At 38.5% G+C, this 576716-nt stretch overlaps 1 protein-coding gene, 1 long non-coding RNA gene and 1 pseudogene across 9 annotated transcripts; 2 read left to right on the plus strand and 1 right to left on the minus strand.

Moving 5' to 3' along the window:
- The first annotated feature begins 33696 nt into the window (after nt 1–33696).
- On the plus strand, nt 33697–469050 carry Cpq (carboxypeptidase Q). Of its 8 annotated transcripts, XM_076911242.1 has the most exons (10): nt 35326–35421; nt 70780–70865; nt 118920–119373; nt 162508–162715; nt 209691–209898; nt 287258–287369; nt 353729–353820; nt 381151–381352; nt 456756–456951; nt 468634–468796. In XM_076911242.1, exons 2-10 carry the CDS (start codon nt 70833–70835, stop codon nt 468647–468649), a joined length of 1521 nt encoding a protein of 506 aa, XP_076767357.1. In that variant the 5' UTR covers nt 35326–35421; nt 70780–70832; the 3' UTR covers nt 468650–468796. The 8 variants fall into 8 exon arrangements, with proteins under 8 accessions (XP_076767364.1, XP_076767356.1, XP_076767361.1 ...); XM_076911241.1 differs by lacking the exons at nt 35326–35421; nt 70780–70865 and adding an exon at nt 33698–33827; XM_076911247.1 differs by lacking the exons at nt 35326–35421; nt 70780–70865; nt 456756–456951 and adding exons at nt 33701–33827; nt 413547–413612 and having other exon boundaries at nt 468634–468777.
- On the plus strand, nt 57091–57570 carry LOC117718688 (ubiquitin-conjugating enzyme E2 N pseudogene; annotated as a pseudogene).
- On the minus strand, nt 434272–444030 carry LOC143434046 (uncharacterized). The gene is made up of 3 exons (XR_013103213.1): nt 443557–444030; nt 441370–441436; nt 434272–434377 (listed from the first exon to the last, which is right to left on the minus strand). It is a non-coding gene; the product is annotated as an uncharacterized LOC143434046 (long non-coding RNA).
- Nucleotides 469051–576716: the final 107666 nt, after the last annotated feature.

The raw sequence follows: 576716 nt of genomic DNA on the forward strand, positions 1-576716 counted from the left end.
TAATGTCTACCACAGACATGATCCAGTCTGAAGGACTAAGAATAGGGAGGTACTAGGTATACTGTGGTAAGGATCTCAAAGTCTCAGTCACTACAAATACAAAATAGTTTCTTTTGCTGTTTGTTTGTTTGTTTGTTTGTTTGTTTGTTTTATTGTTGTCTGTTCGTGTTTAGTGTCATATACAGCCAAGGCTGGCCTCAAACTCCCTGTGCAGTGAGGATTACCTTACCCTTCTACCTACCAGTCTTTCTACCTTCAACTCTCACGTGCTGGCGTTGTGGAATGGAGATATGCCCCACGACAGATGGCTAGCTCCAGATAAACTGGTAAATTGTGCTTTAGACAATTGCTCCCCTTACTCCAGGGCTCTGGCCTTTGGAGTAGCCATTATCTCAACCATGGACAATTATGGAGTGGAATGAAAATGGCCAAAGCAGAGCGATATGTTTTTTCACCCCATTTTTTTTTTCAAGATCAAGTCATACACTATACTTAAGGTTCAGGAAACAGAGACATACACTCCCACTTTGTGGCTAAAAGGAGAGAGATGTGTAGAGCTGTCATGAATACTATGGTCAGAAGAGATCTAGAGGGAAGACCTTGTGGATACAGATTCAAGTGTGCTAAAACCAGAACGAGCAAAACTTCCAGGCTATGGGAAAGCCATGGAAAGGGGGTGATCTTGGCCTGTTAGAGGAACAGGGATTACAAATGAGTTGCTGAGAGGGAGGAATCAGTGAGAAAGAGGTGAGAGAAGGAGGCTGAGACGTGGAATTACTTCCTAGCTGGTCTCTCTTCCAGTGTTTGCTGTCTTATATATTACTCTCCTCAGGGAAGATAGATTGGCCTCATTAAATTCCAATGGCCTCTGCAGGCTTACAATAAAACCCCTGCTGATTACCTTGACCTCAAGACCTAACAGAACTTCTCCCTGCATGTGTGTAAGTAGACACCATGGGTGTAGTTAGAAAGTCATTATTATCTTCTCAAGAGGAATGCAGTGACTTTGGAAATGGAGCAGTCTAAATGGAGAGGTATTTTATTGTTTGGAGAGTCAAAACTACCAGGTGTTGCTAAAAGTTTGGAAAAACAGGGAATAAGGAAAGCTAAGGAAGGGAATAAAATATAAAAAAGCTGAGCCATGGGTGAAGAAGGGGTGTGCCTACTGCCAATATGAATTCTTCTAGGTCAAATTATGTTAGACAAATTATTATTTGACATTCATGGATAAACAGTGGGTAAATCAAAGAAACTGATTTAAAATGAAAATGAGAAACTTAAAATAAAAATCAGTATCTAAAAATAATTTTAGAAGAGAGAAAGCTCGACGGCCTTGCCTCCTCCCCTCTGTTATGGGGGCTATCTCTAGCACTGAAACAGCTTTCTTGTGCTTTGAATTCCAACTAGGCAAATTCTATTATATGGGCCCAGCTTGTTTGATTCTTTAACTGTCAGAACCTACTTCCCACCTTCTCTCTAGTCCCAGAGAAGGTAGCAACTTTCAGACTTACTGTCTAGTTAATCACTTTCCCCAGTTGGCTCTTGTAGCTCTTCTGACATCTTTGCAAGTGACTAAATCCTTCCTTGCATTTCCCAGCATGGGCTGTTTTCCTTCCCAGACTCCCACTGATCCCACAGTAGTGAATGGCCTCCAGATGGTGTTAAAAGCTATGGGATACATGCGATGACTTGGAGAAGTAAGTGGCAGAGCAGAATAGGCTTGGTCCTGTCTGGTATCACTCTATCTTTCTACCAGATTTACTTTAATGCACTGTTTTGTCATTTGGGCAGCTGCTAGGCAGAGCACACAGTGTGTGGAGAGGTGAACTAATGAATAAATAAGTGTGAGTAACTCTGCTTGGTCATCAGTGACAAAATATGAACTGTTCTTTAAAAAAAGTAACTAGGCAAAGCAATAGGAACTGTTTATACAACCAGGAGACATGGCTATTATCTGTATATAACATGTGAACTCTTCAGCAAGCAGAGATACCTGGTTCTTCCTCTTAGGGAATTATCCTGAGGTCCTTGAGAACAAGGGCTCAGCTTCCTTAATTACATTCCGCAGAATTTGGGCACTGTGAAAAGTACTATTCTGATAACACCACGATTTAGCCTCTAATATTTTTAGTACCTTTTACATTTTTTTTCCGCTTAGCTAATTTATTTTTTATTTTATAAAGTACAAATAGCAATAAGAATCATGTGTGCCTGCTGACATCACTGGCGCAATAGAGAAGACATCCTGAACAAACAAGCCAGCATCTGGTAGACCACCAAGTCAAGATGCTTTTGTAGTCAACCCTCTACCAAATGCTGCCTGGGTGCTATCTGCAAGCATGGTGCTAGGCCCTTAGAAGAGACAGACAATAAACAAGTCTGGGCTGTAAGTTAGCAAGGAGGTGACACTTCAACAGAGTTGAGGGTGACAAGGAATTGCATCACAGATAATGTGGGAGGGGAGAAGTGGGAATCTGGGATCTCAGGAGCAGGGTAAGCAGAGGGAACAGTAAGTTCCAAGACCTTTAGTGGGACAAGAAGAAGAGTGATGAATAGACAACAGATCATCAACAGGCCAGAGGATACACACATGTTCTTGTAACCATCGTAGTGTCCTTGAACTGCCACTGCAAGGTTTTGAGTGAAGGAGAAGTCTTTAGGCTTAATAATGGTTCTCTGTTTCATCAGGTGGGGACTGAGGAGGTAGCTCAGTTAGTAATATGCTTGCATAAGATTCTATATTTAGGACCCCAACACATGTAAAAAGTCAAAAAGAGAAATGTGTGTCTATAATACCTCTGGGGAGGTGGAGACAGAAGACTCCTTGGAGCCAGCCCAGTTTTAAACTGCCCAAGAGGTAAGCTTTAGTTTCAGTGGGAAACCCTGTGTCAAAATTAAGTTGAAAAGTCAGGGGCAATGGCTTATTGGGTAAAAATACTTGCTACTATACCTGATGACCACAAATGACTCTCACAAGTTGCTCTTGACTTCCACAAGTTCATTGTAGTGTGTGTGTGTGTGTGTGTGTGTGTGTGTGTGTGTGTGTGTGTGTGAGTGTATGTGTAGACACACAAATAAAAATAAATAAGTAAATGGAATCTAAAACTTAAAAATGTAAGGCAGAAATCAACTGATAAGGACACCTATTATCAACATCTGCCTGTCATACACATGTGCATATACATGCATACTCACCTTCCTACACATGAGCAGAGAGAGAGAGAGAGAGAGAGAGAGAGAGAGAGAGAGAGAGAGAGAGAGAGAAGATTCAGCAGACATGGGAATCATTAGTCAATTTGTGAACAGATTTTGAAGTCCACCCTTGAGGGTTCTAATACAGCCTGATATTTTGCATTTGAGAGTCATGTCACAATTTGCTTTGATTATGCTATGGAGAATAGATTGCTGGGGTAGTGAATGCAGTAACAGGGCAGGGAAACTAGTGATGATATCATATTCCACAAGGAGACAACTCATCATGGTAGATTCCAAAGAGCCAGTCTCTAAGTGTGGATCCCTGTAGGCAATGGACTTGTTGGTAGTACATTACAATGCCAAATAACCTGACTTTTAGATGATGTGTGCTCTCTACTTTTTGAAGGTTCACTCAGTAAGGTTTTTTTTTTTTTTTTTTTTTTTTTTTTTTTTTTTTTTTTTTTTTTTTTTTAAAAACAGATCCCAGTTGACACTCTTCTTCTGGATAGTACAAGTTCCCAAACCTTCCCTCCTTCCCAGGATGGTTATGAATTTCATGTGTCTAAACCTCCAGTTGATCTCACCCCTTTCATTTCTGTAAAATTCAACATATATTTACCTTTGGACTTGTGTTTTAATGCAATATCCGTCTTTTCCTTTAGTTTAGGTGTATGGTAATTCCCCCACCCCCACCTTTTCTCAAATGTCCATAGGTAAGTGTTGTTAGAAAATGGAGAATTCCAGAAATATGTATTTATGTTTTAAACACATACTTATAGTATACCACTATATTTGTTTTGCTTTGTTATTAGTTATTGTCATAGCTTAGTCTCTCATTTATTATTTTTGGTTATTCTCTATAATACATCACATAGATGAGATCTACTATGATTCTTAAACTGTATCCCTAGTGAAGGAAAAGGAAGAACTAACATGAAGTTTGGTTCATTTCCCCCTCCCCCTCCCAGTATAAACCCTACCTCTATTTCCCAGTCCTGTCTCTAGCCTCACAACAATCATTAGCTCTTTCTTTTTTTGGCTCTTATTCTTCTGTGAAATCTGGGACAAGCTTGTATGTCTAGGACCTTCAGCCAAGCAAAAAAGAAAATAACCCAATTTTTATTTCACCAAATCTAAACAAAATTCAAAGGACTGGTTGTCTGCAGATATTCATCCAACCCCAGGCTTCAATTTCACCTACTTAAAACAGAAAATGCTCAGATGGTTGATGGTTTCCTTACAGATACATTGGAGCATTCTGCAGATAAACATTTAGCATTTATATAGGGAGGTGATTAGGGTTTTCTTCCTTTGTTCTTTCAATATTTCCGTTATTGTGCCACATAAGCACCATGTTGAATCCAAGCTGTCCCCAAGATCAAAAGCTACCCTTTTATGACCCACATCTCCCATGCATGTGAAGGAGGCAGGGCTATAAATGTGGTATGAAAAAAAAATTTACATGCCATCTTGATTGCTAACATCTGTTCAGATTTCCATTCATAAATTTAAAATTCAGGCTTCTACAGCCATCTGTTTGCTCCCAACAATCTGAAAAGAAGAAAAGCCCAAGGCAGATGTGCAGGCTGGAGAAGGTTTAGCTAATCTACCTGGGTAAAAATGTGCTTTGCTTTTGTGTTTTTTTCCTCACAAGTGAAGGGAAGAATTCTTCTTCTGTATGGTCCAGTTTTAATCCCTGTATTTCAATCAAGGGAAAAAAGAGGATTAGGGAATGGTTTCTTTTCCTTCTTTCCTTCTTTCCTTCTTTCCTTCTTTCCTTCTTTCTTTCTTTCCTTCTTTCTTCCTTCCTTCCTTCCTTCCTCCCTCCCTTCCTTCCTTCCTTTTTTCCTTTCTTCTTTAATTTCTTTTTTGTTTTTTTTATTGAATATTTTATTTACATTTCAGATGTTATCCCCTTTCCCCATTTACCTTCCCACCCAGAAACCCCCTATCCCATCCCCCCCTCCTCCTGCTTTTATGAGAATGTGCCCCCACCCACCCACCCTCGAATTCCCCACACTGGGGCATCCAGCCTTTATAAGACCAAGGACTTCCTCTCCCACCTTTGCCCAACAAGGCCATCCTACTTTACATATACAGCTGGAGCCATGGGTTCCTCCCTATGTTCTCCCAGGCTGGTGGTTTAGACCCTGAGAGCTCTGGTTGGTTGGTATTGTTGCTCTCCCCATGGGGCCACAAACCTTTTCAGCTCCTTCAGTCTTCTCTCTAACTTTTTCATTGGGAACCCCATGATCAGTTCAATGGTTAGCTGTAAGCATCTGCCTCTGTATATGTCAGGCTCTGGCACATCTCTAAGGAGACAGCTATATCAGGCTCCTGTCAGCATGAGTAGTTTCCTCCATCCCCAGAGGCAATCTTGTCCATTCCATGAAGGAGAAACGGAAAATTTTTCTACCACATTCTCAATATTGCCTGATAATCTCAACAAAGGTTAATGAACTAGAACCCTCTTGCCTGGATCACAGGCAACTCTTTAGCTCCCCAGGCCTATGAGTTCTCATTGGAAATCTCTCCACAGATTACTCTGGCATGCTGTGTGAATATGATTTAGTAGTGGTTAAGACCCAGATGTCAGGCTAGGGTATGACCCTTCCATTTTTTCTTCCGATTTTGATTTTGGCAGTGTCATTTATATCTAAGTGACGGAGCTTTTTCTAAAGCTGCTTGGCTCTGTTTCAGCCATTCTGTTTTGACATCTGTGATTGCCTTCTAACTCTAACCTGGCATTTTAGGAGCCCACTGGGTTACGGTATTATCTCAAATGCGACCTAACTTGGTATTCCCTTTCATCTTCAAATAATGTTTCTTTCTAGTTTATGTTGAGAAAGAAGTCCTCAAGAAACCACAAGCAAAATCTATTTGCCATCCTTGTGCCCTTTCTGAAAACCTCAGCAGTATGATGAGCTCTGATCCACCCATCTTTTAGCTGAATGGTCTAGCATGCAAGCTGTTGGTTTGTGGAATTGCCTTGCTGGCCTAAATGCTCTCATTGCCTTCTGTTCTGACGTTGCTTTTATATATAACTTATGACTGATACTTTGGCTCTTTCTGTGTGACCCGCAATGAGTCACATTTTCACCATTTTCAGCCCAGTATCTTGGAATACCAAGAGAACAGAAACAATTTAATTCTTACCTTCCTATACTTGCCTGCTATGGTTTAAAAATGACCCTGAAAGTTCATATATTAGGTACTTATTCCAGATATTCCTATATTAACATTACTTAAGTGTGGAGCTTTTTTTTGTCAGTAATTGGGAGTAGATAAGTTCATAAGGATTAAGAACACTCCTTGGTGTTCATGGCTTTAAAAGGAAGGAGAGACAAAGCTAGCATGTGCTCACTCTGTTTTGTTACCAGATGCCATGCAGTGGAAAGGTTATGGCAAGATTTTAAACTTGCCAGCATTCAGAACTGTAAACTAAATAAACTGCCATTCTTCATAGGCTACCCAGGATTCTATGTTATTCAGTTATAGTAACAGAAAATGTAACATCTATCATTACAGAATGGATAATATGAGAGATGTTTCTGCTACATGACAGCATAATGTGGCAGCCTTTGCTGATATAGGGACACTAGACTTTTAAATACTCTCTATTTCTAACATCTTTGGCCATCACACAAGCCCTACCCCAGCCACCATTTTAGTCAAGCTCACCCAAACTGTCACACTGTTGCTGAAACCTATCTTTCTGATCGCAAAAGTTTTTGTCCTGTCCTTTCTCACACTCTATATACTCCTCAGGACTCACATGAAGAAGTGCCACGGTCCCAAGCCTTACCTGATGGCCAGTGTCAGGTTTTATATGAATCTGAAGAAGAGTGAAAAAACACACAGTTTTCTTCCCCCCTCTCCATTCATAGCATGCCTAATTAATCCATCTTCCTGTGCTCTTCTGTACTCTTCAGATTTCTCCAGCTAGGATTTAAGGTAATCACAGTAATCAGCAGGAATTGGGTAGAAGAGGAGACCTTTCTGGATGCCATAGTTTTCCATAATCACCCATACTATGAGTTAAAAGATTGAATATGGTAAAAGTAGGTTAGCTTAAGAAAGTGAACCTAATCTTCAATCTTTTCCTGGAAGAAATACATTTGAAACTTGGAAACATTACCTTATAAGGTGTGATGGACTGGAAGCAACTGGTATCTAAATTATACTTTTGGGGGGGCTGATTATGTGAGGGTGAAAATTGCAGTTCAGGTCGATGATGAGAACAGAGGCTGTCTGTTTCAAATCTTGGCCCTACCTGTCCCTAGGCGGCCAACTTTAAGTAAGTTCATTAGTCTCACTATGGCTTACTACCGTCCTCTGTAAAATTATTAAGATAATTAAAGCTCTGTGAGTTTAAAAGCACTTAGAACTGTGCCATTGTGAAGAAAATTCAATTAAGAATTTACAGATTAAAGAAATGCCAGGTTGTAGCTAAGACTAGGAATTTGTCTCTGTTCCTTTTATCTCTTTATAAGGCACAAATAGAAATTCTCATAAATTTACTTATTAAAAGATACACTATTGTTCTCCCTTAGTCATTTAATACTTTGCATATATAGTAACACATTTAATCCTCCCAATACCTTCCTGACGCAAAGAACTAATCCCCATTTTACAGATGATGTAGCTGAGGGTTTTGCGTACAGTATTAAATGCCTAGACTCAAGCCTATAAACCCCTCAGGTACCTGCTAGACACATGTAGCCTAGTGCATAATCTTGGGCCAGAGGCAAGCATATGATTCAAAGAGTTCCCTCATATACTGTCAGGGACAATGATCGCTCCTAGTTGATAAAAACATATAAATACCTGAAAGTTGAGAATATGGATTTCTTCAATTCCCTTTTCTCTAATTCTGTTTTTAAATATCACTTTAATGTGATCTACTAAAACAACACCAGGACATATATATTCATTTAAAAGTAAAAACAAAAAAATAAGAGAATATAAAAATATTCCTGCCACTTCAGTGAATACTAGTGCAAAAGTTATTATTTGGGGGGGGGGTGTTGTATCTTTTTAAAAACATATTATTATATTTTTGGTTTTGTTTTGTTTTACTGGATATTTTATTTACATTTCAGATGCCATCCCCTTTCCCCATTTCCCCTCCCTAGAAAACCCCTATCCCATCCCCCCTTCTCCTTTTTGCTTTTATCCGTTTTTTAAAAATATTAATCAAGGGCTTTATAAGTCTGGTAATGCTCAGTATCAATCAGAAGTGTAACCAAATACCAAACCTAGATGTATCAACTATCTTTGACTGGCGGAGACATGTGAACATCTGCCTCTATGTCTCTGTCTCTGTCTCTGTCTCTGTCTCTGTCTCTGTCTCTCTCTCTCTCTCTCTCTCTCTCTCATCACCTAGCTCCTCTTCTCCTTCTCCGCCTCCTCTCCTTAATTACTCCTCCTCTTTCTCTCTGTACTCCTCCCACATTAGCTCCTTTTACATATCACCCTTCCTGTTAGAATAAAATTTTCTCTCAAAATACAATTAGAGTATAACTGTACCAATTTGTGTCAGTAAGATACAAGATAGACCTAATACCCAGTCTGTCATTTTGTTGACTAACCAGAACCTCTGTCATCTCTTCTAACTAAAATACTTAGTTCTGAACCTGGCTTTTTTCTTGGCTTTAGAATGAATGTCAGCTGAAAACCATCCTCCCAAATCTTTTCTCTCAAAGTAAATAGCCAGGATTGACTATGAGACTATAGGTTTTCAACCCCATCAGAAATCCAGAATGACTAAGTAACTGAAATTATGGGAAGCACAAAGCATAGCTTCTAAAATTTAGACAATTTATAGAGACTTCTGAACACCTGGACAGTCCCTATACTACAGAACGTTGGAACATCCAATCTTCAGCCTTCTGGCTTAGGATCATCTGACAGACCTAGTGATACAGAATTATTAAGGGCTGATTACTCTGTCTAGGCAGATATAATCAGTCGACTATTCCAGAAATGTGTCCTTTTCTGGACAGTAATTTGTCTGTAGATGGAAAGAGGCGATTCTTGCCTAGTGGCTGTCTCACTACAATTGGAATAACTCCAAAGATGCTCAATTTCTTCTTAGAATCCAAGACAGGAAGCTGTTGGGAGCAGACAGGTCTCTAATCAAAATGAGCATTAATACAGAAATGTTTGTCACGTCAATTCTGTGGACTTCTGATGTTTTGAAAAAAAAAAAAAACTATCCATGTAAGGTAATCTGGACTATTGTCTGTTAACTCCTCTCAGCTATTTCTAAATAAAATATAAAAAACACCCTAAGAATAAACTCAAAGCCATGAATTTGCTCTAAGCCCTAACTCACAGGCTAACCATCTCAAATCAGTTAAAAAAGTTAAAGAAGGACTGGGTCTAAGCCTTGTATTCCTAAATGTGTTATACAGGCACAATGCCTATGAGAATAACAATCTACCAATGAAAACCTTAAATTTGAAATCAAAGTAAATTTTGTACCATTTAAGAAATTATAACTTCATCTTAATAACAATTGTACATATTTCTACAAATAGGTTATGTCTATGAAATAAATCCTAGCTATTCCTACCTGTTGCAACAAAACCACTACTTTTCCCTAGAAAGACAGCCCAATATTAATCACCTCAGTCTCCAAGCCCAGGGAATAGGGGTGCTGACTCTTCATTAACTTCTTCAAGTTGATTATGGGCATTGAGATATTAGAAGAGGGGCTGGAGGAAGAATAAATTGATAAGCCTCCGACACTGTGTCTCCACTGCATCCAGCTGGAATTCCAGGACATCAGAGGTTTGAGCAGGTCTTCTCAGCTTGCTTGATGAGTAGATACACCGAGGCTGTGTATTCTGCAATATACAATTCTCAAAACAAATTTTAGTATCAAGACAATTTCTATTTGAATTCTGGAATCTAGTCTTCTGGCAGCCTGCCTCTGTCATGTCTAATACATATAATTGTGGGAGTTTTTATGAGGGTGTGCTCCCACCATTTTTCCATTCCTGCCTCCCTGCTCTTTAAATTGGCCAACACTTGGGAATCCAAACTTTCAGGCACCAAGGCCATCTACTTCCACTGATGCCTGGCAAGGCCACCCTCAACTACCTATACAGGTGGAGCCATGAGTCCCTCCCTTTGTGTTTTCTGGCTGGAGATTTTAGAATGGCTATTCCAGCTTGTTTCTTAGGACCATTTGCTTGAAAAATTGTTTTCCAGTCTTTTACTCTAAGGTAGGGTCTGTCTTTATCACTGAGGTGGGTTTCCTGTATGCAGCAAAATGCTGGGTCCTGTTTATGTATCCAGTCCATTAGCCTATGTATTTTAATTGGGGAATTGAGTCCATTGATGTTAAGAGATATTAAGGAACAGTGATTGTTGCTTCCTGTTATTTTTGTTATTAGAGGTGGAATTATCTTTGCGTGGCTCTCTTCTTTTGGGTTTGTTGGAAGAGGATTACTTTCTTGCTCTTTTTAGGGTATAATTTCCTTCCTTGTATTGGAACTTTACTTCTATTATCCTTTGTAATGCTGGGAAAGGTATTTTGTAAATTTGGTTTTGTCGTGAAATATCTTGGTTTTTCCATCTATGGTAATTGGGGGGTTTTGCTGGCTATAGTAGCCCAGGCTGGCATTTGTGTTCTCGTATGACATCTGTCCAGCATCTTCTAACTTTTATAATGTCTGGTGAGAAGTCTGGTGTAATTCTGATAGGTCTGGCTTTATGTTACATGGTCTTTTCCCCTTACTGCATTTACTATTCTTTCTTTGTTTTATGCACTTTGTGTTTTGATTATTATGTGACAGGAGGTATTTCTTTTCTGGTCTAGTCTATTTGGCTGGTCTAGTTCTATAGACTTCTTGTATGTTTATGGGCATCTCTTTCTTTAGATTAGGAAAGTTTTCTTCTATAGTTTTGTTGAAGATACTTATTGGCCTTTTATGTTGGGAATCTTCACTCTCATCTATACTTATTATCCTTAGGTTTGCTCTTCTCATTGTGTCCTGGATTTCCTGGATATTTTGTGTTAAGAACTTTTTGCATTTTCTTTGACAGTTGTGTCAATATTTTCTATGGTATCTTCTGCACCTGAGATTCTCTCTTCTATCTCTTGTATTCTGTTGGTGATGCTTGTGTCTATGCCACCTGATTTCTTTCCTAGGTTTTCTATCTCCAGCGTAGTCTCCCTTTGTGATTTCTTGATTGTTTCTACTTCCATTTTTATGTCCTGGGTGGTTTTATTCAGTTCCTTCACCTGTTTGGTTGTGTTCTCTTGTAATTATTTTTTTTTCTGGTTCCTTTTTGTGCTTCTTGCTTTTCTTTTTTTCTTGGATATTATGTTTACATTTCAGATTTTATCCCCTTACCCCATTGTCCCCACCACCCAGGAACCCCCTATTCCATCCCCCCTTCTCCTCCTTCTATAAGAATGTACCCCCACCTACTCCTACTCCCACTTCCCCATCCTCTAATTCCCCCCTCCAACGCAGTGTTCAGCCTTCATGGGACCAAGGATCTCCTCTCCCACCTATGCCTGACAAGGCCATCCTCCCCTAAATATACAGCTGGAGTCATGGGTCCCTCCCTATGTGCTCCCAGGCTGGTGGTTTAGACCCTGGGGACTTCTGGTTGGTTGGTATTGTTGCTCTCCTTGTGGGGCCACTAACCCTTTCAGCAACTTCAATCTTCTCTCTCACTCCTCCATTGGGAACCCCTTGATCAGACCAATGGTTAGCTGTGAGCATCTGCATCTGAATATGTCAGAATCTGGTAGACCTCTAAGGAGACAGCTATATCAGGCTCCAATCAGCATGCTCTTCCTGACATCCACACCAGCATCTACCTTTGGTGACTGCACATGGGTTAAACACCCAGGTGGAATGGTCTCCAGACCGCCCCTCCTTCAGTTTCTGTCCCACACTTTATCTCCATATTTACTCCCTTTTGTATTTTCTTATTTCTTCTAAGTAGGACTGAGTCATCCATACTTGGTCTTCCTTCTTCATGAGCTTTATGTGATCTGTGAGTTGAATCTTGGCTATTTCACGCTTTTGGGCTAATATCCACTTATCAGTGAGTAAATACCATGTGTGTTCTTTTGTGATTGGGTTACCTCACTTAGGATCATATTTTCTAGTTCCATTCATTTACCTAAGAATTTCCAGAATTCATTGATTTTAATAGCTGAGTAATACTCCATTGTGTAAATGTACCACATTTTTTTGTATCCATTCCTTTGTTGAAGGACATCTGGGTTCTTTCCAGCTTCTGGCTATTCTAAAAAAGGCTGCTATGAACATAATGGAACATATGTCCTTGTTATATGTTGGAGCATCTTCTGGATATATGCCCAGGAGTGGTATAGCTGGATCCTCAGGTAATGCTATGTCTAATTTTCTGAGGAACTGCCAGACTGAATTCCAGAGTGGTTGTACCAGCTTGCAGTCCCACCAACAATGGAGGAGTGTTCCTCTTTCTCCACTTCCTTGCCAGCATCTATTATCACCTGAGTTTTTGATCTTAGCCATTCTGACTGGTGTGAGGTGGAATCTCAGGGTTGTTTTGATTTGCATTTTCCTGATGACTAAGGTTGTTGAGCATTTCTTAAGGTGCTTCTCAGCCATTCGAGTTTCCTCAGTTGAGAATTTTGTGTTTAGCTCTGTACCCCATTTTTAATAGGGTTATTTGGTTGTCTGGAATATAATATCTTGGGTTCTTTGTATATCTTGATATTAGTTTTCTATCGGATGTAGGATTGGTAATGATCTTTTCCCAATCGGTTGGTTGCCGTTTTGTCCTATTGACAGTGTCCTTTTTCTAACAGAATCTTTGCAATTTGATGAGGTCCCATTCGCCAATTCTTAATCTTAGAGCATAAGCCATTGGTGTTCTGTTCAGGAACTTTTCCCTTGTGCCTAGGTCTTCAAGGGTCTTCCCCACCTTCTCTTCTATTAGTTTCAGTGTATCTGGTCTTTTGTGAAGATACTTTATCCACTTGGACTTGAGCTTTGTACAAAGGGATAAGAATGGATTGATTTTCATTCATCTACATGCTGACATCCAGTTGAACCAGCACCATTTGTTGAAAATGCTGACCTTTTTCCACTGGATGGTTTTAGCTTCTTTGCAAAGATCAAGTGACCATAGGTGTGTGGCTTCATTTCTGGATCTTCAATTCTATTCCATTGATCTTTCTGCCTGTCTCTGTACCAATAACATGCAGTTTTAATCACTATTGTTCTGTGGTAGAGTTTCAGATCAGGGATAGTGATTCCCCCAGAAGTCTTTTGTTGTTGAGAATAGTTTTTGCTATCTTGTGTTTTTGTTATTCCAAATGAATTTGCAAATTGCTCTTTCTTACTGTATATTGCTTTTACTATATTTAGGTATGGGCCTTGAATTCCTGATCTTTCCAAGACTTTTATCATAAAGGGATGTTGAATTTTGTCAAATGCCTTTTCAGAATCTAGTGAGATGATCATGTGATTTTTTTTCTTTGAGTTTGTTTATATAGTGGATTACATTGATGGGTTTCTGAATATTGAACCATCCCTGCATTCCTGGGATAAAGCCTACTTGATCATAATGGATGATTGTTTTGATGTGTTTTTTAATTTGGTTTGCGAGAATTTTATTTGCATCAATATCCATAAGAGAGGTTGGTCTGAAGTTCCCTTTCTTTGTTGGTTCTTTGTGAGTTTTAGGTATGAGCGTTTAATTGTAGCTTCATAGAACAAATTGGGTAGAGTTCTTTCTGTTTCTATTCTGTGGAATAGTTTGAAGAGAACTGTTATTAGGACTTCCTTGTAGGTTTGAAAGAATTCTGCACTAAAACCATCTGGTTCAGGACTTTTGGTTGGAAGACTTTTAATGACTGTATCTATTTCTTTAGGGGCTATGCAACTGTTTAGATGGTTTATCTGCTCCTGATTTAATTTTGGTACCTGGTGTCTATCTAGAAAATTCTCCATTTCATCCAGATTTTCCAATTTTGTTGACTATAGGCCCTTGTAGTAAGATTTGATGACTTTTTTTTTTAACTTCCTCAGTTTCTGTTGTTATGTTTCCCTTTTCAGTTCTGATTTTATTAATTTGGATACTGTCTCTATGCCCTTTGGTTAGTCTGGATAAGGGTTTGTCTATTTTGTTGATTTTCTCAAAGAATCAGCTCCTGGTTTTGTTGATATTTTTTAATACTTTTTCTGTTTCTACTTGGTTGAGTTCAACCCTGAGTTTGATTATTTCTTGCTGTCTACTCCTCTTGGGTATATTTGCTTCTTTTTGTTCTAAAGCTTTCAGGTATGGTATCAAATTGTTAGTGTATTCTCTCTCCAGTTTCTTTTTGTAGGCACTTAGAGCTATGAGTTTTCCTCTTAGTACTGCTTTCATGGAGTCCCACAAGTTTTGATATGACGTATCCTCATTTTCATTAAATTCTCAAAAATCTTTAATTTCTTTCTTTATTTCTTCCTTGACCAAGTCATCATTGAGTAGAGTGTTGTTCAGTTTCCACGTGTATGTGAGCTTTCCTTTGTTTTTGTCATTATTAAAGACCACCCTTAGACCTTGGTGATCTGATAGGGTGTAATGGATTATTTCAATCTTTCTGTATCTGTTGAGGCTTGTTTTGTGACCAGCTACATGGTCTATTTTGGAGAAGGTACCATGAGGTACTGAGAAAAAGGTAAATCCATTTGGTTTATAACTTCTGTTAGTTTCTTTGAGTCTCTGTTTAGTTTCTGTTTCCATGATCTGTTCATTGCTGAGAGTGGGGTGTTGAAATCTCCCACTATTATAGTGTGAGTTTCAGTGAATGCTTTGAGCTTTAGGACAGTTTCTTTTATGTATGTGCATGCCCTTGACTTTGGAGCATAGATGTTCAGAATTGAGAGTTCATCTTGGTAGATTTTTCCTTTGATAAGTATGAAGTATTATTCCTTATCTTTTTTGATTACTTTTGGTTGAAAAACGATTTTATTTGATATTAGAATTGCTACTCCAGCTTGTTTCTTGGAACCATTTGCTTAGAAGATTGTTTTCCATCCTTTTACTCTGAGGTAGTGTCTCTCTTTTTCACAGAGTTGAGTTTCCTGTATGCAGCAAAATGCTGGGTCCTGTTTATGTATCCAATCTGATAGTCTATATCTTTTTATTGGAGAATTGAGTCCATTGATATTAAGAGATATTAAGGAAAAATGAATGCTGCTTCCTGTTATTTTTGTTGTTAGAGGTGGAATTATGTTTGTGTAACTATCTTCTTTTGGGATTGTTGCAAGATTACTTCCTTGCTTTTGCTAGGCTGTAGTTTCTCTGCTTGTGTTGGAGTTTTCCACCAATTATCTTTTGAAGTGCTGGATTTGTGGTAAGATATTGTATAAATTTGGATTTGTCATGGAATATTTTGGTTTCTCCATCAATATTGATTGAGAGTTTTGCTGGGTATAGTAGTCTGGGCTGGCATTTGTGTTCTCTTAGGGTCTGTATGATATCAGTCTAGGATCTTCTAGCTTTTATAGTCTCTGGTGAGAAGTCTGGTGTAATTCTTATAGGTCTGCCTTTATATGTTACTTTACCTTTTTCCCTTACTGCTTTTAGTATTTTTTCTTTGTTTTGTGCATTTGATGTTTTGATTATTATGTGATGGGAGGTATTTCTTTTCTGGTCTAGTCTATTTGGAGTTCTATAGGCTTCTTGTATATTCATGGACATCTCTTTCTTTAGGTTAAGGAAGTTTTCCTCTATAATTTTGTTGAAGATATTTAGTTGCCCTTTAAGTTGGAAATCTTCACCTTCTTCTATACCTATTATCCTTAGGTTTGGTCTTCTCATTGTATCCTGAATTTCCTGGATGTTTTCTGTTAGAAGCCTTTTGAATTTTGCATTTTTGACAGTTGTGTCAATGTTTTCCATGGTATCTTCTGCACCTGAGATTCTCTCTTCTATCTCTTGTATTCTGTTGGTGATGCTTGCGACTATGACTCCTGATCTCTTTTCTAGGTTTTCTATCTCCAGGGTAGTCTCCCTTTGAGATTTCTTTATTGTTTCTACTTCCACTCTTAGATCTTGAATAGTTTTGTTTAATTCCTTCACCTGTTTGGTTGTGTTTTCTTGCAATTCGTTAAGAAATTTTTGTGTTTCCTCTTTAAGGGCTTCTACCTGTGTTCCTGTGTTCTCCTGTATTTCTTTAAGGGAGTTATTTATGTCCTTCTTAATGTCTTCTATCATCATCATGAGAAGTGATTTTAATCCTGAATCCTGCTTTTCCAGTGTGATGGGGTGTCTAGGGCTTGCTATGGTGGGAGAACTGAGTTCTGATGATGCCAAGTAGCTTTGGTTTCTGTTGCTTACATTCTTATGCTTGCCTTTCACCATCTGGTTAACTAGTGCTACCTGCACTCACTGTCTCTGACTGGAGCCTGTCTTTCCAGTTATCTTATTTGTGTCAGAACTCCTCAGGGTTCAGATAGCTCTGCAATTCTGTGATCCTGAGCTCCAGCTGCTCTGAGTTCAGTGTCTCCTCTAGGATGTCTCAGGAGATGGAGTCTTCATGGGAGCAGACCAGCTAGGTGTCCGCTGCTCTGAGTGCAGTGGCTCCTCTAGGATATCTCAGGATATGATGTGTTCACATAAGCAGACCAGCTAGGTGTCTGCCCCAACCACAAGGATCAGGAGAGAGCCTCTTGTAATTCTTTAAGGGATTTTTGTGTTTCCTCTTTAAGGGCTTCTAACTGTTAACCTGTGTTCTCCTCAAGTTCTTTGAGAGTGTTCTTTATGTCCTTCTTAAAGTTCTCTATCATCATCATTAGAAGTGATTTTAAATCTGAATCTTGCTTTCCTAGTGAAACGGGGAATTCAGGACTCTCTTGTTTGGAAGAACTAGGTTCTAATGATGCCAAGTACTCTGGGTTGCTAATGCTTCTGTTCTTGCACTTGCCTTTCGCCCTCTGGATCTTCTTAGTGCTACCTGCCCTGTCTCTGACTGGAGCCTGTCTTTCCTATTATCTTGGTTGTATCAGAACTGTGTGGAGTGGATGTTACTACTGAGGTTAAAGCTGGGGCCCACAATCTGCTCAGAGCTCAGGCACAGACAGGAAGAAACCAGAGATCCAGGCCAGGAGTGACTTCCTGAGTCCTAGTGGGTCCCAGTTACTCCCTGTTTGTGGCGGGTGTTGCTGTCTTCTTACCTAAGATACTGCCTGGTTTAGAGCTCCTGGGAGCCCTGCTTCCTTTGAGTTATATGAGATTGGGGGCAGAGCTACCGCCCTATATCTGCTCAGTGTTCTGACCCAGACCTGAAGGAACATATATTATTATTATTTTAGTTACTCATTTTACAAGCCTCTTTTAACTTACCCTATCCCTGCCCACCCCCATCTGGTTTTCTTTATGATCTGGATATGTTAAAGATACTGAGCTTCTCCCTTGACTTTATTTTTTAAAGTCAGAAACAATCCCATGCTCATAGAAAAGCTGCTGATGGGATGATGTATAATTTAGTGTTTAGATTTGTTTTCTAAAGGAAAAAAAAAGGGGGGGGCATTCTCCTTTATCTCCTCAATGCAAGTACCAAACCAGAAAATTTACATGGTTACTTTCCTCTAGCTGGAAGCTTCTCCAATTGCTCCAATGATATGCTTTAAAAAAAAGATTTCAGTCAGAAATAATGTGTTTATATTGAGTCCTATATCTTCAGTCTCCTTCAGTTTGCAACATGCTTCAGCCTTTCCTTGACCTTTATGACCTTGACACTTGTAGATTTAAAAAGTAGTTATTTTATAGACTGATCCTCAATGTAGATGTATCTGGCAAGCTTTCATGATTAGATTGAGGCAATGTACAGTCACAGCAAAAATATCACAGTCCTAATGTAACATGTTCTCATTACATCCCGTTAGCTTGTATAGGATTTAGATCTGCGTCATTACTACTGATGTTGACATTGATCTTTGATTAAGGTGGCATTTGCCGAGCATCTTGCCCTTTATCATTAGTGTTTGTGGAGATGTATTTTGAGTTTGCATCTAGTTATAGTTTCAATTTGGTCTTTATTTACACTGTGTGGGTTCCTATTTCATTTATGGATTCTAAATCTGTTACTATTACTATTCACTTTCATTTTATATTATCATGTATTTAGCCAGTAAGAGTCCATTCAGCTAGCCTCTGGGTCCTTTTGAGATGGCATGATGTTAGATTCTCCAAGCATTTTCTTAATTTATTGTACAAAAGAGGTTTCACATTATCTGGTTCTTTACCTTTTGTCAAATTTCTAACTCCTGGTATCTTAGCTTCTGTTCACATTGTTATTACAAAAAACACCTTAAAAGGTAGCATGGATGTACAGTGTCTCTGTGGTGTGTGGGGTTTATTTTGGCTCACAGTTTAAGATTTCAAACCCCTCTCTTATAATAGGAAACCTAATGGGTTGACAAGGTTGCTTGATAAAATATTATGGAGCTTGAATAAGCTGGATAAACATCCACATAGCAGTCTGACCCAGTGTGGCATACTGAAACCCAAATGATATAAGAAGGACAAAATAAACTGGGTACCTAGAGAAGTGGTTACATATATTAAATGACATGAGGGCTAGTGGTATAACCATTACTTCCAAATTGAAACATTCCTTTTGGTAGGAAGGAAGGAATCCCATAAAACTCCTCCATTTTGTACACGTGCAATGGACACATCGGCAGGAGCTTTGAAAGTTGGTGATACTGCAACCACAGTCAAGATTCAGAACACGAATGCTTGTACTAAACATACTGTGGAATTTTTAGTGAGAATGGTTCCAAAAATGTTTCCCATAAGCTCATACATTCAATCACTTAGTCCCCAGTTGATGGAACTGGAAATATTAGAAGGTATGGTCTTGTTAGAGGAGACTGGTCACTGGCATGGGCTTTGAGGTTTCAAAAGTCCATATTATTCCCAGTTAGTGCACTCTGCCTCCCGCTAGCATGAGCGTGTAAACTCTCACCTATTACTTCAGTGCCATGCCTGCCTGCCTGCTGCCATGCTCTCTGGAGCTGTGCTTCCCCCAGACAAATCCTTTCTCTTATAAGTTGCTTGGGTTATGGTATTTTGTCACAGCAATATAAAACTTGCTAAGACACTATCTCCATTTTACACTGTCCAGCTTCTGAATCTAGGAATTAGGCTCTCCACTATTGGTAGGTATTCACGCCTCAATTATACTAGTCAAGATAATTCCTCAAAGGCATTCTCATAGGCCTATCACACCCGTGATTCTAGAACTCATCAAATTGACAGTTAAGATTAATCATCATACCCTCTCAAAGAATGAGGTAGCTGGCTGTTGTATAAGTTTTCCTGGAAGACATGAACAAGCATCTATTTATCACAGATGGGTGGAAATTAAAGACAAAACAAAGAATTTATCCTACCCAAGTCTAGCTTAGAGAACCAGTGAGTTTATTGAGGGCCATAGGTGAAAAGTTAATTACATCAAAGGTGACTCAAAGACAGTTAAATCACTGGGAAGCCAACCACAGCATGGATAGTGACTTGGCAAAGCTGTGTATTCCTATATCAAATTCAGGCAATTTGACCAAGTGAAACATCTCCTTTCCTTAACAAATGCTGACACCTTTTATATCTTTAAGAAGAGGTTTTATAAATCTTGCAAATTTCCTGAACCTGTTAGGTTTTGTTTACTTTCTGAGTCTTATGTCTTTCCCACCTCCTCCAAGAAAGGAAGTAATAGCTATACCACACCCTAGTTCTCATTTTGCTTAATATATTTAATCATTCCTTTAGATAACTAATTATCTGTATCATCTGGACTCTGGTATGCTGTACCAGGTCAGCCTACTGTGTAGATTCTTATTCACCCCATTTACGCCCCATAATATGATCTTAAGCAACCATGTCAACCAACTACAGTTCCTATATTCTATACAGAGCCTCTATTCTCACTTGCACAAATGCTTGCTTCAACCCTCCTGACCTCTGATGTAATGCTGAGTTTCCTTGCTGGGTCACCTTTGTCTTATTGTACTTATCTGGGATTTTCCTCTCTGGGAAGGGATACCATCTATAACCTACTCTGCTTTCAAATTCCTACAAGGTTACCTTTCTACATGGAGTCTCTTCACCACTTCTTGTTTGGCTTTTAGCATCTCACTTAAAGGAGGCCATCCTACAAATTGTAAAATTTATTTTACAAGTTACCATAGAAAATACTGTGCTCCATTCTGACATTTTCATACACCGTTGTCATTGTGCTTTGCTCTCATTTGTCTCCTGCGATCAGAATGATAGGGATATTCCATCTTCAAACTTCTTGCTGCTCTTCTTTCTCCCCATAAATAGATCCCCTACTGGTTTCAGTGTGTGTGTGTGTGTTCATTTTTACCTAGATTCTTCATACCAAAGAAACCATGAGATGATCTCAATATGTCATACTGCACTTATCTACATTTTATTTATCTAGTCATATGTTTATGGGAACCTAGGAGGCTCCATATTAAGATAATATAAATAATTCCACAATAAAAATGGTTGTTTTGTCTTTGCAATATGCAGTTTTAGATTTCTTCATTTATGTATCCTGGTATATACACTGATATGCTATTTCCATGTTTAGAGGTTTACTTGAGAACCCTTCTCACCCTTACACACATAGACAAAAACCTTGTTGGCCCAGCTTAATATCTTGCACAATTTTTTTCAGGAAAGGAAAAAGGATAAAAAAAGAAGAAGGCTGTAATTGACAATGGCTCTCTGCTTGTAGTTTTGTTTTGGAGGTTATTTATTTATTTATTTATTTATTTTGGTTTTTTGAGACAACAGCTTACTATACAGCCCAGGTTGGGCTCAAATTTGTAATCATCTTACCTCAGACTCCTTGGTTCTGAGATTATAGGTATATTCACAATTGGCTATTGGGGAATAGTACATGGGTACATAACCACTAGCTTTACTTTCTATTACTTTCTACTTATTACCTCAGATTCATTCCTTTAATTTCTCACTAAAGAGAAAGTATGCAGTGATAATTTCATGACTATCACTAGGGAAGAAGACAGCGAACCAGGAAGATATTCACTCCCAAAGAATTCACTGTAGAGGGATGCCAGTTTATAATACTTGGTGAGAGATAGTATGAGGTTGCTGCAGATGCCATGACAAAGTACTAGAAAAGGAATAACTTGAAAACAGAATTTGTTTTCTTATGTCTATGAGAAGCTGTATGTCTGTGATGAAGGGTCTAGAGAGGCTGATTTCTCATGAGCATCTTTCCTTGGCTGGTAGAGAAGCATCCTTACTGTTCTCACATGGTCACTCTTCTCTATGTGTCTATGTCTTAATTTTGTTAAGAAAGCCTACAAGCCATACTGGATTTGGGCTTCATTATTTCTTCATAGATGATCTTTAATTACAACCATATCCTGAGGTAACAATGGCTGAAATTCCAACATGAACTTGCAGGGTGCACAGCCTTAGAGAACAAATTATGTAGCCGTCTTCTTGTTATTGGCTGAGTGCTTTATGTAATGCAGATTGGAATCATTATTTGAATGACTAACCTCCCTGTAAAATCATATTCTTTCTTATCTATTTCTAGCAAAATTCTCATAACCAAACTTGTAAAACATACTGACTGCTTAGTAGACTTTAGAGGAGGCTCTAACATTAGGTTAAAAATCCCATAAATTAAAACCCAAAGAAAAACGACAACAAAGGTAAATGAGCATCTATTAATGGGTTTCAACGGTTCACCACAAAACTCAGTCATTCTTGCTTTGAAAAAAGTCTTATTTACATTTCTTGGGATGGTCAGGGAGGTCAGGAATACTGGCTAGTGTAGAAAAAGAATATAGCCTAGACTTATTTCAGAAACTACATTTAGGGTTGAACCAGTAAAAACATTCTTACATATCTCTGCTTCAGTTCCTGCCTCTATTCCTGCATTGAGTTCCTGTCCTGACTTTCCTCAGTATTGTACTGTTACCTGGGAGTGTAAGCTAAAATTAACTCTTTTCTTTCCAAGACGCTTTAGGTTATTGCATTTTTCACAGCAACAGGAAGCGAACTAGAACAATGGTAAAGCTGAAATAGGAAGTCAGATTTAACATACCTTGAAGTGTCAATCCAAAGAAATCTAGCCATCAGACCATAGAATAAAAGCAAAGGTAAAGAAAGAATAAAAGGGCTTAGTGTACAGTGGAGCTTGGGGCAATTTTCTGAACCACTGGACTATAATAACCATAGAAACTGTTTTTTAGGTTCTTAGCAGCTACAACCATGGAGCAGGAATTGTTAGTGTAACCAAGTTAATTTATGCACATCATAAACAACGAGTGCTATGGAAGAAGATGGCAGAAATATTAACACAAATACTAAAGAAAAGCAGGAATTTGCTTGTATGTATAGCTGCAAAGGTTCTTATCTAGTTTCAGGTATAATTGGATCTCATGGTTCAGATGGAATCCTGCTTCCTGTTTGCAGACAACTCACCTCTACTTCTGGTGTTGGTTGAGTTTTTTTTTTTTTTTTTTCCAGGTGTGTCCTTTCTTTGTGACTAGAAAAATGTTTAAGCAAAACAACTTCTACTGTCTTTCATGTGTCCAAAAGAATTCACTCTTTTTTTTTTCCAGTGGCTTGTGTTAAATTTTAAGAAGAAACTTGGCCCAGACTGAGTCATATTTCTATTGTAAACTTATTTCTGAGGTCATGAAGAAATACTGAGTGAGGTCATATTGAGTTTGATGTGAAGGGCAGGGGTGTTATTCTTCCAGAAACATGTGGAAAGAGGAATCAGAGTTTCCCCAGATAGGCAGGAAATTACTATAAAAGAGTGAATAAACCCAGGATGGGCAAAAATCTTCCATTTGTTATGAAAACTTACATTCAAACTAAGGAGTAGACATGTTTCCCATGTTTAGCACATATATTTCTGAAATATTCTTTATGCTATATATTTCCTGATGGGCAGGAGAATGGCCCAAAAAGATTAGTTCTTAACTAAGTATAAATGTGACAATCTTGCAAAAAAATATGAAAATTCTAGAAAGAAACTAAGAGGTACATGCTGACTGCCCGCTAATAAAATTTTCAGTATTTAGCTGTGAAGCACTGTAGCATGGTGGAGGACTGAAAGCAGTTTACAACTGAAAGAAACCTGCATACACATCCTTAATAGTGGAGTCAGAACCCATATCTTCTCAGGATTGGTCTAGTTACTGCTTTACTGTAACAGGACAAATCTGTGAAGTCAAATACAGCAACTGGACTCCTTGCTGACATCAAGGGAAAGCTGAGCCTCTTATTTTCTTCCCCATAACATCACCTCTTGTCCTGATGCAGATAAAGAGGCCCCAGCAGGATGCTCAGGATGACATGATCCTCAAAATGTGGACTTTTTCAGTACTCCTCAGTGAGACTTGCTTTCCTCAGTGAATCCATGTTCTACTGCTCCTGTGCCAGTCAGTCCTTCTGGGTGACAGTGGTTACTTCCTTCACCACCTCTAAGATGAGTAGCAGGAGAAGGAGGAAACTCAACCTTTGAAAAGCAGTGTTCTCACCCACTGTCAGGACAAAGCAACCTTGTTTATGATTCATTTTTACTTATTGCTCTGTTTTTAGGATGTTTACTGGTTTTGGTATAAAAGTAACGGAAACTGTGGAAATATACAAAGACATAGAAATAAACATACATCTCATTAAATGAAGACCATCTTTGTTCAGTATTTTGGTTCATTTTATTGTTGTGTTTTTCATTATTCTTTTTTATATAGTTCTAATCATATAAAGACTTTCTCCCTATACTTCAATGTTACAAAATAAGCAGTTTCCATTATTTTAATTTGTTATATAGATCAAAGTGTTCAACACAGCAATGAGTATATGCTTTAATCATATACTTGTTTAAATGTGGACGCAGATGCTTCTTGGACTATGTTGGGGATGCATCTCAATTAAATACATTAGAAGCAAAATATGTGCTTAATGCACCTAACCTATAAAGCATGATAGGTTAGCCTTGCCTACCTTGAACTTGGTCAGAACACTCTCATTCTCTTACACTTGTTAGAATCATCAAATCAAAGACCTACTTATAATAATTTGCTGAGTAATTGGTGTAATTTATTGGATGTCTGCCAATCAAAACAAACAGACCAAAACTGGTAAAAAACAGTATATTCTTTGTATCTTTTAAAAATAGTAGTTTTATTTGTTCCTTGAAATTTTCATGCATGTATCCAACATAGTTTGATCATATCTGCCTGCCTCCTCTTCACCCAGGACTCCCATTGTGTCTCCTTATCAATTATATGTTTTTACCCTCATGACAGAGCTGTTGTTTATGTTATGTCCAACATTACTAGAGAGTGTCAGAGCACATATTGCTACAATAACTAAAGAAATTTAAAGTACAGCCATTTCAGAATTAGTATTGCTTTACATTATCAAAAGCTTGAATACTGTCAAGCCATGATAAGTCAGGAACAAGATGTATAAAAATTATATGTTTTAAACTATTTTATTTTGTTTAAAAACTATTACCTAGGAAGGTACTGCTCAATGGTTTGAGAAAATCTACACCACTGTTTCGCTTAAATTTTGTACTTAACACCTTTCATGAAAATACTTTTTTCCGTGAAAATGTTTTTTGATAATTAGTTGTACATAATTTTATTTCCTTTTTATTGGGTATTTTCCTTTCATGATAGCTTTCAAATATGAAAGGTGTTTTAATATTTTTAAAATATTTAATTTTCAAATACATCTTTCCTCTGCACTTCATTGTTGTCATATGTGGTTATACAACTTGTAATGTTTTACTTTTATATTTAAAACTTATTTTTATTTTATAATTGGCATTTATTCATTATTCATAGTGCTGAGTACATTTTCATACAGGATATGGTATACTTTGTGTCCACACCCACACTGACAGTCCTCTTTAACTTCTTTGCTACTTTTTTCATTTACTCTTCTTTGTTCTACTAGTTTTACTTTCATGTCATATATGTATACATATATACATACACACATGCATGTGTGTGTGTACATATCTAGTAACCATAGATAAGAGAATGCATAAAATATTTGTTTTTTGAGAATTAGGTTAATATATTTAAGTCCAACTTTATTAATTTTCTTGAAAAATGATACAATTTCATTATTCTTTACAGCTGAAGAAAGCCACTTTTATATACATAGCAACTGTTTTTATTACTTTAGTTGACAGAAACATGGCTTTTTTCCATAAATTAACTATTGAAAATAGTAGTCAGCACAGCTATATGTACCCCAATTCTGCCTGGAGAGAGCTTGTATCCCAGGAGTGCTAACAGACCTAAGACCACAGGTGAGAAAACCACTATGGCCCCAAGTGGGACGTGCCTGGAGCCCACAGGACACAGGAACTGAGGAGCAGCCGGGGACATGATCCTTCCAGTTTCCATAGGCACCCCAGAGCTGACCCTGTGCCACAACTATCCACACACCAATCCTGCATGGAGAGAGTTGGTCTCCCAGAAAGTGCTGACACTCCTAAGACCACAGGCTAACAGGCTCACAGGAGGGACAAGCTCCAGTCAGAGATAGTAAGACCAGCTAACACCAGAGATACCCAGATGTTGAGAGACAAGCATAAGAACCTAAGCAACAGAAACCAAGGCTACTTGCCATCGTCAGATCCCAGTTTTCCAACCATAGCAAGCCTTGCATACCCCAACACACCTGAAAAGCAAGAGTTGGCTTTAAAATCACATCTCACGATAATGAAAGGGGGACATTAAGAAGGACATAAATAACTCCCTTAAAGAAATACAGAACACAGGTAAACATGTAGAAGCCCTTAAAAAGGAAAGATGTAAGTCCCTTAAAGAAATACAGAAAAACACAATCAAACAGATGAAGGAATTGGACGAAAGCATCCAGGATCTAAAAATGGAAATAGAAACAATAAAGAAAACACAAAAGGAGGCAACCCTGGAGATAGAAAACTTAGGAGAGATCAGGAGTCATAAATGTTGGTGACTCCATCACCAACAGAATGCAAGAGATAGGAGAATTCCCGGTGTAGAAGATATCCATAGAAAAAAAATTGACACAACAGTCAAAGAAAATACAAAATGAAAAAAGTCTCCTAACACAAAACAGGCAAGAAATCCAGGACACAATGAAAAGACAGAACCTAAGGATAATAGGCACATAAGAGAATGAAGATTTCCAACTCAAAGTGCCAGCAAATATCTTCAACAGAATTATAGAAGAAAACTTCCCTAACCTAAGGAAAGAGATGACCATGAACATACAAGAAACCTACAGAACCCCAAAACACCAAATGCAAAAAACAGAAAGAATATGAAAAGCAGTAGGAAAAAAAGTCAAGTGACATATAAAAGCAGACCTATCAGAATTAACCAGACTTCTCTAAAGATACTCTAAAAGCCAGAAAATCCTGGACAGATGTCAAAAGAGAACATAAATGCCAGCCCAGGCTACTATACCTAGTAAAACTCTCAATTACCATAAATGGTGAAGCCAAGATATTTCATGACAAAACTAAATTTAAACAATCCAGCCCTACAAAGGATAAAAGATGGAAAACTCCAACACAAGGAAAGAAATTACACCCAAGAAAAAGCAAGAAATTAATCATCTTTCAACAACCCCCAAAAAAGATAGTCACACAAACATAATTCTACCTCTAACAACAAAATGAACAGGAATCAACAATCACGGTTCCTTAATATCTCTTAATATCAGTGATCTCAATTCCTCAATAAAAAGACATAGACTAACAAACTGGATACATAAATAGGACCCAGAATTTTGCTGCATACAAGAAACTTACCTCAATGACAAAGACAGACACTACCTCAGAGTATAAGGCTGGAAAAAAGTTTTCCAAGCAAATGGTCCCAAGAAACAAGCTGGAGTAGCCATTCTAATTATCAAATAAAATCAACTTTAAACCAAAAGTTTTCAAAAAAGATGAGGAAGGATATTTCATACTCATCAAAAGAAAAATCTACCAAGATGAACTCTCAATTCTGAACATTTATGGCCCAAATGCTAGGGCTCCCACATTCATAAAAGAAACTTTGCTAAAGCTCAGAACATACATTGAATCTCATACAATAATAGTGAGTGACTTCAACATCCCACTCTCAGCAGTGGACGGACCAATCATGGAAACAGAAACTAAACAGAGACACAGGAAAACTAACAGAAGTTATGAACCAAATGGATTTAATGGCTATCTATAGCACATTTCATCCTAAAACAAAAGAATATATCTTCTTCTCAGAACCTTATGGTACCTTCACAAAAATTTGCCATATACTCAGTCACAAAACAGGCCTCAACAGATACAAGAAAATTGAAATAATACCATGCATCCTATTAGATCATCACGGAATAAGGCTCGTCTTCAATAACAACAAAAACAACTAAAAGCCCACATATACATGGAAGGTGAATAACTCTCTACTCAATGATAATTTGGTGAAAGAAGAAATAAAGAAAGAAATTAAAGACTTTTTAGAATTTAATGAAAATAAGGACAAATGATACCCAAATTTATGTGACACAATGAAAGCAGTGCTAAGAGGAAAACTCATAGCTCTGAGTGACTCCATAAAGAAATTGAAGAGAGAATATCCTAACTGCTTACAGCAAATCTGAAAAGCTCTAGAACAACAACAACAACAACAACAACAACAACAAAAAAAAAAAAAAAAAAAAAAAAAAAAAAAAAGCAAATACACCCAAGAGGAGTAGACAGCAGGAAGTAATCAAACTCAGGGCTGAAATCTACCAAGTAGAATCAAAGAGAACTATAAAAGAATCAACAAACTCAGGAACTTGTTTTTTGAAATAAATCAACAAAATAGATAAACCCTTAGACAGACTAACCAGAGGGCACAGAGACATTATCCAAATTAACAAAAACAGAAATGAAAAGGGAAAAATATCAACAGAAACTGAAGAAATTCAAAAATGATTAGATCCTACTACAAAAGCCTATACTCAACAAAACTGAAAAATTTGGATGAAATGGACAACTTTTTAGATAGATACCAGGTACCAAAGTTAAGTCAGGATCAGATAAACTATCTAAACAGTCTCATAAACCCTAAAAAATTAGAAGCAGTCATTAAAAGTCTCCCAACCAAAAAATCCCCAGGATGATATAGTTTAATGCAGGATTTGATGAGACCTTCAAAGAAGACCTAAAACCAATACTTCTCAAGCTATTCTATAAAATAGATATAGAAGGAATACTACTCGATTCTTTCTATGAAGCCATAGTTACAGATACAAAAACCACACAAAGACCCAAGACAGAGAACTTCAGACCAATCTCCCTTAAGAATATTGATTCAAAAATACTCAATAAAACTCTCATAAACCTAATTCAAAAACACATCAAAATGATCATCCATCATGATCAAGTAGGCTTCATCCCAGGGATGTAGGGATGGTTCAATATAAGAAAATCCATGAATGTAATTCACTATATAAACAAACTTAAAGACAAAAACCACATGATCATCTCATTAGATGCTGAAAAAGCATTTGACAAAATTCAACGCCCCTTCACATTAAAAGTCAGTGAAAGAACAGGAATTCAAGGCCCATACCTAAACATAGTAAAAGCAATATATAGAAAACCAGTAGCTAACATCAAACTAAATGGAGAGAAACTTGAAGCAATCCCACTAAAATCAGGGACTAGACAAGGCTGCCCACTCTCTCCTGATTCAATATATGGACTATACAATATAGCACTCAAAGTTCTAGCAGAACAATTTGACAGCAAAAGGAAGTCAAAGGGATACAAATTAGAAACAAAGAAGTCAAAATATCACTATTTGCAGATGATGTGATAATACACTTAAGTGGTCCAAAAATTCTAACAGAGAACTCTTTCAGCGGATAAACATCTTCAGCAAAATAGCTGGATATAAAATTAACTCAAACAAATTAGTAGCCTTCCTGTACTTAAGGGATAAATGGGTTGTGAAAGAAATTAGGGAAATGATACCCTTCACAATAGTCACAAATAATATAAAATATCTTGTTTTGATTCTAACCAAGCAAGTGAAAGACCTGTATGACAAGAACTTCAAGTCTCTGAAGAAATTGAAGAAAACCTCAGAAGTTGGAAAGATCTCCCATGCTCATGGATTGGCTGAATTGAAATATTAAAAATAGCTATCTTACCAAAAGCAATCTACAGATTCAATGCAATCCCTATCAAAATTATAGCTCAATTCTTCACAGAGATAGAAAGAACAATTCTCAAATTCAGTCGGAATAACCAAAAACCAGGATAAGAAAAACTATTCTCAATAATAAGAATTCTGGGGGAATCACCATCCCTGACCTCAAGCTGTACTACAGAGAAATAGTGATAAAAATTATTGCATGGTATTGGTACAGAGACTAGCATGTAGATCAATGGGATAGAGTTAAAGGATCAGATGAACTCACATACCTATGGTCACCTGATCTTTGACAAAGAAGCTAAAACCATCCAGTGGAAAAAAAGACAGCATATTTTACGAATGATGCTGGATTAAGTGGTGGTAGACATGTAGAAGAATGCAAATTGATCCATTCTTATCTCCTTGTGCAAAGCTCCAGTCCAAGTGGATCAAAGACATTCACATAAAACCAGATACACTGAATCTACTAAAAGAGTAATTGACAAAGACCCTTGAACAAATCAGCATAGGAGAAAATTTCCTGAACAGAACACCAATGGCCCAGGCTCTAAGATCAAGTATAGACAAATGGAATCTCATAAAACTTAAAAGCTTCTGTAAGGCAAAGGACACTGTTATCAGGACAAAACTGCAACCTACAGATTGGTAAAAGATCTTTACCAACCCTACATCTGATAGAAGGCTAATATCCAATATATACAACGAACTCAAGAAAGCTGATTCCAGAGAACCAAACAGCCCTATTAAAAATGGGGGTATAGAGTTAAACAGAGAATTCTCAAGGGAGAAATCTCGAATGGAGAGAAGCCCTTAAAGAAATGAGCAGCATCCTTAGTCATCACAGAAACGCAAATCAAAATGACCCTGAGATTTTACCTCACACCAGTCATAATGTCAGTTGACAGCCAATGCTGGTGAGGATGTGGAAAAAGAGAAACATTCCTCCGCTGCTGGTGGGTTTGCAAACTGGTACAACTACTCTGGAAATCAGTCTGGCAGTTCCTCAGAAAATTGGACATAGTACTACCTGAGGAACCAGCTCTCCCACTCCTGGGCATATACTCAAAAGATGCTCCAACATATAAAAAGGACACATACTCCACTATGTTCATAGCAGCCTTCTTTATAATAGCCACAAGCTGGAAACAACCCAGATGTTCCTCAACAGAGGAATGGGTTAAAAAAATGTGGTACATTTACACAATGGAGTACTACTCAGCTATTAAAAACAACGACTTCATGAAATTCTTAAGCAAATGGATAGAACTAGAAAATATCATCCTGAGTGAGGTAACCCAGTCACAAAAGAACACACATGGTATGCACTCACTGATAAATGGATATTAGGAAAATAGCTCAGAATAGCCAGCATAAAACTTATAGACCATATGAAACTCAAGAAGAAGGTAGACCAAAGAGTGGATGGTCTACTTCCTACTTAGAAGGGGGAACAAAATAATCACAGGAGGTAGACAGTGGGAGGGACTTGGGAGGAAGAAAGGAGGGTGAGAGGAAAAAAATGAGTGGCAGGATCAGGTGTGGGAGGAGACAGAGATGTACAGAGTCCAGAAATCGAACAAAGGTAGATGTATAGCAATGGGGGGATGCGAAACAGGTGTAGACAAAAGGAAGACTAGGAAAGCAAGAGGCTCCCCCTGGACACAATGGGGATGACATTAGCTGAAGTACCTACCCAACAAAGGGGAGAGAGGACTTACAGAGACCATATGCAGAAGTTAGGCATGGCCCACAGTTGAAGGATGGGGCCACCCACCCTTCTAAAAAATTTTAACCCAGAGTTGTTCTTCTCTAGAGTAAATACAGGGACAAAGAAGGAGCAGAGACTGAAGAGGCCATCCAGAGCCTGCCTCACCTGGGGATACATCTCATATATAGACACCAAACTCAGTCCCTATTGCTGATGCCAAGAAGTGCATGCTGACAGGAGCTTGATATAGCTGTCTCCTGATAGTCTCTAGCAGAGCTTTACCAATACAGAGGTACATGCTCGAAGTCAACCATCAGACTGAGCACAGGGTCTCCAATAGAGGAGTTAGGGGAAGAACTGAAGATGCTGAAGAGGTTTGTAACCACATGGAAGAACAACAATACCAACCAATCAGAACCTCGAAAAGCTCCCAGGTACTAAACCTCCAACCAAAGTATAGACATGGAGGGACCATGGATCCAGCTGCAAAAGTAGCCGAGGATGGTTTATCTGTGACAGGAGAGGGCCTTGGTCCTGTGAAGGCTTGATACCCCAGCACAGGGGAATGCTAGGGCAGTGTGGTGGAAGTGGGTGGGTTGGTAGGGGGGGCCCTTTACAGAAGCAGGGGTGAGAGGGGTTGGCGTAGGGTGTTTGCAGAGGAAAAACCAGGAAGGGGGATAATATTTGAAATGTAAATAAATAAAATAACCAATAAAAATTAAAAAAAAAATAGTGTTGAAATGAACATTGATGGGCAGGTTATACATTTTAAAGTAATACCCCTATGGACCTGAAGATTCAAGCTTAACTTTTGTGGTTAGTAGTGGGGACACTGTACTAGCAGTATTTTTTAAAGATATGCCAATGTTCATAACAGATAAAACAAACAGAAGTGCTGTATTTGGTACTTTTGTTTTGGGAAAACTAAAGAGTTAACCAAATAATTACAGTATAAGATGTTCAAAATAAACATTGAGAAATTCTTTTGAAAACAAGGCCATTATTTAGGATATTCTTTATTTATTTGGGTAGTGTGATTTGATTAAACATTGCAAGCCTTGCCTACTTTAGTATGAACAATCAATTCTGCCATTTATATAATCACTGGAATTAAGAACAGCATTATTATGGAGTTTAGACCAGTTCACACATTGGTCTTGGCTTGGGTGACATATACTATCATCTTGGGTTTTCTATGAGCTTAGTGCTTTATGTCAAACCTGTTGTCTTCTTAAAGAGCTGTTCACTTCTGGGACTAAAGGGATGGGTGAAAATAAGGATTTGGGAAGTATAACCAATTCTCCAAAATTATTTCACCAATCTGTTCTCCCATGGCTATGCTATAACCTGTATATTACCCTTATGATATTCTAGTCAGCCTGGTCTATAGGCTTATAACACAAATCTGCATTGAATGCCTATGGTGAATAAATATATCAGACTCTGTTTCCAGTACTCAAAATGTAATGGATATAATATAAATATTGATGAATATTTGTTTCTATATAAATATAGCCATTTTGTAAATGTACTGATTTTATGAGGCTGTGACAAAAATACCTAAGAGAAGAAAATAAGAGAGAAAGTGTTTCCTTAGTTGTGGTTTCAAATGATTAAGCTCATGGTTGCTTGGCTATGTATACTTGGATAACATCACAGCAGCAATAAGAAACATGGAGAAGAGAAGGTAGAAAGGAGCAAAGAATGTGGAAGGAATTATGGGTATAACCATCAAAAGCATCTTCAGAGTGATTTTCCAACTGCTGAAATTTCCAAAACCTCCCCAAGCAGTCTGGAGGCCTGGCTTCTTCATGTGCCTGGACAGCTGTGGAGCCTCCCTGGCCGGTGGGCAGTGGACAATGGTGCAACTGTCAGCCAGGCCCGAGGCTTGGGCTTTAACAGAGGCAGTGGCTGGCTGGACCTGACCCTGACAGATGTCTGTCTCTCTGAGCCTGGCTTAGGGCAAGTTGGGTCCCCAAGGCCTGGCTTCTGGAGACCTTGTTTTGGGAACCTTCAAACTCCTTCTCAAGGAAAGCAACTCAACAGTTATCTTGTCTATGATAGTAATCACCCAGCACTAGGGAGGCTGGATACACAGGAAGATGGCCCAGGATTTTTGAGGCTTAGCAAGGGGGGCAGAATGAATGAGACCCTGTCGCAAAAACAAAACAAAGCACCAGGTTATTTTCTCCCTTCCTTAATGGTTGAAGGACTGTAGGAATGGAGGTGTCCATGAAGGCAGAGGGCATGATCTAAATAAACTAGGAGATCAGAAAGTCATTTGTCTGTTTAGGCATTGTAAGATGGTATCCGGGAAAGAAATGTGCTTTACTATTCCCATAGTGCATGTGCACATATTTGTTGCCCATTTATTTATTTATTTATTTATTTATTTATTTATTCATTCACTTTACATCCTGATGGCAGCAGCCCCTCTCCTCCCAGGTCCCCCTTTCCTCAGCCCCAGTCTTGTCCCCTCCCTTCTCTGAGAAGGGGGAGGATCCCCCTGTGAACCAACCCACCCTGGCACATCAAGTCACTGAAGGACAGGGCATATCCTCTCCCATGGAGGCTAGACAAGACAGGCCAATTGGAGGAACAAGATCCACCTACAGGAAAGCAACAGATTCAGGGACAGCCCTCACTTGAATTGCTGGGGAACCTGCATGAAGTCCAAATTGCAACATGTTTTATCAATATTTTGTGTTTTGGTAAGTACAAATTTCTTTGCTTAGACATTAGACAGACTCTCATCAAACTTACCTTTGTAAAATACTTCCCAGTTCTTGTCTCTCCTCTTACACACACACACACACACACACACACACACACACACACACACACGGAAACCCTTAGGCATGCTGATACACCTGTGTGATATCTCAGAACATGGAATATGGAGGCAGGGAGATTTTGAGTTTCAGGTTAACCTGGGCTACATGGGTAGATGCTAAGAAAAAGAAAACCCATATGCTTAGAAAAAGCAGGAAAGACAAAATTAAACATATACAAAGAAACCGTCTCAAGTCCTTTCACCTATGTACATATAACAATCCCTTTAAACTTTTACTAGTCCTGTTGGCTTCCACTAAGTACCACCTCTGTGAGATATTCAAGGGGCCTTTCAACATGGTCCTAGCTGTCCTTTCCACAAATGGTCCCTGGGAAGCCATAGCTAGCCCCACTGAGTGACAGTTTTCTGAAACTATCCTTGATGAAGAGTAAGTTGTATTATGTTCAATCTCCTATGACTACTAATTTTGTAAAATGCAATTAAAAATCTAGCAAAGGTGACTGAAAAGCTATAAAATGACTTGCAACAAGTACAATATTGCCTTTTTTACACTCCTAACTGCTTACACTCAACTTTTGTTTTTAGCTCATCATTTAGACAGCCCGTAGACTGTCTCTCTGAGGACGGTGTAGATGGCAGTGACTTGCTCATGGTGTGTCAGATGCCTTAACTCTCCAGCCGTTTCTCATGCTCTCCCCTTCATGCTGTAAAAGTCTTCTGGCATTGACTCAGAGTGTAATAATAACAAGAGTTTAACTTTGATTGAATGCTTTTTACTAAGACTTTAGGTGGATTATCTGGAGGTGTTTATCTGCCCTGTGACGTAGGTATTATGATTATTATTTCTACTTCACAGATAAGGAATTTGAAAGGTAGGTCGTGACACACTCAGTGAGGTCAAAGTTGACATTCTAAATTGAAATGGCTTGATTTCAGAGTCCATCTATGCAAATACTGTCCCGGATCCTTTTCCATGAAGCTTCCCCCGTTAACTGATTGATTAATTATTCCATTGATGTCCCTCTACTGTATTATCTGTCCCCATTGGTTTTCCTTTCATTCCTGTTTCTTTTAGAACTGTTACATTTCTCATATACTACATTGGCGTATCCCCACAGCTCTTAGCACTGCTCTCTCTGACTCAAACATCCTATTAATTCAGAAGTTGGCTCATACAAGTCACTGGAAGGGGAGCTCCTCCTTTGTGCTTCCATTCTCTTCTGGGGTTTACCTCATTAGAATTATTTGCTTACATCTACATCTCTTACTAAGCCATATGCCACGTGATGCACTCATTTATCTTACAACTATAGTTTGCATCTGCACAGTCCCTGCCACAAGCTCTTGTTTTTTGGAATGCTTGGGGAGGGCTGCTCCTGAGGCCTCTGGAGGCCCGCCCTATGGATCCGGCGCGCTCTGAGCGACCTTCTCGGTCCCGCCCACGGACGTGGCAGTAGTCTGCAGGCGTCACCCGGTGTAGCCGCCGCTGCTTCGCAGAGCCTCGTGACCAGGTGCGTGCGCCCGGACCTTGGGTGACCCGCTGCTCCCCGGAGGCGGGAGGGTGGGCTGAGGCCAGCAGGCCTGGCTGCCGGAGAGCTTCTTTACCGGAATGGAGAGCCCTGGCATAGGCAGGGACTGCCTGCGGTCACACTGAAACCCAGAGGCAGAGCCCAAAACTGCTGGTGCCTGTCCATTCCTCATGGTCCCCTGCTTCTCTCCTCAGCTGCCTAGGAGCTTCCTTCAGTCCCTATCTGGAATTTTCCCTGGTCCCCTGACCTGTCAGAGGCTTTACCAGGGTGGGGTGGGACCGCTTTGGGGGGTTTCTTTCACTTTGTACCTTGTTCTGTTTTCTCAATTCTGATATGAAAGGCCCCATTTTTGAGATGTCAAGCGTCCGACTTGTCATACGTTGTAGTACTCAATAACCAATAACTGACTATGACGTAGAACTGAATGAAGTAAGCAGACGAATGTGTAGGAAATGGAGCAGAGTGAGTGAAATATATGACTGGCTCCGTGAATATGAAATGGAGACATTGGACACACAGGCTTTCGACTCTTGTTTTCTCAGAGCTAAGTGTCTCACAGTGTCTGTGGTTAATTGAGACGAATTTGATTCTATGTAGTTGCTAGTCACTAGACCCCTGCACCTTATTGTCCACATTGGTTGGGTCTGATATATTTTGCTTAAAACAAAATATACCGGAGCTCTTTCTTGCTTGTGTCTTATTCTCCCCCATTTTTGGTTTTGAGGCATCGTTGTCATCACAATATTTAATGTACTTACTAAGTAAAGAGGTACATCTCAAAAAAGAACCATGTCACTGACTTGAATGTAAATCCAGAAGTTTCTCTTGAATCTAAGACTATGAACAATGTCTATTTTCCTTAGACAAGGACTGGTTGAGTTGCAGGTGAATAAAGAAGACTAAATATGCCACAGTAAGGAAAGTAATTCATTTGTGTGCATGATACCCAAAGAGTGTTTTAATATAATTGGCCACTGCTATAGTTCTGCTTCCTAGATACCAAGTTCCACAAAAACAAAAACACAAAAAACCCCAACCAACCAAAAAAAAAAAAAAAAACCAAAAAACAGTGACTTTGAATTGCCACTTGATCTCTTTAGATTTTAACTTCACTCTGTGTGTGTGTGTGTGTGTGTGTGTGTGTGTGTGTGTGTGTGTGTGTGTTTATGGACCTGTGGTTAACACAAGTATCTTCTTCAAAGGTTTTATTCTTTAAATTTTAGAGACAGCCCATCTCAGTGGACCTGGGAGCCAGTGATTCAGCTAGATCAGTTGGTCAGTGAGCTCCAGGAATCCACTTGTCCCCACCCTGCTAGTGCTGGAGTCACAGACATGTGCCAGTGCACCTGGCTTTGATGTGTGTACTGTTACGTACTTACTTCAAGTCTATCTGGGAGAGTAAATGTTCTGTTTAGTGAAAAAGACTAATTTTTCTCAGGTTCATTTTCCAAATAGCCAGTTGTGGGTTCATGTGTCATTCAGCTATGAAATATACAAGTTGATATTTATGGTGCTCTGACCACACACATGTTCATTTAAACTTCTTACTTATATTGCCCTAATAATCCTCACCATAAACCTAAGAGCCAGGTACACTTGAAACTCCTTTTGACCTAACTAGCAAAAATAGTATTTGAAAAATAGGAAGCCAGGACTCAGAGCATAAGCAGACAGGATCAGACAGTGTCGTCTGGGAAAGCCTGGGTGGTGTGGAAGACTGGTTTCCATGTGTTGTGGAACACGTACACAATTTGGATATTGTTTCCATATCCAGTGAACTGAAAATGGGAGCCAAGGAGTAGGATTTCTAAGGTGGATTTAGTTATTTTATTATTTTAAAAATTATCAGCTAGGGCTATCAAAATGGCCAGTTGGTAAAGGCACATGCTGCCAACCCAACTGAACTAAGTTTAATACCAGGAACAGACATGGTATGGAAGGAAAGAACTAATTCTGCAAGCTATCCTCTGATTTCCACATAGTTACCCTCCACAAACACACACACACACACACACACACACACACACACACACACACACATTTCAGCCAGGTATGGTGACTCACAGTTGTAACTGTGATGAGAATTGTTATTAGTTCAAGGGTAGTCTGAGCAACCAAGTGATATAGTCTCAAATCTAAATAAGAATGTTTTAATTGCACTAGGATTTGACACTTTCATCCTAAATGCTCATGCATCTTAATACTTTTACTTATTTAGGGAATTTAAAGTAGGTGACATTGAGGGTTCAGGGAGCAACGTTTAAGGGCACGGCACCATGAGATCTAAGCATTGTGTGTGTGTGTGTGTGTGTGTGTGTGTGTGTGTGCTTGCTTTGTGTCTTTGCTAAGAGGCTGCTTGCCATCCTCTTAGGGAACACTGGGAATGTAAAATGGACTTCCAGAACCCTTATAATTAATTGATGAGAGCAAAAAAAAAAGAGCCTATAAAATAAATGGAAATTATTTTGTTTCCTTTTGTCTGTCAGGTTTAGCCTCATGGAAGGCAGAGACCAATGGTCGGTGCCTGGAATTCTGAGCGCCCTTGCCAATTTGATTTAGCACAGGAGGCTAGAACTTTCTGCCCTGAGGCTGGTATGATGGAATAGACTTTCCTATTGCTCACAGTATTATGAAAAAATATTTAAAGCAGAAACTTTTATTACTTGCCCTGGAGCTGGAGCTTTAAAATGTACTTTTTCTGCCCCCACTCGTACTTTCTCTAAACCACTTAGCTTTTAAAAACAAACAAGCCATTAGTGTGCTTTCCCATTGTGGATTATTATTTTTTTTCTCTTGATTTCTGGGCATGTTCTTCTCTCCTTCATTTCATCATTTTCTCCTTCTTTTCTTTGCTCCTTCTTTCATCCATCCTTTTATCTCTTTTTAACCTTTCTGTTTTAACACAATTTTTTACTCTGTTGTTCAGTTGCTCAGGAAGTCACTATGTAGCCAAGGCTACCTTCAAACTTTCTGCAATCAACCCATGCACCTCAGTCTCCCAAGTGCTAGGTATCAGCCACTCTATTTCAATCTGGGCTCCATTCTGTAATGTAGCAAAGTAGTAGGATCAACTGGTGTGTTTATAATTGAGCCTAAAGCTCACTGACTTGGCTAGACTGGCCAGCAACCAACCATGACCCCTTAGTCTCTGCCTACTCCCAGTGGGATTATAAGCATTTGACACCATTCATGGCTTTTTACATTGGTGTTGGGAATCTGATCTCAGGCCCTTTTCACTGTTGCCTTGTGATTGCCCAAAATGGTGGCTGCCTCCTTTAGCAAGATCAGGGCTCCAGGACTCTACACTTTCACTGTACTATATGTTAGAGTCAGCCTCCAGCACATTTTCAAAATTGCCATTTCCATGTTCCTGCCTGCAAAGGGCTCCAGTAGCTCTTGTCCAAGTAAGTAGATCTTAACTATGACTCTACATTTGCCCATCTCTCTAATCTTAGAATGTTCATTCACCCTTCAGTCCTTATGAGCTAAGGAAAGTTGTTGGTTTTCAGCTTGTTTAGTTTGATTTGCTGTAGTGAGGACAGCAGCAGTGACTTGCAAGATTTTTATGTTGCAGCTGAAAGTGGAAGTATGGTAATGGGTTTAAGTCTTTTGTTTGTTCTTATAAGATGTTTACCTCTACGTGTGACTTCTGATTTCTCATCTCTGATTTTATGTTAGCATTATGGAAGATAGTAGAACACCTTCATCCCCAAGACTCTCTTAGTGTTGTGTGCACTAAGTACTTTTCTGAGGCTAGGTGTATGTCTTAGTGGTTAAGAGTACTTGTCGCTCTTGCAGAAGACTGATGTTCTGCTTTCAGCACCCACATTGAGTGACTCATAGCAATAAGTAACTCTAGAGGATCTGATGCCTTTTTCTGCATTCCAAAGGTACCTATATACATGCATACATGTCTCTCTGTGTGTGTGTATACATGCACACACATAAAAATAATATCTCAAAAGTTTAACAATTTCTCTTGAAAAAGATGTGTGATAATAGGGAGACAAAGTAAACACAATATAATAATTGGTAATAATTTTTATGTTTTCTACATTTCATATTTTAAGACAGATATTAGTGGCCTAATGCTTACAGATTCCTCATTGCACACTTGTTAATATCCTCTTTTTATTCTTCCAATAAAGCACTGATTCTTTGTAGATCATCTGTTACAGTGGACTTATCTATTAGCTGAGCTTCTAAGCAATCTTTTCTGGGACTGAGAATAACAGGATGACATTTCAAAAACAGTCAAGATTTTAATTCAGAGAAAGGATCTAGAGTTTGTTTCTAAAAACTACTAAACATTCCACTCTATGCTTTTCAAAGATGGAGCAAACACCTTGCCAGTTATTTTTCTAATTCTTTTTCTGAATGCAGTGGCAAGATTGGCAGGGGGAGGACTGATGTGTGGCCATGTGGGAAGAAGGTTGTTGCCTTGAAAGCACAGATGGCCCTTTGGATGTGGAAATTTACAAGGCTCAGAGAGCCCTGACACATCTTTAGAAGTTGAGTCCAACAGAATAAATGGGAGGCTGTTGCTGGCTTGGCATTGGAGCCTGTCTGGCTCAAACTACACTGTGAATAACTTTTCAAACATTTGCATCAGCATACATGACACTGGACTCTCAAAATGTCCAATTAAACCCTTGTCAATGGAAGAAATGTCTGCTTCCTCAGGGGCTTGGAGGCCTCTGTGGCAGCCTTGGCCTCTGTTACAGAAGCACTTGCAGCTGAAACTCTTGTGAGCTCTTCCTCTCGGGGACTTGATCTTGTTGTTATTCAGAGAAAGATCCTCTTGAAAACAGTGGAAATTGTGTCAAGCTGTGAATCATAGAGCCAGGTGAGGTAAATAAGGAAAAATACCCAGGCGATAAATACTTTCAAACCAAAGAAAATTCTAGAGTTTTTATTTCTTTGGATTTTTAAAATTGTTTATGCTTGGAGTGTTTAAGAAAATGATTGCTCCTGAAAAAAAATGAGAGTATTGACATATTTTAAATATTATAAAAGCAAAATTTGTTTTTTTCAGTGCTTTAACAAACATTTCCAGAAGCCTCAGTGGCAGTTATGTGTGGTATTTGTGCATTCTTATTCTTGCTGACAGAAATGCTAGATAAATGATGGGAACTGCAATGAGCACACAGATCGAAGACGAGCATAAAGACAAGAATCAAAAAACTTTTTGTATAGCTTTGGAAAGGTTGTAATATATTAATGGGGGGGGTAGATAAACCAAGTTCTGTATCCTTGTGTAAACTTTCTGATTTCCCTAGCCCCAGTTTTCTAATCAATAAAATAGGTAATATAACATCAAAACTATCAATGATTGTCATTAGTATTAAATGAAATAGTATTTATTTATTCATTTTTAATTTTTTTATTGGATATTTTCTTTACAGTTCAGATGTTATCCCCTTTCCCCATTCCCCCCACCCAGAAACCCCATATCCCATCCTTCCTCTTCCTGCTTCTATGAGGATGTGCCCCCACCTATCCAGTCCCACCGACCCCACTCTCGAATTCCCCCACACTGGGGCACCCAGCTTTGGTCACAGGACCAAAGACTTCCTCTCCTACGTATGCCCAAAAAAGCCATCCTCGCCTACATATACAGCTGGAGCCATGGGTCCCTCCCTATGTGCTTCCAGCCTGGTGGTTTAGATCCTGGGAGCTCTGGTTGGTTGATATTGTCTCTCTCCTCATGGGGCCGCAAACCCGTTCAGCTCCTTCATTCTTCTCTCTAACTCCTACATTGGGAACCCCATGATCAGTTCAACGGTTAACTGTGAGCATCTGCCTCTGTATATGTCAGGCTCTGGCAGACCTCTAAGGAGACAGCTATATCAGGCTCCTGTCAGCATGCACTTCCTGGCATCCACATCAGCGTCTGCCTTTGGTGACTGCACATGGGATGGATACCCAGGTGGAGCAGTCTCTGGATGGCCCCTCCTTCAGTTTCTGTTCCACAATTTGTCTCCATATTTGCTCCCATGAGTGTTTTGTTGCTCCTTCTAAGAAGGACTGAAACACCCACATTTTGGTCTTCCTTCTTCATGAACTTCATGTGATCTGTGAGTTGTATCTTGGGTATTATATATGAGCTTTGGGGCTAATATCTACTTATTAGTGAGTGCATACCCCGTGTGTTCTTTTGTGGTTGGCTTACCTCACTCAAGATGATATTTTCTAGTTCCATCCATTTGCTTAGGAATTTTTCGAATTCTTTGTTTTTAATACCTGAGTAATACTCCATTGTGTAAATGTACCACATTTTCTGTATCCATTCCCCTGTTGAAGGACATCGGGTTCTTTCCAGCTTCTGGCTATTATAAATAAGGCAGCTATGAACATAGTGGAGCATGTGTCCTTATTATATGCTGGAGCATCTTCTGGATATATTCTCAGTAATGGTATAGCTGGGTCTTCAAGTCCAATTTTCTGAGGAATTGCGAGACTGATTTCCAGAGTGGTTGTACCAGCTTGCAATCCCACCAACAGTGGAGGAGTGTTTCTATTTCTCCACATCCTTGCCAGCATCTGCTATCACCTGAGTTTTTGATCTTAGCCATTCTGACTGGTGTGAGGTGGAATCTCAGGGTTATTTTTATTTGCATTTCCCTGATGACTAAGGATGCTGAACATTTCTTTAGGTGCTTCTCAGCCATTTAGGTTTCCTCAGTTGACAATTCTTTTTTAGCTCTGTTTCATTTTTAATAGGGTTATTTGGTTATCTGGAGTCTAATTTCTTGAGTTCTTTGTATATATTTGATATAAGGCCTCTGTCAGATGTAGGATTGGTAAAGATCTTTTTCCTATCTGTTGGCTGCTGTTTTGTCCTATTGACAAAGTCCTTTGCTTTACAGAAGCTTTGCAATTTTATAAGGTCCCATTTGTCAATTCTTTTTTTTTTCCAAAACGCTTTATTTATCAATATTTGTATAAACATATATACTTATACATGTATACATATATAAACAATAGTTAAACAATAAGATGTATTCAAAAAGTATGGGGGGTTGGGAAAAGTGGGAGGAAGGAGAGAAAGGGGAAAATTATGTAAATACAGTGTTCATATATGAAATTCTCAAAAAGGAATCCAGTTTTTTAAAATGTTCAGCAGATTAACTAACATTTTACAATATGAAAATAAATATGACCTATAATTATATTAAAGGACATTTTAACTCACTACAAACTTTGATGTTTAAAATGAGAGCAATAAAGATTATTTTACCTAGCATACTATCAAAAACTACAATAATGTTCTATAATTCAAAGTATTTCTGAGAATAAGAAAATAGATTGTCAGGAGCTAAGTCAGCAGAACCAGGGAACACTGTGTGTGTGTGTGTGTGTGTTTATCAAATCATAATTTTACTTTTTAACATGGGGGTTATAAACACAAAAATACAAGATGTGGGAAAGGGGATGACGCAGGCACATAGGTGTTCAGGGGGAGTACAGATATCTTTCAGAACAGGGTATCAGCTGGGTGAAGGTTCAGGGGTCACTATGACTCTGCCTATGATTCACTTGTCCTTATCTAATTTAGTACTATCTGTCAAAGGCTGCCTATTTACCAGGTCTATGACTACTCAGGCTGGTGTATTTCAACAAACGCTGCCTGTTTGCAATAGTCTATAGCCCTCTGTTTCAGTGTTTTTTCCATAGAGACTCAAGACTTTGTGTTAGCAGGCATGTAAGTCAGGCCTATTGCTGATTTTAGGCTTATGGCTGGTTTTAGGCCTTCAATATATAAGCAGGGCTGCCCCTGACATCTCCTCCCTTCTCCAAGTATAGAAGGGCTATGGCGATTCTAATCTTGCCAAGGCGGGGATAGAGGCCTGACCTCCAGTAATTAAAGGAGACCTTGTAATGGCTCTAGTCCTCCTGTCTTCTTCAGTGAGGCATGAGGGCCATACCCGTCCCGATGTCTTTTTCCTGGAGAGGGGATACTTTTGACATCAACCCCTATGCAGTCAGGCTTGTCCCTCAGGGAACCCAGAAACATTTTTAACTTTTTTTTTATATTCCCTTGCAGTGCTTAGCCTCGTAGCCTTAGCAAGAATTCAGATCAACAGACAGAGGGGGTTCTGGGTGGCCCCTCTCTGATTGGTCTAGGGGTGGAAGTCCCCTCTTGTAGGTTGGGTGGAGATGGGATTTGGGAACACCCTGGATAGACTAACAACCTCATCTTGAGTCTCATGGTCCACCATAGCTAACTTATGACAATGTATCTGAATAGATTTTGCTATCAGATTATCTATCTCGTGTTTCACAAAGTTAGTCAGCCTATTTAAGGCCCAGGGACCAAAAGAAATAAGCAAAAATAACCCAATTAATGGTCCCAAGATGAAAGGAAGTAGGGTTGACAATCATGGAGAGGTTGAAAACCAATTCTTGTGCCAGCTCTCATCTTTCTCTTTCTCTCTGTGTCTTCTCTCAAGACCTTCTCTGGCCTTTTTCATGCTCTCTTTAACCACCCCCTGTCTTGTCTATGTAATAGCAATATTCTTCTTTAAGGGCTGTACACAGTCTAGAGCTGTACACATCTTTTCAATTGTAAAAGAGTAAATCAGGTTCAATAAAGACCTTCACAATTTTTGACAATCACTTCAGACAACAAAACGAGGGATTTCTTCAGATTAGTAATGGCAATCTCTAGCTATTTGATGTCCTTGTCATTGGCCCATCGAAGGTCTGAGTAGTATAAATCCAGAAGCCAGCATCAGGATTAGAACTCCTAACAGCAGACATCACCAGTGATTAATTTTTTATCTGGAAAGGAAAAAAAGAAGGGAATTCTCAGGGAAATTTCTCTTCCCTGGATGTCAATTGTTATTCATCTTATTTATAATTGGGCCTGGTTTTGTCAGGGTATCTATTTAGTTCATTAATCTTTTTGGTGGCCATTTAGCTGTGCCTTCTGTGGTATCAAATATGCATATCAGTCCTCAGCCCCATGTAGGAACTGGGTCCTGGCCATTCCATTTAAGAGTAAAAGGGTCCTTCCACATAGTTGTGGCTAGTTTTTATTGGTCTCAGTGATGCCAGAGGCAATCAGCAGCAGATTTACCATGAGCTTTCAGTTTTAGGAAGTTAAGAGTAAACAAGGCATGTCCCTTCCACCCTCAGAGAGTCATGAAGACACTATTTAAAGAAATCTAATTCTTTATTAATAATTTCTTTTATCAAAGGACTATTATAAAACAGCCAACAATTAATCAATCTATATCAATCTATATAATATATAAATTAATAAGAGCTTCTTCTACTTTTTGTAAAATTACTCCTTTTTTTTCAATTAATTGTTGAGAGAAATTAGGATTTGCATCTCTCTTGAGAATATTAAACAGAGACATAAATTCTTTTATGAAGAGCTTAAAATAAGATCTTAGCCAATAAGCATCTCCCGTAAACCTTTGAAAATCGTTTGAAATAAGTAAACTATCTTTTTTTTCCAGACCCATTATCTGGATTTTTTTTGGATATTTTACATATTTACCTTTCACTGTTATCTCCACTTCCTTTCTCCCCCAAAGCCCCTTATCCCATACCCCCTCTTCCAATTTTTATGAGGGTGTGTTCCCACCATTTGTCAATTCTTGATCTTAGAGCATAAGCCATTGGTGTTTTGTTCAGGAACTTTTCCCCTGTGCCCAAGTATTTGAGGCTCTTCCCCACCTTTTCTTCTATTACTTTCAGTGTATCTGGTTTTATATGGAGGTCCTTTATCCACTTGGACTTGAGCTTTGTACGAGGACATAAGAATGGATTGATTTGCATTCTTCCACATGCTGACCTCCAGTTGAACCAGCACCATTTGTTGAGAATGCTATCCTTTCTCAACTGGATAATTTTAGCTCCTTTGTCAAAGATCAAGTGACATATGGTCATAGGTGTGTAGGTTCATTTCTGTGTCTTCAATTCTATTCCGTTGATCTTCCTGCCTGTCTCTGTACCAATACCATGCAGTTTTTATCACTATTGCTCTGTAGTACAGCTTTAGGTCAGGGATGGTGATTTCCCCCAGAAGTTCTTTTGTTGTTGAGAATAGTTTTCGCTATCCTGGGTTTTTTTTTTTTTTTGTTATTCCAAATGAATTTGAAAACTGCTCTTTATATCTCTATAAACTGCTTTAAATAGAACTTGATTTTCCTGGTGGAATATTATAAATGTTCAATTCATACTAATAAGTCTTTGGAATGATAAGGTTTATACATTCCTTTTTCATGAAGGAAAGAAGCAAAGGATAGGAAAAATTCCAGCTATTTGGTAGAATGTGGACCACAAATTTGGTACTGGGATGGCTGATTGGCATTTCCTTCCTTGGGTGAGAGCTGAGAAACAATGTGTAGATGGGGGTGGGGCTAGAATAGCTTTGAAAATAAAGAGATACAAACCATGTCATAATTGTAAATTGTCCTTTCAGTTATGAAGAGGAGAGCTTTTTCTAATCCTGAGGGAGAGATGGGGTAGGATTTGGAGCTTAAGGAGAGTGGGAATATTTTGCAGCAGCTGCTGTAGGGGAATCTGATAGGTGTCAACTAAAGATAAATATAAGGGTTGCTCAGCAATACAGAGGTTATAGCTGGGGTCAGACACTAGTTTATAGCAGAATTTGACATGGTGATGTGACTGTTGGTGGTGACACTGTGCACCTTGGAGCATGCACAAAGAAAATTCAATTTTTTTTTTCTGAGAAAAGTGAAGGGGATGAGGAGGAAAACCAGAAGCATTTTTAAGATGCTCATGAAAACCTTGTTGGAGTCATTAACGATCAAATGCAGTTGTGGATTATTCAGACTCTGAAATAATGGTTTAGATAGATGGATGATGGAGAGACTGAAAAAATGGATGGATTATTAAAATAATGGAGTTGGTTCACTTTAAGAGTTAATTGACTGTCAGGTCCTCCATGTGATAACCATCTTTCCCTTGAAAACCTTTAGCTCAGTGACTTAACTTTCGGTTGTGAGATACTTTGAGGGTGGTAAGCAGAGGGTTCAACAACATCATAGAAAAAGAGGTTCACAACCTGTGAAAAGAGAGAGCAAAGGTCAAGAAAAGCATCCTGGAAATGGTGTTGCCCAAGCAAAGTATTAGTTCAGTGTGTGGCATGAAGAGTGGTGGGAAGGGAGAGGAGACCGGGAGCAGGGGTTGATCTGCTCAAGAGAGACAAAGGATTTCCTGGGAGGAGGACACAGATACGAGCTGTGTGTGCTTCTGGGTTCAGAGTCCAAACAGTCTGATGTGGCCTGATCTTCCTATTACTGTAGTTTTCATGTCATGGCTCAGCTAGTCTTTTCTGTACTCTGAATATGAACTTCCAGTATCTGGTGGATAAAATTCACATCCTCGTCCTGCTAATGCAAACAGCTGGGTTCTGTAACACCGATATCCTTTCAATTGTGTGTTTAACAATTCACTAAGATAAGCTCAAAGGTATACTTTGCTAATACACATCCTAATTCATTTATTTTAAAAAAATTAAGGAAATAATCTTGATGCCATCCAGATAATAATAACACTTTCCCAAAATGTAAATATTATCAGGCTGTGAGTGAATTTCTCATCAGAAATTCTGGAAGCCACAAACCATGGTGGCACACTGTTTTTTAGGTGTGAACAAAAAGAAATAGCTGTCAAATCAGAATCTTATACTGGAAAACATGTTCTTTAAGAATGAGGAAAGAAACCATTCTCATATAAAGGAAAATACTGTTAAACGCATCTACCTTAAAAGAATGTCTGAATTAAGTATCTTGGACAGAAATTAAATGATAAAAAAGAAATCTTAGGATATTAAGACAGGGAGACTAACTCAATGGCTTTCTTGGCGCTCTTGACTTTTCTTACTTGTGTTTTATAGATGAGGTGATTATTATAACTTTAATGTCATTCAAAATGTTTATAAAGGAAATAGTTTTGAACAAGTTGCAAACATGAAAGATTAAGGGTGTACAATAAGATTTCTTTCACCCAAAGAGATAAGATGATACACTAGTAGACAATGATATGATATGATACATACATACATACATACATACATACATACAAGTATCCATCACAAAGGGTATGCAATGAGACATACTACAAATCATTATAAATAAAGCAAAATAAAATTCTAAAAAGTGTTCAAGTAATTCCAAGGAAGGGAGCAAAGCATACAAACAGATTAGAGGGGAATTATGTAATGACGGATGAGGAAGACAGCACATGGGAACCAACACCTGGGAAACTTAATTCGCAAACCAAAGAGAAAGTCTGCAAAGTAAAACTTGTGGTAATGAATAAAAATTAAAATATGGCATGATAAACTATGTGTGGGAAGGGAGATTTGGCCATGTCTTGCATACATTAGGAAAGAGGAAAGGATTACTATCCATGTACCCCTACCCACTTCAATATCTAAAAAAGAGAAATAACAAAGAAATTCATAGACCTGGAAGAAGACAAACAATCTCGAAAAACCAGTGGATTGTTTGAAATGGTCAATAAAATTGACAATGATCTAGCAAGGCTGACAAGATGGGTAAATGTATACAAAAGTTTTAGAAATTAAACAGTATGTCATTGAGTCTAGAAGGCTCCAAAATACTCCTAATTGACTTTCCGTAAGCAATGCTATGAAGTGAAGACAGTCTTCTCGAAAGCTAGTGTTAACATATCACACAGCAAATATCTGACCCTTGCATTTCTAAATTTCTAAAGAAAATTTAAATGTACCATGGACTTCAATGGAAAATTATAAAATTTATAGGGAAAAACATATGACTAACATAGAAGACAGAGGCCTAGGTAGAGAGTTTATAGACTTCATTCTGGAGATGAATGATACAAGACAAACTAATCAACTGAAATAATAAAAAATTAGAGAATTGCCACATGGAAAATCTTGTTCTAAAGGTGAAAGGTTAAGACACAGATTAAGAGAAAGTGTTTTCCAATTACTTACCTCACAAAGACTGGGGTAGCAACTCAAAACTTAGAAAGTATATAATCTTAGCAAAACACAGAAGACACTCAGGTGGAAAACAAGCTGTTAGACAAGATAACACCACATACTTGTCACAGTGGCTGAGATCATAAAAAGGATATGTGGAAATATAAATTTTCTGTATATTTACATAAAATCACAGAGCCATAATAGAAAGGTTGCAATCTTGCTCCCTCCTTCCTTCTTTCCTTCCTTCCTTCTTTCCTTCCTTCCATCTTTCCTTCCTTCCTTCTTTCCTTCCTTCCATCTTTCCTTCCTTCCTTCTTTCCTTCCTTCCATCTTTCCTTCCTTCCTTCTTTCCTTCCTTCCTTCTTTCCTTCCTTCCTTCCTTCCTTCCTTCCTTCCTTCCTTCCTTCCTTCCTTTCTTCCTTCCCTTTTTTCTTCCCTCTTGTGATTCTGGGGTCAAGTCTAAGGATTTACACATATTAGACAAGCGGTACACAACCAAGCTATATCCCCAGACCAAAATTTAAGTTCTTATGGAAGCCTATATATCATGTTCATTGGAGTGATATTTGTAATAGCCAAATTCTGGAAACAAGACAGATAAATTACAATGGCAAATAGTTACTAAAACCTATGGTGTATACATCTGAAATAAGGAAAATAGATTGTTTATATAGACAATAATCTCAATGAAGTTCTAGAGAGTTATGATGACTTAAAAAAGATAATTCCCTAAGATTATGTGTATGATGCTGTTTGTGTTATACTTCTAAGATAAGAAAACTTTAGAAATAAAAAACAGAATGTAGTTGTCAGGACTTAAGAGGCTGTGGTGAAGTAAGGGGATGGGTAAACATAACTGTAAAAGAACACCACGGGGGCTCCTTGTGATACTTGAATATTTTATATTCTGCCTGTCTTAATGGCAGTATTCTGCTTTGGATATTATACTATAGTTTTACAACATTTTACCCTGGAGCTCACTTTAGGGAGGATTCATGAAGTCTCTCTGTATTCTTATGTGTGTGTCAGTGTACAGTGATCTCAAGATAAACCCAGAATAAAGTTGAACACGGAGCTCAGTGGTGAATAACTTGCCTAGCAATGTGTGAAGTCCTTTGTTAAATCCTTGTCCTACAATAACAATAAAATCTCTGAAATCTAACAATAAAAAATGAACCTGTGCAGTGTGCTTAGGTGCAATTTCCTTCTCTGTAGCTGCCTTTTAAATCTTCTGTTAGCTACTGATACACTAGCTTATAAACATTTATTCTGAAATCCTTCTAGTACTTCAGTGGCTAAAGCTATTAGTAGTAATGTATAGGGACACAAAAAATTGGAGTGCACAAAAAAATGTGCATTTCCATGTCCGTATGCATGGGGAGCACGTGTAGTCATGTCTACAGCTGCAAGCATGCCTCTCCTTCTTCACTGTTTCTGATGCTATGCTATCAATTATATGGAACTGTAGCGCAAAGTGGCATTTGGAATCCTCTTCAGCTCTCAACTTGCCAAAAAGAATATCCTCTCTTGGGATCTGTAGCTATTGTATCTCTACCAACTATTGTATTGTCAAAGCCACATAGATTATACAAAACAAAAGAAAAAGAAATGGTCTAGCTAAAATTTGGCAGCTGCAACAAGGAACTTATCAGTTTGAAGTTTGTTGTAATACACTGCACTTCAAAGAGTATTTCTCCAAGCCACCCTAGTGTTTGGACGAGTGAAGGATCATGAAGCATCTGCAACTCATTTCCAAAAGATACGAAAAAAAGAACACTCTTGTTAACCTTCTCTTGCTTTGTACTTACAGAGAACAGAAAGGTTTAACATTTCTTCTTCTTTCTAGTTTTCCTTTAGTCTGCATGTAGGATCTTTTTGAAAGTCTGTTTTCATATGTGTTTCAATTTGAGGAACAATTTAAAACTTGGGACAACTAAAAAGTGTTTATGTTGAATGCACTAATAGAGTTTCCTGGGGGTTTACAGAAATACATATCCTATCAGTGCCCATGCTTTAGAGCATTCTCACAGAGTTAGGTGGAACAGGTTAGGGTTTCCTGTGTAATAGGGCCAGGTAATTGACTTGGGGATGCCTAGCAGCAGCTTGCTATGTACAAAAATGAAACTATAAAGACAAAAATAAACTTCATACTAGCAGATGCTTTGTGCTGTGACAAGATTTTGTCATCACATCAAAGTCACACAAAGGGAGGGTGTACTTGGGGACTGTATTGTCAGGCACTGTACAGTGGCCCTGCCACCTACTACATGCCCCATGCTGTGCTTGGTATTGAGAATGCAGCAATTCGGAGGACTTGGCATTCATGCCTTCATGGAAATTGTACTCTAGATTGTGAACAAATGAAATAAATGTATGCCTTAATTTGCGTGTGTATGTATGTATGTATGTATGTATGTATTATATGTGAATGCATGTATGCGAAATGTACATAAACAAAAATGTGGACAATCAAGTATATGCACGCACATGTGTGTGGTGTGTGCATATGTGTGTGTGTAAGCTGAGCTATCTGTGTGCATATGCATGTGGGGAAGTGGAGAGAGATGTTTTTTGTAATAAAAACTTCATCTGCTTTCTAAAAATTCATTATTCCAGTAGATGCAATGAAACTTATTATAGAGTATAAGTTATAGTAGGTATTATAATATGTCAATCATTGTCATGGTGTATTAAAAGGTTCAATATGACAGCATACCTATGTATCTTAAATTACTTTTACTGCACAAACTAGTTGGAAAGATGTCTTAACTAGAACTGAATTTTATATATTTCTGAACTTTTTCATTCTTTACTTGATGATGTTGTTCATAGATTAGCTGTGTGGTTTATTTATACCGTTCAATAAATGTATGCATCTACATCTCATTAACATCAGTTCTACATAGCAGGATAGTGTAGTGAGATCATATCTCTAATGTATAAAACCAAGTGACAAATGTTATTTGTTAGGACATCCTCCCTTAAGAAACGCTCATGGGGAGTTTAAAATGTGAAGAACTGCTTTTTAAAATTAATTAATTATTTATATTTTTACATTCCAAATTATATTTTCTACCCACCCCCACCCTTCGACTGTTACACATCCAATACATCCTCCCCGGTCGGTCCCCTGTCTCTGTGAGGCTGTCCCCTCTCCCACCCCCACCCCACTCCCCGGGTCCTCCAGTCTCTTGAGGTTTAGGTGCATCATCTCTGATTGCACACAGACCCAGCAGTCCTCTGCTGTATATGTGTTAGGGGCCTCATATCAGCTGGTGTATGCTGCCTTTTTTGGTGGTCCAGTGTTTGAGAGATCTCGGGGGTCCAGATTAACTCAGACTGCTGGTCCTCCTACAGGGTCACCATCCTCCTCAGCTTCTTTCAGCCTTGCCCTAATTCACCACAGAGGTCAGTAGCTTCTGTCCATTGGTTGGATACAAATACCTGCATCTGACTCTTTCAGCTACTTGTTGGATCTTCCGGAGGGCAGTCATGATAAGTCCCATTTTGTGAGTGCTCCATAGCCTCAGTAATAGTGTCAGGCCTTGGGGCCTCCCCTTGAGCTCCCACTTTGGGCCTGTCGTTGGACCTTCTTTTCCTCAGGCTCCTCTCTATTTCCACATCTGTAGTTCTTTCAGACAGGAACAATTATGGATAAGAGTTTTATCTGTGAGACGGCAACCTCCTCCCTCGTTTGATGCTCTGTCTTCCTGCTGGAAGTGGGCTCTATAAGTTCCCTCTCCCTACATTTCATCTAAGATCTCTCCCTTTGAGTCCTGGGAGTCCTTCACCTCCCATATCTGTAGTGCATTCTGGAATGTCCCCCCAACCTCCTACCTCCCTGTTTCCATTCTTTCTGCTGCCCCTCAGGGCTTCAGTCCTTTTCCCTCACTCAATACCAGATCATGTTCCCCTCTCCCCCCAAACTTTGTCCATTTTCCCTCCCAGATCCCTCCATTCCTCCTCACTTGTGACTTCTTTCTTCTCCCTCCCAAGTGAGACTGAGGCGTCCTTACTCGGGCGCTTCAACTTGTTGACCTTTCTGAGTTCTGTGCACTGCATCTTGGGTATTCTGTACTTTTTTTATTGGCTAATATCCACTTATTAGTGAGTACATACCATGCATGTCCTTTTGGGTCTGAGTTACCTCACTCAGGATATTTTCTAGTTCTATCCATTTGCCTGCAAAACCCAGGATGTCCTCATTCTTAATATCTGAATAGTATTCCATTGTGTAGATGAACCACATTTTCTGTATCCATTCTTCTGTTGTGGGACATCTGGGTTGTTTTCAGTTTCTGGCTATCATCATCAAAACCGCCACGAACATAGTGGAACACGTGTTCCTGTGAAACATGCAAATTGATTTCCAGAGTGATTGTACCAGTTTGCAATCCCACCAGCAATGGAGGAGTTTTCCTTTTTCTCCACATCTTGCCAACATGTGTTGTCTCCTGAGGTTTTGATCTTAGCCATTCTGATTGGTGTAAGGTGGAATCTCAAGGTCATTTTGATTTGCCTTTCTCTGATCAGTAAGGACTTTGAACATTTCTTTAGGTGCTTCTCAACCACTCAAGATTTCTCTGTTGTGAATTCTCAGTTTATTTTTATACCCCAGTCAGCACATCTACGTAAGAAAGACATCCCTAACTCTCTACAAAAGTGGTTCTCACTCCATGGGTCATGACCCCTTTAGGGTTGCATATCAGATATCCTACATATCAGATATTTCTATTATAATTCATAATAGTATCACACTTACAATTATGAAGGAGCAATTAAACATTTTTATGAGGTAGGATCTGTATTAGTGTTTTGCAGCTTTAGGAACATTATCTAAAGCATTATGAGCTAGATGAGGGACCAGAGCATGCTGTCTAGCTGCATACATTCAGTTTACAACTGAAGGTAGTTGTTCTAAAGAGGAAAAAAGAGATTCACATCAAACATAAAAACAAAATTTTCATTTATTCTGCTTGAAAGAGGGAGGAGGCATTCCCTTCCTATTCTCTCATAAAACTTTGAGAACTTTACTTTTGTATTGTTTGGGGTAAAATATTAAATGACTTTGAAAAACAGTTTATCCTTTGATGTAAAGGAAGAGAAAATCCTTTTGATGCTTGGGAATGGATTTGCTTAAGAGCAAAATAATTTAAAGTTTTTTTTTTAAAAAAGAACAAGTGATTTTCTGTCATTATTTTGGACTCTTTTATAGATCATAATCATTCTGAACATTGAAAAATGTATATTCTTAAGGGTTGAGTTTCATCTGCCTGTCCCATGAAGGGAATATCTTAAGAAGAATAGACATAGAGTGCACATTTGTTGGAGAAATTAAAAGGATAAAATAATTGTATAAAGGCTTCTACATTTTCATTTTTCTGCTTTGCCATCCTCAGCACATTGCCTTTTCTTCATGGTTATTTTTTTTTTCTGGTTGCACTTACAGGCAAAACTTACCATGTATCTGTATCAAGAGACAGGGAAAATGCTGTCCTCTGTCTCTCCCTCCTTCCCCCTTCTGCTTATTTTCTTCTATTTCTTCCTAAGAACAGAGAAACAAATATATCCCTTGTGGCTCATTGGCCAGAATTGAATAGCATGTTCAAAATAAAATCAGTCAATATCAAGTGACATAAATTCACAAAAACATGTAGAGACTAATCAACGACAACTCCCATAATGCTGGTAATAGAGTCTCTCACAGCTCTGTCAAGAGAGAAACTGGAAGGTTGGAGTTGTATTGGTCCTGTTACTATGCCAGTCTCTGTAAGTAAGATTAGGGACTTGATGTAAACATAACAGCTATAAGTTTTCTCGCCCCTGCCCTTGATCTAACTTTTTTAAAGTAAATTTTTGAGAATTTCATACAAGTACTACAATTATATTATTTATACCCATATCTTCCCTCTTTTAACTTCTCCTCTTCCCCTCAATTATCTCTCAAATTAATTGTCTTTTCTTAATTATATTAGTTATGTATGTATGTATGTATGTGTCTATGGTTTATGTATGTATAACCTAATAAGTCATTTAAATGCTCATATGAAAATGTCTTTGGGTCTTATCACTAGGTATGGGATAGTCTATCAAGAAGCCTGTCCCTAGGATTGATTCTTCCTCTCTCAGCATCATTAATAGTAGCTCTGCCTCTCATTTTTGTTATCTATAGAAAACTGCATGTTAAGGCTCCTAACATATTTATTAAATATTGTTACTGTAATTATTACTTGTTTTGGTCTTAGGTATTTTAATTCTGTATAATTACTGTCATGTACTTAATAATAATGTTTGGGCAAGTGATTTGCTACAGATATGACATGGGTTTCATATAATGGACTGAAAATCCCTTTGTCAACTGACCTTGTCATAAACATTATATCATAAAGAAATGTATTAATCACATGTCTGTGTGATGCTGGTCTGAACAAGCTTACTGTGCTGCCAGTCATACAAAAGTATACCATATGCAATGATGTATAGCATTTAATACCTGACAAGGATAATATAGTAGTAATTACATTACTTCTATATGTATTTATTACACTATAATTTTATCATTAAAGTATAGCATACCTCCATTTATTAAAGAAAGCTTGTTGTAAAATAGTGTGTCATGCTATTTTGGAGGCAGCCTCACATATCTTGTTTATTGAATATCATGATCAATTCTGTGTTTTATTAATATCATATTATCTTATTTATCACAGTCTTGTGAGTACTAGGCTATTCCAAGTGCACGCATGCACACACACACACACACACACACACACACACACACACCACATATATTTAAACTCTAGAGAGAAAACATATATTTGCCTTGTGGGATTTTTTTTATATGCGTACAGCTTTAGTACTTACTTTCATCTATACTGTATTGTCTTAGCTTCTGAAAATATGGCTTTCATGTCTGACTTGTTTTTCAGCCTCTGTTATTTGATTTCTTATGTACCAAGTTAAAGTCAGACAATCTCTTTTTGTCAGATCATGCACCTATTGTCATTGGTCCTAACAAATAATTGTTAGCCTTTCCTCTCAGGGTGTAACATTTACTTTGAAGAAAGCTGGGCTTTTCCCTTGTCCCATATCTGAATCTGTAGGTGCTCTTTTAACCTCCCTTTTCAACTCTGAGTTGTGGCAAGGTATAGTGTATACCCAGTGCAGTGTGAAATGATATCTGCCTGGCCCAACAATGCTGTAATTCTTGCTTAGTCTCCCCAAGCTGTGGGAATTAGAAAAGGCTGGTCTTGACTTATTTTTCCCTATGGCTCCAGAGCCATCTTATGAGTTCCCGTTTCTATGATATGTGCATATGACTTATATCTGTAGTCTGTTGTAAAGTGTGGGGTGGAATGTCCTCCCAGCACTCCAGATTCAGAGGACAAACACGATTGCTCTGGAACACAGGATTCTACAAAGCAGTTTCTATGAAGGAGGCATTGTTACATGTGTGGTATGTCTAACACAGTATCTATTTTATAATGACATCTCAGAGAATAATTTCTGAACAGAAGACTAAATCTACAGAAGCTGCTACTACTGCTTTCCACAGGCTGCCTTGAACTTAAAATGGAGGCTTAAAAGAACAAATATTTATTTCTTTACAGGTATGGAAGGCAGGAGTCTTAAATCATAACGCTGGCAAAGCCGGCGTCTTTCTAGAGGAGAATGCCTCTTTGCCTCATTCAGCTTTTGGTGGACCCAGACATTCCTTGGTTTGTTGTTTTACTACCAGTTCCAATGTTTTCCTTATTCTTTCACGGCTGCAGCTGTTTGGATGAGAATGGCCTCCATAGGCTCAAACATTGCATTTGGTTCCTAGCCGGTGGAATTGTTTTTAGGAAGGATTGGGAAGTGGGGCTTTATTAGAGGTGTGTCACCTGGGGTAGGGTGTGAGGTTTCAAAAGTTCATGCCAGGGCCAGTCTCTTTCTCTCTGCTTCTTTTTAGATAAGATATAAGTTTTCAGGTACCTTGCTTCCTGACATGATGTTCATTGACTCGCCCTCCAAAGGTGTAAACAACTCCCTAATCACATGCTTTCTTTAATAGGTTCTTTGATCATGATGTAGGAAAGTAACTATGGCTTGTCTCCCTCTCTTCTCTGTATTTTCTCTACTACTATCTCGTGACAGCATTAATGTCACTGAATTTAGACACCAGCATGTATCCCAGGATGTCCTATTCTTAAGCTCTGTACCCTACTTATTTTTTAAAGGTATTTTAAAATAAGACTATACTGATAGGTACTGAGTCTTATGATATGAACGTTGTATTTTTACATACCCCTATTCCACTGAAGAACTCTGTCTACTTATAGTGTCACCTCACTGAGCACTTAGTACATATTTACAGAGTATTTCCTCTTGTATATCAGTGTTCTAGAAGCTTCAGAGTATTGACTGTCCAACTCTTTCCTTTAGATATTTATACTTTAATTTATAATTCATGAGCTATATTCACTCAAACTTTAAGTTAAAACAAAAAAGTAAGTGGAACCATCTTGGTCACTGTTGTAAAACATGTTTGCTGGGATTATTTTGGGGATCATGCATGGCTTGGGTAGAAGTCAGCCACTAAGGTCCTTAGATAGAATAATGCTGGTATAACAAGCAAACCAATCGAGGGTTATGCATATGAAAAACTATGTTCTGTGCAAGGTGACCCTTTCTTTTTTCTCAGAAATATCAGTAACATGATAGAAAACAGAATGAAAATTTGGTTGAATGAATCATCAAGGATCATCAAGGAAACCCTGCATTTTGCAGAACCAGTTCCTGGCACTGAAGCAGAACCACATGAGAGCAACACCAGTTATTTTCATGTGGTCATTGCTGACCCCCAAGGTTTCCCCTTGGAGGGAGGAACTTTTAAACTTGAACTTTTCCTTCCAGAAGAATACCCAATGGCAGCACCTAAAGTACATTTCATGGCCAAAATTTATCATCCTAATATAGAGAAGTTGGGAAGAATATGTTTAGATATTTTGAAAGATAAGTGGTCCCCAGCACTGCAGATTCGCACAGTTCTGCTATCAATCCAGGCTTTGTTAAGTACTCCTAATCCTGATGGTCCATTAGCAAATGATGTAGCCGAGCAGTGGAAGACCAACGAAGCCCAAGCCATAGAAACAGTGAGAGCATGGGCTAGGCTATATGCCATGAACAATGTTTAAGTCGATCAAATCATCACATGTACACTGCTTCTTCTGTTCTGCCAAGACTTCTTCCTTTTTTGTTTGCATTTAATGGACACAGTCTTAGAAACATTATAGAATAAAAGCCCAGGCATCTTCATCTTTGGTGATTACATGCACATTAGCAAATCTGTCTTGTCCTGATTCGCTTTGTCCTGATGTTGTAAAGCATGAACAGAGGCTAGAAGTATCCTCCTGGTTGCTGAGAGATGTTGAGAAGCAGAACTCTCTGCTTTGACTCCTTCTCCATTATAATTAAAGTACAAGGCACTGTGAATGAATGTAGTTGTCAGGGTTAGCTGCCAGGGATATGGGTGTTTTTTATTGTTTTTTTTTTTTTTTTTTTTTTTTTTTTTTTTTTTTTTTTTGAGGAAAGTAGTTTTATTTTAAATGCAGATAACCAGTTTTCAAGAATATGCTCTCTAGCCAAGTCTAACCTTTGACACTATAGATGGACAAGCTTGATTGTCTAAACCAAAACAGGAACATTAAATAAACATTACAGCCCTCACTAATAATACTGTGACTTTGCTGTCAAGTGTAGATTCTCTGTCCCCCACCTCCACCCCCAAAAGAAAAAGCTTGTGACCATTTTATTTGACTTGTCTGGAAACTTCTGTAAATCTTATGTTTTAGTAAAATATTTTTTGTTATTCAAAAAAAGAAAAAGAATGACATTGGCAAAGGTGGGAATGTGACTTAGATATTAGGACAGCCCAGAGGCTGCAAAGGCTTCTAATGCAAAGGAATGTTTACGACCTTTGTTTGAAGTGACTCATAGGACTGTCCTAAAAAAGGCTGAAGTGCATTTTAAAAGGGTGAGCCTTTACAGACTTGGGATTTTTACTAGAATTTTAGACATTTCATTATCTTTGGAACTAATTTTTAGCCAGAGTATTTTACGTTTGTGCTTCACTAAATTCAAACAAAAATTGAAACACAGGGTAAATATGAGGCAATTAGATAGACCTTTTATTGCAACATATTAACTGTGACTTTTCTTATTTACCTTAGAGTTGGTAAGTATACCAAAATAAGGATAAGAGGGTATCAAACGCAATTATTTTGAAGGTAGCTGCAAATAATTGGGGTCAGATGGTTCTACATGCGTCAGTACAAGTTTGTCAAGTTGTCTTTACTACTATAACAACTACAACTACTACAGATATGACAGTGCCCCCCCCCCCGTACCCAATAGCCCATCACCAATAATTGACAAAAGATTTAAAGAGAACTAGGTAGGATGCTTACAGACTTTCTCCTCTCTCTCAGTTTCTCCAGATATAATCCCTCAGTTTTGTCCTTAGCACTGAAATAGAAACCCAGCTGCAGCTTCCCTTCCCTGTCCACATCTCCTGTGTATCCCACAGACAATCCTCTCCTAAACTACCTCCCCCTACTCCTCACTGTATCCTAGTCTTCAATACCAGCAGACCTTCCAAGTGAACATGCCATCTGACCAGGCAACACACAGCTATCACATTCATCAAAAATCCAGAGCAGACACAGAATACAAAGAACAAAACACCCATCCAACAAAGACAAATCCATGAATCAGCACCTAGACCTATAACCATCCCAAACACAGATGCCTAGATATGAGCATAATCAACAACAGTCAGGGAAATATGTCTCCATGAGAGTTCAGCTATTCTACCATAGCATGTCTTAACTATTTCAACATAGCTGAAACAAGAAAAAGGCCTTAAAACCAGATATATCAAGATGATAGGGGTTCGTAAAGAAGACAAAAATAAATCCTGCAAAGCCAAGAAAATACAAACTGTTTAAGAAAATGAAAAACACTTCAAGACCTGAACATGGAAATAGAAGCAATAAAGAAAACAAAAACTGAAGGAATTTTGGAAATGAAATCCATAGGCATACAAATAGGAACTACAGAGTCAAGCTTCACCAACAGAATAAAAGAGACAAGAGAGAGAATCTCAGGCATTGAAAGTATTTGTGATGGTTTAAATATGCTTGTCCCAGTGAGTAGCACTATTTGAAGGTGTGGCCTTCTTTGAGTAGGTGTGTCACTGTGGGCATGGGCTTTAAGATGCTTGTTCTAGCTGCCTAGAAGCCAGTCTTGTCCTGTCTGTTTTTGGATGAAGATATAGAACTCTCAGCTCCCCCCAGCACATTCCTGCCTTGATAATAATAAACTTAACCTCAGGACCTGTATGCCTACCTCAGTTAACTGTTGTCCTTTAAACAAGTTGCCTTGGTCATGGTGTTTGTTTACAGCAGTAAAACCCTAACTAAGACAGTGCAATAGAAGAAACAGATACATTTGTCAAAAAAAAAAAAAAAAAAAAAATTAAATCTAAAAAATTCCTGACACAAAGCATCCAGGAAATCTGGGGCACCATAAAGAGACCAAACCCACAAATAATAGGAATAGAGGAAAGAAAAGAATCCCAGTTCAAAGGCTGAGAAAATACTTTCAACAAAGTAATAGAAGAAAAAATTTCCTAACCTAAAGAAGGAGCTATCTATAAAGGTACAAGAAACATACAATACACAGAGATTTTTTTTCTATAGTCAGGTCAACCAGACAAAAACATAGAGAAATACTAGAGTTAGAAGACATTATAAACCAAATGGCCCTAACAGATATTTACAGAGTGTAGGAGGAGCTAAGGTGGGAGGAGTAAGGAGAGGAAACGGAAGAGGAGAAGCTAGAGAGGGCAGACATCTAGGAGGATGAAGACCCACACAGGTTTGGAGAGCAGCGGAGGGTAACAATTTATATTTAGGCTGGTTAATTGGGAAACAACTCTAATTGTAAGGGCATATTGTTATTGAGCATTACCAAACATATAAAGCCTTTGATTAATATTTAAGCATTAGAGTCTCATTTTCCTACCAGGCCCGTGTGGATGGTGGAATGGTCTGGGCAATGCCCAGCCTTGTGTAGACAGAGTGGAAGATTGGCAGAGCCACGCTGGCATCTTGTGGGTGGCAGGGCTGGTGTTTCTGGCTGGCCATTTCTAGCTGCAGCATGCACGTGACCTCTGGCCGCTGAACTTGGCAGCTGAGCTAGGCAGAGCCACCGCAGCTTAGATAGTGGGCTTGACTAGCGGCCATTTTAAATAATTACTTCAACACAGAGAATCTCACCCAAACACAAAATAATATACTTTTATCTCAGCACATCATGGAACTTTCTCCAAAATTGATCACAAAGCATATCTCAACAGATGGAAGAAAATTGAAATGACTTCTTGCATCCTATTCACCACAAATTAAGAATACCAATAACATCAGAAACAACAACATGCTTAAAAACTCATGGAATCTGAACAACTCTATACTAAATTTATAAAATGGGTCAAGATCAAAATGAAGAAATTAAAGACTTTCTAGAATACAATGAAAATGCATACATAGCATATCCAAGCCTATGAAACAAAATGAAAGCCATGCTACAAGGAAAGTCCATAGCACTAAATGCTTACATTAAAAAAGAAAAAGAAAAAGAAAAAAGGAGAGAACTACTTAACAGCATACCTGAAAGCTCTAGAAGAAAAGAAAATAAGCACACTCAAGAAGAGTAGATGGCAAGAAGTAAACTTAGGAATGAAATTAATGAAATAGGAACAAAGAGAATAATACAAAGAACTATTTCATCAATAAAACAGGCGATTCTATGAAAAAATGAGCAAGATAGACAAACCCTTACCCAACATTACTAAGAGATGGAGAGAGGATGTCCAAATTGACAAAATCAGAAGTGAAATGTAGATGTAACATCAGACACTGATAAAATCCAGTGAATGCTAAGGACTTTTAAAACCTGGAACTCCACAAAATTGGAAAATCTAAAAGAGATGGATAATTTCCTTAATAGGTAACACATATCAAAGTAACACATATCACAGTTAAATCAAGATCAGATAAAAAGTTTAAATAAACCTATAATCCCTAGTGAAGTAGGAGCAGTCAAAATTCTGCCAGCCAGAATGAGGGGTGTTTCTGACCCTTGTTTGCCTTTGGGGCCTTTTTTTTTTTTTTTTCCTCTTACTGGGTTGAATTGTCCAGCCTTGATACAAAGGTTTGTGCTTATTCTTATTGTAACTTGTTATGTGATGTTTAGTTGATACCCTTGAGAGGCATGATCTTTTCTGAAGGGAAACTGAGAAAGAGTAAATCTGGGGAAAGGGGAGGTTGAGAAGGAAATGGAAGAAGTGGAGGGAAGGAAAACATCGGTCAGAATGTATTACATGAAAGAGAAAAATATTTTTACAACCAAAGACGAAACAAACAAAACAAAACCAACCAACCAACCACCACCACCACCACCACCACCACCAAAACCAAACCAAAACCAAAAAAAAAAAAAACAACCCCAAAAACCAAAACAAAAAATCTGTATTATTAATTATTTTTAAAAAATTCTAGCATGGGGTTTCTACCTGCCTTAGACCATTATGTTCCCAGATGAAAGACATACACAGGTTTTATATTTTTAAATATGCCTTATGGCCTTTATGGCATTTAATATGGCATATTTAATTTAATAGGTGGGCGACTGCCTATCCTCCATGTTGTTAGAATCTCCCTTCCTATCTATAATCCCAAGCCACTCACTATTTACTATGTTCCATCTGGCTGCTCTCAGTTCCAACCAGCCAGCCCTCTGGGTCATGTTCTCTTGCCCCCTAACCCATGGTGGCGCTCCTTTCTCCTCTCCTGTATGTTCATCTCTCTATCCCATGGTGGCTCTTCTCTTTCCTCCTCTCTGCTCCTTCTTCTAAACCCAACAAAACTCAACTCCACCAATTTCTCTTCTTCCCAGCTATTAGAAGTTGGCATCTCTATTCACCAGTCATGATCAATTGGGGACAAAGTCACTCAATGTCTTACATTTTGGGGGCAAACAGCCTTGGGGGCCTCAAGTTATCATTAGAATACAAACAGCATTAGGCCAACCCACTACAACCTCAAGGCCCGATTGTTTTAGTGAAGAATTTTTTCAGACTTTAAAATAATCGTTAATGCTAATACTCTTCAAATTATTCCATAAAATAAAAACTGAAGGACCATTGCCCAATTCATTTTATGAGGTCAGTTAACCTGATACCCAAATCACATATAGAGTCACCATGCTATACCACTCTTTGGAATATACCCAAAGGATACTACATTCTACCACATGAACATTTCCTCAACCATGTTCATTGCAGCTTTATTTATAATAGACAGAAACTGGAAATAACCTAGTTGTCCCTCAAGTGAAAAATTGATAAAGAAAATATGGTACATCTACATAATTGACTTAATAATTACTCTGCTTTAAGAAAAAACACTATGAAATTTGCAGATCAATAGTCAGAACTAGAAAAACATTTTTTTCAGTGAGGTAACCCAGACCTGGACAGATAAATATGGTACGTATGCACTTATAAATGGATATTAGCTACTATGTAAAGGATACCAAGGCTAAACTTATAGATGCAGAGAAGTTAGGTAAAGAGATGGGCCTAGTTGGGACATGTAGATTTCCTGAAAAATGGATTTTAGAAGTTGATTGGGATGGGGATGTGAGTGGGAGGGGTCAGGTTGGGAAGAGGGAAGATCACTTGATGTGTAAGAGTGGGGAAAATGGTTAGAATTAGGGGGTATTTGTGGGAAGTTGTGGAAAACTAGTACAGTGGAAACTTCATAAAATTTATGAGGGTGAGCCTAGTGAGGGCACTTAGTAATGAGGATGAAAACATCTCAATTTACCATCTCTTGTAGGCAGGCAAGGCTCCCAGTGGTAGGACTGTATTACTTTCAGTTGAGTTGTTGACTGATGGGGTCCTATAGAAATTCCCAAACAATCAAGCTAATGCTAGGACAGAGGGTTGTTCTCCACAAATTGACAGTGGATTCCCATTGTCAAGAATAATATTTATAGAACTCATTGAACATGGAGAGGTCGAGCTGGGGCCTACACGGAGCTATCACCTCTACATTCATTGTTTCGGTGTGAGAAGGTACTCTGCAGTCTACTGAGAAAGAAACCTGGACACCAACCCAGCCACAAAACCTTTGACCTACAATGTGTCCTGTCTGCAAAATATGCTAGGGCAACGGTGGCTCATAAGTTGCTGGAGTTAGCAACCAATGTTTGATTTGACTTGAGCCCAATTTCATGAGAAGGAAACCATACCCAACACTACTCTGGTAACCAAGAGCCACGTACTAAATAGCTTAGAGACCTGGAGTATAACCAAATATGAATAGACTTTTAAAAATCAATAAAATGATTATTAATATTATTCTGCTATACTCATAGATCAGTGTCTCACCCAGTCATCTGAGAGAGAGTCTAAACTGAGGGTCTCTGTTAAATTCCTCCCCTAATAGCTCAGGGAATCCCACAGAAGAGAAGTCCAAAAGATTATGGGAGTCAGAGAGAACAGAAGACACCAGGAGAAAAAGGTCTTCTGAATCAACTAAACAGGGAGCATATGAACTCACAGAGACTAAAACAACAACCACAGGGCCTATATGAGTCTACACCAGGACCTCTGAGTATATCTTTAGCTATTAGTTTAGTAATTTTATAGGACTCTTGACTATGAGAACAGTGTTGTTTCTTACTACTTTCCCTGTTCCTAGGATCCTTTTTCTCCTGTTGGGTTTCAATATGAAAGTTTTTCATATATCTATATATATATATATATATATATATATATATATATATATCTATAGAGTGTGTGTGTGTGTGTGTGTGTGTGTGTGTATGTATGTAACATCTGGTTGTTATCTCAAAGAAGTCTATTCTTTTCTAGTAAGAGATAGAAAGGGAGTGGATCCAGAAGGGTGAGATATGGGGAGGAAGTAGGAGGAATAGGGGGAGAAACTATGATCAGGAAATATTGTACGAGAAAAGAATCTATTTTTTTAGAGAGAGAGAGAGAGAGAGAGAGAGAGAGAGAGAGGGGGGGGGGGGAAAGATGTTGTTTAGTTTTGAGTGGCTGTTCAAAAGCTTGATGTTCATTTCCATTCTTCTTGGTATCTTTCTGCCCACTCAAAGCTATATGGAATGGTGTTTCCTAGGTAGAATTAAGCATGCTATAGCTGGTTCAGAGACTGAGGAAAACCAAACGCTTTGCATTTGTATACCATTGTTAGCAGACTGTACAAACCTTTGGTCATATACTATGCAGTGAAAGGGGGTGGTGGAAGATATGTGGACTTGGCTGGATGCTTGGTCTGCTACTGCTTTCCACATTGCTTGACAAATTATTTACCTTAGTTTCTTTTACTATAGCATCGAGATGGATGATAACATTTTGGTCTTCAAAATTTGGGGTGAATCACATGAAATACATTCCAGAAAGAGGCCAGTATGAAGCTTGCAACATTTGCTTCAAAAGGGGTTGTGTATTTTGTTATGACTGAAGAAAAATATGATTAAAAACAGGCCTACTTATTGATGCAGCTTTATAATTTCTCATAGATAGATGTGCCAAATCTGAAAAGTAGTAAGTATTTTCTATGTCCTGATTATTTTTTTCATGAAGTCAGTATATTGCCAAAACAATTTCTATTTACAGTGGAACTTTAAATGCAGCTAGTGAGAAGCTTGTCCTATAAAATCCATGATAAAAGGCCTCTTGTCTTGATCAAAAGATGAGGAAGCGCCAAGGAGATCTGAGACAGGGCTGCTGCCAGTCCCCAAATATGCCACCCACACACATGAAAGATGGTGGGAATAAGCTACTCTTAGCCATGTGAGTGTTCCTTGGCAACCATGGCCCTGAAGAATTTGGCAGGATGGGATTTTCATCTTGCCAGCTAAATCCTTGCCACTCAGGGTTGGCATTAATGTCTCTGAACTCATCCTTTGCCCAATCTACAGATGGAGGACCTTTATGGTCACACAGTAGCAATTGTCTCTCATACTTTCTCTTCCTTGGCTTTGGCCCTGATTTTTCTATATGATTTAGCTTGGACATGCACGTAGGAGGCTTACTCTGAGAATGCCCCAGCACTGACATGATCAGCTCTTCATCTTCCCTGAAGTTTTTCATGTTGTCTCCAGCCTCCCTTCTCTGACTTCTCCCTTTTCTTGACTATTAAATACTGAAGTCTATAATGGCAACATATACTGGAAAGTCCATCACTGACTTGGAAGGAGGCTTCTGGGTATGCCTGCATGGTTATTGGGTGGCTCCTCTTCCTGTAGACAATCTATTTGGCCTAGGCAGAAGAAAGAATTGGCCATTCAACATTGGCTAGGATTATTGTGAAGAAAATGTCACCAGAGCAATTATTGGAGCTAGTTTTATGTCATCTTGGCACAAGTTAAAATTATATGAAAGGAGAGACTCTCAACTAAGAAAATTCCTCTAGAAGATCTAGCTATAAGACCTTTTTAAAACTAGTTATCAATGGGAGGGCCCAGCCCCCTGAGGGTTGGCCTGATGATCTGGGTTCTATAAAAGAATAGGCTGAAAAAGCCATATGGAAAATGCCAGTAAGCGACAACCATGATTCCTGTCCTGTCTGAGTCCATGTCCTGACTTCCTTCAGTGATGGACTACAAGTAGAAGTGTAAACCTAGTAAACTCTTTCCTCTCCAGCTTGCCCTATGGTCATGATGTTCCATCACAGCAATAACAATCTTAACTAAGACACCAACTCACCCCTAAAGCAAACTCTACCTTTAAGTTAGCAAATTCTTGAAGGAAGGAACATCCAGTGTCCTAGACAGGCTTCTGCCAGTACCTGTGGCCAAAGCAAGGAGAAAGCAGTGGGAACAAGGCAGAAAATCGTTGGGGAGGGAAAGTCAGAAAAGTAGATAAACAAAAACTGTAACTATTAAGTGTACACCCTGGCTCTCTCATATATTTTAAAACTCTGACAGTTTAAGATAATGTTCCATTGCCTTACTCTGTTTCTTTTATTAGCTAACATAAATGGCGCTTATTTTGTGCCTAGAAGGGGCTTAACCAAACACATTTGTGCAGGTAATTCTTTTAATCTTCAATGAAAACAATACAGTAGTAATATTATTATCTTCATTTTGGAATAGGGTAAACTGAGACAGAGTAATTAAGTAAATTTCCTAATAAAAACACAGCTAGTAAATGGCAAAACCAAGTTTAATATTTAACAATTTTATTTTTTTATTTTACCTTTCATATACTTGCTGCCAAACCTCCTCTCTTTTTTTCCAAGCTATAAACAAGCATTTTTTTTGTGGTGTACTTAGTATCAACCCTCCAACTTCCATATGTTTTACTTATTCTGTGGGACTACACTGTTTGAAATGGCCCCAGGTGTAGTGCTGTGGGATGTCTATGCTACTTCTGCAAAAGTGTTTGTGTTCCACAAGGTTTCTTCATACTTGAGAGATGATGCTATTGGCTGTGAGTGCAGTGCTAATGAGTCAATAAGTATTACATATGGTACCTTAAAAAACACCCTCCTAAAACAAGATAATATAAAAGTGTTGTGTTAAGAGGCTCATATAAACCCAACCTTGTTTTTCTCTGGAAGGAATTTATAGCAACTTTGTTGAATAAACCTGCTGTGAAAAATAAGGCTCAGTCAAATGTCTTTTGGTGGCAAAGATGGTATTAAATATCTGTTGCCCCACAAGTTTGACTAGATAAATTACTATTTTTCAAATCAATATGGTCATTTTCCAGGTATTCCCACTACATACAGTTTTGAAGAGCCAGTTCTCTCCTGTTTTTACCTGGGATCCATGAATGGAGTTTGGGTCATCAGGCTTATAGAGTAAATGCGTTGACCTAATGAGCCAACCTGCTGACCCAGTAATGCAGGCAGCTTGTTTTGAGTTGCCTTGTACTTGTGCCATTTGTAGCTATGGAAGGTTTTTAATGAAAAATAATTTGCTCTACAGATTATTTCCTTTATTATTTTTGTCCGAAAAATTAATTTTCATTGTTGGCAGCCAACTCCTAGCAAAAAGCAGCTATCATGTTTGCAAACATCTCAAGCCATATACCCTGACAAGAGACTTGTTTTTCAACAGCCTACAACAGCTAAGCACACTCTGATAAACACCTTGTTTATCCCACATAACTTGTTGTGCTGTTTAGTGCCCCAGCTACAAGGCACTCATGATATCCATACCTGCAAGACACACGTGGTATCCATGCCTAAAATGCACGTGGCAAAACATATCAATACTCAAGATTTCCTTTCAATAAAAAAGACTTGAGACTCGATCAGACCCTCTGTTCTGTCTCCATTCTTCATGTCTCTTGCCCCTCCATCCCCTCTCTCTCTCTTGCTAGACCCTGACCCACAAACCAGAGCAGCATCTCAGGCCGAGATACAGTGGCCCTATTGCCAGACAGTGTGGGCCTCAACATAGTGGCGCCTAATGTAGGGCTCCAGTAAGGGAGATACATTGAAGGACACCACGGGAATTAGAAGCAGCCATCCTCACTCCTGCACTGGAGAACCTGTTGACTGACAGAGCTGGCTTGACAGTAGAACTCAACACAAGACAACAAAAACAAGAGACCCAGTGAAGGACATTACTAGAAGAAGGGTCTGCCAAGAATTCAAAAGTGAAACAAAGGTGATTACAGCAAGACCAGTAGGTCATAGTAACAAAAATGGGATAAAAAATAAGTGAACAAAAACAGATGAAAAAGGCTTTAAAGTAAAAAGAGTAAATTGCAGGCTTCTCTGAGTCAAGAGAGCCAAATAGATAAATAATAAATAAATAAATAAATAAATACACAAATAGAAGGTTGCTCTAGGCAGAGAGCTAAACAAAAAGATAGTGTTAATCAGTTGTATTAAATTGATTTAACTTTCAAAATGGGTGTGATTCTAAATTATGTAGTTATATTTTTCCTTTAGATAAAAGGTCAATATAAAGGCCTTTCTGGTTACTGGTTCAAAGATAGACAGATTTGGAAAAAAATTTTCTATGTGTTTTCCAACAAGGTTGTTAAGGTAGTAGTTATTATCTTCCAAAATTATGTGGTTCAAACATGACAGAGGTAGGCCTTCAAAACACTAGATTTCAGAGAATCAAACAAAATAATTATCTCGATATTAAAATTTGTTTTGAGATTTGTATATTACAAAATACACAGCCTTGGTAAATGAATCTTTTTATTGCCTACATGTTCACTGATGGCCTGGACTTCCAGCTAGATACAGTTAAGACAGACATTAGAATCTTACCCTTGCCCTCATCCCTCTTCTAATATCTCAATGCCCATATTCAGCTTTAAAAAGTTAATGAAGAGTCAGTGCCCTAATTCCCTGGGCATAGAGACTGAGGTGGTTAATATTAGGCTGTCTTTCTAGAAAAAAAATAATGGTTTTATTAGAACAAAAAAAAGAGCTAAAATTGATAGCACAGCCATAATCTATTGGTAGAAATCTATATAATTGTTACTAAGAGGATGCAAATTCAATGGTTTCATTCATAAAAATTTTTATTAATTCAATCTTAATTCAAAATTTGTGGGTACAAGGCTTAGACCTTTTACTTCTCCAACAGGGGGCTTGTGTGCTACCCTTAAAAAAGAATGTTGCTTTTATACCAACTATTCAGACATTGTTAAGTCTCTTGTCTCTTGGGTTCATGCTGTTCAACAGACTTATGGCTTTTGTACAACAACAAATAGACACTATTCAAATAAAACCCATACAAGTCCGTTATTACAGGCTAAAAGTAAGCGACTCCAAAACCTCTGTCATCAAGACTAATGAGGATTAACTCTTAATTTACACACTAAGCCAAATAGTCAATAACAAGTAAGAGAACACCTCAAGACCCTTGCCTCTAACTGGGAGGCCTCACCATCCTAAGACAGGAGCTCAACCAATGACTGTTGAGTATCCAAAGACAAGAAAGAGAGGCTAGGGTCCTTTGTTCCAACCTAAGACAGAGACAATTTCCATAAGTTTTCCCAGCCTTCCCTTTTAAAAAACAATTAAAAAGAGGACCTGTTGGGAGCCAACTCCTAGCAAAAAGTAGCTATCATGTTTGCAAACATCTCAACCATATACCCTGATAAGAGACTTGTGTTTCAACAGCCTACAACAGCTGAGCACACTCTGATAAACATCTTATTTATCCCACATATCTTGTTTTGCTGTTTAGTGCCCCAGCTACAAGGCACACATGATATCCACACCTGCAAGACACACATGGCATCCATGCCTACAAGGCACGTGGCAAAACATAAATACCCAAGATTTCCTTTCAATAAACAAGACTTGAGACTTGAGACTTGATCAGACCCTCTGCCTTGTCTCCATTCTTTGTGTCTCTTGCTCCTCTATACCTACTCTCTCTCTTGCTAGACCCTGACCCACACACAAGAGCAACAACTCAAGCTGAGACACAGTGGCCCCCCCAAGCCAAACAGTGTGGGCCTCAACAGTCCATCTGTCTTATATGTGTGAAGTCTCTATTCACTCTGTTAAGTCTTTGTTGGTGTGATTAAATACCTGATACAGAAAAGTCCAAAAGAAGAAAGGTTGATTTACTTGCACATGATCTCAGTAGGTTCTGTGCATAGTCACTTGACTCCTGGAGTTTCTGTATGTGGTAAAGCAGAATATCAGGAGGGTGTGGAGGGGACTTTTTTTCACCCAGAGAGAGCAACACAAAAAAAGCACAGTTCCCTAGGACATGATCTTGTATCCTATTTTCTTCTGCTAGGTCTAGTCTCCCAAAGTTTCCAAAACCTTCCAAAATAGTGCTCTAGGTGAGATAAACACTCAACACATACCTTTGGGGACATTTACTGTTCAAACTATAATGGCACCAAAACTCTGATAAACACAGGGATTGCCATCTACTTATGGGTATCATATATAGTCTGTTAGGTTACAATAGGGTTAAAAGTCAAGATTCAAGAACTAGAGGAATTATGTAAGTGGTTTCTGATCCATGAAGGGCATTGTGAATGCCTGATGAGCAGCTATGGAAACAGATTTTTGTTTTACTTATTTATGTATTCAGCATTGTTCAGAAGATTGACTAGTGATGCTTGGAATATCAAAATACCATTTCATTGAGGCTACAATTTGGCATATTAGAAAGTACTTTTATTCAGAAGCAACACTGTTTGTATTGTTTATTCCTTAAATATTCAGGTATTCAGGTTTGGAAACCTCGAATTAAAAATAACCGTAAAGCATGCCATTGGAGGTGACAAGTAAGTAATTGTAGATTCACAGTTTTTCATTTCAGGAAAGTGGTCTGACATGAACACCATCACTTAAGTGGCAGCATGGTGGATGGAAGTAAAGCGTTTGGACAGCAGGTAATCCTGTCTTTGTTACCTGGATCCTGCTTTCAGTCATGATCTTTGTTTCCCAAATCTTCTTTAGACTTACAGTTTATTTTAACCCGTGGAATTTTATGCTTAGTTAACCTGTAGAATTTTTCTTAAGTCTCTGGTTCTGAACCAGTGACTCTGTTATTTGAAGCCAGGTGTGTATTCTCCAGCCCGTGTTTTTCAATTTTTGTACTACCTGTTATATCTTTATGTGGTTTGTCTGCCTGGGTCTTTTGTGAGCATTGGAGAGAAAAGTCATGACCAAGGGTTAGAGAAGAGAGATTTGGTCTTGAGGTGAAGTATGAGTACATGGAAGCTTTCAAGTAGAATCTGTGTGAGGTAGAGCTAAATTGGAGAGCCATTTCTACATAAATGTTTCACTCATTTCAATGAAGTTGAATTTGAGTTTCTGTGTTCATGGTGAAGACTAATTTTCAAAGTATTTGAAGGCATATATTAAAAATGAGAGTTTAATTATAAATTTGAAAATTCTGATTCATGATTGGTAGCATAATTTTGAATATCACAGTCTTATTCTTTGACACCATTTGCCATATATCTTCAAGATCATATTAGTGCTATGGAAAAAAACCCACAAATTGTTTATCTGATAACTTCCACCTTCTCAATTGTGGTAATGATTGTGCTACTCTAAGAACTAAGACTTGGGCCCATTTTACGGGTAGTGGTCAGGGGCTGTTATGCTTTGGGTCTTAGATGTCTTTTCAAAGACTGTTGTGTTTAAGGTCTTATCCCTAGTTGGTGGTGCTGTTGGGAGGTAGTGGAACTTTGGGAGGTGGCAGTTAGTGGAAGGAAGTTAGCTCATTAGGGGTAGGTCCTGGAGGGAATCGAGGGACTCCTGTTCCCTTCCTCTCACTTAACTTCCTTTCAGCAGTTTTGTTTACCTTATACTGTCCACCATGATGTTCTGCCAAAACTTGAGAAATGGAATCCAAAAGAGAAAATTTTCAATTCATGTTCATGATCTTAAGTTATTTGTCACAATATTGGATATACGACTGGTGCAAGAATATTGCTTTCCTAACTCTGGAATTTTTTTATGAAAGAGCAGAACAAGCCCTAAATATCTTTTTATGCCATTGCATGTAGCTATGCATGTATTTAATTCAGCACAGTATAGGACTCATTATACATAGACCAATGTTCCATCTCATATAATATTATCTTCTGTGTAGGTGGTATGTGTGTGTGTGTGTGTGTAAAGTGTATTTTACATGTATTTTATATGTAATCTAGACCTAATTGTTTTAGTTCATTTTTATTATCTGACCCTTTATAGTCTCTATAGAGTGAATCTGTGGATTTTTTTGTTTTTTTTTTTCTTTTTTGAGTTTTGGAACAATGTCAACTTGTTACCAATCCCATTTATAATGGTATCATACTCTATACAGTTTATACTTTTGGAACTCTCCTTTACTTTATTCTTCCTATCCATTTGCCATCATTGAATACACATACACACACACACACACACACACATGAATATCTCCTAGATGTGACAAGTTCTTCTGTTACTATATTTTTTCCCCATAATTTAGATTTGATTGCTTTTTGTACAAGAATCTCCTCTCACTTTTCAGTAATTGACTGTATTTTCTTTTATCTCTTTGAGCACATTTTTTAATGGTTTCAACATATTTACAATAGTTCTCTTAATATTTTTATTCCAATTTAAAACCCAACATGGTATTACCTTCATCTTGGTTTATATTTTTTATTTAATTGAAAAAAACCATGAATCACATTTTTGCATTTATATCAAAAGTATTATGTGATAATGTTGATGAGGTCTGTGTGTGCATGTGCCAGTATGTGCATGTATGTGTGCGCATGAGTATATGCACTCATGTAAAACTAGCTAAAATCCTGGATGATCAGCTTAAACTTTGCCTAGTTTGTGCTTTGTTGGAATGGTTTTCTGGAAAGCTCTGAATTCCTCTAGCTTTCAAACTAATTCTTGTAAAGGATTTTTTTTTTTCAGCTCAGTCTCAAATAGTGAACATTCTAAAGCACTATTTCTCAATAATTTTGTTATTATTTTACTCCAAAGGAGCTTTTCTTGGACTATTTTCCTCCAATTATGGCCCCTTCCCTCATGAAGTTTGAGTACATAAAAATATAAATCTGTAAATGAAAGCTCTTCAGAGGCCACAAAGCACCGTAAGAATTAATATTACTTTGTTCCTCCTTACCAAGAAGTAATTTTCTCTCCTTTGAGGATAATGATAGCAACTCTTGAAAATGGATGTTTGATGCTTGATCCTCGTTTCCATCTTATTTATAAGGTTTATTTTTCTCTCATTATGCTACTACATTAATATCTTTCACTGAAGCTCAGAGCCTATTTCTGCTCTCTTTAAGGCAAACAGCAGGCATTCTCCATAGAGTTGGGTAATTTTCCCTGTAAATGTACAACCCAGCTCTCAGCAATGGACTTTCTGGGGACACTGACATGGACTTTAAGACTTCCACAATTGATAGCTTTTTCTCTGTGACCCTACATACCCCAGCTTTCCAACTTGAGACCCTGTTATTTAGTTCAGAGGTGCTTTCATGGTCTACTTGGAGTCTGCTTCACTTCCCTGTTGTTGGGCTATGGCTACCACCTTCTAAGTTGTCATTCTCTCAGAGGCTGCAGAAAGTTCAACATGTTCTTCACTGTGTCCAAAAATTAGCACGTGATTTTGTTTAGCTTTGTAGATCTTTGCTCATTTGTGGCAGAAGAGTTGGCCATGTGTGTTAGAACAGAAGGCCCTTTCTGCTTCTGTCAATCTTCATTCATATAAGTGCCCACCACTTACTTTTCAACATGCATTCCATTCCAGAGTGAATGTTCTTACACACAATCTTACCAGTTACCTGTTTAAAAACCTTATTTGCTACAGTAACTCACAGGACTTCCTCTATGATCTGTCAGACATCTGCTTCTCTAACCTTAGTTTTAGTGGCTCTGTTTTAAACTTTTATGTATGCTGTATAAAACTTTTCTGGTTTATCAAATGTGTAGTGGTAATTCTTGCATCCTTGGTTTTGTGTATTTATCTTCCGGTGTTAGGAACCCATACTCTCCATTTTCTTGTTTTACTTGTGTAATCCTCACTCACTTGTTAGGTCACAGAACAGTTTTAAGTTTGTTTCTGGTTCTAGGCCAAGGTAAATGTCTTCCTTTATTCTCCATAGATGGTGATTAGGGCAATTATTAAAAAGTTTTTGTATTTATTGTCCTTATTCTAATTTAAAATAATCTCTGTAGAGACAAGGATTTTAATGTGATCATGCAGTTCTATATCCCTAGTACCTAGTACAATGCCTACTGAGTACAATGTTGTCTACTAGTATTTACTTATTGGAATGAATGAACACATAAGTGATGTGTTTATTCTTGTTGGGTTCCTTTGTTTTCATGTCTTCTTAATATACAAAGAACAAATTGGAAAGGATTAAACATTTATACAAGAGGTTTACAAAATAAAATGAAAGATAATGATAAATAAAGGTACAGATAAAATTGTATATACAAAAGCAGACAACATACCAGGGATACCACTTTATAGAAAAAGATATTGACAGTAACCCACATTGTCCTCCCTTTATTTAAATGAAGAAGTATGGTTGCATAATAGAATAGATCTTGTTGTTAATATACAACACTGGTCTGAGATCAAAAATCAACCTTGAAATCTCAGTAGCTTTAAAAAATACATTTTTTTTCTTCATGCAAATCTCCATGGTGCTGCTTAGGCAATGTTTCAGGACATTGCTTTCCATAGTGATGCCTGGATTTAAACAGCTTCTATGTGTATTCCATTAAAGCAACTATTTTCTGCTAGCTCGTTGGTTAGAAACAGCCACATGACCCCATCTATGAAAAAGGGTATTGGAAAGTGAGGAAGGATATGTAAATCTTTGTTGGAGGCTGAGCATCTCTCTCACAAATATATTGCCTTAAATGTTTTAGGAAATGACTTTTAATAGAGGAAAGGCCTTGCAAAGCATGTTTTAGCATCATCTATCTTGCGAATGCATCCTTTCCATGCACTGCCAATATCTTCTACTGGAATTTAAATTTTAATATTTCTATTTCTTCCCCATTACTAAAATGTCATTAAAAGTAAACTGGAAGACTTTTAAAATAAAAATATTTTAACCATATTTAAAAAAAAATAGAATTCATGGGTATTTCTAAACTTTATTTCTGTTTAAACACCTAATATACACAATTCTGTGAGAATATGTTAATCATGAAAATGAACTGAAGTATAACAATGTTTAAAATGTTCTGAAGGATTCGCTTCACTCAGAGAATCCTTCCACAACCCTTACATACAGGCTGAAAACTTACCTTGTTACCTGAAAATTTGAATCTAGCAGAGAAGAACTGAAGGAACACACTTCAAGGAGAGCCCACAGCAGAGACTTCAGTAACTCCAGCTATGCATTCTCCATCCTCATCTGCTCAGAATATTATGTGTCATCCTCACTAGTTTTTCATGCTCAAAAAAGTGACAATTTTTCATCAACCTTGCCATGTATCATTTTTACTTTTTGAGATACTTAACATATTTCTGTATTGTCTATGTTTAGGATAGTAATGAATTTATTCATTTCCATTGTAGCATCACTTCTATGGATGTAAATTCCTTGTGTGTGTGTCTGACAATATTATATCACGGTGCTCCAGATTTATAACATTACTTTTACCTGTGAGTTTTATATTTTCATTTATTTTCTTACCAACATCTGTTTTAGTAACTTACTTTATTATTTCTCGTTAGACAGAGTTGCTTATGATATATTTCCTCAGCTTTTTTCCTCAGAATTTCTTTATCTTTTCTGAATTTCAAAGAATAGCTTTGCTGGATATCTAAAAGATAGATTTAAAACATTCCAAAGGATATTTCTTTCTTTTCTTCTCATTGCTATAAGTATTTTTTAATATATATTCATATATATGTTTATATATGTGTATCATATATATGTGTTGAAATATATATGTATATACATATATACATACATATATGAAACAATGTGTATATACATACATATATATACAACTATATTCAACATATATATATATATATATATATATATATATATATATATATATACAACTATATGAGAAACAACAATTAATGGAAAAGTGGGCATGGGTTTGAAGAGAGCAAGGACTGGTATATGGGATGGTTTGGTGGGGGAGAATGAAAGGAGGCAAATAATGTAATTATGTTATGATACCTAAAAAATATACTCCCAGAGTTTTTTTTTTTTTTTTTTAAGAAAATATACTGTTAATGAGGTAATATCCTTTTAGAGTGGTGGTTTCTAAGCTTTGTCCCCTCGGTTTTGTTGCTTTAAGCAATGGAATGCTTCCAACAAATGAAATCTCAGGAAGAAACAACATTTACAGTTCACAGAAAGGAAGCTCTTGTGGCTAGGGTGGGCTGGTCTGGACCTCTGTCTGCTTGGTCCCTCTTTTACCACTCCCATGTCTGCCTCCATAATTGGGAACACCTTTCTAGTGTTCTTGAGGAAGGTAAGGAAACCACTGCTTTAAGTTATCTATAGGAAAGTACTATAGACCATAGTCTTTAGGATTCAAAGGGACTTTGGAGACTATCTCTCCACTTCGGTGTCACTGTTATTTAGCTGTTGATTAATGGCCCTGGAACAATAAGGCAGAAATCAATCTGGAAGTCGTATGTTTAAAACAGTGTGGGATCTTAAACAAAAATCATTTGCAAGTGCTATGTTATTTCCAGTTGACTTTTTACATTGGAGAAAGACCATTAATTTATGTCAAAATGGATTCCAAAGAATGTTTTAGGATGTGAACTTAGCAGTTTGAGTTTCACTTTTCAGAGCACAATAAGCACAGAAGAACAGAGCATGCACAGCACAGTCTGGTGTCTGTCTATAATGCACAGTGCTGTATGCTTCAATTCGCTTGCCTACTCCTACCTGAAATAATCACCTTGACCCCTATAATTTCTCCTTGCTTAACTTCTCATACAGTTTTCCTGCATTCATAATTTTTCTCTCTCTTACTCTCTCTCCTTCCCTCAATTCCTCCATCCCCTCCTCTCCAGACATTCTTTTGTTTCTAGGCTGCCTTTAGCCAAAGAATAATGTATCCACCTGTTACACCTTTTGGCAGTTACACAAATCCGGCACTGTATTGATTAGAATTTCTCATGTTGTCGTGTTACACAAACTTACCTATTTTGTCTTCTGTGTAACAATTCACTGTTCATCTAGCAGTCTTCTCTCCCCTCCTGTTGATTAGAAATTGGGTTGCTTTTAAGAACATGGATCTGGGTATGATGATAGCTATAAATTTAAATTTCTATGTTACATTTTGGTTTTGCGGGCCCAGGACTCATTATATACCCCAAGCTCTCTTCAGAACTATAACAGTCCTCTTGCCTTAGGCTCCCAAGTGTTGAGATTATAGGTTTGAGCCACCAAATCAGGTTTGTATGTTCTTAAATTTTTTTCTTTTTATACATTTGCAAGAGTTTCTTCTGGGAATATGCCTAGTAGGTAAAACTACTGGACTCCAGAATATATGGTTTTTCTAACCCAGGAAGTGATTCTGAACTATTTTGTACCTCCGTAGTCAGTGTCCGATGAAGGCAAATGTTTTTTCTTCTTTTCTAATAAAGTAGCAACTACTGAGATCTATCCCTTACTTCTGCATTGTCTCCCAGTGCCAGGACCTGAACTAAGGTAGTATAACTGGAACAGGCGGAGTCAGTCACCTGCTTTCTTTTTATGCCATTGTTTGTCATGTTTGCAATGCCTGTCGCTGGTATAAGGCATATATATCCTTATATCCTGACTCCTGCTTCAACCACTTCAGGTTCAGTTTCTTGAGTTCTGTCAATGTTGCCATTTCAGGTTCCACAGCCCTTGGCATCTTGCCTAGCTGCTGCCTTCAGCATTCAGTACTGAGGAAAGGCAAGTCCTTCGTTCACTGACTCCCATGCTCCAACCTTCTTTCACTTTTTTTTGCAGCCTAGAGCTCCTTAAACTAGAGTTGATTTAAACACTTGTATAAGTCATGACAGGAAGTTTCAGGAGTGATGCCAGAGTTAGTACAACATTATCAGCAGAGGTGGGACCATGGGGGACTTTAGGTATCTGCCCTCATGGAGGCACTGAGATCTTCTAATTTCCTAGGAGAAATTAGAAATACAGATGTTTATGTAAAGCCTCTTACCTTTTGCATGTCAACAAATGATCATATATTTAGAAAAATCTTGTGTAGGCCAAACAGAATAGATGTGACTGTGCTAGCCCGCAGAAGGCTCACTTGTGAACGTTACATGGAAGTTTGGCTTGTCTGCCTTTGTTTGTTGTTGCCCCATCTCACTGTTGTTGCCAGCATGCCACTCACTCTCTGGAGGGACACTTCATTCACCACCCTTGGGTAATTTTGATTTCCAAGTGGTCTGATACTCAGAGCATGTGTGACAACTTAGCTTTTTCCTTTGCTGCTTGCCTTCACATTTCTATCAAACGCTGGTGCTTGTTTTGGTAACTTTAAGAAAAGATTACTGCTATAAAGAAAGACTATTTTAAAATTAAAAAACAAAGTTGGGAATGCAAATATGCCAAAAGAGTAGCATTTTAATACCGGCCACACCTGTGTGTACTATATTAGATTTTTCTCTGATATTAATCATGTGGTTCTGGGTGGCTCTGACCAGTCTGTGCTGGCATTTCCCTTTTCTTTTATCTTAATAGAGCAGTGGATTAAAATAGCAGCTCATTTTTCTGACTTAGAAAAACAAAGTTCTTTGAGATCCCGCCTTCTAGAAATGTTTGACATCCTGTAATCTGTAGATTCCAGCATTTTAAACACTCTCTTCTCGAAACAGAAAACCTGATTTTCCTTGGAAGTTTTCGGTGTGTTCTACGAATGGATGTGGTGAGTATCAGTGTGTGGAGTGAAGACAGCAAGCAATTCATAGCTTATTTCTGAGCCTGGCCTGCTGGCCTGCCAAGTGGGGGAATTGTGGATAAAGGCTCTGGGTAGAACTTGTTAGAGCAAGGCACTAATAAATATAGGGTCATGATCCCGTATATGACTGTTACTTAGGATAAAAAGGACTCCTGGCCCATTTAGTCTGGGCAGGGAGGTATCTCAGGGCAAGGAGTGTTAGAGAGTAAACAAAGCCTCCATTAAGGTGTATGTGCTGTTAGAGATGAAAAGTGATGTCCCTTGGAGTTGTAGTCAGCAGCTATCCTACCTATAAGTAGGTAGGTGGATTTTTTTTGCAGCTCATCAAGTTATACAGAATTCAGGCTGCAAGCGTATCAAGTTGCACCAGGACTAGGCACATCTTCTTCTATTGAGGCTAGACAAGGCAGCCCAGTTTTAAATATGAAACTATTTTTATTTTATATGTGAGAGATTTAAGTTTGTCTGTTTGTTTATTTGTTTTGTTTTTAACCATAAATGATTTCAAACCAAGTTGCAAGGTCAGAATGAGCTTCACTATACTTGTCATCTGGGTTAACATAGAAACAGTTGTGTGTGTGTGTGTGTGTAATGAACATGTACATACTCTTCTTAATTCTAAATCAAACTCTTAGGTAATAGAGAAACCTCGGTTTCCCCTTTGAATATTCACTGATGCTCAGAGGTGGAACTGATTGATTTAAAATTCCTTCTGTCCTTTCTGTTCATCCTAGCTAGAGTTGTTCAGGGAGATAAAAGAACTAAGAGGTGGGCAGAGTTACCAATCTAGGTTATCTGTAGCAGAACAATACTGAGCAGAACACAAATTGAAAGCGGTCCAAGGTCTGTCACATGAGAAATTCATTTGGGTCTGGCCCTGTTTCATTGGCACTGAACTAATGTTTTATGTCTAAACATGGCCAGAGGTAGTATTTCCTGTTTATCTTTTACAAAGCTGGCAACAATTTCCATACCGTGTTCTCTGCAGCAGACCTCTATAGAATGAAAAGAGGTTTCAGTTTCCTTTGCATTTACAGGGAAGAAGCTCCAGAGCAGCTGGCTTTTCTTTTTTTGTGTGTTTGAATAAAGTGAGGAGTAATAGCTCAGAGGTTTGTGGATGTTTAGTGGGCTCAGTGAGAATGTACTTAATGCTGAATTTTTTAAAATTATTCATATGTTATCAGCTAAAAATGCTGTAACTGTGGATTTGGTTGCTATTCCATTTTAATGTAGTATTTTAAATTTTCATTTAAAAAACTCCTTCTTAATAGACAAATGAGCTTAAAGCACAGCAAACCACCCCTCCTTAAACTTCTAAGAAGTAAAAAAAAATTAAGTGTGTGTTTGGTGTTAACAACAAAATAGTTTTTCAAGCTTATTATTTGTGGTTGGGATTGATATATTCTATGGCCACTCTGGGATGTTGTTTAATCTTCCTGCTCTCTGACCCCACATCATACATTTCTAAAGTTTCAGTAGCTACTATCACTGCCCATTAAGCTTGATTTTGGGGTTTGTAGGTTCACATTTATGTAGCATCGTACTGAGAAAAGCCCAGAAAGGATATGCCCTATAGAATGTCATTCTCTGAAGAAAATTAAGTTTCTATTATTTAAAGTGTCAGTGGGCTATCTGAATAAAGAATCAGATATAACTGTAGTTCAGAGAAATATAAACACACACATACATACACACACCACATTACCACCAATGATAAGACACTCTCTCTCTCTCTCTCTCTCTCTCTCTCTCTCTCTCTCTCTCTCTCTCTCTCTGTGTGTGTGTGTGTGTGTGTTGATGGTCACGGTTATGGTATTGGAAATCAAACCTAGAGAAATGCTCTACCACTGAGCTACATTCTCAGCCAAGGTCTCACTGTTCCATCTATCTATTTCTCTCTCTCTCTCTCTCTCTCTCTCTCTCTCTCTCTCTCTCTCTCTCTCTCTCCATCCTTCAGGTCATATAATATATTCCAGATGGCAGAGGCAGAATGATATGAAATCATTCATGTAGACCTTCTCAAATCTCAACAACACATGATCCTTCTCAACCCCATTTCAAAGGGGGTGACTATTCAAATTGTAACTTAGCATCTTTCTATTCTGATTATTTTATATTCTCACATTGTCAGGACCTTTAAAGGCCCTGTTCCTGGGAACTGGAGAGATAGTCCAAAATAGTTAAGAGTGCTTTTTGCAGAAGACCTGAGTTTGGTTTCTAGTTTCCTTGTCTGAAAGATTATTATTACATCTGCAGGCAACTCAAGCTCTAAGGAATCTGATGTCATTTTATGGCCTTCAGGAGCAACTGCATGCATATGGCACATGTACATTCAAAAACAGTTAAATATTTGACATGTCCTTTTCTTCCTACCTTTGGCTGTTCTCCATAATAATGATAATTATGAGGGGGAATACGCAGATCAGAGATTTTAGCTCTTTATTCTGCATTCTTCTTATAAGTGACTGCATTTCCTATACTTCTGATTTCACTCTTGGGTCATATCTTCATTTCCTTGTCTGTAGTGATAACAGGAAATGTTTTGAGTAAATTATTTGATAAAGATGGTTGTGAATATATGATTTCCAGTAGCCACATTAAACAACCAAAAAAGAAAGAGGTAAGTATATATGTATATGGCTACTGTCAGCACCTCTAACTAGCTCCCATAGCCCCTCTGAGTATCCCATTCTCCATGCTTCTTCATAGATCCAGCTGTATCAAGCCTCTACTTGAGCCCTTCATGTCATTGATCCTTTGGTGTCTTTTCTTATTGACCCCTGGACAACCAGCCAGGGTACTCTTTCCTCTTTATCCTGGAGTCCTCCAGTAGTGAGACACATCTCTTCATCTTGATAGCGTACCTGGAGTCACGCCCACTAAGGTAATCTACACACGTTGCTATTAAGGCTGTCCCTGAATGGAGTTGAGATATTGCTGCAGTGCAGTTTTGAGCCACACTGATATCCTAATCTGACCTATTTGTGAATCGTCTTACCTGGTTGTTAGAGACATTCTGTGTAACTATAGGTACCATTTAATGAAAAGTGGATGCCATAAGCTTCAGACTTGACATTTGCTTGTACCCTCTGTCCCTGTTTTGTCCAGTCCTGGGCCTTCTGGGATTTTGACAGACCTGTCTGCCCTTATTGCTAATACCCAGAGGTAGTGGGAAAGAAGTGATATGGGTTGTGGTGGGGAAGTAGAATGGTTTAGAAAGGTTCTTTGGCACAACTTCTGTCTGGAAATTGGCAGTTCAGTTCATAGGTTAGCAGGCAGCAGAAGCTAGATTCATTCAGACACTTCATAGATCTATCAGCAGTCCAGCTCAATAGGTTAGTAACAGCAGTGACACTACCTAGCAAAGACAACCAGGTCCCAGCCTTGGCTCAAATCACCAGGAAGGTCCTGGAGGGACATCATGAGAAATTCTTGGCTGTGCCTCTCTCAGGGAAAGAGTCTCAAAGACCCTAGACCCACTAGTGTTGCACAGCTATCTGTCCCAGCAAGCTAAGCTTTGTCTCTGTTATTCCTATCTGTATTCTCCAAACATCACACATCTTCCATGTACCTTGTCTCAACTGGAGTTTTACTTCAGCACATGTCTTGCCTTAGCATGGGTCTTGCCTCAGCACCTGCATCCAATCAGCCAGACTCCTTGAGGCAAGAAACTGTAGCACACCACCACAAGTTTTTTGGTGTGTTTCTCTCTATGGAGTCTTGACAAATGGAGCTCAGCTATGCAATGTAAGGCCGACCAAAGAATTCTTCATCACATGTTTTATATTCTTCTTCCATTTCAACTCTTATGTTCTTTCTTTCCCCCAATTTCTTTCTCTTTTTCTTTTTAATTTTTAAGAAAGAGTCTCTCCCGAACCACCAAACAAAGAACATACACAGAATGGACCTAGGCCTCACCGCACATATGTAACAGATGTGCAACTTGGTCTTTATGTGAGTCCTGAACAATTGGATCATGGGAGAGGAGTTAATCCCAAAGGCTATTGCCTGTATGTGGCCTTGTTTGGCCCAGTGGGAGAAGATCTGCCTAGCCTTACAGAGACTTGAAGTGCCAGTTGAGGGGATATGGAGGGAGGGCCCCACCTGTCCAGAGGAGAAGGGGAGGAGGGATAGAAGAAAGATTGCGGGAGGTGACCAGGAATGGGGCAGTGAGCAAGATGTAAAGCAAATAAGTATATAATAAATAAATAAATAGTATCTCTGTGTAACTCTAACATGCCTCAAATTCATCCTCTTGAATGCTGGAAATATAAGTATATGCTGGGCCACATCTGACAGTTATCAGTTTTTCAAAATTCCTTATTTTATGCTATAAGCATTTAAGGTCATATGCATTCATTCATGCATATATTTACTTTTGATGCTTTAAACTGTATATAGGTTTTTTTTTTTAACCTGAGAATCTAGCTTTTGATTAGTTTTTTGATATTTTTCAATTCTATATGTTTTTCAATCCTTATTCTTCTATTTCTCTTGAGTAGTTTGGAGATATATTTTGACTTTTCCAATATAAAATTGTCTTAGATAGTTCTTTGCTACTCTTTATCAACTCTTTTTTGGTCTGGGTTTGTGATCCTATGGCAGCCATTTGTGTTGATGTCTCAGTCATGTGTTTCCATGAAAGACCATGCAGATGTCCCTGGTTTGAACTACTGCCTGAGGCACTGTGCTGAGCTGGCCCTGTCTCTCTCCTGGGCAGCATACTAGAGCTGACCCTGATGGCAGGGCAGTGGGTGAACACGCAGCAGCTTTCCCCACCCTTGTTCTACACGAGGTGATTTGGGTAGGGGAGAAATGGCCTCTGCTCTCCTTGCCCCTTGACACCTGCAATGCTACATCAAGTGGGTGAGATGGCCCCCAAATAATGGAAGTAGAAGAGCCCCTTACAGGCTGCAGAATTAGGCAAGCTAGCTGGGGCACTGCTGGAGAGCTTACCCTGGTGGTGCAGGAGAGCTGGTGGGCTTACTAAGTCAGCTAACTCCTAGGCCCAGATCCAGGGGTTTCAGTTGGCTTACCCCAACATCTACCCTATCTATGATCTGCTGGAACTAATTTTTTATAGCTGAAAGAAAATAACTTTAATAAAGAAGCTACACAAAAGACAGTAAAATGTGCATGCCTTTGAGTCACTCTGTGATAATTATAAGAAGAGTGTTTTCTTTCGTATTTCAAAATACAGTTAGCTTTTCTTCCTTTTCTTTTTTGTAAATTTTTATTGGAAATTTTTTATTTACATTTCAATTGTTTGCCCCCTTCCAGGTCTCCCCTTCAGAAACTCCCTATCCCACCCTACCTCCCCTTCCCCTATGAGGGTGCTCCCCCACCCACCCACCAACTCCCATCTTCCTGCCCTGGTATTCCCCTTCACTGGGCATCAAACATCCTCAGGCCCAAAGGCCTCTCCTCCCACTGACATACAACAAGGCCATCCTCTGCCACATATGTGGCCAGAGCCATGGGTCCTTTCATGTATACTCTTTGGTTGGTGGTGTAGTCCTCAGAAGCTCCAGGGGTTCTGGCCTGTTATATCCAGACCCCAAATTCTATGAACACCATTTGTTGAAAATGCTATTTTATTTCCACTGAATGATTTTAGCTTCTTTGTCAAAGATCAAGTAACCATAGGTGTGTGGGGTCATTTCTGAGTCTTCAATCTTATTCTATGTATCTACTTGCCTGTTTCTGTACCAGTACTGTGCAGTTTTTATCACTATTGCTCTATAGTGTAGCTTAAGGTCAGGGATGGTGATTACCCTAGAAATTTTTTTATTGTTAAGGGTAGTTTTTGCTATACTAGGTTTATTGTTATTCCAAATGAATTTAAGAATTGCTCTTTCCGAGTCTATGAAGAATGGAGTTGGAATTTTGATGAGGATTGCATTAAATCTGTAGATTGCTTTTGGTAAGATGGCCATTTTTACTATATTAGTCCTGCCAATCATGAGCATGGAAGATCTTGGCATCTTCTGAGATCTTCCTCAATTTCTTTCTTCAGAGACTTGAAGTTTTTGTTATATAGATCTTTCACTTGCTTGGTTAGAATTACATCAAGGTATTTTATATTATTTGTGATTATTGTAAAAGGTGGTGTTTCCCTAATTTCCTTCTTATCTCTTTTATCCTTTGAGTAGAGGAAAGCTACTGATTTGTTTGAGTTAATTTTATATCCAAACACTTTGCTGAAGTTGTTTATCAGCTGTAGTTCTCTGGTGGAATTTTTGGGGTCACTTATCTATACTATCGTATCATTTGCAAACAGTGATTATTTGGCTTACTCCTTCCCAATTTGTATTCCTTTAATCTCTTTCTGTTATCTAATTGCTCTGGCTAGAATTTGAGTGCTATATTGAATAGATAGGGAGAGAGTGGGTAGCCTTGTCTAGTCCCTGATTTTAATGGGATTGCTTTGAGTTTCTCCCCATTTAGTTTGATGTTAGCTATTAGTTTGCAGTATATTGCTTTTATTATATTTAGGTATGCACTTTGGATTCCTGATCTCTTCAATACTTTTTACATGAATGGGTTTTATATTTTGTCAAAGTTTTTTCCCAAACCTAATGATATGAATGTGTGGCTTTTTTTGGGGGGGGGGGTTGTTTATATAGTGCATTACATTGATGGATGTCCATATATTGAACCATTCCTGCATCCCTAGGATGAAGCTTACTTGATCATGTTGGATGATTGTTTTGATGTATTCTTGGATTCGGTTTGTGAGAATTTTATTGAGTATTTTTGCATCTATATTTGTAAGGGAGATTGGTCTCTAGCTTTCTTTCATTGTTGGATCTTTTAGTGATTTCAGTATCAGTGTAATTGTGGCTTCACAGAAAAAATTTGATAGTGTTCCTTCTCTTTCTATTTTATGGAATAGTTTGAGGAGTATTGGTATTAGGTCTTCTTTGAAGGTCTGATAGAATTCTGCACTAAAACCATCTGACCCTGAGCTTTTTTTTATTTGAGGGTCTTTTAATGACTGCCTCTATTTCCTTTGGGGTTATGTGGCTGTTCAGCAGATTTATCTGATCCTGATTTAACTTTGGTACCTGGTATCTGTCTAGAAATTCATCCATTTCATCCAGGTTTTCTACTTTTGTTGGGTATAGACTTTTGTAGTAGAATCTGATTATTTTTGAATTTTCTCATTTTCTTTTGCTATGTCTCCCTTTTCATTCCTGATTTTATTAATTTGGATACTGTAGCTGTGCCCTCTGGTTAGTCTGTCTAAGGGTTTGTCTATCTTGTTGATTTTTTTTCAAAGCGCCAGCTCCTAGTTTCATTGATTCTTTGTATAATTCTTTTGGTTTCTACTTGGTTGATTTCAGCTCTGAGTTTGATTATTTCCTGCCATCTACTCCTCTTGGGTGTATTTGTTTTTTTGTTTTGTTTTGTTTTTTTGTTCTAGAACTTTCAGGTGTTCTGTTAAACTGCTAGTGTATGCTCTCTTCAATTTCTTTTTGGAGACACTCAGAGCTATGGTTTTCCTCTTAAAACTGCTTTCATTATGTTCCATAAGTTTGAGTATGTTTTGCCTTTATTTTCATTGAATTCTAAAAAAATCTCTAATTTCTTTATTTCTTCCCTGGCCAAGTTATCATTGAGTACAGAGTTGTTCAGCTTCCTTCCATGTGCATGTGGACTTTCTGTTGTTTTTGTTGCTATTGAAGACCAGCCTTATTTCATGGTGGTCTGATAGAATACATGGGATTAATTCAATGTTCTTATATCTGTCGAGGTTTGTTTTGTGTCTGAGTACTATGGTTGATTTTTGAGAAGGTACCATGAGGTGCTGAGAAGAAGGTACATTCTTTTGTTTTAGGGTGAGATGTTCTATAGGTATCTGTTAAATCCATTTGATTCATAACTTCTTTTAGTTTCGCTGTGTTTCTGTTGAGTTTCTGTTTCCATGATTTGTCCATTGGTGAGAGTGGGGTGTTGAAATCTCCTACTGGTATTGTGAAGTTCAGTGTGTGTTTTGAGCTTTAGTAGCATTTCTTTCACAAATGTGCATGTGCTTGCATTTGAGGCATAGATGTTCAGAACTGAGTGTTCATCCTGGTGGATTTTTTTTTTTTTGATAAATATATAGTGACCTTCTTCATCTTTTTGGATAACTTTTGGTTGAAAGTCTATTTTGTTTGATGGCCACTCCAGCTTGTTTCTTGGGACCATTTGCTTGAGAAATTTTTTCCATCCTTATCTTTTGAGGGATTGTCTGGCTTTGACTCTGAGGTGTGTTTCCTCTATATAGCAAAATGCTGGATCCTGTTTATGCATCCAGTCTGTTAGCCTTTGTCTTCTTATTGGGGAATTGAGTTCATTGTTGTTGAGAGATATTAGGGACCAATGATCATTGCTTCCTGTTATTTTTTCATTTTTTATTGGATATTTTATTTACATTTCAAATGTAATCCCCTTTCCCCATTTCCCAACCCCCCCAAACCAGGAAAAAATATATATACATATTTACATTGAAAAAAACCTCCACTTACTCAGCATGGGTGACTAGACTTTCCAGCAGAGCATTGTACATTTTATGGCTTTTGCTCCCAAGTATCTCCTCATCCATCTGGAAATCCTTCTGCTTTTAATCTGGTGCAGGTGGCTAATTAGCTATCATCTTTTTGTTAAAATACAAACCCATTCTCTATTTAATAAGACAATCTTATGGAAAACATAACAATGTGATAAAACATTAGCCCATGAATATTTAGTAATTAAAAAAAGATCACTGAATTCAGTTTATATCTTGAAGATTTTTTTTTATTTAACATTTCTGTTACTTCTTATTGCTTTTTTATCTTGCTGTTAGGCAACTGAAGAAAATTACCTCTAGCAATAGTTGTATAAAAATAACTGAAATCAAGAGAGTTCTACTTATTACTTAAGTGGATTGGTAGCAGATCACAAATCTTGCTGATATATGATCTAAACAGTAAAATACATTAGTCACCGGACACCTTACTATTGTCCCTACTGGATTCCTCCCATGTATGGCAGTCCAGCATTCCCATGGCTCTGTCTACCTAGGATGCCTTTCTGTCCCCAACATTGTTTGGGATCTAGCACATTTCCCACCTTGATACTTTTCTTTACTCCCACAAAAATAATCATTTACTTCCTCCAACATTATTTGGTACATTTGTTTATATTGAACATAGTAATTATGATCCTTCTGTCTCTACTCTTTTGTTTGTTGGGTTATATCTCTTTCAGCTTTATCTCTGTGTACTTAGCAGGAAACCTGGAAACCTGGCTTGTGTTCAGTAATTGATTCTAAGAGCTTCTTTGTGTTTTGGCAGTTTTATTTTTATTTTTTATTTTGTTTTGTTTTTTTGTTTTTGTTTTTTGGACTGAGATGTTTGTTCCTCAAAAATCTTACTATCCTTATGCCATTTAGTAGAATCTAGACTACAGAAACTTATGTGTCTTAGTTTAATCTTGACAGCCTGGCTTCTCTTTCTGTTCTTGGAAACAGTTTAACTCTGTTTAGGAACTGAAGTGGAAACTTAAGGGTTCTTTGGAAAGTCGGTTGTATGTGATGGTGTTTTACGTGGGCAAACATGTGAAGGAGTGTTTTCCCGAAGCAGACACAGGTGAAAAGATGTTCTTCTAGAGCAAGCATGGGAAAAGAACACATGATGAAGAATTCTATGCTAAGGACACCCATGTATTGGTCTGCCTTAAATTTTGTAGTTGAGGTCCTTTTGTCGTGACTCAATAAACAGAAACCCACCAAAAAAAAAAAAAAAAAAAAAAAAAAAACCTTCTGGTGTTATGATGCTGCAAAGTGGTGTCAGCTGATACAGACTCCCATGGAGTTTTAGTAAGACAGACTTACTGAGGCAAGACAAGTGGTGAGGCAAGACCCATGGAGGCCATGTGATGCTTGGAGGGAGTATGAATGGGATTCAATGGACCATGAGAGGGGCTTGGCTTGCTGGTAGAGCTAGCTCTGCAATGCTTCTTGGTCTCACTTCTTTGCTTCTTCAATAAGAGAGGCATGGCAAAAAAAAAAAAACTCATGGTGTCCCTGGTGGACCTATTCCCTCCTGCTGACTCATGCTGATTTGGCTGAGGGCAGGCTGTTCCTGTTAGGTTTTGCCACTACTGCTGCTAACTGGACTGCTGGCATATCCTTGAAGTGTTGACAACTGGATCAAGCTGCCATTCTGACCTTTGGTCAGTGGTACATACTTTGAGACTCCCTGGAGTGGGATCACCAAGATGCAGATCAATGCAAAAGTGGCAGTCTGGATCGACCTTCAATTTGTCCCTCAAGACAAATGACTAGAAGGAAACCCTGAATGGCTATTACAAGCAGTTTTTATACTTTTTAGGGGCACAGGTTACATCAGCAAGGTTACAGTTCAAACTTATTGGCTAAGCATATTGACCTTTAAATCTGTTGGCTAAGTCATGGATAAGTCATGACATGTCTTTGAACTCTACTCGGGACTTTCCAGAGGGTCAGGTGACTATCAGTCAATACATTCTGTGGTTTTTCTGAGAATTCTTTTACTCAAGAATGTTCCTGTGGGTAGAGAATGGTACTTGGCCTAGCCTTAGACCCAAGTCAGGAAGTGGGAACTTGGCTTAGCCTTGATCCAGGGCAGGTGGGTGAAAGGCTGGTGGGTGTAAGGCTGGTGAAAGCCACTAGGGTGCTTCAAACTTAGCTGCTGATTTCCTGACAATACAGATGAGATTTGTTCCAAAGAACCATTTCTAAGCAGGTCCGCTTCCCCCATATGCTTTCTTTTCCGCCACTTCTAGTGAGTGGTAGACTAGAAGGGAGGTTAATAGATTTAAGAACCATCATTATAGTAGGTTTTGAAAAAAAAATAATATTACAAGGAATTGTGAATTGCGAAGAAGACTTTGTATGTTAAGGATGATGTGTGGTGCCTATAGGAGATGATTGGGGCCCCCTTTATGTTAGTAATATATGTGTCTCAAATCTGAACTGATAATATTTTTAATTTTTGTTCACTTTATTTGGCTTTTAACATTTTTAGTTAGCATTCAGAAAAATTGGAGTTGTTATGTTGTTTCCATATATATTTTTTCTCATATTTGCTTAATTCATTTCCCAGAGACAAAACATATCTCAGTTGGTAAAGATCAGATTTAAAGATACATTATGTTATAAAAATTCCTACAATATTTGTCAATAAATGGCAAAGGCCTTCTATGGCTATAGAGGGAAAGAAGCCTAGAACTTAGAAAACACATTCTAGACTATGAAAGAATCTTAGTTCAAGACTGGCAAAATGCCAAGGACCATCCTTGGTTTGGAGAGGGATCCTGAGGAACAGATGTCTGAGAGCAGCTCTGGCAATTATAAAAAACTCTCTGGATAGCTCATCTTTTTTCAGACCAAAAGCTGAGCATTTTATTTACATATCAATTCAGTCATTTCTCCAAGTTCCCCTTTGATTATCCTGAAAATCAGTATTTTATGGCCACAGCTCCCCCTTATCTCCCACTCCATTCTTAGAAAAAGATAGCAAGCACATTAAAAAAAAAAAAAAAAACATTGCAAATGGATTTGGAGATCTGCCTTCCTTTGTAAGCAGAGGCAATTAGCTAGATGGGGAGGTGGGGAATCCTATCCTGAGATTACCATTTCTACCATGCCTGGGTCCATCTAGCTTTGTCCAGAGCTGACCTTGAACTCAGGAATCTGACTGCCTTTGTATTTGCCTGCCTTTGTATTTTTCCAGCAAGCTGGCTTACAGTGCAGCCCCCTCTGTTCTTTTAGTTCTGCAAAGTTCCTTATACAATTCATATTGCACTCTTATATTTTGCATAGTGATACATTATGTATTTTTGAACTTGTGTTTTCAGAGTTCTTTCCCACAGCCCTAAGGGCTGTCCTGAAGGTTACAGCATTCTATCATTTTGCTGAGACATTAAACACACACAAATATGATGTGCAGTCTTTCTGGATCATAGTTTTTAAAGATATGTTGAGAACTTAGAGGTTTATACTTTCTTTCCCCACTTAATTAATATTTTACTTAATAAAAATATTAAGTAAAAAATACTTAATATTTTAAAAAATATTTTTAGTATTTTTTACTTAATATTTTTAGGAAGTAACCTGAGAACTGTTTAAGATGTTTGTATTTTGATATTTACTTACAGCCACCTAAAGATCCTAGGACAGGGAAACTTTCAGATCATCTATCTGTACAAGAGAATATTACACAAACATTGAAGTAACAATGTATATAGATAGTCCATAGGAGGGAAAAGGTACATTATACCTAGAATTTTAAAACTATTCGTGAAATCAGGGTGTTTATGATTAAGTTTTGTAAAACATAGGTGAATGTTTATCCACTAAACATTTATGTAAGATTCTGTTATCAGGTGTTTCGTTTGATGTATCTTAATGTAACAGATTTCTCACAGAATATAATTGACTTGTAAGTAATTGATAATGTTTGTCTATATCATTACCTACAGGAAGGATAATTCCTTCAAATTGGTACCATCTGCGTTAATTAGTAGTGCTGGAACAGAGCACTGTCTTGTCAAAGCCAATCAGAGAACTTCTCAATTCCACACTTGATGGCCTTTGGTAATACTTCTGTATTTCCTGGCTTACCCTTTCACCTCCTACTGGACCTGGGTTACACTCTCTGGCCTTCACTTTTCTGATACTATGCTAAGAGGAATAACCCTTCCTTAAAGAAGGTTATGAATGGAGTCCGTTTCTTTGTTGAGTGTTGCTGTTGTACTTCTGGCTGATCATTGACTATTTTCATCCTTAGTATATTTTTACTGATATTACTTTTTAAAAATTAGATATCTTTGCATGCAGCATTTGCCAAATTCAATGCTTATTATTATTCTACTATAGGAATCAATTTGAGAATAATTGACTTGTCTATTATTTATATTTCAGGAGCAAATCTATATCCTCTCACTTGATTTGTCTATATTCTGTCAACCATTTTCTACCTTGTAAGCACTGTGAATTGGGCCTTTGCCCTTTGTGTTTTCTAATTGGTTATATTTCATGTCTAGGAAACAGAATATTCATTATATGTTTGAAAATTGGCCAGTTTGTTGAGTACAATATTACTGTTATTTGGTTTCTTATGTATTTTCTAGAAAAAGAACTATATCATTTTTGCATGTAATACACACACACACACACACACATATATATAAATATATATATATACACGTGTGTGTGCATATATATGTACACACACACACACACACACACACACACACATATATATATATATATATATATATATATATATATATTTCATTTTATATACCACTCACTGACCTTCCTTCTGGATACCCCTTCCCACAATCCCCCCCCCACTTCTCCCCCTTTACCTCTGAGAAGGTAGAGGCCTCCCCTAGGTATCCCCCACCCTGGCACATCAAGTCTCTGTGGGGCTAGGTGCATCCTCTCCCACTGAGGCCAGACAAGGCAACCCAGCTAGAAGAACATATCCCACAGACAGACAACAGGATAGCCCCTGATTCCGTTGATCCACATGAAGACCAAGCTGCACATTTACTACATATGTGCAGAGACCAGGGCTGGGGGGAGGGGAGATAGATCCAACGTGTGTATCATCTTTGGTTGGTGGTTCATTCTCTGAGAGAGCCAAGGGTCCAGGTTAGATGACTTTATCTGCCTCTCTGTGGAGTTCCTATCTACTTCAGGCCACCTTCCCCCAATTCTTCTGTAAGAGTACCCAAGCTCCATCTACTGTTTGGCTGTGGGTCTCTACATCTGTATGAGTGAGGCGCTTGGTGGAGCCTCTCAGAGGCTTAGCCATGCTAGACAAGAATAACAGAGGATTATTAATAGTGTCTGGGATTGGTGCTTGCCCAGAGTATAGGTATCAAGTTGGGTTGGTTATTGGTTGGCCATTCCCCCAGTCTCTGTTCCATGCTTCATCCCTGCGTTCTTATAGACAGGATAAATTTTGGGTCAAAAGTGTCCATTGGTGTCCCTATCACTCCACTGGGGTTCCTGCCTGGCTGCAGGAGGTGGCTTCTTCAGTTTCCATATCCCCAACATGTGGGCCACAGCTACTACCACTCCCATTTATTCTTAGGAGCCTTCTCTATCCCAGAACTCTATTACATCCTCAAGATGCCCCCCCCCCCCATCTCCCCAAGCTCATCAGTTACAGATTTCCATTCATTCTCATGGCTATCTGCCCTTCTCACACCTGATCCTGAGAGTTTTGCTGGGTATGGTAGACTACATTGACATTTGTGATTTTTTTTTAAGAGGTTGCAAGAGATCTGTCCAAGCCCTTCTTGCTTTTAGAGTCTCTGTTAAGAAGTTGAGTGTAATTTTGATAGGTCTGCCTTTGTATGTTACCTGGCCTTTTTCCTTTGCAGCTTTTAATATTCTTTCTTTGTTCTGTAGATGTTGTTCCTGTTCTCTTCCCTAGGTTTTCCATTTCCAGGATTCCCTCAACTTGTGGGCTTTTTCTTTTCCTTTTTCTTTTTCTTTTCTTCAATTTGCATTTTTGGGTCTTAAACAGTTTTATTTATCCTTCACCTGTTCAATTATATTTTCCTATATTTTGTTAAGGGATTTATTCATTTCCTCTTTAAAGGTCTCTATCACCTTTATAAGATTGGATGTAAGGTAATTTTCTTGTGCTTCATTTGTGTTAGGATATCCAAGGGTTGGTGTAGTTGAGTAGCTGTGCTCTGAAGGTGTCATATTGCCCTGGCTTTTATTGATTGTGTTTTTTTGAGGACCTTAAGACATCTGGATAGATTTAGTCCCTGGATGTTTCTGTTGTAGTAGTAAGTATTGGGATGGGGGTTAACTTTGACAGTTCTGGTATGGCAGGAGTCTGATGGGTATCCTTTGGCCATGTGGTCCCGGATCTGCCAGTCTGTATGGTTCAGGATGTGCAGATCTTTGTAATTCAGGATTCTCAGGTCTGATGATGAAGGGTTGAGAGGTGGTGGGAGAATGGAGATCCACTGGGAATAGAAAGCAGACTGTTCAAGACAGCTGGCTGTGCCCCAGAAGACTCAGAGAGCAGGGCCTGTGCAAAAGATTTTTGTTTTGTTTTCCTAGTTTGTTGTCTTGTATATATTTTGTGGATATTGTGAGTTGTATTGTTTCCCAGATGTCTGTTGTGGTTCGCCATTGGTATGTAGGAAAGCTATTAATATTTTTATATCCTGCCACTGCTGATATCCACTGCTGATATTCTTCATTAACTCTCAAGGTTTTGGTGGAATATTTGATGCCACTTATATAAAGATATCATCTACAAATATGAATACCTCTTTTTTCTTTTTCCTATCTATACCTCCTTTATTCTCTTTTCTTGTCTTACTTGCTTTAGCTATGAATTCAAGCAATGTATTCATAAAAGTGAAGTGGTAGACAGCCAGCAAAAAATGAACTCAATGATATCTTTGCAGGTTCTTTGTTTGCTTCATAATGCTAAGTCAGAGCATCTCCACCAGTTTATAGTTCCTTTGCGTGTATACTTCCTGCATATGGCTTCCTGACTGGGGTTTTTTATAGGATTCCTGTGTGTGCTAATGTGTATGTCTTTGTGGCCAGACACATTTCTTGTAGTTTTCCTTTGGCTCTTATTCTTGTTTGGTTGTTTTGTCATATTCCAACTTGCTTGATTTTGATTTATCTTCTTTTGTTTTATTTTATTAATATTTCTTAGATAACTTTGTTTTCTAATCAGAGATAGAAAGAGTATGGCTCTGGAAAAAGGTGGGGTAGGGAGGAACTAGGAAGAGTAGGGGGAGGGAAATCTGTCCTAATATATTGTATGAATAAAAACATGTGTGTATGTTCAATGAAACATAAAACAAACCAACAAACCAACGAAATGAAAAAATAAAACAGTGAAGAAAGTACATATTCTTGCTTTGATCCTGATCATAGTGGAAATTTTTTGAAGTTTTCTCCATTTAGCATGGTGTTGGCTAAGGATTTGCTCTGAATAAGCTTTCTTGTGTTGAGACATATTTGCTCAATTTCCAGCTTCTCCTTGACTATTGTAAAGGAATGCTGGCCTGTGTCAAAGGCCCTTTCTGTGTCTCATGTGGAATTAGTCCTTGAGTTTATTTATGTGGTGGGTTATATTTATCATTCATGTATCTTCAACTATCTGGGGTGAAACTGACTTGATCATGGTAGATGATCTTTAAGATTTGTTCTTGAGCATCTTATGCAAAACAATATAATCTTGTAAAAAATAGAAATTTCTGAGTGAGACCTTTCAGCTAAAGATTTAAAACTTCAAAATAAAATGGGTCAGGAAAGTATTCTAGCACATTCTATGAGACGTCTGCTCTCTAAAAATAAAAATACAAACACCTTCAAAAAATGTTGTACTTGAATTTAGTTTGCTAGTATTAAACAGTTATTCTCTGTCTTTGCGAATTTCATACAGGTACACAATATCCAATATATACAAAGAACTCAAGAAATTAGACTCTAGACAACCAAATAAGCCTATTAAAAATGGGGTACAAAGCTAAGCAAAGAATTCTCAACTGAGGGAACTTGAGTGGCTGAGAAGCACCTAAAGAAATGTTCAGCATCCTTAGTAATCAGGGAAATGCAAATCAAAACAACCCTGAGATTCTACCTCACACCAGTCAGAATGGCTAAATTCAAAAACTCAGGTGATAGTAGATGCTGGTGAGGATGTGGAGAAAGAGGAACACTCCTCCATTGCTGGTGGGAGTGCAAGCTGATACAACCACTCCAGAAATCAGTCTGGTGGTTCCTCAGAAAATTAGACATAGCATTATCTGAGGACCCAGCTATACCACTCCTGGGCATATACCCAGAAGATACTTCAACATATAACAAGGACATTTGCTCCACTATGTTCATAGCAGCCTTATTTATAATAGCTAGAAGCTGGAAAGAACCCAGATGTCCTTCAACAGAGGAATGGATACAGAAAATGTGGTACATTTACACAATGGAGTACTACTCAACTATTTAAAACAATAAATTCATGAAATTCTTAGGCAAATGGATGGAACTAGAAAATATTCTGAACAAGGTAACCCAATCACAAAAGAACACACATAGTATGCACACACTGATAAGTGGATATTACCCAGAAGCTCGCAATACCCAAGATACAACTCACAGACCACATGAAGCTCATGAAGAAAGAAGAACAAGTGTAGGTGCTTTGGTCCTTCTTGGAAGAAGTAACAGAATACTCATGGGAGCAAATATGAAGACAAAGTGTAGGACAGAAACTAAAGGAGGGGCCATCTGTAGACTGCCCTACTTGGATATTCATCCCATGTGCAGTCACCAAAGGCAGACACTGTTGTGGATGCCAGGAAGTGCATGCTGACAGGAGCCTGATATAGTTGTCTCCTTAGAGGCTCAGCCAGAGCCTGACATAAACAGAAGCAGATGCTGAAGGCTAACCATTGAACTATCATGGGGTTCCCAATGGAGGAGTTAGAGAAAAGACTGAAGGAGCTGAAGGGGTTTGTGGCCCCATGGGGAAAGCAACAACACCAACCAACCAGAGCTCCCAGGGTCTAAATTGCCAGCCTGAGAGCACATAGGGAGGGACCCATGGCTCCAGCTGTATATGTAGGGGAGGGAGGCCTTGTTGGGCATTGGTGGGAGAGGAGATCCTTGGTCCTGTGAAGGCTGAGTGCCCCAGTGAATTCGAGTGGGTGAATTCAAGGATAGCGAAGTGGGGGGTAAGTGGGGTAAGTGGGGGTACGCTCTCATACAAGCAGGAGGGTGGATGGGATAAGGGGTTTCTGGGGGGGCTATGGGGAAAGGGTATAACATCTAAAATGTAAATAAATAAAATCCAATTAAAAAAATAATATGATCATATCCCTACTCCATTTCTCCGTTCCACCTTTTTCCATTTCCAGTTGCACACCCTTCTCCCAATTTAGTATTTTGTTTTTGACAACCCACTAAATCCAGTTAGTGGTTCCCATCATATTTATGTGAATTTGGGGCCATGTACTGGAGCAAAGGAAACCTACCAGTCGTCACATCCTCAAAAAAGAATAATTTTAACCCCCCCACAACAACATTGAATTAGACACATTTACTTGGAATAACTTTTCCCATACTTTTACACCAAGATTGCACCCATCATTTATACTCAAATATATTTCTTGGAGGCAGCAAAACACTAACCTGTTTTCTAATCCAAACCTGTCTTGTCTTTTCTTTTATTCTCTTTCTGTATGTCTGTCTTCCTTCTTTCTTCTCTCTCTCTCTCTCTCTCTCTCTCTCTCTCTCTCTCTCTCTCTCTCTCTCTCTTCTCTCTGTCTTTGTAAATTCTTTCAGGTCATTCTCACTGGGTCCTGTTATTATGGAGTTAGTTATTTTTAGCAGAGATATATCTTGGATTTTTATTCTTTGTTTGTTTTTGTACCTAGACTTATGCATCTGAGGTTGATTGACCAGGAGTGTTGGCCTTGGACTGAGGTGACTGCTTACCTCTCTGCACTGGGAGCTAGAGAAACTGTGGAATTGTGGGTCAAGTGATCAGTGTTTGGGGACTCTTTACCTGTTCCTTGGAGCTAAGCAGAGGGTAGAAGTTTGGGCTTAGAGATTAAAGTCTGGAGACCTCTTGCCTGTTAGCACCAGGAGCTGGGAAAAAGTCAGACATTTGGGCTGAGTAGCCAACTTACAGCTTTGTTTGGGAAGTTCCAAGAACAGGGTTTTATTCCATCTCTCCCTTGTCTCTAAATACTTCCCTTTGTAGCAATAATGCTGACACCTTGATGATCCATGTGAATATTTTTATATACATTTTTAAATTTTAACTACCTAAGATTCTGTGATTTTTTTAGCTCTAAATAGAACATGGTCTAATTTATCAGGTTTTCTTCAGTTGAAAAGTTTTCTTTAAGCTTTGCTTTTAAACGCGCCTACTTGACTTGTTCATCCTACTTAACATCTTTTTCTTGTCCCAGATTTTGAATTCTATATTGTAGGAGATGTTTTCAGACTTGTTAAACTTGCTCATTGTTTGTTTATTTATTCTATTGATACTGCCAATGGATCTGCTGCTCTGTATCAGCAGCAGCTTGTCAGAAATGCAGTATTTGGGTCTCACTTCAGACAGAATCAGAATTTATAATTTACAAACTCACCATGTGACTAATGTGGATATGAAAGTTTAAGATGCTCTGCTCTGTTATAAATTCTAGCTTCTTCAGTTTTATTCTGTTCTTTATTATTTTTATGCTTTAAAATTTATGAATGCAGTTTTAGTTTCTTATTTTTTCATATTTTAGAAAATATTTTGCTAGATTATTTCCTACTTATTGAACTTGTTTTATAAAGATGGTCTTTGACATCATCATAAAAACAAATATTTTAAAATTTTACCTGCTTTAGAAAAGTGCTCATAGAAATGTATGTCTTAGAAATGTTAAAATATCATTAATTTTCTCATTTGCTATGATAAGTTATATGATAATATTTCCTCCTATACTCCTACTTTGTCTCTTTTCCTGTATACTTATTCTTGAATTGTATGAGGTAAATCAAAACTTTTTTTATTACCAAAAAGAGTGGATGATACTCTCCTTTCCCTATTATTGATGTTGTGATCAGATTTTAGATAAAGTTTAATTTGGTTCTTCCCTTTTTGATGTGTATATGACATTCTACAATCATGAATTTAAGTGTATTATAGTTAACAAACTCTTAGTGCATCTTTTGTGCACTTTAAATATCTTAATAAGATCAAACCTTGAACACTTTCACATGCACTCTTAGACAGGGGGCTCTTTGATCCCATTTCTAAGTTATTTTGTATGATCATAGTATAAATAAATTACGTGACATATGGTTTAAATACACTTTCCAATACATTTCTACTAATGCTGTATTGAATGAAATTATTCTAAGGTCTTTCCCTAAATTCTATGTTTCCATATATATTAGTTACTTTGTGTAGTTGTGAACAAATACTTGACAGAATCAACCAATAGCATGAATGGTTACTTTGGTTCACAGTTTCATGGGAGTTTAGTCCATCACAGCAAGGATAGTGAAGCAATATGCTTCTGTCTGAGGCAGTGGGAGTGTATGGCAGAGCATTGTATATATCCTGCAGATGAGGAAGCAGAGAGCCAGGTTGGAGCCAGGGACTGAGGTATGACTTTCAAAGGCCCACTCCTTCTGTCCCACTTCTGGTAGTTATGTTCCACCCATCGAAGGTTTCTAAAATTTTGGCACTAGTTGGAGACGAAGTGCTCAAAACACAACTCAGTGGTAACATTTCAGCACCAAACAATACCTCCTATATTCATTACCTTACTAAATTAGAAAGATATGTTAAATAGAGTTCATAGTATAGAAAGATTTGCATATAAGTTCATGATTATAAGAGAAAATTTCCCATCAAATCAGATGTTGCTAGCTGTATTCCTGACACTGAAGACTCTGTATTATGAAAGTTATTTTGTATGATCATAGGATAAATAAATCACATGACATATTGTTTAAATACACTTTCCAATACATTTCTACTAATGCTGTATTGAATGAAATTATGATTTTTTTGTGTGTATGACTGCCTTGCCTATATGTATCTGTGTATACAATGTGTATGCCTGGTGTCTGTGGAAGTCAGGAGAGGGCATCAAATACTCTGGAACTGACATTATGGATGGCATGTATGTCATAGTTAGGGTTTCTATTGCTGTGAAGAGATACCATGACCAAGGCAACTCTTATAAAGGACAACATTTAATTGCAGATGGCTTACAAGTTCAAAGGTTCAGTCCATTATCATTATGGTGGGAAGCATGCAGCATCTATGCAGGCATAGTGCAGGAGGAGCTGAGAATTCTGTATCTTGTTCCAAAGACAAACAGGAGAAGAGTCCTGTCTTGCAGGCAGCTAGATGGAGGGTCTCAAAGTCCATTCCCACGGTGACACACTTCCTCCAACAAGGCCACACCTCCTAATAGTGCCACTCCCTGGGCCAAACATATTTAAACCACCACAATGGGAGTGCTAGGAATCAAACTTGGATCCTCTACAAGATCAACAAGTGGTTTTAACTGGTGAGCTATCTTTCCAACCCCTACTCTTTTTTATTTATTTGTGTATGTGTGTGCAAGTACATGTGTGTGTGTGTGAATGTAAATAAAAATCATTAAGAATGTTTCCATGTCACCCTGTCATTCCATCTGAGCAGCTGATAGTGTTCCTGGACTCGTTGGTAAAGTCTTAACCTTTTTAACCTAGAAGTCCTTCATGAACCTTCTTGCCTTTACCTTTAACAAGGAAAATCTTGCTAATTATGGAAGATCCTCTATTATAATCAATTAGGTTATGAGTCACTTCTTTAATGATGGAGCCAAATCTTATATATAGCTTCCATGTAGTAGATGTTCAGAATATATCTACTGATAAGCTTCATGACAAAAGTAAGAAGGAGCAGTGAATCTAAACGTTAGCAAAGGATAACATTTAAATATTGTTTTCCAAGGAGAACCGGGACCCCTGGCTCTGCTATAGCCATCCCTTGCTTTGTAGTAACTTGATGAGGGAAATATAGCGTTACAGGCTCTTGTCTTCTGGAACTGTGGCAGTGATTGTGCTGTTTATTATGGGCAACTCACTCACCTGCTTGCTATCCACTGCTGCCCTATTCCACACATGCCTTCAGGAAGCCCAACTTGTCCTTTTGTCTTTTTTCTTCACATTTTTCTCCCAAACCTCAATGAGAAAAAATATTTTGGTATTAGAAAAATGGGCTGTTGTATTTTAAAATCAAAAATATAAGAACATAAATATGTATAAAGCATTAAAACCCTTCTTTGAAGTATGATTTTCTGCCTAATGGGTGCTTCTGTGCCCACTTTTTCTTCTTTTTCTCTCTTCTGTGATCCCATAGTTGAACCCCATTCAGACCACTTTGTTCCTTGGATGATCATAAGGATGCTATGATTATCCACAATTAGCATTTCTGTAACCTTTTATATTATAATAATTATTTTTGAAAGTTTTAAGCTATATCTTTTATACCCAATAATTTTATTTGATTCCCTCAAAAAATGCTATGAAGAATGTTGAGGGTTTATCCTCTTTTCTGCTAGGAGGAAACAGAGGGGCACAGCACTTGAGTGATCACTATATACTAGTGGCTATCAAAAATTCCCAATTTAGTGCAAATGTAAGTGTGCAGACATGGCTTTAGCTACCTTAGCTAGCACATGCTTCTTAACAATGTTATAGTGGTTTGATCTCTGAGTATTTACAAGGTACAAGCCACTGTATTGGCCACCCAAATACATCTTACATAATACTCTTCATAACCCTGCAAAAGAGGCATAACTATCACCTCCTAACTTCACACAAGGAAACCATGGCTTAAAGAGTTTGGATAACTTGGTCAGGGACACACAGCAAGTCATGGCATAGCTGCATTTGGAACCAACTTTCCCTGGATTTTAAATCCCAGGTCCAAATTGCATGAACCCTTTCAGTGTGTATTGAATTGGACCAATGAATATGTTCAACACATCATTAAAAACATATTTTTATTTATTTTTCTTGTATATGTGCTTGAGTGTCTGTATATATACCACAGACCATGGAGGCCAGAAGAGGGCATTAGATTCCCTGGAATTGGGGTTGTAAGCAGCTGTGAGCCACATGATATGAGTGCTGAAACAGAACCAATGTCTTCTGCAAGGTCAGCAAAGTGCTTGGAACTGAAAAAAAAAATTAATCTATCTCTGTAGCCCAACACCATGGCTTTTAAGATGGCTCCATTTCTTTTGATTTCTTGAGTTGTGATTACAAGCTTTGATCTCCTCTCTATAAGTCTGAAGAAGCCTATTGTCAGGCATAGTACTAGGTGTCACAAGGATGAGGACAGAAAAGGTAAATGGAGGTAACATTTAATGGCCATCTACTCTATGTTAATGACTATTAAAATCCCATGTCACAAGAACTCTGCAGGTCCTTAAAAAGATTCTCACTTGATGGAAAAAAAAATACAGGTTCAGAGTAGTGAAGGGGTTTGTATAAGACTGTCAGTGAAGGGACGAAGATTTTAACAGGGGTTTGTCTGACTTTATTTCCTCCTGGTTTCCCAACCGGATCTGGAGAGGGCTCGGTGGCAATGTTGTAACACTAATGAGAGGAGGCATGGTTTTCCTAGGGGCCCAAGAAGGACTCAACTAACAAAGACCAGTGTAGCTCCTACTGCTTATGAGGTATTAGAAACAGTATCGAGAGTCCCATAAAAAAGTTCTGAAGGAATTCATAAGGGAGCCAAAGAGAAGAAAAACTTGGCAGGTTGCTGGCTGTACTGCTGAGCTTCTGCTCCATGCCAGCAGGCCTTTGCCTGAAATACAGAGGAACTGGGCCTGAACCACCAAACTTTCATTGGTAAACATCGTAATAATACACACATTTAGGAAACTGATGTTTTTAATTTGAAATGCTATGCAGCTTTGCCTTTTATAGTTAGTGCTGGGAAGTTGTGGTATACCAGGAAATGATTTACATTTTCGCCTTAGGGCAAAAATATGGAACTTGTAATTATGTCAGAGAAAGGCAAAGCCTACCAACTGGAAAAAACTGAAACTATAAACCTCTCAGTTAGAGTGAGTGTTGATGAAACTGTTGTGTGGTTAAGCACTCGCCTGATGTTTCACAGGGCATAAGCAGCTGTTAACGACTTCCAGGTAAAAACTTCTCATCTGGATCTTCAAGGAGCTGTTGCCAAGCTGCCTAAGTGTGGCTGACAAGCATTTCCCTATTCCTTCTAAGGTATTCTGATCCAAGGTGGGTTGTTGCTTGAAAGTCTGCTGGCTGGGTTTTTGGCTTATGGGAATTAAGCCACATATCAGTTCCAGATATACAGAAGCTGGCCAGAATCCCGAAACTCCATTCAGAGGCAGAGGACCTGCCAGACATGGAAGCTGCCTTGCATATGTGATTTCCCCGTCTTCACAGCCAAGGCTCACCGCACCTGTGCTGAAGGCCTTTAGTAACCCTCTTTCAGTGTTGATTTCTCCAGGAAGGAACCCCACAACAAGAGTCCCAGGGTGGCGGTAAAAGACCTGCTTTGGCATGAGCCAACAGATTGGGAAGGTTACAAAGGGCAGACTGAGTTTTCCTATTTTCTTTGCACTTCCTCTGCATGAGAGAGGTAGGCTATGAAGGTGTTTACTTCAATGAATGAACTCTGTAGTCTCAAATCTGTGGATGAACTGGTGTTCTTTTCCTTATGTTCTGTGTGTTTTGACAATATTTCTATTCTCCTCCATCTCTCATATCATGTTAGTGATTCTTGACTCACAAGATTATGAGAATTCAAATAATGTAAATGAAGTTCTTAGCACTTTAGGACAATACAATTTGTATACTAAACCATTACAGTCACTGATAGCAGTACGCCCGTACTGTATCTGAGCAGTTTCATATTAGTTGGATGCCCTTCCTACAGTTTCAGCCTGTCTGCCACTCTGACCCTCTTCTGAATGTTGTTTAGACATTTAGCCAACTGAAATTTCCTCACCACACATCCCTGTGTGCCATTTACTTGGTGGCAGGAAGGAGTGTGTACCTGAGGGTGGAGCTCTTCCAAACCATTAATACTGTCACCGTCTTTATCACATGCTATGGGAGATTTTAGGCATCACATCCTTGGCCCTATTTAGTTGGAGTTAATTTCCTTGGAGCACTAAAACTTCCATCTTTTAAGAATGGTACAGTTATTTTCTTGAACTGGCATAAGCATAGATTCTGGCCACTGTCTGTGAGGTGTCTCTAAACACTGGAACTGCAAGGAGTGTAGGCTTAAGCTCAGACACCAGATATGAGAGTTTCCACACACATGACTGGAGGTAATATGCCTACCTCCTGAGACTGAAGGAAACTGGTGTAAGAGAGTACCTATCACATCATGTGACACATACTACTTTCTCAATAAAAGGCTTTTTATTGGTTTGGGAAGATCTCAACATCAGGCTAATAAAATTAGCTGTCTCCAGAGTTTATTTTCTTTGGGATTATACATTCTGCAGAATCATTCATAGTTATCTTAGAGGCTACAGAAGACGGTAAGTCGGGATGAAAGAAACAGAACCTGGGACTCTTTTCCTCCAGAAGAAGCTCTGTTGCAATGTTTTATGGATAAGTGTTCTGTGTGAGGCTTCCTAGAGAGAAAACTGGGCCTAAAGCATTTGAAGTTTATTTTCCTTTAGGAGTCAATCATGTAGTGTTATAGTTAAGAACCTTTGCACAAGGGAAAACTTGTAAGCTTATATAGAGTTATAAGATATCTTGTAAAAATTTCTGTAGTTTGTGTTTGAAATTTTGGTCTAGGATCCACACTGAGTCAATTGTTGTATGTGGTGAGAAATATGCCATATTAGTTTGCTAAGACTACCATCAAAAAGCTTTATAGAATAAGTGGTTTTGATAAAAAGACATTTTTCTGCCATTAAAAATCTAGATATCTGGTATCAAATTGTTGCCATATATAGTTTCTCATTGGAGCTCTGCCCGTGAAGCCATCCTCTGTTAGGGGCCGACTTTTAGCAGAAAGCGGCTATCAGCTTTGCAGCCATCTTGAGCCATATACCCTGACATGAGACTTGTATTACAATAGCCTACAACAGCTGAGCACACTCTGATAACATCTTGCTTTGGATACCCAGGACCTTCCTTGGGTGTGTGAGATTAAAGGTGTGTGAGATTAAAGGTGTGTGGCTTAAGAGTGTGACCTAGAGATCAGATTTAGAGACAAGACCTAAGGGTATGATTAAAGGTGTAACTTAGAGGCATGGCTTAGAAGTGAGACGTATAAAAGGCAGAGGCAGACGGCAGAGAGATATACTCTTTAGGGAGACTCTTTAGAAGTACAGCTAGACTTGGGACTTGGACTAGGAAGAGAGACTGAAGAATAAACGGGATTGAATCACACTCTGTCAGGTCTCCATTCTTCGAGTCCATCCTCACTCTCTCTCTTGCTGAACCCTGACCCGCGGACCGGAGCGCCAGCTTGGGCTGGGATACAGTGGCCGCCAAACTCGGGGCAGCCTGGGTCTCAACATTTTGCTCAGGCCGCAACAATCCTCTTTTTTCTCCTTCTTTTTTTTTTCACTTGGACATTACTGTGCCTTAACTTTCTCTTCTAATAAGGACACAGGAGAAGTATCTGGCTATTTATGAATATTATGTATGTTTTTGTTATATCTTTAAATTAAGAACTAACCAAAATATAAGTGAATAAATATATGAACTGTAGTAAATTCATACTATATTTCATTCAATGCTATTTGCTATTAAAACATAATAAGCTGTGAATACATGTTGTAACATGCATGAATTGTAAAGTAATTAGAATGAGCAAAACAAGATAGAAGACATATGAACATATATAGTATGATTCCAATTATATAAAATCTTAGAAAATGAAAGCTAATACATAGTAACAAAAAAAATTAGTGTTTCCATTGTGCCATCAAGGAGCAATAAGAGGAAGGAAATGTCAGGGGCATGAAGAAGTCTTTGTAGGGTGTACATGATCATATGTCATTATCTTTACTTAATGAACACACATTCATCTTGATTGAAGTAATGAATTCATGAATAAAAAGACATGTCAAATCTTACCAAGTTACTCATTTTAAATATGTATAATGCATTGTACAGTAATATACCTACCCCAATGAAGGTGATAAAAAGTGGCTGAAACATTTGAACCAATATATAAAGAATCAAAGAAAAAAGTAAACAACAAAGTAATACTGCAGTGGCATCTCTCAAGACTCCACAGTTCCCTTGGCATTGGTATCGTTATTTCTCTTGTACACTTAAGAAATTATTCAGTCCAAGTAGCTGGGATACTAAAACTCCTCAAGGTGTTAGGAACCCTAAGTATAAAGAATTAGCCACATGAATGCTAAGACAAGCTGAGAAAGGTTAACCTTTCTCTCTGGAGTTCAGACCTATGAGTCACATGCACATTCAACTTTGTGTCCAGTTGCCACTGGTTACCATTTCAAGTCTATAGGTAGCTCCCTACTTTGGGTATAAAATCCAATAAAGTTGCCCTTTGTATCTATGTCTGTTGAAATCTGTACCTAAGTTCTAAATGAGTTTGGAACAAGAGAGGGAAAGTTACCAGGAACAGACTTATTGTGGTCTGGATGTGGTTGTTTTGCTGACCTCCTATTTTTAGTTTTTTAGACTGGTTAGACTTTGCTAACTGGTGAGACTTGGGAATGATAGCCTGGCACAGCTTTCTGCTTCAGGCATGGATTTATTACATGGGTTAGGTTGTTTTATTTTAGTGTGGAAGCACTTTTTGAAATAAGGTTTCTAAAACAGGATTGTGGGGGTTCTCTGACATAGATCCCACAATTATTTTCAATGACCCAGTTCAGGTAGTTTGGACCTCATTTCATCCACATCTCTAAAAGGGAAAAATATCCTCCATATTAGAGATCTTAAACAATTTTGAAGTGGTGAGACAGTGTGAATGATTGGTATCTGTGGGACTGTGATGGAGAAATTGGGACTACCCAGTGCTTTTTAAACTATGGAAAAGAAACAGCACAGAAAACCTGTAGACAGACACAAATATCCTAACTCAACATTCATTTTCAACTGGTGAGCTGAGAGCACTTTAGGGTTCTGTATCACTTGTATTTAAACACCCTGTTTTACAACTCCATAATCACATTCCACGCAGTGATGGAAGTACCATGGAGTTCCTACAATGGGATTCTGAAAATAGGACACTGGTAACCTGCTTAACTGCCCTTCATTTTGCTAAGTGCTCCGATCAATTAAAACGATATGGACTGTAGATAAACACAGATCAGAACAGACTGTGCAGATCAGAACAGAGCAGGGTCTGAAACCATGAGACTGGGCAGGCTCTACAGTGGGTGAGTTGTTACCTCAGAGCAGCCTTCTGCCTCTTAGCTCTCTGCTTTGGAAGTAGTGATTTCCCTCATTGCACGCTTCTGAGGGCTAAGTCAGGTTAGCTAATGCTACAGTAAGGCACCCAGGCTATTACGTGCCAGGGGAATGGGCAGTATTGGTTTTCTACCATCCATTTCCCCTTTCCTCTAGCCTCTATGAAGTGAGGAATGTGGTTTGCATAGCACTTGCTTCAGTCTGTTTCTTTTGTTCACAATAGTAACATTCAGAGGGTTGCTGGTGGTCATCTCTGTCAGTTGGTGTTTATCTTTCTGCTTCTAATTATTTATAGACTTTTCTCTCTGAAGTTAGCCTGGATCATGCTCTTGTCTTTCCTGTGCTGCACACAGCACCTCATTAAAGGAAGAAGAAGGCTGGTCTTCTGAACTAGTCTTCATCCTAGCAGGGTATCTGTAGGCTTGTGTGGCTGTCATCTGTTATCATGCCCTATGTGAGGGAATTCATGAAAGAGGAACATTTTGGTGAGGGGAGAGCACAGGGCTGAGTGTATATCCTCTGGTGAGGGCAAAAACAGAGTAAACTCTTCTTTAAGACAAATTCAGCATATTCTTTGTGTGAATATACCCTGCAAGGAGCAGTGTTTCTGCTCCTGGCCAGTGCACATTTTCCACAAAGGAAGCTGTATAGAAACCTCCAGAGCATGCTGGGTGCACTTATTTCCAGTCTGTTTCTTTTGTTTACTTTCTGGGCATTCGCTCTTCATGAGAAGACTCTGAGTTTTCCAGGCCGGATCATCTTCTCATGTTGCAAATCCACCTAACCTCCAGACATTTTCCCCCATTTTTCTTTCTACACAGCTGTCACAACAAACTTCTCCTCATCTGCTACTAAGTGTATCAGACACTGTTGTGTGGGCTACAAGTTGCTGACTCATTACGGGGGGGGAGGGGGGGTGTTCCAATAGAATCTGATGTTATCCAAAACTTCTCATCTGTTTCAAAGGCTACAATTTCCTGCATTCTCTGGAGGGAAATCAAACACACTGCATTTAGGAAACAGTGATCCCTCACAGATTTAGTAGACCTCCAGGCAATTATGGGGTGATTATTCTGAAGTTAGTGTTTCCTCACCTCATTTCCCATAACAATGAGTAGAATGACCTGACTCTGGATTTTTCATCTTTACAGTGAAAGACATCAGGGAAATAAATCACAGACCTGTATGTGCTCCACAGTGTCTATGGTTCTTTCCTGTCTTTCACCCAGCCCCTTTTTTTTCAACTCTCCCCAAAAGCAGCCATTCTCTCTCATCCACTTCTACAGCCTCTACCTGGGATGGAAGATCCATCTTTATCATCCTTTAAGTTATATGCTTTGTCACCAGATAAATGTGCTTGTCTCTGTAAAAATTACCCTTTGGACAGAAAAATTGCTGGTGAAGAAAAATCACTTTCAGCTGGTTTCCCAGCTGCTTTCCAGTTCTCTGCCCCCCGACTCCCACCCCCAACCCCACTCCCACCCCCACCCCAGGATTGGGATGAGTTTTTCTTACACTATGGTCTTTGTCTCACACTCCCAATTTGTCTCAGTGTCTCTCCAGTAATTTTTTTGTTTAGTTTTACTTTTTTTTTTTCAGCTACCATTTTAATTTTCTGCTACTAAACACCTTCTATATCCCCCTGTGTCCTCCATTCTTAGAAAGCTTGTGTTATGAATGTTTTATTTTCTCCATGTAACTTTGTTGCCTGTGCACTGATGTAATGTGACAATGGTTTTATTGTATGTTGACTGATTAAGCATTTGAGTAATTGTTTTAGATCCATTACTGTGAATCTATCTAGCTTAACACTTTTCTTTTGCAACCTTTGATTAATGTAGGACCATTGGGAAAGAGAGGAATCAGCACATTCATTTCCTCCTGACACCACTGAGAAGTACTTTCTCCTGTGTGTGGCCTGTAGCCACAGATGCTCAGCACTCTCTGAAGAAGGAGGAGGTGCACTGTTGAAACAAATCTGTGTGCTCTCAAGCCAGTGTTTGCCAGTGGTGCTATGTGGCAGCTTCATAGCAGAGAGCAAATGTTAAAATTTAGACAAAAAGTATAGTTGAATATCAGATTTTAAAACAGGTGAATTTTTGTTAACAGCATAAAGCTAGATGGTATTTTCTTTTTAAGCTCATGAAACTTAACAGCTGTTTAGTGAAGCGATGTTTTCACATATGTCTGTGTGACAGGTTTAATACCAAATTTCACAATAAATGACTTGCTGAACAAGCATCCTTGGCTTGGGCTGATATAAGAACTGTGCGTTCACACCTGGCTGGTCTGTTCCTTGTAGACACCTTATCCTGAACTTTCTTAGAGCAGCTAACAAGAACCCTTCCCCACAACCCCAAACCCCAGAACTGCAAAGGAGAGCCTGAGGCACTCTGGACCCATCACCCACTCAAACCCTACCCCTTTGGAATACCATTCCCCTTGCACCCCTTGCTTGGTCCTTTTGGTTGGGGAAGACACCTAGCAAGTCTGCTCCTGTGAAGACACCATATCCTGAACCATCTTAGAGCAGTCATGGAACCACTGAACGTGGAGCAGCTGAGGAACCACTGCACTCAGAGCAGCAGGATTTTAGGATCCCAGAGAAAGCAGAGTTCCAGGAGCTCTTCCACCCAGGAGCTCAGGATCACAGGATCACAGGATCACAGGATCACAGGATCACAGGATCACAAAGACATCTGGATTCTGGGAGTTCTGACACAAGCAAGATAACTGGAAAGACAGTCTCCAGACAGAGACAGTGAGTACAGGTAGCACTAGAGTTAACCAGATGGCTAAAGGCAAGCACAAGAATATAAGCAACAGAAATGAAAGTTACCTGGCATCATTAGAACCAGTTCTTTTACCATAGCAAGTCCTGGACACCCCATCACACCAGAAAAGCAGAACTCAGATTTAAAATCACTTCTCACGACGATGATAGAGGATTTTAAGAAGGACATCAACAACTCCTTTAAAGAAATACAGGAGAACACAGGTAAATAGGTAGAAGTCCTTAAAGAGGAAACACAAAAATTGCTTAAAGAATTCTATCCCTAGAGATAGAAAACTTAAGAAAGAGATCAGGAGTCATAGGTACAAACATCACCAACAAAATACAAGAGATAGAAGAGAGAATCTCAGGTGCAGCAGATAACATGGAAAACATTGACACAACTGTCAAAGAAAATGCAAAATGCAAAATGCTCCTAAACCAAAACATTCAGAAAATCCAAGACACAATGAGAAGAGCAAACCTAAAAATAATAAGTATAGATGAGAGTGAAGATTCTCAACTTAAGGGGCCAGTAAATATCTTCAACAAAATTATAGAGGAAACTTTCCTAACCTAAAGAAAGAGAAGCCCATGAACGTACAAGAAGCCTACAGAATTCCAAATACACTAGACCAGAAAAGAAATTCCTCCTGTCACATAATAGTCGAAACATCAAATGCAAAAAACAAAGAAAAAATACTAAAAGCAGTAAGGGAAAAAGGTCAAGTAACATATAAAGGCAGACCTATAAGAATTACACCAGACTTCTCTCCAGAGACTGTAAAAGTCAGAAGATCCTGGAGTGATATCATACAGACCCTAAGAGAACATAAATGGCAGCCCAGATTACTATACCCAGCAAAACTCTCAATCACTATAGATGGAGAAACTAAGATATTCCATGACAAAACCAAATGTATACAACATCTTTGCACAAATCCAGCCCTACAAAGGATAACAGATGGAAAACTCCAACACAAGGAAAGAAACTACAACCTAGAAATTTTAACAGGAATTAAAATAACAGGAAGAAACAATCACTTTTCCTTACTATCTTTTAACATCAATGGACTTAATTCCTCAATAAAAAAGGCATAGACTAACAGACTGGATACATAAATAGGACCCAGAATTTTGCTGCATACAGGAAACGCACCTCAGTGGCAAAGACAGACACTACCTCAGAGTAAAGGGCTGGAAAACAATTTTCCAAGCAAATGGTCTCAAGAAACAAGCTGGAGTAGCCATTCTAATTTCGAATAAAATCTACTTTCAACCAAAAGTAATCAAAAAAGATAAGGAAGGACACTTCATACTCATCAAAGGAAAAATCTACCAAGATGAAGTCTCAATTCTGAATATCTATGCTCCAAATGCAAGGACACTCACATTCACAAAAGAAACTTTACTAAAACTCAAAGCACACATTCTACCTCACACAATAATAGTGGGGGAGTTCAACACCCCACTCTCAGCAATGAACAGATCATGGAAACAGAAACTAAACAGAGACACAGTGGAATTAAGGGAAGTTATGAAGCAAATGGATTTAATGGATATCTAGAGAATATTTCATCCTAAAAAAAAATACCTTTTTCTTATCACCTCATGGTACCTTCTCCAAAATAGACCATATAGTTGGTCACAAAACAGGCCTCAACAGATACAAAAATATTGAAATAATCCCCTGCATCCTATCAGATCATCATGGACTAAGGCTGGTCTTCAATAATAACAAAAACAATGGAAAGCCCACATACACATGGAAACTGAACAACACTCTACTTGATGACTTGTTCAAGGAAGAAATAAAGAAATTAGAGACTTTTTAGAATTTAATGAAAATGAAGGCTCGTTATACCAAAACTTATGGGACACAATGAAAAAAAGCTCTAAAAACTCATAGCTCATAGTGTCTAAAAAAAGAAACTGGAGAGAGCATACATTAACAACTTGACAGAACACCTGAAAGCTCTAAAACAAAAAGAAGCAAATACACCCAAGAGGAGTAGAAGGTAGGAAATAATCAAACTCAGGGTTGAAATCAACCAAGTAGAAACAAAAAGAACTATACAAAGTATCAACAAAACCAGGAGCTGGTTCTTTGAGAAAATCAACAAGATAGATACACCCTTAGCCAGACCACACAAAGGGTGTAGAGACAGTATTCAAATTAACAAAAAGAGAAATGAAAAGGGAGGCATAACAATAGAAACTGAGGAAATTGAAAAAAAAATCAACAGATCCTACTACAAAAGCTTATACTGAACAAAACTGGAAAATATGGATGAAATGGACAATTTTCTAGACAGATACCAGGTACCAAAATTAAATCAGGAGCAGATAAGCCATCTAAACAGTCCCATAACCCCTAAAGAAATAGCAGCAGTCATTAAAAGTCTACCCACCAATAAAAGTCTGGGACCAGATCATTTTAGTGCAGAATTCTATCAGACCTTCAAGGAAGACCTAATACCAGTTCTCTTCAAAGTATTCCACAAAATAGAACCAGAAGGAACACTACCCAATTCGTTCTATGAAGGTACAATCACACAAATACCTAAACCTCACAAAGACCCAACAAAGAAAGAAAACTTCAGACCAATCTTCCTTATGAATATCGATGCAAAAATACTCAATAAAATTCTGGCAAACTGAATTCAAGGACACATCAAAACAATCATCCATCATGATCAAGTAGGCTTTATCCCAGGACTGCAGGGATGGTTCAATATCAGTAAATCCATCAATGTAATCCACTATATAAACATATCAGGAAATCCATCAACGTAATCCACTATATAAACAAACTCAAAGAAAAAAACCACGTGATTATCTCACTAGATGCTGAGAAAGCATTTGACATCTATGCCTTTATCCTGATCAGGTGCTTCTATTTAGGTCTCTGTGTGGGACTGAGTCATAAGACTTACTCTGGTAAGAAGGGAAAGTGGAAAAGGGGGATTTAACGATTTAGTTAATCGTTAGTTCCCCACCTTGTGAGACACAATTCTTTAAAAAACGATTGCTTTATGTTCCAAAAATGAAGTTCTCAGATGCTCTATGTATATTTTTAAATAATCAATTGTTATCATGGCTGTAGTATAAAAGAGAGATTAAAGAATGTGATTTATATTGATTTATTTTTAAAATAGCAACTCTACAGTAAAAAAAAAAAAAAAAAAAAAAAAAAAAAAAAAAAAAAAAAAAAAGAGATATAAAATAGTTTCCTGTGATCAATGTGACAGTGATAGAGGCAGGCAGCCCAGGGGTGTGGTAGCAGTGTTTCAGTGTTGCACATTGTATGTGTGTTGGTGTTTCAGCAACTCTCAGTAAAGTTTTGAGCAAAACAGCATAACTATTTCTTGAAAATATTTATTACCTTATATCTATACAAAAATGATTTTGTATTTCTATGTCTAATAGAGTTACATTCAAGACTCAGATAACAGGAATTTAACATTTAAAAAAAATCTGTGAAGTGTGTGATGAATTCCTGTAATCTCAGCATTTAGGAAGCTAAAACAATGTGTTTGCTATGGGTTTTCTGTGACTTCAAGACCAGTCTTTGCTCTATAGTGAGTACTTGGTCAGCTAGGGCTCTGTAGCAAGACCTTGCCTCAAGCAACACCCAACAGAACAATGACAAAAGCCAACAAAAAACTATGTAAGTATAGGAGAGTCTTTCCTGCAGATTGCCATTCTTGTATGTATAGCTCCCGGTAGGTAAGATTCTTACCATTCAAAATAATTGCCATCCACAATATGATACTCAAAACACTTTCTGCTGGTATGGTCATTCTTATAGACAGCAGCTAACTTAACTAACTGAGCTAGACACTTTGTACTCAACCTATCTGAGGTTCAGTTGTTAAAGACAGAAAGAACACTGAGTATGCTGCTCGGTGATTGTTGTTAGTTGTGGGAGCTTGAGTTATGCTTGCCTTTTGACCTTTCCCCAGACTATAGTGCAATTTTATGGCATAGAATAAGGTCTTAATTTGAATAGAGAAGTAACTGGGGGACAAGCTGTAGGAATTGGGAGGCCAATATTAATTAAGCTTTTAATTTAATGTAGACAAATTTCTTCCTTAAGATGACTAAAAGTTACCCACCCTAAATACAGACAGGTTTCCAAAAACATATGTTTGTGAAGTGAACCTTTGTGGTCCAGTATCTGGGCTAGGATTTAACTTTTCTGGTCTTTTTTATTTGACTCATGCTCCTGATTAGAGACTTAGAGTTGTATTTATCACAATGCATCCTGCCCATCAATCCAAGGTTAAGGGGAAATGTTTAAGTTTTTATGTAACTGCTATATTCAGATTTTAGAATACTAGGTAACTGATACAATAAAAATGAATAGAAAATGATGGCTGTAAATCTTACTATTAGCTTTCAGCCCATGCCCTTGCCTTTTCTATTTTGTTAATCTATTCATTCTGTAAATTTTAACAGAGCTGGAGACAATTTCAAACAGTGAGTTTTCAGGAAAAAATATTTAGAACTAGAAGCAAAGATTTCCTCAAAGTATAAATCTATTATTAGGATATAATTCATAGTGCAAGAAATGTTAAATTTCTTTTGGATATAAGTGGAAAAGAAAGAAAATGGCATCCTAAAGATTTTTTCTGTTTTTTATGAAAGAGACTGTAGCTATGACTTATGCAGGCAATATATGCAAAATGCAAAACAGATCTTTCTAAAATAGTATTCCAAAGTTGCCTGAGACTATGTTTGTATAATACACATACATGTATGTATGTCTGCATGCATGTTTGTGTGTTTATACTTTCTGAAATCAAAGATGATACAGAATGCATTGTAAAAATAGCTGTTTAACATTTGAAGGATATCCTATTTCTATAGTATGAATTCAAGGAAAAAACCAATAACTTAATCCTCTTTGTATACAATAAAGAACATTTAAAAATGTTGTGCAGCTTAAATTTAGATATTTTAAGAAGTTCTATAATTGCATGAAAGAATTCTCAATCAATTTTTTTTATCAGTTAGTATTTGGGGGATTTTAAATAAAAAATGTTGAGTGTCTGTGTGAATGAATTCTTGTACATTGTCTACTTGTACAGCATTTTTATTTAATCCCTCTGAGAAATTTATAGAATAACCTATAGGTAATAAGTAATGTCTCTTTTGAGATTTTTTTGAGGTATTTTACACGCTGCCCCTGTCCCAATGTGGTCCTGAGTGGAGTCTCTGTCCTCAGGGGCTAGGTGTGTGTTGGAGATATAAGGAGATCTTTTCCTGACCTTATGGTAGTGAATGGAGGTACACATTCATTGCCCCCACTGCCACAGCCCTCAAGGGCCCTTGGCTGTATTCATTTGGAACTTCATATGGTGGATGTTTTCTTGGGAGAAACTTCCATCCTCTTGCTTCTGTGTCTTCTGTATTTTTCTTTCTTCTTTACCCATTGTTTGTCATGTCCTTTGCTGTGTCTGGCTACATTTTGTAAAGCTTCCCTTTGCACAGTTGTTTCCTATTGATCTCCACCAGTTCCATCTTATCCATCATCAAAAGCCCTGCTTACTTTTGCGTCCCAGCTTAAGCACTGTACCAGTACTTCAACTTCTGTTTGTCTGGACCTTGCAACTCCTTTATTTGCAGGTCTTTCTCTTCTGTCTGTTCTTAATGCTTGTTGGTTCTTTAGCACTCTCTTGTAGTTGGCCTCTAGTTTATAGTGTCTCAGTAAACTTTTGTCAAATGAATTGATAGAAGGAGGTAGGACCTAGTGGCAACCTAAGGGAAAGTATCAGGTTTTGATAGTTTGAGGGTAAAGTCCATCGTGGTGGAAAAGTGAAAGTGCCAGGAGCTGAATCAGGGGCATTGTGAGCTTTTTCCCTGATATCCATGTATCAGTGAGTACATACCACTGATCTTCTTTCGTGAGTGTTTTACCTCACTCAAGATGATATCTTCTAGTTCAATCCATTTGTCTGCGAATTTCATGAAGTTGTTGTTTTTAATGGCCAGTAGTACTCCATTGTGTAAATGTTGGCATCAATAGAAGGGGAGGCCCTTGGTCCTGTGAAGGCTTGATACCCCAGTGTAGGGGAATGCTAGGGAAGTAAGGTGGAAGTGGGTGGGTGGGTGGGTGAAGGAGCACCTTCATAGAAGCAAGAGAGAGGATGGGATAGGGGGTTTATGGAGGGGAAACCAGGAAGGGGGATCACAGTTGAAGTGTAAATAAATAAAATAACCAATAAAAAATTTTAAAAAAGTATCAGGAGCTTGAAGCCAGTGGTCACTGTGACAACCAGAAACAGAGACTAATACATGCATACTGCAGCTCAGCTTCCTTCTCCTTTTGTAGTCCAGATTCATAGCCAGGGAATTAGTAAACCATGCCTAAAAAATACAGTCTAGTGAAATATTTTCATTATTTTGATTGTTTCACAAAATTTAACCTTGAAAGGTGTGCATGGGTACTGTGATTATAGAAACAAAGAATGATAGTATAATCATACTTATAAGTCAGCCACAATGCAGAATGTTCATAATTTTTGCAATGATTAAGTATTATAGCAAGTTTTTATTCCTGTACATTGTGAAGGAGGGAAGGCTACTCTCATACTCTAAGGAAGGTAAGATCTGAAGAGATTAAAGGCTTATTTATTCCTCAAATGAAAAGCTCCTGAGTGACTATATTGGATCTTGAAATTGAAAGTACAGTGATGGATCATTTATCGTACTGCACTGTGAGCTTGGGGAGACAGATTTATATACAAACATAGCTGTTAACACTAGCTATGATGGAAACACATGATGTAAACAGCTTGGAGGCTTGGTTGAGCAGGTCTTCATGTGAGGTTATTTTTAAAACATTCTGATTAAAGGGTGTATATATTTTACAGAAGAATGAGCATAAGGTGGGGGGTAGAGACTTGAAAGGTAATTGAATGAATGGAAGTATCAACCCTAAGTTATGAAACACTGGGAATTTGAAGAACAGTATAAAACCGGATGCAGCTATAGCACTGTTGACTAAAATGATGAGAGATAGATTTATTTTTTCTAAATGCTACATTAAGGAGTAAAAACAAATGAGTGAAGTTACTCATGTATTTTAAGCAATCTAATATATTTGGAATACCTTTGTTTTCACATTTACAGCTTTAAAATAAAAATAGTAGTACATTCTGCACCTACAAAATAAAAAGTATCTCAGCTTGGACTAGCTACATTTCCAATAATGTATGTCTATAAGATTAGAAATAAACATGTATGGGTCAGGGAGAGAGAGAATGAGGGAAGGAAAGAGAACAAAACAGACAGACAGAGATGAAGGGGTAAGGAAAGACAAATTTTTTTAAATTTTTTTTTATTGGATATTTTATTTACATTTCAGATGCCATCCCTTTCCCCCATTTCCCCTCCCTAGAAAACCCATATCTCATGCCCCCTTCTCCCTTTTGCTTTTATACATTTTTTAATGTTAATTAAAGGCTTTATAAGTTTGGTAATGTTCAATATCAATCAGAAGTGTAACACAATACCAAACTTAGATATATCACCGATCTTTGACTGGCGGAGACATGCAAACATTCACCTCCCCCCCCCATCACCTAGCTCCTCCTTTCCTTCTCCTCCTCTCCTTACTTATCCTCTTCAGGAAAGACAAATTTAAAGAGGTTGCTGATGCCATTTTAAAAAGATATCTTTGTTAGTTGAATTTGAAATGTATCTGCATAACAATTTGTGTTTCTGATCTATCTGTGGTATAGGAGTAATTTGTAGAGTTTTGAAGGTTTTACAGACTAATATTTTTATAACAATGAATTAGATAAATAAAGAAAATAAAAACACTTTTTATTAGATTTGAAAATCTTGTCTTTGTCTCTTTTGTTTTTCATAATACAATTATCACAGAGTATGTAATTAATAATAAACAGAAATGTGTAGACTTACTGATTGGGTAGCTGGAAAACCTGATAAAGAGTTTTCCTTATTCTGTCATAACATTATCATAACATATCATATTGCAGAAGGACAGGATAGGTGGTTAAAGAAAGACTATAAAAGGTTGTGATGAGCCTGCTCCTGTGATGACAATATCGGTTCATTCAGAAGGGTGGAATCTTCAAGACTTAAACTTAAAGGTCTTACTTCCCAATAACTCTCTCGAGGGCAATTAAATGTTGATAGGTCTTTTGAAACGAGTAGTGGTGCCACAATGTCTACACAATTTAAAAAGTGTTTGACTTGATACTCTCCAAGCTTTCTGCCATGACAGTAATTCTGTTTGAGCTGTGTGGGGTGGCAGCCACTAGGCACATGTGCCTACTGAGTACTTGCAACATGTCTAGAATGAATGAGGAATTGAATTTTAAATTCTACTTAATGTTAACTAAGTTAAAATGACCCCAGGGGACTCTTGTGTCCTACACTGAGCAGCACTACACATACTTATGCATCTCTGTACTGTCTGGTTTGGACTTGAACTCTCTGCAGTGCTAATTGAGTAGTAGTTCTTAGCATAGAGCTTAGAATTGGAAAAAACTTTATATATTTCCGGTTCCTTAATCTCTCTGTGCTAATGCCCCAGTTCCTTATTTATAAAACAAAGGTCATAAGAGTCTGCCTCCTGAAGCTGAGATACTGTAAATGAAATGACATGAGCAGTGTATATAGGACAGCATCTGATACATAACAATCACGGCATAAATGCATTGCACTGTTTTTATTATTAACCTGTAGGTAATGTATATTATAGAGCTAAAGAATAACCAATCTTTATCCTTGTTTCTCCATTTGTTTTAGTTCTCTGCTTCTAAAAGTATATCATGGTTCCTGGCATATGCCTGGTATTCAATAAACATTGTTAAAAAAATCAGGTATCTTTAATGGATATGAGTTTACTGAAAAAGTGACATCTGAGATGGCCTCAAAGGTCAAGTTTTCCAAGCAAAGAAGAAAGAGCCCATTTGGGCAGAGGGAAGGTGGACTCACAGTTTGCTAGGGTTCCTTTCATGCAACAAGCATCACTTTGACCACTGCTTGTTCTTTCTCTTCCTCCTCTCTGTCCCCCCCCCCCTTAATAACTAACAAGATCCCTAGATAACAAGTGCCTTTATACATTGGATACACACCACCCTGTTAATAAGGCCAAGCATTGTTCTTTGGCCTGTCTATTCACACAGACTCTATAGTTTGAATATGATGGGTGAGGTTAGATGATGGTTTTAAAAGGAAGGGGAAAAGGAGAGCAGGCATGGGTTATGGGCAGATGCCTGTGAGATTCTTTTTCCCTAAAACATGTTTCTTATTTATTTCTCTCAGGAAGAAAAGCAACTAGGAACAATGAGGTTCCTCTTCTTCCTGTTCGTTGCTGTTGTTCTCCTTTTATCCTTGGGCTCTGGAAAAGCTATATACAAGAATGGTGCTTCTCAGCGAACATTTCAAGAAATAAAAGAAGAAATAGCCAACTATGAAGATGTTGCTAAAGCAATTATCAACCTTGCTGTTTATGGTAAATACCAGAACCGGTCCTATGAGCGTTTGGGAGTTCTAGTTGATACTGTTGGACCCAGACTGAGTGGATCTAAGAACCTAGAGAAAGCTATCCAAATCATGTACCAAAACCTTCAGCAAGATGGGTTAGAAAATGTCCACCTGGAGCAGGTCAGAATACCCCACTGGGAGAGGGGAGAAGAATCTGCAGTGATGCTGGTGCCTCGAATTCAGAAGATGGCTATTTTAGGTCTTGGCAGCAGCATTGGGACTCCCCCAGGAGGTACTGTTTGTTTTTTTAGTTGGCTGTACTCCTTAATTTAATCCCTTATCTCTTTTCTTCCTTCTCTCCCTTTAAGTTGTTTTAACATGTGGATTTCATGTAAAATCCACATTTTACATGAAATCCACATGTAAAAACGTGGAATTCATGTAAAGGCCAGTTTACATGAATTCACTATGTATTGAAGGGTGACGCTGAACTTGTATGTGTCCCTGACACCTGTTTTCTGTGATGCTAGGGTTTCAAACTTGCTAAGCACATGCTCTTCTCCTATACTCACAGTCCAGCCCTCCTGTGATCTTTATACAATTGATGTCTTCTTTCTTCTTTCTTTTCTATTTCTTCCATTTCTTTTCAGAAAGGAACTGTGCTGAATGACTTTCAAAAACATAGTATCAGCGCCCTAGCTCCGGTTTTATCCAATAATGCAGTGCCTGGATATGGAATATGCAGCCAGTTTGCAGTCCCCTACCAGTAAAACTTGAAAGTATTCATAGATTAATTTCCTGTGGCTGAGAAAGTATTTTGTATTCTTTTGACTTTCTCCTATGCCAGGATCCAGTAGAAATATAGTCAGTTTATTTCAAAATCATTGATAAGAAAACTCATGGACTATAATATTTACCAACTAGAAATACACAGTGTAATGATTTTTAGTATATTCACAAAATTGTTTAGCCTAATTTTAGAACAACTAGATTGTAGCACATAGTCTGGCTGTTGAATATTTTATTGCTGTCTTCACCAGACCACAAAATGCAGCTGTATTTACCTCTTGAACCGCACTCCCCAAGACCCAGGAAGCCACTAATGTGCTATCAGTCTTTGTATGTTCCCATTCTGGACATGGTACATGTATGGAACACATTCTGTGGTCTCTTGTGAATGACATCTTTTATTCAGCATTATGTTTCTAGGTCATTTGTGTTGTGAAACACGTAAATGCTCCATTTTGTTGAGAAAAGGTATTTTATTTGTCTGTATCAGTCAGTGTCATTTTTTGGCTGTTTCCTCTTTTCCATATCATGAATACCACCATTATATACATTTATGCACAAGTTTGTGTGCATATGTTGTCATTAATTTTGTTTGTATACCAACTTGAAAAACGTATGGGTCATTTAGTAGCTCTAGATTTACTTTACTTAGGTGCTACAAACAATTCGCACCTTTTTATATTCCCACTGATAATGTATAATTGCGCCTCTACGCATGCAACATTTATCTGGTCGCTTATAGTTACCTAACAGTACCTCACTGTGGACTTGCTTTGCATTTTATTAATGACAGATGACTCTGAGCAGCCTTCTAGGCTTTTTATTATTACCTTTAATTTTATTTATTTGTATGTGTGTGTATATGTGTGTGTGTGCATGTATATGCAAGTGTCTGTATGTGGATGTATGAGTATGTAAGCATGTGTGTATGTGTGTACATATGAAAGTACAGTGCTGAAGTTAGTTCTCTCCTCTACCACGTTGGTCTTGAGGATCAAACTAAGGTTTTTAAACTTCATAAGTGCGGAGCCATCTGAACTCTGACTCTCTCCAACCATGTTCTCTCTCTCTCCATATATATATATATATATATATATATATATATATATACCTATATAATACATTTATTATAATAAAATATACTTATAATATAAATTTTTTGTATTTTAAATTGATCTATTTTTAAATTATTCTTTATTGATTAATGTATTCTAAACTACACAAAGACTGAACCAAGAAAGAGATCAGACTAATTTCCCTCATGAATATTGAGGTAAAAGTACTCAATAAAATTCTAGCAAATTGAGCCCAAGAGCACATCAAAACCATCATTCACCATGATCATGTAGGATTTGTCCCAGTGATACAGTGATGCAATATAAGAAAATCCATCATGTAATCCACTATATAAACAAACTCAAAGGAAAAAAAACACAAGATCATCTCATTAGATGCTGAAAAAACCTTTGACATAATTCAACACCCCTTCATGTTAAAAGTCTTGGAAAGATCAGGAATCTAAGGCCCATACCTAAACATAGTAAAAGCAATATGCAGCAAACAAATACCCAACATCAAATTGAATGGAGAGAAACTTGAAGCAATCTCACTAAAATCAGGGACTAGACAAGGCTGCTCACTCTCTCCCTACCTATACAATATAGTACTTGAAGTTCTAGCCAGAGGAACAAAAGGAGATCAAAGGGAAAAAAATTGGAAAGGAAGAAGACAAGATATCCCTATTTGCATATGATATGATAGTATACATAAGCAACAACAAAAATTCCACCAGAGAATTTTTACAGCTGATAAACCACTTCAGCAAAGTGGCTGGATATAAAACTAACTAAAACAAATCAGTAGCCTTACTCCAATCAAAGGATAAGTGAGCTTAGAAAGAAATTAGGGAAACAATATCCTTCACAATAATCACAAATAATATAAAAAATCTTGGTGTGGCTCTAACAAAGCAAGTGAAAGATCTGTATGACAAGAACTTCAAGTCTCTGAAGAAAGAAATTGAATAAGACCTCAGAAGATGGAAAGATATTCCAAACTCATGGATTAACAGGATTAACACAGTAAAAATGCCCATCTTACTAAAAACAATCTACAGATTCAATCCAATGCCCATCAAAATTCCAAGTCAGTTCTTCACAGAGATAGAAAGAACAACTCTCAAATTCACCTGGAATAATGAAAAAAAAAAAAAAAAACCAGAGTAGCTAAAACTATTCTCAACAATAAAAGAACTTCTGGAGGAATCACCATCCCTGACCTCAAGCTGTACTACAAAGCAATAGTGATAGAAAAAAAAATGCATGGTATTGGTACAGAGACTGGCACGTAGATCAATGGGATAGAATTGAAGACTCAGAAATAAATCTATAGACCTATGGTCACTTAATGATTCACAAAGGAGTTAAAACCATCCAGTAGAAAAAAAGACAGCATTTTTAACATATGGTGCTGGTTCAACTGGTGGTCTGCATGTAGAAGAATGCAAATTGATCCATTCTTACCTCCTTGCACATTGCTCAAGTCCAAGTGAATCAAGGACTTCCATATAAAACCAGATACACTGAATCTAATAGAACAGAAAGTGGGAAAGAACCTCAAACACAAAAATTTTCTGAACAGAACTCCGATGACTTAGGTTTTAAGAGCAACAATGGACAATTGGAACCTCATAAAATTACAAAGCTTCTGTAAGGCAAAGGACACCCTCAATAGAACAAACGGCAACCTATAGATTGGGTAAAGATCTTTACTAACCCACATCTGATAGAGGGCTAATATCCAAAATATACAAAGAACTCAAGAAGTTAGACCAAGTAACCAAATAACCCCATTAAAAATGGGGTACAGAGCAAAATAAAGATTCTCAACTGAGGAATCTTGAATGGCTGAGAACGACCTAAAGAAATCTTCAAAATCCTTAGTCACCAGGGAAATACAAATCAAAATGATTCTGAGATTCTACTTTACATCAATCAGAATGGCTAAGATCAAAAACACAGGTGACAGCAGATGCTGGTGAAGATGTGGAGATTGAGGAACATGACTGCCTCCATTGCCGGTGGGATTGCAAGCCGGTAAAGCCACTTTGGAAAACAATTAGGCAGTTCCTCAGAAAACTGGAAATAGTTTTACCTGAAGACTCAGGTATACCACTACTGGGCATATACCCAGAAGATGCTTCAACATATAATAACATAGACACATGCTCCATTATGTTTAAAGTAGCCTTATTTATAATACCCACAATCTGAAAAAGAACCCAGATGTCCTTCAACTGAGGAATTGATACAGAAAATGTAGTACATTTACACAATGGAGTACTACTCAGCTATTAAAATCAATCAATGACTTCATGAAATTCACGGGCAAATGGATGGAACTAGAAAATATCATCCTGAGTGAAGTAATCCATTCACAAAAGAACACACATGGTATGTACTTACTGGTAAATTGATATTAGCCCCAAAACTCAGAATACCCATGACACAACCCACAAACCATATGAAGCATAAGAAGAAGGAAGACCAATGCTTCAATCCTATATAGAAGAGGGAACAAAATAATCACAGGAGGTAGAGGAAGAGAAGGACATTGGCGGGAGGGAGGAAAAAGGTGGGGGCAGGATCAGGTATTGGAAGGAGCAGGAGAGAAGTAGTGAGGGTCAGGAAATTGGATAGAAATATGTAGCAGTGGGGCATGGGAACTGAGGATACCACTAGAAAGTGCCAGATGCCAGGGAAGCAAGAGGCTCTCAGGACCCAAGGGATGACATTGTCTGAAATACCCAACAAAGAGATAGAACCTATAGAGACCATCTTCAGTAGATATGCACAGCCTCCATTTGAGGGATGGGGCCACCCACCCATCTCAAAATTGTTAACCTAGAAATGTTTCTGTCCAAAGGAAAGACAGGGACAAAAAAGAGCAGAGCAGAAGCCATTCAGAGACCACTTCACCTAAGGATCCATCCCATCTGTTGACACCAAACCCTGGCACTATTGCTGATGCCATGAAGCGCTTGATGACAGAAGCCTCGTATGGCTGTTCCCTGAGAGGTTCTGCCAGCATCTGACTAATACAGATGCAGATACTTACAGCCAACCATCAGACTGAGCCCAGGATGCAAATGGAAAAGCTAGTGGAAGGACTGAAGGAGCTGAAGGGTATTGCAACCCCATATGAGTAATAATATCAACTAACAGGACCAACCAGAGCTCCCAGGGATTCATCCACCAACCATAGCATATATATGGAAGGGCCCATGGCTCCAGCTGCATATGTAGCAGAGGATGGCTTTATCTGGTATTGATAGGAGAGGAGGCCCTTGGTCTTCTGGAGGGTTGATGCCCCAGAGTAGGGGGATGCTAGAGTGATGAGGCAGGAGTGGGTGAGTGGGTGGAGGAGCACTCTCATAGAGGCAAAGGGGAGGGTGAATGGGATGGGGCATTTGTGAAGGGGAAACTGGGAAATGGGTTTCGTTTGAAATGTAAACAAATAAAATAATAATATAGATAAATAAATAAATAAATAAATAAATAAAGGTTGTGGCTTAATAGTTATGTATCAAGTTGACAGGTGCTCATCTGTGCTGGTTAGTTTTATGTTAATTTGATATAAGCTAGAGTCACTGAAGAGAATGGAGCTTCAGTTGAAAAAAAAATGCCTGGGTATGATTGGGCTATCCATAGGTAAGTATTAATTTTTGTAATTAGTGTTTAATGAGGAAGGATGCAGTCCATTGTGGATGGTGCCATCACTGGGTTCTGGGTTCTATAAGAAAGCAGGCTGAGCAAGCCATAGAGAGCAAGTCAGTTAGCAGCACCCCTCCACAGCCACTGCATCAGCTCCTGCCTTCACGTTCTTGCTGTTTGAGATTCTGTCCTGACTTCTTTGATGATAAACAACAATGTGGCAGTGTAAGCCAAATAAATCTCTTCCTTCCCAGCTTGCTTATTTGCTTATAGTGTTTCATCACAGTGGTAGAAACCCTAAGACAGAAACTAAGTTAAGTTTAGAACTGAGGATCACTGTAGGGTGAGACGAGCATACATTTAATTAATTTGCTGCAGTGATAGTTCATTAGTGTCTGTTTCTTCTAACATCTCCATGGTTCCTTAGGGTCTCAGAGTACTCCCCTCACAAAATTATTTATTTACTGAAAATTTAATAAAACCAAGATAATTTTAAGTCTTCAGAAGACCTTTAAAACTTGACTGGAGGAAGCAGAAGCTCTAAGTGCCACCATGAGGAGGCTATCTGTTAGTTTAGAGAACTAGAAATGCAAGCAAGCATTCTTTGGCTCTAGGTACACATCTTGAAAAACCCTTTCATAATAATTAGAGAGACTATTTAATGAACTTAATAAACATTTAAAAATATTTATCACAGCATTGTTCATAAACATGAGAAGTCATTATCACAGGAGAATAATACATAAACCAGATCAGACTTAGACAAGGATATACTAGAAAACAGTAAACATGGTGAGTGAGGCTTACATAATCGGATGAATAAGACAGTGCTAGATTTGAAAAAGTGAGTTCAGTGGTTATAGGTATAGTATCCTAAAATATTAAGATGAAAAGTGTGCAAATAAAACTATATTTATGCATTTGTATATATGGTGAAAGTCTAAATATGTATACTTTTGAACACTTCGTTTAAGCAAAACAAACATCAAGAAAAGGAAAAGATATGGTAAAATTTTAACACATTACAGTTCACGTGATACTAAAACATCCCTAATGTCATTCAAAAGGTAGCTAGTGAATTAACCTGCAATGATTTTTCTGAAATGAACTTCTATGTACAACTATGAAGGTGAATTGGTCCTGAAGCAAAGCCATGCCCCTGACATACTCAGCAAAACAATGTCAGCAGAGGGATGCACTGTAGGATTACATGCATCCTCATGATGAAGCCAATAAGACAAACTGTGACTTCCCAGGGACATACCTCTGTGCATGGAAAGCAAAGAAGTCTAATTTTTATTTTTAAAGTAGCTGTTTTGTTTAACTTTTTGTTTATTACCAACAATGTTAATTATGAAACAATGAAATTATATAAAAATGCAGAGAAAGCCACATGTTCTTCCTCTCTATGAACAACTAAACCTTGTAACCATTACTTGAGACCAAGCAAGGCAGGGAGCAGTACCTGGGAGGTAACAAAAAATTCAAAGATGCTGGCAAGACATCTTAACCATCTTAACCAAAACTGGAAGTTTCAGATTCAGTGATTTGCGTCCTATTGGTGCGTATTTAAAGGAAAATCCTGAAAAATGATGGTAAAATGCAGATTTCAAAGCTCTGAGGTATTTTCTGTGGCATTTCTTTTTATGATTCTATAAAATGGGAAAGCATGGAAAGGAGTAGTAATGTGCTACTGAGATAAAGAAGAATTTTTGCAGTCGAGAGAGAAACAGTCTTTACCACCCTACTGGTCTATGGCTTTTTGTAGCTTTGGCTAGAGAAAACAAGTATCAGTCACCCATGAATCCTCTCTAGACAACGTGTCATATAGAAGCAGATGGATATTCTTTTCCATCTATACAGTGGATGGTCTTCATTCTTTCTACTGAACTTTGTGTATCTTGGAAGTCATTCATCTGGCTGTTTCTGATACTGCCTTCTCATAAAAGCTCTTGCTTCATGAAGGAAAATACAACTATAGTCTCCCAAAAGCTCAATCTTGAAACCATTGCTCTAGAATGTATAGGATGAATTATAGATAGTATACTTTGAATACCAATTATGCTTAGACCCAGATTCATCGTGATAGGTGAAGGACTCATTACTCTCAAAGAACTGCACACTTCCTGTGGCCCTGGCCAAAGCTGGGACTTGGTGCTGTTGCTGTACTTCCAAGTTACTGTACTAAACCATCTGCATCCACATAGTGTTACTTTGTCTTCATTTGTATTCTATTCAGTTTAACCAAAGTTAGTGTCAATTTGTTGGTCATTTCAGGAAGGTTGGAAAGATAATGACCAAGTCATATTTTGTGGGGAGAGAAACTACCAGGGATTTTCCTATAAGACTTTTAAGGACTGAATTAGGACAAAATTCCTCTGATTCAAGTATGCTTATTCATGCATAGTGCTCACAGAACATGACCAGGGCCAGGGCATCAGTATTTATGTAGAAGTCCTTTGTTTTAATTTCCTCTTAGGCTGTTTCTCACCTTCATTTGCGGTAATATCCAGACTCTTATCATAGTGTGGACTGACTATCATCAGCCTGATGGAGTCCACATCTCTGGAAGTTTGTGCCGAGTGCTGACCTATGGCTTATAGTCAGGACAACATTATGGAGCTGTTGTAAGATCAAGTGAATGAATATGTTTTATATGCTTAAGCAAGTGTGTAAATTTGTACTATTAGTGCATGCAGTGGGTAGGACATTCCAAACATGCTTTGAGGTGTTTGATTAAAATTATTTCATGAGAGGCAAGAATCAATAATTACTGTTCCAACATACTGAACTTATTATTAGATCATTCAAACACTGAAACAATTGCCAACCTGTCTGTACAATACTTGAAAATATGTATCTTATTTATATTTGATCATCTGTAGTCCCTTTTGAACTTTTTTTTTTAAATTTGTGTGAGGAGGTCGACCAGTTGTCCCTTTTAGCAGACTGGTTATTAAAAATGTTATATCTGTCTCCCCATATCCCTTTTTGCTAGTTGACCAGATGTTTGCTCTGGACTCTTTTTTTTTTTTTTTTAATAGAACACTGCATATAACAAAGTTCACACTATGTATGATTTACCATACTTACTGTAGCATTAAGGATGCTAAAAATCAAAATGATGAAATTGCACCTCATTTTAGAGTCTATTCAGATAATTTGGGATATTACAAGTTTAAGGTAATAAAACTGCCTTAGAAAAAGAGCTAATAGGTGTCTATTGATATCTTTAGCTGGAACTTTGTAAGACTAAGGATTTCAGAACTTTGCAATTCATTTTACAAGGTCTTAACATCTGAACTGTAGGGGCAAAGAAAATGTCATAATTGAGGTCCCTAATTTGGGGTTCCCCAGCATCCACCTGAGAAGTACTCATAGTCCCAGCACTGGGGAAGTAGAGACAGAATGGCTTCTGGGACTTGATTGCTAGCAAGGCTAGCAGAATCAATGAGCTCTGTCTGCTGGGTTGATTAAGAGAACCTTTCTCTCACTTGAGGAAGATGGGAACAATTGGGGAAGATGCTTAACCCTGACTTCTGGCTCCCAAACTCATGTGTACACACATTCACAAACACACCTACACACACACACACACACACACACACACACACACACACGACTATAACATTATCTGTGGGATATTTTTTTCTAGCATTACATGAACATTTTTTTATTCAAAAATATTTTGTCTTGATTATAAAAAGCTGTCTTGTGTACTAGAGAAAGCAGAGCTCTTGACCACCCTCATCATCTCTATTCATCATTATTTTAGTTTCTAATTAACATGTTGCTATGATTTGAAACAAACTGAAGATAGCTGAATTAGGCATATAAATTTTGAGGTATATTAAGAATTAATCAAAATGCTATTGTATATACCATGTCTATTCTCAGATGTAGGATAAAAATAAGAATTAACAAAAAACACAAGAAATACTGACATATTTTAGTGATATAGAATATCATGCACTTACACCAATGAGATAAATTATAATGGAAAGCAAAATAAAAATGTTTCTACATTATAATCACTTTTAGTAAGTGAACTCTATTTCAAGATCATTTAATTCTATGTTCTGATCTTAGTAAGTAATTTTTAAAAATTAATTTATTTTAAACTCCAAATTTTATTCCTCCCTCCGTGAACCCTCCAACTATTCCACATCTCATACTTCCTCCCCTCCCCCAGTCTACATGAAGAGGTCCCCACTCCCCACCCCCACCCCATCAGACCTCTAAACTCCCTGGGTCCTCCAGTCTCTTGAGGGTTAGGTGTATCTTCTCTGATTGAACATAGACCAGGTAATCCTCTGCTGTATATGTGTTGGGGGCCTCATATCAGCTGGTGTAGCTGCCTGAGTGATGGTCCAGTGACTGAAAGATCTCGGGGATCCACGTTAATTTAAACTGCTGGTCCTCCTACAGGGTTACCCTCCTCCTCAGCTTCTTCCAGCTTTTCCCTAATTCAACCACAGGGGTCAGCAGCTTCTGTTCATTGGTTGGGGACAAATATCTGCATCTGACTCTTTTAGCTGCTTGTCGGGTCTTTTGGAGGGCAGTCATGATAGGCTCCTTTTTGTGAGCGCTCCATAGCCTCAGTAATATGTCAGACCTTGGGACCTCTGCTTGAGCTGGATCTGGCCTGTCGCTGGACCTTCTTTTACTCTGGCTCCTCTCCATTTCCATCCCTGCAGTTCTTTCAGACAGGAACAATTATGGATCAGCATTTTGACTGTGGGATGGCAACCCCCTCCCTCAGTTGATGTCCTGTCTTCCTGTTGGAGGTGGACTTAATGACTTCAATCTCTCTACTGTTGGGCATTTCATTTAAGGTCATTCCCTTTGAGTCTTGAGAGTCTCTCACCTCCCAGGTCTCTGGTGCATTCTGAAGGATCCTTCCAACCTCCTACCTCCCAAGGTTGCCAGTTTCCATTCTTTCTGTTGGTCCTCAGGGCTTCAGTCCTTTTTGCTCACCCAATACCAGATCAGGCTCCCCTTTTCTCCTACTCCCATCCACTTTCCCTCCCTGGTCCGTTCCTTCCTCCCCATTTGTGATTGCTTTCTTCTCCCTCCCAAGTGAGACTGAGGTATCCTCATTTGGGCCCATCAGCTTACTGACCTTTCTGAGTTCTGTGGACTGCATCTTGGGTATTTTGTACTTTTTTACTGGCTAATATCCACTTATTAGTGAGTACATACCATGCACGTCCTTTGGGGTCTGAGTTACCCTACTTAGGATGATATTTTCTAGTTCTATCCATTTGCCCGCAAAACTCAGGATGTCCTCATTCTTAATATCTGAATAGTATTTCATTGTGTAGATGAACCACATTTTCTGTATCCATTCTTCTGTCGTGGGACATCTGGGTTGTTTCCAGCTGCTGGCTATCACAAACGAGGCCACTATGAACATAGTGGAACACGTGTTCCTGTGACATGGTGGGTCATCTTTTGGGTATATTCCCAAGAGTTATGGTATTGCTTGAGGTAGATATATTTCCAATTTTCTGAGGAACCTCCAGATTGATTTAAAACAATTTTCTGACTTGATGATTCAATCTTTCAATGTGTTTCTGGTTAGTATGTGAAAATATTTAGGGAATAAATCCAATGCTTATGTTTATTTACTTAATATAAATCAGTTTTCCATGAGTGATTATAAAAATCAGAGGAAATGGAAAGGGAGTGGAACTTGAATTTAAATGGAATCTTTCTTATGGACTTTATTTAGAAGTCCACATTCGTGACTCTGATAGAATATTAACCTAATAACTTTCCTTCTTGGTATATTATTATTTTCATATGAAATTATGTATTCTTATAAGGCAATACTCTTTGGAGTTTCCAAAACAAAATATGGCAATTTTTTTAACCAAATAAGCTCTTTTCAATCTAATCTAACAATTTCACATTTAAGGAAATGAGTTTATTTTATTATATATTTTCTCATGGTTATTTTCTTGTTCATCTCTTTTCTCCCAAATAAAAGCAGTATCAGAATTTCTTAGAAATTTATCTGTTTTCAAGTTGTTTAATGTCTTGTAACACTCCAAAAGTGATGTTATCCAACCATACATCTTTATTGCCTTAGAGACTTGTTATTATTATTATTATCATTATTATTATTTACTTTAAACCCAATATCAGCCTTCCATCCTCCTAGTACTCCCTCCCACAAGTCCTCTCCCATTCCACCTTCCCTTTCTCTTTTGAGAAGGGAAGCCCTCCTCTTGATGTCATCCCCCAACTAACACCACACACCCCTGCTCACACCACTCATCCACACCCCCAACTCTGCCCCCTGCACACAAGTCACTGCAGGAATAGGCACATTCTCTCCCTCTGAGGACAGACAGAGTGATCCATTGAAGGGAACAGGATCCATAGGAAGGCAGGCAACAGGCTCAGAGACAGCCCCAGGTCCAGTTACTGGGGGACCTGCATGAAGACCAAGCTGCTAATCTGCTACATATGTGCAGGGGGCCTAGATCCAGCCTGTGCTCACTCTGGTTGGTGAATCCCCAGGGGTCCAGATTAGTTGACTCTGTTGGTTTTTCTGTGGAATTCCTGTCTCCTGCTGGTCCTTCAATCCTTCTCCCAACTCTTCAATCAAGACTGAGAGCTCTATCTAATGTTTGAGTGTAAGTCTCTGCATCTCTTCCCATTGGCTGCTGAGTAAAGCCTCTCAGAGGACAGTTATGTTAGGCTCCTGTCTGCAAGCATAACAGAGTATCATTAATAGTGTCAGGGTTTGGTTCTTGCCTGTGGGATGGGTCTCAATTTGGGGCAATCATTGTTTGGCCATTCCTCAGTCTCTGTCCTTATCCCTGAAAATCTTGTAGGCAGGACACATTTTGGGTCAAAGGTTTTGTGAGTAGGTTGCTGTCTTTATCCCTCCACTACCTGGCTACAGGGAGTGGCCACTTCAGGATCCATATCTCTCACTGCTAAGAAGTCTCAGCTAGAGTCACCCCCATAGACTCTTTAGGTCCTCTCCTCACCTCAGGTCTCTGGCACATCCTAGAGATTTTCCCCCACATCTCCCTTCTCTCTTTCTCCTGCTCTCTTTATATATGCTTGCCTCCACCCCTGCTTCACTCCCCAACTCCTCTTCCACCCTGTTTCCTCCTTCCATTGATCTCCAATATCTATTTTGTGTCCTCTTCTGAGGAATATTCAACCATCCTCCCGTGGTCCCTCGCTGTTATTTGCTTCTTTGAGCCTGTTGATTTTAGCATGGTTATCCTGTACCTTATGGCTAATATCTACTTAGAAATGAATACATACCATGCATGTTCTTTTGGGCCTGGGTTACCTCACTCAGGATGGTATTTTCTAGTCCCATCCATTTTCCTGTGAAATTCATGATGTCTTTGTTTTTAATGGTTGAGTAATCCATTGTGTAAATGAACCACATTATTTTTTATCCATTTTTTCAGTTGAGGGATATCTAGTTTGTTTCTAGTTTTTGAGTATTATGTATAAAGGTGCTATAAACATAGTTGACCCAGTGTCCTTGTGAAACGGTGGATCATCTTATTGGATATGATATATGCCCAGGAGTGGTATAGCTGGGTCTTCAGATAGAACTATTCCCAGTTTTTGGAGAAACCCCTAAATTGATTTCCAGAGTGGTTGTACATGTTTGTACTCCCACCAGCAGTGGCGTAATGTTCCTCTTGCTCTACCACCTCACCAGCATATGCTATTCCTTGTGTTTTTTTTTATCTTAGTCATTCTTTTAGGTGTAAGGTGGAATCTCAGAGTGGTTTTGATTTGCATTTCTCTGATGACTAAGGATGTTGAACATATCTTTAGGTACTTCTCAGCCATTTGAGATTCCTCTGTTGAGAATTCTCTGTTTAGCTCTGTATTCCATTTCCTAATTGGAGTAAATTTAATTGGGTTAAATCTCTAAGAACTTCTTAATGATTTGCCTGCTTCTCAGTTGTATTTTACTCATACTGTGTTGTAACACTACAGAAATGATGTTATGCAGCCATGTATCTTTATTTGTCTTTGAGTTTATGTGAATTTTTAAAAAGATTAAAAGCATCTTCAGAAATGATATTTAGTAAATACAACATTGTTAATTTATAGAACTATTTATGTTGTCTCATACAAAATAGAGACCTTTACTTTTGACATCAATGTTGTATGTCTTGAAGGATGGGAATGTTAATGAAAATGGGAAGTTAATTCTTGCTCTTAGATTGTTTTGAGTAGCTTAAGTTTAAGCACAAAACAGTATCAAGGCAGTAGAATTAGGGAAAGAATGAAGCCCCAAGTGTCCCTTTTTAGATTATAAGTCCTTGAAAGCAGGAAAGAGTCATCACAGTCCTTTGTAAGATCCTTCTGGTTCATGATACAGGACTATGATAGTGATGCTGTTGCTACCTGGCCATCTAAAAGAAAAATGAGAAGCTTATGTTGGAAGTACTGAAGCCATGTGATACTCTCTTCCCTCAAGCTTATCTGGCATCCAGATCCTGACCATAGGTTAAATCTACTCTGTAGGAGAAAATGCAAATGTTTGATGCCTGGTCTGACAGTGGCGTGGGTCTTGTACAGAATGAGGGCCTTCTTTCTGTACCTGGTATTTGATATGCCAAAGGCCATTAGAAGTTTCTGAGCTTTGTTTGGTCCCAGATATGGCTCTTAAATAATGTGGGATTTCCTTTTGTGAATTTTCTACTTAGTTGCCCCACCATTCCCACAACAATATGAAAGTCTCTAGGCACTATAACATGGAGACCCGATGGGACCTCGTTCCAATCTAAGTGTGTCCTTTACCATTTTCAAATTTCAAATTTAAGCTTGTACCTCAACTGTTTTTGTTCGCTTCTTTGTTTGCTTGTTTTTTATGTAGTCAAGAATCATACTTAACATTTCTGGTGAGAAGCAAGTGAGGCTAGATAAACTGAGACTTGTGAAATTCCAGATTTTACTGCCCATGATTGGGCTCCCTGAAAGGTAGAGAGAGCAACACGTGTTTAGGTGACTATCTATATGAAGTATGGCATTTCTGTTTGACGAAAACATCTGAGTATATTCTTTGAGTGTACATTATTAAATTCTGAAAGAAAAAACAGGCAGGCAGATAGGCAATCAATGAAGATATCAGGACTGACCAGTATCATCTAGTGTTTAGGACAATGCTGAGTCTGAAGGTATTACCAGGTAAACCAGGACCTGAATGATCTGAAGTCATCCTGGCATCGAATGGAGAGAATGAGGGGAATGGATAGGAATATATCTCCTGGCTATTGAAACTTTTAAAAGCCTTTGGCATATCAAATACCAAAGAATATGTACCATGCCATTAAAAAACAAACAAACAAACAAACAAACAAACACCTCTCTGGCATACTGAAAGGGCAATAGGCAGTACAGAGTCTGTAGGTGACTGGCTTTATATTTTCACATGTTGGCAGGACAAGTCCTTTCAGGAATTCTCTGGATTCTTCAGCATTGAAACATGCTTCTTTGTGCTATGTGTGATTTAATTATCTTATGTCTCTGACCTAATTTATGTTACTTCAAGCTAAAAAAAATGAGTTATGCTCATTTTTTAAAATTCCCCTTAGGACTTACCCAAGTATTGAGGACTTCTTGAATGAATAACACAATTTTAAAATTTATTTTCTCCATTTACCTAAGTCAAGGCTGATACTAGAAAATCCAATTTTAGATAAGTTAGGATTTAATTTTTTAATGGATAGAAAAATCAATCCATTAGTTTCCTTAAGGTCTGGTTTTTTTTTTTTTTTTTTTTCTCCTGTTAGTGGAATGCAAGACTACACCTTTATCACCTTTATCACCTGTGGTTATAAATTCTGTGAGGACAACCAAGTACATCTCTGTTTTTGATTATTTTAGAAACAACATGTTTTCCACTAGAAGGCTCAGAAGCTGAGAAGCCACAGCCTTTTGGCACAAAATGGATGTTCCATGAGGGAGTGCTGTTGGGGTAGAAATGTTGAAGGAGCAATCTTTTGCTTGGAGACATTAGTTACAAGAACCAAAGATGAATGTATTAATATGACTCTAGATGTTTGCTTTGATGGTTTAAATAGGAATAATCACCACTCATGTATTTGAATGCTTGACCCACAGAAAGTGGCACTATTTGGAAGTATAACATTATTAGAGTAGATGTGGCATTGATAGAGAAAGCATGTCACTGTAAGGTGTGGGGCTGTGAGGTCTTACATGCTCAAGCTATGTCCAGTGTGGAATACAGTCTCCTTCTCTTGCCTGTGGATCAAGATAGAGAATTCTCAGCTCCTTCTCCAGCACCATGTCTGCCTGGATGCTGCCATGTTTCTCATCATGATGATAATGGACTAAACTTCTGAAACCAGAAGCCAGCTGCAATGAAATGTTTTTCTTTATTAGAATTGCCATGGCAGTAGGAGGGAGGAGAATAAGTTGGAGAGGGGAGAGGGGAGAGGGAGAGGAATGGGAAAGCAGGATCAGGTGTGGGGAGAGACAGGAAAGAGGTACAGAGGGCTGGGTGAATGAATGGAAGTCTGCAATTACCTGGGATGGGTGGAGAAGAGAATCTTTACTAAGCCCCAGATACCTGGGATGGAGAGGCTTCCAGGTCAATGCAGGTGACCTTAGCCTAGATACCTAACAATGGGGACATGGAAGCTGAAGAGGCCACCTTCTATAGCCAGGCAGGACCCCCAGTAGAGGAATAAGGACACTAACCTGTCCCAAAATTTTCAACCCAGAACTTATCCTGTCTAAAAGAAATGCAGGAATAGAGCAGAGACCGAAGGAAAGACCAACCAATAACAAGCCCAACTCAAAAGCCATCCCATGGACAAGCACCTACTTATGACATTATTAATGATACTGTTATGCTTGCAGACAAGAGCCTAGCACAGCTGTCTTCTGAGATGCTCTACCCAGCAGTGGACTGAAACAATGCAGATATCCATAGCTAAACATTAGATGGAGGTTGGGACTCTTAAGAAAAAGTTGAGGGGAAGCACTGAAGGCCTTGAAGGCGATGGGAACCCCACAGGAAGACCAACATAGTCAACTCTCTTGGACTTCTGTGATCTCTTAGAGTCTGAGCCACCACAAAGGACATACACGGGCTAGACTGAGGCCCCAGACACATATGTAGCAGACAGTCAGCATAGTCTTCACTGCTGCCTTGTCTAGCCTCAGTGGGAGAAGATGAACCTAATAAGGTTGAGACTTGATTACTAGGGTGAGAAGATACCCAGGGAGGCCACACCCTCTCAGAGAAAAAGGGGACAGGCTAGGGATGGCTCTGTGGAGGAGGGACCAGGAGGGGAAGCAGTTTCAGTTGTTAATTAATTAATTAATTATATTGTTGCCATTGTCATAGTGTCTCTTCACAGCAGTAAAACTTAAAACTCTAACTAATACATTTGCATTTCTCCAAATCAGACCTTTACACATATATTATTTTAACAATCAGTTTTTGAGCCATCTTTTTTTTTTTTTTTTTTTTTTTTTTTTTTTTTTTTAAATTTACTGGCCTTTTATTGAATACCCGCAATACGCCAATATGCCAGTCAGGGTACAGGTGGCGCAGAAGAGAGAGCTGATCTGTGCTGCAAAAGGGACCAAGTTGGTGACTGTAGTCTGCATTACCCACAGAGGCCATGTCAATGTCCATGTTTTGTACTGCCACCAAAAGCCTTGTAGCTGTCCCATGGTCAATGCTGCCACTGAAAATCATGTGGCAGTGCATAATCTGGGCCACCTGCTGTTATGAGCAAGGAAGCTTCTTTTGCAGTGGTATTAATGACAGCAGGCTCAAACTTGAGAATGAAAAACACTGAAGACTTACTTTCCTCACCTCACAGAGAAACAGTGCAGACAGGAAGCTATTGAAGAGAGTCCTTGAAAAGTGTGATAAACACACTGAAGTGAAGCTTTTCACAATTGATGGCTTCGGTTGGGAAGGGGAAGCAGGAATAGAACTCAGTTATCTTTAAGGGGCTGGTCACTGGGAGTTTGTGGGAGTTTGGCCAAGCACCAATGATTATATGGGTAGCGCGCGCGCGCGCACACACACACACACACACACACACACACACACACACACACACACACACAAATCCAGGTGCTGTCATCAGAGCCTCACAGTTCTTCCTGGGATACCTTGCATGAAATACAAAGACAAGGCATAAAGAAAACAATGGATTTTTAAAGAGTGATATTTGATGCAATTGATTATACCCATATACATTGACAACAAAAGTAAAGTTTCAATGCTAAAATGCAGAGGCATGTCAGGATCAGGGTCTGGGTTACATGAATAAATATCTGTCGGGGCTTGAGGCACAAATGAGCAGTGATTTCCTCGTGCTTGTCTTGAGGGTGTTAAAATGGGACATGGGGAGAGAAAAGGAAAAGGCAGATCTCTCAGAAATTTGGCCAGCTAGGGAGAGTAGAGAACAGGAAGGTGGGAGGAGGATACTTCACTCTGGTGGTTGTCTAGTTTGTATGGCAGTTTAACATGTGCTCTCCCTTCATGCTGACAATGTTGATGTAACTTTATTGTTGTATAAAGACATGAAATGAAGCGTGGTGAATTTAAGTGACTCACCAAAAGACAAATCCTTAAGAAGAATGAGTGATTAAGCTCACACATTATAAAAGAATGCAGTTGAGGGGATGGCTAAGAAAGCAGGAATGGACTACGTCACTGGCATTCACAAGATAAGCATGCAGACATAGTGAATTCTTTATCCCACAAGTTCTCATAATCTAAGTCACAGTTTTAGTACTCTTTACTCTCCTTAATTACTTTGTTCATTTTTGCTGAATCAAACTTAGGTACTTGTGCATACTAGACAAGTGTGGTATCACTAAGCTATGCATTCAACCCCGCCTTTTATTCTTTTGTAAGCAAATATAGTAAGCTAATAAATTTTGTTTTAATTCCTGAAGGAGAGGGAAATATTTGTTTCATTTAGTTCCTTCTATGTATTTGGATACATGGCTACCAGCTTTCCCGAGTTGAGCAACCGTATTCCAAGAGAAGTTGACACTCATTGTCAGTCAACCAATAATAAGAAGTGGGGCAAAAGTTCAGATATTTTTACTTTGTTCTCACTGATTTTCTTTCCTCCTCTTCCTCCCCCTCCCCCTTCTCTTCCTTCTCCTCCTCCTCTCCCTCCTCCTTCTTCCCATGTCAGTTCCTCAAATCATCCAGGGAAATGTTCTTGTTCTAAAATATTTTCAAAATTCAGTTGCTTTTTGTAAAATAAGTCAAGCTCCTACCATATTGGTATAGTCCTTCTGGTTATTCATACCATTTTCAAACCTGGGTTTCTTCAACTCCTAAGTGTAAAATCATGTTTTCTTTTCAATTCTTTTTTAAAAATTATGTATATGAGTGCTCACTGAGGCCAGAGTAACTTGAGCTAGAGTTATAGATGGTTATGACAGAATTTAGGCCCTCAAAAAGAATGTGTTCTTAAATGCTGATGTCTTCAACAACTTAAGAATTTCTGGGAGAGGAATAAAATCTAGAGTTTAAATAAATAAATAAATAAATCATAAATGATTAAAATTTTTTCAAAGATTATATTTTAAATGTATGTGTATGTGTGCATCTATGTGAATATATGACACTTGTATGTGAGTACTCACTGAGGCCAGAAGAGAGTGACAGGTCCCTTGGTACTGGAATTACAGGTGCTTGTGTACATCCAGATATAGGTGCTAGGAGCCAAATGGGTCACTTGGAAGAGCAGCAAGGCTCACTCTTAACCAGTGAGCCTTCTCTCCAGCCCCATAATATTGTTCCCTATGAACATTCTCTTATGTGGCTTCATCTAGGGCCTCCTTCATAGAAAGTTTACTATACAGTTTCACTATAGTACACAGGAAAAGGGGTTTATAGAAACTAAATATCTGTTGAAGGATGGACTAGCCACACACTTGGAATGGTTGTGCATTGCAGGTTGCCAGTCAAGGGCAAGATGGCATACAAACAATAAAGTTGATGTCTTATCAGAAACTGAGACAAAGGAAACATCTTAAAAGCTCATTCAGTAAATATTTGAAAAATACTGTTTGTTATATATTACCTGTACTGTGGAACACATCCAATTCTCTCCCAAATAAAAAGTTTCTATAATTAACACATAAAATCATATATATATATGCATATATATTATAAAACATGTCATTTTGATATTTATATGCATCACAGAATGGTTAAATAAGGCTATTTAACATATGTACTACTTACATTTTGTAGTAAAGAGCATTTAAAATTAACTCTCAATAATTTTTAGGTATACAATGTATTTTAAACTATAGTTACCATGATGTACAGTACATTTTTGAACTTACCATACTCCAACTGAAATTTTGTGTCTGTGGATCAACATCTTCCTGACACTCTCTATGATGGTGAACTTGACATACTATAGAATCATATGGGAAGGGAGTCATAGTGAGGGATTGCCTGGATTAGATTGGCCTATGGGGGATTATGTTAATACATTAATTCAGGTGGGAAGACTCGTCCATTGTGAATGGCATCATCTGTTCTATGGGAAATTCTGTATTATAGAGGTGTGGAAAGAGACTGCTGAACACAAGCATGCACCCATTAATTCATTGTTCCTTGCTCTTGGTTGTGAACAAATGTAACTGTTTATTTTGGGTCTTTGCTTCCTTGCCTTCCCTGTATTGATGAACTTTAGTCTGGAGTTGATTTTATTAGAATATTTTTTTATCACAGCAACAGGAAAAGAAACTAACACACCCCACTCTCCAGTCTCTGGTAATGATTATTTTATTCTCTATGAGTTCCATCTTTATAGATTATACATAAAAATATTATGTGTTTTTGCTCTCTGTGATTAGCTCACTTAATGATCTTCAGTTTTATTCATATTGGCACAAATTATAAGGAAGCCTCCTTTTTCAAGTGTAGGCATACCACATGCTTTTATCCATTTATCAGATTGATATTTATTCTGTTCCCATGTCTTGGCTACTGTGATCAGAGCTGTAGTCCACATAGGCATGAAGATGTCTGCTTGACACAGTATCTCCCTGCCTCACAATAGACTGAGATGTAAAATTTTTGAAAATCCTGAATTTTACAGTAGTTCTGCATGTTCTGTTGTTTTTGTTGTTCAACAATCTCAATACTGTTTTCCATAATGACTCTACTAACTTTCCTTCTCTCAAAATGTCCATGGGTTCCCTTTCTCTACATCCTCCTCAGAGTAAATTCTATTTTTTAGTAAATTAAGAAATTCTATTTTAAAATTATGGCATTTGTATTGTATAAATAAAACATCCAATAAATTTTTTTAAAAAAATAGAATTTCTCATGCAATGTATTCTGATTATGATTTTCTCCCTTCCACAACTCCTCCCAGATTCTTCCCACATGAGCTCCCATCAAAATCCCCAACTTTCCTTTCTTTCTCTTGTTAAAAAACAGGCATCTAAAATACTAATAAAATAAAATAATATAAAACAAAACTAAACTGGAATAAGGCAAAACAAACAAATAGAAGAAAAGAGCCTCTCAAAATGTTCAAGAAACACATGTAGATGCAGACACACACACACACACACACACACACACACACACACACACACTTTGACACACACAGGAATTCCATTTGAATAAAACAAAACAATATAAACCTAAAAGCTCTAATAAAACATCCTCCAAAAATGCTACTTAATTCATCTTTTTCTGGGTATGGGGACTTCTCTTAAGAGATGTTTTTATTTTCTATGAGACTTCATTAAAGAAAACTATTTTTTTCTTTTAGAGTGGTTATCAACTAGAGATAGCTTCTGAGTTAAGGATGGGATCTTATATCCACATCACCTCTCAGAGCTGGGATCCATCTGGTCAGACCCACACAGGCTCTGTGTATGCTACCATAGCCTGTGTGAGTTACCTGCATGGTAAGGTCTCTGCCTTTTCTTTAAACTTTGTTTCTTCTTCCTATTCATCCTTTCTTACAACATTTTAGGCACAGCACTCTTCCTTCAGTAATTTAGAAATTTGTCCTGCCTTGGAGGCAATTAGTATGCTGGTCTCCTTTCCTCTGCTCATAAGTCTCTGACTAAACATTTCCCTGGAGAGGTCTTCCCCATCTCCTAAACAGAAGATAACTTCTGCTTCCCTCATTTTTGGTTATCCAGAAAAACCAAAATAAGAGACATTTAAGCACCCAAAGTTGATTTCTTTTTCTTTGTCATGTAAAATTCTACGTACCTCTGTTGAATGATTTTAGGAATCCAAAATCTACCTCATGGTCCAAAATGGCTTCTTTCTTTCTCATTTAAGTGACCAAGAAAGAACAAAGACATATCACTCTCTCAAGTTTCTTAATCACATGTAGAACAGAGTTGGAAGTCAGGTCCTCCACACACTTTAAAAAAATAGTAAAGAGCTGTAATCTCAATAAGATTTAAAGGCTTTATTAGTGATGGAAACAAAAAATTGTTATGGAAGACACTGAAAAATACTGTCTTCATGTCTTATACAGTTAATGGGCTCTCGTTTATTGTTACAGAACCTGGTATGTTCTTTGTTATGACCTACAGAACTATTTTTTATAGGAAATTTGTGTCTGGATGGCTAGCCCATTTTCTTATGCTGCTGCTGAATTTTGTACCTGATTATGCTTTATTTTCTAGGCAGTTCACATTCAAGCTTATTATCTTATCTGACAGCTGCACAACTCTTATGACATATTTTTTCCCATAAAAGGGACCATACCATTATTTTGTTTTACTCCGCCCTTTGCGACTCATTTACTTTTAGTCTATTTGGTGTGTATTCTTAAATTATTTTGCTTTTAAGCCTGAAAACAAGTAAGCAAGATACAAGCATAAATAAATAAATAAAATATCTTTCATTTTATGAAGATAATAAGTGACTATATAATGGGTCTGCCTAGAGAATCAAATAAAAGTGTAAGTAAAGCATTTAGGACTGTATCTTTTATACTGTCACAACTATACAAAGGGTAGTTTTTTTTATTATTTTAATGAAATATTTATTGAACTTATTGAAGAGATCGCCTATTAAACAATACTCTTAAACTATTCAAAATGAAAAGAAAATTATGAAAATATATCTTAATTAAGGACCACACAGAAACAGTCTTTCTAAGTCTGCATATTGTAATCTGTAAGGAAGCTAATAAATGTATTTTTCTGTGTAAGATAATATTGTAACACATATTGAACATAGGGCTCCTAAACCATTAGCTATGGCTACAAGTTAGACATCCTGTGTGGATGACTAAACAAAGGAGCATTTGATCACTAGTACTTTTATGTCCTCTTCTGATTTTACTAATAGAGATAAAGAATCTCCATTTGAGTTATAAAACTACAAGTAATCTGACAGTGAACTAGATAAATCTCAGTTTCTGTATCTCTCTACTTACTGGTAGGGAAACAATGATAACAACTAAGGCATACATGATACCTGGCTAGAATATGCCTACAATAATTGTATCTATTATTATCAAGTTTTATGAAAAATCTTCAAGCAATCACAGTTTACATCTTAGACTTGTATTGAGGATATAGAGTCATGAGACTCTTTCATGCTAAATATTTGTAAACTCTACCCAACAATCTGATGAAGAATTTGCCAATGCTTTGTTTTTTCTTTTTCTTTTTCTGCATAAAATTGTATAGAATAGTGGTTTTGAGTATGATTTGAGAATAAAATCAAGAATAAAAATAAAATACAGGATCTTGACAACTCTGCAAGTGTTGTAGCACTAGCACCCTTAGTGTTTCCACGACCATAGAATCTGCGTTTGTGTTTCTGATAAGGCTTAATAAAATATTAATGTTGTTGAATTGAGGCCTAGTTTTCATTAATAGTTACCTCATCAGAAAATTCCTATTCTCTGTGTTGAATTCAGTTGTTAGTGATAATGGTCTGAGAGGTTCTTTATCCTGCCAGACAGGATCATGAGCAATATGGGCAATTTCATTATCAAAAACATACTTAATTCAGAATATGGAGAAAGTTTTCTGATACTATAGAGATATCCCTTCTGAGGCTTTTGCTGTTTGTGACACAGAATTCTCCTTATATCTGGAAACTGCACTTTTTGCATACTACCAAACATTGGTATGGGTGGAATTGGCTCCTAACCCAAGCCCAGGTTCAGATGTACCTTGCTTGGCTTAAACCTTGGTCAGCACAGCTCATCTATGTGGTCAAAGTATTGGATTTACAAGTAAGTATATTACTCCTGAGTTTTGAACAGATTTGTTGGCTGAGGCCAGCAGAAGAAGAAGCTTCTAGATTTGCTGTGGAAGATTTCAGAAAGATCCTTCTCTTTTTACCTAGTGTTGGAAGAATGGGAGACTTTGGGAGAACCTGAGCTCCACACAGACACTGAAGATGAAGGTGTCATTAGAAAGGGCAGCACCCCGTATGCAAATGCCTGAACCCAGTCCAATCACTGGCCACACATCCAGGCATTACCAAGCAACTGAAGTATCTTTCCTATCATTTGCAAGTATATGAATAGATAGTATGTGATAGCTACAACTCAGGCATTACCAGCATTCTGGAGTTTTTATTCATTTCTGTAATAAAACTTGACCTAGTAATATTAAAAAATATTGTGGAAACAAGTTGAGTAGTAATAAGTGTTTATTAGATTCATCCTGATCTGGATTTAAACCCAAATATCACTGCTTTCCATGCTAGAAAGATCATTGAACTTTTGCCCACTTGTTTTCTTCCCTATAAAATAGGCTGGATGTCTTTCTTCCTTTTTGTTGTCTCCTTCCTTTGTGGTACCCTGTCTCACTTAACAAGGTATGGGTAGTGTTCTTGCAATGTCTGTGGTGCTAGCTTTTAATTATAGCAAGACTAACAACAGTAGTTGAATCTGAATATTTGTACCTCTGGTTAAAAGGGATGTTATAATATGACATCCAGGAAATTGTTACATACGGTGCTTGTATCTATGTCATCTCTACAGTGCTGAATCGCCTTTATGTGTCAAGCTGCGTTCATATGAATTATAATGTTCAATAGGTTTCCTATGACTTGAGGCAGAAATTCTGTTTTGGTGCAAACTTTCTTTATACAAGTTTTATTTGTCTGAGGAGAGCATAGTACACCCAATAGCTTAAAATTTAGTTAAATAAAAAAATCCCACTTGGAATACTGAGTTGCCATTAGATATTTTGTTTCCCTAACATAGCACCATAATAACATTGTTTTCTACCTAATACAAACACAAGTTCAGTAGTGCCTTTCACTTTTGCCCTGGGTTTGTGAAGATAAAATTCAAAGAAAAATGCATTTGGAGATGAAACAGTAGTAAAGCTGTTTAGTGTGCAAAATATTTATTACTATGACACAGCTGATTATTTCTGTTAGAATGACATCTAGATGCCTAGTTATTGGAAGTTACCAAGAGTCTAATTTAATGATCTCCAGAGACTATCTACTCTTTAAAATTCTTTGTTGTATGAGGCTACATGTTCTAAATCACTGATTCTTGGAATTTCTGTAGATATTTTTGTTTTCTGCTATTTGGTACTGAACATTTGATCACTCTCTTTCCTAGTCACACATATTCAATCTGTATCCTAAGATTTTGACATGGATTGCAAAACACTTCAACAGAAATTTCAAGTTCAGGATCTCTGCATTAGTTAGTTCTTAGTAAGATTAGAATATGTGCCACCCTCCCATCAAACCACCAAGATTCATTAAGTCATTGCCCATTGACTCAGTGCCTGGCCCCGCTCTGTATCTGCATATAAGTTTCTGCTGTCAGTTGATGGTATCTTTGTTTCTGCTTCAGATATTGTTTATATGGCAGGAACTTAACTGATGGAGCAGCTTCCATCATTCTTGTTCCTAAGAGGTGTAACCAAATCTCATAACAGTTCTTAAAGACCATAAGCTATGCCAATTCATAGTCCACTCACCAGACCAAGTTGCTTGCCAAGGACAGAATCAATGTTTGCAACAAATAGACTGAAATTTACAAATAGTTGTTGGGATGTGCACTCTTCTTAGAAGATGGTACAAGGGACAAGAAATAATAGAATATTTTTGTAGATCTGTTTTTGGTTATGGACAGAATCCCATAACCTGCTCTAAAGCTTCTCTAGAAATTCCTTCCCCTGTTTTTCCTATAGTCTTCATTGATGCTTTATCTGAGAATATCATTTAAGCCATTTTCATGCAACTGGAACATATTCAAGTCCTCTTAGGTTTGTATAGGAAACTTCATAAAATCCTCCTGTCAAATTTGCACTGATTTTGAGAAGTTTTAATTATATATTCATTTATCTGGTACTTGGTATTCTCCTAAAATTACTCTTAACTCTCTTTTCTGAATTCTATAGTCCTAAGTATTATAATTTCCCTTTTGTTTCTAATTTCCAGCATGAAATCCTAGCTTTATATAAGGCCTATAATTCTTAATGTGACTCTTCCAGACTTGTTCTCCCTGGTAAAGTATGATATATAATCATATAGTTTGTAAACAAAAGGTCCCCCAGAGAGGATAACCTGGTGTGTTACCTGCCTTGTTATAACATTTGAGGTTTCTTACTCCTTCAGATCAATCATTGACTTTTGAAACACAACTATTCCTGTTTTCATGACTTCGATCTTGGGAAAGGCCAACCATCCTGAGGACCTAGTTATCTTGGATTGTTTCACAGGAGGAGATTATATAGTAAGGTCAAGAAGCTAGACTTCCCTTTGGGTAGGTGGGGCTGGAATGTTTCTTGTTTATGGTAAGTCTTCCAAAACTAGAACCCTCCCCTTTAAAAAACAAAAAACGACATTGAGTCATCTGAATTAAGATCTAGAGACATAGTTTCCTATCTGTACTCTTTGGTTTAATGGTAGAAACCATCATAAAACATTATTGTCTTTTTATTTTAAATAGTCCTTGGGAAGAAGCTTTTAAAAGAGATGGAGTCTGGGCCTGCCAATGCCTGTTTTGTCATAGAGCAGATGGTTATGGCCAGTGCCACAGTACTCAGCATTCTGCTTTGCAGGAGGAGGGCAGCAACAGTCACACACAGGCTTAGAAATTTTGAACTGGAAAATAAAGAGTCCAAAAAAAAAAAAAAAATGAATGAGAAAATGCAACCCTTACAATATAATAGATCACTCTGTGTATTTTTGTCATTTCCACTGTCACTTTGGAAAGTAATGACCTCAATCCTTTTCATTATTCTTAACAGTCTGATGAGTCTTGCTCTAGAGCAGTGGTTCGCAACCTGTGGGTTTTGACTTTTTCAAACAATTCTTTTACAAGGATCTCCTAAGAGCACCAGAAAACAGAGATATTCTCATACAACTCATAACAGTAGAAAATTACAGTTATGAAGTAGCAATGAAGGAATTATGTGATTGGAGAGCAACACAGCATGAGGAATTCTATTAAAGAGTTGCAGCATTCGGAAGGTGCAGAATCACTGTAATAGAGTAAATCCTCCTCCTGACTGCCATATGCCAATCTGGGCCTTACTATATGATAACAGCTCCTGATTTATGAGCAATAGCCTGGAAAATACCTGATGGTAAGTCTGGCAGACCTCATAGAGGTGGGTTATTTTTTTTTCCTTTTTATTCCCCTTAAAAATGAAAAAAAAAACCCTAAGCTTTTATTTTCATATATTTTACATTTATTGTAGGACATATTAATGCCATTAACAGGAAGTGCATGCATGGCCCTAAGATGCAAATAACCAATATTTAAATTTTAGTTTTAGTAACAACTTGTCATATAAACTTGACTCTCTACACTCTAGTGTCCATAAAACACTCTGGAGAGTTGTAAGCATTAGTGTAATCAGCATACTCAAATATACACATTAGTATTAGCAGTTACTTTGATTTACAAAAATACAAAATGTTCTTGGAAATATGCATTTGTAGGCCCTTATATTTTTGTTTAAATTATTTAGAATTTTTACATACATGTACACACAGGTGATACCTATTTTACATTCATAAAACGTGAATGACAAAGGCAAAATTTTTATTTCACATGTACCTCATATTATCATATTGGATGCAATTACAATCCGTTAAGGGCTGTGAGAAAATTAAGGATGCTAAGTGGACTAAGAAGTTAGTAAGAGGAAGAAGTTATGAAGAGAGATTTCAGGGCAGGCCTTATTATGGATGTTACACTGTTCTTAGAGGCTTTTTGGAGTAGCTTTGTGGAATGGGAGAGTGGGGTGGAGAGAGAGTAAGAAGGAGAGCATCTGGTCCTAGGACAACATAGGTATTTCCCTTGGTATAGCTGTCAAAACATGGATGGGAGAAGCTTTCTAGGTGGCCTTATTTTATTTCATTCAAGTTGAGCTAGCTTCTTCCCATGATGTGTGGTGTTGTGTGTACATCCTGCCTTTCCAAATGCAGCTGCTGAGTATTGTCACCTGGTTCGTGACCTCAGAAGGAGGTCATCATCATGACTCACGTTTGTTATTGGACTGTCATTAACAAGTTTCTTGGGGCCAGCCTTGATGCTCTCAGCTATGGCCTCTCCTTTAATGGCTTGAGCTGTAGTGACTGAGAGTTCTACCCCCATGTGGTTGGTTTAATATAAACATGCATCACTTATCATTAAATGACATTAAAATTTTAGTTTCTCTGTCACATGAGATACTTTTTGAGTGCTCAGTGGTCACACATGACTGGTGGCCAAGGAGTCAGCTCTGGGGTGAAACATCTCTGTCACTGCAGGAAGTTTTCTTAGTGTTTGTTAATTTGCATGTTTCTCTCTCTGACATTTTTGTGGCACTCTCAGTTTTATACTTTCTTATCCTTTTGATTTGTTTCAATGCTAGATGCAGAACTTCGTGTAAAGGAAGAATATTTGGGCAAATGTTTTCATGTTCTAGAATCTGCATTAATAGTTCTATTCAGACTGCCTGAGTGTCGTTGAGCTCTTGATTTGCAGATGTGTCCTGGGGGAATGGTACGAGAACCAGATTCCTGAGTGGCTATGAAAGGACTATCAAATTTTATAGGTCAAGTTGCACCTTTAGGATAAGCTTTAGACATAGAGAATGCTATATTATTCGGAGTAGTATCAATCAAGGTGCACACAGTGACCAACTATGCTCATGTACTGCCAAGCACTGTGTTAGGTCTGCAGACTAAAGTGTGTTAGTTCTAAAACACTTGTGTTTCCCTAATCCCAAGTAGACCATTTTGGGGCAGTAGAGAGAACCCCAAATAGAGTTTCATTTGTCTCTCACACTGCTATACCTAGTGTCCCACAAAAGCCTGAAGGGAGTTGAATATATACTTATGCCTTAATAGTTTTGGGAGATAGAAGATAGAACAGAAAAGAGTCCAGAAAATGCTCCTTAAAGCAGTGATTTTTCAACAGGATCCTGGTGGATAAGTAACTTGTTCTGGTGATAAAGTTGACAGAATGAGACCCATAAGATATAATGTATGAGAGTGTGAATAAAGACACTATGAGCAAAGTTAGCAGAGAAAGAGAATGGGAACACTAAGGTTAGTACTGGTGATGTCTAAAATAAAAGTGTGTCTGTAGAGATAGACAGGCTTGCTCAGTTCAATGGTTGGCTTCAAGCATCCTCCTCTGTATTTGTAAGGCTCTCAGAGAATGTCTCAGAATACAGCCATATCAGGCTCCTGTCAGCAAAACAATTCCTGGAGTCCTCAATAGAATAGCATCCAGGTTTGGAGACTGTATATTGGATGGATCCCCAGGTGGGGCAGTCTCTAGATGGCCTTTTCTTCAATTTCTGCTCCACACTTTGTCTCTATATTTCCTCCTATGAGTATTTTGTTTCCTCTTCTAAAAAGCACTGAAGTAGCTACACTTTGGTCTTCCTAAGATAAAGAATTGACAAATGGGACCTCATAAAACTGCAAAGCTTCTGTAAGGCAAAGGACACTGTCAATAGGACAAAACTGCAACAAACAGATTGCAAAAAGATCTTTGCAAAAAGATCTGATAGAGGGCTAATATACAAAATATATGAAATATATGAAGAACTCAAGAAGTTAGACTCCAGAGAACCTAATAACCCTATTAAAAATGAGGAATAGAGCTAAAAAGAGTATTCTCAATTGAAGAAATTTGAATGGACAAGAAGCACCTAAAGAAAATTTCAACATCCTTAGTCATCAGGGAAATGAAAATCAAAATAACCCTGAGATTCCACCTCACACCAGTCAGAATATTTATAATAGCCAGAAGCTGGAAAGAACCCAGATATTCCTCACCTGAGCAATGGATGCAGAAAATGTGGTGCATTTACACAATGGAGTACTACTCAGCTATTAAAAACAGTGATTTAATGAAATTTGCAGGCAAATGGATGGAACTTGAAAATAGCATCTTGAGTGATGTAACCCAGTCACAAAACTGTACTCATAGTAAGATACAATTAACCTACCATACGAAGCTCAAGAAGAAGGAAGACCTAAGTGTATTTCACTTTTTAATAGAATTGTTTGGTTTTCTGAAGTCTACCTTCTTCAGTTCTTTGTATGTTTTGGATATTAGCCATCTATCAGATGTAGGGTTGTTAAATATCTTTTCCCAATCTGTGGGTTGCTGTTTTTTCCCATGGATAGTGTCCTTTGCTTTACAAAAGTGTTTCAATTTTATGAGGTCCCATTTGTCCATTGTTGCTCTTAAAACATGAGCCATTGGTGTTCTCTTCAGAAAGTTTTCCCCTGTGACCAAATATTCGATGCTCTTCTCCACTTTCTCTTCTATTAGATTCACTGTATCTAGTTTTATGTGGAGGTCCTCGATTCACTTGGACTTAAACTTTGTGCAAGAAGATAAGTATGGATCAATTTTTTTTCTTCTACATACAGACCACCAGTTGAACCAGCACCATATGTGGAAAATGCTGTCTTTTATCCACTGGAGGGTTTTAAATTTTTTTTGTCAAACATCAAGTAATCATAGATGTATGGGTTCATTGCTGGGTCTTAAATTCTATTCCATTGATCTACTTGCCTATTTCTGTACCAACACCATGAAGGTGTTTGTTTTTTTTTTTTTTTTTTTTTTTTTTTTTTTTTTTTTTTTTTTTTATCACTATTGCTTTATAGTATAGCTTGAGTTCAGGGATGGTGATTCCCCTAGAAATTTTTTTATTGTTGAGAATAGTTTTCCCTATCCTAGGCTTTTGTTATTCCAAATAATTTTGAGAATTGCTCTTTGTAACTCTATGAAAAATTGATTTGGAATTTTGATAGGGATTGCATTGAATCTGTAGATTGCTTTTGGTAAGATGTCCATTTTTACTCTCTTAATCCTGGCAATCTATGAACATGGGAGATCGTTTCATCTTCTGAGATCTTCAATTTCTTTCTTCAGAGACTTGAAGTTCTCATTGAACAGATCATTCACTTGTTTGGTTAGACTCACACCAAAATGTTTTATATTATTTGTGACTATTGTGAAGGATGTCATTTTACTAATTTCTTTCTCAGCCCATTTATCTTTTGATTAGAGGACAAATCTTTTGATCTTTAAAAATCTTTAAATCTTTAAACAAATCTTTTGATTTGTTTCAGTTAATTTTATATCTAGCCACTTAGCTGAAGTTGTTTAACAGGTTTAGAGGTTCTCTGATAAAATTTTTGGAGTCACTTAAATATACTATAAAATCATCTACATATAATGATAATTTGATTTCTTCCTTTCCAATTTGTATCCCTTTGACCTCCTTTTGTTGTCTAATTGCTCTAGCTAGAATATCAAGTACTATATTGAATAAGTAGAAAGAGAGTGGGCACCCTTGTCTTCTTCCTGATTTTAATGGGATTGCTTTGGTTTTCTCCCAGTTTAGTTTGATGTTGGCTAATGGTTTGCTGTATATTGCTTTTTTAAATATTTAGGTATGTACCTTGAATTCCTGATCTCTCCATTACTTTTAACATGACTGGGTGTTGTATTTTGTCAAAGGATTTTTCCTTATCTAATAAGATGATCATGTGTTTTTTTGTTTTTGTTTTTTTTTTTTTTGAGTTTGTTTATATAGTGGATTACATTGATGGATTTCCATACATTTAACCAACCCTGCATCCCTGGGATGAAGCCTATTCCATCATGTTGGATGATCGTTTTGATATATTCTTGGCTTCGGTTTGCCAGAATTTTATTGAGTGTTTTTGCAGCAATATTCATAAGTGAGATTTGTCTGAAGTTATCTTTCTTTGTTCTGTCTTTGGGTGGTTTAGGTATGAGAGTTATTGTGGCTTCATAGAATGAGGTGGGTAGTGTTCCTTCTGTTTCTATTTTGTGGAATAGTTTGATGAGAATTGGTATTAGGTCTTCCATGAAGGTCTGATAGAATTCGGCACTAAAACCATCTGGTCCTGGGCTTTTATTGGTGGGGAGACTGTTAATGACTGTTGCTATTTCTTTAGGGGTAATGTGATTATTTATACAGTTTATCCGCTCCCAACTTTGGTATCTGGTATGTGTCTTTAAAATTGTCCATTTCCTCTAGATTTTCCAGTTTTGTTGAGTATAGACTTTTATACTTTTATACTACTTTGATAGTAGGATTTGATGATTTTTTTTAAATTTCTCCAGTTTCTATTATTATGTCTCCCTTTTCAGTTCTGATTTTATTAATTTGGATACTGTCTCTGTGCCCTCTGGTTAGTCTGGCTAAGGGTTTATCTATCTTGTTGATTTTCTCAAAGAACCAGCTCCTGTTTTTGTTTGTTTGTTTTTTGGGTTTTTTTTTTTTAATATATTTTCTATAGTTCTCTGTTTCTACTTGGTTGATTTCAGCCTTGAGTTTGATTATTTCCTGCCAACCACTCCTCTTGGGTGTATTTGTTTCTTTTTGTTTTGGAGCTTTCAGATGACTTGTTAAGCTGCTAGTGTATGCTCTCTCCAGTTTCTTTATGGTAACACTCAGGGGTATGAGTTTTCCTCTTAGCACTGCTTTCATTGTGTCCCATAAGCTTGGACACATTGTGTCTTAATTTTCATTAAATTCTATAAAGTCTTTAATTTCTTTCCTTATTTCTTCTCTGACGAAGTTATCATTGAGTAGATAGTTGTTCAACTTCCAGTTAAATGTCGGCTTTCTCTTGTTTTTGTTGTTATTGAACACCAGCCTTAGTCTGTGGTGGTCCAATAGAATACATGGAATTAACTCAATGTTCTTATATCTGTTGAGGTTTGATTTTTGTCCGAGTATATGGTCAATTTTTGAGAAGGTACCCTGAGATGCTGAGAAGAAAGTACATTCTTTTGTTTTAGGGTGAAATGTTCTGTAGATATCCGTTAAATCCATTTAGTTCATAACTCCTTTTAGTGTCACTTTGCTCTGTTTAATTTGTGTTTTCACTATCTATCTATTGGTGAGTGTGGGGTGTTGAAATCTATTATTATTCTGTGAGATTCAGTGTGTGTTTTGATCTTTAGTAACGTTTCTATGACAAATGTGGGTGCCCTTTCATTTGGAGCATAGATATTCAAAATTGAGAGTTCAGCCTGGTGAGTTTTTTTTTTTTGTTTGTTTGTTTTTTTGTTTTTGTTTTTTTTTGTTGTTGTTTTTTTTTTTCCAGATGAGTACATAGTGTCCTTCCCCATCTTTTTTGATAACTTTTGTTGAAAATCTATTTTTTTTTTTTGGATATTAGAATTGCTATTTAAATGCACTTGGGACCATCTGATTGGAAATTTTTTTCCCATCCTTTTACTATGAAGGAATGTCTGTCTTTGACTGAAGTGTGTTTTTTGTATCCAGCAAAATACTGGATCCTGTTTATGTATCCAATCTGTTAGCCTATGCCTTTTTATTGGGGAATTGATTCCATTGGTGTTGAGAGATATTAGGGAGCAATGACTGAATCATTAGTTCCTGTTATTTTTGTTATTAGAGGTGGAATTATGTTTCTGTCTTTTTTCTTCTTTTGGGTTTGTTTTGAAAAGATTAATTTCTTGCTTTTTCTTGGGTGTAGTTTCCCTCATTGTGTTGGACTATTTCTTCTATTCTCTGTAGGGCTGGATTAGTGGAAAGACATTGTTTAAATTTGGTTTTGTCTTGGAATATTTTGGTTTCTTCATCTATGGTAATTGCAAGTTTTGCTGGGTATAGTAGCATGGGCTGGCATTTTTTGGACTCCTAGGGTCTATATGACATCTGCTCAGGATCTTCTGGCTTTTATAGTCTCCATTGAGACGTCTGGTGTAATTCTTTTAGGTCTGTCTTTATATGTTACTTGACATCTTTCCCTTACTGCTTTCAATATTCTTCCTTTGTTCTATGTATTTGGTGTTTTAATTATTATATAATGAGAGGAATTTCTTTTCTGGTCCTATCTGTTTGGTGTTCTGTAGGCTTCTTTTATGTTTATGGGCATTTCTTTCTTAAGATTAGGAAAGTTTTCCTATATAATTTTGTTGAAGACATTTGCTGGCCCTTTGAGTTAGGAATCTTCACTCTCCTCTATATCTATTATTCTCTGGTTCAGTCTTTTTATTGTTTCCTGGATTTCTTGAATGTTTTGAGATAGAAGCTTTTTGCTTTTTGTATTTTCCATGACTGTTGTGTTGATGTCTTCTACTGTATCTTCTACTGCTGTGATTCTTTCTTCTATCTCTCGTATTCTGTTGGTGATGCTTGCATCTCTGATTCCGGTTCTCTTTCCTAGGTTTTCTATCTCCAGGACTGTCTCTTTTTGAGTGTTCCTTAATGATTCTGTTTCCATTTTTAGATCCTGGATGGTTTTGTTCAATTCCTTAACCTGTTTGATTGTGTCCTCCTGTGTTTCCTTAAGGGATTTATGTGTTTTCTCTTTAATGGCTTCTACTTGTTTACTTGTGTTTTGCTGTATTTCCTTAAGGGAGTTATTTATGTCCTTTTTAAAGTCCTCTATCATCTTCATGAATTGAGAGTTTAGATCTGAATATTGTTTTAAGGGAGTGTTTGGGTATCCATGATTTGCTGTGGTGTGAGAAATGGGTTCTGATGTTGCCAAGTCAAATTGGTTTCTGTTGCTTATGTTCTTATACTTGTCTTTTGCCATCTGGTTATCTCTGGTGTTATCTGGCCTTCCTGTCTCTGACTGGAGCCTGTCTGTCCTGTGAGTCTGTGATCCTGTGGTCCTGTGTGACTGGTGAGTCGAGCTGCAACTCGGGTGTTTGCTGTGTAGGATAGGTTCCAGAACCGGGCTTCTGCTCCTGGCCAGCACAGGCAGGAACCAGAAGCACCACTGAATCTTTAATTTGAAAAGTTCATCAGCCAAGTGTTTGTATGTTGCTAAAACAAACACCAGTCAAATATCAAGGTAACTTTGGAGTTAGAATCTCAGAATTTGTCTACATGAATCTTCATTTATATTTTCTTTATTTTTATGTGAAATATATCAGAATTTATCAATATTTACTATAATACAGAAGAAATACTTTTTTCTTAATGTATACATTGATAGATATAGAGAAATCACAGTGAGTGTTTTAAAAAAAACATGATTTAGTAATTATCTACCTGAAGGGATACAGAGAAAAGACAGGTTGGGTTTTAAACATTGTGCTAGACACAAGTATTATGACACAAGTACACCCCTGCATGTATGTACATGGGTATATTTTGGGATAAATCTTCAAGCAGCTTTTAAGTGTTTTCTATAATTTGTCCTTCTCCAGTTGGAGGTCACAGGGTGTGTGCTTTTGCAAATAGTGGAAAGCGTAACCTTACACTTTGAATTTCACCACAGAGTCTGAAAATAACTAATATTTAAAGTCATATATTATCTAGTCAGAACATTAAACAGAGTGATTTCACTCACTATCACTGAAGACCAGCTACTTGTAAATTTCTCATACTAAACAATCCTTTTAGGTAGATGTTCTTCATATTCTGAGACACACTCTAGAAATTAGCAAGAAAAATATTAATATTTATGAATATTTAAATGTCCTTAATGAAACCATCAGGTCTGGGTATATATTTAAAATGTCTATCTTAATATATAGTATTTGTTCAAGTATTTATAAGATCAATTTTAGCCCAAATGAAGCACAGGCCAGAGTTTCAGTATCTTTTCTATTTTTGTATTTTTCTTCTTTATTTTTTTATTGGATATTTTATTTACATTTCAGATGTTATCCCTTACCCCACTGCTGCCCCTACCCAGGAAACCCCTATTCTATCCCCCCTCCTTTTGTTTCTATGAGGATGTGCCTCCATCCAACCACTCCTACCTCCACATCCTCGAATTCCCCCACACTGGGTGACCAGCCTTCTTGGGACAAAGGATCTCCTCTCCCACCTATATCCAACAAGGTCATCCTCCCCTACATATACAGCTGGAGCCTTCAGTCCCTCCCTGTGTGCACCCAGGCTGGTGGCTTAGATCCTGGGAGCTCTGGTTGGTTGGTATTATTGCTCTCCCCATGGGGCCACAAACCCTTTCAGCTCCTTCAGTCTTCTCTCTAATTTCTCCATTGGGAATCCCATGATCAGTTCAATGGTTAGCTGTGAGCATCTGCCTTTGAATATGTCAGACTCTGGGAGACCTCTAAGAAGGCAGCTATATCAGGCTTCTGTCAGCTTGTACTTCCTAACATCCACTTCAGCGTCTACCTTTGGTGACTGCATATGGAATGGATACCTAGGTGGAACAGTCTCCAGACAGCCTCTCCTTCAGTTTCTGTCCCACACTTTGTCTCCATATTTGCTCCCTTGAGTATTTTGGTACTCTTCTAAGAAGGACTGAAGTACCCACACTTCAGTCTTCCTTCTTCATGATCTTCATGTGGTCTGTGAGTTGCATCTTGGGTATTGCCAGCTTTGGGACTAATATCCAGTTATCACTGAGTGAATACCATGTGTGTTCTGTTCTGAATGGGTTTTTTTCACTCAGGATGATATTTTCTAGTTCTATCCATTTACATAAGAATTTCCCAAATTCATTGTTTTTAATAGCTGAGCAATACTCCATTGTGTAAATGTGCCACATTTACTGTATCCATTCTTCTGTTGAAGGACATCTGGGTTCTTTCCAGCTTCTAGCTATTATAAATAAGGCTGCTATGAACATAGTGGAGCATATGTCCTTGTTACACATTGGAGCATCTTCTGAGTATACGACCAGTAATGGTATAGCTGGGTCCTGAGGTAATGCTATGTTCAGTTTTCTGAGAAATTGCCAGACTGATTTCCAGAGTGGTTGCACCACCTTGAAATCCCACCAACAATGGAGGAGTGTTCCTGTTTCTACACATCTTTAACAGTATCTGCTATCACCTGAGTTTTTGAACTTAGCCATTCTGACTGGTGTGAGGTGTAATCTCAGGGTTGTTTTGATTTTCATTTCCCTGATGACTAAGGATGTTGAACATTTCTTTAGGTCCTTTTGAGTTTCCCTTATAGTGGATTATACTGATGGATTTCTGAATATCGAACCATCCGTGTATTCCTGGGATAAAGCCTACTTGATTATGATGGGTGATTGTTTTCATGTGTTCTTGGATTTGGTTTGCCAGAATTTTATTGAGTATTTTTGCATCAATATTCATAAGGGAGATTGGCCTGAAGTTTTCTTTCTTTATTGGGTCTTTGTATGGTTTAGGTATGAGCATAATTGTGGTTTCATAGAACAAACTGGGTAGTGTTCTTTCTATTTTGTGGAATAGTTTGAAAAGAATTGGATTCACATCTTCCTTGAAGGTCTGATAGAATTCTGCACTTAAACCATATGGTCCTGGGCTTTTGTTGGTGGAGAGACTGTTAATGACTGCTGATATTTTTTATGTGGTTGTTTATATGGTTTATCTGCTCCTGATTTAACTTGGGTACCTTGTGTTTGTCTAGGAAATTGTCCATTTCATCCAGATTTTCCAGTTTGGTTGAGTATAGAATTTCTTAGTAAGATTTGATGATTTTTTGAATTTCCTCCTGATGAATTTTGAATTTTTTGAGTTTTTGTTGTTATGTCTTCTTTTTCAGTTCTGATTTTATTAATTTGAATACTGTCTCTGTGTCCTCTGGTTTCCTGTAGGCAGGAAAATTCGGGGTCCTTTTTATGTTTCCAGTTTGTTAGTCTATGTCTTCTTATTGGGGATTTGAGTCCATTGATGTTAGGAGATATTAAGGAAATATAATTGTTTTTTCCTCTTATTTTTGTTATTGGCAGTGGAATTATATTTGATTAGCTATCTTCTTTTGGATTTGTTGGAAGATTACTTTCTTGCTTTTTCTAGGTTGCAGTTTCCCTCCTTGTGTTTGAATTTTTCATCTATTATCCTTTCTAGGGCTGGATTTATCTATTGTGTAAATTTTGTTTTGTCATGGAATATCTTGGTTTCTCACTCTATAATGATTGAGAGTTTTGCTGTGTATAGTAGTCTGGGCTGGCATTGTCTTTTCTTAGGGTCTGTATGATATCAGTCCAGGATCTTCTTGGCTTTTATATTATCTGGTGAGAAGTCGGTTGTAATTCTTCTAGGCCTGCCTTTATGTGTTGTTTGACCTTTTTCTCTTACTGCTTTTAGTATTTTTCCTTTGTTTTGTGCATTTGATGTCTTGATTATTATGTGATGGGAGGAATTTCTTTTCTGGTCTACTCTATTTGGAATTCTGTAGGCCTCTTGTATGTTCACAGGCATTTCTTTCTTTAGCTTAGGAAAGTTTTCCTCTATAATTTTGTTGAAGATATTTACTGGCTCTTTAAGTTGAGAATCTTCACTCTCATCTATACCTATCAACCTAAATCCCTTAGGTTTGGACTTCTCATTGTGTTCTGAATTTCCTGAATGTTTTCAGTTAGGAACCTTTTGCATTTTGCATTTTCTTTGACAGTTGTGTCAATGGTTTCTATGGTATCTTCTGCACCTGAGATTCTCTCTTCTATCTCTTGTATTTTGTTGGTGATGCTTCCATCTATGACTCCTGATTTCTTTTCTAGGTTTTCTATCTCTAGGGTAGTCCCCCTTTAAGATTTCTTTATTGTTTCTACTTCCATTTTTTAGATCCTGGATGGTTTTGTCTAATTCTGTCACCTGATTGCTTGTGTTTTCTTGCAATTCTTTAAGGGATTTTTGTTTCTTCTTTAAGAGCTTATACCTGTTTACTTGTGTTCTCCTGTAGTTTTTAAGGGAGTTGTATATGTCCTTCTTATAGTCCTGTATCATCATCATGAGAAGTGATTTTAAATCTGAATCCTGCTTTTCCAGTGTGATTGGGTGTCCAGGACCTGCTATGGTGGGAGAACTGGGTTCTGATGATGCCAGGTAACATTGGTTTCTGTTGCTTATGTTCTTGCACTTTCCATTCACCATCTGGTTATCACTAGTGCACTATCTTTACCTGCACTCACTGTTTTCTGACTGAAGCCTGTCTTTCCCACTATTTTGTTTGTGTTAGATCTCCTCAGAGTCCAGTTGTCTCTGTGATTCTGTAATCCTGAGATTCAGGGTGGAAGAGCTCCTGTGACTCAGGCTGCCTCTGGGATCCTGAAGTCCTGCTGCTCTGAGGGCAGTTAATCCTCCACTGCTTTGAGTGCAGTGGTTCCTCAGCTGCTCTGAGTGCAGTGGTTACACCACTGCTCAGCTGCTCTAGAAAGGTTCAAGATAAGGTGTCTTCATGGAAGCAGACCTGCCAGGTGTTCGTATTTTAGTTCTTATTAGTATAGTTTTCCAATCTTTTTTATCATCTCAGTAAGTATTAAACTAATGACTTAATGGAACCCTGGTGCCTGGACTTCTTAATCTATAAAATGTTCATAATACTGAGCCTAAGACATTGTGCTCCTATAAAGATAGATTTTATATAGGTAAGCTCCTTGAAGAAAAAGATGTTTATCACCTTGGTCATTACCAAAGCATCATGTTTGGCAATTTTATAGCCAAAGTTTCATGCTACCATATTTCTATCTTCCTGGTTACTGCTTCAGTCAAAGGCATTGGGCTGGATGGAGTGCTTCTTATTGTTTTAAAGAAAACTCCACCCTTTCTAGGAGAGCCAGCTTTATAATATCTGTGCTAAAAAGAGGATCTCCAGTCCCCATGTTGATTTCTTTAGTTTACTCTTCCTCTAACTTTGTTAAAATCCTTTCCTAAATTTGAAAGGCAATACTCTGCTTAACGCTAAGTTTGGTGCTAAGTTTTCTTTTATTCTAAAAGTCCATTATGATTTAATTATCTTAGCTATTTTGTTTTGCTTTTTATTGGATATTTTATTTATTTACATTTCAGATGTCATCCCCTTTCCCCATTTCCCCTCTCTAGAGCCCCCTATAACATCCCCCTTCCTCCTTTTTTGCTTTTATACCATTTTAATTAAATGCAAGTATTAAGGTCAGTTCTAGGTTGAGGGGCTAACAATACAATAGATGCAAATAGTCAAGAAACAAGCAAGACAATAAATAAAAATTGTCAAAGAACAAGCAAAGCAATAGACAAAATTCCGTGAACACTTCCATGATCACTGTTTTTAAGGGCTTATGAGAATGACCAAAATCTGAGCCAACTTCCCTGTCCTAGCCCAAAGTTATTCTCATGTCGGAAGCCTACTTCCTTGTTCTAGCCTAAAATTTAGATTCCTGTCTGAAATTATTTCTTTGTTTTAGCCTAAGATTTAGATTCCTGCCTGAAATTACTTCTTTATTCTAGCCTAATGTCAGATTCCTGCCTGAGGCTCACTTCCTTGTCCTTGGCCAATGTCACATTCCTGCCAAGCAGCCCTTTTTCTTGTCCTTGGCCCATGTCAGATTCTTGCCAAGCAGCCCCAAAGGCTCTCTGCCTCTCCCCCTTTTTATTTCATTAATAAGACTGAGCCTGTCTTAGGTCATTCTGACAAGAATGCCTTCATTACCCATCATGGAATATGTATTATCAAAAGCTATGCACTTCTGTCTTAGGTTGGTAATGCTCTGTGCAGAATTGTACTCATCCTTGGCTTGCCAGCCTGTTAATTTAATAACTCTGTCTGGGAGTCCATTTTCAGGTTCAAGTCATATACTTTGGCTGCCACCATGTTGATGTTGTTAAAGATAAATTTAACATGATTAGCAGGATTAAATGTATTCCCAGGACAAAAAGGGCTAGCATGATCAAGCTATATATGCTATTCTTGAAACTTGACCAAAATAGAAATACTGACCTCAGGCCATTGGTAATTTTATCAGCAGTATCTACCGCTTCAGTGCTTAGCAGAGCAGCATTCTTGAAATTCATAAGGTCGCTATGTAAACTTAAAACATCCAGAGAGGTATTAGAATTATGCCAAATACACTGCAAGTGTCTTTAAACTTTTTCCTAATTATAATGACTACTACTGTAAATTTTAGAACTAACTTGAATCCAGTGGTATTTGACATTTAAGATGGCTCCTTACTCTTAAATTCTGAACCTCCTTCCAATAATTTCAATAGGATAAAGAACATCAATCTGCTCTTCCAAGTTGCCTATCTAAATCCTCTTGTATATTCAATACATTAGTAACATTTTTCTTTTTTGCTAAATGATTAACAAAAGTAGCTCTCTTAACTTCTTGTGTCAAAGCAATCATAGAAGCAGTGGTGCTAGCAATTAATGTAATTAAAGCTGTTATACCAGCAATAATCAAACCCACTACCCTCTTCCGTCTACTTAATGCCTGACTCATTTTTTCCAGTACTTGCAAGCTATTTTTAGAATACCAAGATTCTATGATACTCAGGGAATTAAAACAAAAGCTGGTCGATAAACCTCCATAAGTGACATGCCAGATTTCAAAACACTAACACAATTAGAAGGTGTACAATCAATGCAACTTACATTAAATACTGTAGAAGAAACATATGTAATTTTAACTTGAAAATTAAAGGAGCCTTAACAGGTGTTATGTGCTAACACCTGTTTGAAATCCAGATCCTGCCCCAACTTTATCTTGCTAACATAACATCATAGAGAACTGTAGCTAACTTCCAAATATGTCTCTGAAAATGTCCAGAACCAGACTTCCAAATGAAGACTGTTAGTTACAATATTGGATTGATTTCTAGACCAGTCCATGATTGAGTCCGAATAACTAGTCACATTTAAGAACAATACAAGAGTCATTATAACATCTCTTTTTGATTCTCTATTCCACAAGGTCTAAAACCTTGAGCTTGTCCCATCAGGGGTATACATAAGCAATGTTGGGTTGGGAACTCAGCAAGCTCACAGGTCAGCATCATTCTTTGTCCTGGCATCAGCATGAGTCACCTGTTGCTCTGGCAGCCACCATGCCCCTACAGCATCCTACACTTCTGTGCATGTTAGAGCTCCTGGGAGTCTAGTCATCTCTACGTTTTGGGGGATTGGGTGCAGAGCTGATGCCTTAGGACTGCTTCAGGTACAGGCACAGACCAGAAGGCCATTTTGTTTTTCGGTATATATTCATTTTGTGGAAAGCTTGTGGTTTTCTTCCTTTTTATAATTATGTATTAATTCTTTTAGATTGTAAATTAAGTTCTGACTTGTAAATGGAGTAATGCTTATATATTTTTAACCCCAGAGGGATTCTTATGTGGAATCTATATTAAAATTAGGAATTTTCTAGTATGTGAGTACTTTGAGAAAGGATTTTTCAAGTAACAGCTATGATTATAATGGCATCTCTTAAACTTTCAAAATAAAACAATTCCTCCAAAAAAGGGAAAAAAAGCAATACTGTAATTCTTCAAGTTTATAATATTAAGAAAATGTAGCATATATTTACACATTACTTCAAATTACTGATATATTTAATGATTGCATGGCTGAGTGCTTGACTAGCATAGGCAAGCCCTTAAAATCAGTTCCAAGCATATACATAGATCAAAACCAGAATAATGTTTTTTGTTAGATTTAGCACAGCATCTTTCCTCTCTGTGAGTGCATGTGGGTGGGTGTGTTTGTGTGTGTGTTTGCGTGTGAGTGTGTATGTGAATGTATATTACATATGTGTGTAAGTACATATATGTGTGTGTATATAAGGGTACATATGTATATGTGTATATATGTGTGTCTGTATGTGTGTGTATGTGTATATGTATGTATGTGTGTGCCTGTATATGATATATATATATATATATATATATATATATATATATATGAGTTTGCCTGAATTATTGAAGATAGAACTTTTTTTCTTTTAATCAGAAAGGTATGGTAAAGTGGGAAAGAGGTATGAGGGAGTAAGCAAGTAAGCACATCTAACCAGAACAAATAGATTCTAGGGCATTTATACATGTTCAAAGTTTTTCAAATTGTTTTTGTTTTTTTGTTTTTTGTTTTTGTTTTTTTAGAGTGGTAGTGTAATTTTTGGCGATGAGTTATTTTAAGTTGTGATGCACAGGAAGTTTCCACATCCTTTTGGGATGTTTTTATTCAAAGAAGAAAAGAAAAGAGAACAAGCTGCCTTTTATTGTTCTAAGGAGAAGGCATGTTGTTTATTAAAAGTTGGGTTTACAAAACACATTGTCTTCTAAGCGTGTTCTTCCTGGGCTGCTACCCTCTGCTGAAATTTAAGAGTGTTTAGTAACATACCAAAATAGCTTTATGAAGGCATAAACATGTTTGTCCTTAATGCTAAGATTTAGGAAATGCAATTTTAAAATATTAATGTCCTCTGATAAAATCCATAACTTCTTAGGATAGGAAGTAAAAGTATCTTTTCAAGCAATTTGTGACTTAATGCCAGCTGGTGGAGTGAACTGAAAAACTTTGAGTTATATGTTATATTACTTTGAATGTGTTGTCTCCCTCTTGGGCAGATGACTAACTCTGTAGTCTTGCTCCTATGGTAACTAGCTCTCAAACTTCAGTCTTCTCTATTCAGTTTGCCAGACATGGTCAACAGAATATGTGTGACCTTTTGTATGCCAATTCCACCTGGCTGTTGGAAAATCATAAGTTAATTTGTTCAACTTTTACTTCTAGGCATCACAGCAGAAGTGCTGGTGGTGGCCTCTTTTGATGAACTTCAAAGAAGGGCATCAGAGGCAAGAGGGAAGATCATTGTTTATAACCAGCCTTATACTGACTATGGGAAGACAGTGCAGTACCGAGTGCGGGGAGCTGTGGAAGCTGCCAAGGTGGGAGCTGTGGCCTCCCTTATTCGATCAGTAACTTCCTTTTCTATCTACAGGTGAGTTATTTGAAATACCTTCAAAAATTAGTTTTCCATGAACAAGAAGGCATTATGAAATAAAAGCAAACCATTCAAATGAAAATACTGATAGCTCATGGAATCTCCTTCCTATCCTACATTTGGTAATTTCATTGTAATATTTTCTTTGGCCTTTTTAGGATTCCAAGCATCATTTATGAATTCCTCAGAAAGGTTTGCCACATTCAAAATGATCCCATAACATTCTTTCTATAATTAACATACTGTGTATTTCATTGGACACAGTGGTGAGTTAATGTCTGTGCTTCATCCAAAATTCTTAATGACTGCAGAGGAGGCCAGACTGTTTTCCATGTTGCTACAGAAGTCAAATAAAAACACAGTGGTTGACATGATGGGAGTGTCTCTCCTGTCATAGAATGAGACCTTTCTGGACAACTATGTGAATTGCTTATGTTTCTTTACCATCTCTGGCCCTGTGACTCTCCTGTAAAGACAAGTGAATGATTATAAGTACATAAAATGCTTCTAAAGACTAAATGAAGTAAACTTATGAAAAAAATAGTTGTTTATCTGTAGAGTTCTGTATAAATAAATGTTTGTTTGGTTGGTGTTATCTGAGGACAATAAAGACTTGCTTTTTATGGAACCCTGTTGTGATAATGGCAACATATTTATTTTACTTTGTATTATTTTAAAATATTTTATGTGTATAGTGTTTGCCTGTATGCATGTATTTTTAGAACTAGAATTAGAGATGGTTGTGAACTGCCTTGTGGGTACCTGGTCATCTACAAGAGCAATGGGTGCTCTTAACCCCTGAACTCCTACTTTTAATTTTTAAGAGCTATATATAAGAAATATACATATATTAAGAAATATATATATATATTTCTGCCCCCACCCCCAGGGTTTTACTATGTGCCCAATCTGGGATTAAACTATTGAACTCAAATGATTCTCCTGCCTCAGTCTCCTGAGACAGCATGCACCCACTTTCTCAGGCCAAGGTGCTTCATTGAATTTTAGCCCTAGAAAGAAATCCAGTATTGCAGAGGATAAAGGCTTTAAAAACTGACCTGCATGTATTTGGCCTGGTTTAATAGCCATATATGGCACAATCACATACTGACATAAATGAATAAAATACATAGGGAAAGTAAAGAAAAGAAGTGCCACTTAATGCAGCCTGGACTGAAATGTCAAAAAATGCACAAGCAATTGAAAATAATTTATTTAGGTTCCAGAACTGGATTTTTGTTTCTATTATAAAGGAAAACTATATTATTCAAAACTGCTATTTGGAGCTGTGAGTGTACAGCTGGTTGACCTTAATTAGTATGGTCACCTGGGATTTGCAGTCAGAAAACAGTTGTACAGATGTACAAAGTGAAGGATGGAGACTTTTTATTTTACAGGAATAAGATGTCTTCTTTGGGGACCAGGATAGTACAGGTTAAAAAAATTGCCCACTAGGAGTTTGGAAACAAAGTTCTTGTTACACCAGCATCACAGACCTAAAAATAATGCTCTTTGTAAACTCTTTAATGGATTCAAGACTGTTGAAATAATGATTGGATCATATCCTTTGGATGGTTAGTCTTCCCAAGAGAGAAATCCAAATGGGTTAGCTTACTTCCCAGAACACCTCAGCTACTCCTTGGAATAACACACTCAGCAATCTGTGGTCATTCACCATGATTTCACTTGTCATGAGGCATAAATTATGCCATGAGTCTATTGCTGTATGAAACTGGAACCTAGGCAGGAATCTTTGTTAAAGAACTGCAACTCATAAGACTAGTGTATTCCCAGATGACTTAATGTGCTCCAGGGCTCACTGGCATGCTTTTTACTTGTTTGATTTTTGTTTTTATTTTTTCTCAGCATAATAAAGACATTTGGAAACCTAGGCTACAGCCTGGAGTGAGACTATCTCAAAATGGGCCTTCAGGATATTAGACTTTAAAGCTTGGGGTCAGCAACATTTACTGTGTAAAAGCATCTTTTCTTCATGTGTCTACATCTGGACTGATTATTCATTTTCATGTACTATACCTACTGAACTCTTAATGCTATAACCCATTTTGGCAACATATATAGATATAAAAATAATACTAGCCATGACATACCATGTCTTTGAGTACCTTCACACATGCCGTGACATCAACCTGAAGGACCATGCAGATTTGGCATCATTTTCTTCATTTCTCCAAGTAACCTTTCAGAGAGCTGAATACTTACATATTCAGAAAGCTAGCATATTTACTTCTTTCATTCTCAAAAGTAAAAATCATGATGAAGCAAAATTTCTTTTTTCCCTCACAGTTTTTTTCAAAACCCCAGTTTCTGTTCAGCACATTTTATATTTGTATCTGTATTTCCTCATCCTTCATCCACTACAGAGTACTTTATGTGGCTTTTGAGAACACTAGGAAGGAACTCGTTAAAAACCACAAAGAGCGACTGATTTCTCCAATAGTCTGGACTTTTAGAATTTTTTTTTTCAAGTACACCTCTCCCTATGTACTATTATCTCTCATGTCCCTCCCTCCTCTTGTGCCCCTCCCTCTTCCTATGTCCCCTGTCTCCCTAATGCACCTCCCTTTCCTATGTCTCTCTCCTCCTTCTACTCCTTCCTCTTCCTTTGTCCTTCCTTCTTTTTCTCTTTTCCTCCCTATTTCTTTGGCCACATACTAAAATGTTCTACCTAAGCATTTTCTATCAGCTCTGTAAATACTCTATAAATATGCTCTAAAGCTCTGCCATGAGCTCAAGGTGCATGTATGCCACCTACCTCTTGATTCTTCTTGAGGTCTGTCGTGCCTATCGCATAGTCCTTAGTTAGACTTTTCTCTTTCCTTAGGCTTATTTCCTGTAGTTAACAAGGATTCTGCCCTATGTCAAGCATTCCAGATGATTCAAGTGGAACAGCCCCATTCCCCAGCATCTCTTTAGAACGGTGCATATTTAGTTTCCTAACCTTACGTCCTTTCTCTGCTCCCTCCATTCACTGTCTCACTGTCATGCTCTGCTCTTCATTCTTAGGCCTTTGTTCTCGAGAACATTCTCTGATTCTCAGATATAGTCTGGTGATCTACCTTTTTTTGGTACATCATCCTATATAGCCTCCATATCTTATGTGCCAGAGGCAGTTTTGCCATGTTCTTTGATAGCATAGACTACTGCTGAGAAGCACCTTTACGTCTCAATCACTTAATGCAATAGAAGTCTTTGCATTGCTCACAAAGCTGTTAACATGAGGCAACTACTTCTTTCCATCTTATAGCTCTACACCTCTGAGTCTTCTGCATGGAGCTGAACAAGAAGCTGATAGAAAGCTGATAGCCCAAAGGAAGGCTTTCTCAGGGTTATTCTTATCTAGGTTCAGAAATAGCATATCACCTTCACTCACTTTCTCTTGGCTGCGATGCCAATACATTGAGGGTAAGAAATCTATTTTATCTTTATTTCCAAGGAAAATAAATTTGGTAAAAAACAAACAAACAAATAAACCAACAAAAAACTTTTCAGTTTGCCCAATTGTCTGAATACATATACATATGCATACACACACACACACACACACACACACACACACACATATATATATATATATATATATATATATATATATATATATATATTCACACACACTGTGCTCTAAGTTTCAGGAAGACATTGATTCTACACACACACACACATACACATACACAAACACATACACAGAGACAGACAGACAGAGAGAGAGAGAGAGAGAGAGAGAGAGAGAGAGAGAGAGAGATGTTTGGAATGTATAAAATCTATTTGTAACATCCAATATAACATTTGATGTATAGTAGGATTCTGGACATGTCTGTTTAAGAAATGAATTCAATTGAGATTATAGAGTAAATCATAACAGTAATGATAAAAAACCAGCTGGCCCAGTTCCTACTGTTCACTGACCATACTATGTAAATTCTTCATAGTAAGATTAGAAAATCTTGGTCCTTTTGGAACACTCTGTTTTGTATTTGAAAGAAACTATCCAAATGTCCAAATTATAAATATATTTTTGAAAAATATTTATGAACAATAATGTTTTGAGTTGCTGATTAGAAAAACATAGTTTTTTTCTTTCTGGCAAAGCTTTCCCCTGAAGGTCCATGAAAGATAGTGGCATTAGACTCCACTTAGCAATGCAGCAGAAGCTAGCAATGCCAGAGAAGAGGATATGCATTGCAATCCATTGTTGTTCGCCTTCATAATTAAGGAGTCCTCACAGGACTGTTTGATTTGGTCACTCGGAACAGTATTTAGTGTAATACCAAGTATTTAGTGTCATACCAAGACCCCTTTTGGAAGAACATATGACTACACAATGCCCTGAGCAGACAGCCCATTGCTTTCTGACAGCGTCACCTCCAGGCTCTTTTGTTATTTTTACTACCAGAATTAGAGCTTCTGTCTTCAAACTTAGAGCAAAAAGGAGACTTTTCATTTTATTGATGCTTTTGTAATGAGCTGACCTTTCATTCATCTTTGAGATCATGAGATCCTTTCTGTTTTTCTGAATGTTAAGTAACTCTTATTTTTGTAATGAAAACATTTAAATTATAACTGTACTTACTTACAAAAAGGGAGTTCTATAGAATAAAACAGTATTATGGAGCCATTTGTTTTAGATTATTTCTGGAGTTTAGCATATTTTAATTAAATGATTACTGAGAACTTTCCAGAAATAATTTCACCGGCCCTAATTGTGAATAGGATGATCTCTCTCTCTCTCTCTCTCTCTCTCTCTCTCTCTCTCTCTCTCTCTCTCTCTGTGTGTGTGTGTGTGTGTGTCTGGATGTTAGAAGATAGTCTCCAGTGTTGTACCTTCATCACTATTATTCTTCAGGTAGGCAGCATATACCCTTTTTGATGAGCAATCTGAGTCTTTCATTGACCTGGAACTTTTCAAATGGGTTGCGATGGCTGGTCATGAAGCTTCAGGAACCCATTTGCCTTTTCCTCCCAGCCTTGAGATCATAAGCATGTGCCTTCATGCCTGCTTTTGTTGTTGTTGTTGTTTGTTTGCTTATTTTGTTTTAATGTAAACTATGGAGATCAGATTGACATACTAACAAGAAAGCATTTTAATGAAAGAACTATCTTCTAAGCTCTAGTCACCATTATACTGTTGTTCCTTCAGAAATATTCTATCTAGGCAGGCAAATAGACTCAGATGATAAGTCAAATGGATTTTATGTGTAGTGTGAAATGCATGGTTACACAAAAGTATGGAGGAAGACAATGACCACAAACTGAATTTTATTATGCTACTCTGCTATGGTTTAAATTGTCTTAATTAATTCTTTATGGAACTCAGTAGAAGTAAAAACTAGTATTTATATTTAAGAAGTTCAGAGTAAATAAATGGCATATCAAGTTACACTGCTTATGAAAAACTGGATTCAAACTCATATCTTCTTTAACTGAACTGTGTTTATTATTTCATCTCCATCAGTTTGGGGAGTTAATGCTGAAAGGAGTCTAAAGGAGATAACAGGAATCTTGCCCCCCACTTCACTGAAGGGGTGTCCTTGGAGTATAAACTACAGGAAGGAATAAAGGCATCCTATGTAAGATCAAAGCAAAACAATGGAGTGCATGATGTATTGGGATGATATACAGATGGACAAGTTTAGCTGGAGCTATGTCTGCTCAGGGATAAGAGCAGAAGTGAAATGATTTGAAGAATCCAGAGTGTCATATTGGAGAATTTTCAGTTTATAGCAGAGGAAATGAATGTGTTGCCACCCTCTACCCAGTTCCTGGGATGGTATCAGCAACTACAACTTTGCTGAAATATAAGCCTTTAGTCTCCACCTGAAATCCAATAAATTGAAAAAGCTAGGTTTGGAGTCCAGCAAGTGATTGACAAGCCCTCCAGATAACCACAGCTTTAGAAATGTTAGCATGCATGTGTGCATTGCCTCCTTTGAGAAAGAGAGTTAGGTTGTCCTAACAGTGTAGAGTAAAAGAGGTCCTAAATGATGGGGGTGGGGTAGCAAGATAATATGAACAATTCAAATCTAAACTAAAAATGCTACATCATTCTGTACTTAGTTCAGTTAAGGTTTTTTTTTTTTTTGTTTTTTTTGTTTTTTTTGTTTTTTTTTTTTTTTTTTTTTTTTTTTTTTTTTTTTAAAATCATGTATTATATAACAATTGGGGTTTGTGAATTCTAAAGTAAAGCCAGATCTGGTGACATATCTAATATACTCTGTAGGAAAACTCTAGCCAAACAAGTGAGTACTTTCTGATAAGGTGCCTAATATCAGTACCCTCTTTTTCTTGTATTTCTCTCACTGATTTTTACCAGAGTTTAGTCTTTGTTCTAAGGATGCCTGACTGGGAGAGTGTGGTGCTTTATTTGGACTTTAGGGGGGAAACGTAACCATTTTGACTTTTTAGATATTTTGAGCTTGACATAACTGTAAAACAGCTCCCTTAATCTGATCTTTACATTCGGTAAGGAAAATATTGCAGCACCTCAGCATCCCCTCTTGTACCTGTTTTGGATCGCTCAGAGCAATTTAACATTCAAAGCTGTCTTCCTTGCAATGCAGTGCACCTTGAGACTTCTGCCTTCTGCTTTCTTTGCATGTGATCTCAAGAATGTAAAATAATTTTTATGTTAGCCCAAGTAACACTTAATTCTGGATGGGACTCTATTGAGGCAAACTTATACTTTTGTCACCAAATACTTTCTTCCTAGTTATTTTCTCCATTGCCCTAGACATTAGAATAGACTATAAGTTTTAACCAGCCAAGGATGCAAAAGGCTCTCCATTACATTGCTGTGATAACTTTATAATCACCCAGGGTAAGAATTCACTGGAATGGGATGAGATATACTGAGAAACTTGGCTTCATAAATATGACCTGCTAATGTTTGTGTCACACGGCCTTTGTACACTGCAGTGATTCTCAAGCACTGAATATCAGGTGTTTATGTTATGATTCATAACTGGCAAAATTTCAGTTATGAGGCAACAACAAAATAATTTTATTGGGGAGGGGGTCATCACAACATGAAGAATAGGATTTAAGGGTTGCAGCATTAGGAAAGTTGAGAGCCACTGGTGTTCTGTATTGATAGCCTGAATGAAGAGAAACAGAAGAGGAAAAGAAGCAATTAGGTTAACTTGACTAAGAGTTGATGAGACATTGAGCTGTGGAGAGAGCCAAGTGAATCCAGGTGATGATTATGAAGTGTCAGAGAGACAGAATGCTATACCATCTGGCATGAAAGATGTGAAAAGGTATATAAATCAATCTATATAATGATAATTAATACAGAGTCAATAAATGACATAATTGAAGTGCTGGTTGGGCTACATCACAGAGTTAGATAGCTTCAAAGAGGGTGCTGATTAAAGTCATTACAATTTATAAAACATTCTTCATCTTAAGAAAGCGTCTTGATGAGATTTCACATGAACATTTTTGTAATCAGGAGGCCAGCTTAAAACATTCTGAGCAGAGGTGAAACATCTTAAGAGGTCTACTTTGAAAGCCAGCTATTCTCAGGGAGGAAAAAATAAAGCTTACTACTCAATTTTTATGAAAAATATTATGCTGTATAATTCATATTTAGATAGTCTTGGCATTTTGATGTCCTGGTGGTTTGGTTCTTCACTGTGACCTTAGGATAATTAGCTACTAAGCTTCATTTAAACTGTTTAGAACATGGTTGTTATGGGGTGGGGTGGGCATATGTGTCTGCTGGCACAAAAAAAAAAGCCACTCTGAGCATAATACAACTGGGAGATCCTTGATTTCAGTCTCTTTTCCTCCCCCACTTGGTTTTTGTTTAATGCACTCTGAGACCCATAACAGATGCTCACTAATCAACTCCAGTGCCAATTCTCATCACTAATGCAGGTGGAGGCCACTGTACTCCCATGGGGGAAGCCAGAGAAGACCCACCCAGAACACTACAGTTTTTTCTTCTTGCCCTCTTCTTCGTTCCCTTACTCTGTGACTTTGGGAAGGTAATTCTTGTCTTTGTTTGTGATTCCCAAATGGTCTTTAATCTTTTCACTCTGGTTACTGCTTCATGTGGTTTGACAGGCATCCTACCCATTTCATTTTTAAGAGTCAGGGTCTGCATTATGGGTCTTGGGTTTTTTTGTCAGAGTGCCTAGGAGCGTGTTAAGTCATTTGCCAGATATTCACTCTTGGCAACTGTTGAATCTCCATGTGACTCAGTCTCAACTACAAAATGGCACAGAGTTTTGTGTTGGCTAAATAGGATAATGGTATTGCCTGGTACATAGTAAGTTTTATTTTATTTTGTGTGTATGCTTGTTTGTGTGTTGGGGTAGGGATGCCCATGTATGTGCAGGAGTGTAGAAGCCAGAGCAGAATGTCAGCTGCTGGTCCTCAGAGGCTGTTTAATTCATGTTTTGAGACAGGGTCTCTCAGTGGTCTAGAACGTTCAATATAGGCTAAATTGGCTGACCCTCAAACATGAGGTATCTAGCCATCTATGGGAATCTAACTCAGATCTTCATGCAAATACTTTACAGACTGAGCTATTTTCTGGTCTGCATAGTTAATGTTAAATACATAAGAATGGTATTGTCTGATATTTTATGCACTATTGATTGGCTATAGTTAGTGAATGAAAGAAGAAAGAAAATGAATAGATTCTGCAAGAGAGAGGAAAATAAAACAAATGAGATAGGTAAGGAAGAGGAAAGGAAAAACTTGACTTTAATATCATCGCAATTGGTGGATTATAATCGAAGCTATATGGCTGGAAGACAAACAGTCACATTATATTTTCACTTATCTCTATCTTTGCAGCTTATATGCTTATTCATCTGTTTCCCTTTCAGATTGGGACTTTGTTTACTGTAATGGTTTGAAAACGCTTAGCCCATGGAGTGGCACTATTGTTGAGAGGTGTGACATTTTGGAGTAGGTGTGTCCTTGTTGGAGGAAGTATGTCATTGTGGGGTGTGGGCTTTAAGACCATCATTCTACCTCCCTAAAAAACTAGTCTTCTCCTAGCTGCCTTTGGAACAAGAGGTAGAACTTGCAGCAACTCCAGCCCCACATCTTCCTGGACACTGCCATGTTCCTGCCTTGATGATAATGGACTAAACCTCTGAACCTGTAAATCAGCCTCAGTTAAATGTTGTCCTTCTAAGAGTTGCCTTGGTCATGGTGTCTGTTTACAGCAGTAAAATCCTAAGACAGAAGTTGGTACCAGGAGTGCAGTATTGATGTCATAGGTCTGGCTATGCTTTTGTTTGGAACAATGTGGATTTGGGGACTTTGGATTTCAAACGTAGTGGAATCCTTTAAGTGGTACTTAATTCCTGGTGGGAATATGGAAGAGTTTGTTGTTGAGAGTGATTTGAATTGTGCAGGCCTGGCCCAAGAAGTTTTAGTGGAGATGAATTTCAGTATGCAGCCTAGAGACTGTTTTTGGGATATTTTCGTAAATAATGTAGTTGCTTTTTACCATTGTCTGAAGAGTCTACTTGAGGCTAAGGTAAAGAGATTTAGTTTAATTTCTTTGATAAAGAAGTCTCAAAACAGCCTGGTATAAATTCTGTTGTGTGGTTACTAAAGTTCACTTTTATGAAGAGCATTTTAATGAAAAGGAGCAAGCTGAGAAAGGAAAAATACAAAATATATGTTTCAAGTATTAAAGGGACACCAGGAAGTAGAATGGAGTTAAATCCTATGTTCTAGGAGAAAATAGATTAGGAGAGTGGGACTTTATGATAAAATCCAGCTAAGTTTAGGTCCAGACATGGTTGCACACACCTTTAATTCCAAGAGAGAGAGGCAAGCAGATCTCTGAGTTTAAAGCCAGCCTAGTAAAAAGCAAGTTCTAAGTAGAGAAAAGTGGTTGTACCAACTTACAATCCCACCAAAAATGGAGGAGTGTTCCTCTTTCTCCACATCCTCGCCAGCATCTGCTATCCCTTGAGTTTTTGATCTTAGCGATTTTAACTGGTATAAGGTGGAATCTCAGGGTTGTTTGGATTTCCATCTCCCTGATGACTAAGGATGTTGAACATTTCTGTAGGTGCTTTTTGATCATTCTAGTTTCCTCAGTTGAGAATTCTTTATTTAGCTCTGTACCCCATTTTTAATAGGGTTATTTGATTGTCTGGAGTCAAATTTCTTGAGTTCTTTGTATATATTGGATATGAACCCTCTATCAGATGTAGGATTGGGAAAGATGCCATGGAAAGCCACTGGTGAAGGTGCATCCTCAGTGCAGTTAATGGCCCAAGACTGAAGGGATCATGAAAAGAAGCTGAGGTTTGGCACCATGAGGAGAATGAGAATATGTGCTTATTCAATACCCTTTGGTAAATGTCTGGTATAGCATGGGAACAAAAAGAACTGTAACTTCAAATCTGTCCTTATAGTTACACATGTTTCAGTGTACTCATTGTCTCTTCCTTCCCCTGGTCCACTCCCTGGCCACTCTGCTCCTATTTTTCTCTCCTTTTCTTTCCTTAAAGTCCTCCATATCCATTTTGACTTCCTTAGGTACCCAGGAAAATCTTTACAGAGATTTGAGTACTGACAGAAATAACAATGCTTGCTCTGAATTTGGGCAAGAGAAAAAAAAAATAATGTTACATTTTGCCTAAGACCCATGTTCTTGGATAACCATGAAAAGATGATTTATGTTAATTGAGGATTTAACAGACTGTAGAATTGTCTGGAAGATGGGCGTCTAGTCATGCCTATGGTAGATTATGTTGATACTATTAATTGAAGTGTAAAGATACAACATCTGCGGGTAGTGACATTCTCTAGACTATAAATGGAGAAGATAAAAAGCAAAACATGCATTTTTTTGTGGTTGTGATGGGACAACCTATTCCAAGTTCCTGCTGTCTTAATGATGGACTGTGCTCTTAAACTGAGACAAAATAAACCTTACCTCCCTTAGGTTCTTTTGTAAAAGTGTTTTCTAACACCTGCAATAAAATTAACTAAGACAGGTGTTAACTGATTTATACATATACATTATCTAATATATAGATAATTATATACAAGCTATTTAATCATATTAACTATCCAATATATAGATAACTAATATATAATAGATAACTATTAGCTATATATTTATTTTATATGTGTGTGTCTTCTATACTTTTATGTTTCAAGAAACAAAATACTGCTAGAAAGAGAGAGAGAGAGAGAGAGAGAGAGAGAGAGAGAGAGAGAGAGAGAGAGAGTTTGTCATAGACTTAGATAAGACTTGTCCAGGGCTATCTATTTTGCTTACTTGTCTCAAGGTCATATTTTAGCACTTATAATCTGGAACTGTTCTCTTATCTTTAAAATATTTTACTACACTGACATTTTGTTTTCTAAGAATACATAAAATGGAACCAATGTGTTTCCATTTGTATGTGTTGAGAACAGTATTGTTACTGACTGCCATGGTTTGAATATGCTTGGCTTAGGGAGTTGCACTATTTGAAGGTGTGGCATTGTTGGATATGTGCTACTGTAGGCTTTAAAGCCTTCATCCTAGCTGCCTGGAAGTCAGACTTCCCTAGCAGTCTTCAGATGAAGAGGTAGAACTCTCAATCCTCCTACACCATGCCTGCCTGGATGTTGCCATGTTCTTGCTTTGATGATAATGGACTGACCCTCTGAACCTGTAACCAGCCCCAATTAAATGTTGTCCCTATAAGAGTTGCCTTGGTCATGGTGTCTATTCATAACAGTAAAACTCTAACTAAGACAGAAGTGGGTACCAGGAGTGGGGTATTGCTGTGGTAGGCCTGACCATGATTTTGTCTGGAAGAATGTGGATTTTGGGACTATGGATTTGGAAACCAGTGGAATCTTTTAAGTGGTGCTTAATGGGCTATCCTAGTAAGAATATGAAAGACTTTGTGACTGAGAATTATTTGAACTGTGCAGACCTGGCCCAAGATGGTTCAGTGGAGAAGAATTTCAGTATGTGGCCTAGAGAGTATTTTTGTGGCCTGTAGGTGAAGAATGTGGTTGCTTTCTGCCATTGTCTGAAGAGTCTACCTGAGGCTAAGGTAAAGACATTTATATTAATTACATTGACAAAGAAAATCTCAAAAGAACCCAGCAGAAACTTTGTTCTCTGGTTAAATCTCATGAAGTGCAGTATGAGCAAGCTTAGCAAGTCGAGAAAAGAAAAATATAAAATATATGGTTCAAGCATTAAAAGAGCACCAGAAAGTGAAATGGAGCTGAATCCTGTGTTCTAGGACATTGAATTGAATTAAGGGAGAGATGACCTTGGTGCAAGATTCCATCCATCTAAATTTAGATTCAGGCATGGTAGTATAAGCCTTTAATCCCAGGAGGCAAAACCAAGCAGATCTCTGAATTCAAGGCCAGCCTAGTAAAGAGCAGGTTCTAGGTGAAAAAAAAAAAAAAAAAAAAAAAAAAAAAAAAAAAAAAAAAAAAAAGATTAAATCCAGGCATAGTGATATATGCCTCTAATCCCAGCACCACAGGAAACAGACCCATGCAGATTTCTGAGTTCAAGGTCAATCTACAGAGCAAGTTCCAGAAAAGCCAAGCTTAGGCAGAGTGAGTCAGAAAACAAAAAGCTGGTAATAGAATAAGGGGGACCATGTTTCAGCCCCAGCCAGCAGCAGAACACAACAGCTTCGGCCATGTGGCTCTGTCTTAAGAATGAAAAATTGAAGGGACTACTGGGACAATTAATGCTGTTTAGCTGGAGCTAAGAAATTAGTGGTGATTAAGAAGAAACAAGCATCTCTGAGGTGAAATCTTCTGGGAAGTGTCTTCTAAAAGCACAAAGAAACTGTGTTCTAGAGATAGCCAAAGTTGTACCTCATGCTGCAGCTCTACTTGGTAAGGTTTAAGAGTCATTCAGTTGGTATTGGTTTTGAAGGCATGAAGGGTTTATGAAGAACAGCTGAGGTTTGGCACTGTGAGAAGCCATGGTAAGCCTTAGTTAAAGGTGCAGCCTTAGTTACAGTTGATGGCCCAGGACTGAAGAGGTCATACAAAAGAGTTGAGTCTTGGTGCCATGAAGAGAGCCTATGAGAGGCTATTGGTAAAGCCTCACTGCAGTGGAAGACCCCAGGGTATGAGAGATGCAAGTACCATAGGATGATCATCAAGAACCACAGCAGTAGTAGAGTGGATCAACCTGAGTTTAGAGTGCCACAGAGGGCAGAACTGGAGAAGTTACACCAGCCCTTTGGAGCCCAAAGGATCATGTGTGGATCCCAGACATTGAAACAAGAAGCTGTAACATTGAAGTTGCCTTGGAGACCATAAGATTTTTGAGGCCAGAGCTATAGGATGTCTCCTGAAGAATGCTGCTAATGGAGTGGAATCAGCCCAGAAAAAGAAGTTTCTTGCAGTCAACAAAGATGAAAAAGGAGTGGAGATCTGAAAACCACTTTGACATCAGTCATGGAGATGCAGAGTTTGGAGTCTGTCCAGCTAGTTTTCTGCCTTGATTTGGGGATTACAGTTAAGTGATTGGATGGATCTCAGGAGAGACGTTGAACTTTGAACTTTTAACATTGTTGATGCTGTGCTAGGCTATGAGGACTTTTGAGGTTGGACTATATGTACTTTTTTATTGTGTTATGGCTAGATTTGGCCTCCATAGACTCATGTATTTGAACAAGCCTATGGGGCCCAGGAGTGGAATGTCATGGTTTGTATATGCTTGGACCAGGGAGTGGCACTATTTGAAGGTGTGGCCTTGTTGGAGGTGTTTTACTGTGTGAGTGGGCTTTAAGACCTTAATTCTAGCTGCCTGGAAGTCAGTCTTCCACTTGAAGCCTTCAGATAAAGATGTAGAACTCTCAGCTTTTCCTGCACCATGCCTGCCTGGATGCTGTCATGCTTCATCCTTGATGATAATGGACTGAACCTCTGAACCTGTAAGCCAGCTGCAGGACCATGAAAGGACAGCATGGTTTCTGGTTGAACACTGGCTAGAGATGGCCAGAAACCCAGCAGGTTTTCCTGCAAGGGACAGCATGCATTTTGACACACTCCCAGACTCCAGGCTCCTGACAAGAGGCCGAAGACATCCATTGATCCTTGCCTTTCAGGCATGTACGACAGCCCTTTACAACTGCTCCCAAAGAAAAGTTTGTGGTCATCATTCCAGTAGCACAGGTAGAGGGTGTGACTACAGGCTGCAGAGCCTCAAGAGATATCCATATTCGTGAGAGATCTAAAGGCCAGAGGATGTAGCCAATTAAGCATTCATTCCCAGACCCTCTTCTTACTTGCAAAAGGTATTTAACAGACCCACCCTGAGAACACGAGGTTCATCCATTTTCCACTATGACAATAAATGTTTTAAGATGATGGACTACCTCTCGTCTTTGGGGCCTGCTGTAGAGAATCATGGAGAAGGCCTTCAACTACCGAGCCACTGTCTAATCTCCCACCGAGGACCTCTCTGTGTTCCAGCCATGGAGCCCACCAACTCAAGCAAGCTAGCTGAGCCAGCTGAGACCCAGCCAAGTGCACTACAGCCCGACAGCCAGCCCCAATTAAATGTTGTCCTTTTAAGAGTTGCTTTGGTCATAGTGTCTGTTCATAGCAGTAAAACCCTGAATAAGGCCTATTGAATACTGACCTATTCTAGAGCATGAAGGCAAATAACACTTTATTGTTGGCAAGTTTATGCTTGATTCTTGTCTAAGACATTACCTCTTAATTTCTTCATTGTAAGAAAAACTTGCCAAGGGTGGAAAGTCATCACTGTATGGTAAGATGATTTGAGATTTCTGAATCATAGTGTTCTAACACCCATTGACAATCTTTGCCTGAATCATTTACCATTATTGTTAATTGCAAGTGTTTTTCTGACTGTTATTATTTCCGTTTTACTGTCTGTTATCTGGGATGCTTTTCTGACTTCCTATCCTCTTTCCCTTAGGGTTCTTGAGCATGCTTGCTGACACCTTCATCAGTCTGTGTGATTGTGGTGGCTAGCGTAATTGTCAACTTTATACAAACTAGACTCACCTGGGGAGAATCTCAAGGGAAAGACTACAGTGGGTTGGCCTGTGGTCATTTCTGTGGGGATTGTTGTGGCACCATTCTCTAGGCAAGAAGTTCTGAACCATATAAGGGTAAAGAAGTCAAAATGAGCATAAGAAAGCAAGCAATGAGCTAGTCTTTTCTCTGTTTTCTTGACTGTGGTCATAATTTGACTACCTGTTTGAACGTTTTAACTAACAGTGAGAGCTTTGGGATAATAATTCCTGATGTTATGTTAATGTACTGTTATTAATGCTCATGGTATGACAGTGGAGCCTCTTCTGCTGCACACAGAGTTGCCAGTAATCTTTAACACAAGCAAGCAACAATTTCAACTCTGGCAGTAGCTTCAGTTTTCCCTGACATTTTGTTGTTATTGTTTTCCTTTTCTTTACTTGAATTTGTCAGTAAACTTCCAGGAGAAATAAAGACCTCAGAGTGGGTTTTCAGAGGCTCCCAGGATGCATCTTCGGGTGAGCTTGCCTCATGTCCATGATAGAGTGCAGAGCAATGTAAGTTGCCCACTGACCCCTACTTCCCCATGTCATCAGTGGCCGTGAAAAGGAAGCTGTCATTGGACAGCAAACCAACACTCCTATCAATAGCTCCATGGATGCCTGTGCCCACATGTGCTGCTCTTCCGTAAACATTTGACATCTTGATGAATTTAATTTTTAATATATTCTAACTTTAGTTACCCATTCATTGATTCAGTAAGCATTTGTTAAGCGTTTTATATAGCTCAGGTTGAGAGAGAGCATAGATGCTTTTAGATAGTGTGGGATCCTCTCTAACTACAAGAATACTGGATTTCAGATACAACTTTTGGTATAAATCAAAACTTATTTAGAATAAGAAAGAACTTTTAAAGACATTTCAAAAAGGGACTAAATAGCATAAAAATCTTAATATCTGTAGCTCACTCTTTGCTGCCCAATGTGATTGAGAGAGTGAGAGAAGGGACATCCGAATGGATTTTTAAAAGTTTGCTTCTGTGAGGTTCATCAGCTGCTGCTGCTGTCACTGTGTGGCACCACAGATGTGAGTTGGTAACACCTTTCCCTTCATCCTTCCCAATTACTTCCAGGCTTTGCAGAAGAAGCTTTCTCCCATTTTTACTCCTTTTGAGTGCTTTAGAGAACAGCCAGTCCGCCACTTCATCTTACAGAGCCAGAACTCAGGGCTGAAGGTTGTTCAGCTTGTGAAGGTTACTTTCTGATGACATTTTTCTTTTTCTAGCAAGTCTCATGGGTAAATCTCTGCCAAATAATGCTCATTTTCCCATAATTCCATGTCAATTTATTTGGATTTGTATTGATTTAATCTCTCTGCCCTCTCCTCTGAGAATACTAGAATATGCAATGTGCTTTCTAAAATGCTTCATAACAGTTGTGTTTGAGTCATTTTGATAGGACTTTTAGCAAAATAGTAGCCTGAACTATCATAAGAAATGAAAACTCAGCTTATACAAAGGTAAGATTTCTGGGGACTTTGTGTTTTGCTTTTCCCAGGAGGGAAAGAGCCTATATATTTTAGCTGCCTGGCCTTCCCCCAGGCACTTGTGTTTTAATCTCCCAGGAGACAAGGCTGGCAAAATGTCATTTCTCCCTGTTAAAGGAAAGAAGTTGTGAGGAAGGTTTTCATGGTTTACACTCCTCAAGTTGCTTAGCACTGTCTGTATTCATAACACTATGACACATTGAAAAGCCTGCTCATCTACAAACTCTTCAAAAGGTATTCTGGTGCTCATCAATACCCCTAAGAAGTATTATGACATTACACTATTTTACCTTCAGTTAGAATTATTCCTTGGAAAAATTTCAAGTTTATGGATACATGCCTAAATATTATCCTGTACTGATCTGGACCTTGCTGCTATAAATTTGAGAAATATTTCAACTCAGAGGAGAGAGAAAAGAACTAACATTTATGCCAGCTTTTAAATATTGTGTGCTTTGTGAATATCTTTGGAATCAGAGAACTTTGCATCCATTTGTGTTTGAGCAGATAGATCAAAATCATGTAATCAGTAATGGTTACAATAGATGTCACAATGAGATCCAATTGAGAAGAGCAGGGTGGAATGTCTTATGATATTTGTATGGCTGTCTTTGAACACTATAGAATGGATAGTTTATAATCTAAAGGTTAAGGTTTTAGAATTCTAGATGTTTAAGATCAAGGAGACAGCAGGTTTGGTGTCTGTTGAGATGGAATATAGTTGCTAGATCTATCTGACAGAAGAAATGCTGTAACTTCACATGGTGGAAGACAAATGGTTATCTAGTAGGATGGTGCCAAGAACCACTTTTACAAATCCCTAAGCTTCCTTCATTGAGACGGTCATTTTTTAATAAACATTGACCATTAAGTTTTAATACATGCATTTTTGAGGCTACAGGGTCAAGTCATAGCAAATAGAAAAGCAAACTTTCAAACAGGTCCAATAAGTGTAAATTAATAACACAGAATCAGTCTGAAGATGCTTCTAGTGCTTATATTCTTTTTCTTCAGAAGGTGTAATTTAAAGAAAACTTTGGCTTGTTTTTCTGCTGTTCATTTGTTTCCTCCACCTCCTTCTATCTTCTTCATTCAATTTCCTGTGGTGAATAGCAGCTAACAAGTAATGTTGCTGTTGTTTTCCAATATATAATACAGAAGCACAGGCAGCATCTTCCTGGTAATTTTTTGTGGCATTTTCCCTTCCCAACATTGGCCCTATCACATCTTTGGTTTGCTATCTTCACTGCTTTTTGACCATGCTGGCAGTTACCCAAGATCCAAGGAGAAATAAACATATCTGCAGATATGTAAGTCCCAGAATCAAGATGTGGTTAATGAAATCACTTCTCCACTTGTCCTGTTGCTGAGTCTCATTCCAGCTGGGATGAAGAAAGCACATTGGTCATGCTGTCAGTAGCAGATTGGATTTCTCTTCTGCTATTCCCTCCCTTAAGTAAAAACAAACTGAATACCATACACATTAAATAGAATCACACATGAAAATTCACATGAGTAGGGGAAGGTGATGGTATTTGTGGCACTTTTACATTTGATAAATTCAGTCACATTTGCCAAGGGTAACATGATGCAGAGTGGCACATTTCCTTTTGTATCTATGACATTAGATTTGAAAGTGAATATGAAAGCACCTTGAGCCTCTGCACTAAAGTTCTCTCTCTGAGCACATCCAATCTGCTTGCCTTCTTTGCTTCTGTCACCTTTCTCTGTCTCCTGTCCTCCAAGTCAGAACTCTCAGAAAGACTTTACTCTCCATATAGATAGTCATCATATATGCAGTATGAGCTCATTTATCCTGAATTGTCTGAATTCCTTAGGAGGGAACTAAATTTGTTCAGTAGAAGAGCAATTTGGATGACAAGTGCCAGAACACACTAGATGGTACAGGTGGAGAAATTTCATTAAGACTTCCAGCTCATGTTTCAGGTGGCCCTTCTCTGTCCCCTGTTTTTGTTTGCCCATGGTTGACCCGTATGAGAGATACCAATGAAGTTCTTAGAACTTCTCATGAAAGAAAATGAGAATGACTCAGTTCAAGACATATTTACAGACTCTCAAAAGAATAACCAGTACTTAACTGTTCCTTGGGATTATTACTGTGGATGTTTCCCAGACTCAGTTGAAGATTATGAGGCTCACACATTGTTTAATAGACAGGTATGCTACTTAAACTATATATTTGGGCATTTTGATAGTTTTCAACATCACACAAGGTTTGGTAGTTCCTGTAAAGATATGTCCAAAGGTGTTTTTTAAACATCTATGCTCAATTTTTACATAACCAAAGTATTTAATTGGGTCTACTTGACATAACTGCCATAGGGAGATATTTAATGGAAGATGAGCTTTTTCTTGTCTAGGTAAAACTTTCTAAAATTCAAGGCCAGGATGTAATCTATGAATCATTATCTACTTTATGTACCCTGAAAACAGATAAACCCTGAGAGAGATCAGCCTTTACAGACACAGATGGAATTTCTCTTCTGAACATTGGGAATTCATGTGACATTTACTCTCTGCATGCCTGTTGTAAAACTTGTTTCTTCAACCTTGCACTGGGCTGCTACAGACCTTCCAAAAGAGCAAGACAAGATGATGCTTTAGGTATACAAACACAGCAGATGTTTAAAATGCTAGGCATCCAGGGTTTTGATATGAGGCTAGTATTTTGTTCACATTAGAAGCTTAACTTTTTTACTCTGTATGTTTTGTCTTTGTATTTACATGTTTTTGAAGGCTCATGGACAGGGCTTATTGTGAGTGAAGAAATAAAGCACCAATAGTGTAGAGTGTACACCCCTTATTATTTAATTTTCTACTAAATCATGTGTATTTACTGTTAGGAATCCCATACCAATAACCAAACTAATGATGCTAATTTTATATCTAATCTAGGGGTTGAAGACTCATTGACAGCCTAAAATAGAACTCAGAGGAAATGCTCAGTACTCTGTTTAACCCCCTTTCTCTCTTCCTCGCTCATTCTTGCTCTCTTTCTCTCATGCTTAATTGTGAGGATACTCAGAGAAAGGAGAAGAAGCTAAAGATGGATCTTCATCTCCCATAGTGGAAGACATCCATAAAGATGGCATAGAAGCCACTCAGAAAAGTTGGACTGTGTTTTCCTTTTAAAAAACAGACAAGTCCCAAGATCTGTTTAAGTCAGCAAGCCAGAGGAGGATTGGATGAATCTTATTAGAGTTCCAAGTTCTAGGAGACAAAGGATCTGACAGAATGATCCAGCCTGAGGGCTGAAAGGCTATAGATCTAGAAGATGCCACATTTGGGTTAAGTGTAAAGACAAGAAAAAAACTGACATCTTCCCTTGAAGGCAGTCACATGGGAGAAATTCCTCCTTAACTGGGGAGAAAGTCTGGCTTTTTTCTGTTCTGTTCAACTCTTTAATTGTTGGGATGAGGCCCACCTTCACTAAGAATATGCTCTGCTTAGTCTATAAATATAAATATTAACTCCACCCAAAGGCACTTCCATAGAATAAAACTACTGTATCGAGGTATTAGGTGTCCTGTGACCCAGGCAAACTGCCACATGAAGTTCACTATCATAGCTGCTTTTAGTCATAGATAGGTATTATTCTTCTCAGCTCAGAGTAATAGGCAACAGTCAAACAAGCAGGTAACAGGAGAGTAGTGGTACCATGCTATAGGTTCAAAAGGCTAGGGCCAAAGACCATAGGAGAATTCTTGGCTTTTGGAGATAGACTGATTCTAGGATATGGCAATCATACATTCATACCCTTACTCATGAAAACATTCACTTGTTTTTTTTTTTCATTGAGACCTCAACTCTAAAACCACTTTTCAGAGATTCTTCCTTAGTCATTTCAGCTGCTCTCATTTATTTATTCACAAACTCATAGAAGGTCCAGTATACAAGAGAAACAAGGAATGCACAGTGACTATGAACAATAAACCACAACTAGTCCTTCGTGTGTCTCACATACTAATGGAAGTAGAAAGAAGAAAATAAGCAAATGAAGAAAATCTCAAAGAGTGACAAAGGCACAAAAGTAAAATAAGTTAACAAAGTATCATGCTTGGAGACTGGTGATGTTACACTAGTTATGGCTAACAAAGATCTCTTTAGAAGTCCACATTGAATTGATCTATGGGAAGAAACTGTCCACTCAGAAACCCAAGGCAGCAACCATTTGGGCATAAAACAGCTGGTGTGAGGATTGAGTGGAGAGACCCATTTGACTTTCTCTAGGCAGTGAAAGAAATTCACATTATTGAAACAGAGTAAGCAGACAGAAGGAACAAAATGGCTGGCATGGTCAGATTTTCATAGAAGGCCAAGAAGCCTCTCTGATTGAGCCTTGCATTTTAGCCATAAAAACTTGATTTGAAACAAAGAAGTCCTATGATCTGACTTCTGGTTCAGTCAGATCCCTGCCTCCTGGTATGTCACAACCTGTAAAGAACAGGAATGGATATAAAAGAAACAGATATTTAGGCAGTTGTTGCCATAACCCAGGTCAGACCTTAGAATAGTTAGACAAGGACAATAGTGATAGGCAGTGCAGAGTAGGGAGATTTGGTTATTTTGTGGCAGAGCCTTGGGGTCTCACTGATGAATTAGGTATGTGGGAGTAAGAGAAATAAAAATTTCAAGAGTGACTGCTAGAGTTTATTTTCAAGAACTTTTTTTATTTAAAGTTGTTCTAATTGCATACTTATTTTCTGTGTGTTCCTGCTAAGCTGCAGATATAGTGGAAAAAAGAAGCTTATTTGATCACCTCGTTAGATGAGGTATTAAAAGTAAGATCTGATGTCTTGATCGGTATATGCATACCAATTGACTACATAGTATAAAAAAGGCCTGTGATAGGTTGAGATTGCAAAGGAGAACAAGCCAAAACAACCTCTGTAGACATGTATTCTGGGGGAGGGACAAGACAGTAATTGTATGAATTATTTCTGATCTTGATAACAGCTTAATTGTAAACTATGAAGAAAGAAGTTATTTAAAAAACCAACTATCATTTTGTTATTCTCCTGTACTACTAGTTGTAGCTTCTGAGAGAGCAAGAATGGGCTTGTAGCATCTTTGTACAGTACTAAGAAGTTATTGTAGTCCCAAGGAGATATAGGAAGCTGTACTTCATCCTGGTATACCATCAGCACTTATTTTGATTTGTGTGATTAGCTTCTAGGGAACATGGCCAAGCCCGTCCCTTCTCATACAGGTTGGCAATTCACAGATCTGGGCTTCTGCTTGGAAAGACCTATAATCTCTCTGATCCCTGATTAGTTGTTCATAGTACTGGTTAGCCCACACTACACACTGTCTTGCTATGAATTTAGAAGTAGGTAATGCCTCAAGGTCACTAGGGAAAAGTCAAATTTGTAAGAGGGTAACTCAAAATTAATGAGCCGAGAGTGCCAGAAAGCAGTGATCAGAGGGTGGAGACCCATCTGCATGCTTATGAAGAAGAAGAAGAAGGAGAAGAAGGAGAAGAAGAAGGAGGGGGAGGGGGAGGGGAGGGGGAGGGAGAGGGAGAGGAAGAAGGAAGAAGGAAGAAGGAAGAAGAAGGAGAAGGAAGAAGGAGAAGGAAGAAGGAAGAAGGAGAAGGAAGAAGGAAGGAAGAAGGAAGAAGGAAGGAGAAGGAGGAGAAGAAGAAGAAGAAGAAGAAGAAGAAGAAGAAGAAGAAGAAGAAGAAGAAGAAGAAGAAGAAGAAGAAGAAGAAGAAGAGAAGAAACAAACAACAACAAAACAAAATTAAAGTTCACACTTCCTTCACTGCACTGAAAGAACACATTTAGACTTTTTCTTATGAAGTAGTTTCTTCAAGGCATCTGCTTTGAACAGAAAATTTTGAGAAGAGCTTTGTGTGCCCCTAAGCAGTCTTACCCTCAAAAAGATGCACTATCAGGGGGATATTTCACAGTGTTGTTGGTCAGTTATCAAAATGAGAAATGAAAGCCTTCCCTAACTGGAGTTATTGTGGAACGCTTTGGCTGTGTTTAGTCACTCCTAGATGGCTCTTGTATATGTTTTAACTAGAAAAGACATTTTGGTTGTCAGGAAGTCAATAACTATTTATTGTACATGTTCAATTTCTTGTTTTCTCATTGTGCTGTCCTTAAAGGATTGCTTTCTTGTCACTTTCTTTTCCAGATATTGACCTATTTAATAGATAAGGAACAAGGCTGACCAGAAAATCAACCCCAGATACATGAGTGACAGAGAGTCTTATAGTTTGAAAACATGAGTTTAGCAAATTCTAAGCAGGGGGTGCATGTACAATTCATTATTTCAAATTGATCATGTCGATACATATTGACTCAGAGGTACCTTCATTTTGGTTTAGAAGAATAAAATCATGTGCTGACTATCCTCCATATGAACACACTCTGCTAAGTATAAGACAGGAATACCCAGCACTATACCACATCTGTCACTACGGCACCTAGTATTGAGGCAGAGAAGATGTATACCTGAAATAGTACCTCAAGGAAAAGTGATTAATAAAATAAATGTTTGTAGGGAAAAAGAAAGGGGGTCATATTCTTGGGGTTACCAGGATTCACTTGGTATCATTCTGCATGCTTTCTCATGCTTCCAGAGCTTACATTTTCTCCTTCGTTATTAGACATAAAGATTGGGTGTTGGGGTCACTTACCTCCTGGCTGAATGCTATGAATTTAATGTTTTCTGTGATGCCAAAAGCTATGTGCACATAACCATAATTCCAAACCCCTCAAACTATTTGACTGCTCCTAAGAGTTAGTTTGAAAGTATTAATAATTTGGATAATATAGATAAATGTTTCTCTTGATTATTGACCTTCTCTAGTCAGTATCCTTAGATATAAGCAATGCTGTCGATGTGATGAATATTCTTTCAGATCTTCCTAGCCTATACACTGGGTGTGTGTGTGTGTGTGTGTGTGTGTGTGTGTGTGTGTGTGTGTGTTGGTATAAATATTTTCTAAGAACTTGAGCTTAGAAATCTTTTCTATATAATACTACTTCATTGTCAGTTTTTGCTATTTTTGGCTTTGTTTTATTTTCAATGATATATAAATATCATTGAAATGATATATATTTATCAATTGAAAATTATGAAATTTTCAATGATATATATATCAATGATATATATATCATATATATATACATATATATATATATTTGTCTCTTTCTCTGTCTAAAGATTTTCTTGGTTGGAATTCTAAGTATTGTTCTTCAAAGTTATAATGACTCAGAGTTCCTTTATCTGCTAGGCAGATTGAGTTCCAGACTAATCATTTTAACCCAATCCATCAGGGGGCTTGTAGTTCTCTTCAGATTCAGACTACTACTGACTCTGTGCTCCTGAAGCATTGACCTGCAGGGCTGTTAATTGAGTCTTGTTAGTTTCTTTTCCATAGCATTTCAAAGAAATAATATTACTGCACTGCTTTTTTTAAACCTCTTTTTCCACATAGCTTCCTGTACCCTGAGGGGAGCGGTTTGATGAAGACATCCCATTTAGGACTGAGTGTTCCAATGTCTCTTTGCACATATCAAAAGTGAAGTAAACTATTCCATTCAAGTAAACCAGTTTGGGGCTTTATTTTATTTTATTTTATTTTATCTTATCATGTCTGATAGTCAACTTAAACACAGTGTCAAGAGAAGGCTGTAATTTTCAAAGGCATTGGGCATACTGGGACTCAATGTTTCTAATAAGAAGAATGAGCTCACTAGGGTAGCTCATCTGACATGCTACCATACCCCTCTTGTTGGTTCCATCCAAGAGCATGTAACTACTTTTGCTATGTACTAAATGACTATAAATGGATTGTAGGAGTTAAGCCTGTTCTCTGATGTATTGGGAGAATGATATTGGCGAAGAAGAGAAGTTCAGTAGTAAAGAAAATCACTGAGAATAGTGTGTTTTCAACATAGGCTATTTCCCAGTTGAAAAGCTTAGCTGTCTTTGTACTGAGAGAACATTGGCTGCAGCTTCAAAGCTTTATTTATGTGTATTGAAGAAGTTTCCAAATGCTTCCTTTAGAGTCCTTCCTTTGGGTGGCTCACTTGGTTTTTGAATATGCTTCCCTGAATTTGATTTACTGAAACCCTTTGGTTCAGCAGCCTGGTCAAGAAGAAGGTGAATTTCTGAAGCAGCCATTTATTGGTATAATCAAAAGGGTTGGAGCTAATAGATGTGGGGTATGCAAATGTGTCAGCCTGTAGAAGCTCCTCCAGTTCTTAGGTGGGTCTACTAGGATCTTTGTTTTGAGGATCCTTTCATTCCAGGGAAGAATTAAACTCTTTTCTGAATAGATAAGTTATAGCAGACATCTTGAGTCTTTGGACACTAAAACAAAATTCTAAAGTACAATCCTTTACTTTGTTCTTTCTTTTAAGTAGATTAGCTTTAGGCAGCATTAACACCCTCTGTTTTATACTGAAATAAGAAATTGTAGTACTTATTTTCAAATCTAGTAAATGGATTTTTAAAATGAATATTTTCATAACAAGTGTTAGGTTATTTTTAATTAAAATTGTTGATGTGTATGTGTGTGTGTGTGTCTGTGTGTGTGTGCGCCTGTGTGCAGCATAAGTTTTAATCTTTGAAAAATAGTGAAGGAAGATCTAGAAACAAAGTAGTCTTTCTTCTGAAGTCATTTGGTTGTCTCACTTTATCAAGCTGTTGTTAAATGCCAATACATATTGTTGTTTTACAGAGTTTTGCATTCATGACAGAAAAATGAATGAAACTTAGATGTTGGTGTTACATGGTATATACTGATTAGATTGTAATTCTAAGTTAGCATGAACATTTTAGAATGCAGAAAATTTAACCCAAATACTGTCAATTAGGAACATAATTATATACTCAAGGCAAAGGCCTTTTATTCATAGTTTACAGTCTTATGACAAAAAAGCAGACAATTGTGAAGAGTTACCAAGTTCATGGAAAAGTGTCATAAAAGAGAGAGAAACATTTGTATGGAAAGGAAAAGAAGATCACTGGTTGAGGAAGGCTGTTTAGGTTACTAACTTTCAAAATCTATTTCTCAATTAATGTCTCATGACCCTGAAGATGTAAGAACATGACAATGCTGTCACTGAAATGTGACAGATTTCACAAATCCACTTCTCTTTGCTAATTCTGGAACTAGAAGTTTGCAAGGAACAGCAACCCAGCAGATTATATAGATGGGCCTAAAAGCAGATGTTCCTATTCTAAAGCAAACATGATATGTTGAAATTCAGATATATTCATTAAATGTAAGCTGGATAATTCCTTAAGATATCTGAATGTTGACGCTACTCACAGCAAGCCTGTACATAACCAACACATGAGTTTGAGTATCTGAATGGAAAGCTAACCTGGAGGACAGGCTGAAATACAGTCATACAACAAAAGATTAAATATGATGAAGACATTAAAGGAAAAACAAAATATTACGAGCACTCAGAGGAAAAGGGCTTTGGGTTTAGGGAAAGAGAGGTGGAAAGAAAGAGAATGAACAAATCAGAGAGGCTTCTATGAAGGGGTTAGTATTTGGACCAGTCAAAGAAGGTGGTTGGAATGTCAACAAATAATGTGATTGCCTAGGGATAAAGGATATAGGTGCCATAGGTGGGGCAAAAGGATAGGCTATGCTACCAGGAGGATAGTGTGTTTGGTTATAGGCATGTGCTATTGGGTTAGCGTAGAAAATGCAGAGAAGTAGTGAACCTTAAGGCTACATACTGTGTTAATCCCAGGTATTCATTTCTAATTGATTTCTTAATCTTTCCAAATCTAAGATTATTCATCTTTAAAATAAGAATATAACATTGATTTTTACATTTATGTATATGTGTAAAGATGACTTATAATCTAAAATAATTGCAGCAAAACTCTAGCAACTCAATAAAAGGAACTAGTCCTCTTGGTAAGAACTTAGGCTGTATCAGTTTTGGGTAGTGTGTTAGATAAGGAAAGGGGTGTATAATCAAATGTTGGGTGGTACCAGGAAACAAGTTAAGGAATATGGATTTAGTCTCACTGGCACTGAAAAGCCACTGAAATTTTGACCAGTGAGTTTATTTAGATTTAGAATTCGAAATTTTATTCTGATGTTGATGATGTTTTATTGTAGAGGTAAAATAGAGAGTGTTGAGACCACTAATTAAGGAGCATGGTAGAAAATACCTGAGTATTTATAAGGTCACCTATAATGTCAAAAATAAAAACTCTAATTTTCAAACAAAAAAATGTGACTATCTTAAATAAGAACCATATTTGCTCATTTCCTTGTAGCTATATCTATACCTATTCGGCAAAATTTGGTCCTAAAGAAATATGCAATGGTCTTAGCTCTTAAGCACAGCTTATCCTAGAAGACAGTTGAGGCACCCCATTTTGTTCACTATGATTCTACTTTTATACCCTGTTCATCTGCCATGTGGGTCCAGATCCAGCCTGTTTGGACCCTGAGAGTAATCCTTGTGTGAAGTAGAAGGAACTTATGAATTGGAATTGCTACATCATCTTTATGCTAAATTCCATCAAACTTCCACATGAATAATTACTTCCTTGAAGGCACTGGAATGTAGGCTTATATTTTTAAAAACCTACTTAAATAAGGATTCTTAAATGCTTTGACCTCCCTTATAGCCCAGTGACCAAAAGGTAGGGAAGATGGCTAATAGGACAAGGGGAGTGTGGACCTGCTCAGAAGTAGTTCTCTGGGGTGATTCCAATCTTTGTTGTCAGCAGTTCAGTCCACTAGTAAAACACTGAACATGAATCAGCAACTGTTCGATCCAGAAGAAACTGTGAGGCTTTGCAGATCTGCAGAGTCTACTGAAGCGGAAAGAAGCAGCCAGAAACTACTAGGAGTTCTTTGGTACATTTCTCTATATGAAATCATGACAAGCAAAGATCGGTGAAGAGGTAGTGAGGCGGGGATCGTTGCAGACCAGGCTGTGCATCTGCTCCAATGCTACTCAAACTGTGAGCATTGCAAGCTACAGTGGAGTACACGGTAGGCCATTGTTACAGGTGGTGTGGAGGAGAAACCAAGGCATATATCGGTTGTACTCTTGCACACTCACGATCTGCCGCCCTTACCTTTCTCTCTGGAACCCAGTTGAGTCACCTTAGTTAGAATCAACATGTAACACAATCACTGGGCATAGAACCTATCATCCTAATTTTATAAACTAATTTATGTTATAAATAAAGTGGCAGATTCTGTACTGACAGCCTCTGACTTCCTCTATTCTGTCTGCCTCTCTTGCTCCCATTGTCCAAAAAGACCATCTCTTTCTTCTGCGTTTCCTCTTTCTACCCTAGACCCAGAATTCCTGCCTTCTGGCCCAGTGATTGGTCCCTTGTAATCTTTATTCATTAGGGGAAAATTCTACCACACTGAAAGAATGGACTGAAGTTCTCAAGTTTCCTCTTAGGGAAAAGTTATTTGTTTACATTATTATAATGGATTTGTTATGTCTGTAAAGTGTAACCAAGGAAGAATCATCAACCATCTAATCAAAATGGATCTGTAAAATTCATAGCAGTAAAATATTGCTATTGTTGAATGTATTAATATCTTATGGTCTAAAAATATAGACTTTTCTTTGACACATTAAAAAAAAATGTTTCTAACTAGAAAAACAAACCAGTGAAGAAGGCAAGACAAACCAATGCCAGAGCATCGTCCGCTCTCAGTTGGGTTATACTTAATACTCTTTCCCAACAGCATATGTCCTCTCAAGCACCCACTCCAGCAAAACATCACATGTTCTTTCACCATGCAGCTTCCAGAAAAACACCATGTGTCTGTTGTCAGCATAACATCCTCTCATGTGTCTGCTTCAGCAAAACATCCTCCCATATGTCTGTTTCAGTAAAACATCCTCTCATGAGACAGTTTCCAGAAAATTATCACATGACACAACTGGGTCTCTAACAAAACTTCCACTTCACTGCAATTTTGAAATACTGCTATTTACACCAAAATTGAGTCTTACCCCATTCAGAAATAAAGGAATCAAGTGAATAAAGGTTAAGTTCTACAGTTTCTACCCAATAGCAGTTATAGGTATATTAAAAAAAAAAAAAAAAAAAAAAACTGTTTGAAGCAAGGGAAAGATAATGGTTTGGGTTTGGTCACTGATCCAGGTAGAGCTGACTAGAGACAAGTATTGGGAATTTGGAAACAAGGTTAAAGTTAAAGGTTTAGACTTGGGTGGGAAGCAGGGTTTTTTAGCTAGTTATCTTTATAGTTTGTAGGTTGAAGATGGTAAAGAGGTAGCTGAGATATAGAAGTTGAACCGGAAGTGGAGGTGGAGTGAAGGTGGTGAGTACAGAAAGAAGGGTTGAAACTAATGAGGGCAGCTAATTTCATTTGCACACGACAGAAAACAGGAGAGGAGAGGAGATATCAATGTTTTTTATAATCAGGAATGGAATGATATTGTGTCTGCTTTGTGAAAGTACATAATGAGATTTTATTTAGTGTTTCAGAGAAGTTGGTTCTAGCTCCAAGACTTGTTTTCCATTTTTAATGAGTGCTTGTGGCTTTGTTAGGCTCTTCTCATGTGAGCAACTATACACTGAAATGTGCCAGTTACAGAACTGCCAAGGAATTCCATGGAGTATGGATAGTCTTGGTTGGAGAATCAGTTAATGGTTTTCACAGTTTTGAGCAGATGGTGAACTTGCATAAATAGCAAACTGTGAAGACTAGAACTCATGAGTGGATTTGGTGTATCTTCAAATTGATATATTTTGATAGTATGCATAATTCTTGGTCTTTGTAGTTACAAGCCATGTAGAAAGTGGAAATGACTAATATTACCTTTGTCCTGATACACACCATATGTGTATACATAAAGGTAGATGTAGACAGAGATATAGGTCTGGAGATAGCTGTACATTGCTATTGAAAAATGTGAAGGCTTAAAGGATGGTTCAGGAAGAGGAAGGATCAGGAAGAGACAATGTTTTCTGCTTTCTTTCTAACCAGATTTCTAACCAGGGACTAACATGCTCTGTCCCTCTCAGAGGAGCTAAGTACCTAGTCTGTCTTCCCTGAACCAGTCACCAATGTTCAGGAAAATTTCCATCTATAGCCTCTCAGCTAGAGGATAGATGACAACAACATCATCTAAGCTTCACAGTGGCCTCAACGTTTAAGAGCGTATACAAAATCTCACACAAAGTGTTTCCTTTTCCACGTTACTAAAGAGAAAAAGAGGAGGACTACAAAGCATAGAGTCTTTGGAGAGAATTATCTTAGTCCATCATGGGTCAAAAGAGGTTTGAAACTTTACAGGAACTTTCAACAGGGGATAGGCCAGAGCAGTATACACGATAGTAACAAATATAACCACTACCACATCTTTCAAATACAAAAGAGTGCCTTTGTAAATGTCAGTAAAATTAAGCATAAAAATCATTACTTTATTATAGAAAAATTTAAAACTGTTCTAAATCTACCTGTTTTCTGTATTTACAAACACATGGAAATAAACGTGAAAGCTAATTGAAAGAATGGAGCAGGGAATGAGGCAGGAGGCAGATGCAACATGTTTCCAAGTGAACTATTTATTCTGCTTAAGGGAAAAATTTTTATAAATTCCAATTCTTTTCAATGCTAGCTGTGTGAGCGAATTACTTAAATTTTAGCTGGAATGTCTTAATTTGTTTTTCTAAATTCCTATTATCTGAAATTATTGTAAAATGTAAATAAGCTTTGTGAAAACACTTAGCAAATTCTAAGTGATAATTATAATGTTAGATGTGCTAATGAATCAATAAAGTAACAGAACAGAAGTGAGGTCTGTAGAAGAAAGCATGAAGGAAGGGCTGGAATATAATCTATGAGTGATGGGCTCTGATTGTTTAAGACAAGTGGCCCTGTAAATATAATGATAGCTGTCATTTACATCTCAATAATTACAGAGTGAGAAGTATTCTGTATGTAAGACTCAACAACAATGTACTCAGTATCCTCTCTGTTTTATGGACAAAGAGTCTGAGGTTTGGCCTGGTTCAGAAGGCTAGTTTCAGTCATATTGTTGGCATTGAGGGCAGTTTTAAACCTTGGTCCCTGGTTTATAATGTGACCCCATGTCTTTAGAGTTCAAAATAGAATTGTGGTTTTCCTGGTTTCACCAGAACTCTTCCAGGTTTGGTCATTTGAAGGGACTATAATTCTCTTCTGTAAGACCCTACGAGTCAGTCTGGAGCAGAGAGGCAGATGGTATAATCAGAGCCCAGCAGAGTCTGGACCTTTGGAAGGAAGAGCAGAGAAGGAGACTCTGTCCACCTATTTGACTAAGCATCAAGCAACATCATCAGGAACACTTGTATCCACTTGCCTTGTGCTTTGTTCAAGTGAACTTGGCAGGATCCCAGAACTCTTCTGCTGTTGATTCTAGTCAATAAGCTTCTCCGTAGAAGGTGGCCATTTATTGAATTCCCATTATTCTCAACTTCCATTCATTTGACCAGATAGGGTTTGTAGCACGCACTGGCCTCTAATCTGAACTTTCTTTAGAGTTGTTGAGTGACTAACTCTCTGTAAGACTTAGTTAAAAAAAATCTAACGATATAGATTTTTGGGTAGATCTATGGGGCTTGAAAACTGATAGAAAAAGCATAGGTGTAAAAGGAGGGTTAAATATTTCCTAAATTCAAGCTTATGAATCTTAAGTTTAATCCAGTAGTGCACATAATAATGGAAATAATGGACTTCTTTCCCATCATTCTCTCCCTCTCTCAAGTGCTTAAGAACCTATTGTGTACAGGACAGGGTGTGTCTAGTAAGTACTAGAAATAGAGATGCATTGATAACACATCTTGGTCCTAAATGACAGATCTAAACCTTGACAATGTCATACCAATTGGGATATATAAACCTTAAAGCTTACAAAATGAGTCATGGTTTTTGTTGTTTGAAAATAGAATTTACAATTATTTTATATGTGGCTGTAGTCTATTCCCATTGCTTAGCATGAGACTAACTCACATAAATGCCCAAAAATGATCCTTGGTCCCATGAAGGCTGGAGGGGGGGGGAATTCAAGGGTGGGAGGTGGGAGTGGAGGCGTAGGTGGGGCCACATCCTCATAGAAGCAGGAGGAGGGGGGATAGGATGGGGGTTCCTGGGTAGGGGGGAATGGGGTAAGGGGGTAAAATCTAAAATGTAAATATAATAGCCAATTAAAAAAGGAAAAAAAGGAAAAGAATTGACCCAACATTATTAATGCATGATGAAGAGGCTAGAATGAACATGCTTTATCCTCAAGTTCTTTTTCTTCCTTTTAATGAGTTAGTCATTTTTTTAATTCTCAAGACTGACATAGTAGCCAAATGTTTAAATTCTGGAATTGGATATTGTGTTTAATGGTAGGTCTAATGAATAGTTTATGCTTCAATAAAAGCAGAAGGCTCATGAAGTACATTGAGAATAGTTTCCAGTTTTAAGCCATTACACCAGGCAGCTTAGGATATTGGATTGTATGATATTCTTGAAAGGCAACTAGAAAACTAACTTCTAATATTATTTCTCTTTTGCCATTTAAAAGCATAACTTACCTGAACACTGAGAAGATTATGGGGAAATTGACTAGCTATCTGATGGCATTTATATGATTCAAAAATATGCATAGGTACTAGTTTCCCTCCAGAGTTAAACTGTGTCCTCAGGTAAGGAAATAATGGTCTTTGATTAGTAATTTTCTAAGAGTTAGATTGCATGTTTTTGATGGCTTATCTTAAATTTAAAATTGAAGGCTAAACCTGACCATACTGTTGTGAAAGAGTTTTTACATTTTATAGAATATTTCTGTGCTATCTGAGACTACAGCAGAGACAAGAGGGTTTTATGCTTGAAATGTGTTTTAATCAGTGATGGATTTTAAGCTGTTGTCAGCTGATTCATGAACTAAAAATTTCAGGCTTAGGCCTGAGGAACACATTATCCATATGTTTATAAAATGCCTTTCTACTAATGCCCTGTTTATACTAGGACTTTGTGGTTAAAAACTACATTTGCTTACTTCAAAGTACCAGATGAAAGTAACTACATTACATTAACTAAACATTTTTGAGCCACCCTCCAGCTCTTCACAGCTCTCCCCCCACCTTAAAGGGACTCAGTCTGTCATCACCCACTTTCTTTATAACACATGCAAGAATTCACTCTGTTTTGTGGAATTTCATGTGAATAGTAAATTCTGCACAACACCTTTTATACGTCTCCTCATTCTACTTTGTCTAAAAGATATTTACTCTTCAAACTTTTTATTCCATTTCATATACTAGGGAATTAATTGAAACTATGGAACATGAATGGAGGAACAGACTTTGATTCCTCAGAACTCATCAATAGACCTCCCCCCCGTCCCCCCAGATCTGTCTACCTAACTCATCATTATTAATAAGTTTAAATCTATTAAGAAAAGGATATTTAGAAAAAAGAGTAGAAAAAAATAGAAGAATAAGATGGTAGAGCTGCCAATGAACTGCCAGACTCTGAGAATATAAAGCAGTTGAATTTCCTCCTTCCCTCCCTCTTATTTGCCTCCCACTCGCTTCCTGGCTCACAACCCTTCTCCTTCCTTCCCTCCTCACTTCCCTTCCTCTCTTCACTTCCCTCTGGGTAGTGGGGGCGGTACTAAAGCTCAAGATTCTCCCAAGCAGCCTCCCAGCCCTTCAACACCACACCAGACTGCTGTATTTTTCAAATTAAAATCACAGATGATCTGGAGAAATGCCTTAGTGACTAGAGCACTGACTGTCTTCAAGAGGACTGAGTTTGGTTCCCAGCACCTTCATCAGGTTCCTCACATTTGCCTGTAACTCCAATTCCAGCAGATTCAACACCATCCTCTTGTCTTCATAGGAAGCTGCATACATGTGACAGCCAGGCCAGCAGTTGGACAGACAGGCACACGTTCGTGCACACACATGCACACACACAAATAAAAAAATTATTTCAAAAAGAAAGTCACATCACATTTATGGACATATTTTAGCTTAAAATGTTTCACATTTTTCTGATGTAACATTTAGTCTTCTCAGAAATTTAGAAAACTAATAATTCTAATATCCACCTTTACCTTTTTATTTGTTTTTTCTAGACATACTTTATTAGAAACATTCACATTTATACATGTACAATGAATGTGTACAATATTTTAAAATGTGTTCAACATTTTCTTGAGCATTAAATATTCCTCAAGATATGGTGGTATGTGGTTTCAGTTACCTGGAATAACTTTACTGTCCTCCATTTGATCTTTCCTGTCAAGTTCAAAAGAAAATTAAATTTGTCATTTCCTCTATTTTAAACTCTTTCATAGTTTGTTCTGTTTTATTTGTTTACACTGGTTTACACATAAACTATGTTCTCCTTATTTACTAGAAAAACTTCATGTTATTACCTATATGTTATAATTAACATCTAAATGGCCGTGAAATATTCAATTAAAATTGAACATCATAATTTGTTTCCTCATTACTAAGTTGTTTAGCTTGTAGATACTTAAAATGTACAAGCATTTATTTATATGTGTGTGGATGTTTTGCCTGCATGTATGTATGTGCATCACATGTATGCCTGCTGCTCGTGGAAGCCAGAAGAGGGTGTGGGTCCTTAGGAACTGGAGTCACAGACAGTTATAAGCTGTTATGTGGGTGTTGAGAATTGAGCCCAGGATCTCTCTAGCTCCAACTTATTGCTACTTCAAAAAAACAGCATTACAGTAAATAATTTTTAACATATTTTAAAACAAATACACTAGAATGAATACAACTAATCAGTATTACTGTATAAATAACTTCTGTAAATCTAAACACTTTTCCAACACAGGTGTCACCAATGTAAACATGTCTGATATTTCTTTTTTTGAAATTGTTTTTAGAATCTATTAATGGACTGGAAATGTAAAACTAGAGTCATTTTTTATGAATATCTTGGTTTAAACTATAAATCATTTATTCATCAATTTTCACTATTTCAAGAAATCAATTTTTTTCTTTTCTTTTTTTAAATTGAATATTTTATTTATTTACATTTCAGATGCCATCCCTTTCCCCATTTACCCTCCCTAGAAAACCCATCCCATTTCTCCTCCTCCTTTTTGCTTTTATACCATTTTAATTACATGTAAGTATTAAGGTCATTTCTAGGTTGAGGAAATAGCAATACAATAGATGCAAATAGTCAAAGAACAAGCAAGATAATAAACAAAATTCCATGAACACTCCTGTGATCACTATTTCTAGGGGCTTATCAGGATAACCAAAATATCTGAGCCAATTTCCCTGTCCTAGCCCAAAGTCATTTTTATTTCTGAAGCTTACTTTCTTGTTATAGCCTAACATTTAGATTCCTGCCTGAAATTACTTATTGGTTCTGGCTTAAGATTTAGATTCCTACCTGAAATTACTTCTTTGTTCTAGCCTAATATCAGATTCCTGCCTGAAGCTCACTTCCTTATCCGTAGTCGATGTAATATTCTTGCCAATCAGCCCCTTTCCTTGTCCTTGGCCCATGTCAGATTCTTGCTAAGCAGCTCCAAAAGCTCTCAGCCTTTCCCCCCTTTTTATTTCATAAACAAGACTGAGTCTGTCTTAGATCATTCTGACAAGAATACCTTTCTTACATGTTATGGAATATGCATTATCAAAAGCAATGCACTTCTGTCTTAGGTTGGTAAGGCTCTCTGCAGAATCTTATCCGTCCTTGGCTTGCCAGCCTGTTAATTTCTGTTTGGGGGTCCATTTTCATGTACTTTGGCTGCCAACATGTTGATGTTGATAAAATTACCCATGGCCTGAAGTCAGTATTTTTATTTTGGTCAAGCTTCAAGAATGGCATATATAGCTTGATCATGCTAGCCCTTTTTGTCCTGGGAATAATTTTATTCCTGCCCATCATGTTAAAGCTTGTCTTTAATCAATTCTTTTTTTAAGCAATAATTTTGCCTTCATTTAAATGACTAGAAAGGCTACCAGATGTTCTGCAGGCAATTTCTTGGGGGAAAGGTCTCAAAATATTTACAGAAATTAATGATAACTGCAGTGACTGTGTAGCCTGCCATAGAGACAGCCTTAGAGGGTTATCTCTCGTTCTGTTATATGAATTTGAGTAGGTTTGTTGTTATGTTGTAAAGTCTATGACAATAGTCATATTGGACAAGTATGTGCCAATTATTTAACAGCTGAATGTTATTACTTCATGGTACTTCTGTTAGTGATGGGTGCATGGGAATGTACCAGTGCATATTGATGAATGATTTTATAAGCATGAATGCCCGAGGAGAACATTCTTTTTCCACAGACAGAGAATGGGTCTTGAAACACACCCATTTTTTGATAAAGCTTCAGACTCTCCAACATTGTGGACCAGTAACCTTGACATTGCTTTGGAGTTTGTTGGAAATAAAAGTCAAAAAAAAGAAAAGAAAAGTCAGGGATAACTTTTATCTTCAGAATCAGACATTCTTGAGGATGAAGGCAGCAGTCTATTTTAGCAAGCCCTCTGTTCTCTTCTTGACCCAGGATTTTACACTGTAAGGTGTGCCTGAAAATAGATGAAAATGAAGCTAAAGGAAATGAGTCTATTTACTTACCAGTTATTTGAAGGCCCATAGGTTGGCAAATTTGATACAGGTTTTTCTGATGGCAGCAAAAGTTATGCTTTAGAAACTCCACACATGAAATCAAAACTAATAATGTCTTTGTTCTCTTGGAGCTAATGATTTAGAAAAACAAAGATGCATAAATGAGTATAAAATATGTAATCAAAAGCAGTGCCACATATAGCACTTGGTTGTAAATGTTCACACAATATGGGTGGTGCTAAGAACAACTATCTACACACCACATTACCTTCTGGGCACTGTAATATTTCTTCAGTCTCTGTCAAAGGACTCTAAAAGATAAAAAAGAATAAAACCTTTTTATAATCAAGTAGTGATCCAGTAGAAGGCAAGAGCATGACTCCAGTGGTTACCAGGTTTTAATTCTAGGAAGGTTAACTTCCAGGTGTGGTCCCTCTGTGATTCAATTTTCTAAAATGAGGCAGTAAAAATCCTTATAGGGTTGGAGTACTGGCGAATGAACCAATACATAGAAGACAAAGAGCAGTGGCAGGCATATAACAAGTAATCAATAAATCAAGTGAGTATTTCATTAACTGGCTGGGACTGTTCATCAGAAATTCTAACATTTCTTTGCATATTTTATTTTTATAGGATAGTGTGTTAGGGCACACATAGAACAGTATAACTCTTATGTAAATCTATGGGATGCAACAGTCACTGCCTGTTTCAGTGAAAAGTCTTCTCATAATGAGAAAAAGACCTGATAAAAAACTGTGACCCAAGAAGAAAGAAAGAAAGAAAGAAAGAAAGAAAGAAAGAAAGAAAGAAAACTAGATTCCATAGTGCATACTGTAGTCTCAGCCACTTACAGGCTGAGGCACAAGACTCACTTGACCAGCTTAAGCAATTAAGCAAGATCTTGTTCTGATAGATAGATAGATAGATAGATAGATAGATAGATAGATAGATAGATAGATAGATAGATAGACAGATAGAAAATAAAACCTGTCAAAGGAAGGATCATTTCAAAAAGACTCTGTTTTTGTTCTGTGGCTATGTATCATTTCAGTGTATGTGTAGTATGCTTCTATGTCACCCTGATGTCGTTTGTATGCATTAGCTTTCCTATTTGAAGTAATAAAGTACTTCTCAGTCTTCTTCTTCTTCTTCTTCTTCTTCTTCTTCTTCTTCTTCTTCTTCTTCTTCTTCTTCTTCTTCTTCTTCTTCTTCTTCTTCTTCTTCTTCTTCGCCTGTTCTATCAGTCTCTTCAAAATCAGTCTGAGACCAGGTTATACATCTATGTGGAACAATGTCTGAGATCAGGTTGTACAGCTGTGTAGAATAGAGAGATTGTCATATATGACTTTTGAAAGAATAGAAGACTAAAAACGTTTCAGAAGTGGAAAAGCACACATATCACATAAAGAAAGATTTGAAATGATATCTATCAGCTGTGTATGGATAGCCCCAGTACTGTAGTGTGATTGACACCAAGATAATACTAGCTCTGATTCTTCATAGATGGCATGTTAATGGGATGGCACTGCAGAGGGAATTAGGGCAAGAATATGATATAAGTGATAGCAGAAGAAAAGATCATTTCAACAGACATTTTTCTATTACTTTGCCACCAAGGCTCAGCTGCCAGTATATTAGAGCACCAGGGCTTCCATTTCTACTGTGCCAGCATCACTAGCTCCCTACTGTCTTCTAGGCTCTTTACCAATTGTTACACAGCACATACTTTTGAGAATTTAATTGTTTATTGGTTATGTTGCCATTTGCTTGGTTATACATCAACAGAATAACTGTGAGTTTTCAAAGTCCCAAGTTACAATTAAGTATATTTCCATCTCCATAAATTCATTGTTAATTCTTTATCACATGCGTACTGTGTTCAGCTTTTGTGTTTCTCCATTTCATCCCAATACTGTTTCATCTATCTGCATGCTCTATTTTTTTGGGCTGTTTAGGTGACAGAATTCTTTCGTTTTACTGCTACCAGGTATGTGGCTCCTCTGTTTAATTTCTTCTAGACTTTCATGTTTATACATGGAAATTAGCAAGCATCTTAATACATCTTTCTTTTTCTACAATAGTGCCAAGGAATTCCTTCTCAGAGCAAAATAACCAGAGCCCAATAAGTACTTTTTATAGATTTTGCTACATAGTAAGGAATCCCTATACAGACAGAGCAGGTTACCTTGTGTTGGATGTTTGTGCAATTTCCCTACAGTTTAAATAATATTGGATTTTAGTTTACATGTGACAGCTTATAATTTCAATTTATATTTATGGAATGGATATGATACATTTGTAAAAAGAAATGTTTAATATTGTTAATAAAAATGTAATGCACAAACCTATCTACCCTGATCCCTACTAACATTAGGATATAATTAGGCATAAATAAAAGATGGGTTGACTAACAACAGCTATTGGGATTCTCTAGAGATGCAGAACAGTGAATGTGAAAATCAGAAAAAGAAAGAGAGGGAGAGAAAGTGAATAAGGGAGAGAAGGAGGAAAAAAGAGGGAGAGGATATGAATACAGGAAACTGTATGGAAAGTTAAAAGTTAACCAAGGAAAAACTATGGGGTTCAAGGTGATTGGTTCAGTTAGGGGGAGGCAAGAGAATTGAAGCATAAAGGACTGTAGAGACTGAGTCATGCTAGCTGAACTTTATTTTATCTGAAGGCATTTGAATCGTTCCCTTTCAGCTTTTGAGCTGATCCTGTCCTCAGTTAACTCATATCAACCCACACAATGTACATTATTTAGAGTTCACTTTCCAACAGTAATCACTTCCTGAAACACCTTAATGGGCATGCCTACATGTTTGATCAAATTCTGGAGCACTTTGTGGTCCTGTTAAGTTGACACATAAATTTATCCATTGCAGCAGCTTAGAAAAATCGGGGTTTAATACTTCACAAAAAATCATGGTAGATAACTAATTTGTTATGTTATGAGAAGTCCAGGCTCATTCTGTCCATTTTTTCCACCAATGCTTTTATCTTTGTGCTGGCTGACATGTGGACATAGATAGCTGCTGGTCCTTAACGCAACCATTTTTACTCTAAATGAGAAGAAACAGCAAGGTGCAGAGAGAAGGGGTCTTAGTCACTGTTCTGTTGCTGTGAAGAGACACCATGACCAAGGCAACTCTCATACAGGAAACCATTTAATTAGGGGCTTGTTTACAGTTTCAGAAGCTTAGTCCATGACTATCATGTCAGGAAGCATGGTGACATGCAGGCAGACATGGAAGCATGATCTAAGAACTACATCCCGATCCACAGGCAGTGAGAGGCAGACTAAACCTGACATGGGCTTTTGAAGCCTCAAAGTCCACCCCTAGTGACACACTTTCTCCAACAAGCCCATACCTCCTAACCCTTATAATTCTTTCAAACAGTTTCACTTCCTGGTGACTAATCATTCAAATATATGAATGTATGGGGAACTTTTTACTCAAAGTTCCACAGAAGGACAGAGCTCCTTCTCTGAACCTTTGACTTGATATCTGGGTAGGAATGTGTTTTCTGGCCATCTCTGCCAGAATCTTAAATTGAGTACCATCTTACAGGACTGACTTCTTGCAAGGGGCCCATGTAATGAAGCTGGAGATGGCTTGGGGCTTTTCAGTCTTTGTAGAAGAAAGCACTTAGGAATAGTTGGAGGACAAAAACTGGAGTTATTCCTCATACTCACTAAATAGAATCTGGGTATTGCTTTATAAGTTATTTTTTAAAAATCCTTTATTTGCAGCAAGTATTAATTAGCTATATACATCTAATTCTCTGTATGTGCTATTTTACTATTATTAATTCGTTTTGGTTTTTGAAATACTGGGAGTTGCATTTTTAGCTTTTCATATACTAAGCAAATAGTCTACTATTCAACTATGTTTCCATCCTTTATTTCTGATTCTTTAGAAAATAACATTTTAGAGCTGGAAAAATGGCCCCGTAGTTGATGATAGCTCCTGAAAAGGACCTGAGTTAAATTCCCAGCTTGGTCATAACTTTATGTTATTCCAGTTCCAGGAGATCTGACACTCTTTTCTGGCCTTCACAGGCATCAGACACATATATGTTGCATGAGAGTGTACGTGCACACACACACACACACACACACACATCTAAAATTTTTTAATGATACTTTATTTTATTTGGTGTATGTATATGTGTACATAATTGTGGGTTTTTTTTGTGTGTGTGTGTGTATATATGTGTGTGTGTGTGTACATGTTTGTAAATGACTGAGGTTGATGTCAGGTTAGGTCCCAGTTGCAATCATATTTTGTGAGACAGAGTATATTGTTAAACCTAGAGCCTGGCCAGCAAGTTTACAGATCTGTCAGTGCTTCCCCAGTATTGGATTGCAGGTGTGGTTTGCTTCATCTGGCTTTTTAAATGTAGATTCTGGAATCAAACTCAAGTTTCTCAGGCTTGCACAACAAATATTTTACCAATTAAGCCATTGCTTCAGACCCAACATTTAGTTCATTTCAATTCAAGTACTTGCTTACATTTTACATATTAATGTATGTTGTATAGTTTATTTTTTCTTTTTGTACATTCTACATTGTTTTAAGTAAACCTTTATCTGGAATCCATATTTATTAGTAATATGTTTTGATGATTGTCTTTTTTATTTAAAAATCTTATAAAATGTTGTCATTTTACTAAAAAGTTCTTTATTGTATATTATTTTGATGTTTTATGATCAAATACATCCAACATAAATACATTTATTGAACACAAAGATATCTTTGAACATCTATAAAAAACTTAAAATGTGATGTTAAGTCATTTGGCTACAGTATAACATAGGGAGGGATGTGGAGAAAGGACATCTCCAAGGTTACTCAGGTGGTTACAGAAGGCTTACAGGAAGATCCATTTAATTGAACCTGAAACAAAATGCCCAACCACCTGAGCAGAATGCCTGGAGCATTCCCACTGAAGAAGGAAAAACAAAGTCCATGTGTGTTGGGGAGTAGAGTGGGACTTGTAGCAAGGTGACAAGGAAAGAACAAAACCATGACCATATTTCAAAAGATTTTGTACAACACAGCTTTGGATCTTTTCTGGTAGGAAGAGTGAGTGGAGATCTCTATGCAAGATAGATAGAAAATTAAGACTAGCATTATCTTAATAGACTGAACTTGTATGCCATAAACTATATTCTTGTCTTACTCTTTCTTAGGAGAGGACAAATCAATATTTCACAAAGCCCATTTCTGTATAAGATGGAAAAAGTATGTGTGGAAAAGTTTGCACAGCCAATGGGTCTTAGGAAACACTTAGTAAAGCAAACTTCTTAACTTTGTGTCTTAGCACCTATGAGAGACAAATATATGGGTGAATCCCCCAAGTGGGAAAATGGGGCCAGGCTTAACCATGCATGTCTCTATGTTATAAGCATTCTTAGATTTGTTTTCGTGGGGATATGCATTGAAAACACGGCTCTTGTGTTTTCTCTTTTAGGTGCTTAATTGATGCTTTCTGTCATATATGTCTCTCTCATCGTCTCTGCTACCTATCCCCTTCTGAGATGCATATAAGATGTATATGTGTATGCATACATTCACCTGTGTGAGTGTGCATACATATATGCCATGCCTTTCATGTGCATGTCAGAAAAAACTTGGTTGTTTGTTGGTCCTCTCTTTCCATCTTGTTTGTGACATGGTTTCTTTGTTGCCCACTTCTATTTAAGCCAGACTACATGGCCTATAAGCTTCTGGAGATTCTCCTGTCTCTGCCATGTTTCTATAGGAGAATTGGGATTACAGACACAAAATGGTATGCCAGACTTTCTATGAATTCTGGGGATTTGAACTAAGGTCTTTATGTGTGGATAGCTAAATCTTTACTCACTGAATTATCTCCCCAGCTCTATTCTGTGTTTATTTGGAAGTTCAGTGAATAATAAATGTTAAAATTTTCAAATGTCTTTACTGGATCTTAGCCAAAAAGTGAAGAAGTGCCATAAGCTATGAGTTGTAAGGCGTCTTACTTAGGATTTCATTGCTATGAAGAGACATCATGATCAAGCAACTCTTAGGAAGAAAAAATACTTACTTGGGGCTAATTGACAATTTCAGAGGTTAGTCCATTATAATGGCAGGAATCATGGCAGTGTGCAGGCAGACATACTGTTGGAGAAGGTGTTGAGAGTTCTACAGCTTGATGGAGGCAGCCAGGGCTGATCCTCTTCCACAGGGAGCCAGGAGGCTTTCTTCTGCACTGGGCATAGCTTGAGCACTAGGAGCTCTCAATGCTCACCTATCCAGGGACACACTTCCTCCAACAGGGCGACATCTCCTAATAGTGCCACTTCTCATGGACCAAGCATAGTCAAACTACCATATAAATTAGTTCCAGGGTTTTTAAGAGCTGACATAGACGACAGTAGGTAGTTCGTCACGCAGGACATTTCTTTGGCTAAGGTTATAGTTGACAGCTGCCAAATGATTTTGGTTTCTCTCATATCTTTATCACACTCATCACAACTATTTAATAAACCACATGCATTGGTATTTTATTATTATAAAATCTTCATTTTGATTAGTATTGCTACAGATATGCTATATTAGAAGAGGAAATGAGAGGGCAACCAAATCAATGTGATAGGACAAGTATAAATAAGCAAAACTGTCTAAAAAGAAACAAAACCAAATGGAAAACACGTGCTTTGTGATGTTGAGTCTGAATTACAAATTACATAACAAAAATTAATATTTATGTTGTACTTTTTAATGCCAAAATGTGAAGTGTAAAATTTTAGCTATTTAAAAACTTTCATTTATTTTATGGGGAGCTACTTCATGCTGTTTTTCAATCTTCTCTACATTTTTGTATTTTAGAGAGAGGAACCAGAAATTGTTCCTATGTGCTATGGATATTAAAAATCAGAGTTACTTTTTCTTCTCAACATCCTGTCCATCTTCCTCTTTTTCCACACTGGCCATGTTGGCTGCTTTTCGCTGTTTAGAAAGGTGATCCTCTCCGAGCCTCTGCTTATAAACTGTCTCCTCACTGGGATCTATAAAGCTTAAGATATGGATCATATTTGTTGGTATCTCCCCCAACCCCCACAGCTTCTCTCCTCTATGGAATAGATTTAGGAATCTGACTTATTTCTGCCCCTTTTCTACCCTGTTCATCTTAACTGCAGAAGTTAGGAATAAAAGGTAGCCCCTCCTTCTCTCCTGGGCAGACTTTTTGTTCCTAACTCATGGAGAGTAGACTGTTTTGGTTTTTCTCTTCATAAAATTATATGGTAGAAACTTTTGTGCTTTTGTATAGTTAATGGCAGTATAAGAGTCTTAAATGAATTTACTTTTACTATTGTTAATGACAGTTTAAAAGTCTGAAAAAAATTACTTTTAAGGTGCTAGACTTAAAAAAAAATACAATGAAGTCAATTGTAATTATTTCAAGAGAGTTACTTTCAAATTACTTTTTAAGCCAAACAAGCTTTTATAATACTAAAATTAGAAAGTATTTCTTTAATAACATCTGTAATAAAGAAATTTTTAAAAGTTCAGATACAAGAGGCTACAGCTCCAACAGCTCAGTCTGCAAGCCATTCTAATGGCCAGATCCTTTCTTCAGAAACAGTCCTGAGCTCCAAGCACCCTGAGTGTATTTAGCCAATGTGTTATTTGCACCTGTAAGACTCAGCATATTCCTCCTGAAGACACACAACTGTCCTCTTGTTGCATGCTTTTTATCTCAGCAGGTAACTGTGCTCCCAGACTACTGTGAGCCTTGAAGATTTCAAAATCCTCAGCAACATTAAGAGCCTGTTATCTTTAGAAAAGAACTAGTCAGAGGTGATTAGCTTTAAAGGCATTATAGGTATGTGTAGCAATCAGGTAGGAAATTTCAAACTTGCTTGCTTAGACATAGCATGTATTTTATGTAGGTAAATGGGACATATTCAGCTGTGTTCAAATTATGTCACTTTTGTAAGATGCACAATAATTTTAATGAGATTTGAGAACCTAGTCGCAGCTCTCAAGTTCAATTATTACATGCTCATTTTATGTTTTGTGTATACTATCACGTGTCTTATAAAGTAGGCATACCGATAAACAGTTTTCCAGTACAAAGCATACCAAGATTCTTTCATTTAAAATCTGGAACTTAATGTCTTGATTTTTATAAATGGATGTTTTATTTGAGTACAGTTGAAAGTTATGAAATCTGCCTTCAACTTGTATAGTGCTGTCATTTTGATATTTTCATGGGGTCCTACAATCACTATCACTGATGTTAGAATATTTTCATTGTCACCCCAAAGAAACTACATACCCACTTGCATTCACTCACATTGCCTTCTTGTCTACCATTCATAAATAAACTATATTTTACTTTCTATCTCCAAAGATACATCTTCCCTGTACATGTTATATAGGTAGCATCTTATAACACTTGTTCTTTGGATCTTATTTCACTTAGGATAGTGTTTCCAAACTATATCTCTGCTGCAACATGTACTAAAACATCATTTTAAATGGTTGAATAATATTCCACAGTATGGATATAACATATTTTGTTTAGCCGTGGATGTAAGTTGATAGCTTATTTATACCTTTTGACTATTAAAAATAATGCTACTAAATGCTGTCTGAAAAAAATATTTTCAATAAAAATTAAAGTTCAGATTATGATTAAAATTTAAAATAAAGAATCCTGCTGTCATATCACACACACACACACACACACACACACACACACACACACATATATATATCTACATATATATATGGTCTTATGGTATATTAGTTGTTTTCCTTGGCACAAAATAGCTGACCAAAGCAACTTCAGGCAAGATTCAGAGAAGGAATGATGGAACTCATGGAGAAAAGAGCTTGTAGGAGGAGGTTTCTCTTTTGTCTACAAGATCAGGACACAGAGAGGCTGGCTTTGTACCTTACATGGGTATTGCCTTCAAGGACTAGCCATGGGAATTTGTTCTGCTGTATAGAAACAGCTGTGAAGTTTCCACAACCTCCTGAGATAGCTCCACAAGCTTGGGCCCAAGTATTCAGATGCACAGGCAGTGGTAGCTACTTCACAGATGCTAAGTGCATGTTTAATTTGGAGGAACTGTAACAAAACAGATTGCCACTTACATTCCTGCCAGCAGTGAATGAGTGTTCCATCTTCCCTACATCTTCCCCAGGACTTGTGTCTCTCTCTGGCCTCTTTCTCAAAGCTAATTTAGTATGTATGAGGTAACAGCTCCTCATGGTTACATGGTTGTGATTTGCATTTCCCTGTAGAGAGGATGTGTAGAGACTTTTCATGTTCTTCTTACTCTTTGCCTTATCTTCTTTGAAGAATTATCTGTCAAATCCTAGTCCTCCACTAGATTTTATTTTCATTATTGAGTTGTTGTGATGTCTTGTATATACTTATCACTGTACACTTTTGCTGTTAGCATCTTGATCTTAACTAATTTTCTGAGTTATGCAGAATTTCAATCACCATGACAAACACCTGAGAAAAAGAATTTAAAACAGGACAGAATTATTTTGGCTCCTGGTTTTATAGTTTCCATCCATGGTTGATTGTAACCATTTTGATATGGTGAAGATAAGGCAGATTGTCACGATGGAAGGAGCACATGACAAAGGCTCTCACTTTATGGCAGCTGTGACACAGAGAATTTCTGTGGTAAAGAGCTAACTCCTCTTTTATCTTATGCGGGACTCCCACTTTTGTGTGATATTTGCATTTATATCTTCTCCTTTAGTTACTCTTTTCTGGAAATGCAATCAGTCACACTCAGAAGTTCTCCTTACTAACATTTTAGGTAGTTCTCTAAGCTAGTTGAAAATTAAGACATACTTTTATAGAATCCAGTGAGATGGTTCCAGGGTCAAAATATTTGGCATAAGAGTATAAAGACCAGAGCTTAGATTTCCAGTGCCCATATAAAAACTGGGTAGACAGGGCAGCCTGCCTACCTGTTATCCCAGAACTACAGGAGACCGAAACAGAGGATTTCCAGGTGTATGGTAGCTATCAAGATTTGATGAATCAGCAAGTTCTGGGTTCATCAAGAGATATTGCCTCAGTAAATAAAGCAAGAAACACTAGAGAAAAATACCTAACATCAACTTCTGGCCTCCATATGTAAACATAAATGCACACATAAAGTTGTACATGCACATTCATGTGTGCCCACATATGTGTGGACTCACACATGCAGACATAAATACATACAAATTAACCATCATACATAATTATCTCCTTTACTGTCATAAATGTGATAGATTTCCTTTCCTTATCGTAAAATAATCCTCATTCTTCAGAGCAACATAAATATTTCTTAGTTGTCTTGCCATTTTTTTTCTGTGCAGCTTTGTACCTTATTACAAGGTTTGTATATTCTGTGTTTTGTATTTGGAAGAGAGAAAGAAAAGCTAAGTGCCAGTGAGTAACGACAGACCTGAGAGAATCTGAACCAGTTTCCTGCTGCGTGTATGGAACTTGTCTATATATTTAGTGAGTTTCAGAGGGTCCCTTGCCTTCTGTACGTGTGTTTGCTTCTTAGTTATGACAGCATTGTTACTCTCTGTAAGAGATTATGTCAACTTTTCACACTAGGATTATCCAACTTACAAAAAAAATTAGTAATTTTTAAGTGACATAATTATTAAACTTAATTTTATGCATTTTTATTGAGACTAAAAGATATATTTATATAAAAGGCAAATGTTCCTTCTCTGAACATGTAAAAATCAGTGAAAGTTATGATCAATATGTAAGAGTTTTGAATCAGTTTTTACATTTAAGTTAATTTGGTGGTTCCTCTTCTCAAGTCCTCACACAGGTGCTCAGGAATATCAAGATGGTGTGCCCAAGATTCCAACAGCCTGTATTACAGTAGAAGATGCAGAAATGATGTCACGAATGGCTTCTCGTGGGGACAAAATTGTCATTCACCTGGAAATGGGAGCAAAGACCTATCCAGATACTGATTCCTTCAATACTGTTGCAGAGATCACTGGGAGCAAATATCCAGAGGAAGTGAGTACAGCAGAAGGCTGTGCCTTCTGCCAGAGGGCATTCTGGTTAGGTGGCCATTTTTAAAATAGCTAAAAAAAAAAAAAAAAAGAACATGAGTCTGCAATGATGGTCCTCATAAACTCATAAAAGTCTGAATATCATATTTTTCTCATTAAAATGTTCACCACACTAAAGAAGGGAAGACAAATTCAGGGTCAGAATAGAACCCATAGTGTGGAAAATTGCATATATTTCCTTTAGAAGGAGAAATCATGCCAATAATTGACACTATATTAAATTTATGAATATTTTAAAAAGTCATTTCAAAGTACAATAGTATAGAGTCTAGTTCCTTCATTATAAAGCAAAGAAACTAACCTATATAGAAAACCAATGTTCTAGGTCTGCACATAGGCACAAACAGTTGGAGTCTCTTTATGTAAGCGATAAATTTTAAATTTAAGTACGTAACTGAATGTGCTTTGAAGAAATATTCAGTAACCATTACTACAATCATGGAAGAGACTGTTTTCATCATACAAAGGGTCCGTTGGGTCTCTTTGTAGTCCACTTCTTTCTCTACCTCCTTTTCCACTGGCGAGCAATAATCATCTACTTCCAATTATGGGGAGTGAAGGAAGGCCTCAGTAGTGAAGTACTAAAAAATGTGACATGGTCATGCCAGAGACCCTAGCCTCAGACCCGTGGGAGTGAGAACACCCCTTCCCTACCTGATGATGCTCAAGGAAGATGGCAAAGCCTTCCTTTCATCCTTGTAATGATATTCATAGTATGTGCAGAAAATGTCTACCATATCTTTCTTCTCTTGTATAGATATTTGTGACCCGCTTTTGTATAGAGATTGTTCCTACTAACATTAGCTGAACTTGTTTTCTTAATCTAGCTGAATACCATAAAAAAGACTTCCTCCTTGTTTATATGTATATAATAAGCCCACCTCCTAGTTCAGCTGTCTACACAACCCCACTTCCCTCTTCAAGTCTATATAATAATCGTGAGGAGTTTTCAAGACACTTCATTTCCTCCATCTGACCCCAGCTTTTCTGCATATCTGTGTGTCTGTCTTTTCTTCATTTCCTCACCATCCTATATGGTGATATTCCATATGGTATCTAACTGTGGTTTTATATCTTCTAGAATTTCACATGTAAAATAATCACACAATCTACCAGGCTTCTCTAAACTCAATACCATACTTTTGGTATTTACTCATTTTTCAATCATTTCTTCTTACATGTCACCAATAGTACTTATTTGGACTTATTATAATGTGCCTATCTACTCAGCAGTTGGTGGGTATGTACTGATTTCTAGGTTTTGACTACTGTGAATAGTCTCTGAGACTGTATTAGACCTAGTCTTTCTGTAAACTTATGTTTTCATTTCATTGCCTAGTAGTCTGAGTATTAAATATACTGGACTCTATTAAGATGTTTCACTCTCTACACTCACCTTTTCCAGATGGGTAGATAAGTGTTTTCCGAAATCTCTCAGGGCTGGGGCTGGGAAGATGGGTCACTGGGTTAAAGTGTGTGCAGTGCAGCCTGACAACCTGAGTTCAGATTCCTAGAACACATGGAACAAGGCAGATGAATTTGTACATATTTGTAATTTCAACACTTCTAAGTTAGACTCAGAGACACAGAATCCAGAAGTTTTCCAACCAGCTAGCCTAGAGTAGAAAGCACAACAGCCCAGACAAGAGAAACACTGCCAGCCTCAACGTGATGGCAGGCAAGGACTTCTCCCTAGAAATCATCCTCTGATCTCCACACAGGTGATTGATAATTGATGTATGTTCTTGAGACTAAAGATAAAATGTTCATGTCTACTTAGCACTCCCTAGAGTTGATCATACATACCTTATTATAAATATGTATAAAACAGTTAACTGAAGTTCTGCAAAAAAAGAAGTAACTGCATAGCTTCTATGGAAGAAATACACATTCCTTATGTTTCTTTATTAGATTTTAGTCTTTATGACTATATTTTGGGAAGAATCTTCCATATAACTTTCTCAGTACCATTGTGAAGGCAAGGGCAAGCATTTCATCCCCCATTAAATTGGTTAAATTTGTCAATGAGCCTGAGTAAACCATAACCTCTTATCCATGTCTCCCAGAAAGCCTTTTCTGATAAATATCCTTTAATCCCAGTGTGCCATGCCATTGTTTTCATTAAAATTTACAAGCACCTAAAATTCACACTATATTCTATTTATTTTTGCTTTATTTTTTTACTCCAATTCCTATCCTGAAGCTGGTTACACAGTAGCTTTTTAACCCATGTTTATTTTCATTAAATTAAGAGAGTAAGTAAAGAAAAAATGGTTATGAAGATTTTCTTAATTTTCATCTTGAAATCTAGAAAATGTTCTGCCTTTTAAGAACATGATTGTGATTGTCTTGGTTTAGCTATACTCAGTAGTGTGCAGGGTATTCTTCCTCTCTATAAATGCTTTATAGTTAGGCATAACATTCTATTTAATCGACATTCAACATATTTTAACTACGTTTCCATAGCCTCTTCCCATCTTTCCTCCACACTTTAAATGGTCTCTTCCAGACCCTTGCCTGTTTCTTTTCTAATTTGTTCTTCTTCTAGCCTCTATGAACCTCCTCCTTTTCTTTTCAGTGAAGCTCAAAGGTACATGTGATGATAATGTTCACAAACATGGTGTTTCCTTACTTTTAGGCACATCTCTCCTACTCCTTATTAGACAAAAGTTGTGTGAAGGCAAATGCTCAGGGAGTATTTAGAGGTGGCTGAAATGCAGATAAGAAGTGAAGAATATTTGGGGAGGGCCTGGTGAGAAACAGTCCTAAGGAAGAGGACATGAACAGAAAATAGCAATTAAGATAGAGGGAAGAAAAGGTTGGAATTGGTAATAAGGTCTACAAAGCACTATCCCTTTATGGCCTGATGAAAATCTGTTCCCCTAAATTCTGGCAAACCTTTCTAAAATCATTCCACCATGTTTCATTCTTGTTGGTGCTGACTATGACACAAAGATTAGTTTTTGATGGTTTAGGTTGCTAAATTATTGCTGGTATATCCTTGCTGCATTATGACATGGAACATTAAAACATACTTGTGTTAACCTGAGGGAATTATCCCAATAAGATAAAAGAATATTTTTGACTACCTTTATCCCTTCTTTAAGTTGGACATTCAGGAGAAGGCTCATGTAAGGAGAAGGGTCAGGGAAAAGAATATGTAATTGGCTACGCCCTCTGGCCTTTAGGTATCTCATTAATATGGAATTCTCTTGAGGCTGAGGCCTGTAGTGATGCCCTCTACCTGTGCTCTTTAGGAGAGGCTGCATTGCCTTATGTGACTGAATGGTATAGATCAAATGGAGGTCTTCACCATGTGTCAGAAGCCTGGATTCTGGGAGCATGGAGGAATAGATTCCAGTCCCTCACGGTCAATGGACACCTGTTGGGTCTCTGGGCTATTTCCAGCCAGTGCTTCTACCAAAACCCAAGTCATCCTATTACGGTCCCACACCTAAGAGGGATTATCACAGAATTTTCCAAATGCCAATAATATAAACAGTTTTTATTGGATTTCATAATGTAAAGATAGCAGAATAGAGGTTTGATACAAATCCCACCAACTGAGCTTATTTTAGGAGTCTCTCATGCTGACTCCTGAGGATGGATCATTTTTTTTGATGCCTGGAGTTTTCCTAGGTCTCATAAAGTATGGGAAATGTAATTTTCTTTAAAAATCAATTAATGTACTCAAGAAAGTCTTCTGAGGTAAGAATGAGGAAATGTAAATTACTTTAGATTATTTTGAATTGGGTTGCAGAGTTAATAGCATTCACATTAATTTGGATAATACCACAATGAAGGGAAGTGCTTTATTCTTTTCATTTTATTATAAATAAATTCTGTTTTCATACAGTCTGTTCAACTAAATGTAAAGATCCCCAAGAGCAGGAACTAGAATCAGAGACATGCTCATTCACACACTCAGGAGTACCATAAAAATACTAGGCTGAAAGTAAAAATATATACACAAAGGACCTGGTTCATACCTATGTAGGTCCCATGCTTGCTGCTTCAGTCTTTGTGAGTTCCTATCCAACTTGCTTCATTGGTTTAGAGGGACTTGTTCTCCTGATGTTCTCTATCCCCTGTGGCTCTTATATTCTTTCTACCTCTTTCTATCTCTTCTTCAGAGACACATGAGCTCAAAGGGGAGGGGTTTGATGGAAGCATTCCATTTAGACTCAATGTCTAGCTGTGAGTCTCTGCATCTGTTTTCAGTTGATATCTGAGGAAGCCTCTTTGATTCTGATGATGACTGGATAAAGCATTGATCTATGATTATATCAGAATATCACTAGGAGTCATTTGATTGAGACATAACTTTGTTGTTATTGATGTTGTTGTTTGTTTGTTTTAAGAACAGTAAGTGTTTGATTTACCCTAAGTCTCTGAGTTATCTTTCTAGTCTCTGGTGTGGGAAGGACTAGCACATTATGGTTAGTGCAGTCCCTAGGCTGGTGGTCCTGGGTTTTATAAGAGTGCAGAAATTACTTCTTTGTTCTCGCCTAAGATTTAGATTCTTGCCTAAAATTATTTCTTTGTTCTAGCCTAATGTCAGATTCCTGCCTGAAGCCTACTTCTTCATTTCCTTGTCTTAGCTGATGTCAGATTCTTGCCAAGCAGCCTCAGAAGCTCTCCACCTCTCCCCCTTTTTACTTCATAAACAAGGCTGAACCTGTCTTAAGTCATTCTGACAAGAATACCTTCCTTACCTGTCATGGAATATGCATTATCAAAAGCAATGCACTTCTGTGTTAGGTTGGTAAGACTCTGTGCAGAATCTTATCTGTCCTTGGTTTGCCAGGCTGTTAAATTAGTAACTCTTTCTAGGGGGTCCATTTTCAGGTTCAAGCCATGTACTTTGTCTGCCAACATGTTGATGTTGTTAAAGACAAGCTTTAACACGGTGGACAGGAATGAAAGAATTCCCAGGACAAAAAGGGCTAGCATGATCAAGCTATATATGTCATTCTTGAAGCTTGACCAAAATAAAAATACTGACCTCAGGCCATGGATAATTTTATCAGCAGTATCTGCAGCATCAAAGCTCAGCAGAGCAGCATTCTTTAAATTCTTTAAAAAAAAATTTTAAATTCTTTAAAAGCACACTATGCAAAATTAAAACATCCTGAGAGGTGTTAGTATTATGCCAAATACACAGCAAGTGTCTTTAAACTTTTTCCTAGTTATAATGACTATCATTGTAAATTTTAGGAGTAACACAAATCCAGTGGTATTTGGCATGACACTCAAGATGGCTCCTTACTTTTAAACTCTGAACCTCCTTCCAATAATTTGAAAAGGATAAAGAAGTAGTCTTCAGACATAAAAATGACTTTGGACTAGGACAATGAAGTAGGTCTGAGATATTCTGGTCATCCTGATAAGCCCTTAGAAATAGTGATCATGACAGCGATCACAGAACTTTGTTTATTGCCTTGCTTATTCTTTGATTATTTGTGCTTATTGTTACTTAACCCTTTATCTATAGAGAGAAGGACTTTGCTTGAAAAGCCAACCCTAAAATTTTATTATATAAAATCCACATCATAGCTAGGTAGTGGTGGCACATGCCTTTAATCCCAACCCCCAGGAATCAGTGGCAGCATGCATATTTCTGAATTTGAGCTGACCTTGTCTACAGAGTGAGGTCTAGGACATCCAGAGCTATTCAGAGAAATTCTGTCTCAAGCAACACAAAGCAAAACAAAACACAAAAACACATTATATGCATATATGAGAATTTCAAAATATAAAAATCATAAAATGGATACTAGAAATTATACTTCATTGTTCTGGAAAACAAACAATAAAACACCTCATAAGCTAATGATTCTTGATGCAATAATTATTATGTATATATGTGTTAAAATTGCCATGGAATTTTAACACATTTATATAATAAAATGTGACAAAATATTATAAAGCAACATATATCAATATATTAAAGTTTAAAACATTAAAATATTATTTGGACAAAAGAATCTATGGTGGACACATGGTACATAGCATGTGTTGCTGGACAGTAGTGACACATAATGAGGGGCCCTTCTGAAGTGTTGGAGCAGCATACTGTCCTATTGAAGGGGTGTTAACATGGTTTTAGTTTGTAATTCAAATACAGTTAGCAGTTCTCCAATTCCAAACAAATGTTTTCTCTTCTTGCTGATATTTATTTTGCCTTCATTTAATTTTCATGTGCTAGCATGCATTGGGAACCTGTAAGGAGTAGCTCTGCTGTGCTCTCCATTTTACCTATGGATTATTGATTTCATAATGTATCTTAACATCCAACAGTAATGGTATGTTGAGAAACACTGAGGTAAAGCACAAGAAGTAGTGTGTGTTATGGTGTTTTTTCTTACTCCTTTTCTCCAGTTACTCATTAATTTATAACAATTATTATGTGCCTAGTACATTATGGCAATGGGCTTGCCTTAGAAGTTTGCACAGAGTCTAATAAACATAATCTTCAAATGCTGGCTCTTGGTCTGTGTAGGCTATGGTGCCTTTCTGAATATAAACATTAACTTTTGCTAAGAGAGAGGACAGCCTGAAAAAGGCAAGGAGCAAAGAAGTTGATGTACTACCTTAGGAGGAAAAGCCCCATTGTTATTGTAGGCTGCCTGAAGTCACTAGGCATTTGAAGTGGATCTGCATTTCATAGCATTCAGGTCAGTGAGTACATTTGAGCTTTAGTTAACAGGCCTATATCTAAGAAAATTGAAGCAGTGTTGGGAAAGAGAGTGGTCTGGAAAACATTTTAAAGCTAAAATTTGCAGGAGTTCAGATACGAAAGGGAAGAAGACACAGAGGCCATGTGAGGAGGAGGATCTGTGCATTCCTCCCATAGTCCCACAGGTTCTTTTTGAGCCCTAGCTCTGTGCTGGGTAATGTCAGGGGACTCACAGCTCTTTGACTGGAATAGTAGAGACTGACACTTCAACATCATAGGCGGGTAGAAAGCAGTGTGTGTGCCATGAGTGTCATCATTTGTCAGTTCACAGTGCCATAGAGACTCATTTCAGAGACACTGTCCTGGCCAACAAGGCTAAGAAAGGCTTTCTGGAAAGAGTAAAACTTAAAGATACTAATGCTTCTACGAACTGGGTTGAGGTGGACAGGCTATATTCCAAGGGGAGGAAATAATGGATTTGAAAGGACCAAAGAAGGGTGAGGTATAATTTCCTGTAATTTTCAAATCCATCTAATAATTAACCTTGCTTTCATGATGATATTCTGTAAAATAACCCAGAAAAAGGTCATGGCTAGTTTTATGTGATTTACAACATAAACTGTCGAAAAGCTGAGCAATCCCTTTGGAAACTACTCCAACACTGATGTTGTCAAGATTCTCACTGATGGAATAAACAAGATTCTCATTGAAGGAACTGACCTGATGGACAGTCTCATTGCATGCATAATTGAATAGTTAGAGACAGTCCCTGAATGCATGTTTCCCCTTTGTCTGAATGTATCCCATGGCCTGACAATCTGCAAAGCCTTCTGGAAGAGTATAGGAGGTTGTTCTGCCTGGGCAGGAATATTTTTACAAATGTAGGCAGCTGTTTAAACTTTCGTGAGCAAAGTAATTATTAAAAATTTCATGAACATATTGTTTATAGCATTTGTTCACATCATAACTTTGGGTTGGAAGATTTTAGGGGATGGGGTTAGAATGATTTAATCTGTCAAATCTATTCTTTCTTTTCTTTCTTGTAAACTTTTTATAGCTGAGAACCGGCCAAACTAAATCATGGGAAGAAAAAGACACGTGGAGCAAACATGAGACATTTCAGGGTTTGTTTTTCAAATGTCTGAGATGTACTTATGGTCCTGCATGCCCCTGAGCTAAGCTAAAGAGCAAATGGAAACAGTTCCAGTTGTTTTCAGTCGATTGCCACCCAGATAGGCAGAACAAACCCTGGGGACTACTCATTCCTGTATTTAAGTCATTCTACTGTGCCAAATGGGACTTGCAAATGGAGGGATGTGCTTGTTCAAAGGCAGCACACCTTGCCCTGATTAATGATAGAACAATGTGATAAAAACCACAGTTATAGAAGAAGACTAGAACACAGTCCCAGGAGCACTTAGCACCGAAAGATAACACTCTAGACCATTTCACATATTATCTCTTTAATAAGTAAACTTTTTATCCTCATATAAAAGTCAAAGGAAACAAAGCTGCAAGGAATTGCAGGGTTTACAATCTGACCAGCAGAGCTGGTACTTCAATTCATGTCTGACCTATTCAATAACCTACGTTCTCAGCCATTCTTCACCTTAAACTTTTTAATCTCCTTTTAGTTTGTAAAATACATATACCTAAAGAATTCTCCCAGTTATACACTGAATAAAAGAAAATGGAGGCAACCATCAGTATCAAAGGTAGAAAATGCTTATTGAATATCTGTGTAAGCAGGAAATGAGAATTGCGATCACTCTGAGGAAAAAAAGATAAACGATAAAAGAAAGAGTTCTTGTCTAGTAGTTGGTGGGTAATGTAGGCAGCAATTTCTAGAATGAATTCAACCTCCTCTGTAGCCCTATGGGCTAGCAGTACTGTATCCTGGCTGACTAAGTACTGTGCACTGCATCCGTGATTTTGAATATTTTGTGATTCTGATATTTTTGATAGTGAATATTTTGTGATTTAAAGTATAGTTTCATCTATATTTTCTTCAGTCCCCAAACAGAGTTGATTATTATGGTCCTCACTTTAAAGATAAGGAAGCCAAAGAAAACTCATATAGGATTAACAACTACAGTCAGATACATGCCACACAGTAGGAGATAAAAAATGCTTTGTGGAACTGGGAATATCATGTGTGAAGCCCTAGGTTTGATCCTTGGCATTGCATTAGAAATAAGAGGGGTGGTATTTGTAATCCCAGTACACAGGAGGGAGAACCAGGCACATCAGAATTTCAAACTGATTCTTGGCTACTTCACAACTTTAAGGTCAGTCTGGAATACTGGAGACTTTATCCCCCAAATGAAAACAGAGTGTGAATTTCCATAACTTGACTCAGTCACATATCCTTGTGTGTGATATATATATATATATATATATATATATATATATATATATATATATATAACACTACATATCCTTGTAGTGTTATATGACATAGAATAAATACATTAAGAGTATCCAGAAATGCACCTAAAGTGTAGACATGTAAATAAGAAACTATAACAGGACAGTGATGTTATTAAAGTGATGCTGGACCCTTTGAGTGTGCCCATAGTGTTTTGCTTTTCTCCTACTGAGAGGCAGAGTTGAGTTCCTCTCCCTTACATGTGAACAGTTGTTAGTGACTGGCTTCCAATGAATGAGATTAGGCAGAAGTCATGCAAGGTATCCAAGACTTGAGCAGAAAAAGCAATATGGCTTACAAGGAGTGCATTTTTCTCTATGCACATTCTGTTAGGTCACTTGCTAAGGTGTAAGAAAAATGCACATAAAAAGGTCACTATATCGAGAGGCCTCTTAGGCCAGAGATAGAGGTCTGTGTGCTAAGAAACTAAAGCCTTCTAGAAGTCTCACATGTGAGTCAAGAGCACAAGATACATACTAAAGAGTAACTGTGTCTGAGTTGTCACAAAAGCTGAGTGGTAAAGATGAGAAATATGAACAAAAGTTCAACAAATTGGTAAAACACTTACTCAAGATGTCCGAAGCAAAGAGGTGGATGTGTGCACACATAGATGGGTATGTGCCACAGCTAACACACAAAATTGCACAGTATAGGATAATAAAGAAGTCACATAGCTTAAAATGAACGGGATTTTGAGGAATTCATCATCTTACAATTTAACAAACCACTGTTTATGTAGTGATTTTGATCCATATGAATTGGTTTGAAAAGGGAGGAAATTGATTAAAACATTGTTGAAAATTGTTACTTCAAAGCCAAAACCCATAGAATGCTGTCATATGAGGAGTTAGGGTTATTCAGAACAGCAACTTTTCTCTAGTTACTTCACTGTCTGGGTAGAAGTTTTGAAAATTTTAGCTTAATGTGGAGCCAAGAAAATAACAAATGAATAACACCTGGATTTTCCCTGGCCCTCACTGCTCCAGTTCTGCTACAACAATCAGGTAAAAATTAACATTTTATAACCAATTAAATGTGTTCCTTGGCATCATGCTACCCAGCTGAGTTTGTAGAAATAGAAACTCTCAGCTCTACTTGTTATTGTTTGCCATACCTTGTTCATTGATTGACTGTGGAGTGCTAGATATGTATTTCCCACAGTGATAAGTACATAAGCCAAACTTTGATATATACAGAAATCTCTAGGCATCCAATTGCAAGTCTACAGTTTTCTAGAGGTAATAGCAGTTCCTGTTAATCACAATAAGTAAGAGGGCTGTGTGGGCTGAAGAAATGTCTCAGCATTCAAGAACTTACATTGCTCCTTCAGTACAACCAAGTTTGGTTTCTTCCCAGCATCTGTATCTAACGGCTCACAACTGTCTGCAACTCCAGCTCCAGGGGATCTGACATTCTTTTTTGGCCTTTGTGGGCAACCACAAAAACACACACGCACACACACACACACACACACACACAAAGATACACACACACACACAGAGAGAGAGAGAGAGAGAGAGAGAGAGAGAGAGAGAGAGAGAGAGAGAGAGATTGTCTTTTGGACTGTTTCTGTGTTTTGTGATAAGTGAGCAACTTTAAATGATAATCATTGGAAACTTTGGGGAGAGGTTAGAATAGTTCCCTCCTGGCTGTAAGACCTGCTTTGATGAACACTGTGGTCATGTACCAAACATGCCATAATTGTTATATTCCTCACTAAATTAAGCATGAATGGTTAGATGAAGCATATTCTTATTTTGTACACATCTTATTTCTTTTTTTGGGGGGGGGGGGTCGAGACAGGGTTTCTCCATGTAGCCCTGGCTATCCTGGAACTCACTCTGTAGACCAGGTTGGCCTCAAACTCAGAAATTCGCCTGCCTCTGCCTCCCAAATGCTGGGATTAAAGGCGTGCGCCACCACTTCCCGGCAACATTCTTATTTCTTAATTTAAGGTTAAACTTAATTTAATGTCATAGGAAATTTTAGCAGTCTTTATAGGCAGTTAATGCATTTTCTTCCTTAGTCACGCCTCATCTCTTTGTAAAATTACAATATTTAATTCCAAATTTATTCTGATCAGATTTATACAAAGCAATTTCTCCACCTCCAATTATTTATTGTCAGAATATAGTCCAAGACTGGAGTTGTGAGAATGGAATTATGAGTACTTGTGAGAAAACTCCAAGAAAACAAGAAACAACTCTTATGGCCTCAGTTTATTCAAAGCGTAGAATTGTTCTTGGAATGCATGTTCATGCTCCTGTCGGGTGCAATTGATAGGGGTGAGTTTACTTCAGCTGTTCTTATTCAACTGCCTCTATGGGAAGCTATGGTTTTGCCACATGTGGCTTATCCTTGTGATTGTGCACCTTACTCATGTGATTCTTCTTGCCTGATATTCTGAATAAAGTTGGCTATTACATGAGACTTAAGAACAGCAGTTCTCAACCTGTACCCAGAAATATTTTTTATTTTTTTCTTCTTTTTTTCTTTTCATTTATTTCTCTTTCATACAATACGTTCTGACCTCAGCTTGCCTCCCTACCTTTCCTCTCATTCAGATCTTCTGCTCCTCCATTTCACTTGAGAAAAAAATAGCCCTCCATGTGATATCAACGGAACACTGCATAACAAGGTGCAATCAGTCTAGGCAAGACCCTTATATTAAGACTGGACAAAGCAACTCTGTAGGAGGGAAAGAATTATACTAGCAGGCAAAGGAGTCAGAGACACTCTCATCCTCACTGCTAGAAGTCCCACAAGAATATTGAGCTACACAACCATATCATATATACAGAGGGCCTAGTACAGATTCATGAAGACTCTGTGATTACTACTCTAGTCTTTGTGAGTCTGTATGAGCTCTGCTTAGTTAAATCTGTGAGCTGTGTTCTTCTGATGTCCTTGACCCCATCTGGCTCCTATAATCCTTCCTCAGGGTTCTTATAGCTTTGCTTAATATTTGGCTATCAGTCCTTGAATCTGCTACTCTCAGCTGCTGGAGGAGACCTCTCTGATAACCACTGAGTAGGGTCATCCAGCAGTGTCAGGCAGTGGCTGGGGTCTCAAGGTAGCCACTCGCCATAAGCTCTGAGCCACCATTGTCCCAGCACACTTTGCAGGCAGGACAGGTTGTGGGTCGAAGGTTTTGTGCCCAGGTTAGTGTTCAAGTCCCAACACTGGAGGCATTGCCTAGTTACAGAACACATCAGTTCAGGTTCCATGTCCTCAATTACTAGGAGTCCTCATTAGGGTCACCAGCAAAGGTTCTCAAAATTTCTACTGGGTTTTCACACTGCCCTCCAGATGGCCACAATTCTAGTTGTTTCTCCCCATACTTTCTCCCTCCATCCTTCCCTCCCCAACCTTGTTCCCCCTGTTTCTGTCCCCACCCCAGTCTACCTGCAAAATCTATTATATTTGCCCTTACTAGGGAGGTCTATGTGGCCACCCTTGAGACCTTCTTGTTACATAGCCTCTCTGGATCTATGGATTGTAGTATGATTATTCTTTATTTAACAGCTAATATCCACTTATAACTGAGAGTACATATCATGTTTGTCTTTCTGGGTCTGTATTGCCTTACTCATGATGATTTTCTTCTACTTTCATTCATTTGCCTTCAAATTTCATAATATCTGTTAAAGCTGAGTAATACTCCATAGGGTAATGTGCCACATTCTCTTTATCCATTCTTTGTTTGAGAGACATCTATATTGTTTCCAGTTTCTGGCCATTTTGAATAAAGCTGCTATGAACATAGTCAGGATAGAATAGAGTATCCTTTGGGTGTGTACCCAAAGCTTAGGTCATGAGGTAGAATTATTTTGAGTTTTCTGAGGAACTGGGATATTGATTTCCATAGTGGTTGTACAAGTTTGCACTCCTAGCAGCAATAAAGGAGTCTTTATATCCTCACGAGCATGAGCTGTGACTTGTATTATTAAGCTCATCCCTTCTTTTATCAATAACTTTCAGCATCCAATAAGATGATCTTATGGTTTTCTTTGTTTTGGTTTTATTTGGTTTCAGTTTGCTTATATGATGGACTGCATTGACTGATTTTCATATGTCAAACTATCCCTTTGTTTCTAGAACATTCCTCTTCTTTCTACTTTGTGGACTAATTTGAGGAGTATTGGCATTGGCTCTTCTTTGAAAGTCTGTTAAAATTTTGTGGTAAAACAACCTGTCCCTGAGCTTGTTGTTGTTGGCATTGCTGCTATTTGGAAGACAAATGGTTACTTCTGTTTCTTTAGGAGTTACAGTTCTGTCTAAGTTGTTTGTTTGATCATGATTTAACTTGGAAAGTAGTATCTATCAAGAAAATTGTCCATTTCTTTTATATTTTCCAGTTTTGTGAAGCACGTATTTTAAAAGTATGACCTAAAGATTATTTGGATTTTCTTGGTGTCTGTTGTTATGTTTCCCTTTTTATTTCAGATTTTGTTACGTGGGATATTCTCTCTCCATCTTTTAGTTAGTTCAGATAAGGATTTATCTATCTTGTTGGCTTTCTCAAAGAACCAACTATTTGTTTCGTTGATTCTTTGTATTGTTCTCTTTGTTTCTACTGTATTAATTTCACCTCTGTTTTATTATTTTTTGCCTTCTACTCCTCTTGAGTATGGTTGCTAGAAAGCTCTCTAGAGCTTTCAGGTATACTGTTAAAGTGCTAGTTTGAGATATCTTCAATTATTTTATGTAGACAGTGCATTTAACTTTCCTCTTAGCACTGCTTTTATGGTGTTATATAAGATTGGATATGTTGTACATTCATTTTTGTTGAATTCTAGGAAGTTTTTAATTTATTTCTTTATTTCTGTCTTGACCCATTTTTCTTTCAGTACATGTTCACTTTTCATGTATTTGTAAGTTGTCTGTTGTCATTGGTATACAGCCTTAATCTCTGGTGGTCTGATAGGATGCAGGGAGTTATTTCAGTTTTCTTGAAGCTATTGAGATTTTCTTTGTGACTTGAGTATATGGTCAGTTTTGGAGAAAGTTTGGTGAGGTACTGAGAAGAAAGTATGTTCTTTGTTTGGTTGAAATGTTCTGTAGATATCTGTTAGGTCAAATACTGGAACCTGTTAGCTCCAGTATTTCTCTGTTTAGTTTTTCTTTGGATAACCTGTCCATTGGTGACAGTGGAGAATTCAAGTTTCTCACTATTATCCCATGAGCATCAATGTGTAATTTTATTTTTTTTTTTTTTTTTTTTACAAATGTAAAATGTATTTGTGGCATAGATGTTAAGAATTGAAACATCATCTTAGTAGATATTTTCCTTTGCTGAGTATGAAATGTCCTCCCTCTTGTTTTTTTATTGATTTTTGGTTTGAAATCTAATTTGTTAGGTATTAGAATGGCCTCACCACCTTGCTAGGTCTATTTGCTTGGAAAATCTTTTTCAATCTTTTTTATCTGAATAATGTCTATGTTTGATATTGAAGTGTGCTTCTTGTATGCAACAGAAGGATAGATTCTGTTTTCCCATCCATGCTTTTAATCTGGATCTTTTCATTGGGTAATTTAATCTACTGATAATGAAAGATATCAATCTTCAATGATTGGTAATTTGTGTTATTTCAGGTTTGTTGTTGTTGTTATTGGTGGTGGTAGTGGTGTGTGTAAGATTCTCCCCTTTTTTGTTTATTCTGGGATGAGATTATTTTCTGTGTTGTTATGGTTGTAATTAACCTCCTTGGATTAGAATTTTCTCATGAGTATCTTCTGTAGAGCTGGTCTGTAGATAGACATTCTTTGAATTTGACTTTATTGTGGAATTTCTTGTTCTCTCTATCTATGGTGATTGAAAGTTTTGCTAGGTATAGTAGCCTGGGCTGGCATCTGTTGTCTCCTAGAATCTGCAGGACATCTGTCCAGGCCGTTATGAATTTTAGGGTTTCCACAGAGAATGCAGATGTAATTCTAATAGGCATCCCTTTATATGTTTCTAATTTCTTTTCTGTTTTAAATATTCTTCCTTTATTTATTCTGTATGTTTAGTGTTTGATTATTATCTGGCTGGGGGACTTTCTTTTCTGTTCCAATCTATCTCATATTCTATAAGCTTCTTGTTCCTTTATAGGCATCTCCTTTAGGTTAGAAAATTTTTCTTCTCTGATTACATTGAAAATATTTCCTGGACCTCTGTGCTAGTATTCTTTGGCTATTCCCATTATTTTTAGGTCTGTGTCTTTTTCATAGGATCTTAAATTTTCTATAATTGGGGGGGGGGGAGGTCAGGAATCTTTTAGGTTTAGCATTTTCTTTGACTAATGCATTTATTTCTTCTATTGTATCTTCAACACCTGAAATTCTCTCTTTCATTTCTTCTATTCTGTTAGTGATGCTTGTGTGTCTATAGTTCTTGTTCACTTGACTTGACTTTCCATTTCCTGAATTTCCTCCTCAGTCTTTGTTTTCTTTATTGTTTCCATTTCCATTTTCAAGTCATAAACCGTTTTATTGATTTTCTTTGACTGTTGTTTTTGTTTGGTTCCCCTTGACTTTCTTTAATGGATTTACTCATTTTCTCCCCACCCCCACCCCCTTTTTTTGGCTTTTCCTTGATTTTTATAAGGAATGTATTCACTTCTTCAATGACCTCTATCATCTTCATAAAGTTAGTTTTAAGGTTTTAAATTAGTTGTGTTTTAATACTCAGGGCTTGCAATAGTAGGATAGCTGGGTTCTGGCTATTGTTAACTGAGTTCTTAAGTTGGTGTCTAGGCATCTGTGTTTGGGGTGATTATAAGTCTAGGTGCTGGTTTGGGGGGTTGTATTTGTTGAATGGGTGTTTTGTTCCTTGGTTTCTGTTTTCTCTATGGTCTTCAGGCCTTAGCAGGGAGTCTCCCCCTGAGTTTGGACCCAGGATATGGCAAAGAGGATAAAAAATACATTGGAAATAGTGTCAGAAAAAGGGCACCAAGAGACTGAAGAAGGTCCATGGGTGGGCAGCCTACTGAATTTCCAGCAGGTGTGGCCTGTTGTGGGCATCCCTATCTCCAAAATATTTACATTATATTTCATAACAGTAGCAGAATAAGTTATGAAGTAGCAACAAAAATAATTTTATGCTTGTGTGTCAACACAATATAAAAAATTGTATTAAAGAGTTGCAGCATTAAAAAGGTTGAGAACTACTACCTTAGTCCACTACATTTTTAGGCCCAGCTTTCCCAGATTCACACTGCCAACTAGAGTAGCAAACAATTTATATCATAAGACTCTTGAGTTCATAATGTAGAGTTTGATATTTTTATTTTGAACTTCTAAGAAGCTGGCCTATTTTTGAAGGCACTAGAATCAGAGCAAGTCAGGACATTATTTCTAGAGATTTCTTCATCTTTCAGTAGATAAAGTATGAACAATGGATAAGCCCATGAAAGGTTCTGATTGAATCTCTTCCACCTTTGTCTTCTATACCTCCCAATCAATGTTCCTCAAATATGCCTCTATGTAGAAGTATAAAGTGTCAGTGACTCCACGTTTCCTAAAAGGTGATTGTTAATGTTTCTTCAACATTGGATCTGGTATTCACATCCTTGCACCACAAAAAGTAATGGTGGGCAGATAGATATTTTCTCTCAGTAACTCATAGTCTAGAGACCCATAAGACTCCATGCCATGGGCTTGGTGTCATTTTTGTCTCTTTGCCTTGTCTGTACACATCCCACTTTCCTTTCTTAGTGAAATTTGACTGACTCCTTGTTCATATATTCATTTATTATTTCTATAATCTTCATTTGCTCAAAATGATTTACCAAACACTAATAATATCTTGTCAATCATGATTCAAAGGCATGCTCAAACATCACAAACCTCAAGGAGTCTTTGCTATCCATCTATCCATGTACAATGCTTCTTTTTTGCCACAAACCCATGCCTCATTTCTGAGTATGCAGTACTCACTCAAAAGTGATTAAAAACAACAAAAGAAAATTAGTGAATTAATGGACTACCTGAAGTTGTGAAACATTTTCAACATAGTTTCCACAGCAGATCTTCCTAACAACAACAATAAAAAGGTTATAGAACCTTTAAAAGAATAGAAAAAGGTTATAGAACCTTTATAGAACAATAAAAAGGTTATGTCCTGACTTCTATGTCATTGCTTTTATTCCTTCATATCACCACATTCTATCCTCTCTAAAAAAATGGCCGTAAAAATCAGTATTGTACTCTCTCATTCCTTTCCATTATAAAACATGGTGTTTTGAGGATATCATCGAATGGGAAGATTGTCATAGTTTTGTAATGGGTAAAAGTCACCAAAATAGTTCTTGTGAAAATCACTTTTATTTACCATATTTTAGGGACTTTATTGTTAAACCTTCACTTAATCTCTCAATTACCTGCATTATCATGCAGTTTTATTGATTTTATCTTATAGATAAGAAGTGGAAAGAGATTAGGCAATGTATCAGTTTGCATAGAACTAGTACACGGGGATTTAGCAGATCTAGCCTTACTTAGTCTCTGAAACCCAAGAGCTTACTCTCCCTGTTTATCTCAACCTACATATGACTTTGAGGTCTGTGGAGCTGCTGACACACTGAGCATAATTTTCATTTACATAGTTGATTCTGTATTACCTCTGTGAAAGAAGAGTAAACTTTGATATTTGAATTTTTAATATTTATTCACTTTTATTTTATATATGTAAGCATTTTTTTTCTGCATGTTTTCTGTGTACTGTGTATATGCAGCATTTGTGGAGGCCAGAAAAAGGATAGTTGTATCCCCTGGAACTGAAGTAACAGATGGTTGCTAGCATTCATTTGGGTGCTGGGAACTGAGCCCAGGTCCTTCTGAAATAGTAAGCAGTGGTCTTAACCAGAGAGCTGTGTCTCCAGCCCTGCATCTCCCATGTTTGATTTTCTGTTTGTTTACTTCTGCTGGAAAAAAGTATTAGAGTCACAGAAGGGCATCTCAATAATTATGTGGCTTTGGCATAAAGTTCATTTTAATCTGTGCATGACCCTCCTTCTGGAGACAGAATTATTTTTAATTCTGTATTTAAGAGAAACTTATAGGAAAGAAAGTTTATAAGACCTAAAAGAAAGAAATTAGAGCTTGAGAAAGATATCTTTACCCACATTCTATTCTTTGGACATGGCATCTCTCCTAATATGTGTGCTTCTATTGGGTCTGTGAAGATTTGGAATCTTAACCAGAGACAAGGACAGACAGAGAGGGCTGGGGTTTAGTCACTATGGAAATGCACTGTGGTATTTTAGGATTTCAGTCACAGTTTTTTTTTTTCTGAAAATGGGGTTGATTAAAGATTCCTTGAAATATTATTTTTGGTTAGCTTTGGCCAGGTGTTGAATATTAGTCACTGCTTTTAAGAATTAGGAGGCTTTGGAGGAAAACATATTTGTCTTGAAGAAGTAAAGGCAAAAATGATCTTCCCATGGAGGAGATAGAAAAGGCATAATTGGAGGACCTGGAGAAAATTTAGCCATGGAAATGATGAATTAGCCAAAAGCAGTTAACAGATTATAGGTCTACTGTTGATTTGTTAGAATACTGCAGTTACAATCCATAGTACTCCACTCTTTAATATCAGTGGTACTAAAGATACTCAGACCTCTTAATGGGATGAACCTGGAAGCACTGGTGGACGGAGTAAAAAAGATTGAGAGTTCACAAAGTTACCAGTGGTCCTGCTCTCCATAGTCAATTCTGTCTTTTAGTGAACAGTTATAGATAGTTTCTAGCATATAAACAAATGTAAGTGGAAAGAACATCAAAGATGCAAAATTTACTAGATTTGATAAGAAAATTATAAAGAATTATGAATGAGATTTCTAGGAAATCTCTGTGTGCAAGAACCTAAGACCAAGATTTTATAAATTTTATTGAGTGAAGGGTTATAGCTAAGTTAAGGTGCTGTAATATAAAAAGAAAACACCTTGATAGCAAACTAAGCACTGTGAAGAAGTGATCATGAAGTTTGTATTATGCATGTGCCTTTGATCTTGAACAAAGAAGCCTAATTAGAGTATCAGATACCTTAACTACAGTTCATAGCCACTAAAATATGACTTTGTGATATATTACTTCAAGTTAAAAATTTTTTCCATTTTTTCTCAGTTGAATAGGACATAAGATTGTTTAGAGTTGTGAATGTGTTTCCATGTAGGAAGCTGGAAGTGAGTTTTTATTTCATCCCTGCATTAGATCTGGCAGAAAAAAGATATGAGAGCAAGAAGTCAGCATGAAAGACACAGGATGACAGAGATTAGGCTTCGTTTTCTGGGGACTTTGGACCAGACCATAGACACAGTGTCATGTGTTTGGTCTCATGCTGCTTATATCATGTTAATTTGAGTTCCCAAAATTGCAGGAGAATTCACATGCTCACACATAAGACACAGAGGGAACCCTGCCCCCATTTGGTTTTGATTGATAAATAACATTGTCAGCAGCCAATGGCTGGGCCACTTCCTTACCTCCACATGACCACTCCAACTCCCTCCAATATTCCTGAATTATTACCCACTAAATTGTATATTCCATTTTTGCTGTCCTGGACCTCCTAGGGCCACACACCTACATGATGATTATGTTCTCTATCCCAAACCTTCTCAGGCATGGTTCTGCTTCTCCTGATATGGTGGATCTCCTTCCCCCTTCCTCTTTACTCAGTTCTTTGCCAGAGAATTCTGAAAGTCCTGCTTCTGTCTGACCAGCCCAGTCATTGCCTGCCAGCAACTTTATTTACCAACCAAAACCAACTGGGGGTTACCTCAGTTTCTTCTGTGCAGATGTATAGATTTGCATGCAATTTGGGGGACCCAAATTAGCATAATAAAAGCAGCATTAGACGAAACCCACATTTCCCCCTTTTTGTTCAGCTATAAAAGGCTCTTTTCTCTCAGATATAAATTGAGCACAATTACAATTATGCAAATTATAAGATATGATATACTTATAATGCCCAGACTATCAATTTTGTCAGTTTAGATACTGTACTCTATCATCAATCCTAACATAAAGAGTTTACAATTCTATACCTGAATTATGTTTTGATTTTAACTTACATTACCATCTGAAAACCATCCTTTCAAATCTAGAGTATCTTCCTTAATATTAAACAACTTAAGTCTAATTGTGATATTATAACTAGTCTTCAACCCCATCAGAGTTCTGTGAATGAATTAAATATTACCTGAATACATAGGAATCACAAAAACAAAGCTTTCAAAACTTAAACAATTTGTAGAGACAGCTGACTGCCCAGAGAGTCCTCTATAGTCCTCATAATGTTGGAGCATCTGTCTTCAGCCTACTGGCCCAAAACCATCTGACAGACTTTAAGTGAAGCAGGAACTATGAAATATTAGTTTATCCTGTCTTGGCAGAGCTAAGCTGTCAAATATCACACATCATGTGTCCTTTCCTAGACAGTATATTTTGTCTGTAGATGAATTAGGGCAATGCTTGTCCAGTGGCTACCTTGCCACAACTGGACCAACTTCATATGTAGATAAGAATCTTGATATTTCCCTTGAAGTGTGAAGAGGGTACTGTCAGGAGCAGCCATGTCTCTTAGTCAAAAGATCCATTAATAATGAAATGATTTTAAATGCCATATCTTGAGGATCTCTGATGCTTTTGAAGAATATCTATATATAGTATATCTGAACTGTTAAAACTTGACTACTCTTAGCTATTTATTATTTGAATAATATTGAAAACACTCTAATTTAAATAAATCAGAATCTAATATTACCATGAGTTTACTACCTGACCATTAACTCACATTACTTAATCATCCTAAACAATTTATAATAGTGGCTATTAGAAGGACTGGGTCCTTGTATTTTTTAATGAGTCGGATAGGCACAATGCCTATCTAAGGGTAACAAAATTAATTTTAAATTTGTATAAAAATTAAAAGATTTATACCAATGAAAACTTTAAACCTGTATTAATATATAAATTTAGTACTAATGTAAAAAATTATAACTCCAATTCTCATCAAAATTTAGAGATTTTTTACCAATGTAAAATTATGGCTATAAAATGTTTTGTATAAAAGTAAATTTAGTAATCTATCACATATATTTAATTTTTTACAATATTACTCTGTCCTCCTTTTTTCCCACCCTTTCACATTACCTAAAAAAGAAAGAATAGAGAAGAAGAAAGGAAAGAAATCCCCAAGTCTAAGTTCTCTATTTAATTTCCTCCCTGTCCAAAATTATGACCATTTCTAAATTGTCCCTTATAAAATGACAGCCTATCTATAATTTGTAAAATAACCATAACCAGACACCCAAAACCAAGGATGACAGAGACTCTCCATGGCATTTTCCTGTTGAATAGGAGCAATGAATTTTTTAAGGGGTGGGAGGGGTAGGAAAATTGGAAAAACTGGTTAGACTTAAGACAGCTAGCTTTAGCATTTGCTATCCAGTCTCTGTATGCTTAGAAAATTCAGCATTTAACTGAAATTCTGACTGGATCTGTCTGAAAGGCTGGATGAACCAACTTCATTGGGAATCAGAATCTATTCCTGAAGTTGTTCTGGGAGCAATGCTCTAGAAACAGCATCAGAAGAGGCAGAATCAGCAGGTCATTCCAGCATCCTGAGGATAAATCTTGTCAGATCTGCCTCAAGGTATTTTGTTCAGCAATGCATGAATCTTACAACCATGTTTTTGTTTTGTTTTGGTTTGGTTTGGTTTTGGTTATTGTTCTATAAAGATATGTGTATGGAATGTGCAAAGTGCATAAATTAGTTAAGGATGAAATTTTGCTCCTTATTTGAGCAGGTGAAAGACAACTGTCTTTTTTAGGAGTTAATTTGATCAGTAACCAATTGTTATAAATCTTTATTCATGACATGTGAAGGATGGCATGATAACTCTTAATGTTTCTGTAACTGAGAAGATTTATTGGATAGTTTTAGCTGACATTTTGGCTACAGACATTTTAATGTCTAAGCCAGTTTCAGGGTTATTCCCATGTGAGGGATCAGCATATCATGTTACCTGTCCTATTTGGTCTTCTTGAATATTTATTCTCTGTCTCTAGCTAAGATCTTCAGGCGGAGTCTTCCTGTATCATATCCGATCCATGTCACTTTGGAAAGGGTCCAAAGCCTTTTCTTCTTTCCTGTTAACACAAACACAAAGCCTCTCTCCCAAAGAAACATGTCCTTCGTCCAGCAATCCAAAATCATCTCATTCAAATTCGCAGCCTCCTTTTTAAAGGCCTGCTCTATTTTGACCTCTCTCACAGACGATTTGTAATACCATAACCATCAAACTTATAACCACCTGCATTTTGATAATTAAAATAATTCAAAGCAATTAAAGCAATCATAAACAATTACATCTGTTGTTGATAAAGCACTCGTTTCACATCTACTCCTGCCTTTGTGTATCTACCCCTTTATGAGATCAAGGGACTAAATTTATTTTATCTGAGAGAGAGCTCCTTCCTCGTCTTCTACATTTGTTCCTACATGACATAACAGTGCCACTATTAACAAAAAAAGTATTGAAAAATATGATTTGGAGTAGAATATGATCAAAAGAAAGGACACTTGGCGTTAACAGTGTTAAAGTTATGTTGCCACAGGATAATCATATTCTGCTGGCCAGGCATGGAGAAATCTTGGTCTGTTTTCCAGTACTAGAAATGTGTAAGCTTAGAGCACTTAATTTTCAGCAGAATTAATGACAGATGGGTAAGTAAATAAACAGAGTAAATAAATACATAGATTACAGATAGGTGAATATGGTGTTTGATATTGGTTGTTGCTAACTGCCTAGTCAGTATTCCTTTGGCTTAGTAATCTTATTTCTTCACATAATAATGGTTAGTGAGACTTGTATACTTATCTTTGTGCCAAAGGGCTGATAGCTCTGCCTATGAATTATACATAAGAGTTATTTTTGTATGACATGCGTAACTGTGATTCTTAGACTCATGGACTCTCAAGGTTGGTTTGGAACTTGATTTTCACTGAGATTTTTTTTCTATATTCAGGTTTTGTTTTACATGTAATTTTTTTTTTAGCAGCACTTCCTAGAAAAAAAAAATGATTTCACCTAAGAGGTAAAACCCTTCTTGTATGTTGCCAGTCTTTAGTTGTTCCTAGATCTACACATGACATGAAAGGCAAGGCCCATTGACTGCTCCAATTTTTTCTTTAATTCCTCAGTGGTTCCTTGTGAAGGGAGAGAAACACACTTAGCAGATAGATCTAAAGTAATCTCTCAAACTGCTGACTCAACAACAACAACAAAGCACTCATCCACAGACACATCCTTGCCTGGTCAGCAGCCAGTGATTGGCTCTTATATGTTATCTTAGTTTAAATCCAGACAACTCTAATTAGTCATGTTACTATCAGGATTGTCCATGAGCTCAGGCAGGCCATTGTCTGGCCGCATTGCAGTTTAACTCCAGCTTCTGCCCCTTGTTTCTTTCCACTCCCTTTCTCTGGTGTTCATCCTAAGGGTATTAGCTTTTTAAAAATTATTTTTTTTAGTGAACTGCCGGTGGCTCGGTCCTTAAGGCGCCCGCCCGCAGAGGGCACGCGTCTCTTGGTGTGCGCATTCAAATCCCGTGCTCCCGCTCACGCGTCTTGTGGGGAAAAAAAATTATTTCTTTTATTTTTGAAATTATAATATAATTACATTGTGTGTGTGTGTGTGTGTGTGTGTGTGTGTGTGTGTGTGTGTGTGTGAATTTGTATAGCTACTAATGACAAAAGAAACAATGACTTTGAAAAGAGCAGGAGGGGTGTCTGAGAGGGTTTGTGGAAAGGAAAGAGAAGGAGAAAATATTTGGTGCTAAATTCTGGTACAGAGTCTGCTTTCTGTAGGGCATAGCCATGAATTTGTAATATCACTTTCTCTTGTGAATGAATCATCCTAGCTTATTTATGCACTCAGACACTTTCACAGGGCTTCTGGAGTGGGTGATACCTATGTATAATCTTCAATAGAATTATAATGCATCTGGATTTGAAGACTACTATAAGTCTTATTGTTGTATGAAGCTCATATATTGGGGAAACTTTTCCATGGTGGCTTCTTAGCTTAAGTTCCTTTCTGAAAGCAGTCTAGCAATGCATCCTGTATAGAAACTACTGTCTTTTATTCTGAGATAGCTGTTGAAGTCACTGACCACAATGATCTCTGTCATTTCACAGTCACTTTTCCGCTGGAAGCTTCCTAATAATCTTATTTTTGAGAGGTCAAGAGCCGAGCTGTGGAACATCTCCAAGAGACTTAATGCAGACTGACAACCAATTTGTGTTTTTATTCACAAGATCTTTGTGTGATTGTTCTGGTGTTCTTGCACATCCTAGCAAAATGTCTAAATGCCCTACTCATCACCCTAGGTGATTGGACTAATATCAGAACAGAACTGAGACACTGGTGGCCTTGTGGGGCTGGTAAAAGCTGACACCAAGATAAGACAACCAAGCACTGAAGGAAGAAAGAATAGGCTGAGGTATGTCCAGGAAGCCCATCTTGGAAATAATACTCTAGCTAGAGGACTGAGAATAAAAACAGAGTCCCAGTCAGCAATCTAGAAAACAATGGTCAGACTTCAGAATAAATGCCTGAAATAGTAAATACTAATTCTATGATACTGACTCCATGGCAGACATTTTTATTTGATATGTTGAAATAATTCAGTTCTCATAGAAAGTTTATGAATCATGTGGAGTTATTATTATTAAATATGTTTGGCATATGTGGTAACTGAGGTACCATGGAGTCAAAATGTCTAATAACTAATAAATAACTGAACCTGGCTTCAAATCTAGGTAATCTTTTCTTAAATTCATGCTGCTCTGATCATTGCTTAGGGCATTTTTGCTCCTGGTCCTGAAATAGAAGGTTCTTATGTATTATAAAAACTTTCAATGCAAGCAAAGCAATTCAAACTGTGTGTCTGATGACCAACGTAAGAGACACAGGTTTGCATTCCTCCTCAGATGCTATCAGAGAAAGAAATGGACTGGTGCCTAGTTATGAGTTGATACTACAGGACAGGAATGGAACCTTAGAAAGTGGGATTTGTCCATAGTTTTACTAATTGTCCAGAGCTATTTCTAAGCTCTGTGGTTCTCTATGTGATATATCAACTTCAGCCTCCTGTGTAGATCTGAGAATTGCTTTGGACAATGTTGTTCTGCTGTTTCCATTCCTTAGTTTTAGTATTTTGTATCTACAGTCTGGGTGGATCAGGAAGACAAGATATCACGTGGACTAGCCTATATTTAACTCACATACCATTGATTGAGAACGGTTGGAAAGATGCAGCTATGAAATGTCTTTTGTTTGTTTTTCCAAGTGTGAGTACCAGCTGTGAATACTGTCATATATGTGGAGGCTGAGAGCATTTTTTTAATGTTTATCCAAGCAGAAAATGAATTCACAAATTTTCAACATTCTTATTGATAGTTCTCAAGACTCTACCCTATTATGCACTATCTTTATTTTGTATTATTTCTTTATTTGTTCCTTCGTGTGTGTGTGTGTGTGTGTGTGTGTGTGTGTGTGTGTGTGTGTGTGTGTAAAAGAGGGGATGAAGGTTATTAGGGTAGGAAAATCATTCTATAATTATATATTCTATGGTTGTTATTTTTCCATCATCATTCTTGGATATATAGTGCTATTGATAACAGAATTCTCTTAATTCACTGCCTTCGGATGTTCTAAATGTGAACATGAGTCTTCTGCTACCATTCATCTTTCAGTAGTAGTGACATCGACTGATATTGGTATGTATCAGATACTGGTGAGAAGATGGAGACAAAAAGGACAGCCACAGACTGAAGCAAGTGAGCTTCGGCATGGAACATTATACTGCTTTAGAGTGACTGCCCCATCATGTCCTGGTGAGGCAGAAGCCTTCCTGAAGTGAGATGAAGAATCTGTAGGCAAATTTGGAGACTGAGAAATTGTTTAGAAAGCTCACATTATCAGAGAAAAAAATATCTATGCATAGGTTGGAGGCAGAAAATAAATTTTTTCAAAAGCTAGTTGATATTTCTATTGCTAGTAGACAAACTCTATTGCTGTTAGAGTTTGTCCTCCTTGGAAATTGTACAGCTATTGCCCTTTTGATTACACACACTGATAACCTTCCACCATCAAAACGAAGAGGTGTTTTGCTTCATTTCGTATTACAATTAAGTAACCCTTATACTCTCCAGGATATCTGGGCTTCTGGCCATATTCTTGGATGATTCTAGAATTGTCCTCCCCCCAACCTTCAGTACCATGCTAGTGTGATTTCAGTGAAACTCCAGTGTCTTCCCAACTGCTTTTCTTTATAGATGGTGAATATTCCATCTTAGATTTCATGCTCTGTCACTTGTGATGACTGCTTATAATAAAGCCAAGATATGACCAGCAATTTTAAAAAGGTTGGAATCTTCCCAGGATGTGCAATGTGTCTTCCACAAGGGGACAGCTGTGATGAGAATAAGGGGGGCTTAATACTTCTTTTTCCATGGATATAAAACTTTGTTATGGTAAACTAACCCTGTGATATCATATAAACTGCTGGCATTCTTGATTGTTTTAATGACCACTCCTTATTGCCTAACACTAAGCATTACCATCTGTTCCGTTCTTAATTATAAATGCAGCAGGAATTCACAATTACATCAACAACAGTGGGAATAAATGGATCTCAAAGCCTGTGTTTGCCACAAGGCAGCCTTCCTCTGATTCTTTCCTTCCACTGAAAGCACTGGTCAGAGAGAATTTTTTGTCCTTTTCTCTGTATACTACTATCAAAGGATCATGAACATTTCTCTTAGTGAGATGGAGAGCTGTGTTTATTTTCTGTCTTCAGAGCTAGGGAGTGTGTGGGTAGTTCTTTCTCACACTATTCAAAGCAAATGATGTGACCATTCTGCTGTTATTGGCCCGTGTTTCTGTGAAAAGAAAGATTGTTGTAATAGCCTAATGCTATGAATCACATCCATTCCCCAGAGACGGGGTGGGAGTGGACATCTTAGGAGCTTTGGTCATTATCCTGCCTTGTCAATGGAAAATAAAGGAACATTTATGGAGAGAGATCATGTAGAAATGGAAGACATAGTCACTTCAGATTACTTAGGCTTTTTTAAAAGTAGAAAAGTTAATTAAATTATAGGATTTATAGAATTAAAACTCTTTCAAACTATCTCTATCAACACCACAATCACTTTTTCCCTTCTACAGTGCTTGATCAAGTTGCTCATGGCATTGGAAGTCAGCAGAACAGGGAAGCATCTGAGCCATTATGGTGTGTTTGGAGTCCTCACTGGGTTTCAGTGCCTTGGTGTTCTTCTACTCCGGCATTGGGTAACAGAAAGCTTGGCATTGGGTAGCAGAAAGCTTCTTGTGGAGTTTGTTATTTGGATTAGTAGAAATATGTGGACCCAAGGCTCTTTGTCTCTGTGTCTCTGTCTCCATCTCCCACTCCCTCCCTCCCTCTTTCCCTCCCCCCTCTCTCTCTCTCTCTCACTCGCTCTCTCTCTCTCTCCCACTCGCTCTCTCTCTCTCCCTCTCTCCCTCCTCCCCCCCCGTATGTGTTCATTATATATGAAACAATGCTATTCCACAAAAGCTTAGTACTTTGTCCCATGTCTTGTATTTCATTCATGGTGGACCTGTAATTCGAAGCCATGTTTTCCAAGAACCCATTCAAAGACTGTTCATTACATGTCACCCCTAGACATTTTGTTAATATTTTTCCATTCTGAAAAATGGAAATTTTACATATCTAGTTCGTGAGGCTATGTAGTTTTATCGAGGAGTTGAGTCCATTGATGTTAAGAGATATTAAAGAAAAATGATTGTTGCTTCCTATTATTTTTTGTTATTAGCAGTGAAATTATGTTTGTGTGTCTATCTTTTTTTTTTTTTTTTTGGATTTGTTGGAAGAAGATTACTTTCTTGCTCTTTCTAGGGTATAATTTCCCTCCTTGTATTGGAGTTTTTCCTCTATTATCCTTTGTAGTGCTGGATTTGTGGAAAGATATTGTGAAAATTTGGTTTTGTCATAGAATATCTTGGTTTCTCCTTCTATGGCAATTGAGAGTTGTGCTGGGTATAGTAGCCTGGGCTGGCATTTGTGTTCTCTTAGGGTCTGTATGACATCTGTCCAGCATCTTCTGGCTTTTATAGTTTCTGGTGAGAAGTCTGGTGTAATTCTGATAGGTCTGCCTTTATATGTTACTTGCTCCTTTTCCCTTACTGCTTTTAGTATTTTCTTTGTTTTGGCTCCAGTCCTCCTGTCGTTGTTCAGTGAGGAATGAGGGCCATACCCATCCCGATGTCTTTTTCCTGGAGAGGGGATACTTTTGACATCAATCCCTATGCAGTCAGGTTTGTCCCTCAGGGAACCCAGAAACATATTTTTAACTTTTTTTAATATTCCCTTGCAGTGCTTAGCCTCGCAGCCTTAGCAAGAATTCAGATCGCCAGACAGAGGGGGTTCTGGGTGGCCCCTGGAGGGCCTTGTTTCTTGTAAGTCTGGATGCCCTAGTGTGGGGGAATTCGAGAGCAGGGAGGCAGGCATGGGTGGATGGGTGAGGCACACCCTCATAGAAGTAGGAGGAGGGATGATGGGATAAGGGGTTTTGGGGGAAATGGGGAGAGGGGATAACGTTTGAAAGGTAAATAAATAAAATATCCAATAAAAAGATGATGGAAATGGCAATTTTAGTCGTGCAATTGAGACTTTTTGTCAACAGTTTATTACAGGGATTCCTTATAATCCTCAAGGACAAGGTATTGTGGAAGGGGCCCATGGAACTTTAAAACAATATCTTCATAATATAGAAAAGGGGGAGGTATATCCCAGTACACCACAAATTTATTTAAATCATGCTATTTTTATTTCAAAATGTTTTTTAAAAATTTGCATGCCAAGGAACATTCCACTGAGTGTCTGTGGCACCCTACAACTAGGCATACTTATGCCTAGGTAAAAAGGATGGATCCACTTACTGGCATATGGCATGATCCCGACTAGGTATCTAATATGGGGAAGAGGGCATGTTTGTGTTTCTACTGCAGGATGCTGAAAGAGCATGGTGGCTGCCAGAATGATTGGTGAGACATGCTGTTGCTGAGACAAAGAATGATGCTGCCCTCTGAGCTTGCTGAGTACCCTGACAAGGGTGACTGAGAAGCTGTATTCAATGTATGTTCCTGACCCACCTTTGCGTGCCTATATCCCAGATGGTACAAGCTTCCTTGCCTCAGGTTTTTAGACCTTGTGGGACAGAGAATCAAAAAGAGAAATTATAATGACTCTTGTATTTTTCTTAAATGTAACCAGTTATTTGGACTCAATCATGTACTTGTCTAGAAATCAATTCAATATTGGAAATAACAGTCTTTATTTGGAAGGCAGGAGCAGGACATTTTCAGAGACATATTTGGAAGTTAGCTGCAGTTCTCTATGATGTTATCATAGCAAGAGATAAAGTTGGGACAGGATCTGGATTTCAAACAAAGGTTAGTGCATGTGCTAAGGCTCTTATAATTGTCAAGCTAAAATTGGTTTTGTGTCTTCTACAGTATTTATTGTAAATTGCACTGACTGTATACTTTCTAATTGTGTTAGTGTGTTGAAACCTGGCATGTCTGTTATGAGGATCTATCAACCAGCTTTTGTCTTACTGTCCTGAATATTAGAAAACCTTGATTCTCTGAAAAAAAGTTTGAAAGTCTGGAAGAAGTGAATTAGGCTATAAGCAGAAGCAAGAGGGTAGTGGGCTTGATTATTTCTGGTATAACAGCTTTAATTACATTAATTGCTAGCACCACTGCTTCTGCAATAGCTTTGCGCAAGAAGTTAAGACAGCTCCTCTTGTTAATCATTTAGCAAAAAAAAAAATTGTTGCTAATGTGTTGAGTAAACAAGAGGATTTATATAGGTATTTGGAACAACAGATTGATGCTCTGTATCCTACTCAAATTAGCAGAAGGAGTTTCAGGGTTAGAAGCCATCTTGAGTATCATGACAAATACCATTGGAGTGGTGTTACTTTTAAAATTTACAACGACAGTCATTAAAATTAGAAAAAAAAGTTTAAAGACACCTAGAGAGTATTTGGCATAATTCTAACACCTCTGTGGATGTTTTAACTTTGCATAGTGATATTATGAATTTAAAGATTGCTGTTCTGTTGAGCTTTGATAATGCTGATAAAATTATCCACGGCTTGAGATCAACATTTCTATTTTGGTCAAACCTCAGGAATGGCATATATAGCTTGGTCTGGCTAGCCCCTTTTGTCCTGGGAATAATTTTATTCCTTCCCATAATGTTAAAGCATGTTTATAACTACATCAACAGGTTGGCAGCCAAAGTACATGACTTGAAACTGAAAATGGACCCCCAGAAAGATCTATTAATTTAACAGGCTGGAAAGCCAAGGACAGGTAAGATTCTGCACAGAGCCTTACCAACCTAAGACAGAAGTGCATTGCTTTTGATAATGTATATTCCACAACAGGTAAGGAAGGCATTCTTGTCAGAACAACCTAAGACAGGCTCAGTCTGGTTTATGCAATAAAAAAGGGGGAGATGTGCAGAGCTTTGGTGGCTGCCTGGCAGGAATCTGACATAGGCCAAGAACACAGAAATGGGTTGGTTAGAAGGAATCTGACATAGGCCAAAGACAAGGAAATGGACTGGAGGCAGGAATCTGAGAATGGGCTAGAACAAAAAAAGTAACATCAGGCAGAAATCTAAATCCTAGGCTAGAACAAAGAAGTAATTAGAGGCAGGAATCTAAATCTTAAGCTAGAACAAAGAAGTAGGCTTCAGGCATGAAAATGACTTTGGGCTAGGACAGGGAAGTTGGCTCAGATATTTTGGTCATCCTGATAAACCCTTAGAAACAGTGATCACAGGAGTGATCATATGACTCTGTTTATTGTGCTATGTGTTCTTTGACTATCTGGGTTTATTGTCTTGCTTGTTCCTGGACTATTTGCATCCATTGTATTGCTAATTCCTCAACCTAGAACTGACCTTAATACTTGAATGTAATTTAAATGGTATAAAAGCAAAAAAGGAAAAGGAGGAATGGAATAAGGGATTAATGGGGAGGGAGGAAATGGGGAGAGGTGATAACATCTGAAATGTAAATAAATAAAAATCAAATAAAAATTGAAAATTTTGCCTTTGCAAAGAATAATAGCCATAATAATGACCATTTGTATGCTAGAGTTTTTTTTCTGTTTTTTGTTTGTTTGGTTTTTTAGAAATCTCCAAAGTATTTTTAATACATGTATTTCTATTCAACATGATGAGACAGTGTTTTCATATTATACTTACTCTAATTTTATAGCTGAGGAAGTAGAAACTCAAAAAGCCAGGTTTCTTGTTGATACCTTGAAATCTTAAACCCAGGTCAGGCAGACTCAAAGCTTGTGGACTTTAGGTGATTCTGAAAGGATTGTCAATTTTATATAAATGCATATAGGACATGACTGAAATATAAAGGAACAACAATGCCTATCATTTAATAACTATGGTTGAGATATTTTTAGTGTTTACTGCATCATGTGTGTGTGTGTGTGTGTGTGTGTGTGTATGTATGTATGTCTCTTTGTGTGTTTGTGTACATACATGCCACAATGCACACATGGAGGTCAGGCACAGCTTACTAAAGTCATTTTTCTTTTTTGACCATGTGGGACCCTAGCAACAGAAATCAGGTCATCAGGCTTGGTGGAAGGTCCCTTTACCTGCTGAACTATCTTGCTAGGTCAAGAATTGTTTTATGATGAGGTAACCAAAGCATTTTTCTTGACTTGAGTCAATATTTCTGTAGTTTGTGTGCATTTAGTCCCCTGGGTAAGTAAAACAACAGAACATGAGGCTGCAGGTTGGCAATGAGAATAGTTACAAAACAAAACAGAACAAAATATATCAGACAACATCTACAAAATGCTCTTCTGTTCACATGGGAATAAGTAGCTCACATCTGAAGAGATGTCTACAGTTTGCTGCCAAAGTTCAGTTCCAGGCCAGTAAGGCTCAGGCTGGTGCATGGTCTCAGTGAAGTTCTGAGAACTCAAAAGTTGGCAAAAAGAGAGAAGCTTGAGTCCCAAGTTTGTCTCTTCTTGCCATTACTCTCCTCCAAATGGGAAGCTCCTTCTGCACTCAGCTGACCTCTAGGCTTCTATTAATTTCTAGTGTGGTTTAGTGATTCCTCATGATAACAACTGCACAGTGGCTTCCCTCACATCTTGCCTGTCCCATGTAAGACCCTCACCCTGCTGTCAGATTATCTCTGAGCTGCCTGTACCTCTGATATGGTAAACAAGCTCCTGAAAAATCAGTCCTTTTCAACAACAAAACTAAATATTTTAATCTTGGAAACCTTGTGTAAAAACCCATGTAAAACTGCTAAATTTAAATGTAAGCATTAACATTCAGAGCTTTTCTCATGTGGCCTGATTCAGTCACCTTTGGCATTTCTTTTTGTAAAGTCTGTGGATAATTTAATAGAACCCACACTTACAAAACAGCCCAGAAGTAGCCATATTCTGATGAGAGAAACTTGGGCCAAAGAGTCAGCCAACCCTGAGGGTGAGACCAGGTTTGATAGCCTGACTACCAGACATCAAATGCACTCTCTGAATCAGACTTTGCCAGTCTATGAAGTGACCATCACAGTACTCAGTGCTGGTGGATACAGTAATGATCAATGCAGCTGCTGTCTGCACTGTCCTCAATTACAGAGTGGTACAGTACTTAATCTCACACCCCCAAAACCATGAAGAATTTCTTTATGATGTTTTTTTTCCCTCATTGTGAAGCTTTTGCTAGATGAGTGTCATGCAGAACTTCTTTAACACATGAAGTGGATTTATTTTATTGAAAGAAGTAAAAAACGATATTTCTCAGGTTTTAACTCCTATTTTATTTGAGGTTACTCTCTTCCTTACCCTTTCACTGTGGGCAAGGTGGCAAAGGCATTCTTTCTGTTCTGCATCTGCATTAGGAAATACCTTGTATATGCCACGTACTTCTTCATGAGCATATTGTTTGTTTTAATCTAGGCTTTAATGTCAAATACCTCTCAAAGTTCCAGTTTAATTATGATGGCTACAAATACTTATTAAAAAGAACATTAGAAGATAAAGCTATTTTGAGCATTCAGGGGCACATAAACAGGTTATTATTTTTACATAATTGTATTAAATCAGGCATGTGCTGGCCAAACACATGCTTTTATATAGTTTCTTTCGAGCTTAATTGAAATAATGCTAAAATAAATGAATGTGAATTCCTTTGCCAGTTCTTTAAAGGAAACAGTAGAATCTGGCCTACCTCAAAGGACTATTAAGTAAAACAACCTGGTTATGGTGCTGCAGGCTTTAGATCTTTAAATAGTCTCAGAGATCAAACCTCCCTCTGCTACTCAGAATGATTCCATATGTGCTCCCTTGAAATCACTTAACCCTTCATCTTGAAGTGGGCTGAGCTGAGCTGCATGTAAGGAGAGCAAGGCAGGGTGGGCACCTTCCTGTGGTGAGTATGGAAGGGGCTCCATCTTTACTCAGGAGAGGCCACCTGGCTGTTTGCTCTTCTGTTCTCTCCTGCTTCACCCTCCTTACTGCCCCTTCATATATGAGCTTCCATGTACCAGCATGTGCTCTCCTTTTCCTAGAAATGATGTTTGATGTTTCTTAGAAAATAGAAAAATGATTTTGGGGCTGGGCAATGGTAGTGAGTAGCAGTCCTCTCTGTGAAGAGAAATCTGCATTAAATCCCTTAATTCTACTAAGCACACAGACACATTGAGAAAAGCAATCAGGCAGCCACATGTAGCACCAGATGTACCACACATACGGACCATTGTCTATGCTGCTGATGGAGCTGGCAACACTTTAAAACATGATCATATCACATATGACCCCTTGCCTTTTTCACTGGCTTCTAATGCTTACTAATCTAATGACGTCATCATTGTGACATTTCCAGAATAGCAAATATCTGTTCTCAAGTTGTGAACTCCATATGCTTCCTTAGCATAAGGTGGTGGCTAAGTTGTTAAGTGCCAGTGAAGTGTAGAAAGCTTTGCTATCACCCCGACTTTGACTTTTTAAAAAGGGGCAAGACTTTGGTACAGGAAAAAGAAATTAAATGGATTGGATTTGCCTTTCTTCAGGGTCTGAGCCCCTTCCACTCCAAGCCTCCAAGCTTTATTGGAATATACTTTATAATCTCCTATCTGAACAATGCTACAGGTGTGATTTCCAGATGAGAGCAAATTACTTGTGTTGTGTAAATACTCTATTTTCAACCTCTCAGAAGCCCTCATCAGCTGAAGTGTTCAGAGTGAAGATAAGGAGAGTTATCTGGCTATTTATAAATTATTACTGTTAATAGTCTAAACCCTACTGATCGCAAAAGAATTACAAAGGAAAAGGAAAGAGGTATTGTGGTCATTTGCTTTTTAGCAATTACTTTGCTATTTACATACCCAGATGATTACCTTGAACACCACTAAAAAGAAATTACACAATAATAAATACCCAGTTTACAATATACATGGCCTTTAAGAAAAATAATTCCTATTCATTTTACTGTGTTCAAGGTTCTGCCTGTAACTGCTACATGTGTGTTGGGGGCGGGGGGGAGGTGGTGATTTGCTGAAGTACACAGGAAAACAAATCCTATTGTTTCTCAAGACAAAATATTACATTTATACTGAATTATTATTTATACTGAAAATTTGTACCTTTTTAACTTACTTTGAAATTTTTTATTGAGTCCCTTTTATGTAATAAGGAAACAACTTTTCTTTGGCTACTATTGTTTTTCTGTTTTGATTAGTTCTATGAAAGGACATAGCAACCCTAGGTCTGTCTAATTATAAAAAGGCAACAGCCCAAATATAAAAGGAAAAGTTACCTTGATTCATTCCCTGAATGTCTCATTACAGAAAACTTTATGCAGGCAAGAGTGAAATCAAGTTAAGGGATGCTCTTGGGTTCATTCACCAAGTATTGGTAGTACAGAATGAACAGATATAAATGCCTAATCATGATATTTTGTCTATACATTAAACAGGATTAAGAATGATTATTGACTTACATTTTGAGATCTGAAATACATTTTGTAGTAGTAGCAGTTTTGGAATTTTCCATTATATTAAATATCTTAGTTTTCAGTGAAGGGAAGACAACCCTGCCCCACTTTGTCATTTGTGGATGTTTATTTTAAAATTATAGTAAGTGATTTTTGGTCAGAATTCCACCAGGCTAATTTTAAACCAAGTGTGCTGACTCCAACTAACCATAAATGGTCCCACAGATCTAGGCTGCAGAACAGGAAGTGGTATACTAGGATGCCAAGAATAAGTTTCTGATGGAATAATAATGGACAGTTTGGAAGAATTTGTTTATGTAAGCTGAAGTTGTAGGTTAGAGGTTCTGTTGAGGCATGCATTCCTCCCAATGATGGTCCATTGCACAAAGAAGAAAAACTGCATCCTGCAAAGGCTCTGTAACATTGACATCACTGATGAAGTGATCAGAAGGAAACCTTCCAAATCATCAGACTAGTTTTGTTGTCAAAAGGAGCTGTGAAGTTGGACATTCAAAATTACTCTAACTTATCTCTGAAGCATGCCTAAGAGTGAATATTCATTAATGAATATATATATATATATATATATATATATATATATATATATATATATTACAAACCTCAACCTCCTGCAAAAATAAGGTCTATGGAAGAAGTACATCAGTCACTCATGTGGAGTGTGTGAACTGATCCTTGATAAACTGCAGATAATTTGGCTTCTCCTCTCATGTAATGTAATGTATTTTGTAGGAAGCCTCAGTGTTGTCTGTCTGTTGTTCATCACTCTGCTTCCATTATTGGAGGAAGACCTTGCTGGAAACCCTTGGAAGTAATATCATTCTGCTTTATACTTTCTCTCCACCATTCTCTAGTAGGGGGTTGTCTTAGATATGGTTAGTATTGCTGTGATGAAACACAGCAACTTTGAGAGGAAAGAGTTAAATCAGCATACATTTCCATATCACAGTTCTTCATCAAAGGAAGTCAGGCCAGGAACTCAAGTAGAGCAGGCACCCAGAAACAAGAGCTGATGTAGAGTCCATGGAGGGAGTCTACTTACTGTCTTGCTTCCCCTGGCTTTCTCAATCTGCTTTCTTACAGAATCCAGGACCACCAGGCCAGGGAAGGAACCATCTGCAATTGGCCAGGCCACCCCCCTCTCAATTTGTAAGAAAATGCCTTACAGCCAGATCTTATATATCTCATTTTCTCAATTGAAGTTTGGTCTTTTCAGATAACTCTACTCTATGTCAACTTGACATGGGAGTATCCAGCACAAGAATGTTTGGTTCTAAATACTCTGCTTGTCTCAATCATCTCTTTGGATTGTTAAGTTCATTGAAATACCCTGGGCAGCAGATATTTCAGCCTGCATAGCATCTAAGTCTTTTGGAAACAAAACCTCGATTATTCTTAGAACTATGCCTCCCACTTTGCACTCAGGTTCAGTGGTGTGCCAGTAAAGAAACACAGCTCTCTACTACCTAGAGGTGGTCAAATGAATCAAGGTAGATGATCCAAATTCTCTGCCTCTTTTCTGAAAACTTGAACTTTGAAAAGGACCCTCTAAGTATCTTCCATATTTCCTAGGATTTGATGCATAGTTTAAACTTAGATTCTATAAACTGTCCACAAGTTGCCTTTCTTTTAATTTAGTTGTCAAAAATGAGTTGTTTGCTGACAGACTATCCTACAAGAGCCTCCATTTTCTATTCCCTATTTATATGTCATAATGCCTAAAGCACTTTGAAAACACAGAGAAAGTTGTTCTATAAGATTCTGAAGTCCAGGGAGTCATAATATCTATAGCACTTTGAAAGCACAGCCAACTGTGTCAGGGAAACCAACTGTGTATCTGGACAGGATAGGACTGTTGCACTCCCGAACTCACACTAGCTGAGGATGCTTACACAACACCTGTACAAGGCCAAACCAAAAAAATAATTTTTCTTTAAACTTTTTTTACAATCCAGACTTTATCCCCCTCCCAATCTACCCTCCACCGTTCCACATCCCACACCTCCTCTCTGTCCCTGACCCCATCTCTAAGAGGAGGTCCCCACCCCACCCTACCAAACCTCCCAACTCCCTGGGGCCCTAAGTCTTTTGAGGGTTATGTGCATCTTCTCTGAGTTTAGACCCAACAGTCCTTTGCTGTACATGTGTTGGGGGCCTCATATCAACTGTTGTATGCTGCCTTGTTTGTGGCTCAGTGTCTGAGAGATCCTGGGCGTCCAGGTTACTGAGACTGCTGGTCTTCCTATGGGTCACCCTCCTCCTCAGCTTCTTCCAGCTTTTCTCTAATTTAACCACAGGGGTCACCAGCTCCTGTCCACTGGTTGGGTGTAACTATATGCCTTCTGTCAGGGCATTTACCCTGCAGTATTATGATAAATCTATGCATTCTCACCATTAGCCTATGGATTCACTTAACACAAGAACAACATCTAGCTAAGATATATACATTGCAAACCCTGCTCTGGCCAGACCCAGTGAGGAGGACTCACTAGTGAGTCTAAGAAGGAGTCTATAGCACTATGTTAGTTACCTTGAGAGGTACTGAGACCCCTGGGATAAATCACACTTGTTCGGGTACCATCTACAAAGCAATAGTACTGGGCTGAACAGAAACCTTTATTTCCAAAGCTTAGCAACATCTGCTGTTCTTAGGAAGTATTCCCAGATCATCCAGCAAAGAATTGAAAAAAGCAAGGACATATGATGTGGGAGGTTCGTCCAAAGAATTTGATTTTTACTAGGTACCAGTGTCTTTATACTTAAATTCTACTTCTTTGCTGACTTTCTAGAATTGTGGTGTGGCTGAGTCTTTAGAACTGTTCACTTTTAACAATGGCATGCACTTCCTAAAAGTAGGTCTGACCTATAATCTTGGCTGCCTGACATCTCAGCTAGCTACTAGCCTCAGGTTCTTCTGTGTTAAAATAAGGCATGCATTACTGGCATGTGTGAGTCTTAAACAGGTACATATATAAAATAATTGGCATACATCTACAAGTGGTGAGCTCTCATTGTTGTCTATATTGGCTGTTATCCACTATGACCATTAATATAATGTCCAGGAGTGTTTGTTTGATAGTTATAAGAAATAATTTGAAAAGATTTAGTAAAAAATGTTGTGGAGTGGAGGTTGGGAGTTGAACTTAGCAATAGGGTGAAGCAGTGGCCCTTGCTTCATTGTGCCCAATTATATTAAAAGACGATTCTATTAGCCAAAGCAGAGTAGCTGTGCGAATCATTCCTTATGATCTAAAGTCCATTAGCTACTCCATTTAGTGGTTAATGTTGTGAGGCCATTGGTGTAAATAAATGTGCTATTTGGTAATGGACTTGTTTTCTTAACAATTCTAACATGTCGTTCTCTACAAATGCTATAATTTCATTTTAGCATCCTGCTTCTTAGTTGGCAGAACAGCTGTCAGCATAGTCTCAGTGTCCCAGCCACTGACCAACACATTTTCATATTAAAACTCGAGTTTAGATGCAGTTCTGGACTGAAATCTATTCTTAATTCCAAACAAAGCCCAGCCTGTAGTTACTCAGAATCTGATAATATTTAAATACATAGGCCCCAGTAGGAAATAAGTAAAAATGGGACCATTAGAGCATTAGAGTAAGGACTGATCGAATTGATTTGTTGTCTTTACACGAAATGAAGATGGGCTAAAGATGCACCAGGTGTGTGTCAGGACATAACCACTTAATGAAGCAATGATCATAACCATAGACAAGCTAGAGAAAGGCTTTAAAGGAAGTAAAATCTGAAGCAGATAGAACTTCAACTGCCAACCACCAGGGCTGTGAGAAAATAAATGCCTGTTGTCTTCTTCCCCCAATCTGTGATGTTTAGTCATTGCAATCTTAGCAACACTTATATACTTGGTATTATTGAGAACATTTTGGACTGGTATTTCTTATTTTATGTTATCCCTTGTAGTTAGCTTATAAATCACTTACATAGATCAACTGAACCACATCCTGCATTGTTACATCATCATCATTGTGATAGTTATTATTATTATTATTTCCATCTATGGAGGAAGCTAGTGGAGCTCAGAAAGTCTGTGTAAACACACAAAGGCTCAAGGGACAAGCACAAGGTAATTTGATTTAAATTTCTCTCTCAGTTACCAGTATGCCTCACTTCTCTCCCTGCTTCCTTTTTTTACCAGCAGTGGAGTACCTATACTTGTATAAGTGACAAGTTGCCATTTCAAAATATGAACAGTCATCTTATTTTGAACTGATAAAAACCATAGATTTGCCAGATATGAAAAGAACATTTTTTAATTATTCAGCTTTCAGAATCCACTGCCTTATAATTGTCATTATTTTGCCAAAAGAGCAAAATATTGGTTTATTATTTTATTCTAGTACTTTTGACATTTTCCATGTAGACCAGCTTTTAAGAATTCATTTATAAAACACACACACACAGAAAGAGAGAGAGAAAAAGAGAGAGAGAGAGGGAGCGACAGACAGACTGAAAGAGAAACTGAGACAGAGGGACAGGAAGAGAGAGAAAAGAGATAAACACACACAGACAAACACACACACACACACACACACAAACACACACACACACACAAACACAAACACACACACACAGAGAAAGAAAGAGAGAGACAGACAGACAGAGAGACAGAGGCAGAGAGAGAAAGGGAAGGAGGGAGGGAGGGAGGGAGGGAGAGAGAGAGAGAGAGAGAGAGAGAGAGAGAGAGACCAGACAGAGACACAGAGAGAGAGCGAGAGAGAGAGAGAGAGAGAGAGAGAGAGCCTGTTATAAGCCCTGAATCTAGACAGCATGCTGAACTGAGCACAGTTTGGAGCTAGCAGGATTAGTTGAGGAGATTACACTCTAGTTTCTCAGCTTAACTGAAGATGTATCTTCTCCCATCTCTATGCTAGTCTCTTTCATTAGAAGATTTTTGCAGAAATTTGAAAACACATGTTTCAAAAGATGTAGGAAGAAATCTGATATAAATAGTCTTCTGGAACCTTAATTTCATTGTCACAGTCATTCAGAATTTAAATTTTACCTGTGCTTCTATCAGAGACATCTTGGAGAAAACCAAGGTAGAAAGGGACATTTGAGTAATACATTTGGTTTGGCATTTTCTCATTATTTTTAGGCTATGTGTATGTGTGTCTTTTTATCCTTTTTTTTTTCAAAACAATCTCAGATTAGTTGTTTAACAAACTAAAAATGTTCCTATTTAGAAACCACAGATTCTCTGTCGAGCTTTAAAAACTGACTTCAAGGAATGTAGACCACTTCATATTTCTTCCTATGAATATCAGTAAATTTTAAATTGTCTTTTAAAAATTAAATATAAAAATTAATTTTAGAGGTCTCTGTGTGATGACAGAATATGTAACTATGAGAAAGATGCTTCCAAAATATGACCTCTATGGGACTGGGTCACAGCCTGGGTTTATAAACAGTAACTACAACAGTCCCCTCTTCCTAGGCATGTTCAGCCCCTAATACTGTTCCAACTGTCTGTTTTTATAAACTGACAAATTGAGGCTTGAGGGGGAGGGCCAAGCCTTTGGCTCACTGTCAAATGCTTTCCCAAGCAGGGCCTGTGGAGCTGTTTGCTCAGCAGCATGTGATCTGGACAGTGGGAGTTCAACAGACAACAAGGATTAAATTTGTTTCTCTTTTCTTCTTTTGGACTGAGATAGACTGCTGTGAATTCCACATGAATTCCACATAGTTTGCCTGAACTGCCAAATGGGATTGGAAACTTATTTGAGTGACTGGTGGCCTCCACATGAAACAGGGACAATTATTTTCACTCCCAATTTAGTAAGACTTAAAAAAAAATAGAAGCAAGAATATAATTTGTAAATCAATGCTTCCTTCATCCTGGAGTCCTTTGAAATGTAATATCCTCCTTTTGTAGAATATAACAATGCCACTTATCTGTAGAGATTTTAACCGTTGTTCCATCTAGTCACCCCCATTCTAATTAGAGACACTACTCAAGTGACTGTGTGACAGGTCATCATATATTTGAAGAGCCAGTATTTCTAGGATGAACAGATACATGCATGGTTTTCCTAACACCACTGAGATCCGGCTTTCCATGGCAGTGTCAGAAGAGTCCTCTAGTTATCAATGGGGTAGCAAACCTAAGATTAGCTCATTTTCAACACTAAGATGATGTCAGGACTGTTCAGTTGAAACAACTCTGAAACACTGACCCCTACTCGACATCAGAATCCTAGGTTTCATTAGGAATTAATTTCCCGTCAGTGTAAAGGAATTAGGAGTTGAGGTAGAATCTACAGGCAGTTTCACAATGTCTCTATGAGCCTGTGCTGCTACACATTGAAGTCATCTTAGCACTGACCAGCTGAATGGATAAAACTTTAGTCAAGGACACAGCAAGCTTCTTAGTGGCACAGAGAAACTTTCTACCATCTTGAATTTTTAATATTCTTTTTCTTTGGCTCTAAACTATCCTTACTTGAGTTTCTAAATATCATCTCTGTATGAATCAGAATTGTACCTCAAGGTTAAACGTAATACGTTAAGCAAAAGTTGTTAAAATTATGATGCAAAGAAGTTTAAGGAAGTAATATAAAATATGAAATTGAATCTTCCCTCAGCTAGAAAGTTAAACATGTGCTCTGAGAAATTGAAAAAGTTTCTTTTTAAATGCATGTACCCCTAAGAGTCTATGAAATACCTTCTTTCCACTCCTATACCATAATGTCTTTCCACAAGGATTCTTCACCTAGATCCTAAAGCCTAGCCAATAAGAATAATTACACCCATTTCTTTGATAGATTTTTCTCCTTGTTTGCCTTCAAATATTACTGTCTGACATGGCTCCTGTACTAATCTTTTTATATTTCTATTGTTCCAGTAGCACACACTTATCCATCCATCCAGTAACTACTGGGCAATCACCATGTGTATGAATGGCATGTTCTCAAAGCTATTTCTTTGGTAAACTTAGGAAGTTAATATGATCAATTATTTGTTCTGTCTTTGTTCAGCTCATCAAAAACACACCTTATACTAGTAATTGAATGTGACTAGTTTATTTGATGGGTGATTCCAGAAAAGAAAAGGGAAGTAAAAATGAAGGAGAAAGTTATTAAGTATTCATCGGTTGTTATTGTTCATAGGGGAGAACCAAGTGCTAATATTCTGCTAAGTGGACATAGCAATAAACTGGCATGTAAGATCTTATCTTCATACTAAGGTTAGTATAGTGTTCAGCCCTTTTCAGAGAAGCTTCTTTAGTCAGTAATTGATGACTAATACAGAGCCCCGCAACTGGTCTGTCAAGAGAATAAGAACTGTGGAGTGCTCAGTTCTAAATACGGGTCATTTATATCATACTCTATGTCCCAAGGCTCAGGGACCATCGTAGAAAAGAAGTAGAAAGATTGTAAGAGCCAGAGGTTGTGAAAGTCTGAAATGAAACACCATTTGTCAGACATGAAAAGTACTTAGGGAATCACAATGTCCAGGACTACCTGCACAAGATCAAGCCAACCAAAATACGAGTGTGGGTAGGGAAGCAGCTCATGAAGTTCTAGCCCTAATTGAAGAGAGTCAGTTTTCTTCAAGGATGTGGCCCACTGAAAATCTTTTGATGCTCCAGTAGACTGTCCTTTAGTCCTCTGCATACAAATAGCACTAAGTAGACACTGTGGGTTATAAGAGATGAACACATGAAGATAAGAAGGAAACATGTTGGAAGGGGATGGGAAGGAATTAGAGGAAAGAGAATGGAATGTGGATTTGATCAAAACATATTATATGTATGATAGACAAATAGATGATAGATAGATAGATAGATAGATAGATAGATAGATAGATAGATGAGAGGGAGAGAGAGGGAGGGAGAGAGAGAGAGAGAGAGAGAGAGAGAGAGAGAGAGAGAGAGACTGCTTTACTGCTTTAGACCACTGGGAGGGGACTTGGACAATCTGGAAAATGTTTTAAAGAAAGTTTATATAGCATATCTCAGAATTGCCTTAAATGAAGAATGGGACAGCTAAGATGTTTATTCACTGACTCTTGTTTCTCTAGTTGGTAGTTATTCCAGGAGCATTAAGACCCTCTCCTTTTGAGGATGACCTCCCAGTAGCCTTTGCCATGCCAGCCCTACTGCCAGACATATCCCCTAGACAAAGATAGGAGTGTGCACCATTTCTATTTTCTGAAGCTGCAAGTGCGTTCAAAGGCAGGTCCAAGGTTGGGGAGTCGAGCATCCATAGCCTCTACTTAGTCTCTAACGAATATCTCACCCACCTTCTATAGGAGTGACTCTTTGTATTCCACCCTTTCATAAAGCTGGGCAAGCCTATGGAATTTGCTCTGCTCCATGTCTCTAGATTTGGACTTACTTGTTTCCTAAGTATATGTGGCATCCCTTTCTCTACAACCTCTTTTCAGAAGATTTATGCAGACAAATGAAACATTGTCACCCACTATCCTGCTGATTTTATTGTATTGCCATTCCTCATGCACTTTGGATCTATTACCTGTCATTTGAAATGAATAGTTGGCAACTGTTGTGCAATAACCCATCCTTCCTCCATCATATCCCCTCCTCTATCTCTTACCAAAGATGACATCTATGTATCATACATGACTATGGCTAATGCAGTTTGCTTTCTTACACATGAACTGACTATGCCTAATAAGCAGATACTTTAAACAGCAAGTTGAAAAGGAAATACTCAGCTCATTTTAAAAGCAAAGGTAGAGGTAAACTTGATCAGGTATAGTAATGTCTTGTTAAAGACTTATGTTGATGAACTTCCTATACCACATCCTATGGGATTGATTGAGAAAATAATAAATACTTCCCTAGATAATGCTTTCCTGGGCCAGCACTTAAGTGCCATCTCTTTGGGGCTCATTGAAAAGATTCTTATTAATCCTTTTTAACTCAATTTGCTATGTTCTTTTCTTTGTTTTAATCTTCATGTGTGTGAGCCCATAAGTGCACATACCACAGGTGTATACTATCCATCCATATTATTTTTTATTGTTCTCCTTATTTACCTGTTTATTTTGGAGGTTATATAGTTACATTTCTTTCTTCCCTTTTCTGCCTTCAAAGCCCATACCCAGCCAGCTTTTATGTAGGTTCTGGGCATCAAACAGGTATACAGTCTTGCATGGCACATCCTTTAGCTACCAAGGCACCCTTTTATATAATTGCTTCTACTGGACACATCATCAGGTCACTGGGTTGGGAAGAAGTAATTGTGGTTAATATATGATGAATGTTTATTGAATAAATTAAAAAATAATCTACATGGTATTTATATCCCAAGAAACATTAACAGGAGTTGCAAAGAAAAAATCAGTAAATTAGCCTTTTGGGGTTCATTTATAGATGTTTTATATGTGTTTATCAAACTCATAGGGAGTTTATATCAAGAATGCTTCTTTTTTCTTTCATTGCATTTAAATATTGTTAAAGCTTTATAATCTGGTATGTTAATTTCCCAGTCTCTGTCACTTTAATGCTTTATATTCTTGAATGAAGCTGATGAGGCTGTCAAACTACATTTTATTCTCCAGGGTGTACACCAAATCATTTGAATGAACACCTTGAAGTTAGAATTCAGGTTTATGCCTTGTTAACCTCGGGTGGTTACACTGAACAGCCAATACTGAGAAATATTAACCACCTGGCATCCTTAAATCAAAGATCCAGATAACCATGGCTGAATCTTGCAAAGATAGGTGTAACTGACCTTGCATTCTGGCTCAAGGTAGTCTGAAGATCAGCTAGCCTGACCTTTCTAATTCACAAATAACACTGACAGCCTTCTGATCATTCAGCCCGAATACCCACAGTCAAAGGGAATTTAGCCTGTGTGTTGCCTTCTCCCTCTTTGGGCAGCTCTAACTAGTGATGATATTTGCTCATCCCTTTGTAGCTTCAATTTTTATTTTTCTGTCAATATTGGTTGCAGGTGGGAAAATCTTTTGAACAAATCATTCCTTCTACAGTGGTTGATGATATGCCTACTATTTGCAGACTCCTTTTTGGACTCAAAAATAGATGTTATTTGGAGAATTTGGCATCTAGTTCTGTTTCTTCTTGTTGCTTTCAGTCTACTATATTTGTTTGGTTTTGTTTTTTACATGAGAGATTATCCCAGGATAATTCAGTAAAGGAGCAAAGAAAATTAAGCTACAACTTGAGAAACCTGGGCAGCAGACTGAAGACAAACATTTGGAACTGTTTTCTGAGTGTGCTTGTGCAATCTTCCCTTGAGGAATTAAATACAACACACTTTCATGTGACTCCATTTGTATACTGCTTTCAGGGCAGAGGGCAGTGTCCTGCACTACTTCTCAGGGTTCCTGCTGAGTTATTCTAAGTCTCTGACTAATGCCCTGGCAAGGCAGAGTAAATGATTCAGACACCAGCTTGATAACCTGCTCATACTTTCCAGGGAAGATATACATGATTGGCTCTCCTTTCTGTTCATCACAAAGCTGAACAACTCTGAGGTCTCTGGGAGAATCTTAATTCAATAGTGCTTGACTGTATAAGTTGCCTGAGGCTGAAGGTTTTATTGGAAATGAAAGCATGGTAAGGCTAGATCTGGGTCACTTTAGATGACTGAAGCTTTCTAATGTCAGAAAAGATCTGATTTTCAGAGCTCAAGTCACACCATTGTGTGCAAATTGAGTGTCACCCCACTTTCAGAGAGTAATGAGGTTGCCCTGGGTCACTAAACCTTACCTAGAAATAGACCTGAGAAGCATTTTATAATCAAGGCTTGTTAGAGTTCTCTAGTTTGTCCCTCCACTCAGTAGGTCCCATACACTCAAGTTCATCACAGAGCTTTACAGCCCAGCACTGACTCAGTTCATTTCATGGGTTGTTGTGCCCATCTTTTCCTCTCAGAAAGCATTTTCTAAAAGTACTCTCAGTTTCAAACCCTGGGGCATTTCTACACTAATAACGTTCCTCCTTGTGCTTTACAAAGGAATGTAAACCAGAGCAATTAAATTAAATGAAGGTAACGTTGGCAGAGTGGCATAAATCAAATGTCAGGAAATTCAATATCAAGGAGTTAATGTTCCTTTCTTATGAACTGACTAGCGTCCACATACTTAGAATTAAGAATAAGCTATGAATTTGGCACTGATATAAATGATGATATTGGAGAGATAGAGAAAAGAGGATAGAGAAGAGAAAGAGACAGAGAAAGAGAGAGACAGAGTCAGAGACAGAGAGAGAGAAAGACAGAAAGAAACTGGGAGACAGAGAGAGACAGAGTGATGGTAACCTCACACAATTAGAGACAATATAAATGACCTCCCATTCAGTAGCAAATAGACTAGCTTATAATTTGGGTTATAATTTTGGTGAATCTCTTTGTCTTGAAATCCGGTCTTCTCCTCATGATATTCTGAGTAGGCAAAAACAGCCAAGTTTACCTCCAAGCTCTGCTATTGCAGAGCTGAGAGCAAACAACCTGGAGGGTTTAGGCCATAGTCTCCATGCTCTGCCAAGTTGCTGTATTTTCCACACCACTGTCTCCCAAGGAAGAGAGACATCCACGTTATTTTGGACTCCAACTGAAAACACCTTGCAGGACAGGCTTCTAAAGCCCAAACTCTAAGGATGACATTATTCTTCGAGTCTGAAAGCAGCACATCAGATAAATGATTTGTTTGGATTTGGCCTGATTTTAGCTTCAGGAATCTAGGGCCTGAAGGCTTTCTTCTGAGTCTGAAAACAAGCAAAACCTAAATTCCTTAACCCAATTAGCCTTTAAGAAATTGTAAATTATCTTAGACCTGTATTTCAATTGTAACTTATTCCCAGTGAGAGGCTCTTCTCCCTTTCAACTTCACTTTGTACTTGCCAAGAAAGTATTAACACACCTTTATATTGAGAGCATTCTCAGGCTCAGGAATAATGGAAGATCCCTTTGGCTAGTTAGTGATAGTTTAAAAGCCCATGTGCTTTGTTTCTGCTTCTTAAAATAATGCAGGGATAGGACCAGACCTTTCATAGACCAGGAAATAAAATATATTAACATTTTTTTTTTTTTTTTTTGGCAGCGGGATAACCCTACTCAAGGCTTGGGTGAGCAAATGTGACTGTACTGGCCGGGAGGAAGATGGAACACAAGGTGCATTACAGTGCTTAACTGTGGTTTTAGTAGGGCTGTGTCATGAACCAGTTATGAGCACTGCTCCTGTGTCCTGAGCCATCAGATTAGGCAAAGGTGTTTAACTTTCTATCTCTTCCATGCATTTCCCTCAATGCCAGTTTCTCAGCTATGGTGCCAGGCTGGTGAGAAATTTCTTCTCTTGATACCTTTTTGTTTTAATTCTCTAATGCAGTTCTGTATTCTCAAAGTAATTTTAAACATAGTTCAGTGACTCTCCAATTTTAAATCTCTCCCTGAACCTTGCTTACCTGTATACTATGTATGTTCTTATCTTGTAGAAATAGTCTCTTGTTTCACTAGCACATAGACAGGCACTCAGGTGAGTTATGCTCTAAGATGCAGGTATTCAAGCCTGTTTCCAAATTAAAAAAAAAATCCACTGAAAGCAAGATGGAGACTTCATAGCTATGTGTTGGAATACTTCCTTAGGCAAAGCTTCCTTTGCTGTAATCCCTTAACTTAGAGCAATCTTTTATGTGAACTGAGAACACAAGAGGGGAGCTATATCAGGGTCAAAGCTTAAGGTGAGATACAGCAATATCTTCAGCTGGGTCAGTCAGAAACCAAGAAGGGAGAATCTTAGCTTTCTGAAGTTTGCTGTCAGGAGATGAACTAGGACATAGAGGTTTTCTGAGACATATTCACAAATTATTGGTTTCTATAGCAAAAGAAATGGAAATGGAGTCCTCTATCTTCTAAGATCCCACATATTCATATGAATCCCACATCAAGGAATCAAACACACGAAAGTCACGGGACTGAAAGGGATGCATGTTCCTTTAAATGTCCAGAAGGAGGCTATAAATTAGAAATCATAGGACATCTTCATGGAGGGAGAGGTCAAGAAACTGTTCATCTTCCTTTATTTTGTGTGGTTTGATCATTTGTTTGTTTATTTATGGAATAGAAAAGTCAATCCTATTCATTAGTTCATCTTATTGTCAGTTCTATGGAATCTCACTCACAGATGGCTGTCTCAGAAGTTAGGTTCATTGGCTAGCTGTCCCAAACTACACGTGATTTAAACACACTCTCTGAAAGGATATTATCAAATTACAGTACAGATGGCATTCTTTGGAGGGCATAGTGAGTTTGTTTCTTTGGATTTGGTTTTTATTTTTTTATAGAAAATACTTTTATATAATATATTCTGATCACTCATTTCCCTCCCCTAACTCCTTTCAATTTTTTTCACCCTCTCTATACACTTAACTGTATGCCCTTTTCTCTCTTTCTCTCTCTCTCTCTCTCTCTCTCTCTCTCTCTCTCTCTCTCTCTCTCAAGAACAAACAAAACAATAAAACTCTTTCTTTAATACACAAACACAAAATTAGAAACCAAAATATGTAAGCAAAAGCCATTAAGACAAAAATTGCCCAGACAGAACAATATGAGACCAAAATACCTACAAAATTAGCATTGAGTTCATTTGTGTTAAATTCCTACTGGGCATGGGACCTACCCTGAAGGGTGGCCATTATACCCAATGAGACTCCATTGAAGAAGACTCACTTTTTTTTTTCAAATGGGTGCCAATTATAAATTATAGATAGCTTTTTGGTTGGGGTAGGAGCCCATGTCCACATACCTCTGTCAGCAATGGGACCACCTGCCTTGAACCTGTGTAGGCCCTGTACATGCTCTCATAGTCTCTGTGAGTTCATTTATGTGTCAGCCCAGTTAGGTCTGGAGAAAACGGTTTTGGGGTGGAGGATAGTCCATTCCCTCTGGCTCTTACAATCCTTCTGCTTCATTTTCCACATATCTCCCCAAAGCCTGAAGGGCAGTTGGAAGAAAACATACCATTTAGAATTGAATGGTCTAAAATGTATCACCCTTTGCATATTGTCCAGTTGTGGGTTTCTGTGTTAGTTCCCATATACAGCAAGAAACAACTTCTCTGATGATGACTGAGTGAGGCCTGGGGGAGACAAATATCATTAGGTTTTGTTTGTGTGTTTGTTTGTTTGTTTTTGTTTGTTTGTTTTTGTTTGTTTTTTAGCTGTGTTCCTTTACCAGAACAATAGTATTTAGTTTTCTGCTAGGATCATGGCCTTATACAGTCTCAGGTTCTACCCATCCTAGCAGTGTCAGACACATGTTTTGTGTTATGTAGTAAGCTTTAAGTACAATCAGATAGTTGTTGGTTGCTCCCACAACATTCATACCTCTATTGTACTAACATTTCTCAAAGGCAGACCACTGTTGTCAACCACAGTGTTTGCTAGGTTGGTAGTTACTTTTCTTCTCTGGTACTGTGCTAAGTAACTCCCAGTACCATGAACACTAGTAAGTAGAGGGGAAGTATTTAGCTAGGTACCAGCTGCATTTCTCCATGTTTGATAATACAAATGTTGACTTCAGCAACAGGGCTTTAACGTCAGTTTCTGGAGAGAATCAATAGACTTGACAATAGTGTGAGATGTTTGATACTTCCCACAGATTCTCTCATTACTCAACTAAATGTACCCCATTCTGCCACTGGAGGTTTTCCTTGGTGATGTAAGGTATCAAGCTGAAGCATTGTCTCTCTATTTGGTGACTCCATTTATATTTCTTTTATATATGTATATATTTTAGTAAGCTTCTTAAGTAGCACATTTCCATAGGGTGCTTCAAATTGTCATTAGTGTTTAGTTGTCCTTCCCACTAGTCCCTTCCTTGCTTATTTTTTCTATCCCCCTCCCCATTTTGTGCTCCCACTCCAGTCTCTCCTAACCCTTCTTAACAATGCATTCTCCTTCCCCTTTTTTAGGAGATCCTCTGTTCTTCCCTAATCCTTTACGGGGTACCTAACCTTTGTGGTTACATGGATTGTAGCGCACATATCAAAAGCTTGTAGTCCAGGCTGCATCAGACCCACTATGGAGGACATGCTGATCTAAAACTCATAGTGATTATGAATTTTCTGTCTCGACTTACGAAGTGCTGGAATTACATGGATATTGGAGATTTCTCATTTTAAACTGAACTTTAACTTGAAGTAGAATTCACGTGCACTCCTTTTTAGGAGTTATGTAGAAGTCTCTCACTTCTGTCAGCAATGAGTTTCCATATTAGTAAATTCAGAAGACATATTTAGATCCCCTCTCAGCAGCACATACATGTTATTTGCATGCCGGGAAAAGGGTAAAAATTGAGATTGTTTTATCTGTGTGGGCTCTGGGATAATAAAAATTGTTGATGGGGAACTAGAATGTTAGATTTATGTCTGTGAGAACAAGCACGTGTCAATACTGTCAGATGGAGGGTGTTATGCATACCACATGAAGATGTTGATGTGGCCATGGTGATGGTCAGTATTCTACATCTTACAAACTTCCTTTCTAGTAACTACTTTGGTGGGTGATACGGAAGGAAAGGCAACATCCAAACTCTACTTTCTACTAGCAATGGCTGCGTATATATCACAGGCCATTGTGACTTTGCATTACACAAAGGCTTAGCCCACTCTTTTCTATTAAGGCCTTTTTGAAGCAGATCGTGTTATTGGATAGTTGGTACCAGTCTTCCCATTCTGGAGAATCCCAGGGACCAAGGCTGACCTTGATTCCTTTTAGTTTTACTAAGTTCCAACACAAAATACCTTAAGTGATTTTGTTTTTAACTTACTCTTTAAATGACAAAGGAAGGTTGTTTCTCTTCAATCTTACTATTGTGCCACAAGAAGGCAGATGCATCTCCTCCTCACTTAAAGACATTTTGGTTCTGCAGATTTACAGTGGCCCTGGAGAAACTGCCTCACCTTTGCTTTCCCTACACTATGGATTGCTTGATTGTTTTTATTATAGCCTGACTCTTTCTCTTGTTCCTGTTTGATTTATCAAATTGAAACCTACCTTTTCTGCTCCACGTCCCTCTCCTGTGCTTGCCTCAGTTGAGAAAGTATAGGTTTTACAGGAGGAGTAAATACACCAGAAGGGACATAAGGGCACAGCTGCCAGCTTAATTGATTAGAACAAGACCTCATTTTCTTTACCTGGAGTCTTCTCCCTGAGCACCTGCAATTATCCTATCTCGTGCTGTAGTTGAGCCCCGAGACAATTAGTCTTTGCACTGTCTGCATTCCTTCCCTGTAATAGAATTCCTGAAATAATTAACTTTTACAGATAGAAAGTATATTTGGGCTCAGAATTTTAGAGATTCTAGTTCGGAATTGGTTAGTTCTATAGTTTTGGGTCTATATCACTTATAGAACTAATATCATACCAAATCAAAACCGTTCATCAGGAAGCAAAAACTTAAAAAGAACACACTAGAGACTCATTATCCTGTTCAAGGGTATATACACCCTCAGGGACTTCAAGACCTCCCCTAGGTCCCACCTTCTAAAAGTCCCATTTCACCACAAATTTCAATTAATAGGCCTTTGGGAGCATTTAAGAGTCAAACTAAAGATGACTGTCTTCAGACTAGAGACCTTGGCTTTCTTTGCTATCTCAAACCTACCTATACATACCCAATGTATACACAGTTGTACAGCAAAATTCTTCCAGAAGAAGGGGCTTCATTTGATATATCTTAGAAATGAAACACCAAAACATATCTTTATCTAAAAGATCTGAGCAAATCAGGATCTTCCTGGTACTCGCTGACCTTTTGCTTTCAAAGGGTATATATCTCACTGGACTATTTCCTCTAGCCAACTGGTAACTTTGCCAGAGGGAAATTTACGTTATTTATTCTGAATTTCTGGATCTCCAACCTGTCCCAGTGCTTATTTATTTATTATTTTAATTAAAGGTATCTCAAACATACAAACTGAAAACTCTCAGAAATCAGGAAGACAAGAATGTGGATAGCTACAACCAACATTGAGCAGATTCTAAGATTCCGCTGTATTTGTTTCAGATTCTACCTTAAGAACCAAAGCACCAAGGAAAGAAAAGAAAGCATACAAAACAACCCACCCATATGATGGTTAAAGCTCTGCTCTTTTTCCTTGCTTTCTTTTTCCTGTAGAATTCACTTGAAGTTTATATATATTGCTCCCATGAATATTTTGATTGTTTTTTTTTTACTGCATATGCTTATTCTAGTATAGCCTTGTTTTTTGTCTGCTATATATGTGTATGTGTGTGTGTGTGTGTGTGTGTGTGTGTGATGTGCCTGTGTACGGTCATGTTTAGCTTGTATGGAGACACAGGTTTGTGTGCAGGTCCAAGTATACTTGCTTACTGGTATGGGTGAAGGCCAGTAGTGAATATCTGGTGTTCTCTTTGATTATACTTCACCTTATATATTAAGGAAGAGTCTCTCCCATTAGTCTGCTCTGTCTCCCAGTGCTGAGAATACAGGTAGGCTACCATAGCCATCTAACATTAATGTGAATGCTGGGAATATGACTATTGGTCTTCTTGTTTGTGTGGCAGCTTCTTTACCCACTAAACCACCTCCCTGGCCCAATGTTATATAGGCACTGTCATTAGATATGCATGCCTTCAAAACATAATGTTATTCAATATTACTTCCATTAATACACTTTATGAAGCAACTTCATGAAACAAGATTATACTAAACATGTTTTTCCAAATGCCATTTTGTTATACAAAGCCAATTTGTTTCTAGTCTTTGAAACCTAGCCCCAAATCACTCTAGTCAGCAGGAATCACATAGTCTTGAATCGGTGATCTTGAACCCCCACCCCAGCTTTGTAAAAGATTTGATAGTTTAGATGATAAGTTAATTTACATGTGCTTTGACTCCAGAGGGTACAAATAGCATCCTTAGTAGCCTCCTCCAGTAAAGAGAGTTCATTGAGATGGGTTTTATTTCTTTGCCATTATTTTCTAGTATCCAGGAGAGTGCTTGATTCTTACTAGATATATAGCAAATACTTATTGGGTAAATGCATTCCTGAGTAGAAGAAAGTGGCCAGGAAGAAGGCTGTGTGTGGAGCAAGTGCATGTCAGAGCGTAATATGAAAGCTTCATCTAAAGTTCACCATCCTCTGCCTCCATGTAAATTTATTCTTAAAGTATTGTCAAGAGGGATCAAAAAGATGATTTTTGTAAATTCTTTCAAACTGTACAGTCAGACATGGCTTGGCAGGGGCCACTGGATGTTTGCAATGATACACCAAAAGCTCTAGCAGCAGGGAACAGTGATTTGAAAATCTTGGCAGATGTTCTGCTCTTTAGCCATCTGTCCTATAAAAGTAGCTTTGATTTGCCTTTGACTAGGCCCTAATAAAGCCACGAATTCCAGATTTGATGAGATAATGCCAAGTGTGCAGCCTCAGTCTAAAGGGGTTGGTTCCCCATTCATGGCTGATTTCCTGAAGCCCAGGGCCAGTTTGTTCTGAGTAGAGTAGATGTGGTTTCCTTCATGAATGGCTAGAGGAGGGCCTAGGATGAAAGGGAAAGTGGTTCAGTGCCATCAGCAAGTGCTTCTTCTGGGCTTTGGTCAACTTTATTTATTAAGTAATGATTGAATTAGCAATTGACATGCATAAATTACTACTACCCATCAAATTACTTCTGATTTAATAGAAGCAACTGATTATGTGGTATTCTCAAGCACCAGCATCTGGCAAATAAGCATTGGCTGCATAAAAAAAAATCCATTTACCAGCACAGACCTCCTGGTGAAGTGACCTCATCTGCAGAATGGGACCAATACCAGATATATGGTAGGGAGAATTTAGGGAAATGACTTTAAACTTTCTGTTGTTTCTTCAGTAGCAGCAGTGATGACAATGGACAGTGTGTTTGACGGTGATGGTGGAGAAAGAGAAAATGGCTGCATAACTAGATTATCCTTGCTCCATCTTGTATTTATTCTTGTTCTTAGCTCTGTGATCTTGAGCAAGTCACTTGGCCCCTCTGTGTTTCAGATACAAAATGAACCTAGTGATTTCCCTTACAACATGATTACAATGATTCAAAAGAATCTCCATGAAGAACCTAAATGCAGCCATAGTAAATGGAACACACACAAGAAAACATTGTGGAGCACAAAGGGAAGGTAGGAGTGGGTATCATCAGTACAAGGTTGGCAAGAGCTCTTGATGTAGAGTTTGGGGACCCACATTTCACTTGACTTTCACTGGGAAGCCTGGTGTCCTTAGACATGTTACTGACATTCTCTGGTGTTTCCTATCAGTGCAGAGAGGCCCATATAAAAATGAGGTAATGTTTAAATGAGGGGCATATAGGACGGACCTATATTAAGGTAAGGAAGGTATCACTGAGCAGTGAGGGCTTTGTAGAGGAGAATGACCTTAGGCGTGTGCTGAAACTCAGGCAGGATTTAGACAGGGATCGTTAAATGAAGAGGGATTTCCAGTAAAGGCACAAATGAGCCAGAGGAGCCATATCCCACAGACCCCTCTTTCTTTGGCTCCTCCCCTCCTGAGAAACCTTATTTGTAGAGTATAATGGGTAATACAGAAGTTTTGACTTTGGTTTGTTCCTTTGGTTGTCAGGGCAGACACAGGCAAAATTGCTAAGTCACTGAAGTTAGCCTGCAAATCCATCCATCTTGTGAGCACTCCTGCCTTTGCTCATCTCAACAAGACCACATCACTTAGCAATTCTGCAAAATAAGCTCTCTGGGGCAGCTTTCCCGTGAATCTTCTTCCCACCCTCAAAAACATGCCTAGAATCACAGTGTGTCAAACTTAAGAAGACTGAGGCATCCATAATCATAGGTCTATTGTTTATTTATGAAGGGCTGTGACCACAGACAAGCATGTAGTTACTGAAGTGAACAAAATCAAATTATTACATTCTCTTACTTCACCAATGCAATATGTGTGTATGTATATATACACATATATGTGTATATATATATACACATATATTTTATAATCTCAGCAACAAACAACATATCTGAAAAATAGGAAATATAATGAAAATTATACCAATCACCTCCTCATGCCTCATTACTGGTAGTTGACCTTTAACAGGGATACCATTCCTAACAGGATTTTACTCAAAAGACCTCATCATTGAAGCCCTAAATACCTGCAACACAAATGCCTGAGCCCTAATAATTACACTAATTGCTACATCCATGTGTATATATATATATATATATATATATATATATATATATATATATATATACACATATACACACACACATATATATATAATATATATATATATATATATATATATATATATATATTAGACTATTAGCAACTGTGTATTAATCAGAGTTTTGAGAGTTTTAAGTGTCAGAAACATAGAGATCCTGCACACAAAGGTTAGTTATTGGCTTGTGTAACTGAATAGTTCAGCGGGACTAAGCTCGAGGTTTAAAAAGGCAGGAATGCTTGATTGCCTTTCATAAGACTCTCCCTTTCTTAGTGCAGCTCCATTCCTCAGCAAGCTGCCTTTTGATAACATCCAGAAAGTCTAATACCACCAGAATCATCATCCCTTCTTTCTTAAGGTTCTAAGAGAAAATATGGGGCAATTCCTGGAAAAAGTCCTACGTAGGGCTTTCACTAGCTTACACTGGGTTTTATGCCTTCTTTTCTATTTTCAGAGGTTGTAGACCTATGATGATTGCAAACAATATCAAGTGCCCATGACTAGAACCAGGGTATATTACCAGTCTCTTTCACAGTGTCTCCTTTAGACTACCTTTTCCTACTATGAGAGTAACAGTGAGCATCCCATCAGAAATGATCACTTCCTCTCTTTTCTACCACCTTTTTGTGGTACTCATGGACTAAAGGAAATTGTGGCTGTTTAGAAAAGAAAAAGGTAAACTATCTCACTGCATTGCAGTAATGCTGTACCAGGTGGAAATACTGGAACAGAGAGAAGATGTCAAGGGGCAGTTAACAGTTAGCATAGTCCAATCACATGTGGCTCATACAATCTTTCTAGATAAAATCAAGAGGGATTCTCACCTAAAGTTTTTCAGAAATGATTTTCATGTATGTTTTCATTCCTGGTATTCTGACTTACTTGCTTAATGGTTTCATTCGTGCTTCAAAATGGAACACCAAGCCTTCCTTCATTTACCTTTCCCAAAGCCTCTTAAATACCATGGAGCTTTTAGAGCAGCCAGCGAGCTAGAGGGGCTGTATTGGATATTTGTTAGGCAAAGAGTTCTTGAGATAATTTAGCACAGAAGTGTAGGTCCCTGGCAGATAAGCCTGTGCTAATTAACTCACTTTCACAAAATCTCCTGCCTGAGAACTAGTGAAAACATAGAGGAATGTCTGAATACTCCAAAGACACAGGGAAAATCTGTAAAAAATATTTCCCGACATTAGAAATTTGAAAACCAAAATAACTCCACTTATTAGCAGGAGGTGGGGAGGCTCTGGGGTTCATCCTTTGCGACTGTCCTCAGTGTATATCCTCAGGGAGTATGGAAAGGTCTTCAGTGTACACAGGAGACTCCATTATTTTGTCTTTACACTGATGGACTAGTTTTTAAGAACATCATAGAAAGAACAGTTGTTCCATGTTGCTTTCTTCTATCTATGGACCCAGTAATACATCCTATCCAGGAAGATATGAAATTTTAGCTCCCTCTCTCCTTGTCTTTCTTTTCTTCTCTCTGAACCCTTCTTTATTTCCCACTTCTTTTTTCCTTCTAATAATCAATGGACCTCTACTCTGTTCCAGTAATCCTAATGGGTGAAAAGTGAGTTAAAGCTTAGTCCTTGCCCTCAAAAACCTTATGATTTGGTGATCGAGTACATGCAGATGAACTGGACTTCAATGTGGTATAATAAATATGATGGGGGGGTGGGTTATACAGTACATATGAGCCGTATAAGGAGGAGAGAATTAAACTCACACTTTCGCAATTAGAAAAAAATGTTTCAGAGGAAAGCTAAGCTAAGTTAGATAGACCTTGTTTTTTCAAGATAAAATGAATTGGGTGGGAGGACGCTAGGCCTGATAAGGAGGTTCTGTTCACTATCCTTGCTCTGGTAGTCTCATCCAGTCGGCCTAGCATTATAGTTAAAGGGTTCAGTTGTGAAGTCTGTCAAACATTTGGAAAAAAAAATCATGTGAGCAGTTGTAATTCTAATATCCAGACTCCATGGCACTGATCATCTGGGGAAGGACACAGTGCTGTCAAAAGGACAGAGTAACTGTACCAGTTTCCCTGCCCCTTTGGTCATTGGGGACTATGATGCCATGTTTTTTGGAGCTTCAGTTGATCTTCCCTAGGAGGCATTTCTCTCTTCTCATTACCATGTCCCACCAAGTACCATGACTTCTGAGACATGCTTTGGGTATGCTGTTTGCGCAATTGCAAGGACAGACTTCCTATAAGCCTATCTTAAGCTGTGCCATTTAGGCCTATGCTGGACACTAGGAGAGAAGAGAAAAAGCAGTTTGGGGTGTGTGTGTGTGTGTGTGTGTGTGTGTGTGTGTGTGTACCAAACTACTTCACTTGTGCATTAAGAAAATTAGTAATTTTGATACCTTTAATTATTTTTTGTGTTATTTTGTTGAGATATGGTTTCTCTGTACAGTCCTGAATTTTCTGTAACTCCCTCTGTAGATCAGACTGGCCTCACACTCATAAAGATCTGCCTGCCTCTGCTTCCTAAGTGCTGGGATTAAAGCTGTGTGTTACCACACCCAGCCCTTACATTTTTATTCTACCCAAATATATGACAAGTCTCCGCTTAAAAATAAGTTATAAAATACAGAAATATGTAAAACTTAGAAATAAGTAATGCAAAAACAGTATTTTTCTTCCCCATTCTTGCTTTTAGCAGCATGCATCACATTTGTGTGTTGTTGTGGTTATTGTTATTATTGTTGTTATTATTATTGATATTATTGGATAAGATTCTTCTTTCATACAACACATTCTGACCATAGTTTCCCATCTCTCTATTCCTCCCAGTGTTCTGCAACTTCCCCTCTCCCCAAGATCCACTTCCCCTGTCTCCCTTCAGAAAAGAACAGGTCTCTAAGAAATAACAACCAAACATGACAAAAAAATACACAAAGACTAGGCAAAAGTCCTTACAGCAAGGCTGGACAAGGCAAACTAACAGTTGGAAAAGAGTCCCAAGTGCAGTCAAATGACTCAAAGACAAACCCACAGTTAGAATTTCTACAAAAACACTAAGCTAAAGGCCAAAACATACATGTAGTGGGTCTAGTGCAGATTTCTGCAGGTCCCATGCTTGCTGCTTCCATCTCTGTGAGCCCACATGCCTCCTGCTTAGTTGATTCAGTGGTCTAGTTGATTCTCCGACTCCCACAATCTTTCCGTCTCTATTCTGCAAGGTTTCCTGAGCTCCAAGGGGAGAAACGAGATGGAGACCTCACTCTAGACTCTCTGTCCACATAGTGTCTGGCTGTGTCTCTACATTCACTCCCACCGGCTGCTGGTTGAAGCCTCTGATGACTACCAGACAAGGCACTGATGTATGAGTATAGCAGAATATTAGCAGAATATTATTAAGAAATTTTTCATTGATTTATTTTCTTACTAAGACCAGTCATGTTTGGTTCTACCCTGTTTCTCATTCAGTCCAGTTCCTGACCATCCAAGCAGTGGCAAGGGCTCCCTGGAGTAGACCTAAAGCCAAATCAGACATTGATGGGTTACTCCACAAGTTCCACATCATCATTCCCTCAGCACACCTTGCAGCCATGACAGATGACAGATTGTAGGTCAAAGATTTTGTGACTTGAGTTGCTGTCCTGGCTCCCCTATGGGTAGTCTGCAAAGTACCTAAGGAGACTAGCACATAGTAGTGAAGGCTCCATGCAGGCACCAGCTGGACCTCTCCACATTTGATGAGCTGTGTGGATGTTGACCTTGGCAATGCCCTTACCCCAGCCAGCTCATTTGCATATCTTTTGAGTCTATTATTTAAGCTTTCCTATTGATGCATTAATGTATCAGTTGTAATCCTGATAGAAGACAGATAGTACATTCAAATTAGGCTCACTTAAGGTAGACTTAATAAAAAAGATTGTGTGCAAGGAATGGGGAGGGCTAAGGGAAAGCACGAAGGAGCAGATGAGGGACTTTCATTGACCTGGATATGAGGACCTAGAGAAAGGTCTTACAGAGAAGTGACTGACAGTATACTCCTTCCACTTTCCTCTCCATTGACTGAGCCCAAAAGAAGCTAAGGGATCCACTCTGTGCAGGCCAGTCTCCCGAAAGAGGGTTTTCGGCTTTACTTTCTGTTTATTACAGAAGCAAGGTTGTAGCATGCTCTTCTTCTGCTTTTTAACCTGGATAGTTTGCCTTTGCAAATTGGTACATATGGAACTAACTGATTTATTTCATTCATTGTGAAATATTTCATTATGTGATATTAGGATATTTTTTAAATGTGCATGTAACGTTTGGTGTGTGTGTGTGTCTGTGTATTGCATAGATGATATACATTATTTCTGCAAGTTATGAAGACGAATAAAAACTATCATCATCCTCAGTCCTCTCCCTAAAATTGCCCCTGTCGACCCTGCCTGGGGTCCTCTCCACTCATCATTTGTGCCTTTTATCCTTTATTCACCAATTTAACTTTTGGAGGATAATGAACCCTCTTATAATTTTAAAGCTAACATTTCCATATCTCTGTGAATCTTTAAATGATACATTGTGTGGTGTTACTTTTTGGAAGCATTATAATGTTACTATTGTAATTGCTGTTACCTTCTACCCTTGCTTTAAGCACTGCACCCACTTTTCTGGGTGCAGATAAACATTATTTATTTTCTAAGCTTAGACTACTCCTATGAACATGCCAAGAGTTTCTTCCCAGGCCACTAGTAATGGGCTTTGAGGTTCTTTCCAGATGTTTCAAAAAAATTCTGTTTATGTCTGCCTCTGCCTTCTGGAACATGCATAAAAGAGGCTTTAGGGGTATAATCTGTGGGTAAAATTCCTGGGTCATAAAATGTATGAATATTGAGCTTTGTTCTGTAATACCAAATTGTTTTCCATAGATGTGTCAACTTAAGTTCCTGCAGAACTGTGTAAGGCCTCTGGCTGTCCCTTGCCCTCCCTGGTGCATTGCATTTTCAGAGATCTTCATCTTTTTCCTCACTAGTCTTCCATTCATAGTTGCCAAGTGAAAGGTTAATAGATGCCCTTTTTTATCATAAACATTTTAATTCTCAAGAAAATAGTGCTAAAAGTCTCTATAAAAAGTCGTTTCCTTTTCTTGACCTATTTTATTTCCATTATTGTTCTCTGAAGTTGACTGTGGAACATTCTAAATACACTTCCAGGTAGTTAAGACACTGAAGTCAACCAAATGCTTCTTTTAATTCTTTCAGTTTGAAAATAAATGTGATTCTGGTAGGGTGAATGTAAAGTCCGGTTCATCAAGGTGAATTGTGTTTAAAGTAAGAAGAAACTTCTCCATGTGTCTTTCCCTTGCTCCCTCCCTTCATTCTTCTCTATCTATGACCTATTTTCTTTCTATCTTTTATATTTTCATTAGTAACTAGTGCTTAGTGCAGGAAACGAATATGAATTGTATGCGTATCCTATAGGGGGGTGGTGAGGAGAAGATAGTGCTTCTAAGAGACAGAGAGGGATTCCAGGCATCCATGTTTTCTGAATGCATGTCAATCCAGGCATATATTATGCTACTGGGCATTTGCTAAATAAATGAATGAATTGATGCACCAAAATATTTTCAATTCCAGCAACTAAAGTATACTTTATTACTTGAATTAGTCTTTGGCAATTAAATACTGTATGTGATTTCTTGATTGATCCCTCAGGAGATATAAAGTAGCCTACCAATTCATTTTACTTTATTTTTAATCACTTTCTGTGTTCTTTCAGACTATCCATCTGTTTTCTCCAAGAGTTGTGCATTGGCATCAGCTCTTTACAGTGTAGCACTCTTTACCCTTTCGCACAAGCAAGAGCTAGTGTTCATATAGTGTTCCTCTGACCTACAAAAGCTGAGACATTTACATTAATGAAAACATAGGAACTTAGAAAATTACTGCCATCCTTCTCCCTTGGAAAGTTAGCTGGATGAACTGTGGGTAATGGTTGGAGTTTGAGATTCTGCTGCTGCCAGGGTTATGTAACTTTCACATCAGAAAGCAGACTCAGTGCGGTGGGGGAGACCTGCTTTTAATGAGCTGCTGGGATTGGCTGAACGTGTGCTAGCCTTGTGCTCTCCATTATAACCTTGATGTTTTTCTCATTTCTAAACTTTGTTTGCATGCCACAACCCAGCTGAATTTGCCTGGGTGACTTGTTTCTTTAATCTTCTAGCTTGGCTGGCTAGCATGTAAATCAGTCGCAAACTTTGAGCTGCCCATATATTGCCCCAGTTAGCACTCTGTAGAGAGTTGTTTGTGTAGGCTCAAGTCCAAAGCATGACCATGTGTAATGAGTTGTTATTGAGCTTCAGAAGAAGATTGAGTCGATGGATAGATAGGACAGTTCAAGGCTGAGGGTTTCCAGGCTAATGCTGTGAAACACCAGAACATTTACCAAGTCACTCCAAGTTCCACCCTTCACTCCTACCAGAGGTGATGTGTCTTTTCCCTACCTGTCCTGAGCATGCCTGGGAACTGTAATTTTAAAGCTACGGAAGGAAAAACTAGCTGTTCTTTTGTCTTGATGATAGACTGAGTGCCACTGGCCCAACCTTGTATGCACTGTATACCAGTGGATCTTCCTGCACAGCTTTGAACCAAGTATAAGTACATTTCATTTTCTAAGATATAAAAGTGGGGAAAAAAAGGAGCCAATATGGAGAAAGAATGTGCAGCTAATGCTGAATGAGGGAGACATTTAACCATGCATTTTGCAACTGAAACACTGGATTTCTCTACTGGTGATTGAGTTAATGTCTGTGCTAGCATGTTTACCCTTGTCCTTGCCACCCTCCTTTTCTCTAGCGAATATTAGCTTGTTCACCACATCTGCATCACCTAGCAATGTATAAATTAATTTATAATTTATAGAAATAGTTTGGATTCTCTCGTCAGCAGACCTTGAAATAGCATGTCTGTGTAAGGACTGTTAAAGTTGATTTTGCTGGTTAACTACTTCCAGCAAACTGTCTGCCATGTTCAGTTATCCTTGCTTCTTAAGCCAGGCTCTGACGTTACTGGGATGCTTAGAGGCTTTGCCTAAGGTCCAGTGGTGATTTTCTAATTGGAAACTGGATAATCTTGCTAGGTGACCCACTAAGAAGGATTTAGCAGATACAGCATTCTTAGAGACAAGTTCTTGGGGTATCAGCCTTTGCCCAGAGGCCTGCTTTGGTCCTACTATGATTTGTAGGGTTATATTTGCTTACTGAGGCTGAGCACAAGGTACTCAGTACAAGCATGAACAGAGTTAAATAGCCTACAGCTCTGCTATCCAACCAGAAAGTTCCATCACCAACAAAGAGCATAGGTTTGGGGATCACCCCTATTATCTGAGCTGGACTTCCTGGAGTAGTTCCTGGAGTAGTCCTAGTGATATAACAGGTATCTGGATGCTTGATAGAAATGTAGCCTCCTGGAACTTATGTTCACATTCTGATTCAGTAGGTCTGGGGTAGAACCTGGCAACCTGAATTTATGCAGGTAGAATAGACAATTTTGAAGCTACACTTGATATCAATTGAATAACTCTCCCTTCTGTTTCATAAAGTGACTTTTAATGTAATCTTAATGTGAATGGAAATCAAGAATTCCTTTGATGTACTTTTGTGGGTAACCTCACTGAACTCTATCTGGGAGAATGTAGGTACATCATTTACTGCAAACATAACTTTCTGGAGGGTTCCCTCTAGTCCAGTGTTTTGAATGATAGCTGGAATCTGCAACTAGCCTTTCAGATGTACACAGACCTTCACTCAGAAAGCCCTCTAGCACTTCAGCAGTGAATAAGAGATACTTCCAGGATGGAATTTTAATTAGAAAAGATGAAGAACCCGGAGGCAAATTATCAAAAATTTGAAAGGTTTCCCCCTCTACCTATCAAGGTAGGATCTATTAACATATAACATATACCCATGACTGAAATAATAAACGAGTGCAAATCATTTATAATTGGCCACTATGTGCCAGGCCCTGTCATGATTTTTGGAGATATTCAGCTGCCATGACAACTAATACTTTCAGAATGATTGTTATCCTTGCATAGATACAAAATGAAGGCACCAGGAAGTAAGTAATGTATTTAATGCCTTGCAGCAAGATAGTAGCAGCCTGGCCCTCCTGCTTCTTATGAAAACAAAGTCATTAAAGACACCAGTAGTGCACAGAAGCTTCCATTTCAAAGGAGAAGGGAAATAAACATATAAGAGGCATAAAAGTAGCACAACTCAAAAAGATAGGACACTTTTCAGAAAGAGAGCTAGGCACATTCACTTTAACCTCTACTACATACTAGGCTTAATTTCAGAACTTATGTTATCACTCAAGACTTGACAGTGCAATGGGCATTTGTGTCACTATCCCTCGTGCAATGGGCATTTGTGTCACTATCCCTCCCAGGAGAAAAGGTTTTGTGAGTTAGTGTCTGTTAAAGCTCCTTTTGGAGAAATCACTTTCATGATGATGGAAGCCCTAATGAAACCCACATTGATCATGATGAGTTTCCTAATGGTCAAACAGTTATTTCCTAACACAACTCGGCTGATAAGAATATTTAAAGTCTGACTTTAGTGTCTCTAGAGTCACATACCTTCTTTTACTCCCAATAAAATACTTTCTGAAGATTTTGGTTTGTTTGTTTGTTTGATTGATTGGTTGGTTGGTTGTTTGGTTGGTTGTTTGGTTGGTTGGTTTTACCAATCTAAAAAAGGAAACTACAGAATTACTTTTAATATTGTTTAGCTGAATCCAGAGTTGTGTCTTAGTAAGAACATCCCCTGTTTGCCAGCCAAGAGTGCACATGTGATCTCACTGTGATGCCTGCCACCTTTACATTTTACAGGTTTGGCTTGCAGATTCAAGTCTCCAGGACTTACTGCAAAGGACTCCTTCTCACGTATACCTTAGAGCTCAGCTCCTACGCTCAGCCTCATGTTTGTGGCCACTGATTCTGTCATTTGCCATAATAAAACTTGAATATATCATCAGCTAGGGGAAGGAATACAGTTCTCTGCTCTTCTGCGTCTTCTGGGGAGTAATTGTGTAACCGAGAGCCTACAGTAATTCTCTCTCTTTGAGGTGTAAAGCTTTTCATATGTCAACCAGCTGTAACCTTTCGAAGGTTTAATGAAATCAGAAAATATAATCCACTGTATGAGACTGAATATGAATCAAGTCTATTATTGTTGAACAAATGGCATTAATTTCCAGCACACATGTGGACATGAGTTTTAAAATATTTGTTTGAAAAATGTCAGGCTGCTCATTGTTTTAGACTATTTGAACAGCACACTGCCAGTATGCTCTTTTTAAATAGTTGTCCTTTTGAAAGGTTACAGTGTTAGCATATTTACTCTTTCCTAACTTCTTCAAGTGGCTCGGATAGTGGAAAATGCCCCAAATTCTTTAGATACTGCCTAAGGGTCTAAACTCCCCTTTCTGCTTTGGGTAACAGACTCACTCTACATTCTGTGCCTTTTATTTTGTTGCTCACGGAGAGCTTCTTTGCCATGTTCTTGTATATAGAATGAGAATATTTTAAGCAAATGGGGACAGATTTCACATCTGCTATTTTCAGTGATACCCGCCAGAAAAGAGGCAGGATACCTGGAGACTCTTTGGTCCCATAAGGCAGTAGAAGTTGGATGATGATCAAGGCAGTCTTGGCCCTGCACTTCTGGAGGCAAAGTGCTCCAGTCCAGCAATGATCAATATAGGTAGAAAGCATGTTGGTCTACAAAGTAGAAGTGGGAATGTCCATGAGGATGTTGAGTGGAAAGAAAAAGCCTAAGTTTATATCGCTTCAGTTTCAGTTGTGATGCATGTTTTGTTATGCTCAGGGCATGCTGCTATTAGGATACAACATTTGTAATACATTTATTTTGTATGCATATGCACAGACGCACATTGGGCTAACCATCCATACTGTTTCATTGATCTTAGCTGATGCTTGTAAGAAAGATTGGCAACTTTATCTAAAAAATCTGATCTAGCTAGTCAGGAAATTGATTTAATCAGAATGCTTTATCCCATAAAAGGTTTGACAGAACAGTTTCTGAATGCCCACCAGCATGGAGGTTTTGTACTTATATCCAACTTAGTATCTTTTTCAAGTTAGATCTGAAGTTGGAAGTATTTACACTTGTAAAATAATCTGTTCTAGTGATGCAATAATTTTACTTTTGACTAAAACACAGTGCTTTGTCTGCTGTGTTTGTTCCCATTTCACGTTGTCTGCCTGATGTGAATCCTCCAACTACTAGTTTCTACTTGTTCCTAAATAACTTCTCTTCTTAAGGAAGGTGTCCATACTATCACTATGCACTCATATCTCCCTAAGTCTCCTCTCTGTGAAGGCATTGTGTGAACCAACCAAGCTAAGTGACTTGTCTGAGCAGTGGCTACTTGTTTCACATACAGTGGAATCCATGGGCTCTACTGACCCACTGATGCCACCAATAACACAGGTTACTCAGCTTGGGGCTGTTTCCCATGCTGTTTGTTAGCCTTCAGTCAGCTCTGGAAAAGGTCACATCTTTACTCTGTTTCCTGCTATCCTAGTCACTCCACTTGTTTGGAATCAGAGTTACACTCAGGCTTTTCCCTATTGTTGTTGGGTGATAGGCTTCTCTCCTCCAAAACTATCCTTCCATCTGGCTTCCTTCCACACAACTTCTATGATAATTAGATGCACAATTATTTTCATGTCAAAAGCAAAATTAGTCAATAATTGTACACGATTAGAAAAATGGTTCTAGCAATCACATCTTAGTTTGGTATGTTGAATCCTTTTTTTCAGACATTTTTAAAAGTTGAATTTATTACAGGTTACTACTATAAAAAACATTTGTATCGGCATTTTAAAATGGATCTGCCTGTCAGCTTTTAGTTGTTTTTATTTTTTTTTCTTAAGTTAGCATGTTCATCCTAATTCCCAAACTTAAATGCAACCAATATCTGTGGAACCTCAGCATTTCCTAAATGGAGTCCTCTGGCTCAATGCTCTCTTGAATGTGATCAAGTTGTTGTGAAACAGCCCTCAGCACTCACCTCCTGCCTCTGTTCTGACCTCTGTATCTGCTGATCACTGTGGCTGCAGTTCTTTCCCAATGTTTCATGTGAACAGCCATAATTGTTCCCACCTCAACTCAAACTTTATCTTCTTAGCCACTGAGTCCTAAGCCTCTGGCACATCATTTGATTTCACTGTACTTGCCACTGTCTTGAGTTATCCTTGTCCACGTCAAGGTCACCTCTTCTTTAGCTAGACTACTGTTCAGAAGAACAGAACATGTCTAGGACATATTCATTGCTTTATCACCAGCCCATGGTGGTTCAGTAAATGCTTACTAGATGCATAAAACATCCGAGAAATCCAGGGATAAATAATCATAAACCATTTCTATAGCAGGACCTACATTGGCGCAACATTTTCTAAATGCCTTAAACTAAAAATACATACAAACAGAGAGACTGACTTTGATTATATAAAGTTCTAATATTGCAAGCATTCTTAAGCATAGAATTGGCAGGTACATGCTCTTTTTAGTGGCCCCTATACTTTTAAGGCTGCATCACAAAAAAGCTTAATGGAAACTAAGAGAATCTCCCAGAGCATACAAAAGAATCCTTCTTCACCTTCACCCAGCTTGTCCCCTACTCTCAAGTGGGTGTGGTGCCACTTCAGGCTTATCTGCTTCTTGGATATAAGTGGTTACCTTTTGCTTTTCACATTTTATCATTCCATTCTATTTGCCACATGCTTGGAACAGTAAGTGTAAATTTATTGAAACATGTTAAGTACAAGTCTCTTTAACTTTTAAGAAATGTTTTATTCCTGGTTTTAATTATTTTGTTCATAGTTCTGATGAGTTCTGAACTTTGCAGACTAAAGTTAATCTTTTAAAAATATGCTCATGTTTATTCTGGCCAGTGAGATAAAGGAAATTCATTGTACAGTAGTTGAATGTAAACTTCTTTAATAGGTTTATGCCACTAAAATTGTAAAGGTTGGAGTAATTCATGGGGAATGGGTATTAAATGTGCACTGACCACAAATGTGAATGTTGTTATCTTCTGAATCATACTTTACTCCTAAACAGTTCACTTCACTGTATTACAAGCCTATGAGTGCATGTGTGAAGGAGATCCAACGCTATTTTCCATGAAGGAGTTTGGTATTTCTCAGCCGAATGCTGTTGGGAAAGGCACACTTGTCTCCTCTACCCAGTTGATGTCCGTCAGACTTGAAGATACCAGGCTTTGCATTTTCAAACTATTCCTAACGTGTCCTTTTCCTAGCTCTCTTCCAACCGTTTATCCCTGGCCCTCCAACTGCTTCAGAACTGCTATCAGACAAAACCATATCGATAACAACACACAACATACCTATTTGGCAGGCATTCAGGTAATAATAATAAAAGAGATTAAAATCTCAGGCAGATTATGAAACTAGGTAAATGGAACATACCTCTGCTTCTAAGAGGGATACTGAACAATGGCTGTTGCAGTAGCACTAGGGACAGATATTAAATTATTCTTTTTGATAAATTAAAATGGGAGCTCCATCAGCTCAAGGGCTTTCTGGAAGTCCTCAGTCAATGGCAGAAGGAAAGATCATATTCAGGCCTGTCTGCCTCTAAAGGTTATGATCTTCACTCTGGGAGAGGGGGGAAGAGTTCAAAGTCAACATTATGACACATCCTACCTTATTTCAGTTTTCTGAAAGAACATACAAGGATCTTAAGTCATAAATGATTAGATCTTAGATTAAAACATAAAAAGGCCACTACATCTTCTTCCTGATCTTTAAACAGTGCTTCACCACAGATGTCTGCAATGACAATAAAAACTAACATTCACCTTTCTCTTCCACTCTGTACTGCTAGAGATGTCTCCACCCACAAGGTGCTCAAATCTGGTATCGGGAAATGCTTTTAATGCCAGGTTATGTGTCTCATTTCTCCCTGAACTATGTCAGACTGTTGATGCTTTCTCCCTGTAGTCAAGCCCAGCTAGAGAGACATTCATGCCATGCCCAATATCGTCAGCTCTGCTGTTACAATCTACTTGAACTAGGCACCATCAAAACCAGAAGAAACTAATCCCAGGTACATGGTGAAGACTTCAATTTGAACCTAGTGCTTCCTAGTTAGTTAGTAACTTCAGAGTTCCTGAGATATGGCTAAGTGTTTGTGATTGCTTGAGCTATATTTTTTTACCCTTTGCAATACATTATACAAATAAGAATGCCACCCAGATCTCTTAAGGCACATATGTGTCTTCAAATGAAATAAGCTCATGCTGTTTTAAATTGGGCTCAGCAAACATTTTAAAAATATTTGTCACATTTCTAAATAACTTATGCTTGTGATTGACAGTCTCTCTTCTTCAGAGTGGCAGCACATAGAATGATACATAGAACTACTGCCTGGTGAAGCAATCGGTAGGAATCTACGCTTATTCTACAAAAGCCCAAGGAAATCTTCCCAAGAGAAAACTATGTACAATTTTCAAGACCATCTTGACATAACTGGAGCAAAATCAGTAAGGCCAAACATTTAAGGAGTTCATGTTTGTGCCAGGTATGATGATGGGAATAAATCACCATCATACTTAACTCTCACTAAAGACTCCACAGATAGGTTGTCTTAGGACTCTTACTCTGTGGATCAGGAAACACTCTTTAGAGACTACTAACTTGCCCATGTCAATCAATACTGAGAACCCTTATTAAACTTATATGTATAGGCATAATGTGACAGATTGAGTTTTGCTGTCAGTAAAAGGTTCTGCATTAAAGAAATCAACAGTGGATTCCATGTCATCTCTTGTGAAACAGCCAGAGGAGCATGACAGCAGCAGCACTTGGTATGTTTTCTCTTCCTCGTTTTTATAGATCATATTTTTTCAAACAATTATTGTTCTTGCTATAAATTTAGAGTTCCCTGAAACTGGAAATATGTCAGCCATCAACTTTTGTAGCCCTGAGACCTCTGAAATACTTTAAAATGCATGTCACAAAGCTAAACCTAGGGGCATGATGGTGAATCTTCAAATAAACCACAAAAGCCCAAAGCAAATACACCTGATATGCTTCTGAATTCTGTTTGGGCAATATATTTGTAAAATGAAGGATAATTGCTGTCATGGGAGCAGCCTATCACTGGTAGTTACAGTGACAGCTGTTCTCTGTAATTGTCTGCAACTGTAAGGTCACTTACTCCTTTCTCACCAAACAGTATATTTCTCTTTTCTTTATATTCTCTCTAGCCATGATCATACCAGGAGCAGTGGGCAGTAACATGTCATAGCCTAGATGCATGATATCATGAATTTTTCCCACCAAATAAATTAGTATGTATTTTTACATGTAAACCTCACTCAGGATCTCAGGGCATGGCAGAAAGCAGTCAGGTTCTTTGTCGCAAAGTAACATGAATATCCTTTCCACCATTCCTGATATAATGTTTATTCCATATGGATGAAACCTCTTGAGATATAGCTTCTCTCTACATATACTTTTTCATTCTGGAGTTTTACACTTCCACCAGAATGATTCATTAAAATTTATTGATAATATTCTAGATATTGTGTATCCAACAGATCTAAACTTTTCTAAAGTTTCCTCATAAACCAGTTCCAAATGTTTGTAATCCACTTGGTCAGGTTGGCATAGCAATAGCCCCAACTCACCAACTTTCTGTACCAATTCCTATTTTTGCTGTGACCATATACCCGACAAGAAGCAGGTTAAAAGAGAAGGGTTTTATTTGGCTCATAGTTTGGAGGGGTTGAGTCCATCCTGGTGTGGATGGCAGGGGCAGATTGATCAATGGTACTGACCAGGAAGGAAAGAAAGGGAAATGGCAGGGCTTTTCTGCTGTTTTCCTTCTGGTTTTATTCCATCTGAGATGCTACCCACATTCAAGGTGGGGCTTCCCTCTCCATTTAAACATCTCTGAAAATTCCCACAAAGACATATCTGTGGTAATTCCAAATTCAGTAGTTGATGTTGAAGTCTAACCATATTGTACCTTGTTTTTAAAATATCTCCTACACTCTGCTAAAGCTATAAAGCTAATGAAAGTTTACATTTTTAGCACACAAATATAAATATTAGGTCATCTATAACCTTGCTGTATATTTTAGCATATATAGTTCAGTCTTATAGTCTTGACATTTCTAATGAGACTCCCCGTCTTTCCGTTAGATCTACAAACATTTAAACATTTACATCTTTAAAGCAATCCTTATCTAATAGCTTAAATGTCTCAATAATAATATTTGTGTCTGGCCCTGATAAATACTATATTCTGTAACAACAGGTCATATTTTTATGCCTACTTTATAGTTTACCATTTCTACCAGATACTAGATATCATTTGTAGCAGACCAAGGAAGCCTGCCACTCATACTGTCAGTGCACCACATAATATGTTCTCTATCTGTAGCCATTAGTAGGAAGAGAGTTGGATGACTCTACGCAGACTACAGCTAGGTTTGAATATCGATTCTGTTCTTCACCTTGGCGGTCACATTCTTTGCACGCTAAAGCTCCTCTGTTTTAGTTTTTGGGTCTGGGTTTCTGGCCCAGTGTTCTAGTCTCACATTTAGCTCTGAGAAGTTTTGTATGTCTGCGCCTTACCACAGGCCTATCTGCTTATACTTTTCCCCAGCCTCATGCTGTTCAGTCTGCAAGTGACTTGGACTCAGAATTCTTGTCTGGAAAGCACAGTTTCTTGCTTTCTTGTTCTTTTCTACCCTCGGTCCTAGCCAAGCTTAGGTATCTGACCTCAAGAGTGAGCTTTCATAGTATTTCTTTCCTGGGCCACCCATGCTCTGTCTTCCTTCACCACAGAACTACATCTCTACAATCTGTCCTTGTGCTACCCTGGATGTAAGGACTTTGTTATGGGTGTCATCTCTCATGTCATTTCGGGGAACAAAGTACAGTTTCAATGACTCTGTCTATAGCCCCTGACCTGTGCAGGAAGTGATGTGCAGGACCATTTTCTACTTCACACAAGTATTCTTGGAAGTATGCTTGTGACATGCCTTGCAGCAAGATCCAGATCCCAGTGCCACCAAGGAGTTTTTGATGTTACCCCTGCCCTATCCCTAGTCTTTCTTGGGGTCATTGATTTGAGGCCTTCGTGAAAGATCTAGAAAATGGGTACCTAATTTTGGTGGTTTGAATAGGAATGACCCCCATAAGTTTATATATTTAAATGCTTAAGAAGTGGTACTATCTGAAAGGATTAGGTGGTATGGCCTTTTCAGAGAAAGTGTGTCACTAGGGGGTGCGTTGTGAGATTTTAGAAGCTCAAGCCTGGCTCTGCCTTCTCACTGCTTGCGAATCCAGATGTTGAACTCTTAGCTCCTTCTCCAACACCATGTCTGCCTGTGTGCTGTCATGCTTCCCACCATGTTGATAATAGACTAAACCTCTGAAACTATAAGCCAGCTCCAATTAAATGGTTTTCTTTATAAGAGTTACTGTAGTCATGGTGTCTCTTCATAGCAATAGAACAGTGACTAAGATATAAATGGTTTCAAGATTCTAAGTGCTTGTGCACACACATCCCCACTCACTGCTTGGCATTTCTATTGCTCCCACTTTGCCAGCTTTCCCCCATTTCCCTGCTGAAGGCCAACAGTGTGCTATCTCGTTTCTTTTTGAGGGTCCATGTTATTCCCTGAGGTTTAGCCCTCTTGGTCAAATTGAAGTTGCACTTTTCAGAAAGTTGTCTTATGGATTATTTTGCTTTCTCTTATTGATAGGGAGGGAACAACATGTTCCTATGGCTGGCTGGTTTTCCTCATAAACTGATTATGGATAAATTAGTTTTAGCAAATAGGCCTGTTTCCCCTCCTCTTTTACTCAGCATTCTTTACAGTTTATCCACTAGCAGTGACTGGTGCACATAAACAGGATGCTCTGATTCCCACATGCCTCTCCTCAGTTACAGGGGAATTCTCCTCTGTGGCTTATGTGCTTGTGTAGCTTCCATAGCCTCTATATCTTTCCAGCAAGTACTTTTTGCTATACTTAAGTCACCAGATTCCTATCAGTGTTCACATGTGCTCTCCTTGCTTCCACTCAGAGCTTCTGCACATGTTTTCAAGCTGCTTAGAATGTTAGGTCTCCACATTCAAAAACCATCTCCTTAGGGAGAGAACGTCCAATATCTGCCACTCTCCTTTCTGTTTTCTCTGCTCTTTCCCTGCCTCCACCTCTCCCTCATTTTATTCTTTTATAACATAGACTTGCTATGTAACCCAATTGGATTCACACTGGTAGTTGACCTGCCTCAGCCTCTTAGATCTGAGATCACAGATATGTGCCGTCATGCCCAGATTTGCCTTTATACCATAGAAAACTACATTTACATTATATTTATTTACTTTGTTTTCATCTCCTCTACCAGAATACAATTTATTCAGAATATTTACTTATATCTGTATCTCTAGCATATAGTAAGAACTCAATAAAATTGTTGAAGGAAATCATGTGTAAAAGACCATGATGATTTCTCTGGTAGCTCATATTAGAATATTTTCATAAATATACTGCTTCCCATGCCATTCTCTCCTTCTTGTTCTGCCCTGTGTTTGTTCTTATTTGTCTTATTTTATTTAATTTTTTATTGGATATTTTATTTACATTTCAGATGTTAGCCCCTTTTCCCATTTCTCCCCCACCCAGAAACCCCCTATCCCATCCCCCCTCCTCCTGCTTCTATGAGAATGTGCCCCCACCCACCTACCCACTCCCATCTCCCCACCCTTGAATTCCCCTACACTGGGGCAAATCCAGTTGGATCTAGAGTCCAAGGACATCCCAGTAACAGAAGAGGGGGCACATTTATGTGTTCTGTTTATCTTAATTCTATTCTTCTCCACTTTCAAGCCACTCTGGCCTGGCAGGGGTTTCACTCTACCAGCCTCATTCTCTAGACTGCCTTGCATCATTTCCCCCTGCTGAGCACTTTCCCTCACTCCTCAGGTATGCTAATGTATGCCTCACAGAGAACCCACTTCATGTTTTAGAGCACCAGGCTCCCCATTCTCCTTCCTACTGTCTCTTTATGGCTGCGATTGCTGTTTTTGTTGTTTTTTCAGTTTTCTTACTGTTTAATGAATTTAGAAGAAAAGGCAATGGTAAGTCCACTTAAGAGGAGGAACTGATCAGAGTTCTGCCTGACTCTCAGGTGGCAACACACAGGGGGAAGGGATATCCCAATTTTGCTTTCTTGGCTGTGAGTGCTGTTTATGTTCTAGGGAATTAGAATGAAGGGGTGATAGTCCCCCTTTACCAGGTGCTAAATTTTTGTGAACTGTGAGTTTACTGCTACTCTGGGTCATCTATTTTGCTTGCTTAAATCAGATCCAACTTTATTGCAATTAACATTCATTAGTGCCTGACCCTGATCTAGGGAAGGTTCTCAGTTGCCCTTTGATTTGTATATTTTTCTGGATGGTCTTTTAGGCTACAGTAGAGACTGGTCTGATACTATTTTGAATGAAATTTTCACTGCTGTTTTCTACACACATATGTAGAAGGAAAAAAACTTTCAAATTTTCTTTTAAAATGCTACTAAATTAGAGGTAATTTTGTCGTTACCCAATTAAAATAAAGACTGAATTTATAGTCATCAGACTGTTTGCCCCAACATTTTATGATTTGAAAAATGTTTCAAACTCTCACAATCTAAATGATATGTTTTTTCTTCTATAACACTGTGTCAAAGGTCAGATCATAGGTGTCAAAATTTAAATTTTTACTACTCCAAGCGTTCTTTCATGTCATAACTGCTAATGTAAGTAGTAGCAATTGCTACCTAGGGAGAATTAAGAGAAACAAAGAAATAAAGTTATAAAATAATCTCAGTGATTGTGGAAGAAGTCAGAAATATAAAATGATGGCTGCCTTGATGTGGGAATTCTTGAATGAACTAAGAAAACATTAATTAAGACACTCTCTGACATTTTAGTCTGCTACAACCTTGATAGGACAATGGTCCTGGGCTATGAGGATGGTGACAGATCTCACCCTGACTTCTCTGGATGACACCACCTTCTAAGTCAGAAGACTCTGCTATGGCAACATGCTCTTTTTATTTTTGTTTTGTTTTCAGTTCCCCCTTAGAAACAATTCATTTGGGTTCATTATATGGCCATTTATTAGTCTAGGGCATTATCCTTGTTTGTAACTACAATGAAGTCATACTAGGCTGGGTTGCCTGTAAGTCATCAGGAGATCTTTCAGCTGTTCAGTGAATAGGCAGTGCAGAGGTCACAGTGATATTATAGTCCACAAACCCTTTCCCTAAAGTAATGGTGAATTTTCATGTTAGTCTTGAAGAATATTGGTTCAGCTTTGGTTCTCTGACAGTTTGCTGTATATTAATTTTTAAAAATGTTGGGTTTAATGTAAGGGAGAGTTCACATATGCTAACTGTATGAGCTGAACACACCTATATAACCAGCACCCACATCAAAAGCAGCATGATAGTCACAAAAACTTACCTTGTACCTCTTTCCATTTTCTCATACTTCTTGACACATGAGACCACTTCCCTGATTTGTTTGGTTTTATGCTTTATATAGATGGAGATATACACAGTATTATTTGGAGTCTGGCTTATTTTACTCTTTATCCTGTTTATTATGCATTGCATTTGTTTGTTCTTACTGTTGTGTGGTGTCCACTCCTGAATACAATTTGTTCATTCTACTTTTAACAGACACTTGGAAATTTTCCTTTTCAGGTGACAACAGGGTTATCATATTGTTATAAAAATTTTCTTGGTTAAAGTACACACACACACACACACACACATACACACACTTCTGCATACACCATACAACTAGGAATAAGATTTGAGTCATAGTCTGTGTGTATGTTTACAGTCCTTAGGTAAAATGGTTTTGCAGGGAGATTGTATAGCACTCTGATGTGTATGTCCTTTATTGTGTATAGACATGGATTTTTCTCCTGGTAAAATACCTTTTCACTTTCTTAAAGAGATTTATGAATAAGGAGATACTTTTGACTTTTTGCAAAGTCTTAGTTACTATTTTTCTTTATGGTTTATGATTTTTTGCATTAGGAAACTTGCCTACTCTAAGCTGATAAAGCTGTTTTTTCTAAAGTCATTATCTAGCTCTGTAATCTCTCTGATCCATCTTTGCATATTATGTGATGCATAGGGACAAAGATTTTTTATTTCAAAACTTTATTGACATTGTACCACATTTTTGTTAGAAATGTTCACATATATTTTACTTCACTAACATCTATGTCTATGACTTGGCAGTATAGCACTTTTATATCACTCGTGAGACCTTGGATTCTATCCCTACCAATGAAAGAGTTTATTTCAGTTCTAGTGAAATCACTTTCATGCTTTCTGAAATAAAATTACTAATGGGTCCTTTAAATACTATTCAAATTTACAGGGATTTAAACTTTATAATATAATCTCTTTTTTTTCTCTTTTTGCCCTAAGAAGAGATCTCTCTTAAATGTTTTGTTCAATTAGATCTAAGTGTTAAGTCTTATTTACTTATAAATATCAAAGTAACATAAAACATAAAAACACAATAATTTTAAAAAAAGATTATTGTTCTCCTTTTCATTTAAATTAAATTTGATGTTTATTGTGTTCTAAAATCAATAACCAGTTGAAAATATGGTTGAAGTTTTGAGCTTATTTATATGTAATTTTTTACTGTAAGCCATAAAATGATGAAAAATTAGTTAACAATAAACTAATGTCCTTAGTACTCAAGATTATATTATGTTGTAATAGTTAAACTATGTACAATTTTTAGCTTAAACAGAAAGGAAAAATAGAGAGGAATCTTAATCCAGAAACATAGCTACTTTGGCAAGAGATCAAATCCAAAGACCTAGGTCTGTGTGATCCAGCTAGAATATAGGTACTCCCTTAGTAGACACCTTTCGTTATCTCTCTGGCTGAAATGCCTTTAGTACACACCTTTAATCCCAAACTATGACATCTAGTTGAAGGGCAGACAAAGGGGTGAATCATAGAAAGATTTGACAGACTGAGTTAGAGACAGGATATGCCTGTCATGATAACTATCATGAGAACAGACAGAAAAAGAGGCTCCTTAAGGGTAGTGCAGACAGAGACGAGTCAGTTGTGTTCAGTGTAATTCAGTTGAATGCAGTTGAGTTCAGTGGAGTTCATGCAGTTCTGTTCAGTTTGTGGAATTCAGATGCAGTTTTTTCAAGCAGAACAATTCAGTCAGAATTCAGGAGAAGCAAATTGAATTAATCGGCCAAGAGAGGAATTTGAGCCAGAACAGTTGAGTTGAGCTAGCTAACCAGATTGCAGAAAGGACTAGAAAGTGAGATTATTCAGCAGTAAATCTCAGAGGAGGATGAATCATTCCAGGCCTAGGTTAACAGACAGAGGCTGGACGCTGAAGCCTTCAAGATCTGGACTTGCAGAAGATTAGATTGTATGGAAGCAAGAAGTTTCCAGGCCTCAGCCTAGGTATAGTTAGATAGAAATGCTCTGGGCTCAGCTCAAGTCATGTACTTGTAATGCTTGGGCATGGCTCTCGTCTCATAATTTCCTCTGAGAAAATAAAAGCAACATCTACAATATTATTAAGAGAAAGGCACAAGGGGAAGGCTTTTACCACTCTGAAGATGAACATGAAATTGATGCTCTTATACCTAGTTTCCCACTAGAAACACTATGTATCTCAGACACATTCTAAGACAAATATAAGAATTTTGATCTTAGTGTTAGAAATACCTGAATGTGTCTTCTTTGATATCATTTGTCTTAGTGTTTTCCTTTTTTTTTATTATTTATTTTAGGTTGTCCTGGTCAGTGGACATCTGGACAGCTGGGATGTTGGGCAGGGTGCCCTGGATGATGGTGGTGGAGCCTTCATATCCTGGGAAGCACTCTCACTTGTTAAAGATCTTGGTAAGTATTTAGAAAGTCTTTAATCAACATGTGATGGTCTCAGTGGTAATATGTTAACTCTATAGAGAAACTTCATAATGGATTCATTTTTGTGGTATGTTCAAAGATCCTCCCGTGGTTTATATTTTTTTTGTCAGTTTACTTCGAGAATAGAGTTATTCTTATCTTTAAAGGATAAGAAATAACTTATCCCTTAAAGAAATTTTATTCAAGTGTATTCTAGATATTTAAAGTAAATATTATTGTCATCCATTGGGAAAAAATAAACAAGCAAATAAAACCAGAAAACATGTAACCATATCAGTTAAAAATGATGCCATACCATGCATGGCCAAATGCAGAGAATAACCAACTGCTCCCAATGTCCTTATCTTCTCCTCTTAAAATAGGATAAGGTTGTGAAAATAGTGGAAAAAGCCAGTTATCTTTCCATGGAAATCAGAAAATTCTTTAATGGTAAAAATGATCCTGTAGTCGTGGTAGGAGAAATTGGACCTAGATATGGCTGAGAGGATCAGGAATTGGAAGATATGGCTAATAGAAGCTCCTTTTGATGACCATATTTACAAATAAATGTACATTTTTTTATTTGCTCATCAATAGGGTGGACACGGAATGTAGTTAGAAGTAAAAGAATACTCTGAATCCAGAGTTTGTTTTTTGAATCATGCAATAGTGGTTTTGAAGTGCTTCATCTGCAGATTGTCCTGGATGGTAGCTGTAGAACAAATTCTGTTTCAGATCACATAGAGGTCAAAACATTTGTTGTTTAAATATATATGTCTCTAAGCTCATGATTTCCTGCCACTTTTACAGGGTCTTCTTGTCTTCTTCATAAGTCGATTAAAGATTATTTATCTTAGATACAGCTCAGTTGGTAGAATACAGCCTAACATATATGAAGCCATGGGTTCAATCTCTCAAAACTCATAAAAGTGGGTATGGTGATGCATGCCTGTCGTCTTAGTAATCAGGTTCACAGTGAGCTCAAAAACAGCCTGGGCTACATGAGACTCCATCTAGAAAAGAAAATATGTTTCATCTTTCTAACAGTAGATGCTGACATGACCTTCTTTTCAGAAAATCTTTGTTGTGGTATTTTAATTTATATATTTTATAAATTGTGTTTTACTTGTATTTTAAAATATAGAAATAAAAAACTGCTTATGTAATATTTTCATGTAGGTATTTATCAACCTTGGCACTACTGACATTTTAAGATTACAGTGTGGGATTTTATAACATCTTCAGACTCTCCCCACTCATTGCGACTATCATTTACCACCACCCAAAAAATTTTAACAGTGGAAATGTCTTTAGATATTGTCAAATGTCCTTGGATAAATGGTAAGAAAAATTGCCCAGACTAGACAAACAAATAAATAAACCAATAAAATATCTCTAGGCATTTGACACAGGATCTTATGAAAAAATTAAACAAACTAATTAGAAATCTCCAGTTGCACATTCTTAACATTCCAGCATTGTTAACATACATGATAGAAAAGATGCACTGAGCAGATGCTATGCTTTCTATAAAACCTTTTATAGAAGCTTGGCATATAGAGAGATTTAGGGCATGCTTTCTCTTCTAAGAGGCTTAGCAGAGAGCTAGAGACCTCCACATTTGCCTACAGGCACTGTTGTAAGTAAAGAAATAGTTTCAGTGCCTACTGTTACAACTTTACAAGGTTAAAGAGAGAAATTGTTCAACAACTAAAACCCAAGTAAATATACTCAGAGGTCTAGATTTTGTGAAATCCTCCCTCCTTTCTGTCTCTTTGTGGTCTTTTCATTTCTTTCTCAATCATTCCAGAATGAAATGAGTTCTTGGGGAAAACATGAAAAAAAAAATCAAACATTTGTCCTTATGGAGCACAGATGTTTATTCTGGAAATTAATTTTATTTTAATATATTTCGCCAATTTGGTAGAAATGGAGTGGCAGGATAAAAACAGCAACTAGTTCACCTGAATTGGAGTTTAGGTCACTCTGACTACTTTCTTGGTCTTGAGCAGGTCATCTAAACACTCAGGACTTCATGCTTCTCATCTCTATTCAATGGTATTCTTCCAGAATATTTATTTTATTTTCTCTAGGTTGAAACAAAAATCAGGTTTCTACAAATGGAATCTCTGTACTCTGGTCCTCAATGTGGGACCCTAAACTACTGTTAATTGAGTTCAATTCAATTTCAAGGATAAATGTCAAACAGCAGGCATAGTGAAGGGGGTATACTATCTCTGAAAATACTGAACTCAGAAGTTGTTGTTGTTGTTGTTGCTGCTGCTGCTGCTGCTGCTGTTTGAGTATTTATTTTGTTTGTTATGGTTTTGTTCCACATTTTAAATTCACAGCTTTAATCTCTGAATGATTTATGAGAATTCATATGAAAATGTAAACTTAAACTGCACAATAAAAAGCATTTCTTTCAAGTATGTGTTGTGAGGCAGCATTGACATAGTGTCAAAATCACAGGACACTAAGCTGGGCATGGCGGCACACAACTTTAATCCCAGCACTGGGAGGTCAAAGGTAGGTAGAACTCTAAACTAGAAACTAGCCTGGTGCGATGGTTTGTATATGCTTGGTCTAGGGCTTGGCATTATTAGGAGATGTGGCCTTGTTGGAGAAAGTGTGTCACTGTGGGTATGGGCTTTAAGACCTTCATCCTAGCCTCGTGGAAGCCAGTATTCTGCTAGCAGCCTTTAAAGGAAGATGAAGATCACTCAGTTCCTCCTGCACCATGTCTGCCTGGAAGCTTCCATGCTCCCACCTTGATGATAATGGATTGAACCTCTCAACCTGCAAGCCAGCCCCAATTAAATGGTATCCTACAAGAGTTGCCTGGTCATGGTGTTTGTTAATAGCAGGAAAACCCTAACACCTGGTATACACCGCAGATTTCAGGACAGCCAGGGTACACAGAAAAGAAAAAAATACTATCTTGAAAAACAAACAAAAAACAAAATGAAACAGAGAAATAAGAAGCTCACTGGACACTGGAGCTAGACCATCTGTTTTATTCATACCTCAGATCAACAACTTCCTAGTTTTCTAAACTTAAACTTTGGTAACTGTTTGGACTCTTTGTTCCTCAGTTTTCCCATCTAGGTAATAAGGATAATAGCACCTATCTTTTGTGCCTGTTTAGAAAATTAAAGGAAACATTAGTCTACTCTATTTACAACAGGCCCTGATGAAATCCAAGTTCTTCATAAATATTATATTTTAGAGCTTAATAAGCATGACTCTGAAAAACAAATCTAGTACAAGAGAAGATGATGTTTTTTAACCTGTAGCCCCATTAGTGACTGCTCTGCCTTCTTAGTATTTTAGTTAGACTAGTACAACTCCAGAGCCAGTGGCTATAGAGTCACTAACAGATCCTCTCCCTTTGCCATTTAAGCCCCATCCTCCTGTATGATGGAAACCCAAGGAATCCTTCACCCTTTCCATTTTTATATAAAACTTATTGAGTCTTAGATATCTCCCGATCACTTCCTCTGCAGGCACCCTGTTGAATGAATAACCATCATAGAATTTAAAATTTGAATTTGAACGTCTGTATTTCATCATGGAGGTCTGGATCCAGTGCGTGACTTACTAGTTCTGTATGAGCATCAATAATTCTAGATGCGCTTGGAGAATGAGACGAGTTCAGTGTTAGAACATGTGCTTAGTGTCTGTTAGGTCCTGAGTTTGATCTTCAGCACCTAAAAGGAAAAATAAAGTAGCAATAAAAACCCGAGACAAAAAAGAAAAAGGAAAACAAATTAAGGGTTCATAATTATATTAATTAATTATATTAAGCCTAAACTCTTTAATTGGTGAATCATGAAAGCTCTGTGGAAATCTTTTTCTAAGAAAAATGACACTCTTCTTGGATACTTTCCCTTGGATGAGATATCAGGCAGCTTGAACATCAGCATCTCTCCATGACTTGTTAATTTGAAGTGTTGGTCCAGTGGGGCTCTCTGATATTTGAAATTCTTTGTCTAAGATTTAGCTTTCCACTGTTCAGTCCTTTGTCTTCCTACTTTACAGCTCTTACAGATTTACTCTTTTGCCCAAGCCATCAGCTTAAATTATATTCAATTAATCTAGCAAGACATTTGTATTTTATAAGTATAATCAGTCATTCCTAAGTAACTGTCAACAGCAGGCTATTTGTTGTGTAATGCTATTGAATCCTTTCTCTGTCTCTCTGTCTCTGTCTCTGTCTCTGTCTCTGTCTCTCTCTCTCTCTCTCTGTGTGTGTGTGTGTGTGTGTGTGTGTGTGTGTGTGTGTGTGTATGTGTGTGTGTTACTGGATGTGATGCTGTTTATTTGAGATGTCATTTCCTGGAATGTTCTGGTGTCAGCTGACAAAGCCTGTGGCCAAAACTGCAAACTTCACATTGTTCGTTTGCTAGTCAAAAAATAAAACACCTTCTAGTTCAAAATACTTCCAGTTTTATCACTTTTTATGAAGTTAGAATTTGCATGGTTTGATTCTAGAAAAAAAAAAAGAAAAAAGAAAAAAGGGGGAGCATTGCCTGGATCTTGAAGTGTGAGACATAAGAAAGCTATTTCTAAGGACGTGAAATGTGAGCATCCTGCTTGTGATTATCATCAAGCATCTGTCTGTTTCCTGTAGGTATCTTTGGCTACTTTGTGGGTTCTTCTTTTGTCCATCCTTTCCACCCTTTCTCTACCCTTTCAACACCCTAACACTAGATAGGAGAGAAAAAAGATAGAGGGGGAGAGGAAAGAGCTCCCTGAATAAAGTCAGGGGTCAAAATGGGGATTACAATATTGCTAGACTATTTCCTGCTGATTAGAGGTATTGAGTTCCTTGGGGGCAAGTTTGATTTTCACTGTCAGGATATCAAATTTTCCCTTCGAAATGCCACCTTCTTCTTGTTGTTCTTGCTCTCCTCCTCCTCCTCCTCCTCCTCCTCCTCCTCCTCCTCCTCCTCCTCCTCCTCCTCCTCCCTATTCTTGTTTCTTCATCACTACTGCTTAACAAACCACAACCAATAACAGCCAACAAACAACCCTCCCCACCTCTTGGAACCCTATCATTTACATAACCTCTAAAAAGTCCCCAGAATTCCAAATGTCACATAATCACAGAAACTATCTGCAGCTGGCAAAATCATGCCCCTACTAGAGGATGTGGCAAATCATAGTCAATGGACAATTTGAAACAGCCCCATATCCCATACCTAGGGTTAAAATGAAAATATATTCTTATAATATTTATGTGGCTTTTTTTTTCAAGAAATCAAAATCCCCAAATTGTCACTACAGTTTCTTAAAGATATTTATGTATATGCTTTTTTGCTCACTCACCCAAGTGTTTGATGTGTTGATAGCATATCTGTGTCCTAGATGCCTAGACCAAAGACAAAGTTTGACATCTTTGAAATGGAAGAGAGATTTGATTCAAAAACATCTATAAAATTGCTGAAAATGCTCCTTCACTGTGACACATGCAGTTTACTTTGGATACCTGTGGAGGGAAGGGTGTATGTAGTTCGGCTGGGCAAGGCAAACTCAACATGCTCATTCTTGAGTGCTTGAGCTTGGTTTAATAAAGATAAATCAGAGTTCCTGAAATACAGGGAGACAGAATCAGGAATTCTCAGAAGTACGTATATTATCAAGGAGAAACCTGGTGCCAGGAATATTCTTAGATGGTGGCTGAAGGTTATACAGTGGCAGGAGCCACACACATCTTCTTTGATCTGTCAGGTTCTTGTATAATAACTTGTATAATAACTACTTTTTACTTTTATAAAGACTAAAGTGTTCCCAACAGCCCCTTCTTAAAAACAAATAAATGAAACAGAAGAAAGAAAAAAAAGGGGGGGGGGGGAATCTTGATATCACTATTAAATTGAATACTTTGTTGACATAACTATCAGGCAGAAATAAGAACTGGGAGACTTATAAAAGAATCACCAGGCCTACCTGATCCAGAATATTCCACTGAAGACAGTCAAATATATGTCAAGGTGTTAATTCTGTTAGAGCCTTATTCAGCCATCTCCTGTGCAAGGGCTCTCACTTAGAAATGAAGACAAAGATGAGAAAGTGTTCTTTATCCAGGTTCTTCTCAGATCTGCCTTGGAAAATTACCAGGAATCCAATCCAGTATAACTTATGTATGGAAACAGTCAGCAACTTCCAATGAGGTAAAAGTCATTTAAACTGTAGGAATAGAGATTCTATAGGCCCTGAACCCATATGGGGACTGGCTCACACCTAGAAAAGAAAGTGCACTTTGATGGCACTCACCCTAAAGTGTCAGACCTCTGGCTGTACTAAAAGTACCAACTGTGTTTGCTGCATGCTGTGATGTGCTAGGCCCTCCAATATATACATAGTCATTTCTTCCTGTTAATAGCCTCAAGCAGCAGATATAGCTGTTGTGACAGCCACTGTACAGAAGAGGAAAGCAAAGCAGAAGAAAGTTACATGCCCTATCCAAGATGATATAGCTGTCTGTCCAGTGGAAAATGTAAATTAAGCATATTGACTCCAACCCTAATACTATAGGCACCCTTGAATACTGGTTCACTGGAATATCATTCTCAGCCTGACTCAAGGAACACTCTTTCTAAACCTGTCAAGAGATAATATATAGAAAATAAAAAAAAATCATATATTATAAACAGATTAGTTTAAAAACTTCCTCTTAGTAATTTCTTTTTCATGAAAGACATTTGTTAAAAGAATGTGCTTTTGAGCACTGTCCTGGGGCTTTTTGAGAGGTGATAGAATTAAAGATTACAAGTGACCACAAAATGGCTTTCACAGGGCTAAACCCCAATGCATTTAGATCTGCTTTCATTCTAATTTGCCTGGCTACTTTTGGGACCATGTAGTGGTTCCATAATTGACCTATAGAGGCTGTACTTAAGAAACATTTATATTAACTTAAAGAAAACTTTACCTGATGACTCCTTTTCCACACCTTCCCAGTCTGTTTTATTTAAAATAAATGAAATACTACTTAAAATACAATAGTTCTTTCATCTGTTATGTTTTCTATGAATCTGAATTTCATTTTCTATAGGAAGTTTTTACCTTAAGACATTTCAAGAACTCTGTCCACTCTGTCCTACTGTAGAATCTTTCTTCACAATTATTTTACAAACACAAGAGGGGAAAGTAATAACCCCTCGATCAAGAATCCTGTGGAAGTCACTGGTCTTCATTACATTCATAGACTAATATAATCACGTGTAATCCTGTACAGGAAATCAATTTCTTTAAAGTATTTAAATGTTCCCTCACCATTCAGTTTAATTTTGTTAATTTACTTTTTAATGTGTAAGTGGTGGTTTGTATTTATTTTTTTCTGAGAAAAATTTGGTCTTACATTTTCATAACTGCCTAGTGAAGCCAATGCCGATAACAATTGAGGAATTAGAAATGTTAAAACTACGTTCATCCTTTTTCTTGTTTCCTCTTTTTGCTCACTTCTAAAAGAGAGTCTGTGGTCATGGGCATTTGTGGCCCATTCTCATATCCATTAGAGAGAACTTCTCATTTTTTCATTCGAATATGTCTTTCCTATTTTGGTAAGTTATGTAGTATCTAGCTTTCATGGAAAACACTTTTTAAGACTAAAAATTGCTGATAGCTTATTCTGAGATTCAAATTCATTTGTAAGCTTTAGTAATACACTTGACATCCTTATGTCTCATTCAGCTAATATAAGCATTTCTGCTAGCATATACAAAAGACAACTTGTGTATAAATTGATCTGTATAGTGTGTCTATGAGATAAAATAAGATTTGTCAAAAATGACATTCTTAGACTGTAATTTGCCTCGTAGTTTGGATGTGTTATGGGAAAATCTGTAGTCATTTTAGAGCTATAGGCTATTTGAATGTGGTGGTTACTGGTTTATCATTTGATCAGAATGTACCATTTTAGTGTACAAGTAAACATAACAGAGGCCTCCAATTACTTTTTTTCTGATAACCAATGGGGAAGGTGACACATAAATGTTAAGAGAGGATCAGTTCCATTTATCTTCATTTTCTGTAGTTGGCAATAGTGAATAAAGCAATAAATAGATTCTTGGAGAAGAGAGGCCGTAACATGCAACACTTTAAGGTTAGTGTCTGAATGAATTTCCTCTCACTCAAGAATGAAGTACATGCAAGTCCAGGATAAATCTATGTGGAAGAGGTAGGTACCTCACTGAAACCACATCACTGTGGTATAGTGTAGTGGGTTACAAGGAGGTTATTGTATTTCAGTAACTGGCCATGTCCTAGTAGGCAAATCAAATGGAGAGGATACAGTTCCTTCTGCCAAGAGCTCACGGTCTGAGAGCCTCACACAGGCAAAGACATTTAAGCTAAACTTCAAAAACATAGGTGGTAGGAGAACAAAGAAAAAACTAGAACTTGTGGATGTCTGTGGTTTAAGGAGCAGAGGATATTTCTGTAAATCTGAAGCAATAGGTAAGTAAAATGTGGTAGGAAGTGTGTCAACTGAAAAATGAGAACTTGTGAAGGCAGCTATACACAAAGTGTGAAGATGCTACAGGAAGTAGGAGTCATTAAAGATTTTTGAGTATGAGATTGACATGATAAGGCATCTCTCTAAAACAAAAATTCAGGTAAATTATTTTTAAACTTCTAAAATGATGTGACCAACACCACAATGATATTGAGGAACTGAGCGTGGAGATCCCAACTATGTTAAGACACAGCTTCTGAGTTGCTAAGTATAGCTTATTGTCACATGCTAAGTCAGCTTCTGCCTTACTAAGCTAAATGTGTCAAAGAGGAAGTGATGGGATTCCAGTGGTGTCATACTTTGTTCCTACACACTTTCTACATCATGCTAACTCTGCACATTCAAAAGCTGTGGTTTAACCATCTTCCAGGGAGTTCTATTCCAGTAAACTTTTTTAAACATACATTTTAGGTTTAAGTTCATAGACCTTATGGAAGATGGTGAAATGTCCAACCTGCATGGTCACCTAGTTTTGAAAATCATCTCCAAATATAGAATAGACATCTTTCCCTATAAATCTGTGATCATTCTCATATGCAAACAATATGAACAGAGAATATCTAGTGGGTATGTGATCATGATAGGCTAAACAGAGTGTTGGAAGACATGGACTATTAGTGTTAAATCAACATCACTGATTAGCTAGAGGTCAGCCCATGTTCTTGCCTGGTACCAGCATCTCTAGAACTTATGAGGTGACCAGATATCTTGGATTTTTCAACCCTTCAGCCCCACTTCCCAAAATTTGAAAGTACATGGGTAGCCAGATAATCATGTATTCAGTCTTTGGAGCTCTTGGGTTCAAATTCTATAGTATTGGTGGCTATATTAACTTAGACAAGTGATTCTGGTTCCTATGGCTCTGGTTTGTTGTTGTTGTTATCGTCATTTACAATGAGAACAATTTATCTTGAATAGCTCATGGGATGGTTTGAAATAATTTAGATGGTGACTAGCCTTTTCTAAGCCATTAATGGTAGTAGCAGTAGCAACAGCAGCAGCAGCAGTAATAACAGGTGCAGGTATCCAGCAGAAAAAGTAATCTCATGAACAGTTCAACTTTCAAGTGTTCCTGTTTATAGACGATTATCAATTCAGCATGACCAGGCCCCAACCCCATAGCAAAAACACCATATAAATAAGGAAAGAGTGGCTGGTCCTTAACAGCCAAAGTCCTCCATTACTAACATAAAGTTAACATAGGAGAAGATTTTCACTTGTTGCTTCAGTGAAGAACATGTAAAAGATGTCCTGTAAATGTGATATTGAATTAAAATGACATCTTGAAGCATGAGGAAGGGGAGACGATTATCTTATCCTTTCATCAGCCAATGGCCTCCACATAAGTAATACTGTATATAGGAAGTTTATATATTCTTGTGTGAAAGAAAGAACAAGATGAAACTATGAAGGGCTATGTAACTTACTGTCGAGTCAGTTGTTAAAGTTAGAGAAAAATACCAAGTCAGAGAAGACAGAGATTCTGGTGCTGTCTACAGTGTATCTGATAACCACATTTTCAAGAAATCTTGGCTTTTAGCAATATCCAGTATTCCCAGGCTCAAGAGGTTCTCAGAGTGTCTTCATGCAAAGAACCCCAAGGAATTATGATGATCACTTATGCTTATATTACTGTTCTTTTTCTGTGATAATGGAATCTTTTGAAAGGAATATATTTGGAGTATAATTTAAACTATTCTGACTGGCGCTTTAATGACTATATATGGGAAAATATAATGAACTAGTGTTTCAAAACCTATACACCTGTTCCATTTTCTATAAACCATAGACCCATCCCATTTCAAATGAACATTAGAACAAAGAAATACTTTATGAAATGCTTTATACTAGAATTACTCGTTGTGAAGAAAAAGAATGTATGGTTTCATATTTTATACTTGAATAATTTTAAGTGAAGTAAAATTATTGTTCATGAAATTTTTGTTCACATAAAAATTTTGTAGAAAAAGGTTTTAAACACCATTGTTTGTATCGATAAAATATAAAATTTCTATAAGAAAACTCCATTTCTGATCTTCTCATTTTTATGATCAACCATACACTGAGCATGGTAAAGTATACAATTAATTACTGAATGCATCCTATGTGCCCGGTACATATTGTCTTACCTCTGGAAAATCACTGGAACTCAGGTCCTTATCAAAAGAAATGGATGACATTAAACATGACATGAACAAAGCATATGTCTATCAGAGTTGCAGAAATGTCAAATTCAACGGTGACATAGAATGTTGGTGAATATGGCCCTGGCTATGCCCTCCTCACTGTGATTGTCACATTGGAGTTCACATGTAGTACTTTGGTAAACAGTGATGGGGATACTAAGTCAACCAGCTTCATAGTGGTGATATAAAAAACAAACAAACAAAAAAACTTTTCTACCACCCCTGAATCATTGTACAGCAGTGGAGCATTGGATAATTGTATTTCACATTTTGTGGTTTTATTTTATTAACAATGTGAATGATACCCTTGATTTAAAAGTTAAATGAAGTAGATTCAAATAAAATTTCTTTCTTTTTTATTTTGTTTTAGTCTTTGTTTTCTTCAAGACAGGGTTTCTCTGTGTAGCCCTGGCTGTCCTGGAACTCACTCTGTAGACCAGGCTAGCCTTGAACTCAGAAATCTGCCTGCCTCTGCCTCCCAAGTGCTGGGATTAAAGGCATGTGCCACCACTGCCCGGCTCAAATAAAATTTCTTGTCCAGATCTTAGATTGACATAAAGAGAAAATTAGAAAATTAGACTATTCTCCATTCTAGGATAAAGTAATGATAGCAGTTAGCATTCTTGAACACACCACACTCTATTTGGGCAATTCTCATTTGGTGTAATAGGCAGTTTTTAAAAGAATTTTCTTTTTTTTTTTTTTTTTTTGTAACTGGCTGCTAGTACATTTTTCTTTCTGATTTTTTTTTTTTTTTTGCTAAGAAATATCTTAAACCTTTAAAATGGAAGAGGACACTAAACAAGCACATTGACTCAGATTTCCTAAGTGCTAAAATGTGGGGTGTGTGTTTCAGATCTTTGCTGTGGAAGAGAGAAAACATCGTCATGGTTGAAATCAATTTGGACTTTTATACCTACTGTCCCCTCTTCTTTTCAGTTGCAACCCATAGTTGCCTATAGTCTGAGGTTTTTGCATTACTCTGTAAATATATACGAAATAGTATCTCATGGTTTTATAATTTTGAACTTACATAAATGATATTTGTACTCAGACTTATTCTGTTTTACTTCTGTCTTCTTGAGGAACATTTAGTCTCCTAAAAACTGGTCTTCTTTGTTTTCTAATATATACATTTGTGTCCATAAGTACCTCTGAGTACTGTATTGGCTATGTCTCACAAGTTTTGAATAGAATAGCCATTGAATTAAAATATGGAGGAATTTTCTTTATGATTTCTTCAACTCTAATTATTGAAACCTTTACATTTCTGGAGCACAGTGTTGTTGAGTTGTTGAATCCCACTTCTATTGGATAAGGGTCATAACATAGTCTCTAGAATATTAATTTTTGGTGTTTGTTGAGAGATTATTTTGGTTTATTACCTAGTCTATTTTTTTCAAAACTGGTTGTGTTAACTTGGAAAAGATGCTGTGTTAACCTTCGTTTTCTCGGAATAGGGCCTAACATTTGTTTATTACAGCAAACTTAATACCATTATTCAATAAACTCATGTATCAGTAGTAGAGTTTTCTTTCTCAGATCTGGGGACTTGTATTTGCATTAAAAGTTCCCATAAGGACTGAGATTTTATAAACTTATCCCTTGAGTTTTTCACAGCTTATCTTCATTGGGTTTGAGACTTCGCTGCTTCATGCATTTGAATCTGTAGCTCTTGTTCACTCTCAGAAGTGTCATCCCTGAAAGTTTGCTTTTACGTCTATACATATCACAGGGCCAGCACTCTCTTCTAGATAGACTTTCTTTTTCTGCTCTAGCTTCAACTTGACAAAGTCATTGTTCTCTAGTTGACTTTGTTGTAAAGAATATCAGGCTAGATTTTAAACTCTCCAACCTGACAGTATCAGATAATGGAAAGTTTTGTTCTGTTTGCCCTCATTGTGCTTACTGACCATTTTTTGTAATTTTCCAAAGATTTCTGCATTAAAGTTGCATTTTTATTTTTCTCTTTTTTTCCTTTCACTTTCTACTAAATTAACTGATTTACTTAATCCATCCTTTATTTTCCTTCTAGTATTTAGAAATTTATCTATCCTTCTTGTGCTTTTATCAAAATATGTGAATATTTGTGTTGATGAAGGCCTTGATGAAATGAGACAATAATTACAGATTGTTCCAATATGTTCTCTTCAAATGCAAATACACATATACACACACCTCACCATATATACTGCTATAAACTAGTGATTTACTTAGGCCTATGAGTTAGTTATTATGAACGTTTTTTTTTTATCATTTTGAACAGTTTCTTTGTAATTTTTAATTGCCCTTTGTCTTAGTTTCCTCATGTGCTAACAGGAATTATCTTTGAATGCTGTGTAATCAGGTGTAATAGTATAGGTGAGAGTTACTTTTTCCTAGAACAAGGGTGCTACCATGCCTCTGGGACCTAGACTTGTTCTTGCAAATCTAATCACACAAATGATAGATGGTACTTTCACCAGGATTTATTTGAGGACACACTTGTTTTTGTTTTCCCTCTGTTCTGATTTGTTTTGGTTCTCCCATCTGACAGTTGAGAGCTGTGAGGTGGGGCACGTGGGAAGAGTGGGATTCAGCAATGATAAAAGGAAAAATCTCCTCAAACATTTTCCCAGTTTAGAAAGCAAGTGCCTGACTCTGTCTTGTAGCTCTTAGCATCACCTGCAAATCTTCATCTATCTTTCTTTATAGCTTCCTGAGTGATTTCCTCAGAACCAGGGTTTTATTTCATGATGCTTCTCTTCTGCTGCGTTTCTAATCTTATTTAACCTTTCCATCAAATTTTAAATGAATTTTAGATAGGTTTGAGATTCACAGAAAAATTACAAAGTTTACTCAGAAATCCTCTGTCCTATACACTCAGGTCTTCCTGTTAGTATCACAGGGTGTTTGTTTCAATTAGGGAACAAATGACCATGTGACATCATTAACTAAAAGCCTGTGGGACCTATTCAGAATCCCTTAGTTTATATCTAATCATAGCTTTCTCTGCTAGCATCCCAACTAGGTACCACATCACATGTAGTCACCATATCTTCCAGGATCCCCTTGGCTGGAGGGGTTTCTCCTTAGAAAACAAGCAGGCATCTAAGGAATGATGAAGTAAAACAAGATAAAACAAAACAAACAAGTCAGACAGAATGAAACAAACAGACAGAAGAAAAAAAGCCGATGACAAAGCATAAGAAACAGATGTAGACACAGAAATGCACACAAGCGTCCCAGGAGAAACTGCAAGCCGTAATACATATGTATATGTTTTAAAAAGGAAAAAAAAAAAAAAAAAAAAAAAAAAAAAAAAAAAAAAAAGCCCAAACACAACAATATGAAACAAGAAACCTCCAAAGATGCTGAGTTTTCTGTTGGTTGTCTGCTGCTGGATATGGGGCCTACGCTAAAGAGTGGTCTGTTTCTGCAGTGAGACTATGCTGGAAAACTAATTTTTCATTTGCAAGTGGCTATCAATTGAAGATAGCTTCTAGGTTTAGGGATGGGGACATGTGTCTACTTCTTTTAACTATCTGACCCCATGTATGGCAGCCCAATAAAGGCCCTGTGCATGCTGCTTCTGTCCCTGTGGGTTTATGTGTGAGTCAGCTGTGCTGTGTTTAGAGGCCTTGTTTACCCACAAATTACTACAGCACCAACTGTTACTTTCTGTTCTAGTATCTGGGCATTTCTTCTCCTTGTCTGTTATTTATTATTATTATTCTTTGCCTTTTTCTCACCATCCTTTTTCTTTGTGGTATCATGAAAAGTATCTTGGTTCCTGGTTGACTTAAGGCTCTAAACCCTGGAGGTCCTGAAGGGACAGTAGGCATTTTGCCTGTTCCCGGGTACCAGGCCCCTGTCACTAACCACAGCCCCCCATACATTTGTGGCTATCAGTCATGTAAGAGCAACACCCCAAGCCCCTCCACAGGTAGAGGATTTGACCTGTGGTCATTGTTGGCTCAAGACAGATCTCCATTTTAATGAGGTACCTAAAGGACTGGAGGGCTTAACCAATAAGCTTTCTTCCCTTCCCAGACACTCTTCCCTGCAAAAGGTATTTAACCTCAGGCCCACCCTGAGAGTGGGGTATGGTTTTACTCATCGACTTTCTGCCATGACAATAAATGCCTTAAAACCATGGACTGCCTCTTTTCATCAGGATCCGCTGTGGGGAGCAATGGAGAAGGCACCTATAGAGCTTCTGTCTAATCTCCCACAGAAGGCCTCTGTGTGCTGAAGCCAAGCCTAAGCGTAAGACTGGCACCACTGCCAAGCCAAGCCAAGCCAAGCCAAGAACTCTCCCCATGGGACCAGCCAGAGCTCCCCCCACCCCCGCTTTTACCCTGGCCCCAGGGTTGGTTCCAGCCCAAGGGCCCCCACTTTGTTCTCAGCTCTTCCACGGCTCCTAAAGGCACGTGAGTGTCTGAAAGCCTGAGAACAACATGGCCCCAGGGGACCCTGAGCCAGCTCCAGCTATCCAGTACCTCAGACTGTGCTTCTCCATCCCCAGAGTGATGTCCTGGGGCTGCCCTATGGCCAAACACCTGTCTGGCTATGGTGTGGGGTAAACATGGTCAACTTCCCACATCCTGCCTCCCCGAGTGGCTGAGCCTTGTTGTGGACACGGTACCCTCAACCCTACATTTTTTTTTTCCTTTTTTGTAATATATTGAATAATAAGAGTTTGAAATTTTATAATTTGTAAGTATTTGCACATTTTTTTTTGGCCAGAGGACTCCTTGTTTCTGTATTAGCTTAATTGGCCAGATGAACACATCCTATTTTAAAACTCCACTGAATGTATCTGAAAAATTAGGACAGGCTGTCCTCAGTGTCACAGGCTCAGCCAGCATGTGACAGCAAAGACAGGGTTAAGGAGGGCTGATAACAGTGACACTATAAGGACCAGCATTTCCTAACTGATTGCCATCTGCTCTCATTTGTATTTTTAGCTTTGTCATGTACACTTCACCTGATTTTTAAAAAATAGAACTACAAATATGTTAACTAGCAATAATTTATTTCCACATATCTAATCATACAAACTTATAACAATTGCAATCTCAGATATCACATGGTGATAGTCATTATGGCACCAAGTTGATATTCTTCTAATCAAAAACAAATTAAATTGACCTATTAGTTTTCACAGAGATCTTATAACTCATAAAGAACTGACTTTTCTGTATTTTACTTTAATTGTTTGAAATGGATTCCTTGATTCTCTCTAATGATCCCAGCTTTAGAAGTGCTGCCCTAAAGATACCAATTAAAACCCTAGAAAGAGGAGAGCTTGCTTGCCATCCTTTTTTTTTTTTTTTTTTTTTTTTTTTGAAAGACTTAGCTACTGGTGGCTGGTAGCCTCTATTTTCTCCCTCTTGACTAGGCAGTAGCATCTACAGAAGGAGATGTGGTTCCTAAGAAGTCTAGGTTCAGGCATTGAGTAGCATCTAGATGATGCTGTTTAAACCAACATGGGAGCATCACATAAAATCATTCTGTTGCTACCCTTGACAAATAACCCTAATCTTACTTGTGTGTCATATTACAAAGTCCTGGATATCAAAGCATGTGTGTTCTTTTATGGTTTATCAGTGATTCTGCCTCCCTTTGGTAATTGAACCTTAAGCATTCAGCTTCCAGTTAATTTATTTCACCATAGTTTTACTTATTCTTTTTTCATGTAATATATCCAGAATGTATCCCTCACCCCACTCCATTCTTCCATGTTCCTTCTTACACAATTGCCCTTTCCCCAGATCCATTTCTCCTCCATTTTCCTTCAGAAAACAGCAGGCCTCCCAGGTATACCAACCAAACATGGCATAACAAGATGCAATAAAACTAGGCACAAACCCTCATATCTAGGCTGGACAAGGCAACTCAGTAGGAAAAAAGGGGTCCCAAAAGTATACAAAAGAGTCAAAGACACCAGTATTCCCACTGTTAGGAGCCTCAAGCTTATCAACCACAACATATTTGCAAAGGACCTAGCACAGACCCATGTAGGCACCACTTCAGACTCTGTGAGCTCCTATGCGCCCCACTTAGTTAATTCTATGGGCAGTGTTTTCTTGGTATCCTTAACTCCTCTGGCTCCTGCAGTCCTTCCTCTCCCTTTTCTGTGGTGTTCCCTGAGTTCCACCTATGTTTGACATCTGCATCTGTTCCCATCTGTGGCCTCTCTGATGATGACTGCACAAGGCACTGATCTATGACTATAGCACAATATCAAGAAGAATCATTTTTATTGATTTTTTTTCCTGGACAGTCCTCTTTGATTCTACTCTACATCTCTGGCTATCCAGTTTCTGGTTCTTGGCCATCTCCCTTTCATGGAGTGGACTTTTTGCTTATACTTGCACAAACATGCCATAGAAAAAAATTTACTCTATTTTTTTTTTTGTTTTAAAGATTTTATTTTTAGTCACATGGTTCTGTGTGTATAACTATTTAGACATGAGTGTAGGTGTTTACACAAGCCAGAAAAGAGAGCATTAAATCTCTTAGAGCTTGAGTTACAGGCTTTGAGTTGTCTGACATAGGTATTGGGAACTGAACTTGAGTCTTCTTTGATAGCAGTTTTCCCTCTTAACTGGTGATTCATCTCTTAAGATGCCTGGCTAATTCTCACTACCTTCTTTCTCTCAAGTGCAATGCTCAGCACCAAGAAAAGAAACAAAACTTTAGTTTCTGATCTAACATACTCATGCCATTCACACTTGGTCTTACTCTGGAGCCAGTCTGTCAACAAAGAGCAGACAGTGAGTAGAATGTGAATCCCAGGGCTATAGAGACAGAGGGAGAGTTAGTTAGGAAGTAATCAAGTGATTGCTTTTGGTTGTTTACATGATTAGAGCTTAGTTTTAAAATGCACTTTGTTAGGGGGATGAACAATATAGCTCTTGTTACATAGGTCTTTGAATTACATTTCTATACTTGTCTTTATATGTGCCACCTGAAAGAAAGTATTAATAAATGAGAGATAATTTACATGAATAAAGATATTAGGATCACTTTCAAATAAAGAGAATGGTATGGGTGTAGTGGTGAACATGGCCTTCTAAGGGCTTGGAGTAGGCACAGGGTGATATCATATGAGAAACAAGCCCATGGGAATTTGTGGAATCCTCTCCTTGGGGCTGCTGTTTGCATTGTGCATGACAGGACATTTTGTGTTCCACTAAATTTGCCACACTGTTGCCCACTGCTTACTCACCATGTCTCTTCATGCAATACTTCATGTTCCAACAAAACATGTGGACTTTTAGACATTTTTAATTTTTGCATGCTAATGCCCAACAAAATGTAAAACTCAAGATTGTCAGATATGCTGGAGCTGACCTTACACCGGTACTTTAGGATGGAGCATAAAGCAGACCATGAGAATGTCTTGCTGTAGGGAGTATAGGAACTAGCCAACAAGGGTGTTTAGTCCCTTACTTATACAAAAAAAAAAAAAAAAATAGTAAGAAAGAGTTTCTATGACAAAAGGACAGATAGTAAGAAGGTAAAATGACACACAGCCAAGGAGCTCAAAGCCAGTGTGTGTGTGTGTGTGTGTGTGTGTGTGTGTGTGTGTGTGTGTGTGTGTGTGTAGTGACATGTGTGGAGTGATAGAAGGCACACAAATGAAGTCAGGCAGCTCCATATTTATACTATCCTTGAACTCTGCTTTTTTCTAGTTATTTGATCATTTAGTCGTCGTTTTTTCTATGTTGGCTTCACACACAGATGTTAACTGAAAACTTTCAGGCAATTACCAGATGCTAGAGTGGTAATTATTTCCTCTTATCTCATTTAATTTCCACATATCTCATTCAATAATTTGTCAACATAGGGATGAGCAGTAGTTGTGGTGGTGGGTTTTCATAATTCTCCGAGAGCTATAAAGAGTAATCCAGTGGCATGAAGTGAATTCCCAGAAGGAGCCATCCTGTCAATGTGAATTGCTATCCTCATCTTCAAGTGCTATTTCTTTCCACACTATTAACAACTGTATAGTGATTCCTTTCAAATTTAAAAACATGTGCAAGTAGTTGATCTATAGCCAGAGAATTCCAGGTTTGTTGTTCTAGGTCTGACCACTTCAGCCTTAGGGCAATTTGTGCTTTTCTGTGCTAAAAGTCAGATGTGATTTTTTTTTTAACCAGGCCTTTTTTTTTTTTTTTTTCTTACCTTTTACTTCCTGAAGGATAGAAGCAAAAGAAAATAGTCTTTAATGTCTCCACAGTGAGACCAACTTCACTGGATTCGTATGTCCTCAGCTCAGTGCACATCTTCTTTTTCAGGCTTCTGATATGTCTAGAGCTTTTGTTTTCTTTCCATATCTTCCAGACTGGAAACAATGTACTTTGAGTGAAAAGATGAGTTGATTTTGAGAAATACCCTTCTATTTCCCTCACCCTGTTTTTAATTGACCAAAACCTCAAACAAAATGGCTAGCTTTGACCACACCTTGCTCATTGACCTCAAGACTTAGAAAGATTTATCTCATGTGATTTATTGTAGAATTAGTCCTGTCAACAGTTCAAGCCCTCAGAGTATTAAGAGAATAAAATTGGACTCACCCAACTTCTTGTGTAGAGCAGCTGGCATTCTTAAAAGACTCTTGTTAGATGACAGGAGATAGCAGAGATACTTTTCCAGATGAATATGCAACAAGGACATGTATAGCATTCCTCAAAGCATGCCTTGAAAATTTTACTTTGTGAGTGTATGTGTATATCTTTAGTCCTTGAAGATGAATGTATACGTTTATATGAAAATTCTTTGTAAAATATTAGCTTTGCATAACTGCCTATTTACTAAACAATAATGTTTGCTTTGGCTTTGATGAGACTTAGACACAGTAAGTACGGTGTGAATTATATCCATGATAGGCTCATGTCATGGTTTCTGTATACCAATTCCTCTCGTCTTCCAAGACATACAGGTGACTGTCAAAGAAAACAGGCCCTCTGTAGTCTCTAAATGAAGAGTGCAATGGTGATCATCAAGTGTGGGTAGTTAGTTTTATTGAGCATCATGGTGATGTGACTAGAACTGTATCTTTTATTAAAAGCATGTGCAGCAGAGAGGAGAGAAGCAGGCATGAGAGCTGAGTTTTCTCAAACCTCACTGTTATAATTTCGAGGCTGAAGGTCACCCAGAAGCCATATATCTAGGGTTTCCTACCCAGGATGGTACTACTGAAGGAGACAGAACATTTAACAAGAAGAATCTAGTAGGAGATACTGTGGACATGGGGGAAGGGAGGCAAGGAAGCCTAAATCTCTTCCTTTATTTATGATACCTGTCACACTCACTCTCAATCATATCTGGCACCCCCACCAGAGACACAAAATAATGGATCCACCTGAGATTATGAGTCCAAGTTCAAGTTAACCTTTCTTCCATATAAATTAATTATCATTTTTACCTATATGTTAATTATTATTTTGTTTTAGTGAAGGGAAGCTGTTATTTATATTCACTAGCCTTTAATGGCAAATCTTGGTGTTAAAATAAAAATAGCAGGCATCTTCTGCAACTAATATTAATCCACCCAGCTTTTTCCCTCTGAATTTCAGCAAGCTGAAATTAATAGGACAGAATTCTATTTGCTCTGTGAGTTGTTTCCTGCTTCCCCATGAACCTTTAACCAGAAAGAAGATGTATCCCTCTTGTCACTGATAAATCTGAAGATCAAGCAGTTTCAGTTGACAGAGTTGAAAGGAAATCTCAAGATCATCTATAGGAGAATATTTTTGACTTACAGTACAGGATGCCCCTCTAGTCCACCATGCTAACTCAGTCCCATTTCCCTGTTGATTAATCTTTACCAAAGATGTCTTCTCATTGTACCTTCCAGGAGCTACCTACAAGAGCATCCATTTTGTCTTATCTCCTCTGTGGGGACAGAGCAAGAAATACTTTCTCTTAATGTTGGAAGAAATCTTTAAAGACCTTACTGATACTGGCTTTGTCTGAATCTCTTCTTTAAAGAATGATAGAAGCCATAGAATGGAGGTCTTGGAAAACATTCAACTCAGACATCTACTGGCTGGTGTTGGCTGACGCTTAAGATAACCAAGTGTTCTAATGAGGATCACAATTTTTACAACCAAACAAATATCTATGACTCATAGGTCAAAGTAACCACTACACACAACAAACTCATAAATTAAAGCCACGGGAGGAAGATTCCAAGGCCACTAGCCTCAATATAATCATAGAATCAATGATAATAGATTTAGTCTTTTCACACCCTAACGTGTTTCACCATATTCAACTGAGCAGTGCAGCTGTATCAAAAGAACCCTAGACTAGTCCTGCATGTATGAATGCCCATATATCTGGGTCTGGCTGTGCTATCTATGGTATTAAAGACTTTGAAAAGCTTCTGACAAGCCCTGCTTCAGTCTTCTTATCTGTTAAATATTAATAATAATACCTAGGCTATTCTCTATGCATAATGATTTCCTTAACATTTGGATTACAGGTTTGTGACAGTGCGATCTTACTTATCTTTACACCTCTAGAACTGGGCCTTCAAGGTGGCTGGCACATACCATGTTCATTGGAGATGACAAAGTTACAGAAGTTTAGAGAAGGTATAAAATGTTATTGACTCTTGATGTCTTTAATACTGCTGTTCTGTTTCCTTAGAGCAGTGACTCTCAACATTTCTAATGGTATGACCCTGTAATGTAGTTCCTCATGTTGCAGTGACCACTCCAGCATAAAATTAACTTTGTTTCTGCTTCATAACTGTAAATTTGCTACAGTTATTAATTGCAATGCAAATATTTGTGTTTTCTGATGTCTTAGGTAACCCTGTGAAAGGGTCATTTGACCTCACCAGAGAGGCCTCAACCCACAGCTTGAGAACCACTGGCCCTAAAGTATGAGTTAGTCTAGATTGCTATTTTCTACTTTCTATCACTAGGAAGAAACAGAGGGAAGAAAAGTCCCTAGAGTGAATATTGACCAACCACTAATCCTGATCATAGATAAGTAACTTCCAAAGCTTATGCTATTTCCTTATAGATACTTCTTTGGTCTCAGTACCTGGCACACAAAGTGGATAGGCTTGGCCTTTACCTAGGCCTATTCTGTGTCACTTGGTAAGTATGTTTCAGCAATCATCAACAGCAAGCTGAACTCTGATTATTATCACTGGCCATTCTTTGGTCTTTGAGTAATGATAATGGCAAAAATGTATTTCTAATAATACTGCATGAAGTGCAGCTTTTTTCTGCAGATGTGCAGAATTTGAGGTCCAGATTGTACAGATGAATTCTTATTTTAAAGCCCCATCACTACAGACTCTGAGAGCCAAAATAAATTATGGAGCCTTTACACAAGATATGTCTGATTTTGCTCATCTATCCAGGAAAGAAAACTCTGAGAAGAATTACATGTGTAAAAAAAAAAATGCCTAGATGCAGGAAAAGCTCTATTGTTCACATTTCACAGATAGGAAAATTGAGTTTGATAAAGACAAGAAGATTTGCTCAGGTTTTGAGACAGAAAGATACAGTCAAGTCTGCTTACTGCTAATAGAGATAATTATATTGCCATTTTCAAGAGAGGCTATGATGACTCAGAAAGAACATATATTTAGAATTAGGGAATACAAAATCCAACCACATGTTCTCAGTGAAGGTGAGTTTCTACTGACTTTCATTTCCTTTGCCTTTTAAAAATGCAAATTAAAGTGTGATGAAAAGCAGACTTATAGACTCCAGCCTCATACTGACTCATCTGAAGTGCATCATCTCATGTGCATCTTTCCTTCAGATAGCCTGTTGTATGCACATCTCCTGTTATCAAAAAATTGGAGGGAGTAACATGACCTTCATTTGTTGACAGAGGCATGAGTAGGCAGAGCACAGTGATGAATGCCTCAATTCAGGCAGGAATTGAATCTCTATAGTATAGGATGGCTAGACTACCTGATTTGACCATACATCATCCCAGAAATTAACCTATCTTCACCAAAGTCATTAAAATGGAAACGTGTCTATCTAAAATCACTTTCAGATGGGAAGGATGAAGGTGCCACAAAGTGTCTATGGCAAATCCATTTCTATAATCACATAATGTTGTTTGTATTACTCTAACTTTGCCACTTTGCTTTAAGATGCTGTGTTGCATGAATCTGTCTGTGTGTATATTTGTTTCTTCAATCATAGTTGAAGCTAATAGTTTTATAGCTAAAGATAATGATTTCCAAATTCAATGGTCATTATTGTTCAGTGTATTATGACTTTATAGGTCATCATGTATGTTAAATACAAAAATAATAATATAGACATACAGCCCCAATGGGTGAGAATGTTATACTTTTGGAATCTCAAAAATATTATCCCTCACTGAAAAATATAAGTGATTTTAATTTAAGACAAAAATGAATTTTTTCACAAATGGGTCCTATACCAATAAAATTGTGTTTTTTCCTTGTTATTAAAGACAATAATACTACTTTAGCCTTTACTCTTACATTTTTTAATTCAAGTAATATTGGTCAGTAGGTATATAAACCAAATACTAAGCTTATATGTCAAAATTATATAAAATAATATTTGTTTATATGGAGTTGTCTTAGTCTGGATTTTACTGCTGTGAAGAGACACCATGACTACAGCAACTCTTATAAAGAAAAACATTTAATTTGGGGCTGGCTTACAGTTTCAGAGCTATCATGGCAGGAAACATGATAGCATGAAAGCAGATATGGTGCTAGAGGAGCCAATCGTTCCATATCCTGATCAGAAGGCAGCAGAGAAAGACTATACCACTGGGCATGGCTTGAGCATATATGAGACTTCAAAGCCAACCTCCACAGTGACACACTTTCTCCAACAAGGCCCTACCTCCTAATAGAGCATGGAACTTTAATTTTTCAAACCTTATTTTTAATGATGGCTCTTAAACGCTTTAAATTCCCTTGCATTCCACCACCTACCAGAAGTGATGGAAAAGAAAGGATATGGGGGAAGTAGACCTGTTTAGAAAGGTTCTTTAGACCAACTCCTGTCCATGTTGTCTGGAAATCGGCAGTTCAGTTCACAGGTTAGCAGGTAGCAGCTGCTCAATTCACTCGCAAACACTTTGTGGATATACCAGCAATCCAGTTCGGCACAATTGGGCTAGCAATAACAGTGGCACAACCTAGCAGAGACAGCCAGGCCTCAGCCTCAGCTCCTGTCAGCAGGAGGGACCAGCAGGAACACCAAGAGAAGTTCTCCACTGTGCCTCTCTCAGAGAAGTGAAGATCAGTAAAGACTTGAGACCCACAAACATTGTACAGATAGCTATACCAGCAAGCCAAGCTCTGTCTCAATTACTCTGTCAAGTCCTATTTATAACCTCCAAACAACACATGTCCTCCATGTGCCTCAGCATGGGTCTTGTCTCAGCTCGTGCATCCAATCAGTCCAAGTCTGCCGAGTCCCAACAAATGAAGCTCAACTATACAATGTAAGGAACACCAATACATGTGTGTTAGCAAAAAATCTTTCATCATGTGTCATTTCATGTGTTTGCTTTAGCAGAACATCCTCTTTCCTGTGTCTGCTTTAGTGAAATGTTCCTTCACGAGTCTGCCTACCTGTGTCCACTTGAGGAAAATACTCCTTCACATGTTTGCTCCAGCAAAACACCACCCAACACAACTGACTCTCCAAAGAATGCTTAAGTTTCCACTTCAAGTGCCACTCCCAAGCATTCAAACATATGAGCCTATGGGGACCATACTTATTCAAACCACCACAGCAGTAAAACCAATATTTATATGCTTAAGTATATAAGCATATAATATATAGCTCTTTTACAATTATTATGCTTAGGCTACAGAATTATTATCTAAAAGTGAGTCAATAAGAACAACATAAACTATCCTAGCTATTTCAAGCATAGAGGGGTTTAGTTTAGGTAATCAAAGCCATGAAATAAATCATCAATGGTTAGTAAGCATTATATTTTCTTTCTGTTAGTTTGAGGCCTCATGGTGATCTCAAACCATGGGGTAGGTGAAGTGAGACTTCCTAGAACCAGACTAGCTAGGGCTATACTCCTCTTCCAAGCCTCACAACCCTTAGAAACAACTTTGTAAGTTGTGTGTTAATGCATAAAATAAAGGATTAGAGGAGTTTTGGCTGGAGTATGAATGAATGACGAGGTAATACAAAATACTCAATGCCCAACCTATACGGGATTTTGCATAAGAAAAAAAACAACTTTATTGAAATAAAATAGAGATTTGAAAGTTCTGTTGAAACAGCTATGATCCATTACCTTTCAAATCTTTATAAAAATGCTGTAAAGCCTCAGAGAGTAGGTCATGCATGTGGCAACCTATGTTCAAAAAAACATGAAGTACAGAAGCTACAGGAAACACTCAGTCAAGACTGCAGATACATGACAGTACTGTGGTAAGTGGTGTGCAAGCTGATGCTTAGGCAGTGTTGGCAGAAGCTCCCACTGAGCCTCCAAGTCCATGGCACTATTTATCACCTCAAGGGAGTTGAAATTTTTTCTGTCTTCTTTTGCCTCTAAAATCTTACATAATTGAGTTATGTTGTCATACTCCAAATCCTGCTGGCATGAGGTCTAGAAAATGCAGTTTGCATGATTTAAATTGCTATCATGCTAGAAGAAGACAGTATACCATGGTGATAAAACAATCTCATACATTTGGTGGCCCAGTTGTTAAAGGGTTTATAGGTCCTAATTATTTTTGGAATGGCTTACCAAAAATATTTGCTGGCTGTTCTCTATTTCCATCTCAAAAATTTTCTGTTTGAAGCCTAAATGATATGGCTGTCTACCTGTTACAGTATAAATGATATGGCTATCTACTTTTATTAACATGATATAAAATATGTCATACTTTTTTTTTAGAAAACACTGAGGCTCTTCTAAGTGCTAATCATTGTGCTAAGTACCAACCACTGTAGTACACAAGCTACACTTATTCTGATCTTCATGAAACTTAGAGTCTAGCCTTAATGGATACCGGCAAGTACTGAGATGCTACAGAGAAGACTTATTTGGAAAAGGCTGAGGAATAAAGTTGTATAGGTTTTGATAATTAATTAGCACAGTGGATAAGACTGTTGAATGCCCTTGGGTTTGAAAATGAGCCTCATGTTCTAGAGCTTTCCAAAACTGTGACCCTTTAATACAGTTCCTCATGTTGTGGTGACTCCCAACCATACATTTATTTTGTTGGTACTTTGTAACTAATTCTGCTACTGTTATGAATTGTAATGTAAATATTTTTGGAGATAATAGTTTGTCAAAGAGGTAGTAACCCACAGGTTGAGAACCACTGTCCTAGAGCCTACACTAGGATTTAGACTATGACAATGTGACTTGCTTGTTGATATTCTAAGAAGTAACAAATCTATTCTTCCATTTACTTTCAATTTAAGAGGAGATTATAATGATACTTCTAAAGATTCCTAAAATAATACTTATAAGGTTATCATAAAAATTAAGTCCACCAAAATGTATATATCTCATGAGTACCTAACATATAGGAAATACTTGGCAAATAAATGAAAAAGAAAACTTTCATTGGTGTTAGTTCTTTATAATGTCTGACTGAGAGAAGCATTGAAGCAAGTCTAAGGTTTCCATTTACTTCAATTAATAAAAAATAAACAAAAATTTAAAAAGATCAAATGGGTAAGACAAATTTGGTTTGGTTATATGGAATCTGAAATGTCTCAATGTCTCATAGACAGCTTAGTATCTGAATTTGGGGCTCGGAGTTCTGACCATCTCATTATAAAAACTGTATTCAAATCAACTTAAAAAATCCCCTCAGTCTTTAACAATTCCAAACTTGTTTAAAGGTCAAAAGTCTAAGTCACTTTTGAGACCCAGGCAAGGTCTTAACTGTAAGCCTCTATAAAATAAAATGGAAAATATACATTTCCAATCTGCAGCATCACAGAATAAACATTCCCATTCCAAAAGAAATGCTTGACATGCTTAGATCAAAGAAAGACTGAAACCCAGCAGGGTAAATGCCAGATCCTGCAGCTGTGTCCAATGTCTGAGGTTTGTGACAAAATGACCTGGTCAAAAAGGGATTCAGTAAGTCCCTTTTTCCAGCTCTGCTGATACGGCATACAGAACCTCTCTCTTGTGCAGGCTCTTCTCCTTATATTCAGCTTTCTTTAGCAGGAATCCCCTAGTTCTACCATCTCTAATGTCCTGGATGTCTTTATTGCAACTTATGTGTCTTCTTTACACACAAAGGACCAGCCTTCAAGTTGGAAAGGGGTTCTAAGTGTACAGATGTCTGGGAACAGCAAAATCAAGGACTCAAAGTCAAATCATGAATCCAAGCTGGACTGGATATTAAGCTATGATTTTTTCTTTTTTTAATATGATATTTTATTTATTTAAATTTCAGATGTCATCCCATTTCCCCTCCCTATCCTATCCCTACTCCTCCAGTTTGCTTTTATACCATTTGAATTACATGCAAGTATTAAGATCAGTTCCAGGTTGAAGAGCTAGCAATACAATAGATGCAAATAGTCAAGAAACAAGCAAGACAATAAACACAAATAGTCAAAGAACAAGCAAGGCAATAAACAAAATTCTGTGAGCACTCCCATGGTCACTGTTTCTAAGGGCTTATCAGGATGACCAAAATATCTGAACCTACGTCCCTGTCCTAGCCCACAGTCATTTTCATGTCTGAAGCCTACTTCCTTGTTCTAGCCTAAGATTTAGATTCCTACCTGAAATTACTTCTTTACTCTAGCCTAAGATTTAGATTCCTGCCTGAAATTACTTCTTTGTTCTAGTCTAAAATTTAGATTCCTGCCTGAAATTACTTCTTTGTTCTAGCCTAATGTCAGATTCCTGCTTGAAGCCTACTTCATTGTCCTTGGCCAATGTCATAATCCTCCCAAGCAGCCCATTTTCTTGTCCGTGTCCCATGTCAAATTCTTGCCAAGCAGCCCCAAAGGCTCTCCACCTCTCCCCCTTTTTTATTTCATAAATAAGACTAAGCCTGTCTTAGGTCATTCTACCAAGAATTTCTTTCTTACCTGTCATGGAATATGCATTATCAAAAGTAATGCACTTCTGCCTTAGGTTGGTAAGGCTCTGTGCAGAATCTTACCCATCCTTGACTTGCCAGCCTGATAATTTAATAACCCTGTCTGGGAGTTTGTTTTCAGGTTCAAGCCATTTACTTTGGCTGCCAACATGTTTATGTTGTTAAAGATAAGCTTTAACACAATGGGCAGGAATAAAAGTATTTCCAGGACAAAAAGGACTAGCATGATTAAGCTATATATACCATTCTTGAAACTTGACCAAAATAGAAATACTGACCTCAGGCCATGAGTAATTTTATCAGTAGTATGTCCCACATCAACACTCAGCAGAGCAGCATTCTTTGCCAATTGTGGTGGTGCAGGCTGGTAGGATTTGCTGAAGAAGGCAGAGGCAGGAGGATCACGAGTTAGAGGTCAGCCTGCACACAGCCTATGTTCTGATGGAGACAGCTTTTCAGCCTGCCTTCTCTCTGTTATGCTTTCTTTCTTTCTCTTTCTGGTTTCTCTGGAGATCTCCAGACAGCTCTCTATGTTTTGCTGGAGACAGTTCTCTAAGCAGTACTCTCTTGCTATTCTAAAAAAGTTGTTAGGATAGCTCATCTCCTGCAGATCATAAACCCGGTCTTTTATTTTACATGTCAGTTTAGTCATTTACTTCAGGTTTCTTTCTGATTATCCTATGAATCAGCATCCTGTGACCCTAGCCCCTTAGTTCTTAGGAGACAGCAAGCACAAATGTTCTTTTAACATTGCAAATGAGTTCAGAAATCTTCCTACCTCTGTTAAATACAGAGGATAAACTAGCTGGGTGGAACCCATTTCTGAAATTAGCATTTCTACCACACTTGGGCCAGGCTGACCTTGAACTCAGAAATCTGCTTGCATTTGTATCTGCCTATCTTTGTATCTTTCTGACAAGCTACTCCTTAATGCAGCTGCCTCTGTTCCTTCAGATTCATAAAGCCCCTCATAATTCATGTTGCATCAGTATTTTTGCATAGTTGATAAACTATATATTTTCAAATTCATGTTTTTAGAGTCCTTTCCCACAGCCTTAAGGGCTGTCCAGAAGATCCCAGTGTTTACTATTTTGCTGAGACATTAGCCACACTTTGACCTCCTGGACTGGTCCTGTCTGATTATCCTGAAGTCACTAACCTTAACAGGAAGGACATTCCTTAAAGAAGGAATGTAAAATATGTACATTATTATACAAACAAGACATATCCATGGCAGCCATTGACACTCATGGAGGCCCACATCTACTGGCTCAGTCCCTGGGGCAGGAACCCTGTCATTTTGTACCTCCTTTCCCAAGCTATGCCAGTCTCAGCATTCATTTTCATACAGTAGCCTCCTCTTGGTGCTACTAGTAAAGACTACAAACTTACCATACAGTGTCTTGGCCACAGCGGCTTTCTGGAAACATGATATAAGAATCTATGATTACCCTCAACATTACTGACCTCCTCAATCTTGTATATTTCATGCCTGTAAAACTAGTACTATGTAAATGGTACTGACAAGTTCTACTACCAATTCAGGATAGAGCCTGTTCCCCTAGGACCACAGATGCATCAGCTTCTGTGAGCTAATCTTGGAGAAAAATTTCTCTGGGAAGTTGCTTTTATGAAACAGAGAACATTTTTAGTGGCATTCTCATTTTGGGTACTTTCCATCCCAATCCATTTGTATTTTCACAAGATAGAGACTTCTATGGGTGGGGCCTTACAACATTTTCTAGATACTTGTTTTCTTTACAAAATTTCATATTCTTTGTATCCTTCTACTCTACTTTTGTCCTCCATTGTAGATATGGCTTAAGAACAATGAGCAATATCTGTACTATAGCCTGAAGGTCCTCCACCAAACAAATATTCCATTTCTGTTGATCATTAGCATCACTGAAGTTCCTAACCATGGGAAGAATACAGCCAGATTATTTGACAAAATATCATATAAATAGCCTCAAACCTGCTCCCTAGTAGTCCTCACTCCCATCTGAAACCTCACGAACTAGGCCTCCAAAGCCTATTCTTCTCTCAAAACCCCAGTCTTCTAAACTTCTAAAAGTAACTGGACTTGTAGGGTTTTAAGGCTTTCCTAGCTCAAAAACTCCAAATACTTCCACCTGTCTGCAACCAAGCAGCTCTGAAGGCTTATAAACTGCATGATCAGTTTTATCACAGCAACAACATCACTTTTAAGTGTCAATTTTCAGTATTAGTTGCCTGTCTTGTTCCTGTGATCAAATACCAAAAACAAAACAAAAAAGAAGAGAAAGAAAGGAAAGGAAGGAGGAGAGCGAGTGGGGAGAGAGAGCAAGGAAGGAAGAAGGGAAGGAAGGAAAGAGAGAGAAAAGAAAGGAGAGGGAGAAATGGAAAGAGAAAGAAAGAAAGAAAGAAAGAAAGAAAGAAAGAAAGAAAGAAAGAAAGAAAAGAAAGAGAGGAAAAGAAAGAAAGAAGAAAGGAAGAAGAAAGGAAGAAAAAAGGAAGGGAGAAAGAAAGAAAGAAAGAAAGAAAGAAAGAAAGAAAGAAAGAAAGGAAAAGAAAGAAAGAAGAAAGGAAGAAAAAAGGAAGGGAGAGAGAGAGAGAGAGAGAGAGAGAGAGAGAGAGAGAGAGAGAAAGGCAAATTGAGAAAGGAAGAGTTCATTTTGATTCATGGTTTCAGTGGCTACAATCCTTCCCAGCAGCATTGGCATGGAAGCAACAATGGTAGGCAGCTGGTTTCACTGCCTATGGAGTCAGGAGGCAGAGGCATGGATGCCCCTGCTCAGCTCCTGTTCTCCTTTTTATTCAGCCCATGGCTACAGTCCATGGGATGGCATTGCCCACATTTAGGACAGGTGATTCCATCTCAATTAACCTTATCTAAAGAAGTCCCACATAGAAATGCCTAGATTTGTATCCATGGTAATTCTAAATCCTATTGAGACTATCACAGGAAGGTAGCAGTCTGATCAGATCAATATGGGTAGAGGTGAGAATGAGATGGAATTCCTCTTTTATTTGTGACATTTTGTTTTGAAGAAAAGGATTTGCTGGCCTTTTAAAATGGAACTTACAGGACCTTGTGATCCCAGAGTCACACAAAGGATTTGAAGGCCAGGTTTTAGATTACATGATCTTCAAAATCTTTTCTCTTCTTTGGTATTTGTTTTTCTGTGGTTTCTATTTAATAACTACCCAGGTGGAACCTTTGTATTCATAGGTAGGTATCAATAGGACACAAAATAAGTCACATTAACAAATTTAAGCTTAAATTTTATTTTATCATACAAGTCATTTAGTAAAATATAGTTTGGGGGCCCAAAATGTACATCTGCTTAGAGTATAGGAATGAATAGGACCCTCAACATTCTAGTTTCACAAGTACTACTCTCTTTTAACATTTATTTTGTAATTGATCCTCTGTTTAACCAGTTGTGTGTTCTTAACTATAGATTGTGATTTTTGACTAATTTTATTTTAGGCCTGTTTCTAGCTTCTCTCCCCAAATAACAATTAAATGATGAGGTCATGACATTAGAAGAAATTAACTCAATGACAAATGCTTTCAAAAACTTTAACATTTCCCCAAGGGTCTAAGTGGGTTTACTGACTAGAATGGAGTTAGCTTGTTGCTAGTAGAGTAAGGTAGCCCACCATCTGGAAATATTCTACACGAGGAATGCCTGGTCTTGTTTATGAAAAGTCCCCGGCTTCTCATCACTCACCTAAAGTCCTGCTATGGCATGAGAGGACCAGAATTTATAACCAAGCCATAAGTCTGTTTTTCAGCCTTTCATCTGAGGTTGTCTGTTTGGAAAGTCTCTTCAAATGTTTTCTTAGCTTCAAGGGAAAAAATCTCTCCCAGAGATACCTCAATTTTGATGAAAAACACTCAAGCACCTTTTAGTTTTTTCTCCACCAATTAAGGCCCCTTTAGCAGGATAGATTAAAGCTCATAAAATTGGTTGTACCAGTTTATTAGAAAACTCACTTCAGCTAGAAGAGTCAAAGTTTTCATATAGACAGACCCCAGGGAACTAGAAAATGGTTATTTTTCTCCAAAGAGTTCAAGTCCGGTAATTTCATTTTCTTCTGGCTTTGACCACACTGAGACTTTTGCTGACTTGATTGGGTAACATTGTCTGCCCATTTCAGTTAGGAGATTGGTTTCTCTTTTTCTCCTATTGAATTAGAAGTTACCAGATTATTGTTGTCATTTTGCTTTTATGCCTGTTTTTACAGTCTTTTCACAATTATATTAAAAGATTAGATGTCTTTAATTCCCACTAGTCAATTGGAAAACAACCCATTGACATAAGAAAAGATTTTAAAGATAAAAGTCCCATTTCAATGAACACATCACAAGAGTTTTCTAATTTCAAAAATATTCAATTTGAAAATATGGGGTTTGGGGAAAATTAACGATCAATTCCAGCAATGTCGTTTTACTCGGCTATACCTTTGCATTTGTGGGCCTTACTTGTTACCCAGTATGCATCCATCTGTTCCTCATTAACACAGGTATTGAGAGAGGTACTAAGTTAGGTTGTTTTGTTAAGCAAAGGAATGAAGACTAACTGGAAACAGTTGTATTTGAATTTAAAGGACAGTCATTTATTATGGCTTTGAGATATTTTTAAAAGACTTTAAAATTTATTTCTGAATAAATTAAATTCCAAATTGAGAAACAGAATGATAGTATCTTATGAAGTCTACATCACCTCCATTTTTATGTTTCTCAACCTTTGCTCTCTCTTATCTTTAATCCCAGTCTTCCATTCCATGTGTTTCTGTGTATATTAGCATTCTATGTTGCCCCAATTACCATGGGGTGCTACTACTGAGGAAGAATCCAAATATATTCTTAAATCTTCATACACACAAAGCCTCAAAAGTTTGTTGGTCACCAGCTTAGTTAAAAAAAAAATCAAGCTTCTCATTCAGTGAGAGATCCTCTCTCAAGGCAATAGAAAAGAGAATGATATATAAAGACATCTGATATTCTTAGTGACTATTCTATGATACTTTTATTTTAAAGCATTTTAAAGAAAATGTATGGAAATATTAGCAGTCTTTTTTTCTGTCTGTTTGTACTCTAGAATGTTAAACTCGAGAGGATTTGGTGTGGGAGATTGCTCAGTGGATAAAGTAACTGCCATACAGGATGATGATCAGGGGTTGGATCCATAGCCCTCATATATAAAAACAAGCATGAGGGTATATGCTTATAATGGAATAGCTGAAAAGGTGGAGATAGGAAGCTCTGGGGCTTGCTGGCCACTTATTCTTGCCAAATCATTGAGATCCACATTCATTAACAGGCATTATCTCCAAAAATAAGGTGGGTATGATAAAGAAGACACCCAACAGCAACATCTGGCTTCCACATGCATGTGTATGCACAGCCCCCACACATGTTCACATATACACATACATACATACATACATACACGCATTCATATATGTCATCTCCTACAAGTTTATAGAATTCAAATTTTTCTACTTGCCTGTCAAAGTAAAGTATACTTTTATTTTTTTATTTTTCTTTTTAAATTTATTTTTATTAGATATTTTATTTACATTTCAGATGCCATCCCCTTTCCACATTTCCCCTCCCTAGAAAACCCCTATCCCATACCCCCTTCTCCTTTTTGCTTTTATACAATTTTTTTAATGTCAACCAAAGGCTTTATAAGTTTGGTAATGCTCAATATCAATCAGAAGTGTAACCTAATACCCAATCTAGATATATCAACTATCTTTGACTGGCAGAGACATGTGAATATCTGCCTCCATGTCTGGCCCCCCTCTCTCTTTCTCTCTCATTACCTAGATACTCCTCTCCTTCTCCTCCTCCTCTCCTTACTCCTCCTCTCTGTATTCCTCCCACCTTAGCTCCTCCTAAATATCACCCTTCCTGTTAAAATAAAACTTTTCTCTCAAAATACAGTTAGAGCATAACTATACTAATTTATGTCAGTAAGGTGCAAGATAGACCTAATACCCAGTCCATCATTTTGTTGACTAACCAGAACCTCTGTCATCTCTCCTAAATAAAAGACTTAGTTCTGAGCCTGGCTTTTTTTTTTTCTTGGCTTTAGGATGAATGTCAACTGAAAACCATCCTCTCACATGTTTTCTCTCAAAGTAAATAGCAAGGATTGGCTATGAGACTATAAGTTTTCAACCCCATCAGAAATCCAGAATGACTGAGTTAACTGAGATTATGGGAAGCACAAAGCATAGCTTCTAAAACATAGCCAATTTATAGAGACTGCTGGACAGCTGGACACTTCCTATACTACAGAATGTTGGAGCATCCGATCTTCAGCCTTCTGGCCCAGGATCATCTGACAGACCTAGTGATGCAGAATTATTAAGGGCTGATTACTCTGTCTTGGCCGATATGATCAGTCGACTATTCTGCAAGTGTGTCCTTTTCTGGACAGTATTTTGTCTGTAGATGGAAAGAGGCAATTCTTGCCTAGTGGCTGTCTCACCACAATTGGAATAACTCCAAAGATGCTCAATTTCTTCATAGAATCTAAGACAGGAAGCTGTCAGGAGCAGACAGGTCTCTAATCAAAATGAACATTAATACAGAAATGTTTGTAACGTCAATTCTGTGGATTTCTGATGTTTTCAAAACCAGCTATCCATGTAAGGCTATCTGGGCTGTTGTCTGTTAACTCCTCTCAGCTATTTCTAAAGAAAATATAGAAAACACCGTAACAATAAACTCCAAGCCATGAATTTGCTATAGGCCTGTAACTCACAGTCTAACCATCTCAAATCAGTTAAAAAAGTTAAAGAATGACTGGGTCTAAGCCTTGTATTCCTAAATGTGTTATACAGGTACAATGCCTATGATAGTAACAATATTCATCTCACTTTTATATTTATAAGAAGCTCATACCAATAAAAACTTTAAATTTGAAATCAAAGTAAATTTTGTACCATTTAAGAAATTATAAATTCATCTTAATAACAATTATACATATTTCTATCAGTAAGTTATGGCTATGCAATAAATCCTAGCTAATCCTCCCTGTTCTACCAAAACCACTACTTTTCCCTAGAAAGACGGCCCAATATTAACCACCTCAGTCCCCAAGCCCAGGGAATAGAGGCACCAGCTCTTCATTAACTTCTTCAAGCTGATTATAGGTGTTGAGATATTAGAAGAGGGGTTGGGGGAAGAATAAATTGATAAACCTCTGACACTGTGTCTTCACTGCATCCGGCTGGAATTCCAGGACATCAGAGGTTCGAGCAGTTGTGCTCAGCTTGCCTAATGAGTAGACACACCAAGGCTATGTATTCTGCAATATACAATTCTCAAAACAAATTTTAGTATCAAGATAATTGTTTGTTTGAATTCTGGAATCTAGTCTTCTGGCTGCCTGCCTCTATCATGTCTAATCCATATAATTCTGGGCGTTTCTATGAAGGTGTGCTCCCACCATCCTCCCAATTTCGCCTCCCTGTTCTCAAATTCCTCAACACTAGGGAATCCAATTTTTCAAGCACCAAGGCCTTCTACTTCCACTGATACCTAACCCTTTACCCCATCTTTCCTCCTCCAATTACTATAAGGGTGTGCTCCCACCATCCTCTCATTCCCACCTCCCTGCTCTTGGAATTCCCCAACACTAGGGAACCCAAACTTTAAGGTACGAAAGCTGTCCACTTCCACTGATGCCTGGCAGGCCACCCTCAACTACCTATACAAGTGGAGCCATGAGTCCCTCCTTTTGTGTTCTCGGGTTGGTGATTTTAGAATGGCTACTCCAACTTGTTTCTTAGGACCATTTGCTTGAAAAATTGTTTTCCAGCCTTTTACTCTAAGGTAGAGTCTGTTTTTGCACTGAGGTGGGTTTCCTGTATGCAGTAAAATGCTGGGTCCCATTTATGTATCTAGTCCATTAGCCTATGTCTTTTAATTTGGGAATTGAGTCCATTGATGTTAAGAGATATCAAGGAACAGTGATTATTGTCTCCTGTTATTTTTGTTATTAGAGGTGAAGTTATCTTTGTGTGGCTATCTTCTTTTGGATTTCTTGGAAGACGGTTACTTTCTTGCTCTTCCTATGGTATAATTTCCCTCCTTGTATTGGAGCTTTCCTGCTATTATCTTTTGTAATGCTGGGTTTGTGGAAAGATATTGTGTAAATTTGGTTTTGTTGTGGAATATCTTGGTTTCTCCATCTATGGTAATTGAGAGTTTTGCTGGGTATAGTAGCCTGGGCTGGCATTTGTGTTCTCTTAGGGTCTGTATGACATCTGTCCAGCATCTTCTAGCTTTTATAGTATCTGGTGAGAAGTCTGGTATAATTATGATAGGTCTGCCTTTATATGTTATTTGCCCCTTTTCCCTTACTGCTTTTAATATTTTCTTTATTTTGTGCTTTGGTGTTTTGATTATTATTTGGCATGAAGTATTTCTTTTCTGGTCTAGTCTACTTGGCGTTCTATAAGTTTCTTGTATGTTCATGGGCATCTCGTTCTTTAGATTAGGGAAGTTTTCTTCTATAATTTTGTTGAAGATATTTATTGGCCCTTTAAGTTGGGAATCTTCACTTTCATCTATACCTATTATCCTTAGGTTTGGTCTCCTCATTGTATCCTGAATTTCCTGGATGTTTTGTGTTAAGAACTTTTTGCATTTTGCATTTTCTTTGACAGTTGTGTCCATTTTTTCTATGATATCTTCTGCACCTGAGATTCTCTCTTCTATCTCTTGTATTCTGTTGGTGATGCTTGTGTCTATGACACCTGATTTCTTTCTTAGGTTTTCTATCTCCAGGGTAGTCTCCCTTTGTGATTTCTTGATTGTTTCTACTTCCATTTTTATGTCCTGGATGGTTTTGTTCAGTTCCTTCACCTGTTTGGTTGTATTCTCTTGTAAGTCTTTAAGGGATTTTTGTGTTTTCACTAAGGGCTTCTACCTATTTACCTGTGTTCTCCTTAAATTCTTTGAGAGTATTATTTATGTTCTTCTTGAAGTCCTCTATCATCATCATTAGAAGTGATTTTAAATCTGAATCTTGCTTTCCTAGTGATATGGGGAAATCAGGACTTCCTTGTGTGGGAGAACTAGGTTCTAATGATGCCAAGTACCCTGGGTTACTGATGCTTATGTTCTTGCGCTTGCCTTTTGCCATCTGTATCTCCTTAGTGCTACCTGCCCTGTCCCTGACTGGAGCCTGTCTTTCCTATTTACTTGCTTGTATCAGAATTTGTGGGGTGGGTGCAACTACTGGGGTAAGCGCTGGGGCCCAAAATCTGCTCAGTGCTGAAGCTCACACAGGATACTGCCCGAGTTAGAGCACCTGGGATCCCTGCTTCCTCTGGGTTCTTGGAGATTGGGGACAGAGCTGCCACCTAAGATCCGCTCAGTGCTCTGGCCCAGACCGGAAGGAACCAGTGTTCCGGGCAGGGAGTCTAGAATTCAAATTTTTATCAGAAAACTAGTTGGTTGTTTTACCTCTTTTACTTTTTCATATCCCTGTGGCTAAGACCATCCAAACAACATAACCGGAAATATTTCCTCTGGTAGATCAGTTATCCTCATGATATATTTCTAAGAAACCAGAAACCCTCCATATTTCCAAGATACAAATATTTCTTGTCTTTTGAGGTACCCTATGGATTTTCTTTTGCCAGAACTTAGTCTTCTCAGTTGCTGAGAAAAACAAAGCTGAGGGGCTTTTCCTATTTACCTTTCTATCTGACTTCAATGTACACACTGCTTCTACTTTTGACCTTTGTAAGGACAACAGAGTGAGTTTTGCATGGAGTTTACATAAAAAAAAAAAAAAAAAAAAAACATCTAGAAGAGGCCCTACTTTACCCATCTTCAGGAAAGTCCTTCAGGCTGTAGACCAGCTTCCTTGCCTGCAGATCCCCCAACAACATTCCTCCACAATTTTAAAGTTAGAAGAAAGCCATTAGATCATTATTTAAAGACATAAATAAAAAACACTTCTATGAAAATGGATAATTATTCCAATTCTAGGGAAATAATTCAAGAATCAATTAGAGAAGCTAGGAGCCATGAATGAGGTCTTACAGTCAATGGGTCTGACATTGATACTGCACAGTATTTGTTGGAAGTTCTGACTGTGAGCACCCCTTCATCTCAGTACCACATCAATAAAATGAAGTTTAGTTGTTATTAATGTGAAGATTTTCTTTGGGCAAATAAAAGTACAATTCAATGATTTTGACTTCATTTCCCAGAATTCTACACTGTATACATCTTAATACCTCTCTTGACTGAAAAGCTTAACCCTTGTTTGAGATATAACTAGCTTTGATCTATTTTAGGCTCTGTCACTAGATCCCACTATGGAGTTATCCTAAATTCCTGTTGTAGATTGCTTTCTGTTACTGTAATAAAACACTGATGTAAAAATTTTCCTTGGATCCTTAGAAAGAGTTTATTTAATTTACACATCCTGATCAGATTTGGTCATTAAAGGAAACCAAGGCAGAAACTTAAACAGAGCAGGAACCGGGAGGCAAGAATAGAAGCGGAAACCAATGGAGAAACATGCTTGGTCTTTATGGCTTCCTTGACCTGTTATTTATATTTCCCAGAACTACCTGACAAGGATTGGCATTGACCACAGCCAGCTGGACCCTCCACATTAATTATTAATAAAAAATGTTTATAGACTTTCCTACAGGCCCATCTGTTGGGGCATTTTGTCACATGACACTCCCTCTTTCCAGATGATCTTAATTTGTATCAAGTTGACCAAATATCTAACCAACACAACTCCATATGTGAGTCTAGGCCTACACTAATATTTCTGTTTGTAATGGGGTGGGGAAGCTTTGCACTGAATTGTACTATGCCAGACGAAGCAGGGGTTAAAAGTTTCTCATTGCTAAGGGGGTACATGTATGGGATATCTACCCAGAATCTCATCACTCTCTAAAGCACTGTTGTTTTGTTAATTAAAATCACTGTTATCCAGGATATGTAGTCATCTTTTCTGATTGTGCTGAAGAAACTGTGATAATGAATTTTTAACCTTAGTTATATAGACATTAAATTGCAGTTTGAATTTAACCATCTCTTCCTTTGATTCTACAATTTATTTCTAATAAGTCAAAATAAAAAGCTGCTCTTTGGAGCATTAACGGAAAGACTGAGCATAAATTGCAACTAGGAAATTCATAAAACTTAATTGGAGATACACAAAGGAATTCTAATGACATTTTAAACAATAATATTCTTACTATATAAATTATTTAAATAAATCAGTAAGAAAGAAGCCCCAGGGTTCAATCACTAAATAAGCAAAGGTCTCAAACATGAAAAGTTCAAGAAAGTCTAATATGTTAAATCTCAGCAGCTTTTGAATACTTAGAATCTAGAATAATTAAATCACATGTTAGTCTTGTAAATTAATGATTCTTTAAAAGGAAAGATCATCTTGGTAAACATACCAGATAACATTACCATCTATTGTGGAGAAATAATTTGAAAAAAAAAATGGTAATATTTATCAAGAGCTATAAAGTACCCTTGACTATTTTACATCCCATAATCTATGAGCAAAGCAAAATTTAGTACCTGACAGAAGATTCATATTCAAAAATGGGTGCTACATTGTAACACCCAAAATCAGGAATTTTGGCTAAACTAGTTCCACTCTCACCAGCATCATGCATCACTTGCTTTTTGCCAACAACCTTGCCAGCATTTAGCATTATTATTTTCTTAATAAAAGTCATTCTAACTAGCAGGAGATGGGATTTCAGTGTAAATTTAGTCTGCATCTTCCTGCTTGCTAATGATAATGATAATTTTCCTACAGTTGTACTTCATCTTTAAGAACAGTCTGCCCACTCCAGCAGCCCATTTATTGACTCGGTTGCTTAGGTTTCAACTTCATAGAAAGAAGAAGTGCATATTTTCTCTTATTTGTGCATCCTAGATTTTATATATATGGAATGGCAATGGAAGCTGGACTGTGGGAATGAATGTAATTAGAGGTTAGGCTGGGTAGAGGAGAGGAGAGAGGGAGGAATATGGTTAGAGGGCATGATATAATTACATGTGAATGTCTTTATGAAAATCATCACTTAGCATGCTGAATATGTGCCAATAAAAGTATATTAAAATAAAATTTAAAGTTGTAAGCAAATGAATACTATAACATTTGAAGAGTTCTATTTTGCTTCATCTATACAGTGGAATATTTTGCAACCACCACAAGTAACAATTTACAGAGACCAAAAAGATAACTGTGTAAGCTGTATATAAAAATAAAAAATGCATGTGTATGATAAATCAAGTTCAAAAGTTTTGAAGGAACTGTAGGAAAAAAAGATGATGAAAAATACCAATAAAATAAAAATAAATCTCTTATTAATAGAGATTTCCTGTATTTTTCATGAGTAATGTTTCTTTTTTAAATTACATTTCAAGTGTGTGTGTTTGTGTGTGTTCTTTCTTTCTTTCTGTCATATGAGTTCTGTTTGGGTTATCAGGCTTGGTGGAAAGTGCCTTAACCTGCTGTGATGTCTAATGGCTCAATAATAATATTTCTATCTTAAGGACAAAGGTAATTTTATTTTTTAAGAAAAATATAATAGGAACTAAACCTTATAAGGCTATGGTTTTGATTGAATATGCTTTTGTCCATAGTAACTGAATATTTATGTTCATCCCATATGTACTGGTTTGAACAACAAAAGTAATTTCTCTTGTTAATGTTTCAGATTGTAAGAAAGGTAGCCAGAAAGTTTTCATGAATAGCTTAGATTTTAAGCTCTTCTCAGCAAAGTTTTGATGACTTTAATATCTTAACTATGTATAAGTGGCACTGATTACACACCAGTCTTATCTTTGAGCTGACAGTCATCATTTAATGGGATCAAAATGCATGGAGGTTAGTGTATACCTGGGCTGGTTTTGCTTCTGCTAATTGAATTCCAGCTTACAATCATTTGGGATTAATTTTCCTACTCCAGATGCAGTTTGCCCATAAACACATTGTTGTGCTGAAAATAAATTGGCATATAGAATGAAAAAGAAGAGTGCCTGCCTGCCTGTTTTATGTGGTCCACTGAATGTGCTTGGAGTGATCACCAAAATGTATGTCCTTTGCAATTTGAAGAAATAAGGAAGCAGAGGTGTTCTCAGTCAGCCATATCTGCTAAATCCTAAGGACCTTCAATTTGTGGTGGTATGAGGGCTTATTTGTGCTTGCTGGAAGACCTTCCAAACTACCATGAGGAAATACTTTGGAAAGCAAGAGTAATTAAATTAATATAACTAATAAAAAGGATGGATATTGGGATGAAAATATAAGAAGAAAACACTAGCCCAGCTGTGCTGAGTACAGAGCACAGGCACTGGACCCAATCCCACAGAGCCCACATTCCAGTTGCAGCTTGACTCCCCAGGATTACAGGATCACAGGATTACAGAAAGGACAGGTTCCAGACAGATACAAGGAGGCCAGATAACACCAAAGATAACCAGAAGGCGATAGGTAAGTATAAGAACATAAGCAACAGAAACCAATTTGTCTTAGCAACATTAGAACCCAGTTCTCAAAACACAGCTATTCTTGGATACCCCAACATACCCTTTAAACAAGATTCAGATCTAAATTCTCATTTCATGAAGATGAGGGAGGACTTTAAGAAGGACATAAATAACTCTCTTAAAGACATACAGAAGAACACAGATAAACAGGTGGAAGACCTCAAAGAGGAAACACAAAAATCCCTTAAAGAATTACAGGAAAACACAGCGAAACGAGTGAAGGAATTGAACAAAACCATCCAGGATCTAAAAATGGAAATAGAATAATTAAAGAAAACTCAAAGGGAGACAGTCCTGGAAATGAAAAACCTAGGAAACAGAACAGGAGTCACAGATGCAACCATCACCAACAGGATACAAGAGATAGAAGAGAGAATCTCAGTGGCAGAAGGTCACAATAGAAGGCATCAACAAAAAAGTCAAGGAAAATTCAAAACCAAAAACCTTTTTTCTCAAAACATCAAGAAATCCAGGATATAATGAAAATACTGAACTGGAGAATAATAGGGATAGAGGAAAGTGAAGATTCCCAACTCAAGGGGCCAGAAAACAACTTCAACAAAATTATAGAAGAAAACTTTTCTAAACTAATGAAATTCCCCAAAACATACAAGGAGCCTACAGAACACCAAACAGGTAGAACCAGAAAAGAAAATTCTCTTGTCGTATAATAATTAAAATACCAAATGCATACAAGAAAGAATATTGAAAGCCATAAGGGAAAAAGGTCCAGTAACATATAAAAGCAGACCTATGAGAATTATACCAGACTTCTCACTAGAGACTATAAAAGTCAGAAGATCCTGGGAAGATGTCATATAGACCAAAAATGCCAGCTCAGGCTACTATACCCAGCAAACTCTCAATTAAAATAGATGGAGAAACCAAAGTATTCCAAGACAAAAACAAATTTAAACAATATCTTTCCACTAATTCAGCCCTACAGAGGGTAATAAAAGGAAAAGTTCAACACAAGGAGGGAAACTACTCCCAGGAAAAAGCAAGAAATTAATCTTTTCAAAACAAACCCAAAAGAAGAGAAATATAAAAACATAATTCCACCTCTAACAACAAAAATAACATGAAAAAATGATCACTGGTCCCTAATATCTCTCAACAACAATGGACTCAAATTCCCAATAAAAAGACACAGGCTAAAAGACTGGATGCATAAACAGGATCCAGCATTTTGCTGGATATGAGTAACACATCTCAGAGTCAAAAATAGACATTCCCTCAAAGGATAAGGATAGAAAAAATTTCCCAAGCAAATGGTTCCTAGAAACAAACTGGAGTACCCATCCTAATCTCCAACAAAATAGACTTTCAACCAAACATTACCAAAAAACGCAGGGAAAGATATTACATACTCATCAAAAGAAAAATCTACCAGGATGAACTCTCAATTCTGAACATCTATGCCCCAAATGCAAGGGCACACATATTGTAAAAGAAATTTTACTAAAGCTCAAAACACATATTGAATCTCATACAATAATAGTACGAGATTTCAACACCCCACTCTTACCAATGGACAGATCATAGAAACAGAAATTAAATGGAGACAAAGTGAAACTAAAAGAAGTTATGAATCAAGTGAATTTAACTGATATCTACAGAACATTTCACTCTAAAATGAAAGAATATATCTTTTTCTCAGCACCTCATGGTACCTTCTCAAAAATCGATCATATAATTGTCACAAAACAAATCTCAACAGATACAAGAACATTGAAGTAATCCCATGTATTCTATTGGACCACCATGGATTAAGGCTGGTCTTCAATAACAACAAAAACAATGGAAAGCCCACATACACATGGAAGCTGAACAACTATCTATTCAAAGTAAGATAGACAAACCCTTAGCCAGACTGACCAGACGGCACAGAGACAGTATCCAAATTAATAAAATCAGTAAAGAAAAGGGAGACATAACAACAGAAACTGAGGAAATTAAAAAAAAAAAAATCAGATCCTACAAAAAATGTCTATACTCAACAAAACTGAAAAACATGGAAGAAATGGATGATTTTCTACACAGATATGAGGTATCCAAGTTAAATCAGGCTTAGATAAACCATCCAAACAGTCTCATAACCCCCAAGGAAGTAGAAGCAGTCATTAAACATCTCCCAAGCAAAAGAAAAAAAAAAAAAAAAAAAAAGCACAAGGCTAGATGGTTTTAGGGCAGAATTCTACCAGACTGTCAGGGAAGAACTAATACCAATACTCCTCAAACTATTCCATAAAAGAGAAACAGAAAGAACACCACCCAATTCTTTCTATGAAGCCACAATTATGCTGATATGTAAACCACAAAAAAATAAGAGAAATTCAGACCAATTTTCTTTATGAATATCAATGCAAAAATACTCAATAAAATTCTTGCAAACTGAATCCAAGAACACATCAAAACAATCATCCACATGATCAAGTAGGCTTCAACCCAGGAATGCAGTATATGCAAATCCATCAACATAAACCACTATATAAACAAACTCAAAGAAAAAATCCACATGATCATCTCATTAGATATTAAAGCATTCGACAAAATTTAACATCCCTTCATAGTAAAAATCTTGGAAATATCAGGAACACAAGGCCCATACCTAAACATAGTAAAAGCAATATACAGCCAACATCAAACTAGATGAACAGAAACGCAAAGCAATCCCATTGAAATCAGAGTCAAGACAAGGCTGCCCACTTTCTCCTTACCTATTCAGTATAGTACTCAAAGTTTTAGCCAGAGCAATTAGACAACAAAACAAGATCAAAAGGATACAAATTCGAAGGGAAGAAGTCAAGATATCACTACTTACAGATGATATGATAGGATACATAAGTGGCCCCAAAAATTCTACCAGAGAACTTCTACAGCTGATAACCAACTTAAGTGAAGTGGCTAGATATAAAATTAACTCAAACAAATCAGTAGCCTTCCTCTAATCAAAGGATAAAAGGGCTGAGAAAGAAATTAGGGAGACAACACCCTTCACAATAGTCACAAATAATATAAAATATCTTGGTATGGCTCTAACCAAGCAAGTGAAAGATCTGTGTAACAAGAACATCAAATTCCTGAAGAAAGAAATCGAAGAAGACCTCAGAAGATGGAAAGATCTTTCATGCTCATAGATTGGCAGTATTAATATACTAAAAATGACTATCTTACCAAAAACAATCTACAAATTCAGTGCAATCCCCATCAAAATTCCAACTCAATTCTGCATAGAGTTAGAAAAAGCAATTCTCAAATTCATTTGGAATATCAAAACATTCAAGATAGCAAAAACTATTCTCAGCAATAAAACAAATTCAGGAGGAATCACCATCCCTGACTTAAAGCTGTACTATAGAGCAATAGTGATAAAAACTGCATGGTATTGGTACAGAAGCAGGTAAGTAGATCAATGGAATAAAATTGAAGACCCATAAATGAAACTACACACCTATGGTCACTTGATCTTTGACAAAGAAGCTAAAACAATCCAGTGGGAAACAGAGAGCATTTTCAACAAATGGTGCTGGTTCAAATGGTGGTCTGCATGTAGTAGAATGCAAATTGATCCATACCTATCTCCTTGCACAAAGTTCAAATCTAAGTAGATCAAGGACCTCCACATAAAACCAGATATGGTGAATCTAGACCAGATAGTGTGGAAGAACCTTGAATATTTGGGCACAGGGGAAAACTTTCTGAACACAACACCAATGGCTTATGCTTTAAGAGCAACAATTGATAAATGGGACTTCATAAAATTGAAAAGCTTCTGTAAGGCAAAGGACACTATCAGTAGGACAAAATGGCAACCCACAGATTGAGAAAAGATATTTACCAACCATACATCTGATAAAGGGCTAACATCCAAAATATACAAAGAACGCAAGAATTTAGACTTCAGAGAACCAAATAACCCTATTAAAAATTGGAGTACAAAGATAGAGAGTTCTCAACTGAGAAAACATCCTTACTTAGTAGGAAAATGCAAATTAAAACGACCCTGAGATTCCACCTCACACTAGTCAGAATGGTTAAGATCAAAAAGCAGATGGCAGCAGATGTTGGTAAGAATGTGGAGAAAGAGGAACACTCCTCCATTGCTGATGGGACTGCAAGCTAGTACAACCACTTTGGAAATCAGTCTGGCAGTTCCTGAGAAAATTGAAAATAGTTCTACCTTAAGACCCAGCTATACCACTCCTGGGCATATACCCAAAAGATGCTACATCAGATAACAAGAACAGATGCTCCCCTATGTTCATCACAGCCTTATTTATAATAGCCAGAAGCTGTAAAGAACCCAGATGTCCCTCAACAGAAGAATGAATACAGAAAATGTGATACATATACATAGTGGAGTACTATACATCAATTAAAAACAATACCTTCATAAAATTCCAAGGCAAGTGGATGGAACTAGAAAATATCATTGTGAATGAGGTAACCCAGACAGAAAAGAACACACATGGTATGTACTCACTAGTAAGTGGATACTTGCCCCAAAGCTCATAATGCCTATGATACAACCTACAGATCATATGGCATATAGAAGGAAGAAAGACCAGGGGGTGTATGCTTCAGTCCTGCATTGAGGTGGGAACAATGCAGGACTGGGAGGTGGAAAGAGGGGGTATAAAGGAGAGGTAAAGGAGGGGGAGAAAATAAGTGTGGAAGTATCAGAAACTGGAGGAGATGTAAGAGAGGTACAGAAGGTCAGGAAATTGAACAAAAATAGGTAGCAGCAGGGATGCTAGACTGGGGATAGCCACTGGAAGTTCCCAGACACCAGAGAAACATGAAGTTCCCAGAACCCAACGAGACTGACTTTAGCTGTATTGCTCAGAAAGGGGGGGGGGGGGAGATAGAACCTATGGAGACCACCTCCAATAGATAGGCCCAACCCCTAGTCAAGGGATGGGGCCTCCCACTCCTCTCAAAGTTTTTTAACCCAGAAATGTTCCTGTCCAAAGAGCAGGGACTAAAAATGGAACAGAGATTGAAGGAAGGTTCAACCAGGAACGGCCCCACCTGGGGATACATCATGTCTGCAGATACGAAACCCAACACTGTTGCCATGGTCAAGAGGCACTTGCTGACAGGAATCAAGTGTGGCAGTTCCTTGGGAGATCTGGCCAGCAACTGACCAATGCAGATGTGATTCTGGGAGCCAACCATCAGACTGAGCTCAGGAAACCTGGTGGGGGAGCTAGCAGAAGGACTGGAGGAGTTTAGGAGGATTACAACCCCATTGGGAGAACAACATAGGCTGGCTTGACTACCCAGTTTTCCCAAAGTCTAGACCACCAACCAAAGAGTGTATCTAGAGGGATCCATGGCTCCAGATACATATGTAGCAGAGGATGGCCTTGCCTGACAGCAATGGGAGAGGAGGCCCTTGGTCCCAAGAAGGTTTGATGCCCCAGAGTAGAGGGATGCTCGAGCCACCGGTGGGGTGGGAGAGTGTGGGTTGGTGGGGGAGGGCAGATGTGGGCTGGGAAAGTTGTTGGAGGGGTAACTGTGGAGTGGGATATTATGGGATGGGGGAATGGTAAAGGGGGTAACTTGGAAGTGGGATATCATTTGAGATGTAAACGAATGACATGATTAATTTTTTAAAAAAGGAAGAAAACATTAAAAATTAGGTAGCCTTTTTGAGTGTCTCATCCAGCATATATCTTGCTATGTCTTAGATTTGCCCAAATGAAATTCAAAATCAGGATTTTGAATGCAGCCAACTCTCTTTTAAGATTCCAAGGTTCTCCTTTGTAGTCACCAAATATTATTAACCATTATACAAAGATGTACAGGAAAATAAAGCCTGTGAAAACACATTCACCGTCTTTTAAGAATTTGTGGTTTTGGAAAAATTCTGAGTCTGATTGCTTAGTGTGAATTGCAGTTCAGCCAAATGTAACTAATTCTATTCTGTATTTGTTTGTTATGTGTACATCTCCCTTTTTTAGAACCTTTGGAAGCACATAGACAAGGACATTTTTTAACTTACTTATTAAAATGTAAATGCCACAGCTGGATTCCTGATGTGCTCACTGACAAGCTTGCTGGCAGCCCAGGAGGACCCAGGTGCACTGGACAGCTTTTCTGGCCAAAGAGCAGCAGTGAGGACTAGAAAGTGACAGGCTCTGAAGGGAGCCTTTTGTTACCTGGTTCAGCACCAGGTTGCTGGCTCATTTTCTTGCCTGGAATAGCTGAAACTTGTCTTTCAACTAAATAGAGTGCATGTGGGCAGATTCTTTGAGTTTGACAGCCTATGTGTGTGAGGAGGCAGGGTCATTACAAAATAGCAGGAAAGCATGAAAAATGCTTTATTAAAAAAAAAAAAGATAAAATGGAGGAAAGCATATGCACCCTCAGTAATTAAAAACAACACCGTTGTTCCCAGACCTGACCTTTCCCGTACCTCTAACAGTTTGTTTCAAGTTCCTTTTCAAGAACTCCCTTCTGTCCCCAAGTCACCAATACTGTAGCAGCTGCTTCTGGAATCAGAGAGGTTCTGTGAAGAGAGGAACCAGGTTCCATTTCAGTGACGTTTTCACACAGAGCTTTTGTGTGTCTTTACCTTTGGCATCCAACTATTTCCATGTACTTTTTAGTAAGGTCTGAGTACTAGTGTCTTCCCACAATGCCCCTGACAGCCAATAATGGAGGCCGACCCTGTGGAAATGCCACACCTATGCCTGAGAGAGGACATCATGTCCAAATGTTTCTGAAAACTTGCTGCCTTCTGGCTCACATTTTATTTTCCACAAAGTGACTGTTCTCAAACCTGCCAGTGTCCATAGCTAACAGAAGATGATGGATGACTTAACAGACCAAGATGGGGACCATCACAGGACAACTTGACACTATCCTCATAAAAACTTTTTACTCATTCAAATACTAGAGCAAAGACTGGTTTTGAAAATGACAATGTGTATAAGTTTTCAGAGTTATTGTGATTTGGCTACAAAACTCTGACAGTGAGAACACAGCTTTGGTTTTAAAGTTTCAGGTAAACTAACTCTGGGCACAGCAAGCATTTTTAGATAAGAGAAGAAATTGCTATTGTTTATAATAAGGTACAGGCTTGTTTTTCTTGTTTGGAAATTCAAGGAGATAAAGTAAATGTTTTAACGCTGCAACGAAAAGACTGTGAAGCACTGACACAAAGTATTTATTTGACATTGCCCTTGGGCTATAAGGAACACACACACACACATGCAAACGCACACACACATACACACGCACGCGAGCACACACACGACTCACTCTGGGTCTATTGGCAAAGTAAAATAATCTAAAACTAGGTTTAGACCAATTGACAGAATTTACTCCAAGTTCAATCCTAATAAATGACTAAACCAACACAGTTGCCAAGTGGAAGTACTTGAACATGCGTGCTGTGACACGTGGATGAGAATGCCTTGCCTTCCTGTGGCTTGAGAAAATGACCTGACATCACTATGCTTTAGAGTACCCTTGATGTTGATTGCCTTTGAAAAATTTAAAAATGAAATTGTTTGTTCAGAACAATTTGATGTTTTCTGCTATTAATCTTCCACGTTCATACAAAATGTGAACAATGTGCTCTCAACGTGTGGCTGGGATGAGTGCAGTGACAGGAACAGTTCTTCCCCTTCTGTTTCTCAGTGTTGTGAGAGTCCTAGACTCCAGTTGTTCTTATTGTAACCTCTTGAGTATATATCCAATGAATTTGTCATTATCTTCCTCCATACCATAGGACTGTTACCAAGGTTATCCCAAACAACTGAGGACATAGACAGATATCTATAGAATGAAGGCCCCAACCAGGACTTCATATGGAATGGTCTGGCTTCAAGTTCTATTTGTCTGTTGAGACAGATATGACCATGAATGTTAATTAGTTACTTTACTTCACAAGGCTCACCCTACTGAGTTGAAATGGAATTGTTTCCTCTTTAGAAAAGAGCAACAGCTAAATATTTTTTAAATTAGTTTTAATTACAAGAAATTAAAACCCTTAACATAACATTATAAGATTTTTTTCTATTCCAACAGTACTTAAATTTTTTTGATAATAACAATTGTTATTTTCAAAACAATCTTGACTGTAAAGCTTCATTTCATTACGAAACATCTTTGTTCTTTAGTATTTTGTCCACATGAAATTCACTGGGACAACTTGGAAGTCTGTGATCTGAAACTGACACCCCAATACATTTGAAAGGTATATTCAGCTTGGGGCTAATGAAACAACTCACTTACTAATCTGTTTGCATAACAAGAATAAGGAAAGGAGTTAGATCTGCAGTACACACATGAGAAAGAAGAGCTTGTCATCAATTGCAACTGTAAACTGATGAAGTAGAGGCAGGGAGATCCCTGAAACTTTTGGCTAACTAGTACAGCCTACTTGGTAAGTTCCAGGCCAGTGGAAGACCTCAAAATAGTAACAACAAAAATAGGATTTAGCTGGATTACTCAGCAAGTAAAAGTACTTGCCACCAAGATGATGATTGAGTTTGATGCTGAGGACCCACATGGTGGAAAAGACGTGATTAGCAAAAGTTGTTCTCTGATCTCTACAAATGTACTGTGACACATGCATGCCTACATAAGCATACATGTATACACAGGCACAGGAAAATAAATGTTAAAAAAAATAGTGGATATCACCTAAGAGGTAACTCCTGAGGTTTCCCTGTGACCTACACATACAGGCTTGTGTACATGTACAAACACACACACACAGAGACAGAGAGAGAGAGAGAGACAGAGAGAGAGACAGAGAGAGAGACAGAGACAGAGAGAGACAGAGACAGAAAATTTTTAAAAGAGAAAGCTCCTCAGTTTTTCCACATTCTTATTGACATTCCACCTTGTTGTCTACCCATGTTGTCAACATTTAAACTAAATAATTTGGTTTCTTACATTAGAGAACTTTATCCATGTAAAAAGTTCCGAGTCCTGGTGATCTCAAAGAGGCCTGGGAAATATGATTAACACAAAGTCTGAATTCATCTCCAGCCTCTAATGTGGACCAGCCCTGTAGCTTTGTTCAAGAGATTGCCTTCTTTTACTCATGGTTTGCTTATCTGTTACTTAGGGATGCTCCTTTCAGATATCATAGTCTCAAGTACAATATGATTGTTGTGGAAATCAAATGAGACAATGTCTGGAAAAATTACTACAGTATCTGACTTAATGTTAATTGCTCAGTACACCTAGTTCCTCTCTTGCCCAAGTCACTCCCCCTTAACAGCTGGCCAGCTGTGTCTAACAGTATGTACTTTCACAGTTACACACTTGACCTCCAGCAATTCTAGCCTTGATTACCTCTTCCCCCAAAACTGACTCCTAAACTCAGTTATAACTCAAACTACAGTATAATTATTTCCTCTTTAGAAAAGGGCAATGGCTAAATATTTCTAAAATTAGTTTTAATTAGAAGAAATTAAAACCCTTAACATAACATTATGTTTTTCTATCCCAACAGTACTTAATTTTTTGATAATAACAATTGTTATTTTCACAATAATCTTGACTGTAACAGTACCTTGATTTTTGAAAAGCCTATGGCTTTTTTTGGTATTCAGCATTCATTTTGTTGATGACTTTAACTAGATGTTAGGCTTACTCACTTCCTAGATTCATCTTTAGTTTTTATGGAGCTCAGTTCCCAGTAGTGCATCTGAATCATGCATCTGAAAGATATCATTCTCTTCTGTTTCCCACATATCCAAAATCAGTAGCAATTTTTGGACCCAGTGGTTCAACGTTGTGTTATTCCCATTGCTATGAACAGGAAATTCTCATCATCTTAGGGATCAATTGCTGGGTCCCTAAGATAGCATAAAGAAAATGCCCTTCCTTGTATTCCCACTCCCAATGACCAAACCTTTACTCAAACTAGTAGAAACTATCTCTTGGGTATTGAACAGTTTCAGCTGGTGTTTGAAGGTACTAACACAGACCTCTGAGTAATAGGAATACATGCAGCCTTGCTAGAGTATATAAAAACTTCACCTGAATAGAAAAAAAACCAGGGGCTGCTTGGTATTAGCCATGTCTTGAGTGTAGCTTATCATTTGGAAAGGCATAAAGCAGTTGAGAAGATGGCTTCCTACCAGATAGTCTTGTGTTTCGATCTTGGGTCTGCCAGTTACCAAATGCTAAGGGCAAATAGCTTGATTTCTCTCCCTCTCGGTTTTATTATTTCTATTAAAAAAAAAGTCAATAATTACTTCTCAGAACTAAATGAGATAACATTTATATGGAAATACCATGAGATACTGTCTGCAAGCATCATAGTAAAATATTCAGCTTTCATTACTCTGAACATGTCCATAAACAGAAACAATTTCACGGAGAGAACATTTGTTTTGGTTCATGGTTTAAGGGAATGTAGACCATTGGGGCGGGCAGCAGGAGGTTAAGGCATCTTGTCACATTGTACATGCAATCAAGAAACAGAAAGAAATGAGTGCTTTGCTCATCCGAATTTCTCATATTCCTCTTGGATTCCTCTGGGGTCCTCAGCCTGAAGAATGGTGTGGTTTCACGCCTCCCTTAAACCTCCCTTAAAGCACCTTTGTAATTATATCTACAAGTATGTTTCCAAGGTGGTTGATTCTGTCGTCATTGAAGTTGGTAATGAAGATTAAACATCATGAGTCCATCTCTTGTCAACTAGACATTCAAAGACATCACTTTTAAACCATAATATTCTACTCCCAGTCCTCGGAAGCTCATAGCTATATTAAAATGTAAAGTGCACTTAGTTCATTTTCTACAGTCTTCTAAGTTTTAAATGTTTCAGTGTTGTTTAGAAGGCTAAGTTCAAAATCTCCTCTGATAGTCAAGGTAGTATCTTAACTATACACACTATAAAATCAAAAGGCAAGTTACATACTTTCAATGTAAAATGGTGTAGAATAGACATTCCCATTCCAAAATGGAGGAACAGGAACACAGAAAGGAAAATTTAGACTAACATAAGGCCTGAAATCCAACAGGGCAAACTCAGAACCCTGTAGCTAGGTTTGATACCTGGGGCTTATAACAGCATTATACGTACCATATTAAGTATGGGTAGCCCCTCCTTCCAAGCCTACGGTCTGCAGGCTGCATGACCACTTATAAACCTGGAGCATCCCTTTCCTGGCAGATATCCCATCATTGCTGCTTTCCCAGTATTCTAGGTTCTCCACCCACCACTCAGGCTCCTCCTTCGACACCCACTCAACAGATTCGTGCAGGTCTCAATGGCTTTCTGAAACCTCGGTGCAAATTTCCTGACCCTATTAACCTTTTATCTTCCATGACAGCATCACATGGATAAAACCTAATTCTGCTTCCAGTTTGATATGTAGTCTTGTCTCTTTGGACCATTTTCTACAGTCTCTCTTTATATTCATAACTAAACCTTAAAAAAAACCCTCATTAGGCAGTTACTTTTCAGGAGGGTACAATGAAGGCTGTGTGTTTTTAGACACTTTCCATTCAAAGGCATTTGTATTGTTATATCCTGGAACCTGTAAAGAGTAATGGGATACCTTGGCCTTCCAGTGGCTATCTTGCTGTCCCAGTGCAAAGTGAGTCTTTTCAATGGTTTTCTGCTCTCTAACAACTATACGCACTCTGCACAAACCCATGTTATCTTCAATTACACTTGGATTCACAATCCTTCCCTTGTGCCACACTTTGTTCTCTCTCTCTCTCTCTCTCTCTCTCTCTCTCTCTCTCTCAGTAAATGTAGTAACTACTAACAAGGACAGATGTCTTAAAATTTTCTTCACCAAGCAACATAGTCTATAACTAATGTATTCAAGTTCCTTCAAGCCTTTAAGACATAAGAAAAACCACATACAGATACTTTGCTAGAATATTCTATGAATGGCCTTTAGCCCAGTTTCTCATATAGTCCTTGTTTCCTTCTGAACCTTCATGAGCACAGTCTTCACTGCCTTTATTTCTATCAGCACTCTAGTTATCTAAACTCCCATATTACTATGGCACCTTAAGCTCTGACTGCAAAGATCTAGAATATCTATAGGCTACCACAGATCCAAAGATGTCAGCATGTCTCCTGCGAGCCATTTCAGAAGGCCTAAGAATCACATGTTCTAGTTCCTCATAGGAACAACTCCAGGTTTTGGTATCAATGTTCTCTAATAGTTTTGTTGTTGTTATTTAACGTTGTGACTATTTACTTGAAAAGGAACAAAGAAAGAAAGGAACTGTTACTTTTGGCTAATGACCTCAGGGCACATAGTCCATTATGTCAGTTATACTATAGACACAGAAAGGAAACAGATAAAGACCATGTTGTCCCTTTTCCCATTTCATTTAGTATGGGTTTCCAGGCTGTGGATGGGGACACCAGTGCTTGGAGTGTGTAATCATCTTCAGTTAGTCCTTTTGGAAATGCCTTCACAAGTATGCAGAAATGTGCCTTCTAAGTGATTTTCAATCTATTCAAGTTGACAATGGAAGTTAACCAGCATACCAGCGCAGGACTCAGTGCCCAATAAATCTTGGCCACTTCTCCCCACATTCTGTTCTCAACACTACCATGTCTAATGTCATAAAGATACTACTATAAATTCTTTTCCTACGATGCCTAGATGACCTTCATTTGTTTCCAGTTCTATTTAACTTTTCTATCCTTCCACTCTCCTCTTGAAACAATGCATGTTCTCTCTCCCTCTCTCCCTTTGTCTTTCTCCCTCCCTCCGTCATTCCCCCTCAAGCTCTGATCAGAACATTTCTTTTTATAATTAGGTTGTTCTCTAAGTGCCGACAATAGTTATTACAGTGATCATGGCAATAATGTAAGGATTTTTAACTTGACTTTTTGTCATCTAGAATATTACTTTCATAAATTTAAAGCACTTGACTTCTTCAGTTCCCAATTCCTTGGTTGTTGTTGCATCAACAAAACTAATATTTTGGTTGGCTTTGACTTTACTAGTTAATCTTTTTATTTATATACATTTAGGTCAAATGAGTATTATTTATACGTATGTTCACTTCTCCTATCATAGAATTTTAGTTTTTTCTTACAAAGTAGTTAGATATATGCTTGTGCTTTAACACTGATGATGTTTTAAGTAAATATCCAATGTCAGAATTAGGACCAAATGAGTTAGGACAGGCAATAATGTTTTTGATATGTTCGTGTCTGCATGGAGACAAAAAAGTTTCAGTAGATTGATTTTTAAGTTTTAATGACAGAGGTCCTGGGAAAAGTGCTTAGAATGGAAGCATCACATTCCTTCCCACACTAAGCACATAATTCTACATGAATTTGGTTTTATTTCGAGAGTGGAGTGTTCATAGACTGAATGCTCTCCTATAAACTTGACCCTAGAAAGGCAGCAGATAAACTTGGAGAGTCTTTCTCAGACAATAATCCCCCAAGGTATTAAGTAAATTTTTACAAGCGCCTGTAAATAGTTTTGACAAGCTATGTAGAATTTCTCCCTTACCCTGTCAGCTTTTATACATTTGGGAAAGTAAACATAGCATAAGTTTAAATAATCTATTACCTTGACCATACAAGGCTCTTCAAATGTGGAACACTGAAATTTCATATAAATATCCCTAAATTTGCTCTAAGTTTTCTCTCATCTTGAGAATGCAACGGCACCTCTATCTTATGTTTTCTTTTGCTTTTTATTTTTAATTGAAAATAGATTCTTCTCTCATACAATATGTGATACATCACAACCACAGTTTTTTCTCCCTCTACTCCTCCTAGCTTTCCCCCACCTCCCCTATCCCCCAGAAACTAAGATTCTTCTCTCATACAATACATTGCAACCACTCCTTTTCCTCCCTCTACACTGCCAAGCTTCACCCACCCCAAACCTCTTCTCTCTGCCTTCCTTTTGGTTTTAAGGAAAGAACAGGTCTCTAAGAGATGACAGTCAAACAGGACAAATACTTTCAATGTTGAAAAGTGCAGCACACTTTTCATAAGGGCATAAAGGGCTCTTCCTCTGAGAGGCCAAATACTTCTTGGGAGGGTCAGTATTTGTAGATTCATTAGTTATACTGATATAGTTATATTAGCACTACTGAAAACCAGATATTTCAGTCTGATTCTACCTGTTCCACTTGCTCTGACTCACCTAATCCCCAGGGTCTGCTGTCCTTTATTTAAATGTAGCTGATAATAAATCTAACACTTTGAATTATTTAATCCATAACTCTTTGCAGCCTAAAACAAATTTTATTAGTTGTACTCATCTATAACTTAATAGATGTGAATGGAGCTTCTTGATTTACCAGTGACTGTATATGAAAATCCCCAAAAGAAACTTAATTAGCGATGATTAATTGCCAAGTTGGTAAACCCAAGAAGTGATAGCTCTGAAGTTCAGAGGAAGCAGAGAGCCTTACCTTGTAGCTGTAAATAAGTCCACATAGGGCTGGAGATGTCCCAAAGATTATTGACTTTAAAACTCAAGAATGTGTATGAAAATCCATTGGAACAGGAAGATACGTATTCTTTATAGAGAAAAAGAAATGAATGTTACAGGCAATTGCTTTTATTGACAATATTGTATATGCATTTTTACATAAATACACACATATGGTGATTTGTACTCAAAATTTGCTTGCTGCTAGAAAAGTGTTGCCAAAAATGTTGGACTAAAGCTGTAGGTATCTTGCTCAATGCTCAAGGGTCACCTATAATGCATGTCTTCCTGCATGTTTCCAAAGTTCTGGGATTCAAGGTGAGTACCACCATGCTCAGCTACTGAAGTTTTATGAAGCCAGTGACATAATCAAAGTGGGATATTAGAATTAAGTTGGCAACATTAAATGAGTAACTGGAAGAAATGATTAGTTGCTGACACAGCAAGTCATAGGGCTTAATCATGCCTGCCACATGGAATGGAAAAACAGCATTCTGAGGCATTTTGGTAATCTTGATCTTTTCATGGCAAGATTCTCCCTGGCTTGAGTGTCAGGAAATTACCTTGAAATACAAATCTGTGTTGAAACACATTTAAAAAATGAATTGGCCTATGAAATGGTCTATGCTAAAAAGTAAATGTAAAAAACCAACAGTAAAATGTCCTTATTGTGGGCAAAATCAAGAAAGGATCAAAATATTTATGTTTCAATAATTACAGATAACCCCACAACTCATTTTCTCCACATGGCAACTCCTTGAAAGTGCAGATAGCATCTTCTTTTTTGCCATACAAAGGGAGCTTTGGAAGAGGTAACAAAAGCAGCCTAGTGACAACTTCTGCAACAAAATATGCATGCCTCATTTCTTCTGTGTGAAACTGAAAGGGATTCCAGAATGCTCTTACTTCTGAACATTTGTGGGAGCTCAGCTACTTTTTGATAAACCCCAATATGAGACTGTTCTCCTTCCTGCTGCAGCTTCCTATTCACACACACACACACACACACGTGTGTGTGTAAAGCCATATTGTTAGATGTACATTCATAAAAGAGTTTTTGTGCTACTTGTACTTGGTTTATGACTTTTTAAAAATGTACTGTATGTGAAGTTCCTCACTAAGTTGGTGTTTGGGGAAACAGAATACTTAGCAAAAACGAGATACAGACTTCAAATCCATCATTAAGTAGCTTCTGAATTTCTCCTTGTCTATAAGATCAGTCTATGACAGGGTAAAAGAAATCACATATTTTAAGAAAGCAACTAGATAAGGCTTGTGATTGCTATATGTTACAAACATCTTTTTTTTTAAAAAAAAAAAATGTTGATGAGAAAACCCTACTGTCAGGCAATTTTGATTTTAAAAAAAAAAAACCTAAATTTGTATGTTTTAACTCTAGTCAGACATCAGGTCAAATCAGACATCAGGTCAAAGACCAACATTTGTCAAAATCAAGTTAAAATAGGCTACAAATTGTGTATACATGCACACGAGAAACTATCTTTTATAGAAAAAAGTAGATATAAGACACATAAAAACAAAAGATGGGATTTTAAAGTCTGCATTAAGTAAAACTGAATATTCTCATATGTAGTTGTTAAGAATGTAAACCATTCACCTGTCTTAAGGCCTTGAAGGGGAGGAGGAGGAAAAGAAGGAGAAGGAAGAGAAGGAAGAGGAGGAAGAGGAGGAGGAGGAGGAGGAAGAGGAGGAGGAGGAGGAACAGAAGAAAGGAAGAAACAAAGAAAGCAAGGACAGAGAATAGAAACTGGACATGGCAGTTCACACCGCTAATTTCACTGCTCAGAGGACTGCCACAACTTCAAGGACAGGCTAGGCAAAGCAAGTTACCAGGACAGAAAGGACTACATAGAAACACCCTGATTCCCAAAATAAAAATTAAGTCCAAAAGTAACAGAAGAACTTAAAAGTGTTTATACCATTTAGACTAAGTATTTCTATTTATAAGAACTCAACCACTATATAAAAACCTTAAATATGAATTATATGTCAGCTAAAAAATAGTAAAAGACTGTTTTCCTGATTACAATAAGACCATATATTCCATGACAACTAGGAAATGAGTATAAAGTTATATATGCATATATGTGTATATATACATATGTATATATATATATATATATATATATATATATATATATATCACCATTTATATATTTGTAAAGTACTTGGTACATATATGTATACAAAAGTCATTAAGAAAAATATGCTTATGAGATTTTGTTCAGTTTTCTCTAGCTTTAAATTTACAAAGAATTTTATTGAATTTGTATTAAAATTATTAAAGTAAAACATAGACTCTATTCGAATTTAAGATGAAAATATCTATAATTTAAGTCCTTTAGCTTAGAAAATATTTCTGTGGCCATTATGTGTTTACTTAATGACTTAATCAACAAGAACTATTGAGGCACTTTGACAAGGCCCAGCTGTGTTATAAAAGAGACCATACTATGTTAGCTGAAATAGATGTAGAAATTGAAGCCCATTTAATCATCTTAGCTACTACAGTGATTAAAGTCCAACACCTGTGATGTTTAGGCTTGCTAGCCTGAACTGAGTAGATACAACATGATTTAGATGACAAGATAGAACCTTTTGTTTATCCTTCAAAAATATATTCAGCCACATAAAATCAGATACACTGAAATTAATATAAGAGAAAATGGGGAAGACCCTCGAGCACATGGGAACAGGGGAAAAGTTTCTGAACAGGACACCAATGGCTTATGCTCTAAGATCAAGAATTGACAAATAGGACCTCATAAAATTGCAAAATTTCTGTAAGGCAAAGGACACTGTCAATAGGACAAAATGGCCACCAACACATTGGGAAATGATCTTTACCAATCCTACATCTGATAAAGAGCTAATATCCAATACATACAAAGAACTTAAGAAGTTAGACTCCAGACAACCAAATAACCCTATTAAAAATGGGGAACAAAGCTAAACAGAGAATTCTTAATTGAGTCAACATGAATGGCTAAGAAGCACCTAAAGAAATGTTCAACATCCCTAGTCATCAGGGAAATGCAAATCAAAACAATCCTGAGATCCTGCCTCGCACCAGTCAGAATGACTAACATCAAAACCTCAGGTGACAGGAGATGCTGGTGAGGATGTGGAGAAAGAGGAACCCTCCTCCATTGTGGGATTACAAGCTGGTACAACCACTCTGAAAATCAGTCTGGAGGTGCCTCAGAAAATTGGACATAGTATTACCTGAGGATCCAGCTATAACACTCCTGGGCATATACACAAACGATGCTCCAACATATGACAAGGACACATGCTCCACTATGTTCATAGCAGCCTTATTTATAATAGCCAGAAGCTGGAAAAAAACCAGATGTCCTTCAACAGAGGAATGGATACAAAAAATGTGGTACATTTACACAATGGAGTATTACTCAGCTATTAAAAACAATGAATTCATGAAACTTTTAGGCAAATGGATGGAACTAAAAAATATCATCCTGAGTGAGGCAATCCAATCACAAAAGAACACACATGGTATGTACTCACCGATACGTGGATATTAGTCCAAAAGCTGGGAATACCCAAGATACAATTCACAGATCACATAGGCTCAATAAGACGGAAGTCTAAAGTGTGATGCTTCAATCTGTCTTGGAACAAAATACAGGAGGAAATATGTAGACAAAGTGTGGAGCAGAGACTGAAGGAAAGGCCATCAGAGACTATCCCATCTGGGGATCAATTCCATATACAGTCACCAAACCCAGACACTATTGTAGATGCCAAAAAATACATGCCGACAGGAGCCTGATACAGCTGTCTCCTGAGAGGCTCTGCCAGAGCCTGACAAATACAGAGGTAGATGCTCTTGAAGCCAACCATTGGACTGAGCATCAATGGAGGAGTTAGAAAAAAGGTCAAATGAGCTGAAGGGGTTTGCAACCCATAGGATGAACAACCATATCAACCAACCAGTACCCTCAGCTCTCCCAAGGACTGAACCACCAACCAAAGAGTACACATGGAGGGACCCATGGCTCCAGCAGCATAGTTTGCAGAGGATGGTTTTGTCAGACAATAATGGGAGAAGAGGCCCTTGGTCCTGTTAAGGCTCGATGCCCCAGTGTAGGGGAATGCCAGGGCAAGGAGGTGGGAGTGGGTGGGTGGGGAACACCCTCATAGAAGCAGAGGAAGGGGTATGGGATAGAATGTTTCTGGGAGGGGGGACTGGGAAAAGGGATAATATTTGAAATGTGAATAAAGAAAATATCCAATAAAAATCTATATTAAAAAGACAATGTATCATAGTTTAGGATGAAAGGAATAAGCAGACTATGAGTGAAAAACTTGATCACCTTATAAGTGGCCAGCACACAGTGGTAGTCACAGTGGTAGTTTCTGCATTACCAGTGTTTAATAGTGATTTCCTGGATATTAGAATCTGAATCATTATAATGATGTAGGACTGTTGCTTTGAATTATGGAAATTTTTAAGTGTTATAACCTATTCTACAAGCATAATATAAATATCATCACAATGCTTCAAATTGCTTTGAAATATATACAGAATAAACAGGTTATATTTAGTAATATGTATACATCCATATTTTCATATGCATATGACAACAGTCAATGTAAAAAGAGTCCATGAATTTGAAAGACAGTATGATGGTTTGTATATGCTTGGCCCAGCGAGTGGCACTATTTGGAAGTATAGCCTTTTTGGAGTAGGTGTGTCACTATGGGCATAGGCTTTAAGACCCTACTCCTAGTTGACTAGAAGCCAGTGTTCTTGATGACAATAGACTGAACCTCTGAACCTGTAAACCAGCCCCAATTAAATATTGTTCTTATAAGAGTTGGCTTGGTCATGGTATCTGTTCACAGCAGTAAAATCTAAGACACCAAAGAGGAGTATGTAGAAAGGTTTGGGGAAGGAAAACAAAGAGGAAAATTACATAATTATAATCTAAAAACTAAAAGAAATAATAAAATAAACAAACAGGAAAAAAACTCCATTTCAGGACTGAAGAGATGTTTCATCAGTTAAAAATGCTTGTTTCTCTTGCAGAGGACCTGGGTTCAATTTTCAGCACCCACATGGTAGCTCACAACCAGCCTTAACTCCCACAGATACACATACTTTCACGCACATAAAGTAAAATAAATAAATCTATACAAATATTTTTTAGAATCTGTTGCCTTGACCTAATGTACCAATAAAGTGCCTCCACTGCTTTATATTTATACAGCTGAGACAGAGAAAAAGTAACTATTCCAAGAACAAAGGTCTTCAAGATTATTCTTTGCTCCTCCTTATTAAAAAATAGGTGAAATTCTCTTCACTGGAATAATTAATCTTCATCCATTCCCCTATTTTAAAAAAATCAATGATAATGTTCTCATCTATTATATGACAAATTGTCTAACTTACTGTGAAAATAGAACCCCAGCCCAGTGCATTTAGGCACACTTTGCTCATTCAGCCCATAGGCCAGTATTTATCTTTGTAAGTTAGACACAGTACACATTGGTGATGAATATGCCATAAGTATTTATCTTTTTTAATGGTAGGCTTTCTCTTCCAACCTGCAGCTAAAGGGGGGTTGGACAACTACTGCATTCTTCAAATAGTGTGAGTGTATTTCTGTAAGGGCTACACATGCTTGCTCTTCAAAATCAGGTCACATAAGGCAGAACTTAGGCAAAGTTCCAAACGGTGGGAGACAGAAGCAAGTGGGTGTTTTTCTAGAAGTCAGGATTTCAGAAAGGGATCCTTCTGAATTAACCTTCTCTATTTATTAGTTAGTAATATCTCAGCTTCTTTGCCTATAAATGTGGGAATAATAAGACCCACTATTAAATAGATCTTCCCTTCATCTTTTGTTGTAGGTGCTATCCCCCCAGCAACACTGATTTCTGAATGAAATAAAAATAAAATGCTGGCACCTAACATTTGTAAGCCAAAAGGCAGTTTTGACAATTGTTCTTATAGAGAAAAGCCACAAATCTGTCAGCTGTTTGTTAAACAGGGTGAATGTACTCATTAGAAATCCAGTGGATGGCTCCTTCTGTGTGAAAACTCGGAACATCCTAATGCCTACCTGGCTACAGCTGGATGTGGTCTCCATCCTTCTTCAATTCATATGCTTGCTTTAATCTAGGTCTGCATCCCACTGGGTACCACCCAGAACTGGCACACAGCATTACTATGCTTGAGCTCTTCTCCCCTTCTTCTGTAGAATGAATTCCTGCTTTCATCCTTGCTGCTGCTGTTGATTTATTCCTGTAATAGTTGTGGATACTGTCATTTTGTATACTTAAAATATGTGGATTTTAAAATTGGCTTGGTGATACCAAGGTGGATCTGTGAGTAAAGGTTTTGCCTTTATGCCTGATGACCTGAGTTCAATCCACATGGTGGAAGGATAAAATCAAATTCATAATTTGTCATAATTGATAAAATCAAATTCATAATTTCCCATAAATTGTTGTCTGGTCTCTCTCTCTCTCTCTCTCTCTCTCTCTCTCTCTCTCTCTCTCTCTCTCTCTGTATATGTGCACACACGCACCTATTCACAGGAACATGCACACACACAATACATAAAAAGGAAAATGAAAAATATATTGGATTTAAGATTTTATATAAATAAAATATAAATTAAAATTTAAGGCTAAATTAAAGTTAAAATAATACATTAATCTCATTTGGTGTTCAAATATATTTAGCTTTGACCTCATCCATAAAATGTATTCTGACTGTTCTTACCTGAAGAGTAGGGAAGTTCTTTGTGTTTGTAATGGAGCATGTGCTTCCTGAGGTATGCATGCACCTCACACTAAAACAGGCTGTGTTTTCTACAGCTTAACTGAAATCTAAATTTTCTGTGACTGGGTCTATACATTAGGGGTATTCTGAGGCTGTGTAGAAGAGACATAAGCAAGAGGCTTTGTCTTGGCTCTACCTTTCTGGACACTTGTCACCAGATGCAAAGCCATCTAGAATTAGGCACAGAAGAGCTCAGAAACAGTCCGTGAAAGTATACTTTGTTCCAGAGAATATAACTGATACATGTGTTATGTAACATTACCTATGACAGACACACGTTAGGTAACATTGTTTATGTCTCATCCCATTAATTTTCTTAATAATCCTATGAGGCGGTCATCATTGTTTTCTACTGTGTAGAAGAAACCATCGGAGTTCAGAGATGGTAGGGTGAAGAATGAACCACAACTCCTCCAGACTCCAGGGTCAACACATTGTTCCTTGTGGAACTAGGAGGCTTAGGAATCAAAATGGCACATTAGACAAAGGTTCAAGTAAATGGATGAAATCCCATTCGTTTCTCTCAGTTTAGTGGCAATCAGATTGTGAGAATAAAAGGAGACTTCTGAGTCACTTAGGCATCTGCTAAAACCCTGGATTCCTTTTCTCCTGTAGGCCCACCACTCTGTAAAGTAGGTGCTCATGTTCCTATTGGGTGCTGGGCTTCTCATGAAAGCCCCTCAAAGGGGCTCTGTGGGGTTTGTTTGTTTGTTTTTTTATTATCTTACATGTATTTGCCAATGCTTGCATATCTCTGGTTCCCATGGAGGCAGAAGAGGACTCCAGATCTCTTTGAATTGGAGTTCCAGTGTATTAGGAATGAAATCCAAGTCTTCTACAGGAACAGGAAGTGTTCTTGGCCATTTAGCCATCTCCCCAACACCATCAGGTATACTTGTTAAAGAAAATGAACAAAGATCTTTAACAATTCTGTTTATATCACTTTCCTTGACAAGTTTAAGTTTATGCCATAAACAACTATTAGAGTTGACCATGAGCAAGTATTGGGTGCGCCCTCTTTCCACTGCCAATTACTTAAAGACCTTGGAAGGAGTTCCTCTCTGAGTATGCAAGTGACCCTTTTCCTTTGGGGCATGTGTGAAAAGAATGTCCTGTTCTGGACAGTTATCATGTAGCTTTACAGTTCATTATTAATGTCAACTACATGCCTGCTCCAGGGTTTTCCTCATACGTCATTCTGGCCATCTAGAGGAAGAATTACAGCACAGGTCTATAATATGCTCTCTGCTTGTCAAACAAGAAGGCTGAGGTTCAGACACACCAACTACTGAGCAATTACACAGCTGGCCACCATCAAATGTGGGGTTTACTAGATATGTCCACCTTTCTTACATATAAAACCTTGAAATATGTTTAAAGAAACATTTTAGGGGGGGACATGTAGCTGTAAAAGTAGCTTTGAATTTTATTTCAACTGTAACAACAGTTCTAGGGGACCTGAACACTCTTTTAGCCTTCTCAGTTCTAGGGAACCTGATTCCTCTTCTAGCCTCCTCAGGCACTAGTAATGCATACATAGGTCTAAGCAGAACATCCATACCCATACAGTATTTTTGAAAATTTAAGTATAAACCAGGGCCAGTAAATCTGGCTCACTAGGTAAAGGCATTTTCTGCTAAGCCTGACACCTGGGTTATATCCCCAGGACCCAAACGGTAGGAGAAAGCCCACAGTTTGTCCTCTGACCTCTACATCCTTGCCTCTACCACACTTGTAACTTAAAAAAAAAAAAAAAAACTTAAACTCTAATTCTTTGCCTTTCAGCAGCTAGAAGTATTGAAGGTTTTGATCAGAGAAATAATGTGGTCTGGCTTCACTTTTGCAAAGACCCTTCCAGCCACAATGTGTAGCATCATCTGAGGGGAAAAGAGGGCTGCAGAAGCAAGAGAGATAGGTGGCTGCTGTAGTTCAGGAAGTAGAAGCTGGAGCTTTGGACCAGAGACTAGTGAACTGGGTTCTAAATAGATGCTTAGAGAAGTGTCAGCAGTATTTCCTGAGGAGGTGGCTTGCCCAAGCTTTCCCAGAAGCTCAGACCTGCATCTGTGACCTGTGTTCTTTCACCTAATGTTCCTGTATGAAATGACATCACAGCTATGCTCACCTCAAGGAAGGAGGGGCTCCTTACTTCAGGATTCTTACCATCAGCGTTCTTCAAGGAGAATGTGTCAGTGCCTGGACTGGGCAGGATGGAGCTTGGCCAGCTCAGGAGCATTTACTGGCCAGATGGTAGCTTGTGGGAAGCTCTAGGTGTGTGGACAGAGCTGAGATTGCTAGCATGGCTGCCTCAGAGCCACTGAAAATCCACTGCAATCATCTCTAACAATTCACCTGCAGGAAGATGGCTCCTCAGAATAAAATTGAAGGCCAGCTTTATGTTCTCTTCTTTTGCTATTTACCAGCAATTAATTATCAGGTCAACATCAGAGAAACTTTAATCCTTGGTAGCAAAGTGGTTCATTTAAGACATTGTTTTACCATACTTTTAAAATTGAGAAAAAAAAGCTTTCTACAGTTAATGATTACTGGACAATCTTGGTTACTCCCTCCCCCAAAAGACTCTAGGTGTGACAAGTCTACCATTAATTAAAAACTTGAGAATAGAGGTAAAAGTGGTGGCTGCATCCTGGCCAAACCACTGTAGGTTGGGGGAGGGGGATCCTAAGTCAGTGGTTCTCAATGCTTGTGACCCCTTTGGCGGCTCAAACCACTGGTTCACAGGGTTTGCCTGAGACCACTGGAAAAGACAGATATTTAAATTACAATTTACAACAGGAGCACAATTACAGTTATCGGTAGCAATAAAAAGAGTTATATGGTTTGGGGTTGCCACAGCATGAGGGTTGCAGCATTAGGAAGGGAGAGAACCACTGTCCCAAGTGTATTCAAGCACCTCACCTGTCAAGCATTCTGCAATAGCAACTTCTCACACTGGAGGGCATTGGTGGTTGTTTCTCGGGACCATGTGACCCACTAGGGACTGTGGCTTGTTACTACTGCTGTCTAGTTATGTGAGAGAAGATCATACTGCCGATCTCTAGCACAAGAAAAGACCAAACCTCGGAATCCAAATGTGGTTTTCTACTAAATAGTTACGTGTTTTGTTCATATAATTACAACGTAGAAATTAATAAGTTGAGTCTGGGGCTATCTGTACACATTATTTATTGCAAGTCCATGAAGTGGTTGCCATGCTGTTAGTGAAGTAATGTGAAGAATGACAGGCTCATTCAGTTACATTTCATTGACCTTGTGGGAATGACTTTCTGTTTTTTCAGTACATAGCCATGACTAACCACAGTCATTGCATCAGCCTCTTAGTTATTAACTTCCTGGGGAGAGTGTGAAAACCATGCTCATGGATTCCTGTTAAGGTGATCCTTGTTCGCTGTATCCTGAAATACTACTAAGTGATTTGATTTCAGTTGACAGCTCTGGGGGGCTTTAAGATGTTAGGCTCCTTCTGATATTGTCTTCTAGATTGGTATGATAAATACTTCACAGAACTTGACCACACACTAGGACCTGCAAATAACATTGGCCGTAACAATTTTCACTTTTACCCTGCCCTGAAGATTATTATCTCTGAAGCTGTACCCTTGTGTCATCATTTGTACCCTGAAGCAGGTATGGATGATAACGCCAGCAAGAGACAGGTGCCTCTGAGTCACTCTTATCTCCACAATGCTGTTGAGGTCTCCACCATTTTAAAAATATTCAAAACAAATTGACAGATGCCTTTTATTATTTTCCCAGGGCTGCGTCCAAAGAGGACTCTACGCCTGGTGCTCTGGACTGCAGAAGAACAAGGAGGAATTGGTGCCTCCCAGTATTATGAGCTACATAAGGTAAAACTAGCCAGCATATGGTGAACACTAGTATTTGTAATATCAACATAAACCAAAAACATTGGCTTGAATTTGGGTACTCAGTACTGCCACAGTGGGGATCAAGCCCTCAATACATAGGGTTTGATGAGACATTTAACATTCAAACCACAACAAAAGTCATCCTAAGGTCAACCCAGCACCTCCTTGTTAAGGAGTTGTTACTTCATAGCATAAAGTCTTATAAAGGAGTTTTTCTTATTCTGATGGGTTACACAATGTTATTTAATAATTTCCAAGTTTTCACTGATGCCTGTCTTTCATTACATTAGCACATGAATATCAGAATTGTTTAAAGGTATATTTTTGTGGTTTAAGCTACTTATTCTATCATTTTATTGAGACTTAGTTAGAGGCTTCACATGGCTTGCTCAGCCAACTTTCTTATAGAACCCAAGACCACCAGCCAAGGGTTGGAACAATGCACAATGAGTTGAGCCCTCCCCTTTCAAGCACTAAGAAAATGCTCTAAAGGACTCTCTCCAGTCTGATTTTATGGAAGCATTTTCTCAATGGAGGTTTCTACCTCTCAGATGACTGTAGCTTATGTCAAGTTAACACAAAACTCGCCAGCCCATCTGGTAATCATCACAGGGATCAACATGAGAGTGTGCCCATTATGCTACAAACTTCCTTTATACTCCTTCAAATTGCCCTCCAACTCCATCAAAGACAAATAATGTACTGATTTTTTTTTTATTACCACAGATTGGCTATGCCTGGCCTTGATCTTCATGTAAATATAAGCATGTAGTTTGTAATATCTAATCTGCATTCTTTCACTAAGCAGTTTGGATTTAGAATCTATAACTGTTGCTTTATTAACAGGAACTGGCACCTTTCTGAGTAGTTCTTTGTTGTGTGAATAAACCCCATTTTCTATTTTTTTTTCTCCAGAAAAGAAGAAGATAGATGTTCTGTTGATGGACAATTGTGCTCTGTCCAGTGTTAGCTATCACAAATAAAGGTGTTAGGAACATTTCTGTACAGTTATTTGGATGGATATATATATATTTACTTTACATTCTAGAAGTAGAATAGCTAGATCATATGATAGACTATGTTCAATTTCACTAAAAACTGCTAAGAGATGGGAACAATTCACATCCTCACCAGCAACATATAAGCATCCCAGCTGCTCCTATTCTTCCAGATATGTATGATGGTACCATTTCCATGCTGGGTGATTCCAGTAGGTATCGTATTTCACATATTTGAAGGTGCAATTCTGAAGGACTAGAAAACAAGTTTTGCTTCCACCCTAATAGCTCTTTCTCTTGTCTTCATTCATTGCACTGAAACAGACTGTCTTGATTATACTGTTCTATAATTTAGAGAAACTAGGGGCTTCTTTATTCACACGAGTTTGGGGTGTGTTCCTTGTCTGTTGGTGTGCAAAATATCATTATCAAATCCAACTTATAGAACACAGAGTTTATTTTCCTTTACAGTTACAGAGGGAGGGTCCACAATGGTAAAGAAGGCAGGAAAGCAGGCAGCAGCAGCAGGAGGCTGGCTAATGTGCACACAGGAGGCGGAGGGAAACCAGGAAGCAAGAAAAGCCTATAATACTTAGATTCTACCCCTAGGAGCATACTTTTTCCAGCAAAGCTGAACCTCCTGGAGGATTTATAACCCACTCCCAGCATCATCACCTGGGAAGGAACCAAGTGTTACAATGCATGGGCCTACAGAAGACATTTCTCTTTAAACCGACATATGGTGGCTGAGGTGATACTGTTTCCATGTGGAGGGATGCTTTGGCATAGCAGGTCATTGAATGGTGGCTGTTGAAACCTTAACTGACTCCTTACTAAGGGCACTAAGAGACAGCAGGATTGTGAGAACCCAATAGGATATTAGAAAGAAGAGTGAGCCCTTAATGCTCAGCTCGACAGGATGAGAAACCCTGCTAAAAGGCCTTTGGAATATTGCTTCTTGATGAAATTATTATTTAAAACGTGAACTACTCCTCTCTACAGGCTGAATCCAGCTCATGTTTACTAAAAGAAAATGTCATCATACAAAGAGCACATTACTGTGAATAAAAGTTGACTTGTGGAAGTGGAATTTAACTTTGTATTTTGAAAATATAATCCTTTTCTCATTTTTCAAATTAATTAATCAAATGATGATTGCCTAGATGCAATTGGTCCAATCAGATTTCATGGGAACAGAGTTACTTTCCTCCCTTCTCTTTGGAGGCTAGCATGTCACTTCTCATGTTCTAAAATATACAAAGGATGGGGGGAACAAAATTAATTCCAACTGGATTTGATGGCATTTTGAAATCTCTTACATTTTAAGCAAAAAAATATGTTCTAGCATAATTATAATTAGCAAGATAATCTGGCCTTGAGAAGACTTTATTACATGAAGTAGTCCAATAAAATAGATTGATGTGTTCTAATCTACTATTTTCTTTAGTTTGTAAAAGAAAAAATTTGATGAAGAAAAATTTGTTTCTCAACACTAGAAACACTGGAAATGCTAAATATAATTGCATATATTCATTTTAACCTTTTTCTGCTTTTAAGGTGGTTAGAGTTAAAATAAGCTGATGTATTTAGAATTATTATCAATCCCATCCCTCACTTGATAAAATCTATATAAAATATTGTCCTTATTAATAACTACCAGAACACACCAGTGTTTATTACCCCATGATTCAATTGCCAGAAGTTTGTTCAATAAATCAGGACTAGAACACATCAAAGAAAATTTTACAATTGGTTACAAATCTAAGACTTGCTCACATTATCCAGGCAAGTGTGTTTCACAGGCCTTTTTATTTTGTAACCTTATTGCCCCAAATATTTTTAATGTGGTCAAAGTGACACTACAAGAGTGGATATCATTGCGTTCTTCTTCAGATCTAGGTATAAGAACAACAGATCTGATCTATGTGACCAGTGTAGTGGGTGAACTGTGTCACCACACATCGTTCCCAGCATCATAATCTCCCAAGCTAACAGCCTTTCTCATCAGAAGGCACGGTCACAGTCAGTGCTACTTGGCTTTTAAGCATCTTGTGTTTTTTGTTCAGTGTCTAAATATTTGTATTAATTAACCAAGCATATTACAAAAGTAGTTTAAATTTCATTTATCTCAGTATGTTTTTTTTTTAATCTGGACATGTAGTTTTCACTTGCACATAATTGATATAGCACACCTGGAAGAACACAGTTACCTTGTAAGAATTTTGTACTTAATTTTCTTCGTTTACAACGTAAAGAAAATAGTAGTTTTAAATGCAACCTCAGGCTGTGGCAGATGGAATGGAATTATACCCTATTCTTGGATTATAAGACCTTACCTACAACTTGGGTAATATTTATATTACCTATTTTGGTTTTCAGAGCATGTGGAGTTTGACTTTAAGTATTGTTTCAAACTTACTATGTGTAAAAAATAATACGCTGATTTCTTTGCTTCACTTATTAAACCAAATAAAACAATTGCCTTTTTGAGACTGGCATAGCATCTTATTTTTCTCTAGCTTTAAAGCCACAAAGAAGGCATTAGTTTGTATCCAATCTGCTTAACTGGCTGACTAGAGGTTGAATACAAGGCATGAATAATTTCTGCCTCAGTGGCTCCTTATGTTTACCCAGGTCACGATGTGATCTGGAAGGAACAGCAGCATTATCTAGTGCATGAATTTCCCAAGAAAATCAAGTTGACATTCCAGGAAGCACAAATCTGAAATGAGTGTCATGCCTTGGGCTCAAAAGTGACCCATGTGGGTCAGCACATTTGGGACTAAATTGCCCCATTACATGTACTCAGGCCTCACTGAGTTACAGAGGCAGCAACCCACTTTGGAATCACCAGCACAATTTTAATTTGCCTGAAGTTGTCTTCTACTGCCTGTCATCTAAACCACAGCCTCTGAAACTATGGGTCATTGCCCCATATGGAGTTGCTTAAGTGAAAGTGGAGGTCATGAAAAATGTGGCAATAACAAAAGGTTTTTGAGTGGGACATGGCTGAAGACTAATCAAAGTCAAACAGATAATGACTCCATGGCTTCCGGAACAGTCATCTGCAGCATGACTTTCCTGCCACGTTGATTCTGAATGCACAACATGCACACTGTGTACTCCAAATGACATCACAAAGGCAGTGGGAGATACCTCAGCTCGCACTGGAGCCACTTTAATGTTAGGAGTAGAGGTACAAAGTCTTCTGCTCCCATAGAAACATGATGGTGAAGAGCAAAGACAATGTTTTCCTACATCGTTCCTCAACACGTATGTATTAAATTAGTTAGCCTTTGGATTACATTGTGCTATAATAATTGATTTTTAAATTTTGCTATTTGAGTTTTATAAAACCCCATCAAATGAGATGTTATCAGCTATGGAGACTAGAGGTTAACATTAAATATCCTTAAATTTTTGAATCAAGATCGCACTTACTGACCCTTAAGCTCGCTGATTCAGTTGTAATGGTTCATTTGTTCTTCCTGACAACACATCCAGCTCTGGGGTTGCATGTGTGGTCTGCTATGCTTGGCTTATACACTAATACTGAGATAATATCCAGCTCAGGTCCTCATACAACCTATATACTGGATCATCCCCTTTTCCCTTTCCCCAAAACAACAACAATAAATATTTCTCCTCCTCCGTTCCTTTTCTCCCCATTTTCCTCCAGCTTAGTTTTTGTTGTTTGTTTTGTTTTTATTCTTACAACAGGGTTTCCTATGTAATCTAGTCTTGAACTTGTGTTGCTCTGAGTCTCTGGGTACTGGGACTGTAGGCCTGTGACACTGTGTAGTACCCAATATTTCTTAAAGCAGGAACAGGATGCTATATTCAGATAGATAAATTTAATAACAATATGGTAAGACACAAATTTTAAAGTACGCTTTTTCAAAAGTTTACACACAGAGAAGGAGCTTCTAAAGAAACAAACATTACAGTGTGTCCTGACCCTTAATGCCTTACCATATCCCAGATTAAGCCAGAGTTGTTTGTCTATATATTATTTTATCGTTGGAAAGTAGGAGAAAGTCTTTTCCCAAGAGACTAGGAGAATGGTAGGCCTCCCATCAGTCAGTATTCCTCCTAGAGATGGCTGTCTATCTAGCAGGGGTAATTTTGCCTCTATTCTATGGATCATACAATTTCAGAGAGTGCTGTGTCCCAAATGGCATGAGTCTCTAGGTAGAACAGAACCCCACAGGTCTGCATAAAAGTCAATGCTAGATTGAAGAGTTCACTCTCTGCCCTAAGGAACAATGTCCTGATTCACCAGCATTGTTAAATCCAGGCTACTCTGAAGATAGCAGCTCAGCCAAGGAAACAGCAGTAGAATCATGGGGCCCAACAAGCTGTGGACCTGCTATAGACCTCGATCTTTTTCTCTGGAACTCTCTGAACAGTGACTCAAAATGGGATTGAGCACCCAAATCCTGTGGTACTGGTGGTGCATCTGACTAACTCTAACACTGTCTCCTGAGAGTGGTGAGTGGGATCTAGTTTTCTAACCTACTTAGCAATAATGCCTCATCTGTAATTCCTACTAACTGACTCACCTTTATGTGTATAACACATACACATCACACATCTATACATAGATACACACACATTCTCATACACACACAGATACACTCACATCTACACACAGATACACACATATACACAGTCACATACACAGATATGCATATATACATACTCACATAAACACATACACACACATGCGTGCACACACACACACATGCAACCTAACCACAAGATTAGAACTTTATTCCCCATTTTCTTTTGTCTGCTAAGAGATGTTTGCATACCATTTGCATTCACTCATTCTAGAAGCTAGGGGTTGTCCACAGCAACTAGCAGTTTGCTGGCATTAGTTTCAGGATTCTTTTAAAGGAGAGTTTCTTTCTTTCTTTTCTTTTCCTTCAAGTTTTATGTTCTTTTAATAGGGAAAAACCAAGAGAACTTTGCAGACATTGTTACAGAAGTAAAATAAAGCTTGAACAATATATACAAAGAATTTCCAGGAAAATAGATCAGGTGGCCTGGGCTGGGCTAGGCTGGGCTGGGGTGGGGTGGGTGGGTAACCTAGGTCAGACTGCAGGTAACAGAAATGTATGTTTTACAATAAACAGAAATTTAACTCAGTATAGCAACAAAATGGCTTCCAGGAACAAAATGGAGTCTGGCTAGCTTTTCACTTTATATATATATATATATATATATATATATATATATATATATATATAATTGAACAGAGAGCTGGGGTTATTGTATGCACCTAAACAAAAAGGAAAGGTTTGTGATATACAACTGGAACAAATAGATGGGTTTAAGTAATCTTGGTAGGAGCAGTCTCTGTAGAGGATCCGTCTAAATTTAGACTATAATATTTAGATATGGGAACAAGTTATAGGAGACACTTTCTATATACATTATTAATATTCACATGAACAACCCCCACTCCCCTTCCCCAGAGAGGCTTTGCTATTTCTCTGAACCCAGTCTGGGGACAGTTCTATTTTCACAAGTCTAGGAATGGTCTTTGACATAGCCAACCACATGTCAATAGCACTTAGGCCTTCCTCTGTTCCCTGTGAACCAGCCCAAATCCAAGCTCTTTTTCTTCAGTGGGGGATGGGATAGGGGGTTCTAGGGAGGCGAAATGAGGAAAGGGGATGACATCTGTATTGTAAATTTAAAAAATCCAATAAAAATTTTACAAAAAAAAAAGCTTGGATTTGGGATGGTTCATAAGAGAGTTTCTCAAAATCAATCTCCATAGAGCTTTTGCGGTATCTCAGGGTTGTTTTGATTTGCATTGCCCCACCTCACACCAGTCATAATGGCTAAGATCAAAAACTCAGGCGATAGTAGATGCTGGTGAGGATGTGGAGAAAGAGGAACACTCCTCCATTGTTGGTGAGATTGCAAGCTGGTACAACCACTCTGGAAATCAGTCTGGCAGTTCCTTAGAAAATTGGACATAGCATTACCTGAGAACCCAGCTATACCACTCTTGGGCATATACCCAGAAGATGTTTCAACATATGACAAGGACATATGCTCTACTATGTTTATAGCAGCCTTATTTATAATAGCCAGAAGCTGGAAACAACCCAGATATCCCTCAACAGAGGAATGGATACAAAAAATTTGGTACATTTACACAATGGAGTATTACTCAGCTGTTAAAAATAATGAATTCAAGAAATGGATGGAACTAGAAAATATCCTGAGTGAGGTAACCCAGTCACAAAAGAACACACATGGTATTTACTCACTGATAACAGAATATTAGCCCAAAAGCTTGAAATAGCCATGATTCAACTCACAGACCACATGAAGCTCATGAAGAAGGAAGACCAAGTGTGGATGCCTCGGTCCTACTTAGAAGGAGTAACAAAATACTCAAGGGAGCAAATATGGAGACAAAGTGTGGGACAGAAACTGAAGGAGGGACTGTCTGAAGACCATTCCACCTGGGTATCCATCCCATGTGCAGTCACCAAAGGTAGACGCTGATGTGGATGTCAGGAACTGCATGCTGTCAAGAGCCTGATATAACTGTCTCCTTAGAGGTCTGCCAGAGTCCAACATACTCAGAGGCAGATGCTCACAGCTAACCACTGATCTGATGAAGGAGTTTCCAATGGTTAGAGAGAAGACTGAAGGAGCTGAAAGGGTTTGTGGCCCCATGAGGAGAGCAACAATACCAACCAACCAGAGGTCCCCAGGGTCTAAACCACCAGCCTGGGAGTACATAGGGAGGGATCCATGACTCCAGCTGTATATGTAGGGGAGGATGGCCTTGTCCAGCATAGGTGGGAGAGGAGATCCTTGGTCCCATGAAGGCTGAACATCAAGGGGGTGGGGAATTCGAGGGTGGGAAGTTGGGAGAGGGGGGTATGTGAAGGCACATCCTCATAGAAGCAGGAGGAGGGGGGATGGGATAGGAGGATCCTGGGTGGTGGGGGGAATGAGGTAAGGAGATAAAATCTGAAATGTAAAAATAGTATCCAAAAAAAAAAAAAAAAGAGCTTTTGTACCCACAAAGCCTAACATACATAAATAGCAATTCACATTCAGAGAGCTTAACAAGACCTCTCAACAAAGGCAGACCATGGTCTCACAGTCAGAGTGATTTTCTAATTAAATAGAATTTCTGTCACTAGTTAAGGACAGAGGTGTCATTTGCTCTCATGGATCCCTAGAGTTTCATTTAATCAAGTTAGAGGCACTGTCACAAGGACAAGGGTCAGGCCAGCTCTCCAGGTATGAAGAATGTGTAATGCCCCCCAGAGCTAAATGATTTGTTTCCCCTCAAAGCCTTATATTCCACAAAACCAAATGGGAAGCAATCAGGCTGTTTTGTCATTTGAATTAGGAAAGGTCAAGGGATTAGAACTTAATAGTAGTCTGAGAGAAAGTGCTTTGTGAAAATAGCCCATTTTTTTCCATGTAAGAGTAAAATAATGTGCTATACTCATTAGATCTAAAAATCAAGTAATACAGAATTCGGTTGGTAGCTAGACTTACAGTGCAAAAGAAGCCATTCAAAATCTGAAATATTTTGTTTGCCCACAACTGTGAATCAGGTTCTCACTTTTACATGATGCCATCTGTACCATCATTTCTGAATTACTCTTCGTACACTTTCTATCACTGACTGTATCAGTGACATAGGTAGGTGCCAGACAGCGAGATACAATCCTGATTTCACACCTAAAACCACAGAGCCTCAGTGAGGTAAAGAAGGGACTCAAGGCTGCACAGCCCATTGAATTCAGGGCCTGAGCATGAACCTAGCTCTCCTGTCTCCAGATTTCAGCCACAATGACTATCTGACTCTCTGCTTGTCAACCACTCTTCAAGCACAGTGTCTATCCACTTGCCACGGTGAATTGCGTTGATATGATTCAGTGAGGCCAGATGTACTAGTGAAGAAGCATCAAGGTACATAGTTTAAAACACAAATAACACAGAATCTGTTCTGCACAATTTGAGAACAAAAGGTCAAGGAACACTGGGCATAGGTTGTCCTGTTAATTCCTGATGCATTGTTCTGGCATGGTTTCTGGGAAGTTTAAAAACATGTGTACATTTCCTTATTTACTTTCAAAATCCTGATGCAATCATTAAAAAATAAAAAACAAGCAACACTTGGACTTTCTGTATAATTTATTCTTAGTTTGGTGCTTCTTACAAATAAATTTAAAGCTTAACAAAAAATACAATTTGAAAATATAGCAAACCCTTGCCATGACCCAAAATTCTTTCTTGCCATGATAAATGTTAAAATCATCATACAATTTAAAAGTCTCTTCAGATCGGGGAATTCCTCAGAGTAGCACCTTAGGACATTCCACAATGTTTAGCTCTGTATGAAAAGTTACATGAGACAAGATGCCAATCATGTGTGAATGTATGTTTAGAACTTTTGTATGTGTATAGAACTTAGGTGCTCAATATATGAGCCTCTCCTCAAACTGAGTCCATCTTTCTTCTTTTACTGTATTTGTGTGTGGAGTACCCAAGATAGAAATATAACAGGACAGATTTGTATCTGAGATGTCTTGTAAAATCCCAAAGACATTTCATTGCATCTGCATTTTCTAACATTATCAGACATAGAGCATATCTCTGGCCAGTCCCACTTAATGTATGCCTATGACTTAGAAGATCAGAGGAACAACTGGAAAAGGGTAGCTGTGTGTCTCTACATGCTATTGTCACCTGTGTTACTGCCTTAGTAGTTGCAATGTGAAAACTGCAAGGACAGACAGGTGCACTGAAAGCTGGGCAGTAAGCTCAGAATCACAAAAAAGAAAAAAAATAAGTCTGCACCTGCCAAAACCACACTGGTGCTCTCTCTTCTTCTGTGGTGGTTGTGATAAAGAGATGTCCCTGGTGGCTAATTCACCCTGCCAAAGACTAATGCCACAGAAGGGGAAAGGCAAATGAGAACAAGAAGCATGATTCAGAAGCAGAACAAAGCCCTGGCACCACAGACCGTAAGCTGATTCACTTCCAGAGATTTTGGCAGGAAGGCTTTGGCCACCCTTGAGATTTTTATCTTCTCATCTTTAGGGTAATTACCTTAATGTAGTACAGTGTGAAACCCTCGATTTAAAGATGCTTTTCTGAATTACTAGCCCAAGGATGGAGCAAATGAAGAGGAAAAGGAGAATATTCACTTATACACAAAGCTGCTACCTTCACGTCTTGAAAATATACTTAATGCCTAATTATCCTGACATTCCTATTGTATAAAAATGTTGAAAATGCAAATGTAATTTCTTAGCTAATTATTTCATTATATGGAAGTGGCACTTGTGAAGTAATAATTCGTGGTGTCTTTGTGAGAGCCAGCTATTCTGGCCCTTAATGTTGAAATTTTCAAATAAAATAAACTGCATCTTTATCATGACTATTTGGTGGAAAATGCCCTTTATATTATGCACGTATTATGCATGCATTTTTCAGGAGATATTTTATCATTCAAATAAGATAACAATATTTACCTGAGTAAATTATTACTGACAGGAACCCAAGAGACACCACAAGGTATCCACCCGCATCTCCAATGCGCAAATCTGTACCTCTCTCTTACACATGATTCTCGGAGTTGCCTTATAGATGGTCATCTTACTTCTATTCAATGAATTCTATTTTATGTGTTCCAATAATGTATTCAAAGCTTGCTGTTCTCCTAAAGGATCAGAGTTTGGTCCCTAGCATCCACACTAGCTGACACCCTTTTCTGGCTTCCACGGGCATTCATTCACATGGTGTATACATACATGACCATGAATTTAAAAATAAAAATAAATCTTTAAAAACCATACTTTTCTTGAAATAATGAGAGAGCTATGGATAGATTATCTGGATTCAGGTAGATAGGCTTGGCTTGCTATAAAAGAGACTGTTTGGCCCCTCCTCCTCGATCTCTCTGCCTTTCTGCCTCTTTTCTCTCCCTAACCCCTTTTTCCCCTCTCTCTTCTTCCTCCTCCCCACTCTGTCTATGTGTTCCTGGAAGGCCTCTCCTCCCCTCTGCTCTCCTCTCCTCCTCTTCTCCCCTCCTCTCCCCCTCTCCTCCTCGTCCTCAGCATGGGCCAATGGAGGCACCCCTCCCGCCTCACCATAAGGCACTATATAAAACATCCTGGTCTTTTATAAAACACAACAAGGAGAGCTCTCTGAAGGCCTATTTGAGGCCACTAGTCTTCAGCAATCAGGAATCTATACCAAAGAGCTATTGCTTCCAATTGCTCTCCCTCACGCAGAAAGAACAATCTTCTGAATACATGAAGATTTCAAGAAAAATTTTAACGAATTATTAGGAACCCAGGCTTAAAATTCAATGATCTCTGTTGACAGAAGTACAAAGAATTTAAGTGAGGATGCAATGAATTCCCCCAGTGAGAAACTTTGTACATGAACCGGCAGTGTAAGGACCAACTCACAGCACGGTTTATTTCCTTACCTGGAGTTTAGCAAATGTCCCGTGGAATACAAGACACATTCCAGTTTACAAAATGTTAAAATTGGTGGGAAATGTGGATCTTATACTCAAAGCACTGTGGGGCATCTTTATTGGGTTTTTTAAGTGGTAGGAATGAAAAATACAAACTCTCAGAAAAATAACACTTTTTTCTTTATCCTCCAATTTCCTGAAGATAGTCTAGTTTCAGCACATTATCTTGTCATAATTATTTCCTTTCCTTCCTGGGGTATGACTTAATATTCTAGTTATGAGTCACTCTTCCTGATAGTAATCATGTCTCAATAGAACAAAGTAAGCTTAGGATATACTTTTGAATATATGCAAAATAGGTTCAGAATCTTCAGAGAAATTGCTCCTTACAAACATGACATGAGCCTAAGAAAGAACAGGTAGTTGACAAGATTTTTCATCAATTATAAAATGGAAACAAGACCCCAATTCACAGCATCCTGGGCAGAATAACTCTACTGACTATAACAAGAATAAAAATAGCAACAGTTAATCTTTATTATTAATAAATTCAATTTTTTTTTTGGTTTTTTGAGACAGGGTTTCTCTGTGTAGCCCTGGCTGTCCTGGAACTCACTCTGTAGACCAGGCTGGCCTCAAACTCAGAAATCCTCCTGCCGCTGCCTCCCAAGTGCTGGGATTAAAGGTACGTGCTATCACTGCCCAGGAATAAATTCAATTTTATTATAAATAAAATTCAACCATCAGAGAACTATGTCCACTGCATGTGTCCCAAACCACTTTGGTTACTACCAAATATATATAAAATATATAAAGTAAATATATAAAATAAAAAGCACAATGCTATAAGGACAAGAACATTATTAAAAATCAGTTACCTGTGTTTTTAAGCTAAATTTATAGTCACTGTTTGTGTGATGTTTAAATTTTATTAAATAACTCTAACTATGATTAAAGTGTTGCCATAAATTCAATGTGGTGAACATGTAAGTTTATTTTTGCAGCACACCTAACATGTCATGAAAATATCTGTGGTATCTGTAGCTGACAAAGTGACAGGTTCTCTGTGGCTTGTTGCTAACCACCATAATCTAAAAAAAATTCCAAGAGCCCTTTAATTTGAGAGAGGGTTGAAGGAAAGAAAAGGGGGAAATGATGTAATTATATTGTAATCTCAACAAATTATATTAAATAAGTCTAAATTCCTGTTGCAGTTTAGGAAAAATAACTATGTAAGTATTTCAAGTTCCCAGACCTGCTCCAGATCTATTCCCAAGCACAGCCCAGTTTAAGAACTTCTGCCTTCATACATCTGAAAAATAACTGTGAATCATCCCCCATTTTACAAATAAACCAAAGCTAGAGTAGCTAAGTAACTTGCCTCTTTCTTTTTCATCCCCTGGTCAAGAAGCACATGAAATGTCATTAGAACCTGTAAATCTTCATGCAGGGTAACACTTGCTGGTGGTTAGCAGTCACAAGACGTGTGGGAATTGCAGTGTCCACTCTATCCTGAGGCCAACCACCTATTAGAGTGATTACCCACACACCTAGCCGAATTATCTGTAGTCTTCAAACACAAGGGACACTGGATGAAGGAGGCAGAAACGCAGGAAGGACCAGGGCAGGGTAGGGGCTTAACTGATCCTTTGGTTTCCCTCACCTTGGGCTTTTCTTCCTCTAGACTACCAAGTGCTCCTCAGGTGGCTTCTCAGAGCAGCCATTATTTCTAGCACGTTTGAAGCTATTTTCTACCTTAGCTACTTTCTCTTCCTCCCTTCCGATGATTGCAGTTTCTGTTTATTACTGTTCTCAGAGAAGGGAAATTGTTTCTCCTTATCCCCCTTAGCTCGTTGCAAACACCTACTTGGATCTCTACCTGTAATCACTATAATTCCTTAGCCTCCTTTTATCTAAAATATGCCTATTAAGTTATCTTAACTCTTTTCAAAGTCAAATTGCTTCATCTGTTTATTATTTTCCTTCATTTTGCCTGACTACTTTAAAACTCGGGCAGTATGGGAAGCCGTTGTTAAAGCTCTCAGCGGTCCCAGGACACATTTACTGGTTCCTGTAATTGAGTCTTACTGATTATGCCAAGTGTTATTAGCCTCATGTTGTACCAACTTTAACATAACAAACCATACGGTTTTAAAAATGTGTTTTTAATATTTTTAAATTCCATTTAAAATTTCACACAGCAGTTCATTTCCTGTTGCTTATCACCCTGCCCTCCTGTGAGTGGAAGCCATTTCATTTCAGTAAATCTAACACAAGGTGGGATTCATCTCAGGTGGTGAAATAAAGACAAGGTCTGCTAAGGTCATGCTTGATCCAGACTTCACCTAAGAAGAAAAAAACTAATTGATTCTCAGACTCCAAGTAAGACTACCTTATCCCTTATTAAAAGGACCACACAAATTTCACTTGTGTTTTGATAACTTGTGATCATTTTTAAAGGAAACCTCATGCCAAATAGCTTACATAAAGTATTTTTACATAATGGTTTTCAAAATATATTATTTTTTGTTCTAAGAAAATATTAATTCTTCCCATGTGATAACAAGTGACCTCTCACATGCCTTTGGCTAGCTTTTCACAAAGAAGCATTCTAAAGCTCTAACAAGGATGTTGACAGCATCTCAGACAACCCAGGACATTTTTATCACCCAGAGATCCTCATGTTGGTCTTTGTAGACGACTTACCTCTCATCCTTATTCTTTCTTTTTATCGTGCTTTTGTTTTATTTTTTAAACTTATTTTTGTCTGACACATTAAAAATGTACAGTCATACTCATCAAGGGTGTAACATGAATGGTTTGATACATGGGTGAGAAGCATAATATTTAGATATGCTTAAAGTCATATCTCTTCAAACACATCACTTTTTTTTAAAGTGTAAGAACTTTCAAATTCCTTTCTTGTGATCTTCAGGAAGATATAGAACACACCTGATAACACAACTGCCTGTGACAGTAACTTACCAGGACTTCTTGCCTGTAGCTAACTTGTGAGCACCACTGGTCACCTTTGTGTGCTTTCTCCTTGGCCCTCCCAACCTACAGAAATCACATTTTTGCTCTCAACTTCTGTGAGTAGAAGGACCGATCTTTAGCATTTATAATATTCTATCAAACCTTATCTATTTATAAATACTGTGTATTTGTAAAATACACAGTAAAGCTTGAGAACTGTGGCAGGAAAGGACACATTGAAAGATTGAAAAGTTGTCATTGTCACCTTGATCACCAAGATCCAACATAGGATGCTTTTATGTTCATGATGACTAGTCTTATATATATGAGTATATCCACATGTGTGGGCCTAGACACAAAAGATGCATGCATACATGTATTTCTTCTTTCTCTCAACACATGTCCTCTCAAGCTTCCTAAGTGCCAGACATTATTTTAAGTTTTATCCTCCTCTTGGTGTCCAGTCAAGTAAAGACTGATAATAAAGTAGCTAGATAAATCAGAGATCACACAGACAAAGATGAGTTCTGAATAGAAGAGAAAGACAAAGCAAAGAGAAAGATATTGGAGGATGTTTGAACTTTGATAGAGGGCCATGAAGAACTTGTGCCTTGGTGTTGCCAGAGTAAAGACTGAAAAATGTCTGCATGGAATCCAGAAGAGAAGAGTCGAGGGAAAGTGGCAGGCTGTGGCAGGGATACTGATGGAGAACCATGCTTGGCACTCAGGAGAACAGGAAGGAAGCAGTGAGCTTATTAAAGTGGAGCAGAGAAAGGAAAGAAGCAGGAAGGGGGGGGTGTCACTAATAAGAAGCAGCTGGGTCTAGTCAAGCCTTCTGGACCACTTCTCTGAGTCAGATTAAAACAGTTGGAAATGCTTGAGCAGAGTAGAGTCGTGATCTCTACCACAACTGGTCAAATGATGGCTCTGTTGCTGGGCTGAGAATAGACTAAAGGGTTCAAGAACTGAAGCACTTTCACCCAAGACAACTGTAGCCATTGGCTCCTCAAAGCTGTCAGATGAACCAGTTTGTCCCTTTCAACAACAAGCCAGCCAGCCTCCTTGGTTAGGGATAATCTTATGGATAACTTGCTCATTTTTTAAAATAATTTTAATATTTTATAAACAACCTGTGGCTTCTTGAATTATAAACAAAATAATTAGCAACACTTTCCTCAGATTCTTTCCTAATCATGACATTCCTTCCATTCTTTCACTGAAGAAGCCTGAGAATAAAAAAACAAATTTAGGCATTTCAAGATTCAGAGATCACACATGTGCTCAACAAAAGAGGGATGACCACACATGAACAAAATTAAACTTGACTCCTTAATTTATTTACTGCTAAAATTCTAACTTGCCCACCCCGCCAATTTATATATATATATATATATATATATATATATATATATATATATATATATTATTTGAAGTAGTAATACAAGATATCTACTTATTCAAAACCTTGCTATTGAGCTTGTGCTCTTGGTGCTGTTACAGACTCCTTGGAATATTATTACAGAACCTATGTGCTTCTAAATTCTTCAAAATTACTTACTTAATAGAGTGTCTTGCATTTTATCCAGTAGGCCATATGGCCAGTAGGCTTTGTTTATCTGGTCACTTGGCTAGCTAGTCAGTCTGAAGTGGCTTCACTTGTAAATATGAGCAATGGAGCTGGCTGTCTACTAGGCTGTTCTTCTGAGGTAATTGCTCTCACTAATGCAGCTTCTGTACATATCTGTCATGAAAGTACTACACAAGATGAAGCCTTCTTGTGGTGGACTTTCTACTATCACATAAAACGTGTTCAAGTCACAAGCTTCTTGAGGTAGGCTGTCTATTGTCATGTGTCATCAGGGTATATTGTTAGAAAAACATCAGAGGGCTGTCTTGGATAAAGGTCTGGCAAGAACATGGAAAAAAGGGAGGAAAAGAGGTAGGGAGAGAAGGAGGGAGAGAGGGAAAGAGGAAGAAAGGAAGGAAGCATAATAAAAGGGAATTCTTACTGTTCAAGGGGAAAAGGAAGGCTGAGTAAGAAAGTAAAGAATACTATTAAGAGCAATGGTGGAAGCTTTACTTCACAAGAGGTAGTCAGAAAGTCTAAGAGATGATATTGTCTCAAAGACAGTGTCTAAGAGATGACATTTTGGCAGAGCCTTGCAGAAAGCTGGATGGAGAGTGAGAAAATCTAAAGTCAGAGAAAGTACACAAGTGCTAATGATGAGAAACTGAAGGTGGTTGGATGGGAGAGGGGTGGGTAGCAGTGGTAGTGAATATGGGCATGAAGAGCAATGGAACTCTGAGGTGAAAGCCACACGGAGCATTTGAAGGGAAGAGTAACTGTTGGCGGCCGACTTTTAGCAGAAAGCGGCTATCAGCTTTGCAGCCATCTTGAGCCATATACCCTGACATGAGACTTGAATTACAATAGCCTACAACAGCTGAGAACATTCCGATAATCTTGGTTTAGATACCTTGAGATTAAAGGTGCATGAGATTAAAGGTGTGTGAGATTAAAGGTGTGTGAGATTAAAGGTGTGTGAGATTAAAGGTGTGTAACTTAAGAGTATGACTTAGAAGTATAGAGATCAGAGTTAGAGACAAGACCTAAGGGCATGATTAAGTTAAATGTAACTTAGAGGCGTGGCTTAGAATCAGACTATAGAAGACAGAACCAGACATCAGACGAGAGAGAGAGAGAGAGAGAGAGAGAGAGAGAGAGAGAGAGAGAGAGATTCATTCACACCAGACATTAGGTAGAATCTGCCCTCACCCTCGCTCTTGCTGAAACCCAACCTGCAGACCGGAGCAGCAGCTTGGGCCGGGATACAGTGGCCGCCCAAACGTGGGTCGGCCCGGGCCTCAACATTTTGCCTGGGCTGCAACATTTATTTTGGCCGCCCCAACTTGGGGCTAGTGCGGTCCCCAACATTATTTTGGTGCCCAACGTGGGGCAGTGTGGACCCCAACATTATTTTGGTGCCTGAACAGGGACTCGAGCTTGGGCCCCAACAAGTAACAACCCCTGGCATAGATTCGTTAACAGGATTACTGTCTGCAGAAGAGTCTACAGAATGGTGAGGGTTGGTGCATGTGCCACCAGGAACAGGAACAGACCATGCTACCAGCCCAGAGAATATTGAATCTGTGGATGAAAAACACAGATGCACACAGTTGTTCAATTTCAACTTGCCTTACTGGCTCAACTTTTGTGCACCTTCAATCTACCTCAACTAGTGCGTGCTTCCCAGTACTCAGCACCCTAAATCATCACTCCACTCACTTCAGTTGCTCAACCACCTTCATTCCCAGTCCAACATCCCCAACCTCCTGCTTTAAGAAGTGGCCTGTGGTTACCCGCCCAAGATCTCACATTGCTGGTTGGCTTTTCTACCTCCAAAGCATGGCAAAAACTCTCCCTCTCCTCTTGCATCTGCTCACTTGCCTGCAGGGATCCGAAAGTTCTGCCTATTCCTTCTGCTCAGCAATTGGCCCATGGCATCTTTGCCAATAGATCAAGAACCAACTGAGGAACAGGATCTTAGCATCAGAATCATCCCTGCAAAGGGTCAAGGTGGAAATGATCTGGACACTACCTCAGCACTCCCACAGGACAGTGATGCTAGCCAGGGTTGCTGGAGTTCAGGTGGATATTTAAAGTAGACTGACAGGATTGGTGATAGATTCAATTTGGAAGGTAGTGTCAAGAATGACTATCAGAATTTCCAGACTCAGTGACCTCGGTGCTTTTGCTGTTTACTAAATCATTCCTTCTTAGAGGTAAGGAGACCAAAGCAGGAAGAAACAATGTAATGACAGATGGGAAGAGAAAAGTCTTGTGTTGGGGCTATGAGCCAAGGAATGTAGACAGAATCTGGGAGGCAGAAAATTAAGAAAATTTCTCAGAGCCTCCAAATGGCGCTCATCAGCAGGACCAGCATCCTGACTTCAGCCTTGCGAGATTCACTTCATAACAGAAGTAACACATTTTTTTGTTGTTATTTCAGGTTTCTAGACTATAGTGATTTGTTACAGCAGTGTGGAAAACTGATACATGAACATACATATATTAATATGAATGTGAAATCCAGGAAAGTGATTTCACCACAAAGTAGAATCACTTAAAAAAGTTTGCAATTCTCAGCAGAGTAAGCATGAACTGAGGGGAGTCAAGGTGCTTTGATATTGTTTCTGACCACCCAATACCCAAGGGCAGAGTGCCGTTGTTAAAAGAGTAAAAACAGAGAAAGAGCCTCCAGTAAGACATAAAGAGAGCTTACGGTTTCAGATCCCAGAAGCCGAGAAAAGGCAATATTTCCAGGCAGAGGCCAAGTGTGGCTCAGTTGGCATTTGCAACTTTATGGTCATGTGGAATGTTTTGTAATCGCCTATAAAATGCTGGAAAGGACAGTTGATATTTGTGGGCAGCCTATCTGTAGAGCATGTTTGCCTTATGCTTTTAAACGTTATATACCTTGCTCCTCTCTTGTAAACTGACATATCTCCATAGCAGTATTTGGATGCAGAAATCAGTGCCCCTTCAGTCACTTCTTTCCTTGTTGTGTATTTCAGGGTTCCTCTTGTCTAGGACCTAGGGATACACTGCAAACAAACATAGTTCTCAGCTCACCAGAACTTACAGAATGCTGGCTTTTTCTTGGGACTAATATCACCTCGTCTATCAAAGTTTGACCCTGGCTCTCCCATAATTTCCTCCTACCCTTGATACATGGTCTTGGAATTCATCACATGTGAGGTAACCAGTCAGGGTCTTCTGGTGAGCTCTGGCCCCCTGCAATGCTATCCAGTTCTTTTTAAATAACACCTTCACAGGTCACCAGTATGATTTACTGTTAAAACTAAGATATCTCTACGGAGAAACGGGCCCTATTAATAATCACACTTATATAGGCAAGAAAGTAGGCCTGCCCAAGGCTAATGGGAATGCTTAACCACCTTTTTCTTCTTCTTCTTCTTCTTCTTCTTCTTCTTCTTCTTCTTCTTCTTCTTCTTCTTCTTCTTCTTCTTCCTCTTCCTCTTCCTCTTCCTCTTCCTCCTCCTCCTCCTCCTCCTCCTCCTCCTCCTCCTCCTCCTCCTCCTCCTCCTCCTCTTCTTCTTCTTCTTCTTCTTCTTCTTCTTCTTCTTTTTGGTTTTTCGAGACAGGGTTTCTCTGTGTAGCCCTGGCTGTCCTGGAACTCACTCTGTAGACCAGGCTGGCCTCGAACTCAGAAATCCACTTGCCTCTGCCTCCCAAGTGCTGGGATTAAAGGATTAATAGCTATCAAATAAACACATTTTCCTCCTGGAAATAAACATCTCTAGCAAAATAAGACTTAATATTTTGTCGTTCACTTTAATTATTTTTTCCAATGTATAAGTAAGAATTTTATAAAAATCAAAGGTTTCTGCACCTTTTAACGGTGTCCCTGGAGACTTAATTATTTTATCTAGTACCCATCATTCTAAAGAGCCTCAAAATAAATCCCCATAAAATGAATCCTGGAGTTTCTTCTCTTTTCCCACTTCTGAGGATTAAGCCTAAGGCCTTGGTCAGTGAGACAAGACCTCTACACAGAGCTTGATATTAGCCCCCTTTGAAGTTTTAGAAATGTATTCTCATTTTTATTGATGGATGCATATACACATGCTCTGTATATACTCACAGAACCTGAGGGCATTAGATTCCTGGAGCTAGAGGCACAGGTGACTGTGACATGTCCTTGGGTTCTAGGATCCTCTGAAGGAGCATCCAATGCTTTTAACCTCAGAGTCATCTCTCCATGCTTCAGGTGTTACTGAGGCAAGGACTCACTCAGTTACCCAAGCTGACCTTGTACTTGCAACCCTCCTCCTTCCTAAGATTACAAACATGCACAAGAGGCTCCAGCAGCAGCTATTTTAAAAAGCTAGAATGAATATGGCTTTCTTTTGCAAGACAATGAAAGCCCACTTATATGAGTGGCCACAGCTAGAGCTGCACAGTGTCCTCTTGTTGCCAGTGGGATCCTGTCTAAACTTCCCCAGTTTCACCTTTCCCCTGCAGTATTTATTGAGTTTCTCATACATGTTGCTATTTTACTGGGGATACAGCAGAGATACACACGATTTTGCCCCTTGCCTCTTCTAGGCTCTTGAGCATTTCCTGGCTTTTAATGTAGCCTTAGGAACTTTACTTGTAGGAGACCTTGAATTTTTACAGGAGCAAAAGGAGAAAACACAAATGTAATAAACTACAACCGGCCAGCATATTAGATCAGGCTGTGGTGTGCTTGTCTTGAAAGTCTCAGAAATCACTGAGGGAACTGAGAGCCCTGATGCCCCTGTCAGGCTTTCACTCAGAAAGTAATTTTTAAGCTATATTTCATATCTTTACTAATAGTAGTAATGGTACTTGAACAAATAAAGTGTATAGGGGTGTTGTCACAACCACAAAGTGCTCAAGTGCTGTCTATTTTCCTAGAAAAAGAAAAGTCATGAGTTGGGTTGTAGTGGTTTTGCACTGTGCTGGTTCTTGAGTATAAATGAGTGTATTTTTTTTTTTTTGCAAGACAAGAAAATTATGACTATTATTGATGGCTATTCTTTTTTTTTTTTAACTTGACCACATCTGGAATTAACTAAAACCCAAATGATCTAAAACACCTGTGAGGTATTTTTTCTTAATTAAATCATTTGATGTTGGAAGACCCATTTCTCATCCAGATTTTTGAGGTAAAAGATGATAAACCTTCAATATACATCTTTTGAAGTGGGAAGAGCCACCTTTAATCTGAACCACACCTTCTGAGGGCAACCTATAATAAAAAAGACATGGAAGAAGGAAGCTCTTTTTGTCTGTTTTCTCTCACCCCATCTTCACTGGCATTGGAGCCTACTTGTTTAGGGTTCCAATGTATATATACTGGGAAGACCAGCTGGGACATCCAGCCTTATGGACTGAACAACTGGTTTCCTGGACCTTCCATTCACAGGCAAACATTGTTGAGTTAGCTGGACCACGACCTGTAAGCCATTCTAATAAATTCCCATTATATATAATATTATACTATATATAATTCCATTTATATATTTATATATGCATATTTGTACACATGTTAGATAGATAGATAGATAGATAGATAGATAGATAGACAGATAGACAGGTAGATATTCATTCTGATCAGCTCTCTTCCTGTAGTATTGACTAATACAACTTTTTCAAATGACATGTCTAGTCACAAGAAAATGAACCCAGAAGTCAGCTGCAATCTTAGAAACATTTAAAGAAGCTGATGTAGGCTTCCCAACCAAGAGCGGGGCAAGAGAAGTTGACCAGAAAGCACTCTGCTACCTGGCACACCCTCATTATCAAACACAAAGCCATGCCTTTTTCTTCCCATAAAAGGTCCTGGTGTTAAAAGAAATGGATCAAAGCAAAAGAGTGCTCCTCTCATTGAGTATTCAGTTCTAACCTTTGACACTGGAGAAGGGGGAGAGTTGGGAGGGATGAGGAGAGGCTGACAGTGTAATGAGGCAGGAAGGGACTGAGAGGACTAGAGGATGAGAAAGTGGCCTTAGCCACTATATGGGACATGTCTGCAGTTACAGATAGAAATGAATATGAAGCCAGGGGTATGAAGTACTAGGCCAATGTATGGCACAAAGAGGGAATCAAAACACCACTGTGAGATCTTGAGTCACATGACTTTCACTAGCTATGTTACTACACTAGTAATAAAACTGTAGACTGGGGTGGAAAACATTAATGTGACATATAAGCTCCCTTTAAGCCTGTGTATCAAATATCCTAGATATTTCTTTTTTCAAATACAAGAATTTGAATTAATAAAATCTTATTTTCTAAGTAATTAAAACATATCTTTTAGCTGATGCTCATGCACTTATTTTTAACCTGTTGACTCATTGTTGTTGCCATAGTGACATATATGGAGCAATCATATGTCTTAATATGTTTAGGGGCTATCAGTGGATTTTGACTAACACAAGAGGGGGATTCACTGAAACCCAAAGTGTTTCAGATAATATTGTAAAAATTGTCCCAGAGTAGAAAACCTCTGAGTACACACACTGAGTGACAGGTATGGGCTTCTGGAAGCTGTTCATCCTGCTCCTATTTCCAGCATGATGGGGAGGTAAACTGAAATAGGTACCTGCAATTTTAGAACTAATGTAACTTACCCAAGGCTGCCCATTTCCTCAGGCTTCGGGTAGTTTAGTTGTCAAGTGAGAATAACGAGTGACACTCGACCTTGTCATTAATCTTTTCCTACCTCTCCCCTGGGTACCCACGGCTACTCAAAACCAAATGCTGGAGTCTGTAAAAACACACAGTTTTGAGCTTTGGTGGAGACCTGACTGGAAAGCAAAGCTTGTTCCTGATGTCCTACAGTAAGAGATGCTTTTCTACCCACCATCGAGGCAAGACGGGTTTGGATCAGAGCTCTGTAAGAATCCAACGCCTTCCATCCTGGAACCACAGTCCCTGGCTCAGCTACAGATGAGATTGCAGCCACCCAGCACACATGAGATGGTCTGCTTTTGAAATTTTCTTTGAGCTTACCACCTGACCAAACAGTGTTGCCACCATTATCTGTGAAGCCTTAATAGCCAGAAAGCTGTTCTGAGGCCAACTGCCCCACATCAGTACAGTCTGTACCTTCTTTGAAGATTAAAGTGAGGAGGCTATACTATTAATTCAAGTAATTAAAAGACTCCTTTCTTTTCATTTGATTTGGAGATTTTAGTGTCACTTTAAATAAAAACCAAAGATATGTTGAGAAACATGGAAAATGGGCATTTTAAAAATAATTTTCTCATGAATGATTTTCTCTATGTGATGAGAAACTTAAGTTATAAAACAAAAAGGAAACTAATTTTATGGAGAAAAGGATAAGTTATGGAACACAGGTCTATTATTTTTTTAAAGAATTGCCTGGAATTTTATAAAAGCAAAGAATATACACATCATCCTCGTGTTTATACTATAAAGCAATCAGTTTAAAACATCCAAAATGTATTTTCAGTAGTTTCCTTCTTTTTAATCTTGCATTGCCACCAAAAAATGCTAATGGTTACCAAACTGCTCTTGGCTGAGTTGCTTAACCCTTAAGAAAAAGGAAAAAAAAAAGAACAGAGGGGAAAAGACATATTGCAGGATGTGATTGAAGCATATGATAGCTGTGAAACCTGACCCGGAGCATATGGTGACTGCTCTGAGGACCTCGGCTAAGAAGTCACAGAAGCATTCCTCTGCTTTGGGTATGTACATTACATGATAATGAGTGAGCACCTCCTTAGCTCCTAATAGACAGCTTCTTAAGAGGGCAGTGCAGGTTACAGATTATATCCTAACTTATCCTTGAGCTCTTTAGACTTTTCCTCTGGATGTCCCAATTTATTTCAATCAGAGTTGGTCATCTCAGCAATTAAGCATTTTGTCTCAAGAAGTAGGCTTTTCACTATGCTCTGTTAACAAGTGACAGATATTCTGCCTCATGCACTGAGAAGGGGGCAAGTCCCTAGAGCATGGCTTTGTTTCCTGTCACTGGCAGTGATCAGCTTTCCCCACCTACACCAAGCTGCTCGTGATAAAGAATCTGCATGTGTGACAACACATTCCTGAGTGGCAATAGTCCATCCCAGTTTGTATGTGCAGTGTGATGTCCCAACACCTTCCCTGGACGCCAAGACTACAGTGACTTCATAACAGGAGAAAAGGTGGTGTGATGTGTGGTGGGTGGTTTGTTTTCTTTCTCCTTTATAGGAAACATATGGCAACGTTTATATAGAAGTAGAAAACAATAGCATACTGCTATCAAGTTAGCAATAGTTAATGGAATCATACATGAATGGAAACAAAGCATCTCTCTTTTATGCCAGGATTCTGGTTTGCTGATATCTGTACACATCCTGTTTTATTTGACTTGAAGGGAAGGTTTTATTATTTTAGGCTGTGATTCCTAATTGGAAGGAAATTGTGTAGCAAGACGTTTTTGTTTGTGTTTTCACTCCTCTCTGTGCTTAATTAAATTACTTTATTAGCAGAGATAATAAATTCTATCTGAGTAGACTTTGTATTGTGATCATGTAAAAATTAAAATCTATTCATTTTTTAAAACTGCATTCTTTGTATTCCTGACTTAAAAGTAAATATTTGTGACTGGAAACTTAGAAGTAGCCACCTGGAGATGGGACCCAAAGCCATGAAAGACAGAACTGGGCTATATCCACACCACACACTTTTCTCCCTGGCTAGGTAACTTTGAACAAGTTTGATAAGGACGCATCTTCAGTTCCTTGTACACACTTTACATAAAAACTGTACTAGCTTATCTTAACAGGCTGTGGGGTGAGATGTAAAGCGCTTCCCACAATGCCTGGCTTAAAGGAAGTGCTGCAGACCCACTGCCTGTCATAATCAGCAAACAGGATACTTTACCCTGGTACCATTCTTGAAAATTTGAGATGCTTGGTGCTAAAAAGAAAAAACCAGTGATGCTGCTGTTTATCAAATGTTCCTTGTGTAAGCTAGGTGTGATCATCACACCCATTTCACTGAAGAATAAACTAAGAGTTTACCTCAAATGCAAAAGGCACACAGCTAAAGATTGGTAAACACTAGATCAGACATGGTATCAGCATGAGATCAACTCAGACTGGATAATTCCAAAGTCTAGGCTCCTCTCTCCTGCTCACAGCACGCGGTAGGTACCTCTGGAAGCTTTATATTTGCATCATGTTTTGAATGTCCATCAATATCCTATGTTATTGCACAGTGACTTTCCAAATTTCAAAGTCCTTGTCTCTGAGATTTCCCTTCTTTCGCAATTCAAGAAACAGAAAGCACTTAAAAGCTATGTTAGAAGCCCTGGTAAGCTAGAGTCAGGCAATCACTCTCACTATTATTTAGAAGAGGTTATAAGTTCACACTCAAGGTTAAGTAAAAGCACTCGTCACATGTCACATTCTACGGACAGAAAAAGCTCAAGGTGTGTTGACATGAAGGGGGATGAAGTGGGTGGTCATTCTGCTTGGTGGTCAAGAGTGCCAGTTGCTGTTCAAGAAATGAAATATAATGAATGATTCCAACATCATATCTATCTCACCAGGCTCCTTTTTAGTACCAGGTGTGGCCACCAAAATTTCAACAAGCTCCACTTTTAACCTAAGCCTTGCATAGTAAAGAGCACTTCACCTGCCTTTCTTGTTGGAAACATAGGATCTGCCTGCAATTTGGAACTCTCACATACAATATTGCCCAATTCTATTTTCATTTACAAGATATATTATAATTTTACTTTTCTCCTTCCTGCAGTGTTTTGGGTAGAGGTAGAGCAGAGAAAAAAGATTAAGACTACCAAATTACATGTCCACCTGCTGACCTTGCAGCAATATACAGTCAGAGGAGCCCTTAATATAGATCATAAACTAAAATATGCTGCACATTAGTGTTTCAAATGATGGTACCATAAGGCAGTAGCTACATCTGAGAGCAAAGATAGCTGCATTTATGATAAGCACCTTGGAACTTTCACTGAAAATTCAATGAAGACACAACTATGTATAGGATCCTGCTTTATGAACCTTACTTTTAAAAGGCTTATTACTGATTTGGGCATTTTGTACCCAAATGTGTTTTGGTCGTAGTCACTTCTGCCCCAACACTTCTCAGATCCATCACTCTCAACTTGTCTTTTGTTTTTCTCCATCAAGACTAATTTGTGCTGCTCATATATCCTTGAATATGTAGCCTTCCACTGGAACATGATCAACTTACCAGGGGCTATCCTATTACAGAAAACTGACTATTTTTCTTCCAACAGCTAACAATTGCCAGTCACTCCAATGCTAGGGTAGAATTTTGTGCCCAACGCCCTTATATATGCTGGGATTTGGTCTGACTTGGGCTTTCACAGGTCTAGTACATGCTGTCACGACTGCTATGAGTTCATATGTGCCCTGCTGTGTCCAGAAGACACTGGTTCCTTGTAGTCACCTACCACTTCTGGCTCTTATAGTTTTTCTGCCCCAAGCCACTACCCCTGAGTTTTGGAAGGATGAGGTGGTGTGGTATCTTTGATCTAGGACTGATAATTCTGCAATCTTTTCTTTTCTGTCCCTAGCCTGTTGTTACTCTCTGTAACACCATCTAAGACAAATAGAAGCTTCTCCGATGAGGAGTGAAAGATGCATATGGGCATAACACTAAGTTATTAGAAAGTCAGTCTAATACCATGTCAACTTAGCAAAATAATAGCACCATATTCTCCCCTAGGAGCTACAAGTTGCCTAATCATAGGTCCATGGCCTGATAATGGCACTAAGTATGGGTTCCATCTTCTAGAGCAGGACTGAAGCCAGAAAGTGGTTGGTTATTCTCATGACATTGTGCCACTACTGCTCCCAGTGGGCATTGTCTTGTTAGAGCAGCAAGACACTTGGATGCTCTGTTTAGCCCACAGGGTACATAGTTAGGTAAGAATGATAATTGCTTTTCTCTTCCTTTAGAGTACACAGCACATTCTAGTACAGAAATGCCTTAAGCAAAGTGATTCAAAAACCATTATTGCTAGTAAGAATAATTGAGGAATTTTATTACATTTGTGTATATATATATATATATATATATATATATATATATATATATATAACTTTCCAAGTCAACTCTTAGGTTTGGCAAACCTCAGGATAGGAAATTATACATCTTAGAACCACCAGTAAATACACAGAGTAGATATTGATCAGAACAGAGTGATGTAATTTTGACAACAATCTGTAACAAGGTGATTTATTTGATAGTACAGAAGCGACAGATGGGAATCAAACATTTATCTCTTTTTAAATTTTATCCAGGCAAATGTTTCCAAGTACAGTTTGGTGATGGAGGCTGACTCCGGAACCTTCTTACCCACTGGGCTGCAGTTCACCGGCAGTGACAAGGCCAGAGCTATCATGAAGGAAGTCATGAATCTCCTGCAACCCCTCAATGTCACCAAGGTCTTTAGTAATGGAGAAGGAACTGATATTAACTTCTGGATCCAAGCTGGAGTGCCTGGTAAGACCAAAAATGAAGGAGATGTTCCTGTATGCTGTCACCAATTTAAAATAACATCTTTATTTAAGTGCCCCAGTGGTTACTGGCACTAACCACTGGCATGAAAGTCCCATCCTTTTATCAGTAAGGTATATTCTGACTACTTTCACAGTGGGGAAAATGGCACTCATTTTGCATGTGCTTATCCTCTGCTCTTCGCTCTCTGAAATCTGCAGTGAATGATTCTAGAATTCAGCCTACAATCTGCTCTTTAATTTTGATTTGTTTTTAAAGATACATGTTTTGTAATTTCACCACCAAATTTTGAGAAACGAAGTAGAAAACAGATTTCTCTGCTGCCAGTGCTCTTGGGAGTCTTCACTTACTCTGATTCTGCTATACCCAGACACTGTTGCATCGAAATTTCACAATAAGAGACTCTCTCTTTGAGGGTGGAATTCTTGATGCTTCTTTAAATTGCTTTTTTTTCCCTTGATGCTTCTGTTAAATGGTTTGACACAAAACTAACAAAATAGCTCAGTGGAAAAAGTCACCTGCCATCCAGATTTACCACATTAGTTTAATCCTCAGGACCCACATGGAAGAAGAGAACCAACACTCATAAGTTGTCCTCTGTCCTCAACATGAACACTGTAGCACATGGAAGACTACACACACACACACACACACACACACACACACACACCATACATATACACACATACCCTCAAAACACACCACACACACATACATACCATACACACATACACACATGTCCCACACAAATATACACACACCCCACACACATACACAGACACCCCACACACACACATACACACACATGCCCCCCCACATACACACATACACATATACACCCCCACACATATACATCCCCCCTCACACATACACATTCCACATACATGTACATAAACCTAAGTATACACACAATCACATACACACCCCACACACATATATACATACACACACACCACACACATACAAACACACATACATACACACCACACACACACACACACACTACACATGCACACACCACACACACACCCTAGAGAACAGAGATTGGTTATAAACTGGCTTGCCATGATTGGTGATTTGTAGTGTGACTCTCCAGAACAGAAGTCCTAAGCCCTTGGGGACAAGGATGAAATTATGATATGCAAATATACCTAAGAGTTTATGGGAACAGAACTCAAGAACTTTTTTCCATAGATTTGTGCTGTTTCACAAATTTACTCAAGACCCGCTATGCTAAGAGTCTTATTAATGAACCTACATTGTGCCTCCAATGCTATTACATGTATAATCAAAAAGACTATCCACAGATTTCTCTGCAAATTGTTCTGCATTTGAGTTATAAGTGGGAAGCCTAGCCTTTGAGATACTTAACCTTTCTGAAATTCTCATATGTTATAGGAACCAAAAACAGGGTCTCTGGGTCCACCTCTGCCACTTTGTTTCCTGCTAGAAAAACAGATCTCACCAACAGCTGCATAGATTGCGATTGTGAAGAAAGCCTGTTCTTGAGATATTTATTGTGGATTTCATAGGCATAGTAAATATCAATAGCTAAAAATTAAAAGGTTCTTTCTTTATTGTAATGGAAGACCTGAATTCTCCCCATTTGTACTATGGATATTTAAACAAAAACTTGAAATTCTCTGAAATTCATATTTCCATTGCGAATGGTGCACAATGCCTGGACATATCCAAAACATTATACTATGATCTGAATACCAAGTATAAGGAAGGAAGTGTGTACCGAGTAGAACAGGGTTATTTGATCAAAGTTTCTATTTCCTTAGTGAGCCCTCAGCCGAGAGCCACCAACTCAGCTGCTGTGAAGAGACCACTAATAGCTCAGAGTAAATCAGACAGGAGACTGACCAGAGTGGCCACAGCGGAGGAGGAGCTAAAATCCACAGCAGAACTGAGACCAAAAGCTTTACACCAACCCCCCTTGCCGCCACCTTGTGTTACTGTGTTTGAGCATGAAAGCCCCATGACATTCCTTCGCATGTCTATGTTCCATAGGCATTGATCTGTATGAAATGATTTTTCACATAACGGAGCGGAATGAGAAATGTGAGCCTGTTTTAGTTGCTGAATTAGTAAGCTACACTTTATTGATCTTCCACCATTTATGAGACTCCCAGTCAAGCTTTTTTTTTTTTTTTTAAAGAAAAATACTGCCTTTAATCTGAGACCATTCTTATTTTAAAGATGGGGAAATAGACTCAGAGATTAAATGACTTGCAGAATCCAGAGTCACCCTGAGATCAGACCATTTTGATGCAGAGGCTGATGTTTCCCTCCACACTGTGTAGCAACACCGAGGAGTCTGGAATGCTGATGGTTTCCCCAGACTCAGGCAATGTCTAAAATGTTTATCTTACTCAGCTTCTGCTTATGCAAAGGATTCCAGCCCATTGCTCCTTGGAATCATTTACCACTGGGGGAAAGGAGTTTGTTATTGTAAATAACTGCTTATTGCTCTTCAAATTCCTTGTTCTCCTTTCTCCTCTAGGTCAGCAGGTTTTCTATAGAGTCAGTGTTTCATTTTAGATGACTATAAACATTTCCCTGGATTCTTTGCTGTGTCCTTTACAGTATTATGAGATGGAAACACAGTGTTGATGCTTGTCCCCTACTAACACAAAGCTATCTTAAAAACAAATAATGTTACCTGTGCATGTATGTGTGTGTTCCTCTGCGTATATATGTGCATGTGGTGTGTGTGTGTGTGTGTGTGTGTGTGTGTGTGTTTGCGCGCGCATATGTGCACATGCCTGTGTGTGTACATTTACCTGGGCACTCATCTGAATATCAGAGGAGAACTTGCTGGGAATTTGTTCTCTCCTTCCATCATCTGAACTCAGGTCATCAGACTTGGCAGTAGGTGCTTTTATCCACTGAGTCATCTTCCCAGCTCTAAGCCATCTTTTGTTGTTTCCAGTTATGGTCATTCCTAGAAGAAACAGTGGGACTGCTTATGCTATAACAGTTGAAATGTCGAAAAGTTCCAGAATTTCAGAAAAAGGCAATCATCAAAACTGATCTGAAGAAAAATAGAAGTATACATTAGACTGATTTTACACGTGCTCACCTGTCCGAAGGGTAGTATTTAAAAACTATTTAAATGGTGCTTTGCATGACTTTGCATCCAGCTCTATTTTGTTCTTTTCTCTATTTCTGTTGAAATATTTACTGGTCTCTTATTATGTTCTAAATCAGTTAAATAGTCATAATCTGAAGAGACTTCTTAATGACTGAGCCTTAGTTTTTCTTAACTATTTCACATATGCTTAATAGAAAAAATAGTTATTGAGTGCACAGATTGAATTCAAATTCTGCAGGATTTTCGCTCTGACCCAAGAGAGGAAACAAAGACATTGAAAATAATTATTTTCTTGGCAAATGTTTGTTCTTAAGAGTGTGAAAAAAATAAAAATTATTGAGAGTAAACAGTCCTGAATATTTAAAGTATCTGAAGAAAAATCTATGCATTAGGCTGAGAACAAGTGGGATCACTTCCCTTACAGGGAAAGAAATTGAGAGATGTCTAAAACTTGCCTTCTAGTACACCAGTGAAGATGTTTACAAACACACCTTCTAGTACACCAATGGTTTCCCTATATAAAAATGGTGATCAGCTGTACCCCGACTCTGTCAATAATAGTATAAGAGTGGCATTACAGTAGCCTCAGGCTCTAAACTGCTCTCTGTTAGAACCAGATAGACTTTCTAATCTTTCAGTGTGGGTTTTGGGTGATATAATAAGAATCTCTTTTTGTTCTGATTGTCTCAGCACCGAAGCATATGATTCTCAGTTGCTCAAATACGTCCTTTTAAAATGTGTTTAAAGACAGAAACACACACACACAGACACACACACACAGACACACACACACAGATACACACACACAGATACACACACAGACACACACACGCACACACAGACACACACACAGAGACACACACACACATACACACACAGAGACACACCCACACACACACCCCCACACTCACACACACAGACACACACACACAGACACACACACACATACACACACAGAGACACACCCCCACACACACAAACCCCCCCCACACATGCACACACACACACACACGCACACCCACACACACACACACACACAGAGACACACACACATGCACACACATACACACACACACACACACACACACACACACAGTGAACAACTTAGATGCCTTTATGAGGCTCCTCTTATTCTGTACCTCCCAGTAAGCTTCTTCTTTGGCTACAGGATCTAAGACGCAACCTTTTTCTAATAATTTTCCCTATTGTATGGTGTTCTAGAAGAATTACAGACTTGAATTGTGTTCTGCTTCATAGCTTCTAAATATATAGTGAAAGATATGGGTCGCTTTCTAATCCTCAGCCTCCACACAATCCAGACCATGCCAACACATATTTGAAGCTCTGTTCACTATAAACTGTTCTATGTCCCAATGCCTCTTTCTCAGCTCCTCTTCTCACCGTAGACACTGTCTTAACAGAACTCACTCATTCCCAGGCCTCCTTCAGCCACACTGACTTATATTCCAAGCACTCGCCTCTCTTTATGGTGCTTGCTCTGTTCTTATAAATGTGAGCCATTGAGAATGCTGCAGAATTTCCATGCTTGAGGAGAAGTGTCTGTCCCTTGCTAAAGTATTCATAAGTCAACTGCTATACAAACAAGGTCAAACTTTGTGGGAGTAGTAATATCTGATCATCTCCAAATAAAATACTATGAGAGAATCTTATTAATGTGAGCTGCCCACCTCAGTGACCACATGGCCCCACTGCATGGGCCTTTTCCTGTACACATTGCATTGTTTTCAATAATTCATATGTTCTCTTCTTTCATCCTTGTCTAGACTCCACTGAGATACAATATATACATATTATTCAGGAGTTTGCATAGTTTCAGTCTTCCTCATTTCTGTCCAATGGCTCATATCAACAGAACTAAACTAAAACTTTCTATTTTGACATTTCCAAATGCCTTTTTTTCTGAAAAGCCCTAAGAAAGCAGTCAGCAAGGACACATCTGGATATGCTCATGTAAAGTAGGTTCAAGGTTCTCCCTCTGGATCCAAAATACATGTTTTCTCATCGTGAAGTAGAATGTAACACCCCAGCAGTTCTGCACTCTCCCACTGTCACTAAATGGGAGATGTTTCTCCTGTGATGAAGTCACTCTGTCCAGTAGTTTCCAAGGAGGTTAATGTTTTGCATTGAGCAGTTCACACCTCTCTGAGAACATTGGAAGGGAGCTCTCTAGTTTGTGGCAGGAATTTTCAGTCCCTTGTGTAAAGAGCTGTGGAAATTATTCAGTAAGCACATCTTAAGTATTTAGCATGAGCCAAGGCACTGTGTAGACCCTGAAGATACACAGCTATATCTGTTCTCTTGAAGACTGAACTAAAGGAGTAACAGTGGGAGGAAATAGACTGCTAAAAAAATAAAATAAGAATGATGTTTTATATATATATATATATATATATATATATATATATATATATATATGGTGTATATATACCATATATGTGTATATGTATGTATATGTACTATATGTGTGTATGTCCAAAGTTTTAATTTACTATTCCTTGACTTTTATCTTCTAAATGTATCTGTTTGGCACCCACATCAATACCTCAAGTTGCTCATAAAGCTCAGAATCAATGAGCTTTTATACTCTTCTCCTTAAAGCAGATTTTCCTCACCTTGAAGCCTGTTGGTCCCCAGCCTTATGGTCCCTAAGCCTCCCAGGAGGATTGCAGATTAGGTGAAGAGGGGCTGTCTACAATATAGAAGTGGTTTAGTTTGTCACATCCTGACTTATGAAATATCTTCTAGTGTTGCTCAGAAAAGTTATTTAAAGCTAAAATGCAAATTTTCACTTGGGAAGTTAATGTATTTTGTGTTTTGTCTCAATAACTAGACTGGGAGTCTTCTTTATATACCTGCAAGGCCCAATATTACCTGGAACATAGAAGTTTAATGATTAGATATATTGATCTGGAATTTAACAGGACTCAAAAAACTTAAGTAACAGCAACGGACAAATATTTTATGCAATCTTCCCATAAGTAGCACATGTGAAATGCCTGCCAGGGTCCTAGGAAAATGCTACAAGATGGGGCTGGACATTGATGATGAAATTATATAACATTACAGAAGGACATTCCTGGTGAGGAGGTGGTAGAAACCAGGCATGTGTCCCTGCAGGTAGCAGTCAGGAGAAAGGCTTCTCTGGGTAGTTCATCTGGGAAGTTGTAGGCAGTAAGAGCAGTTGAGGGTGTCCAGGCAGATTACAAGGGCCATATGTTTCAGGTTGAAAGCTCTTACAGATGATGCCAAGAAGCCAGAAGTCTTCAGCAGGAGAGGGCTTAGTGAAAAGTGTTGAGTCAGAAAGCTCATACTAGGGATACCCAGATCACACTCAGTAGCAGGCATTGTGTGAGAACTATGGAATGAAATGGGATCTTGAGGAAGAAGCAAGAGGTTAGAAACACTTGCTTTAAGTATTAAAGTATTGTTCTATATTGTGCGTCAAAATGACCCGTGAACACCATGTTCCATCTTCCATTCGAACCCATCTTCCATGGCTTCTAATAACATAGCCTGAAAAGGCTTTGCTTCCTTACCTTTCCCTCTAATGGTCTCAAGGTTGGCTTTTCTGGAATCTCCTTCCTATACATTTGACTCTCGATTTGTTGTACATCATTCTTGATGACACAGGTGCCTCTTGACTTATAATAGGATTATGTACCAAAAAAACTCACTGTAAGGTGACAATATTTTGAGTCACAAATGTACAATTCACCTAACCTGCTTACCAGACATCATGTCCTAGTAACATAGCAACATGGCATACTTTTGTCGACTGCATGGACCACTTCCCCTTGTGACCTAGTGGCAAAGTGGAACTATGGCTTCTTGATGCTTGGATTTAGCATCTCAAGATGGTATATAGTGGCATATTGCTGGGGAGAAGTTCAAACTTCAAAGCACGGTTTCTTCCAAATGTCACTTTCTCACCATGGTAAAGTGGAAACTGCACTAAGTTAATACCTCATAAGCCTAGGCCGCTATATAATCACTGCACTCAGTAGGTAGCTATATTATGTATGAGTTATGGAGACTGCAAAAACAAGAAATGGCCTTTTCTCTCCAGGGGCTCACAACTGAGAACCAACTGATTTGGTTTACATAATCATAAAAACAAGAAAAATGGCTTCACCATGGAACACTAAATAAAGCTACATTTAAGTTTCTAAAACATTGTCTGAAATAATCTAAAACCCAATACAATCCATTCTAGCCTTATATTAAAGAAATGAGGAAATGTAACTTCAGTTTGATGCATTTTTTGTTATATCCTATGATTGTAAATAATGCTAATCCTTATAAGAAAAAAATGTTATTATAGGACTAGAGATTAGCTAAGTGTCATAGTGTCTGTTTAATCTATGCATAGCACTGGGTTCAGTTCATACCACCGTCAATATGTTACCACAGAAAATGTCAAACAAATATGAAAACATAAAAATAGCACAGTGTGCCCTCCGTGTGCCCTCCGTGTGCCCTCAGTGTGCCTGAAACTCAGCATAGGAACAGTTTACTTCTTAACAGTCTTACTTCATTTCAGCCACAACTAGACCTTCTATACCAGATGAAAATCCCCAATAGACATCAACTTATTTGCAAATAATTTGTATTTTGCATAAATAAAGACTTGCATACACAAAAGTAGCGCTATACCATTTTCCACTAAAACACTTAGGACAAATTTTTTAACTATCATATTCTGTTATATAGCTAGTTTTCAGATGTTTCTAGTTAAATTCATTTCAATAAAACTAAAATAAATAAATAAATAAATAAATAAAAACTGTATTCTGGTTTGAACCAAAATTTCAATAAGGTTCAAATAATATAAGTGGTTGACATGCCTGTGAAGTCTCTTATAATTCATAGATTATATGTTTATCTGGTTTTTTTGTACTTTCAGGTAGCTTATTCTGACTAGAGTCTAATTCTGAATGGTGAGATAGATGTGTGAGGTGCTTCTGCTTTTTCTCATTAGCAGATACCTGCTTTTTCCCTGTATCTGTCTATCTATCTATCAACTGATCAATAGATATGAAACTCTAATATATATATAAATTCATATTGTATATGAATTTATAGCTCATATTATATATGAATTTATATGAGCTATATACAGGTATATAAATATATGATATGTGGTATAAATGTGTATAAACTTATACATATAAATTCTCTTGTACATTTCCTTTCATATACATTTCTCTCATATATGTTTATATCATCATATACATTTTATTGGAGCATAATCTTAATAGTCATTTTAGTTCTCACATTCTTTGTTTATTATTTGAAATAGTTCTATAAAAGTGGCCTTTTCCTTTGGTAACCCTAAGATGTTATTTATAAGGAAGGGAGAAAGGATTCATTATTCATTCTTTCCTTTGTTTACATGTTTTAAATGTAGGTGTTCCTACATTAGGTATCAGGGGTTCCATCTTTTTGTTCCCTAGTTTCTTCCAAAAATGATGAATTCATTCATTGTATATCATTATTAATTGATGAATTTCAAGACATTTGATATGTTTCATCTATTGTGAATTTAGTTTTGATGATACCTGAACTGTCCCACCTTTGGCCAGTGGAAGCCTCATTGACCTCCTCCCAAATGGTTTTAGCATAAGCCTCACAGTTTCTAGGAACATTCCAGGTTTATAATTGTATATATGTTCCACACTATCTTGTACAGTTCTTGCCCCAGATTGAGACTCAGCCATTTCTTCAATAAGTCCCACTACTTTTACAAGTTCATGGTATTTAGAGCCCCTGATTGAGCTTTGTGTGTATTTGTGGCTACCAAAAATGGCTGGTGTCTCTAAGTCTCTTAGTAGCCAGACAATTGTTTATTTGTTTTTCTCAAAACAGAAATTCTATTAATAATACATCTTTCAACTTAAGTTCACCAGTATAAGGCTGTAATTAACCTTGCTGTTGTTACATCTGGATTTCCTTTGTTGCCCCAAATCCTAATGTTCATTGGAATACCATAATCAGCACTTTCCCCCAAAAACAATTATGAGAGTCTCAGAGAAAAAGCATCAGAAACAGAAGCAGAACAGTTAGGAAAACCATTTGGGTCCTTTTGTCCTTTGGTATAGTTCTTCTACTAGAGACAAAAATGTTTCTGTTAATCTGTGATGTTAATCTGTGATGGAACGTGGTATTGATGTCATAGGCCTGGTCATGCTTTTGCTTGGAACAATGTGGAATTGGGGACTTTGGATTTGGAATGCAGTGGAATCCTTTAAGTATTGCTTAATGGGATACCCTAGTAGGAATATGGCATAGTTTGTTGTTGAGAGTGATTTGAACTGTGCAGGCCTGGCCCAACCCAAGAAGTTTCAGTGGAGATGAATTTCAGTATGTGGCCTAGAGACTGTTTTTGGGATATTTTGTTAAAGAACATGGTTGCTTTTTGCTATTGTCTGAAGAGTCTGTTTGAGACTAAGGTAATGATATTTAGTTTAATTTCTTTGAAAACGGAAGTCTCAAAACAGCCTGGTATAAATTCTGTTGTGTGGTTAATAAAGTTCACCCTTATGAAGAACATTTTAATGAAAAGGAGCAAGCTGAGAAAGGAAAACTACAAAATATATGTTTCAAGTATTAAAGGGGCACTAGGAAGTAGAATGGAGTTGAATCCTATGTTCTAGGAGAAAATAGATTAGGAAAATGGGACTTTGGGACAAGATTCCACCCAGCTAAGTTTAGGTCCAGACATGGTGGCACACACCTTTAATCCCAAAAGATAAGGTCAAGCAGATTTCTGAGTTCAAGGCCAGCCTACAAATACTAGATGAAGAAAAGCTTAAATCCAGGCATGGATACCTTTAATCCCAGGAGACAGACATGCAGATCACTGAGTTCAAGGTCAAACTACAGAGCAAGATCCAGGAAAGCCAAGTTTAGGCAGAGAAGAAGTTGAGAATCGGAAAGCTAGTGATCATATAATAGAACAAGGGGGCCATGTTCCAGCTCCTGCAAGCAGCAGAACTCAGCAGCTTCAGCCATGTGGCTCTGGCTTTAGAGTGAAAAATAGAAGGAACTACTGGGATAATTGATGCTGGTTAGCTGGAGCCAAGAAATTAGTGGTGATTAAGAAGAAACAAGCATCACTGAGATGAAATCTGGGAAGTGTTTTCTGAGAGCACAAAGAAGCTGTGTTCCAGAGATAGCCAAGGTTGTACCTCCTGCAGCAGGTGTACTTGGTAATGTATAAGAGTCACCCAGGAAGTACTGGTTTTGAAGGCATGAAGGAGTCATGAGGAACACCTGAGGCTCGGCACTGTGAGAGGCCATGGAAGGCCATTGGTGAAGGTGCAGCCTCAGTTGTAGTTGATGGCCCAGAACTGAAGGTGTCATGCAAAGGAGTTGAGTCTTGGTACCATAAAGAGAGCCTATGAGAAGCTATTGGTGAAGCCTAGTTGCAGTGGAAAACCCCAGTGTATTGGAGATGCCAGTATCATGTGATGACCACACAGGAACAGCAGGGACAGCAGAGTGGATCAACCTAAGCTTAGAGTGCTACAGAGGGCAGAGCTGAAGTGATGCCATCCATTTGGAGGAGCTCAGAAGACCCTGTGTGGATTCCCAGATATTGAAGCAACAAGTTGTAAAATTGAAGTTGCCTTGGAGACCCCAAGATGTTCCAGATGTCAGAGCCATGGGCTATCTGCTAAAAAAAAAAAAGTTGCTAACAAGGAGTGGAACCACCCAAGAAAAAGAAGTTTATTGCAGTCAACAAAGATGAAAAAGGAGTTGGAGATCTGAAGACCACCTTGAAATCAGATATGGAGATGGAGAGTTTGGAGTTTACCCAGCTGGTTTCCTGTCTTGCTTTGGGGATTACAGTTAAGTGATTGGATGAATCTCAGAAGAGAAGTTGAACTTTGAACTTTCAACATTGTTAAGACTGCTAAAGACTATGAGAACTCTGGAAGTTGGACTAAATAAATTTTGTATTATGCTATGTTTAGGTATGGCCCCTATAGACTCATTTGTTTGAAGCAACCTATGGGGGCCAGGGAGTGGAATGTGATAGCTTGTATATGCTTGGCCCAGGGAGTGGCACTATTAGGAGGTATCGACTTGTTGGGGTAGGTGTGTCACTGTGGCTGTGGGCTTTAATACCCTTGTCCTAGCGACCTGGAGTCAGTCTTCCACTAGCAGCCTTCAGATGAAGATGTAGACCTTTCAGCTCCTCCTGCACTATGGCTGCCTAGATGCTGCCATGCTGTTGCCTTGACAATAATGGAGTAAGCCTCTGAACATGTAAGCCAGCCCCAATTAAATGTTGTCCTATAAGAGTTGCCTTGGTCATGGTGTCTGTTCACAGAAGTAAAATCTTAAGATACACAGGAATAAGATTGCAAATATGAGTCAAACAGAAGTTTGCAATGACTTTGGAGATGACTTTTTGAGAACCTTCTGAAATATAGAGTATTATTCTTTAACCAATTTATAGATGAAGCCACTGGGGTTCAAAGAGTTTCCTTTGTGCAAAATCATAAGGGCAGTAAGGAGACAAGTCATATTTTACATGTAAGATCAATGCATGCCAATATCACACATAAAATAGAAGCTCTGTCCTAGAGAGTTAATGCAGGGATTAAACACAGGAGGGGGAAAAGATAACAGTTTGAACCTTTACCAGATATTTGTGCATACTTCAAGGTTCTGAAAATAGAAAATGCATGCTGCCCAAGAGCAAAACAGAGCTGAAGAAATAAAACAAAACAGGTTAACACAAGCATCTCTAGTAGAAGAACTATACAAAAGAACAAAAGGACCCAAATGGCTTTCATAATTATTATTCTGCTTTTTTCTGCCGCTCTTTCTCTGAGACTTTCATGTGTGCATTTACAACCAGACCACTGATCATGGTGTTTTTACAGAAGGATCTCAAATAATTAACAAGGAACATGAGAACTAAATGCTCAGTACACTTGGGTTAGAATATTTCCAGGGGATTCAGAAATGTAGTCAGAATGAGGAAGCACTAGGTTAGATGTAGTTAGACATTAAGAGTTTGGATTAAGGAAATTGACTTAGAATTTCACACAGCTACTTTCTAGCTATGTAACCTTAGTAAGGCATTTAGCCTTTTGGAACTCTTTAAAAAATAAAATAGCACCAATAATACTTTGTGAGATTAATTATATATTTTTAGATAAAGGTCACCTTAGGTGAACACTTGGCACAAAATCTCCATAAATAAGCCACTGTTATTTGTTTAGTTATTGAAGCAAAACTTCTGTCATTAGTTTAAACTTCTTCAGTCCTCTGTGATAGAACTGTAGCTCAGATGACCTGAATCAAAAAGGAAACATTTAAGTTTCCAATGCCACTCTCCCACTCCTATCACCATTTCTGTTTTTCCGGTGCCTCCATTCCTGCATATCGTCTACCCTCAGGCTAAACTATGACTGTGGACCTCTCATAGGCATAGGCTTTCCAGCTTCCTGGGCACAGAAAAGCCAAAATGTTCATTTCATTCAAAATAGTTGGCAAAATCATAATGGCACACTGGCTGCTTTGTCAGACCGACATTGTTAGGGAATGGCTTTTACAAGAAAAATAAATAGATCCTCTGTAGATGAATTAAATTATCATCTTTATATCTGCTGTTGAAACCCGCCTTCTGCTCATGACCTCCCTTACCTACATAGGTGTAAAATTTAGTAGAGTTCTTTGTGGAAACACCAGTCTTCTGTTCTTCTGTTCATGCTTCCCAAAAGCAAAGCAGAGCAGAGGAACAATCACAAATGTGAAGACACTCCTTGACACCTAAGCTAAGCAAGCCACTTACCTGCCTGCCACTCACGTGAAAGAAGCAACAAGCGTCACCTTGGAGGAACACGGCTCAGCTCATTCCGGCAGAGCTTATGACAATTTATTTCACTTCCTGGAACTGTCTTTCCCTGATCTGAAAAATGAGATCAACAGTCTTTCACAGAGCTCTGCTAAAAAAACAAATGTACTTGATGAGTGTTGACGTATTTGCACATCAACTTCACTGTATGCAGTTGATATTCAGGAAAAAACTTGGGAGTGTTGAGGTGTTTTATATTTTTTAAAATTTGGAGAGGGTCTTGCTATAATCATGTGCTCATGTACTTAGAAATATGTGCTCACTGATCTTTAGAACAGTCACTTTGTAGCTATAAAACAGAGTTGTAGGGAAGCAGGCATTCCCTCCGAGTCACCGCTGGTCTTCTAGTTCAGTGGCCTGACTTAAGCTAGCAGTCTGACTCACTTCACTGTAACACAACACTTTACAAATGCAAGCAAATAAGAAACTTAAAAAAACTTAAAAAAAAAAAAAATTACTCGCTCTGGTCAGCCCAAGAGAACTGATTATAAACTGAGGAGAGTTGGGGTAAAGTAAGGGTGTATGCATGGAGGTATGAAATCATGACCAAATGAGACTCAACTCTCTCCCAACCAACACTGTGACACTCCCTGCCCCCGGGATCATCCAAGGAAGGGGGGTGGGGGTGAATTCTCCAGACAAGGTCAGAGAAGGGGAAGCCCTGTCATTGAAGGGAGTCCTCCATTTTGCTCTCATCTAAGGCTATCCAGTCAATGGTAAACTTCAGCCTTAATTAGCAGGGTTTTCACACACATCTAATTCTAAATCATATAACATCTACTGACATGCATCCCTTGTGGACCAGGAGCCTGTAAAATGCATAAAAGTTTGTCTGTGGTCGGCAAGTAGGATAATTACTTCTCTGAGCCTCTTTGACATTCAAATTTACAACCAAACTTCCAATGATTTTGTTCCAGAAGTAAACATTACTTTCCATGTGAAATAAGAACATGATGAATAAAGGAGCCAGTCTGTTCAACTATTAGGAGCAAGAGATGAAATAGCACAAAACGTACCAGTCTTAAATTTGAGTTTGTAAAAAGATTGGTTCATTGTTCTTTACTAAAACTTAGAGAACAGGTTGATTAGAATATCTTTGAGTGAAAGAATATTTTCTTTTATTTTTTAAGACATCTCTTGAGACAAATTCTTTTTCAATTTTTGCTAATATTACCACACAAGTGTATGTGTGATTTATAGAGTTTTTGTATCCCATGGCAACATAACCTTTCTTTTCTCTTTCATTTTCCTTTTACTCAGCATCTCCAAATCTTTGATTTTTCTTGAAAGAATTTCAACAAGGTTTCTAGTTTAGCACAATTAAGCAAGGTTCCTCTTTCATCAAACCTTAATTTTTTCTAAGACTCTAGCCCCATCAATCACCAGGAGGCCTGTGTGTTAAATGGAAATTGTGTTTCCTATCCTTTGGCCTACCACATCTGGTGACAATTCCAAAGGCTCATATGGTGCCATTTCTGTCATAGCATGTGTCTCTCTGTGCCTTGGTTCACAGGCCCTTGGGGTTATTTACAAAGTGTGTGTATTTAAGTGTTCTGGAAGTCAGGAGTATAATTTTGCCTAAGAATGTGTTTATGTGCCCTCGTAAAAGAGCTATAGCTTTTGATTTCCTTTGTGTCTCTGTATGTTCATGCCTGTGTTTGTGTGTCAGTATATATGTCTGTGTATGTGTGTGTCTGTGTGTTTATGTGTGTATGTGTCTGTGTGTCAGAGTATATGTCTGTGTATGTGTGTGTGTATGTGTGTGTCTCTGTGTATGTATCTGTGTGTGTATGCCTGTGTTTGTGTGTTGGTATATATGTCTGTATATGTGTGTGTCTGTGTGTGTATCTGTGTATGTCTGTATGTGTGTGTATGTCTGTGTTTGTGTGTCTGTGTTTGTGTGTCTGTGTATGTGTGTGTGTATATGTCTGTGTATGTGTCTGCATATGTGTATGTGTGTGTGTTTCTCTCTTTCTGTCTCTCTCTGTCTCTCTCTCTTTCTGTGTGTGTGTGTGTGTGTGTGTGTGTGTGTGTGTGTGTGTAAGACCAAAAAGAAATCACATAGGTAATGAGGAGGATAAAGGTTTCATTTACTCACTTAAAGTCCTTCTTATAAGTGACTTTTGATTACTTGTTTATTGTTAATAGAAAATTTCTTGGTTTCTCTTAGACTTTTTTTCTGTTTTTTAATACTATTTAATTCTGATTTTATGTTTTCATGTTCTTCAGTCAATATTTATGTCAAATTTTTATTGTGTTTAAGCCAGTTATTGGGACCTTCTCTGAGACTATGCATTTTCTCTTAACTCTCTTCCTAATAGAAAAAATATATATATAACATTTTTAATTCTATATTCACATTATATAGGAAGTACCGAGACTCTATAAAAGTGAAGCTTAATCTAGTAACACATTGAGGCGCGCCCTGGCTCCCTCCCTTCCTTCTTTGAATATTAATCATCTCCCTCATTTTTATCTAAATATTTAATACTCCTGTCTTTACATGCCCATACAGACATTCTGTATTTAAAAAATAATTGATGCTTTGGGGTTATAGTGAAGATTTGTTCATATTATGAATAATTATATGAAGAACAAACTATTCAGTAGATAAAAGAAAAATAGGAGAAAAAGATGTCAAGACTGAGGTAAAAGATACTGGTATTTCATCGCTAGTGGTTAATGATATTTCTTAATGTACAAATATCAAATGAGTCCTAATGCTTGAGTGCCCTTACTATCTAAACAAATTGCCTCCAGACTGGAAACAAAGAGACGACCAACAAATTTGTTAGTGTTTATTGAAAGAAAGCATCTTGTTTAGGTCTTAGATGACTAAACAAGAAAATGAGCCGGGCAGTGGTGGTGCACCCCTTTAATCCCAGCACATGGGAGGCAGAGGCAGGCGGATTTCTGAGTTCAAGACCAGCCTGGTTTACAGAGTGAGTTCCAGGACAGCCAGGGCTACACAGAGAAACCCGGTCTCGGAAAAAAAAAAAAAAAAAAAAAAAAAAAAAACAAGAAAGAAAGAGAGAGAGAGAGAGAGAGAGAGAGAGAGAGAGAGAGAGAGAGAGAGCACAAGCTAACTGATAAATAGTAGCCTAGGAATGAGATAAACTGTAGTCTCCTTCAAATGAGAGAGATAAGATGCTTGCATATGTCTCATTCCTGGCATTAAACTTTGCATCTGTTTTTTATTCAACTCAAGGATATGTGAAGAAAGTGACTTTAATTGCTTGGCCCTTAAAGAGCTTGCTCTGCTGTTCAATGAATTAACAATCGTTTTCAAATTTGATTGCATGTAGGGCTATACAGATTTACTTGAAATAGCATTTTTCCTGTACATCTGATCTATCTTCAAGGTGATTTTAAGTGAACTGTAGAATGCCCAGATGGTAAATGGTAACTAGGGAGATACTGAAGGTTTACCATGTGCATACTTTACATGTCACATGTTCTCCTCTTTGCACCCACATAACTAAGTACTGTTGTCTTTGCTCTCCAGCTGAGGCAACTGAGGCTAAGACTGTCCAGGACTGTCCACCTGAGTGTTAGGAGATGAAGGTCAGATCTGAAGTTGACCACAAAGCCCATTTTCTGTCTCTGGAATCTTTGGAACTCTGTTGAAACAGGAAGATGCCAACTTCTTAGACATAGGCTTTGTCACCAATCAGTGCTGTAGACCAAAACCAAATACTTCACCTTACTTACAGAATCCAGTAGAGGATAAATTGTCTGGATTCTGTCTATATTATCTCATGTTTAAAACAATGTCAGCTCCTCTCTCCAGTTTCTGCTTTGTAGTCAGGTTTGTGTCTGAAAACTCATATTTTCTGAAGGGATATTAGGAATTCTATCTAGTATAAATTGAGTATGTAGTGTGAAGTCTCATTATTAATTCAAGAGTATTTCAGACTGGCAAGTAAAGTATTTCTGGTGGGAACAGAGCCCATCTTGCAATGGTCTTGGTCAAAAGTTAAAAAATAAAAATTAAAAATTAAAAAAAATACTTGCTTTAGATGTCCTTCCTTCCGACTGATCCACATAGTGAGAAGACTTTAGTATTATGGAAGATTTCAGTATGCCTCCCCATTTACCAGTCAGTCGAATGTCTCTAGCACATCTTTCCTTCTTGTTATTTTCCTATTTCTAGTTATGTATTAAGGTTCTTTGGTCTCATACATATCCCCAGGTCATGGTAAATGGCCAATCAGGTTGATAGCCTGGCTTCCACTGATGCCTGCTAACAACTGCCTCATAAATATGCAATAAGGACATTCTGTGTCTTCCCAAACAGTACAGGATAAAGGGAACAGTTCTGTGACAAACTGTAAGAGAACAAAGCCAAGCTGCACTCCTCCTCATTGGGCCACCATTACCCCAGAGTACAGAACTCTTCTTAAAAGATCTTAGTTCTAATGGTAGTTAGCAGTACATTTTGAATAGTAGATTAAGAAAACCAAGACAGAATTTCACATTTTGAAACTTTTTCCATTAGGAATTCAGTTGTATCAATTTTGTGGATCAGAAGAAAGTTAAATTAGACATGTTTGAGACCTCTGTTCTGTTCCTGTTCTCTTCCTTGACATCATAAATGCAAAGGCTGTCATTATATCTGAGAACTAACAAGAACTGGGATTTCTCAATATAAATATTGAAAGATTAATTTGAAAAGATCTCACTAGAAAACACAACGGTTATGCTAACAGGAGTTTTTTCTTTCTTTTTTTTTTTTAATTCAGTCTGTACCTGGTTTAAAGGTGTCTGTGTGCAGCATCTGGCTTAAAAGAAAGTTAGGAATTTAAAGCCCTCGATCAAAATAAAATATTTCTAGTTATTTTGTTCTGGTAATATACAAGCACAGTTTATTAGATAATATTAAAAATGTTTTCTCTCAAAGAATATTTGACTTCACTATTAAATATGAAACACCCAAACTGAAATGAAATGCAAAGGAAGATGAGAAAGAAGAGCCTTTTTTTTTTTTTTTTACCTTGTCTCCACCATATTTGAAAAGGAAAGAGCTTCTTTGACATACTTCACACTGCTGTGTTTTCCCTAAAGATATTCATGGGGAAAGAAGCATTAGTCATGAAAGCAATCGTAGTAAATTTCACCCCAGTGTAGGTAATTTTTGCCACACTTATTGCCAAGCTGGTAATGTAGTAAAAATGTAGACGTTTTCTCTTGGACCAATGGCATTTCAATTTTATAAATAGCTGTCTGCCTTGATTTATGTACCTTGCAGCAGATAGTAAGCATCTGTGCTCAAGATGACCACTCACAAAAAAGGGTCTCTGCTTCATTTGACATATGCTGTTTGACTGGATGTGTTATAGTCAAGTTCTTAATAAGGCTTTTCTATGAAGAAATTCTACATAAATCACTTACCTTATTATAGACCACATAAGGTAAAGGGACATTTTTTTAAATATGTGTATTATTTCTGTGTGAGTTTTTAGATGTTATACAATTGTTGAAAGACTCATATTTACCTGCTTCAACAGTGAAAATGAGAATAATTGAGATGTAAGTGCTAGCAGGACCCCAGCCTCAGAGGTCCGGTTACAGGCTCCCTCCTTCCTCATGCAGCCTTTGTGAGCTTACAAGAGATTTTTGTAGGAGCTTACAAGATTTTAGCCATGATATCTTAACAAAACAAATCACTCTAAAAAACTATATAGTAAAAGAGATTGTGTCTTACTTTTAAAATGAGAAGTCACATCTGAAATAATGTCTATGGGTGGTCTTGCAATTTAAACACACCCCAGGTGATAATATCACCGCTCCCAAACGCTCACCAGCTGCTGTTATTAAGAAAATTGCTTCCGCCAATTCACCCCTCCAATGTCGTTACAGTTTTCCTGAACTTGGAGCCTAAAAGCAGTTCTAATGATTGTGGCATATTCCATAGTCTGCCCTCCAATAGAGGCCAGACTGGAGATCACCCATTAGTAGAGTAATCCTTCTTATCTACCACCAAGACAGGAGTTTCTTTCCTGTGGGAACAAATCCCACAGCCTTGTTACAAAAGGACATGGAAAAGAAATTGTGTCTCTTTTTGTCAAGACCTGTTTATTTTGTAATCATTGACAACTAGGAGGACCCTTTCTGAAATTTTGAAATTTAGCTACTGTAGCTTGTAATTTTAAAAGAACCCATGCTTGTTCTGTCTAGGTTCCTAGCCTGGTGCAAAAGCTCAAGACCATGACAGTCGGCCACCTGTTTCTCTGGCTGGCTAAGCCCTCCAGCAGGGGTTCCTCCTGGAAATTCCATGTTCAACAAACTGTCAACCCTCGTGGCTTGGCTCTGCCCATGTCACGGCTGCCATGAAGCTGCACCCTCTCACTCGCCCACCTGAATGGTCGCAAATGGAAAACACCAGACAATCTTAATTTTAAAATTAACCAGAATGACACAATTGCTGGGTGCAGAATCTACTGTCCTAAACTCATCATCTACTCTATGTTGAAAATTCTACCAGTGGCGGAAACTGCCACCGGGTCTGACAATTCCCTGGCCTACATCCTGTATGTCCTCTCACTCTCCGCCTTGCAGAAAAGCTGTCTCTTTCTGTGTCTCCTCTTCCTCTCTTGGACACAGAAAATCCCCACTTTTTTTATCTTGACTCAACGATTAGCTTCTTGTTGTCTTTATTAGCCAATCAAATAATTAGGGAAAATCCCCTTACAAGCAAGCTACTCCACATTTAAGCACTTATCCGCAACCCTACTTCTCAAGGTATTGAATTCAACAAACAATAGGGTGGGGAGTTTTGGTCTCTTCTTCAATTATGACTTAGTTTTTGAAAGCACTTACCTAGTACCCTCGGAGCCGTAATACTCAAAACAGATTAGGTAAAAATCTCAGACAAAGCTCTTACAAGGGCAGATCCTGACTCCCATTTCTCAGATACTAACATAGAAGTCTGTGGGGGCTGTGCACCAATTGGATTTGTTTACCCCTTGTTACTGAAGTAATAATGGACTGCTAAAATTATCGTAAATAGCAGCTAATGTTCCAGGAAAATTTCCTCACTTTACAACTATGGAAAAAAAATATGTGGAATGTAAATTCTAGCAGGAAACTGTGTTCAGCAGAGTTTTAATAACTATGTCATCGAAATCTATCAAAAATCTGTTGTCCCAGTGCTTACCCTCACAATCATAAAGTTTAAAGGCTTCAAGTGTTCATTTTCATACAAACATAGAATTGAGCCTGAGTTTTAGGAGATCATTCTTTTCTAAATGTCCATCTGAAGAGCAATCCGGTAAAGAACCTTTCTCAAGAGGTGCCAGGAAAAAACCAATTATGTCACAGGCAAGAGCAAAGGCGAGATTTGAGTCCATCGCTGTATTAAATACTTTTGTTGTTTCTATGAAAAAAAAATCTGACAACATTTCAAAGTGAAGGTTTATTTTTGTTACAATTTGTGGGGTCAAAGTCCATTGTGTCCTGAAAGATGGAAACAGAACGGCAAGGTGGTTGGTCACATTGTGTCTACAGCCAAGATTTAAAAGCTGATATTTTTGTTCTGTGTAACTTTATATTCAGTCTTGTAACCTAGTCCCTGGAATGATGCTGCTACCATTCAGGGTGGATTTTTATTCCTCAGCTAAACCTCTCTAGAGACACCTTTACAGACATGCTCAGAGGTCTGTTTTTTAGATGGGTCCAAATCCAGTGGTAATGACAATAAACCCCCACTCCTTACTTTTATCATTCTCTGTAAGGTTAAGGCCTTTATGGAGAGTCACTACCAGCTATTCTTTGTCTTCTGCTTTAAATCTAAAGTGTGTCATCACTAATTACCACAGCCTCTGGACCATTGGGAGTCGATAATGAAGATGCTAGAGTCAGCTCTGTGGTGTCTATTAGATGTTGATCGTAGTGTTCCATATAATCAAAGGTATTACAAAACAGGAAAGAATGTCCTTGAGAAGCTCCTCTCCTGTCAAGATTAAGTGCAAATGCCTTCATTTTTTCTTTTCTACTTTGGGAATAAGTATTGTAAGAACGAAATTCTTCTCTGAAGACTCTTATAAAACACTTCTGTGTTTGACTCTTCAAGGACTAAGAATTGGACACATTGTTCTTTACTCATTTCTCAAGTGTCAAAAGAGAATTGAGTGTAAAGCTCCAATTCCCTTGCAGGTTGCAATGTCTAGCTAGATAGATTAGCATTCAGCAGTGTTGGGGAAATTTCAGATGATTTGCAGGTTTGCAAATTGTCCAGACCCATAATGAAATCTCAAACTAAGGAAGTCATTAAATACATCATGGCATGAGCTTTCTCCAGGAAGGTCAAATATTTTAAGCCAATTTACTCATCTTCCACCTTGGCCCCATACATTTCAGATAGCCAGGGACTTCTTGGATAGGTCACAGGTGTATTACGAACTTGGTGCCTCTGTGATGTCCTAGCCTCTAGTCAAGCAGAAAGTTCATTTTAATGTTTTAAAATTTATTTTTTGATCATTATCATTTTGAAGCTATACAGACAGTCCCAGACTGACTACAATGATTTGATTTACAATTCTGAGGCATTTAGTAGAAGCTGTGCTTAGAATTTTGGCCTTTTCTCAGATGTTGATGTCTAGTCTGATTCTCTCTCTCAGAGCTGGACAGAAGCAGGAAGCTTTCAGTGAGTATCAAGATCGTAGTTGTCTACAGTGTTCCATGTTACTAAAATAAAATATTCGGCTACTTAGATGCACTCAGGACACTTCTACCACACAGATTTTCTACTTACAATGGGTTGATTGAGACACAACCTCCATCATAAGTGAAGGACTATCTCTACTTCTTTAGAAATTCCTCTTCCTGAGTTTTTCAACTCACTCACTATTCCTTTTTAGATTTCTTTCCTTATACTCCACCACTAAGGATTAGTTGATATCACCTTTGAAGTCTTCATCTTCTATTTCTTGAAGCTTCTAGAGATTCTCAACTTTATATCTCTGGGTGGTATATATCACTAAGGGTTAGTAGATATCATCTTTGAACTCTTATTCATCTTCTATTTCTTGAAGTTTCTAGAAATTCACCTTCTCCATTTAATAAATCCCATACCAATTCTGTCCCAGAAATGTAGATTCTACTCCAGTTGTGATGCTGTTGCCTTGGTGAAGCCACTCAGAGCCTATTCTCACTGCATTGCTTCTGGCTATTGTCTTAAAATGTGGCTTCCCATTGCTTTCATAGCTCAACCATGGCATATGCAATATTTCACAGCCTGGCAACTGCCAGATTCTCACTACTGGTTTTCCACCTGGACTTCATTTGCTATACTGTCTTATTTTATAGTATTTTATTTTATCTTATTTTATTTTATAGGTGTTTTGTATATGTGTCATCTGTATGCTTGGTGCCCATGTAGGCCAGAACAGGGTATTGGCTCCCCTGGTACTGGAGTTACAGATGGTTGTAAGCTACTAGGAAGCAAAATCAGGTTCTCTGAAGAAGCAGCCAGTGATTTTATTCATGGAGCCATAATACAAGTTTCTTAAAAACATCAACTTATTTCACATTTCTTAATTATTCTGTATGAGCTGGAGAGTGATTTTTAGTAGCCATATTTTGATTTTGAATGAATGAGCCAAAACAAAAGAACAAATTTGAAGGGATGTATGTGTGTATGGATATATGAATGGGTTGATGGATAGATAGATAGATAGATAGATAGATAGATAGATAGATAGATAGACAGACAGGTAGACAGTTGATATAGATATCCCAACAGACAGACAACAAAAGAACATTAAATCAGGTGCTCAAAACATCTAATAGAAATTGACTAGAAATGCCCTGTGGTGGCTTCAGCTGAAGTTTCTGATTGAAAGTGTCTTGAGCTGAACAGTGTTCCCTAAGGTGAGGCTGCCAATTAAAAGAACAAATCACAGAATAAAGGTAACATCATCACTCTGAGGGTTTATGACATCCAGGAAGAACCATCTAGGATAGTGGAGTCAATCAGTTGGGGTTTCCTGTTTGAGTTTGTTGTCTGTGGACGAGCTTGCCATAGCTGAACTTCTGGCTTCTCTTTTTCTCTGCAGGCACTCTTGTATCTGATATGCACAATAACAGCCTCAATAGGAAACAGTTTACCTTGTAGCTGTCCATTCTCAGGGACACAATAATTTTACTCACAAGCCCCTTTGTTGTTTTTTCTCTTCTCTCCCTGTCACAGAGGTTGGGGGGAGGGGTGCTAGATCATTCCCAGACAAGGGACCTTTGAGGTCACTTTAAAACAAGCACATTTGAGTCTGAAATGGGAGAAAACAATCCTTTCAGAGTCAGCTTCTTAATGAGACTATACAGCACATGACAGTTTACCAAAATAATGCATATTACATTCATTTTCTCTTCTGACTCCTTCTACTTCTATGATTCTTCCTCTCTGATCCTCTTAGCTAACTTCTAATTATCTTCATATTCTCATCTGGTACACCTAAATATATTCCTGTCTCTTAGGAAAAATTCTATTTGCTAGTTCAGATCCAACTCTGTCTTAGTAATCCTACAACATTAATCAGACGGTGCTGTGATTGCCTGTTTCCTGTCATAGGTTACTCTCCTCACATTGTTTTTCTAGTTTGTAAGGATATTTGAGTTTTTACTTTCTGTTTAAAATAACAAAAATCCTCTGCAGTTTCCTAGTGGAATGATAGTGAGGGTGAGGACAGTGGTGATGAAAATAATAACCCTGTCCATTGACATGTGTGCTAGATATTTTTTGTTATAATCTTATTACGAATCTCATCTGATGGGAGAATAAAGTAAAGCTAAGAAAGATAAGGACCTTGGCCAATAGCTTATGAGTGCTAGAGCCAGAATGTGGTAGAGCCAGGGACACATGGGACAGCACTCCAGAGACCAAAAACAAAAGAGAAAATATTATTTGTGTCCTGATACTAACTCTATCCCTGCTATTTTGTGAGAAACAGCCTAGAAAAACAATTCCCAATACTCATAAGTTTACTTTTGTTCTCATGAAATTCTTACTTTGAATAAAATGCAGTTGTCCTACCAAGTTAACCTCCTAGGAAAGAAAAGAAAATACAAGCATACTTAAATAGGTAGGCAAATATAAATTCTAAAACAGAGATATAACAAAAAGTAACAAGAAAGAGTATTAACTGGTGGAGGAACACACAGGAAAATTAGTTTGGAGGAGGTAGTGTTGGATTCTAAGTATCCAAAACCAAGGGACACACTCCCCAAGAAATACATATGGACTTCACTTGCTGCAAGCGCATGAGATTTATTGATACTGGTGCACCAGGGCTCCCTTGTATGCAGGCAAAAGAGCCCCGAATTAGAGTTGAGGGCAGTATTTATACCATATTCACATGGCTCATAAGGGCAGTTTTACCTCTTAATAACTGTAAAGACTGACTTCAACAGCCATTCCCAAGCTCAGTTTTCATTCCCAGGCCCGTTGCTAAGTAAGTCAAATTTGTACCTTATCTTTTACAACAAACAGAAAGTCAGCTTAAATAGCTTCTGTTTACCCAAGTTTTACTGTGCTAAGGGCTCATAAACTCTTGTCTTGGGTCTTTCTTCCTCTGGAATGTTTGCTGAGCCTTTGAAATGTGCTTCTCCTGGAATGTGTCCCTGGGGGAAGTTAATATTTGAGTTTAAAACCAAAATCAGATATTTTTTATTAATTTTAAGTTTCTACAGTAGCATTTGACATGTGCCCGAGCAGTGAGCAGCTGAGTGTGTGTAGGTGAATGGAGGATCTCAGGGATAGAAACAATTTCTTATCATCTTGCATATAGCAAAGGGTGAAATAAGAATAAGAGCCTTTGGCTGATCTTACTGCATGCATGTGGTTCCATCTCACAGTTGGTACCCTAGAAGTGTCTATGGAACATAAAAAAAAAAAAAAAAAAAACCACAGGAAACTTCAAGTTGACTGTGGTGGTTTGAATATGCTTGGCCCAGGGAGTGGCATTAGTTGAAGGTATAGCATTGTTGCATTAGGTTTGGCCTTGTTGTAGTTGGTGTGTCACTGTAGTCATGGGCTTGAAGAGCCTCATCCTAGTTAACTGGAAACCAGTATTCTGCTAGCAGCCTCCAGATGAAGATGTAGAACTCTCAGCTCCTCCTGCACCATTCCTGCCTAAATGCTGCCATGCTCCCTGATGATAATGGGCTGAACCCCTGAACCTGTAAACCAGCCACAATTAAATGTTGTCCTGTATAAGACTTGGCTTGATCATGGTGTCTGTTCACAGCAGTAAAACCCTAACTGACCTAAGCTTCTCTTACAGAATTCAGAACCTTACATGCTAATTGATATCCTCCAGCTACATCCATTCCTGTGAACAATGAATTGAGTCTTGAACAGAGGCTTACAAGCACAAAAAAAGTTGTATATACTGGAGTTTTATACCTGTACTCAGTATGGTTCTTGTTGCCAAGAAATGATTAGTGGTATTTTCTCAAACTACAAAGTTGGGACATTCCTAACCAGAAACTAGCTCTGAAAAACGGACCCTTCTTATCAGATGATAGCAATCACTTCCTAAGTCTACCCATTTATTATTTTTGAGTAAAGTAGACATATATTGAACAGGTATATTTACTAAGGAAAAATGAATAATGACCATAAGTAACCCAAAGTTATTAATGGCTAACTCTAACATAGTTTGTTCATGGACATAGCAACTTTAGAATCTCTCATTTTAGATATATGCTGATTTTTTAAGTACCTGGTATTGATCTTGATGTATCTTGTATAAGGATTATTTAATAAGAATATGGGAAAAACAGCCAGAGGCATACCCAATTCCATATAGTGGCTGAAGGGCTGAAGACACCCAGAGATACACCAGCCACCATACTGTGACGGGAGAATGTATAAAAGACACTCAGAGACAGGGGGTGCACACGTGAGAGACACCCAGAGGCCCACTAGCCACCATGTGGCATGGGCAGATAGAAGATACCCAGAGACACCACTATGATAAGCAAGTATGTGGTGGACAGATAGGTATGCTAAAGAAAAGAATAGTGTGTACCCTATGAAAAGAGGCAAAACTGGAGATTCAAGGATGGTGAGGATCAGCCTGATGTGAGTAGCCTGTGCTGCTACCTGAGGCCATGGTGAGGCTACAGCCCTGCTGTCACTGAGGGCCATGCCAGAGTCTAACTCTGCAGCAGCAGGAGTGTGTGTTAGTGTTCGTGGCCCATATTACCACCAAAGTCCATGCAAATGTTCCTGTCTGGGGCTGCCTCCTAGAGCCATCTCTGGGAGCTGCATAGAGTTATTCCTTACCAGCTGTGACAATCAGGAGAGTTGGCCCTGCCACTTGCCTGGACAGTGTGGAAAACCTGACACCTTAGGGTATGAGAGCAGGAGAGCTGGCCCTGCCCCTTGCTCCCTAGCTGCAGCATTTTGGAGAGCATCCCTGCTCTTCACCTGGGCAATGTGGAAGAGCTGATCTTGGTGGCATGAGTGTGGGAGAACTAGTCCCAGTGCAGGAAAGCTGGCCCTATCACATGCCATAGTACTCTGAAGAGGAGGACCTGTACCTTGCCTGGGCAGCGTGTTAGAGCTGACCCTAGTGGTGCAGGAATGGTAGAGCCATCCCAAGGGTGTGAGTGTGGGAAAGCTAGACTTGCCCCTAGCCAGGGCAGTGCTGAAGAGCTGGCTCTGGTGGTGCGAGTGCAGGAAGCTGGTGGGCTGAACAACACAGCCAATACTCAGGCCCAGATCCAGGACTTTTAGTTAGCCCATCCCAAAATCTACCCCATCTATGAACTACTAGAGCACAAGAAGGGACCATTCCTGCATAACCAAACTTGAAGAATCTCCATAACACAGGGTAACAACAAGATTTTCAAGAGGAGTCCCAGTGAGAATCCAGTATTGATAGTATAGCAAAAGCCAAAGGCCTCAAATCAGACTCATTGCAGTAAACATGCAAGTAAAGCTGTTTGGGCCAAAGGGTCTACTTTGTGATACTGCGACACACCACAGCTTCTGCAATAAGACATATTTTTCTTTATTTTTATGTCTTTTTTGTTGTTTTTATTTTTATTTTTTGTTTTCTTTGGGGAGTAGGCTGCAAGAGTGGATACAGAGGGATGACTAGAATTGGGGTGATGATGTGAAATTCACAAAGAATCAATTAAAAGTTTAAAAAACACTTAATAATTATATATTTGATTCAATATATGCATCACAAATATGCACATAGCAGTATCCCTTATTTTCTGCTCCTACTTACTATTAGAAATCAGAGAGTTCAAGGTCCCAATAACAAAACTACTGAGTGTAAGCAGTATTGGAAACTGGCAGAAAGAGACCTATGTTTTTGGCTTATGGGAAGCATCTAGTTATGACACATTTCAGTGAGTATCAGTGTATGCTTGTGCTCTGGGAGCAGATGTGGTGGAAAAAGCAGTTACCCATCTTCCTCCACCTCACCGGCCTAGCTGGGCCTTGAAGGCCTCAGAGTTTTGTAGTTCTCCACTGGCCATTCTGCATCTGATCATCCATAAAAGATGGATGTTTTCCAGGTTTTCAGATGCAGCTCTGGAAATATTATATACAACCTCTACACAAATTCTGTTGGCCAGAGCATATCACCTGGATCTGCCTAGGGGAAATCAGGAAACTCCATCTTCCTGTCTAGCCAAAAGAAAGTAAAAAGTTTTGGTGAGCATGTAGCATTGCCTTTACTAAAGCCTCTGTTCCCTTCATTGGTCTACTTATTTTGATTATTTTGAAGGTTCATAGGCTTCTTCTTTTCAGATATTAAACAGACTCATAAAAAGGCTGGTAGAAAGAGAGCTGAAGTTTCAGAAATAACACAATATTCCTGACTTTACTCACTCTTTCCTTGGCCAGAACTTTCTGCCTCCATCTAATTCAAAATATCTTAAAATGTGCCTGACACATATCTCTGAGAATTATGTATTTGTATCTTAATCCCCCTATATAGGAAACTGACCTCTAGGCAGTTTCTACTTACAGTTCCTTTATAAACTTCTCCAAGAGAAGTCATGAAATACATTTCCACATGGTAATGTAGATTTCATAGGGTTAGAAAATAAAGAGGAATTGTGGGAAATTGTGGCATCATCATGTTTCCACTATTTACTTGTGTAGTCTCTGATATCAGGTAGTTCTGTACCGATATCAGGAAAAAGACATGTTTTTGATTCTGCAGTGAGCTTCACAGCAGTAAACTTTCACTGTGTCATTATAGGCATGGTAAACTCAAGCATTCTTACTGTTGTTATAGAGATTAAAACATAGACATGAACTCTAGAACTGAGAATCCAACAAAAAACATAAGCTCCAAAGGAGAAGGTCTTTGTCACTGATGAATCTCTAGTGGCTTTAGGAGAACCCACAAATGGTAGAGACCTCGAGTATTGTACCTCAAGTATTGTGGAATGAGTTCTACTCAAGCAGCACACAACAAGTCATCCTGCATTGAAGCCATAAGGAAAGAAATATTCATCAAGATAATGAGGACTTGATGAAGATGCTGAAGATGATAAGAGCTGTAGAGAACATACATGTGGTCAAACTACACGAGGAGAAAAGATGAGAGAAACCATGCAAAACAGATGGGTGTGGCACAGTGTAAAAGAACACTTGGCTCTGACCACAGCAGTCAGGTGATGGAATAGGAGCCAAGTATGGGTAATAAACACAGAAACACCATCTAGATTTGGGTCATAGTTCTTCCATTTATGCAGCAGCTGCATAAGCCACCTCCCTCAGCCTGTCAGCTGTCTCATCCTCCTGCACCTTTCCAGCGTGGTCCATCTCCTTTGCCCTGGTTATGAGGAAATCCTCTCTTCCTCCTTCTCTTCCTAGGAATCCTAAAAGTCACACCTCTGTCTCCCTGCCCAGCCATTGGTCACCGGTAACTTTATTGACCAATCAAAAACCAACAGGCTTCCTTTAGTCCTGCATGTGGGACACTGCTAACAGGTTTTTGGGTAGAACACAAGCTGCACCACACACACACACACACACACAAACATTCATGTAAATATATATATATAAGAATTTTTTAAAGATGGTATTATTACTGTTTTCATTGATAACTAGCATGTTCTTGTTGGCCTCTTGATTCTAGCCGTTTTCATGGAGTGAGAAGATAGTTTAGAGAGTAATTGCAAGACTAGGAGGAAATTGGTGAAAAAGGAAATCTGCTGAGTGAGTGATTGTGTAACTGAGAATTAATTAATCAATTAAATTAATTGAAATTTCAAACTAGAAGTGAGAAAATTAGTTTAAGATTTTGAATAAATATTAGAAATAATTTACAGTTAAGCTTATGTGATTAATCTGAATTTTCATGAATTGTATATATTCAATTCACAAGTTAGTTTATAGAAACTAAAAATGTATTTATTCATCAAGTCATCAAAAGAATTTGATTAGAATAATACTCAACCACACTTGTTAAGGAATATAACAAAGAACACTATTGCTGTTAATGATTCTAGGCTAATTCTCCTAATACTCATCTTAGGAGAATTCAGTATTGACTTATACTTCATTTCAACTATATTCTTAATTTAAAGTCAATGTTTCTTTGTATCTCTGAAAGCACAGAATATAATCTGATGGTTGAAATGTTAAAGAAACTACTAAAGAGACAGAGGTAGAACTTGCATGTTCACAGAACTAGCTCAGCAAATGATGACAGTGTCTGAAAACAAAGGTGGACAATGCACATAGTTGGTAAAGTTGGGCAGACAATTTTAACCACATGCAGGACTCGTAAATCTCCCTTATTCTTCATCCAAAAAGACATAACCAATTGATCACACATTCTTTCCAACTGAGTCGTGATTGGGGCATTAAGTCTTTATGAGTTTAGAGAGTTCTATCTATGCTTTGAATACCAATAGATCAGCATTGATAAAGCCAAAGTGAAACCTCCTTCCTATTGTGGAGAAAAGGGTGGGTTTACAAAGTTTCAGATTAAAAAAAAAAACAAAACATACACACATCACACCATTATTCTTAATGACATCATTATAAAAGTGGCTGATTAGTAAATCAATGATAAGTAAACATAGACCTTAGGTGAAAATCCTTTCTTAACCTCACTTCTACTGTTTTCCTTGATCATTTAGCCCTTAGTTAATTATTATAATTTATTCATTTGACTGGTAAAAACACCTCCCCATTTCCTATGTGGAGTGTGACAGAGGGGCAAATAATCAAGCAAACTGGACTTGGCTTCTCCTGGCAAGTATCCAGTAGAGCACAGTTAGAAATGCATGGTCTGTTGAACCAGTCAAATCCCATTCCCCTTAAACATGATGCAATCTCTTGAGCTTTTTCTTTTGCTAAAAAATACACTTGAAGTGAGAAAAGGTGAAAGGGATATGTTTCTTTCTGGGGTTGCAAACCCATTTCTGATTTCAAAGAGATCAGGAGTTTTGTCTGAGCTCAATTCTATTAAAGACAGAAGCTAAGATTTTAACATCAAAATATCTAATCACTAAATTTTCTTCATTAACTGTCTCTGCCTGGGATAATCTTCCTTTTGAAAGAAACATGGACAACAGGGAAGAAGTTAGGTGAGACAAGAAGGTGAAAACCAGAGAGCCTTGTTTTTAATAGGACGCTGTGCATGGCTCTGTCTCACATTACTGAGAGTGAGCCTCACTGCAGTTAAGTGTCCTCCACTTACCCTCCCTTCCAGGGCAGTTTCAAGGACTCAGATTTCAGTGTTTTAATAAGGAGCATGGTTTGGGGGAACCAAAGGCTTTAATTCAGGTATTAGCTCATTGCCAGGAGTTTCTTATCTCTTAGCCCTAGATTCCCCATTTAGACAATGAGGAGATTAAAACTAGTTTCCAAGGAGTTGCTGGGAGTCTTAGCCTGCTGGGACACAAAGAGCACCCAGTACCATACCCAGACATTGCAAGGGCTGAACAGACATCATGTGTTCTTATAACTGGCAATGCCTGCTTGACTGTGTTAGATTCCTGTTGCTGCTGTAATGAAACACTACAAGCCCACTGGTTTTAACAACACAAATTTGTTTGTTTGTTTGTTTGTTTGTTTGTTTTACAGTTGTAGAGGACAAAAGTCAAAAAGGGATGTGGCTTTTGGAGTCCCCAAGGAAAGGTCATCTCCTTGCCTTTATTTGCCTTGCTAGGACAATAATCATTATGTGCTATACGTGGTTATATGCTTTATTTTTATGCAACTAGCAGCACAACCTCATATTTTCATTGTCATAGACACATGGCTACCACATTCCACTATCACATTAAAATGATCATAAAAAGAGTTTTTCAGTTATATCACACCTTATGAAACCACCACCAGCCATTTGCTTTGTTATTGCCAGAATATTATGTGGTCTATGACTCCCTTGTTTTTAATTTAAACTTTTCATTCTTTTTAGACTGTCATTATTCAATAGAGTATTTCTACTCTTTTCTCTTTCCTAACTCCTCCCATGCTCCCTCACTCCTCAAATCCATGACCTCTTTTTCTGTGATTATTGTTTTACACACACACACACACACACACACACACACACACACACACACCACTGACCAGCTGCATCTATTTAGTGCTGCATATATGTCTGTGTGTTTAGGCTTGAACTCCTGGGATTGGGAGGGATGGGAGAGCTTGCCCCTAAAGAAAACTGATTCTTCCTTTTTCAGCAGCCTTTGATTTCCTGTAGATCTTTATACAGCGATGTGGGCTTTCCCCAGTGCCCTTTGACATGCCAGTTGATGGTATCATTATATAGGTCTTGTTTAGGCAACTACGTTGTTAAGATTTCATGGAAGCGGCATCTCTGTCATGACTAGAAGACACCATTTAGCAGCACACATCCCAGTCCTCTGGCTCTTGCAATCTTTCCACCCTTCCACTTGTGCAGTTTTCCCTGAACTTTAAATGTGAGAGTTGGATTATAGCACCTGAGCATCCAACAGACACTTTTTTTCTCTTCAATTTGACCAGTTGTGGATCTCTGTAATAGATTCCATATGCTGCAAAAACTGAGATTATTTGATGAGAGTACCCTATGAGCTACACTTATCTGTGGACACTGGGATAAGTATTTAGAATGTAGTTAAAAATGATACTGCTTTAGGAAAATTGAAATGGTGTGTTCTCCTCTAAGTTACATAGCCCCTCCAGTCATGGGTAATTTCAATGTTTTCCATTCCAGGTATGAATTTCGTGCTATTGAGTGGGCTTTACGTCTAGTTAGACAGCTGTTTGTTGTACCCAAGATGTAAGTACCACTATTGCAGCACTGGCACTTGCCAAGTGATCACTGCTGGTTTGGATGTTTTGCAGCTGGATAGGATTGTTAATTGCTTTTCACCTTCGGCATCAAGCAAAACACTTTCCAATACAATGAGAGCTAGTCCCAAGGGAGGAGGCTTCCAGGTCAGTTTCAGGTCAATTCCTCCAATTCTTGAATCTAACTGTGTAGTGTCTTCAACAATAGATCTTACATTCAAGTTCTAGGAGGCAAAGAAGGACAATAGCAACTTCATTTATTGTTTGAGAAATCTGTTGGATCTACATGAACAACAACTCAAAGAGATTTCTCTTGCCTGGCACTGGGTTATTTTTAGATAGTCTGTGGTTGTTACAGGGAACAAGAACCCTTGTGATTATATTAAAATCAAAATAATTCTTTGTCCAAAATCCTTAATAATATCTTCAAAGTTCCCTTCAAAGTATCACTCGTGAGCTCAGTTGTTAGAGGCTGTGGAGATAGTTATTGAACCTGCTGAAATGACTAATCGGATTTTTAACACTGTTAAAATAATCTTCATATTGGTATAATGAAGAATGGTAGTATCAATTCTGGGGGCACGAGGACCTGAGAAGATAGTCAAAGAAAGCATTTAGAACACTCTAAGGGATTGCTGTACCACTCATGGTCTTCTCTATTCTACCTGAAATTGCACAGGCAGGAATTAAATAGTGAGTGAGGTAGGATAGAAGCGCATGATCTCAAACTCAGGTCACATTCTAGCTCTGCAATCTGACAGCTGATGCATTTACTATGGGAGATCTCATCATTTTCCTGGGTGTGCGCCCTAAAACCATTTCCTAAAGTAAGGACTTATGACTCGTCATTCTCTGAAAGATGACTCCAGGAAGCACTAACAGGGAATGAGGAGATGCTCACCTGTGTGCTAGCCAGCAGGTCTCTCCCTTGGGCTGCTGGGTAACTGAGAGGATCCAGGAGACAGTGCAGATCATGCCTCAGAGACATCCCACCCAAGCGGAATTAGAGGGCAAGTTATCCTCTGGCAGAGGTCTGAACAGGGCATGGTTTTTAGCATTTCTAATCATTCTTCATATACCTTTTCTGGCCAAGACAGTCATAGGAAAGTGTGTCAATCAAACAGCCAGCATTGTACCAGGAATGTTAAAGGCCACAGTATGTAAATGGAGTTGCTTTCTCTGAAAACAAGTACACAGTATCTGTTTCTTAGGGATATTTGTGATATCAGTACCTATTACATGCCTGACACAACACAGTTGCTCAATACGCAGTGTCTTCTAAGTAACAGGGATATTCAATTTTTCCTTCAGTTTCTTAGGAAGATCACTGAGAACTTCAGAACTCTGAGGCTTTGTTTTGTATTGTATTGTCTCTGTTTCATTTATTTCTGAAGTCGAGGAGGAGGAGGAGCTACACTATCTCAATGTAACTTTGTAGGACTCACAACCTGATCATAAAGCCAATGATTTATGGTTTCATTGCTTATATCCTTTGACACTAGAATTTCCCACTGGCCTGTACACTGCTGAGCATGAGCTGAATGATCGGGTAATGTGTGACCCTTAGCTCGATCTTAATCACATCTGAGGAAGTTTTGAGGTTAGCATTGCAATTCTGCTGACAACTTTATGACTAGGTGTCAATGAGCAAACATCCCAAACAAGCATCATCACATGTAAATCGTCCACTTAGCAAACACTGAGTAGGAAATGAACTTGCAGAGACTTCGTGACTGTTTCGTAAACTTGGAGGTGTTCCAGATCTATACTTTGAGGTTTCTGAATGGAATTTTGCACAAGATATTCAGTTAAGATGTGTGAAGGTTCCACGGGGTTCTATTAGTCACCAGGTAAATTTTAGGAACTGAGGATTCTTTGGAGTTCTTGACTCTTGAGGGCTTTAGCTAAGGTCACCATTCCTGAAAGTAAAGCCTGTAGACTTAATGGGGTTCTGTGCTACAGTATAGCAGTTACAGTGTCTCTAATATACTTCTGTGAATCCATATATAAAAACACCTTTAATTTCACTAATAAAAGCCCTTTTCTAAAAGGGCACACTGAGCTAAATATAAACAAAAGTGTATATCTGGCTTTTCAGTGTGTAATTGTAAAAGCATTGCTTATAGGTTAAGATAGAAATCGCAGCAACCCACAGCGGGCTGCCTGCCGAGCTCTGCACTCCGGTCTAGGGTCTCGGCAACACCAGGTTTATGACCTTAGCAAGGATCATACAGATTCTGAAATTTTGGAGTTTTCTAGTTGTACCCAGATATACATTATCTGAAGTCTACTACTTTAGACATGTTAAGTATGAAGTTGTGGCACTAAGTACATTCATATTGTTGCCCATCACTGCCATGTAAAGTCATCCTTTATTTTCCCATGGTGACATGCAGACATGCTGAACACTATACCCATGAAACAATAAAATCCAACCTTCCGTTTTCTTGTTCATCTAGCTCCAGAAAACTACCATGATGCTTTTCTATATTCTGAGTGAATGTTCTGCAAGTGTTCTTTCCACTTGCTAAAGTAGAATCACTCAAATCATTGTCCTTTTCTCTTAACAATAACTTTCAGATTGACTTGTGTAGTAACAGGTGTTAGAATTTCATCTTAAGACCAAATGACATCCTGTCGTACAGCATGAGCCTTTTTCTGCCTATTCCTCAATTCATAGACATTTCGACTGCTTCCACCTTTGGGCTACTATAAACAGTTTTAGCACAAATAGTAGCGTAGCTATATAAATTGTAATGTTCTCAAGAGGTTACAGGCATAACAGTTTGGCACTTTTTCAAGAAACCTAAGGAACTCAGAGGCCAGGAGTGGTTGCACAAGCCTGTAAAGATAATAGCTTGGTTCCTGTGGTTTCAAGGCTAGCCTGGTGGGTTACAGGCTATCCTGTGTGTTTGTGATCCTGTATGAACCTATATGTTTGTGATCCTGCCTCTTTAAAAACAAACAAATAAAACTAAGGAACTAGGCAGATAATACAAGCAGATGCTGCCTGATTCTTTATTGCTAGTGCAGCTTATTAAAGGGCTTGAGGCTGACTTTGTACCTTACTACAGGTAAAAAAAAAAAAGGCTTTATGGATCTTTTAAATAAGATTTTAGAAGGAACCCACTTGAAAGCCACGATTTGATATCACAAAGCTGAATTTATATTTCACCTCCAAACTACTTATTGAAAATACCATTCATAGTTTTCTTATATGGTGATTTCATCCCATAGACATCATATGAGTTCTGACAATCATTTGGTGATTCTGTTTGGATTCCAGGATGCAGTTGCGTAAAACAAAACTCTGTGACCCCAACTTCTTCATCACTGAATGCTGAAGTGCCCCCTCTTCCTCCTTACTAGCAGAAGGACAGAATACTTCCGAGATTAATACTAACTTCCTTGTGCAAGGCTATGCCTATGTCTGACCTGAATGCTAATGAAGGCCACAAAAAAATGCTTGGGTTATACACATTGGCAGAGAGCAGAGGGCTTGCATTTGTGCACAATGGCAAGTTTATTTCTTTAATTTATATGTGTGAGTCTGTATGTTTGCAAAATTGGGAGAGCTGAGGCCCAAGCCCTGTGCTCACTGGTGGTGCCAAAAGGAGAGAACCCTCCATGCTGTCCTTGACATACTGGGAAGCAAGTAGAATTCCCAAGCAATCAATTCCTGACTTCTGCCCATTTCTCTTCTAGGGATGGACTGTACAGAGTTGGAAAAGTTGGTCTTGACCCTCAATCACTCACCAATGCACGCATTGTATTGGGTTTCTACTGTGGGCCAAGGACTAAAGACACCTTGGTATTATAATTTGAATGTGAAAGTCCCCTACAAGCCTGTGTGTTTGAACACATGGTCCCCTGCTGGTGACTGTATTATGGTGTTTCGAAACTTTGGGGATACAGAACCTAGTTGGTAGATTTACGTCATAGGAACAGGTCTTGGGTTATGTATCTCAGCTTTGCTTGTGATCTAAACTCTGCTTCCTAACCAGTGCCATGTGAGAAGAGACAGAAAGAGGGGCTCACATAGAAGAATGAGAACGGTCTTGAGAGAAGGTTGATGGAACTTGGGCTGGGGCGTGGCAACGGCTGAAGGAGTGAAAGTGGCCATGTTTTGGATTTTCTTTGTTTGTAGAGCTGATAGGGTCCTGATAAATTGGAAAAATATTCAGTTACTCCAAATGGGCCATGTAATTATGAACTGAGACCACTGAACCAAGATAAACGTTACTGTTTTGATTGAAAGTTGATTCTTATTGTCAATTTAATTTCTATATGTATCACAGGTCACTGTTAGTATGTTAAAATTTGTACTTATGGTTGTAAAGTCACTTGGACAATTTCTCTATGAAGAAGTTGAGGCACAGAGAGACAATACTATTCAAGGATACATAGCAATCATCTTTCATGACTACAAATCTCCCTGTTGTATGTCACAGCTATGCATCCTGCTACCACTAGCCTGTCATTACCTAGAGCTGTCTCCATAGACATCTTGACCCTGACATCCCTTTGATTAACAGCATTGTTTTGCACTTACCAACTTTCTTAAGGATGCTGTGCCTGCTTCCCTTCTCACCTTCCAGGACCTTTGCCAGATTTTCTTCTTGTCTTCCAGGACCTTCACCTTAATTCCATTGTCCCCACTCTGTTCAATCCCTGTCCCAGCCATGATACATTCCACTGCGCTCTTAGTAACCACTGACTGTGTGCTCTCACTCCTTGTGCCTTTCAATTCCCAGTCTTGATGACATCTCCATTCTTATCTATGCCATAAAATCATAGATCACTTGACTATTAGACAGAACCCTGACAAACTCTCTAAATATGTTCCACATACTCTCTGTGCTCCCCAGACCCCCACTGATCTCCCCGTCACCATCATATTCCTGACACTGCATCCAGATCCAGTAATGTGATGTCCAATACAGTTCTGCAACTTTTTTCTCCATCTTCACTCAGTTCTTTGTCTCCTTTCCTGGCAAAGGTGCAGCAAGTTTCCCTTTTCTTCTTCAGTGAAAAAAATCAAGGTCCACAGAACCTTACTCTATGAATAGCTTCTTCTCTTCCTACTACTTCCTCCCTGACTTAACCATGTTACAAACAAATGGTTTTTATTTTATATTGTTTTTAAAAATATTTTAATCTTGATACATAAAAATTTTACACACCAATCAGCCACTAGGTGATTTTTTTATGTAAAACACCTGTGCAATGTTCCGATCAAGGCAAACACACCTGTCTCCTCAACTATCAGTCACAAACTTCTGGTAATGACAATCAAAATTCTTTCTTTTCTTTTCTTTTCTTTTCTTTTCTTTTTTTAATTCTCTAGATTTTCCTTTTTATGTACTAAATATAAATATGTTTATAGCCCGCATAGTCATTATGAAACATCATCACTCCAAGTAAAATCACAATCTATTCACTACAAAGAATCTGAACACAATTTTCTCACTTTAAATTGATGTTTTATTTGATATGAATGTAGCAATGTTTTTTATAGAAAAAGTTCAATATAGAGGCACCTTTCAATTCCTTTATCATCCAATTGCCCTTCTCTTTCTGGGCAGATCCTAAGTAATATATAATTAGTGCTTTTACCACCTCTGACAGTCCCACCAGTGTGTGTATACACCTACCTTTGTGGGCTTATCCCCTACAGTACACTTCAGATACTTCTCACTTCCATGTTTTTGCTTCATCCTTCTGGATTACATTTTCAAAGAAGGGAGATTCTTTAAACTTTCTTCTGCATGAAGTCTAGTCAAGGAAGCACTTCTGTGAAGCCTTGTGGTTGCATTGTTCTTTTCTGAAACTCTCCTTTTCAGTTTATTTTGTTGTGATATAATTGGTGATAGTAAAGTCAAGTTTGATAATATATGACAATCATGTAGCCTGTGCAAACAACATCCAAATTGAGATCCATTTCTAACCCCCTAGGCTTCTTCCTCACTCCATCTCAGTTAACCCCAGCCTCTCCCAGAGACCTGAATGTCCTGAATGGTGTAGCCAGGGATTTCTTTTGCCTGAATTTGAACTTGATATCAGGGAGATGACACATAGTGTAGGGTTGTGTTTCTTCAGCAATGTGGCCTTTTGTTATTCACTCATACTGTTGCATTTATTGGAAATCTATTCTTTTTGATTGCTGGACAATATTGCATAATATCCACAAACCACAACGTGTTTGTTCAGTTTGCCAATATTGGGTATATACCTCTCCTTCAGTTTTTGGTATCTATTCACAAAGTTGTATATATGTTGATACAAGTAGTTTGTGGGTATGTGCTTTACCTTTTTTCTTGGAAAATATCTGTGACTTTGTAAAAATTGCCAAGCTGTTTTCCAAAGCAGCTTACCCCCATGGCTTTCTCTCCTCTCCACCTGTGGGGGGGGGTCCCACTTGCTCCACATCCACCTCTAATGTTTCGAGTCCTAGCCATGCTTCCTTTGACACTGATAGCGATATCATGAGTATTCATTCTCATTCCCTACACCTCTCCCATTTGAGCTCCTAGAAGGCTGCAGTCGTACCTCCATCACTACACATACCCAGTCTACCTTATAGCTAATGCTGCAAAACCAAACTCAATAAAGTGGAACCCGGTAAAGCAACCAAGGAATGAGGAATTGTGAAGATGGCTGGGTGTGCCAAGGGAATAAATATGATCCAATTCGCACACAGTGTTTTATAATATTGTAGCATGAATGTGGGGCTCCTGCGGTCATTTGTTACAGTCTTCAGGAAGGCTTTTTATCAGATTCATAGCAGCAAGTCATACAAATTATTGGATTTCTTTTCCAACATAAAAAAATAGCTGTTTGCAGCCTTTTGAAGCTGGGTAAATGAGCCATTGATCTTACCTGTGGAACACTGCAGGGCAGCCTTGTCTTATCTCCACCTCCAGTAGTCTATGAGCAGAGCCAGCCTATTTACCCATGCTCATCTCGTCTTCATTCTCTGTTTGCTCTGTCTGCATCCTCTCCCATGCCTCCTCCTATCCTCTCAGGAGATTCTTACTTGGATCACTCTCATATTTTTTTCTCCCGGAAGAGAAATCAGGGCCTAGCACAGATGCCAATATCTTATGATATTTTCTCAGCAGTTAAACACGTAGTAACTGTTCTCTCTCATAAATGACTGATTATAAGCTTCAAAAAATGAAAGATAGGTCCAGCTTATCTTCCAAAACTTCTACATGAATCCTAGGACAAGAGAGGTCCCTAGCTTACAAGTGTCTCGCAGATTCCTATGGCCTCAGCCAAGATAGCCAGCTGCTACACAGGCTCTCTTTTGATGTCCCCTGTTCAAAATGAGCCACTCTGTTTTTAGTTAGTTCTCTGACTTCTACGTCATCTTGAAGCAAAACATGGCTCACCGCCCACCAGTCAGAGAAGGGTGGGGCCATTCAGAGGCATATGTTGAAGCCTGTGGCCTCACAGGAGTGTAGAAGGTACTGAGTAACAGGACACTGTGTCATGCCACTGTAAGCTGTGTGTGTTCCAGTGGATACATAGATGCCACCAGCTAAAGTTTGGTAAATGTCTTATATAGGAGCAGAGAAGGGGGCTATGATCCCAATATTATTTTCTCTTTCTCTCACTATCAAAGCACACATGATTCTTAATTGTCCCCTCATATCCTCTGACACAGCAGATGTTTTCCAGAAAGACAGTCTTCTCTTTCTGCTGCCATTTGTTTGTATAGGTCTCCAGAAAAAGCTTTCATCTGGAAAAGCAGAGGTTGCCACCCTCCCTTGCTGGAGTACTCCACCCTTTCCCCACCTCTCAGTCTTTACAATAGTTTATTCATTAAAGAGTATCCAACATGGTTATTCTTGCTGGACTCTGTGACAGGAACTGATGACAGCAACAAGAGAATCAACACTCTCCTCTGGTTCATATTCTACTGGGAGATGTAGACACATAAGTGGTAATCAGCGTGCCCTCACTGCCTTTTTAGTAACAGTACATGGACTCTGGTGAAACTTAAAAGACAGTGAGACCAAGCTGAGGTCTGGGAAGACCTTCAAGAAGAGGTAACCTTTATGCCAGTAATAATTACCTAGAAGTCAGCTGCATAACATGGGGGAGGGACTTCACAGAAGATCCACCGAAAAGGTTAAGAGACTATGAAGGCATGGCACAATAAGGAACAGTAAGAAGCTGAGCATCTCTGAAAAGTAAGAGAAGAGGAAAACAAGGTTAAAATGACAATGAAGAAACAGAGTCTTTTGCATGGATATTCAACTTTACAGTGGATAAACAAGACATACATCAAGTAGAACATGCTTTGAGTTTTGATTTCTCCCCCATGGTTCACAGAGATTCTGTCTCCCTCTCCCTTTCCTCCCTCTCCCTCTCCCTCTCCCTCTCCCTCTCCCTCTCCCTCTCCCTCTCCCTCTCCCTCTCCCTCTCCCTCTCCCTCTCCCTCTCCCTCTCCCTCTCCCTCTCCCTCTCCCTCTCCCTCTCCCTCTCCCTCTCCCTCTCCCTCTCCCTCTCCCTCTCCCTCTCCCTCTCCCTCTCCCTCTCCCTCTCCCTCTCCCTCTCCCTCTCCCTCTCCCTCTCCCTCTCCCTCTTTTTACCGCTCTTTCTGTCCCTCTCCTCTTTTTACCACTCCCTCTTCCTCTCCCTCTCTTTCTACCTCTCCCTTTTCCTCTCCCTCTCTTTCTACCTCTCCCTCTTCCTCTCCCTCTCTTTCTACCTCTCCCTCTTCCTTTCCCTCTCTTTCTACTTCCCTCTTCATCCTCTGGGCAGCATCAGTGAACCACAGATCTCAGCAAGCCATTCCATCAACTAATACAATACCTTTTGTTCTAAAGGACACTGCATTGTTAATCCATGGTGCTCAGAAGGTTAGATGCTTTCCCTGGGTTCTCCACACCTGATATTCCCAACTTAAGTTTGCTTTCTTAAGGCATAATCTTACAATTTGAGAAGTAGGTGTACTAATATAGTGGCCCTTTCATGAAAGTTAGGAGTAGTAGAGACTTCTCAAAACAAACTATTCAAGGATCAAACTTTGTATGTTTAGAAAGGTAACAGTGGATGTGAAACTGAGGTGGAATAGATGGGAAGACCCAGCAAGAAATAGTAGTATCCTCAGTGAGGGGTCAGAGTACAGGCACAGGAGACAGATGAACTAGTACTGTCAAGGGAGAAAGGCAAGTTTCAATGATTAGTTGTCAGCCTCTGCCATCTGACATAATCAAAGTGTGTTCAAAGAAGTGAGAAGAACCTTCAGGTCTGGGGCAAGGGGAAAGCCCTGCTTCAGTCAGTTTCATATGTTCTGGGTCTCAGACTAGGTCCAGACATATCATCATTACTTTGATAAAATGCAGCCCCAGTAATTTATGAGGTATCAGAGGGGGGGAAGGCCAAGGATATAAAAAATTCACAGAGAAGACTGCAAAAGGGAATCCAGGAAGTAGGGACATTTGGGGGAAGAAATCTCCTGCAGGGGCTCATTCAGAAAAGAGTCCTTCAAGAAAGATGTTCTATCCAGAAAGGGTTCTCAGAAAGACACCTTTGTCCATTAGTTTCAGTGACCAGCAGGCTGAGCTTGGCAAGTGCTATTTTAAGGAAACAGTAAGAGGGAGGCAGAAATGAAGAATTGGAGAGAGCAGATAAGGAAACAAGAGATGGTAGATGGAGAAAGAACAGTTATTATAGGAAAGGTGAATTTTCTTCAGATGGAAGCAACAAAAATAGGTCTCTGATAAAAGGAAGAATGAATCCACTCTGCTGAAAAGTAGCTGTAAGATATAAGGCAAGTAATGGGACTATGGGCAATATTTACTGGTGTGACTTCACAACAGAATTATAATGTAGTTGGTTAAATCACCAACTTACAGAAGACTGCAAAGCTCGGTTCTATGAGATGGAAACTGCAGAGTGGCAGGTTCGCTATGTAGCCAGCCCCTTGTGGTACATTCCTAGCAGAGAGTGGCCTTGAAGAAGTCACCTAATCTGTCTATTCCAACAGGAGATAATCACACTTGCCTCTCACATTTCATCTCTAGACTTCTCCTGAAGCCCAAAATCAAGAAAAAGTATTTATCTAGTGACCTCTAACCTAGGCTCATATAAACACACTGAAAGTTATGACTTTACATTACAGTTTTCTAAATTACTGAAATTCAGACCTGTCCTAAGAGCCAGGCCCATTCCATCTATGGGGATATATAAATTTTTACTGGATATTTTATTTATTTACAATACATATGTCATCCACTTTCCCCATTTTCCCTCCCTAGAACCACTTATCCCATCCCCCCTCCTTCTTTATGCTTTTATACCATTTTGATCACATGCATGTATTAAGGTCAGCTCAGGATGAGGGTCTAGCAATACAATAGATACAAATAGTCAATGAACAAACAATACAATAAACACAAATAATCAAAAAAGCAAGGCATTAAGCCCAATTAAGTGAACACTCCCATGAGCACTGTTTTTCAGGGCTTATCAGGATGACCAAAGTATCTGAGCCTACTTCCCTGTCCTAGCCCAAGGTCATTTTCATGTCTGCAGCCTACTTCCTTGTTCTAGCCTAAAATTTAGTTTCCTGCCTGAGATTACTTCTTTGTTCTAACCTAAGATTTAGATTCTTGCCTGAAATTACTTCTTTGTTCTAGTCTAATGTCAGATTCCCGCTTGAAGCCTACTTCCTTGTCCTTGGCCAATGTCATATTCCTGCCAAGCAGCCCAATTCCTTGTTCTTGGCTCATGTCAGATTCTTGCCAAGCAGCCCCAATGGCTCTCCACCTGTTCCCCTTTTTTATTTCATTAACAAGACTGAGCCTGTCTTAGGTCATTCTGACAAGAATGTCTTCCTTACTCATCATGCATTATCCAAAGCAATGTATTTCTGTCTTAGGTTAGTAAGGCTCTGTGCAGAATCTTATCCATCCTTGGCTTGCCACCTGTTAAATTAATAACTCTCTCTGGGGGTCCATTTTCAGGTTCAAGCCATGTACTTTGGCTGCCAACATGTTGATGTTATTTTTTTTTATATTTTCATATCATTTCATTTGGAAATATGTTTGGAGATAATTATTCATTGTGTATTAATTCACCATTTAGTTTCTTGTAAATGACACTCTATTGAAAAACATTAGCCTAGCTCTTCTTTTTTTTCACTTTTTTTATTAGATATTTTATTTACACTTCAGATGCCATCCCCTTTCCCCATTCCCCCCTTAGAAAGCCCCTTTCCTATGCCCCCCTTTTCTTTTTGCACATATACATTTTTTAAAAAATGTTAATCATAGGCTTTATAAGTTTGGTATTGCTCAATCAGAGGTGTAACCCACTACCCAACCTAGATATATCAACTATCTTTGACTGGTGGAGATACATGAACCTCTGCCTCCCTGTCTCCCCCCTCTTTCTCTCTTTCATCACCTAGCTTCTCCTCTCCTTCTTCTCCTCCTCTTCTTACTCCTTCTCTTCCTCTCAGTACTCCTCCCACCTTAGCTCCTCCTACATATCACCTTTCCTGTTAAAATGAAACTATTCTCTCAAAATACAATTAGAGCATAGTTATGCCAATTTGTACCCGTGAGGTACAAGATAGTCCTCATACCCAGTCCAACATTTTGTTGACTAACCAAAACCTCTGTTGTCTCTCCTAACTAAAACACTTAGTTCTGAACCTGGCTTTTTCCTTGGCTTTAGGATGAATGTCAGCTGACGACCATCCACTCAAATCTTTTCTCTCCAGGTAAATAGCCAGAATTGGCTATGAGGCTATAAGTTTTCAACCCCGTCAGAAATCCAGAATGACTGAGTTAACTATAATTGTGGGAAGCACAAAGCATAGCTTCTAAAACTTAGCGAATTTATAGAGGCCTCTGAACACCTGGACACTCCCTCTACTACATAACGTTGGAGCATCTGTTCTTCCACCTTCTGGCCCAGGATCATCTGACAGACCTTAGTGCTGCAGAATTATTAAGGGCTGATTACTCTGTCTAGGCAGATATAATCAGTCGACTATTCTGCAAGTGTGTCCTTTTCTGGACAGTAATTTGTCTGTAGAAGGAAAGTGGCAATTCTTGCCTAGTGGCTGTCTCACCACAACTGGAGTAACTCCAAAGATGCTCAATTTCTCCTTAGAATTCAATATAGGAAGCTGTCCGGAGCAGACAGGTCTCTAATCAAAATGAACATTAATACAGAAATGTTTGTCATGTCAATTCTGTGGATTTCTGATGTTTTGAAAACCAACTACCCATGTAAGGTAATCTGGACTGTTGCCTGTTAATTCCACTTAGCTATTTCTAAATAAAACATAGAAAACACCCTAACAATAAACTCCAACCCATGAATTTGCTGTAGTCCCTTAACTCACAGGCTGACCATCTCAAATCAGTTTAAAAAAAGTTAAAGAAGGACTGGGTCTAAGCCTTGTATTCCTAAGTGTGTTATACTGGTACAATTCCTATGAGGGTAACAATATTCATCTCACTCTTATATCAATAAGAAGCTCGTACCAATGAAAACCTTAAAATTTGTAATCAAAGTAAATTGGTGCCATTTAAGAATTTATATCTTCATCTTGATACTAATTATACAGATTTCTACTAATAGGTTATGGCTATGCAATAAACCCTAGCTAATCTTCTCTATTCCGACAAAACCACTACTTTTCCCTAGAAAGACAGCCCAACATTTACCACCTTAGTCCCCAAGCCCAGGGAATAGGGGCTCTGACTCTTCATTAGCTTCTTCAAGCTGACTATGGGCGTTGAGATATTAGAAGAGGAGTGGGGGGGAGAGCAAGTTGACAATCCTCTGATGCTGTGTCTTCACTGCCTCCAGATGGAATTCCCGGACCTCAGAGGTTTGAGCAGGTCTGCCCAGCTTGCTTGTTGAGTAGATACACCAAGACTGATCATTCTGCAATATACAATTCTCAAAACAAATTTTAGTATCAACATAGTTTTTTTTAAAAAGAGGGCTGACATTTTATTAAGGATGTTGGTTCTAACCGCTTTTTTCCCCCCTCTTTTATTGGATATTATATTTATATTTCAAATTTTATCCCCTTACCGCATTCCCCCCACCTCCCAGGAACCCCTTATCCCATCCCCCTCCCCCTCCCCACCCTCAGATTACCCCCACACACTCACTGCTCTGCCCTCAAGGTACCATTAACCTCATCTCCCACCTATGCCCAACAAGGCCATCCTCCCCTACATGTACAGCTGGAGTCATGTGGCTCTCCATATGTGCTCCTAGGCTGGTGGTTTAGACCCTGGGGAGCTCTGACTGGTTGGTATTGTTGCTCTCTTCATGATGCCACCAACCCTTTAGGCTCCTTCAGTTTACTCTCTAACTTCTCCATTTTAACACACCCCAGGTGTGTGTTATTGATCCTTTGATCAGATTAATGGTTAGCTGTGAGTATCTGCCTCTGGGTATGTCAGACTCTGGAGGACCCCTAATGAGACAGCCTTATCAGGCTGCTGTCAGCTTTCCCTTCCTGACATCCATATCAGCGTCTATTTTTGGTGACTGCACATGGATTGAATACCCAGGTGGAATGGTCTCCATATAACCTCTCCTTCAGATTCTGTCCCACACTTTGTCTCCATATTTTCTCCCTTGAGTATTTAGTTACTCCTTCTAAGAAAGACCTAGGCATCCTCACTTGTTCTTTCTTCTTCATGAGCTTCATGTCCTCTGGTAGTTGAATCTTTGTTGTTTCAAAATTTGGGCTAATCTCCGCTTATCAGTGAGTAAATACCATGTGTGTTCTTTTGTGATTGGGTTACCTCACTCAAGATGATATTTTCTAGTTCCATCCATTTACCTAAGAATTTCTCAAATTCATTATTTCTAATAGCTGCGTAATATTCCATTGTGTAAATGTACCACATTTTTGTATCCATTCCTCTGTTGAAGGGCATCTGGGATCTTTCCAGCTTTTGGCTATTATAAATAAGGCTGCTATGAACATAGTGGAGCATATGTCTTTGTTATATGTTGGAGCATTTTCTGGGTATATGCCTAGGAGTGATATAGCTGGGTCCTCAGGTAGTGCTTTGTCCAATTTTCTGAGGAACCGCCAGACTGACTTCCAGAGTGGTTGTACTAGTTTGCAACCCCACCAACAATGAAGGAGTGTTCCTCTTTCTTCACATCCTCGCCAGCATCTACTATCACCTGAATTTTTGATCTTAGCTATTCTGACTGGTGTGAGGTGGTATCTCAGTGTTGTTTTGATTTGCATTTCCCTGATGACTAAGGATGTTGAACATTTCTTAAGGTGCTTCTCGGCCATTCGAGTTTCCTCAGTTGAGAATTCTTTGTTTAGCTCTGTATCCCATTTTTAATGGGGTTATTTTGTTGTTTGGTGTCTAATTTCTTGAGTTCTTTGTATATATTCGATATTAGCCCTCTATCGGATGTAGGATTGGTAATGATCTTTTCCAAATCTGTTGGTTGCCGTTTTGTCTTGTTGACAGTGTCCTTTGCCTTACAGAAGCTTTGCAATTTGATCAGGTCCCATTTGTCAATTCTTGATCTTAGAGCATAAGCCATTGGTGTTCTGTTCAGGAACTTTTCCCCTGTGCCTAGGTATTCGAGGGTCTTCCCCAACTTCTCTTCTATTAGTGTCAGTGTATCTGGCTTTATGTGAAGGTCCTTTATCCACTTGGAGTTGAGCTTTGTACAAGGGGATAAGAATGGATTGATTTGAATCCTTCTACATGTTGACCTCCAGTTGAACCAGCACCACTTGTTGAAAATGCTGTCCTTTTTCCACAGGATGGTGTTGGCTTCCTTGTCAAAGATCAAGTGACCATAGGTGTGCGGGTTCATTTCTGGGTCTTCAATTCTATTTTATTGATCTTCCTGTCTGTCTCTGTACCAATACCATGCAGTTTTTAAAACTACTGCTCTGTAGTACAGTTTGATGTCAGGGATGGTGATGCCCTCAGAAGTTCTTTTATTGTTGAGAATAGTTCTCGATATCCTAGGTATTTTGTTATTCCAAATGAATTTGTAGATTGCTCTTTCTATCTCTATGAAGAATTGATTTGGAATTTTGATGGGTATTGCATTGAATCTGTAGATTGCTTTTGAAAGGATGGCCATTTTTACTAAGTTAACCCTGCCAATCCAGGAGTATGGGAGATCTTTCCATCTTCTGAGATCTTCTTCAATTTCTTTCTTCAGAGACTTGAAGTTCTTATCATACAGATCTTTCACTTGCTTGGTTAGATTCACTCCAAGATAATTTATTTTATTTCTGGCTATTGTGAAGGGTGTCATTTCCCTAATTTCTTTCTCAGCCTGTTTATCCCTTGAATAGAGGAAGGCTACTGATTTGTTTGAGTTGATTTTATATCCAGCCACGTTGCTAAAGTTGTTTATCAGGTTTAGGAGTTCTCTGGTGGACGTTTTAGGGTCACTTAAGTATACTATCATATCATCTGCAAATAGTGAAATTTTGATTTCTTTCTTTCCTATCTGTATCCCTTTGACTTCCTTTTGTTTTCTAATTGCTCTAGCTAGGACTTCCAGTACTATATTGAATAGGTAAGGTGAGAGTGGGCAGCCTTGTCTAGTCCCTGATCTTAGTGGGATTGCTTCAAGTTTCTCTCCATTTAGTTTGATGTTGGCTACTGGCTTGCTGTATATTGCTTTTACTATGTTTAGGTATGGGCCTTGAATTCCTAATCTTTCCAAGACTTTTAACATGAAGGAATGTTGAATTTTTTTCAAATGCTTTTTCAGCGTCTAGTGAGATGACCATGTGGTTTTTTTCTTTGAGTTTATTTATGTAGTGGATTGCATTGATGGATTTCCAAATATTGAACCATACCTGCATTCCTGGGATAAAGCCTACTTGATCATGATGGATAATTTTTTTGATGTGTTCTTGGATTTGGTTTGAAAAATTTTATTGAGTATTTTTGTATCAATATTCATAAGTGAGATTGGTCTGTAGTTCTCTTTGTTTGTTAGGTCTTTCTGTGGTTTAGGTATGAGTGTAATGGTAGCTTCATAGAATGAATTGGGTAGTGTTCCTTCTGTTTCTATTCGATGGAATAGCTTGAAGAGGATTGGTATTAGGTCTTCCTTGAAGGTCTGAAAGAATTCTGCACTGAAACCATCTGGCCCCGGACATTTTTTGGTGGGAAGATTTTTAATGACTGTGTCTATTTCTTTAGGAGTTATGTGACTGTTTAGATCGTTTATCTGCTCCTCCTTTAACTTTGGTACCTGGCATCTATCTAGAAAATTGTCCATTTCATCCAGATTTTCCAATTTTGTTGAGTATAGGCCTTTGTAGTAAGATCTGATGATTTTTTTAATTTCCTCTGTTTCTGTTGTTATATCTCCCTTTTCAGTCCTGATTTTATTAATTTGAATACTGTCTCTGTGCCCTTTGGTTAGTCTGGCTAAGGGTTTGTCTATCTTGTTGATTTTCTCAAAGAACCAGCTCCTGGTTTTGTTGATATTTTGTATAGTTCTTTTTGTTTCAGCTTGGTTGATTTCAGCCCTGAGTTTGATTATTTCCTGCCATCTACTCCTCTTGGGTATATTAACTTCTTTTTGTTCTAACTCTTTCAGGTTTGCTGTCAAGTTGTTAATGTATGCATTTTCCAATTTCTTTTTGTGAGCACTTAGAGCTATGATTTTTCCTCTTAGTACTGCTTTCAGTGAGTCCCACAATTTTGATATGATGTGTCCTCATTTTCATTTAAATCTAAGAAGTCTTTAATTTCTTTCTTTATTTCTTCCTTGACCAAGTTATCATTGAGTAGAGCATTGTTCAGTTTCCAAGTATATGTGGGCTTTCTGTTGTTTTTGTCCATGTCAAAGATGAGTCTTAGTCCATGGTAGTCTGATAAGGTACTAGGGATTATTTCAATCTTTTTGTATCTGTTGAGGCCTGTTTTGTGACCAATTATATGGTCTATTTTGGAGAAGGTACCATGAGGTGCTGAGAAGAAGGTATATTCCTTTGTTTTAGGATGAAATGTTCTATAGATGTCAGTTAAGTCCAATTGGTTCATAACTTCTGTTAGTTTCATTGTGTCTCGGTTTAGTTTCTGTTTCCATGATCTGTCCCTAGCTGAGAGTGGGGTGTTGAAATCTCCCACTATTATTGTGTAGGGTGCAATGTATGCTTTAAGCTTTAGTAAAGTTTCTTTTATGTATGTGGGTGCACTTGCATTTGGGGCATAGATGTTCAGAATTGCAAGTTCCTCTTGGTACATTTTTCCTTTGATGAATATGAAGTATCCCTCTTTATCTTTTTTGATTACTTCTGGTTGAAAAATGATTTTATTTGATATTAGAATTGCTACTCCAGCTTGTTTCTTGGGACCATTTGCTTGGAAGATTGTTTTCCAACCTTTACTCTGAGGTAGTGTCTGTCTTTTTCACAAAGGTGAGTTTCCTGAATGCAGCAAAATGTTGGGTCCTGCTTATGTATCCAGTCTGATAGTCTATGTCTTTTTATTGGAGAATTGAATCCATTGATATTAAGAAATATTAAGGAGAAATTAATGTTGTTTCCTGTTATTTTTGTTATTGGCAGTGGAGATATGTTTGTGTACCTACCTTCTTTTACGGCTTTTGGAAGATTACTTTCTTGCTTTTTCTAGGTTGTAGTTTCCCTCCTTGTGTTGGAGTTTTCCATCAATTATTCTTTGAAGTGCTGGATTTGTGTTGAGATACTGTGTAAATTTGGATTTGTCATGGAATATTTTGGTTTCTCCATCAATAATGATTGACAGTTTTGCTGGGTATAGTAGTCTGGGCTGGCATTTGTGTTCTCTTAGGGTCTGTATGATATCGGTCCAGGATCTTCTGGCTTTTATGGTCTCTGGTGAGAAGTCTGGTGTAATTCTTATAGGTCTGCCTTTATATGTTACTTTGCCTTTTTCCCTTACTGCTTTTAGTATTTTTTCTTTGTTTTGTACATTTGATGTTTTGACTATTATGTGGCGGGAAGTATTTCTTTTCTGTTCTAAACTATTTGGAGTTCTACATGTAGGCTTCTTGTATATTTATGGACATCTCTTTCTTTAGGTTAGGGAAGTTTTCCTCTATAATTTTGTTGAGGATATTTACTGGTCCTTTAAGTTGGGTGTCTTCCCCCTCATCTATACCTATTATCCTTAGGTTTGGCCTTCTCATTGTGTCTTGGATTTCTTGTATATTTTGGGTTAGTAGCTTTTTGTATTTTGCATTTTCTTTGACAGTTGTGTCAATGTTTTCCATGGTATCTTCTGCACATGAGATTCTCTCTTCCATCTCTTGTATTCTGTTGGTGATACTTGTGTCTGTGACTCCTGATCTTTCTTTTAGGTTTTCTATCTCCAGGGTATTGTCCCTTTGTGATTTCTTTATTGTTTCTACTTCCATTTTTAGATCCTGCATGGTTTTGTTGAATTTCTTTTCCCATTTGGTCGCATTTTCTTGCAACTCCTTAAGGGATTTTTGTGTTTCCTCTTTAAGGGTTTCTATCTGTTCTTTGAGAGTGTTATTTATGTCTTTCTTAAAGTCCTCTATCATCGTCATGAGAAGTGATTTTAATTCTGAATCCTGCTTTTCTGGTGTGATGGGGTGTTCAGGGCTTGCTATGATGGGGGAACTGGGTTCTGATGATGTCATGTAACTTTGGTTTCTGTTGCTTGAGTTCCTGCGATTGCCTTTTGCCATCTGATTAACTCTAGTGCTGCCTGTACTTGCTGTCTCTGACTGAAGCCTGCCTTTCCAGTTATCTCACTTGTGTCTGATCTCCTAGGGGTCCAGATATCTCTGTGATCTTTTCCAGCTGTACTGATTACAGTGGTACCTCTAGGATGCCTCAGGATTTGGTGCCTCCAAGGTAGCCATCCAGCTAGGTGTCTGCTGTTCTGGGTGCAGTGTCTCCTCTAGGATATCTCAGGATATGTTGTCTGACGCTCTGAGTTCAGTTGTTCCTCTGTGGCTCTGGGTTGAGTGGACCTTCCAGTATGTCTCAGGCAGAACCCGGGGTCCACACAACAGCAGACCTGTCAGAGGTCTTGTCCAGGCCTCAGATCCGGGAGAGGGCCGGAAGGGGAGTGCTACTCCGAAGGGGCGTGGGGGAGGGGAGGGTATCTGCTGAAATCTGAGAGCTCACAGCACCCAGCTATGGGCTTAGGGCAGTATGTGGGTCTTCCTACCTAATGCTGGCTGTGGGATCCATGGAGCCTCCAGAATGTCTCAGGCGGAATCTGGGGTCCACAAAACAGCAGACCCGGCAGAGGTCTGGTCCAGGCCTCAGATTCCGCTAGAGCCTAGCTCTTCTAGAAGGACTTTGGTTGTGGTCTCTTCCAGAACAGTCACATTACTGGATTAAAATTCTTTTATAGATTGCTCCTGGATGTAATCAACCGAGGTTTATTGGGAAGTTGGCTAGCCAAGGTCAAAACTGCTTGTCCACGCAGGAGCAGAATTTTGACCCATGTTGATGTTCTTAAAGAAAAACTTTAACACAGGAATAAAAATATTCCCAGGACAAAAGGGCTAGCATGATCAAGCTATATATGCCATTTTTTAAGCTTGACCAAAATAGAAATACTGACGTCAGGCCATGGGTAATTTTATCTGCAGGATCTACCACATCTATGCTCAGCAGAGCAGCATTCTTGAAATTCATAAGCTCCCTATGTATCATTAAAACATCCCGAGAGGTGTTAGAATTATGTCAAATGCATGTGTCATTAAACTTCTTCCTAATTATAATGACTATCACTGTAAATTGTAGAACTAACATGAATCCAATGGTATTTGGCATGACACTCAAGATGGCTCCTTACCCTTAAATTCAGAACCTTCTTCCAGTAATTTGAATAGGATAAAGAGCATCAATCTGTTCTTCCAAATGCCTATCTAAATCCTCTTGTATATTCAATACATTAGTAACATTTTTTGCTAAATGATTAACTAAGATAGCAGTCTTAACTTCTTGTGTCACAGCAATTGCAGAAGCAGTGGTGCTAGCAATTAATGTAATTAAAGCTGTTATACCAGCAATAATCAAGCCCACTACCCTCTTGCTTCTGCTTAAAGCCTGACTCATTTCTTCCAGCCCTTGCAAGCTATTTTTAGAATACCAAGGTTATGTGATACTCAGGGCATTAAAACAAAAGCTGGTTGATAGACCTCCACAACTGACATGCCAGATTTCAAAACACAAACACAATTAGAAGGTGTACAATCAATGCAACTTACATTAAATACTGTAGAAGAAACAAAAGTATTTTTAACTTGACAATTAAAAAAGCCTTAACACATGTGTTAACACCTGTTTGAAATCAGATCCTGTCCCAACTTTATCTCTTGCTAACATAACATCATAGAGAACTGCAGCTAATTTCCATATATGTCTCTGAAAATGTCCGGAACCAGACTTCCAAATGAAGACTGTTATTTCCAATATTGGATTGATTTCTAGACCAGTACATGATTGAGTCCGAATAACTGATCACATTTAATAACAATACAGAAGGCATTATAACTTCTCTTTTTGATTCTCTGTTCCACAGGGTCTAAGAACTTGAGGCAAGGCAGCTTGTCCCATCAGGGGTATAGATAAGCAATGGTGGATCAGGAACTTATGTCCAAAACAGCCTCCCAATCACCGTTGTCAGGGCACTCAGCAGCTCACAGGTCAGCATCATTCTTTGTCTTGGCATCAGTATGTCTCACCCATCGCTCTGACAACCATTATGCTCCTTCAGCATCCTGCAGAAAAAAACACAAACATGCCCACTTCCTCATATTTAATACCTGATCGAGATCATGCCTTATGATCCTTCCTTTTCACCTATACATAATTATGCCTAGTTGTAGAGCACCATAGACACTCAGCAGAAAGTTCCTTGGCATCCAAATATTAGAAAAAAACTTAAAACAAAAGAATACGATTTAAATAAATTTGTGGTGTACAGGGGTGTATCTCCTCCTTTTTTATTTATGAAAATATCATTTCAAAGTTCTATGGGCCCATTCCACAGTCTCTTGTCCTTGACAATTATAAGGAATCCCCATAATATGGGTAATGTTAAATTGCTGCTAAAGAGTCTCAACTGTTCGACTGCCATAGCCAGTTCCATTATTTGTTTGTATCTTTTTTCTTTTTTTTTTTTATTATTGGATACTTTATCTACATTTCAGATGTTATTTCCTTTCTCCATTCTCCACCACCAGAAAACCCATCCTCTCTCCTCCTATTTCTATGAGGGTGTGCCCCACCCACCCACCCACTCCCAACTCCCCTCCCTCAAATTTTCCCTCAGTGGGGCATCCAGCCTTCAAGGGACCAAGGCCTTCCTCTCCCACTGATGCCCCATAAGTCCATCCTCCTCTACAAATACAGCTAGAGACATGGGTCCCTCCATGGGTATTCCCAGGCTAGCTGTTTAGACCCAGGGAGATCTGGTTGCTTGGTATTGTAGATCTCTCCATGGGGCCACAAGCACCTTCAACTCCTTCAGTCATCTCTCTAACTCCTCCAATGGGAACCTTGTGGTCAGTTTGATAGTTAGCTGTGAGCATCCACCTCTGTATATGTCAGGCTCTGGCAGTGCCTCTCAGGAGACAGATATATCAGGCTCCTGTCAGCATGCACTTCTGGACATCCACAACTGTTTTTGCATATGGTGATTGGTGATTGCATCTGGCAGGGATCTCTAGAAGGGGCAGTCTCTGGATGGTCTCTCCTCCAGTTTCTGCCCCATACTTTCTTTTATGTTTGCTCCTGTGAGTATTTTGTTACTCCTTCTAAAAAGGACCAAAGCACCCACACTTTAGTCTTTCTTTTTCTTGAGCTTCATGTGGTCTGTGAGTTATGTGTTGGGTATTGTGAGATTTGAGGCTAATATCCACTTATCAATGAGTGCATGACATGTGTGTTCTTTTGTAATTGGGTTACATTACTTAGGATGATATTTTCTAGTTCTATCCATTTGCCTAATAATTTCATGAATTCATTGTTTTTAATAGCTGAGTAATACTTCACTGTGTAAATGTACTACATACTCTGTATCCATTCCTCTGTTGAAGGACATCTGGGTTTTTTCCAGGTTCTAGCTATTATAAATAAGGCTTATATGAACATAGTGGAACATGTGTCCTTGTTATATGTTGGAGCATCATTTGGGTATATGCCCAGTAGTGGTATCACTGGATCCACAGGTAATATTATGTCCAATATTCTGAGGAACCACCAGACTGATTTCCAGAGTGGTTGTACAATTTCACAATCCCACCAACAATGGAGAAGTGTGTAATGACCCACTCTGTCAGGGTTTAGCAAAAGAGAGAATGGGGGGAAGAAGGGGAAGAGACTCAAAGAATAGAGACAAGCCAGGGTGTGTAGTCAAGTCTCCTTTACTGTCTCCAACAGACTATATTCACACCTCCTACTGACCACCCCACACACACACCACTACACCTACTACTACTACACCACACACTTACAAGGAAATCCTGGGTATTTATAAGCACAAACAGGAGAACACAGGTGAAAACATGTTACCATGTGCACCATGCAGCTGGGGTCACTAAACAGCAAAACAAGCTATATGGGATAAACAAGATATTTATCAGAGTGTGCTTCCGCTGTTGTAGGCTTTGAAAAACAAGTCTCTATCAGGGTATATGGCTCCAGATGGCTGCCAATTTGATAGCTGCTTTCTGATTAAAGTCGGCTCCCAACACAGAAGTGTTCTTCTTTTTCTACATCTTTGCCAGCACCTGCTGTCACCTAAATTTTAATCTTAGCCATTCTAACTGGTGTGAGATGTAGTCTCAGTGTTGTTTTGATTTGCATTTCCCTGATGACTAAAGATGTTAAACATTTTTTAGGTGCTTCACAGCCATTCAATATTCCTCAGTTGAAAAATTCTTGGTTGAGGTCTGTACCCATTTTTAATAGGGTTATTTGATTGTCTGGAATCTAATTTCTTGAGTTCTTTGTAAATTTGGATATTAGCCCTCTATCAGATATAGGATTGGTAAAGATTTTTTCACAATCTGTGGGTGGCCATTTTGTTCTATTGACAATGTCCCCTGCCTTACAGAAGCATTTCAATTTTATGAGGTTCCATTTGTCAATTCTTGATCTTAGAGCATAAGCCATTGTTGTCCTGTTCAGGAACTTTTCCCCTGTATCCATGTGTTTAAGGCTCTTCCCCACTTTCTCTTTTATTAGTTTCTGTGTGTCAGGTTTTAAATGGAGGTCCTCGATCCACTTGGACTTGAGTTTTGTACAAGGAGATAAGAATGGATCAATTTGCATTTTTCTACATGCTGACCTCCAGTTCAACCAGCACCACCTGTTGAAAATGCTGTCTTTTTTCCACTGTATGTTTTTAGCTCCTTTGTCAAAGATCAAGTGACTATAGGTACATGGGTTCATTTCTGGGCCTTCTATTCTATTCCATTGATCCTCTTGCCTATCTCTGTACCAATACCATGCTGTTTTTATCACTACTGCTCTGTAGTACAACTTGAGGTCAGGGATGGTGATTCCCCCAGATGTTCTTTTATTGTTGAGAATAGTTTTTGCTATCCTGTTTTTTTTTTGTTGTTGTTGTTGTTGTTATTCCAAATGAATTTGAGAATTGCTCTTTATCTCTGTGAAGAATTGAGTTGGAATTTTGATGGGGATTGCATTACATCTGTAGATTGCTTTTGGCAAAATGGCCATTTTTACTATATTAATCCTGCCAATCCATGAGCATGGGAGATCTTTCCATCTTCTGAGACATTCTTCAACTTCTTTCTTCAGGGACTTGAAGTTCTTGTCATACAGATCTGTCACTTTCTTAGTTAGATTCACAACCAAGGTATTTTATATTGTTTGTGATGATTGTGAAGGGTTTCATTTCTCTAATTTCTTTCTTAGCCTGCTAATTCTTTATGTAGAGAAAGGCTATTGATTTGAGTTAATTTTATATCCAGCCACTTTGCTGAAGTTGTTTATCAGGGTTAGGAGTTCTCTGGTGGAAGTTTTGGGGTCACTTAAGTATACTATCATATCACCTGCAAATAGTGGTATTTTGACTTCTTCCTTTCCAAATTTTATCTCCTTTTGTTGTCTAATTGCTCTGGCTAGGACTTCAAGTACTATATTGAATAAATAGGGGGAGAGTGGGCAGCCTTGTCTAGTCCCTGATTTTAGTGGTATTGCTTCAAGTTTCTCTCCATTAAGTTTGATGTTGGCTACTGGTTTGCTGTATATTGCTTTTATTATGTTTAGGTATGGGCTTTGAATACCTGATCTTATCAAGACTTTTACCAAAAAGGGGTGTTGAAATTTGTCAAATGCTTTCTTACCATCTAGTGAGATGATCATGTGGTATTTTTTTCCTTTGAGTTTGTTTATATAGTGGATTACATTGATGGAATTCCAAATATTGAACCATCCCTGCATTCCTGGGATAAAGCCTACTTGATCATGATAGATAAATGTTTTGATGTGTTCTTAGATCCTGTTTGTGAGAATTTTATTGAACATCTTTGCATCGATATTCGTAAGGGAGTTCTCTTTCATTGTTGGGTCGTTGTGTGTTTTAGGTATGAGTGTAATTGTGGTTTCATAAAATGAATTAGGTAGTGTTCCTTCTGTTTCTATTTTGTAGAATAGTTTATAGAGAATTGCTATTAGGTCTTCTTGGAAGGTCTAATAGAATTCTGAGCTAAAACCATCTGGTCCTGGGGGCTTTTTTGTAGGGAGACTTTTAATGGCTGGTGCTATTTCTTTAGTGGTTATGTGACTATTTAGATGGTTTATCTGGTCCTGATTTAACTTCAGTATCTGGTGTCTGTCTAGGAAATTGTCCATTTCATCCAGATTTTTCAGTTTTGTTGAGTATAGATAGGCTTTTGTAGTAGGATCTGATGATTTTTTTTTTTAATTTCTTCAGTTTCTGTTGTTATGTCTCCCTTTTCAGTTCTGATTTTATTAATTTGGATACTGTCTCTGTGCCTTCTGGTTACCTTGGCTAAGGGTTTGTCTATCTTGTTGATTTCTCAAAGAACCAGTTCCTGGTTTTGTTGAATCTTTGTATAGTTCTTTTTCTTTCTACTTGGTTGATTTCAGCCTTGAATTTGATTATTTCCTGCCATCTAGTCCTCTTGGGTGCATTTGCTTTTTTTTGTTCTACAGCTTTCATGTATGCTGTCAAGCTGTTAGTGTGTCCTCTCTCCAGTTTCTTTTTGTAGCACTACCTATTTTGTTGGCAACTATGAGTTTCCCTCTTAGCATTGCTTTCATTGTACCCCACAAGATGTGATATGGTGTGTCCTCATTTTCATTAAATTCCAAAAAGTCTTTAATTTATTTATTTCTTCCCTGGCCAAGTTATCATTGAGTAGAGCATTGTTCAGGTTCCATGTGTATGTGGGCTTTCCACTGATTTTATCATTTTGAAGACCAGCCTTAGCCTGTGGTGATCTGATAGGATGCATGGGATTATTTCAGTTTTCTTGTATCTGTTGAGGGCCATTCTGTGACCAATTATATGATCAGTTTTGGAGAAGGTACCATGAGGTGCTCAGATGGAGGTATATTCTTTTGTTTGGGGATGAAATGTTCTATAAATATCTGCTAAATCCATTTGGTTTATAATTTCTCTTAGTTTTACTGTGTCTCTGTTTAGTTTCTGTTTCCATGATCTGTCTATTGATGAGAGTGGGTTGTTGAAGTCTCCCACTGTTGTTGTGTGCAATGTGTGGTTTGAGCTTTATTAATTTTTTTTTTTTTTTTTTTTTTTTTTTTTTTTTTTTTTTTTTACGAATGTGGGTGTCCTTGCATTTCGGACATAGATCTCAGAATTGAGATTTCATCTTGGTTGATTCCTCCTTTGATGAGTATGAAAGTGTTCTTATCTTTCTTGATAATTTCTGGTTGAAAGTCCATTTTATTCAATATTAGAATGACTACTCCAGCTTGTTTCTTGGGACCATTTGCTTGGAAAATTGTTTTCCAGCCTTTTGTTCTGAGGTAGTGTCTGTCTTCGTTACTGAAGTGCATTTCTTGTATGCAGCAAAATGTTGGGCCCTTTTTATGTATCCAGTCTGTTAGCCTATGTCTTTTTATTGGAGAATTGAATTGATTGATGTTAAAAAGACATTAAGGAAAAGTGATTGTTGCTTCCTATTATTTTTGTTATTAACAGTAGAGTTATGTTTGTGTGGCTATCTTTTTTTTTGGTTTGTTAGAGAATATTACTTTCTTGCTTTTTCTCCATTATAATTTCCCTCCTTGTGTTGGTGATTTCCCTCTATTATCCTTAGTAGGGCTGGATTTGTGGAAAGATATTGTGTAAATTTGGTTTTGTCATGGAATATCTTGGTTTCTCCATTTATGGTAGTTGAGAATTTTGCTGGGTATAGTAGCCTGGGCGGGCATTTGTGTTCTCTTAGGGTCTGTATGACATCTGTCCAGAATCTTCTGGCTTTTATAGTCTCTCATGAGAAGTCTGGTGTAATCCTGATAGGTCTGCCTTTATATGTTACTTGAGCTTTTTCCCTTACTGCTTTTAATATTCTTTCTTTGTTTTGTGCATTTGGTGTTTTGATTACTATATGACTGGGTGAATTTCTTTTCTGATCTAGTCTATTTGGAGTTCTGTGGCTTCTTGTATGTTCATGGGCATCTCTTTCTTTGTTAGGAAAGTTTTCTTCTATAATTTTGTTGAAGATATTTACTGGACCTTTAATATAGGAATATTTGCTTTCTTCTATACCTATTATCCGTAGGTTTGGTTTTCTCATTGTGTCCTGGATTTCCTGGATGTTTTGGGTTTGTAATTTTTTCCATTTTGCATTTTTTGACAGTTGTGTCAATGTTTTCGATGGTATTTTCTGCACATAAGATTCCCTCTTCTATCTCTTGTATTTTGCTGGTGATGCTTGCATCCATGACTCCTGATCTTTTTCCTAGGTTTTCTATTTCCTGGGTAGTTTCCCTTTGTGATTTCTTTATTGTTTCTACTTCAGTTTTTGTGTTGTGAAGCATTTTGTTCAATTCCTTCACCTATTTGGTTGTGCTTTCTTGTGATTCTTTAAGGGATTTTTCTGTTTCCTCTTTAAGGGCTTCTACTTGTTTACATGTGTTCTCCCGTATTTTTTTTTTTTTTTGTGGGAGTTATTTATGTCCTTCTTAAAGTCTTCTATCATCATCATCATGAGAAGTAATTTTAAATCTGAATCTTGCTTTTCTGGTATGATGGGGTATTCAGGACTTGCTATGGTGGGAGAACTAGATTCTGATGATGCCAAGTAACCTTGGTTTCTTTTGCTTATGTTCTTTCAGTCACCTTTCACCATCTGGTTATTTCTCGTGCTACCTTCACTCACTGTCTCTGACTGGAGCCTGTCTGTCCTGTTATCTTGGTTGTGACAGAACTCCTCAGAGTCTCTGTGATCCTGTGATCCTGAGACCCTGGTTGTGATAGCTTCTGAGAGTCCAGCTGCTTCTGGGCTTCTGAAATCCTAGTGTGCCCAAGCTCCTGAGATCCTGTGATCCTATTATTCTATGTTCCTATGTGTTAGAGCTCCTGGGAGTCCACTCTCCTCTGGGTTTTTGCTGTTGGGTGCAGAACTGAAGCCTTAGGGTGCTCCAGGTGCAGGTCCAGACAGGAAGGATTCTGTGCCACTGGCCTTGAGGGTCCCAGTGGGTCCCTAATTACTCCCCACTTAAGGGTAGGGGGTTGTGACTTACTCACCTATACTCCTGGGCATGTTGGAACTTCTGGGAGTCCAGCCTCCTCTCAGATGTGTATATTTTAGCACCTGAAAGAGCACCAGAGTACCCCCGAATGAGCATGATGGATGTGTACACAAGAAATCTCCCAGTTTCATTCCCTAGAGCTTTCAAATAAGAGCTCCCTGTTAAAGAAGGATGCTGAAAGTTCATATTACTCCCAACCCATGTACCACCACAAGTGGGTAATTGTATTGGTGTTGATTTTAATTGTTCTTTAAAGAAGCCTAGCACTTTGTGCCAATTAACCTGTCTGCTTATGACTGAAATTAGAGTAATAAGTGATGAACAAAGGAGAAAATGTTTCAAAGGAGCTGTCACATGTTGGTGATCAAAACATGATGGTTTCCATTCTAGAGTATGCTATCACTTTGTCTCATAAGACACTGCAGTTTGTAGAGAGGGACTGCAGTTTGTTCTCAAGATCAACCTGTACTGTTTGTTGAACAGCTATTTGAACTTGGTATTTGTCTCCTTGAGCACTTTTGCTTATCTCTAAAGGAGACCAGATCTCCACAGCACTGCATGTTTGGGATTAAATGGGGCACTACATCACAACATCTGGTACACAGAAGGCGGCCAGCATGTTTCTTTTCTGTGTCACTGTTTTGCCTAGTAGCTAGTAATTTTATTCTGGTAGATCCAGTGCGTTTCTGTACATGAAGTGAAAATACCAAATGTTTAATCATCCCTCATCCTAATTTTTCTGTGTCTACAATAGTGATGTCACTGCCAGTTTCTGCATTGAAATAATGTATCCTTTCATTCTTCCTTGAATTCTATATGGACATTTTCTCTTCTCTGGTTGAACATTTTGCAGTTCCTTTAAAAAAAAAAGTCCTAATTTTGTTTCTTGGCTCTGACCTGTCTCTTCTCCCTTTCAGCTCCTTAACCCTATCTTTTTCCCTGTATTGTCTGCTTAATGGGCAATTTAATGGGTATAGGATTTTCATTGTGAAACACACAAAGCACAAGACAAAAATTCAAGTACTTCCTAGGCAGTTTCTATGTGTATCCCTCTTCTACAGCACTCTTCCTCTGTTCTACTCTGCTTCACAACTGAAATATGCTGAACCAAAGATGGAGGAAAGCAGCATGGAAGGACAGGCATATGCCTCCTCATTGTTTCTGGAAGGACTTCCTAGCATCCTGCTCATAGGAAAGATAGCTCAAAAGCTATTCTGGTGTGTCTCTTCTGCTTGTAGAGTTACAGCCCTAACTATACTCTGTTTGACATAAGCTAATTACTAAGGTAATTATGGGTACCAGCACTGCCCAACTATTGTGTTTTGTAATCAAAAGCTATACCAGCAATTGTGAGTCTAAGTCTATTGAAACCACAGGAAATCTATTGAAGTCTTATCAACCTCAAACAGTTTTCTTCTAGGTTGTGGGCCCACATTACCCCAATTTTCTTTTGGCTGAATTTTTGGTGATCTAGAGAATAACTATACCTAACATTTTAGCCACTTCATAGACATGAGTGACTCAGTACAAAAAGCCTTACCTAATTCAGATATTCACAGATCTATAATTGGACTCCATGGTCATTTTACTAAGCTCCTATAACATTGTTCTCCAAAAAGAAGACCACTCCCTGACTTAGCTTTCATCTGGTATCAGTAAAAGATAGATGGATTTTCTTCATGCATGGATAGGTTGCAATATCAGTGGGGACAGTGTCTCCACTAGGCTGGATAGAAGTATGTATTCCTACCCACACTGCCTGCTTCCTAGTCTCGCTGGCACTGTGCTATGGACTAGCTTTCTGTCCGCCATCTCAGTGAGCATTAGTTAACTTATGTCTATACCTCTTTGCTATGACACATTAAGGAAATGGCGTTTCTACCTCGAAAATCTGGTTTACACAAAATAAAACAGCATAGTTACAATTAGCTTTTTGAATTTGTGAACAAATTTCAAATGCAAAACAAATTACATGCTGCAAAAATGGGGAAAAATTATGCACGAAAGCACGCAAACAAACAGTGTGAAGTGCAAAGGAAAATGATGATGAGAGACTGCACAGTAAGAATTCCAGAGGAGAAAAAATAAAGACTTCCAGGTCTTAAGAACTACAGTTTATCTGAGGCTTGGGAAGAAATGGAGAGGGGCTAGACAGATGCCTAAATTCCTTAAGGCTGCCTACCAATCACAGAGAATGTCTGCTGTGGGTGCTGATTCAGACTGTGAAGAGGCAGCCAGATTCATTACTGTGCTTGGCCAGCGTCTAATAGCAGCAGGATTCACTGATGCATATTTAAACTGAGTCTTCATAACCAAGGTCTTCAGTAAACAGTCACCAGCTGCAAATGAAAATTATAAGGCCTTCAGGAGGGAATGTCTTTAAGGAGAAGTTTGAAACTTTACCGCTTTCCTCAAACATTATTTGGTCATTTGTAGTTGTCACCACTGACATGCTTTAGCAGTCAGTCCATTGCTGGGTGTGTCAAGGAATCTAGAAACCACTCTTGGTTTTGTTTGTTTGTTCGTTTGTTTGTTTGTTATTCCAGCCCCTTCCCATTCTCCTAGTGTCCATTCCAAGTGAGAATCACCTCCAGTGATGTAGAGTTATCAGGAATGGTCAATTCATCCAACAAATATTTACTAACTAGTTAATATGAATAGTCACAGTTGCCTGGAGCCTTTTTGACTTTAGTACTCAGTATACTGTGCTCCAAGAAACCTCTCAGTTTCATGCAAAGCAAGCCCTTTGGTGGCTCTATCACCTACTCTGTTCTGAAAGAGAGGAGATCCTAGAAATATGGTTCCTAGCTACTCATCTTTAAGGCTACTAAGCACTCACTAGTCTTCCTCATCAGCTTATCTGAATAATTTTGGTACATCAAGAAGATCATTGTGCGTAGCGTCACTGTAGAATGCTGAAACAGTGAGCTACAATGGGACTACAAAGGTTTGTCTAGTTCCACCTGGTTATTTCTGAAAGACTCCGACAATCATGTAATGAGTCAGAAGACCCATGTGAATCCAGCAGGTGGTGGTTCCATTTCTAACTTGGACTCTCACAGATCAATGCATCAACCAGTTATTCAGCATCTCCACTGCTAAGATTTCTAATGTAAAAATAAAGGTACAAATTTTCAATGAAAAGTGCTACCAGAAAAGAAACAAAAGTCACAAAATGGATACTATAGTTTTCATGCTTCTTTACCACCTGGTTTTAGACAAGTAAGTTTGCCTCTTGGTTTCATCATAAAGAACATTTTTTTAAAAAATCCATTAACAACTCCTTTAGGAGTCTCCTGATAATTTAGTGACAATACAAGAAACATGAATAAATGTTACATTATACTATCATGTGATCGTTCTTATAGCTCAAAGAAAGCACATTTATCATGGGTCGTGAATTAGCAACCATGAACTGTGGACTAAATGTTGGTTTTAAAACTAAAAAACATGAGCATGGGTATTTATTATATATAATTCTATGAATAGCATATATAATATGTGTATGTAATTTGACTAAAAATCAATTATACATATCCATTCATATATATGTGTACAAATATGATTGTTTTCATGCTTTATAACAAAGATGAGTAGTTGCTCACAACAAAGAGGGTATAAGTACACTTAAAATATCTAGATATGCCTTTAACAATATATATTTTCTACTGACCTTGATCAAATAGAGTGGCTACAAGATTGATAGTCCATAGTCCAAGTCTCTCTTAGGATCTGTTTCTGTATTACTGTGTGATCGCAAACAAACAGTATCCCCCCCCCCACACACACACACCCATTCTCTCATCTCTCTCTCCCTGCCCCATTCCTTTCTCCCTATCAGTCTTGCTCTTTCAACTTTACCTAACAGGAATTCAAATAGAAAATAAAACCTCTTCTTCCCTTGACCAAATGTTGTGTAAAAATATATAAGAGACAAAGGCACTGATCTTTTTCTGAAGGAAAGACTGTTTACATTCAAAGTATTATTTATCAGGTTGATGCTGCAAGAGGACTCAGAGCAGTGAGTGATGTGCAGTTCTCTGGTACTAACCCTCTCCAGTACAGCAGTGGAGGATTACTTAGATTGGTAATGGCGTACAGACCTCTTCACTGTGGTGCTTCATCAGAGTCAGACTACTATATAAGAATCTGATTGAGTAACAGTATACAACCAGGAGTTTGAGTTTTAATTACTTCTTCATCCCTTGATCCTCTGAAGACTGTCATTAAACATTTACAAGACATGAACTTTAAATCCTACCAATATCTTTCTGAGATTACTCAGCTGGACATTTTAATCCAAGACAGAAGAGCCCTGGGCACACGAGGTAAGACTACTCTCAATACAGAACAACAGTGGGGGCAACATATGGTTGGTTTGAAGAACAAATATTTAAAAAATTTATTTATGTAGAAATTTGAATGTATATTTGATTCATAACTGTGAGGCTCATGCAGAACACACAAGTATAGCTTAAAAAAAAAAAAAAACAACAAAAACCTTTGCATAGTGTGTGTAAATATGGGGCTTCCTCTACCAAGACTCCAGGAAAGGTGTTTCTATGAACAGTTCTTGTGGGGTTGAAAATAGTTACACAAGGCACTCAAGTGGAACACTGAACATTATCAGCTCTCCTGTAGCCCGGTGATAGGTGCTACATTCCCAACTTCAGATTTATGGCACAGGCAGATTCATGGGTATCATTTGCTCTACAAAATGATCCTCTAATTTACAAATAAGTTTACTCCCATGCTCCTTCAGCAATCTGTTGCCATTAGAGCACAGTGCCACCAAAATCTACTTCTTAGACACTCTCTACACCAATGCTTTTTAGCACAAACCTGTATTGTAAGTAAAAAAACAAAGTTTTATTCTTTGTTTATCCTCTTAGCTACTAAGAGGCAGCTTTTTCAAAGGCCTTTTCTTCTCACCTTAGGAACTTAATATTACTTTATATTTATAATCATCCCAGAAAGATGGAGTACAGAATTCTTTAACAAGCTTATGTAATAATATTATGTTATATTACATAATATATGTATGTGATTTTATTGACTAAATATTGATATTTACAAAAAAAGAAAAGATCAACCAACTGGACTTTATAAGTAGTAATGACAGCACTAAAAGCTGCTAACACAGTGAGTATTATCTAATGTGCTGAGAAACATTCTAACTCATTAGTCACTGAAAATCAAGCCAATATGTTAAGTGCAATTATTTACTATTCCTATATTACAGATAGTGAGATTAATGCGCAGAGATGTGAACTATCATTCCCCAGAAGCTATTACATGATACAAAATTCAGAATCAGCACAGCTTCCCATATAATTTGTGCAATTAAACACACATCTCCATGCTCCTAGCAGTGCAACTGTTAGATACTAACATGTAGGACCAAGAATAATGGATGGCAGATATAGACTAGATTTGAGAAGCTAATAAATCTGACCCTTTGGCCCACAAAAGGCATTAAAAAGCAGGAAAACTGGGCAACTTCTGCCAAGCGTTTTAATATAGTAGACAACATGAAGATGAGGACTGTGATCCCTAAGCTAAAGGAAGCAAATGTTCACATTTTAAATGTATGAAGATTTAAAATGCACTTAATGAGATTGTCAGCATATTGAATCAAGCAAATGATTAGTGAACTTCAAAACATGACATTGGAAGTCAGAGGGGACCATGTTAATAAAAATGAAAATCTCTGTGGCAATGAAACATGTTCAACCACTACAGCATGTAAAGATGGACTCCCCAAAACTTTCAGGGTGATGTGAGAACAAGAAAAGAAAATGAATTACTGACACCTGCAAGTGTCTGTACTTACTTACCCAGCCAAGGCTACCTGATATGACTGGTGAGAAATTAAGCCAGGCTTGAGTTGGAGGAGCAACAGCAAGACTAAGGCTGTGACAGTTTTATTGCGAGCAATCAGATTTTTTATACTCTTATCAGAAACAGAATATATTGGCATTTCCCAGGATCAATACGGTTATAGTTGCCAGGACACAGTGATGCTTGCAAGTTATACAGGGTACACAAAATTAATGTCTAAGACCAATTGTCCTGTCAAGTTTCTATACTTGCTTAACTTCTAAGGGAACATACAGAGAAATACGAAGTGGCATGAATGCCTCACGGCTTGAGAGGGTGCCTTGGTTTCTCAAGAAGTAAAAGCCACATAGTATACCAGGAGCCAAGGACTCTAACTTGAAAACTTATGACACACGCTTCTTAAGGCAGCTAGGCCAGGTCAACTTCATGATTCCCTGCAAATGCTCAAAGGTTTTTGCATGTGTCAAGAACTACACACTCACTTATGCAGCAAACGCGATAGAACCAAGCAGGTTAAACAAGCGGTCACTGTAAGCAGCCTGATGGGAAGCAGCAGTAAGAATTTCTCTAAAACATGAATAAGAAAAACATTGAGTAAAAGTGACAAGGTAAAAATAATTATTTCCCTTTTAAAAAAAATTCAGTGCTTTGTGGAAGTCATAAGGGATATTTTTAAAGTACTCAAACCAAATCCCACAAACCTAGAACACTCAGCAAAAGTGCACCTTTAAAATGATGATACAATTAAAAATTCTCCAACATACAATTTTCTTTTTGAAAAACAAAATTGGATGCTCAAACTGTTCATCAGAAAACCCATATGGCAAGAAATGTTAAAGAAAGTGTATCAAGTCAAAATAAAACTATACCAGATATGGCACAGAGCTTCAAACACAGTACTAAATTTCTGATACTTGCCATCCAGTAAAAAAAAAAAAAATACTGTATGCTAAAAATAATATATAAGCATTTATAAGTATTATCTACTATAAGCCAGTGAATCTAAAGGCATTATGGCCTGTGAAATATCTTTTTTTTAAATGTGACTCTTTAAAGCAAGAAGAATAATACACATGAAGTTTATAAATACAAGGAAATAAATGTAGAATAACAATATTGCAAAGAACAGGAAAAAATGCAAATACACTATTCTAAGATTTATAAATATATGAAGTGCAGACCTGGCAAAGACTTTTATTTATAGTGAATATCATCAATTCTAGAGAAACTACTAAAAATAATTTATAAATAATAAAACATAGATAAGATAAGCCACAACTTAGGAGGAAATAAACCTCAGTTAAAAGAGAGGAAGGAGCAGATGCAATAGTATATGTTTGTCATCCCAGCATTTATGGAACTAAGGCAATAGAATCGCAAGTTTCAGGCCAGCATTGGCTATGAAACAAGACTGAAGTACCAAAGAGCCTAAAAATTATATAATAGGCCAGCAATATAGCTTACAAGTAGAGTGCTCTTGCTCTGAAAACCTGAAGCCCTGTATTTGATCTCTGGAATCCATATAAAAAGCCATGTGCCAAGGGTGTGCATCTGTAATCCTATATACTATCCAATCAATTCTTCTGCGACATGGGAAGTAGGAACAAGAAAACCACCTCGAGACTCATGGAGCAGCCAGCCTGTAGTACACTGTATGGTAAAAACAAGAGACCCTGCCTGGTCAATTTGTAAGTGAAGAAATAACTCCTAAAAATTGTCCCCTAACTTCCACACACAGGCTACAACATACAAACATTCCTAATATCTCTCCCTACCACATTCCTCTCTTCTTCTTCCCCACCTCCTTTCAATAATAATAACTTTTAAAAACAAATAAATAAAAAGGGATGAAAGGAGGTACTGAAGAAAATAATTAAGTGAAACATATAAAATAGACATGAAGGCTTACCAAACTGAATTTGATAATGAGACAAGCAGAAGGCAGTTTTCAGATGGAAATTTGTAGTATTGCATTCTTAAATACTTAATGATCTATGATCTGGCCACATTAAAAATCCAGAAAGATTTCTTTGGTTTGGGCAGTGGAACTAAGATGTGGAAGGGAACTCTGTCGTTTGGAAAGTGCCCTCATAAGAACCACATGTGTCACCACTATGGCTCTAAGGCCTACCACCTTCAGAAGGCCCATGGCAAATGTGACTACCCTTTCATCAAGAAAAAAATACATCTTGATATGGAAAACCTAAACAGCATACCAATCAACTCTCAAGACTGGGAGAGAGAAGACTGGCCAGCAGCCTGGCTCCAGGGACAGTGAAACGTTCTCTCTTAGAAGAGTAAGGTAGAACTGGTTCAGTGGGACACCCAAAACCCTCTTCTGGCCTACACGCACACATACATAGGAACATACCAAGCCATACATGTGCATCTATACCACATGCGCATGCTACACACACGCACACACAAAAGAAGAGGAAACAAAATGATGAACTGATTCTAAAATCGATCTGAAGATGTTGCTGATATTGATTAACCAGAACAATTATGAAAACAGTAAACAAATGAAGGAATTCATCTGATTTCAAAGGACTTCAGAACTCTCTTCTGCTCCACAATATTCATAATAGTGTCATATTGACATATTGCCCTAAGAGGAGATACAGCAAAGGAATAGACCAGAGCCATACACTTACTGTCACTTCAATTTTTCTAAAAGTATGAGGCTATTCTATAGGGAAGAGGTAGTATTCATAACTAATAATGCTGAAACAGATGAAACTGTGAGAAAATAAAGTGAACCTTAACTCTTACTTCATACCACAGACAAAAATTAATTAAGCCAGAGAAAAACTGAAACAAAAAAGTCTAAAACTGCAACAATGGTAGGAAAATATATAGAGAAAGATTGTTTGCCATGAGGTTAGGTGAACATGTCTAAGACGTGAATTGCTAAAAGTGCTAGGCTTTAAAAATGGATAAGTTGAATTTCATCAAAATTAAAAGGTTTTGTTCAATGTAAGATAACATTCAAAATAAAAAAAAAATCTACATGAGAAAATAAAGTTACGGAGAAGAGACTTAGCCTCAAATAACTCAATTAAAAAGAACTCAACAAAAATTAGCAAACTATTTTAAGAAATGTGTCACAATGAAGATACATGCATGCCCAACAGGTAAACAGAAAAGTATTCACTGCATTGTTAGTCATACAGAAACAAAGTAAAAACAAAGTAAAAAGATGACAAAACAATGTGCACTCACAAATGACATAGACATATGAATGGATTCTCAATCCTGTGCAGATACAAAACATCAATATGGTTTGTTTTTATTCCTGTGAAATTCTGAAAAGGTTATTCTAATTACCACTAAACAGAAGCACATCGGTGGTTTCTCATAGCTGGAACAGGAAAGACTGAACTAAAGAGAGATTAGGAGAAACCTTTGGCAGTGATGTAAGTGTTCTGCATCTTCACTGCAATGCAAAGTACACAGCTGTCTGTGCTTGTCCCAGTTTGTCAAGGATATACTTTAAATAAATTGGTTACCCTCCAGAACTTGATAGTAAGACCCTATTGTTGAAGACATCACATGAGTCATAGAACAAGAGGCTGGTCCTGACATAAAAGCTTCATCCTTATTGTGTAGTTTTTCTAGTGTTGCAGGATGCTATGCATACTATCAATGGAGGAAAGGCATCACTTATCTTACTCACTATGAAATCTATGAGCTAAAATAATGACTGGTCTGGCAAGACAAGCCCACTGGTGTAATAGAGTCACAAATATCAAATAAGTAACCAACTACTTTCTGAATGAAGTTAAGTCCAGCTACAAAAGATGAAACCTATACCAGAATCTTTATCAGGGTCAAGAACCTGTAACTAAAAAAGTCATAGGCCCTAGGAAACAACCTACTACTATTTTTATGCTGAATTGATATAGTATTAAACCAATCCTAATCACTTTTATTATACCTATAGATTAATACATCTCTCAACCCTCATCATAGAAATTAACACATCTCAACTTTCACCAGAAGTAGATGGTAATTAATACAGAGACCCACAACTAGTTGAGGTACAAAGAATAATAGACTGTGAAATTCTCAACTCTAAAAGAAATGTGTGTGTGTCCTCTTCCTTGTAATATCTAAACTAATAAACATGGAGAGGGGAAATGGCCATGAAGTCTCAATTTCTATCCACGAAGCCATTGGCAATGAATAGGAAGAATCAGTTTTCTTTAAGACTATAGCCCTTGGTAACCCACCCACATTCCAGTGGAAGATACATCCAAGATACATGAGCACCACAAATTGGACTTGACTGGTGATTTAAAAAAAAAAAAAAGATGACAAAAAAGTTTGTGGGGCAAGGGAAGGAGGTAAATCTAGGAGAGTTGGGATAGGAGTAAATATTATCAAAACAATTTTCAAACTTTTTAAATTACTAAAACCTTTTATGGATAAATTTATGGCATGTAAGTTGTATATGAAAGGCAGCAGTCATTTGGTGGTTAGTGATGGAGGCAGTGTTAGTACTTACTATTGTCCTGTTATTTCTCACAGTTTCAAAATAGTATGAATGCCTTTAACTAGAGGTTTAGCTTGGGTTGTTTTGATCTGAGCACCACAGTTGGAATCTACCTTTTTGTCCCCATAGTACTTACACAACATTTGTTGGTCAAGTTCTAGCACCCGTATTAGAGCCTTCTCAAGAATATCACAAATTTTTAAAAAATTTCCCATTGCTCATTTTTTAATGCAATGGATACTCAATCAATGTTTTCTTGGAAAGGAATTCGGCTGATCTACTGAAGCAAGCAATGAGTTTCTTATCAATGAAGGTATTCAAGAACACAATTGAGGGAGTCTCTTCATGTATCAAGGCAAGCAGCTACGTACAAAGTGATGAGAATAAAAACTAGGTTCAAATTGACTTCATCAATCTGGATCAAAATTTCCAGATTCATTCCAAGTTCACAATAAAGCTTAAAGTATAACTACACAGAAACTCTTTTGCAAAGTACATGTGACCTTGAGGGTGGGTTCTATAATTACAAGGCCTAGCATCTAGTGTGGTCTCTGAGAGAGCATAGAGGTCAGCAGACCATAAAATCCATATGACATTTCACCTAAAGATGGGCTACATAACTAGGACCTAAAGATAATTAGGGAGGGAGAGTCAAGAACAAACATTCTGGGGGATTTGAGTGAGGTCTTACTTTATAGCAAAAGACGGGTGAGGTCTGCCTCTACAGATAGCAAAATGTCACAAGGTCATTAACACCACTCTCAGCTTTCTGGGCAGAAACCAGGGAATTCCTCCATTCAGGAGAGGCCCCTGCATGTTTAGCATTTCCGGTTTCTCTAATGATGTTCTTTGTGTGCTCTGTAGGCACAAGCTCTTTTGCACACCCAAACACAGTATCAACAGACATCTATCAGAGCCTTTATTAATTAATTTGATACAATGCATTGTTTCTTGTTTAATTTTAGTTAAGTCATTTGACCATTCGATAATCATTAACCAGTTTGTGTGGAAAGAAAAATCTCAAATGTATGAGTCATTTCTCCATAGAGAGGAAATCCTAAAAATTGGGAAGAGCAGCAACTGTCCTGGCAACCCACTGGCCACAGGCAAAGCAAACCAGTAGTCTAGATCAAAAGTCAGTTGAAAGCAAGGAAAAGGTTCTAGTTTCATTTCTGTTACTGTGATATACATATGCATCATACATATTACATATGTACATTTACAATATATACATATATATCCTGATAAATGGAAACTCAGGGGGGAAAGAGCTCATTTTAGCTTACCATTCCAGGTTATATTTCATCACTGCAGGGAAACCTTGAAAGGTCTACTCACATTACACTCAAAGTCAAGAGCAGAGAAGCTATAAATGAATGTGTGCTGTTTGCTTGCTTACTTGCTTGTTACTCGGCTCAATTTCGCCATTCTTATAAAGTTCAGGATCCTTTAGGGAATGATGCTGGCCACAGTAGACTGGACCTTCCTACATCAGTTAACTTAATTAAGACAACCCCTAGCAGATGTGTCCCCAGGGTACCCCAATATAGACAATCCTTCATTGAGACTGTCTTCCCAGGTGTTTCTTGGCTGTCTTAACAGATTTACCCATTCCAGAAAGTCCATAATTTTTGAGAGTATAAAAGATAGATATGCTATCAAAAGCACAAGTTCATGTGGAAGAGATGAAGGTAATGGTATGGGTAGGGGTCACTCGGCCAGCTTCACAGTGCTTCCTCTTAATTTCAGTCTCATCCAAGGCCCTTAGCCTGTCCTTTGTATTTCTACACTTAAGATCTATGGATTCAATACAAGAAGGTCAGGAGAACCTTATGCCTGACTTCTTTGTTTATAATCATCATTATTACCTTTAAGCTGGAGTTTCCTCATCTGTAAAGTGATGGATAACAATAATCACAGAATCACTGTGAACTCTTGATAAGACAGTGCATTTAAGTATTAGTACAAGCCATGGATCATAGAAAGCATTTAGGAGATCCTAGCCATGCTTACAGTGATAAACTTGTTATTTCCATTCATGAATAAACAGTACATCACTTATTCCACAGACCAAAAGTGGTGATACTGTCTCCCAGCACCCACAGTGAAACACTCTGAGCTACCACTCTCCCACCCATAGCAGTTAGTATTGCATTAAAATCAGAAGTGGGGGGAGGAGATGCTTTTGATTTTTCATTTGTACACTCTCTAGTATTTTTAGATACATCCTTCTGTTTTTCCATTCAACCTCACTTCCACTAGCTTTCCAACTCCACAAAGGCAGGAACCTGAGGAGTTGTGCCTGCTACTCTTTCCCCAGAGTCTGGATGCACAGTAGGAATCCAGGGGAAATGAGAATGGTCCCACTCACACACGCCCTCTGTGCAAGTGGTGTTAGGGAGAATTTGCTAGTTTGCAATGCAGTGATGAGTGAGTGGTAAATGCTGAGACCATCCTACGCAGCCACTTAGCCCATCCACAGCAGCACAAAGCTTACTTCCTTACTGAATGAAATTAAACAAGAACTAAGTCAAGCCTCATGTTTCATGTTGTTCAGAATTAAGCCTTTTTACCAGCTTAATCAGTTGATAAAGAACAGCAGATTTTCTGACTATTGTCAAGAAGTCTAAAGGAAGCATTCCTGAGTCTATAGCAGGGATCACAAGTTCTGGAGGTTTTAATGTTGTCGTTGTTGTTGTTGTTGTTGTTGTTGGTGGTGGTGGTGGTGGTGGTGGTGGTGGTGGTGGTGGTTGGTTAGTTGGGTTTGTTTTTTTTACCACCTATCCCATACCTTTACAGTTTCACTGTGAATGATGGGTCATCTAATGACAAGTTCCCCCAGAATGCAGCATTGGACACCACTCGTCCCTTTGTCACTACTGGTTCCTTTTTAAAGAACACAAAGAAATATATAAGTTTATATTTATCTCACCACAGAAAGAGTTAATCAGATGTACTGTGATCTTATTTGTGATGGCTACTAAGAGTAGCCACTATTTCTTAATTAGGAAGATTGCCCTAAAATTAATTAATGAGTGTCAACCGTAAGTATCATTGGGAATTTACCTACATTAAATCCTACATTTATATCTCAGATTTGCAGCCTCACTCTAAGTGTCTTACCTTGGGCCAGGTTTGGTTTTTTTTGTTTTTTTTTTTTTTGTTTTTTTTTGTTTTTTTTTTTTCTTGACCACTAGCATTTAATGGACATTCTAAGAACCAATGTTTTGTTCTAAGTGAAATGTGTTTGCATGAAATGCATATTCATTTCCCAGGTTTTTTCTCAGATCTTTGTTTTCCTTTGTTTTGGAAATCAGAGAGCTTTTCACATTGAACCCATTTATACCCTTGCTACAGGCTCTACTTTTGAAGTTTGCTGTAAAGATATTGTATCCATTTATCACAAAATCAGATAAAGGGGCTGCATCATGCAACCAAAGGATAAAGGATAAACTGCCAAATATCTAAGAAAATACCAGGCTATTTGAATAAACAAAATACAATCTGAACAGCTGAGCTAACATTCCCCCAGCTTTCCACCAGTATAGATGTCCTTTCTCTACCTATAACAATTACTGTTTGGAGCAAAGATTGTTGACTATATTTCTATTCTTGAAATTATTTTTTTCAGAAACTGATTTTAAGGACATCTCACTAACATTTCATAATATTAGCTAAGTAGTTTGTTATCTTTCTGTAACCAACTGTCTTACACAAGAGCAGAGACAGAAGCATTCGTTTTGGATAAATCTGCACTGGCACTGAAACAAAACTAGAAAATAAGAAGAATATAGAGGCTCCCAGATCAGCTCAGTTTTTCTATTAAAGCTGCCTCTAAATCTACCCATGGGACACCATCCTCAAACTCCTACATATGATACACATTTTCCTTAGTGACTAAAGCCCTTACCTCTTTTACTATAGTTTTAGTATATTGTAATGTGTCTTTTAGGATAGAATGGGGGGCTGGGGGGATGGATCAATTGGTAAAGCACTTATGCAAACATGAAGAACTAAGTTCAGATCTGAGGAACCCATATAAAAACTGAGCATGATAATACACATTTGAAATCCCAGTGTCCCTTCAGCAAGATAAAAATCAGACAGAAAAATCCCAGGAAGCTCAAGTGCCAGTTAGCTTATCATATGCAGCAGAAAACAATATCAACATGAAAAGCAAGGACATAAAAATACAGTACATAAAAATACATAAAAATACAGTAGTATCATATTCTATTATATTTATCTCCTGTTATTCATGTTACAGCTTCTTGTGACCTTAACATCTTAGAATCTCAAGACTGTAAAAAGCTCATTTGGGCTTACACTTTTTGTCCTTCCGGACCCTAATTCAATTGTCCCAGAGGCACCTTCTGAAGAACTACAAAACCAAATTTACATTGCCCCCTAAAATTATTTTATGCTTCAAAATAATTACATACCTTTTTGTAATTCAGTATAACTTAATTATAGTCACATTCTATTGGGGACTCTTAAGAGAACTGTGGTATACTTCTTGCAACAGGAGCAGAGATTCATAGGATTATGTAATTGGAAGCGCTTGTCAACTTCTCAAGACTGACTCCAGTTCTAAACATTACTAATAATGCAGTACTCAGAAAAGTTAACTGTTGCTTCTCTTCTTCTCTTGGGATACAGGAGTCCTAGCCCATCATGGGTTACAGACGGAGATTCAGTTCCAAAACAAACAAACAAAAAACCATAATCCCTTTAATTCTATGGCAATGTACCTTTTAAAATCAGTCACCTGATTTTATTAGGGATTCTTAAATAGGAAAAAAAAAGCCCTTTCCTCTTTTGCTATAGCCATGTTTCCTCCCTGTAGATATTATTAAAATGGCAGTAAAGGCCTCCTCCTATAAAAACTGGGTCTCCTTCCCCTATAGAATAAATATTTAAGGGTTTAGTAGCAGATGCTGAGTTTTCTAAACTCTGTCAGCTTGGCCATGTGAAGGGAAGGCCATTCAAGAGGGGTTCTTAGATTCTTTCTTGTTACTGATCTCATTTTACTCTCAATTATCCAGCCTTCAAGACCATAATCAGACGTCTAAGAATAGCTTACAAAAGCAGGAGTCCAGCCCAAGTATTTCTGCAGCACTGCCAACAAGCCCTGCCGAGTTGCCATGCTTGGGTGGAGGAATCAGGTCACAACCAGCACATGGTGTATATGACTCTCTACTTGACTAATTCCTATGATCCTGGTTGCCAACAAAGCAGGAGGTTGGTTATACAGAGATGGAAGAAGAAAAGCAAATTCAAATGTTACATTGGCTAAAAGCTGCCTTTCCGTACAGAAGGGCTTTGTATCTTTATTTGTAACCAGAAATCAAAAATTCATTCATCTGAACACAATTACTCAAATTCAGGATAATTGTAAAGCTTTCATTGTAAGTGCCACCCTGGAAAAAAAAAGAATCATTAAAATCTTCTGAGGTCCAAATGTCCACATTCACAGAGTATTCTTTCTTCCAATGTGTCTATCATAGGGGTGGGAGAGAAGCCTTAGAAAAAATAAAATGAAGAAACCATTTTAGTTATATTTTCTTAGCAAATGTCACTTTCCAGGTGTGTGGAGGATAGCAGGTCAGCATTTACACCTGAGTCACATCTGCTCACACGGTAAAGTGCTGCGTTGACATTAGACCATGGAAAAGTGGCCAATAAATCTGCACAATCCAAGCAGAAAACAATAAATTACTACTGATATATAATCAGGAGTAAAATCATTCATCCACCGAAAGGACAATATTACTTTATGTTAGAAAACAAGAGAGACAAAGTCAAAGAGAGGATTGTCAGTTTATAGCTATGTTAGTCAGGACACACAGGCCAATAAAACTATGAAGTCAAAGAAATGAGCCTAGTCATATAGGTGGTATAAGGTTGATCAAGAAAGAAAGAATTCAGGAGTGTGTAGATGTTGAGGAAGTGGCAACTTTTAAATATTCAGAGACACATAAGTACATATGAATACACATATTTGTGCAGGTGTATTGATTAATTTTTCCAAATTCTTTTAACTCATAGAATATCAACCACTACATACATACTGCAACAGGTATGAAGGAGGAGTTGGTAGGTGTAGTATAACCAATTTAAACTTATCTCTGACTAGCTTACAAATAAATGAGACTTAGACTATGGTTATTTTTGCTTGGCTTTGACAATTACTGGGGAGTAACCCCTAATCTACTTTTCTAAGTGCTGGCTGGACTACCTCTCTAGTGCTAGTCCTCAAATATTTGCTGTTTCTCTTGGCCATGTGCTCATGGTACATTTCCCCTCATGGTGCTTTTGCCTCATTCTCCTCTCTCCCCTGTCTTCTCCGCCCCTAACCAGATAACTCAAAACCCATCTACCTCTAATCCTTCCAGTTATTGGCTGTACCCATTTTTATTTAACCAATTGTTTTAAATTAAGGAACAAGGTTTGCACAACAAAAGCTAGTAAACATGAGAAATCACTGGTAGGGATAGACCTTAGAGTACAGAATTTAGCATCACAAAACATAACAACAGACCAAACCTCAACAGGTATGGAGAGAACGATAAAAAGATCAATGAGTATGATAAGTGAGGTAGCAGTTATATAGTTATATATATACAAGCCAGAGAAAGATAATGGATGTTTCATCGTGAAGAAATGAAAAAAATGACTGAGAATATAGACATGATTAAATTAACTTCATTTAAATATTATGCATGGATATATTGTTGAAACAACTCATGGCACTCCATTGTTATGTATAATTTTATTGTTGGTATATATCAGTTTTAAAAGATTAGTTTTAAAATGGCTATTTTAAAAAGTCAGCACAAAGAAAATCATGAGTGACTAGAGGTAAGGGTGACTTCAGATAGCTGAGAAATCCCAGGAGAGTTGGCAGGACTGTCCAATATGAGACCCAGATTCACCCTTTCTTGCTTCCAAGATCAAAGAAGATCAGGTGTTTCAGGGTGGTATGGCCACAATGGGCATCTATTTTCTGACAAATGGTCCCAAGCTGTCCAAACCTACTTTATGAATGTAATTCTTATTCATGATCCTATATGATTTCAATTCAAATTTCTATTCCCTTTTCTTAAGATCAAAAGGGGCACTAGGGTGGGTCTGGGGTCCAGGTGGGATCAGGGCAGCAAGTGGAGTGAGTCACACCAGCCAAATTCACACAAAGTTGATATCCTAAGACAGGGCAGTGAGAGCAGGGACACGGTAAGAATTTTTAAATCAGAGAAACCCAAGCTGGAATCCTATCTCTACCGGCTACTACTCTGTGGTGTTTGACAAGCCTCATGACTATTGTGCATCTGCTGCTGTTTTGTGATGTTTTGTAATGATCAGTAGTTCATGGTGTCACTTAGAGAGTTAAATAAAATAATTTCCAAAGAGCTCCCAAAAGACACACAGGGAGTACTGGGTAAACAGTGATGACAATCCCTTTTACTTCCATGTAAGATGGCTCCATAACCACTATGTAGTAATGGTTAGTCTTGCTAGGATTCTAAGTACTAGGACTACTGCTACTGTCCACTTCTTCAACTTTATGGGAGATGGTTCAGTGCCCCACAGTTCAGCCACCCTCTGACCTGGAGGTCACCAGGAGTCTCAGTGCTGACCTCAAGTATGTGCTCAGAATTGTCCCAGGCACACCCTGGAAATCTGGAGTATAAGCTTGGAGATTCTTGGGCAGGTGAAAAGTTAATAAACTCAAACTATAATGCTTTTGATGACATTCAAGATTGGGGGTCTTTTCTTTCTACTTGAACCTGTATTTTGTTTGGGGGGTTTTATTTATTTATTTATTTATTTATTTATTTTTATTTATTTATTTATTTTTCATCCCCTATGATTTGTTTTCCCTTCTGAGAAGCTGTGGGTTAGGAAGCTATTCATTAACTACTCCTGATTCTAATTTTTCATAAGATTTAATAGGGATTAAACTGTCTCTTTGAAAAGGGAGACTAAATGCCTGCAAATTCTATGAATTGACTTTCTAATTGTTTCCATAATGTTTTTCACATGATAATGTGGCTAAAAAATAATTTTAATTAAATGTTAAATGTATTTTTAGCACTTCACGGATCCTAAGGAGACTGTTTCCTTGTAGGGAATATATTAAGAACACAACATTCTTCTCTAACCTCATAATTATTATGATCAGGGAAAAGCCCTTAATACATTCCGTTGCAATTAAATCATGTGCTCCATACTGCTTGAGATCTGTTTACAAAGCAGAAATGAATTTTCCACAGCTGGTTGCCTGTGTCCAACCTTTGCACAGCACAACAGCCATGTATTTGATAAAATAACAAATTTGAATTTGAAATTCAGAGCTTGAATATCTTTCCAAAAGTTCTCATAACATAAAATTTTTAATTTTTTTTCATAAAAGCCTATCAATTACATATGTGTGAGGATGACACCCAAGCAGGTGCTATGTAGAATCTCTGTGGCTTTACCCACCTGTATTTTTAGAAAACAGCAAGTATTTTTCTTGTTCTGCATACATACCATGGACATTACCACTCAGTCCCTGTGAGGATTACGATACACTGTGAACAGTATTTGGTAGAATGGATATTTCCTATGATAGTCACAGATGAGGTTTTGCCTGAATTAATAGCTGGAAAGTTCTTCTGTGAAATGAGTATTTGCAAGAAAGAGTCAGGAGGTATAGAAAAGGGGGAAGAGGAAGGAGGAAGAGAAAAAATCATTTAAGTCAAGGTCAAGGCAATGTCACATAAATCAGATTTCATGGTCCAATCATGCCTTCATTATGAATAATCATCAGAATTTTGATTGATTAAATTAGGATTTTAAATCTTCCAAGTGGCATTTGATTGATCCTGATGCTATGGGTGTGCTGGACCTTCTGTGGGTATAGAACAGACATAATAAAGACTAGATCCTCAGCAGCGTCCTGAACATTGGCTGCCATTATTCTGATTTTATGAGCGAAACTGAAGTGGAATGACCTTGTAGTTGACTTTAAAAGTCGAGCAGAAGAGTTTGAGTTAGAACCCAGGCCTATCTCCTTCTGTTCCCTCAGCTATATCTCCCTTCTCTTTGGCTGACATCTTTACATCCTAAATCTCTCTTGAAAATACTCTCGAACAGTGAAAGTTCTCAGAATGCTGTAGTTTGTTTCCACGGGGAGAATATGTCTCCTTAGAACAAACTCCTCTTAGCAGTTTTCCATTTCTAAAGACCATTTGAAGGTTCTCTGTTCAGAGCTCATACACCTGTCAAAAGATACCATGCGATCCTCCCTAGGGATAGCTAGCATTTGCCCATCTTTCTCTGAAATTGAAATGCAGGAGCTCTCTCAGTCCTAGTCCTTTAGATCTTTGGCTGTCAGTGATAAAGTGTCTCCATGGAATTACAGAGACAAAGCTCCAGGACTGTCAGTGGGCCCTTTATCAGCTCCTTGGTGGTGATAGACAAGTTTCTGGGTTGTTTTTATTTTGCATAATATCATGGGAACCTACAAGATGTAGGAGGAAATACCTTTCTTAAGTCACAGGCTCTAAAGGAAGACAGCCAGACATCACCCATCTGGCAGCCAGATTCCTTCAGTCAGAGACACAAAAGTAATTTTGGAAGCCTGTGAAGGACATCACAATATGCCTTGCCTTTTTTTTTTTTTTTTTTTTTGTTCAGTAGGGAATTTGAGTCTCTTTTCTGTCAGCCAACTTGCAGTATTCTTAAGATGCCCTGTATAGAATCAAACCAGCCCCAAGTGATCATACTCTGCTGGAATTAAAGGCTCCTCTCTGAATCCCAATTCATCCTCCATCCACTTCATTTTATGAACTTGATTCTGTCCTTTTGAGGGTTTGTGTGACTTTGACACTCACTTGGTGCTGCCTGGAATCTAGGAAGTGTGTGCTCTCTACCAAGAAATTCTAAAATGTTGCAGTTTTATGAAGACACGATACTGCCACCGAAATCATTTGTACTTGACTTTCCTGGGTAAGCCATGGGCTTGTGGTATAAGGAAACTCCTGGTTTTTAATGCACCTTGCCCTTTTCACAGGGAAGGGTGGTTATTTTTATTAACATTCTTCCCATAGAATTCCGGAAGCTGGAAGATTGCCATCGGACTGTACTCCAGCTGCATCCTTACCTTTTCATCTCTGGAGTTATCCACCCATTGCTGGTCTCCTTGAGATGAAGCCACAGTTGCCCTACCATCCCAGCCAATAGCTAACAAGGCCATACACTTATGGAGTACACCAGCCCATTTTCAGGACTCACTATCGTCAGTTTCTCATTTCATCTGTCAATTATTGACCCACTTTATCTCATATCTCTCAGATTAAAATGTGCACATATTCTATGTACCTGGAACACCTGTAACCACTGCTCTCTATTGACATCTTCAGGATTCATGCTAGACATTCTCTTTCACCTCTCCATGTCCCTCATCTTTGTGTAACCTGCAATGACACTCCTAGGATGAATATTATGGGCCACACTAATAATTACCATTGCTTTCTGATTTGTTGTTGGATTTGGCCCAGGGAAAACCAGGAAAGTTTTGGGATGCATTGGCTAGAGACTGAGATCCAAGCTTCTAAACAACCACAGCCCCTCTCTTTTTTGCCTAACATGCACTTTTAATTCTTTCCTATTCAATCTCTTCCTCATCTTGTAAGCCTAAAGTTGGCGATGGCTGTCTACTGTGGCTGGTCTTGGCTTGTTTTATCCTTTATTGAGTCTATTTAACACTAATAATTCCATATAAGTCATCTCTTCAATAAACTCTTCAAGTTACCTTGTTGTAAGTCCCATATTTTCCCACAAGGACCTTATGTGTCCTGCTCATAAAATTAGCTTCCATTCATTCAATAAGTAAATATATTTCCAACTTGTATTTGGTGTATTATAGTCATTAGCAGCACAGTGGGTATCAAAACAGAGGATCTGACTCTGGGAAGCTTACAATGTTGTGGAAAGTGTGTGAAAACAGTTATAACAAACAATGGTGGTAATGAGGATGGTGGCAGCGAGGAGAACACACAGCATAAGGACCTGTGGTTCATTCATAACATTCTAGCTGTTGTTATAACTCACATGCACATCTTCCCCTATTTCAGAATAAGGTTTTGGATGGTAGAAATTGAAAGCATTTTCTCTCCCTCCGTGACAAAGATATAGGCCAGATCAAACCAGATTAAAAGTAGATAAAGAAAACATGGTTATTAGGTTGCAGCTATTAGGTAAGCAAAGCAAGGGATTATTATAGAAGTTCAGGCGAGGAGTGATGCTGTGCCAGATAGAAGCTGGGATTGTGTCCATACATAGTCAAGAACTGAGCCCCTGAGTGGGCACTCTTGGGATGGTTGCTGGAAACCTGGAGATGAGGAGGGATGATGTGTTAGCCTGAGTTTTTTCTGAGCTGGGAGAAAGAGGACAAACAGGTTTCCCAGATTGTGCAGGGGATGAGCAGGGGTTCCAGCCTAACAGAAATGAAGTTCCTTCCACCTTTCTGTCAGTTTTTTAGTCTTAGCCTACTGCTCAGAATGTTATGGGAATTCAATAAACATTTCCCCAGTTGAATTGGATTGAACCTTAAAAACATTTATGGACCTCAACCCCAGCCTGCCCACTATAACTTTTATGTTATCAGGCTGGAGGATGGTGAAATCTCACACGTTTTTAGCTCCTGGGTAAACCAATAACATGCTTTACTGATTTAGAAACAAATTCACTATACAGGAAAAAAAAAAAAAACACTTGAACACAAGTGAAGCGTTTGATAGCTCTTGTCAGTTAACATGTGATGCTTGATACTTGACAGTAGGCGTAGGAGTCATTCACTGTCAGTGATAATGAGCTTTCTTCTATGCTTCTCTTTCCTCACTAGTCTGTATTAGTGGTTTAGTGGGACCATGGCTAACTTTTCCCTGGGGAACCTCAACTTCACGCCTGAATAAGGAGTTTAAGAAATTAGGTAGAATGTATCTTTTACTAAAAGTTTTTAAACCCTTTAAAATTTTGAAAATTTTAAAACATCATGGAGAAAGTCCTGGACAACGGAGGTCTCAGGAACAGTTGTAACAGCCAATTTATGGATAAGCAGCAGAAGGGCACTGTTGATGTGCTAAGTTGATCATCATTCCATTCCTCCACAAAATTATTGGTTAAAACAATCATTGTCTGGAGGCAGTATAAAAAAATTCATAGCTGTAATAAATACAAGATGAGAATCAGCAATGTTAAGATGGGGCCAGCAAGCCGGGCGGTGGTGGCACACACCTTTAATCCCAGCACTTGGGAGGCAGAGGCAGGCGGATTTCTGAGTTCGAGGCCAGCCTGGTCTACAGAGTGAGTTCCAGGACAGCCAGGGCTACACAGAGAAACCCTGTCTCGAAAAAAAAAAATGGGGCCACCCTTTACCTGAAACCCCTTAGAGCATGTGTGTTTAGGACAGGTATGAAATAGATAGCCTCTGGGGTGCTAACTTTCTTTATAATCATTACAACAAATATGTGACCAATGACTTCTAAAGTCTCCGGACTGAACAGAAGCAAAGTAGATATATTTCAAACCAGGAGAGTGGAGGAAAATCAACCCAGAAGGGGACAAGAGAGATAGGGGTGGCAGAGTGAGGGGAGGAGAAATCTAAAAAACACAAGAGAATAAGAGCTAACCCTTCTCAGGTAGTGTAATCAAATCTAATTTAAAAAATAACCATTATCTGGATAAAGAGATTATAGTCTCCTGCTACAACTCAAATATTTCCAAGACAGAGTTTGAAAACACTCAGAGTATAAGAACAAGAGATGTAAAATGATGGAGAAAAAAGCAGTGTAGCGTTCTGCATAAAGAAGCAGCTGGACCATCTTACCTGTAGGAGGAGTTGGATTAAGTACAGAAGAAACACAAAGTCTAAAAAGCTCAGTAACCATGAAAAACACTAAATCATTACTTGGCATTTTTATCAGAAATAAAATATCAGGACAGAAAGTATTGCCACACATGAAGAGGACCACTACAAATCAATAAAAGTTCAATCTACCAGGAAGACAAAATTTTAAGTTCATGTATCTCTTAGAGCATAACTTTAAATATATAGAAATATATAGATTTGAAATATATAGAAATAAAGAGCTATAGAATAGCTATGAAGTAGAAAGCCCATTGAAAATCACTGATTTTCATTTTTGTCTATACCTTCCCAAACTTATAGGTCAGATGCATAACAAGTCAATAAAGAGTTATAAGTTTGAAGAACCTAGTAAAACATCAGGTCTGGTGACATGCCCAGCAGACTAGACATGCATTCTTTACAAGCAGTGAGTATGGAACATTTGTAAAAGTAGCCATGACAATAGGCCATGGAACAAATCACAACAAAATTCAAAGAATTTGTGCTATGTAGCCCACATTGCATGTTAACTATATTAAAACTTAATAGTAAAAAAAAAAAAAAAAAAAAAAAAAAAAAAAAAAAAAAACAAAAAAAAAAAAAAACAAGGAAACTCCATATTTTTTAAATTAAAGGTATTTATTATAAAACACAAGTTTTGATAACATGTTCGACCTAGAAGCTAATAAACATTTAAAACTGAGAATCCATGAACACTCTAATCAAAACTGGTAAGACTGGAGTCTTAGGAAGTATGCCAGAGACAAGGAAAGTTTGCAGGGTAATAAACCAACCAATTAGCTCAAGTAAGAAAACAAACCAAAGAAACAAGAGAAATGATAAATATTAAACAAAAATCCACTGAAAAAAAACTACTAGATAATAAAAGTATTCCTAAAGCTCCAACATGTCTTTCTTTCCCCTTGGAAGATAAACAAAAATGACAAATTGCTGCCAAGAGAAGAGACACTGATAAGTTATGTCATATACAAAGAAAGAGAAAAGACATCACTGTAGAATGGATGACCTTATCAAAGGGGGGGAATATTACTGATAACTTATTACTGATTGTTTTGAAGATTGGTCAAAACCCACACATTCCTAGGAAGCCAATTTCCAAAGATTACCAAAACAAAACATAAAACTTAAATATCTCAATAACCATGAAGGAAATTGAATCATTATTTAACATTTTTATCATAACAAAATTATCAAACCTAGGTAGTTTTATAAAGTCCTATAAAATAACCAGGAAGAGAATTTATATCTATTATGCAGGCTAATCCAGAATATAGACAACAAAATACTCCATCTTATGACTTAAACTTATGTGTGTTTTTCAATTTAAGCTGAATAGCTTCAAGCAGAAAAAGGCAACTTTTGACTATAAATGTTTTATAACACCATAAGGAAGAAAGAAAACTACCAAAACATGGGGAATACCGTATTATGAATTTATTTTAATTTTTATTTTTATGTGTATGGGCATGTTGTATGAATGCATGTCTATATACTATGTGTGTTTCTGGTGCCTCCAGAAACCATAATTGGATATTAGAGTCCCTGAAACTGGGGACACAGACAGCCACCATGAACTGGGTATCAAACTTAGGTCCTCAGGAAGAGCAGCCAGTTAAGTGCAGTTAACTGTTGAGCATTCTCTTCAGCTCCTGTACTACAAAATTTTAAATATGTTACAAAAAACTCAAATAAAAGCAAACCATCAGACCATTTTCATGAACAACCACAAAAATCCTACAATGTAATACTTTTGCATCTTCCTCAAATTAATATGCAGATTGATATAATTATGGAAAAAAAAATCCAAAAGTATTTTTTCAGGAGAATTAAAGCAATTCTGAAGTTTATCTGGAAGACCAGATGGCTAAGAATAACCAAAACACAACTTGGAGGAGAAGAAAGGGGAGGAAAGAAGATGAGAAGGGAGGGGAGAAGGGAAGGAGAGGGAGAAGAGAGGGGGAGAGAAGCCCCCTCTGCCAGATGCCAAGTAGTAGAGACCTCAAACTAGACCACTGACTCATTGCAATAGACATTTGTAAGTCAAGATGTGTGTGCCAAAAGGGTAAACTGTGGGACACACAGTAACATACTACAGCTTCCATGAGGAGATGTTTTCGTGCTTTATGTTTTGTTTGTAGGGGGCAGACGGTGTGTGTGTGTGTGTGTGTGTGTGTGTGTGTGTGTGTGTGTGTGTGTGTGTGTGTGTGTGTTTTGCAGGGGAGAGTGCAAGGGCAAAGGGTGGATATGAGGGGATTGGGAGATGAGCAGGTTTGGGGTAAATGTTGTGAAATTCATGAAGAATTAAAAAGTCTTTTTTAAGCAATAGCAATTTACTCAGGGTGGTGTTAACATGGAGGTCAACAAAGAGATCACAGAGACAGACTTGTCCCCAAGCAACCCTTCACACTCAAGAAAACTTGATAGATGACATTGATGCTGCAGATTACTGGGACAGAGCACACATTAAAAACATTTTCTAGGCAACTGAAAACTGAAAACAGAAACCTACCTCGAGAAGAACCAATTCTATTTTTTGATGTGTGGAAACATTAATGATGAAAATAGAAGCTTTAACTTTTCAGAACACAGGAGGATATTTTTATAGTATTAAAGGAGGTGAAGCATTTTGAATGAAACATGCATAGCCCCAATCATAAGGAGAAGTTTCACAAATCCAACTGCATCAAAAGTAAGAACATATGTTCAAGAAAAAAAGGTGAGCCACAAACTTGAATATATATATATATATATATATATATATATATATATGTATGTATATCCCATAGAAGGTTAGTATCAAAAACATATCTTCTGTAACATATCAATATGAAAGAAAAAAATTATAGAAACACTTAATCTCATTACTAACTTGAAAAATTGAAAAGGAAATAATGTTTGACACTCACTAGAATAGCAAAATGTTTTGACAATAACAGATGTGGAGAATATATGAGTCAAAAGGAAAGCTTATATACTCACTATGGCCATGTAACTTAAAAGGAAAATGGTTTTGAATTGAATAATAAAAGTAACTGCACATGCTCTGTAGCATGGCCATTCTACTCCAACATTCTGAACCTTTAGAATGTTGATAATAACATATGTTTATAGAAACCTGGAATGATCTAAATTCCTAGTGTCAGAAAAAATAATAAATTAATACAATGAGATAGGATACAACAAATTTAAAAGGATTATATAACAGCAATGTATGTTAGCAGTTAAGTCTTACATACATCTAAGTGAAAAGGATAAGATGCAGAATACATTTAGAATAGACAGTTCCAGCCATATTGAGTGTGTACATCTGTGTGCACATGAGCACATATGCTGTGTGTGTGTGTGTGTGTGCTTGTGTGTGATAAAACTACCAAAAAGCAAGAAGTGATCAGTACATGAGCAAGCCATAACTGTGAGTCCTTGGAAGGCAGAACAGAACTGCAATGAAAAGGAAGGTGAGAGCATGGCTTTCTCATGTGCCAGGAACTGCTTGCTGCCTTGCATTGAATGATAGACTCTTCATGGCATCAGCTTAGTCATGCACATGTAAGCTCTCTGCATTCTTCTCTGTCTGTCATGCATTCCACAATAAAACAATCCATTGGACTGCCAGATGCTCCTGAGCTGCAGCTATTCCTCCATAAAATAGTTGAAGCAGGTGTCAAAGGGTGAATTAGAGAGGACATTTCCCCGGGCTCTGATTTGATCCTGAAACTTGGACTTTTTGTTCCTTGAACCTGTAATTCCTATTCTACTCTTAACCTAGTGTTAGCCACCCTTTCCTAAGTTTTGTCATCAAGGTTAAGACATTCCTAAACCTCTCCCACAGCCTGACATATAAATCTTACTGGTCATGGTAATATGGCATAGGTATTTCTTCCTTCTTTGCCACTTCAATTAGTAGAGAGAGCAGGTTAAAGAATGTGGGAGGGCACCAGTGGTTTCTGAACAGCTATTCAGGCATGCTTGTCAAATAGCACACTCAGAATTTTCCCTCTTCTCCACAGGAGCCAGTCTGCGTGATGACTTGTACAAATACTTCTTTTTCCATCATTCCCATGGAGACACCATGACTGCCATGGATCCGAAGCAGATGAACGTTGCTGCTGCTGTTTGGGCTGTTGTTGCTTATGTTGTTGCAGACATGGAAGAAATGCTGCCCAGGTCCTAAGGAGAACAAGAAGGAAGGACCTTGTTCTCTGTAACCGTAACCGGGAGTTCCCACTCTAAATCTTCACAACACCCATCTTCACGAAACAGTATTATATACTTAATCCACAGGGCACAGTTTTCTTTATACCTTCTGTTATACATCTTTCCTTGATATTTTCTTACCTGTTTCTAGAATAAGTAATGATCCCCACTGCACCAGCTTGAAATTATTTTTTCCAGCTTAAAAATAAACAATAAATATCTGAAAAGCTTCTGATTTTCCTCATTAATTTATAAACATGAAATTAAATGTAATAAGACCTATTTGTGGTTTATAATATGGAAAGAGGAGAAAATTATGTAATCTTAATATTTTAAGTGGATATGTGAAGAGATTTGAACATCTAGTTTGTACATTTTTATAACATATTTTATGGACTTTTCAAATTGGTAAAAACAAGTTTATATTTATAAAACAAAGATCAACACTATATATATACTTTCAGATCTTTTAAAAATGGGTATAGGGAGCTATCACTAAATAAATGACATTGCCATTTAACATGTGTGTTTTATATGTTTCAGTTTCTCAGAGGCATGTTTTACAGCTACTTTTCAGAGGTTGAAATACAGATAAACCAAATAATATTCACAAAATTCCCCAGATTAAAGAAAAAAATTCTTACCCACTCTGTAGACAATGCTACATTATACAATGCTTCATTATAGAATGTCCAATATTCAAATAATGACAAGAATTACACAACACAGCAGGGTATAATGTTGCACACCTGTAATTCCAACAAATGAGAGTCTGAGATAGGATTAGCAAGAGTTCAAGGCCAGCCTGGGCTTCATCAAAAGACCTTGTCACAAAAGCAAAAAAGTAAAAAGTAAAACAAAACAAACAACAACAACACACCAAAAACTCATCAAACACAAAAGGGCAAAAAACTTATTGTCAGGAGATAAAACAAGAGACTTTAACCTACTAATCATAGATATGTTAATATGTTGAGAATTTAATGTAAATATGGAGTTCACACAAGAACAGAAGTAAATTATACCAAGAGGATATAATAGAAATTATAAAATAGTAAAATTAAATTATTTTAAAAATACAATGTCAGGAGGATTGGGGGTATTTTATTATTTTATTTTATTTTATTTTATTTTATTTTATTTTATTTTATTTTTTAAGGTCGTTGCTCAACAGCAGACTGAGACTGAACAAGGCCAGGGAAAGAATCAATGAATTTGAACATAGGTCAGTAAAATTATCTAAACTGAAATAGTAACATAATAATGACAAACAAAATATCAGAATGGATCATGTAAGAACTATGACATAATCTCAAAAGGTCTAAGAGACTGTAATGTAATTGAATTGTCAGAAGGAGAAAATAGAACATCCATCTTATTAGTGGTCATAAAGGATTAAAAGTATTGGAGGGCAGAAGAGAAGGTTTCTTTGCTGGTGACGTAGCAGATCCCTACACTGACCCTGAAGATTTTAAATCAATAGGAAGAAATACAGTGTCTTTGAGTTCAGAGCAGGCTTTTTCTCTTGTCTTAGGTGGACTTCAAATCCAGAGTTAGGGCGCTGTATGTTCATAGTCATACTAAATTTCCATGGAGTTAGTGGCCTCTGAGTGTGTTTTCTATGAGTTCAAACAAGAGTCATGGGCAATGGGATACTGAGTGTAGAAAAGAGTTTGTTATAGATCCATAGGGCCTTTCAGAGAGCAGAAGCAGATCTCTGGACAGCTGCAGAGACCCTGAAAGCAGGATGCCATTAAACAAAAAGTCTAGGACTGAGTTATCACAGAAAGCAGGATGGGCAAGGGGAAGGAGATGAACTGGTTAATCCATTTGACCCAACCAAAAGGTATTCAATTATCTCTTCACAGTTTCAACACATCTTCCACTACAAATTCCACAAAAAAGGTACTTATTTGTGGAAAAGATATAACAAGAATGCAAGCTTGCCTGCTGCTATAGGTGGCCTCCAGCCACAGAAGAACCATAGACATTTTAGCTTAAACATTCCTGGCAGCTCTGGCCTTCAGCAAGGATAGAACTGTGGGCAGGGGCAGGGGCAGGGGCAGGGGCAGGGGCAGGGGCAGGGGCAGGGGCAGGGGCAGGGGCAGGGGCAGGGGCAGGGGCAGGGGCAGGGGCAGGGGCAGGGGCAGGGGCAGGGGCAGGGGCAGGGGCAGGGGCAGGGGCAGGGGCAGGGGCAGGGGCAGGGGCAGGGGCAGGGGCAAAGGCAGGGGCAAAGGCAGGGGCAAAGGCAGGGGCAGGGGCGGGGGAAGGGCAACGGCAGTTCTGACCTTTTGCCAAGAAAAAAACTAGTTATTCTCAGAGTCTTCTACCCTAAAACTTCCTATTGAATTTTTATTTCTTATTCTTATCAATATAACATTTGATGAAAATACTTTTTATAAATAATTTCTTAAAAACATAAATGAGTTTGCTTTAAAAAATAGATACAATAATGATATGCATGCAAAGAAATACCTACCAAGAACATCTCTGTAGAAATTATGAAGAATGTAAACATTTTAAATACGGTGTTTTACAGATATTCAGTAATCAGCAGACTATATAAGCAAATCTGGTAGCTGCTCTATTAGCAATACTAAGGAATCCCATTGCCACTAAGACCCTGAAAAACAACACTTCAAAACGATGGTGACCTTAGGAGAACTCTAGGAAATCTGGAGGAGCTTGTCACAGCTATGCAGGTGCTGAAGGAAAAGCCTACTGTAAAGTTATAAAACTGAGAACTCACAGGAGCTATGATATTCTGAGCAAGAACAAGCCAAAGAGATGACAGGATTAATCGACAGCATCCTCTAGTCATTGATTTTCAGTTTTCACACCTTTAGGCCTATTGTGTTTAAAGATGTGAAAGTTTAAAAGTTAAAAGCAAATATATTTTTTAAATGTATTTTTAAAAAGAGTCAAAGAGAAATTCTAGAAATATGAACTATAGTAAGTGCAATCAACAAATTAAGAAACTACTAAAAGAATTTATGAATTAAAATGATTATAGGGCACTCATAAAAATGTATCACAGAAAAGAAAGAACACATAAATAAGATGTTGACAATGTAAACGATGCTTATAGTGTCTGTCTTGCAGGGACCCCATCAAAAAATATGAAAAAACATTTACCTAAAGAAAAACTGAAAAAAAAAACAAATATTGATTGGAATATATTGATATGCAGAACAATACCAACAAATTTAAGAAAGTGTATATAAAAATATGAAAGAAATTACTGACCACAAAAGACAAAGGGAAGATCTTCGAATAAGGATGACTCATTAGAGAGGGCAACAGTCCGATGTGCATTTAACATCCCCAAATCAACCAAGCCAGGGAACAGTGGGACAGTGTCTGCCAGGTGCAGAGACGTGGTTTTCCACTTTAAAATCTTGTGCATTCTAAAAATACTTTTCAAAAATAAAACAAAATGGAATGTTTTCAGAGTAAAATCTGAGCCAGTTTACCGTTATCAGACTTTCCCTGAAAGCCTAGGGTGTGAGACTTTCCCTGAAAGCCTAGAATGTCCCCGAGGTGAGGAGACAGTGTTCCTGTGCTCTTTCTGGCCTGAGAGACCAACCACTAAAGCTGTGACTGCAGACCTCGGGTGCAAAAGGCCCATGCTCAGACAATATAGGCCTGATGGGTTTCCAGATGCAGATGCAGATGCAGACAAGGCTACAGGCCTCCTGCTCTTGCTGTGTTTATTTTCATATTTCCCTTCTAAGTCCTGTACCTCCTGGAGCCTTCTTTCTCATGAGAAAGATTCCTCCTGTACTCCTAGTACCTTTTCTCCTTCTGACTCCTCTTTTCCTCACTCAATACTTACCTGACTAGAAGAATCTAGAAGAGTTGGACTGGATAGTTTGAATGAGTACAGACTGGTGAGAAGAATGGAAAATGTCTGTCAGTATCACTACTCAGAGGTATGAAGAAAAGGATCTTCATGATATTCTTCTCACAATGGTATGCCTATACATGCTAACTGCTAAGATCAAGGAGACAGCCTTAGAGCCCAGCATGCACCATTGGGTAGCCATAGGAATAGGAAGTTTAAAGTGAAATTCTTTAATTTTTCCTTAAATTGATATAAAACGAGCTCTTCATGTACTCGGGAGAGGGCCTGTCATGTGAGTGGCAGCCTGCCATTTAGCTGCTTCAATGAGATTTTAGGGTTAAGCTGCTTTTCTGATTCATTTGCATGAGTACATTGAGTGCAGACTGAGAAACCCAATTAAACATTATATAATATAAAAAGGGTGAATGCTATTTAGCAAAGAAATGAGCAGATTTGAGGTAAATCAGGTTGGTTGCTGATATTGCCCTTGACATTATTAAGATAGATTATTGCTGTGAACTAGTGTCATCTATACATGACAGGTAAGCTGCATTTATGAAATCTAAACAATATAGTTGGCTAAACAAGATCTTCATAATGATACCAGTTTTTAGCCAGTATTAGCTACTCTATAGGTTCTTTTATCTTCGACCCTTTTCCCACCCTTACAATACCCTTTCAACTCACTAGATAGGGAAGAAAAATGAATAGAAAGGAATAAGGCAATGTTATCATTAGACTACTTTCTCCAGATTAGGGGGTATTGAGTACTTTGGGGAAAGTTTGATCTTCATACTCAGGATATCTATTTTTTTCTTCTTCTTTCTTCTTTGCACAAGACACTTAACAAACCATGACTAACAACAACCAACAACAACCAACCAGCAACCAAAAACTCACCAACAGCTTTCCAACTCTTTGAGCCCTAGCATTTGCATACCTTCTGAAAAGTTCCTAGAATTCCAATTCCAAATGTCACACAATCTCACAGCTGGTAGAAACTATCTGAAGCTGACAAAAATCATGTCCCAGCTAGAGCACAAGGCAAACCATAGTCAAATGCCGTGAAGCGTCCCCATATTCCCACAAGTGGGATTCAGACAAAAACATTGTTATAATAATGTTTCTGTATTTTTTAAACAAACAAAATTAATCTAGATAGGGAAGCTTGACTCCCAGGTGCTCTGATACATTCAGGATCAGTGGATCACAGAGGAAACTCCACTCCCAGAAAGTTTGACACACCCAGGATCACTGGAGCCCTGACACACTCAAGACTGCAATTGAGGCAACAATGTCTGTCCCAATACCAGCATAACTGTGTCCCCTACAGGAAACAGGTAAGCAGGAACCCTCACCCAGCCAGAGGCACAAATTCCTTCCAGCTTGCACCGGTGCCTGGAGCAGACCCACAGCTCTGACTACCCACCCACCCCTGCCACACATAGAGAAAACCAGACTCCCAGGTGCTCTGACACAGTCAGGCTAACAGGATGGACAGGAACCAGTCAGACATCAAGGGCAATTAGCACTAGAGATAACCAGATGACAAGAGGCAAGCACAAGACCATAAACAACAGAAACCAATACTATTTAACAACATCAGAACCAAGTTCTTCCACCACACCAAGCCTTGGATACCCGCAACACACCTGAAAAGCAAGATTCAGATCTAAAATCCCATCTCAGGAATATGACAAAGGACTTTAAGAAGGACATAAGTAACTCCCTTAAAGAAATACAGGAGAACACAGGTACACAGGTAGAAGCCCTTAAAGAGGAAACACAAAAATTCCTTAACAAATTACAAGAAAACACAACCAAACAGGTGAAGGAATTAAACAAAACTGTCCAGAATCTAAAAATGGAAGTAGAAACAATAAAGAAATCTCTAAGGGAGACTACACTGGAGATAGAAAACCTAGGAAAGAAATCAGGAGTCATAAATGCAAGCCTCACCAACAGAATACAAGAGATAAAAGAAAGAATCTCATGTGAAGAAGATACTATGGAAAACATTGACACAACTGTCAAAGAAAATACAAAATGCAAAAAGCTCCTAACCCAAAACATCCAGGAAATCCAGGACACAATGAGAAGGCCAAACCTAAGGATAATAGGTATAGTTGAAAGTGAAGACTCCCAACTTAAAGGGCCAGTAAATATCTTCAACAAAATTATAGAGGAAAACTTTCCTAACCTAAAGAAAGAGATGCCCATGAACATACAAGAAGCCTACAGAACTCCAAATAAACTAGACCAGAATAGAAATTCCTCCAGTCATATAATAATCAAAACATCAAGTTCAAAAACAAAGAAAAAAATACTAAAAGCAGTAAGGGAAAAAGGTCAAGTAACATACAAAGGAAGACCTATCAGAATTACACCAGACTTCTCACCAGAGACTATAAAAGCCAGAAGATCCTGGAGTGATACCATACAGACCCTAAAAGAACACAAATGCCAGCCCAGACTACTATACCTAGCAAAACTCTAAATCACTATAGATGGAGAAACCAAAATATTCCATGACAAAACCAAATTTACACAATATCTTCCCACAAATCCAGCACTACAAAGGATAATAGATGGAAAACTCCAACACAAGGAGAGAAACTACAACGTAGAAAAGGCAAAAAAGTAATCTTCCAATAAACCCAAAAGAACATAGCTACCCAAACATAATTACACCTTTAATAACTAAAATAACAGGAAGGAACAATCACTTTTCCTTAATAGCTCTTAATATCAATGGACTCAATTCCCCAATAAAAAGATGTAGACTAACAGACTGGATGCATAAACAGGACCCAGCATTTTGCTGTATACAGAAAACACACCTCAGTGGCAAAGACAAACACTACCTCAGAGTAAAGGGCTGGAAAACAATTTTCCAAGCAAATGGTCCTAAGAAACAGCTGGAGTAGCCATTCTAATTTCGAATAAAATGGACTTTCAACCAAAAGTTATCAAAAAAGATAAGGAAGGACACTTCATACTCACCAAAGGAAAAATCTACCAAGATGAACACTCAATTCTGAACATCTATGCCCCAAATGCAAGGGCACCCACATTCATAAAAGCATCTTTACTGAAACTCAAATCATACATTGCTCCTCACACAATAATAGTGGGGGATTTCAAAACTCCACTGTCAGCAATGGACAGATCATGGCAACAGAAACTAAACAGAGACACAGTGGAATTAACAGAAGTTATGAACCAAATGGCTTTAACAGATATCTATAGAACATGTCATCCTAAAACAAAAGAATATACCCTTTTCTCAGCACCTCATGGTACCTTCTCCAAAATAGGCGATATAATTAGTAATAAGGCAGGCCTCAACAGATACAAAAAGATTAAATAATCCCTTACATCCTATCAGATCACCACAGACTAAGGCTGGTTTTCAATAATAACAAAAACGATGGAAAGCGCACATACACCTGGAAACTGAACAACACTCTACTCAATGATGAGTTGGTCAAATAAGAAAGAAAGAAAGAAAGAAAGAAAGAAAGAAAGAAAGAAAGAAAGAAAGAAAGAAAGAAAGAAAGAAAGAAGTTAAAGACTTTTTAGAATTTAATGAAAATGAAGGCTTGCCATACCCAAACTTATGGGAAAAATCAAAGCTCTGTCTACAAAAAGAAACTGGAGAGACCCTACACTAACAACTTGATAACACACCTGAAAGCTCTAGAACAAAAAGAAGCAAATACCCCCAAGAGGAGTAGAAGGCAGGAAATAATCAAACTCAGGGCTGAAATTGTTTCAACCAAGTAGAAACAAAAAGAACTATACAAAGTAGCAACAAAACCAGGAGCTGGTTCTTTGAGAAAATCAACAAGATTGATAAACCCTTAGCCAGACTAACCAAAAGGCACAGAGACAGTATCCAAATTAATAACATTAGAACTGAAAAGAGAGGCATAACAACAGAAACTGAGGAAATTCAGAAAATCATCAGATCCTACTACAGAAGCTTATACTCAACAAAACTGGAAAATCTGGGTGATTGGACAATTTCCTAGACAAATTCCAGACATCAAAGTTAAATCAGGAGCAGATAAACCATCTAAACAGTTCCATAACCCCTAAAGAAATAGCAGCAGTCATTAAAAGTCTCCCCACCAAAAAAAAAGCCCAGGACCAGATGGTTTTAGTGCAAAATTCTATCAGACCTTCCAGAAAGACCTAATACCAATTTTCTTCAAACTATTCCACAAAATAGAAACAGAAGGAACACTACCTAACTCGTTCTATGAAGCCACAATCACACTCATACCTAAACCAAACAAAGACCCAGCAAAGAAAGAGAACTTCAGACCAATCTCTCTTATGAATATCGATGCAAAAATATTCAATAAAATTCTCACAAACAGAATCCAAGAACACATCAAAACAATCATCCATCATGATCAAGTAGGCTTTATCCCAGGAATGCAGGGATGGTTCAATATATGAAAATCCATCAATGTAATCCACTATATAAACAAACTCAAAGAAAAAAACCCACAAGATCATCTCATTAGATGCTGAGAAAGCATTTGACAAAATTCAACATCCCTTCATGGTAAAAGTCTTGGAAAGAACAGGAATCCAAGGCCTATACCTAAACATAGTTAAAGCAATATACAGCAAATCAGTAGCCAACATCAAACTAAATGGAGAGAAACTTTAAGCAATCTTACTAAAATCCAGGACTAGACAAAGCTGCCCACTCTCTCCCTACCTATTCAATATAGTACTGGAAGTCCTAGCTAAAGCAATTAGACAGCAAAAAGAAGTCAAAGGTATACAAATAGGAAAGGAAGAAGTCAAAATATTACTATTTGCAGGTGATGTGATAGTATACTTAAATGACCCCAAAACTTCCACCAGAGAACTCTTAAACCTGATAAACAACTTCAGCAAAGTGACTGGTTATAAAATCAACTCAGAGCCTAATACAGATGTGGATGCATGCATCCAAACATTGAACTGAGCATGGGGACCCCATTGAAGGAGTTAGGGCAAGGACTAATGAAGCTGAAGGGATTTGCAACCCCAGAGGAAGAACAACAATATCAACCAACCAGACCCCCCTCCATCTGCAAAGCTCCCGGAGACTAAACTACCAACCAAAGGTTACACACGGTGGGGGCGGGTGGGGGAACCTATGGCAACAGCTGGATATGTAGCAGAGGATTGCCTTATTAGGAATCACAGGGAGGGGAGTCTCTCAGTCCGGTGGTAGCTCAATGACCCAGCCTAGGGGAATGCTAGGGTGCTGAGGCAGGAATGGGTTGGTGGGAGGGAGAGTAGGGAAAGGAGGATAGGAAACTGGGAAGGGTGATAACATTTGAAATGTAAATAAATAAAATAACCAATAAAAAATGAAAACAAAAAAACTGATACGGATTTTTAAGGTTCCAATGCATTAGTGAAGGATTTGAAGTTCTGCAGAGTATTCTACCTTTCTCCCAAATTAATGACACCAACAATGTTTTAAAACTCTACTTTATCTCCTCTGTACATCATGTTACTGCACAGCCCTGTTTGCTTAGGGTGTTCCTTTCTTGATAATTTGAGATCCTATTTGAGATGATATTTACTGAGTAAATATCAAACATCTTGATATATATATATATATATATATATATGTTTTATGATGTATACATATTCTCAAGCTGTGCTCAAATAATTAATCTACAGCTGTGTGATGATTAGCATAAAAATCTCATCACAACTTGAGACTGAAATGTTATCACTAATTGCCACTTGAAGTGAAGAATGTTTGTGGTATAGAAATTAATGTGTGCTTACTTTTCAAGTCTCTGTTAAACTAGAAACCCCAACACTGTTTTAGGAGCAAAAAGAAATTATCTTTAAACTTTGTTTTTATTTTCCCCTCTCCCTGAAATGCTTCACAATTAACCAAAGCAAGGCTAGGAGGCAAAGGTTAATGAAGTTTCTACATAAAACAGGATGGAAGATCTCAGCTCTCATTAAATCAAGTCTTCCAATCAGTTGACTACCTACCTTGGATAAAACCATTCTCCTGGATGTTAGGGTTATTAATTATTACTATTATGGTGGTTATTCCAGATATATTAAAGTAATTGCAAGATTATCTGCAAGTATGATGTCTTTAAGAAAGCCTTGTCATATTATCCATATTTAAAGAACATTTAGCTAAGTTTTAGACCTTCAAAATGAAGTTGAACTTTGATCTAATTAGTTTTCCTTAATTCAAAGTACCAGTTAGTATATCCCAAAGATTTCCCAAGCTAAAGTTGTCTCTGAGCCTCTCTCTTACCATACAAAGCATTTCTGATACCCACTTTGAATCAATTATGCAAAGAAATGACTAGCAATTTTAGTTAATCCTTACCCAGTACAATGAGGCAGATCTGATATTAATACCCATTTGAGAAATTGGAAAACCTGAGTATACATCTCATAAATAACTTCTTCGAGGTTACAGAAAAATAAATAAATAAATAAAATGATAAATAAATAAAATATGATTAAATAAATACATAAAATATGATTGCAATCTAGAAAATTAAATCCAAATAGTACTCTTATAAAAATAGATTTTGTAGCTGATGGCCTTCCTAGTCTTTACTCAAAAAATATGAATGCAATTTACTATTTCATTCTTACCATAAGGAATAGAAAGTGGCATTTGAACACTACCACATCTTCACTGAGTTTTGAGATGCCCCATTGTGGTCCCTCAGACATATTACACACACACACACACACACACACACACACACACACACACACACACACACACACACACACGGACATTCACACTCGTACATACTGTAGATTTCCTGGGTACTTCCATTTTTCACCAAAAGTTGTTACAGTGTTATTTCTGGTTAATTGTCCTCTTCTAGGCTAACACCATTTAGGGTCAAAAAAGCAAATAAAGAAAAAGGTGACTCCAGGTAATGTCTTTGAAGCAAGATGGCAGGAATTCTGTGTGTATGGTGCTGACAGTGCTTCAGAGCTGGAAGCTCTGTACTCAAGAAGAGAAGACAGGCCCATTACCTTACCAAAGCTTTCCTTTCAGAGAGCACGAAAGCCATAGATCTTTGTCTACAGAACTATTGTTTCCCAGCTACACTGAGCATCTTTTATTTTCCTTATGCTCTTCATGTCCCTTCAGCCTCTGGAGGTATTCATGAATTGGCACAATATTTGCAGCAGCTGCATAATGTAGTATTTTGCATAATTTAATATTTATAATATTAAATAATTTGTATTCCTTATACATTTGAGTATTAGCCTCAATATAATATTCCTGAAATACGATTTTCATTACTTATATTACTAGATAGTTGGCATGTCATACTAGAAATACAAACAGCTTTATTTCAGAAACCTAATTTCTTAACAAAAGTTTTAAAATTTAAATGGGAAATGTTTGCTTTACTTAAGTCTTTATTTTAAATTTTTATATTAATTATAATTAATTATGTCACTTAATTGTAATTGACCAAGCTAATTATAAATCACTTTGATTTAAGTAAAAGTAAAATACACATAAAATCTATCTACCATCTTAGCCATTTTTAACTGTACAGTTTTAGTGGAATGAACTGTTGTTCAGTCAGCACCATTTCTGTCTCCTAAACACCTTTCCTGTTGAAATGAATCTCCATACCACTCCCTACAACCTCCACCAACCATCCCTTTTGTTCCCTGTGAAGCTGACTGCTTCTAATTATGTCATTATAGATGGAATTACATAGTACCTGACTTATTTCATAATATTCTCAAGACTCATTCATTCCTATCATTTATATATAAAGGGTCTCCCCAAAAGCTTCATGCATGTCTTAGTCCCTCAACAGTAGAAACGTTTTGAGAGACACAAAATGCTTTAGGAGCCGAGATCTAACTGGAGGAGGTAGGTAACTGGAATGGCCTCTTAATACTATCTTGCCGCTCACTCTATTTGATCTCTCTGCTTTCTAATTACCAGAATAGGAAGAACCGTGTCCACCATCATGCTCCTACCATAATGAGGTTGCATCCAAACACAGGAAATGAGGCAACCCCAAACTGAAGCCATGGACCAAAATATTCTTGTACTCCCCAAGCTGTTCAATTAGGCATTTTGTCACAGCATTGAAAAGTCTAATGCATCTACAGATGGCATATGTTAGAGTTTTTTTTCTTTTAAAGACAAAATTGTACATTCTGTATACATATGTCACATCCATTCTTCAGTTGATAGGTACCTTTTGGCCAGTGAAAATAGTTCTGCAGTAACCATGGCTATTCAAGTATCCTTTTGAGATTGCTTTCAACTCCTAGGCATAAATATAACCCAGAAATAGGATTAATGAATCATATGATGATTCTATTTTAACATTTTCATTATACCCAGTTATTTTTAAAATGTGCTATGATTTTAGAGATTGGGGATGACTGCATGTTAGTTAGTAATAAAGCACATTGTTTAGATTGGATACACTGACATTAAAATCTCAGATTAGATGTGTAAGAGCAAGATGTAAGTGTAGCTTGTCCATGCTGTAGCCTGTCCTCTGACCTCGATCTCCTTCTCTGCAGCACCCTGTTTTTCATAGTGGCTGTGCCATTTTACATTCTCACTATATACAAGAACTTTAATTTCTATATTCAACCTAGCCAACTCTTGTGATTTGGGGGGTACTTTTATGTGTCTAACACATTTATTAATATTTCATTGAACCATGAGAGTATATGAACAACCTTCTTTTATTTTTTAATTAATCATTTTATTTGTTTACATTTTAAATGCTATCCCCCTTCCCAGTTACCTCAACAAACCCTCCACCCCATTCTTCCTTTCCTCCCTCCCCTTTACCTCTATAAGGGTGCTCCTCCACCCACTCACCCACTCCTCCTTCACTGTTCTAGGATCCCCCTTACACTGGGGCATCAAGCCTACACAGGACCAAGGGACTCCTCTCCCAATGATGTCCGATAAGGCCCTCCTTTGTTACATATGTATCTGGAGCCATGGCTCCCTCCATGTACATTCATTGGTTGGTGGTTTAGTCTCTGGCAGCTCTGGATGGTCCAGTTAGTAAATACTATTCTTCTTATGAGGATGCAATGCCCTTCAGCTCCTTCAGTCCTTCCCCTAGCTCTTCCAGTGGGGTACCCAGGCTCAGTCCAATGGTTGGCTGTGAGTATCTGCATCTGTATTGGTCAGGTACTGGTAGAACCTCTCAGGGAACAGCCATACCAGGCTCCTGTCAGCAAGTGCTTCTCGGCATCAGCAGTAGTGGGGGGGGGGGTGTCTGCAAATCAGATGGTTCCCTAGGTGGGGTGGTCTCTGGATGGCCTTTCCTTTAGTCTCTGTTCCATTTTTGCCCCTGTCTTACCTTCAAACAGGAACATTTCTGGGTTAACAATTTTGAGATGCTTTGTGGACGGTCCCATCTCTCAACTATGGGCTGTGCCTATCTACAAGTTTATACAGGTTGTATCTTCCATTTATTGGGTATTTCAGCTAAAATCATTGCCGTTGAGTCCTGGGAACCTCTTGTTTCCCTGGAATCTGGAACTTTCTAGTGACCACGCCCAGTTCCACTGCTACATGTTTCTATTCAATTTCCTGGCCCTCTGTACATCTCTCCTGTCTGTGGAAAGCTTCTGCTGCGCCCTAAAGATGGTGCCTACTGCCTTAGCCCTCTTGGGGGAAAAAGTCCTTATTTGGTGAGGAGGTTGCACTTGCTGGTAGCCTGATCTCTCGTCATGAGTGTGAACCTATGGTGGAGCAAAACGTAGTATGGGCTGATGTGCAGTCCACTGGAGGCTACTTAAACTGCACTCACGGGAGGCACGGGGGCACACCCCTTGATCTTGTAACTGAAAGGCAATTCCTGAGTAAAACTGTTGCTGGAAGGAACTGGTGTGCTAGTCTTTCTTCCCTGCTGGTCAGGCTGGTCGGCGCGGCACACCTGTCCCTTTTAATACATGAACCTACCTCCCCTTTTACCTTTTTTCCCTCCTCCTCCACTGTCCCTCCCAGGTCCCTCACTCCCTCTACCTGATTATTTAGTTCCCCATTCTATGTAGGCATAGATTGAGGCATCTACATTTTGGTCTTCCTTCTTCTTAAGCTCCAAAGCAATCTACAGATTCAATGCAATCCTCATCAATATTCCAACTCAATTCTGCATAGAGATAGGAATAGCAATTCTCAAATTCATCTGGAATAAAAAAACAGAATAGTGAAAACCATTTTCAAAAATAAAAGAACTTCTAGGGGGAATCACCATCTCTGTCCTCAAGGTGTACTACAGAGCAATAGTGATAAAACACACACACACACAGTATTGGTACAGAGACAGGCAGGTATATCAATGGAATAGAATTGAAGACCCAGAAATAAGCTTACACCTATGGTCACTTGATCTTTGATAATGAAGCCAAACTATCCAGTGGAAAAAGACAGCATTTTCAACAAATGGTGCTGGTTCAACTGGTGGTCTGCAAATAAAAGATGCAAATTGATCCATTCTTATCTTCTTGTACAGAGCTCAAGTCCCACTGGATCAATGACCTCCACATAAAATCACATACACTAAATCTAATAGAAGAGAAAGTGGGAAAGAATCTTGAACACATTGGCAAAGGAAAAAATTTCCTCAGCAAAACACCAATGGCTCATGCTCTAAGATCAACAATTGACAAATGGGACCTCATAAAATTGAGAAGCTTCTGTGAGGCAAAGGACACTGTTAATAGGACAGAATAGAAATTCACAGATTGGGAAAATATCTTTACCAACCCTACATCTGATAGAGAGCTAATATCTAATATACACAAAGAACTCAAAAAGTTAGACTTTAGAGAATCAAACAACCCAATTAAAAATGGGGTACAGAGCTAATCAAAGAATTCTCAACTGAGGAATCTCAAATGGCTGAGAAGCATTTAAACAAATTTCTAGTATCCCTAGTCATCAGGGAAATGCAAATCAAAATGACCCTGAGATTCCACCTCACAGGAGTCAGAATGGCTAAGATCAAAGACGCAGGTGGCAGCAGATGCTGGCAAGGATGTAGAGAAAGAGGAACATTCCTCCATTGCAAGCTGGTAAAACCACTTTGGAAATCAATCTGGCAGCTCCTCAGAAAATTGGAAATAGTTCTATCTGAGGACCCAGCTATACCACTCCTGGGCATATACCCAAAATATCCTCTAACATATAACAAGGACACATGCCCACTATGTTCATAGCAGCCTTATTTATAATAGCCAGAAGCTGGAAAGAACCCAGATGTCCCTCAATAGAAGAATGGATACAGAAAATGTGGTACATTTACACAATGGAGTACTACTCAGCTATTAAAGACAATGACTTCATGAAATTCTTAGGCAAATGGATAGAAGTAGAAAATATCATCCTGAGTGAGGTAACCCAGACATAAAAGAACACACATGGTATGCACTCACTGATAAGTGAATATTAACCCAACAACTCAGAATACCCATGGTATAATCCACAGATCATTTAAAACTTAAGGAGAATGAAGACCAAAGTATAGATGCTTCAGTACTATATAGCCAACACTTTTTATTGTCTGTTTGATATAACTATGCTTGTGTGGGTACATGTGCATTTAAATATGACTGTACATGTGTATATGCATAGGTGGAAGCCAGAGGTAAACCCTGGGTGTCTTTTTCAATTGATCTCCATCTTATTTTTTGAGACAGTATCTTTAACTGAACCTGAAACACATATTTAGCAAGGCAGATGGGCCAACCAGCATCAGCAATCATCCTGTCTCCACATACCTGTTTCCTACGTGCTGGGTTATAGATGCATGCTGGTGTGCAGTGAGTGGTGCCTCTATGAGTATTTTACTTAGGGCCATCTATCCTATCCCTGTTGTTTTTCTCTTCCACAGCAGATATTCTAATGAATGGGAGATGATATTTTACTGTGGTTTTTATTCTCATTTCCCTGATACCTGAAGGTTTATTCTCAACCTTCCTAAAGCTTCAACCTTTTAATAGGATTCCTCATGTTGTGGTGACACCCAAGCATAAAGTTATTTTGGTTTTACTTCATAACTAATTTTTGCTACTGTTATGGATTATCATGTAAATATCTGATCACAGGATATTCTGATATACAACCCCAAAGGGGTTACAACCAACTGAAAACCACTACAATTACTAGTGACAAGTGACCATCTCTTTATGTGCATATTGTACATTTGTGTATCTTCTTTGAAGAAATGCCATAGAAAGTCCTTTGCCCATTTTCTAAAACTCAGATTGTTGGGTTGTACTTATTACATACTCTATATATCAACCTTGCACCAAAGATTTGATTTGTGAACATTTTTTACCATTCTGTTTTGCCTTCTTAGTCTGCTGATTGTTTTTCTGAGGCAGGTAGGTCTATTCTGATGTGGACTAATTTACTGTTGCCTTTTGTTTCTTGTACCTTTGTTATCATTCCAAGAAATCTTTATCCACTCCTGTCTCATAAAGCTTGATTTAGAGTCATCCTCTAAGAGTTTTTGTTGTTCTATTTACATATTTGATCTAAATCATTAATTCTTATACATGGTTCAAGTGTGTTTCCAACCATGTGACGGTATGACTTCATTATTTTTCATGGATATATGCACGTCTCCCAACACTATATATTTTAAAAGATTTTATTTTCCTCAATTGTCAAAAATTGTTTGATTATATATGCATGGCTTTATCTGGGGGTTTCTCATTTGTCAATATTTCTGTTTTTAATGCCCAGAATCTATTGTTCTTATTACTATAAGTTTAAAATAAGATCTGGGCAGTAGGGAGATGGTTCAGCAGTTAAGAACACTGGCTGTACTTACATAGGACCTGGGTGCAATTTCTCAGCACCCACATGGTATCTCACAACCATCTGTAACTCCAGTTCCAGGTGATCCAACCTCTACTGACATCCTCAGGCACCAGGCATATTACACACAGACATATATGCAGGCAAACAACCATACACATATAAAAAATAAAAAATAAATCAATCAATCAAAAAGTTTTAAATAAATTAGATTTGAAATAAGCATCCACTTTTGTTCTTTTTGGGACTGTTTGACTATTAGTTTTTTAAAACTTTATATAAAATTTAAAGAACCTGTTGTTATTTTTAATACAGATTGTGTTGACTCTGTAGACCTCTTTAGGTACCACTGGCATCTTTTTTTTTTAAGTATTAGTTACTTTATTTCTTTTTTCTTTTTCTTTATCAAATCGTAATTTTTACTTTTTCACACAGGGGTTATAAATGCAAAAAGGCAGGATGTGGGGAAGGGGATGACACAGGAGCATAGGTGTTCAGGGGGAGTACAGATATCTTCCAGAAGAGGGTATTGGCTGGGTGGAGGTTTAGGGGACAGGTCATTATGACTCTGCCTATGATTCACTTGTCCTTATCTAAGTTGGTACTATCCACCAAGGCTACCTATCTACAAGGTCTATGACTACTCAGGCTGGTAAATTTCCACCAAAGCTTCCTGTTTACAATAGCTTATAGCCATCTATTTCAGTGTTTTTTCCACAGAGCCCCAAGACTTTGTGTTAGCAGGCATGTATGTCAGGCCTATTGCTAATTTTAGGCCTATGGCTGATTTTAGGCCTTCAGTGGCTGCCCCTGACATCTCCCTTCTCCAAGCATAGAAGGGCCGTGGCAATTCTAATCTTGTGAAGGTGAGGCTAGAGGCCTGACCTCCAGTAATTAAAGGGGACCTTGTAATGGCTCTGGTCCTCCTGTCGTTGTCCAGTGAGGCATGAGGGCCACACCCATCCTGATGTCTTTTTCCTGGAGAGAAGATACTTTTGACATCAACCCCTATGCAGTCAGGCTTGTCCCTCAGGGAACCCAGAAAGATATTTTTAATTTTTATCTATATTCCCTTGCAGTGTTTAGCCTCGCAGCCAAAGCAAGAATTCAGATTGTCAGTCAGAGGGAGTTCTGGGTGGCCCCTTTCTGTTTGGTCTAGGGGCAGAAGTCCACTCATTTAGGTTGGGCAGAGATGAGTTTTGGGAACACCCTGAATAGAGTAACAGCCTCATCTTGAGTCTCATGGTCCTCCATAGCTAACTTATGACAATGTATCTGAATAGATTATGCTACCAAATTATCTATTTGTTTTTTTCACAAAATTAGTCAGCCTATTTAAGGCCCAGGGACTAAAAGAAATAAGAAAAAATAACCCAATTAATGGTCCCAAGATGGAAAGAAGTAGGGTTGACAATCACGGAAAGGTTAAAAACCAATTCTTGTACCAGCTCTCATTTCTCTCTCTCTCTCTCTCTCTCTCTCTCTCTATCTCTCTCTCTCTGTCTCTCTCTGTCTTTTCTCAAGGCCTTCTCTGACCTTTGTCATGCTCTCTTTAACCATCCCTGTCTTGTCTATGTAAAAGCAACATTCTTCTTTAAGGGCTGTACACAGTCAAGAGCTGTACACAGTCTTTTCTATTGTAAAAGTATAAATCAAGTCCAATAAAGTCCTTTGCAATAAAGTCCTTTGAATTTTTGGAGATCACTTCAGACAGCGAAATGAGGGATTTCTTCACATTAGTGATGTCACTCTCTAGCTGTTTGATGTCCTTGTCAAGGCCCATCAAAGGTCTGAGTAGTATAAGTGCAGAGGCCAGCATCAGGATTAGAACTTCTAACAGCAGACACTACGAGTAATTCATTTTTACCTGGAAAGAAAAAAGAAAAAGAGAAATCTCAGAGATTTCTCTTCCCTAGATGTCAATTGTTATTCATCTTATTTATAATTGGTCCTGTCTTTATGGGGGTATCTATTTATTTCATTAATCTTTTTGGCAGCCATTTAGCTGTGCCTTCTGTGGTATCAAACAGGTATATCAATCCTCAGCCCCATATGAGAACTGGGCCCAGGCCATTCCATTTAAGGGTAAGAGGGTCCTTCCACATAGCTTTGGCAGAGTTTTTATTGGTCTCAGCGATGCCAGAGGCAGTCAGCAGCAGATTTGCCATGAGCATTCAGCTTTAGAAAATTAAAAGTGAACAAGGAATTATGGAGAGTATTTCTGGGAGACTCCTTCTGGGGGTACAGTTCCCCCTCTTTTGTTTTTAAAGCCAATTTTTTCAGAGTTCTTGTAAAATCAGGACAGAAGCACCAGCAACCGCTCCTTGCACACTCAGAGAGTCATGAAGACACTATTTAAAGAAATATAAATCTATATTAATAATCTTATATCAAAGGACTGTTATAAAACAGCCAACAACTAATCAGTCTATTGTGGGAAGCCATTGCAAGGCCTTACTCTTGGCAAACACTCACTCTTGGCTTTCCTATCTACTATTCTTCTTTCAGCTTACCTGCCATGATTCACTTGTCAGTTCTCAGAACTTCAAACAAGGCCTCATAGCAACCCACCTTAGTAACCCTTCCTCCTGGTCTCTAGATTTAGACAACATCCTGCTAGATAGATGTTTCTAGAACCCCTGGTAATGGAAAGGCTTTATGAGAATAACTTAGTTAGACCCCACAGCTGCAGCTAGCTTCCTCCACCTGTAAAGCCTTCTTTCCTTTCCTACCCCTCCCCATATCCTGTTTTCAGAGTATATAACCTGTGTGAGCAATAAAACTTTTGCCAGCTTGATCAGACTTCTTGACTTGCTGAGCCTCCTGATTTTCTCCCACATCTCAGTCCTCTCCACAGGGTCTAAGGGTCCCATTTGATTGTCCAGCTGGCATGGACAGTTTATATAATATGTTGGTTAATAATAGCATCTTCTACTTTTTGTAAAATTACTCTATTGTCAATTAATTGTTGAGGGAAATTAGGATTTGCATCTCTTTTGAGATTATTAAGCAGAGACTTAAATTCTTTTGTGGAGAGCTTAAAATAAGATCTTAGCCAATTAGCATCTCCTAGTAACTTTTGAAAATAATTTAAAATAAATAAACTATCATTTTTTTGCCAGACCCATTATCTGTTTGGTTTTTTATTGGATGTTTTACTTATTTACCTTTTAATGTTATCTCCTCTCCCATTCCCCCCCAAACTCCTTATCCCATACCCCTCCTCCTATTTTTATGGGGGTGTACTCCCACCATCCTCCCAGTCCCGCCTCCCTGCTCTTGAATTCCCCAATGCTAAGGAATCCAAACTTTCAGGGACCAAGGCCCTCCACTTCCATTGATGCCTCACAAGGCCACCCTCAATTACCTATACAGGTGGAGCTATGGGTCCCCCTCCCTTTGTGTTCTCAGGCTGGAGGTTTAGACCCTGGGAGCTATGGCTGAGTATTTTGTTACTCCTTCTAAAAAGAACCAAAGCAGCCACACTTTGGTCTTCCTTCTTCTTCTTGAGTTTCATGTGGTCTATGTATTGTAGCACTGGCATCTTTAAAGGACTAATTTTTTCATGAACCATGGATGACTTTCCACTACTTCCACTACTTATTTCTTCTTCATCTTTCTTCAGAAATGTTAAATGATTTTCAGTATTTATTAGCCTTTTACCTTTTTAGTTAAATTTATTTCTTCTTGAAACTATTATAATTGTAATTTTTCTTTTAGTTTCATTTCTTTATTGTTGGTGTGTGGAAAGGCAAAAGATTTTGTGTGCTATTCTGTATTCTGAAAGTGTGCTAAATTTATTTATTAGTTCTATTAAATGTACATATATATACATATATATATATATATATATAAAATCATATTATACATAAATAAAAGTTCTTTTAACTCTTCCTTTCTGGTTTAGATGCTTTAATTTTTGTATCTTGACTAAATAACCTGGCTCTATTAATTAATTTTAAATATTTTAGAAATAATACAACTTTTCTTAAAAGCTGGACATGGTGGCCCATAGAGCATTCAAAAACTTTAAGCAGGAGGATTGCTGCTATACAAGGCTATACAGTTTTAGGCCATTCTAGACAACAATGTGAGGCACTCTCAGAATATACATAAAATATTCAATAGATAACCTTTCAGAAAATATATACAATATATTTTATACTTACTTTAATGTTTGATTCATTAAATATATTCAGATGTGGAGTATTTGAATATAAATTCTTTAGAGCATTATTGTCAATAGAATATAAATTATATGAAAAACAATTCACAACTGTTGAAATGAAAATAAAAAAATAAATCCTATGGAAAATATAAACAATGAGTTGCAAATTGTATATATCTTTACTATTAAATCAAATATTGCCAGCCAATCAATAGACTATCCAGGCTTGAAAAACAATTATTAAAATCAAGTATTTTTTATACACTGCTGGGAATTGTACTCACGTCCTCATGCATACTCAGGGGCACTCTACCAAGTAAGCTAAAAGCCCAGACTTAAAATCAAGTATTTTTAATGTTTTCCTGACTTTCAGTAATTCTAACTATAAATTTGGCCAAGCAATATTCTAAAACATTCATAGTTTAACTGTTTTTTCCTTGATAACTTTAAATTGTTTAAGCATGTTTTAAAGTTTCCCTCTTATAGAAAAGGAGCCAGACTTGGCCTAAAGCTCTGTTCTCTCTCCAGATATTAGCAGAAAGGTTGGACTTAAAAGTCCACTTACAAAAGTTTGCCTTGTACAAACACTGTTTTAAAAAATGAAATAAAACAGAGCATATATAATAGATCTTCCATTCACAGAAGCTGTTCTCTGCTTATTATATCCTCTCACTGAGGCCAAGATATGTGTACGCATTGCAATCCTGTCAGGGCTGGAGCCCTGTATAATGGATCCCCTTGGCATTGTGGATAACATTCACAGTATAGAAGACCATGCTTGTTTCCACTCTGGTGGCCTATCCACGCTCAGTTCTGTGTCACTCACTCAGACTCCATTGTTCCACTGTTGTTTGTTTTCAGTTCTTGAGTATGTCTCATCCTGCCCTTTGTATATGTGGTCCCTGAATTCATGCTATTCCTTACAATGCTCCCCACTTTGTTGGGTTAGTTCCATCTTATCCATTAACCCTGCACCCACCTCCACCCCAGGTGCACTCCTATGGAAAGCCCCATTTCAATCTCCACGCTAGATGCCTATCAGTAAGTAGAAAAAATAATCATAACTACAGTTCTGTGTGAAAGCTAACATGTATGAAGTGTTTGCTATCCCACAGTCAAAGAAGGAAGCACACTACCACATATTAACTTTTGTTGTTGTTGTTGTTTTTGTTTTTGTTTTTTCAAGACAGGGTTTCTCTGTGTAGCCCTGGCTGTCCTGGAATTCACTCTGTAGACCAGGCTGGCCTCAAACTCAGAAATCTGCCTACCTCTGCCTCCCAAGTGCTGGGATTAAAGGCATGTGCCACCACTGCCTGGCTTATATTAACTTTTTGTAATATGTCCCTAATCCCTCTGCTCCGGAATACCTTTTTTTAACTTGGGTTTTGTGTGTGTGTGTGTGTGTGTGTGTGTGTGTGTCTGTGTGTCTGTGTGTCTGTGTGTCTGTATGTCTGTGTATATGTGTGATTTTCTTATATGTATACAATGTGTTCCAGTCATATGCACTCCTCACTTCTCCCCACTACTACCCCCACTATTTTTAATAAATAATGATGACAAAACAGCAATAGAGTAAATCACTTGCTCAAGATCATATTTTTAATTAGGAGTGGGCCCACAACTGTATACCTCAGAGCCATTATGCTTAGTCACAATGACATTTTGGTCTCCTCATTCATAGTAAGATCCCATTTAGTGCTGGGCACTGTGAAGCCCCATGGTATAGAAAGCAGCAGCAAAAAAGAAAGAGGAAAAGCTGGTGCTGGGATCATAGGCTCATGCAACCATGCCTAGATTTGTATGTGGATGCAAGAGAGGTAAATTCTGGTGTCCATATCTGTACAGCAACTATGTTACCAGTTGAGCTATTTCCTCATTCCCTTCGATAATTTTTTGAGGCAGAATTTCACATATCGTGGTCCTCAAACACATTGTGTGTCCAAGTCTGGCCTTGAACTTCTGATTATTCTGCCTTCTCCTCCCAAGTGCTGGGACTACAGATGTATACTCTCTAGCATGATTTAAGCGAGGGATCAAACCCAGAGCAATGTATTTTCCAGAAAATCAGTCTACCGACTGAGCTACAGCCAAGCATGCGTTTTAGCTGAGCAACCAGCACAGGAGGGTGACTCTTAGAGAACTCCCACAAATTACCACATGAGGAAATGAGCAAAGAAGCTGACACTTTTGGGTCTTTTCTGTCATTGTGACCCTTCTAATCAGGCTTCTGTGGGTAAAGTGACAGAAACACATTTCAAAAAAAAAAAAAACTTCAGGAAAATAAGGTGTAGAGAAAAAATTCCAAACTGTAGCGTAGACTTGAGGCTTCAGTACAGCAAAACTTGAAAAACCAAACCTGTTCAGCCAGGCTTGTCAACCTTCTGCATCTCACCCACATTACATAAAACAATGATATTTCTATGGCCCATGGGGATAAAATAATGAGGCTTTTCCATGTAGTTGAAAGTAACTTACTCTCTGGCATACTGATTAGTCACCCAGACAAAGCCACTTCTTTATTCTCTCAGTTTCTAAGTTCCCAGGGATAATCGTGGGCAGCATTTGAGCCATAGGAGCTGTTTTTATCACCACACTCACTCACTCCTCAAAGCCTCACACAAGCCTCTAAATCAGATATTATATTTTATAACTTAAAAGATAAGAGAATTCAGCTTCCTAAAGACTAAACAGCTTGCTCAAAGCCACAGGGCTCAGGGTGGAGCTGAGCTTTCACTGAAAACTGAAAACTCAGTTTACTTACTTTTCCCCTGGATCCCCGTTCTAAGAATAATATGAAGTGAACCAATTCTCTGAGCTTAAGTCAATGTCCACCCCTGGAACGATAACCTCAATCACCCATGGGAAAGGAAGCAGGCTCTGCTGAGGAAAATAACTGGAAGCACTGGGTACAGCTGAGGAATTGGGGGAAAGAACTAACCCTAAGATAGTCATTCAGAAGTCTTCAACCCCCTCTCCTTTCTGCTCCTTGGACTTATTCTCTAGCTCACAGCACACCATCCGCACCTTGTGTCTCTTGCTTCATTTCATTTTGTACCTCTTCTCTGTTCCTGTTTTCTTCCTTATTCCAACTGATTATTCTCCTTGCTTGGTAAGGATTATTTTGTTTAACTGAGAGAGAGAGAGAGAGAGAGAGAGAGAGAGAGAGAGAGAGAGAGAGAGAGAGAGAGAGAGAGAGAGAGAGATCTCCTTGAGTTGGAGTTGTAAGTGATTTTAAGTCACCCAATATGGTCCTCAGACTCAAACTCCAGTCTTCTGGAAGGAACAAGTGAACTCTTGTTCTGAAAGAACAAGTTCACAGTTAACCATTGAGTTACGTCTCCAGTCCCATGAACCATTTTGTTTTTACATGTTCTTGTATAAGGTAAAAATTTTTTTTGTTTTTTGAGCATGCATTTTTGACTTAAAAGTATGAAAGTGGCTGTAGGTCCCATTATGCATTTTCCTCACCACACAAGCTCATGTTTTTGAGACCTATGCATGTTGTCATGCAAATACTTGGCCATTGCTTCTGAACATGACAGACTCCATGACTTACCTGGATATATTTCACCTTTTTTTTTTTTATAACCTGTGTCTTATCTCATCATGAATAAATGTGTTTCCTGTTCATGTGGATTACTATATTGTTCACAGTGTTGCATCTGATGATGAAGCAGTTTCCAGTCATCTCCCCCACCATGGGAGTAACTTTATTGGGAAGGTCCCTTCTTGTCTGGTGCTCCATGCTGACTGAGGTTCTAGCCTCTTTTCTCTCTAAGCCTTCTCAGAGTGTTTACCTCTTAGAGCATGATGGGGAAAAGTGCAGTGTCTGAGGCCACACTGTTTGAACTCAGAATGTGGCTCTGTCACAAGAAGTCACAAAACCAACCAGTGTTTTCACTTCCTTATCTAAAAGTATCTTTGGCTACAGTACTTGTGATGAGGATTCAGTGGAGAATTGGTATCAATACAATGATCACTTGAACACTATCTGTACCAACTGACATGGCATTTGCTCATACACTGGAATTATCTGTTTATTGGTCTGCCTTTGCCATCAGACTGACATTTATGAGTTTATGGACACAGGATTCAAATTCTCTTGTACTTAGAGCCTCACACATGGCTTCCTTCTACCTACTTTCTAATTTGACATGGCTGCAAGATTTGTGTATAGGAACTACCTGGATGAAGGAGATGCTCAAATAGAATCAGACTGGAGATGAAGTCTCAGAGGGGAGAAATTTCCTAAAGCTGTAATTCTGTGCAATAGAAGTATGTACCATCAGCTGCATTTTGAGCATTCTGATCTGCAGGTCAGACAAGACTGACTCTGGGGAGACAGCTATGCACAGACAGTTGTTATACTTAGCTAGGGGCACAGTTAAGAGTCTTTACATGTTGTATACACTCACTCACTTTAGTGCTGTGTCTACCTCACAGTGTCAGCCTCAGGACTATGTAAGAGTACAGGTGCATGCTTTCGGCAATGTCTGACATGTCCTGAATCAGCAAAAAAAGCTTCTTCCTAATATGATCATCTTCAGTCTCACCACTCTTGCAACAGGGTTGGAAAATGACACACTTGCTCTCTCACATCTAGATTTTGGAGACTTGTTTTCTTGTTTGTGTATGTGTGTGTATTTCTCTTCGCTCTTATTTATGCAGAATTATAATTAGAACTATTTGTTAGCAATTTGTTTAACAGTCTGAGCTTTTTCCTTTGAACTTCAGTAAGTGGGTCTCTGCACTTGCAGACAGGGAGCAAAGCTTCTGAGCTTTTGAAGGCTTTTTAGGCAATATAATTCTCATGTCAAGTTTTCTGAACTCTGTGTCTCTAGCTGCTCATAGTCAGATATTCCCAGGCATATGGGAGGACGTGATTTAAGCCACAGAGCCCACTTAATGGGGATGAACTCAGATGTGTTGTTGAAATAAACGAATAAATAATAAAATAAATAAATAGAGGAAGAGGGAAATCAAATTCCACAGGATGTTTCTCAGTTCTGAAACCCTCTCCCATAAGCTTCCTAAGCAACTTTCTGACAACTGCTATGTTTGGAAAGACTTGGAAATGCTTTAATTTCATATTGGGAAAGCAGCCCTCAGTGTGAGTTACTAGCTGCCCCACGTTAGAGACTGATCTGTAAGCACCATTAACTATAAAGAGAGGGATTAATTACTACTTTCTAATTTGGCAGAGAACCTAACAGCCTAAACTGAGGAGTTGCAGTAATTCCAAGTGAGAGGACTAATGTTGGGTGGCTAGCTCCCAGGACAGGGCTTAATGGGAGAGTCTGAAACCATTTGCAACATTTGGGTTTATGTAGGACCACAAGCACTGTTGTGTGTGAGTTCATTACCACTGGGGATAATTGTCCATGCTAGTGGACAGGTGATTCATTAACTAGTGTCAGGAGAAGGGACCTGACACTAGATGAGCTGACAGTGTAAACGAGCAAAACTTCCTTTTCTATAAAATTACAAACTTAATGAGCTTGCTGGGTTAGTAAAGATGTGTGGCTATGGACAGCATTGTATGGCATCTTTCTCCTCCACATCTTCAATACCAGATAAACTTGTGGTCAGTAATGATTCAAAATATGTTCATGTAAAGAACACTTGATTTCCAAGTAACTATGTAAGCTTATCTTTCAGAAGCTCTTGAAAACAAAGTTTCGTGATTGTTTTGTTTTGTTTGAGAAAATATGTTTTTTCTTTTAATTTTGAGCCAGAAGCTCAATTTCTAACCCAACTTCTAATGCTTAACATCTTGAGAACAAATAGATACCGAGAATGGACAAACACAGGAGCTTACCTGAGAAAATGCACATATGCTTCAAATCTCACCATCACTAACTAAGGATGTACTCTACCCCAGCATGGTACAGAAGGCTCTTTCCTACTCTCCCAGCCTGGAGTTCTGGACCCTGGAGACAGATAGGACCCCTTGTGTGTTTCTGAGCAACACCTGCTCTGTCTCACCTAGCCTCCATACTTTCCCCATATTTTAAACACTCCACTTCACAGTGTGTGTGCACTTGTAACAAGTGTAAGGTAAATCCGAAGATGCTGTCTGTATTGATCTTCATTTGAATTACATGTCTTCAAGATCTGTAAGTAACTCACAGCACATTCCAACTGATCCATAGCGCATTGCTGATTATGCTTCAGTGCATGCACATTGGAGAGGAATAAAAAATTAAAAACAAAACCAGTAGCACAGCAGTAACTTAGCACAAAGGCATGTGCACGGGAAGGCACACACATGTGGATGCGCATGCACGAGCACACGTGTGCACACACACACACACACACACACAACACACACACACACACAAGCCACCTACAAAGTATTTTGGCAGTATTTAGTTATGAATATATTTGTAGTTAACCAAGTGTCTTAGTCACTGTTCTGTTGGTGTGAGGAGACACCATGACTAAGGCAACTCATACAAAGACAGTATTTAGCTGGAGACTTGCTTAGAGTTTGGGGGGTTAGTCCATGATCATCATGATAGGAAGCAGACAGGTATTACATTGGAGCAGTAGCTGAGGGCCTTATATCCTTTTATGCAGGCAGCAGGCAGATAAAGAGATATGCTGGGCCTGGTGTGATCTTTTGAAACCTCAGAGCCCATCCCCAATAACATATCTCCTCCTACAAGGCTATATCCACTCTGAAAAGGCCACACCTAATACTTTTCAAACAGTTCTACTAACCTAGAATCAGGCATCCAAACATATGAGCTTCTAGTGGCCCTTCTCATTCAAACTCTAACATTCCACTCCCTTAACTCCACAAGCCTTAGCCACATCATAAAGTAAAATATAGTCAGTCCTACTTCAAAAGTCCCCATAGTCTCAACACTATTTACAAGTCCAAAGATCAAAGTCCCTTCTGAGATTCAAGGTAAACTTTTGACTGTAAACTTCCTGTGAGATCAAACAACAAATTATATACTTTCAATATTCAAAGGTACAAAATATATATTACCATTCTCAACAAGAGGAAATGATACATAGTTAGGAAATACTGGAACAAAACAAAACCAAAAACCAACAGGAAAAACTCCAAATTCTGTATCTCCATGTCTAATGCCAAAATTTTCTTAAGATCTCCCACTCCTTCCAGCTTTATTGACTGCAGCATACTTCTCTCTCTTGGGCTGGCTCCACACCCTGTATCCTCTGGCATCTCCAAAGTAATCCAGGGTTTACCTTCACAGCTTTATATAATATAATGACCTTCATAAATGGGCTCCCTTGACTAGCCTAAGTGGTTTTTCTTAACCTCAGAGGAAGACTACACAACCCTTTTCCTGTATCCTTCATGACTCTAAGTCCAGAACCATATAGCTAAAGATTACATCATTCTGCTTTCTAGAGCTAGAAAATGTCCCCTCCTTCAATTATATTTACATAAATTTTCCATTGTTGGGGGGTTTCCTTTGCTGCTTAAGCTTTACTTCAACTCCTTTTCACAAGATGGAAACTTAGCTGGGTGGGATTTTGCCCTAAGGGGACTTCTCTTTTTAATTCCAGTTTGAATCGGGTGTTTCTTTAACTTTTATTTATCTCTTTGAGCACAGGACTTGACTCTGGCATTATATTTTCTGGTCCTTCTTTTCTCCTCAAGTTGTACTTTCTGTTTTTTTTTTTTCCTTTGTTCAGCTTGCACCTTTTCATTTTAGATCTGCATGAGTGATTGATTCTATTGTTTTGAAACCTCCTCTTCCAAAGCCTTTAATCCAAATGTCTTCAATTCAGCTTCATACAAAGGTTCAGGACAAGGGTGAAAAACAGCCACTCTTTGCCAAAATAAAAGAAAAATTGTCTCTAAGCCACTTACTAATATTCTTTCTCTCTGAAACCTCTTGAATTAGGCATGCATAGTTCACATAGCTCTCAGCACTGTCTTCCATGCTCTTACTAGGATAACCCATTAAGCCCCACTTAAAGCAGTCAATAATTTTCCTAATCTAAAGTCCCAAAGTCTTTCATAGTTTTACAACAAACAGCATAGGCATACCGATCACAGCAATATACCATTCCCCTGTATAAACTTCTGTCTTGGTTAGTGTTGCTGTGAAGAGACACCATAAACAAGACAACTCTTATAAATGAAAGCATTTAGTTGGGGGCTTTCTAACAGTTTTTGAGATTTAGTACATGATTGTGGTGGGAAGCAGACAGACACTGCACTAGAAAAGTAGTTGAGAGTTTTATACATCTTTATCTGCAGTCAGCAGTCAGAAAGAAAGAGGGTGTGGCACAGGGAGATGGGCCTGGTGTGGATTTTTGAAACCTCAAAGTCCATCCCAGATGCACCTCCTCCAAGTTCATGCACAATCTAACTACATCACACATCCTAATCCTTCTCAAATAGTTCCAATAACTGGGGACTGAACATTCAAACATGAGCCTTTGAGGGATACTCTCATCCAAATCTCTATATTATTGTCTCAGATGTCTCCAGTCGTCTGACTAATTAGCAAGTTATACCTGAAACAAGAAGAAATATTGGCCCCTATATATATCTGGTAGGACACATATGTGACATAAATCTGAAGAAGTCCCTCTGTGATCCATGTATGAGAAGTCACCACCACCACACTGTTCAATCATTTGCTAAACTGACTCTCAGAAATAGCAAGCAACTTTACTCATGGCTGTTACTGTTAATATTTAAAATGGCAACACCCAATCTGGCTTGTTGTTATGATGCTGCCATGTTCCTAACTAGGCAAGGCCTGAGGCCACAAGCAGCCGAGTGTTCTTGCTGCTGCGGCTCAGGACAGCCAGAAGCACCGGCCCTAGCACCCATGAGACACCATTGTGGGACATAGCTCTGCCAATCTACCATCTCCCCAAGGTTTGGCTGAGCCCAGACCATATCAGCCATCCATGCGGTACCTGGTAGAAATGAGACTGTAAAGCTTAATTATTATCCAATGGCTTTATATTTTTTAAAATGCTAAAATATCAAGATGCCCATTCAATTAGAGTTGTAACCTAATATCTAACTTTATGATAAAAATTGTTACCCGGGACCATTCTGGACCTGTGCATGGTTCTCCATGGCTCCTACATCTCTCCTCCCTCCTAGCTCCTCCTCTTCCTCTCCTTACTCCTCCCACATTAGTTCCTCCCAAATTACCGAGTTTCTTGTAAACTGTAGTTGGAGAAATATTCTGCTCCACATGGCTATAATTTATGAAGTAGAAATAATATAGGTTAATTTAGCAGTGGGGCAAGCTCTGTAGGGTAGCATCTAAGGCCTGATATAGGGCTTCAGTTGCTCCCTCATAGGGGAGCTGCATAACACTAAATTATTTAACAATGATACATGATTCCACATACAAAGTAATGACAACCAAAAAGTTCAACGAAGCTTTTGCTGTTCATGGTTTTGTTGTAAACCAGCCTTGTAAAATATCTGTATGCCTTCTTTTAGTCACTCATACTCTAGTTCCTAAGAGGTCAAACTGATGACACATGGCCAAGTATTCACCGTCTCAATCAAACTGGCAGCAAAATCAGGTAAACAAGAACACAAACAGCAGGCAAACTGTTCCACAGACTCTAGGACTGTCTCTCAGAAGCTGATTCAAGAGCCAGTCCTTTGTGTGAACGTTACAAGCCCTAGATTTACCAACCCTTTACTACACAGTGGTAGTAAAGGGTTCTGCCTTATTTGCACTTTATTTTGTACATTAACTTATCCCATCTGACTTTTCTCATTTCTTTCCATGCTGTTCCGCGCCCTTTCCGAATCCCCTCGCCCGCAAGAGAGACACGGGAGGCAGTGTTCAGGTAGTTACTACAACGAGGCTTTATTCTTGTATCAGCTGAAGCGGAAGACCCCAATCCCGGAAAAGGCACTGCTTATATGCACCCTAGAGTGGCATGTTCACTTCTGGTTGGCTGTTCACTCATCATCCCATATTACGCCCCGGGATGGGCAGTGACTTGGCGTGCTTTCGCCTCTTGCACCTGTACAGTTTAGTTGTTTACTTGTGGGAGCACCGGATGCCAGCGCCATCTTGTAATGGCGAATGTTGTCACCGCTTGTTGCGGCTCCCTACACCATGCATTTTAAATGATTTAATAAATTTTGTGATTGGAACATTTTAATTTTGCTGAGGTATATCTCAGCAGCAAACAACACCAAATGATTAGGAAAACCAGGATCCATCCAGGTTGGCCCCATTCTTACCTCATGGCTTTGGAAAGTCCAAGCTGACATTCTGACAGCTTGGCAATCCTAAACTCATGAACATTTCTCTTTTCTAAGAATCCCAACCACAAATCAAAAATCCAGAGAGACTCTTTGAAGAAGCTAATTGATTCAGTCACTGAGGCAGGGCAGCGACAAGGTCTGGTGATAGGACCATCATTGGGTCACTTGGTTAGAGATGAAAGAGACTGTTTAATTAAAGCAGAATGTGTTTATTGTAAACAGAAGAGAAAGTAGGGTTTTTTCCCTTAATATTTATTGACCTAGGGTAGAAGGATAGCTCAAATAGTACACACAAGCTCGCATAAGAACCTGAATTGGATTTTTTGCATCCACATATAAAATCTAGAAATGGCTGCATGCACCCATAATCTTAGTGCCGGTCAGTGGACACAAGAAGATCCCTATATCTCACAAGGTAGCCAGTCTCACAGACTCAGTGACCATAGGTCCTACTGAGAGACTAGGATGACTGCTACGAAATAATTGCCAAGGTTGAACTCTGGCCTCCACACACAAACACATACACATATACCCATGCACTCTGCACTCTCATATATACACATAAACATATCACACCATGTGACATCACACACATACACACACACTGAGAGAGAGAGAGAGAGAGAGAGAGAGAGAGAGAGAGAGAGAGAGAAGAGAGAACCAAGTTTTATTAATTTGTTTTCTATGTGTTCAAGTGGAGCAATCAGCTCATTTTCTACATTTCCTGGTCAGATAGCTAATTGTGTCTTCTGTGTTAGTTCCAAAGCTTTGTTTGCATGTTGCTGGTCATAAGATGTGTACATCAAACAGGAGATTAGGATGCTCTGGAATTTCTAAGGCTCATGAATTTCTAAGGCTAAGAGGTTTCAGAATGTGGCGTTATCTGGTATATTATATAATGCTTCTTCTGCTGGATTCTGATGTAAGACTGAGATTGCTTAACTTGTAGGACCAAACATCCAGAGCCTCTCCTCTTGCATAAAGAATGATAACACCAAGCTCAGCCAACTTCAGACAAAATATAAGAAAATATGAATATAATATGTAATTTGCCAAGTAACAAATAGTCTGACCAAAGTCTGAAAAAACAATTTTCTTTGCAAACCCAACCAGGCTTACCCACAACAAAAACAAGCTCTTGTTCCCCAATAGTGTCTCCATTCACCAAGGGAACTAAGAGCCTCGGAAATCACAGCAGTAGCCTTTATCAAGAAATCCTAGAGGAAAGCCAACTTCCCAACTTCACCCCTAAACTGAGCAGGAGTAAAGCAAGCATGTGTCAGGGAGAGTGATGAGCCCAGCACATTAGGCCTCCTCTCTGGCATTCCTCCCACATGGAACACGTTCTGAGGCCTTCAGAGCTAAGCCAGCACCAAAATAAAAATAAAGTATGAATGCATGGGCTTGCTTAGATCACAGAAAGTAGGTTCCCAATGACTGAGCTCTGGCTATCACTCTGTTTACATAACTTTAATTGGTAGACCATGAGAACTGAAATACTTACCTTGACTATGATGGACCTCTTTCGGTGTTCTCAAACAGATGCCCAGAAAACATTAATGGGAAGTAGTTGGTGAGTTAAAGGATAAAGAGACACTGTAGAATCAACATGCAGTGATTCTGTAGGCATTGCTCTCATAAAGTGAGAGGACAAGATAGATCTGAGAGGTATGCTTTATTCTTAAAGACAGCTTCACAATACCTGCACTGGCCAGCTGGATTCCTTGCACAGATGTTTCCAAGTCTGCCCTTTCCAGGCTCTTTCAGATGGTGAGATATTCTGCATGATTTTCTGCTTTGTCCTATGTTATTACTAATTTATATCTACTCCTTCCAGTTTTGACTAGATATAATTAATGGCAACAAGAGCTCTCCAGCTTACAAAATTAATACTGAACTGGTGTCTGGACAACAGAAGGAGGAAACATTTCCTCATAATTTGCCATATAGTCAGTCTGCTACATGCATAACTGGGTCTTTTTATGTGCAAATCAGGGAACTAACTTGGTGTATGATCTTAATTGGGCCTCTTTAGTCTGGAGTATCACCTGTGAATACCCTCCATTCATTCACCTTAATACATTAGGTCAAATAATATAATGGAATTAAGTGATATATATATCCAAACAGATATGCTTTAAGTGGAAGCCTAACTATACAGTTGTCCCTGATTTCCCTAAATGATTTCATTTGGATTCAGCTTTTTATTGCATGCCTAAATACTGACAATTCTAAAAGAAAGGGAAGATGGTTCCTTACATATTGGAACAGATATCCCACTTGCCCAGACTTGATGAATTCAAATGCAAACCTTAATCCTGAACAGATACAAGAGAAACAGTAGCTCGAATGGGTGAGAGAAAGTTAGAAGTGGGCAGGGTAGGCCCTTTACAGGTCGTTCTTGGATTTTAGATTAGACATTGTGTGTTATGAATTAATGCTTCATTTTTTTTATCTTACTAATATATCTATACTTAAAATTAAAATTTGTTTTAACATGCTCTTTATAAAGTGAAGGAATGACTCAAGAGAGCCAGGCGTCACCAGTAAGGACACTGAGCAGTCAGAGATGAGAAACCGCCATCACTGTAGTATACTCCCCTCCATAGGAGAGCACCCCACTCTTTCCTTACTGGTCCTACAGCAAAGAGCAGTTGACAAAGTCAAAATCTGACCCACAAAACTGACTTCATGAGTGTCTACTCATAATGAAGTACCAACCATATCTTCGTTACATAACTTAATAGACTTTAAGAACTGGTCTTTTGGCTGAATCTCAGCTGACCTTGATCTCCCTGGCTCCTGCCTAAGAGTTACAATCCCTTGTCATTGATCTTGGTACAGCCCACTCCTTCTTACTGGCTTCATTTCTTTTTCATACAATGAGCTATGCAGTGACTTCTGAGGCATTTCTACTCTGTCTTATACTCCTGTGTTTTCACTTCTATGTATCCAACTGAGTGATTTCTCTGAATAAAGTGGGGTAGGGTAGGTGGGATTGTTGCCCACTCATCTAGAAGTGATCGCCCATCAGGTATCTCCTCTACATAGTATACTTAATGCGACCTGGATCCTCCTGGTCCTGTGCTGGAACTGTGCTTGCCTTCCATTATACTTATTTCCCATCCATTTGTGAGACAGACACACACTGAGTACCTCTATATATAAGGCCCACATTTCTGACTCTCAGGTTTCTGGACCAAGATTAGATAGAAAGTTCACACTTTCCCAGCCACAAGAAGCAAACAGAAGGAGCTGGGGAAAGACCAGTAGAAACTTCAGAAATGCTACCCAGCATTGCATTGCCTGGCTTAAATATCTCAGCTCTGATAAAAGTATGCTTCACTCTCTGCCTCAAAAAAACAAAATAAACAGGCTGCTAGAAACCACAAAGGAAATATTTTTTCAAATAAGAGTTCTTCTAGGAGATGGGAAATTAAGAAAAAAAATAAGTTGATCTGAAGGGCAGCATGAAGGACGTGTAACTGCTAACAGATTAATAATCCTCTTTCGTATGTTAATGCTGGGCCTTAAATGCACAGACCTATATTGAGAGTATGGAGCAATTGGTTCCCATACAAGCTGTATCTATACAAATATTCGAACTGGAAAAAGAGAAAGGAACCATCTTCCTTTGCAGGAAATAGCTAAACTTTGGTTTAAGAGACACATGTCCTTCCCGACTAAGAAGGGACTCCCTAACATTGCAGTTTCCACTCCAGCCCTCCAGACAGGAAACCTGCATTTCTGTCCACCCTGGAATGACCATCAGCACACTCTGTTCTCTCTATTCTCCTCAGCAAAGCTCCCTGAAAAAGAGGAGCATTTGTAGCTGGGTGCTGGTTCTCTGGATCATGTTCTTCATGTAAACCCAGAAATATGATACCAATAAAAAGAAAATGATACTAAAAGTATGTTAAATATAAAGACCAGCTAGGCATGATGGTTCACATGTATAGTCCTAGAACTGAAGGAGATAAGATAGGAGTACCTGGGATTCAAGGACAGCCTGGGTGATATAAACACTTTCAAACCATCCTGGATCGATCCAAAGGGGGTCAGGGGAACAAACAAACAAACAAAACAGAAAAAAACAAAACCGAAAAACATCAACTTGTTGAGATAAACCAGTTTAACGATATAAAAACTTCAGTAAAGAAGATATTATGCCTCAGGGAATTCAGGGAATTGAGATTTATAAGAAGTACTCTGCAAACTTTAGCTTGTTAAAAGATACACCTCAACAGTTACTAGTACTAGTAGTAGTAATGAGAATGACAACTGTGTTATCTGAACTAGGTATGGAATCCAGTTCTGTTGATAGCCAAAGAATCACACTCCACAGACTTGCTTATTCAATGAAACAATCTTGAAGAAAACATGAACTCCTTATAACCCCTTATAGCTCAGAGAAATTCCAGTTTATTATCCAACAGTGCCTCTAATCATAGGCTTTCAGAACAGAATCATTCAGTCCAACTCAATCACCACTAATAACATCTGTTAAAACAGGGCCGCTGCTATACTTTTCCTGTTCATCATTGCACTGAACCCTCACAATCCTCATGTCCAAAGCTCAGTCTACTGAGCCACTTACTCAAGCTTATTCAACCAGCAAGTGAGAGAACCGGGTTCTGAGACTCAAATGTGTGTTCTTACAACTTGAGATCTGTCACTGCTCTGATTATATACAGCCCCACCTTTTGCTTTATTTTGTGTTGCTTTGCTTTGTTTTGGTTTGTTTTCTATTTTGACTAGCATGAAGGGAAAATAATGACAGATTCTTTGTCCTGGAAGCAAAGGTCCCAAAAAAGACAAATAGGAGTAAAGAGACCTGCATTAATGATATACTCGACCCTTGGGAAATGAGCCTCCTGGGACCTTATTTTCACTTTTTATACATGACACTTATCCGAAATGCTCTCTAAAGATTCACCCAGCTCTAACATTGGGTGATACCATGAGATGTCTCCTGGTAAGCAAATGTAATGAAAATGAAAGTTTTGCTTTATTTGAAAAAGAAAGAGAGGAAAATAACCATGGCTACTTTAGAATTATAGAAGGACACCAGAGTCCCTCCCAGAAGACTTTTCAAATGTGTGTTGCTAGGACCATGGTTGTTAGCATAGTTCTTATATAGGAATATTAGAAGTTTTGGGGACCCATAACCAGGAGATGCCAGCACTTCAGAATCCTTTTCTACATAGTGTTCTAAGCACTTATCAATAAATGATCAGAGTGGATATGCAAGGAAAAATATGTGCTTCTCTCTTCTTTGTATGGAAGAACATCTGGGTTTCAAGCAAGAAACTATATGCCATCAGGAATCTCATGATTATATGGCAGTGGTCAAATAAGTGGTGGAGGACAGGCATCATTTAGAACTTCACAGTGCTAGGCGAGAAATAGATCTACCCCCTTCCACCTGGGAAAATGAGCTGCTCCTCAAAGTCCATACTCTCTAGATAGTGAGATTCTTCTCTGGGGAGATCATGGCTGCTCCCAGGATGCTCATCCTCACAGGGCTCCAGGACAGGTATGTGACCAGAACCCAGGTGAAAGTGCCCTCCCTATTTATCCACTTCACTCAGGTTGCCAGTAGAAAGAGTAGATGAGCTGGTGGAGGGTGGCCACCCTGACAGACCTTTGGAAGAAATCAACGTTCTTCTGCATTTTAGTGCCCTGAATTTGGCCTATTCTCACTACCTGTTGTGTCCATCATTTATGAGGAGAACACGACTTAAGTACTACAGCTTAGAGATTGACACACAACGGGGACTACAGAGAATGATCAAATGATGAACACACCCACAGAAAAGCCTGGATCACATGAACCATGTGCTCTGATAGAGACAGTAGTGCTCTGAAAATTCAGTGAATCTATTATATGAACATGAATGAAGGGAGATAGACTCTCTCTCTCTCTCTCTCTCTCTCTCTCTCTCTCTCTCTCTCTTTTTTTTTTTTTTTTTTTTTTTTTTTTTTGGTTTTTTGACACAGGGTTTCTCTGTGTAGCCCTGGCTGTCCTGGAACTCACTCTGTAGACCAGGCTGGCCTCGAACTCAGAAATCCACCTGCCTCTGCCTCCCAAGTGCTAAGATTAAAGGCTTATGCCAACACTGCCCGGCCAAGGGGAGATAGTCTTCACAGGAGATCTCTGTAGGGAAGTAGCCTCAGGTTTCATTTATCTAGGAGAAAGCTAAGGTTAGTAGTTAGTTTCTATACACACTGTCAACATTCCAACTATTAGCAGGGAAAGCTTAGTCATCTTTTTGGTGGCTGAGTAGGAAAAGCTTTGCTATTTCTGTAAGTCTGAAGCTTTGAGGTCCTTGACATAGCCATGCTCAGGCCAGTCATATACATTCACTCAGAACTTCATCCACTAGGTCCTAGTTGTACCTAAGTTAATACAGCCCACTTAGTAGCTATTGAGTAACAGGTATTAGAGACACAAGAAAGAAAAAGGGAAGGTGACGTGTTCACAGAAATAGACCTGTAAATAAGGATGACTATAAGAAATGGTACGAATGATAAATGGACTAATTATCAGTACAATTGTTGCAGTATAGTGGATGATGACAGCATCGGATAGAAACCTAAATGAACCAACGGAATAAGTAGTGAAAGGTCACATCACTCTTCAATATGTACATATCCGTGGAGCTTTGTAACCATAGTTACTTGTTTGGCATAATTCTATCTCTGTATAAATTCCAGGCATCTTTCTTCAAAGGTACCCCCTACATCTAGGGATCTGCCATGTTTCCTAGCCTGCAGAAGTGGCAATGGGGATGGCAATGGTTGTGGACAGGAGGATATTCAGAGCAGAATCCGCAGGACTGACATGACAGCACCACAGCTGTCTCAGTAGCACTGTTCCAATGACCAATGGCCCTGTGCTCCCAGGTGCTACTGGGTTCCATTCCTCCTCTAGTCCCCAGCCCAGAAGTAGCAGCTCCCTGAGGTCATTACTCTGTGGTTTTATGTGTCCTTCTGCTTTCACTTTGCAGATTCTGAAAACCAGTTCTGAAAAGTGAATTTTCTTCATTTGAAATCCCTGAAGTGTTTCCGTTTACCTGATTTGACAGTATCTGATGGCAGAAGATATAAAATTATCTGAGAAGTAACGTTGTGTTCCAGGTGTGTGGAACAATAGTCTTTGACCTGTAGGCAAGACATTTGGATCATCTCTCTGTGCATCTATGAAATGACAGGGTAAGAAATAAAAACCTCTTCATCACTCCCAGTCAGCTGTGCCCTGGCCTAATGCACTGCTACGAGGGCTCGGAGCTTTCTTTCAGTAAATATAGAAGACCCACAGGGAACGTAAGTAGATGACAAAAAAGCATGAGTGACAGCAGACAGCCAAATGAAATCACTCAGAAGAAGAAAGGGAACAATAAACAAAAACAAGAAATAATTCCAGTTTACTAAGGCCAAGTGGCTTGTCTAAACTGAGTGTGATAAGGGAAGAGAGAGCTGCAGCACTTCTGGGACTTGGGCACTGGTACCCTGTCAGTTTCAGAACAATGCTGGGAATATAGCACAACCTATCTATAAATTGGTGTATAATTTGAATACACGCACACACACACACACACACACACACACACACACTGAGTGTATAAAATAGCTATAAAATGGGTATAGTTACTTGTCTTCATGATTTAAAATGGTAGTTTTTTTTTTTTCTATTCACAGTTCTGGACACTAAAAGTCCAGAGTCAAGGTGTCATCACGGCTTCAGTCCTGCCAGAGGTTTAGGGATAAACCTAAAGGGGTTTGGGGGCCTCTCCCTCTGTAGATGGCTATCAGTATCCCTTGTTCACTTTGATCTTGGCTTTGGTATCACCTTCTATACTGTCTTCTCTTTGTGTTGGATCTGCCTCTGCTTTCTTCATGTAGGATACATGCAATGGCATTTACGGCCACCTTACTAAACCAAGATGAGCTCATTTTAAGACTCATTCATATGAGTTACCAAGGCCTTTGAGATAGAGAGACGTTGATGCAGGGATTTTACTATGCAGTGCGGGCTACCTTTGAACTCATGATCCTCTTTGTCCCAATCTCTCAAGTACTAGGATTGCAGGTAGGTTTTTTTGTTGTTACTGCTGTTTGGTTGTTGGCTGTTTTTTATAATAAGGTAAATGTCCAAGAAATTGAGGACCTGGAGATGTGCTCAGTTGGTGAGGAACTTGCCTAACATGCACAAGACCCTGGATTTGACTCCCAGCACCACATAAACTGGGCACAGAGGTACATGACTGCAGCCCTACCATTGGAAAGTAAAAATAGGAGGACCTTCTGGTCCTCAGCTGTATAGACCTGGGATACAAAAGACTCTGTCACAAAGAAAGAAAGAAAGAAAGAAAGAAAGAAAGAAAGAAAGAAAGAAAGAAAGAAAGGAAGGAAGGAGGAGAGGAGGGAGGGAGATAGGAAGGAAGGAAGGAAGGAAGGAAGGAAGGAAGGAAGGAAGGGAGGGAGGGAGGGAGGGAGGGAGGGAGGGAGGGAGGGAGGGAGGGAGGGAGGGAGGGAGGGAAAGAAAGAAAGAAAGAAAGAAAGAAAGAGAGAGAGAGAGAGAGAAAGAAAGAAGAAAGTCCTACTCCCTGTGCCTCTAAATTCTTGAAGCCACAGTAACTTTAAAGTGGGCCTTGGCTGGGCTACTGGGAAATGAGTGGAGGCACCAATCCATAGAGTCAGTCAGGAGACATTTACACTGGTCCAGGAATTCGCTTGAACCGCAGTCTGACCACTCTACCACTTAAAAAGGGTGTCTCAAAGTTTCTTTTTACTAATCTATGGTACTTTCAGTGCCAATAAAAACAGCATAGTCTTTTTTGACATTGTGAATTTTTCTCCCATACCCAGCACTACTCTTTAGAAGGAAAGCCCCTGTACCTTCACCTCTGCCAGTGTAACATGGAAACAAATGCACAAGTTACTAAGCCTGTGTTTCATTATTTCACAGGGAATAATTGAAAACAGGAAATTCTGGTCTTATTGATTTCCCACACTGGTCCTTACTCTGGTACTACCAACTGCTGCTGGAACCAGAGTTCTGCCCTGTAGCTACAGACTCTCAACATTTCCACCAGCCTATCGCTCATCTACCAGCTAGTAGGCAAGACTATGCCCATCCAGATAGCTGCTGGGGACTCCTCTGCCTGCTATGCCCACCAGATCTCACAGTCTTGTGCTGTGGATAGAAGGCTGTTGATCACTGTAGGCAAATGTTGATCAGACTACATCAGGATGACCCCACGCTAAGGCTTCAGCTGGTTGCCTTCCCATCTCAGTCTCATTCTCCATGGTGGCACTCCAACCAGTATTACCTGCCTCCAACTCTAATACCCTTGCACATTTAAATTTTTTGTCTCTGGGTCTTTTTTTTATAGAAGAAAATCATGTTTAGATAGCCTCCTGTCACCTCTTTGGGATTACCTGTGTACTCTTCACACCCTTGAGCATGGTATCTCAGAGAAGCAAACTCTTATTACTACACATCCTGAAATTTGGTAATTTGGTAAAACTGTGAGAACCCAAACATAGCCCGATGTGCCCTTGCTGGCCTTCATCAGAGAATGCCCTGTCTCAGTTGTTTGCTATCTCATTTTTAGTTCCTCCTGCAGTAGACACGCGTGCCGACTTTGGGTAGGTATGTGAAGATCAGTTTAGAGTAAGCGTCAAGGTTTTCTTGCTATTATACCAATTGTCAATTTTCAGATGCCCTCCATCCCAACCTCCTTATTTTCCACAATAAACACACACATGACTGACTTTAATTTGCTATTCCAAGGTCAGGTTATAGTAAGCCTCAAGAGGTTTTTTTCCCCTGCTATATTGCTTATTTCTAACATTTTTATACCAAACTCCTACCTCCTTTAGAAAAGGTCTGGTCATGACTTTGGAAACAGCCCCCTATTTACTCTACTCTTCAGCCAGATGCAGGCCTACAGCTCCCCTGCAGAATAGTCTTGCTCCTGCTTCAACACTGTCGAATCAAAAACTGAGTCTCCTAAAGCAGTCATTTGAAAATTACTATTATATTTCTGGTTTCCAAATTTCCAAGATGTAGTAGATGTCATTTTAACTCAGGCAAAATTAGACTGTAACCAGGGTGGCTCTGCCTTAATTGATTTGCATCCTAAACCTTTCTGTCGTGTCCAGATGTCTAAGTCAGCCTTGACCCAGACTGAGAACAAGGGCCTCAGCAAATATTGGTCCATGACTGGGTTTCTCTCACTGTTACGAGTAAGGAGGAGGACTAAAAAGGAAAACTCAATCTAAATAGCTATTTCAGACTGGCCACTTAACCACACTGAGCCCACATCCCTGAGAAAACCTTGATCTGGGTTTAGAATAGAATGGTAAGGTCAGCATTCAACTGTACACACTTGCTGGTCTACTTCTTTACCCACCCAAGATGTTGCTTGCTTGCTTGCTTGCTTTCTTTCTTTCTTTCTTTCTTTCTTTCTTTCTTTCTTTTTTCTTTCTTCTTTTCTTTATGTTGTTGTTATTGTTTCAAAAAGCTTTGTTTTTACTTGGTTGAAGACTTGGGAGAGGCTCCAGGGCGGTTATAAAGCTGCCTAGTGACTTTAGAGGTTCGTTCAGGTGGAGGTCCTGAGGATGGCTGCTGCAGAGCAGAGGAGGGAGCCCCTTGGAAGGCACAAAGACCTCCTAGTCATGCTTGAGAGTGAGCAGATTAAGGAGATACTCTCCCAGAGATGCCTTGGGTACACCAGTCTGCACTGGTTGTGGGCCTGACAGCCTACGGAGGTTGGTCAGGTGGTTGCCCATCTTCTTGATGAGCTTCACCTCCTTATCCAGGAAGTGGCTTTCCAAGAAGTTACGGAGATGCGAATCTGTAGGGGCAGAACCCAGGACCTGCATACCCAAGAGGGCCTGGTTCAGGTTCTTCTCCAGGGCCAGGCAGCTTCCATCGCCTCCTGGGTTTTACCCCATTCGTCTTGAGATTGCTTCTGCACAACATGGAAGAGTGCACGACCCCCACGATCTTTCTGAAACTTGAGGAGATGCTCGGCACCCCTCACTTCTCCTTGGCCAGTACTCAGAAGAAGTGGCCTATGCCCTCCAAAGCCAAGTCATCCCGATTTAAAAAAAAAAAAAAAAAAAAGATGCCCAGAGAGGTAGGTATAGGAAGCCCACAGATGCAAGTTGACCAGGGATTCATGCCAGTTCCCACTTCGATGGAATAATTCTGACAAATCTAAGGGGTCATGGCTGAACCAGAGTATGGGGATAACCTCGAAGACAGTGCTGGCTGGTACTAGGAGCCGAAGGCAGATGGGATGAAGCTTCCAATTGGGCACAAGTTCAATTTCTCCATGTTTGATTACATAAGTAAGTTATGCTTTCAAGGGGAGAACCTTACCATCAGGTTGTGGAGAGTAACCAATAGCCTTAGCCGTAGCCTGTCATGTTTGTCGGGGTCTTTGGGACCCCTTTTGACAGTGATGCAACAAGATATAATGCATTCCTGGCACAGGGGGTTTTACTTAGTGGCTACATTTAAATTTCTTTCACATATGTATATATTTTAGGAAGCTTCTACAGTAGCTTTCATGTGGCTTTTCAATAGGTCTTTGGTGTTAGTCTTCCCTTCCCATCTTCTCTCTTTTATCCTGACTTCCCATTTATTTCCCATTTAATCCTCCCATTCTAGTTTCCCCTTTATCTCTTTTTAACACTTCCTTAGAAGATTTCCTCCTTCCTTCTGGTCCTTTACTAGCTACTTAATCTGTGGTTATATTGTGTGAAACATACTTATCTAAAGCTTAACATCTAACATCCATATACAGTAGATTTTAGGTAATGTATTTGTCTATTTGCATCTGGATTGCCTCACTAAGGATGATTGTTCCTAGTTCCACCAGTTTACTTGCAAACTTCACAATTTCGTTTTTCTTAAAAACTTAAAGATATTCCACTGTGTAAATGTACCTCATTTCCATTATTCGTTTATCAAACAATCAACATCTAGGCTATTCCCAACTTCTGACTACTATAAAAAAGAAACAACAATGGGCATGGATGAGCAGGTATCTCTGTATTATGCTGTAGAGTCCTTTGAGTATAAGTCTAAGAGTGTTGTAGCTGGTTCCTGTGGTAGATCAATTTTTAGCTTTTTGAGATACCTTCATACTGATTGCCATAGTGGTTGTACCAGTTTACACTACCACCACTAATATGTGTTCTCCTTTTCCCACATCCTCAACAGCATATGCTGTCTTTTGTTCTACTGATCTTAGTCATTCTGACTGGGATAAAGTGACTTCTGGAAGTAGTTGTAATTTACATTTTTTCTGGTGGCAAAGGATGTTGAAGTTTTTAAAAAGTATTTTACAGACATTTGGATTGTATTTTATGAAAATTTAGTTTAGTTCTACACCAAATTTCTTAATTGGGTTATTTGTTTTCTTGATGATTTCTTTTTAGCTCTTTACATATTCTAGATATTAACTCTCAATCAGATGTACAGTTGGTAAGATCTGTTACCGTTCTGTAGACCGCCACTTTGCTTAAATCATGGTGCTCTTTTCTGTAAAGAAGCTTTTTAGCCTCATGAGATCCCATTTATTAATTGTTAATCTTGACTTTTGTGTTGTTGGCGTCCTGTTCAGAAAGTTCTTTCCTATGCTATTGTGTTCAAGCCAATTTCCCACTTAAGAGACAAACTCTTGAGAGCTAAAGTAGACTTGAAATCTTTCATAGTTCAATATTTTCAAAATCCTACTGAATTTTTATTAATTTCCTTTCCTATTTATGTATAGATATCATGCTAATAACTTACACAAAGTGGTTTCTTGAGTCTTCCTAGTTTCTTTTTAGGTTGGTACCTTTGTATTTTGAAGACAGATAAGTAATACAACTCCAAGAGTGGTTATGCAATATGCCCAAATCATTCATCCCCAAAGGGAACAGTTTAATTTTTAAACTACAGATTTTTCTAACTCAAGAGCTAACCCTACCCATTGCACACTATTACCTAAATTTCATTCTAAGGGAGTATCAGTGAACATAAATGTTTTAGAACAAAGGCTTGGCTCTTGTTCTCAGTGGATGAAGCAAGACACAGTGACACCAGCATCGAACATCAGGTGTGCTCGGGCAATCACACCCAAGGAAACTACCTGAATGAAACTTGATTTCCCTGGATGCTCAGAAGCTGCCTTCACCTCTGCTTGGGATTTGCAAATCGGAATTTGAAAAAGAATGGCTCAGTGACTCTTCAGATTGAACTGTGGGAAAGCATCCCCTTGGCGATGAAGCCACCACAGTGAAAGCTTTCCTGAGACACAATCTCCAGGAAGGAAGTCCTGACTGAATGAAAGCACATTTAAAGGACCAGTCCCAGCCTATTGAGCTGGAGGAGCAATGCAAGATCTAGAGAGCAGTGGTAAATGGATGTCCGTTTAGATCCAATGCCCTCCGTGTTCTCCTGAGAACCTGTGAACTTAGAAGTAATGCCATGTGCTCACAGAGGACAATGGGTCCCCCAACACTCCACAAATGAGCCAGAGGGATGAAGCAAGTTTGTAAAGAAAGTGATTATACCATACAGCAACTACATGCTCAGCCTGCACGCTCAGCCTTCCTGCTGAGTACTTAGAACAGTCTGACAAAGAGTCTAGCTAACACTCATTTCTTAACATAAATGTTCTGCTAAATATTTTTTTAATTTTTATGTAAAATTTAGTAGCATAATATACTGCATAAAACTCATCAAACTTAAAAAAATACCGTATAACCCCATTTTAAGACATACTTAGTCTCTTCTTAAAGATGTAACATAGAATGTATGTCAAGTACAAATATCAAAATGCAAAATATTCTTTCCTTCCCCCAAAAAATTACATATTGAATTCAATGGGTTATATTTTTCAAACAACTTGAAGTCAGAAGGGAGTTATGCTGGGGTGGTCCTAGGGACAGTTGGATGAAGGAAGGAAATAGAGATGATGTGACCATAATACACTATATACATGCATGAAACTTTAAAAAAAAATTAGAAGTAACTAAAATAAAGGGTTTCAGAATGCTGGTCTATGCTTAATGGCCAATGTTAGTTAGACTCACATACCAGGTTGGGACAAATGGTTTCTATTGTTGCAGTTCTTTTAACATTCAGAAAAAAAAAAAAAAAAAAAAAAAAAAAAAAAAAAAAAAAAAACAGATCAGTCTGACAAAAAGCAGACAGACTTCATAGAGGAAGGGTCCAGGAAGTTCAAAGTCTGAGCAACAGAGAATGAAAACACGACTGCAGACACATCCGAAGCTGACATATGCTCCTATTAAGAGTGCAGTTGCCTCTCTGCTCCACTCTCCATCCCCTCTTCTTATGCTACCCCTGGCTATCAGCTAATCCTGTGATCCACTCTTTGCTGGTGTCATGGTATCCTGCACAACCACAGGATTCTGGCTACAATGATGTCATGAAATGCCCATCTCGCTGCAACATATCATGTCCATCAGGATAGAAGATCAGTGTGGAAGAACCTGAGAGTTTAGTTGATTCTCTTGATTGCCCATGGAAGCTGGGCAGAATGAGGCTGGGCAGTCAGAACATGGCCATAAGTTCTTGGAAGGGCAGGGCAGGGGGATATCACAGCTTTCTCATTCTATGAACCCACATAAATTTTACCTGTGAGCATGAGAGAAAGGCCAGAGTGACTCGATACATTGCAAAGGAGAGTAATCCTCCAGTGTCTGGAATTGACTAGTTAACCATTCTTACTTGTATCATCCTTCTCACCCATCTAATTACTTCCCATGTGCCAACGTGTGCTCCAGCGTATGCAGACAAGAATGACACATAAATTCAGAAAAAAATTGTGGATGACATGAATAAGTTAATCAGTGAGTGAATGAATGATTGAGTGGATGAATGAATGAATGAATGAATGAATATAATTTTTTCCATCAAGGTTTTTGATCTCCTGTAGAGAAAATACAAGCCTAGAAAAAAAAATGTACCTCACATTATGGAAAACAACTGCAACTGCACTGAATCGAAGAAGAATCTGGTTACAGCTAGTTACATAGCTCAAGAATCAACAGGTCTGAGTTTTGAAAGATTAGTTTTGCAATTGCAACCCAGACAAGGGAAAGAATATATGTAAAAGTACAGAGGTGGAAATCAGCAGATGCGCCCACGGGGAACTGGAGAGGGGAGGCCAGTCAATGGAATGGGGCAGGAGGGGCCAAGACTGAATAAGGGCAGGACATTAGATCATTAAGAACTTCATCTTCTCCCAGATGTATAAACCACTAGAATGAGGTTTGGGTGGGCACACACCCAAGAACCCCAGTTCTCTAGACCAGAAGAAATTGGCCAGTAGTACATGGTGACTAAATTGCCTATCCCCTGTGGGGCTCACAAGTGGGAGTACCATCAACTCCGACTCTCTCTACACAGGTCTGTGCAGTTGGGGCTGGTGCTTGGAACTGCCGTGCTGTTTCTCCATGTTGGCTCCGCATTTTCTCTTGCATGCAGTATTGCCTCAAGACACAGGACAAACAGAAATAAACTGATGCAGTTGGCCTTTTTCCCAGAGAAATTTTATTTAGCCTCTAAAAGCATCAGGCTTTAAATGGCCTTGTCATCTGTGCTAAAAATGACCATCCAGGAGGAGGTATACATGGAAGGCCATCCAAGGATGAGGAATATGTCACTTTGGATAAATGCCTATTGTGTGTTTCAGTCTTCATGTCTTGTTCTCCAGTCCTCAAGAACTGGTATAAATTGAAATAGATGGGAGCATGGCATTGTTCACACTGAAGCAACCATCAACGGGGTTTTTCTGTATGGTTCAGGCCCAGAGTCAAGGGTGGGGGAAAATAGAGGAGCCTTGGGAATTTACAGGCAGCCAGCTTGCCCAGTCAATGAGCTCCTGCCCCTGAATAACAGCACTCAAACATCCAAGGTTGACTTCTGACCTACACACACACACATACACCTATAAACACATGCAGAAGGGGAAAGTGGAGTGGAGGAAGTAATAAAAAATTAGTAGGATACCTCACAAGTTAATTAGATTAACAGTTCCAGAGCCCTGAAGAGAGCAGAGCTGAGACCATCGGAGGTAGTGAGTGCCACCACAGCACATTAGCTCGCCCTCTTCCATTTGCAGAATGGGCACAAGGAGGACTTCTGTCGAAGCATTGCCTGGATACCTGCATCATCTCCATCAGTCCTGAGGTCCTTTCTTATTCTTTAACATTTGGCTCTTTTAAACATCCTTCACTGAATAGTTCATCCTGGTTCTTAATTCCCCTGACCTTGCCAAACAACATTTGTTGATGGCTTGGTGTTTCCAATACTGTTTTAATCAACCTATGTAGGACCGTAATAAACATCCTGGTTTCTGTTCAAGCACTGGCTAGAAATCGCCGGAGACCCCAGGTGATCCTAAGGGATGGCATGCATTTCTCTACGTTCCCAGACTCCAGGCTCCTGACAGCAGAGTGGGGTCCTCCAGTCATGTAGGACATTGACCCCTAGCCCCTCCACAGGTAGACGGCATGAATACAGGCCACAGAGCCTCAAAACAGATCACCATATTAATGAGATACCTAAAGGCCAGAGGGGCATAGCCAATTAAACATTCCTTCCCAGACCCTCCTCCTTGCAAAAGGTATAACCCCAGGCACGCCCTGAAAATAGTGGGGTATAGTTTTCATCCATTTTCAGCCATGAAAATAGTTATATTAAGACCATTTCTCTCCTTTGGGACCCACTGTGGGGAACAGTGGAGCAGGTCTTCATCCACAGAGTGGCTGTCTAATCTCCTGTAGAAGAACTCTCTGTGTTCTCAACCCAAACAAGCAAGCGAAGACAGCTGCCACCCAAGCCAAGCTAATCGCAGTGACCAAGAACTCTCCTCCCTCCCCGCAGGACATAGCCAGAGCTCATCCCTCTTCCTCTCCTTTTCAGATGTGGGCCAATCTAGCCCAAATGCCCCCACTTCATTCTCAGCTCTTCCCTGCCCCACCCCCCAGCAGTATCTAGGCCAGGGCCCAAGAGCCACCTTTTGGCCTGGGGACCCCCAACCCAAGAGCCCAGGCTCCCTGCGAGACCTCAGATTGTGTTCCCCACCCCACCACACCACACCCCCAGTCACTGGCATCAGAAGAACACAGTCAACTTCCCAAACCTCTGCCTCTCTGAGCAGTGGCTTTAGCCCCTTTGGGACATACACATCAACCCAACAACAGAACCCACTCACACTACAACCCAACAAACCTACAAAGCAGTACAGATTTTGCAAGATTGGAATTTTCTTTTTTCAGTGAATCTGAAACAAGCAGACTCCCAGTACGCATGGAAGGTAGAGCTATACACAGAGAATCTAGCTGTAAGGCTGGAAGTTGATTTCCTTAGTAGACAGTGACCTTTGACTATACACACACCCCACCTTCTCCCAGTTAGCTGCCTAACAGATGTACCCCCTGAGGGCCAGGACCAATGTACAAAGCAGTAAGAATGTCTACCATGCAAGCATGCTCCCTGAATAATCCCTGCAGGAAACAGCAAAAGGAAATAAGGCAAAACCTGAGGCTTTCTCTATGTCACCTACGCAGCTTGCCCACACCTCTGTCTTGCTGGACTATTTCCTGACCTAGGTTTTACTCTGCTAAATTCCTGGAGTGGAATTTCTCTTGTGTCACCACAGTAACATCTCATCAATACACATAGCTCTCTAGACCCTTGGCATTAACCCCAGCCCCTCCTCCAAAGCCTAGGGACCCTGCATGTACATTGGTAGTTTACCTTCTGAGTAGCAAAGTGAGTACTGGAGCCTTAAAAAGGACTTCAGAGCAACAGCTGATTACCCTCATTCACTATGGTGGATAATAAACCCATCCTCAGTGTTGTGCTTTAGGACACATCTCTTAGCCACCTTTTATCTCATAATGCCTCTAGCACCACTTAAATACAATTCTGGCCTGACTCCTGGAAGGGACAAGCTTTGTATGACTTCCTTATTTCAAATCTAAAACATTAACATGGTGCTTGCCATGCAGCTGATGAAATGCCATACCTCCCAAACAAAATACTTTATGAACTATATGTTTTTTTAATGTGTCTAGTCTGAAAATAATAGATGGAAGGTTTAAAAGATATCTAGCTTGCTGACCTGTATCCTAGAGCCAGTATGATCAGACTGGCAAAAAAAAAAAAAAAAAAAAAAAGAAAGTGTGTTGGGGAAAACCTTGTCCCTGAAGAAATAGAAGACTGCCTTACAGACACCGCTTGGACAAAAAGAGAACTGTCTTCAGTAATTTGGTCACCAGAGAACATACTGAGTGAATGCCTGGATATTTAGGGAACAACACAAGAGAAAACAGCCCTTTGATGTCCTGAATTGTACTTTAATTGGGGAGAGAAGCCACCTGCATGGGAACGTTGTTAAGATGAAGGTGCGGAGAATTTTCTGTAACTGTAATCCTGGCATTCTGTGAAGTTTTGCTCTCCAAATGCAGGTTGACAGTGGGAGCCTTGCACTCAGAAGCATCCTGCCTTTATAAACTTCTCAACTGGGGCTAAAGGCCAAGCCAAAGAAGCAAATTGACTCAAAGGTGTCCTTTCTGCTCACTGTAGGCTCCAGGGATGTGGATCTGGTCCATTCAGCTAACATCTGGCAGGCAGTGTGAGGATGCATGGGGTGGGTCTTGTTGGGCCACTGTTTGCTGTCATGTCAAACCCAGCCATTCCTTAGGTGTCTTCAAAGCTGTATAATATTCTTCCCAGGGCAGAGGTTGTCACACCCAGTCTGCCTGATAGTCCAGTCTCCTGGTTGTGCCATGTCTCTTGGTGAGCCTCTAATTACCACAGATAAAGCAAGTGCCATGAGCCGAGGCACAGTCTTTAACCCTGTACACACAGTGATTTAACCAGGCTTAGCTCCCTGCCAGTAACCTTCAACACAGCCATGCTCCATTCCAGGCTTGTCTCCTGGGCCCAGGCTCGGTGAGCTGTCCCTCACAGGCAAACACCTGGGCAAAGCAGTCAGACACAAATTGTTTTCCAACCACTATCTTGGAGGTGATATCTGTCCCTTTTCCAAAGTATGCATTATTGGCAACTTCTAAGTGGAATTCATGGGAAAGCATTTGGCAAGTCACAGGACTGACATGTTTATCTTGTTAGCTGTCAAGATGAGTAAGCACGCATGTTGAATGCCATCATTCAGCCTGAACCCAGAAAAGCTTTTGCTCAAGAAATCTGACAGAATAAATAATTTCCAACGTGATTTGCCAGATTTATATTAATCTTTGGTTCAGAGGCTTGTCATGATTGACCTTAAATAGACCTCTGATGACCCAGGTGACTAGACACGTCACACACTGAAGAGCTGCCAGCACAGTCCTGCCATGAGGTATGATGGAGCAGCAATCGGGCCTGCATTCAGATTTTTACCCTGTCCTTTAGTAACTAACTTTAAAGAGCCATCCAAAATCAGACAGTCAGGCCTTACTACAAATACAAGTGAAAAGGAGACACACTTCTCACACTCTTAGAGACTCTGTCCACCTTTCCAGATAGTCAGAACAAAACTTTAAAGTGACTTCAAATGGTAAACCCATGGAATCTGGGGCATAGATACTGTAAGAGCTGCAGACCATCCTGTCAGCTCTGTGTATCTGTCATCCCTGACAGCAACTTAGCCACTGGAGACGGTAGCTCCGGTGAGACCTACCTTTTCCTTCCTTCAGACTCCTCCTTGAATTCAATTCCCATTCCATATATTTATTGGACAGATTTTTCATATCTAGAAGAATTGAGAAAGAGCAGGAACTGAACCAGATGCCCATGTTCCTCTAGCTTCAAAGGGATGGAATCTAGGAGTTTACATTACAGAGGTGAGAATCATGCTGTGCATCTAAGAATAATTTTTGGAGAAAAGACTGTTGTTTAGTGACTGAGAATATCCATCTTAAACTTTAAGCATCATATTGTTCAGTTTGAACTAATAGAGCTGGTGGGGTCTTTTTACTTAGGACTTTGGCTTACTGAGCAAGGTTCCTGATCATTCTATTTTATTATTGCCCCCAAACTGGCTTACATGCAATACTGTCTTTCACATAATATTGATTTCTTAAAGACTGAATATAAAGCCCAACTATAAGACATCTATAAGAGAAGCAGAAAGAGACAAAGGACAGTGTTTCTTTTCTATCAAAGCCAAGCTAGTTCACTGGAATCCAGAGAGAGCTCATCCACTGCACTGCACCTCTGGTCATATCCCATGTCACTGATCAAATCTGTGACAAAGGTATCACACTATCTCATTCATTTTCTCACAGACCTAAGTTTGCTACAGCCTGCACCCCAGAGAAAATATTCCAGATATCTAGTTTACCATCATCTCTATTCAGTGCCCCAACAGTTTTTAACCGAATCTACCCTCCAAATCTTCCCCTAACTCTTGCAATTTGGACAAGGGAGAACATTCAATTTATTACCTCCAACTATTCACCATTCATTTGTTGTCATTGCTGGGCACAGCTCACATACTCTGTAAGACAAGCACATATGCAAAACCATAATTGCAGAACTACGTGACAAACACCAGAATGAAGGCAAGCTTTGTGGTTAGCATCTGTTTCCTCCTGCCAGATATTTGTATGTGTTTTCCCCTCTGAAATAATTACAGCTAAGATCTGCAGAACACTCAATATGTAAGAAATAACATGTAGTTTGACTTTCTTGTGGATGAATGAGGAAGCTACTTAAGAACTTTTGTGTTAGTTTCTTCATGTCAAAGATTTTTGAAGAGTCTCAACTCAAACAAACAACAAACTAAGTTGTTGTATGAACAAACAACAACTTAGCTTTTACAGTGTCTGCTACTCCACTGTGTATCTGCTATTCTACTCTGGCACTACTAGCCATTAAACGGATAAGAATTCAGTGTTTTCTATTTAAAATCTAAAAGTTCCTATTTGTCTCAAGGTTCTGCCACTGTCCATCCAGAGAAAACTGAAAGCTCCAGTACTTTGAGACCAGGAATGGACCAGGATTTGCATTCTCTCTACTAACCTCCCTCTGTGTCTCTGACACATATGTTCTGGTGCTGAGTTGAGAAGATAGTGGGGTCCTTCTGGCATAAGTGTCTGTGGCAAGGGGCCACACCTCACCCCAATCAACTGTATTCAACTTTGGTAATAACAGTGAAGGTATCCCATGCTTGGGCACTGCCATAAACAGTGATGGGTTATTTTGCATGAATTTTTTTTAACAGAATGAGATTTACATGAGGCTGAATTCATAAGTGATGATTTGGTGAAAGAAATCTTAAGGTAACTCAGCATTCAGACTGTGGTAACTGTTATTGCTAGATGATTTTAGCTAGGTTTATAACAAAACTTAGGAGCAAATCTTAGAACAAAAAGGTTTGAAAAATGTACAGTTTTCATGAAAAAGAGGCACATGTGAAATGACATCAAAGAAAGGACAGCTACTGAAAAGATGAAAGTCATTTAAATTTTTAAAAAGCCAAGAATATGCATTTAGAAAATAAAAAAGATGCCATTAAGCTATAAGGCATTTCAAGAATTGGCTGGGCTCTACCTGTTACAGGCTCAAAGGGATAGAGCTTTAACTCTTTTAAGAGGCCTTGGGACAGAGCTGAGGTTCCCTGAGCACAAGGCACCACTTAGGGAAAAGTTTCCATGAATTTAGCTACCCATGCATACAGAGGTCACTGCTATTGTTCAAGTGGGTATCAGACTTTGACATAAATCACATGATAATAATTTTATAGACAGGAAAACTTCCACCCAGATTTCTAAGAACATCAACACATATTTGCTGTTTTGGTTACTACACAATGCAGACATAATGTAGCAAAGTCAGATTTATTGTAGGGAGCCCTTGAGATGCCAATGTGTAAAGCTGTGGGAGTAAAGTTGTAGATGTAGTGAAAGATGCAGAGGAAGTTAGGGTTGCCAAGAATGTGAAACATTTGCTAAGAAAAGTCATAGCAGCCAGAGAAGCCAGACCAAAAAAGAGTGGGCTGAAAATAAGTCATGAAGGCAGTGTTGTCTAAGCCCTTGGGAGCTCATGTCATACCACCAGTTACCCCAGATGTTAGATCTGGAGGTCCAGGATTTAATGGTTGCACTGTCTTGAGTTTGGTCTTGCTTAGGTCTTGGACTTCATTTCCAGGCTCCATTTCTCTCTTTATAAATAGCAATATTTACACTATGGTATCATATGTTGGAAGGATATAACTTTTTCCTTCCCTTTTATAGGAAGTGCTCATGGCAACAAGTCTGTCCTGGATCTCAGAGGAGGCTTCAAACTGGGCTTTTGAACAATATTGAAATTCTTAAGACCTTGTGACCTCTTGGAAATAGATGAATTAAATTTGCAATATGAGACTCACATAGGCATTTGGAATGGTGGAAAGAATGTTGTCATTTAAAGAAAAATGTTTGGGGATCAGGTTGACAGGGAATGGATTTGTGATGGCCAATATTGATTGTCAATTTGATTAGTAGCATGGAGGATAGAAAAGTTCACCTTCTGGTGAATCTGTAAAACTGTTCCCAGGATGTATTAACTAAGGGGATGATTAACTCCATCCTTAATGTGGCCAGCAGCATCCCATCCACTCCCAAGGGGAATACAAGGAGTAAAGAGCAAAGGCTCACAGCACAGGCATTTCCTCTTAAAGATTCCCTGATGCCATCTGATGAAGAATCTGATCTTCCTCATGTTCCCAATGCAATGAAGATCTGCCCAAGCACATGGAGCCAAATGACAATGCATTCAAACCATTTATATTTCTCTTTAACAAGAACCGAAAGTTAATACAACATCTCATCTGTCCCCTGCAAGTAACTGGTGTCCCCATTTAATCTATCCGGAGAATGTGGCTCTTGTGCCAACACTGTCTATCCTTTGCAGATGACTATTATGCTCAGGCCATCTGCCCTATGCCTGGTAACTATTTTCTTTAGCACAACTATTCTCTACAAAATACTCCTGTCACCATGTCATTTGTCCTCTGCATGACTTTTTTCCTCAGCTATTGTCTGAAGGTAACTGTTGTTGCCACAGCATCTGTCATGTACAGGCGACTGTTGTCTCCATTCCTCTGTGCTCTTTGGGGTAATTGCTGTTCTTCCGGCAACTTACACTGTCCTCCAACATCTCTTTTCATAGCTCTGAGCTAACTCTTAACCAACAATGGAATAGAAATGAACAAATCACGACATGCTGGCTCATCCTACAGTAAAGTATTTGTGCTTTATATAAAGTGAACTCAAAATAAGAATTCTGAAGCATTCATGACTAGCTTTATATTTTATTACACTCTCTAAAAACACAGTAGAGATGAACAGGAGAGTATGAAGCCAATAACAATGATACTAATAAGGAGCTGAATGCTTTTCAACTTACACATTGTCTACGAACTCAATTAGTTTTGATAAATCCCTTTTGGCAGATGACATAGCCTAGAAGTTGATTCAATGTGCACTGGGCAAGTTGAAACTTTCTGCCTATGGAAAAAGATAACAGTTTGAACTATTCAAAGATAAGCAGATCCTGATATCTGTCAACGAGGTCTTATTTTAAAATAGAGTTTGTATTTGGGGACTATGGTTCCATCAGTAAAGTATACAATGTGCAAACCTGAAGACTTGAGCTTGGTCTTTAGCATCTACATAAAGCCAGGCACAGTTGTGAATGTTTGTAATTCTAACACTGAAAAGGTGGAAACAAGAGGATCTCAGGGGCTGGCTGGCTGGCTAGCTGGTCTACTAGGAGAGACCCTGTCTCAAAAGAAAATAAAGTATATAGTAATTGAGGACAATATGATAGTAGATGGATGTCTAACTTCCCACCCTACCTCACCCTACTCTACCGCAGCACACACACACCAGGGTTTTTGCAATGTAATGAACTTAAGGTCATAAACACATTTAATGGCTGGTGTTTCCAGGATTTGCTAACACTGAGAAAGCTAAAGGAAGAGGAAAATGAGATTAGAAAGATACTGTAACAAGCCAAACAATATCAATAAAAAGCCAGCAGAAGAAGCTGAGAAAGATAAAGAAGGATTATGCCCAGAGCCTTCGAGGCAGTGTGGACTTGGTGATAATTTGTTTTCCAGAGCCACGAGAGACAAGTGTTTGTCATTCTAATCCACGAAGTGTGGACTAAAAAGCTAACATAAAAGTCAACAATTTCAGAACATTAATGTTACTAGAACTGTCAGGGGAGAAAGGTAAAGCCCACAGCTATGCAGTGGCTTCCAGAAGTCCATCTGGAGTCCATGACCAGCCTCCTAGATTTTCACTGGTGATCTTCTGGGCAGTTTCTGACATTGTGTCTCCATTTGACATCAGATCATTTGGTCTTGTCAGAAGAGATACTTTCTTCCATCCACCTTGCCAAGCTTCATGGAATCATTTCTTTCTCTGCTTATCCAGTCTATACTCTACCTGTCTGGCCAGGATCCAGCTAGACACTGATCCAGGGATTTCAAACCAGATACCTGCCAATTAGGTGTTGCTCACCCCTAGAATTGAAGATCACTCTAGCTGAAGGATCCATATCAAAGCAAGTCTATGACATATTTTATGTTTCATTTCACCACTACATCCTTGGAGGAAAGAAAACACTTCATCTTACAAATGTATCTTTTTGTACCCAAGCCAGTACCTGATCCATAGGTATTGAGTGATCTTATTGAGTCCCTTTTTTTACATAATCTCAAAAACTGTTCCTATGCAGAAAACTAGATTCCACCCACAGTTGAACTCACACTGTCCTGTGTAAAAACATGTTTCAAAAAGATAATGCCAAGTTGCCAGCAGATTCAAGGACTATTTATTCTAAAAGAAAACATTATATGTCAAGTAAGTTTGAGGTTTGCTTTTCCAAAAATGCAGCGAGCCTGTCTCTGCTACAGAACCTAGGGTCTCACTATACTCAGAGACATCTGTCTACCAGGAGTATGCACAATAATCTCAACCTTGCACATAACATCTGGCCTGAACCAGGTGCCCCTCTTTTACTGCTGAAGGATATTTTGGGTTGCTGGAATATTCCCTTTTGTTTTTTCAGCAGAACATGAGCCAAAGGCATCACCTTGTGAGCTGTAGGTCTGGGCCAAGTTAGTTTCGAGCTGCTGACATAGCTGTAAATGTCACCATATGTATATTAAAATCCCCTTTCTCCCATTTCTGGAATGCCTCAGGGTTTTTTTTTGACCAGAGCCCTTTATCACAGATACCAGGCAGAGGATATAGATTACTGTGGTGTTGTGTGCCAGTCACCTAGGAAACTCATTGTGCCTGATTCTGAGCACAGCTCAAAGACAGGGGGCCTCTTGCAGCCTACAGAGTAGTAGGCATGGAGGGTTATGGAGAAGACCCTTGAGGCTCCCCTGGGCTCCCACCACATCAGAAAGGAGGAGAGTACACCCCAGAAGAAGAAGTAGTATGCCCTCTCCACTGTCACTGGACCAATGCTTTCTCCAAAGAACATAACTCTCAGCCTGAATGAAAATCAGCAACAGCATTACCTACCCCCTGAAGAGAGCAACAGACACTCCTCACCCTAGAAACCCCAGAGGGCTCCAATTATCACAGGGAACAGACAGAAATATGTTCAATAGAGATGCTGTCTCCACTCTGAGTCTTGGTGGATGTTCCAGCAAGACAGCAGTCAGATTTCCCAACACTGCATCAGGACCGACAGCAGCCAGTTCTGCTAGCCCCCTGTTCCTGTTCCCAGCCTCCTAGGCATATCTCACCCCCTGCTGTCTTCCTACTTAAGTTTCTAACTTCCCTTTGCATTCTATGAGCAGCTAACACCTAACATAATGTTCTATCCCCCTCTTCAACCACAGTCACTTTCTGTCACTTGTAGTCAAGAAAGCCTGAATGGTATAGCACAGGCAAGTTCCAGCAGGTATGATCACCAAAGAGGAAAAGGAGGAGAAAATAGAAAAACAAGAGATCCAAGAAGCCTGGAGGGAAAACGAGGACATTTGGAGCTTGAAAAAAATCTTTCACAAAAGCCAGAAAATGACCTAATGGAGCAGGTGTGAGGACAAGGTCATAGCTGCCAGGAGTCTAGAGAGAGCAAAGTGTGGACCAAGGACCTTCTCTCCTGCTGCCAGTGGTAGCCAGGTTCTCCGCTGAGCTTCCTCCCTAAAACTGAAGCTCAATATTGCAAACATATAAAAGCCCCTTTCTTCTCTCCCTGGACAGGGCCAGTGGAAAAGAGGTGGGATTCTGCAATGGACACAGCAAATCCAAGTCTAGCTCTGCATTTGTGAGCTTTCCCAAGTCAGAATCCAAGGCTTTCACTCAACATTCCCCTGGACCAACTTTAGGTTCTAGAAGGGGGGTTTTAATATACATATGGTGACATTTACAGCTATGTCAGCAGCTCAAAACTAACTTGGCCCAGACCTACAGCTCACAAGATGATGCCTTTGGCTCATGTTCTGCTTAAAAAAAAAAAAAAAAAAACAAAAGAAAATATTCCCCCTCCCTCACCTCAGCTTCCTGAAAAAAACTTTCTCTCCATGTTTACTATCCTCTATCTGACACAAGCCACATTAGCCTACATTTCATTTGTATGCTTCCCTGAGGGGTACACTTAAAATTCTCTAGATTAGTAAACTGCCTAGCAATTTGGGCAAAACAACAAACCCAAATAAATTAATTCTGATAAAACTTCAGCCAATAAATAAATAAATAAAAATAAATACAGCCAAGGTGCCTAAATGCAGATTACTGTCCTCTAATCCGTATCTGGAGGCCCTGGAAGCTTATCTGGTGCTCCCAGGTGACAGGGACAAAGGTGAGATAAGAACGGTTCTCCCCGTTGCTTGCTCCTTCACTAAAGCTCTGAACAAGGTCCAGAAGGGATGGCATCATTCAACTGGGAAGGATCTTGGTGAAAGACTGTAATTGTGATGAAAATCCCTTTTTAATAGGTTTGCAAGCCATTAAACACTAGCCAGAGATTGCAGTGGAGGAGTTCCCAGGTGAGGACAACTAAGAAGAAGCATTTGAAGCTTTTTTCCCCTGCTGAACATGTAACAGCCCTGGCCATTTGGGATGTTGTGTTTGAGGTTTGGCAGTGAGGTAGCCTTTCATTCAAAGAAAAAATAAATACATTTTATGGGGAGGGGGTTACAGCTTAGTGCACTCTCTACAGAAAACAAAAGTCTTTCAAAGGCTGTTTGCTTCCCTCATTCAGTATAAATAGTGTGGGTTTGTTTATATCTTAACCTTTGATGCTTAATGAGCAAGACTGTATCTTGAGACTAGGAGCACGCTGAAGGTCTTCCAGTGGGCCACACTGGTATAAATAAAGATGAGGGAAATGGAGCCAATGTTATTTCAAAGAAACGGAGTGTTCGTAATGAACCTGGGTTGGATAACCTAGGCTATTCCTATAGAAACATTCAGTTTTTCACTTGGGCTTTTCTTTCTCTGCTTTTAAATCATGGCTCTTGGGGAATATACATTAATCCTTAATGTTCAAAGATGGCATGAGTCTGCACCAGATGGAGTCCTAGATCTGAAAGAAGAAGTGGGCACAGGCCCCTTCCCTAACCCATAAGCCATCTCCAAATGATGGCTTGCAAATGAAAATTTAGCTTTCTCGGGAAATAAACTTCTCTTAAAGGTAAGTTGCGTGCCCAGCAGCAAACGGCCAACAGATGAAGAACTCAACAGCATTTCCCAAGGTTTGTTGTTTTTTTTATCACATAATACTATTTCAGGGCTTATCTGAGAGGAAAAAAACTATTTTTAATAAAAAGGGAAAAACAAGAATAATACAGTTAGTTGGGATGGCATAACTTGATAAGAATAAGGGTGGGCATGGGTTGCTTCCATAGTGCTGTGATAGCAAGCCTGTCAAACCAACATAAAGAAGAAGGATTTATTTCCACTAACAGATTAAAAACACAGTTCACTGTGGGGATGGCTTGACAGACAACACCACAGAGAGCTATGAGGTAGCTGCTCACACTAGTGAGGAAGCAGGGACATGGATGAATGCTGGTACTCAGTTTGCTTCCTCCTCTCTACCCCCTTTTTCCTGCTACTCTTTTTATTTAGTCTAGGACCCCAGTTCATGGAATGGTGCACCCATACTCAGTCAAACTGTTCCAGAAACACCCCCACAGAGACCTAGCGGTGACCCTAAATTCAGGCAATTTAGCAATGAAGATTAATCAGTATAAGCCAGTTCTTTGATTTGGCAGCTCTAAGAGTTCTACTTCTTGTCTGTTGCTCTCAGAAAAGCCATTTTCCCCCTTCAAAGCCTGTTACCACTAGTGTGGAACAGGATGATAATGCATGCTTCATTGGTTAGGGATCTCACACACACACACACACACACACACACACACACACACACACACACACACACGATGTTTAGGGAAATAGGAAGCATTTCACAAATGCAAGAAAGAAAATGCAGCCAATGTTTGGTGTCATCCTGTGTATGAGCTCTTTGCAAACAGACTCTAACAGTGGCATACAGAGCTCTCTCTGCAGTCTTGCTGCTTCCACTCCAATCCAACCAACAGTGACCATCCTAATAACACAAATCAGACAATATCATTGCCAGTTCTAAACTCTTCAGTTGTTCTCCAATGCATTCATAACAATACCTAAATCCTTTGCCACAAGACCTACAGAAAAGGCAGGACCTAGCCTTTTCTCGCCCACCTCCAGATGTAGCACCCCCATTCTGACTCCCAGAGTCTTTGGCTCTTTGTACCTGCTAAGTTAACATGCTAAGTTCTCATCTCTTTCCAATTCGCATGTTGTTTCCTTCCTCTCAGCTAGGACTGCTTTAGTAACTAGACAGTTGTGTAGCATGTGCTCCCTAGGAGGAGCTATTGACGTTCACTGCTGTCTTCAGGACAGCACTTGGTGACTGTTTTCGGCTCTCAGCATTACTCCCCTGAGGCCCTTGACAACCCCGGATAACTGCTTTATCTATCTGCACAATTGCAAATATTTGTTTCCAAGACAGCTTTTTTTCCATTAGAATATCAAATAGACACTGACTCCTCAGTTCCTAGAATAACCTGTACACAGTAGGTTCTCAGTGAACGTGTATGCATTGACTTGCTACCAAGTACTGAGAACTCATGACATTCTTTTCCAACCCAATCTCATTGGATAAGCACGAGCTGAGCAAGAATCTCAGGTGCCTCCCATCATCTACCTCCTGTCCCAGTGCCAGTATTGATCTGGAAGTTGTAATGTATTAATGAGCCATGAGTCAGGTGTAACAAATTCCAGAGGAAGAGCAAAGGAACCACTAGGAACTGAGTCTTGTCTTCAGCTGCTGAGACATATTCCTGCTTACTAAAAGCAGTTAGCCAGTCTCTCTAGAAACAAAATAGCCTAAGGAAAAGTGTATAAGACTGCAATCTAAATTCCTAAAGATTGAATTTTACTCTTGCTCTATGGTGGACAGTGATGACAGGTAAGCAGTTATAAAATGTGCTGTCCTCCTTGATGGAATATTTTTAAATTATGCAAGACACTTTATAAGAATTACCTTGAGCTCTAAAGAAGAATGGCTGTAACAATGTGAAGTAACATTACTTCTATATAGCTTATTAATAAACGTCTCAAAGTAGACAGAGGCCATTACTTCCTCTCAGCTGGTTCTTAGGTTGTAGCTGTCTTCAGTCATAACTTCTTGATTAACCAATCACAAAGGACTTAGGAGTAGGAGGTGGGGCATGCTCTGGACTTTGTATATTAAAATAAATAGCCCTAGTAAACTGGGTACTTTCTATATGATGAGACCTCATTCACTTGTTCATCCATTCACTCCTAAAGAAAACACATTTCTAATGCCTCCTTCACACCACAGACATATTTCCTACCTTTATTGACCTTAGAAGTTATTGTAGTGGCTGTGGGAGAGGAAAGCCTAACATGCAATTACAGACAGAGTAAACTCTGTTCTGATGGAGACATGAACACCGTCCTCCAGAAGCTCAGGAACATGATGTTCAATTCTGCTTTGACAGGACCATTCTCAGGGTTCCCATCTCAGATAAGAACACTAGCATCACAAGGGGGAAAAGGAGAAGAAAGCTTTCTGATTGTGGGAACCAATCAGATCTCATCTGGTATCTTGTTCTCTGTTTTAAGACTAATTTCTATGAGTGGACTCATCCTGCCCTACCCAACAAGAACAAGTAAGGCACGATAGACAGAGCCACAGCAACTCCTTGTTCCTTGAGCTTGTTAGTTTGAGCCTGTGGGCAGCAACCGATTTCCAAACTCCTCTTGAATGTGTAGGGTTTAGCAGGTTGTTTTTTGACTGGTGCATTCATCTTTGTTTTTTGGTAAACATGGTATATTAAATCGACTTTCTTGTGTTCAGATTCCTTCAATATGCCATTCTTGAAGGCACAAAGAGTCTCTGTAAGGCCTTTATTTTGAAGAACACTGGATTTTTTTAATTACCAGAGGAAAGAATGTAACTACCAGACCCAAATGTAGAAAATCAGAGGTTTGTGTTTCATGCATTACTATTTCTGACTGAGACACTCAACGGGTGTGGTGGTTTGAATGAGAATACCCCATTAGCTTTCATCTCCAACTGGAGGTCCTGTTTGCTTAGGTTTAGGAGGTATGACTTTGCTGAAGGAAGAATAAGCATTTGATATTTCAAAGACTCAAGTCATTATTGGTTTATTTCTCTCTCTCTCTTTCTCTCTCTCTCTCTCCCCTTCCCTCCCTTCTTTCCCCCTTCCCCTTCCCCCTCTTTCTCTCTCTCTTTGCCTCCCTCCTCTCTCCCTTTTCTTCTCTTTGTCTCTCTCATCTTTCTTTTCCTCCTTCCCCTTCTCCTCCTCCTCCTCCTCCTCTTCTTCCTCCTTCTTCTTCCAGCTTGTAGTTTGAGATGTGAGCTTTCAGCTGTTCCTGACTTCATGCCTGCCTGAAACCTGTTGTCACAATTCCCTGCCATAATGGACTCTTATCTATCTGGAACTATGTAGTGACTTGAATGAAAATGGCCCTGATGCTGGGCATGGCTGCTGGGTTGGCAAAATGTAGGGAGTTTTTTACTGCATTTATACCATGCTGCCTGGTGGCCCTGGGCTTCAGGGAAGCTCCAAGACACTGCTTCAGGGTTGAAACAACACATTCTGTAATGTGGGAAAGCCAAAGCTGGTATTCTCTAACTTCCAGGCATCTAGTCACCACTAGAAAACCACACAGAGAAGTCAGGAACAAAATGTCAGGGGCCCACAGGCTAAGCCAGGCCTGGGAGCTCTGGCTTAGCTCACTGACTAAGGTAGCAGTGGCTGTCTATGGGTGCAGATGGGCCTTCTATGGGCGATTCGGGCAGCAGCTCTGTAGATGAAGGCATCTCCAGGCTCCCCATGGTGGGATTCTCAATGAAAAAGACAGTCTTAGGTTCCAAACTCTTCATCATGGAAAATGGATACATACCTACTTCTCAGATGGACCTGAGATTAAATACCTTTTGCAGGGAGGAATGTCTGCAAAGAGGAGCTTATTGGCTAAGCCCTCAGGGCCTCTAGGTATCTCATTAACTTAGAGAACTCTGTTCTGGGTCTATGTGACCACAGGCCACTTTTCTGTGGGATGTGTGGCAACTGTTCCAGGACATGAATTTGGCAGGGAGGTGGCTACCGTTTCAGATGTGTGCCCACTGAGTTTCTAGGAGTCTCAGCCCATTCTACCCACCAGGCTTCCTGTCATGGTTTACAGTCCCATACCCCGTAGATTCATAGATTGGAATGTTTAGTGACCAGGAAGTGGAACTGTTTGGGAAGGACTAGGATGTGTAGCTTTATTAGAGTATCCATGGCCTTTCTGGAGAAGGTGTATCACCTAGAGTGGGCTTAGAGGTTTTGTTTGGGTTTTTTTTTGTTTTGTTTTGTTTTTTAAATATTTTATTTATTTATTTTATGTGAGTATACTGTAGCTATCTTCAGATACACTGGAAGAGGGCACCAGATCCCATTATAGATGGTTGTGAGCCACCATGTGGTTGCTGGGAATTGAACTCAGGACTTCTGGAAGAGCAGTCAGTGGTCTTAACCACTGAGCCATCTCTCCAGCCCCCGGCTTAGAGTTTTTCAAAGGTCCACACCAGGCCCATTGTATGTCTCTCTCTGCCTGCTGCCTACAGATCAGGACATAAGGCTCTTAGCTACTACTTTGGCTCTATGCCTGTCTGCTTCCCTCCATGATCATAAACTAATCTTCTAAAACTCTGAGCAAACCCCCAGTTAAATGTTTTCTTTAAAGAGGTCCAGAGATGGGCCAGAGTTGAGATCCAGCTCAGAGGGAGACCCCAAGGCCTGAGCTATAGTGTGCTTACAAACAGGGGCTTATCATGACTGCCCTCCGAGATGCCCCAATAAGCAGCTGAAAGAGTCAGGTGCAAATATTTACACCCAACCAATGGACAGAAGCTGGTGACCCTGTGGTTGAATTAGGGAAAAGCTGAAAGAAGCTGAGAAGGAGAGTGGCCCCACAGGAAGACTAGAAGTCTCAACTAACCGGGACCCCCAGGATCTCTGACACTGAGCCACTATCCAGGCAGTATACACCAGCTGATATGAGGCCCTGGCACATATACAGCAGAGGACTGCATGGTCTCACCTCAGTGAGAGAAAAAACACCTAACCCTTGAGAGACTTGAGGCCCCAGGGAGTGGGAAGGTCTGGTGGGGTAGGGGTGGGGGACATCCTCTTGGAGATGGGGGAGGAGAAATGGGATGAAAAACTGTAGGAGGGCAGACCAGGAGAGGTATGACTAGACTGTAAAAAAAACATTAAAGAATAAAAATTTTTTTAAAAGTTGCCTTGGTTGTGGTGTCTCTTTATAGCAATAAAACACTAAGACAGACTGTAAATCCTCCTTTCTGTGGTCATGGTGTCTCCTCACAGCAATAGAACAATAACTGAAACAAACTAAGAACCCTCCTTTCTGGAAGTTGCCTGGCCATGCTATTTATCACAGCAATATAGCATAACATACACGAGGTTCATTAGGAAACAGTGTGTTGGTATCAAAAGAATGAAGGTATGATATATAGTGAGCGTCAACTGACAGTCATAACAATCACAGCAATGGAGTCAAGACTGGCTTTTATGTTGACCTGTTGAAGCTTTGTGAGGCCTTGGAGAAACTGAACATGTAAGGAAATGTTTTGATAATCTTCCTGAAGGATATATTTGAGCCAAGGAAACAAAGGACATAGGTTTTAAAAAAATCCACATTACAAATGGACAGAGATTTGATGAAGGAAAAGCCAGAAGAATAAATGGGAGCAAAAGAGGTGAAGACCAAGCAATATGGAGTTGGTCATGGCACTTTAGGAACAGGATTTCAACCATTTTCTCATGCTACAGTGTAATTCCTTTCACCCTCCCTGCCCCCTAGTCCTTTAGTAAAATGAAAAATCCAAGAGGTTTGTTTGGGAAAAATCAATAAGTTGAGTTTCAGATTCATGTTGAACAATCCAAGTGGGATGGAGTAGTGTCTTACTTATGGTTCTATTGCTGTGATGAAACACCATGGCCAAAAAGCAAGTTAGGAAGGGAAGGCGTTATTTGAGTTAAACTTTCACATTGTTGGCTGTCACTGAAGGAAGCCAGAACAGGAAATCAAACAGGGCAGGACGCTGAAGGTAGGAGCTGATGTCGCCATGGTGCTACTTACTGTCTTGCTCCCACGGCTTGCTCAGCCTGCTTTCTTATAGGATGTAGGACCACCTGCTCAGGGATGGCACCCCCCACAATAGTCCAGTTCTTCTCACATTAATCACTAATCAAGAAAATGCCCTACAAGCTTTCCTGCAGCCTAATCTTAAGGAGACATTTTCTCAACAAAAACTTGTGACAAGTTGACAAAAAACTAGCCATCACCAATGGCAATACCTAAACTAATTAAGTGAAAGATCTCTCAGCCTAAGATGATCATACACATGTAAGCTTCCAGAGATTCCCTTGATATGAAAGAGAATAATTAGCTAGTCCACAGGGGTGTGGATGGTGGGAGGAGGGGGGATGACCATGTATGTGTGAGTGTGTGTGTGTGTGTGTGTGTGTGTGTGTGTGTGTGTGCAGGTGCACATATGGAGGCCAGAAGACAAGCTCAGGTATCTTTCTTCAGTTGTTGTCCACCTTGATATTTTTATGAGAAAGGTTTCTCTGACCTGAAACTCGTCAAGAAGGCTAAGCTAGCTGCCCAGGAAGCATCAGGGATATGCCTGTTTTACTTAGTCTTTGCTGATCAAGGATTACAGTTGGTTCTGGGAATGAATTCAAGTTTTCATATTTGCAAGGTAAGCACATGACCTCAAGGTTGAGAACATGGTCTCCAGACCTGAGACACTGAGCTATCTTCTCAGCCCATAGTCCAGAGTTTGAAAGCTCTGTAGCTTGAATGTTTCTGTCCTCTCTAAAGCTGAAATTTAAACTTACTTCGGAGTGCAGTAATATTGATAGGTGAAGAGGTTATGAAGTGATGGGTGGTACTAAAGTTATGAGATTTAGGCTGATGGGAGGTACCCAGGTTTTAAGATATCATCCGTCATTCACTTATAAAGGTGGCAATAAAATAATTTGCAAAAGGAGTGCTCCCTCTCTCCTCTCTCTCTCTCTCTCTCTCTCTCTCTCTCTCTCTCTCTCTCTCTCTCTCTCTCTCTCTCCAGCTTTTCTCAGTGGGAAGCAGCATCCTTCTGGGAATACAGCATGTGAATACTATCTTGGAGGTGGAGATCCAGCCTTTAGCAGACACCAGACCTGCTGGCGCCTAGAGCTTAGATTTCCTGGACTCATGACTGTGAGAATTAACTTTCTTTTCCCATTCTTTTTCTTTTGTTTTTTCACTTTTTGAGATTATAATGTAATTACAATATGTTTTCTTTCCTTTCTCCTCTCTCCTCTGTCTTGTCTACCCCTCCCCATTCTCCTTCAGATTCATGGCCTCTTCTTTCATTTTTATAGCACGCATATATGCACTTGCATATATATCCTCAATATAACCTGCTCAACCCCTAAAACATAACTTTGTTTTCTTTATAATTTACTCAGCCTTATGTTACAGCAACAAAAAAACACAACAATAAAGAAGGTTTAAATACTCTCATCTAACCCTTCTTGGGTAGAAGTTCCTAGTTAACATCTAGATTTTATATTTATATGGTATCATTTGATAACCGTGCAATAAATAAAAATAATTATCCTCATCTGGAAAAGGCCCAGATGGTCTGTCATCTCTCTAAGTGCCATACCTAATAGGCAACTAATTCAGAATTTAAATTTAAGTCTTTAACTGACAATGTTAAGGCAATTTTTTGTTCAGAAATAACTACAAAGTCATAAGAAGTTTTAGGAATTCTATAGATTAGCCGGAGAGCCCTTCCCCAGCTCCCCCAACCTCAAGTATCCTTTGCTACATATCATTCACTGCATGTTAGAATGAAGAACTAAGCGGGAGTAACCAGTGTTTGCTGCTAACCAGCCTTTTTAGGTTTAAGATCACAAGTATCGTATCTCTAGCTGGGAATGCAAAAAAGCAAGCAGATGAAGAGTTTTGCCTGGATGAAACTGAAGTGCTGGAACTGGCTCTCAGTCCTGGCTGAACATTCAAATGCTAGTGTGCCTTTTTAACCTCTTCAGCTCCGATGTGATCAATGTGTTTGGTCTGAGGTTTCAGCCTCAGGGCTTTGTGATGCTGCTTTGAGGTCTCTAGTAGGTGGTCAGGGTTGAACAGTTCAGCCCTAAAGCTATACCACAGCTAACAAAGAGTTCCAAGGCAAACCCAACCTCTGAGCAGACCTTGATGTCAAGAGCCACTCTCCTTCCTAAGACACAGAAGCCAGAGCGGTTACCTTGGCAGGGCCATTAATTACTCTGTGTTTACTGCAAAGCTTTGAGCTGTGCTTTCCTTTCTAAAATAGTCAATCATCTCCAGACATATCAAAGGAGATTATTATTCCTGTGGCATTGGCTTTGTTTCAGATACCACTGAAAGAAGCAGTCCCCTTATCTCTAGAATGCTTTCCCAGAAAGCTCAGTCCCTGCTGGGTGATGTTACTGATGCATACTTTGCATCCATCACACCTTTTATGAAACAGGAGGGGTTGGCTCATTTTGTTTTCCAGCACTGAGGAAGCAGATTTCTTCCTAAGCTTCCCACAGCAGATTGTATTAAAGCTTTTCAGTGGGGTTTCCATGGTTATATGAAAAGAGAATCATGCAGTAATTGTTTTAAATAATATGGCAAGGTGAGCTAGAAAGTACATCTTAATTTTTCTCATCTGTATGCTGTGCCTGTTTATATAGAAATGTTTCCAAAGCAGGGGAAAGGTTTCTGCATTTGCTGGGAGCTGCTTGTGCAAGTTCAAATAGATTGAAAACAACAACCCACGGAATCCCTGGGCACCCTTAAGTGGGAATTACAGTGATGCATGGACACAAACACTGAGCCTCTAACCATATAAACAAAGCATGCTTCCCAGACCCTGGTCCTCAGTAGGGAAAAAGAGCTGGTTGGATATTTGCCTAGACCAAGATGCAACCTCAGAGAAATCTCCAGCACAAATTGTTCCCTAAGACCTAGAGACATCTATCAGGATTGGTTACTGCAATAATCTGACCCCAGCTTGTCACAGCAAACGGCCATGGTTGAGTCCCTGAATGTAGAATTGACCTTCTGAAGATCAATGACCAGTTGATGAGGCTGCTCTAAGCTGCTGTACCTCTGGGAAATTCCTGATTTTCATCTATAAAGTGATCTAAAAAAAAAAAAAGCAGCTATACAGTCAGATTTTGCATCTCAAGCAAAGTAAAGGTTATGAAGAACATACCCTCTAACTTGTCAAAACCATACTCAATAGAAGGTAATAACATTACGAAGCAATTTTTACACTGCTGTTTAGCAATATAGAATGGCCCCTTCCCCTAATAAAATAAATCTGATAGCTGTTGCATGCTTGTGTGATATTCAGATAAATTCCACAAATGCTACCTGTCTGTTACAGAATTTACTAGAAAATGGGGGAGGGGGCCTTGTACCCACCCTTAAGGTGCTCTCAGATCAGAAAGAAGTTCCTCATCAGCTGCTGCTGGCTCCAGTTATAAAGCTCATTGTGTGATAACTCCAGGGAGAAATGGATACCTGAGTCAGGCTAAACCATAGGTGGTAGAGAAGAAAGGTGCTCGCTATACTGTCACCAACATAAAAGTCAATATGGGTCCTTGTTTCATGTACCAAATATTCAACTTCCAAGTAAAGATATAAGTTAGCCCCAAGGAGAGTCTAAGACAAAATTCACCCTACCAGCTATTCCTCTGACCATAGCTGATGCTGATAAGGATCTCAAGTGAGTGGGAAGAGAAGAAAATAGCAAGGAGGCATTTGGCAGAGAAGCCCACATTGGAAGCAAGAGAAATTGGCTCTAGTCACCGTCTGCCATTTTGAACTCTGTGGTAATTTATTTCAATTTTTTTCTTTTAAAAAATATTCTAGAGTAGGGATAAGAAAAAGTAATAGGACACAGAGTGAAAAGCATTTACCCACATAGAAGTCATCTTTGGAGCCAAAATCAAGACATAATTGAGATGTTTTATCTTACACCCAAGACAGCAGAGGGTACTTTGCACATTGCCGGGCCCCAGCAGGAGACATGGAACAGATCTGGAAGATGACAGGACCTGGGCCTCAGAGTGGGGCAGCGGATGACTCGGAGGGGTCCCTGTCAGCTCCTCCTCTGGTGCCCCTTGTCAGTGGCTTCCACCTCAATTCACTTGCCAATCCTGAGCCTGTCATTTTATCAAATAGCACCTGTGCAACTCCCTGCCACTTTCAGAATTTTGTCTCAAGTTGAGCTCAGGACTGGGGCTTTCCCTCTGTGCTCGAATGTCACTCACTACTGTGGTATTTACCCTAAGTCTATACTTCCCATTTGCTAGCCTGCCTTCCCTACTAGATCATGAAGCCTCTATGAAGGCTATATCCAGATGCATCATGGTCCTAGAACATAGCAAAACATATCCACAATAAGTTACTATTGAATGGGTGAATGTCTGAGATCTTAATGTCGTTGTAATATCTTAAATCCTCAGCCAGGGTCCAACCTCACCAAGTTTTACCTCATTTGTCTTGAATTCCAGCACTCCCTTTCTCTCGTGCACCTAGACACACAGGCGGACCACCATCAGGAGTTCTTGCATTTCTTGTGACAATAAAGGTCCTTATGCCTTTAGGAGACTTGGAACCGTTGTTCTCCAGGGTAGGCAAGGAAGACCACAAGGTTTCTCTAAGAAACGGACAAGGCACCTCTCTCCTAATTGTGCCCTCTATAAACTAGACACACTCTGCTTATGTGGTGATGGCTAATAGGTGATGGAATGTCACCCATGAAATCAGAGCAACCCCAACTTCAAAGGTCAAGTGGTTGTATTTCTTACGATCCCAGATTTTTCTGGAACACTTCTCTAGTGGCTTGAAAAATCCCCTCCTGGTTATATAACAAGCCATTTATGCAATTTATGACTTCTAATGTTCTGGGCCACCTGAATTCAGATGGGTGGTTCTTCCTTGGGGTTTTTCATAGGCTTGTACTCCTATGTCATCTGGGACAGCACAAATTCAAACTTTATTGAGTGGGTCAAGACAGCTCATCAAAGAGCTGGCAGCTGGTCTTGGCTTTGGGCTGTAAATTCAGGTGAACCATCTACATATGTCTTCTCCATATGACTTGGACCTTTTAGAACATAGTACCAGTTTCAAGAGGGAACACTTGGAGTGAGGATTACAGAAGACCAAGGCACAATATGCAACACTTTTTATGGCATAACCTCAGTGGATGCAGAACATTATTCCTCCAAAATTATTAGAAGTGTAATTTCTGAGGGAAGAATTAAATCCTGTCTTCAATAGTAGGAGAGTCTCTATGGACTTTTATTAAAAATTATATGTCATGCTGAGAATATGGCATTATAGTATAGTATTTGCCTAGCGTATGTCAAGTTTCATATCTACAGCTCAACTCACAATAACACATGGACACCTACAGACGTGCACACACACATACACACACACAAACACACTGTTAGTTTTGTATACCTGGTGACTCATTGATATGATCTTTCTCTCAAGATCATCTTCTTGTCTCTTATAAAAATATGAGTATATAAAAGTCCAAATCTACCATTCTTCTCGGGTTTATATCAATAAACTATCTGTTAACTATGTAGTCCTATTAGAATATATAAATGCCAATATCAACTAGGCTCTATAAAGCATCCATTTATAGGGAGTGCAGATAGAGAATATTGTGTCTCTCTAGACAGTTCTCTAAGAATGATTTGTCACCAGAAGCAAAGAGGAAAACACCCAGTCCAATAAAGGGACACAGCAAACAACTGCTTCCGCCTTTTGTGCATTGTCCATAAAATTATTAAGCCATGTTCTACACACCCTATATTCAATAAGGTGGTCATTCAGTCCTTCTGGAAACAGCCAAAGAGTAATTGGAGAGTGGGACAGAACCTGTATCTAAGCATGGACACTCAACTGGAGCACACCTGAGGGGACAGCATTTAGGCTGAGTCTGTAACAGCAAGAAAAAAACAGTCAAGGAAAGTATCTTAATTTCCTACAGCTATACTAACAGGCTGCTATGAACCAATGAAAACGTATTCTCTCATAGTTCTAGAAGATAGCTGAGCTACAGCACCTCTGAAGACTCTAGGGGAGAAGGGGTTCCTTGCCTCATCTAAATTCTGGTAGCTGCAGGTGTCCTTCAGCTTGTGGCCACAACACTTTCTATAGTCACTGAACATCTTTACGACATTGTTTGTGTGTGTATCTTACAAGGACTGATTTGTCTGTGTTTGGGAATCACCTAGGTAACCCAAAATGAAATCCTATCATCAAGATCCTTATCTTAAGCACAAATTGTACCATATAAAATTATATTTACAGGCCCTAGGAATCAGCAGACAGACATGGTTTGTGATGGGGTGAGGGTGGGGTATCCACCATTAACCTACCACTGTGTGGTCAAAGAATACAAAGAACAGCTGGGTTGGGGCCTTTTGAGCCTGGGGAGATCTTTAGTTCTCTTATGAGAAGCCATTTGAAGTTTCAGGGAGTGAATATGTGTTACATGCTATCATGGTACTCCTGTTGCTGTAAAGAATGTATTGGGAAAAGGAGGCAAGCTGCAGCAGGAAGCCCAAACTGAGGCTTTGCCCGATCTGAAAATGTGGGTGCAGGGCAAGACTATCATGCTCACAAGAAAATAGTCCCTCATTAAAGCCTGTAACATAATACTGCTGGTAAAACAAAGCAATGTCTACTTCTACATCCTGTGAAAGGCTCAGTCTTGGTCCCATCTTATTTTACCCCTAACTGAAGAGACTGGGTTCTGTGAATAACTTCATGCTCTCTCTGCTTTAGAATCTGGAGATTTTTTTTTTAAAAACTGCTGGCAAGACTTAAGGGCCAGGAATTCAGAATAACCTTGAGAAGTTGAAACACTGGGTTAATGACAGTCAGAAAAACAATCCCAGCTCAGCTATATGTACGTGAAAGTGTTTGCAATGAGGAACAAGTGGTAGACAACAGTCTGGATACTTTCTGGCTTAGCTCCAGTTACTATTACAAAGTGTCATAGACTAAGTTGACTTATCAACAATGGAAACTTATCTTTTATGGTTTTGAAGGCTGTGAGTCTAAGCTCAGAAGTGGTTTTCTGCAGCCCCGAGACAGGACTGTATGAGTGAAAAGAACAGAATTCTTATTAAATTGTAGGCCAAATCTGTCTCTTTCATAATGTAATGTCTTGATCAAGTAATGTATGTCCATAAGCTTAAATTAGCCGGCAAAAGTTTTCTTCTAAAGCAAATACAGGCTCTACTAGCAATTACCCTGTAATCACTTCTGGTTTTGTTTTACCATGTGGGGGATGGGGGAGACGTCCCACATTTCCCGAATGCCCACTTTACACCAGGCATAATCTCATGTATCTCTATGGCAAAGGTGGTTACCTGTCTCCAGTATTTCTGTTTCCTCCATCTCCTTCCCAGTCAGTAACAGAACCCTTGACTTTTTGACTGGTCTGCATAAAATACAGAAGAGTCGTTTAAATTTCTGTTCCAGGTGAATAATGAGAAATGTTTTAGCAAGTATTTCTAAAACATATTTACACCAACTTTTTTTCAAAACATCAACCTAACATTCTAGTTAAAGTGTGCTGCCGTTGTCTTTGTTTCTATCACCTAGCCCCAGATTGCCCTAGGGTCTCATTGAAGTTACCTTGTGATGGTATTCTGGCCAAAGTGATTTAAACAGCACTGTTCTGCAAAGGCGTTCCTGACCTGTTGGAATGCAAAGCCAGTGTTGGAGAAGCCATTAGGGACTGTGGGATGACATCAGGAATGGAAATCAATCATGGTAGAGAACAAGATTAGAGGAATCTCCATCATTGGTCTAGAGTATGAAGGAAGAGGAAACGTGTACTTCAACCTCTGTCCTTGGGGTTTTCTGCTACTTGCAGGTGAACCAACAGTAACTAGTCACTATGGCATCTAACTCTCCCTGGACCTTAAAGTAAGTCATGTTGCCCACACTTTGACAAATAAACCACCAAGGTATGGAGAAGTAACTTACATAGTTATTATTGACCATTGTTTGTTTTGAAACCAGTCTTCTTCAACAGTAACTTGGCACACTATTTTCTATACATACTGACTGTAGGTAAGAATTCTTAAAAAAAAAAAAAAAAGAATTATCAAGTTCTTATGTTTTATAAGATAGTATTAAAACTGCTCCAGCATGTCTGAGATCTGAAGCTTTTAGCTTTCTCCTTCATCAAATATACAGATTTTGAATATACCTGTCATCTCTCAGTGTCACATTTTCTACTACTCTGTCTCCATAACTGGATGTTTGAGAGAGCTATGCCAACAGATCCTATATTTATGTTTCCTTTTTGGGTCTCTAAAGACATTTATTTACTCTGTATTATAATGGTTCCCTGAAAAAATGTCTTACCTGAGTTATGATTCAATACAAGTTCTTCAGCTTTCACAGAGAAATGATATCAAAAGCTCTATTTGTATCTTTTGAAACATATTTTGTTGTTTGGCACTCCTTGTAAATTTATAATTTTCATGCAATAAATTCTACATAGAATTTGGAGCTAGGAAAATTTCTGAAACATCTATTTATATAGCACTGTTCTCCCCCTACCTTTCCCCTCCCTCCCTCCCTCCTTCCCTCCCTCCTTCTCTCTCTCTCTCTCTCTCTCTCTCTCTCTCTCTCTCTCTCTCTCTCTCTCTCTCTCTCACCTATTTATTTTGGCCAAATGTTGAGAAAGTATGAAAACCTGACAATTACTTTTTTGTTATGGTCCAGTACTCTTCGAACTGAACTATGTGTTTATTTGTAGTCATTCACTCCCCTCAGATGCTAAAATATTTACTTTTCCCCAGGGATTGTTTTCATTCTTGGCTCTGATGCATTTGAGAATACATTTGTGTTATTGCTGTTCACTTCCAATCTACTTTGGCTTATTTAATACAATTTTATTTACTGCTTCCTGTACACACAATATTGGAAGGAAAGAAGGTAACTTGTCAGCCATATGTTTCTGAATCCTTAGCTTTTGGGGTGTTGTTTTTGTTGTTGTGATGTTATTGGTTTGTTTTTTAGATAGAACTCATTATGTGAACTCACAGAAATGTACCTGCCTCTACTTCTCAAGTGCTGGGATTAACGTTATGGGACATCACACCCAGCTACCTTAGCTTTTTTTCAAAAGTATCTCACAACTGTCTACTGAATAACCTATTCTATAATTTTGTTAAGGATCATCAGTAAACCCAATATTTTTCAAAACTCACATTTCTTTTCCTCCTTAGTGGATCAAAATATCAGTCTCATCCTTCAGGTCTCCCAGTGGGAGACATATGGCAACATGAGATTTTCTACCTACATGACTGACAGACCAAATTGGAGACTGCTGTGTAGGGAGCAAGATTTTGCCAGATACTTTTCAGTAATCTCCTCTTAAGCAATAGGCCTGTCTAGATCCCAAACACTGAGTAATTTTCTGAAGTCTTGTCACCAGCTACCTGTGGCTACATACACCCTTCTTCAGGAATATTACAGGTACTCGTAATATCTTGGTGTGATCATCAGTGTGTTCTCTCACAAGGCAGCAGCATCTTGGCCCCTGTAGGAAATTTGGAGATGAAGGGTTTTCTCCTTGTTAAAGAGACCTTCATTATGAAGTAGGTGAAAAACAACTGTGAAAAGCAAGACTGCAGAACACCAAGGGAAGGGAGAACCCATGTGCTTCCTGAGGTCTGAAATGGATGCTTTCATCAGGTGTCTATCTGGTGTCTGGTGTCCTGTCTAGCAAAATGCCTGGTAGGTCTACATCTCCATGGTTACACAGCCCAGCTTGTCAAATATTACTGAGCTTTCAAGGAGTATGAAAACAGCAGGCAAATTGAACCTTTTTGCTAGGCAAAGAAAGACAATATTGAAATTTTGACTTTCTTCATGCCAGCTCTGAGAAATAGCTGGCAGTGTTGGTACCATGGCCTAATCTATTTTTTTCCTCTACAGTGAAAGAACAGACCAGTGATGGCCTGTGCTTCTGAAGACTGTTCCTCACCATCAGACATGATAAGATGCTACATGGCTCTTTCATGAAGTCATTACCATGCATGCAAATCTTTTGCCTCAATATATTTTCCTCCACAGAGGGTGGCACCTCACTCGTCTCCCACCTAGCTCAAAGGAGCTATAGTTTGCAAACCTCTTGTACTTATTGTTCAGCAGATTCTAATCTCGGAATGACTGCTTGAGAAAACAGGCAGAAGAAAATTTAGCAACTTGCAGAGTCAGAACCAAAAGGCCACAGTGTGAACTCCAGTTCTTTTCTCTTATTGACAGAGCAACTGTCTGGAGCCAGCTCACCCCACTGCCCACTCCACTGCCCACTCTACTGCCCACGACAGCTACACACTTCTTACATTCTAACAACTTTTGACTCTCATGAGTCTTTGCTACTAGGATGTGAGTGTGTCAAGGTCTTATTCAACTCTGACTAGTCTACACTTAGCATAATAAAGACAGAATGAGCAAACTTGTGCTGTGGCTTACACTGCTGTCCCACCAATATCACAACAGGTCACTTGCTCTTTCTTCCTCTCTCTCCCTCTGTGTGTGTGTATGTGTATTAATGAATACATGTATATAAAAAATCTTTTTCTTGACAAAGCCAACCCCACTGTTAGTTCTTGTGTAAATGAGCAGCTTCAAGTGCTGTTGAAAACTCCAGGAGTAAGATTAAGAACCCTGGAATAACGTCAGAAAAATCAGACAAACCAAAAGATGATTATTTTTCTGTTTTTGTCCTAAGAGTTTGGAATTCTGGTTGATGGAAACAGCACAGTTTAAAATAAAAATATCCAGGCCTAGCCAAGTGACAAATCAAAAGCAAAGGAGAACCCCAGCCTTTCACTGTAGTGGCACAGACACAGGCGTCTGGACATGTCAGCCCTGGGAGTGTTTGGGAAGCACCATTCCAGTAACTCCATGAGAGAGAGCTGGATGATGAATTTCATAACTGAAATCTAAAATCTGATCCAGAATAAAGTCTGAATGGTAGGAAATCATAACACTGACGGGATCCCAATTAAGTACTATTAACCCATCCACTGCTCAGAAGCTATCCTAGATGATCCTTGGAGAAAAATCCTCTTAAACTTTCCTGAATAATAGTTTATTAATAAGACATGGCCTCAGCAGGGTAGGGAGGTACACACCTGTGATCCTAGCACTATAGAGGTGAATGCAGGAGAATTGCTGAGAGCTGAAAGCCAGTCTGATTGCATAAAGAAACCTTATCTCAAAAATGTCAAGATAAACAAATAAATGAAAAAGACATTTTATCAAACATGTAAGCTGCCTAGCTAGAGACACCATTTTACAATCCTCAAAGGTCTGTGTTCACCATGATTCACTGATGGAGACACCTAGGCCCTGGGTTTAGCTGTATATTCTCCAAGCCTTCCTCTCAAGCTTCTACCCATTGGGTCTGAGTGATGGCATGGGAATTCTCAATTCAATACATTTAATATGGGGTACTTGTTGGGCCACTTTTAAAAAGCAGGGCAAATACATTGTGGCTACAAAGACCCTCAGAGTGAGGGAAAACATGCTCAAATAATTATGGTTCCATTAAGGACAGACTTTGGGAAGAGTTTAGTGGATGTGGCCATATAGTCCAGGCTATTTGTTCTTATGAAGAAACCTGAAACAACTTAAAAGAGGAAGGCTGATTTGGGCTCACAGTTCAGAGGCCAATGCTCACAAGCTTCAGTGTGTTACTGCTTTTAGAAGGCAGACTGTCAGGCAACAGGAGCGTTTGATAGAGGACACTAATCACCTCACTATGACGAGTCTGCAAAAGCAGGCAGGAGGGGACCAAGGCAAATTACACTCTTTAAAGATAGGTTCCAAGTGACCTACTTCCTCCAAACAGGCCTGCTCCTAAAATTTCATTCATTAACAGCTTATCAATGGATTAACCCATGGGTGAGGCCAGGTCCCTAATTACTCAACCACCTGTCAATGATTGGATCCCCTGTATGAAACCTTCAATATCATTTTTGGAGAAAATATCCACAAACCAGAACAGTGGTAAAAAACTAAGAAACAAACAAAAACATAGATAAGCAAGTTCTTACCATGTGGACAGTGCTGAGCTGAGTGCTTTACTGACTTTCTTTCCTCTAACAATTCATTCCTTCCCTGGGAGGCACAGAAGAGATTCCCAAACTACTGAAATATTGTCATTAAGAATAGACGTCATTACAGTATATGAAACACATCAAGATTTCTCACAATAGCAGTTACTGTTAACATCTATTTTCTGAGAAAATATATTTTACCAAGAAGCTGTCTGGTCACTTTCTTAGGCTGAGTTTATAGTAGCCAGCAGGAGCCACTGTCTTGTTTTTAATGTTTTGGAAGGCTTCCTGGGAGCCTCGGAGAGGTGCAAGCTGAAGCAAGAAAATGTCAAGGTCCAGCTGTGTGCTGCCCCATTTCTGCTTCTCTTCACTGTTTGCAACACTCTTCTTCCCAGTCTCTACTTGCTGGGCAGAAAACTGGGGTAAGGATGATGCTACCAACAGTGTCCAGTTGTATATTGCCTCAAAGGCAGTAACATGCACCTAAAGCCTGTCTTTGAAGGTTCATTCCAATTTCTTGAAGGGAAGACACCACTTGTCTGGGCACAGGGTAGGTCAAGTTCTTTTGAACTGTAGTCCATCACCTGCTTAAGGACATGCTCGCAACATGCAAACCTGATGTCAGTTTCCACAGAAAGAAACTCAATAAAGGCTGAGGAGATTTCCTCAACAGGCTCTTGATACAACTGCTGTGAATTCTATAGTTCTTAAATGAAGTTTTGTTTTGTCTTTCTCAGAAGGCTTTGGAAATGCTTCAAAAATTGAAGCATCGGGTATACCTCTGGCTTCTTGGATTTCTATAATAACTCTTCTGTTCTCCTGACCCAAGGCCCACACATTGGAGACAACATTTTAGAAAGGGCAGAAAAAGCAGATGATTCTTGGGAGTCCTAGCTCTCTGGTCACATCTTTGGAAAGAAAAGACAGAGAACACTTCACCAGCCACAAGTAATTAAATGGAGAATGTTTTAGTTAGGGTTTCCATTACTATGAAGAGACACCATTAGCAAGGCAGCTCTTATAAAGGACAACATTTAATTTGGTTCCGTCCATTATCATCATGGCAGGAAGCATGGCAGTGCCCAGGCAGGCAAAGTGCTGGAGGAGCTGACAGTTCTACATCTTGATCTGAAGGCCTCTGGAAGAAGACTGGCTCCCATGTGGCTAGAAGGAGGGTCTCAAAGCCCATCCCCACAGTGACATACTTTCTCCAACAAGGTCACACCTAGTCTAACAAGGCCATACCTACTCCAATAAGGTTATGCCTCCTAACAGTACCACTACCTGGGCCAAGCATATTTAATTCACCACAGGGAAAAACAACCTTCTTCCCTCAAATCCCTTTAGGACTTTCCCAAGGACCAACTCCTCCCTCTCTCAACTACCTCAGAGCAGCCATGGACACTGTGGCTAGTAGTTATGTCTCAGCCATCACTGGTAGTCTACTATCTATTTCCTGGTAGTTCCAAACTGTGGGAGCAAACTGTAATGAATAGACAGACAGGCTGCAGTAGTATGGAGCTCTCAGGTTGTTTGTTCTTCATGAAAATTTGAGTTAGGTAAACTAGAGGGCCTCGTCTACACAACTACAACTAGGAGATAAAATCCTGGTAAATAAAGCATTCTCTTGTTGCTTAAGGAACAGACCATAATTAAGAGGGCTGTTGATCCTAATGAAGTGATACTGCCAAGGTGAACCAAACAGTACTTCTGGACCAAAAATGCTTCTTGCTTGAATGGATGTTGCTACAAGCTAAGGAGCCACTTTGATTATTAGAAAGCTAAGGAATGAGCTTTGCTAATGAAGAAGTCTGACCTGAATATAGAGATGACATCAAGTATTAGATTCTTCAGGAACCCACTGACTATGAACAAAGGATGTCAGGGCTCTGTCCATTCCAGATCTGCAATTCTTATGCTGAGTACATAATCGAACAAAAACTGCAAGCTGACACAGTATGTAATTTAAAATATAGCAGTAAACCTTAAGCTTAATTCAAGGATTTTTAAAGGATTGTCGTTTTTATTTCTACTCTGAAGGTATCAGTGAATCTTACATAAGTGCCAAGTTTATTCTAATATTTTATATTAGAATATATTTTATATTTTAGGACCTCTTATGGGTAAACCACCATTGTAACAAGTCAGAGGAAAAGGGAAGATCTCCAATTACAAAAGCTGGAGTCCAACTGTGGCTCTATTTCTCAAAAAAGCTGTGGGATTAGAGTACATTACTTGAACCTTTTTAGCTTTCAAAAGTCACTGAGAAAAGGATAATTCCCCTCTGGATGGCAGTGAGGCTCAAGTGAACTGTCCAAGTGCTTCACAAACATCAGGGTACTGTATAGCACAGAAAGTTCCTTTGAACTTCATGAGGTTAAGTATAGAAATATGGAGTAGCACATGACAGCAAAGGTCTCTCCTACTCCATTAACAATAAGTAAGGCACTTTACCATGAAGGAAGTACTCTTTCCTGCCTCATAGTTTCATACTTATGCCATATCTGTGAACATAATGCAAGTACATGGTAAATAAAACTGCAGATGTGGCCAGTCCATGAGATCAACGGCAATGAAGCTGGGGCTGCTCAATTCAGGCAGGGTTACTACTGTGATAACTAAAGAAACTCTTTTATGCTTGCCATCCATCTTGCCACCTCATAGCTATTAGTCTCTGACTCAAGCTCTTGGAAGGTAAATTCCTTACAATCCTGACTCACTGAGCCCAACCCTCAAATGCACAGCCATGACCATCCCCTTTTTATGATATGAGTAACTGCTTCTCTGGCTTTTGTAAACTGCTAATGCAGACATTCAAGCACTTCTTCTGACATTCGCCTTTAAAGCCCTTCCTTAATCTGCCTCCGAGTTGCACGTGTCTGATTTGTCTTAGAGACTGTGCTCCTACTAGCAATTTTTTAAAAGTCTTTTTTTATTAAACTAATACAATTTATTTTAAAATATACAACTCAGTATTGGCATTTTTATAAGTCATCAAAAATAATTTATAATAGTTAAATGCCTCTTAAATATATATGATATCTCCTGAAGCTAAAATATGCACTCAACCAGTTTTTAAAATCTATTTAGAACATTAAACATGATAGGAGTAGAAAAAAAAATCTCTTATGAAGTCCTCTATGAAACAAAATTGTAACAAGTTCCTGATCAGACAGAAATAGTTCCATCTCCAATGGAGAGTGTGCAGTGTAATTGTGGCTTCATAGAATGAATTGGGTAGTGCTCCTTCTGTTTCTGTTTTGTGGAGTAGTTTGAAGAGAATTGGTATTAGGTCTTCTTTGAAGGTCTGATAGAATTCTGCACTAAACCCATCTGGTCCTGGGCTTCTTTTGGTTGGGAAACTTTTAATGACTGCTTCCATTTCTTTTAGGGGTTACGGGACTGCTTAGATGGTTTATTTGATCCTGATTTAATTTTGGTATTTGATATCTGGCTAGAAAATTGTCCATTTCATCCAGATTTTCCAGTTTTGTTGAGTATAGGCTTTCATAGTAGGATCTGATGATTTTTTGGATTTCCTTGGTTTCTGTTGTTATGTCTCCCTTTTCATTTCTGATTTTATTAATTTGGATACTGTCTCTGTGACCTCTGATTAGTCTGGCTAAGAGTTTATCTATCTTGTTGATTTTCTCAAAGAACCAGCTCCTGGTTTTATTGATTCTTTGCATAGTTTTTTCTGTTTCTACTTGGTTGATTTCAGTCCTGAGTTTGATTATTTCCTGATGTCTACTCCTCTTGGGTGTATTTGCTTCTTTTGTTCTAGAGCTTTCAGGTGTGCTGTCAAGATGCTAATGTGTGCTCTTTCCAGTTTCTTTTTGGGGGCTCTCAGAGCTGAGTTTTTCTTTGAGCACTGTTTTCATTGTGTCCCATAAGTTTGGGTATGTTGTGCCTTCATTTTCATTAAATTCTGAAGTCTTTAATTATTTCTTCCTTGACCGAGTTATCACTGAGTAGGACGTGATTCAGGTTCCATGTGTATGTGGGTTTTCCATTGTTTTTGTTGCTATTGAAGGCCTTAGTCAGTGGTGATCTGATCGGATGCATGGGATTATTTCAATCTTCATGTATCTGTTGAGGTCTGTTCTGTGATGATTATATGGTCAATTTTGGAGAAGGTACCATGGGATGTTGAGAAGAAGGTATATTCTTTTGTTTTAGGTTGAAAACTTCTATAGATATCAGTTAAATCCATTTGGCTCATAAGTTCTGTTAGTTTCATTGTGTCTCTGTTTAGTTTTTGTTTCCACGATCTGCCTATTGATGAGAGTGTGGTGTTGAAGTCTCCCACTATTACTGTGTGAGATGCAATGTTTGCTTTTATGAATGTGAGTGCCTTTGCATTTGCAGCATAGATGTTCCGAATTGAGAGTTCTTCTTGGTAGATTTTTTCCTTTGATGAGTAAGAAGCATCCTTCCTTATCCTTTTTGATAACTTTTGGTTGAAAATTGATTTTATTCAATATTAGAATGGCTACTCCAGCTTGTTTCTTGGAACCATTTGCTTGGAAAATTGTTTTCCAGCCCTGTTCTCTGAGGTAGTGTCTGTCTTTGACATTGAGGTGCATTTCCTGCATGCAGCAAAATGCTGGGTCCTGTTTACATATCCAGTCTTTTATTCTATATTTTTTATTGTGAACTTGAATCCATTGATGTTAAGAGATATTAAGGAATAGTGATTGTTGCTTTCTGTTGTTTTTGGTGTTATTTTTATGCTTGTGTGGCTATCTTCTTTTGAGTTTGTTGAAAGATTACTTTCTTGCTTTTTCTAGGGTGTAGTTTTCTTCCTTGTGTTGGCATTTTCCTTATATTATCATTTGTAGGGCTGGATTTGTGGAAATACATTGTGTACATTTTTTGTCATGGAATATCTTGGTTTCTTCATCTGTGGTAATTGAGAGTTTTGCTGGATATAGTAGTCTGGGATGGCATTTGTGTTCTCTTAGGGTCTGTACAAAATCTACCCAGGATCTTCTCAGTCTCTGGTGAGAAGTCTGGTGTAATTCTGATAGGTCTGCTTTTATATGTTGCTTGACCTTTTTCCCTTACTGCTTTTAATATTTTTTCTTTGTTTTGTGCATTTTGTGCTTTGACTAATATATGACGGGAGGAATTTTTTTTCTGGTCCTATCTATTTGGAGTTCTGTAGGTCACTTGTATATTTATGACATCTTTTTCTTTAGGTTAGGGAAGTTTTCTTCTATAATTTTGTTGAAGATATTTACATCTATACCTATTATCCTTAGGTTTAGTCTTCTCATTGTGTCCTGGATTTCCTGGATGTTTTGGGTTAGGAGTTTTTTGCATTTTGCCTTTTCTTTGACTATTGTGTCATTGTTTTCTATGGTATCTTCTACCCCTGAGATTCTCTCTTCTATCTCTTGTATTCTGTTATTGATGCTTGTGTGTATAACTCCTGATCTCTTTCCTAAGTTTTCTATTTCTGGAGTTGTCTCCTTTTGTGATGTCTTTATTATTTCTATTTCCAGTTTTAGATCCTGAATGGTTTTGTTCAATTCCTTCACCTGTTTGGTTGTGTTTTTCTTTAAATCCTTAAAAGGGATTTATATGTTTCCTCTTTAAGGACTTCTAGCTGTTTACCTGTGTTCTACTGTATTTTTTTAAGGGAGTTATTTATGTCCTTCTTAGAGTCCTCTATCATCATCATGAGATGTGATTTTAAATCAGAATCTTGCTTTTCTGATGAGTTGGGGTATCCATGGCATGCTGTGGTGGGATAACTGGATTTTGATGATGCCAAATAGCCTTGGTTTCTGTTGCTTGTGTTCTTGCCCTTGCCTCTTGCCATCTAGTTATCTTTGGTGTTAGCTGGTCTTGCTGTCTCTAACTGTGGCTTGTCCCTCCTGCAAGCCTGTGTGTCAGTACTCCTGGGAAACCAGTTCTCTCTGGGAGGAACTTGGGTTTGGAGAGCTGTGGCTCCAGGGTCAGCTTTTGGGTGTAGACAGAAACCAGAAGGATCCTATCCCTGGCTGTTCCTTGGTTCCTGTGTCCTGATGGCTCTGGGCGGGGGCCAGGAATTTGAACAAAATTGGTGGTCTTACCTGTTCTCACAGGCATGTTGGCACTCCTGGGAGACCAGATCTCTCCCAATGGTATTTGGGTATGGAGTGCTGTGGCACAGTATCTGCTCTGGGTGCAGAGAGAAAGGATCCAGTCCCAGGCTGCTCCTCAGTTCTGTGTCCTGTGGCACAGGATCAGCTCCAGGTACAGACAGAAAACCCCAACTAGCAGTTTTTTTAAAATAAATTTGAATATATATATATATATATATATATATATATATATATATATATATATTCTAAATTGAGTCTGGAGGTCTTTCTTTCTTTGGGGATTTTGAACTTCCAAATACCACAGATCAGGGAGTCAGAGTGGAAGTAGTGAGATTCCAAAGAAAAGAGGAAAGGAGTAAGGTTAATAAAATGTAGCAAAGAAAATTATTTAGATATCATAACTTTAAACAAAGCTTTGTGGGGAAGGACAGAATTGAATGTGAGAATTTTGTAATTAGTATTTTCTTTGGGATCATGTTGCAAAATTGAAGTATAAAGAATTTAATGTTGGGCAGTCAAATAATTTTGTTGGAAGTTTTGTTTTCATATCCTAATTCAATTTACTGGCTTTGTGGTATAAATCTGAAGTCCCAGCACTCAGGGATGAGAGAAGTTCATGACCAGCAGGGTACAAACACAATCACCCTGTTTCAATAGCAAATAAGAAAGTAAGTAAATTTATCCTGTTCATTCCTTAAGAATTAGCCAATAGAATAAACTAGTATATTCAATATAATGTTCAACATAACATAAACTTATTTTATAACTTTTAGATTAATTTTCAACAAGTCTATCTGTTGTTGTTTGATTTGGGTTTTTTTTTTTTTTTTTTTTCTGTTTTCTATGATCTGCTTTGGTCAGTGTTTTAAGTATACTCACTTTCAGGTGTCTATTTTTTTCTGTTATCAAACATTTTAGATAATGAGGATCTTATGTAATTGTAAAATTGGTGCTGCTACTTTTACTATTTTCTAGCATCCTTACATGGCATTGACAGCCTCCTAAAGTCCAAAAGAGGGAAAAAATGAACTGCCAGGGTTTGGGTATCACTATGTCAGAATCAAAGCCAAGATGACTTAGAAACAATACATCAAGAAAGAAGTGAGGCAGGATAGATTCCTGTTTATCAGTCTGGGTGCACAGTGCTCCAGAAAAGGAAATCTCAAAGATCAATAGGAGGGGAAAATGTCTAGGCTTATACCTCTACGGTTACTAGGCTGGCTCAAACTCTCTGGCTTGCCAGTTCTATATACAACTTTACCCCTGCCAATGCCTCTATTGTCTCCTCCTTAAACTTTTAAACTTTTTTTTTTTTTTTTTTTTTTTTTTTTGGTTTTTTTGAGACAGGGTTTCTCTGTATAGCCTTGGCTGTCCTGGAACTCACTCTGTAGGCCAGGCTGGCCTCAAACTCAGAAATCCGCCTGCCTCCACCTCCCAAGTGCTGGGATTAAAGGCGTGCGCCACCACTGCCCGGCCTCCTTAAACTTAAGAGAACAAAATGTTCATAAAAAGTTGGAGTTTCAGGCATCCTTGATGGAATCTTTAAAGAAACAATGATTCTATTGTTAGTACCCATAGGAACAATGGGTTCATCTTGAGTATCACCAAGACTGAAGAATTAAGCATTTCAAAGGTCTTAGTATTTAGTACTTAGTACTTAAGTTCCTGGGCCATCATTTGACAAGTGTCTGCACAAGATTGGATCTCTGAATGCTGCTAAGCGACCATGAACTCAAATCGTAATTCTGTCATCATGGTTATGTGACTTCAAGTGACCCAAATTTTCAAGAATCAGCTACTCTGGGACTTGAGTGATGTCTTCGGTCAAATAACCTACAGGCACCCACCAGAGAAGAGGATTCATATGCTTAACCCATGCCCCTTGTTGTAGTTTGAATAGAAATGGTCTCTATAGGTTCACCTGTTTGAATATTTGGTCCTTAGGGAGTGGCACTAATTGACAGAGATTAGGAGGTGTGGCTTTGTTGGAATAGGAGTAGTCTCTCTTGGAAAAAGTGTTACTAGGGGTGGGTTTTTGGAGTTTCAGATGCTCAACTCAGACCCAGTGCCTCTCTATTCCTGCTTCTTGCAGATTCAGATATAGCCTGGGAGGGATTACACTCTGTGCTAGGTATTTGACACAAACATCGTTGAACTAATGCTATTTCAGATCCCAGCATTCTGTGTCCAGACCCTTGGACCTTTCACTGTATCTACATCCCCCATGACTCAGAGCTGTGCTCTGCCTAGAGCCTCTTTTCCTGCTGTTATGGAATAAGAGTGCCTGGGCTGACTGATATCCCCCTCAGGTCTCACTGCTGCTGAAAGTTAAAAGCATAGCAGTTTACTGGAGCAGTTTATGCCAGAGGGTTTGCATTGTGAGGTGCATCAAATAAGTGGTACTCAAAGCCTGCGTGTGAGGAAAGAGTCCATCCTGCTGGACAGGAAAGAAAGGGTACCTTCATTCAACAACTGTTATTCAAATAGAAGGCTCTACCCTGAGCTTTGCATAACTTTTCTCATTTAAGCCTTAAAACAGGCCCTAAAGAAGATTATAAGCCTTTTAGTTTTATAACTATAGATTGATCTTTAAAAATAAGAATACATTTTCCACTGTCACACAGCTAAAATACCACTGAGCCAGGACTTACATGCACATCACATCAGGTTCCAAAACAATATCTTTCTACCCAGCCTAGAGGCTGCCATGAAAGACCATGTGGTAGGCCTGCCTACTGCCTGCTCAGTATTTTCTGAGCAGCAATGGACAAAGCTAAAATGTCATGATTCAGCTTCTCTGAAATTATGGTTCACCAATAAAGCCAGCTGATCTGGTGGGACCTCTCTAAATTAAATGGATTCAGATCCCCTTTGGCTTGATTCCTTCCTCTTCATACCTTTCCTGTTTAGAACATAGAACCCTAACCCTAGACCACAGAAGCTAGAGGCTTTTAGATAAATTCTGAACTTACTTAGGTGTCTTTTCTAGATAAATCTAGATGAAAGAAAATGAACCTGTATGTTATTGAAACCACTGCTGTTGACTGGTCTCTATTTCTAGCAGCTAGGTAGAGTCCTACCAAGCACAGACTATGTAATATTTATCAGCTCTTTAAGGAAGACCTTATTTTCCCTGTTAGCATTCCTTCTAGGCTCTGCCCAACAGTTACCAGTCAATAGCCAAGTAGGCCTGGTTTGTTATAAAACAAGCTGTTTGGCCCCTCCTTGCTCTCTCCACCCATTTTCTCTCTCTCTGGCTCTCTTTTCTCCCTGACCCCTTTCTCCCCCTCTTCCCTCCCTTATGCCTCCTCCTCTTTCCCCACGTGTACCTGGCCGGCCTCTGGCCTGACCTCAAGCCAAGCTGCTGTCTACACTTCCTTGCTCTGGCAGCCACAGCCCATTACCACGCTGTACCATGTACCTCTTACACTTGCACTGCTTAGATTTGTCTTTATGTTTGTCTCTGCCATGTTTCTGCCATTCCATTCTAAGATACACAACACTTCTGCCACTCTACTCTAAAATATAACACTTGACTTTTCTCCACAGGCAGAGATAATGCTTCATGGCCATCTTTGTTAAGGGTGGTCACATGACTACCCACCATCTTTGTTATAGGCAGTCCCCACTTCACTGTCTTTAGGAGAACAGCCTGACTTAAGGTCTCCAAAGACACATTCCAATTAAGATAAGGTTTTTGCTCTATCTTACCTTGGTAAATAATGATTTTAATATAAATTTTAAGATTTACAATAGTAGTAAAAAGGATTAAAAGATTCTTAAAAGATCACTGCCTTAAATATGTGTTTAGCTTTGTTTATGCTAAGGCTATTAAGTTACTAGGTACTCTCTTTATTTACCAGATATATTCTAGGACAAATAATTAAACAAACACATATTGCCTAACTCAGATATACTTAATAGATATTATCTCCCAATATTGTCAGAAACCTGCTAAATATAATGTTAATATTTAAGCTTGTTATGACCGAAACTCCCAAAGCCTAACCATGACCCCACCTCCGAAGTTCTCTGAGAAGACATGGGCACAGTGACAAGACTACCTGGATTGTCTTATAATAACCACTAAAAAACATGGCTCCATTGCCTTGCCCACTGCCAGGACTCAGCCTAAACTGTGGACAGAGGACACTCAGAGAGTTAAATGTCTCATATTACCTAAAGAAAAGGTGATTCATTACTCCCATAGGAAAGAGCTTCTCCTCTTCTGGATCTGATGGCCAGACTGACTCTGCCAGAATTACAATGGAGACCACAAAACCTGGGAAAACTGTTGCGCGTGCCTCTCGAGTCCCCTTCGCCCGCGAAAAAGGACACGAGAGACAGTATTCGGGTAGTTACTACAAATGAGGCTTTACTCTGTATCACAGACGGGAAGAACTCGGAAGGGCCAAGGACAGGAAGAGGCCTAGCTTAAATACACCCTAGAGTGACGTATTCACTTCTGATTGGCTGTTCACTCATCACCCAATATTACGCCTCGGGATTGGCCAGTGACTTTGGCGGGCTTTCTGCCTTTGCAGCTGCGCAGTTAATTGTTTACTAGTGGGAAGACACGATGCCAGGCCATCTTGGAATGGCGAACGTATAACCACTGACCACGGCTTCCTACAGAAAACTGTTTAGGTAGTGGACTACCAACAAACTTCTGCCATTTTAATTACTATATAATATCTAGATTGTAATTTATTCTTCCCAGATTTCTAGCTACGTTGACAGCTAAGCTAACTACAGCTTGACAGCTAGAACACAGATCTCTAGCTCCTTATCCCAAGGGACTCCACCACTGTATTAGCTCATTAGTCAATTTGTTAACTAGCTAAGACTACCAGAGACCTCTTATCAAAGGCAGACAGGTTTGCCTTGCTCACAAGCTTCTTAATAAAGAAGATACAAGTTCAGATGTAACCTTCTACTACTTGCTTATCTAAACTCAGTTTCCAGAGACTAAATGCTTCATGTTTCCTCCCTTTGTTATGCCACTGTCCTAACAACCAACAGAGTTCTTATCAATTAGCCTAATAAAACATTCCACTATATGATCCAACTATATAATCACAAGCTCAAATTTTAGGTTTCCTTTGGTTGTCTTCTAACTATAGACTTAAAGTATTTCTCATGCTAAATCTATACTATCAGCTATCATAGTTACAAATACGAGTTTCCTTTGATTGCCTTCTAATTATCATCTTCAGGTGTTTCTCATACTAAACTATATGATCAACAATCATATTCACAAGGTCAAGTTTTTAAGTTTCTTTATTTGTCTTTTAAATATAAGCTTAAAATGATTTTGGTTATACTAAATTTATATATATTATATATTTAGTCTCCTAGACAGAAAGAAAGCCCTTCTTGCTCCTTCTGCTCCACAAAAGATGTTTGTCTTTCCTGAGCTCATCTTAAAGACTGTTCATCCTATTAACAAATTTATCTCCTTTGGAAACTTATAAGCTCCAAGAAATGCATTCAGATATACCTCTCACGAACAAAATAAACTATCTGGATAAGTATGCCTGCCAATCAATAGCCTAAGTTTCTACCTGTTACCTATTCCGGTCCCCTGGAATTGGGATTCCCCTCATTCCAACCACCAAGACCTAAAGGTTTCAAACGTATACCTAAGACAATTTTTTTTCTCCCAAATGTATTTAACTTTCTTCTCTACCTTGAATATATATGTATGTGTTTCAGCATCTTGACAGGTCCAGGTATTTACTCAAAATCTAGATCCAGGACAGCTCCAGAGAAGCAACCCACAGATGCTTCAATCTACTCTCACAGACACAGATGCTTCTACTAGACCTGCTTCTTCCTTCCCACAGATTGTTCACAGACCCTGGACAGCAAGGAAACAGCCAACTCTGCTAACGTTGGACCAATATATCCATCCCTGTTTTATTAGGTTTCCCAGAGATACAACCCCCCCCCCAAAGTCATCAGGAAATAGCTAAAGATCATAACAACTCTATTCCTGCTTCACCATCACTCTTTCTAGTTTCTCCTTTTTAAAATTAAACCAAAATGGAGGAATGTTAGCATTCTTTCTAGGCTCTGGCAAACAGTTACCTGGCAATAGCCAGGTAGGCCTGGCTTGCTATAAAAGGAGTTGTTGGGCTCTTCCTCTCTCTCTCTCTCTCTGACTCTCTTCTCTCCCTGACCCTTTTATCCCTATCTCTCCTCCTCCCTCCCCCTTTCTCTCCACATGTTCCTCTCTCTCTCTCTCTCTCTCTCTCTCTCTCTCTCTCTCTCTCTCTCTCTCTCTCTCCTTGTCTCTACTCCATCTCAACTCACCTTCCCAATTTCCTAAATAAACCTTATTCTACACTACATCCATCATATGGTTGGTACCTCTCATGGGCCCATCTAGGCATCCCTCCCACCTCATCATACCATGCTCTATCAAACATATCCTGGCTTCTTTTTATAAAAAAAAAAAAAAAATCCCAAACCAAGTCAACCATATCACTTGCCCTAAGCCATCTATCCATGAAAAATGTCTTTATACTTCCATGCTACAAGACTGATTCTAGGAAGCCCTGACACAGCCATAGATAATACCCTATCAAATATTAGTATTCCTAAGTTCCAGAATTCAAAAGCAAGTGTGATTTCTTACCTTCAGAAACTGTAGACTCTGGAAGGACCTTACATAAGGTTGCTGAGACCCTGATGTCTCTGCCAATAGCACTTAGACTTCTGTGTTATCCACAGAAAGCATTCAGTTTCTTCAGGAAATCTATCTTACAACTGCCACCCTCAAATTCCCACCACATAGAACTTTGTTGCTGTAACTGTAAGAAACATTATGTGACGTAGTTTGACAAAGGCTTGACAAGGACTTCAGTTTGTCTCCTGGCATCTGCAGGATCTTCATCAGAAACCTTGTACAATAGCAGAGTCTCTCCAGTCCAGAGCTAAGAAGATAGCTTACATAATCAGAGATGGTTTATCAAAGCAAATTTCACATGCAACTGATTCTATTTACCTAGAGCCTTGGGACTCTCTGACAGAATAAATATACTGTGCATGTTTTGTTTAGAGGTGGATGTTTGGAAATGGTGTTCTAAAGGCTCTGTGTCTATTGATGCTTCTTTTAAACATGGTGAACTTTGCAGACTGTGACCAGGCCAGTCAGTCAACAGGTTCTCCAGCACAGGAGTGAGGATTAAAAAGAAAAAAGACAATTAGACAACACTGTTGCATTACCCCAGCCAGTTTTGAGGCTGAAGGCAGGTTTATTTTCTCCCAATCTGTTTTTATACCATTTTATTTACACACAAGTATTTAGGTCAGTTCTAGGTTGAAGAACTAGCAATACAATAAATACAAATAGTGAAGGAACAAGCAAGGCAATAAACAAAGTCCCATGATCACTACTCTGATCACTGTTTCTAAGCGTTTGTCAGGATGATCAAAATATCTGAGCCTACTTCCCTGTCCTAGCCCACAGTCATATTCATGCCTGAGCCCATTTCCTTTCCAAAGTCAGATTCCTGCCAAATGTCCCCAAAAGCTCTCCACAAGACTGACTTTCAAAAAAAAAAAAAAAAAGATAATGCATTGTAGGGGCGAGAGGGAGGGGTATAGTAAAAAAAAAAAATCAGAATGTACAGTTCTAAATTCTGGAAAAAGCTAGAACAATGTTTCTTTGTAAAGTGCAAGCTTCATCAGAATTCTCTGAAGAATGCAGCTAAACTTAAGTATTGTAAGTCCTGACCTCAAATTTATACCTTATTTTTTGGACCTTTTCTGTGTTGCCCTTGTCTCTTCCACTCTCCAGGGAACATATGGTAGCTGGAGATATGACAATACAACAAATGGACTTTATTAGAAAATGGCTTTAGCCCTAATAACCAAGCTGTTGACAAGTCACTCTGTTATCTTCAAGTTCTCGTAAGGGGCATTCTTTCAATTGGAGGACCAGTGACCCTCCACACAACTAGAGGGCACAGAGTGGTCTCTGGCCTCTGCACCCCTCCCCTTCTTACCCCCAAAAGACACACACAGTACCAGAATTGGTACATAGTAGTCACTCAGTACACAAATTAAATAGAATTGGATGTCCACAGTCTGTATCTTGGACTTCTTCTAAATGTAACTGTTTTATAACCATGAGCATGACCTCTCAGGTTTTTCATACACACTTTTTACCTATAGTCTATGCTTCAGGGCATAGTTTCCCAACTAGTACCATGGACATAATGGGCTAGTGTATCTCTGTGTAGGATTTCCCCTCCCCAGCCTGGCACTTTGTGTTCTATAAAAGTAGAAGTCTGCCATTCTAATGCTTCTAAGTCCAGGAAGAGAAAAGACAGAGAAGTGGGTGCAGTGAGGATGAAAGAGTAGCTAGAGTATGGCTAAGAGAATGAGAGTCCCTGGAGTATGGCTAAGAGAATGAGAGTCCCTGGAGTATGGCTAAGAGAATGAGGACCTCAACATGAGGACCTCTCCATTTTACACAAAGGGGCTGCAGTTATCTATAAGGAAACAATGGGTGAAGAATGAACTAAGGCTAACACCTCTAGGAACTTGGCAAGATTGCTGTTTGGAGAAAGATTCACTTCTCAGCATGTACCAGGGAGGCATCCCACTTGGCCTCTAAAGAATGAAGAAAGGTTCCCATTCCAAATGAGTGGATATTGTGGCTGAGAACTCGTGTTCTCTCCAGAGGTTGTATTAGTTGATAGTTTGCTCTAAACCATAAGCATGAAAGAGAAGAAGAAGAAACTGTGTGATACTCTCAGAGATCAATGTCCACTGTATTAGCCTTTGATTTATACTTCTCCCCCTTGAAAAGCAAAGGCACTAAGTTTATAGCTATATTTATTAGGTCAAAATAAGCTCCTGTGATCTAAGTAATGACTGGTAACAGACCAGGCTAAAACATTAGTATAACCTGCACACAAAGCTGTCCTCTCGTCCCACAGCCCAGAACTGTTCCCTCATGAGATATAGAAATTAAAAACAGCTCAGTTCATGAGTTCCTCTTTCCAGAGTCCTTCCTTGCATCTCTAATGATCTTATAGCCCTTATGTCTTTGGGAGGTCAGATGGACTGTTGCCATGATTTTATCCTGCCTCTGTATTCCTGTACTTCAAGAGAGGTGACAGGAGCACCATGATACAGGACTTGAGACACTAGATTCATTTCCAGATTTTGGTTTGATGACTTTAATTTTAACCCCATTTAGTATCAAGCATACTTTTGAATAACAATCTATATTTAAAATATTAAAACTATATCTGTAGGTTTGTTTTGTACTTAAATTCTAGTATTTTACCCAGTTCTACTTGCCTAGGCCATGCTGGCTTCAAGAAAGAAATATAAAAGAAAGAAGACAGTGAGGAATAAGTAACTCTGAAGACTGCTTGAAAAAGTCACATAGAAACACACTGTGTTGTTTTGAATGAGAATGGCTCCCACAGGCTCATAGATTTCAATAGTTGGTCACCAAGGAGAGGTATACTATTCAAAAGGATTAGGAAATATGGCCCTGTTGGAGGAAGTATGTCTCAGGGGTGAGCTTTGAGATTTCAAAAAGCCCATCTAAACCCAGTCTTTCTCTTCTGACTGCCTACAGATCTTGATATAGAACTCTCAGCTCCTTCTCCAACACTATGTCTTCCTGCATGCTGCCATGCTTCCTGCTTTGATGACAATGACTGTACTGACTATATTATAATGGCTAATCATTTGAAGCTGTAAGCAAACCCCAATTGAATGCTTTCCTTTGTAAGAATTGCTGTGTTCATGGTGTCTCTTCATAGCAATAGAACACTGGCAAAAAAAACCTACTATTGAAGATGCTTCCTAATTGTCCATATACTTATAAAAGGAGTTTAATGGAGCTATTCTATAGCAGCACAACATTGCCCATACCAGACATCATAGCTAACAAATAAAAAGATCAGTGCCAGGAGTGGGTTACTTCTTTCAGTGTAGTTGACCAGTGAAGTCCCATAGATCACCCCCTCCCTGAAACACTGCAAGCTATTACCAATACTTTTGGTTGAAGTGGAAATTTCTGGTTTCTTTGGAGACTTAGTTGCATCATATGACGTTTCTGGAAACCATCTCATGAGAAGATGCTTTACTGAAGCAGCCATGTGAGAGGATGTTTTGCTGAAAATAGACATGTGGTGCTTTTCTGGAAGTAACTTGGAAAAGAGGCATGTAATGTTTTGCTGGGGCAGACACTTGAGAGGATACATGATGTTTGGAAAGGGTATAAGTATAACCCAACACACAGTGAATGAGACTCTGGCTTTAGTTCCTCTTGCCACTCTTTGCTGGCCTTCACTGGGCTTTGCTGACCCTGGTCTTTACTGACAATGCTCTGACATTGGTTTGTCTTGCCTTCTTTGCTGATCATCACTTGTTGTGACTTTGTAAAGAGAAATGCACCAAAGAACTTCTCATGCTATTCAGCACCTTCTTGATACTTCTGCCGACTCTGGCCAATTAGCAGAGACTCACGGTTTCTTCTGAATCCAATTGCCTTGCTGATTCATGAATGCAAGTGGGTCGAGCTACTGCTGCCGATTTGTGTGAACTGAACTGCTGATAGATATCCTGACAATGAAGAGTGGAATCACCTCAGAGAACTATTTCTAAACAGGTCCACATCTCCCATTGCCCTATTAACCACGTTTGTTTTCCACTACTTCTGGTGGGTGGTGGGCTAAAAGTGAGGTTAAAGTGTTTAAGAACCCTTATTAAAGTAGATTTTGAAAAAATCTAAGCCTACACTTGGTTATTCTCTAGAACAGTGGTTCTCAATCTGTGGATTGTAAATCCTTCAAACTGGTAGAATACATGTCTTAACTATTTGTCACTGTAATGAGAGGAAATAATTAACTTCTAGAACAAAGAGAGAAGCAGGGCTGCCCTTTGTTGAGTATCTATTTTGTGACCTATAAGTATTGAACTAAGTATTTTCCTATTATCTCATTTAACCTTTTCCCAAACCATCTCCTTATATGAATAAACAAAGGCTTTAATGCAGCAGTCCTCAATCTGTGGGTTCTGCCCCATTGAGGGCTGAACAACCCTTTCACAGAGATCACCTAACACAGATATTTATATTGCATTTCATAAGAGTAGCAAATTTACAGTTATAACATAGCAACAAAAATAATTTTACGGTTGGAGGTCAACACAACATGATAAACTGGATTAGAGGGGGTCACAGCATTAAGAAGGCTGAGAATCACTGCCCTAGAGTTTGACACATCAGGGCAGTTACACATATAAACTCACAGTGGTTGTCACAATAAAAACAAGAACCATGAAAACTCAAGCTAGTAAAATCTCAGCACGGAAAAGGAAGGGACGCACAGATCTCACCCTTAGCTGAGAAACTATTAAAATTGGCACTTAATGGCTGCTAAGAAATTGATAGGTGCTGAAAGGAAAGTCAGTTTTCTTTAAGGGTGTGGCCCCTGGTATGTAGACCACATTCTAGTGGAATATCCAGTGATTGGATTGATAGGTTTTTTTTTTAAAGACATAAAAACTTAGGTGTGTAGAGATGGGAGGTATATATGGGAGAAGTTGAGGGAGAAAGGCGAATTTGATCAAAATATATTGTAAAAAAATCCTCAAAGCTAATTAAAATGATGGAAAACATAAAAATAAAAAAATGCAGTCTGGGGTGTAGCTCAGTTTTAGGGTACTTGTCTAATGTGTGCAAGCCCTTGGTTTGATCTCTCAAACAATTAAAAATAAAATGAAATGACAAAGTAAAATAAAAATAAAGAAAAGAGAAAAATCAAGAATAAATGCTAATTAACAAGGCCACTAGCTTTAGACACTATACAATTATTTTAACAGATAAACTACCTTTCTTTCCCATTTGGCCATGTGTCATATCAAGTAATTTTTACTATATCAACAGTCTTCATATATAAAAACACAAGTATATAGATTAGACAGATGGTTGCAAATATATTTATTTACACATTAAATTTGCTATGAAAAAAATCTAAAGATCTTCCATTTTCATAAATTGTGAATTTAAAAATATTTTTATTTTTATGATCACATTTACTATACTCACAAATAACTTCATTAGACCTCTACATATCCATCACGAGATGATGCAATGTTACTTTTAAAAGAACATATACTTACTCATTTCTTTTGGTTTTGAAATTTTCCTTATGTTTTAATAGCTAATAAATATTCTCATAATTCATGAAAATCTTTTGGACCCTAGATAAGTAATTGATCAGTTGCTCTACACTTCTCTCTTCCCTCCAGGAGCATCATAACCAGGTCCAGTCCCCTTTCTAGTGGATCTCAGAGAGGCCCTGGTCCTGTGAGCTGGCTGCTGTGCTGCGGGTTCTCGTTGCTGTCCCACTATTATCCAAATGACCACAGCTCTGATATTTTCTTCCTTCTCTCAGGGGTTAAGGTTCTTGCTATGGAATGTTTACATAAAATTCCTTGAGCAACTGGTTTTTCTGTCTGCTATTTTGTGCTCTGCCCCCAAATAAGAGAGACTAAAGAGGGTGAGTCTCAACTGGTCAATCTCCTGCATCCCTGCATGAGGAGTAAACTTGCCAGGGGTAAATCTGCCAGCACCCTGTATCTGACTACATCTCAGGATCACAGGAAGCCATTGTGACATCCAGACAGACCCATTAGCCAGGCTCTTATTCAGATAGAACCCTCACCCTCTTCAGAGAATCCTTATGAAAAATAAACAATGTTCCGACTCAGAAGGATGTTCTGTCCTCGGGATATTTTCTCTACTAAGAACAGCACCATTTCAACAACACTTTTGTCTTCATGGATACATATTTGTACTGAAAAGATTTTCTGAAGGAAATTCCATTAAGACAACTTAATTTCTGAATAATTCTTTTAAGTAGTCCTGTTAAATCTTTTCCTGTTTTTTTTTTCTATCTCTATTCATATTGTATTTCACAGAATTTATTTTTACTGGTCTAGTTTCTCCATGGACATGTTATTTAAACTTCATCTTATCAATCATTTTTTTTTAAATACTGAATATTATGATTGTAACTTTTCCCACAACTTTTATAGACAATTATTTCTACAAAGTTCAATGGTTCTGAGTCATAGTCACATATCAGAATTTTACATGATACAAATTTTAGTTTTATTTCCAGAAGTGATGTCCACTGTAACTTTTATGAAATTTCATTAATTCTATGAAATTGTGTCTCTTTCAGAACATAGCCACATGTTTATGCCTTCAGATATTCCAAGGCCATGGCCTGTTTCAAAGGACTACTTTGTATCTGATGGATCTTGAGGATGTGGGCCTTAGAGTCAGACTAGGTTAAGCTGGGAAAGTAATCTTTATGGTTTCTTATGTATTAAACTATTAGTCCCTAAACCTTAAAGTTCTTGCAACAATTAAAAGTATCACATATCCAAAGTATTTCACACTCATGACACATGGGCCATCTAAGAAATGGCAGCTCTTGTTATTGCTCAAACCACTTCTAAGACAATCTGTAAGAAACTACCTGAAGCCCCATGACTTAAACTATCAGCAAACTATCTCAACACTGCTGCATTTTATATATATCTACACACACACACACACACGCACGCACGCACGCACGCACGCACGCACACACACACACACCACCTTGTATTTATCCGTTCATCTATTGAAAGAAGGGTTTCCACCTTAGTTACTATGAACATTGCTATGATTAACCATGAGGTACAGACCAGAAGACTGGTAGAGCACAAGCAGGAGTGAAGTACTGATACCTAATACACTACGGATCAACACTGAGAGCATCATGTGAAGTGAAAGAAGCTAGTTACAGAAGCCTGTCTCCATAGAAACAAAAGGCAGATTGGGCTAGATGGAGAAAGAAATGAAGAGTGACTACTTAATGAAATAGCTGCTTTTGAAGAGATGGAAATGCCCTAAAACTAGTGAGGCGATAGTCACACAGCGTTTTAAATGTACTTTTAAATGCCATCAAGTTGTAGTCCCTAAAAGACCCAATCTTACATGAATTTCACTTCAATTTTAAAAATCACAACCAAGCAATTCATTATTTCTGAAGAGCTGGAAGGGTTCCTTCTGGAAGGAGGGCTGCTCTTCCACCCATGTCCTCATTCTCCAGAGGCAAGCCCTAGCTTTACAAACCCCAGTGCTGAGGCACTAACCAAGCTTCTGTTTGGTAGTTCGCAAGTGGCCAAGAACAAATCACACGCCTAGTCCCAGAGTCAGTATTCGTGAAAGCTATACAAGTGTATTGACTCCAGGAGGCATAACTCACTGGAGGGCCATTTCTGTGACAGCCTTTGACAGGCCCCATTCTGATCATCTATTTCAAGTCAGGTCTGGGTCTGAAATTATTTGCTCCTGACTAATAGGACATTCAGGTTGTAGCTTTAGAATAAAGAGATACAAGGCTTAAACATATCCTGTCTCCTCAGAATGGAATGACTGGACTTCCTTCAGCACTTCTCTTTCTCCAGGCTTCTCCCTTATTCAATTTCACTGGTTTTGATCAGAGCCCATCTTGTTCTCAACCCTGATCACAATTTAATATGAAACAGATGAATGGGCAGCAGGGCAGACTCAATAAAACAGTCTTCCGCAGTGTCTGAGGGCTGTGCACACACCCCTTTGACATTCCTGGGGAGTTAATCCTATCAGCAATGGCCAGGGTCAGCTCTACTCTGAAAAAACACCCCCACCCAGGCGGCCTGGCAGGCAGAATATCCCCAGTATGCTTAAAGATAACAAGATTGGTTTCCAGGAGACAAGCAACTACAATAGCTGACTGAAATCATGCATGATCGGCATTGTCATGATCCCCATGTTAAAAATGGAAAAAATACTGGAACACTGCCCTGCCAAAAAGTCCTTGCTAGAATGAAAGGCCCATTGCCTTCAGCTACTGGTTTCTTCAGACCTCACCCAAAGGCATGCTTTTCCTATCTGGGAAGCCTATGCGAATGGCCATAGCAGCCATGGTGGAGACAGCACTGTAGGGAGTATGTGTACCATTAGCTTCACGAGCATGGCTGGTCATCCTCTCCTTTTGTCCTATTTCTCTGCTTCCCCTCTATCTCACACACGACAATCTATAATAAAATATCCCAGAGGCCAATATCATCTCTGGTCTGTCTCCAGAAATCCTACATGCTAGAGAGAATCTAAACCTCCTCAATATCCAGCTAGAACCTGGAACTCAGAGCTGAGGCTCGTCAACTCTGCAGACCAACTACAGTTTGGAGTCAGGCAGCATACTGTACCAGGTGGAATGAGAATCTGTGTGAGTCAAAAGGATGCAACGAAGCAGCGGCATAAGCATCACAGTTGTTTGTTTCTCTTTCACAGAAAGACCTAGAGGACTCTAGCCTAGAGCTGACATGGGGAATCCACAGAACCTTCAGGAGCCTGCACTTCCTTCCAGCCCCCAGTTTTTTCATGGTTAGGCAGCAGCCCACACTCAAATAACAGGCAGCAGATGTGGAAAGCATAGGATAAAGGGAGTGACGTGGTTACACTGCCTTTTCTTAAAGGAAAGTTCCTGGAGGAACATCTCTACTGTCAGCCCAGGAGACAAAATGTCATCGGCAAAGGAAATTATAGAATGACATCATCCTTTGGGATGACCATCTTCCCTGGCTAGACTTTAGCTGAGCCTATGGACGAAGAGTGGAAGAAATTCTGACAGATACCCAGCTGGTCTCAACTCAAAGGCTACTCACTTCTCATACATGCCGGTACCCAGTTAGTGAATAAAGGAATCATTGTATCTCCTCATGGAAAGGGTGTGAGGAAGACTCTGCTCCTCTCCCACAGATTCAGAGAGAAAACAGATGCCTATGGATTTAAATTAAGATGTATTGACCCCCAATTTGCTCTTTGATTCACCAACCTGTAAATATTCTTTCTTGGATTATCACCTACACTAACCTCATTGTTTTCAAATGATCATAGATGTGGGTGACTGTCTATGAGTCACTAAGGTGCAGAACATCCTCTGGCTACTTAGTGTTGATAAAGGTGCCATAACATAGGACCTAACTCAAGGCAGTTTGCAACTTTCTCTAATGTGTTTGAAGACATCTAGTGAAATCTGTTTCTTGCTCTTGGTTGCACTGTTGAGAATGGGGAGAGCTGTGGTATTCTGCACATTGAGAGAAGCTCAGTGATCTACAGGAACAAGAGTGGAGGGATGAGAGAAACAGGGACGAGACAGGAAGCTGCCACTTCAGTGTTCACTATGGTCCCCAGGGCCAAGCATATACATTCACAAAGGGCTTAGATGAATTGTTTTTCTCAAAACTGCTGAAAGTCCAGAGTTTGAAGTGTGGGCTAACATGAGTGAGTAGTGAGAATCAGCAGCTAGAACTGCCAAGCCCTCCAGACTGTAAGCCCTATATCTGAAGGCAGATTTGGATTTTCACAAACTAGGACCTAAAGGTCTGTATTCAAGAGACTTCTAGTTTGTGGGATACAGAATATCTAAAGTCTTTAATGAGGCTAGACGGTTTATCATCAGATTAAGGATCAGAAAACTAAAGCGTCAATTCGGTCAGTAAAATAATTGTGAAAACATGGGGACTTGAATCCGGATGCCTGGAACCCATGTAAAGTGGCACGTATGTATCTGTAATCTCCTGCTCAGGAGTCAGACAGGTGGAGCCCTGGAACTCAGTGACCAGCCAACCTAAACTAATCACTCAACTTCGGGTTCAGTGGGAGATCTTGTCCCATAAAATAAGGTGAGAAAGCTATTGAACAAGATACTCCAAATCAACCTTTGGCCTTCTCCTGCACCCACATAAGCAAGTTCACTCTCCCTCATATACACACCAGAAAAATGTTCCTCCGAGTGGTCAAGCAACTTGCCCAGTATTCTGCAGCCAAGATTTAAACCTTTGTGAGTCTTGTTGCAAAGCCAGTGGACTAATTACTGCCACCGCTCTGTCTAGTTCCTTTGTTCCTCTGACTTCTATCCTGCACTGGTCCCACACATTGTCAAGGTGATTGGAGGCACAGAGTGGCTGGTTGAAAAAGCCCTACACTGGGATGACAGACAACTCCTCATCGAAGCTGGCTGAAGCTCCAGCTTCCTTGCAGCCAGCCTTCTCCCTCTGCAATCTTTCCCGTACCGTCCTCCCGCAGCTGGCTCCATAGAGAGCTTCACTTGGCCACAGATGAGCTCAGAGGTTTGAGACAACTTGCACTGGCCCCAGGGCCCTGCCTTGGGACAGGAAAGGCTCTCCTTTTAAAATAGTTTATATTTCCTTCCACACTTAACCTCATCCTAGGATCAAAGTCCTCTTTTGTCCATTTTCTCTCTCTGGCCCCAGTATTCCTTCCTGTTTGGGAGGACATGGTCACCTCTTGAACTCTAAGCTGCCCAATCCAAATCACCTGCCTCTCCTATGCCCTGCTACTGGAACTGTCCTTTCTGCCCTGTAGTTTAAAAAGGGGGTGAGGGGACCTTCTCTTCAAAGCCCCACATTCCGAACAATTCATCTAAAATTTCTCATTATTTTTAAGATTTTTGTTTTTAATTATGTGTATTGGGGGTGGGGGAACAGCATGTGCACATGAGGGTACCAAGGCCCACAGACACCAGGAGAGGGTGTCAGATCCTATGGAGCTAGCATTACAGGCAGTTGTAAGCAACCTAACATGGGTGCATTCAGGTACTCCTCAAGAGTAACAAAAGCCCTTAACCACTGAGTAATCTCTCCACACCTTAAAATTCTGTTAATTCTTTTGTCTCTTCCTTCATCACAGCCAAGTCCAGAAGGAAGCAGGTCCAACCCACTAAGAATACATTTTTTCCTCAGATCTATATTCTATTATAAAAGTTTTGTTATTGTTTAAGAATTTCACATATTCATTTGTTTTGCTCAAACTCATTTCTCATTGTCCCCACCTTCAATTCCTCTCTTGTTCTCCTTACCATCCTCCCCTCCAAACTCCATGTGTTTTTGTTTTGTTTAAACTTACTGAGTCCACCTAGCATCGTCTGTGCTTCCATGGGTATAAGATCATCTACTTCAAGAACACAGGGAGCCTCACAGGGAGCCACACCAGTGAAGAAAACTGACTCACCCCCTACACACACACACACACACACACACACACACACACACACACACACACATACCAGCCATCAACAGCCAATAGCTTCTCATGTGTGGGTGAGACTTCACGGGCCCTTCATCCATGCTATGGAGAGACGTCATGAGCTTGTCCTCATCCACGCTGGATTTTTTGCTGGCTTGATCTTATGCAGGGCTCATGCATGCCAGTATGAGTTTATGTGCGCAAGAACCCTGCCGTGTCTGGCAAATACTGACTGCTTCCCTGAGGATGTCCACCACCTTAACATCTTTTCACTCCTCCTCCAAAATGACCCCTGAGCCTTTCAGAGGAGGAGTGTGAAACACATCCCATTCTGACTCATGTCCTCCCTGTGTTTGGAGGGAATACTCAACGCAGCCCGTTTCGTGATATTATAAATTCAAGGCTATTACTTCCTGCTCTACATCCTGAGGTGAACTCAGCCACATCTCTGAGCCTCAGGTACTTGGCCTGTGCGACTATGGCCAGTCTTACATCCCTCTTTTAACTAGCACTGTCCAGTGTTGGAAGATAATCACCCATCTATAAACCCTCTGCATCTACAGTTATGAGGAGTAACCTTTGACACAGAATCTGCCAAATCTGGGACATACTGCAGAGAAGGGAAGGAGGAGCTACAGACACGCAGCAAGAACAGGAGCCATGAGGAGGGTGAGGTAAAAGACAGGAGCCTAGGAAGTGAGTGGTGAGAAACTCCTAAACTGAAGTACAGGCAGGCAGCCCTCCATACATATGGAATGTGCTCCAGAAACCCAGACTGCAACTGTGGTTAGGTTGATAATAATACTGTCTATACTGAATGTGTGTGAGCATTTTCTAGGCATTATTCTTTAAACACTGTGTGGCAGATGTTTACATAGCATTCACACTGCAATATGTGGTAAGTCATCTCAGAATGATTGAAAGCACACAGGAAGGTGTATGCAGATGATCTGTAAACTCCTCTCTATTGTATATAAGGAACTTCTTCAGCATCCTCCAGTTTTGATGTCCTTATTGTTCAGGAATCAACTTTCCATGAATGAGGAGGAGGACAGCATGTGGAAAGTCCTGTTTTAAACTCCTCAGACACTAGCACATGTCACCTGACCCCATCTCTCTGCCTCCTGAAGATGTCCATGACATACGTAAGTGGGATCCACTGCCTCATTTCTTCTGTTTTTCAGTATCACATTACCAGACAGGAGCCACTTTGTGGATTATCTGTTCCCAAAGGGAACACCAGAATAAAATAACAAGAGAAAGTACAAAAACCTTAGAGAAGAAGAACAATTAAATGAGGATTAGACTGTGTGGGTTATATAAGTGACAACCAAACTCCTACAACACAAAGACTGTCACACTGTGGGAAAAGGCAGGGTAAGGAGTTGGTAGTGCTTGATGCTTGAGACTTATCCAGACCCTTTATAAATAACAGGGTGCTGGTCCTACTCACACCTCCCTCCTTAATAAGAGGGACAGCTTCTGTTCAGTGGGAAGCTATTATTTGGGCCAGTCCAACATCTTCCACCTCCCTCTAGTACTAGAACTGTGGTTTATTTTTATTTGGAAAAGATTTCATCCCTTTATTACCAGTCCTTGGAGCTTGGGTGTGGTTGACCTTATGCCTGGCTTTGAGGATGGGCAGTGATCCAGGCCTTAGCTTAGCTCAAGTGTTTATAATGACCAGAAGAGTGAGACAAGAGAGTCAACCTTAGGTCTGTGTGTGTGTGGTGTGTGTGTGTGTGTGTGTGTGTGTGTGTGTGTGTGTGTGTGTGTGTTGTAAGCATGCTTGCTGGCAGAGAAAAAAAATTTTTTTTTTTATTGAGGTTGTCAAAAGGGTACATCCCCCAAGTAAGTCACCCTGCCATGAGGAGAAAAACACCTACCCTGGGATCAAGCCAATCTGGACACACTGTCCTAGATTTTTCAGTTCCCCACATCAATAATTTAATCCTTTTACTATACTAATTTGAGTCTTATTTTTGAATGACTTCCATCTGACTTTTACTCCCTTATTATAGGTAGAGAAACCAGATCTTACCAAAGCACTATAAGCTAGATTGCGGTTATCAGAACTGGGCAGTGAACTGGGACATGCTTGATTGCAACTCTTAGCTGTCACACTCTGTAGTTTCTCTGTTAAAGTCCTGGCTCCTCACTCTGTAGGTACTAAGTCTCACTTTGGCAAACATTTAGCAGTCAACCATACTCAAGGTCTGTGGCTCAAGTGGGTGAGCAATGCAGATTCCATATTCACTGTTCTTCCTGGCTTCCAGCTGAGTTTGTTTGGGTCACATAAATCAGTACTTTTTAACAGGTTCGGCCTAGTGTATAGTGAGCAGGTTCTTCAGTCTTCATTCCCCCTCCCTTTTCTTTGATCAACAGATCTACAACATTTTACTCAACTACTGGAACACTCAAGAAAAGACAAATACAGGGGATGACTGTCCAGCAGAACCTTCTCTTTACATGCTAATTTCAGATGCCATAGTCCTTGCTCAACTAGGTAGGCCTGGGAAATGTTGAAAATAACCAACAGAAAAGACTGGGACAAAAAAATACAGAGAGACCAATTAGACTAATTCCTGAGAAGAGAGCCTGCAAATTCCTGGGCCTCAATCCTGTAGAGAAATATCCTTCCTGCTACCTCCAGCCCCACCCCAAAAGAAGCTGAATAAATAATGTAAGAGACCCAATATCAGAAAGATGCATCTTTAAAGGGTCATGTTAGCACAATTACTGTGTTATAGAGGAAGTTCCGTGGCTAAATGTCTAGTGGGATGAGGGTTCATATCCTGGAACATTATCTGGGGACTTTTGATTACAAAACGATGGTGTGATTACAAAGTGACCAGCAAAGGATATGTGTGTGTTCAGTCTGCTTGCTGGACCACTCTAGAAACTGGAGACAGATGGCTGAGAGGATTGCCAGTTATGGCCATCGAGTTTCAGCTGCTACTGCAGCTTTCTAGATTAGTTAAATGCCTTTGGTGTAGCTGTTCACATAAATGCTCATGTTTACTTAGATCGGAAGACATCACCATCTCATCTCAGTGCTGCAAAGAGCCCAGAGAACCCACTCAGAGGAAAAGCATCCCTAAAAGTAAACATATCTAATAACATCTGTCTTAGATCTCTTGCTAATAAGCTATCCAACATTTCTTCTTTTACTAGGAAGCCAATAATGTCCCTTTGAACATCCAGAATAATTGTCTTGTTCAAAATAGCACTGATTACTAAAAAATATATATACACTTTTCTCTGGTAGGAAATAGCAACAGAATAATACAAAATAAATCCTGCCGTTTAAAAAGGGAACTCAGAACTCTACCTAGTCACCAGCAAAGCAAAGACCTTCACAGGTCCACTGAGTGCCTTCTAACTCAGGGACCACTTGATCAAAGAAACTTCTGTCAGATTTTTATTTCATGTTTCTACTGAACCGTTCAGATGTGTATGCATACACACATTTGTGTTTTCCACCACTTGGATTATACAGTATGTATATGCCTGTGTCCTGTAGTTCTTTTGACACACCATGGTTCCAAACTTAAGTTATACAATTAATTCTATACAAGCAAGCTGAATTAGTACTGAAAGTTCTCAGATCTCGCTGGTATTCTGGGAAGTTCACTAGAAGGCTATGGGAACATTTTCCTCCCAAGTGACAGAGAGCAGAACCCTTTGCTTTCTTCCCCGAATTTTCGATTTTGAACACCATTTTTGAGGCTATGCTGCCTGGAATGAAACAGGCATCTTGAGACAAGAAACAAGTTTGAGGATAGCAAGTCCTTTCCAAGTCCATGGGAAAGATGATAGACGTAGACTGATGGGAATAATATATGGGAGCCTGTTAAGTAAGCTAAGCCTACCTACAGATCTCTTCTCATGAGAACAGAAACTGCCCTGGCTTTTGGGCTGTCTCAGTAAGCATTTCTGCCCCCTGCAACCAAATGATTTCCAACTGTTCATATCACTCTTACTAAAGATAGAAGTAGGTGTGCCTGCCTTCTAAGAAGGGTGGTATAACGTGACTAAGAGAACAGAGGTTTGGGAGCCAAGCACTCTATCAGACAGACTTCTGTATGAGAATACTGAGGATGTTTGTTAGATTTTCAGAGCTTCAGTATCAACTGAAAAATTGGGGGGTGAGGGGTGAACTAGCACCCACATCAGGAAGCTCACAAATGCCTGGAACTCCAGGACCAAAGGATCAGATGTTCTCTCCTAGCTTCCATGGATATCCACATATGCATACACAGACAGGCAGACAGACAGACAGACAGACAGACAGATCACTCACTCGCGCGCACACACACACATACTATTTATTTTTAAAATGTAGAGAACAATGAAAACTATAAGCTTGAGACTGTTAAAACTATAAATAACTATAACTGTATATATGTGGATGTCATTTAGGCATACAATAGGTGCTCAATAAATGTTCACTCTTTGCTTCCTTTCCCACTGATCCCTATGTGGAATGTAAATATCAGTGAAAAGGAAAACTCCCCCTGTGGGAATGTCAATAGATCATGGGTTTGGCTGAGTTTCTGTTTGTTTCTGTTTTTGTTTTTTGTTTCTTCATCATCTTTATTTGGGAACAAGAGAACTAAAAGCCTTTCCCCACAGAAGGCTGGAGCTCCAAGAACTGCTTTGATCCAGGCCCATCTGTGTTGTCCCTCGTTTAGAATAACTGTTACTGCCTTGTGTTGAGCCTGCTTCCTAGTCCAACCATTTGATCAATGCCTCTCTATTTAGAGAGGCCTGAACTTCTGGGCTGCTTCAGGCCATGAAATATCTTTCTCCTGCAAGCTGCGAACCTTTAGGATGCAGCTTGCAGGAGATAGATATTTATCTACCTCAATAAACAAGAGGCTCTGGGAAAGTATGCATCATGTTCTGGCATTCTCAGGGAACCTAGGCACAAGCAGCAAGATAGCTTATATTCTTTGCTCTAAAGCCAACATTCTTATGAACTTCCAGGATACATACCCAGAAATACCTCCTTCGCATGCGCTTTCCCTCCCCAGTGGTGAGGTACTGTGAAGCTACCCTCAGGAGTGCCTTCTCAACATCTACGATCAATGCCATCTATCCTCTCTGAAGGCATGAGCACAATGCCCACTCCACTCACTAACAGAGTAAACCCCAGCTTGACCACAATGTAGAAGAGCAACCAGGAGCTCCACCCTTAGCTCTGGGAATTCCAGCCTTGCCCAAACTGAATAATTCCAAAGTTCTTGGACTTGGTTTTATCATCTGGACAATGGGTATAATACACCGAGCACTGTGCTTACTCAGTGAAATGTATATTACAATGCAATGTCTCATTGCAAAATAGGAAGTGACAGCTCTTCTTGTGTAGGACATCTCTAACACATGGACCATCCAAACTGCCATTCAACTAACCTTGGTTTATAAGACTAATGGCTGTTTCTACTATTCTAAAATATTTACTAAGTGCCTCCTATATGCGAGTGCTTGAGACTCAACAGCAAACAAAAATCCTTGACAACTTAGTCCAGGGAAAGAAGCAATCCCAGAGACAAACATCATGACATGAATTGAGAGCCCGTCTATGAATGCACAATAAGGAGCAGGAGGGTAAGTATCTTTTGCCTGGGGTATCAAATAAAGCCTCCTGTAGAGAGAACATTGGGAAAGCTGGCAGGAATTTAGTGTTCCTCTGTATGACAGCTGGCTGATATACATGCATCCCCAGCTAGAGATGCCATCAACAATAAGACAGATCTTCACAGCATGTCCTGTTGATATGTCAGCAATCCTCTACCCTCACCTCTGGAGGGAAAATCTATGATCATAAAATCTTATCCAGAATGTTCCTGAGTTTTAAAGGCATCCTCCTGTACCCTGATTCCCATTGTGGCATGCTAAATTTTCCCAAGTGTCTGCTGCTTCATTACTAACAAAGCAGTGCTGGGCTTTAATGATCCTATTTTCCAAGAATCCTAGAATAAGGGCCATTTAGCATTGAATCTGGTAGTTATACCACCACCACACCACCACCACCACCACCATCACCACCACCACCATCATCACTACCACCACCACCACCATCATCACCATCACCACCACCACCACCATCACCACCACCACTACCACCACCATCACCATCACCACCACCACCACCACCATCACCGCCACCACCACCATCACCACCACCACCACCATCATCACCATCACCACCACCACCACCACTACCACCACCACCACCACCACCATCACCACCACCACCATCACCACCACCACCACTACCTCCACCTCCACCTCTGTTCAAAATCTTCTCACTCTGCTCTATCCTGCAGATTTAACCTCCTGTCTGGCTTGCTTTCCATGACTCTTTGTTCTAACTCAACTTTTTTAGAGCCCCATTAGACAACCCCAGGTGATGTGCACATGACCAGATAGGAAAGAAGGATTCCTAAGAAGGTGATCTTGCTGAAGCACCTTTACTTCTCCTTGTTTCCAATTATAGACACACCCATCATTAAAGTCCATCACACACAGTGTGTTTCCAACATTTCCTACTAGCTTTTCTGCTCCATTTCGTTTTCCTGCTGGGTTTCTGTTATGCTGTCAGAGTGATTTGGTGCCCTAAGTTTTTCTGCCTGAGGCTTTTTGCAGGTAATAGCTTCCTTAACTATCCTTACCCCAGCCTTTAATTCATTTGTATTAGGTTCATTCTTCTCCTTCATTCAAAATTATTCCAAGTCTTTATTCCAGGACATTTTCAACGTTCATGTTGTCT

The sequence above is a fragment of the Arvicanthis niloticus genome, chromosome 13 (assembly GCF_011762505.2).
Source record: "Arvicanthis niloticus isolate mArvNil1 chromosome 13, mArvNil1.pat.X, whole genome shotgun sequence".
Classification (NCBI taxonomy): domain Eukaryota; kingdom Metazoa; phylum Chordata; class Mammalia; order Rodentia; family Muridae; genus Arvicanthis; species Arvicanthis niloticus.

Excerpts from the sequence above, each read along its gene's own strand:
- Cpq (XM_076911241.1), top strand. The coding sequence starts at position 33,783 with ATGAAGTCCAAATTGCAACATGTTTTATCAATATTTTGTGTTTTG. Across the intron at positions 162,716-209,690 it reads ACTTCCTTTTCTATCTACAG|TCCTCACACAGGTGCTCAGG; the intron begins GTGAGTTATTTG and ends CCTCTTCTCAAG. Across the intron at positions 209,899-287,257 it reads GGAGCAAATATCCAGAGGAA|GTTGTCCTGGTCAGTGGACA; the intron begins GTGAGTACAGCA and ends TATTTATTTTAG.